The sequence below is a fragment of the Podarcis pityusensis genome, assembly GCF_964106645.2.
Source record: "Podarcis pityusensis genome assembly, chromosome: 10".
In the NCBI taxonomy this organism is placed as follows: domain Eukaryota; kingdom Metazoa; phylum Chordata; class Lepidosauria; order Squamata; family Lacertidae; genus Podarcis; species Podarcis pityusensis.
In genome coordinates this window covers 68,817,004-69,306,993 of record NC_138035.1, presented here as the reverse complement: position 1 = coordinate 69,306,993, position 489,990 = coordinate 68,817,004, and the positions used below count along the sequence as shown (strand labels likewise).

Genomic DNA, 489,990 nt, shown 5'->3' with positions numbered 1-489,990 from the left:
GCTCAGTCCCTGCTCCTGCCAACCTAGCAGTTCGAAAGCACGTCAAGTGCAAGTAGATAAATAGGTACTGCTCCAGCGGGAAGGTAAACGGTGTTTCCGTGCGCTGCTCTGGTTCGCCAGAAGCAGCTTAGTCATGCTGGCCACATGACCCGGAAGCTGTACACCAGCTCCCTCAGCCAAGAAAGCGAGATGAGCGCCGCAACCCCAGAGTCGGTCATGACTGGACCTAATGGTCAGGGGTCCCTTTACCTTTACCTTCATCCACAAAAACATACCAGATTGGATCTAGGCTTTGTGAGTTACACTTAGTCCCAATGAAATTGATTAAGACCTTGGACATCTTTCATCTGAAAGTGTAGGATGACCTGTGGTTGGGGCCCAGGAAAAAGTGTTTACAGTCGTGGCACTCACTGAAGTTTGCCCAGTGCCTGGCAAGAAATTTTTATTTGCTTTGGCTTTTTAAATGATAAATTTAACCACTGGCTCTAACTTGGCTCGTACTGTTTCTCTGTTGCTCTGTTTCTTACATATTCTTCTGGTGTTTTAACATAGGCTTAGCCATTCTAAGAAGCTCCAGCTAGATATATAGATTTTTTAAAAACCACAAATGCATACTTTGTACAAGCAGATGGAAATGTAGGTCTCTATGCACTGCCTCAGGCCACTTGTTGCAGACATCTTTTTGTGCATAATTAAAACTGGAGCAGGCTATCTGCAGACACCTCTTTCTGTCTCTTGTATAAATACACCTCATCCTCAAAGCTTAGCCAATGGAGCTAAAGGGATAGTGACTGGACTTATTTGGACAGCCCAAAGAGATCGTGTTTCCCCAAACATCCAGACATCTACATAGCTGTAAGGATGATGTAATATGCATTGGTGGATAATCTAATTTCCTACTTTCTAAGCTCTTGATAGAAAAGGGAGCATATTCGCAACTAAATATTTAATCTGTTTGCACAAATAGCAAATAACCTCTTACAAAAAGCTAGCATTTCTACATCTGTGGATTTAATTCAGTTCACTGAGTATTCAGCAGCAGAAGACGCTGCTTTCAGGGCTGGCATGGCTTCACTAAGAGAGCAGGAAGAGGAAGAGTGTGATCATTGTGGACATGACAGGTTGCAATATCTTCTTTCCTAAGACCAAGCTCTTGAGAGTGGTAGCTGTAAGGTAAAGGACCCCTGGACAGTTAAGTCCAGTCAAAGGCTCATCTCGCTTTCTGGCCAAGGGAGCCAGCGTTTGTCCACAGACAGCTTTCTGGGTCCTGTGGCCAGCATGACTAAACCGCTTCTGGTGCAACGGGACACCGTGACGGAAACCAGAGCGTGACGGAAACCAGAGCGCTGCTTATCTTCCCACCACAGCAGTACCTGTTTATCTACTTGCACTGGCGTGCTTTTAAACTGCTAGATTGGCAGGAACTAGGACAGAGCAATGGGAGCTCACCCCGTGACGAGGATTTGAACCGCCGACCTTCTGACTGGCAAACCCAAGAGGCTCAGTGGTTTAGACCACAGCACCACCCGTGTAGCTGTAGATTTAACTGGAACACGCAGGCTGAGTGGCAAAGCAGAAGAGGTTCTCTACTCCTCTCGCATATCTTTGTAAGCAGCAGTGGACCTCTGCATGTGCCTCAGTGGCATGAATATGATGACGACGCTCTGTTTCTGTGTTACATTGGAATCAGCTATGGCTGTGCAAGCCTTGGAGTGGTTTCTGGATGCAATGAGGGGCTTAATGAGGGCCAATAAGCTGAAACTGAATCCTGACAACATGAAGGCCCAGTGTGTAAGTCATTCACATATCTGGGAGCTGGGAAGTGGATCTGCTGTGGATGGGGTTGCACTCCCACTGAAGGAATAGGTACACAGTCTGAGGGTGCTCCCTGTTCCATCTTTGTCATTGGCACCCCAAATGACCATAGTGGCTTGGAGCAGCCTCTGCCAACTTTGGTTGCTTGGCCAGCTGCAATTGTTCCTGGGTTAGATAACCTAGCTAACCATGCATCAGTATCCTCAAAACTGAACTATTACAATGCAATCTAGCGTTTCCCTTAAGGTTGTTTTGGAAGCTGCGGTTGGTGCAAAATGCAGCAGCTAGGTTGCTAAGTGGAGCACCCTACTGTGCACATATAACTAAAGTTTTGTTATGGACTTTTAAAGCCCTAAAGAACTTAGAAACCGCCTTCTCCCATTCACTAAGAACTTTGGAGGAGGCTGTGTTAACCATGACATGTCCTGCAGAAGTTCATCAAGCAGTAAGTTGGAGGAGGGCCTTTTCTATGATGAACTCTTTTAAATAAATAAATAAGCAGTCTTTTTTCCTAGGAATAGGTCAGTATTAGTTGCAATAGTTTAAATGCGTGTGTGTGTGTGTAACTGACCTTCACCTATTTATATTCTTGTAGACCATCTTATGTCTGCGGATCAATGACATTTTACTGTATTGCCAGGTTGGCTGAACTGTTGATTTGCTTTGGTTACAGAGCCTGCAGTCCAGAGGTAGAAAGTGCATAATTGTGTATGGCAAATTAGAATCAGATTCTATGTTGCTTTAATATATTAAAACTATCTGCTCTTTCATTTGAGTAGGAAATAAATCCAATTTGGAATTGGATTTGACTTTCTCATACTCTACATATATAGATACTTATATATCTTTAAGTATATATATAGAGAGAGAGAGTGTATGTGTGTGTGTGTGTGTGTGTGTAGCTGTTATGTACTGAGTTGAATAGGATCCAAACTGTAGCAGTCTGATTGGTCCTAGAACAATAGGATTCAGAATGCAGCAGTCTGATTGGTCCTAGAACAATGCAGCAGTATGATTGGTTGGCAGGAACCACCCAATCCTGCTCCAGATAGAAGTGAATCCACAACCTGATTGGCTTACAGTAGAATTCCAGAATTAGCCAATCATGTGCAGCCCATTGTGTAAATAATGTATATAAAGCAGATACTGTGAGGGGACATTTATTCATTCCTCCCCACCACTATGAGCTGAATAAAGAGCATGAAATCACTTTGCGACTCTGAGTATATTTCACTGGCGACGAAGGTGGGATCCCGCTGAGCTGACTGCCACACACAGCACCGCAGCACTGCCAACTGCCGCACCGCTGCCTCGCACCGTGTATCCAGGCTTCAGCTCCGGGGCACAAGGAACTCAGAATGGCAGCCAACAGCAGCTTCTCGCCATTCAACCCAGCATCTGGAGACTGGGAAGCGTACGCCTCCCGTTTCACCTTCCTCCTAGAAGCCAAAGGGGTCACCGACGAAGAAGACGCCAAGAAGAGGGCGATATTCTTCAGCGTCTGCGGAGAGGAGACGTTTGAAATCGCCCGGGCTCTCCTTGCGCCTGAAGACGTCGCTACTGTTCCATACAAAACAATAATGGAACAGCTGAAGGGGCACTTTTCGCCGCAGCCCTCAGTGGTGGCTCGTCGAAATGCCTTCTACGCAAAGCGGCAAGCCCCTGGGGAAACCATAACTGGGTTTGTGACCTCTCTCCGCCAAGCCGCCCGGTTCTGCAACTTCTCAGAGCTGGAGAACATGCTTCGTGACCGCCTCGTCGGTGGCCTGAAGGATGAGAAGCTGCAACGACGCCTCTACGCTAAGAAGGACCTAACGTTCCAGGTCGCTCTGGAGGAGGCCCTGGCAACAGAAGCTGCCGAGAGGTCGACCCAAGAGGCACGGCCGAGCCTGCCATCCCAACCGAGGGTCCACCATGAAGACCTCACCGACGACTCAGGATCCGACAGGGAGGAGGTGCACCGAGTACAGCAGCGCACTCAAGCAGCGCACAGACCACAGCTGCCTCGACGAGAAGGAGGGAACTGCGCAAGCTGCGGGGAGAGTCACGAGAGGAGGACCTGCCGTTTCCGCAACGCAGAGTGCAGGCAGTGCAGAAAATCGGGACACATCGCCCGGGTGTGTCGGGCTCGGCCCACCCGACACCAGGCATCAGATGACCAATCCAAGAGCCCCAGGTCCCGGGGCCCAACGCACCAAGGCAACTCGACGGAGCTCACGGACTTCCAGGTATACCAGTTGCCCCACCCCAACGTAGAGAAAATTTATGTAGAGGTACAGATAGAGGGGGCCCCATGCCGCATGGAGCTTGACACGGGTTCAACTCTATCCATAATCTCGGCAAGGACCTTAAGGAAACTGTGTCCCACTGGGGGTCCCAAACTCAGGCCGGCCCCATTCACCCTCCGGGACTTCCAGAAACGTAAGGTCCCCACAATGGGGGTGGGGACCTTCAGGGTGCAATACCGAGGGCGGACGCGGCAACTGGACTTGCTTGTGGTCAAGGGCCCCTACATTAGCTTACTGGGATTGGCATGGTTTGGACCACTGGGGCTAGCTGTCACCGGGGTGAACCACACTAGCTTACAAGTGGACGTGGACGCCATATGCAAGGAATTTCCAGGGGTTTTCGATGGGAAATTGGGACAGTATACGGGCCCCCCCATTGCGCTACAGCTTGACCCCGCAGTACGACCGGTCAGGCTCAAGGCCCGCCGGGTCCCGTTCGCCTTGAAACCCCGTATAGACGAGGAATTGGACCGACTCGTAGAGCAAGGAGTGCTGGAGCCGGTGCCTAATGCTCCCTGGGAAACCCCAATCGTCACACCCGTCAAGCCTAATGGTTCGGTCCGCATCTGCGCAGACTACAAATGTACCATAAACAAGGCCCTCACGGCCCACGCATACCCAGTGCCAGTGGTCAGCCATGTCCTTGCCACCCTGGCTGGGTCGAAAATTTTTGGCAAGCTGGACTTGGCCCAAGCATATCAACAGCTGCCAGTAGATGAGGCCACAGCAGAGGCACAGACGATTGTGACGCACAGAGGAGCGTTCAGGGTAAAGCGGCTGCAATTCGGTGTCAGCGTGGCACCAGGCATATTCCAGAATATAATGGACTCTCTCCTTAAAGGGATTCCTGGCGTCACCCCCTTCTTCGATGATGTGTTGATTGCCGGCCCCACACCAGAGGAGTTTGAGGACCGCCTCCGCACCGTTCTGCACCGTTTCCAGACGGCGGGTCTCAAGGTGAAGCGGGAAAAATGTCTACTAGGAGTGCCTCAGGTGGACTTTCTGGGATTTATGGTGGACGCAGAAGGGGTCCACCCGACTGGGGACAAGGTACGGGCCATTTGTGATGCCCCAGCGCCCAAGAGCAAGACTGAACTTCAGGCCTTCTTGGGACTATTGAACTTTTACCATTCCTTCCTTCCCCACAAGGCGGCGGTAGCGGAGCCCCTACACAGACTCCTGGACAAGCGGGCCCCTTGGGTGTGGGGCCAGCGCCAGGAGGCCGCATTCCAGGCAGTCAAGGACTTGCTTGTCTCAAACTCGGTCTTGGCACACTTCGACGAGAGGCTGCCGGTGGTGCTAGCATGCGACGCCTCACCCTATGGCATTGGAGCTGTCCTGGGGCACCAACTCCCGGATGGAAGAGAGGTACCGGTGGCGTACTTTTCCCAGACACTCAACACAACCGAGCGGAACTACTCGCAAATCGACAAGGAGGGTCTGGCAATCGTAAAGGGAGTAAAAAAATTCCATGATTTCTTGTACGGGCGGCCCTTCACCGTGGTGACTGACCACAAGCCGTTGCTTGGCTTGTTTGCCCCCGAAAAGCAGACCCCCCAAGTGCTGTCTCCTCGCGTCCTCAGGTGGTCAATTTTCCTTGCCAGCTACCAGTATGCACTGATTCACCGACCTGGGAAGGCGATGGGCCATGCGGACGCCCTCAGCAGGCTACCACTACCGGAAACAGGCCCTGACCCAGCACCTGCACAAGAGGTTATGAGCCTGGAGCTGCTTCCCGACCGCCCCATTCAGGCACAAGAAGTTGCACACCATTCCAAGAAAGATAGGGTCATCTCCCGGGTCCTGGACTGGGTGTGGAGGGGATGGCCCAGCAGCAGCCCCGGGCCAGAATTCACCGGCTACACAACCCGCAAACATGAACTGTCGGCCCACAAGGGGTGCCTGTTATGGGGAAGCAGAGTCGTTGTTCCCCAGCCCCTCTGCAAAAGGGTCCTCACAGCCCTACACGAGACACATCCAGGGGTAGTAAGAATGAAGGCCCTTGCCAGGAGTTATGTGTGGTGGCCGGGGATCGATGGAGAGATAGAGGCCTGGGTCAAACACTGCCAGGCCTGCCAAGAATCCCGCCCAGATCCCCCAAGGGCCCCAGTCCAGTCCTGGGAGTCCGCCCGAGCACCATGGTCACGCCTGCATGTGGATTTCGCTGGCCCCTTTCAGGGGAAAACATTCTTCATAGTGGTGGACTCCTACACCAAATGGCTGGAAGTCGCACTGGTACCGTCCACTTCCACGTCCGCAGCCATCCGGGTACTACGCAGGCTGTTTGCAACCCACGGGCTCCCTGACACTCTCGTCTCAGACAACGGGACTGCATTTACGTCAGGAGAATTCCAAACCTTCACAGCGCAGAACGCCATCCGCCACATCCGTTCGGCGCCGTTCCACCCTGCCACCAATGGCCAAGCAGAACGCATGGTGCGGACCACCAAGGACACCCTTCGCCGCATGACGCAAGGGGACTGGGAGTACCGCCTTGCCACATTCCTTCTAGCACAGCACAGCACCCCCAGCTCAACGACTGGCCGGAGCCCCGCTGAACTACTAATGGGTCGGCGCCTTGCAATCAGATTGGACCGCCTTCACCCCGATAGAGCTCAGGATGAGGTAGTGGTGGGGGAAGGCAGGAACCCCCGGACCTTCGAGGCCCAGGACCCAGTGTACGCAAAGAATTTTGGGGCAGGCCCAGCATGGGTACCCGCCACAATCACCAGGGTCACTGGCCCCGTGTCGTACGAGGTGCTAACGGATGGGGGGCAATGCTGGCGCCGCCACTGCGACCAGATACGGCGACGATTCCCGGGAGAAAACCAGGAGGAGGACAGGTCAGAGGAGTCCCAAGGGAACAGCGGGGCAGTGAGGCCCATAGAGCAGGAGGGGCCAGCAGGAGAGGCAGAATCAGTAAATACAGAGAGGACCCGTGAGGCCGAAAGGACACCGGAACCAGAACCACGACTGAGCGAGCCGGTTGCACCAGACCAAACAGCCGCATCACAGCCAGCATCCTTGGAACACGAGCCAGAACCCGGAGCCCGGACCAGGGAACACCCCAGGCCACAACGCACACGTAGGCCGCCGGCATACCTTGAGGACTATGAATGCGACCTCCCGGGCAGGACTGGAACTTAGAGGGGAGGGGTGTTATGTACTGAGTTGAATAGGATCCAAACTGTAGCAGTCTGATTGGTCCTAGAACAATAGGATTCAGAATGCAGCAGTCTGATTGGTCCTAGAACAATGCAGCAGTATGATTGGTTGGCAGGAACCACCCAATCCTGCTCCAGATAGAAGTGAATCCACAACCTGATTGGCTTACAGTAGAATTCCAGAATTAGCCAATCATGTGCAGCCCATTGTGTAAATAATGTATATAAAGCAGATACTGTGAGGGGACATTTATTCATTCCTCCTCACCACTATGAGCTGAATAAAGAGCATGAAATCACTTTGCGACTCTGAGTATATTTCAGTAGCCCTTATGTGTGTGTGCAAAGATATGTCTGGAGACATGCTGGCAATGCTTCCTGAAATCTCAGAAGCCAGAGGGGATGAGTAAATAAGATTCTGAATAGTTCAGGATGTGGCCTCGGTGCCTTGCATAGATACTTGCTCACAACCAGCAAAACCCAAGCTAAGTTATAATAAAAGTAGATACTAAATTATGCAAAACATGAGAAATTTATCACTTGGTATAATTGATGCAGGCTGCAGAATTCAACTTTTCTTGACACAAAATTATAGAGTTGGGGGGGCAGAGGTTTAACCCTTTTTTTTTTAGTGCAGAGTAGACACAGTCCTAGTGATAGCTATAGGAGAACCCATAGGACTCCAAGCAAGTTGAGGGTACATTTCTCCTCAATCTCATGTATTTTTTCTGTACCATTATCTTTGACTTGTAAATCTTTATTAGTTCCTCTGGGTCCCTGGATTATAGATTTTAGATTTGAGGGGAAATTTAAAAACAAATTACAGAAAAAATGCCAGCAATCTATGGAAAAGTATGGCAAACCCTTCAGTTCCACAGCTTCTGAGCCAAGGTTGTCTGCAAGCAACGATGTCTTCTGAAATCAGCCAGAAGCCCCCAAGCTGACATTGTACTAATAAAAATTGAATCTCAGCAGGAGCTCAGTCTCAGCCAACACCCCGTGCTGCGTTCAAATGTTGCTGGTCTTATCAGCTCTCTTCTCCCACCCACCCCGCTTTAGATGCCTCAGACGTTTTTGCCTGAGGAGGAAACTCGAAATTCACCTTGACATATTGTTGTGGGGGGGGGGGGGATTCAGTGGCAAATCAATCCTCAAGACTTGGTTCTTTGCATTCTTACCGCTGAAACCAAACTGCGCATTAAGCAGCCAATCTGTGTCTTCAGATATGGGCCATTACACAACAGCAGAGGGCAGGGGGTGTGCGATTTCAAGTGGCCAAGTCTGGCTGTGGGCAGGGGAATGGACTGGGGAGAGGGTTGCAGGTGAGAGGGGGAGGAAGTGATGGGCAGAGGAAGGAAGTCTCCAGCTACAGCTCTCACCCTCCTGCCGATTCTCCGTTTGAAACCAACTGCCACTTACAGTTGTATTGGGATACTTCTCTTCCAAGATACAAGGCTGCCGCCATAATATATAGCCTAAGGCAAATATGGAATCTTGAAGGCAGATTGTAAAAATGCTGTCAGCACCATCAGACAGTTATGTTTGCACTGAATGCAATGGGGTGAATAAGCATTTGCACTAAATACCAGCAGATTGATAGAGTTTTCCAGGTTTGTTCTTTTTAGGAGTGTACACCGGCCACAATATTGAGTTTTGACCCTGATTCAGTGTTTCAGAGGCTGTCTGATTTGACTCAGAGTTCAAATCTGAATACTGATTTTTTGGGGAGGTGGGGGAGAAGGAATGAAGCTTAATGTCTTCCTCCTTCACTCTTATGGGGGGGGGGAAACAAAATGGCTATGCTTTCTTTTTTTTACAGAATTGGGTGAAATTTGCTGACATTGTTGTCCCACTTGACTATGTGTCACCTGCAGATAAGCAGGTTTGTGGGGAGGGTGCTGGGCACTTTTAAAACGCGTGTGAGGGTGTCCAGAAAGGAACCATCTATAAATGTTTTCCTTTTTGCAAAAGTGGATGAAATTTGCAGGAATGGCCATCCCTTCTGAGGGGATGGAGCTTGCCAAATTTCTGAAGAACAGCCTTTAGAGTTTGGAGATTAAAAATTAATCTTCCCAATTGCTTTATGGGCAATCCCATTTTCTTTGGATTGTTTTTATGTACACAGCCTAAAAAAAATCTGAATAATCAGCAGCATATAAATGTACACCTAGCTAAGAAATCTGCTAAATTATAAATAGGTAGAGGAATTTTGTGTGTGTGTCACTCTCTGTGTGCGCGCATGCATGCTAGGCACATTTAGTTCTCCCCCTCACCCCCCCAAAAAAAACCAGTGTTAAAAGAGATAGGTTTTTCTCCCTGTGGTTTGAACCTAGACCTGTTAGTTGCAAAGCTGCTCTACACCCCTGCCCCCAATGCTAATGTTTTCTGTATATGCTCCATACATTTAGGGAAAATATTCTGATTTTTGCAGACAAACTTTCTGCAGCATTTTTTAAAGATCCAAATCTCCAAAGCACCCCACAACACTCCTTTGATTTGGAGCACTTTCAAGAGCTTCTACTTGCGCACAAGCAGACTTTGAATCGGTCCAAAGCAAGCAGCCTGTGTCAGTTCAGGATTTGTCCAAATCCAATGTACACCCCTATTGTCTATGGCAATAAACATTTTGGCCTTGTATTGGTCTTTTTTATGAAACCTATCATTTATCACATTTGATGTTTTTCAAACTTCTTCTGTCCCTCACAGATCTATTTCCCCCCCTTCAAACTGTCATTAAAAGACAGATTCCTTTAACAAGTAGTTATTTAGACCTAGTGAACTATCTCTTGGGTACACCTAATCTTTTGCCAACCATGCCTCTTGCTAAACCTATGGTGGTTCCAGGAAACATTGTGCCTTGTTGATATTGATAGATTGATCCCTGGAAATGATTTGAGCTTACAAAGGCTCATTATTTCTCTAGTTGCAGTTAATGGGGTGGGTGTTATTAGTCCTATAAATCAGAAAGTGCCAGTATAGTTAGGATCCTTTAATGTAAATGCAACCTTACATTGCATTTGCATAGCTGATTTGAGTGGCTTTGATGTGATTTTATCCTACTAAAATATAATGTACTTGGATGACAATTTGCCTGGAACATATCTTCTGGCTTCACAGACACTTTTTCACATTTTCACAAGCCTTATTCAGAAGTTATACTTGCATGTAAGATCAATGCATTAAAAGGGTTGTGTTAATGCATAGTGCTCCAATGACTAGCCCCATCGCCTGGCATCCATCCATGGGAGAAGAAGAGAAGGAGTTTGGATTTGATATCCCACTTTATCACTACCCGAAGGAGTCTCAAAGCGGCTAACAACCTCCTTTCCCTTCCTGCCCCACAACAAACACTCTGTGAGGTGAGTGGGGCTGAGAGACTTCAAAGAGGTGTGACTAGCCCAAGGTCACCCAGCAGCTGCATGTGGAGGAGCGGAGACGCGAACCCAGTTCACCAGATTACAAGTCTCCCACTCTTAACCACTACACCACACTGGTGCACATCTGCAGAGAGGGTATCTTTGTTCATACAAGTGTATGTGCCAAGGCTCCCTCCTTGTAGATATTTGTAGGGCTAGTGAGTGTGAGTGATGTTGGGAGCATGGTTACTTAGCATGGCCCCACTCCCCACTCATGTGCAGATCATATGTGCAGGTATAACTTCAGGACAGGGCTTTTATCTACTTAGAAACTCTTTGCAAGTCTGCCATAGAAAACCTTTGTGCTGCAGAGGGAAATACACAGAGGATTCTGGAGAATATACTACAACCCACTCCAATTCCAGTGGAGCTAATGGTTTTCTAGACCACAGTCTGAAAACCACTGGTCTAGAAAACACAGGCACAAAATGTGAAACTGGGGCTCTTTTCTAAATGGATTGTTCTTTGCCAGCTTGCATACATTATTGCTTTCTTAGCATCACTTTCTTTACACTGTACTTAGATACCAATTCTGTGTGCAAGTTTGTTAAGGTGCCATTGTTCTCCCACATGAACATCTTCGATTTGCTTACATGGGCAGAAAACTCCACGAGAAACTGGTCAGGTCTAATTGGTCATGTTTCCTAACTTTGATTACTCTTGAATCACTGTGCTTGTTATGAATTGTGACCTTAAGCCAATTTTGGTTCTGTGAAGTATTTTTCACTGGGCCAAAAATGTATAATAACTAAAAACAGCCTGCGGTTATCCCAAAGCTTGTTGCCTTCTTCAATACTTGATTTACTCTTCTTAACTGAATCAACAAATCCAAGGCTGAAGTTAGTTAAGGGGATTGTTATCTTGGGATAAATGGGTATATAAACAAGTCTGTAAAAAACAGGATGGCCCAGTTTTTAAGGGTCTATGGGAACTAATAACTGAACTTAGATAAACAGTATTAACTTCACATTTCAAAGCAGATTCATAGAATCACAGATTGTTCATGAATTTATTTGAATGTATTTTTAATTGCGTTATGTTTACTGAAGTTTCCCAAGATACTTCAGCCATTGAATATATTCGGAGTGTAACTCTTTCCCTTTCATGCTTTGCTTTTATCCTATGCACTATCCCCAAGAGTTCAGGGTGGCACACATCGTTCTCCCTTCTGCTCATTATGTATCCACAACCACCTTGTGAGGTAGGTTCTAGCACAGTGTTTCCCAACCCTGGGTCTCCAGCTGTTTTCAGACTACAATTCCCACCATCCCTGACTACTGGTCTTGCTAGCTAGGGATGATGGGAGTTGTAGTCCAAAAACAGCTGGAGAACTAAGGTTGGGAAACACTGTTCTAGCTTTGGCTTTTGTCTGACATGATAGACATGGAGCTGATGGTGAAGCTTTCAGCCAAGTAAGCTCCTACTTGCATTCTGAACTGGCACAGTCCAGACTCCATATACTACGATATTCAGGCTATCCCTTAAAAGGGAAGTGTGGTAATCCAGAACACATGACATACTAGGAGAATAAAATGAGTGTCTTCCTGCAGGTTATGCCACTGGTAGCAAAAGTGGGTGAGTGTTCGGTGTGCCAAAACCTTAAGAAACACTTTGTACAAGGTTCCATGCCAGAAGGCACTGACATTTGACAGTTTGTCTAAGGCAGTTGCCATCTCTGACTGTCAGCTCTGGAAGGAAATCCATAATTTCCAGGAGAAAATAATCAATCCAATATGTAAGGGAAGGGCCGAGGAACGCTTAGGCTGAGCACGGCAGAGGCTTTGTCAGAGGATCAGCATTTTCAGTATTTGAGGCAATTCTGAGATGCCAAGCTGCGTTAAAGAAATATCCAATTCACTGCATTCAAGCAAAACAATCCCTGCATAAGAAAGAGAGGCATACAGCCAGCTGTGTGAATTGGATTTATATCAATTTCCAGCAAACCTCTATTGAGGAGTACACATTTATTGTCTGGAGACATACAACAGTATGCTAAAAACAATTTAATACCTAAACAATATGGGCCAATACCATGTTTGCAGAATGTTGATGATGATATATCCTCGTATTTTTGAGTGACAAGTCAGCTGCAAGGTTCTCTGTCTAATGCCCATCAAATCATTAAAAAGGGGGGAAATAGGAAAAGGAGCCTGCCACCGCTGAAAAAATATGGATTCACATATCAGTGTGGGAAAAATGGTTACCCCACAAAATTATATTGTAAATATAGCTAGCAAAGTGTTCATCATTTGAAGTCCACCTGAGTTTATGTTCTTCTGATGCAGCAACTTCAAAAACTGTTCTTCATTAAAGTGTTCCTGTAAATAATGCCCATTACTTGATATGGAAGGAATTTATACCAAAGGGCAAAAACAGATGACTTTGTCATTGCTTTAAAAAAGTCTGTTCTTAGACACTCTCTAGCAACTCAGCACATAATGAAACTACTGCTGGACTGTATCATCTCAGACTGTAAGTGGATGATAGCATATTGGAATGTTCTTCAATGTAAAAGAAAAAACTACTGAATATTGAAAGTGGTAATTTGCAGATGGGGGTTCTAAGTTGGCCTCCTTCCCGACTTTTTAGCTTTTCACCCATGAGGATTTTTGACCTGGACTTAGAAAGCAATGCCTTCTGATATATATATAGGTGCTGTGGACTTTGAAGAAGCATAAACTCAGGGCAAAAAGGAGAAATGAGCTAAGAGGAAAGGCACATTTGCCTTCACCATGATCAACTCCCACCCAGAATTCTATGTCCCCACTGTGGAAGGATGTGTGGATCCAGAATTGGCCTCAACAGTCACTTAACGGACTCACTCTTAAAACCGGTTTCATGGAAGACAATCTTACTGGGAGTTCACTCATAGCCGAGATACTGTTGATGGACTCTTTCGAGGAGTTGAAGATGGCGTTTATAAGTGGTCCATGTTTCACAAGCCTACAGTGAAGTTGGCAGTACAATGGCTTTGTAGATGAGCATTTTGGTTTCCCTGTGAATGTCTGGGTCCTTAAACACTTGGCGTTTCAATTGGGAGAAAACTGCACTAGGAAGTATACATTCTGAAATGGAATAGTGCTTGGAGGGCTGCACCATGTGTTTTTATTTTTGGAATTTTAAAGTTCATCTTACAATGATTTTAGGCTTTGATAGAATGACCAGGGGGTGTGAGGGAGCTGCTTTCAAAGAATGATGCAACATGATCCTGTTTTTCTAGTTACGTCTAAATGGACTTCTTCAAAGAAATCCTAGCATATCAGTGTCACAGTGGATAACTGGAGCCAGCACATCTGATCCCCAATTGGAGTGTGTAGCTACTGCCTTTACTGGTCGTATTGCATTCTTGTGCCATACTACCCTTTCTTCTGCTTCCAGTTATGACAAAGAAGCAATATGGCAAGATGAATTCACTCTTGGGCATACAAGGCCCTGGCCATTTAGGCCATCTGTGGGCAATAGTGAATGCCTTTTGGAACTTGATAACTGGGGTAATGTTCAACTCAAAGCTATTCTACAAAACAGCTTGAGTTTTCTTCTCATTCCTTGATTGGACATTGGGAAAGGCTCTGCGACTCACCCTCTTAAGTATGAAGGAAGAAATACTCTGTGTCAATCAAACAGTACTCTCAGGGCATTAATCAGGAAAGGGTGAGCTAAGGATGCTCTGCCTAATGTGCCCTTCACTTTCCTCCCACCATCTGGCACACAGTCAAGACATCGATTTACACTTTATCCAAAATCACAGCACCATCCGCAGCAGCCTAATGATATCACTAAAGGCATGCCAGAGCACTGATTTGCTCTGCATCATCAAAACCTGCTTGTGTCAGTCCTAGGTTTCCTTATGGACCTTGCCTCTCATTCCTCACTAAAGTGCTGTGGCATAGTTATTCCCAAGTCTAATGTTGGCATAACAAAATACAGCCATTTCTGAGCTACCTGTGCAAAGCGATCTTACACAGCCCAAGTACCAGAATTCAAACCTGTTTTGTGAATTCCTTTCTCCCATTTTCTCACCTCACTCTCACTCTCACTCTCCGTTCTAAAATTAGAAGCAAGCTGGAGCTTACTGGAGGCAGTATACAGCATCTTAATTGGACTGTCACTGGGGTTCCTCTTCAGTCAGCAACTAGTCACCTTGTTAGCATCAGTAAACTTTCTGGTCTTTAAAAGATGCAAATATCGGAAGCTGATTCTGTCACTGCAAGAGCCTACCTTCAGAGAAGAAAAACTTGAAATATTACATAATGCAGTCTTTCAAGATGGACTAAATATTTCCCCAGGATAGTTTTATCAGGAACAGCATCAAAAACAGCATTCAAACTTCAGGCACATCCAATGTCTAAGGATGTGTGGCTAATAGCCTGTCAATTATTCTCTTAGAAGACAGAGCTGGGGTGGGAGGGAAGATGTCATTCCAAATTAATACATGAAGTATCAAAAGTATGGCCTTAATTTTTTTTCTTTAAAGCACAGTCATAGCTGGAGAAGCATAGTGGTGAAGACAGGACACGAGTTAGGACACTGGAACTCAAATGTTAGCTCTACCCCAACATACAAAACCCAGTATCTCTCGGCCTGAGTCCCAAGACAGTAATAAAGGGACAATAATATGAACCTTCCTCAAGGACTTTCATAGGGATTATTTACATACGATGTGTTAAGAAGTTTCTGGAAAATTTGGCTGGGCAGAGCAATAATCAAGTGGAGATTCTGTGATGAAGAAACTGCTGTTCCTTAAGCCCCACTGGCTCATGCCTAATGGGGGGGAAAGTAAATCCATTTAGCCTTTAAAAGTTCCTCTCCTGTCAACCCCAGGCCTGGAGTATTTTTTTACCCTTATGGGAGCACCTCAGGGAGCAAAATGGGTTAGTGCATGGCTGGTTGGTGGTTTGAGCCTACCCAGGGACGGCTGTGGGCAGGATTCCTGGATTAGATGACTCTCAAGGTTACTTCCAACTCTTTGAGTCTATTAAAGTGAATGGGAGGCATGTGAACAAGAGGGCTGTTAGATCCAGCAGATATGGAGCCTCCCTGGAACATCCTGTTTCTGCCCTCAGACCATGGCACCAAATGGCCAATTGCTCCTTTTAGGATATAATAAGCTGCCTTTATATCAACTGTCAAATAAACTTTTCCTTGGTTGGTTCTTCCCCACATTATCCCAACACATCCATTCTCCCTTAAACCCTGTTTCAGAGAAGCCAACTTAATAGCAGGGGGTTGCCCTCTCAAAAGCAAACGCCCCACCTTTCAGCAATCTCTTCGTTGTCATTTCCACTGGGTTTATTGATGTCATTTCAGTCCTAACCATTTTTCAAGACAGGTTTTCATTTAAAATGGGCTCCTCCTTTTTCTAGACCTCCACTTCCTGCGTTTACCCAGCAACCGTCTGCATCTTTCATTCTATTTCTGGGAGTGTCCTTTGGTTTGTGCTCTCAGATTTAAGCCAGTGAGACTTAACTGTCAATTAAATTAACTTAAGATCAGGGTGCCAGTCAAGTCAACACTTCCCATTGCCGTTTTATAAATACATCTGGGCACTGAACTTCTGTCACCCCAACATAATAGGCACGATGGCACATTACGCCAAAATTGTAAATAAAAATTCCAGTCATGTTGTTAATGTGCACAACTGAACCAATATAGAAAAGCAGACACAGATACCATTTCTCATAACGGGGAAAAGAAATCTCATCAAACATGCTCCTTTCATTGAATAGGGAAGGCTAAAGGGCCAGAAAATAAAAGTATAATAAAGAGGCAGAATGGAAAACTTAAGGCTTTTTGATAAACAGCAATAGCTCATCAGTGAAGAGCCCCTCTGTTGCTATGGCAATAGTAATATTGCTCAATGGGCCTGTTGTATTTTTTTACACTCTTTTGCTCCTTAATACTTTGTTAATACACAAGCCTGAAGATTAATATTGTGTCGATTTTGTACAAGTGGCATTCACTACTGCTTATAGCTTGGTCTCCAGTAAGACAAGCACCAATTTTGGCTGAGAAAGAAAAAAGAATTATAGTTCTGTTTGCGTGCAGGAGAAAGTATGTGTGTATGTTAAAGGCTAAAATCACAGGCAGGTGGCTGAACCAACACCAGAATATTGCAAAAGTGATCAAAGGTTCATAAGAGTGGTCCTAATTGTGACCGACAGCATCCCAAAGCTCTGCCCTAGAATCTCTATCCATTATCAGGAATCAATCTTAGCAGTGGAAAAAGTATCATAAGGAACAGCAGGCATATATATATATATGCATTATTTATGTGTTGCATTATAAGAAAAGTCTGCTGTGTGGCTTAAAACATAAAAATGATCATATTTACAATAAAAAAGGCAGGAAAAGCAGGGGGGAATTGCAACTGTAAAATCAAAGCAGTCAATTCAAAACAGAGAACAAGAAATAAAAACATGGAGCCAGGTCAATTTAAAACAAGAGAGCAGAGGAACCATCCCATTTCACAGAGCTAAATAATGAAACCACTACATAGTTTTAAAGTCCTGAGAACTAAACAGGTATCTCTGCCTAGTACTAAAAACAAATGGGAGCAGCTGCAAGCTGGGCAACTCAGAGGAAAGGATTCTACTGAAAAAGCTCGTTTTCATGCTGCTACCTGCTATATTTTGCTTTGAAAAGGTCCTAAAATGGTGATCTCAATGTCTGGGTAGCTAGATGGAAAGAAACTATTCTCCAGACACTGAAGGGTGCAGCTCTGAAGGGCTTTAAAGGTCAAAATCAACACTTAATAGTCTAGAAAAGTGCCAACAGGAGGCAGTGATCACCACTGAAGTCCTCCTGGCATAATACGTTCATGTCCCCCATAGTCTCAATTAGTACTCTAGCAGCTGTAGTCTGTACCCACTGGGATTTCCAGACTATTTTCAAAGGCAGGCCCATATTCAATGCACTGCAGAGGTAACCAAGGTGTGGATCACCAAAAACTGGTCTTAGGGACATAAGAAACCAATAGATAACATGAGCTTATACAGCTTCTAGGAGATGCTGTTTTCCCCAAGATAGACTGAGGAACATCTCAGACCTAGTCTAGGTAGACAGAAAAGTCTATAGCACCCAGAGATGTCATGGCAACCGAAATAGCCAGAGCTGTTTGGCATAGTGATTCGATGTTATTAGGTTGTCGTATGCCATTTAGTCAGGTATGTTTTATTTGCTGATATATTACAAGTATTTTTATCCTGCCTTCCCACCAATAATGCCAAAGGCAGTTTACAAGAAAATAATAAAAGCAAGCCATTAGAAAGGCACTAAAACGTGGCAAGTGAAACAAAGCACTTACAGGTAACAGCAGACAGAGCTAAAACAACTTACAAATAAAGCCATAAGGAGCACAATCATATTAAGAACTGGATGGTTCCATAGTCCCACCATGAACATTTTTTGTGTTCAATTTTGTCTAAAGCAACCCAGCCATATGAGCGAGATATACATAATGTTTTTGCCAACAAATTCTGTGTGATACAATGCATTTTATGTTATTTTCAATAATGATTGCATTTCTACTATATGCATTTTTGTACACATTGCATGGCTGGAAGACTGCGCTGTAAAATTCAGAGAGATGCAGTTTTTAGAATGACTCTGTTTCGGTTTGCATATTGTTTTGGAAAGTACATATCAGGAAGCTTTACATTTAAATGCAAACTGAATCAAATTTCTCCCCCACCCCTTTCAACATACTTCCAGCAGCAGAGTTGAGAATAGCTGCATAAACAACCCCTAATATAGCAGCATCTACAGGCGCTCCCACAATTATCTCAGCCAACCCCACTGCCACCCACTGATCTCTATGTTGCAGACCATCAGTGCTACAGTAACACCACACAGCTGCCAACACCTCTTCCACACAATGCACAAACATGTTGACCGGAAGAGTCTACCTTACCAGATGATTCCCATGGCCCAGAAGGATCACGACACATGTGTGCAATTGCAAACTTTGGGTATTTCCCTAGCCAGGGATCTAAATCTCCCAGCTGCCCGAACGTAGTCATTACCAGTTGAAAATAACCACCCTGATGCCAATGAAAGGGCTGGTGTCATACAGGAAAGGGCAGGCTGCCATTCCAGTCACAATAGTTGACCAACTTCATAGTAGTTAGGAGGAATCCCACCTATAGAAATCACAGGAACTATAATAATAATAATAATAATAATAATAATAATAATAATAATAGATTGTTATTTATACCCCGTCCATCTGGCTGGGTTTCCCCAGCCACTCTGGGCGGCTCCCAATCAAATATTAAAAACACAATACAGCATTAAACATTTAAAACTTCCTTAAACAGGGCTGCCTTCAGATGTCTTTTAAAAGTAGAATAGTTGCTTATTTCCTAAACATCTGATGGGAGGGCATTCCACAGGGCGGGCGCCACTACCAAGAAGGCCCTCTGCCTGGTTCCCTGTAACCTCACTTCTCGCAGTGAGGGAACTGCCAGAAGGCCCTCGGCGCTGGATCTATGGAGAAAGGGTTCAGAATCTGATGTCTCCACCAGCCACGGCCTGAGCAGTCGGACACCTGCTGAAATCCACCACAGGGAAGAGCATTCACAATGGACTTCTGGTACTGGGCCTATTCTTGCATCTCTGACCATACAGGGCTAAAATAAATGAGATGCAGGAAATCCATGATGGTTCTGAAGACATAGCGCAGGCTTCCTAAACCAGGTGCCCTCCAGATGTTTTGAACTACAACTCCCTTCTTCTCTGATCAGGACCTGGAGGATATTAGGTGGGAAAAGATTGAGACATAGTGTTGTAGCCCCAAGTCATGTATATATGAGACTTGTGTTCGCATGATGAGACTCCTGCTGTTGTGCAAACTAAGCCTCCAAGAGCAAAATACACATCACTATGGACCCCCCCCCAAATATGACCATAAAACCTTCATCCCCCGTTAATCAATGATATGCAGCATCCTTAAGGCACAACTTAATACATCTGTACAAGAATGAGAAACAAACAAATTTCAAATACAATAATATTCAACTTAGGAGGTTTAGTTTGGTCAGAATCAAGTACACACTTCCTGAGTTAACTCTAAATATATTACTTCTGGATGACGGGCCACCACCATAGCTGGTAGAGGGCCGTGAAAATTTGTGTTCTAGGCTTTTTAGGCTGTGGGTTAAACCACAGAGTCTAGGACTTGCCGATCAGAAGGTCGGCAGTTCGAATCCCCGCAACGGGGTGAGCTCCCGTTGCTCAGTCCCTGCTCCTGCCAACCTAGCAGTTCAAAAGCACCTCAAAGTGCAAGTAGATAAATAGGTACCGCTCCAGCGGGAAGGTAAACGGTGTTTCCATGCACTGCTCTGGTTCGCCAGAAGCGGCTTAGTCATGCTGGCCACATGACCCGGAAGCTGTATGCCGGCTCCCTCGGCCAATAAAGCGAGATGAGCGCCGCAACCCCAGAGTCGGTCACGACTGGACCTAATGGTCAGGGGTCCCTTTACCCTTACCTTTACCCATGTAGACCAAAGGGGCACATGGGTTACCAGGTGTGTGTTTTTCCCCCAGCTCTCCTACCCCACTGGAAGCAACTTTCAAGGGTTTCAAACACTGGTCTTTCTCATCTCCTGCTACTCAATTCTTTTAACTGGAGACACTGGGATTGAACCGGGTACTTTCTGCACGCAGGGCACTGCAGTGACCTATCATTTCTCCCCATTTTGCCGACCACAGAAGAAGTTTTTAGAAGAGCAGAGCAATTATAATGTTCAGGTGTGAGTGCAGTCAGCCTGCCATATTGGCATTACCAGTCAACCAGAAAGGGAAGAGGAAAAGTTAAGAAAACTGTTGCTAGGGATATTATTACCCTGTAACTTCCTAACCTAAATGCTGTCATTGCCTCACTACTATTCATGTTTCTAGTGCTGCTGCCAGCCATATGTAATAATAAGTTTTCAGAGGGCCTGCCAAGCCAGACTTCTGTCAGGCAGGACCTAAGTCAAAGAGAAACATGCGGAGGGGAAACAAAGCAGAACAAAGAAACCACCTTGGGGAAGAATTGCTACTGCTTTATTCCTTTTAAAATGACTGAGGTGGTTGCAAATTCTTAATGCTAATGCTAAAGTTGACGCCAATTATTCAAGGCTGGGGGGGGGGGGAATTGAAGCAACTTGCTGCCAATGATACGAGACCCTAAGAGGGCAACTCTTTGATAAACATGTGCCTTTCGAGGGCATGGTTATAAAGAGACCAATCTGTAGTGATTGTTTTAGAAAGAGACTCTGATTCTGTGCTGTTCCATGCATTGTGTATTCCTAAAAATTCAGTATCAGCACACATAAATACATTGCTATAGACTGTGTCATTATGAAGGCTACTATTTTGCTTTGGAGAGGGTGTGGGGCTTACAAGTGGATCCAGAAATAAAAGTATTTACCTTTAAATGGATCTGTTTCCATACTGTAGAATTTGTCCAGTGATCATTAGCAAATATATAATCCATAAAACCAGATTATAAACCAATAAATAACTCATAAACCCGGTCCCAAATACTGAGCGGGATTATTTATTGACACTAGCAGAGCTAGGGAAATCTTAAATGCTATGTTTACTTCACTCCAATAGTAGCAATGAACAACACCTTGCTATTTGGGGTCTAGAAATCAGCTGGGTTTATGAGTTGTTTTTGGTGAATGGTCATTTAAATCTGGTAGCTCCACATTATTTCTAAACTGGGATCCTTTCATTAGACTCAGTTAGTGGCGCTAACTGAAAGAACAAGTCAATATACAGTCATATTGGTCCAATGGTCATAAGTACCAGGACTATAAAAAACAGAAACCCTCAGCAGCAGCACTACACACAACATTTCATACTCAAATGCTCCTTACTGTTCACTAACATCAAAGTCCAGTGTCAGGTCAAACAGACAAGACAGAGAATGGAAGAACTTAAGATACACCATAAAGTTAATTATCTTTCCAAAGACGCTAGGGACACACCTTCAGTTTATAACTGCTTCACTAGTAAATCTGGTGAAGCTTTTGATATGATCACCCATATCTTAAAGGGACCCCTGACCATTAGGTCCAGTCGTGACCAACTCTGGGGTTGCGGCGCTCCTATTGCTTTATTGGCCGAGGGAGCCAGTGTACAGCTTCCGGGTCATGTGGCCAGCATGACTAAGCCGCTTCTGGCAAACCAGAGCAGCGCACGGAAACACCGTTTACCTTCCCGCCTATTTATCTACTTGCACTTTGACGTGCTTTTGAACTGCTAGGTTGGCAGGAGCAGGGACCAAGCAATGGGAGCTCACCCTGTCATGGGGATTCGAACCGCCAACCTTCTGATCAGCAAGTCCTAGGCTCTGTGGTTTAACCCACAGCGCCACCCGTGTCCCTTACCCATATCTTAGACCAGGACAAAGCACTGTTTTACACTAGTACCAGAGGTAGTGCTGAAGAATACAGAATACTGTTCTATCTCCTGTCCTTTTTCACATCTACATGAAACTGCAGGTAAAGTGAAGTCCGGTGTCGTTCATATGCAAGTGGCATTGAACTTTGCCTCATTGATTGATTGATTGATTGGGATTATAGACTGTTTAATGCAGTGGTTCTCGAACCTTTTTTCTTTAGGCCATGCTTTCAGAATAAAAATTTGCTCACTCCACACCAATTTTTTTTTGAAAACAAAAAGAAACAGCTCCTAGCAGTGCTTGATTTATAACATAGAACACAACTACTTTATAATATGATCACGGGACATCCAGAAAGTATAAAACAATGCAGCTACATAAGACCACGAGTCATTCCCAAAATATAGTATAATCTCTCTCCCCCCCCGCCCCCGCCGCCATGCTTGCCATCATCTCCTGCTACACCCTTTGAGAACCACCAGTTTAATGGGTAAAACCTCCCAGCCACATTTTATCATTTTTGAAACAGTGTCTGAGGTTGGTAAGAGACCAATGGGGATGAACAAATTTGTGCTTTCTTGGATGGGGCAGCCCTACCGTAAAAGAATCCAGGTTTCCTGCCTGGTGGTGTTCCTGGATCTTGCCTTGAGCATCGATGCTCCAGTTGCAGCTGCAGCCCAGAGCACCATTGCTCAGCACAGGCTGGTGTGTCAGCTGTCTTCATTTCTGGAAAATGCTGATCTGTCCATGATGACACATGCCTTAGTCATCATCATACTTTGAATGATTGCAATGTTCTCTGTGGGGGGCTGCTTTTGAAGAGTGTCTGGAAACTTTAAACTATCCCGGAATACAGCAGCCAGATTGTTGATCACAGCTCATTATTTGGATCACATGACTTCCATAATGAATCAGTTTCACTGGCTTCTGATTTGTTTCCAGACTGGGTATCTGCCTTATGTCATAATATATTACGTGTGCATCAACATAAATACACAGAAAAGCCTCTGTCACCATCACTGGAAGTGCGTTTGGCTGAGACCTTCTCTGTCACTGTGCTTAGGTTCACTTTACTTACGTATTTATTTTGGTATTTTTATACTATCGTTCTGGGCCAAAGGCCTTCTCAAGGTGTTCTCAGTGAAAATCATAAAATCAGTTTAAAAGAGTTAAAGCAGTTAAACTAACCAAGACAGCACTGTGATTAAAAGCAGCAGCACTTAAGCACCGACCTAATTCCAAGCAGTTTGCAACAGTCAAGTCTTTAACTCATGATTGAAGGCAACCAGGGAGGGAGCCAGACATGCATCTGATGGGAGGATTTCCACAGTGATGGGGCCACGGCTGAAAAGGTTTGTCTCTTGTGCCCACCAGCTTGCTGGTTCTCAAGAGCATGGCATCTGTACTGATTTCAGAGCATGTGTAGGTTCTGTAGGTTGTCCTTCAGATAACCTGTCTTAAACTTGAGTCTCCACAAATTCTGAATTATGGAGGGCAGCTAGACAGAAGAGGGTCCTTCCCCTGGGCAATTACCACTCTGAGGGGTATTACCACTTGGCACCCACTTGAATGCTTTATTTTGTGCTACAATTATCGGTCGAAACCACACTCACAGGCTTCCCTGTGGGATTATCAGCTTGTGCTCACCAACCCAAAAGTTCTGCGCTACACCATTAGATCATTGGGTTCCCACAGCCATCAGGAAGGGCAAAAATTTCGTCCGGGTATCCAAAGATGCTTCCTTTTAAAAAAAAAATTCTGCTGTGGTAAATCAACCAAATGTTTTAATGCGTTTTGACAGCCGTTTTAGAACTTTCTGCTCCTAGGGCCATTCAGAAGGACCCGGTTTCTGCCCCCCCCCCCCCGTTTTAGCATGCCCCCCCTCTTCTCAGTGATTCAACAGGTGCAGCTGCCCCCCATGGTGGTGGTGACAGGGAGGCAGGAGAAAGCATTGCCTGTTGAGCATTTGGCGCAGGGTAAATTTTACAAGTGTAAAATTAAATGTTATCGGTGCGAAATGTATTAGGGAAAATTTTGAAGGAGGAGGGGGGAAAAACCACAGGCTGAAACCCACATAGCCTCTCGGTGTCTCTCCCCCCCCCCCCAATATATTAAATATATACATTTTCTTGCGGGGCCCTCGACACGTGCCGTCCTCCTGTTGCTCCTGCCATTTGTGGGCGGGAGACGCCGGAGGGAGGCAGACGGAGCCCCCCCCCCGCCCCGCCCGCTTCTCCCCCCCCGTCTCCCCCCCCCCCGGGCGCCGGGCGCGGCTGCGCAGCAGCGAGGAAGCCGGGCTCTCCGGCGCCGCGACGGAGCTGCGCTAGGGGGAGTGTTCAGTGCACTTGCCGCGCGCGGCGGCGGCAGCAGCAGCAGCAGGACCAGCAGCCCCGGCAGTAGCTCCCTCGAATCCCGGGTCGGCGCTTCCGCGGGCTCGGAGGGAGAAGGAGGAGCGCGCCCGCCCGTCCGCCCGCCTTGCTGGCGATGCCGCGGCGCCCGGGCGCGTGAAGCGGGGCTGGCGCTTGCGGCACGCGGGGCGCGGGGCGCGTCTGCCAGGGGCTCTTCTCGGCCACCATGCCCGGAGCGGCGGCGGCGGCGGGGGCGGGGGCGGCTCCGGGGGCCGCCTCGTCGGGCGGGGGCTCGGCGTCGCTGTCGGGGGTCTCGGCGGCCGGGGCTCTGCTGCCGCCCCAGGAGGCGGCCAAGCTGTACCACACCAACTACGTGCGGAACTCGCGCGCCATCGGGGTGCTGTGGGCCATCTTCACCATCTGCTTCGCCATCGTCAACGTGGTGTGCTTCTTCCAGCCCTACTGGATCGGCGACGGCGTGGAGACGCCTCAGGCGGGCTACTTCGGGCTCTTCCACTTCTGCACCGGCAGCGGCTTCTCCCGGGAACTCACGTGCCAGGGCAGCTTCACGGACTTCTCCAGCCTGCCCTCGGGAGCCTTCAAAGCCGCCTCCTTCTTCATCGGGCTCTCCATGGTGCTCATCATCTCCTGCATCGTCTGCTTCATCCTCTTCTTCTTCTGCAACACGGCCACCGTCTACAAGATCTGCGCCTGGATGCAGCTGAGCTCCGGTGAGTCAGGGGTTAAGGGCGCACCAGGCCGGGGGGGGGGGGAGGAAACTCGCGCGTCCCAGCCCCGTCCGTGGGGCAGTTAGGTAACCTGCACGCGATCGCCTCACGGCCCCCCCCCCATCTACCCCACCTCTGGTCCTCGAAATGTGCATTTCCTTAGGAAGGCAGGAACCCCCCCTGCTCATCCCGAGCCTTGGAATTATGAGATGCCCCACTGGCACCCCGCCGGACCGAAAGGAGGCGGGCGAGATATAAGGAAGCATCTCCCATGCACCCCAAGGGGCAAGGCAGCATCTAGAGATGCAAGGTGCCAACCTGTGTGCATGGGAAGCTCTTCATTTTGTGGGTGACAAAAGTGTTAGGTAGCCTTTTTGCTCTGGTGGTGGGGAGAAAGCTGTATTCCAAGGGGAGCGGTGGCTTTTGCAGGTTAAATCCCCCTGCAGGGCTGGATAGTTAGTAGAAATAAACTTGGGTGCACTTAAAAGATGCGGAGGGATAACCTGGGGCAAAACGTTGCCCGCAAAGGGGTGGGTGTGTTGCATTCAAAGCAATGTGTCGGAAAACGTTGTCACCCAGGAAAGAACTCTTGCCTAGATTAGGGATGCTTGCTTGGGGTTTGAAACCGTCCCTAAGAGAGAAAATGCCACAGCAGCATTAGCAATGACAATGTGGACTGGCAGGTTACATATATGCCTCTCTTTCTGGGGGAATTTCTACTGCACTAGGGTCTTGCATGTGGGGAAAAGACACAGGACCGCTGCTGAGCACCTTTCCAAAGGGCTGAGTGGATGAGACCTTGCAAGAGCCACGTTTTAGCTCACAGTGACAAATCTGTCCTCTGGCAGAGGCTGGTACTTAAGGAAAGGTCACAAGGAAATGGTAATGAGAACCTTGGGGAATGCTTGAAAGAAATCCCACCAGACAGGCAAAGTTGCTCTGTTCTTGAGGTGCTTCTGGTATAGCTTTCTGTGGCACTTGCTATGACAAATTAATTCTGCTTCTCAACATGAGTGAGGTCTTGTTATTCATGTTTGGTTGAGGGACAGCTGTGACTGTTGGGAGTCTCTCTTGCAAGGTTTGCTTTCTCTGTATGATAGTACAATGAAAGAAAGCCTCTGTAGTTTTTCCCCCAAGAGCCACGCAGCCCAATCCTATAGATGTTTTATTTGTTAAACAAGTCACAATGCTGCATAGCACCAGGTAAGTGTGCATAGGATTGCAGTCTACATCTGTAGCTTCCAAGTGAGCTGTTAAGTGACTCTTTGGAAAGTAAGGAGATGGCAGTTCAAAGCCCATGACATTAGTAGATTCCTTACGGTCTCCAGCCTTTCTTTATGTATGTATCGTATATATTTGCATCCTGCAAGGAAAGAAAAATACATTGTTCCTCCTTCCTTGTGTTATCCTTCCAACAACCCTTTGAGGTAGGTTACGGGATGACCGGTCCGAGGTCACCCAGTGAGGCTTCTGACCAGTTGAGAATCTGAGCCAGCAACTCAACTGCTACGTCACACTGACTCTTGTTCAACCTTTCTGACCAAGGCTTAGCTTTGGAGTGACAAAAACAACTGTGTAGCTAACGTGACAAAAGAGGGCAAGGGAAACGCAGATATGATACACCACTTCAGCCTCTAAAACATAAAGCAAAATGCTGAGAGTACCGAGACAAACCCTCCAACAGGGTATCCATTTATAGCTGATGAGGAAGGGTCTGGGTCTAGTTATTGAGGATATCGTCAGTATGAATCAGTTTGTGGCCAGGTCAGGCATGACCAGTGTTTTATATATTTCTTACACTTATACTCTGCCTTTCCATTTTAAAAATGCCCACAGTGGCTAACAACATTCAAACATGTTCCGGGGGAAGGACCTGATTGGTTAACATTGTGGTATAGACGTGTAACCTGGAGTATAAATCTGCCCTTGGAAAGCACCTAAGAGGTTTGGGATTTATTTAAAAAAGAAAGGTATGGTGCAATGCATATAACTTGGTTATATTCAAGTGCCAATTATTTGAACCTCAAGAGGGGAGACAAATAAGCAAATGACAGAGATTTTTACGGAGGTATTTTGCCAGAAAGTGAAAGGAGGAATGGAGGTCCCAGGGCAAAGCAGGCAATGATTTTTATTTTTATTTTAAATCAAATAAAAAAGGGTGATTAATTTTTGGGGGGTGGGATATAGTTATGTGAAAGCCAAGCAGGAATTCTTCTTGGGATTCTTCCAGAGAGAACTGAGGATTCATGGTCTTGATGTAGGTGGTTGGAATGAGAGGGCAATGGCTCCAGACAATATGCTCTTGAGTTACCTATTGGAAGTTTCACTCAGGTGCTATATTTAGCCACGTAGTAGAGATTTCTACAGAGATGTGTGCTCTGTCGTTCAGAAATTAATTTGAATGGTGGTTTCTGCCAGAGATTGTGATTTTGTATGGACTTCTGGTATTGCTCTCCTCACCTTTCTCATTCAAGTCAGATCCCATTCAAAACGTCAGATTTAGTTCATTACATATTGGATTGAGATTAAATTATAGGATTAAAAAAGCACGTGCCTATTATGTACCTAGGTGAATCTGTATATTTAGTTCTGTTTGTATTTCTTTTGTGAGCTTCCCAGAATTTTTTTGTTGTGGGCTGGCTATGTAAACTTAGGTATTACATTATAAGTATATTTTTATTTTGCGTTTGTAAAATGCTTCCAATTATGTTTCACTGTTCACTTTTTGGGAAGATCTGAAAGGTGTGTCTTTGCATTTCCTTAATTTGTAACCTGGACAAGGATTTCATGTTTTCGTTTTTGGTGTGTGTGTTTTTAAGTCCTTAGTGGAATTGAGTGAGCATGTATATTTGTTGTGTATGGCATGTAATAGCAATGTGGCATTTGTAGTGCCGAAACATATGAATGATTACTACACATTAATGTTTCTTGCATTTGCAAGTTTCCCAGGATACAGGTATCTTGATATTACCATTAGTGCTTACTGCAAATTGATACTTAAAGCAGGAGACACCCTCCTTTATTCCTCAATGTCCTGCAGTGGGTTTGATGAAAAAAATGAATGGATTTCAATAAAGTGGTCCGGCTTGCGGAAGAATTTTCTGGATTTGCAGACGTGTTAGATTTAACTTAAATTCTACTTCTGATCAATGCCCACCGGGTCGTTAGTGCCATTGTATCATTTTGAATGCTAAATATATAAGGTGATTTGTGCCTCACTTGTGTGATTCACATTTGATAAATGACTGCATGTTCATTAGGTCTGTTTTTCAGATTAAAGTAATACAAATGGTTCTGCAAGTCACTCCCTGCATATAAAACATGATGCAAATAAATAAATAAATAAATAAATAAATACGAATTGCTATATGAGAGACGTATGTCTGTGAAAGGCTTTACTGAAGCCATTTTCAGGTGGTCACAGTATCATTAGATGTTAATAATTTGTTTCCACATAATGCTTATAATCTGCCAGTGAATTCAAGAGCACTGTGGTGAATTAACATTGCAAGCTGACGGTTAAATTTTCCAAATTAATTTTACTAAAACAGCGTGTCTTCCTCTTTATTGCATATTGTCTAGTGCTGATTACTTTTCACATAGCAGAAATGGATTTAGTGTAAAAGGGCAGAGTTGTTCTGTACATATAATTAATATACATAGGAAGCCAACTTTACTTTACTCTTAACTTTATGACTGTACAAATGAGCAATTCTGTTTTTTAAATAAAGTTGGCAATATTTTAATATTTATAAACTTCCCGTTTGAATTTGCACCAAAGTCCTCTGTATACATACGGTAGTTTGTATGTACTTTCCGCCCAACAAGGTTAAAGTTTCCAGAGCTGCAGAATAGACATGTGTGTGGAGACAGACGGAAATTAAATGCTTTAAAAATAAAAACACCACTGCACTGCTTCACTTTTTATTAAAGGGTACATATTATTGTGGTCTTACTGGTTTACCTGTCAAGAATTCAGGGAGCAGCCTACTGTGGAGCAGCTTCACTTTAGTTGCAAGTTAATTTAACCCACCCCTTGAATGTTCCTAAGCACAGTACATCCCATAAACTACTGCTATCCTGTCAGTGTTTGGTAAGGAGAGGTGGGGTGGAGGAAAGAGGAATTAATGGCTTTGAAATTGTTAAGGAAACAATGATTTCAGTTCCTTATAATTAACGCTAATAATTTTTCCTGCAGGCTGTTCAGCGTTTTCAAAATATGGTTCTCTCAATGCACTCAATGCCCTTGCAGTTTATATCGGTCCTTTCTCTACATGCTGTACACCCAAGATAACTATAAAAGGGCCTACTGATGTTAACTAATGCCTTTTGAATAATATATGTCTTGAAAATTAATTTGCAAACTGGTTTTTTAAAGAGTAATGGGGAACTGTATGCTTTGCTTCTACAGAAGTCCAATAGTTTTTCTTAAGGGATTGCCCTTTCACTGGAAAGGAGTAATATTATTTGGTCATTGTAGCTTTGCTGAAACAGACTCATGGGCCAAATGGGAAGGCCTAGGGGGGGGGCCTGTTTAGGCTCTTGGGCTTGATGTTCCCCACCATGGACCCTAGACTATGTTTCTTAGATTTCTACTCAGATGAAGCAGCTAAATCTTTGGCTATTACGCTCCCAGAGAAAATTAAAGCAATGTATAATCTCAAAGAAGGTTTCTAATACAGCTTTCTAAAGTGTTAATTCAAGACTGCTAGATTAAATCCCAGAGAGGGAAATTATGGATTCTATCTCTTGGCAAAACACAGCTTTGTCATCTTTATTGCTGACTCCATTCCTTCTACCCAGGAAAACTAATTACAGCTTGGCTTTGTTTTAATGTATTGGATTGCTGGGGAAAATTCAGGTGTACAGTTGGCAAAGAGTGATGACTGAAATTTAAGTGAAATGTTGCCACAGTAAAGTTTCTGAACCAGGTGGTTATTTTCATGGGGAAAATCAGTGCTTAAACTGAAATGGAAATGACACAATGTCTCTTTTTGGAGAACCTGTTGGCCAGTTTTGGATGGTCTCCTCCTCTCTTGTTTTGGCATCCTTTTGATAAAGCAAGTTATGCTCAATGGTCCTGTTTTTTCTAGGCTTTTAAAATAGTGGCTTCATGCCTGGACTCCTCTGGTCAGCTAAATTGAGTCACAGAAGATTGCTTTTTTGGCAAACAACAGCCTCTCCCTTTTCAGAAATAAGATGATGGTGCTTTTCTAGGAACCGATGTGCTTTAGCAAACTAGTCCTGTTGTAAAGCCACGGCCTGCATAATTGCAGCCGACAATGACTACCTAACGGACCACTTGATAGCAAAACATGGCTAATGATGGGACAAGTATTTTGTCTTCCTCTTGACAGTACTGGTGTAGTCCAAGGGTAGACAACATAGTGCCCTCCAGTTGTTGATGGGCTACAGCTCCCACAAGCCCCAACCAGCATGGTCAGTGGTTAGAGAGAATGGAAGCTGTAGCCCGACAGCACCATGTTGGCTACCCCTGGTGTAGTTGTAGCTGACCAAGACTGGTTCTGGCAGCAAGAGGGAGACAGCAGGAAAAGTAGGAAGGTACAGCCATGAAAGTTTGTTCGCTTCCCCCTTCCTTCAGCATTTGGCTAAGCATAAGTGCTTAGCTAAAGCTGGAAAGCCCTTCATTTGTCAGGATAGATTAAGCCCACGGGACACTAATTACTGCCTTAACACACTTTAAAGTGGACAGGGTAAGCCAAACCGAGAACTTAAAGGTCTCAGGGGGTTTTTGGTTGCTTGTTCATAAACGACACCAAGTATTGCATAGTTACCACGTCTCTCTGCAAGGTTTGCCTTTCTCTTTCAAAGCAGCATAATTACTCCGGTGTTAGGCTGCTATGGAAACTGTTTTGCAAATAATGGAGTTAAAGAGGCAGTTGTAATAATCTTGACTTGTTGAGGTGCGATTTGCTAATGGCTCTTTTAAGTTTTCATCTGCAAATGCAGACAGTGGAGAAGGTCTAGGTTTGAGTGTACAGCTGTTGGTTAGGAGGAAGGAAAGCAGTGGCAGGCAGCCAGGTAAGTGGCCGTTTACACTTACCTTTACTCTCTGCTACTTTCCCACACTGGCTACCCCTGCCCCCCGCAAAGGCTGTTGGAACCAATCATCCTGTTGAGGAGAAGCAGAAGAATTATCTGCTCTCAAGTCTCTCTCTCTCTCTCTCTCTCTCTCTCTCTGTGTTAACCAAGATTTATGTCTTGGCTATCATTAATCGCCACATAATTGTCTCTGTTGACAGAGTGTTGGCAATAGATGATTAGTCCGCCATCTTTCCTCCTGGAAGTCTGATGTGTTGCCAGGGCTTTTTTTAAATCTGAGCTTTCTTCTATGGCAAGGTCCTTCTGTTCTAGGTGTCCTCTGATGCCTCCACGATGAGACTTATTTGACACAAGCAGATTTCTGCTAGGCCCAAGAAGGATGAGGCCCCATCCTGTGAGCTCAGCATCCAGCTGCCTTGAAGCCACATTTGAGAAGGTGTTTTGACATTTGGGAGGTAGTCAAACATGGAAGTAAGAAATAGTGCAGAATGCAGCAACATGGCTTGTGGCTCTGTCTTTCAACAACACCCAGCACTGGTGCTGCTGAAAAAACTGCCCTAGGCTCACACTGGCCCATCCCTTCATGCCCCCAGTCTCCTTGAAAAGGAGAATACAGGGACAGTAGCCTAAAAACCCCCAAAGAATGTGAGAAGTAATTGCTGCATGTGTTGTGCTGCCGTGCCTCATGTTTGGAAATGGGGCTGGCACAGATCTACCCACTTAGCTGTACGGCAAGCCATGCACTACTGGCAGGGCCATGAAGAGATGAAGGGCATAAGTGCCAGCCTCGTAACTATGCCCAGCCTTTATGCAGCCACAAGGATGAAACCTGGAGAGGATTAGCCAGAAACCAGACTCATTGTACCCTGGCATACGTAAACATTGTAGTGCCCAAACTTTAATACTCCCAGGCCTTAACAGAAGACTAGTATTGCACTCCCTCTTTTAAGAGAGCCAGTTACTCCCGCAACGTAGTTTTGTTGTTTGTCAACAAAGATAAACAACTTAGGATCAGGGTATCAGAGGGATCCCCTTATTCTTTGCAGCAAAGGATGGAATGAGAGAATTTGTACACAGGAGGGGAAGAAGGTTGATGGGGAGTGTCTGAGCATAAGGAGGGAAGCTCAGACTGGGGAAAAGGCGGGATATAAATATCATCATCACCATCACCATCATAGTGTCCTCAAGCCATAATTATTTGATCAAGAATGCTATGTCAGCACTGAACCTGTGTGGCATGTATCTAGAGCCAGGTGTCTGTAGGCCCCTCTTCCAGCCTATGTCTTGGTTCATCTGCTGAACAAATTCTCTACTATGCCTGTTACCTCAGATATATGAGCTACTGAAAATGGTTTGAAATTGCTGATGGTAACTAACAACTCTTATTTTAACCAGTAATGTAAATGCCTCAATTGCTCAATTACCTCTTATGTTACACTGATGTCTTCCTGACAAGAATAAATCTAGAGGGGGAGCAAACAAAGCCTGCCAGGAAGCATCCCTTGAATCCCTTGATATTCCACAACAAGAATTTCATTAATACTTTTATTTGCTTTTAGATGCTAGCTTTTTTATAATTTGCTCTTGATAGATGAATTATTCACTTATTTATAAATAAGCGTAGTAGATTAATGGTTTTTGCATATAGAATGAGAACAGTCACTGTACATTAATGTGGATGTGTGGTTAATCTAGAACACATGTTTGCCACCTGGTGTGGAGGCCGCTGCTTGACCTTTCTCCCTTGGAATCCAACAGGGATATTCATGATTGTGATCATATTGCTATCATTACCTCACATGGGCTCTTATGGTTTTTCTGGTCTGGTGTAGCAGCCATAACATTCTCTTCCCATTTAGGAAGTGCATTCTGGGTTTCTCTGCTCCATCTCCAGCAGGAATTAGATACTCTCTTTCGTGGTTTGTTTTAACCACAGAATTACTTCTATATTGGTGCCTGCTACGATTGATTGATTGATTGATTGATTAACATAATATACTATCTGAAGCCCAGGCAGCTTTTCGTGAGAACCATTCAACAACAGACCACTGTCTAATGCTGTCCTTCCTAGCTGAGAAGTATATCAGACCTCTACAGGGTAAACTCTTCGTGGCCTTTATGGATTTGAAATCAGCATTTGACTCCGTCCCCAGATCCCAGCTATGGTCCAAATTGAGTCTGATTTTGCAGGACAAACGACTTCTCTTTCTTATAAAAGCCCTGTACAATGGAACCTAACTGCAGGTCCGATGCGGTCGACAGGGACAGCTATCGAACAGCATCGAGATGACTAGGGGGGTGAGACAGGGTTGTATTTTGGCCCCCACATTGTTTTGTCTATTCTTAAATGACCTAGAAGAGAACTTAATGGACCCAGATGGACACATTCCAAAAATAGGAATGAGAAGGACCCCTTTGTTGTTGTATGCTGATGACGCGGCCATCATCTCTCGTTCCAGACCGGGCTTGAATTATCTGTTGAGGAAATTTTCTGATTACTGTTCTGGAAATGGTTTATCCATTAATTATGAAAAATCTAAAATTTTAGTCTTCAAAAGAAGATTCTCCCAGTCTAAATGGGTGCTGGATGGTCATAACCTTGAACAGGTGAAATACTTCAGTTACCTAGGGCTCACATTCCATCATACAGGATCTTGGAAGCACCATTGGCAAACCTCCCTTCAAAAGGCGGAGATTACAAAGCTAGCCATACATAGATTCTTCTTCACAAAGGGCAGCAAATATGTTCCAGCAGCCTTAAGGGTTTTCAACGCAAAGCCCGTTTCCCAACTCCTGTATGCAGCAAATGTCTGGCATAATGGGGACCTGCCAAAGCTAGATGGCTTTCAGGCAAAATTTATACGATCTCTGCTGCAGGTACCTAACTGCGTCCCTAACTCCGTACTTCTGTTGGAAGCTGGTGAATGCCCAATTTCAGCTAGAGCGTGGTGGGCTGCCCTAAAACACTGGCTCAGGATTTCAGTGTTTAATCTAGGGAAGGGTCTGTACCAACATTTGACCAATGAGGAATTTGTCAGCAAATGGCAGAAAACCATGGCTAAAAGAGCCACCTCTATTGGTCTGTCTCCCCCCCCAACTGTATTACCTTGGCTATGAAGGCGCCCAAAAGGTTTTAAAGCAAAGATTATGGGACAATACACACAGTGACTTGCGATCTCGGTCACACGCAGTCTGTAGTCCGCTGGCAGGAGTTCAATATGGGTATGTCTTTGAGTTAACATCTTACATCAAAAACCTAACAGTACCTAACTATTGAAGGCTTTTCACCAAAGCCAGACTGAATGTCTTCCCCTCTGCAGTGCTGGATGGTAGGTTGAGAGGAGTTCCCTACCAGGACAGACTTTGCTCATGTGCTCAAGACATCGATTCCATAGATCATATTTTGTTACATTGTGCAAAGTATGAGCAGGCCAGGGCTGAACTGATACTACCCTTGCTGGTGCCTTTCCCGGGAAAGTCAGAGGCTCACTATGTCAGGTTCCTACTGGAAGACCGGACAAAAGCTAGAACGTTGGCAGTGGCAAAGTTTTTATCGGTGGTTGCAAGAACAAACGAGCCCTATATTCCAAACAAAGTGCTTTATTAACCTGGAGGTAGACTGTATGAACTCTGTATTAATTTGTAATGTTTTGTTGGGTCTCTGGACCGTAATAAAGATTGATGATGAAATTAATGATGCAAAAAATAATGATTGTTTAATTTCTACACTTTTTACTATACAGGCAACTCCCGATTTAGACGCATTTAAATGACACACAGTTGTGCTCCGAATCTGGAAGTAGTTCCAAAATGTCATGGAGGGGCAGAATGGGCTTATGCATACTCGGCTGTTATGGGCCAGGAGGTCCGGAACGGAACCCCCATGCAAAATGAGGACTGACTGTATTCAAAATATCTCTAAGTGTTGTTCAGCAAACAGAAGCAGCAACAGATAACTTAGAATCTGAGAATCTTAGAGTTGGAAGGGACCCAAGAGTCATCTAGTCTAACCCTCTGCAATGCAGGAACTTCAGCTAAAGCATCCATGACAGATGGCCATCCAACCTCTGCTTAAAAACCTCCAAGGAATGAGAGTCCACCACCTCTCATGAGAGTCTGTTCTACTGCCGAACAGCTCTTACTGTCAGAAGGTTTTTTCCAAACGTTTAGTCAGAATCTCCTTTCTTGTAAACTTGAAGCCGTGGATTCGAGTCCTACCCTCCAGAGCAGGAGAAAACAAGCATGCTCCGTCCTCCATGTGACAGCCCTTAATATATTTGGAGATGGCTATCACATTCTTCCAGTTCTATACTAGCTGCACTGGCTCCCGGTGGAGTACAGGGTCAGGTTTAAGGTGCTGGTTTTGACATTTAAAGCCCTATGCGGCCTAGGACCCACACACCTACGGGACCACCTCTCCTGGTATGCCCCACAGAGGACCTTAAGGTCCACAAATGACAACATTTTGGAGGTCCCAAGTCTTAAGGTGGTTAGATTGGTCTCAACTAGGGCCAGGGCCTTTTCAGTACTGGCCCCAACTTGGTAGAACACTCTGTCACAAGAGACTAGGGCCCTGTGGGACTTGACATCTTTCTGCAGGGCCTGCAAGACAGAGCTGTTCCTCCTGGTCTTTGGTTTGGACTCGGTCTGACCCTTATGTTTCCCTCCCCTTATGGTTTTGATCTATGGGCTACTTTTAAAATGAGGCTGCATTTTAAATTGCATTTTAACCTGTATTTTAAATTGTTTTTCCCCCCTATTATGTTTTTACTGTAATTTCACTGGTGTTAGCCGCCCTGAGCCTGGCTCTGGCTGGGGAGGGCGGGGTATAAATAAAATTTATTATTATCAGTCTCCTCTTTTCCAGGCTAATCATACCCAGCTCCTTCAAGCGTTCCTTGTAAGACTTGGTTTCCAGACCCTTGTTTATCTTGGTTAGTTTCCTCTGCACACCTTCCATCTTGTCAACATCCTTCTTAAATTGTGGTGCCCAGAACTGGACACAGTGTTCCAGGTGTGGTCTGGAGGAAACAGCAACAACAACAAAACAGTTGCATCTAAAAATGTTATATTAATACAAAGTTGCTAATATATGAATCAATATTAATTCATTTTCCTTCTGGTACACCCTCCCCCTCTGCCTCCGGGTTCCCACCTGGGGTCCCAACAAAAGCTCAGCTCACCCACAAAAGTCTCACAACAAGAAAAGTTCTAGAAACAGCAGACATCACCCTAGTCTCTCACACTAGACTTGCTTTTCATGGGAAGGCCCAGGGTGGGTGGTACTTCCTTAGGCTGCCCACAGCTGTGTCCCATTTAGCTGCTCTCTTCACACCCAGTTCCAGGTATGTCAATTTTCCCAGGGGGTCCAAAGGATTGGGAAATGGCCCCCTCCACCACTCTCAGTTCTTTCTTCCCCCTCTGTCCTGTCCTCCTCCACTGGTGCTGGGCTGCAGCTTCCCTCCCTCGCTTTGGCCTTGGTGGGCAACTCCTGCAGCAACCTTGCCCTATAACCAGGGCTTGGAAACCCATCTCAAATTTTGGATTCCCCATTTTTAAGGCCTTGCTGGTTGGCATTAACCAGGCCAATGCTAAATGGGATGAATCAAACTACCGAAAGAACAGGGGAGAAGTGGAACGGAGAAGGAACATACAAACCACTGAAACTCCCTATTTCCTAATTATAGTACCTCTTAGATGTGGTGTGGTGGTGTGTTGCTGTAGTGTGAAACATCTGTAAGCATTGTTACCGCCCTTTCCCCCCTCTCAACGGGTTCTCTGCCATTAATAGTGGTGTGATAAATTCAATAAGTACAGCTTTTCCCAGCGTTGAGTTAACCGTTATGGGGAAAACTGCTGTTGCCTTTTTCTTTTTAAAGCTTTTAACAGTGCAGATCCTTTATCAAGGAAACCCATAATTCTAACAACTGGTAGAGAAACACACCTAACTTTGAAAGTGATTTCGGTGGCACATATTACAGTGGCAACCTCATCATTTTTAAATAGGCTTAACATAAAATAGTAGTACTGATATGCATTATACATCTCTCTTTTGTTCCTTGTAAACTGAACTTCCTATTCTTTGCATAAATGGATGAATTATTGTTACTGTAATATACCAACATATCCGTCTTTTATGGTGGCATTGTAAAGCTGCTGTTATGCAACCCATTCTGCCCAGCCTGTTAACAATGGATGCGATGTTCATTTGGTATATAATATTTGGGACTATGTAGTCAAATTGGGATATAACTATGCACAGTATGGTGGGAAAGAATAGATGCTCCAGTCGTGTGTGCTGCAATAAAATGCAGAGTCAGTAAAATAACTTGACTAGTTTGTTGCCAGTACACCCACATTTTTACATGCTGTGGAGAGCCTAGCCAGGTACTAAAATAAATAAAAAAAAATAAATTATTAGCAGTAACTGTTCTCTGCAGAAAATTGTAGAGGGAGCGTGAATTCTAAAACTGACTATAATATTATTTCAGACATCGTCTTCCATTATAATTCAATCACTAGACTAATATAGCTTCAGTTCCAGGAACAATCACAGAGTGGGAACCAATTGTACAGTGTCTGATATAAAGCTATCAAGAATTAAGTATAGTTTTATATGTAAGTTTCAGTCATGTTATGTATCTGCACTGTCACCTGAAGGCTGCAATTCTGATCATTCTTCCTTGGAGGGAAGCGTTGCTGAAATAAAAAGTGCTGGCTTCTAAGTAAATGGAGCTATGTTTGAAGTGGAAGGCTGTTCTGTCAGTCACAGGCTTTGCGATGAATTCCCATTTTAAGCTTGGGTACTGAGTGGGGGGAAGGTAAAAGAGAAAAGAATTAACTAGGAGTGTTCATGCCAGTTCAGATTCCAGAGAAGAGTTAGTTGGTGGTGGAGATGATGGCCCTTGTGGAGGTTGATTGGGCAAAGGAGTGGATTAGCTAGCTCCATTGGTGTGAATAACGTAGGTCAGTAGTCTACAAACTTACCCATGGCACTTCTTTGAACCCCATCTGCTGGAACATGGAGCCCAATTCTGATTGCTTTTACCACATTTGACAAGTCTTTCTCCACAACTTGCATTCCTTCTTTCTCCCACCCGGCTCTCTCTGGGGGGAAACAGCAATGGCAGCGCTTTCTTTTGGCTTATGATCCATCACTTGCAAATTGATGCTACAGAGTGTGGTGTTGTTGTTGTTGAGGTTGTTGAGTGCTGATTATAGGTAGATATTTTGCTGGATTTTCCATATGATGTTTAGTTTACATTTTTATGCTGTTATTGGCTTTAGGTAGTGGAATCCAGTTCTAACTTTCATTGTAGGATAATAAAAAACAAACTTTGCATTACTATAGTAATGTTGACTTTCTTCTTCTTTGGCGATCACTCATAGCCAAGTAAGATTGTCTTCCATGAACACGGTCTAAACAGGGGGTCCGTAAGTGACTATGGAGGCCAATTCTGGTTCCACATGTCCCTGACTTTGTGGTCCTTGTTTGTCCCCCTCATTGCACTTTTTAATTTTCCTTCGTACCACAGAACTGTCATTTTCTGTACCCTATTATATTTATACAGGGCAACACTGATCATTAGAGCAGTTTGTGTTGGACAAATTCATGAAAGTCAAACCTATAGTAATGGCTAAGAATTGAATTGGCTAGAGATAGTAGCTTTGTTCTGCAGTGGTTCACAGCTTATGGTTGCCAGAAGTGTGGTATGAATAACAGGAGCTACTTGGGGCAGTTCAGAACAGAGAATCAGGTGGAGAGAGAGTTAAGTACCCTTCCTGGCAGCATTTGACGCTTTTGAGGCAGGCTTTATTCTTTACTCATCAAACTGTGTTGACTATCCTTATAGAAATAATAAGGCAAACCTGCTCCTTTCTGTAGCTGTAGGGGTAAGCAGGCAGCGAAGTGAGAAGTGCTGCTAAAAGGGCTGAGTAGAGGAGAAACAGACTGTAGTTTAGTGTTTGCCTATCTGATGCCCCCCAATTGTAGCCTTCAAGCTACAATTCCCAGCCTGCTGGCTGGGGCTGATGGAAGTTGTGGTCCAAAACATCTGGAGGGCACCAGGTTGCCAAAGACTACTACTACTAATAATAATAATAATAAATTTTATTTATACCCCGCCCTCCCCGGCCAATACCAGGCTCAGGGTGGCTAACACCAAATATAAATACAGTAAAAACATTAAACAAACAAACAAACAAACGATTGAAATATAAATTAGAATACGGTTTAAAATGCAGCCTCGTTTTAGTGGTAGTCCATAGATCAAAGCCATAAGGGGAGAAAATGTCAAATATTCACCAGGGCCAACTATCCATGCTGGTCCTACATGGGCCAGCAAAAAGAGCCGAGGGGAAATTTATATACAAAATCCCATATAAGGGGTTCCATAAATAAATGTTATAAATGGGGGGGGGGGGGTTAGACTTGAGTCCAGCTCCATCTTGCAGGCCCTGCGAAAAGATGTCAAATCCTGCAGGGCCCTGATCTCCTGTGGTAGGGCGTTCCACCAGGTCGGGGCCAGAGCTGAAAAGGCTCTACTTGGGTGGCCCTTAGAACTGGGTGCAGGGTCGATAGGAGACCTTAACTTTCCACAGCACACTTTGTTGGATTTCTCATTGATCCAAGAACAAAAACCATTTGCGTTTTCTCCAATACTAGAATTTGATTGAGGCTGGTTCCCTGGCACAGGGCGTGGGATTTGCCTCCCAGAGCAGAAGAAAGGTGGTGCTGCCAAGCGTCAAATTGGGTGCATAGTCTTCCAGTCTAATTTGCATTTTTAGCTTTATAGATATGGGATTGTATCCAGCAAGAGTCATCCTCCGAGTAGACCCATAAAACCTGATGGATACAACGAATTGAGGTCCATTAGTTTCAATGGGTCTATGCTGAGTAGAATTCAGCTGGCTGCAATCCATACATCAAGGGTAGCTAGCATGGTGCTCTTCAAATGCAGCTGGGCTGCCACTCCCAACATGGCATCACTGGCCATGCCAGCTTGGGCTGATGGGAGCTGTAGTCCAGCAATTTCTAGAGAGTGCCATGTTGGCCATCTCTGCCATAGAGCATGGAAGGGAAGAGGAATCATATACAGGCAACTTGATTTGTTTTCATCCTTTAGTTTTTACTCCCAATAGACTTTCTGAAGCTAAGTCTGCATATATTGCAACTCTTCTGAAGAGCAGCGGTCATGTTGCTTTATTTCGAAGTAATCAGTGGAATAGATAAACCTTCTGTAATTACAGCGAGCGGAATTCAGAAACGAAAACGAAACATATTTTATCCTTGTTCAACATTATGTACAGCCATCTGCAGTATGACAAGTAATGGCACAGATATATCACTACATTGGATTGTTATTTGAGACAACATATTCTGTATGGTTTTTGACTCTGCATTAATGAGGGAATCGGTTCTGTTTTGACATCTGTCATGTTTCAGTCATGGCATTGCCGCTAATCTAGGAGTGAAATTGTACTCACTCTTGAAGGCCCTTTCTTATCTGCGTGGAGGGCATGTTGTGTCATAATACAAGCCCAATCCCACCAGTCTTTAAAAGAAAATTTTAAGGCTTAATAAGAACAAAATGAAAAAAAGTGGTGTTTAGAAACTTGGGCATGGAGGACAGAATCCGCAGCATGGCAGGTGCAAGAGGCATTAAGTCCTAAATGGCAAAAGCCGAAGGCCACATCTCTCTCATTTAGCTGGCCACGAGGGAACTGTGATTAGGGTTTTAATTCCTGTTGTGCCAGTTTGAGTGCTGGAAGCTGCCAGGGCTGCAGCTTATCGTGCGATGTGCCACAAGCCTCATTTACATTCAGTGCTACTGAGCAACAGCACACGGTGCCCTTCTCTGCCCTGTGTTTGAATTGCTCTGATGTCGATTTCCACACCATTCGTGGTGGGGCCTTTGGGGCAGTGTATGTAACTGAAGCCTGAACAGTGTTCTTGGGGCCCATTCAAAGAGAGGGTTCGTTTCTTCCGTTGAAGACATCTGTAAGTTCACCTGTTTTTCCTCAATTATCCACGGTGCTCTACAGAGGACCAGGCTGGGGAAAGGTCAGTACAGTAGTTCAAGCTCTGTAGGAAAATGTGAAGAAGTGTTGTTGTTTTTAAATGTCCCTGTTCTCTATTCCCTCTGGATACAGGGATACAACATGATATTCTAGGGATGTGGAACCTCAGGGGCCAAATGCAGTCATCTCTATCACCATGTGAGCATCTCCAGGATTTTTTGGGTGGTGGGGTTTGCAAAATAAAACTGAAAGGGTGTGCAGGCTGTATAGGAACAACAGTGCCTATACATTTTGTGCCATATCTCAGTTTCTACAAATGCTAGAAATGCACTCTCTCTTTATTTTTTAAATGAAAGCTGGAGATTATGGTTCAACTGTCCCCTCCGCACCTCCATGGACACCCATGATCTGGCCCATGGAACTCTTACTAGGTGGCACTTCTCACCAGGCCTGCTCTATGTCCTTCTCAAGTGTGTTTGTCTGTCTGGAGTCAGTGTTAGAAACTCAGATATATAAGCTAGGTGCCAAGTGGCTTCTTAAAGCAAGGTTACAGTCACCAAAACGGAATGTCTAGTTGCCATTTTGGGGGCAAGATGGCTCTAAAGTCTTGTTTTTCAAACGATGGACTGATTGATTCTCAGTTAAACATCTGGTCTATTCCAACCCCTTTTCCTTCGTGGCAACTGCTCCTGCTCAGGCTGCACAGAAAAAGCAATTTGGTTCCTGAAATCCATCCTGATTGTGCTGATAAAAGAGAACGGATAGAATTCTACAGGATGGGGTACTAGTGTGGAAACAGTGCTGATCCAATGATCCCCAGGCACGTACGTCCGCATAGTTGAGATGTCAGGTGCCACCCTGGCTCTCAGGTATCTTCTCTTGGTCACAAGTGGTCGATAGCCAGGTGCAAAACGCGCCTGGCTTATTTCGAACGCTGGCTGGATTGTGTCCTGGATGCAGATGTAGGTATGTGCATAGAAACACATGAAGAGTGTGTGGCCTGCTGTCGAAGGGTAAGAGTCATATCCATTGATGCACCCATTTCTGCCTATGGCATGTGGCCCCTGGACGGTTCCACATGAGAGAATGCGGCCCCTGGACGGAAAGAAGCTCCGTACCTGTTGTATGATTTTAGGAAGTACAGTGGTACTTCGGGTTAAGAACTTAAATTGTTCCAGAGGTCAGTACTTAACCTGAAACTGTTCTTAACCTGAAGCACCACTTTAGCTAATGGGGCCTCCCGCTGCTGCCGCGCCGTGAGAGCATGATTTCTGTTCTCATCCTGAAGCAAAGTTCTTAACCTGAGGTACTATTTCTGGGTTAGCAGAGTCTGTAACCTGAAGCGTCTGTAACCTGAAGCGTTTGTAACCTGAAGCGTCTGTAACCTGAGGTACCACTGTAAAGGGACAAATTCTCACTTTAAAATTCCCACCACCCTTGGGTTCTGTTCTGCTCTCCTTTCCTAGCCATTAGGTTTGCCGTTCTCTTGCTGGCAGGACACCTGTGCCTTTAACAGCTGCACGGTGACTGGAAATTCAACAGGTGCCTCTTCCCCATTGTGGTGATGCAGGGATGTGCAAAATGTGAGGCTTGTTTATCTTTTGCCTGACATGCAAGCCGTTAAAGCCAAGAGCTCTGCCAGAAAGGAAACCTGGCATCCCTACTGACTCCTTGATAAGACCTGCGTCTCTCACAGATGTTGGATGGAAGTCTTGGCTCTGGAGGAAGGTGGGATCATGCTCTTTCAGCTGTTGTAATTAAAACCAGCTTAATAGGCAAGGTCACAGTCCTGAACACAGCAAGGTGGCAGAGAGAGGTGGAAGTGCGAGCTGGTTGCAGAAAAGCAAAAAACCTCTCCCCTCCCTGGCTGTTGCTTCCCTTGCATAGTAAATCGGTGGTTTGTAATAGCTGTCCATAGATGGATTGATTTATGATCACCCATAATTGATATATCTGCATATACTTCACAGTGCCTTCCATTCTTCCCCCTTATCAGGCACACACACAATAAATTTCCTAGGAGTAATGGGACATATACTAGTCAGGTTCCCACCCGAAAACCTATGTCCCCACTGTGGAAGGATGTGTGGATCCAGAACTGGCCTCCAGAGTCACTTACGGACACACCATTAAGACCATGTTCATGGAAGACAATCTTACTCAGCTACAAATGATTGCCAAAGAAGAAATCATGTCTCTGCTCATTCCCAAACCATTTGCATCAACGGGACGTAGGCAAATAGTGCTGCATCTATCCAGCAGAGGGAGCATAGACTTTAGCTCATTGTATTGGCCTCAGGGGATTAGGGAACACACCCTCTGGGAAGGAGCTGATAGAAAGGATGTTTGTTGGATAATTTAGGCAGGGGCGAAACTCTACTATATTTCACCTAGGTCAAAGGTGCAGTTTGGCACCTCACCCAAGCATTTGCATACACACCCAGAGAGACTGGGAGCCTCAATGGCAGCCCGCGGGAGGCTCCACCTGGGACAAAAAACCTGGCTAGTCCCCCCATAGCTAAAGCTCTGATCAAGGGTAACTGTATCTATGTGTTTTGGAGTATTACACCCCAGACTTTTAACATCGTGCCTTGCGATGCAAGAAACTGAGTCATAGAGTTGGTTGAATGGGGGCCTTGTAGGCCACTGAATCCAATCTTCTGCTCCTTGCAGGAAATCAAGATCTAGGGCAACCTCAGCAGGTGGTATCCAGTCTCTGCTTCAACTTCTTTTATCTTTCTTGGGGTCCACTACTGCAAGATGCCTAGCAGGGAAGATACGATTTGCAAACACCATACAATAAGACAGAGACAGACAGTGGAGTCTGGTGTTTGCTCCGTCAAACTGGCAGGCCATCTCAAATTCTGAAAGATGCTATTTACTACCATTTACCTCTAATTGTGTATCTTATGGGTATCCTTAATACTCTCGCAGACAATCTTATGGCACATTGAAATATCATAAGGGAACTGATAGCAAGCTGCAGCTTAAGTGACAAGCTTCGGCTGCTCCCATATGTCAGAAGAAAATTAATCTCCTTGTATGTTTCAGGTTTTCAGTTTCCATTAAACTGGGACTCTGGAGAGTAGGGAGGCAGAGTGATCCTCCCAATGTATTTCCTAGTAAAGCTGAATATTAAGAATCTGGTGCGTGCTGGGCACAGGACGGCTTGGAATAAAAATGTTTCTGCAAGCAAGTCTTGGGATAAGAACTGTGTTTGCTGTCATGTACGACTGATCCTTTGTGCACTCTTAATATGCAAGCCATTAGTTTGCCCAGATCTTAATTTAGTCAGGCAGGGCAAGGCTTCCAAGCCGCTGGAGCCAGTCGTTGGCTCCGGCACCCATCCTCCAATAACACACTGCTTAATTTAACACCGTTATGCACTCAGTCTCTGTGTTGATTTAGGCTTGCACCCAGCCTGCAGGTATTTGGTGGGGGGCGGATGAGGAGCCCAAAGAAGAAGCAAGTAACCATTGGTGTCATTGGCAAGCTGCTCCAGCTTCTGTGTGGACTAAGAATAGATATGGATAATTGGGGGGGGGGGGGCTGGCTATAGGTGATGTACACAGGTTTTGCAGATTTTTATAATACTTCAAAAACCCGAAGAAGCCTCTTTTGAGAAGAGCCGACATTGTAGAATCAATGCAGGAATCTCAACATACAGTCCCCCATTCAATTTGCAACCAAACTGGACCCTGCTCAGCTTTGCAAACGTGCTAGCAGTTTTATTGCTGCACCTTCATCTCTCACCCACTTTAAAACCGACCCCTGAGTTTGTGGGAAGCAATTTCTGGGTAAAATACAGTGCACACCAATGTGCAAAGCTTGCTCTTGCTTTTCTTTGCTGCAGTTTGCTTTGTTTTGTGACTTGCTTCCCAGTGTCTTACTTGCACTAATACAGGCACAGTGGAATGAGCAGAGCTGTCTGTCAAACTCTGTCCAATGTTGCTGCTACAAGATACAGTGAAGGGCAGAATAAGGGGGGTTGGCGTCAGGCAGTTGAGGTCATCCTGGGCGCTCTTAGAAGAGACCTGTGGAGGCTTAGACCCCATTTTCATCCCCTTCCTTGCCTGGAAAAAGCCGCAGCCTGGTGGTATTTTGCATTATATTGGGATGCCTCTTTTCAACAAAGAAACTTAGACTACGGATGCCCCAAGAACTGGGGCCCGAGTCACCTTCAAATGCCTGGCAAGGGCAATGAAGAGTTCCTGTGCTTGTGTGCTCAGAGCGGCTATACAGAATTTATATGCTTGCCCATCAAAATGCACTTTGAGGAGGGAGGCTGTGGTTTTGTATTTCCTTGCCAAGATGTTACAGTGCAAAGCTGTTCCGAATTGGGGTGCAAGCTCATAACGAGTCTTTCGATCTGAGAGTTTTTGAGCTTGGGTTTAGTCCGTGCACCACCAGTCAGCTCAGTCCAGAGGAGGAACAGCTGCAAAGGGCAGTTAGGGAAGCCACATTAGACCAGAGTGTGTGTTATGCCGCAGGCCTACAAAAACTTCCAGGGCAGGCTTACTCTCTGGTCTGAACAATTAAAAGACCTGTCTCTGGGTGTGGCAGTGAGGTGAAGACCTGACTTAGCCCTTTGAAAAATGGCATTTGTGTTCATATCGGGGGGGGGGATCCTTTATGTTGGTCTGTGCTCTCTAAGCTTAGCTGCAAAGCAGTCGAACTCTTAAAATCATATAATTTCAGCTAAGCTACAAGTCTTAATCCCTCCCTAATCATAAATATCCTCTCTGCTTTTCTCAAAAGTGAAAATGAGATTTTCTTTCTATAAAAAAATAATTTCTGAAGAGTGGTTCTTCCACCCTTATTCTGTTTTTGCCAGTTGGAAGAATGAGGATGGAAGAGTGTCAACATTGTAGTAAACATCAAACACAAATAATAGTTCCTTATCTAGATAGAGTATCGGGATAACAGGCTCCAAATACCTGTTGAAACCCTTTCACATGTAGCGTGAACAGCATTTGTCTCAAGTGGATCCTGGTTAGACAGTAGACTTTACCCTGTTTTAATCACACACAGAGAGATGATTGTAGGTTAGAAAATAGTAAAGTTGTTTATTGTAGGAAACCTATAACCTGGATAGAAAAAATCTAGTTCTAGTTTAATTAACTAGCATGGAGAAGAACAAGACTGCCACACTTGCTCCTTCATTCTGTCAGAGGATAGCTGAAGATAGTCCTCTCATCTTGAGGTCCAAGGGCGAAGTGTGACATGGAGGAAGAAGTTGTAAATAGGATGCAACCCAAGAGCAGTGCTTTTTCTGGGGGGGGTGCAGGGGTACACATACCCCTAAACATTTTGTGAATCTTTGTACTTTTGTCCATTTACTGTATTTATTTTTCCTGATTTGAACTGTAAAATGGTGATTTTCTTAAGTCAAAATGAGAGTAAAGGTAAAGGGACCCTCGACCATTAGGTCCAGTTATGACTGACTGGGGTTGCGGCGCTCATCTCACTTTATTGGCCGAGGGAGCCGGTGTACAGCTTCCGGGTCATGTGGCCAGCATGACTAAGCCGCTTCTGGCAAACCAGAGCATCGCACGGAAACACTGTTTACCTTCCTGCTGGAGCAGTACCTATTTATCTGCTTGCACTTTGACGTGCTTTCGAACTTCTATGTTGGCAGGAGCTGGGACTGTCGCGGGGATTCGAACCGTCGACCAGATTCTGATTGGCAAGTCCTAGGCTCTGTGGTTCAACCCACAGCGCCACCCACATCCCTAAAATGAGAGTGCCCCTAAACATTTTTTAAGGAAAAAAAATCACTGCCTAAGGGTATTAGTCTAAACAACCAGGAGATAGAGAAATAAGAGGATGGGTTAAAGGCACAGGAATAGTCTAGGAATGTGGATGTCCCTCACTCCATCATCCTCAGCCCAAGCAAACTTCCCTTCCGCAAGCTGAGGTGCCCCCAAACTATCATTATATATGTCTGGTCTACACATCACACTGAGGCACGACTTAGAGGGCATGCACAGGCTCCCAGAGCAGAGATTGCAGCTCCTTCTTCTCCCCCATCATGGCTCTGCCAAGCCATTGTTTGGCTTAGAGATGTGGTTAGTCTCAGATGCCGTTTAGCTCTTGTGGACAAACCACAATACCACAGGACAAACTTTGGCTGCAGGTTGTGGTTAGTCTGCAAGGAGCCAACCACCAGTCTGGGTTTGCATGAGATGCCAAGTCATGGCTCAATGCAGCAGCCGCAGGTCTAGGGCGAAGCAGAGTGGCTTTGCTCTTCTCTTCCTTCAGAGCCTGTGCATTTGCACCAAGCCATGGTTAGTGTGGTATATAAGCAAGATCACAGAAACCAAATGTAGACATCCACGTTATCATTCAGAAACACCTCATTTTTAAGCTTATGTGGGAAAACTGAGAAAATATCATTGAATACAATTGAGGAATAGCAGGAAACATTGATATTCAATTACACTTCATCACAACATTGAAACTTTTATCAATATATTATCATTGTGATCATATGCACTCTTCAGAGTTAGCCCCCATTGAACCCAGAAGACTTGCTTCATAAGAAACTTGCATAGGAACAGGCTGCAAGGGTCATAGTAACTCTAGGGGAAGCCCTTTATTTTGTTTAGACCATTCCCTCCCAGCACAGAATGCACCACTGAAAACAAAATTGCAACTCAAATTTCTTTAATGAGAATTGATATCTGAAAGATCCGTAGGTTCTGATTCTGAACTTTGACTCTGGCCTCCACTGACTCCAGGCAATTGAAAGTTTACATGAGCTGAAACAAGCTTCTCTGCTCTTTTCACTTGTTTGTATCTCAATTTGAGGGTGCCTGTTTTGAAACATTCATTATGCAAGTTTTCTCTTGCTGCAGGAGCTGGAGGAATCCGAGGCAAGTGAAACACATGAAAAGTCAAACTCTGTGTTGTACAAAAATCCCTCCATGTTGCAGGATGAACATATGGCATTTGGCAGACTGGGCCAAATGCTTGAAAATAGTCTCTAAAAGATCAAGCACCAAGTCTGGCAAATTATTTTGTTAGAACTCCAGACAAAATGCAATAGCAAAATGCAATCTGTCATCATCACTGTCACCTCCTCCTCTTTCTTCACCTCACTGTATGGATCTAGAGGGCTTTGTCCTTTGCAGTTTCGTCAGGTTGCTCTGCCTCCAATCTCTCTCTCTCTCTCTCTCTTTCTCTCTCTTTCTCTCTCTCTCTCTCCCTCTCTCTCTCTCTCTCTCTCTCTCTCATATATCTGTGCACGCACATGCAGACAACCGTTATGCAGTTCAAAGCAGCTTTTCTGCCTCTATCTTTGGCCAGGATTCCTTTGGGAGACAGGGAGGGATATAAATTTAATACTAAGCAAATAAATAAACAGTTCTACCCCTACTTCAATAACCTTTCTCAATTGTGTAAATTTTGCTAGCCTTCGGTGTCTTTTGGGGGGCGGGGCGGGGAGCTTCCTTGTCTCAGCATATCAGCTTCAAATTACTCAAAATTCACATTTTGAGGTGTCACCATGGAAGGCAAAACAAAGATGGCAGCATAGCATGTTGGAGTGGCATAACTATGATAGAGCATGTCAAAGAGACCTACGTCCAGCCCCCTGATCCTGTTGCTGATCAGTATAAAAGGAGTATTCAGTCTTTTTAAAGAACTACTTCTTCTTCTAATGGGGGTTGTATGGTTTTCTTGCCATCCACTGTCTGCATTTCTTCCTTCATGTGCTTCGCCCAACTGAAGACTACAAAGCAATAGCCTACTGCTTTAGATTGGTAGCTATGATTGTTATTGATCTAATATGCTAGGGAACTAAGGATTTTTTCATAACTAGAAAGAGTTAGGAGGGGATTATGTTATTTACCCTGATTGCTTTGTCAATGCTATTTCTTATTTCATAGCATTATTAATCTATGCACATTATATCCCGTCCAATCCAGTAGCTTTAACCTTCCCCATATGTAAGTTGCTTTAACTTGCTTTGTCATGTTTTATTTCCCATAATCTTTCATAATACCCTTTAATACCATTTAATCATACCATTAAACTTTGTAGGCTAATAATCCGAGTGACTCATTTAAGTTACAATCTTGAGTCTGTGGATTTGCTGGTTAAACTTCACTCTCTGTTCTACCGGGTTGGTGCTGAGCAAATGTGAACCTTGATTGCGGGATCCAGTGAGTGTTTAGTGCATTAGCCAGGATTTGACATGATGTGTACTGCCCCTGATTGGGTCTATAGATTAATAGAATAATTATTCCTCTTCATGTTCCCTGTTCATCCTCATTTGTGTTGGCCTCTTTAGATTGTAACTTTTCTCCTACAGAATCTGCCATCACTTTATAATTCTTTGCAAGTTTTAATCACTCAGATTATTTTAGTCATCTGTCACTGTCTGCCAAGTGATTTTCCTCATATTTCCTTGCAGTTTGGCGGGTTTTGACTGGAAGAGATGGGACAAGACTTTTGACCCTCTGGAGACAGAATAAAATTGCAGAGTTTTGAAAAATTGAAAAACAAAGTGCGAGATTGGCTCCATTATTACCAAATAATGGAGGCATACAATTTGGACAAAAAAGTTGGTTTCCAGATGGAAAAATCAAAATTGGAAACAGAATTGTTAGATCCTAAAATTAAGAATTTGTCAAGAATGTACAACTTGCTGTTGAAATGTAACACTCAGGATGAAGTGGTGAAATCAGCTATGATTAAATGGGCACAAGATGTTGGACATAATATTATGATGGCTGACTGGGAACAGTTATGGACCACAGGTATGAAATTCATGGCATGTAATGCCCTAAGAGAAAATTTAATGAAAATGATTTATAGGTGGTACATGACACCAGTCAAGCTTGCAAAAATTTACCATTTGCCTGATAATAAATACTGGAAATGTAATGAGACTGAAGGTACATTCTTTCACCTTTGGTGGACATGCCCAAGGATTAAGACATTCTGGGAGATGATTTATAATGAAATGAAAAAGGTACTTAAATATACCTTCCTGAAGAAACCAGAGGCCTTTCTCCTGGGCATGGTCGGCCAATTGGTGCCAAAGAAGGATAGAACTTTTTTTATGTATGCAACAACAGCAGCAAGAATACTTATCGCGAAGTATTGGAAAACACAAGATTTACCCACCTGGGAAGAATGGCAGATGAAGCTGATGGACTATATGGAAATGGCGGAAATGACTGGCAGAATCCGAGACCAGGGAGAAGAATCGGTGGAAGAAGACTGGAAAAAGTTTAAAGACTATTTACAGAAATACTGTAAAATTAATGAATGTTAGAAAAATGTTGGAATGAAGTTATATGGCTTTAGTAGAAATGTTATAAGGAATTAAGTATAAATAGATTAATGCAGTATTAAAGGGAAAAATAAGGTTAGAACGTGTTAAGATAATTATAGGATAGAAAACAGAGGAAGATGGAAAGGAATTGCTGAAACAATTAACAGAAGTGGAATACAAAAAGGGAGGTGTGAGGAGGTCGTGGAAACAAGTGAATGAAAGATAAGATAATGAAATTGTTTGATGTGTTTTAAATGGGTTTTGTTTTTGTTTTGTTAGTTCTATGTGTTAGAGTTTTGTAGTGTTTTTGTATTGTATTGTATTGTATTGTATTGTATTGTCTTCTTTTTTATGTTTTTTCTTTTGTAGTGTTGTGTTTAAACTGTCGGAAAATTAATAAATATTATTTAAAAAAAAGACTTTTGACCCTCTGACCACATCACCAATCCTCCTTCTGTATCTGTCAAAGTGTGGAGAACTGGGATCTTTGCTCCCCGGCACCCCTAGAAAGTGCTATATCAATGGGATTTCAGTGATCAGTTAAATGCATTTTAGAGCACAGCATTAATAAGGAAGCATTGCTTTCTTTATGTTTAATTAGCACTTAATTGGCTGTTTATCTCTGATTTTGCGGTCATACCAGACTGCACAAATTGTGCTCTCATGGGGAATTCAGAGTGAGCCAGGAGTCCTGTTAACACTGAAACAGTGTGTCTATAATTGATCAGGATTTTGAGTGACTGGTTACACCAGAGTCTAAGCCTAGAGGTTGGAAGCTGGCACTCAAAGTGTAACTGCTCTTTTTGTGGAAAAGAGTCTGCTCTTATTAAGGTTGCTGGTTTTTATTTTGCGTTGTTCCTCTGTTTAGGAGACTGTAGAGAGAGTCTGTCCTGCTTCAGCTACTATACATGTCCTTTATGCTCTCTTGTTTGTCTTGGGGCTGAGGGTGACTTTGGTGGGATGGAGGAGGAGCACGAAAATTCATCTCTCACCTGAGCAAACCCTCTTTTACAGCTGCAAGGTTTGCCTGCTGTATTTAAAACTCTCGTTCCCGTTCTGAAGCAACATAACTAACATTATGTCGATGTTTGTGGGAGTAATTAAAAGCTATTTCTGCAACCGTTTTCAGTGTTCAAAGTGCTACAGCTACGTTGCTTCAACTCTGATTTAAACCTGATGCCAGATGTACGATAAACCTTGTTATTGTCTGCTGTGTTCCTTCCCCCTTCCCTCTATGAATGCAGCATTGGTGCGCAATCATAGCATTCACCAGACCATGGGCCCATTCAGAAAGTCCGAGGATTAAACCCTGGCAATTCCAGACAGTGGGGCTGGGAAAGACCCTTGTCCGAAACCCTGGAGATCCACTTCTGGCCAATATAGACAATACTGAGCTAGATGGAGCCATGTTCTGACTTACAGGAAGGCCACTTTCTGTCCTTCTAATTTGAGGTGAGTGTGGGAATCCAGTTTAAATTATTTGTTTGCCACTCAGAACTCCACATAGTTCTGATTTTTATTATCTTTTATTTCGCTTTGGTGATTGTTTTGTTTAGTGGCTTGTCTGATGCAAAGAAACGATTGGATAGTTTTGGTTACAATTCTGGAGGAAAAGTCAGTAGAAAATTAGGTAATAAATGAGATGGATTGAATGTAGGTGAGATTGTATAGTGAATAATGAGAGATGTAAAGAGAGCTGTTTTCCTACACACGTGTAATCCGTCTTGTTTGTTTTTATCATCCATAGAAATTTCAGTTCTCTGAAATTATTCTCTGCATATGGACCAGTGCACATTTTTCTGTCCTCAGATAGGATTTTTCCTCCCTTTTTAAGGAAAGAATATATAAACTGAGACATTCTGATTAGTTTTTATCTATTCTACAAATCTTAGATTTCCAGGAATGCAAATAATGGCCACAATCCTCTGCAAGTTTCTGTGACTTAAGAAGAGCAAGTCATTTGCATCATAATTAAAGTCTCTTTCGCAATGGCTCTCAAGAAGCGGCTAACATGACCTGTTGGATCTCCCATTCGTAAGGATTCTCCTACAGATGGCAGTCCAGAGACTATTAAGTATTTCAGAAATCACAAGCGGGTCTGATATGTTAGTGGACACAACTGTAGAGCCTAAACAAATTGTCTTTAATATTTGGAGAAGCAAGTGTGGCATGATTTTTCAAGATTCAGTGGTACCTCAGGTTACATACGCTTCAGGTTACAGACTCCGCTCACCCAGAAATAGTGCTTCAGGTTAAGAACTTCGCTTCAGGATGAGATCAGAAATCATGCTCCGGAGGCACGGCAGCACCAGGAGGCCCCATTAGCTAAAGTGGTGCTTCAGGTTAAGAACAGTTTCAGGTTAAGTACGGACCTCCGGAACGAATTGAGTACTTAACCCGAGGTACCACTGTACCAAAGTTCTTTGCATAGAATATGTGGAGTTCCATAATTAATAGCAGGCATAGGCGAACTCAGCCCTCCAGATGTTTTGGGACTACAACTCCCATCATCCCTGACCACTGGTCCTGTTAGCTAGGGATGATGGGAGTTGTAGTCCCAAAACATCTGGAGGGCTGTGTTTGCCTATGCCTGATTAATAGTTAACACTGGGAATACATTTGAAATGTATAAAGGAGAGTCTGATGACTCTTTGATTGTTGCACATCTTAGGTCACAGGGAAGGAACACTTTGCTATGTATAGTGACACTTCTTAAACCTCTTCAGCAAACCAGGTATTTATTTAACGTGTTTCTCTGCCACCTTTTAAGGCATAGCATTATTGATAAGGCATCATTGATAAAGCATTATTTTATTTGTGTGTGATCACCACCTAGCTGACTCTGATGTTGTGGTCATAATAGGTTGCCCAAATTGGGTCCTGATGGGAAAATCAGAGTCCCTTTCCAATGAAATGGTGCATCTTCACATGTTTCTGAATCCCAGAGCTACATTTTGCCCAGCTACAGATGGCTGTTTCTTAGTGCAGACCCAGATCATTGAGTCTGAGCTTCCACAGCCACGACCTGCTATGACCCATCATTGGCAGCAGATATGTTCTACGCTTATGAAAACATTTAATTCCCTTGTTAATTATGCTGTTTAAAATGTGCATTTTCTGTTTGACTTTCTTTAGTAATGCTTTCTTTTGAAACATTCAAGATAATTTTTTGGGGGGTTGCCTTTGCTCTGTTAAATGTAGTTGACCTCCTTTGTAATGTTTTATTTTGAAATCTTTATGATAATATTTTAGTTTCCTGTTAATTATGCTGCTTGGAATGTATGCTTAATATTTTACTTTCTTCGATCATGTTTTATTCAGGATTGTTTTATTTGATGTTTGAATGCCAGTTGTAAACTGCTTTGATATTTTTATTTCTTAAAAAAAAAAAAGCGGTATAGAAATGAAAAATAAAAACGAATAGCACCAAAATCTAGACTTTGCAGGGGTGAACCTGGAGAGGCTGGAAGCTGCTGCTCAAGGTGCTCCTATTTTGGCTCTTAGTATTTATTCAAAGCCTTGCCAATCCAGAGGCTTCAGATTGGCCCCTAATCTGAGTGTTAAGCTGTGTTTTGTACTTCCATCTCCTTCTGCATATACAGTGGACTCTGAGGCTTGAGCATATGCCAGCCAAGGTAGTAGCTCTTGTGATCAAGCCAGCAAGGTCCTGCTCTCAGAAGCTGAGACTCTTGGTTCAGGCTCAGGAGTTCCTGGCTCGCATCCCTATGCTCCTCATCATTTGACCCGTGAAATATATCTTGCCAAGGTCTGTCTGTTTTTCATTGACACAGAGCTGATGAGGAGTAATCATCGCTCACTGGGCTGGTTTTATTTCTTGGAGCTGATTTGTTTTGTTATCAGCCCTGCTTCTGTTTTCAGTAAGTATATTTCACCTTTCATGATATGGCCAGATAAGACACTCGAGAGAAACACGAGAACAGGCCTTGGCTGCTATGAGCATGGATAATGGGATCATTGCATAGTGTCTGCAAGTGAATAGGTTAATTAAAGGCATAAGTTAGTAGAGATCCCTTCAAAAACAGGGGTTAATGAGCAGTTCCTCCATGGGCCTGTTAATCATCTGCCATTTGCATCAAGTGGGGATTCATCCAGTGTGGCTGAAGGTGGAAATAAATCTCACCATGTCTGCTGAGTGGTGTAGTTAATATTGCATAGGATTATGGATTCATCCTTTGTGAAAAATGTACTTAAGTGTCTTTTGTGGAAGAGGTCTAACGGGCAGTGCATCCATGGAAAGGGCAGAAAGAAAATGACCCGCCTTTGAATGTCACTTATTTACATAGTCAGTTAGTTTCTGAACCACCCTTCATTAAGTATTTCAGGGTACTTCAAATATATATAGAGAGAGAGAGGGGTGTGTGTGTGTTATTGGCGTGTGTGTTTTTAATCATCACGATCCTGAGCACAGATGTGCTTCTTTTCCATACAGTGGTGTGTGGTGGGGAAGGGGGAAGAGAATCATCCATGGGGAGTAGCTTAGTGCTTGAGCATCTGCTTGCATGGCATCGTGGTGCTCTCCTCCTGCTTTCCCCTCCCCATTGCAGTGTGGGGCTAGGAGGAGAGGAGTGTCTCCTCCCAGGCACTGCTGCAGTGGAGAGAAGGGCCTTCCACTTAACTTACCGTATTTTTCGCCCCATAGGACGCACCGCCCTATAGGACGCACCTAGTTTTTTTTGGGGGGAAATAAAGAAAAAAAAGCCCGAGCTGCCCCAGAACATCGGCATCGCTCTGGCAGCTTGCGCGGCTGGGGGAGGGGGAAGCCCGAGCTCCCCCCTCCCCCAGCCCCCAGAACGGACCCCGGGAGGGCAGGCAGCTCTGCGCGACCCTCCGGAGGCGTTGCGGCTTCGCACCGGGCTCCGGAGGGTCGCGCAGAGCTTCCTGAAGCCTGGAGAGCGAGAGCCTCTCGCTCTCCAGGCTTCAGCGAAAGCCTGTATTCGCCCCATAGGATGCACCCACATTTCCCCTTCATTTTTGGAGGGGGAAAAGTGCGTCCTATAGGGCGAAAAATACGGTATCTCTTGCTCTTTCCCTCTTGCCATGGACACTCCTCCAGAATAATAATAATAATAATAATAATAATAATAATAATAATAAATTAGTTTATTTATACCCCGCCCTCCCCAGCCAAGACCGGGCTCAGGGCGGCTAACACCAAATATAAAAACAATTGATTAAAATACAACTTAAAAACAAGATTAAAATACAACATTAAAATGCAGTCTCATTTCAGTAGAAACTCAAATCAAAAACGTTAAATCTTCACCAAGGCCAACTATCCAGACTGGTCCTACAAGGGCCAGAAAAAAGCCAGGGAAGCCCCCAAATAGGACTTACCAGAGGAACCTGATATCTGGAGGACTGGCTGGGTCAGCACAGCAGGAACACTACTGGGCTATAGTGGGGGATCCTTCAGTATACTAGTTACCATTTTTATTTTTAAAGCCAGATTTGGGGGGTCTTGAGGGGCCACTTCTTGGTGGCCTCATCCCACCAGGGGGCTTTAGGGTCATCCAGGGCAAGAAAGTTCTAATTTGTATAGCCATCCTGGTTTATATTGTTTCATGAAACACACTCATTAGGTATGCTTACCAGCGTGAGAACTCTGGATATGCAGACCCCTTCACCAGCTAATTTAAAGCCAAATCAGACCTTCCCAAAATCCAGCCTAAAATCTGATCCTCTTAAGAACCTGGTTGCAGTGAAGTAGCACCATTAAGGCACTGCACTGCACATCAAACAGCTATTGGCATAGGAAATCTCCGCTGGAGATGTGGGCAGAAACTCGGTTTTCCAAGCCACTCTGCAATTCCCCCCCCCTTTTCTTTGTTGAAAGACACCCCTCAAGGTGTTCCTTGTTCCTATAGGAAGGTTCACTTGCTAGATCTCTGTGTTTGGTCTTGAGTGCTTTCTTGAAGGGTCCGTTTCATAGGTCTGGAAATAAGGTTGCTTCCTGAGGCTCTCCTTCCTTTAGTTGCCTAGGTTCCCTTCTCTCGCTTCTCTCGCCGTTGTGTAGTTTTGAACTCTTCAATCAATGCTCTTGGGAAATACATCACTACTTGATTCCTAAGCTCTGTTCAAGGAAGCCTATCATCCGTCATTCAGACTAATACAATATTCATATAAGCTTACTGAAACCATCGCACTCTAAAAGAAGGATGCAGGGTTATGAGAGATACTGTGTTGTGGAAAGGAATCCAATCAGAAATGCAGAGGCAATAGCTTGGCATAGTTGCAAATGAACACACATTTCTCGCTTAAGATCTAGAAAGATTTGAAAATTGTTTTCACAGTAACAGGAGGCAGAGCTCGAAGAGAGCAAGGAGAATTAGCATCCTATTAAACAAGAGTAGTAAATAGAAATGGTATAAAAAATAACCTTCCACCAACTCTTTTCCCCAGAGGTCCCCAAAGGTGATGGCAATGTGTTATTAAAAGGAGTAATTCACAAGAAAGCAGTTTGGCAAGTGAAAGCTGGAAGAGGATTGATAAGAAACCTAGTTTCTATTTATATCAGGTTTTTAGGTTTTCACTGACAGTATGGAATTTCCTTTTGCAGTACAGATGCATCAGTGATTTTGGCTGCCCCTCCAGCCCTGGCTAAAGAAATATTCCAGTTAGACGAGAGTCAGTATCTTAAATGGATGTGAAAGTACTTTGAATAATTTTAATCATATTTTTAAAAACCAACTATCAAAAATCATGATTCCCAGGCAAACGCTGACAAAATATTTAGGTAAGCGCCTGTCAGTGATTTATGTATAGTTTTGTTTCAGCAATTCTTGGGGAAATCTGGCTACCTCAGAAACATGCAGCTCCTACCTAGAAGAAGGATAAACCTCTGTGTGTGGTGTCTCCACTTTAAAATTTCAATATATCAAGAAGGCAACCAAGCAAAATAGTGACTGCAGAGAGCTGGCCCTTGACAGGATGGCTTTGCTAGAGAAGCTATTCCTGTAATAGACCTGTGAGGAAGATTGAATTGTGTCAGTTTGGTCTGCTTGAAGAAACCGCTGGCTTAAACTTGTCAGTGCAGAGAAGGCCTCTAAAGTGGCAGTTCGTTTTTTAAGAGGGCTATCAACATTACAAGCTCTCCACCTCTTTCTAACCTCTTTCTTAGTGCTTCCCCCATTGAGAAGATGTGTGACTGCATCCTCCCATTTGGAGAAGGGAGGGAGGGAGGTCAGAGACCTAAGAACTAGTTTATATTTTGGATTGCTTTGTTTACCAGACTAGGAAAGTGAACGGCTATTTCTGATGCAGCAGCAGACAAAATTTTGGGGAGGTTGTATGTGTGTAAACCCAATAAAGCAGGAGCGGGGGGCCTGTGACTATATGTTTTCGTTTACTGCGACGTCCCTCAGTCCTGATATTTTCCACGCTGCCTATGGGACTCATCCCTGCAATAGATGAACAGAAGTGCTACTTGACAAATTTAAAATAGCATGACAGAGTGGCAGTGATGGTTCTTCTCTCCCCCCCCCCCATTTTATAGAGTTTTAAAGTCAAATAACTCTTTCATGTACATATTTTCATATGCAGTGGTCAGGTGTGTGTGTGTGTGTGTGTTTGAAGTGATGAGAGCAGCTGTTAGTGAGATGCTAGATAGTGAAAAATTATTTAAGGCTGTATTTAGGCCCAAAGAGATGCAAATAACAAGAGTCGGCATGGCAAAATAAAATGTAAAAATCTCCCCATTGCTGCATGAAGCAGGTTCAGGGCTTAGAGCAATTCAACACTATCCCTTTAGCTGTGCTAGCTTTGTGTTGGCACTGCTTAGGACAGCAAACAAGGCATAATGGTTATCCTCAGGGTAGAAATGCTTAAAAAGGTCTTCTGGCGAGCCAAGATGGCGAGCACCACAGCCACGTGGAGCTCCTGAGGCACCAACTGCGCTGCCTGGCTGGTCCCCACACCACCAACATGGCCACTGCCACCGCTGCGGTCGGGGGGGGGGAACCGGGGTGCCCAACGTGACAACCAGGGAGGCCACACAGAGCCCCCAGCCCCCCAACGGCCTTGAACCCGCTGAGACCAGGAGCACCCCAACGATGGTTCAGTGGAGCCTCCAGAGCCGAACAGAAAAGCAAAAAGGACCCCCCACAGCAGAGCACCAGCTTATCGCTGCCGCCACCAAGGGAGAGAGGTAGACTATAAGGTGGGGAGAGAGGTGTGGGGTTTGTAAGAAAGACTGTACAACCTGGAAAAAAGAGACAAGGCATGTACTTTTGTAAACCAAGAAATTCTTTAATAAAAATTATTCTTTTTTTAAAAAAAAGAAATGCTTAAAAAAGAAAAAAATAGCCAAGTCAGTGTAAAGTCATTGTGAATTACAGGGTGATAATTAGTGATATTCTGAGTGATGAAAACTGGCAAAGGATGAAAATCAACAAGAGCACTGACACATTTTAAAGCAAGCATAAATTTCAAGAGAACATTAATAAGTGGAAGATGAGTTAATAATGGTTTTTTTTAATCAAGGTAAAGCTTAAAAGGAAAAATCCCGTTGGGTTATTATGAGTGGCAATGCTGCATACATTTTCTGCAGCTAAAAGCAAAACATCTACACGGTCCAGCATGTAGATTTATATTGGCAAACTGCATTTGACATGCTGTTGCTTTGCCCAGAGAATTCTCCCCCACATTACCTAGCATAGGAGTTGCAGACCTGACTGTAAAAACAAAGAACCCTAATATTAAGGGGCAGCAGAAGTGCAAAGGGGGCTATACTTTTAGCTCCCATTGTGGAGTGGGTTGTGCCTGCTGCCCACAGCATTTGCAGCAATGAGATTCTTCTACTTGCTAGAGTCTCCCTGTGCAATTCAGACCTAGGGGAAGATCAGGGTTCTAAGATGCATGGGGACCGGGCAGGGGCAGAAGAGTCTCCCTACGGCAAAACATTCACCTGAACACATTGGAAGCCACCCTGAGGTGGGCTGGGTTAAAGGTGTGGTCCTGTAACCTGTTTATATTCATGCTGCCCATTCGTGCAGTAATGCCTGAATGGTGCTAGAGATAATGAGTGCATGTGGCTGTGTTGTTGTTGTTTAGTCGTTTAGTCATGTCTGATTCTTCGTGACCCCCTGGACCAGAGCACGCAAGGTACTTCTGTCTTCCACTGCCTTTAGTCAAACTCATGCTGGTAGCTTCGAGAACACCATCCAACCATCTCGTCCTCTGTCATTCCCTTCTCCTTGTGCCCTCCATCTCTCCCAACATCAGGGTCTTTTCCAGGGAGTCTTCTCTTCTCATGAGGTGGCCAAAGTATTGGAGCCTCAGCTTCAGGATCTGTCCTTCCAGTGAGCACTCAGGGCTGATTTCCTTCAGAATGGAGAGGTTTGATCTTCTTGCAGTCCATGGGACTCTCAAGAGTCTCCTCCAGCACCATAATTCAAAAGCATCCATTCTTCGGCAATCAGCCTTCTTTATGGTCCAGCTCTTACTTCCATACACCACTACTGGGAAGACCATAGCTTTAACTATACGGGCCTTTGTCAGCAAGGTGATGTCTCTGCTTTTTAAGATGCTGTCTAGGTTTGTCATTGCTTTTCTCCTAAGAAGCAGGCGTCTTCATGGATCACTGCCTTGCCGTGGCAAAGGGGCTTGAATAACCCAGAGAAGCTATGAGATATGCCGTGCAGGGCCACCCAAGATGAGCAGGTCATAGTGGAGAGTTTTGGCCAAATGTGATCCACCTGGAGGAGGAACCGGCAAGCCACTCCAGTATCCCTGCCAAGAAAACTCCATGGACAAAGACAACAGGCATGTGGCTGTAGGAAACTGCTTATACTGAGTTGGACTGTTGCTCCATTTGGCCCAGTATTGTCTCCACTGGCTGGCAGTGGCCCTTTGGGATTCCAGGCAGGGTCTCTCCTGGCGATGGGAGCGGGAATGTTCTGCTTGCAACACAAGTGCTGTGCCCCTGAGCTGTGACCCTTTTAAGTTAGCTGCATAGAAGTTCCCGGTTCCCGCAGATAGCAGATATAAGACAAAATATTTACATAATGACTTTTTAATGTTACAAATAAACTCAATAACTTTTTTTTTCTTGCTTTCATTGAGGAGCATTTTTATATTGTAAGAATTACATACGGTAAGAGAACTCTTTGCTAATTTTGTTTGTGTAGCCTTGTAACATTGTGTGTGTAGACCCTTGGATTTCTGTGGCACTTTCAGCAGGGCTTGGCCTTGGGGGAAATGTGAAGTACAGTGGTACCTCGGGTTAAGAACTTAATTCGTTGTGGAGGTCCGTTCTTAACCTGAAACTGTTCTTAACCTGAGGTACCACTTTAGCTCATGGGGCCTCCCGCTGCTGCACAATTTCTGTTCTCATCCTGGAGCAAAGTTCTTAACCTGAGGTACTATTTCTGGGTTAGTGGAGTCTGTAAACCTGAAGCGTCTGTAACCTGAGGTACCACTGCAATATTAAGCAAATGCCTTGGAGCATGTACAGGACGTCTTCTCCTCATTAACTGGACACCGCAGAGCACTCTCTTATCTGGTATTAAGAAAAAGGATAGTCCATGCAGAAGATGCTATTGACAGGCAGTCATGAATTGTGGCACACCTGCATTGCAGGAGATTGGACTCGAAGCTCCCTGGTGTTCCTTTCACTTCTACAATTCTATGATCTCATGATTCTCTGATTTTAGACGTTAGACCCTGCATTCCCATAAATGAAGGGAATGCCTCAGTACCCAAACTGCCAAAGGAATAGCAGTGCAATCTGAAGCATGTCTACTCAGAAGTAAGTCCTATTAAATTCACTGGGGCTTTCTCCAGGTAAATAGTGTTAGAGCTGCAGCCTAAATCGCGTTTGAGCGGTGAATTGGGCTAATTTAGTATTTTACTGGGCATACCAAAGTTGATGAGAGTTTTTGCAAAGCCTTGTGAGTGCTTTGAGGGCAAAAACCTATTTCAGCTATTGCGGAAGGAGAGCGCAAAAGAAGCTTTACAGAGAAAAAGTATCAAGCAGTAAAGAGGCAGCGAGTTCTAAGTTCCAAAGAGAATGCATTCAAGCAAGGGATCATCAAAGCATCCAAGCAGGACTTTGGATGAGTTATTAAACAGTAAATGGTCTGGGGGAAAGAAGTAGAAAAACAGACATGAAAAAGGGAAGAAGTGATGAGACTGACTGAGCAGCTCTCACCCTCTGCTGTTGCTTGAATTAATTCTGAAATTCCCCATACTATTTATGCCTACTATTTATATCCTCTCTGAACTCTTTGCTTTGGTTCCAGGCAGCTATTGACGTGAAACGGGGGGCCTTTTTTAATTAGCCTGTCTCAGTAATAAGGTCTAAGGAGTTTCCGTAGCCTCCATGATAGTGAACTGGAGCTTCAGATATTTTTGTCTCCTGTTCTAATGTACATATTCACAGTGCATAGGTTTTTTTATAAGGTATATTATTGCCATCCTCCGAAGAAAGGGCAGATCTTATTAGACTATCTCCCATCAGCCTCAGCCAGAATGGCCAGTGGGGAGGAATGCTGGGAGTTGAAATTCAGCAACACCTGGAGGGCAACAGGTTGCCTATAGAATCATAGAATTGTAGAGTTGGAAGGGACCCCGGGGTCATCTAGTCCAACCCCCTGCAATGAAGGAATCTTTTGCCCAACATGGGGCTCAAACCCACAACCCCCTTTAGCCCCTCCCCATTATTTCGCTGATGGATTTTACTGTTCTCTCATTCAGCTCTAGTATGGTTTTATACTTATCTCTGATCCTGGATTGTGAAGCAGAGGTGATCATATCATTGCAGGGTTTCTGGGGATAACTTTTTTCAGAAAATACAACCATATTCTAGCTTTCATGGCCGTGTATATCCGCACACAGAGCCTGTTCTCTGAAGAGGAGCCTTGGCACCATGTAAATTGCCCCTCTCAATGGTTCTGCCACCGCCCTTCTCTGCAAGGAAGAAGGTCGCAAGTACATGAGCCAAACATGCAGTTTAGTTCTTCCATCTTTGCATGCCATGAATTCCGATTTGCAGTTTGTCGCTGAAGCTGCAGCCGTCACCATCTCCCATTGTTCTTAGTGTTAATTAGAATCTTCCTCTCTCAGTAGACATACTGAACAGCATACCCATGTAAAGCCTTCTGAGATCTATCAGTTATTTTCAGTGTTAGTTTATTCAATAATCCCCGTTACTTGATGAGACCCTTTTGATTTTTTTTGTCTTGAGATTTACCTAGCAGTTGCTTAATTGCTTTCTCCTATATATATTTTTTCCCACCAGCCTTTGATCTGCTCCCCCCCTTTTTGCTCATTTCAGCCTCAAAAATGTTCATTATCTGATGTTCTCACTCCCAGAATAAAATCATCATTACTGTCTTTCTTGAGTGATTAATTTCTAAGAAGAGGATTTCTGAAATATGGAAGCCCTGCTCCTGGGCTGGCGCAGGTGGTGGTTGCTGAGAGGTGGAGATGCCTGAAGCTGTGCAAACAGGGCAGGGACCAGGACCCTGGATGGACAGCCAGCCCCCGATAGGCTTGCACCAGTTGCTGAGGCAGCTCTAGGAAGCCTTCCTGCCCGAAGGGGCGACTCGGAAGAGGGCAGTCTTTGGGGGCAGCATTTCAGGGGTGGAACGAGGGTGTGGGCCAGCTCCCTTGTGCTAAAATAATGGTTTATTGGTGATGGGGTTTTAACTTCAATGGGTGTTGTTTATTGGGGGGGGGCTTATTTTAAAGAGTTCTTAATGTTGGGACATGGGTGATCCTGTGGGTTAAACCACAGAGCCTAGGGCTTGCTGATCAGAAGGTTGGCGGTTCGAATCCCTGCAACGGGGTGAGCTCCCGTTGCTCGGTCCCTGCTCCTGCCAACCTAGCAGTTCGAAAGCACGTCAAAGTGCAAGTAGATAAATAGGTACCACTCTGGCGGGAAGGTAAATGGCATTTCTGTGCACTGCTCTGGTTCGCCAGAAGCGGCTTCCACATGACCTGGAAGCTGTACGCCGGCTCCCTCGGCCAATAAAGCAAGATGTGTGCCACAACCCCAGAGTCGTCTGTGACTGGACCTAACGGTCAGGGGTCCCTTTACCTTTAATGTTATATGTTAGTTGTAGTTTGTATTTTTTGGTTTTATAAGGCTGATTAACATCCTACAGCCCTTTAAATGTGTGGGAGGGGGGTTATTGTTGTTGTTTTTAGCCCTTTGCTTGTGTTTTTACTTGTATTTTTATCCTGTGAACTGCCCTGAGATCTTGTGATTTAAGAGTGGCATATAAATCCAAAAAATTATAATAATTTAAATATGGAAGAAGTGCAACTTTGTACATATTGGCATCCATCCACTTGTTTTGAGAGACAATGGAGTGTACCTCCAGGGGTGAAGTCAAACTGCTGCGTTCGCAACACCAAAGTGACCTCCTCAGGGTGTAAGCCTGAGCAGTGGGTATGGAGGTCCTGGGCTGCCCAGATGACAAGACCCACCTCTTGGCTTCGCTGATGTGGTCCAAAGAACCAGTGGTCAGGCACAATGGGAATTGTAGCTGAAGACCCAAGTTTTGGAAATAAAGCTTTCATCCTACTTGCTCAGCCTTAATGGCTCAAAGCAGTAGACTTGAAGGCAGGAGAAAAAGACTTGATGGAAAAGTCATCTCAGCTTCAAAACATTTTAGGTGGGAATTGCATGAGCTCCAGTCTGCATTTGTCAATGTGTGGTCTTCAGACAGAGCTAAAGTTGTTTATTGAAGTGAATTATTTTTCTAATAACCCTGTGTGTTTGATGTGTGTGCATTGTGGGATATTCTGCACTGGCAGTGGAAGTAATGGAGTACATCTGTGCAAAATGAATGCAACTCCATAGGAAATGTGAGTGAAGCATTTTGCACAGCCATAGCAAGCATATAATGGTAATGGAAATTCTTGCTGGATGGTTTGCATCAAGATGTTAATTTCGTATTAACTTCTGATTTTTACTTTGGGGGGGGGGAGTGTTGCTTGGAATTATTCAAACTTCCTTAATTTCAGGTATACCTTAGAACACACCTGTACTTTCTTGTGCATTGCAGGGGACAAATTCTCTCTCCAAGAAGTTTACCTGTCGTTACTGATTAGCTTTTTCATGGATGAACCCTACGGGAAGAACACTGACCTGTGTTCCTAAATAAATGCTGTAACCATTCATGAAAGATCATTGTATGTAGGAGACTATAGAGCTCCTTAATAGTGCAGTAAGGTAAAGGTAAAGGGACCCCGGACCATTAGGTCCAGTCGTGGCTGACTCTGGGGTTGCGGCGCTCATCTCGCTTTACTGGCCAAGGGAGCTGGTATACAGCTTCCGGGTAATATGGCCAGCATGACTAAGCCGCTTCTGGCGAACCAGAGCAGCGCACGGAAACGCTGTTTACCTTCCCGCCGGAGCGGTACCTATTTATCTACTTGCACTTTGACGTGCTTTCGAACTGCTAGGTTGGCAGGAGCTGGGACTGAGCAATGGGAGCTCACCCCGTCGCAGGGATTCGAACCGCCGACCTTCTGATCGGCAAGTCCTAGGCTCTGTGGTTTAACCCACAGCGCCACCCGTGTCCCTAAATAGTGCACACACACGTAAATTTACTCTCTCTCTATGCCATAGTGCAGAACTCTGATTGCCACTACATCTAATTTCAATGGAAACCTCTGTTCACGACTGCACATTCAAACTTTACCTACTGCTGCAAAGAAATTATTTTTTATGAATGCTGGACAGCTCATGGTGAGTGAAGAGTTCTGTTTTTAATGTTTATCACATTAAAAGAGTTCAAATTGTCTATCATCGGTCCAGCCACTTGTTTTGCTCCCCACCCCCTTTCCCGCAGGTTTATATTCCTGCAAAAACAGACACATGCCATTGTAGCGCTAGATGCCCTCGGAATGCCACTTGCCTTTCTATCTCTGACGCATTTATCTTGCCACATGTCTATCTTGCTTCCTTCCAGGCTGCCAAAATAATTGGACTGATGACTTTATAATTACAGCATTTTGTAAACAGCCACTGTTTAGCTTCTAGCACCAAACGCTTCTTCAGAGCTGTTACAGTTCATCAACTAAATACTTATTTGGGCAGCTTGTCTTAAAAAAAAGAAGAAGCATGTTTAACTAATGGAGCATGGTTGCTTGTCACCCTACTGTATGATGGAGCCAATTTGCTGCTGTTTGGAAGGCTAGACTGTGACTTCAGGCTTCTGTTTTGAATTTGGAAATCAGATTTACAATAGTTTATTAGATTTCTGGGTCTAGGGGGGAACATAGGCAGCCAAACCATCTGGTGTGCCTGTTAATAGGCAATGGTGTGTTCTCCTTCTTTCTTAGCCAGTAAGTTCCACTTGCCAATAAAATGGGCTGTGATCCTCCATGCAGCTGCTTCTTAAAGCTGTCCATCAAGAAGAAGGAGACAAACAAGGCCTTCTTTAAAAAGCTAATTAGATATTCAAAAGCTATGAACAGCTCTTTAACTGTCCCGATCTATTTCTTTGCATGGCAGGAGGAACAACTTTTATACCCCAAGCCTGAAGAAGTGAGATATGTTTAGATTTGGTTCTGATCAATTAGAAAACATGGTTGGGAAGAGAACATGGCCAGTCTCGTTTTATAAATGAAAGGACCGAGGGATTTTTAATCCCATGGAAAGGACAAATGCAAGAAGCATCACAGCCCATGCATTACCTTTTTAAATTTTATTTTTACTATTTTTAAACTTTAATATGCTATGGAAGGTTAATAAAATCTAACTAGCTATTTCATAAGGATTATCTGAATGAAAATTGAGTTTTGATGCTAGCAGGCTCAATCGAAGATATTCATGCAAAAAAGAAACCAAAACAATTCTTGAAGGTCAATTTCTCTTGACATTGGGCGAAAAAATCATTGTTAGGACGAAGCACCTCGTTTTTAGGAGTAGGTTCTGTAGAGTATGGGAAATGAATTTTGATTCCCCTGCCAAATGATCTTGAGATTTTTGCAGCATTGGGCTAACTAAAAGGGTATCATACAAGGCTAAGACTTCAGTTTACTGTAGGTCAGAGCCAAACATTTTGCAAGCAGAGACAGTCTTTGCAAACTACTTGAGAGCACACAATAAATAATGCAAATTAATATTTGTGTTTATCTAGATAATGGTCTGGGAGCTCTCACTACTGCTGCAGTTTGTTTTCTGAAATGTGTGCCCCACTTTCCAGTGAACCATTTGGCATTCGCAGGGCAGATTGGAAAGAGTAATAAATAGAAATGTTGTAAAACAATGAAAGCAACCAAACAGCAGCACAGTGCAGGATAAAAATGCACATATCAATAAGAACTCACAGCAACTTAAGAGTTTTAAAAGTTTATAGGTTAGCGTGTGTGTGTTCACCATGTACCCAAATGATAAAATAGTTGTCACTAGGTGAGTCTTCTCCTGGAGAGCATTCCACATCTGAGGTGCCACCACCAAAAAGGCTTTCTCCCAGAACAGGTGAGACAGGATCCCACTACCTGTTGCCCATTAGCAGCCTTTCATCTTAGATAACTGAAGCTTCCAGAGTTTATTGAAAAGCATATTTACATGGATTGTATTTTAGTAATCCAGTCTTTAAAGGTAGCAAGGTATGGATAACTGAGGCTATTCTATCTCAGTTCAGGAGAGGCTGTAATCAGTATGTCCATTGTAGTTGACAAAAGGCACTCTACTCCACTAAGGCCAGGGTTCTGGAGTTTTTATGGACTCTGTCAGCATCTGAATGCCAGGGACCCACAAGTAGAAGCTTGACTTAATAGATGAACCTCTATCTGCTTTCATTACCAATCTTTACTTTGTGCTGAGATATGGAGAAGATTAAGAAAAGGTATTATGGATAAGGCATGCCTAGTTACTCCTGGGGTGTGTGTGGAATAAACTGTTCCATGTTTATTTGGGGTTTTAGCCACACTTCATGTTTTATGTCTGGCATTTCTGAACACACAGGGAAGAGTTCTCTGCATGTACATCCCTTTTGGGGTGTGTGTGGCTTTAACGATAGCCCAGTGAACATATATACAGTATCGTGTACATTAGGGGTAGTCTGCTGCTTTGAGCTGCTCACCTCTGCTGTGTTCATTGTATGCACCTTAAAATCTGAAAAGGACTTTATTTCTGCCTTTATCCCCTGCCCAGTGGAAGAGAAGTCATTAGGGCTTTGTTGTTGTTGACATTGTCTTGCAATTCCTGTTCCTCACATTTCTCCTATCAGGAAGTGGGTGTGTCCATGCACACTCATGTACAGTCATACCTCGTGTTGCGTTTGCTTCAGGTTGAGCGTTTTCAGGTTGCGTCCCGCGGCAACCCGGAAGTACCATAAAGGGTTACTTCCGGGTTTTGCCACTCGCGCATGTGCAGACGCTCAAAATGACGTCACGTGCATACGCAGAAGCGGCGACGCACAGACGCGGGTTGCGTTCTGCTCAGGTTGCAAACAGGGCCTTGGAACGGATCCTGTTCGCAACCAGAGGTATCACTGTATCTGGAAGTCTTCCTTTCTGCGTGTTTGGGTATTATGAGGAACATGAAGTTGTTACTTGCCCTTCCTTGTCCTTACACCACTTTTCCTTACACCAGAAACAAATGCAACACCACACGCAAAATGTTTCTTGGACATTTTTAGGTGTTTCTTAGGAAATAAAATTAGTGGAGTGGGTAATGACCTGGGAAGGGAATCAGGTTTGTTTATTTATAAATTTACGCTGAAGTTGCCTATCCCCATCATTTTTTTCAAACAGCCATATAATATTTGAAAGAAATGTTTAATATTTAAATGTTTAATATTCCCAGCATTTCTAAAATGACCTCTTCTCTTTTATTGCGTAACTTTTAGTTGTGAATTGCCTTGAATGTCTTGGCAGCAAAGTGGTATACAAAGTGGACTCTTAAAAAGCCTAAGTGATACAGACGCATATTTGTTTTTACTTCTAAAATGCTTTTTTTAAAAAAATCACTCTAATACTCAGCAGACCTCTATTTCTGCAAATACTAGTGTTGAAGAATAGCCTGAAAAAGTGCTAGCCCAGCTGTTAAATGAATATTGAATTGTAGACATGTTGCTGAAAAATGTACAAATTATATTAGAAATGGGCGAAAAAAAGATTGGACCTTTTACTAAGAGGTTTGCATTGCAATTTTCAACCTGGAACAGACTTTTATGATTGAACTGTAAAAGACTTGAAAAGTGCTCTGTATAATGACTGTAAAATGCCTCTTACGTGCTAGTCCACATGGCACCAAATATAGCAAGATACAAAACCAAGAATGCTTTCTAGATAATAATAATTCAGTGAAATGAGGGTTGGTTTTCTCCCCCCCCCCCCACCATTTTGGTTATTGTGTAGTTAATTAATTCCAGGGAGTTGAACATAGCATGAATAAACTTTTGTTAACACATGAAAACAAGCCAGCAAACGACCAGCTCCTTCAAACATACACACCATCTGTTTATTATCAAGAATTTAGGAGAGACGTCCTTGTGCTTCATTTATGGAACAAATCTATGTTATCTTATCACTATTGGAGGCTGCTTCAGTGTAGCGATTCTCTGTCCTCTTATTGTGCGGTGTGCCAATTCAGTTGGCAAAGGAATTGAAACTAAAACAGCTGATACCATAATGCCATTATGCAATTCTGCATTTGGAAAACAGTTCTGGTCACTTCTTCTCAAAAAGGATATTGTAGAGTTGGGGAAAGTTCAGAAAAGGACAACCAAAACAATCAAGGGAATGGAGCGATGGCCCTGTGAGGAAAGATTGCAGCACCTGGGACTTTTTAGAGAAAGGTTGAGGAAGAGACAACATGACAGAAGTTCAGAACATAATACATGGCATTCAGAAAGTGGATAGAGAAAGTGTTTCTCCTCTCATAGTGCAAGAACTCATGACTAGCCAGTGAGGCTGAACGTTGGAAGGTTTGTGACAGATAGGGTGGGTGCCCCTTCATGCAGTTAAACTGTGGAATCATAACCATAGAATGATAGAGTTGGAAGGGACCATCTAGGTTAACTCCCTGTAAAGCATCCATAACAGATGACCATCCAAACCTCCAAGGAAGGAGAGTCCACCACCTCCCGAGGTAGCCCGTTCCACCGTCAAACAGCTCTTATTGCCAGAAAATTCTTCCTGATATTTAGTCAGAATCTCCTTCCGTATAACTTGAATCCAGCGGTTTGCATTCTACCCTCTAGAGCAAAGGAGGAACATGGAACCTCCCATGGGGAGGAAGTGATGGCCACCAACTTGGATGGCTTTGAAAGAGGATTGGACAAACTCATGGATGCTGACACTCCTGGTGGACACTATGCACAATGGCTATGTTCTGCCTCCACTGTCAGAGACCATATGCCTCTGAATGCTGGTTGCTGGGAGTTACAGGTGGGTAGAGTCCTGTTGCCCTCATGCCATGTTTGCAGGCTTCCTACAGGCACCCAGTTGGCCACTGTGAGAACAAGATGCTGGACTTCATGGACCATTGGTCTGCAGGCTCTTTCTCCACAAATGTACAGTGTTGGCATGAAAGGAGTGCAAGTTCCTTTACATATTCTGGGCCTCCTGGCCCACCTAAACCCTGACAAAACAGCTCCAGCAGGTTTCCCTCATTTTATACAGGGTTGGTTGTTAGTTTATGTCTTCTATACAGCGCCTTGGGAACAAAAGTGAAAAACTTATTAAAAAACCAAAACCAAGTTGTGATCCTTTGGTTGTTTCAAAAGCAACAACAGCAATTGATAGCTAATTGATTGAGCAAAAAGGATTCATTCCCCAAATCAAAATGAAGCATGTTTTTCTTCTTGTTCTTGGATGCTAAAACTTCAAGTTCGAAGCATGAGAACACACTAAGACAAGCTATTCTCCATTCAGTGGGTTCACTAAATCCTTCACCACCGTGACCGTCTAGTTCCTGGAATTCAGTCTGCATCTTGCTAACACATTTGCTCTTTTGTGGTGTCGCTTAATTCCCTGCAAACATCTAGCTTGATTTCAAGCTGACATATTTTGCCATAAATAGTGTGCATTTTGTGACAAGCACATAATTAACTTTTGCTAATTAGTTAATGGCTGCCAACACAGCCACAGTATACATTATTTAGGATGATACCAAGAAAATTGGTGGCCTGACAGCTTGCTGACAATGTTGGGATGTTCAGGCTTTGGCCCTATAATGGCTGCTGATTAACCGACTCAAGCGCTTTGCTTCAAGTCAAGTGTTGGGGGGAAACTTATTCCCCAAAGACAGAACAGACTTGACAGTTGTACAAGGATGATATTCTGGCAGGTGACTGGTGGTTTAGGGTCAGTAAGCAGCAGCGTCAAAGATAAGATTTCATTGGTTTCATTTCAAAGTCTGAGGCCCATTAAACTTGGAAATTTCAACAAATCCTCTCTAGCCTCCTCTGTTGATGTGAAGCTTCTGGAAGGATGAACTTATTTCAAGACATTTCGAAGCCAGCATAGCAAGGCCCATTTCCATGCAATAATGAACACTTATTGCCAGCCTTTTAATGGTTGGCTTCGAATATGCAAAACTATAAATTTGACTCTACTTGGAGTAAGCACCATTAAAAGATCATCCAGAAAATGGTTTGGTTCAGTTACTGCATAGCTTTATGCAAGTGTGGTTCCCCTTGGGTTTCTGCAGCCTATATGGGCGCTCAGATGGAGAACTTGGCCCAGTGAATAATTGACTTCAAGCTTCTTTGAAGGAATGAATTCATAAAAACTTGCTTGTAACACAAGTGGCATTTCACAAAGCTAAGCCAGCACAAATAACTGTGAGCTGAGCTTACATATTTGACATAATATTTGGCTCCTTCCCTGAGGCGTATTATCTAGCCAGTAAACTACCTCACTGTGTGAGTCTTCCTTAAATGAATGACATTAAAGACTCTGTTACTGCCCTCTAGATTGATAGGATGCATAAAAACAGATTAAGAGTTAGTTGTTCAAGAGGAAGTGTTCGCTTGCATGTTGAATCTTTAAGAGACAAATCTTTAAAGAAAGACTTTTAGAACAATATATTGGGAGCATTTCCACACTTGAAAAACTGAAGAACTAAATTTCAGGACTGGTAGGGTATATAATAATTAGGGAAATCAAGCCTGCTTTATTTTGTTTTGTTTTTTTTGTTTTCAATACAGATGGTCTGTTGTGTTTTCTTTCTCTTTATCTCCATCAGCCAGGACAGCTAATTACACCTCCGTACTGTACCTAGATTAGTGCAGGATTATTTATTTAATAGATTTCTGTTCCACCTTTTTTTGATCGTTTCTCACAAGGTGCCAAACAATAACATAAAGTTAAAGCTGAACATATAATTATGATATATAAAATAGTCCATTGAAACACAGAATATTAGTACAAAATACTCATAGGTAAAACAATAGAATAACGCAACTGAAAAAACAGGTAGCTAAACAAAACAGTAGAAAACAAATTCACAAACTGAGAGCCCCCCCTCCTTCATGAAAAAGCTTGTGAGAAAAATGTTTCCAGGAAGCCTGCAGTGTTGTGGTTTAAAAGACTGTGGTTGGTAATGAATTTCTTAGTTGTGTAACTGCCACGGGAGAATATCCTTTGCCTTGTACTCACCAGTTTCAGTACTCTACATGGCAAGCAAATGAGGACTTCTGTTATTAACCTTGGAATGAAGGCATTATTGCCACCAAGGAATAAGATCACGGGTGGATTCTTAGCTGTGCTTGATCATATTCATTATGAGTCTTCTGCCATTTCTACCCTCGCTGTCAATCCAGCTGATTCATGCTCCTCAGTTCCAATGAATACCAGGGAGCTGACACAGCTCTACAGTAAGGCCAAGGGTGTTGATTGTAGTTTAGAAATTATTTATTGTAATTGTTAAGTGTGGATTTCTGTTTATTTTTTATATGCTGATATTATTATTCTATACTATTCTAATGATTGTTGAATGTTACTCTATGTAGGTTGCTTATTTTGAAGTTATGTTTTAGTATCACATTTTTGTATTTATTAGATTGTTATAAGGTGTACGTTCTTTGTTTCTTCAGCTTGTAAACCGTCTTGGGTATTGTAAGATAGAAAGACTGTATACAAATTAAAAGTGATGATGATGATGATGATGATGATGATGATGTTTCGGCGTGATCATACTGATGCCCTTAGCCATCACGGTTTGAAGATGTGTGGCAACCACTTGTTTCAGATGGTATTTCCCAAAATACAAATTTGACATGGAATAATAGATAGCTAGAGAATCAAGGTTAGGAGTTGGTTTATTGACAGAAGCAGATGCACAGGGAGACACTGATAATCCAAGCTACTCCTGGGTGACTTTCATCAGCTGCGAGAGGCAAGAATCCACTTCACAATTTATACGTGGTTACAAGCTTTTACATTTCCCCCGTAAAAGACTGCTTGAGTTCAGACAATTCAGCACCACGGCCAGTTCCTCTGATATGGCACTACATCGGCACCGTGCTGTGGTTGGAAATGACCACTTTCTTTACCAGCAGGAATTGTTGTCAGTCTGTCTTGGGAGACAATGGAGGAGTGTGCCTTTGGGGATGAAGTCAAACTGTAGGAAGGTTGCAGAGCCTGCTGTGGTTGTAGAGAACAATGTGGGAGAGACATATTTTGTAGCAACTGGGACAGATGGAGGCATCCAGTTGTGTTGCTTCAGATGCACCATGGCGTTTCTTCTCTCTGTGCTCCTCCCAGCGATGATTTCTCCTCTGGTCACTGCTGTGGATACGTGACCTGTCTGTCTGTCTGTCTGTCTCCAGGCACTGCAGTCATGTGCAAGAGATAGAGACTGCCACACAGCAGGGTTGATGTTGTCAGCCTTTATGTCAAATTTGCGGACACAGAGTTGGTCTGCCAACAGGCCTGGTGCCTGAAGCCAGCTCCCGATAGAGTAGGAAGCTGCTATATAGTATTTTTTTAAAAAAATGTATTTGAATCTCCCATATTCGTAAATCAAATGAAAAACTCCAACTGAGCAGAGTGTGCCAACTATTTTATGGTACTAGCATTAAGAAAAACCCGATGAATTGGATACTAAGCACCATCATTTTGGGGGAGTAACTAAACTGGGCATGGGGTGGGGATGTGCTTTTTCTCTCAGAACCAAAACACATTGTTAAAGCACCTACTTTCCATCAAGGCCAGCTCTATTTTATCTAAGTATATCTCTCTTCATCTGAAGCACCAGCAAGGCATCCTTTCTATGGCAATTCAGTTTGAGTTAGGTATGGGACTGGTGTTCTGCAAGGAAGTAAGGACTCTAGGAAAAAATGTTCAGTGATTTTTCCATAGAGGTGCTGAGAGGGAGAATTGGTGGGCAGATATTTTGCATGGGCATCCGGCACTCTGCCTGGACATAAGAGTGAGGGCCAGTTGTCATGTTGAAGGAATCAAGTTTGCTCCAAGTTAGGGAACTGGAGCTGAATTTAAGATACTACAAAGTAGTCTAAATGTGCAAATTTGAAGGAGAAAGCTCTCGGATATTTTCTCTACTGAATACCCAAGCAGAATTCCACTGCTAGTGAAATCTAGTATTTGTCCCTTAGCTAGTTTAAGTAACGCCAACTCTGAAGAGCCTTTTCCAACAAGCCAACGTTATTCATAATGCAAGTGGTTCAGCACAATCATTTGTCCCACTCTATTTTCCAGCAATGAGCTTAGAAGAAAGGTCATACTCTTAAGCTTTCGGTTCAAGAGCTTTCTGTGTCTTGCTGTCTGCTTTGCCCCTGCTTTTATAATGGGCTTGTTTTATGTCTGTTAAACTCACCAGGGTTTCTTGAGATGAGATTCTATATCAGCAGGCTATTTAAGCTGCAGTATAATCTGGCTGTAAGACAACAGTTCCCTTTTGAATGTGCTGGGGGATTTTTATTATTATTATTTTGGGAGGGGAGGAGGGAGGGGTGCCTAAAGAAGCCAGAAGCTCTATTGATTGGGTCCGAGAGAATTCAAGTAGAGTACAGAAGAGTAAGAATTAAGACTTGTGCGATTGTATTTGCAGGGACTTGCCAATATCTCTTTAAAGAGAAATTGGGAGCCTAAAATTTCCATCTGTTCTTCCATGTACAGGTTCGTAAGTCATGGTCTTATAGTCTTAGCCATAGCTTGTATTTTGTGTTGAATTGCACAAATGTTGCTTTTGTTTTCCTAGAAATAGTTCTGTGGTTTGGCAGATGTGCGAATGGAGCATTTCCCCTGTACTTCATTCTTAAAACCCGTTTTGTGTGTTACTCCTTCCTCCTCTTCCCAGTCTTGAATGCGTTCCTTCTGACTTTTGTGACATTGGGAAAGATGGAACACAGCTCCATAATTGCCTACGACTTCAGCCATTGTGCATTGCTTGTTTCATGCAAGGTGCCTGTAAGCATACATATAACTGCTCCAGATGCAGAGGGCAGTTTGGAAATGTGTTGTTTGTGTCTTTAGACGGCAGTCTTCTAGAGGGCACCTCCATTTTCCCGCACTTCTCACTCCCTCATTTGCAGTTTTCTGAACTTTGAAAGCTCTAACACATTTAAGAATCCCCTGGGAAGAAAGGTTGACTATTAAACCTATCTGAGAATTGTTCTGTGATGGGAAGAAGTTTCTTCAAGCAGCTCTCAGCACTCTTAACAAACGACAGTTCCTGGAGTCGTTTGGAGTAAGCCATGGCAGCTTGAAGTGACAGGAAGCTGCTTTAAATGTACAGTGGTACCTCGGGATGCGAACGGGATCCATTCCAGAGCCCCGTTCGCATCCTGAAGCGAACGCAACCTGCCTTCACGCGACTGCGTGTGCGCGGGTCATGTTTCACCGCTTCCACACATGCGCGCGACGTCATTTTGACCATCTGCACGTGCGGCAAAACCTGGAAGGAACGCACTCCGCTACTTCTGGGTCACCATGGAGCGCAACCCGAAAATACTTAACTTGAAGCACATTTATCCCGAGGTATGACTGTATAGTGCAGATGGACCCAGAAACGAGTGCAGATGACCAAGCACTGGCATGATATATTCATATCTAACAGTCCCTACTTGTAATCTCATGGTCTGAGATTTGACTGGCTGAGATTTCCAGGCCATATTCAAGGGTAGCCCCCATAGAACACACTGCAGCATTCCAGTTGGGGAGCTGCTACCAGACAATGGATAACTGTAGCAAGGCTGTCTCTGTTCATAATTTACTGGGTCCAGTTCCAGGATTGCATCCTTCCCACATTGTCCTAGTCACATGGAAGTGCATAATGGAAAAGTGGCTCTTGTATGGCTGGAGTTGTTAGTGAAGGGCACCTTCGTTATAGAGCTACGTTGGCTTCAAAACTTACTCCTTCCATCTCTATTAAGGAACATGGAGAAGGCCCAGGGCCCTTCATTCACAACTGCACTCTGAAGCCACGTGCTGCTTGAGCAGATGTGCTTCAGAATGAGGGGTGAGAAGGAAAAACTCATCCTGGCAGCTGCCTCTCTGGGTCACGTGATCTGTCTCTTCACAGATGTTTCAGCCTGTGGAAAGATTTCAAGTAGGGTACAGAGAAAGGAGCAAATGGTCTTATTGCCATCCCAGGTATGCAAGCCTGCCAGCTTCCTCTCCAGGAGTGACACAAAGCAACCTCACACATCTCACAGTTTTGCCTTCCTGGGCCTGTGGAATTCAGTGCCACATGAAGTTGTGGTGACCAGTAGCATTTAAGATGATTAAACTATGCCAGGAGACGAGTCTAAGCCAAATGTATATCCGACTTGCACTGGGGATTAAAAGCAGTAATGTATTCTGTGTATATATAAACATGTTTCTCTATATGAGTGTAAACTGAAATAAATCATTTTAATGAGAGGAAAATGGATTCCACTGCTGCGTGTCGAAGATAAAGAGCTTAGTAATCTAGCACGTTTCACTTTTTTTTGGCAAGGCAGGCTATTGCCAGCTAGAATGCTTTGGAATAGCAGGTGTGCTTTGTATTTTGGTTTATTAAAAAAAGAAGAAATGTGATTCCGGTTGATCAGCTTCATTACAGGTATAATAGTATAGACTCATATTAACTGTTAATGAAATATAGAGCACATGCTAGGTGAATTTCATCTCTTTCTCTTGTTTCTGAACAAATCCCTTTGCCTTTCTTGATAGCAGATTTGCAGCTTTTTGTGACCTTATTGGAAGGTATGGCCAACACACATGAACCAGTTCTGTGTCTGGTCTGCTGGAAGGGAACACACCATCAGCTCTGGTACCAGGACCCACCATCAGCAAAACCACCTGTGCAGGAATAGATACTGCCATTCCTTTGCTTGCGGCTGCTCCAGACTCCTGGTGAAAGTCTTCTTGCAGAAAGGCAGATGCTGAGCAAGGTCTGAAAGACCTCACTAGCCTCCATAGTACAACATGTGAACCTGTGAACTGCCCTGAGGGTTTAGGGTAGTATATAAATTTAATGGGATGCGGATGGCGCTGTGGGTTAAACCACAGATGGGACGCGGGTGATGCTGTGGGTTAAACCACAGAGCCTAGGACTTGCCGATCAGAAGGTCAGCGGTTCGAATCCCCGCGATAGGGTGAGCTCCCATTGCTCGGTCCCTGCTCCTGCCAACCTAGCAGTTTGAAAACACGTCAAAGTGCAAGTAGATAAATAGGTACCGCTCCGGCGGGAAGGTAAACGGCGTTTCCGTGCGCTGCGCTGGTTCGCCAGAAGCAGCTTAGTCATGCTGGCCACATGACCCGGAAGCTGTACGCCAGCTCCCTCTGCCAATAAAGCGAGATGAGCGCCGCAACCCCAGAGTTGGTCACGACTGGACCTAATGGTCAGGGTATTCCTTTACCTTTACCTTTTTGTAAATTTAATAAACAACAACAACAACAGACCCTAAGGGGCTGCAAAAAGTCGTTGTTGTTGTTGTTGTTGTTGGGAGTGGGTGATTTTCTTCCACTTCTCAGATGTTGGGGTGTGCTTTAGCAGAAGTAGTCTCTGCTTGTGAAGATGCAGTCGAAGCCAGTTAGGCTGCAAGGTACAGGGCTGAGATTTTGGGATATTGTGATTCATTTCTTCTCAGAGGATGCTTGAATACCTTGCTCAAGTCACAGGACTCTGTTGCACTGAATATGCAATTTTTCTTTAATAGTGGGTTAGGAGAGGTGAAAATAATGCCAATATATTTCACATCTGGCAACCAAGGCGCCCCTTGGGTTTCAGACAAAGCAAAATATGCATCAGGAGACTTAGTTTGTACAGAATCGAGCATACACTTTCAGAATTGACTCTAAATACATTGCTTCTGGTAAATGAGCCACTATAGCCGCTAGAGGGCCGCAAACATTTTGTGTCTCAAGCTTTGTAGACTTATCTACCCATGTACTATCTGAAACCCAAGGGGTGCAGCGGTTTCCAGATGTGAATTACCCCCCCCAGCTCTCCTTCCTTCCTATAAGTATCAACTATGGGGCTGGTGATCAGAATTAGGATTATTGGTGTTCAGGGAGGGCTTTTAACTCATTGCTCATGCATCATTGTCCCACTGAAAATACAGCTCCCAAACTGGTTTTAGTTCCAAGTGGGAAGCTTCCATCGATGCTAATGGAAACTTCCTTGTTTCTGGGGCTATTATCAACTTGGGAGAGGATTTTCAGTGGGGCTGCAGTGTGTGAGGAAAGGGGTCCCTGCACCCCCTTTCCATGTAATGTGGACTACAGCTGATATTTAAGCAAATATCAGCTTTCCATGTAATGTGCCATGACTACAGCTGATATTTAAGCAAAAAAAAAGGCACATGTTCAATGCTTACATGTACTTAATGTTATGTGTAGATTGACTCTCTGTCAGCTATTGTGATAGCAGCTGGACACCACAGTACTACTCTGTGGAGATAAACTTTGGAATTATTCCATTTTGGCTAATTATATCTACTTGGATTGCCTTACCGCACATATAATGAACTTATTTAGGGGTGAGGATTAGTTTATTTTTTACTAATCTTTTTATTAAGTGCGATAGTGATATAAAAAGAGGAGGAAACTACCACCACAACAAAAACAGAAACACTGGCTGCTTTTGATATTTAACGAATCATTTCAGCCTTATGTATTGCCATAGCCCTTCTTAAGTACATATTAAAAATTGAAGCGTTTAGAAGCAAGCAAGACAATCTGTCAACAGAATGCAGTAGCTGGATGCTGGCTGCATGTGAAGAGGCGCAAGGAAGAAAGAAGGATGTTCTGTTTTGGGAACCCAGCCTGACTTTCAATCAAATAACTGATCTGAGATGCCAAGCACAACCTGCATTTCATTTTCAAATGCTGCTAGTGTGCTCCTGATTGAACACTTTGAACCTGATCTGAATATGATTTCCTTTTGTAGTATGAGAATCACTTATGTTAACGCCTCCAGGAGATCAATAGGAGATTTTAATGCATACTAATAAAAAAGATCTCGGCAACCCTTCTTAATTTCCTCATGAACTGCTTGGTTCCATTCTTAACCAGATAATTGTCATTGAACACAGAGCTATGAGTTGGACGGGTTTTGTTGTTGTCTTCCTAGGCTAGCTAGTCTAGAGCGATGCTCACAAAATGTCTGCAAAAACAATAAAATACTTGCTAATGTATTTTTCACAGTTGTGGGTATAATTAACAGGAGCAGGTTAGGCAAAATGCTGGCTGGTGGTAGCATCTCCCCATCTTGTGGAGTTATTTTTATTGCTCTTCTGGGTTTTATAGCCATGAGGCTTTCCTCCCAAATGATGATAAAAATGGCTTTTATGAATCAGATAACGGATAGGTTTGTCTGCAGAAGGAATTTATTTTGTGATTGTACAGTGCATGGGATTTCCTTTCTTCCATGGTGATCTAAATTGCATTCCTCCTGAAAACTTTTTTTTAAACACTCTATATAAGGTCCAAGGTCAGTCTCACGATCAGAATTTGTTTTGAAGTGGAAAATTCCCCTGGCCCAGCTGCTGTTGTAACAATTTCAAACTTCCTCTAGGGGGACACAGTAACAGTCAAAAATGTCTTAAAGTAATTAACTTTTTTTTCCTTTAGCCCCCCAATTCACAGAAAGGACGACAGTTTCAATCTCAATTATTTTCTGTTACTTTAAAACCAAGAGAAGCCAGTCAGAAATATTGTATCTTACTTGTATCTCAAATGCAGAGTTAACTGTCAAAGAGTACTTTCAGCAGCAGCGCATTTTACAATACGGCATTCTTACTGTTCACTGGCAACCCGTTCCCAGGTTTTTGAGCGGTGGATTTTAGCTTCTTTTTCTCTCTTTTTGTGGGGAAATACAGTTCAGACCTTTCCCCCCTCCTCTCCTGCAATCAAGGGGGGAAAGTCGCTTATTTGATGCTCGAATTATAATCCTTTTCCAACGTCTTTCAAGGTTTCCGCTTACAAGTTCATTGCTTTACTCCATTTACAAAGAACGGAAGGCAGACTTCCTGTTTATGCCTCTCCGCTTCGGTGCCAAATTATTTCTTAGTTCCTTTGTTTCCGAAATTAGCCTACTCACGGATAGTTGTTTTGTAGCCAAATTGTCCCAGGAAAAAGGCAGCGCTCTCCGGTAACGGCTGTGCGGCTTCGCTCCACGGAAGAAGCAGTTAACTCACAGCACCGCGCCACTTCCCCGCTCCGCTCCGGAACCCGTAATCGGGCTCCTTTGCAAGTTGGGGGGGCACAAAAGGTGCCCGCCGAGTCCCACGGTCACAGGCTTCACCCGCCTGTGATTTTTGAAGGGTCCCCGCTTCGCCGTAGCGGTGCAGACCCGATTTCCGCAGAGTCGGTTCCCTCCGAGTCAGAGGGAATCCGCCATTACTGATGGCGCCACCCCGGATTTAGCTTGAACCGGCTCCCACGTAACCATCCAGCCACAGCTTCCAAACATCTGGTCAGTGTGTCTGGGGCCGAGTCAGGATGGCCACCCATCAACAGATAGAGTTGGGTGTCATCAGCATACTGATGGCAACCCAGCCCAAAACTCCGGACAAGCTGGGCGAGGGGGCGCATAAAGATTTTGAAAAGCATCGGGGAGAAGAAGAAGAAGAAGAAGAGAGAAAAGCTAAATCTTGTTCCTATAGCAAGGTTTTTTACCTGCACAGGAGCCCCAGCCAGTGGTACCTTCAGGTCAGAAATTTGGATCAGGAATCAGCAAGAGAGCCTCCAAATGCAGCAGAGCTCGCTCACCACATTTTGAAGTAATTGATCCACAAGAGTTTGGATTTGATGTCCCGCTTTATCACTACCCTAGGAGTCTCAAAGCGGCTAACATTCTCCTTTCCCTTCCTCCCCACAACAAACACTCTGTGAGGTGAGAGGGGCTGAGAGACTTCAGAGAAGTGTGACTGGCCCAAGGTCACCCAGCAGCTGCATGTGGAGGGGCAGAGACACGAACCCGGTTCACCAGATTACGAGTCTACTGCTCTTAACCACTACACCACACTAATCACACCATACATTTAAAGCAAATTCAACGCACATTTAAAGCATGCAGCTTCCACAAATAATCCTGGAAACTGTAGTCCCCCCCCCACAGAGCTACGATTCCCAGCACCCTCCACAAATTAAAGTCCCCATGATTCTTTGGGGGAAGCCAGCAGCTTCAATGGACATAACCATACATTACCATTTGAAGAGGAGTGAATCATAGAATCATAGAATCATAGAGTTGGAAGAGACCACAAGGGCCATCGAGTCCAACCCCCTGCCAAGCAGGAAACACCATCAGAGCACTCCTGACATATGGTTGTCAAGCCTCTGCTTAAAGACCTCCAAAGAAGGAGACTCCACCACACTCCTTGGCAGCAAATTCCACTGTCGAACAGCTCTTACTGTCAGGAAGTTCTTCCTAATGTTTAGGTGGAATCTTCTTTCTTGTAGTTTGGATCCATTGCTCCGTGTCCGCTTCTCTGGAGCAGCAGAAAACAACCTTTCTCCCTCCTCTATGTGACATCCTTTTCTATATTTGAACATGGCTATCATATCACCCCTTAACCTCCTCTTCTCCAGGCTAAACCTGCCCAGCTCCCTTAGCCGTTCCTCATAAGGCATCGTTTCCAGGCCTTGGACCATTTTGGTTGCCCTCCTCTGGACACGTTCCAGTTTGTCAGTGTCCTTCTTGAACTGTGGTGCCCAGAACTGGACACAGTACTCCAGGTGAGGTCTGACCAGAGCAGAATACAGTGGCACTATTACTTCCCTTGATCTAGATGCTATACTCCTATTGATGCAGCCCAGAATTGCATTGGCTTTTTTAGCTGCCGCGTCACACTGTTGGCTCATGTCAAGTTTGTGGTCAACCAAGACTCCTAGATCCTTTTCACATGTACTGCTCTCAAGCCAGGTGTCACCCATCTTGTATTTGTGCCTCTCATGTTTTTTGCCCAAGTGCAATACTTTACATTGCTCCCTGTTAAAATTCATCTTGTTTGTTTTGGCCCAGTTCTCTAATCTGTCAAGGTCGTTTTGAAGTGTGATCCTGTCCTCTGGGGTGTTAGTCACCCCTCCCAGTTTGGTGTCATCTGCAAATTTGATCAGGATGCCCTTGAGTCCATCATCCAAGTCGTTGATAACGATGTTGAATAAGACCGGGCCCAAGACAGAACCCTGTGGCACCCCACTAGTCACTCTTCTCCAGGATGAAGAGGGACCATTGATGAGCACCCTTTGGGTTCGGTCAGTCAGCCAGTTACAAATCCACTGAGTGGTAGCATAGTCAAGACCGCATTTTACCAGCTTCTTTACAAGAATATCATGGGGCACCTTGTCAAATGCCTTGCTGAAATCAAGGTAGGCTACATCCACTGCGTTCCCTTCATCTACCAGGCTTGTAATTCTGTCAAAAAACGAGATCAGGTTAGTCTGACATGACTTATTTTTCAGAAATCCATGCTGACTATTAAGGAGGCAAAAGGTAATTATGTCCAGAGTCTACAATTAATTTGACCTCCCCCCTGGTGCCAGTTTCTGGAAGATGGCAATTCCCAGTGAGAATGATTATTGGTTGCAGCCATAGGTTTACCATCAGCTGTGGACTTGTCCGGCTGGTAAATTTATTTATATGTATTTACATAGGAAGCTACCTTACATTGAAACAGCCCATCTTCCTCAGGCCTGTTGCTTGAAATCCTTTCAGGCATCAGTGCTTGGAGTTGGAGTCCTTGTACCCCACCCTACCTGTTACGGAGCTCAGCTTGTGGGGTGGTTACACTTTACCCTAATCAATGCTTTGTTGGGATAAGGCGAGCCCATCCACGGACCCTCGTGACTGAGCCAGGGGTTTTAATGAACATCTCCTGGGAAAGTTTGAATTAACCAGAGGATGAAAGGATCAGTAACGGGGGGGGGGGGGGGAGGCATATAAGTTTGAACATGGAATGCGCAGGAAGGAAAGATGAGATGTAGAAGGGGTTGGAAACAAGGAGGATAGTATTGTGATTGGGGGGAAACAGGAGGAGAAGTCAAAAATGGAAGTTTCTGCCAATGGATTGAAACAGAATGTTGAAAAAAGAGGAACAGACAACAGAGGGTATGTTCCAGTAAAATTTGAGTGACACTGTACTGTATTACTGCATATAAATCTGTTCTTTTCCCCTGCTGAGTATAAACTTTGATTTGCAGCCTCAATAACTAGATGCACGACCCTGAAAGGGACTCGGGCAAGATTGTATGTATTGTTACTTTATCATACTAGGAAGATGTACATATTTTACTAAAATGTGCATAACAGTCTGTAACTCATTACTGAAGGTGAAGCTATGCCACTCTAATGTTAATTAACATGGCTTTGAAAGCTGAGTTTTCATATAATTAAACACTAAATAAGTTTTCATTTTATTTCTCCCCACCTTGTTCCTTTCTAATGCCCATGAACTAGAAGCACAGTTTGAGCAAACAAATCCTGTGATGCATACATCAGGGTGAAATCTTATCTTCTTTATTTTTCTGTAACTATGGTTACTATCCCAAAGAATCCCTGTTCGTGTGCGCCATTAGAAAGAGGGGGGGAAGGAACGTGAACATTAAACCAAAGTTAAATAAAAAAAAAAGAGCAAGCTATCAGGAAGCTACATGAACAAGGCAGGAAGGAAGGAATGACTTTAAGGAAGGCATTCTTTCACAGGCTACAATGACAAATGAGTTGAAACAGTTCTGAGCGGCTTCTTAGTTGTGTACCTCCTGGCTGTTTTTATGTGCTATGGCAAAAGTGCATGCAGGCTACAACTGGAAGAAGGATGGGAGGCAATCAGCTCAAAACGCTTTTCAAAATGAATCAGTGGCTTTGCTTTGGTAATGCTAGTTGTTCTCCTTTCTGGAAAGGTAAAGATAAAGGGACCCCTGACCATTAGGTCCAGTCGTGACCGACTCTGGGGTTGTGGCATTCACCTCACTTTATTGGCCGAGGGAGCCGGCGTACAGCTTCTGGGTCATGTGGCCAGCATGACTAAGCCGCTTCTGGTGAACCAGAGCAGTGCACAGAAATGTTGTTTACCTTCCCGCCAGAGTGGTACCTATTTATCTACTTGCACTTTGACATGCTTTTGAACTGCTAGGTTGGCAGGAGCTGGGACCGAGCAACGGGAGCTCACCCCGTCGCAGGGATTCGAACCGCTGACCTTCTGATCGGCAAGTCCTAGGCTCTGTGGTTTAAACAGAATAATTCGCAATAGGGGAGAGCCTTGAACTTGTTTGGTTTTAAAGCCATTGTGAGTCCTCCTAAATGTAATTAATGAGAAAATAAACCAGAAGAGCTCCCTTTTGTAGAAATGATAATTAATAATAATAATAATAATAATAGCAGCAATAATAATAATACTGTGGGGGTATTGTTTTTGTTGTGTCATTTGTGTATTTTTAGGTATTTGTACTGTAAACTGCCATGTGCTGAAGGGAGTATAGGAATGTTGTTGTTGTTGTTGTTGTTGTTGTTGTTGTTGAATCATGAGCATCCTGTGATCCGGAACCTAGCGTGCAACAAATCAGTGATCATCAGTGATCCAGAACCTAGTGTGCAACAAATCCAGAGGCAGGCAGAGGACATACTCCACAAGCAATAGCAACCAGAGGCAGAATTTCAGGACCTTGGACAGGTCACTGGGAGTGGATTGTTTGTTAAGAAGATATCTTGGCTGTAGCTGAACCCAATATTTATATCTACTGACCTTGACTACCCCCCCCAGCCCCCACCCACCAAGCTGGGAGCATTAAAGTGAAACTCTTGGACCTGAAGACAAGCCTTTCGTTCGTCACCTGCCTTGGATGCACTTACTGCAGTGGCGAGCAGGAAAGAGGAAGCTTGATGTCCCTGGTTGGCTGGCCCTGGTTTCATTGGGAGCTCTGGTTCAGGGGTTGTAGGATTCAGGTAGTTGAGGCTGTCAGGTCCAGGCTTGCGGCTTGATCTCAGTACCCCCATCACTGGTCCTGGCACACTCAACCTTGCTTGTTCCAACCTGTCTATGTCTTAAGTCCCGACTGTTGCTGGGGGTCCAGATCATGGCAAGAGGTAATTGCCCCCCCCCCCCAGAACCATCAAGGAGACTGCCTATAAAGTATTTCATGCTACTTTTTTAAAAAAAAAATCAACCTCTTTACCTGTCATAATTTCTACTCAACAGTATGTCACTCCCAGAGTATGTCACAATCGTGATGACCCTTGCACATATTTAATGTCTGAAATGTATCTTTCATGAGCATGAAATAGCATTTCAATCAATAGCAGCCCCCTTTCTCCTGTCATAAATAGTTACAACTTTGCTCCCCCCGCCAGTGTGTGACATGCTTTACAAATGACCTTCTGCTCAAAGGGCCTTCAGTATGTGAATTAACATATAATGAATGCTTTTGAAAAGCTAGGCAATAGACAAATTAATTTTTTAATCAGCAAGTCTTAATTGTTATGCTAATGCAATGTAGAGTCTTTGCCCTCACCCCAATCACTCGCCAGCATACCTATTATTAGAAAATAAAGCAATTCAGAATCTTGCAGTTGAATACACTGAAAATTGCCCAGTGTTCTGAATGTGTCTTGATTCAGGATTTGGTCTTCTGATCATGTGGTACAGAACAATGAGGAGGGTTCAGCTTAGATGAGGCTATAAATAAATGTCCATGAATTCTTCTTGGAATTAAAAGCCGTTCAACCAATTGAAACAACATTTTTTTATTGTTTTACTACATTTTGAACTATGCAAACTCTAATCAACCCTTTTTTTGTAGGGGGAAGCTAAACAGTGTATGAAGTTCAGTGTCTTTATGCTCATGATTGCTTTACATTACATAACAATATTAATCATGGAGCTAACTCTCCGGCTCCGGTACAGAGCAGTCTAGGAAGGTTTCTGGTTGCTGGATTAAACAATTCCAGAGGACCCTTTGCCTATATACGCATAACTATAAAACAATTTTCAAACACACAGTTACGGAAACTGAACTGGCTGCAACCCTAAAGTCACACATTCAAAAATAAGCAAACCGTTCTTTGTTTGTTTAAGACAATTGGCTTGGAGCTACAGTATATTAATTGTGACGTCTGATACAGAATCCAACAGACTAAGGGTCAAATGAAGCATTATGCTGCTGCCACATTAAATGATAACCCAACAGCTTCTTCTGAATTGCAAAGTACCTTAGGAAGGAGATGATTTGCAGTGAAGAAGGGAAGGCAGAGGGAAATGAGGCATAATGCTTCTGCAGACATATTCTCACCCAAGGTATTGCAGATTTGTCTTCATGAGATGGCACAGATAAGGAATACTGTTGTGGTAAAAGCAGTTGTGTGGGGAGGTCCACAGGGACAGGGACTGGAAGGCTAGGGGATAATCCCCTCCTTCTCATTGTTCCTGCAGAGTGTCCCAGTGCAATGGAGAAGAGGTTGTTGGGGCTAACTTTCCATATATCTACAGTGCAATGTATATTTTGGTCCTGACCAAGCTCCTGACAATTGAGGCTTCGACTTGAACAGATACCAATTTCCTAGATCTGAAGCTTGCACAGAGAACCTGAAAGCCTGCCCTACTAAATAAATAAGTACAAGAGTTTGTATGTTAGACATTGAAATTTAGGTTTGTGGCAAAACGCCTTAATAAAACAAAACAAAATTATTGATTAAATGAAAGATCCTCATTAGACGTCATCTGTCTGTGTGTGTCAGTGGTGATCTGGTTGAAACATTTGCTGAAGTCCACATACCAGGAGAGATTGATGGGATTTCCAGCAACATAGCAGCATCAGCAGAACTAAGCAGCACCAGATCTATAGCTAATGAATGTTAGTGTCCTTGCTTCAGCAGAAGGCTCCCAGCTGCTTTGCTACTTTTAGGAGGATGGTACAAAAGGTGCAGGGTCACATTATGAGCAATTTAAGTGCTGCAGCAACATGTTGACCCAAACACCTGGCTTGCGACAAGCTCACCTTTCAGTATACTGTAAAACAAAGCCATGAAAGTAGTGATTACATTTCATGAAGATATACGTGAAACCTTTAGGTCAGGAGTCAGCAAACTTTTTCAGCAGGGGTCCACTGTCCCTCAGACCTAGTGGGGGGCCGGACTATATTTTTTTTGGGGGGGGGGAATGAACAAATTCCTGTGCCCCACAAATAACCCAGAGATGCATTTTAAATAAAAGGACACATTCTACTCATGTAAAAACACGCTGATTCCCAGACCACCCATGGGCCAGATTTAGAAGGCGATTGGGTCGGATCCGGCCCTTGGGCCTTAGTTTGCCTACCCCTGCTTTAGGTGGTTGGGGCAACAATGTTTTTATAAAGCTGCTACATCAGGCAAGAAGAGTTGCTGAAGAACACAATTATCTATATTTCATAATATATTTATAGTTACCAACTGTGGTTTCCTATTTGCTAAGATGTTGTTTAGTGCTATTGTACAGTAATCACACAGCTGCCAATGCAAGTCTGCAGAGACAATAAGAAAGTGTCAAAACTCAGAGAAACCATGTCAGTGCTGGATTGCCAGTTTGTGTTGGTGCTAAACGAAAACAGAAGAAAATACATTGCATTGTTACACGAACAAAAAGGGTAAGCCCTAAAATACCACCAGAGTGTGGGATGTCTTTGTTAGTATTTCTGTACTGGTGTTAGTTGTAACACTATTTGAGGAAGGAGCTCTATGCTACACACCTTGGCAATCCTAAATTGCCAGTATGATATAACACTGTGAAAACAGGTCTCTTAAACATTGTCAGGGTTTTTTTGAATTGTCTGGCAGCGCTCCCTCTTCTCCCAGGCACAAAACTAGGCAGGTCAGTAGGAAATGACAAGGAGTCCATGGCTTGCTTGAAGCTCCTGCCTCGCCACTGGAAGCGTTGAAAGCTCCCAGGAAACTGTTCTGTTGACCCCTGCCATTCAACAGTAGCACGAAAGGCACACAGCCATTTGTGTTAGACTAGTTCAAATTTGTTTTAAAGCAGGAATGTATTCTCCTTAAGCCAATCAAAGCATACACATACAAGTGAGTGAGAGTACCTCTGGTTATAGTTTGCACTAGTTTGAGGATCCTTAATGTTGTATTTTCCTAGGAACTGTTAACCAAGATTCTTAGTTGGAGATAGCAGACCTCATCCTCGTCTGCCTACTTCTTGCACAGTGTACAGTGGTACCTCGCAAGACGAATGCCTCGCAAGACAAAAAACTCGCTAGACGAAAGGGTTTTTTGTTTTTTGAGCTGCTTCGCAAGGCGATTTTCCCTATGGGCTTGCTTCGCAAGACGGAAACGTCTTGCAAGTTTGTTTCCTTTTTCTTAACACCGTTAATACAGTTGCGACTTGACTTCGAGGAGCAACTCATAGAACGCGGTGTGGTAGCCTTTTTTTGAGGTTTTTAAAGACTTTGGTGATTTTTGAAGCTTTTCCATAACTTTCCCGACACCGTGCTTCGCAAGACGAAAAAAATCGCAAGACGACAAAACTCGCGGAACGAATTAATTTCGTCTTGCGAGGCACCACTGTATCCTCTTCACTCTTTGCTTGGGGGGCACTGTCATCTGGTTGATGTGGACTGAAACAATTGGATATGGAGGATTCTGATTTGAGGCACCAAGGTGGGCTAATGAACACCAAGCAGAACTTTAGTTCAGTGGCATTGATTACAGGGCTGGAAAAGGTGCCTGAACGTTTGGAGAGCCACTGTCAGTCAATGTAGACAATGGTCCAACTCTGTATAAGGCATGGGGATGTCTATTTTTGGTCATGTTTTCTAGGCAGAGAGCTGAAAGAGATGAGCAGATGTACTGTTTGAGGTGTCTGTCCCTGAGCAATGCCATTCTGAAATGCAGGCAGGAGAACCCATTGTTTCAGCTTCTCATCTTGCACATTTTGCTGTGTACCTGCTCATTCCTGAAATGCTCTGCAGCAAACATGGATCTTTGTTCTCCTTTAACTATCCCCCCTCCACACACAAAAAGTAAGTGTGACTTGAGAGAGTGCAAGCTATGCAGAAAACTTGACAGAGACATCGATTTCAGGCAAATGAGACAACTGATAGAGACAAATGGTATGGATTAAATATCAATTGACTAGCACTCACCGAATCATGGTAGCTCGACGGTGTTGTGTACAGGGATGAATGACGGGAAGGAGGTTCAATATAAGGAAAAAATCCATGCTGAAAAAAGAAACGGAATGCAAAATTGGGAAAGAGAAAGGGCTGCTCCACATATCACAGAGGACAAGTCTGTATTGAACACTGAGCCCTCCAGTATTGGCTGCCCCAGGATGTACATCTGTTTGAAACTGTGTTTGACGTATTTGTATGTACTCTTAAAATGTCTTGTATGTACACCTAAAAATACCTGAGTGGGTGAGGAGCCAGACATGCAGTAAGCCTGCAGTAAAACAGGCAATTAGAAGAAAAAATGCAAATCAGACCAGAAAAAAAGAACTGGTGAAAAGACGAGGGAATATTTCATTGCTAGTAAGAAAAAATATATATTGAGGAATGTAGGGTATGATCTATGCTCTTCCAGCTGTTAATACAACTCCAACCATTCCCAATGATTAAAATGATTTCACACTCATGAAATCAAGTGATAATGACTGAAAAGTGAATCATGAATTCAAAAGGAACTTGAACTTTTCTGATACACTCAGAATCAAACAGGTTTTAATACTGTGTGTTTAATTAATTTAGGTTTAATTATCTCTCCCTAACTTGCCCTCTCTTAATCAACTGATTTTTAGTTAAACAATATGTCCCTTGTGTGCATTTTACTTTCACTTTGAAAGCAGCTTACATTTAACTTAAACCTATTCCCAATCAAATAGAAACAAACAGCTGCAAATTAACTCAAATTAGCAAAAGAAGTTTGCCCTTGCATGGATGATCATTGCTTTAGCTAAAGCAGCTGGAATTTGTTAACTACATAGATAATCAATGAAGACTAAGTTTTCCTGAAAACTGATGTAAAGCATTTTAAGTTTGTGGACATTTTTTCCAATTATTGAAATGGAAAGCCTAATATATTATGGTAACTTCCGGTACCCAGTGGATGACTACCTTTGCCCCAGCTACAAACATATACAGTAAGCTCACAAGTTACACACATTTAACTTGTGAGCATTCAGGTTTACGTGCTTGGCTAAAAAGGGGGGGGGGTATAGAAAAAGGGGTGGACATTTGGGAAAAAAGAATTTGGAATTCCCACCTGCCATTGAACCCAATGTGTTTTGACTATATGTTTGCTTCAAGCATGTTCACTAAATGTGAACATGCTGGGAATGTGGGTTTGGGAGAGCAGATCCCTGTTTGAGACTCTGTCCTGCCATGTGATGCCCCAAACCTTCCTGACACATTGCATGTGGAAGGCATTGAGGTGTCACTTCTGGTGGATGTAAATGGCCCATGCCTCACTACCACAAAATAACATGCTCAACACACAAGCCTGGTAGTCCTTCCTTGGTCATTGGTATTGGTTGTTAGCATCCCATTCCCCCATATGCCTTTGGAGAGGTGAGCCATTGTTGTAGCTGCCTTGCCAATATTCTTGTCCAGCTCAACAGTACAGTAATGGAAAAGTTTCTGGTTATGGTGGAGCTCAGGTACATAGCCCTGTGTTCTCTCTGGGACTCGTGTGTTTGTGTGCCTGCACACAGACACACACACACACACATCACACACACCACCAGTAATGGAGGTTTATACCTATCCAGGATGATTTAATCCTAAAAGCTTTCTGCCAATGCTGGTTAGAATATGGATTTATGCAAGGATATGTGTTTTGGTTTAAAAAAAAACCACAGTGCACCATTCTTTATCCTGGAAAGGATTTGTGTATTGAGCTTCTATTCTAGTGTTTTGGCTGGGCAGGCTTTTTCCCTTGACCATAAAGAGGCAAATCAACATTTTTATGAATGATGGTCTTTAGGGCCCTTGATCTGTGCCTATAAAGAGAGCCAAGGAAAGGATTTTTAAAAAATGAATACAGCCTTTGAGAGTGGCTGAGCAAAGGATTAGTATAGAATACTGCTAATCAAGTTAAGTGTTTCCCTAAATTTTATAATACACGTCTTACACAAAGGAATTGCTGATAGCCACTGGTTATTACAGTGAGAATTGTATGTTTTATTGTTCTGTGTAATTCCAAATAGAATTGTAATCCTCTCCATGCAATGTGCCGTTTTAATTCTTTTAGCACCAAACTTGACAATCAGCCCCTTTCTTATTGGTTCCTTGGCTCCCAGGGGTGAAAATGTGCATTGATTCAGAGATCTGCATTGCTAGATAGGCATATTATTGTGAATAGCTTTTGCATAACATCAGCATAAACACGATGGTTGCAAAGTTGAAGAAAACCAGAGACCAGCAGTGCTGTAACCTGGAACCTCCAGAATCCAAGCATTCCCAATGTGATGGCACCCTCCCAGGCTCCTGGATAAGTCCACCCAGGTAGCCCAATGATTTTTTTCTCCTGCTCTGGTTAGGACTATAAACATTTTGTGTCAGCCCTGGACTTCATTTTGGATACAGCCAAGCCTGGATCTTGTCTGGCAGGCTATTGAACTGGGCTGTTGCTTATACCAGTCCTTTTCCTGCCTGCTTCTGAAGCAGAACCTTACTGTGTCCTGGCTCAGATAACCTGATCTCGTTTTTTGACAGAATTACAAGCCTGGTAGATGAAGGGAACGCAGTGGATGTAGCCTACCTCGATTTCAGCAAGGCATTTGACAAGGTGCCCCATGATATTCTTGTAAAGAAGCTGGTAAAATGCGGTCTTGACTATGCTACCACTCAGTGGATTTGTAACTGGCTGACTGACCGAACCCAAAGGGTGCTCATCAATGGTCCCTCTTCATCCTGGAGAAGAGTGACTAGTGGGGTGCCACAGGGTTCTGTCTTGGGCCCGGTCTTATTCAACATCGTTATCAACGACTTGGATGATGGACTCAAGGGCATCCTGATCAAATTTGCAGATGACACCAAACTGGGAGGGGTGACTAACACCCCAGAGGACAGGATCACACTTCAAAACGACCTTGACAGATTAGAGAACTGGGCCAAAACAAACAAGATGAATTTTAACAGGGAGCAATGTAAAGTATTGCACTTGGGCAAAAAACATGAGAGGCACAAATACAAGATGGGTGACACCTGGCTTGAGAGCAGTACATGTGAAAAGGATCTAGGAGTCTTGGTTGACCACAAACTTGACATGAGCCAACAGTGTGACGCGGCAGCTAAAAAAGCCAATGCAATTCTGGGCCTCATCAATAGGAGTATAGCATCTAGATCAAGGGAAGTAATAGTGCCACTGTATTCTGCTCTGGTCAGACCTCACCCGGAGTACTGTGTCCAGTTCTCGGCACCACAGTTCAAGAAGGACACTGACAAACTGGAACGTGTCCAGAGGAGGGCAACCAAAATGGTCAAAGGCCTGGAAACGATGCCTTATGAGGAACGGCTAAGGGAGCTGGGCAGGTTTAGCCTGGAGAAGAGGAGGTTAAGGGGTGATATGATAGCCATGTTCAAATATATAAAAGGATGTCACATAGAGGAGGGAGAAAGGTTGTTTTCTGCTGCTCCAGAGAAGCGGACACGGAGCAATGGATCCAAACTACAAGAAAGAAGATTCCACCTAAACATTAGGAAGAACTTCCTGACAGTAAGAGCTGTTCGACAGTGGAATTTGCTGCCAAGGAGTGTGGTGGAGTCTCCTTCTTTGGAGGTCTTTAAGCAGAGGCTTGACAACCATATGTCAGGAGTGCTCTGATGGTGTTTCCTGCTTGGCAGGGGGTTGGACTCGATGGCCCTTGTGGTCTCTTCCAACTCTATGATTCTATGATTCTATGAAAGACTTCAGGAAGATTTGCACCCACAGCTGTTTCCCCAGGGCAGGATCCTGTAGTGCCAAAGTGCAGTTGTAGTATCCAAAGTTTGTTCTTGGCTTATGTTATGTATTCGGTGGTCTGTGTTTGCCTGAGCTTGATCCTGGACTAAGGATTCTGAGCTCCTGTGTTCTGATTCGGTACATGATGTCCAATCAGAGAACATTTCAGAATTTGGGCCTCTGCCATTGGCCCAAGCTTGGAAGTTTAGACAGCCAATCATGTTGGGAGTGGGAGTGGCCCAGGCTTTCAGGAATGTATATAAGCAGTTGCTTTGCCCCTGTTTCCCAGTTATGTTGTTCAGTAAAGGTTCTTGCTGTTATCACCATGTCTTGCCTCGTGGGGACCCACCTACACTTTACTGGCGACAAAGGTGGGAGGCTAGGCTAGGTATGCAGCCCTGGCTAGCTTCCGCAAGCTGAAATCACTGCTGGGGAACTGTCGCCTCAGCTGAGCTGAAATCACTGACTGCAGCCACAAGGCAGATCACACAGAGCGGACGTCATGGCCACCCGGGGCCAGCTTATAACTTGTAAGCCCGGGTTTGGGCAACATGACAAGATAGACTGTTCAGAGGTGGATTTAGGGCAGTGCAAGTGGTTCTTCCGCACTGGGCGCAAAGCCAAGGGAGGTGCGGCAGGGCGTCACAACTATGACATCGTGCGCATGTAGAATGGAAGGTGAGAGGCCTGGATTTTGGCCTTGCACAGGCTGCTGAAATCTGAAAGTCTGGTCCTGCTTGGTTCACCCATAACACAGGAGGAACACCAGGCAAACCTTTGAGTAGTGTGAATCAGTATGTTGCTTGTTCACATTAGACCATGCTCAAACTTTGGTTTAATGTGGCATGTGAAGTGGATCGTTGTTTGCAATCATAGTCCGAGAGCCAGTGTAGTGGTTAAGAGTCTTGTAATCTGGGGAACCGGGTTCGATTCCCTGCTCCTCCACCTGCAGCTGCTGGGTGACCTTGGGCCAGTCACACTTCTCTGAAGTCTCTCAGCCCCACTCACCTCACAGAGTGTTTGTTGTGGGGGAGGAAGGGAAAGGAGAATGTTAGCCGCTTTGAGACTCCTGAAAGGGAGTGAAAGGCGGGATATCAAATCCAAACTCTTCTTCTTCTTCTTAGTTCCAGGGGGAGAAGTTTCCAGATATTTGTAGCTCAGTTTCTCCAAGTTCTTCTTTTCATGTGTAGTTTGAAAGCTCACAGGGACAAGAGTTTGATGCAACCCACTTTGCTACCATAGTTTTCCTCTTTCTTAACTGTTTGCTACCTTAGTTGATCCACAAAAGTATACCAATTATACCTATTTAATTGAGCAGATACTTTTTTAAAAGCCTCTTTTTTCTGTGAGAAGTAGATCAAATTATATGTCTTACTGGATCTTATCTACTAACTACTTATTTGATTGTCACAATATCTTCTTGAAATATAAAATGGGTCTAACAGCACATTTGAAAATTTGCATTTCTGAAATTGTTAGTGTTTAGGTAGCAAAACAGCAATATGCAAATGTAGGAAATCTATGAAAGTGAGGGGTTAAAGATATGGAAAGCGATTAGCTGGGGCATGCTGACAAGACTTCATGGAAGTGGTTGGCTTTGTAACTAATATGTTATGACATATTTTGTGTAGTTGATAAATGAAAAAAAGCTTCTTCTCTTTTCATCATCAGATGTTTCAGGGCATGCATCGCTATTTATCCTTACAGTTTTGCTGATATGGTAAAATGCATTCCTTCAGGTCTGTGGTGAGGCTTCATGAATGCCATGCAGTGAACTCTTCATGAACTTATTTTAACCATTGAATTATGACTTTTGTTCAGGCACTTATCTACCTCTAGAAACTTAGGAAGCTGCCTTAATGTCAGGGACTGGCAGGACTCCAAAGGGTGTGGAGCAGAGGAGAGGGGACCAGTGATTTATGGGGTTAGATGTTACCCACAAGGCAGGAGCCAGGGGACGGAGAAAAATCAGGGCAGTTCAAAACAGAGGAAGGTGCACCAGATGGAGCAGAAGAAGACCCATCAGTGGACCTTTGCCTGCCCTGCTGTCTCCTAGAACCAGGTGGGGCTTGAAGCGTGAAGTCTCGGGGTACAGGCTTGCAACCCTTCAGGGGACAGTATATAAGCTGGCTATGAGGTGGGGTCTCCCTGTTACTGCAGGGCTCTGCAGGGCCTAGACCTGTGGACAGCTGCCTAGAGACTAGAGGTTTGTGTGCATGTGTGTATCCAGAGCACTGTGGAAGCTGCTGCAAGTGCTTTGCTTGTCAATCATGAGCCTTCCTTGGCTGGGAATGGCCAGGACACTTAAACAGAGTCAGAACATTGGCCCATCTAGATTAGCATTGTCAACACTGACCATCAGCAGCTCTCCAGGGTTTCAGGGAGGAGCCTTTCCCAGCCCTCTCTGGGAAATGTCAGGTATTGAACTTAGGACCTTTTGCATTTGAATTCAAAATGGCAGCCTGCATCCAAGCGAAGACTGTCTCCTTCACCTTGGGAGCCCTTGGGCAGAGTTTGGCAACTTTCTCAAGAGGCGCGTGAACCTATAAGCAACAAATGGACATATGAGCCACTTTCCAAAATATATCATAGATTAGTAGCAATGAATGGGGTCCAATTGCAAATAAATATTAGGCAAGCTTGCACTTTCAACGTTCAATAAACCTACCAATTTAGATCACTCTTTAGGGCAGGGATGGTGAACCTGTGCTCCTCCCAGGTGTTAATTGGGCTCCAACTCGCATCAGCTCCAGCCAACATGAACAGTGGTCAAGGATTATGGGAACTGGAATCCAACAATATCTGGAGATTTGCCATCTCAGCTATTGCATCTAATTTTCAGATGCAGATTTTTTCATTCCTAAAACGCCTTTTTCTTTCTTTCTTTCTTTTTTCTTTCTTTTTTTGCTGCATCATGTTCTCTATGCATCCTTAAATTAATGCTGTTCTTGAGCAGAAGAATGTGCATCAAGGACAAAATGATGTCCTGGACAGCCTCTTAGGTTTACTAAAGCCCAGAATAATTGTAACCAAATTTAGGTTTATGAAATGGCTTTACTGCATTGTGCTAATTTTCTTGGTTTTATTAAGAAATAATTTGTTTTCCAATTGTGATACCTATGGATAATTATTCTTTGTGATTAATGGGGCTAATAATCAGGGATGGTATGTGGATTAATTAGTGCTGGTAAAAGAGACTTGAGCATAAAAGCACTCTTTAAATAATGAGGACCATTATTAATTGTGTTTCACTTTCTGGATACTTCTGGGAGGCAGTCGATCACAGATTTATTTGTGCAAATGCATGGTATGCCATGACATGAAAAAAATAGATAATTTAGGGGAAACACCCACAAATTGTCCGTAGAATCTAATAGAAAATTTCTTCCTGCAATTAATAAATTGGGCTTCTATTTCATAGACCCTGTCACTTCTTACTAACCTAAATTCTCTAAAATGCATTCCTTATACAGTGGTACCTCAGGTTACATACGCTTCAGGTTACATACACTTCGGGTTACAGACTCCGCTAACCCAGAAATAGTACCTCGGGTTAAGAACTTTGATTCAGAATGAGAACAGAAATTGTGCAGTGGTGGCGCAGCAGGAGCAGGAGGCCCCATTAGCTAAAGTGGTGCTTCAGGTTAAGAACAGTTTCAGGTTAAGAATGGACCTCTGGAACGAATTAAGTACTTAACCCAAGGTCCCACTGTACCTGCTTACTTGGACTCGGGGGGGGGGGAATCTTTCAATACTTCCATATCGCTTTGCATGTTCTGTTCAATTTATACCACAGGTTCAGTTCATACTGAGCATATCTGGGGCTGATGGAACTTACAGTCCAAAACATCCCAGGGGCCTGCCCTGTGGAACGCCCTCCCACCAGATGTCAAAGAGAAAAATAACTACCAAACTTTTAGAAGACATCTGAAGGCAGCCTTGTTTAGGGAAGCTTTTAATGTTTAATAGGTTATTGTATTTTAGTGTTCTGTTGGAAGCTGCCCAGAGTGGCTGGGGAAACCCAGCCAGATGGGTGGGATATAAATAAAGAAGAAGAAGAAGAAGAAGAAGAAGAAGAAGAAGAAGAAGAAGAAGAAGAAGAATTATTATTATAGTGAAGGTTATTATATGCAGGCATGTGTAGCTGCGCCCTGAAGTCTCAATTGGGACAGTGAGCAGTAGTGGAGTAAGGAATGTTTGCACCCCACCCAGCTTTTTACCCGGTGGGATTCCAGAACATGCTTTTCGAACCTTCTGCAGCAAAATGACACTTAGTGGCATGATCAGGAGTAGAGAAACAGGAAAGAGTGTCAAGTCAAGTATTCCCCCACCCACAAAAAAACCGCGCCATATGCATTGCTTTCAGTTTCCTCCCTCTGGGAAAGGCTGGCCTTTAAAACAAAGAAAAACCTGTGTCGGGGTTCAGTCACACACATTTGGTGTAATGTGTAGTTAGCCCCCACACAGCTTGTTTGGGCTGATAAATTACAGGCTGTGCTAAATAAATGGAACGATTTAAGTAGGCTTAGTGGGGCTGCAGCTGAAGCACTACAATGTGCCTATTTTTAAAGGGTTATTTTAAGGCCTTAGATTGCTACCATAAACATCCCTTTAATCTTTAACCATACAAATAGGTCCATTTTCAAAGACAGTCATTTATTTGTCTCGCTATAAACAGTAATTTATGATACCCACTATTGCTTCACTTCTTACTCTCTTCCAACGCTTTTTGGCAGTGATATGAAGCTGTTTAGTCGCTTTCACTGAAAAGGCTATGTAATTATCAGCTGTGTTAGGGAGACCAAAATACTACCGGTGTGTAAGAAAACAATGGTTGGAAGCTGCAGTAGAGTCTGAAATTTGACTTTGGAAATGTCTGTTTCCTTGGCCCAGTTTTACAAGCGGTAAAACGAGGTGGTAATGCTTTTCTTTGACTGTACCATTTCAGGCTGCACATGTTTCAGGTTTTGTGTTATATTAAATTCCTTTGACATTTTTTTTTTTTAATTAATGCTTCATATGAGTTCAAGCTACGCTTTCCCCTAGTGTTCTTTTTTTCTGTGCATGGTCATAGTTTGTATGGCCATTCAAATTGCATCTCCTCCCCACATGAAGTAGTACATTCTAGGAAGAAACCTCTATAGGTTGTGTGAATTGTAAGAATTATTAGGGAGGGTTGCCATATTTCAAAGAGCAAAAAAGAGGACACATTTGCCGACTTCTACTTTTAGCTATGGATCTACCCGTGAAAAAGAGGACATGTCCTGGAAAAAGAGGACATATGGCAACCCTAGGAGGAACAAACTGATGAAGGCAAAACTTTTCAAAGGGGTACTACATATAAAATTCTTGGTTTGGTAAACTTCCATACCCTTTTCAGAATAATTTCCTAAATAACATCAACACAATGAAATGAAATATAAACTGACTAATTGCTAGAGCAGCTTTTATCGTGCTTCCTGGGGCTTCTGGGAGTTGTAGTCCAAAACATCTGGATGGCAACAAGTTGACAACGGCTTTCAAAGAGTGTGAAATACAGTAAGCTCAGGTCAAATAGTGAGGTGCCTTTGGATGGTGTCATAAGCTTGCCTTATGCAAGCCATATTTATAGCTGCTGTTTATTACTTATGAAGCACCTAGTTTTCTAGATATGGTAAAAGGTAAAGGGACCCCTGACCATTAGGTCCTGTCATGGCCGACTCTGGGGTTGCGGCGCTCATCTCGCTTTATTGGCCGAGGGAGCTGGCGTACAGCTTCCGGGTCATGTGGCCAGCATGACTAAGCCGCTTCTGGCGAACCAGAGCAGTGCACCGAAACGCCGGTTACTTTCCCGCCGGAGTGGTACCTATTTATCTACTTGCACTTTGAGGTGCTTTCGAACTGCTAGGCTGGCAGGAGCTGGGACCCAGCAACGGGAGCTCACCCTGTTGCGGGGATTCGAACTGCCGACCTTCTGATTGGCAAGTCCTAGCCTCTGTGGTTTAACCCACAGCCCCACCCGCGTCCCCTTCTAGGTGTGGTACCATACTTCAAAAACAACACGGGCTTAGAAATGAAGAATAATGGAATGACACTTTAATAAGGAAGGAAAACTGAAAGGGGCAACTGAGGGGAATAAATATGGGTGATGCAAATAACTGAATGGTGGTGCTGACACAAGTAGCTGTGGGTCACGCAGGCCCTCCTTGGAGCCTCCTGGGAGAATCCTATGAGCAGCGTGTGAAACCAGCCCTGAAACTGGCACAGTGAACTAACGGGAAGGAAATTGAGGTGGGAGGTGGGAATGAAACCATGAGCACCAATATTATCTGAGCAAAATCTGTCCCCTGCTCTGTCTAATTAGTGGCTATGCCACAACACATATGTTGTGCTGACTTCTATTAGTTAATTACATAATGCCTGATCAGGTACTTTCCTTTCTCATTCCTGAACTTACCGCCAGTCATTTGGTGATCCCAACTTCCAGTATAACGTGAGATGGTTGAAAATGTCTGTCTTTTCATACCATTTGTAATTTTTAAAAAACTCCCTATAAGTTGTTTTGTTTGTTGTTTCACAAGAGCAGAATAAGTAATTGCTTCTATGCCTTTTTTATATAAAAAAGTAAGAACAATCCTTTTATAAGTTGAATTTCTAGCAAAAGTTGCATTTATATTGTCATCGTAAGTCTTGTTGTATTTTTGTCAACCCATCACATTATAGGTTGTTCAAATATTGGCCTCATGACTGTTTTGCCTCAGGCAGAAAAATGTCTTGGGTTGGCTCTGTTTTGAGAGTCTTTTACATCAGGAAGGCTTTGTATATTAGAGGTGCCCTAATATTAAATTCTGTGCTTTTCACAGGTGACATTTTGAAGCCACTTTCATGTAAGTGAAATACATTCCTGAAGGCAGATGACTGCAAGTCTGGGGAAGTTGCATCAACAATTGTTTCTTTGTGTAATGCTTCGATTGCTGAACATTAGATATTGCTTTTCAGATTTTCTTATGGATTAATGGATTCATATGCGCTGCTGCTGCTGCTGCTGCTGCTGTTGCTGTTGCTAATGCCTTACATTTCCAGGAGAAATATCAGAGTTGTTTCACAAACAAAAGCCAACAGCAAAATAAAAAGAGTTAAAACCAATTATAAAAACACAGCCACACATAATTAAAATACATAGTACAGTGGTACCTCGGGTTACATACACTTCAGGTTACATACGCTTCAGGTTACAGACTCTGCTAACCCAGAAATACTGCTTCAGGTTAAGAACTTTGCTTCAGGATGAGAACAGAAATTGTGCTCTGGCGTTGCGGCAGCAGCAGGAGGCCCCATTAGCTAAAGTGGTGCTTCAGGTTAAGAACAGTTTCAGGTTAAGAACGGACCTCTGGAACGAATTAAGTACTTAACCCGAGGTACCACTGTAAAACAACTACACTAAAACATCCGTAATTAAAATATATAATAAACAAGCTGATTAAAACAGCAAAAGAGTTATAACAACAATCAAATCAAGAAGATCAAGGAAATATTTGTCTGAACTGGTGTGTCCTCAGGAGCCAAGGAATGCAACAGCAGGGACAGCATCTTACAGCCCTGGTGCCACCAGGAGAAAGGCCTGCATGTTACTTCAAACTGGTAACCATCGAGCTATGGCACAACTAACTGGGTTCCATTTGTTCATCTTAATTCCCTTACCAGACAGTGTGGAGAAGACCAGTGGCGGAGGAAGGGAGGTGCGGTGGGTGCAGGCTGCCCCGGGTGTCATCACTGAGGGGGTGACAAAAATAGGAGGTGTTTTTTTTTTTTTAAAAAAAGGGGCTCACGAAACTTTTTAGTTCAGTCAAGAAACGTAACGAAACATGTCTGGCACTGGGCGGCACACTGCAGGGTCTGGCACTTGGGCCTGCAACGTGCCCGAGCCATGCGTCTCTCCTGGGAGTGACATGGTGGCTTGGGCACCTGCAGGCTCCACGCTGCCTGAAACAGCAGCGTGGGGCTTGCGCCTGCCCACTGCCTCTCCCTCAGCCGCCCTTGGACAGCTCGCCCCGGCTGCAGAAGGCGTGCGCTGCACCGGGCACCTGAGCAGCCAGCTACGCCGCTGGGGAAGACAGGCTTTCAGGTAACCTGAATAGGTCTCTTCCACCCTTGAGGAAGGTTTTCTGAAGGCTGTTTCCATGTAAAGCTTCCGTCTCGCAAAGCAACACTCCAAGCATTTTAGCAGTGGTGATACTGGATTTAGTTGGAGCATGTGAGGAGCAATGGGGGAACTTTTGTTCTGAGCAACGGTGCATTAGAAACTGAGATATAAAAGCTAGGAGCTAAATGGCAACTTAAACCTAGGTTGTGGGCGCAGCAACGGAATGCCCAGGCGCTTTTTCTTTACAACAATAATACAAAGCTGAAAATGAATGAACTGCAACTGAAATTTTGCATTCATTTTTCACATGGTCTGGTCCTTCCCCTGCCCACCCCCCATATATTCTTAAGAGGGTCTCTTCCCCAGTCTTCAGAGAATAACTGGAAGTGGGGAGGCAGGAAATGGTTCTCCTTTCCTTCTACTCTGCAGTTTTAATCTGAAATCTTAGGTGCTGTACTGCGCCCAGAGCCCAGAAACTACAGTACTTGCACTAATTAAATTCCCTGTTGTAATATGTGCCTAGAACAGTGGGAGTTTCAAACACTGAACTGGTTCCTTTGGCGGCTGCAGCAGAAGTGTGGCAGAAAGGAACCCTTGTGATACCTGACTTCTTTATGATAGACATGTTCCTGTTCACTTTAAAGAACAATACATCCACTTATGTATCTGACAGTGCAATCCTGTATATGTCGCCCCGAAAGTGTGCCCAGCTGTAATCAGTGAGACTTTCTCCCATACAAATGGGTTTAGGATTTCCACTTTAATTGTTGTTCTGTAAGGCATATAATCTTCATATCAGTATTAATGCAAATGTTCCAGCAAGGAAATAAGCATATACTTTGCTTTCTAAATATCTCTTTTATGTTTGGGGGATTTAACTGGATAATTTTTGAGGTGGCTGAAGTAAGTGCTCCTGCAGTTTCTAAGAGAAAATTGAATCTTGTACCATTTTGCATATGAGGATAACTCAACCTTGAAATTTTACTATGAGCCAAAACGCCTCTTTGTTTTGTGTATTAATTACAACTTGGGAGACTTGGCACATGGCAGTAGGAGATAAACATTGCAATGCCATGGAAAGTGGGGGGTTTTTTGTTTGTTTTTTGTTTGTTTTTGCAAAGCATACATTGCAGTGTTGAAGAGGACTTTTTAGTTAAGAAAGGCAGGGTGGCATAATTGGTTTCTCAATCTCTTATCTGATTAAACAATCAGTTATGGCTGGCCAATCCGATTTAGTGCAGAACGCAGTCAATGGGCCATCTGTAATTCTGGTGAATGACACTATTTTTTCTGTTTGTAGTTGACATATCACATTGTCACGAGTATCAGCAATTTCATATTGATTTTCCCCCTCTTGCCATGAATATATCACCAGGGCCATTGTGTAGTACAGGGGCAGCCGACTGATGCCCTCCAGATGTTGTTGGACTACAATTCCCATCACTCCTGACCATTTGCCATGATGGCTGGGGCTGATGGGAGTTATAGTACAACAACAATATGCTTTTGGCTATCTATGGATCCATTGAATTAAAGTCATTTACCCAAGTAGTAACTTCACCAGTGAAGTACTTACGTACTTTTTCCACTCAGCTGGCAGGGCAGACGTTACAGAAGTGAAATATTTTGCTGTTGGAGTAAAACTGCTGCTGTTTTGAGTGTGTACATTTGAGCTCACTCTGTGATTGCAAGCAGCTGTCAGACAGAGAAGGGTGTTATTTTTTTGCTCTCACCTAGAATGTTCCTATTCTTATTGCTTGATAGATAAATTCCTTACAGCAAAAGCCGTACCCAAACCCCACTTGAAGTGCTAGTTACAACAGCCTCCCTTTCTTGCAGGCATTGGCACAGGGCTCTAACAGTTGAACAAACAAGGTTAAATTGCTACAGAGGGTTTGGGAATTCTCCTCATTGCTGGGGCTCCCCAGTGTTTGCAAAGAATATATACAATGTGAGTTAGCTTCTGCTGCTTCTGATCTTCCCTTCAGAAAATGCTAGCTTCTGTCAAGGGTTTCACCCCTTACTCAGGTTGGGTTTCACACCATCATTACTAACTATATAGATGTTATTTGCCTTAGGATATAACATTTTCCACTTCAGCTTGTAGAGGGTCAGATCTGAATGGACAAAGTTAGATGCTACTGGGGAGAAGGTAATAAGATGTTAGTTACAGGGTCAAACAACCCGGATTTGCCTCAGTGGGGAGCTGCAGTGTGTGCAATTCCTGTGTTTCAAGTGTGTGCCTGGATGCAGTGATGGGCTGCATGAATCCTGGCAAGGCAGAGGCTGTAGGTGTCCTGTTCCCATGTCCATTGCCTTCCAATGGTGTAGGAATAATGAGGACGACAGGCGGTTGGAGGCAGGTGAGCTGTGCATCCAACCATCCAACACTGGCAAGCATGCTCCAAACAAGCTGCCGACTAGCTCTGCCAAGGCTCCTTTTATTAGCAGGTCAACAATTGGAAACAGTAGTGAAACCACCCTGAACATGACGTATTTCCATCTAAGCACATTTCCAGCGTTAGCAAATACACATGTCAGTCTAAGATGTTCCCCCCGGTACTTGATTACATCTGCGTCCCTGGTCATGCTCCAGCCAAGCTTTATGTCTAGTAACCTGTGAGAGGGCAAACGGTCAGGGGGGAAACCCTGTTTTCTAGCCAAGAAGGCGAAAGGTCAGGGAGTGTGGGCGCAATGCTCCTTGGCACACTGTTGTGTGTCTGGTGTGAGGTTTGCCTTTGCAGAGCGGAGCGTTGCCTCCACACAATGGCTTGCAGAGGTAGCTGTGTTTGTCCCACGGCCAGCTTCTGAGAGTGGTGAACTTGAGCATTGCTTAGGGCTTCAAGGCTGCTTTGGGGACCCAAGCCCAGCAGCACTGTTACTGCTTTCCATGGAGCACTTGCCAAGGTTGAGGCAACGTGAGAGCATTTATATGGATGTTAGGATCCCATCCTTCTATCCTGACCTAGTTAACAGAGCTGTGCTCTGACTGTAGCCTTCAGTTACAGAAATAGAGGCAAGGGCCTCCATTCCAGGTCTGAAATTCAACATGGCCTTTCATGCTGCTAGCTAAGGAAGTGATTTGTTATATCTTGTACCACATTCACTTACTGTTCGCTTGAAGCTCAGCCTGTCCTGGCTTGTGGCTGTTCCTGGTTTGTAGTTTTGCAGCTGTTTCATTCTGGCTTGCTTTGGCTACATAAGATTTGCCATAACTGCCTCCAAGGTTACAAGGGGGAGAGGGAAAGGTCCCTTGCTTTGCCCCTCAAAGGAGGTTCCTGCTGGGAGGGAGACAGAGGGGTAGGAGAGGCATTCATAGGATCATAGAATTCATAGAATAGTAGAGTTGGGACCCCAATGGTCATCTCGTTCAACCTCCTACAGTGCAGGAATCTCAACTAAAGCATCCATGACAGATGGCCATCCAACCTCTGTTTTAGAGTCCACAACCTCCCAAGGTTGGGAGGAAGCAATTTTGAGTGAGAAAGGTGGTGGGTGGAAAAGGGTTAATCACCTCTCCCCATTTTTGGAGGGGCACAGTTGGCCACCCTAACTTTAGGATTGCAAATGGTGCTCTTCTGCCCAGGAGTCTGATTTGGCAGGCCCTTGGTCACTCGCTATTCACAAACCCCACCTAACACGCAACATACAGAAGTAAGGTAGTGCACGGTGCTCTTGATGTTTGTAAAGCCAAAAGCTTCACCAAAGAAGCACCTCTGCAGTGTTTTGCAAAATCATAGTTAAAATGTTATCACTGTTGTGTGGATGCTCATCAGAACATGATTCGACGATGAGAAGGAAATGCAAGTTTTAAAGCGAAAGTTGGGAGGAGCAGTGAACTTTGGGAAGATGTACAGATAGCCGTTGCCTTTTCAAACTCATGTCATTTTGGAACAAAGTTACAAGAACAAGCTGTTCCAAGACGTGTGCATACTACATATAATTAACATTATTCTACTATGTGTGTAGGGACACGGGTGGCGCTGTGGGTTAAACCACAGAGCCTAGGGCTTGCCGATCAGAAGGTCAGCAGTACGAATCCCCGCGAAGGGGTGAGCTCCCATTGCTCGGTCCCTGCTACTGCCTACCTAGCAGTTCGAAAGCACGTCAAAGTGCAAGTAGATAAATAGGTACCACTCCGGCGGGAAGGTAAACGGTGTTTCCGTGTGCTGCTCTCGTTCACCAGAAGCGGCTTAGTCAGGCTGGCCACATGACCCGGAAGCTGTACGCCTGCTCCCTCAGCCAATGAAGCAAGATGAGCACCGCAACCCCAGAGTCGGTCACGACTGGACCTAATGGTCAGGGGTCCCTTTACCCTTTACCTTTACTATGTGTGTGCACAAATGCCTGATGTTTGGAACCGATCGTGAGAACTGCAGTGCTTGGAACATGCCGTGTGGAGTGGAGCCACATGGGTGGTTGTTGTGACAAATGATACAGCCTTTGAGTGAAGGATTGTCACACAGAAGCAATTTGTCTGCTGTGCTTGTCTGAATGTCTTAACATTTGAACTTGCCCAAAGATATCTATGAAATAGAATAATAAAATATCTGATGCCCAGTGATACACACTCTGGTGTTGCAGAGCATTCTTGAAAGCACACAGTTTTTCATTAATATAAAATAATGGGATATGACAGAAGAGTAATACAGACCGCTTAGCTTCCAGGTTATTTTTTTAAAAATACACAACATCTCCAAGGTTTGTTGTCTGAGCCAGAATGGTGACAAGTATATTAAAAATGTGTTAAATCACATAAAGCGCTTAGGGCTGCCATACATGTTTGAGAAGAAATTAAAGCTCCAAAGAAAATAATATAAATATCATTCCTTTCTCTCGGGGCATTGTTTTCTGCTTGATCTGTGTTTCATTGCAATATGTACACTGGAAAGGCTGAAAGGAAAACAATTTTGTTGAGAAACGTTTCCCGCACACCCCAAGCAATGATGTGATTCTGGGAGGCACTGATAATTTTCTGCTCTCTGTCGAACTCTGTCTGCTTTTAGACATAATGCAAAGCCATGGTTTGCCTTGACCCTTGGGCTTACATACTTCCTCTACTCTGTATGCAAAGGAAGACGATCAGAAGTTTTTGTTTATGGTGTGTGGCAAACCATAGCTTGCAATTACATCCAAACATGGCAACATAGGATCCCAAACCATGTGGGCCAACCCCTGCCATAGTTTCAACTCTAGTGCCAAACCATGGGATTGTCTGAGCGAGGGAAGGTTTTCAGTCTCAAATATTGTAGCCGTTCTTAGTTAGACACATAGTTCACAGGACTGGTGTTTCTAAGGTATGCAGGAATTTTCTCCCACACAGGTATATTTAGGATTTGTAACATTTCTCTTAAATAACTTTGCATAGGACACCTTTGAATTTTTTTTAAATAATATTTTTATTCATTTTCCACACAAAAAAAACATTTTTTATACAATCAATTCACATTTTATCACACATTCATCTCTTTTTTTTTACTTCCCTCAGCTCCTCTGTCGATCTTTCGTTTGCATCAATGTTATTAACGCATTTAATAATAATAATAATAATAATAATAATAATAATAATATCTTTATTGTCATTGCCCCCTTCGGGGACAACGAAATTTCTTAACTTAGTATTGCCTTTAGATATCTCCTTCCCTCCTCTTATTTTCTTTTTAACAATATTCCTCTGTTTTTCACAGAGTCTCTTGAAAACCAACAAACGTTATCTGTTCATCACATATGCCTTTCAGATAATCTGTAAATCTTCCCCAGTCCTCGATGAACTTTTGGTCTCGTTGATACCGAATCTTCCCTGTTAGTTTGTCCAATTCTGCATAATCAGTCAATTTCAGTCTCCATTCTTCCACCGTCGGTAATTCTTCCTGTTTCTATTTTTGGGCCAGAAGTATTCTCGCTGCTGTAACTGCGTATTGAAAAAGTTTACAGTCTTTCTTACTTATCTCATTTCCTACCAATCCCAATAAGAAGGCCTCCGGTTTCTTAATAAACGTATATTTCAACATCTTTTTCAATTCATTATATATCATTTCCCAGAAGCCTCTCACCTTTTTACACTCCCACCACATATGATAGAATGTCCCTTCTTTTTCTTTACATTTCCAACACTTATTACATGTTTTGTACATTTTAGCTAGTTTTACTGGCGTTATATACCATCTATATACCATTTTCATCACATTTTCCTTTAACACAGTACATGCCGTAAATTTTAGTCTTTCATTCCATAATTTTGACCATTCATCATATTGTATATTATAACCAAAATCTCTGGCCCAATGTATCATTACCGATTTAACCTCTTCATCTTTTGTATACCACTCCAGCAACATTTTATACATTTTAGACAATGTTTTATACTCATTATTCAATATCTCTAGTTGAAATTTTGATTCTTTTTCTCCATATACATACATTTTACAGTCTTTTTTAAACATTTCACAGACCTGATAGTAATGCAACCAATCATAGACAAATTCTTTTACTTCTTCATAGGATTTCATTTTCCATTTCCCCCCTTCTTTAACTGTCAATTCTCCATGTTATCCACCTCCCCCTCATATTGATCTTTTGTACGCTCATCACTTCTAAGGGTGAAATCCAGTGGGGGAGTTTAAATTCCAACAAATTTTTATACCTGTCCCATACATTTATTAACGACCTTCGGAAGATGTGGTTTTCAAACCCTTTATGAATTTTCTTCTTTTCATACCATATATAGGCGTGCCAACCAAATCTATTATCAAACCCTTCCAGATCCAACAATTCTCCATTTTCTAATTTAATCCACTCCTTTAACCAGCATAAGCAAGATGCTTCATAATATAGTTTCAAATCTGGCAAGGCGAAGCCACCTCTTTCCTTCGCATCTGTTAGTAACTTAAACTGAATCCTTGGCTTCTTACCCTGCCAGATATACCTTGATATTATCTTTTGCCGTTCTTTAAATATTGATGTCCCCTTAATTATTGGGAGTGATTGAAATAAAAATAACATCTTTGGTAGCACGCTCATCTTTATCGTTGATATTCTCCCCCAAAAGGATAACTTCAACCTTCCCCACACCTCCAAATCCCTTTTTATACCATTCCACACAGGTATATAATTATTTTGAAACAAATCTATATTTCTGGGGGTTAACCAAATTCCTAAATATCTCACTTTGTTCACCACCTCTATTCCAGTTTGTTGTTGCATTACCTCTATTGATTCTTGTTTCATATTTTTCGCAATAATTTTTGTCTTCTTTTTGTTTAAATAAAACCCTGCAACTTGACCGAATTGATCTATTTCTTCTAGTACTCTTTTAACACTTCCCAGTGGTTCCTCCACTGTTATTACCAGATCATCTGCGAACGCTTTAACTTTATATTCATTTTTACCCACAGTCACCCCTTTTATTTCTTCATTTTTCCTTATTGACTTTAACAAAACTTCCAGAACCAAGATGAATAATAGTGGCGATAACGGGCATCCCTGTCTTGTACCTTTGTTTATTTGTATATCTTCTGTCGTAATATTGTTTACTATCAACTCTGCTTTCTGCTCTGTATATATTGTTTTTATTCCGTTAAAAAATTCCTTACCCACTTCTATATGTTCTAAATTCTTTAACATAAAATCCCATGATATATTATCAAAGGCCTTTTCAGCATCCACAAAAATCATCATAGCTTGTTTCTCATTCCTGGCATTCAGATATTCTAAAATATTAATTATATTACTTATATTATCTTTCATCTGTCTGCCAGGAAGGAAACCTGTCTGATCCTTGTGTATAATTTCTCGTAGAACCTTTTTCATTCTATTTGCTAAAATACTTGCGAAAATTTTGTAGTCAGTGTTTAACAATGAAATAGGCCTGTAATTTTTAACTTGCATTAAATCTGAGTCTTGTTTTGGAATGAATGTAATATATGCCTCTTTCCATGTTTCTGGGATTTCTCTATTTCTCATAATGTTTTTCATGACTTCTTTCATAGGTACGATTAGGATGTCTTTCATTTCTTTATAGTAACTGGCTATAAATCAATCTGGACCTGGAGCTTTCCCTTTTTTCATCTCTTTTATTGCCTCTTTTATTTCTTCCGTTTCAATCGGGGCATTCAAATTATCTTTTTTTTCCATCGGGATCTTCTGCACCTCTTTATCCTTTAAAAATCTTTCTATTTTTCTCATGTTGTTCTTGCCTTTACTTCTATATAGGTGTATGTAAAAGTCCAGGAATCCTTTTCTAATCTCTTTTGGATTATCTATCTCAGTACCTTCAATGATGATCTTATTCACTGTGTTTTGTTCCTTTCTTTTCTTTATCTGCCATGCCAGCCATTTTCCTGATTTATTCGCGAACTCGAAATTTCTCTGTCTCAACCTTTTTATATTTCCTTCTACTTCTTTGTTTATTATCATTGCAAATTGTGTTTGTAGAGTCTTTATGTTTTGTTTTATCTTCTCATTATTAGGTTTCTTTATCAATTTTTGTTCATTCTCTGTTATTTGTCTCAAAATTTCCTTCTTTACTTTCTCTCTATTTTTGTTTTTCAAGGCATTTTGCTGGATAAAGAAACCTCTCATCACGGCCTTGCTGGCATCCCATACTGTGTTCATTTTTGTCTCCTTATTGCAGTTATTTACAAAATAGTCCATCAAACACCTTCGTGCACTATCCAAAACTTTTTGATCATCTAAAAGGTAGTCACTAATTCTCCATCTAAAGGTTTTTTCTTCATAACCTTTTAATTCAAATTTTATTGCACTATGATCCGAAATCACTCTTAGTTGAATTTCAATGTCTGTGATTCTTGGAGTTAATTCGTTCGAGACCCATACTTGATCTATTCTCGACATGGATTGATTTGACTCAGAGTAAAATGTAAATTGTTTCTCCAGGGGATGTCTAAGTCTCCAGATGTCAATCAAGTTACAGTTCTTTATCATTGAAAAAAAGGTCTTAGGTAGTTTTCCATCTTTGCTCATCCCTGTTGTTCTTAATCTATCCATTTCCGTTGATGCCACACCATTTAGGTCTCCCATCATTATGATCTTCTGGTCCATGTATTCGAATAATTTTTCTTCTAGACTTTTATAGAAGTCTGTTTTGTTACCATTAGGTGCGTAGATCCCGACAATTACTATTTTTTCTCCTTGCCATTTGATCTGGACTGCAATAATTCTGCCTTCTTCATCCTTAAAAATTTGCTGAGTTTCAATTTTTTTACTGATATACAATACTACCCCTCTCTTTTTAGTCCTATCCGATGATATAAATTCATTTCCTAGTCTTTTGTTAATCAAAACTTTTTTATGTCTTCTTGCCACATGAGTTTCTTGCAAACAAATAATGTCCAAATTCTTCTTTTTTAAATGTTGTTCAATCTTATTCCATTTTTTTTAATCATTAATCCCATTAATATTCCATGTCCATAATTTCAACGCCATCTTTGCCATATTGGAAATTTTATGACAAATTTTATAATCTGTCTTCTTTTTCTTCTTCTTCTTCCTCTTCTTCTTCCTCCTCTTCTTCTAACTTTTTCCTTTCTTCTTCTTCTATCTGTTTCAAGTCTACTCCTCCTGCAGCCTCCATTCCTGGTTCTGCACCTCTTGTCTCGTCATCTTCACTTCGTAGCTCTTTATATTTTCTCAAAAATTTGCTTATTTCCTCCGGACTTGTAAGTCTGTGTCTTTTGCTTTTGTAGAAGAAAGAAATTCCTTCTGGAAATTCCCATCTGAATTCTATGTTGTTTTTCTTGAGGATTTGCACCGTTGCTTTGTATGGCTCTCTTCGTTTTAACAACCTAATTGGGATATCTTTAAAAATAATTATGTAATTTCCATCTATGTTCAATCTCTTTTCTCTATTTTTTTGAAGTATCAAGTTTCTCATCTATTTGTCTTTAAATGTAATCAGACAATCTCCTGGGAACTTCTTTGCCTTCACTGATTTTGTCTTGATTCGAAATGCATTTTGTATTGTCCTTGCAACCTCCTTTGTTTGCAGCTCCATCCATTGTGCAATCTCCTTTATTAATTTCTCTTTAATATTCTCTCCTTGCACCTCTGGAACAAGCCTAAATCTCAGATTCACTTCCTGCTGTCTCAGTTCATTCATGGCAATCGCGTCCCAGACCTCCTCCTGTGCCTTATTAATTTCCGACATTCCTGTTCTTATTTTCTCCTCTTCTTTTTTCACCTCCCTCGTCTCCAATTTATTCCTTTTCATTCCCTCCTCCAAAGTTTGAGTCCTCCTACTCATGTCCTTTAATTGTCCTTTCAGTTCACTAACTGTTTCGTCAATTTTTTTGTCCATCTGGCCCATTTTTTTATCCATCTGGCCCATTCTTTTGTCCATTTGTTCTAATTTGGATTCTAAATTCTTCTCACTCTGCTTAATATCATTTTAAATTTCTGCAAACATTTTCAAAATTTCTCCTCTGAAGTCTGTTTCCTGTTTAGAACCTCTCCTGTCTGCCGGAGTTCCACTTTCGCTCACTTTCTTCTGTGAATATTTTCACGATGGCGTTTCAGAACATTCCAGTTTGTATTTCTCATTTTGGAATGACAGCAGGAATGAAACTCTTCCTTTTGCTCATTGATCCATCAGTTTTTCTAGCTAGTTGATTTACAGTTTGGCAAAAGAGGTAGCTCATTCTTTAGTCATTCTTCAGCAGAACTACTCCCTATCACAAGAAGCCTTCTGATACAAGACCTCTTACTTACACAGGCAAAACAGTAGAATATTAGTAGAGTGGAATATTACAGAAATTTGCATTTTTTCCTGAATGTATATGGCGATGTTCTGTATTTTGTCTGTTATTTTGGAACCAAAGCTAGGTTGGTTGTACCCTAAATCCTTTTAAGCTGACCATTGCTTAGAGAGAAAGCAAGAGTACAGCTGTCCAAAGGATCGCCTTCAGTGCTCCCCGCCAGACCTTTCCAACCCTCCTAGCCATAAATCTTTCCCCAGAAAACAGTTCCTCACAACAACAGCACTTACGATTTGGTCCCGGTTATAACATGGGAAGGTGCAGCTCAAGCCTGCCTTCAGTATAACAGAATGGATGGAAGATTTTCCTTTTTAAACACTAACGTTTTCACAAATAAACAATCAGTCCAACCATGCAATAATGCATATTAACACAATTATCCAATCACCCATTGATAATTCATCTCAGTACAGCTGAATACTTCTTTACAAGTGTGTGTGTGTGTGTGTGTGAGAGAGAGAGAGAGAGAGAGAGAGAGAGAGATGGATGGATTTGTAATTGTGGTGAATTCAGTCTAATGACCATGACTGGCAAGCATGATATTCTGGCTTGGATTTCTAAAAGCGCCCAACTCCATTTTGGTGAGATAACAAAGGTGATGGCTTCTGTATCGTTCACTCACAGGGACAATCTTTCTGCACTCTGCCCCCTCTCTGCAGTTCTGTGTTTTATTTTATTTTTTGCCTTCCGGCCTGTGTTCTTAGAATGCCTGTCTACCTTGTTAGTAGACAGAGATGCAATTGTCTAGATCAGGCTGCATTTCATCCTTCAGGTCTAGCTCAGCACTCCCTGGCTTTTCGCAAGTCTGCCCACAAAACATTGATTGGCCTGTGTCACTAGGGGACAGACATCCTTTCACTGAGTGCTGGTAGCTTTTCATTATTACAGGGCAGGAGTCTAGTCCTTGGGAGATTCGGATGAAATAGAGCTCCTGCTGGAGTCTGTGCCTATCAGATAACTTTCTTATTCCTCCATTCTTTGTTTCCTTAGAACATAATGGGAGCTGGTGGCCTCCCGGGTTCCCAATCTAGCTTTTGAAAACAGGTTTTTACTTCTTAGAAATCTGTGCTTGCTGACACCTGAACTGTGCATTTGGGTTGAGGGAAAGGTGTTCAGTTTGTAATTATTTAAACTTTCCAATAAAAAATAAGCATGTGTCTGTACAGTGGTGAGGTAGTGGATCCATGCACCTTACCTGGTTATGGCTGGGACTGGGCATGATGGCTGGGACTGAGGTTGCGGGTCTGTGGATGCTGTGGTGCAGCAGATCCGGGGCATCAGCTGGTGTGTCTGTGTAGCCCAAACCCCATTGCCACCCTGCCCTGCCCCAGTGCCATCCAGGTAAGCGGAGCAATGCTGAGGTTGGTGGGGGTCGCTCAGTGGCTCCATTTCTCTGGCTGTTGCTGCATAGAAATGACCTTGTCTTTTCCATATCACTTTAGTAAAAATAAAAATTTGCTTTTCAGTCATTCCTTGAAATACCTTATCTTTTCATTGTCTGAATGGTGTGTTAATTCCAATTTCCTTCGCAATAGATCTATTTTTACCTATTGCATAAAGGTCCTGCGGATTTAGATTTTACTCAGTCCATGCTTAAATGCTTGTTACTAGTTAAAAAAATATTTTTTCAGAGAAAGGCGTCCTCGGGTGCCTTGAAGACGGGAGAAAAATCTATTAGAGCTGTTAACAAGTGATAACTACAGCTTTTGAACTTGTTTGTGATTGTGTGTTAAATTTTAAATGAGAGCCATCCGAGTTTCAATGTCATTGGAAGTTCGGCATACCTCTGATTAATGCCAGGGTGTCTTACAACAACAACAATTTGTGTTAGATTCCCAGTGGGTTTGTGCATTCTTCTTGTATTTTGGTTGAGAGTTTCTATTGTCTGGCCATGCAATTACTTCTCCAGAAGTGTTTCTGGCATTTGTATTGGAATATTATCTGCATCTGTATTGGAATTGTTTGTAAGATTTTATTTTTATTATTATTATTATTATTATTATTATTATTATTATTATTTTACTGGTTGTTTGCTGCCCTGGATTCCTTTGAGAGGGAGGACGAGGTATAAATTTAATAAATAAATAATATTGGAAAACATCTAGATTGCAGCATCTTTTTTATTTCATAAGACAGGCAATGTAAAATTAAGAAAAGAGCAGCCCAGGAAGGACTGAAAACCCTAGATCTTTCTTTGCTCACATTTCAGAGGGCAGTTTCAAGATAATGTGACTAATGTATTTTGTCGTAGATATTTTGATAGGTTTGTGCAACAGCTACTGCGCTATTTTAGCAATTTGTATATTACTCATATTTATGTGGAGCTTATCTCTAAGCACTCTACCAACAGAACCAGACTGGCTTTGGCTTTGCCAGATGGCAAAGGAACGGAGGAATAGATGAGAGGGGAACAGCTGAGACAAATAGCTCTGGGAGGAAAGACGAGGAGAATGAGAACAGTTTGAATGAGAGATGGGAGAGTTCCATAAGAAGGTACCTCTCTCTCTCTCTCTGTGTGTGTGTGTGTGTGAGAGAGAGAGAGAGAGAGAGAGAGAGAGGTTGTTGTGACATAATTTTGTGTGAATAGAAAGACATTATAGGTTTCCTATGAAAGATATGCATGTTTTCTTCCTGCAAATGTAAAGAAAGATTTTGGTTCAGTAGCCCAGCTTGCTGTTGATCTGTGCATATGCTGCCTTACTGAATGATTATATGTTTTGAAAAGAGACAAAACATATCACCCCATTCTATCCCGTATTGCGACTACGCCATGTTAGCAAGCAACGGCGTTTTCACATATTCCTGAATGACTGTCTCATCCCGCATTGTCCCTTCATGGATGGCAGCTGAAGAGAGGACCTTTTCAGTTATGATGTCCGATTTGTGGCACGCTAAGGAAGTTCATCTGTCACCTACTTGGATGCTTTTTAAGCATCAGGCAAATTTTATTGTTCGCTTTTTATTCTTTCTCTCTCTCTCTTAAATGTGGACTGCCCGGGGTAATATACAAATTGCCTGGCTGATTCAGTAAATGTTCTTCCTCTTTATATCTGTTGAATTGCAGACTGTAAGCTCTCCAGAACAGGAAACCTCTGTTTATGTTTTCTTGCAAAGCCTTATGTTACATTGATGGCACCATCCAGTCTCTCCACTAGGGCAGGCATAGGCAAATTCGGCCCTCCAGTTGTTTTGGGACTACAGCTCCCATCATCCCTGACCACTGGTCCTGTTAGCTAGGGATGATGGGAGTTGTAGTCCCAAAACATCTGGAGGGCTGAGTTTGCCTGTGCCTGCACTAGGGGGAGATATCTTGGACTGAACTAATGGCACCTGAAACTTGCCTTTGCATCTGCCATTTTTCAAAGGTTTCTGTTTCATCTCATGACTCTTAGTCCAGTTGTTACTTTCACCCCAGGGATTCCTGTCCCCATGGCATGTTTCCTCCTTGGAATGGAAGTAGGCCCTATGAATCTATGTGATTTTCTGTGATGTCCCTCATTCCAATTCTGTGTCAATGGTAGCAAAACAAAAATTCCGAGGTGTATGACAGCCACACATTGCACACTTTCCATTGAGAGACTGGGATGAAAAGCTTATCATGGATAATGCTGGTTTCTAGTGTGAAAGTAATGTCTAGAATGGCATTCTTGCCACTTAAAGTTTTTGTGTGGGATCCGGTTGATTCTCCTTGTGCTTCTGCTCCAGAAGAAGTTTCTAAGAATGGAAGAGGACGGGAGGAGATTTGCCCTCCCCTGCCTGTTGCAGCCCTCTAGTCTGACTCCCACCCTGTTCTGGAGAACTTCTTGACCCTCCAGAGCAGATTTTCAGGGGTCCTGGGGTCTGCAAGGGGGTGGGAGATAATGTCTCTCTTCCACTTCCATTAGCAGATGCCTCCACTGGCTCATTCCAGGGCATCAGTTGGGTGCAACCCTTTGCTGAAGAGGGTAGCCTTCTGTGCCCTGTTGCAGTGTGCGTTTTCATTCCTGAGCTGTTCTTATGAATGGCAAGGCAAACCATGAATATGATGAAGCCTAAAATCTATAAATTAGTCAGGAGTGTTTTTAAATTATTAATGCATTCTGTGCTTCTAATTAACTTCTGGAAAAGCTTTTTTAGAAAAGTACCTTATGTATGAATTTGATTCTTAATTCAACCAGAATTTTAATTATTTATTCTCCTGTATAAACCCTTCCATATTGCTGTTTGAAAGCAGCAGCACAATCTATTCTTTCAGAGGTGGTGAATGACTTTTCCTTGCTGTAAATATTTCAGCATGTTAGTAATAATACTAAGCATTTACATGCAGGTCTCTCAGATGTGCCCTCAAATGATGTAATAAAGATACAGCCATTGTCTGCTATTGTCAGGAGAGACGGTAACACTTTCAACATTTATCCATCAGAGATCTTGCATGGCAGCTAATTCTGAATACTGATTTATTTCCAGACAAATACAATTACAGAAAAGAAGGGGATACAGCAATGCTGATGCTGTTCAGCATTCTTCTCTTTGCCCATATGTTGCAGGTAATGTCCTCCCTTCACGGCATTTGTCTTGCAATGGCTCCTCCAGAGCCTTTGCTCACATTTGCTTTGCTTCTGTATCACTCAGAGCTGCTGTGTCTCTGCAAATCACTATTAATAGATTGGGAGAAGGAGGACACAGGATTGTGTGTTCTCTTCCTGGAGTGAATCCCCTGCTCCTGTCTTACCTGCTGTTAAAGGATACAGCTGCATCAACTTTTGCTATGATGAAATCCAGGTGGTTTTGCTTCGCAACCAGAATTTGTGATCAAGAGTTGAAACTGATTGCAAATCCCGGTTAAAAGAGGCCCTGACTGGTCTGCACTGCTTTTAATGTTGGTGCTGGTGTTATGTCTCCCATAGCTATGGTTAGGTAATGCCCACTATGACCAGTTGGCAAGGCAGTTAGAGGATAATGTTGCTTGGAGCTGCTCTGACTTAGACAATGCACTAATAATGGGTTCTGGCTACTTCTTGGGTTCTTTGTTGTCAATTCCATATGGCACTTACCCACTTGGGGAAACAAGATCCTGGAAAAAAGTGACTCACCACATGGTTTCTGAATCTTGCCTGTTCTGGCTCATTAGAATAGCCAGGTAAGAGCTGGTGAATAAAGACTGCCTCAGGATAGCTCAGTCCCATCCTAAGGAATGGCTATTGTTGGTCCATCACTTAACCCAACTGAATGACTATCACCCTGGGCAAAAATTATCATATATTGACATGGTTTTTGGAAACATGTTAGAGACTGAAGTCAAAGTATTATTAGATTACGCTAGTTATTTGGATCCATTTCAGTCTGGTTTCTGGTCCAGTTCTGCAACTGAAACTTGTGGTTCGAGGACCCGACCCCCGCTTGGTGGAATAAAGACACGTGGACACAGAATATAAGGTTAATGGGCAAGAAAAGGCCACAACTTTATTGATTACAGCAAGTGAGAAGGTATTGACTTAGGCATTGGACCACAGAAGATCTGACTCCACCCACTCAAAGAGGGGTGAGTCTGAAGAGGGGGTTAACCACCAGGAGGGGGAGCCTGTTGATGCTACTACAACTATAAGCTCTCCCCTGATGTCACCGAGGATCGTGCCATGGCCCCCCGGCCACACAGACATCGGACAGGATTCATGACCGCCGGATTCCTTTAATGGAATACCCAAATTTGAAGGGGTAGGCGATGGCCACACCTTGCCCTTCCACACACCAACAACACATTCCAATGCCTAACCGCCAAATACCAAGAAAGTTGCGACGATTGCTGCGAGGTAGGCGAAAAAACCAAAAGGCCTAATGCCAGTTGGAAAATTCCTACCAGGCCCCCTGGGCAACCTGGGCGACCAACCATAGGTCCATAGCAAGGTCAAGAGAAAAGCTAAGCCCTAAGCCCTAAGGGAGTGGTGGGTGGGTGACTCGCGATGAGAAGGTGAGCAAATGGGCTGAATGGCTGGCATGGCTGCGTCTTGAGCAGCAAACCACGCACCCACCAAGCTGCCCGATTGGGTGCTCAACCGGGGGCGTGGCGCGCCAGCCATGCGGATGGGGCAGGGGGCGTAATGCCCCCTGCGTGATGCGGGAATCGCCTCCCGCCCACAACACCTCCCCTCCGGAAGGAGGAGAGGCCTTCCTTATTCATGCTTGTGGATTATGGCTGTCAGGGGATGAACAAGGGAAGTGAGATTCTACAGTGGTGCCTCGCAAGACGAAATTAATCCGTTCCGCGAGTCTCTTCGTCTTGCGGTTTTTTTGTCTTGCGAAGCACGGCTATTAGCGGCTTAGCGGCTATTAACGGCTTAGCGGCTATTAGCGGCTTAGCGGCTTAGCGGCTATTAACGGCTTAGCGGCTTTAAGAAAAAGGAAACAAACTAGCAAGAACTCGCAAGACGTTTCGTCTTGCGAAGCAAGCCCATAGGGAAATTCGTCTTGCGGAACGACTCAAAAAACGGAAAACTCTTTCGTCTAGCGAGTTTTTCGTCTTGCGAGGCATTCGTCTTGCGGGGCACCACTGTATTCATTATCTTGGATCTCTATGTGCCACTCAGTACTATTGACTATGTGTGAAACAATAGAACTTTAAGCCGTTTTGTGTTTGGTTTCTTGTTGAAAATCTGTTGCTTCTTGCTTTCAAAGCTCTCTTCCAAAGGAGGGTCAAAGGTTCAAGGAAAGTTAGATATTTAAGTGTGTATATTTTGCTAATGAAGTTTTTTTATACGGGGTCATTGCTCACAGGAAGGTCAAAGATTCATCACAGAAAACTGTTAATTAAGAAGAAATAGAAACTTAACCAGGACATTACTGTTGTCCTGATTGGCTAAAAGGTTGTTAGGAAGACTGAAAAAAAAAAAGTACATAATCCAAGAGGGAAAACAGGGCATTAACATAAGGTTGTGGAGTCAGCAATGTGAAGAGCTGGCACTTAAGAGTTGTAGGAGGAAGGAATTAGGAGAGGACCCTGAATCTGAACTAGAGGCTGCAAATGGATTATGTAGAATATGTGTAGTTGGATATGTTTATTTTTTATTTGCTCTTACTAAAACTGTAAAACTAGCTTTTATCTAAAATCACTTTCTCAAAAATTGTTTTAAACTTGTTGTCTACTAAATTCTTTGGGACAAAAAAGAATAGTCTGAGGCCTTTTAATTCACCTCACGACAAAGTGACACATCACTGTAACCAGTACTGAGAGTAGGTTGGGCCAGCTAAAATCCAAAATGTTAAAGGATTGGTTAATGGAGGCAGCCTAACCAGTTAAGAAGAAATAGGAATTGACTGGGCTGGTTTACTTGCTTTGCTTCCCTCTCATGGGGGAACCCCTGGCTGGGAATGGAAAGCCTTCCTTCCTCATGGGTCAATTTCAGAAGATGCTTTGGGAGGCGTATGTTCCACCCCATAGCCTTGGGCAAGATTACATCTTGTCTCCCATGCTCTGTACCATCTGCCTGAAATGAGCAAGGTCCTTAGAAGATTTCAGCTGGGATGTCTTCAGTATGCAGATCATACCCAGCTCTACGTCTTGTTTTCATATTCTGATCCCAGTGAGGCAGTAGAAGTTCTACACCCATGTCAAGTGCCATTTTTTAACTGGATGCAGGGGGAGAAACTGACACTTAATCTAGACAAGACTAGAGTTGCTGTTGGTTGGGGGTTTAGGTCAGGTGTGGGGAACTGGATCCAGCCTGTGAGACAGTACCCCCCCCCCTTTTGGCCAAGAACTGTCACCCTTTCCCCAAATGAGCAACTTCTGCATTGAAAATTGAACCTTGCAAAAATTTGACACACCGCTATAAAAATGATACTGCTTGCACTTTATGGGAAATTATATAGGTTGTCCCAGAAGCCTTGTTTGTTTTTCCTGTTATCATCTGGCTATGCATTCATGACCTTTGTTGCAATTTATTGGTCCCTTGAGTAAGTGCCACATTGATTCTCTTGCCTTCTGCAATGTAATTAGAAGAAACAAGAAATGTCCGTTGTGCAATTTTTAATGTGCAGATAATTGACATGCATTATCCTCAATTCATGCTTACGTATGTTCTGCTGCAGAAGGGTCTCTTTTTGTTGTGCATCTTTCAAAGTGCTGTTTTTAAAAAGCTAAGTGCTAAGTTGTATTACCGATGGTTCACGGGGCAATAATGTAATGGCAAGTTCCCAAAGGGTATGTTTTAAGGGATTAATAAGCAGTGGTTAATAGATATTGGTTCAGAGGCTGCAGCTAGTGCAGAATGCATCTGCTAGGTTGGTAAGTTGGCATCTGCTAGGTTGGCATCTGCTAGGGCAGCCCAATGGAACCGTGTTCCACCATTCCTGAAAGCCCTTTACTACCTGTCGGTGAGCTGCTGAGTCCAATTCATACAATACAACACAATACAATACAATACAAAGCCCTAAACAAGTTGGGACCCAAGTATCTGAAAGAGTGACTCCCCTGATATCAACCATCTTGGGCCCTACATTCGGCAGGGGAAAGCCTGCCAACTGGTCATCACCCATCACGTCACTTTTCAGTTGTCTGAGACACAGCTCTGGTTGGCAGCAGGATTGGACTCCTGACAGCCTGATGGAACTGGCTCAAGCACTGTGGTGGGATTTTCTGAAAAGACAGAGCTCTGCTCTCCCCTTTATATACTGTTTATTATGCTGACCAAATTAATGCATTATTCTCCTGTTCCTTGAGTTGCATTCCCATGGTCTTGAAGTTCTCGTAAGGCTAGGGGAGTACCCCAAATGGGCAGCAAACAGCCGAAGAGGATACTCATGTGTTTATCTTCAAGATATTCCTGCACTAGCACCAGGTTGACTTCAGTGGTTGGCATGCAACTACTATCCAGTACAAAGTGGGTCCCCATGAGATTCTGCTTAGGCTTATCACTTAGAGAGAAATAGCTCAACGTTTTCAGGCTGTGCTCTCTTGACATATAGCTTCTACAAGATAATGCTGAATGCAAGAGGTGGATTTAACTCTTTAGAGGACTCAGGCATTCATCTGGCATGAGAGGGGCAATTGCTGAGTACTACCTAAAACCTCATTAAAACCACAGTTGTCTTCCATGATATTCCAGTACAGCTGAGCATCTGGATCAATGCCAATTTCCTCGTGTAACTCCACTATAATGCGATTGTGGTGCATGATCTCTGGCTTACTGTGGCTGACGTGATGGCTTTGTCTCATAGAGCGTCCAGCCAACTGCTGGCAAATCAGAAATAATATTCTTAGTTAGTACGGCACCTGAAAGACTGTGTTTTGAAGTCTATGTATCCACCTTATTGGGTCTTCCAGTTATCACTATTCTTGTGCAAAGTAAAGCCACTCCCGACATCAGGAGGAGGGGGGGTTGCGGGCTCACGTCCCCATCTACATCCTCACGGGGCTGGCTGCAGCCCCGCGGGACACAGGGATTCCCGGGTCTCATTAATATTCATCCTTCGCTCCGCCAGCCAATCGCAGGCTTACTAGGGGGCATTTATGGTTGGGGCAGCCCGTGCTCGCCCCTTTCTTTTCTTACAGCCAGCTGCGGTTTCCCACCCACCCACCCTCTAGGTTGTCATTTGGACTTTGCTATGGGCTTTGGCTGGTCGCCGCAAGGGGCCTGGTAGGAGTTTTTCCATTTGGCTAATTGGCTGTATTTTGGAAGCCACTTGGTTTTTTCGCCTACCTCGTAGCAAAACGTCACAACACCTTTGGTTTGGGCGGTTAGGCATTGGCAGGGGTATTATTATGCAAATGAGTTGGGGGGGAGGAACGCCATCACCTCCCCCAAATGATGAAGGGTAATTCGTTAAAGGACTCCGGGGGCGTCGCCTCGTCCGAAACCTATGGAGGCTAGGGCCTAAGGCACGCTCCTGAGCGGTAACGCCTCGGGGAGCGCCTAGGGATGGGCATCTCGGGGGCTCCCCCTGTTGGTGCTTAACCCTTCCCGGTTTTATACCGGTTAGTCGGATAGGGCCAATGCCTAAAGCCAATACCGCTCTTACCTGTAATCAATAAAGTTGTGGCCATTTTTCGCCCATTAACCTAAATTCTGGTGTCCAGTGACTTTATTCATTCCATCTGTGGGAGGGGGCGGGAATCGCCACGCAACTTGCATCCTGTGCTGGAGTGAAAAACCGGTGGTTGCTTTCACTCTTATTTAGTGCACATCATCATTTTCTTCCTTTAAAATTTTGCTGCCATTCTGCAGTGAAAGTGTCTAAATAATGTCTGGCCCTTCTATTCAAAAGGCAGAAGCAACCTAATATTTAAGAGGCTGTAGCAAAATCCCATTCAGTGTGAGAGATGCAGAGGAAGGGCTTGTGGTTTTCTCAAAGACCTTTGAGGGAGTTGGGAGTTCATTGTAAATCTGCATCCTCTGTGCACAAAGACACATTACATCCCTCTTTCGGGACATCTTTTGATTTGGCCCTGACTACTCAGGACTTGCCACCTTTCTCTCCCATCTTAATTTTTGTGCTGTTAGAGGTAAAGGTAAAGGGACCCCTGACCGTTAGGTCCAGTCACGGACGACTCTGAGGTTGCGGTGCTCATCTCGCTTTACTAGCCGAGAGAGCCAGCGTTTGTCTGCAGACAGTTTTTCCAGGTCATGTGGCCAGCATGACTAAGCCGCTTCTGGCAAACCAGAGCAGTGCACAGAAACGCCGTTTACCTTCCCACCGGAGCAGTACCTATTTATCTACTTGCACTTTGTGCTTTCAAACTGCTAGGTTGGCAGGAGCAAGGACCAAACAACGGGAGCTCACCCCGTCGCGGGGATTCGAACCGCCGACCTTCTGATCAGCAAGCCCAGGGCTCAGTGGTTTACCCCACAGCGCCACCCACTGTTAGCCGCAGCAAAATACAAAGGGATTAAACAAACTAAACTCCTTCTACCATTTTATCTCCAAGCCAGAAAAGCTTTTCCTTCCTAAAGTTTTTTTGGGTCGGGTACAGAAGAGGGGGCCAGAAAAGAAGAAAAAGATGAAAGGGGAAGATTTTGTCATCATTATGGAAATAGTCTGTCTCTTTTAAGACAGAAGATTTTTATTATGTTCACATTAGCAGCTTAAAACACAGCAAGATCATTTTCCCCTGGTGTTTTTCAAGCCACGTTGGCACAGTGCTGCTCACATCAGAGAGGGGTTTTTTTTTTTGTTTTCCTGCCCCTGCAACCCCCCACCCCCCAAATTCCTATTCATTAAGTTGACATCTTCACATGCGCCACACCTCTGCATGCATGATGCATGTCTCAAGTGTCTACATCATCCTTAAGCATGAATGCAGCTTAAGCTTTCTAGTCAGCCCGAAGTTGTTTTGAGAAAAAATGTATCAAGCAGCAGAATTTGCCACAGGATCAATTACGGTTAACATCATGTGAAATGCAGCTTCAGAAACTAGAAGCGGAAGCACACTGGACATGGAGTAAGCACTAATGTGAACATACACCTTATCTGGGAACAATTTCCAGCATTCCTGCAATGTAAATTTTTGGCATGTGGAGAAAGGAAGAAAGTGGATCCAAATAAGACACGTGGGGGAAGGGAGTTCTGAACACATTTGGGTACAATCCATATATATATATATATATATATATATATATATATATATATATATTCCATTTGTATAGTGTGCATATCACCAAGTTCAAACACTTTTAAGTCCCACTGATTTCAGCAGAAGAGATTTAACTACTATGTATGCTACAACAGCAGTTTCTAGTGGTAATGGTATAAAAGAATATGGAAAAATTGGTTTTTAATATCTAAAAATTTAATGTTATAATATATCAAGATTAAAGATCAGAATTAAAAAGGAGGGAAAGGAATCGCTGGACTAACAAATTGAATTAGAATACAAAAGAGGGAGGTATGAGGAGGTCCGGGAAACAAATAAATGTAAAAGAAGTGATGAAAAGATGGAATTGTTTTTAACTGTTTTTTTCTTTTTTGTACTTTGTATTTTTCTTTTTTTATTGTCAAATTTCTTATTAATGTGATCTTTTTCTTTTGAAACTTTAATAAATATCTTTTTTTTTAAAAAAAGAGATTTAACTACTTACTTGAAGGTCTGAAATCAATGGAGTTTAAGTGGATCATACCCTCTGTCACTTCTGAAGAGAGTTTCTCCTGTGATGCTTGCCTGCAAGATCCCTGCAATCTTATATCTCCAATTTAGCTGAGATCCTTTTATTAGCTCTGCTTTGGTCTGACACTCCAGGTTGAGCCAAGCCAGCTTTGGTCCGAGAGATAGGTTTGCTTGCATCAAAACAAAGTGCCATGCAGTTGATTTGCAAGCTAATCAAGAGGAACCTTTCAGTTTTCAAAATGACTTGTCTCTGGAAAACTTCCCAGCGTGCATGGAGGGCTTCTTTGTCATTAAAAAATGGCACGTAAGTACTCTTGGGCAGTGCAACTAGGTAGAACCAGAACTGTGGATTGATGTAATGTTGGTGTTTTTCAGACAGCTCTTGTGTTTAACAGGATGGTTGCACACCCAGTTAAACATCACATACCCTATTAAACACTGTGGTTGTGATCCCAGATATATCAACTATATCATCTCCTTGTCACAGATAGTGCATTCGGTCGTTGAAACTTTGGAAATGGCCCCTGGTGGTACAGGAAGATATATCAGGGTGGAAGGTGGTGAAGAAGTGAACATTGTACAACAGGGCTGTAGAAGAGAGCGCGCTCCCTGTGGCCTCCCAGGTGTTATATCTACCCATACTTAGTATGTTTATCTTTCAATGGTGCTGATCTGAAGGACTGCTTACCTAATAGTTTCAAATCATGAAAAATGGATGATAAAACAATTAATTAGGCAAATGAACCGACAAATGGGATGTAGCATCATCCCTGCAAAGGAGCCCATAAAATTTAGTAGCCCATGAACATTTTTACTAGCTTGCCTTTCCCCACATATCTATGTTAGGACATAATCCATCTTGAGTTAAATGCTTTTAAGTCCCATTTCAGAATGCAGTCAGTGATACTTGGGGGGAAGTTGCATGCCTGGTTACTCAGAAGTAAATCCCATTGAGGTCAATGGTATTTACTCCTAGATTAAGTATATAGGAGTACAGTCCTAAACCATAGGACCTTCATTGTTTGTGACATATGAACAGCCTGAAAGAAAGGGAGAATTAACTTTCACCATTTAGGAAGTTTCTCTGCCAGGTAGTTGGGAGCTATTATTTCTCACTACAGGCAACCATGGAGTAGCTGCTTGCAAATCTTTTACATTAATGCAAATGCTCACTCAGTCTACCATGGATTATTAGAGAACAAGGATGCCGGGATGTTGTTAAAAATATGTTGTGACAGTCCCATAGCATGCGATGCAATTCTCTCCCTTAACTTCAGAGACACCCAGGGTGTGAATCTATTGCTACAAATTGGTTTCTCTGGGGGATAAGCTAAAACTAGGCCTGTTTTTTAGTAACCCTCTAATTAATTGATTTTAAGAATACAAGAGAGAACCAGGAGAATTGCATCTTTACAGAAGTACAGAGAAGAAAAACTTAACAGCAGAAATAGGATCAGTTCCTAGAAACAGGCAGAAAAATACTTTGCAAAGTTATCTGTGAAGGAATTGGGCTTTACAGCCTTGAAATGCAGATTTTTACTTATCTATAGCATGGGAATGGGTGTCAAGTTGGCCGGGCTTGTTGCAATTTGCAGGGGGATTATAGTGATAACTTGGAGACAAAGGGCTTATCTACACTTAACTGTTCCCCCCCCCCCTCTTTCCAGGCACTTAAAAGCTCTGTATCCAAGTGCTTCCTCACTCTCGAGAAAAAAAAAACCCTCTTTAGCTCTCAATTGGAGCAAATGTCAGTTCAGGTTTTCTCCAGATTGCTGTTTGTTCTGATTGAGCGTTAAAGAGCAGATTTTTACAAAGAAAGATCCACAGCAGAAAAAATGGGTGCTCAGACACAGAGCTTTAAAGTGCAGGCGGTGCCTGGAAAAAGCAGAGAAAAAGTAATTTGTGGATAAGACCCTAGTGATTGCCCCAATGGTCTACACATAAAGATAGGTGTGTCCATCGTTATGTATGCCCAGAACTGAACAGCCATCACGGAAGAGTGGCAGATTTAAAAGCACCAGACTTCCTTTAAAAGCAGTTTTAGGGACTGTGTGGACCAGAGATAGTGGATGCATTTTCATTTATCTTGTTTTGTCAATTTTATTCCAAAGGGGAATGTACTAGTTTTCAGTAACTCATGCTCACCTTTCTCTTAAATTCCATTCTATTCTTCTGTTTCAATAAACTTCAGAATTTGTTTCAAAAGCCTGGTGTGGCCTCTCTTAACACCCTTATGCCTGAAAGTCCACAGTACCTAAAGAGACTCAGGGAGACTCCAGAAATGTTATTTAGGCTGATTGATAAAGGGGGAGCATTATATAATAATTGCATTCCTTTATCTGTTAAACCACAGAGCCTAGGACTTGCCGATCAGAAGGTCGGCGGTTCGAATCCCCGCAACGGGGTGAGCTCTCGTTGCTCTGTCCCTGTTCCTGCCAACCCAGCAGTTTGAAAGCACGTCAAAGTGCAAGTGGATAAATAGGTACCGCTCCGGCGGGAAGTATACGGCATTTCCCTGTGCTGCTCTGGTTCACCAGAAGCGGCTTAGTCATGCTGGCCACATGACCCGGAAGCTGTACGCCGGCTCCCTAGGCCAGTAAAGTGAAATGAGCGCTGCAACCCCAGAATCGGTCACGACTGGACCTAATGGTCAGGGGTCCCCTTACCTTTTTACTATCTGGCAGCAACAAGTTGTTTAAAGGGAAACAGTGGGCTAAGCAGACTCGATAACAGCACTACAAATGCTTGCGCTTAGTGACATTCCCTGCAGCGGGTAATTTCTGGATGCATAATTTTTAGCCACAAAATTATTCTTTTTACATCAAAAGGGGGAAAGGGCACGATGCTGCCCTTTGAAAATAATACCTTCATCACAGTGAACTTGAACACAGTGAATCTGGGGACAGGGGCATAGCCTACATAGACACCATAAAATTCAATAGAAGGAATGAGAAGAGACCACCTAGAGCTGGGGTAGCCAACCTGGTACTGCCCAGATACCCAGTAGCCAAGGATTATGGGAGTTACACTCCAAGAACATCTGGAGGATACCACATTGACTAACTTTGACTTAGAACAGAAATGGAGGACCTTTGGCTTTTCCCATGTTTCTGAACTACTATCATCCCTGGTCATTGGCCACATTGGTCTCCATCCCCATTGTTCATCCTGGACACTGAAGTCCAGCTTTGAGGGCCTTCTGGCGGTTCCCTCACTGTGAGAAGTGAGGTTAAAGGAAACTAGGCAGAGGGCCTTCTCGGTACTGGCGCCTGCCCTGTGGAACGCCCTCCCACTAGTTGTCAAGGAAATAAACAACTATCTGAATTTTAGAAGACTTCTGAAGGCATCTGTTTAGAGAAGTTTTCAATGTTTGATGTTTGATGTTTTTAATATTCTGTTGGGAGCCACCCAGAGTAGCTGGGGAAACCCAGCCAGATGGGCGGGGTATAAATAATAAAATTATTATTATTATTATTATTATTATTATTATTATTATTATTTGCTGCTGGGGTGGTGGGAGTTGCGGTTCAGCAGTACCTGGAAGATGAAAGGTTCTGCACTCCTGACCTAGAGCATAATAAGAGCCCTGAGGCCTGTATAGTTTGGCATTCTGTATCCTATGGGAGCCACTCTAGATGCCTATGAGATGCCTACAATCAGGATGCACCCATTTGTTCTTCAGTAAAATACAGAAGTGTCTTATTGGCTATTTGCATTCTTGATGAGCACCAAAGGCTATTTTAAACAGGCATGTTACTTGCACATGTAAATGAGCCATCGGAGATTAATCACCACAGATGGAAGTTTTATATCACCCTGTGTCAGATCTGGAGGGGGAAAAGTTAAGAAGTGCTGTGAGAATGATGTCGAAAAATAAGAGCCACTTTTGGCAAGAAATCCTCTCCTGAATTGAAAAATTGGAGGACAAGTTTCAGTATAACACTAGAATCACTGCAGAGACAGCCATGGGAAATGGTGGCAATTTCTCCCCATAAAATAATTCCCGTTAGGGGCTTTGCATATAATCTTGCTGTAGCATTGTTTACACCAGAGTCATTTTTAAAAATATTTTTCCATGTTCTCCTAGAGATAGGCAGCTGTTCATTTCTCTCTCTCTCTCCTCTCTCTCTCTATCTCACTGTGTACACATCCCCATTTATTCTGTGTCCAGTGCACTCCCACTACCAGCTTGGGAAGTGGTGTACACCTGACCTCAGTCACAATCCAAATCTATCCTGTATCTATCCTGTTGTAAACTCATCAAAAATGCCAAGGTTTGATGTATTTTTCTCCAAACGAACTTCTTTCCGAACTGAGAAAAAGATTAACCTAGCTGGTAATGTGTACACAGCTCCCCCACCTCAAAAAAAAAAAGTCTCTAGTGAATCTCACTAATTTGTAAAGCATGAATCAAACCTACCAAGGGAGCTACAAAGTATGTCCATGGAGGCTTGAAGACTTAATAAGCATTTGTATTGCATTCAAATTGTTCCACGTATATTGTCTTGGTAATCCTTACAACAAACCCAGAAGGGAAGTCGATATTGTTATCCTCTTACTGCAGATGGGGAGCCAAGACGGGGGGGGGGGGGGTGCCTATCAAAATGGCGGCTGCTTTTTGGTGATGTGATATTCTTGGAAGTGGAGACTTCCCAGCTTGCAGTCTTCAGCATTACGCTGTGACTGCCCTCTAACATCGAGAACATCCTTCCATAATTTGGCCAAGGACAGTCATGTCACCACAAGTGACATTTTAGAGGTGGGGACAAATAGGACCACTCTGTTTTCCCGAAGTAACTGCATGCCTGTCTTTGAAAGGGCATAGGCTTTTTCTGGCAAAAAGGCTAATATTGTCACTCGAGGGACATGAGTGCTGCCACTTGTCTTGGTCTGCAAGTGTATTGAAAGAGTAGAGCCCTGCTCAAAATACACCACATTCTGTATCCAAGTAACCACCAAGAAACAGTCCAGTGAAGTAGACCAGTGATGTGATCCACGTACCACATCAATATTGCCTAAATAACGCATCTGTTAAGGGCATGGATTTGGAAACACTTGGAAGCAGTCAGATTGACCTTACTTTTGCATGTTTCCGAAAGCCCAGTGTAAGGGTGAGAGACTGACCCCCTCCTTCACCCCCAAGGTATGCCAGAGAACTTGGTAGGAAGGCAGAGTCTTGAGTCAAGACTCTTGACTCTCCCAACTAACACAAAGTGGCTCAGAGATCTCTGCAGCGGGTGAAAGACTTGAGGAGGAGGAGGAGGAGGAGGAGGAGGAGGAGGAAGAAGAAGAAGAAGAGTTTGGATTTGATATCCCGCCTTTCACTCCCTTTATGGAGTCTCAAAGCGGCTAACATTCTCCTTTCCCTTCCTCCCCCACAACAAACACTCTGTGAGGTGAGTGAGGCTGAGAGACTTCAGAGAAGTGTGACTGGCCCAAGGCCACCCAGCAGCTGCATGTGGAGGAGCGGAGACGCAAACCCGGTTCCCCAGATTACGAGACTACCGCTCTTAACCACTACACCACACTGGCTCTCCAGTGTGGAACAGGAGGAACAGGAGACGTGCAGGTGGTTGTAAGAAGAAAATTCACTGTTTCTCCTGGACACTGTGATTTCATTTATGGGCAAACCCAGCATCAGATTAGGACAACCTTGGGCAAGATGCCCTTAGGGGGATGGTGGAGCTCCCATGTGACTGCTAGTGCCTCACTGGTGGGTGATCCAGGCCCACCTAGCATCTCCTAGGTAGGTGATCCAACCCCCACAGCTCAGGGGAACTCACCTGATGATGGGGCAAGCAGCAGCAGCAGCAAACAGGAACAAATTATAGGGCAGTTTCTGTGTAGTTGTCCAGCCCAGGGGAAAAATTGTGCCCTATGCAATTTTTTTTTTAAAAAAAATGTATTGCAGTTTCCTGCAATGGAATAAGATAGAATAAGATTCCCTGGTCCAAATCTCTTGCTTTGAAAAGGACATTGGGAAGCAACTATGAAGGTGAAAATAAAGTTATAAAAAGGTCTTATTTTGAATGCATGGTGTTTAAACATAGTTGTCAACTTTTCCTTTTCCTTGCAAGGAATCCTATTCGGAATAAGGGAATTCCCCTTAAAAAAAGGGAAACGTTGACAGCTATGTGTTTACAATGTGTCAAATGTGTTTTGCTTTGCTTTTTAAGTAGGAAAATAGCATAACGTTGGAAATGTCCTAGCAAAACAACCTATGAAGGTTTCATTGAAAGGTCACAGAGGATAAGGAAGGTCATTCAGAACACATTACTAAGCTGAAGTCTCCACACACAGATAGGAAGGTGCAGACCTGAAGATAGTGTAATCAGTTGCCTTTGGGGCAGCTTTTTCCATTAAGGGCAGTTTTCAAAAGGGGGAGAGGATTCTAAAGGGCCTGATTCTTTCAAAAGGTGGAAACACTGAAACCAGGAGTGTTTTATTTCCAGCCCTTACCTAAGTTCAGAGATCACATTTGGGTAATAGTCTCTTAAATGATTCAGTACTTCAGCATGTTTTTTCCCCAGACATTTGCCTGGAAACAAGCAACCACGCACAGTTTGCAACTGGTATAAACCACAGCTCATTGGTAGAACACGTGCCTTGCATGCAGAAGGTTCCAGGTTCAATCCCTGGCATTTCCAGTTAAAAGGTTCGGGTAACAAGTGACAAGAAAGGACCTCTCTCTGCCCCCGCAGATCCACTTCCAGAGTAGATCATGCTGGTCTAGATGGACAAAGAGCCCATTCTGGCCATTTCCTACACTCTTAGCTTTTCCTTGTTGGCTTTAAAATGTCAACCGTTTTCTGTTTCAACATTTTTGAACTTAACTATTTTGGGGAGAGGCTGCCAGGCAAAATAAAATGTCGCTGTGTTCTATGTGATGCTCTAGTGATCAAGAAATAGATCCCAATCTGGTCTATGGAGACAGGGGCTGACTTGACTCTTGGAAGCTGAGGTCACCAGGGAAAAGAGGCTAGGTTAGCTCCCATTGTAGTGATGTCTCTGAGTGAACTCCCTCCTTACTTCCTTGTGAGTGAATTAATACTTTCCATTCACTCCTGTGGGCAAAAGGTTAGCACTGCTTTTGGAGACGCAGTTGTGCTGGGGACAATAATAATAATAATTTATTATTTATTCCCCGCCCATCTGGCTGAGTTTCCCCAGCCACTCTGGGCGGCTCCCAATCGAGTGTTACAAACAATACAGCATTAAATATTAAAAACTTCCCTGAACAGGGCTGCCTTCAGATGTCTTAAAGATAGGATAGCTGCTTATTTCCTTCACATCTGAAGGTTGTTCCACAGGGTGGGCGCCACTACCGAGAAGGCCCTCTGTCTGGTTCCCTGTAATCTCACTTCTCTCAATGAGGGAACCGCCAGAAGGCCCTCGGCGCTGGATCTCAGTGTCCGGGCTGAACGATGGGGGTGGAGACGCTCCTTCAGGTATACATGATCATGGCTGTTTAGGGCTTTCAAGGTCAGCACCAACACTTTGAATTGTGCTCAGAATTTGAATTGTGTGCACCTGGTCCTTCAGGGGCACCGTTACCCCATTCAGGACCAGGGAGTCCTCCACACCAGCCCGCCCCCTGTCCCCCAAAACAGTACTTCTGTCTTGTCAGGATTCAACCTCAATCTGTTAGCCGCCATCCATCCTCCAACCTCCTCCAGGCACTCACACAGGACCTTCACCACCTTCACTGGTTCTGATTTAAAAGAGAGGTAGAGCTGGGTGTCATCTGCATACTGATGAACACCCAGCCCAAACCCCCTGATGATCTCTCCCAGGGGCTTCATATAGATCTTGCCTTCTATCATTGTCCATAGCATCACTGGGGGGAGATCAGGCAGCAAGAGTGGGGCTTAATGTTGGGGGGCGGTGGGATTGAGTGAGCAAGCACAGGGGTGCGGTCTCACTCCCAACTGGTATTCTTCCCGTTTGCAAACTATCTCTTTGTACATTTTGATCCTATGAGCTGCCAGAATGCCGCAACATCTTCCACCCGCAACCTTGTTGCACCGAGACAGCAATCTATGCTGACGGTGTTATCCTGACCATAGGCAACTTCATTAACTATGTGTCAGTGTGCTTGAAAGACTCAGGATTCCTTACTGAAACAGCCACATCATGCAGGGGCAGACTTTGATAATCTTTGGTAATATGGCACCCTGAACGAGACCAAAATTTGGTGCCCCCAAAGAGATCTTCTCAATTTCGGTCCTTCTCAGTTTTGCACCCCCTCAGCTTGGCAGGGAAACCAACTGCATCGCTCTAAACTTGGCACCGCCTAATGTCTTTTAAGTGGCCAGTTCAGCTCTGTAACAGGTCGCATGACCTACTGGCCGCAGTAGCTTTCTAGCTGACAGGAAGCAAAAGTGCAGAGCAGTCCCTTCCAGATTTCCTGTCTGCGTGTCAGCCATTCTGACCCCGCCGGCAGACCCCTATTTCATTTGAGTTCCTGGCTGGCGCAGACAGCAATTATGATAACCATCGACAGTCAGTTGCAGAGCGAGAAGGAGAAAGGGGATTTGGGAGGGGGGGTAACCAAGACAGGGATATGTAGATAAGATAAGAAATAAAGAGACAAGCGAAGAATAGGGGTTAAAGGTGTGATTACTTCGAGAATTATTCATTGCAAATGTATCTGCACATTTTTACTCTCTATTTTCCCCCCAAAGGTGTGGGGGGGGGGCTTGGTTTGTAACCATTGTAAAGATTGTACTTTAAATGCTGTTCCGTGACACACTGTCTTTAAGATGCACCTAGAGTTGAGCTGGCTAATTAGCAGACACCCACAAGATCTCTTTGGGAGATCGTATCTAATTAACTTTCCAAGTCATCTGTCACTTTTTGATGATGCTTTCAAAGTATGTTTTCCTTGAATGAAGACGTGTGCTTAGGAATACCTCTGTCTAGACATATTTCCTTGCATATTCCTGCCTGAATTAAATTTTTAAGTACTGGCCTGTGGCAATCAAAGAATGTATGCTCTGTACTTTCAAAGTAATCACCTTTCCCTGTTTTCCTTTCTCTCTTTTTTATATCTAGTTGCTATTACTGCAATACTTAAAAATCCACGACCCCCTTCTAAATAATCTCTGCAGTTTTAAATGTAAATGCAGCACACAATCATGTGAATGCTTATGGTGAGTTAAGCCCTACTGACTTAGTAAAGGTAAAGGGACCCCTGACCTTTAGGTCCAGTCGTGGCCGACTCTGGGGTTGCGGCGCTCATCTCGCTTTATTGGCCAAGGGAGCGGGCATACAGCTTCCGGGTCATGTGGCCAGCATGACTAAGCCGCTTCTGGCGAACCAGAACAGCACACAGAAACGCCGTTTACCTTCCCGCCGGAGTGGTACCTATTTATCTACTTGCACTTTGACGTGCTTTCGAACTGCTAGGTTGGCAGGAGCAGGGACCGAGCAACGGGAGCTCACCCCGTCGCGGGGATTCAAACCGCCAACCTTCTGATCGACAAGCCCTAGGCTCTGTGGTTTAACCCACAGCGCCACCCGCTTACTCTGCAGTAAATGTGCACAGGTTTGCACGCAGAATTGGGAAATGAGGTACATGGGATTTACCACTAACTAAATCTGATTAGGATTGCCTGTTTTGGCTGACAGTAGTCTCTTCAGCAGTTTATCAGCTGATGATTTTAACCTGCTGAAAATCACTGCGCTTTCTCATGTGGAAAACCTTAGGCTATGCTGTGGAAATATGTGTTCAGCTGAAATGAAAAGTTATTAAATCAGAAGTGAAGAGAGTGGGGGTGGATTCAAAGGAATGATCTGTTTGTTATTCTGGAGAAAACAATTTAAAGCACTCTTTAAAGCTTAGCAAAATTACTTGAAATCTTTCTGAGGAACAAGCAACCCTTTTCATCTGGCCCCCAAGGATTGAGTTTATCTTTTGGATCTAGTTGCTGCAAAACACTGATAATGCGCAAATTCCATGAGGCGTTAAATATCTGTCTACCAGTGGCTTGCAGAATTAATCAAATTACCTTTTAAAGTTAATGCAGTCGGTGAGAAGAGCTTAATGATATTCAAACCCTTCATGGTAATAATTACAGATGGAGAGGGTCAGTCAGTTGAGAATTAATGCAAAAAGTGCTCAGAATGATAATCTGAATTAATGTATTAGAGTGTTTATAACGTGTTAGGAAAGTTAGCAATGAAAATAAGAAATAATTTGCTTTCTTTTGACAATGGCAACAAACCTAAGTTTGGATTTGAACGATTTAAGGGTTGCTGCTTATAAGCAGCAGAAAATGAAGCACAAGGAGGGAGAAAGCGGGCTAAGGAGGTTAGGCTCATATTTTGAGGGAAGAGGCTGGCTTACACAAGCAGCAGATCACATGGTGAAATGTTTTCTGTACATATTCAGACTCTTGGGACTCACATCTTTGAATGAACGGCCACACACTGCTAAGTAAGTTTAAAAGCTTTACTTACTAAACCCAAAGGTCTGATTCATGCATCGTTCTATGCAGCAGCAAGGAGAACATAGGTGGATTCCTCTTGGGAGCAAAATATGCAATATAGTTTCAGACAAGTGGTCTGAACTTTGAGCAAGTTCAGATATGTCTGTCCTGGTGGATTACTTGGCAAGAATAGAATATGAAAAGGACATGAAGCAGATTCACTTCCTCCCTCACTGGAGTAAGGGGTGTGTGACCTAGCTGAGTCTAGGAAGAGAGTTCTGTGGTCTTAACCCTTTAATGCACTAACTAGCACTCATTCTTAGTTATGTATGACTGCAATTTCTGACACATTCACATATTTGAATTCTCCTCTGCCTCCTGGCAATCGGATGTACAATCCACAGAAAAAAATTGCCCAGACCTGAACTGAACCTACTTGCTTTGTTTCATGTTTGTTGTAACACTTCTGTTTTCTATGGCTTTTCTGCTCTCGTTGCAACCACAGTCACGTTCTTCAAGTGTTGCAATTCTCAGCACCATTTCTCTCCCCCTTTACTGCCCTCAGCCTCATTCAGCTGCATTGCTATTGGTCACAGTTAACCCATGTGATACTGTCAAGGTCGCATTGCCACATCTGATGTGATGACCTGAAAGCAAAATCAGCTGAGGTGCCACAACCAATAGGACCAAAAAGCAGTGAAGGCAAATGAGTCTGCTTTCTAAAACCATTTCTCTCTTCCGTTCTGCAATCCTGCTTTGCACTCCTGTTTTCACTTCCACTTCCATGCCTCCTCCTCCTCCTTAGCAGCTGCTCCAGCTCCTTGTCCTCAAGGATACAGACTTAGGCAAGTGTCCTTCAGGAAACACAGCTGGCTCCTTGAAGCAGTGCAAGGTATTGTCTGCCTTTATAAGGCGTTGAATGGGTTCCGCTCCCCAATGGTGATAGCACCTTCCATGGCTCAGCCATCAGGTCCTACCGGTAATGAGCCAAGGCTCTGATTCCTTCCTCTGCTTGGAAGAGACTGGACCTGCCAATGTGCCCTACAAGGGGAAAGCTCCATTGCCTCAGTAATGGACTGGATGAGAGCCAACACACTGAAGCTCAGTCCAGATAGGATTGAGGCACTGTTAGGGGGTGGTTCTCTAGACCAGATGGGTGGGAGATCGCCTGCTCTTGTTGGGGTTACTCTTCCTCTGAAGGAGCAGGTTCGTAGCTTGGGGGTACTCCTAGATCCTTTGCTGTCGCTCAAGGCTCAGGTGGCCTCAGTGGCCCAGAGTGCCTTCCATCAGCTTCGGTTGGTGGTCCCTATCTGGGCAGGTCCGGTTGGTGGTCCCTATCTGGGCAGGGATAGTATAACTACTGTTGTCTATGCTCTGGTAACCTCAAGGTTAGATTACTGCAATGTGTTATACGTAAGACTGTTGGTTTCTGTGTGTTGCCACTGTGCAGTGCTTGGAGTCACAAGACTCTGTTTACATTCCAGAGACATTCCAGGCTGTTGGAAGTCTCACGGACGACAGGAGACGGATGTGACGTTACTGGTTTCCTGTTCCTTTGTTGTTCAGTTGCTCTCTGCCTTTCACAGAGAGAGGATGTGTTTTCTATCTGCATAGTTAGGAATAAAACTCTTAGCAATGTAGCCAGTGTTTCTCATCCTTCTCTGTGTGCTGGACACTCTGCTGAATGGGGAAGCGTGCTTGGAGCCTGATCAAAGGCTCAGGTCATTAATTATGATCGGAGGATGAGCTTTATCAGCTTGGTTGTAGCGGAGATTCTGACAAAGACTGCCTATGAAGACGGTTTGGAAACTTCAGCTAGTGCAGAATTCAGCAGCCAGGTTGCTCACCGGAGCAAGACGGTTCGAGCATATTGCACCAATCCTGGTCCTACTGCACTGGCTACCAATTAGTTTCCAGGTCCAATTCAAAGTGCTGGTTTTGACCTATAAAGCCTTAAAATGGCTCAGGACCACAATACCTCAAGGACTGCCTCTTTCCATATGAACCTACCTGGACTCTGAGATCATCTTCTGAGGCCCTCCTTTGTGTGCCTCCTCGTCGACAGCTCCGGAGGGTGGCAACACAAGAACGGGCCTTCTCTGCAGTGGCTCCACATCTGTGGAATGCTCTCCCCAGGGAAGTTTGCCTGAGACCTTCATTATACACTTTTAGTCACCAGGAGAAAACGTTCCTTTTTAACCAGGCCTTTGGTTGATTAGTTTGACATCCTATGCCCTTTTAGAATGTGGCTCTTTTTTGGGGGGGGGAGGTTTGTCGTTGGGCTGTTGTTTTTATTTTGATTATATATATTGTGGTTTTATATGTCAATCTTGTTCAGTGAACCGTCCTGAGACCTCTAGGTATAGGGCGGTATATAAATGCAATACAGTGGTACCTCGGGTTACATACGCTTCAGGTTACACACTCCGCTAACCCAGAAATAGTGCTTCAGGTTAAGAACTTTGCTTCAGGATAAGAACAGAAATCGGGCTCCGGTGGTGCTGCAGCAGCAGGAGGCCCCATTAGCTAAAGTGCTTCAGGTTAAGAACAGTTTCAGGTTAAGAACAGACCTCCGGAACGAATTAAGTACTTAACCTGAAGTACCACTGTAAATAAATAAATTAAAAGGTAGCCAGGACCACCAGAATGCCTGCTTAAGTGCAAAAAAGAAAATGTTTAGAAACAGTTGTTTTTGTGGGATACTTGCTTATACTGCATAACCATCAGAGAAAAATGAAAAATCAGATGTGGCCTAAAACAAAGGGTGTATTAGCTGTTCACCCTGCCCTTCCGAAATCGCATATTTGCCGCCGCCCCCCCCAAAACAATGTGATCAAACAAAGACACACACATAAACATGCTTGCCTGATTTTTTTTCTTGATTCAGATAAATACATGTGTGGTGTTTGGCTTTTGCTTGTTAAAAGTGATTCACTTCCTAATTTGTGTGTGTGTGTGCAGTTGTGTTATATATTTAGCCATTTCCAGTGTATGCTTTCTTTCTTCCTGAGACTTCTACCTAGTGCTGAGCTACTTTGTATTACTAGACGCTCTTCGAAATATTGGCCCCTGATCATTTTCCAGAATCATCTGTTGCCGGTGTTTTATGTTCCAGCTTCAATTTTTGTTTTATGCAGACAGCTAGAATATTCGCCCAGGAGGTACCCTTTGGAACATGCTGTGTTAAGTCAGTTGAAGCATCACATGTAAAATGTTTCCAAAAACCAAGACTGTGTTGTTTTTATGGATAATTGCTGATTGAACTTTCCATTTGCTGTTTTTCAGCTATTAAGCTTCATTGCAGATCAACAGATTTTTATTTTGCGCGTGTGAAGGGATTATCAGATATGCCAGCTAAACTCCCTGTAGAAAGCCTGTTTACTTAGCAGCGTGATTATGCAACTGGACCGTGAGGGTGTGATATTATCTTTGTGCATAAATATTAACTGTTGCTCAGATCAGTATTACCAGCCTGGAACAGCTGGGATGGAGCAAATGGCCCTCAGGGGGTATATGCAGATCTTCCCAATTGAAGGTATCACTGCAGCCTTTATCCACAGTCCTCTTCTTGGAGCAGGGACTAAGTGTTTTTAGGTAGTACGGGAAGACTGTAAGCCTATTCCTGGCTCAGTTCGGTATGAATTCATTTAAAAATGCCTTTAAAGGGAAATTAATGTATCCCCACCAATTTAGTTTGCATTTATTTTAATGTAAAATTATTGTGAAAAATGAATGGGGGTGCATTTATTCATGTTTTCATCCACACTGTCTGAAATTTGACAGGTCTATTGCATTTGGTGAGGAATAGCAGAACATCTGTAATTTTCATGCCATCAGAATGCAAAACACCAAAGTTACAGGCAGCAGAAGAGATCAAGGTTCTCCATTCAAAAATGACGGGGAGAAAACACAGGCGAAGGTAAAAAGAATGAAGTTTAAACAGAAGTAAAGCAAAATTTTAAAAAGCCTTTTAATATGAAGCAGCTTTTCCAGTGTGCATCCGTTCTGGGCACATTTCTAGGCCAGTTTTTATAGGTCTAAATTGTTTTGGGGTTTTTTTAAATAAGCTTTCAGCAATAGCGATGGGCAGTGATGGGTAGTCACAAACCTTGTTGTTAGGTTTACAGAATTAGAATTCTCCCGTCTGCTTCATGCACTCTGTTTGGCATTCATGAATACAACATGCCAAAGCACTAGTACTTTGACTCCATACTCTACCTTTATGTTTAACTTTATGCTTGTTTTGACATTGTTATAATCTTTTACACCACACAATAAATTATATTGTGTAAAAACCAGTACTGTAACTTTACGAGCAAATATTTTACCGACTTCCTTGCTATATTTAATATGACATGCTTCGGAGGACCTGAAAAAAGCCCATAGAGTACTATAAAGAACAAATAATAATAATTGTCATGGTACACTAAAACTTTTATCTTCCTTTAGAATTGCTGGTTCCATCAAGGGATATTTCACTTCCACAGAAACACAAATACTGTAGGTTAGAAATCTCGCAGTCCGAAAATGTAAAGTTGTGATTGTTAACTGCTTCTAAATTATGAATCCTTTGGATAAAGTTTGTGGGGTATTTTTTTAAAAAATACAGCTACTTGCTGTAAAAGTATTCAATATAAAGATGTTTGTTTTAAAACCCTGAAAGATTCACTCAAAAAGTCTTAAGCAAAATGGTTTGAGCAACGTGTAAATAGGATTACTAAAATAATGGTGGTATCAGCTGGATAACTTAGTAGGTTAGAGTGTGGTACAGTGGTACCTCAGGTTAAGAACTGAATTCGTTCTGGAGGTCCGTCTTAACCTGAAACTGTTCTTAACCTGAAGCACCACTTTAGCTAATGGGGCCTCCTGCTGCCACCGAGCAGCTGCTGCACGATTTCTGTTCTTATCCTGAAGCAAAGTTCTTAACCCAAGGTACTATTTCTGGGTTAGCGGAGTCTGTAACCTGAAGCGTCTGTAACCTGAAGCATCTGTAACCCGAGGTACCACTGTACTGATAAAGCCGAGCTTACAGGTTCAATCCCCGTAAGGGACAGCTGCATATTCCTGCATTGCAGGACTAGATGATCCTATGATTCTTTGATTCTTTTGTCACTGAGTAGAAGCAACAGTAAATGCATGGCTCCGTGCAGCCGTGAACTATTCATCATTAAAATGTTGATTTACAACATGGAGATGTAGCTTGTTACGAGACAAACCCTGTCACACTATATAATGCACACACTGAATGTTTCGCCAAATACGTGCATGCCACTTGGGGCAGAAGTCTTCATTAATTTCAGTAAATAGTAATTCCTTCCATACTTCACTTGCAACTTTTTATATCCCCTGGAGGAAAGGTAAAGGTAAAGGGACCCCTGACCATTAGGTCCAGTCGTGACCGACTCTGGGGTTGCGGCGCTCATCTCGCTTTATTGGCCAAGGGAGCCGGCATGCAGCTTCCGGGTCATGTGGCCAGCATGACTAAGCCACTTCTGGCGAACCAGAGCAACACACGGAAACGCTGTTTACCTTCCCGCTGGAGCGGTACCTATTTATCTACTTGCACTTTGACATGCTTTTGAACTGCTAGGTGAGCAGGAGCTGGGACTGAACAACGGGAGCTCACCCCATCGCAGGGATTCAAACCACCGACCTTCTGATCGGCAAGCCCTAGGCTCTGTGGTTTAGACCACAGTGCCACCCGCGTTCCCGGAGGAAAGGTAGGGGAGCTTTAATGAAATCCAAAAGCTCTTCTCTCTGAAAACTTTAGCCAAATCTAAACCCACTCATCAACTTATTAAAATGAAAACAAAAAAGACCCAGTACCTATATAGACCTCATATACAGGGCCATGTGGAACAAGGTCCCTGTTAAATCCATATTGGTCTCAACAAAGAAAATGGCGTTGACAATATTATAAAAATGGCGCCTAACTCCACTCTGCCTGGCCCACATCAGTGCTGCCTTCTCTCCAACCAGTCCAGTCTGAGCAGAGTTCAGGGTGTTGGTGCTTGCCTTTAAACGCTCAAACAGATTAAACCAAGGGAACCCAAGGGCTGTCTTCTCCTACTTTTTTTTGCCCATGCAATCCAGAGGTGGGTTTAGGGCATTGCGACTGGTTCCCCCCCACAGGGGTCAAGGGGCCGCCTTCCTGCCTCCTTTTCCAAAGCTTAGAAGAAAGCACGAGGTCTCTGACAGGTTCTAGAGTCCTCCTTCCCAAAGTCCAGCACTTGCCTAGCTTTGGGAAGAGGTGGAAGGGCTCTAGGGCTCTGGTAGAGTCTTGTGTCTCCTTCCCAAAGCCCAGCACTTGGCTTTGGGAAAGCCAGGCTTGAGGGGGCATCAGATTTTGGCTTCGCACAGGGCACTTTATTACCAAGGTCCACCCCTTGTCATATTTTGGGGCCTGGTATGGGGGGTTTGTCTTTTATGGTGCCCCACATGTGGAATACTCTCTATCCCCTTCAAGTATTGCCTCCTTCTCTCGAATACAGAGCTGGAAAGTTTAACCTCCGGTTTACTAGTAAAACTGGATTGCTGTGTCACAAAATGATGCATGACTAAAAAGCCTGTCACCGATATAAAAAGTTTGGAAAGCTCTGCTCTAATGTATTTCCAGGCAAATAGTTTCAACCAGGCTTTTTTAATTCTCAGTTTTATCCGTGCCTGTTTATTTTGTTTTCATCTGCCATATATTTACTAATTTTGCTGTATTTCATTTCGTTTTTGAGCTGCCCTAAGAAATGCTTTACTTAAGTGCAGTATATAATCTTAATAAGTAAATAGCCCCCAGAGCATACGGTTGCTGCTGCTCAGGGTCAAAGCGCACATCAGACATGCTATGAGACGGGTGCTTTAAACCTCTCACACGGCAGCTGTCTCCATGAACATTCCTTGTGCGCGCAGACAAAAGCCATGTTAAAGTGCTTGCTTTCAAAAACTCCGCATTCTGACCCAAAGCAGTTCTAATTGCCTGTTTGTGAAATTCTATTTCTAATACTTCAAATGTACTGGCTAAATCAATGCTTGCTTCAGGGGTGGTTAGTTCTACTGCCAAGGCAAGGTTTGTGTGTGTGTGTGTGTTTTAGGCTCAAGAGAAATGTGGGCTGTGTGTATCTCTTCAGCTGAAGACAGCTGTCACTCAGACGCATATAATACACACATATATATTCAGTATAGTGTATATGCACCGCTGGAGTTCAGTTGCTGAATCAGACCATCTTCAGCTGGCTGGGGAATGATATGTTCATTCATCAACAATTCCTCATATGAACCAAGGCTCAATTGAGGAAACAGTTATTATTATTATTAATTGAATTTTCAGTTTTACACACCCTTAAATATCCAACGACCCCTCCCTCTCCTTCCTTGATTCATTTTATATATCTAGTCTTCCTGCATATTTTACTGAAACCATTTTTGTCAGTCTTCCGTTTTTACATCCCTCAAACAATAATTACGCTGTTAATTTTAACTTAATGCTGCCAGCCTTTTCAGCTGTGTACAGTTATTTTTCCATATAGTCACTAAATATTTCCCACCCTTTTCTAAATATATGTTCTTCTTGCTCTCTTATTCTGTATAAACCTGCAAGTTCTACATATTTTAACATCAATTGTGGAAAAAGCTTTGGCCAGGCCTTCACAGGCCATTCACTCTTTAGAAAGATGTCCTCTGTTAACCTGCAATAATGCTTCAAAGTTCCGTGTTTGCTTGTTATGCATTGCGAAACATTTTGTTGAGATGTTTTCAAGTTTCTTATATAACGAAAATAAATGAATGTTCGGCCCTTCTTCTTGGGTCTGGTATAATGCTGTTTGCATGTGAATTAAATGCTATAACTTAGGAATGCGAACATTTATTATTTTGGATCAATGTCCTAAAGAAACTTTTTCTAAATAGATAGTGTAGAACATGGGTAGGCAAACCAAGGCCTGGAGGCCAGATCCAATCTCCTCCTCAAGGGGAGTCAGCATGTTTTTACATGAGTAGAATGTGTCCTTTTATTTAAAATGCATCTCTGGGTTATTTGTGGGGCATAGGATTCGTTCTTTTTATTTTTCCCCCAAAATATAGTCTGGCCCCCCACAAGGTCTGAGGGACAGTGGACCGGCCCCCTGCTGAAAAAGTTTGCTGACCTCTGGTGTAGAACCTCCTTTTCATGCTCAGCACGGCTTGTTGTTGGAGAAGTTGCACCTTTCAGAAGTGATAACTCCAGAGAGACCTTCCCCATGGCTGCCACTGCTTGGTGAAGAACGGAGATAAAGAGGGGCAGAATAGTACTCTCTCCTCAGCTGTTCAGCCAAATGGCGGCAGCACGTCCCTTGGATTGGAACCAGTCCCTGGAGCCATTCTCCTACGGTAGTGACCTACTGTTAATGCTCCCTACTTTATGCTTTGGGACAAGCATGTCTGGGGGTGAAAGTGGACTAGACAGATAATGCGATACAAGCACAACAAAAAGAAATGGAATATTCTCCTTCCTTGTGTGTCCCAGTCAATTTCTTCCCCACTTTAGTTCTCAGCTAAGCTTAAAAACCTGGATGTATGAACCAGGAGAAAAACACTCTTCCACACATGTACCCACTGAGTCATTCCACTGGGCAATATATGTGTTGTCTAGCTTGGTGTCAGAGACTCCTGGGCTTGGCTTCAGGATGTTGGGGCCTAGTTTAAATTAGCTTCCTGGACAGTCAGTGTTCAGTCAAGAGAGCCTCCTTCATCTATAGACGGGAATTAAGGATATGCAGCGGTGGTCTTTCTGATCCACAGATGTTGTGTAACTTCAGTATTAGAGTCCATCACTGATTCTTGCCCTCTCAGCTTGGCATCCTGAGCCACACTGGGCATCTGGGTTGAGCAACCAGTTAATTTTGCTCCCAACATAAAAAGGTAAAGGGACCCCTGACCATTAGGTCCAGTCGTGGCCGACTCTGGGGCTGCGGCGCTCATCTCGAGAGCCAGTGTGGTGTAGTGGTTAAGAGCAGTAGTCTCGTAATCTGGGGAACCGGGTTCGCGTCTCCGCTCCTCCACATGTAGCTGCTGGGTGACCTTGGGCCAGTCACACTTCTCTGAAGTCTCTCAGCCTCACTCATCCCACAGAGTGTTTGTTGTGGGGGAGGAAGGGAAAGGAGAAGGTTAGCCACTTTGAGACTCCTTAAAGGGAGTGAAAGGCGGGATATCAAATCCAAACTCTTCTTCTTCTTCTTCTTATTGGCCAAGGGAGCCAGCGTACAGCTTCCGGGTCATGTGGCCAGCATGACTAAGCCGCTTCTGGCAAACCAGAGCAGTGCACGGAAACGCCGTTTACCTTCCCGCTGGAGCGGTACCTATTTATCTACTTGCACTTTGACGTGCTTTCGAACTGCTAGGTTGGCAGAGGCAGGGACCGAGCAACGGGAGCTCACCCTGTTGCGGGGATTCGAACCGCCGACCTTCTGATTGGCAAATCCTAGCCTCTGTGGTTTAACCCACAGCGCCACCCGTGTCCATTTTAATTTCCCATCATGCCAATGATGCTTCACCAGCACTGTAAAAAAATTAAAGTGGCGACTAAACCTAGTTGCCCATCACTGCAGCTTCTGTGCCCGCTGCTGACAGCCCAAGGGAAGACTGACAGAGGTAGGGGCCCTTTGCTGAGGAATGTCTCCAACCTGGAGCTGGCTTGTAGGCATGATATAAAACAGAGTGGCTTCTTGCCACTGGTACAGCAGAGGAGTTTCTTCTGCCTGGTGCCTCTCAATCTTCAGGCTTCCAGCTGTCAGTCTGGCCAGCTCCCAGATTGTGTCCAGCTGCCTTTCTAGGAGCTGCCCTCAGGGTTCTTGGACTGCAGAACACTGTTCCACTTTCGATTTGAGTATGGCAGCCCAAGACCCTGGCGTGGTTGTCAGGCTTGCTTATTACATGTGCCTGAAAGTTCACTCATGGGATAAATCTCTGCAAAGTAAGGTTGGTGGTGGGAACAGCAGTAGTTTGAGGATGCAAGATCCTTCCTGGTGGTTTCTCTTCTCTAGTGTATATTTGGATGGGCATTTAAAAAAAAAAAAAAAAAAGCCCAGGAAATAGCCTTCACCTGAAAACACCACTGGAATTTCAAACTTAATGTTCTCGCTTGGAGATGTTTATCTACATCCAGCTCTGTTTAAATAATGTTCCATCTCTAGTGTAATACGTTTTTTGTAGCAAGCTCAGCCATCCGCCTTAAGACTTGAATACTTCAATTCAGGGTGTTCAAGTCTTGCTAATGTAACTCTGAGATTGTAATGCACATGACAATGCAGCCCTGTGGAAGCACTGAATTCAGAGATAAAACTTCTAAAAAGGAAAAAAAAAGACCTGTACTCTGTTTCAGGACTGGTGTGCGATTTAAATGTCACAACAGTGCAGCTGATTCCTGGTTAGGTCAGTATAACAAAGAGCAGGAATGGGTTGCAGTGGAGAATGGAAGTGTTTCTATTTTTTTTTAATTAAAAAAACACATTTTAAATAAAAAAATAGGTTTAATAAAATCCAGAGAATGGTTTACTTACAATGCAATACATAGCTTCCAAAGTTATAATTACAACAACTTTTCCCTGCTGTTCTTTACCTTTCATGTTCCTTTTCTTCCTCCACCACCCACAAACTGCAATGAGATAAGAGGGTTCAGCTAACTTCTTATCTGTTTTGATAAATAAAATGGCATTTGTCATTTAAATATGTTGAGCCTGGTTCTTGTGCTGGAATAAACAAAAGTGAAATATACATAGCAACTGCTACCCTAAATTTGCAGATCATAATCATTTGGTACGTAGAACGAAATGTGCATAGTGTTGTTCTGCATGTAGACGTTTCCTGGCTTAGGGTCTGACGTCTCCCATTAAATGGACCCTCTAAGTATCACGGCTAGCAATGAGCTCTGCCTGAGACTTTGTAGAGTTGCCCACAGTCAGTAGTCATGAACTTGATGGATCGATTGGTACTTTGATTCTTGCTGTGAGGCAGCTGTATGCAGCCTTGTGTTTAAGCACTAGCCTGGTGACCACAGGCAGCACTCAGGAAGTCCATGGCAAAGGGTTCTCTAAGAAAATTGTTTGTGTCCCTCTCGAATCAGGCAGTGTATTTAAGACGATTTCCCCTCCCAAACTCTGATATGCCTATTTTGGTTGGCTAAGGGGGATGTATTATCTTAATTACCCCCCAAGTGCCACTTGTATTAAGATAAAGAGAGTTTGCTTTAATATGGTTAAAAATGTCTTTGGAAAAAATTAAGCCATTGGTAGCAGCAGGAGCGTTCACAATTCCTTTAAAAATTGCTATACAGAAGCCAAATTTCCAGTGGTTTCCTGGGCTCATCCTGAGCTGTCTTTAATAAATAACATTCACTTTTTCAATTAGCAGTGGCACTGCAGAGACGTTTACGCTGCGTGTTGTTATGGCTCCCTGCCATGGATGGATGAACTGTTTGAATTAAAGTGCCAGGGATATTCTATGCTCAGATTTCCCTTGTTGGTTCATTTTGGAAATATATTCTTCCATTTACCTCTTAAGACTGAATTGCCTGCTTTTAAAATTCATATTAAACATTCCAGGCTCATGTACCTGGAAAATAGGAGCAGGTGCATACACATCCCCAAAATGGTTGCATAAATATTAAACAGAGGTACACAAACAGTAAGAAAAATTTGGGAGATGCATATTTATATTTCAAATAAACATTTTCCAGCTCTGTTCAAATGATGGCTAATGAACATTTAAAAACAAACTATTTTGGATTGAAAGATGTACTGTGGCATCTGGTTATAAAGGAATTCTGTTTGCATTGTAACCAGTCAGCTGTGGCTTATAGAAGTGAGTATTCACACTAAACATTTCAGTGGCAGAATGAATAGATGCCCCATAACTGTGGCAAGTAGCTCTGGGGGCGAGATGGGGGGGGGAATGCCATAATTTTAGACATTGTGGTTATCACTCTTACCGTTGCTGGTTGCTTCCACTGCAAAGAAGGATTTTAGTTTGGGCACTTTCTTAAATTCTATACGGGCATCTCCCCCACTTACGGGCATTCGACTCTTGCGTGACGGTGTAGATGCGTGACACTGGGAGAGAATTAAATATATTGATTTAAACAGCAAAAAGGCACAAAAACTGCCTGAAAATAGGGGGAAACTGCAAAAATGGTTTGTAAAGAGCAGGAAAATGGCTAACAATCCCAGGAGCCTTTGCACAGACCTTTGAGGCCTGTGGACAGTTGGAATTTGAGAAAGGAGCTTTGGAGGGAGCGATTGTGGTGGAGTTTGGAGGAGTTTTTGGAGACTAAGAGCCACCATTGCCTCAATTCAGGTAAGTGCTGCGGTTTGGGAAAGGGCTTCTTAAGGGTTTCCAGAGGTTTCCAGGTTTTTTAGATGGTGTCCCCCACTTTACGCAATTTCACGTATATGCGTGGTACCTGAGAACATAACCCCCTTGTAAGTGGGAAGACACCTGTACCATGGATGTCTCTAATGCCATAGATTAGTACAGGCTTCCCCAACCTGGTGCCCTCTGGGCATTTTGATCTATAATTACCTTCATCCCTGACCACAGGTTGGGGCTGATCTGAGTTGTAGTCCAAAACATTGGGAGGGCAACATGTTGGGGAGGCGACACAGGTGTGTGTAATTCCCTCCCCCTACCAATGTTCTATGTGCATGTGAATGTAGATTCTTTTTCTTTTCTTTTGATTTGATTAGTATATTACAATAGCAGTATAAATACAGACATTGAAGGTGAAAAATTTACCCCTCTATCTCCTCAAGAGATGAAGTCTATTCAAGTCCATATCAATATCCAGATTCCAGAAGTCCACGGAGGATAATACAAAAAATAATCAAACCAACCAAAAATGCTTACATGAAATACAATGTCCTATATGGTCATTCTTCACATTGCTGGCATCCATCTGTCTCGTGAGACAATGGAAGAAGGTACCTTTGGGGCTGAAGTCAAACCACTGGCGAGTTACAAGCTCCTGCTTTGGCTGTAGAGGCCGATAGGGAAGAGACATGTTTTGTTGCAGCTGGGGCAGAGGAAAGTGTCTGGTTTCACTGTTACGGATGCACAATAAAGCTGCATCACTTTACTTGGTGCCACGTGAATGCAGCTTCTCAAAGCTAAATACCACAGATGAAGCACTGATTTAAATATATGTATCTGTTAGGGGAAAGGCCACAAGGATGTTAACGGGACCTAGAAACAAGTGAGCATATTACAAAGTAATTCAATGTTGAATACTGCATTGTTCATATGAGGAAACAGCATGAGCTACTTAAATGATCACATTCACATCAGGTGGTATTTCTACTTCACAGATAGTATGTTCCGCTCTTGCTAGCTTTTGAGCAGGAGCCCGGCTCCCCAACATTTTTCCTGATCTGGAATGGATTCAAGCTGGCCTCATGTAAACATAGAAAAGGGAGGTTGGATGCTATTCAGAGGAGGAACGCCTGGCTGTTTGCACTTTGCATGTTAGAGAACATAGGCCTATGAACCACTTTGAGATAGTCATTTTTAGCCTATCACCTTTCTGGGGCCCTTGACTTTGATCAGGGTATACCTGAACAATTAGACAGCATCTTAAAAAACAGAGACATCACCTTGCCAACAAAGGTCCGTATAGTTAAAGCTATAGTTTTCCCAGTAGTGATGTATGGAAGTGAGAGCTGGACCATAAAGAAGGCTGATCGCCGAAGAATTGATGCTTTTGAATTATGGTGCTGGAGGAGACTCTTGAGAGTCCCATGGACTGCAAGAAGATCAAACCTCTCCATCCTTAAGGAAATCAGCCCTGAGTGCTCACTGGAAGGACAGATCCTGAAGCTGAGGCTCCAAGACTTTGGCCACCTCATGAGAAGAGAAGACTCCCTGGAAAAGCCCCTGATGTTGGGAAAGATGGAGGGCACAAGGAGAAGGGGACGACAGAGGACGAGATGGTTGGACAGTGTTCTCGAAGCTACCAGCATGAGTTTGACCAAACTGCGGGAGGCAGTGGAGGACAGGAGTGCCTGGGGTGCTCTGGTCCATGGAGTCACGAAGAGTCGGACACGACTAAACGACTAAACAACAACAACAACATACCTGAACAATTATGTGCCTGTGACCCCAAAGAGTCATAAATCAGTTACTGAGCCCTATGGAGTTTAAACTGCTCTCAAAGCAATTGCACTCACTACCTATTTGTCACTGAGCCCAGTTCAAGGTGACAGCTTTGATGTTTCAGCCGAATGACACCTGGGATGCTATCTCCCCCTTGACATCAAGCAAGCTCCAGTGTTGAATGCATTCTGGCAACAGCTTAGAACATGTTCCACCAGGCCTTTGAACAAGGCCAGGGAACTGTCAACTATATTTTTTAGTTACAAAAAAATGGCCTGACTTACTAGTTTTAAAAGGTGTCTATTGGTTTGTGTATTTGTGTGTGATTATTTATTGTGTCTATTTATCTGATGCTGTAACCTCGCCTGTGACGTTAATGTGAAGAATGGGGTATGCATTTTAAAAATAAATATTGAAGCATTGAGAAGAGAATTATACAAATACTCAGTGCCAGAAGATTAACATTTGAACAATCTCTAGTACCATCATCAATCATGGCACACTCTTTCTGAGCAAGATAAAGTTGGCTGTTGTGAATACTGGGCAAACATGTGGGATCGAAGCTTTAGAAACAATATCCTCCCCCCAAGTCTGATGTGTTTCCTGATCTTAGGATGGGGGAGAAATTTCTCAGTCCACATTTTAATATATATATTTTTCACTTTCCAAAGCAATAAGCGAACCTAAACAAAGCTTTCCTTCAAAATTCACTCGTCTCTAAACTTTGTGATGTAGCTTTCTAACCCCCCAAAATGCATATGAAGATGCATTTATTAGTGAAACGTTCCCACAGAAGTGATGTATAGTTAGTGAAAATGATGTACAAAAACGAATTCTGTCAGGGGAAAACTACTTGCAAAAACGAATATACTAAACTAAATTGCATACAAAAATGTGTATGTTAGGGAAAATATGCAGGTAAATATGTAGAAATGTTCATACATGGGTGGTAGTTAACTAAGTTTTACTCAGAGTCGACTATTGAAATTAATGGATCTGCTCTGAGTCAAACTTAACCTCAAATGTAGGTAGAAATGAGAGTGAACTAAACTTTGCCACAAGTACCAAAATTACCAGGCAACCTATGAATGATCAGGGCTATCTTCAAGCTCTTAAGAACTGTAGATTTGAATGAATATTGAATGCCTGTTTATATTTTGTGTCCAGTGTTCTTTATTAAAGAATACTAGTAAACAAATCTCATGGTATAATTTTCCCTGTTGGGAGTTGGTGTAATATCCTGCCTTGTTCTAAAACAGGTAATCATACTGTAGTTTTCTAGTTGAACAAAACAGGAAACAGATTAATTAGGGGCTTTCTAGTTTGATTGCTCAGGCAAAAACTTGTCTTGTTGAGCCAGCATAGGATAATCTGAATGTGGCTTTTAAGTCTGCAAGTTTGGAGGAGCCATGAAAAAAATGCTCAGTTTTCATATATATCTATTTCAAGTAATTAGGTTGCCTTGGGCTATAAGTGTACCAAATCCAAGGCCGCTCGCTCCCCAGGAGGTACCTTAATGATTTCAGTGAAATATGAGTTAAATGCTTTGTGGTAAAGTTGCCTTCTGCTAATTCAAATGGATTGATTAGTAGGACAGTCTGGTGCTGAATAATGCTCTTAATGAGCCACTTTAATGAATGTATGTCTTCCCTTTTCAGACTGACTATACATCCTCAGGGGCGGGTTTTCTTGAGAAAGCAGATCATTCTTCCATTGATTGATTTGTGTGACTGCATCACAAGATGTTAGAAGCCCAAGGTTACTTTTTCACAGATGTTAGGCTTTAAAAATGATGTTTTAGTCAGGGGTGGGGAACTTGGACTGCAGTTATCATCCTGGGCCATTGGCCAAGCTGACCAGGGTTGATGGGAACTGGAATCCAGCAACATCCATATGGCCACAGATTCCCCACCTCTGTTTTAGGGCGTATGGCCTTCTCTGTGATCTTCTCCTAAAAAGTGTCACAGGGAAAAGTTTGCAATGAGAGGGCACCTCCAGGCAAATCTTGGTTTTATTTAACCAATTATTTAGAGCAAGACTTCACATTTCTTTCTTCTAGCTCAGAGAGCTTTCATCATTTACATCTTTAACTGACCTGATGTCTCCCTAGCACATTGCTGTGGATCCATCATGCACCTTTCATCGTACACCTTTCTCCTACTGGCCTCAGTAGGAGCTTTATTTTTCATTGATGCAGGTCCATGGAGCCACCTCCAACGTACTCTAATGGAATTGTTTGGAACCTCCATATTAAACTTGCATCCTTCCTGAACAGCTGGCACTTAAGTTTCCTTTCAGTGAGTTGCAGGAAACACTTTTGAGGGGAAGGGGAGGTTAGCAGGAAAGGAAAGAGGGTAGAAACCCTCGTGGTGTTTCTACCAGCGTGGTGTAGTGGTTAAGTGCGGTGGACTCGTAATCTGGTGAACCGGGTTCGCGTCCCTGCTCCTCCACATGCAGCTGCTGGGTGACCTTGGGCTAGACACACTTCTCTGAAGTCTCTCAGCCTCACTCACCTCACAGAGTGTTTGTTGTGGGGGAGTTACAGGTTGGTAGCCGTGTTGGTCTGCCGTAGTCGAAACAAAAAAAACAAAAACAAAAAATTCCTTCCAGTAGCACCTTAGAGACCAACTAAGTTAGTTATTGGTATGAGCTTTCGTGTGCATGCACACTTCTTCAGATGTTGTGGGGGAGGAAGGGAAAGGAGATTGTTAGCCGCTTTGAGACTCTTTAAGGGGAGTGAAAGGCGGAATATCAAGTCCAAACTACTCCTCCTCTTCTTCTTCTCCTCCTTCTTCTTCAACAACTCTGCTTTGGAGGAATTAACTTAGAACAGGCATGTTGGGTTCCAGTTCCCAACAGCCCTAACCTGCACGCCCATTGCTCAGGGATGATGGGAGTAGTAGCTCAGCAACATCTGAATGGACACAGGTTTCCCATCCCTGCTTTAGAACTTCATGGTTCCAGGGAAAACAATATAACATTCACTGAATTAATTCTGGTTTTCCTAAGTTAATAGAGTTAACTTTATTTTTCATTTTCTCTAGTTAAGCACTAGTCATTGATCTTTATTATCAATGGGGTGGAATTCAACATGTCACTCAGCAGATGTGTTCTGTTAGCACAAGCATTTTTGCTTGCCCAGCTGAACGATCTCCCTTCTCCCAGTCCTCGCACACTGTTCTGAGGGTTCTCCTGCCCTGCAGAGCAAATTTGGGGGAGTAGCTGGGGGTTCATGGAGGGAGGAGAGGGTGGGGAAGGCTCCATTGCATTAGCAGGAGTCCTTGTAGTGGCTCCCACCAATGGGACCAGGCAATTGAATCCTGTCATAGCTCTTCAGAGATGTTCCAATAGAGTGACTCTCTGTAGACATATGGATTACATTAGGATACATTTGTTTGGCCTCTTTGATTGGCCTGAAAGTGAGATGAGCGCCGTAACCCCATAGTCGCCTTTGACTGCACTTAACCGTCCAGGGGTCCTTTACCTTTGCCTTTTACCTTTACCTCTTTAATCATTGTCTTCATATGGATTTGGGTTAGCTATATTACGTCAGCTGATTTTATTACAAAATATAATACGATATACGATATCTTTATTGTCATTGTCCCACACAGAACAATGAAATTGAAAAACTACATAAAACATTCAAAAACCCCTAAAAGCTCTGAAACCCCATTTTAAAATACAATATACTAAACTATATTGTAGTATATATTGTAATATACTATAATAAAATATTAATGTGTGAATGACTCCAAAGAGATGACCTGACTCCCAAGGAAATTCTTCAGCTCTGAATCAAGCTCTAATTCCTTTGAGATGGAACGCGTAGAGTGCAGCCACCTTCAATGAACTCAGGCGATTCAAGCCTCCTCTCTCACTCCTCACCCTCAAAAATATTAACTGCACACCACTGAGAAGTGATTATGGAGTGGACTGAGTAGTTAGGATCCATCTTCTCTTGTACATTATATTAGAAATAAGAAATGATTTATTTCTGGAAATGTTAAAGGTTTTTGTTCGTGATGTCTGCATCAATCCCAGACTGTAGGTTTGTGTCTCTGGCTACATACAATTGCAGTGGTGACTTAAGGTGTTAGCAGTTGCACCAGAAGGAGTTTAAGAAATCTGAAGCAGACGAAAGCAACCATTTGGCTGTTGCCTTTCTAAAGTTCTCCAGGCTCATCAGCCTTGCCAGCCTTGGGCAAGATTAATTAAAATCAATGGAGCAAAGCAAATTAAGTACTTAGAAGGCTTCTTGTTGGAGGGGTGGGGATATCTATGTGAATAAACCAAAATAAGTATTCAGAGTGTGCAGCTTGTTAACAAACTGTTCATCATTCTGCCCATTTGTGAGCTTTTCCGTATATATCATTTTCTTTTGCAAGCTTTATCTCGATTCACCTTAGTATTTTCCATGACAGACCTGTCAAGTCTGAGACCTGTCTGAATTTTCATATGACTTGGACAAATGCCTAGGAATATAAGAAGCTGCTGTTGAAATGGAATACTCAGGATGAAACGGTGAAATCTGCTATGATTAAATGGGCACAAGATGTTGGACATAATATTATGTTTGCTGACTGGGAACAGTTATGGACCACAGGTATGAAGTTTACGGCATGTAATGCCTTAAGAGAGAATATTATGAAAATGATATACAGGTGGTACATGGCACCAGTCAAGCTTGCAAAAATCTATCACCTGCCCGATAATAAATGTTGGAAATGTAAAGAAACTGAAGGTACATTCTTTCACCTTTGGTGGACGTGCCCAAGGATTAAGGCTTTCTGGGAGATGATTTATAATGAAATAAAAAAGGTATTTAAATATACCTTTCTGAAGAAACCAGAGGCCTTTCTTCTGGGCATTGTCGGCCAATTGGTGCCAAAGAAGGACAGAACCTTTTTTACGTACGCTACAACAGCAGCAAGAATACTCATCGCAAAGTATTGGAAGACACAAGATCTACCCACCCTGGAAGAATGGCAGATGAAGGTGATTGACTACATGGAATTGGCGGAAATGACTGGCAGAATCCGAGATCAGGGAGAAGAGTCGGTGAAAGAAGACTGGAAGAAATTCAAAGACTATTTACAGAAATATTGTAAAATTAAGGAATCTTAGAAGGATGTTGGATAGAAACTAAGAGGTTTTTAGCTGTAATGCTTTAAGAGATATGAAAAAGGGTTTACAATTGGGTAAAAGCTTAATAGTAAGGATTTGCTGAACTAACAAACTGAACTGGAATACAAAAACGGGAGGTACGAGGAGGTCCGGGGAAATAAGTGTAGGGAAGATAGGTTATGGAAAATTAATGTCTTTTTAACTGTTTTATTTTGTATGTTTCTTTTTATCCTTTATTTTTTTGTTATATTTTAAAAACTTTATTCTTTTTTTTTCTGTATTCTGTATTTCTTGTATTTTTTGAAACTTTAATAAATATCATTAAAAAAAAAGAAGAAGAAGCTGCATTTTACCAAATCAGACCAATGGTCCCTCTAGCTTAGATATTTCTTAAAAAAAAAAAAAAAAATAGCAGGGGAAATTATAATAAGATCTATTATTTGATTAACGTTTTAACACTCCTCAGTTTTTTTAAATCTAAATAAAGCCTATTGGTTCACATGTTTTATCTGCAGCTGAAGGACTTTGTATTAATTCTGCCATTTGTGTTGATGTAAACCTCTAGAACATGCTTTGTATAGGTAAGCATTTAACTCTACCCTAAATACATTGTATTTTATTTTATTGTTATGGCTTGTGACTGATGCAAACACAGATTCTATCTTTATTTCAGTCACCGGCCAGCAGTAATTCAAGCAGTCTTTCATAGCCCTACCTGGATGCCAGGGATTGAATCTTGCATCCTTTGCGTGCAAAGCAAGTGCTCTACCGTGGGGCTATGGCTACTCCCCAAACCCTTCCTTGTGGTGTCCAGCAGGCAGCAGCATCTATGTATTTTTTAAAAAAATATTTTTTATTAACAGGCCAATCAAATCACATTAATTCCAAATCACATTAATTCCAAATTATACAGCCAATTTTTAAAAATTTTGTTGGGGGTACCCATACTTCGAGCTCCGAAAGGGATCCAAACATCACTCTTGCTGCTGCTTTAACTACACAGTTCTGTCCAGTTCTGTCCAGATAGTCTCTTTGTTATTTTCCTCATCTTCTTGTTGTTATCATATATTCCTTTCTTTGTGATCTCTGATAATCTTCACAGGCGGGTTGAAAACAAACATATCCTGTGTGGATATTACACTCTCCAAGAGCCATATCACATAAAGGACAGGCGCCATTTCCACACCTCCGTAAAGAACATTCCCACAGTCTGTCCGTTGATTTCCACAGGCCTGCCAATCTGTATCTCAGGGGGCCCTGCCAGGCCAAATTCACATTCCGATAACCATACATTCCCATTCCGATGACCATGGTCCTCCTCCCCCTCGTCCTCCTGTAGGCAGGCCTGTCTTAACGAATCTCCATTTGTAACTGCGTCACAAAGCTTTCTTTCCATTCCCGATTTTCCCACCAGTCCTCTCTTTGATCAGTAATTCATTTCCACACAGTTCTTAATCTCCTGCTTGTGATTAGTAATTTGCAACGATTCTTTCTCTCTGGGGGGCGGTTATTGGGTACTCACATAAGACAAAAAAAGAAAAGTTTTTTCCTCCCCCCCTTTCCGTTTCACTCCGACATACCGATCTTTTAATGATGAGTCTTCACTTGATTTATTGTCCAGCCCGTCGCTCCACATCACAGAGATCCCATTAATCAGCAGTCTTTACTCCCGATCTTCACTTGAAGTATGTGCATTTGCTTTTTTTCCAATTATATATTTCGAGCTGATGCAAACCAGTGCGCGATCAGAGATAGCGTCCGGGAGAGCCGACCCCACCCGAGGGCTCCGTGCCTAGTGCCCTCACCCCCTTTCCGGGGGTGAATTGTGGACACAGCAGGCAAGGCAGTGCCCCCCATTCCCTTGGGGGGCAACGGAGGGGCAGTAGCATCTATGTAAGCTTCTTCAGAAAGTCTAAGATCATTTCTGAAGAAGGAAATTCAGTTCCCAAAGCATTAAATTTTCTGCAATAAAATTTGTTTATTGGATTTCATTTCTCTCAGGATCTCTGAACCCTTTCCTAAGATCCTTGACCATAAAAGAGTTCATTAATTCCCCAACAGCAGTGGAGTCACCCTTTTGTCTGAAGCAGGTCCTGTTGGAAGAATACCAAACTCTGCTTCAGCTTGGGAGGATTGTCTATAGAACTGTGTGGGCAAAATACATACCCACCACAAATACAGTCATACCTAATGTTACATTTGATTCATGTTACGTTTTTTCAGGTTGCGTCCCACAGCGACCCGGAAGTACCGGAAAGGGTTATTTCCAGGTTTCGCCGTTTGCGCATGTGCAGAAGCACTAAATCACGCTTCGCGCATCAGCACAAGCACCAAATCGCGCCGTACACCTGAGCAGAAACGGCACTTCAGGTTGCAGGCTTTTCATGTTGCGAACGGGCCTCTGGAACGGATCCTGTTCGCAACCAGAGGTACCACTGTACTATTGTTGTACAGAGTTATCTTTCACTTAAGTTTTAAAGTTGTCCTAATGCAAGGAGTAGGGAATCTCCAGCTTGGAGGCTGAATATTTCAGGACCTTGGAGCTGAACAAAAGTTAAGGGCCACAGTTATTGCCCCACTCACTCTAGTTGCCTCTGACCCTACCAACCACTGACAGTGGCGGAGGAAGCCACTTGGGCACCTGGGGCAGTGCGAGCTGCCCATAGGGGCAGGGTGAGTGGCCCATAGGGGCGGAGCGCAACGTGGGGCCTCTGGAGTTTGCCTGCCTCCTCCCACTCAGCTGCCCTACAGCTGGGGGAGAGGCAGCAGGTGGGCCATTTGGGCAGCGCGGCGCCTGTGTGCACCCAAGCCACTGCGTCTCTCCCAGGAGAGATGCATGGCTTTGGCACGCTGCAGGCCCTGTGGTGAGTGCCACCTGGCATTTTGTCACCCCCCTCAGTGGTGAAAACCCGGGGCGACCCACACCCCATACCTCCGCCCCTGACCACTGACACACGTCCCCTGCAAGCTTGTCCTCTACCCTCGTGCTAACCAGATGCCGCTTCTTTGATGGAAGTGACCTCTTTCCAGAGACTGCCTGTTGTTTGTGGAATAGAGTACTGAACGGATTGCAGGTGCCCATGCCATTATCATCCATGTTGATGGAAGCTCTTCACACGTGGATAACTTAGGCTGTGATGGACGATTTCACAGTTGGGTGGCGATGTAGTTGCTAAGGTCTCCAGAGAAATGTTGGCTGTTCTTATGTTCACCCTTAAACATGCTATTGGGTTTTAGCCTTTGGGCTGCAGGGGCCTGGGCCACAAGATCCCATCATATTGGGCTACTCTTAGCCCTGGTGCAGTAGCTATTGCAGGTGGGCCCCTTAATCTGCCGACCTTAAGGATGTGAAGCTGCATTCATGCAATTTTGTTCTCCATTATCCTTGTATCTGTACATCTCTTCAGTTCCTTTGTCTCCCCTTCCACTGAAACGCAGAAACGTATGCTGCTCTGTAAAGGCTAAGGAGTAAACCTTGCAGAAATCCAGAGTGGAATCCCTAAGGCGGTTGGATGGCACCATGTTCCAGCAACTCCTGCAGCCCAGCTGATGTCAAATGTATTGCTCTGCTTTCTTTGAAGACATCAGTAAGGCCAGGAGGGGGGCATTATTGTTGTCTGGGCAGCCCAGGACCTACAGACACCCTGCCCAGCCTTGCACCCCAGGGAGGTCACATCAGTGGTGCTAACACATCAGTTTGACTTCACCCCCAGAGGCTCACTGTCTTGAGACAGACGGATGCCAACAACAGCATGTGAAGCCCCTGCGCTCAGGGGTGCTTTTGAAAACCGCCATCACAAGTTTTATGGAGGGAGCAGGGAAGCTGTACTTCAGCACTTGCCTTTCATCTACTTTACCACTGACTTAAGCATCCTTAAGGGGAAACAAAAGAGAGAGAGAGAGTGTGTCAAAGGCACCTGTGCCTAAAATGTGTGTGGTCATATAAGCTCATGCGCCTTTTCCCAACCCTTTGTGTTTTTGCAATTTTAAATTTGATCTCTGCAATTCAGATTCAAGCAAAGAATGCCCCCCCCCTCCACAATTAAAACCCTGTTTGGAAACCACAGACCCACCTGTACCCTGTGTACTGTCATAAATAGAAGCCCCATAAAAAGAATAGTTTTGTTACTAAAAATAGCAGGCGTTGACAGAGTCTGGAGGATGGCTTGCCCCCACCCCCACCCCCGCCTTGCCATGTTATATTGATGTTCTTGACACAATATATTGCAATAACACATTATTTCTCTCTCCTGATCGTGGTTTCAATGAAGCACCAGCTATACTGCTGTTCGGTTTCCTTGGTAACCAAATGACTTTCTGCTATTCATTTGCAGACCTCTGGCGTTAAACAAAGTGTCTCCCTTTTTCCTGTGCTGCAGTGCTGGGAGCCGGAGCTGTTGTCTGTGCTCTAGCCTCAATAGAAGAGATCTGTGTTTGCTTCTCTCCACAACAGATTAGCCATTAGAATGGAATTGGGTTTGCAGGCACACATACAAGCTTGCTGTTAAGGAAGGGAAGAAATCCCTCCATCTTCCTGGTCCTGAAACAAAACCTCTCCTCCTACCAGAGGGGAGGTGTTGTGAGCAGCAGCCGTTCCCACGTCGGCAGGGGGGCATATTCGGCCCCCTGCGTCACTTTCCCAGCTGTCACACCGCACCTGTCAGGCCAGCCAATACGGCTGACTTGGGGGCGGGGTTTAGTCACATTCAAGCGGCCGCGGTCTGGAGTCAACGGATCACCCGCCTGTCCTCCCTTTAGGTCATATTTATGCTTTTGGCCTTGCTATGGACTTTGGTTGGTTGCCCAGGGGGCCTGGTAGAAATTTTTATCCATTTGGCAAATTGCCTCTTGGTTTTTCGCCTACCTCATAGCAAATCATCACAACATTTTGGGTATTGGCGGTTAGGCATTGAAATATGTGCCGTGCGTTGGAGGGCAGGTTGTGGCCAGCACCTACCCCTCCCCTTGTTGGGTATTCCGTTAAAGGAATCCGGCGGTCGTGGATCCTGTCCAATGACCTGCTGGTGGCTAAGGCCATGGCACGACCCCCGGTGGCATCAGGGGAAGCTTCCAGTTGTATTTGCATCAACAAGCTCCTCCCACTGGTTGTTAACCTTCAAATTTCTTCCCTTCGCGGGGTGGAGTCATATATAGATTGTTTGATCCAATGCCTAAGCCAATACCACTCACATGCTGTAACCAATATGTTGTGGCCTTCTTTAGCCCATTAACCTAAAATACATGTGTCCTTGTCTTATTTAGCCCTAAGCAGGTGGCGGGTCCTTGACTCACAATGCTGGTTTGCAGCCTCAGTGGAAGCCTCCTCCCTGTGGCCTTGACCTTCTCATGTTGCCCTGGTGGCATGGGAAGAAGTTGTCCTGGAGCAGCTCCCATGCTGCCAACTTAACAGCAGAGCTTTCTCATTTTCAGCCAAAAACCAAATTTGCAACCCACGTCTGACTTACGCATTGTAAACTGCCTTTGCGGGTAATTAAAATGAAGGCGGCTTAAAAGACTACAGTTCCAGACCTATCAGATGTTTGCGCTGAAGGCAGCAGTGCAAATGTGAAGAAGGTTAAGAGTTATTTCTGATGCTGGCTTAATCTAAAAGTTATATACCATCTCTAGGAAAAATGTGATAGACCCTCGGAAAACATGCTGCAATTTATTGTTCCCATTCATCGCAACACAGCCTTCAACATCTGCAGCATTTTTTATATTTAAAAAAAACCACCAGCTTATTGTAATTGGTTCAGATAATGTATTCCTCCCACATTTCCTTCTCTCCCGCAGCTTTTTAGGTTTTTCTCATGTAGCTGCACACTGATTTGAGTTTCAGGTGAGAAACCCAGAAATGCTGCTGGTACAGTGCTTCCTACTGCTGTCTCAGCATGCTTCTAGCTCCCACTGTCTTCCTCCAAAAGTCACTATATTTGTAATATACACCCATTGAGGGAGTGTGCCAGCTCTTATGGAGGATTAGCTGACTTTGTATATACAATGGAATATCTCTGTTCAAACTTGGGGACTCTAAATGATTAGCATTGTACCTGCTCACTGGCAGAATCAATGGCTTTATTGAATATCCCTGTCCCCGCCCCCCAAAAAACCTGGTGACTGTGACTCGGTCACCTACCTCAAGCTCTACAATTATTTATTTATTTTTTTGACTGAGATACTTGTATTGTCAAGTAATGCAACTCTACAAGCCTATGAGTCTACGTAGCTAAATTTGTTGGCAGATGCAGAGGATGGAAAGTGTCAAAATGATTATAAATTCAAAGGTGTAGGAAAGATGGGAGGTTTTTCCATTAAAGACAAGATAATTAGAGAGCTATTAAGGTAAAGGTAAAGAGACCCCTGACCATTAGTTCCAGTCGTGGCCGACTCTGGGGTTGTGGCGCTCATCTCGCTTTATTGGCCGAGGGAGCCGGCATACAGCTTCCGGGTCATGTGGCCAGCATGACTAAGCTGCTTCTGGCGAACCAGAGCAGCGCACGGAAACACCGTTTACCTTCCCGCCGGAGCGGTACCTATTTATCTACTTGCACTTTGACGTGCTTTCAAACTGCTAGGTTCGCAGGAGCAGGGACCGAACAACGGGAGCTCACCCCATCGCGGGGATTCAAACCGCCGACCTTCTAATCAGCAAGTCCTAGGCTCTGTGGTTTAACCCACAGTGCCACCCGCGTCCCTATAGAGAGCTATTATAGATCATCAAATATTTGAATGGCTGGTGCAAAAGATGGGAGATACAGCTGAAAAGAAGCAACTGATTTATGCTTCATAAATATAGTTCAGGTTGTGTTGTAACACATAATGAAATAAGGAAGCCCCCTTGACAACCCATGTATGGGAACATGGCTGAATTCCTAAATCCTTTTTTACAACAAGATAGTAGTAATATACAGAGTGCTAAGCCCTATGGAAATATTACTGTATCATTATATCATTTGCCTGTTATGGATGGTACAAAACTAAGCTAAGAAAAACGTTGATTCTGCGGAGCACCTGGATAACGCAACACATTTCCGTAGGATTATTGTGAAAAGTCATTCATGGAGGCGGCTTTTAAAGGCAGATTCAGGTAGATTTCAGAAAGAGCTCATTAAATGTATATGGGTTCACACATTTGAATGCTCCAGCCTTCACATATATAAGATCAATATAATAAAAGTATTTAAATAAACACCAGATTGCACACTCTTTGCTAGCATATTGAAGAGAAGCTGAGCTAGAAAGCATCATAGTTAGATCTCTTTTTGTTGTTTACAATAAACATAATACCGCAGTCATAACTAACTTTTTATGAACTGAAAATAGATACTTGATAAAGTGTCTAATATAACCTTAACATTTTTTTGAAACAATCTTGGCAACAGTTGTTGTTTTTTTAATGGCATATTAGGGGTGTGGTGTGTTGGTAATGACTGTGACTAAAATATTTACTCCACTGTGACCCATTGTTTGAGACATAGCGTACAGCATCATTCACATTGCTTTTAGTTATATATTTTCCTGTCGAAGATTATTCATTGTTCGAAGGCAAACAGTTCTAATTATGTAGTGGCATCGTTAGCTAAGACCAGATATTTATACATATTTGAAATCAGAAACAAATATCTCCCTGTAACCTGTACCCCTTCCCACAGAAAACCAGTGAGTTTTTTCCTAGCAGAATAGAAGTGAAACTACAGTGGTGCCTCGCAAGACGAAATTAATCCGTTCCGCGAGTCTCTTCGTCTTGCGGTTTTTTCGTCTTGCGAAGCACGGCTGTTAGCGGCTTAGCGGCTATTAACAGCTTAGCGGCTTAGCGGCTATTAACGGCTTAGCGGCTTTAAGAAAAAGGAAACAAACTCGCAAGAACTCGCAAGATGTTTCGTCTTGTGAAGCAAGCCCATAGGGAAATTCGTCTTGCGGAACGACTCAAAAAACGGAAAACTCTTTCGTCTTGCGCGTTTTTCGTCTTGCGAGGCATTCGTCTTGCGAGGCACCACTGTACACTCCATTGTCTGCAGCTTAATTTTTACTTTGCACGTTTCCTCATTTTCTAAGTATCTGTGTGGAACAGGGAGTCTACCCAAAAGATAGCAAAACCACAATCATTACCCTGTTTTCATAATACCCACTGATCACACATGAATGCCCTCGTTGTTTTCTTGGCCTCTCCCATACACTGCTCCTTTGGCTCTTCTCAATTTCTGTGAACTCTGCATAGCCTTTCTCAATTCAGTTAATTTCCAGTGCAGACATACCGTTGCCTATTGCATCCATCTTTTTCTTTTTTAAAAAACTGCAAGCATAAATGCAGAGCTCTCAGATTCAGAGCAAAAGCAGGTTTCGTTCAATAATAACAACAACATAGTTCTAGCATGTTTAGATGATAGATCCATTTATAACCTACACTGGCCTCTATGCTGCAAAATCAGTCTGGAAAAACACACAGATTATCCTTGTTGGCCACCTGTCTGTCTTGGGGGACAATGGAGGAGTGTGCCTTTGGGGGTGTAGTCAAAATTTGAAAGTCACATTACCTGATGGAGCTGTAGAGACCAGATTATAGAGCAGTGTTTTTGAAACTGTGTGCTTTCAGGGAGACATTTCCACACTGATTCATTTGCCATGGAATCCCAGTGTTTTCTGTAGGATTCTGGGGCCTAGGTGCAGACCCTATTCATGTTGGGTGCTGCTCAGGTCTTTTTGGGCCTCCTTATTGCTTTTTTTAAAGTGACAGCTCAACCAAGAGCACACCCATGCTCTCCTATGGCTACGCATTTCAAAGATGGATCGTTATTGGAGGCACAAACTGTCATTCATTGGAGCTTATCTGTCATTACAGCTACTACACTGAGGAACCACTGAAAAGTTCCCAGTAAACCCCGGGGCTCCCCATAATGTAATCTGAAAGCTTCCTTTATTACCCTCGATTTAAAACCACTCCATTGTCTAATTAAAAGCATAATCTGCTGAATTACAGGAGAAACCCCTTAAAATATATTCTGTTCAGCTAGGTTTCTAAAACTGAAAGAAAAAAAGGAACCAGGGAGGAAGATGCAATCTGTGACATTTGGTTAGCTGAGAGAAAGAATATGTGATAAGGACTGGGGGGTTCGGTTGTGAACTATTTATAGGTTCTGTCAGCTCAAGACAAGGCATTGTGCTCCCTCTGTGAATGAGGAACTTTGATGAGAAATGGACATGTTTCAATTAAAGTGGCATGAAGCATCCTTTGGCTGATGGAAGTTGCTGCATTCTAGTCAAATATATTTGTGGATTTATATTCTTTTTCTCTTCTTCCTTCCATTGTAAATCAAGCATGCCTTCTCCAAAGTCCATGAAAAGAGAAAAATTGTGTGGGACTGAAATTCAATATATCATACCAGGAAAATGAAGATTTATAAAATCTAAGAGACAAATGTATGTTCTGCAGGTAGAAGCAATCAAATTTACAAAAACTTCAAATGGCCCAATTTATTTTCTCTTGTTCTCCCCCTCCCCCCGCAGCATGAAAGCAATGCAATAATTCATTACATGCTAAAAAACAGTGGATTTTTTTTAAAAAGATGATTCCAGAAAGCAAGAGGTAGCAAAGCAGAATACAGCCCCAAATCATTTTTCAAATGATTGTAATTACACCTTACTCGAGAACTGCTGTAAACACAGCAACCTCCAAATATCTGCTACCTCTGTATTCACTGCATTTGATAGAGCGGTAGGATTATTCTATTTAGCACAGCTGGAATTTAAGAATGCCTACTTTTTAAAGGGAAAAAAGTACTGTTAAGTGCCATCGTTGACTGCTGACACATTTTGCTGCAGTGGACAAATGTTTTGAAGAGGAAGGACAGAGAAAAGACGGGACCTGCTTTGTCCCGTAGGAGGGAACATTACAAAATGAACAAGACCTGAAGGACCAGCAGCAACCAAGACACAGACACCTTTAATAAGGTGGCTTGGGCAGAATTTTACCCCTATGCACGCCTGTTGTGTTTTTCTTTTCCATCCAATCTGTACAAACACCCAAGTGAAAATGTACCCCAGCATTTTTTCAGTGGAGGATATAAAAGTTTCAAAAAGTCCTCCCCCTCTTTCATGTCCATTTTTCATGTGGTGCCATTTTTCTTTGAATGGCCGTTCCCAGCTCCAGTAGAGCAGCCTTATAGATAAGTATATATATTTAGAGACCAAACCTGCTATCCAATGTTCCAGCTAAGCTTACAGGAGGCGCAAGGGTGTCATGCAGTGAAGTACGGTCTGTGGTAGCCAAGCGTACGCAACCATTTACTGCAACGGGATTACTTAATGGTCCTTGCGGCTGTGCGTGAAGCTGGGGTGGTGGTTTCAAAGGACCATTAATTTGCAGATCTGTACAACTTTATCTACGTAGGCCATAAAATTGCACTGATAAATCTAACGCATTGTCAGCGACTTGAAGCTGTTAAGAGATGTTTGCAAATTCAGACCCACAATACAGATGAGAAAAAGTTGTTCCCGCCAAGCCTAAGTTGAAACCTAGTGTGACATCAAAGATGCCTCTTAAGCAATTAACTCAATTTGGCAACATCTTCTAATAGGAGACTGCAACTGTATTTTGTGCTTATCAAAGAGAAGATACTTCCACAATGGTTCTCTTTATTGTACTGCTAAATCAGGAATAGTTCCTGTTACATTAGCCTCCATTAAGGAACAATGAGGTTAATATTTTCTCCTGTGCAGTCAGATTCTTCTTTGGGGGAGCAGATAATAATAGAATTAAATCATCTCAGGTATTTTTCTTACTGATGGACAGAGCATGGCATTCAAGGGCAGAGAACCTGATTTTTTATTTTTTATTTTTATTTTATTTATGTCACACATACAGTGGTACCTCGGGTTAATAATGTAATTCGTTCCGAAGGTCCGTTATTAACCTGAAACTGTTCTTAACCTGAAGCACCACTTTAGCTAATGGGGCCTCCCACTGCCGCTGCCCCGCCGGAGCCCGATTTCTGTTCTCATCCTGAAGCAAAGTTCTTAACCCGAGGTACTATTTCTGGGTTAGCGGAGTCTGTAACCTGAAGCGTCTGTAACCCGAGGTACCACTGTATTCAGTCCTCTAGTACATGCAGGGCTTAGCCCAGGACCCACTTTCAGTGTTACAAATGCACGGTAAGACTTAATCAGGAATGTGGTGTAGCAAGCTGCAGTGACTGAGACATTGGAAGAGACAAAGAGCTGGTTTGCATATTACACTAAACCAAAGCATGGCTTAGGGTGGACATAAGCATTCCTGGAGAGGAGATCATGGCTGCTGTACTCCTCCCCTAGTCCTCTTGCTTCTGCGCTGCTGGAAACTGAACCATGATTTGACTTGGCGTATCAGCCGAACCTGACCCTAGACAAATCACGAACTGTAAACCCAAGATCTGTAATTCTTCGTTAACTTCTAGTTGTTTGTGTGGAACAAGACAAACCGTGATCCCAGGTTCAGAAGACAAACCATGGCTTAGCTCACAGCGATGCATCAGTTGGTCTGGTGGAGGAGCAAAGTGGACATCATCTCCATTGCATGAGCCTATGTGTTTGCACCAAGCCATAGTTTGGCTTGGTGTTATGTGTGAAGCAGCACAAAGAGTTAATGGTGTAGAAATGTGACAAACTGGATAGCAGAAAGTCCTGTAGACTATTGACTGCTTCCCATGTGCATCACAGCTCGCTTGGATGTGTGAGTGAGCAATCACAGATCAAAGTCTACAAATGAAGTTTTCACATCATCCTAGACATGATTCGAATGTTCGCTGCTTCCAACCACCACCGGCTGCGTAGTCAAGTGATGAGAAATCAAATGACGTTTGTATTGCATGTGTGAACTAGCCCTAGGTAACACAGTGGAACAAGGTCAAACCAGTGTTGGCAGCTCTCATACACTGAAGCTTCTCTGGGGGGCGAAACTATATATGACATTCTTGTTGTTTTTGTTAAATAGCAACCATAGGTGGGAGGCAAACCCAGACATAATAAATCCGATCACACTTTTAATGTAGTGGGCACATTCTGCCCTTACTCTGTCTGATGTGAGAGCCCCAGTCTCCCCAGGCATGCCATACCTTGTGGCTAAGCCTGCATTCTGTTTCAGAGTAACTTATCTTCCCTAACAGGGAGCGCTATACTGACTGGGACTAGGTTTTATTATCTTATTATACCTGTGCTGTGCTTAATGCACCGGCACCCAGTCCCCCAAAATGGCTGCTTCGTGGCTTTGGACCAGGGTACAGTGGTACCTTGGGTTACATACGCTTCAGGTTACATACACTTCAGGTTACAGACTCCGCTAACCCAGAAATATTACCTTGGGTTAAGAACTTTGCTTCAGGATGAGAACAAAAATCGTGCTCCGGCGGCGTGGCAGCAGCAGGAGGCCCCATTAGCTAAAGTGGTGCTCCAGGTTAAGAACAGTTTCAGCTTAAGAACGGACCCCCGGAACGAATTAAGTACTTAACCTGAGGTACCACTGTACTTCAAAATATTGCCCATCTCCATGTGTCCCACCCACTTAGATCTCCAATGGAGGACCTCCTACAGGTTCTCCCACCATATGAGGTGAAGCTGAGGGCCTTCTCGGTGGTGGTGCCCGCATACAGATGCCTTGAGTGTGTTGGCACATCTCACACCAGCATTTGAAGCCCTATTTGTGTGGGAAATCAGGTTTTCTCAAGAGGAATCTGCCTAGTAGTGGCTTCCCTCTCCAAAACCGGTTGTGTGAAACGGCCTTCCCTCTCTCTTTCAGTAAGGATCTGGAAATTCTGAAGATTTTCTCCCTTGCCTCAGCCTCTGCCATTGCTACTGCCATTATTCATAACCCGCGTCCTCAGTGAGGGGGACGCGACTGTCGCTGATACTCTCCCCGCTGCTGGGTTTGGCGAGGCATCTGTTTTCTGAAAGGCAGGGAAATGTCACTGCTGAATGTCAGAGTGGATGAAGTGACGGCCTAGCGGAGGATCCTCGAGGGCCTATTGTCCCTTCCTCTCCTTTTCTACTTAATGGAACTGTTAAAAAGATCAGGAGGAGCTGTAGATGAGATAAGTGAAGAACAGCACATGACAGGCAGCACAGACCAGTGAGACTAATGTGTGCCCCTCTGATGCATGAGGGAGTGTGCTGTGGAAAAATATTGCTTTGTTACACAAAACGTACCTGCTCTTTGTCATACATAAGGCTACTTTGCAAAAAAATGTCATGGTTTCCTCCCTCCACCACAAACATTGTTTTTATTTATTATATCTCTGTCTCCTTCGGGGCATACTAAGAAGGCTTTATTTCAACAGTTCTTTCTATCTTAAAATATATGTTTTAATAAAGGGGTTATTAAACCCCTAGTACTCCCCTTTGCATCCAGCAGTTGGTCCCTTTAGCTGCTTCTTTCTCTTTTTCTGAATTATCCTTTGCACTTTTCTGCAGTCCGCCCACCAAGGCAGTTGTTTGTTGTTGGGATGCAAAGAGTTTAACACAGTCAAATTATTTCTTGTCAAAGGATTCAAAAAAACCAGTCCAACATAAGCAGGAACTCCCCAGGCTGATTTCCTAATGCAGATGCAGTAAACTTTTGGCATATAAGTTTATCAGGTAGTTATCAAGTAGACAGCTGCTAAAATGAAAAATGTTAAGCTGATAATGTAATAAATAACAACCTGTGCTTCCTGGCTGAGCTTCAGAGAAACCCACATTTTAATATATTTTTCAGATGTGGGAGACGGGTTTCTCTTGGAACTGTTACTCCTTGTGCTTCTACTGTGGGGTGGCTTCGGATGGGGCTACATGAGGGCTACCTTGACTCCATGTGGTCCTTTGGATCTTGACCCCTGGCCAACAGGTGGAAATAATATATTTTGTGCTCCAAGGTATTTTGGATGCCTCTCTCAGTAATGAGTCCAATCCTGCCTACTCTGAGTGCAAAGAATGGAGCGTGGAGTGACTTTGCTGAAAACCATTATGTTGGTGACTTGTGGAAGTCAAGTGATTGTTTGCCACACCTCAACCCGTGTGATGTATCAGCAGAGAATGTAGTGTCCCAGGAAAGTCTTCAGAGATTTCCTGCTCCCAGCAAGCACCTTTATCCAGAGTCCCGGGTTAAGGGGAAAACTCCTTTCCCACACAGTTCAAAGTGGCAAAGTGTTTATTGTCTCCAGACACAAGACAAAGCAAAACACTGCTATCTGCTATATGCAGTTTTTTATGCTCTCTGAAGTAAAGAGACACATGCACAGAGAGATCCACTAACACTATCAGCATGCTAGCTAATGCTACTGTGTAAAACCCACAGCGTCTTCCCCTAACTCTTACGTGTTCAGAGTCTGACCCTGACACAGACACAGACACAGACAGGACAGCTTCAGGAAATGAATGAAAATGAAAAGGATGAAAGCAAAAGGAATGAAAGCAATGCCCCAGAGACTATTATACCTGTCTCTATGTGTAGGTATGGGGGTGGGGCTGTGGGTTAAACCACAGAGCATAGGACTTGCCGATCAGAAGGTCAGCGGTTCGAATCCCCACAATGGGGTGAGCTCCCATTGCTCGGTCCCTGCTCCTGCCAACCTAGCAGTTTGAAAGCACCTCAAAGTGCAAGTAGATAAATAGGTACTGCTCTGGCGGGAAGGTAAACAGTGTTTCCGTGCCCTGCTCTGGTTCACCAGAAGCGGCTTAGTCATGCTGGCCACATGACCCGGAAGCTGTACGCCGGCTCCCTCGGCCAATAAAGCGAGATGAGCACCGCAACCCCAGAGTCGGCCACGACCGGACCAAATGGTCAGGGTTCCCTTTACCTTTACTATGTGTAGGTATATTTCCTGAACCAATGGAAGGGTGAATAACTCATCAAGCCATACACTCGACTTTGCTGGTACAGTATTGCTGCGGTAACCCAGTTCACTTGGCACTCTTATCTCAGAACATTCAGATGTGGGGCATATGCTCCTCAAGACATCAGACCAAGCTCTGTGCAATTTCACCGGTTGTTCACATGACACCAACGCAATATAGCCTTCTTCTCCCACACCATGCCACCTTGGTCAACACATTCATTTCACAAGACCACCACACTACTAAAGCTTTCAACAACCAGCTCCTCCAGCACACAAGTCATGCTCAGCAGGAGTACAGTGAGAGGGGTACACCAATGACCATGGGTACTGGGGGCAGAGGGCTACAAATAAAGATGCTCTGTGTTCTTCTCCTCCGTGAACAGGCCAGCCAAGATGGTGCCCAAAGCCAGGAAACTGGACAGGTCTAAAGATGTCTTGAGATGAGGGCAGTGTCTTGACTTTTATTTCTTTGGGGGGGGTCCCTTTCTCCCTGGCTCCGCCCCCCCATTGCCCTGTGGCTCTCCTACAAAAATATAAACAATGGCGGTGAGGTTTAGAGAAAGAAGCATTGAAGAAATGAAACATTCTTGTTCTTTGAATGTGAATAGTCAAGTTGTTCTCTCTGTTCTTTACAGTGACCTTTTAATTATCAGGAAACGTGTATTTCTTTCTGCAAATGACTTCCTTTTTGCAAAATATTTTGTCTCTACTTGCCTACTTTACATACCGACCCAGAGCATTAAGTTAACCCCCCCCCCAAAAAAAGTTGGCCAGAGGTGAGTGTCTGGAATAAGCCAGCTCCAAGAGAAGCTTTGCAGCCAACTGCAGAAAACAGCCAGGAACAGAGAGGCTTTGATGATAGTCAGGTGGCGGGGGGAGGGGGAGCCAGCAGCTGCAGAATTCGGCTCTTCCTGACCTTGACAGGGAAGCTGATAAGGCAGTAGCTGAGAGCAGGCTAGAATGCAGTCAAAGCTCGCATGAAGCACATCAGGCGCGAAAAACTCAGAGATAGCCTGTCAGAAAAGGAAGAGTTGGGGGCTAATCCACCAAGTCCAAAGAGATGGCGAATGGGAGGGTTGCAAGACAGGAAGCAAAACAAGAGACATAAGGTTCGTAAGTTCAATTGCTTTTGGCCACTCCGGAAGGGATCTTCAGAAGGGTCATCTTGAGTGATGATGCCAGAGGCTTTGTTAGAGCCGTCTAGAGCTCTCTGTTTTTGCAATAAATGCTCCTTTTTAATTAGCTACACTTACTGTGTTATCAAGCTGGGAACCTGGACTCCTGACAGAGAGTGGCATCATTCTGCATAACAGCTAGTTGAAAAGCAATTTCCAAATGCTCACTTTTAGTACAATAGATTTGTAGCAGATCTAGTTGTTCTTTCCTTCCAGACATCACCTCTGCTGGAGGGTCATGTCATTTCCCCAACACTCAAGTCACAGTATCTGTCTAGTAAGAAAATTCCAATTTTCTTCCCATCAAGCTTATGCCTAACAATGGCAATTGTTCTGGGTAACCTGGTTATATGGAAATCATGGGTACCTGTTGGATATTGCCAGTAATATCACTAGTGACAAGCAGAGCCATTCTTCATCCCTCCCCAAGTCAGTATTTGAATTGATTTTCATTTTTTCTATTTCATTTAATAATGTATTCCCTCTTTTTGAGGAGCTTCCTCTTCAAAGCAGCTTACCGTCTCCCATAAAAACCAGCTGCACTTAACAATAATTATTCATATGCTGAATTGTTTCCCCACTGAACTACTAAAGCAGAGGAGTTCTCATATAGTTGGGGATACCCACAAGCTTCCCCGTTCTTCTGTGCCATAGTAGTGTCCTGCCATTTCACGAGACTTCTGCTCCATCTATCCTATCAGTACAGTGGTGCCTCGTAAGACGAAATTAATCCGTTCCGCAAGTCTCTTCGTCTTGCGGTTTTTTCGTCTTGCGAAGCACGGCTATTAGCGGCTTAGCGGCTATTAACGGCTTAGCGGCTTTAAGAAAAAGGAAACAAACTCGCAAGAACTCGCAAGACGTTTCGTCTTGCGAAGCAAGCCCATAGGGAAATTCGTCTTGTGGAACGAATCAAAAAACGGAAAACTCTTTCGTCTTGCGCGTTTTTCGTCTTGCGCGTTTTTCGTCTTGCGAGCTACCACTGTAATAGTATATTTTACATATTTATTTATAAAAGTATTTATGTACTGCCCTCTCATAAAATATAAGGGCAGTAAATAGTTCTACTTCACTGGACCATTCCTTTGTTTCATAAAATCCATATATTGTGTGATGGGGCGGGGCAGGAACAGACCTCAGAGCTGTTTACAAAAAGCTAGTTTGTGGTGTGGACCTAAGGAGGGAGGGAAACATGTTTTTATACCATGCGAAGTTTTATGAGAAAGCTGTACGAAGTGGGGGTGGGGAATAAATCCATTCAGTTCACATTTTAACGGAAGCTTACTGACATTACTTAATTTGCATGCCCCAAACCAAAACAGTAACCACCACGCAGCTGTGGTTGGTCCTTAAAAATTCGCATCTCTCTGCATTTTGTGATACAGTTCTCCCGTCAAAAAATATGAACAGAAAAGCATACATTGCTTATAAGAGTGAAAACTGTGTGCACAAAATCATTGTGTTAGGATAAATTGCCTGCAAAAATATGTTTGTTTTTAAAAAAATGTGTATGTAAATGTGTACAACAGTAGAAAAGCACATTCAAAAATCCATGTGAATTTTCATCTGGAGTTATTTTGTGTTTTTTTTTAAACAACGAATAATTTTGAAATGCAGAGGACAGAGCTTAAGGCTGGAAAAAAAACAAGAAACTGAGAGAAAGTTAAATTGACAAATTTGCCCATCCCTAGAACTTTCTATTTATGTCGTCTCTAAACCACTGATAAAAAAATTAATGTTTTCCACTTGAGAGCTGCATCATTAACATTGAAGAGAGGGAAGCCAAGCTAAAGCAATACCAGAAACACATGATGCCAAACTGGCAGCTGAACAGATGAGCAGATGCATTACGGAGCAATAATACATCTGCTCACTGAAATTTCCTTGCTGCAGAAAAACTCTTGAGGCTGATTCTCAACGCAGAAGGTGCCGCTAGGGACTGTGGTCCTATTTCTGATCTTTTGGTGAGAAAAGGTAGACAGCCAGTGTGTTCCGCTCTTCTGTTCAGTTTTTCTGCCTGCTAAACACCTTCTTCCTTCCAGTTACCTTCATTTCCACTCAGACAGGTTTGAGCTGTTGGCCAGCCACCAGATACAAAATCTAACACCTGTCTGCCAGATGTCTGCTGTTGTATATGTCACTGCTATGCCATCTGCCCTGCAACCTGGCAGGCCTTCTCCCAAGAACTTGGAATCAAAGCGTATTAATGAGGGGAATAATTTCATGTATCACCTGCTTTACAAAAACTCTTCTTCAACCTGCATAAGATTGCTTCCTCGCCATCCCCTTTCTTTGGAGCATCTGGGTGATGCCTGTGTATTCAATTTTTTACTGTGTGGTCCTTGAGTGTGTTTTCCCCCAGACTGGATTTGTGGCGATTTTATATTACGCCTCTCATATGACACCTGCCACTCGTCTGTCGTGATTTTCAACCCAACAATGAACAACTTCCTTCTTGTAGGCCCAGAATTGGTTCTGATTTGCTTATGAGCTGGTTCTGTGACAATGAGCATTCATCCTGCATTCAGGATGTTCCCATTAATCATTAGTCAATCCTACACTTTTCAATGCATTCCTCCATTACAGTGGTACCTCGGGTTAAGAACTTAATTTGTTCTGGAGGTCTGATCTTAACCTGAAACTGTTCTTAACCCGAAGCACCACTTTAGCTAATGGGGCCTTCTGCTGCCACTGTGCCACCACTGCGCAATTTCTGTTCTCATCCTGAAGCAAAGTTCTTAACCCGAGGTACTATTTCTGGGTTAGCGGAGTCTGTAACCTGAAGCGTCTGTAACCCGAGGTACCACTGTACTTTCCAAACCACAAAAAGTCTCTCTGTGTGTGTTTTTAATGGATTTGTTTCACTTGAGCAATAGAGCTCTTTAAACTGCTTGAATTGTGCAAATAGTACATCCTTGAATCTTTCCCACAAAATACGGACAGCCTGGAGGCCCTCAGACTCTTGTGTCGGGGACTGTTTCTGCATGGGCCATTCTGTGTGTCACCGTCTGTGGAGCTGAAGTCTCAGACTTCCACCCTTAATTCAGTGGATTGATGTGTTTTGTCAGCTAACAGCCTCAACTAAGTCCTCTTATCTGAGAAACCGCTGGCAAGCCAAGACAAAACCGTATCTCAGGCTAATTTGTCTTTATTAGAGTGCACCTTAACAAGCACCAGTGTGTCCTAGTCTGAAGAAGTTGGTGGCCCATATTCTGCACTTGTGGCAAGAACTGATCAAGGCCCGGTGGCGGCAACGTCAGTGCATCAGCTGCTGTTCATAGCTTGACAAAGCATCCGCAAAATAATGTTGACATTTTGGCTCTTGCCAGCTTGGCAAGTAGTGAGGGGACAGGGGTGAACAGCAGAAGAGATCTTGTCCACATGAGCCTGCAAACAAAGCCAGTGGGTTCAGCCAGAAACTATGTTGGCCAGCAGGTAATGGCTTTTCCCACCTGCCTTGCCCCAGCCTCCAGCCCTAGGAGCCTTCGTAAGGGCACTGCTTCCAGAAGAACTGAGAGGGGAGAGAGACTCTGTTTGCCATCAGGGGGTGGTTGGTTTCACCTCTGCTGTACCCGCTCGAGTCTGAGGAACCTTCAGAAGGAGGTTGCTGCCATGGGCATTATGTATATGTGTATTTTGCCCATGTATGGAGAGAGAGTGTGTACGAACTTAACAGTGTTTAGTTGATCTTTCGTGTGCTATTTTGTTAATGTTGTTAATATTGTTTTATAGATTATAAATGCACCATATAATATGACTTTTGCTTTAACTGCGGTGTTTAGATTATGTTTTAGTTGTTGCTCTGTTAACAGTGCTTTATAGTTTGTAATTGTTTTGCTGAAAAATTGTTATTTATTATGTATGACATATGCTGTATTTTTGATCTTCTGTTATTTTCTATCATGGTTTTGTTACTAGATTCAGGTACATAGTCGTGTTGGTCTGACTCACTCAAAATATATATAAAAAATTTTTAAACTGTTCAGTAGCACCTTAGAGACCAACTAAGTTTGTTCTTGGTATGAGCTTTTGTGTACATGCACACTTCTTCAGATACACAGATGGTTTTGTTATTTATTGTTCGTAAGCCACTTTGGGATTCATTTGACTGAAAAGCAGCATAGAAATATAATAAATCAAATCCACCAAATCAAATCCCTAGGCTGATTTGCATGTACACAGGAAAGTAGCATTATTTATTTTGGGAAGTTGGGGGGAAATGGTGTCAATGAACACAGAAATTGAGCAGTTTTCCTTGACAGGGAGGATATTGCAAATGATTGCTCAGTTTGTGGATTCAGATATCAGCAGGAAAGATGTGATATCCCCACTTCAAAGGAGAGCAGCGGGGGCTAGAGATGTGTATCTTAAAGGCACATACACCTGCCATAGTGGATGTGTGACACGCCTTCCACTGACAGCTGCCACTCCTACTCTTCTTCCTGCCAGCCCATCACATCCGCCACGTTTCTGTACTAAACCATGGCAGCAATGAACAAACTGTGAAAATGGCAGTCAGGCAAAAAAGGATGAGATTGCTTGCACAGAAAATTTCCTGGTCCTCTGGGAAGGATTAAAAAGTCAAAATCTACCCTTTCAAATAAAAATGATAGGTAGATTTTATAAGTATCCCTTCTGCTTTAAAGATCTTATGATATTATAACTGATAAATGAAACCTTGCTGGGACTTCATCGCAAATACTCGCCTGTGCTTCCTAGCATGCCAAATGAAAACTGTGCCTAGGTAATTTTATTTAAGAGTGTACATGTGTACTTCGCTTTTAATTTATTTTTTGCATGTGAAGACTGCTAATTCTCATAACATTTATTAAATAGTGCATTAAACTAATGGGGGCTCCTTTTCCTGGTACTGCATTCTGAAGATAGAATCCTATGAGTTAATTTCAACGTAACTGATATTTTGTTTTCAAAAAACTGTGTAAGTTCATTTTAATTGTAAGTAAGGTGGACAACCGCCTGCTTTTCTCTTCCACATGATTTCAGCTTAATTCTTGCTTCTGAATTATTATTTCTACAGTGTTCAAGGCATACAATGTAAGCAGCTGCCCAAAAATAACACTGAATTTTCTTAACTATATTTTCATACCTAACATCTATTCACTCATCCAAGCAAACCAAATTAACATACAAAGCAAAGGTGTGTCTTTTGTTCTGTGTGACTTACTCTGTTCACTTTCAGTGGTTGTGACAATTATGCAAGAAAAACACCCCACACTAATTTAGGATTTTTAATAATTTAAACATCAATGAGCAACAAAATAAATATAGGAATTGAAGTACCTTGTACTTCAGCTCTTTATGCTGGATGTGAGGTCTGTGAAAGTGGCCCAATAGAAGCTTCCCTTTTATGCAGGAATTGTGAGGAATTCCTAGTACAGTGGTACCTCGGTTTAAGAACAGCCCTGTTTATGAACTATTTGGTATACGAACTCCGCAAAACTGGAAGTAGTGTCCTAGTTTGCAAACTTTACCTTGGTCTACAAACGGAAGCTGAACAGTGGAAGGGCACCAGCGGCGGGAGGTCTCATTAGGGAAAGCACGCCTCAGTTTAAGAACAGTTTCAGTTTAAGAACGGACTTCTGGAACGGATTAAGTTCGTAAACCGAGGTACCACTGAAGGTCTTTATTGGGCATAAAAAGGATATGGCTAGGGAAAGACACGGCCAGATGGGCAGGGTATAAATAATAAAGTTATCATCATTATTATTATAGCAAGAGACAAAAATGTGGGTGACAAGATTATAACAGGCTAGAACTGCTGTGGAAAGGCCTTTCAGAAATGTCAGGCATCACCTCTGTGAGTTTGTTCAAGTGAAGTTGGGTTGGCTCTCAGCTGTTTGGTCTGCTTATGTTTGCCAAAGAAACAGAAAGCAGGGAAGAGGTACAAAGTGACTTGAGGAAATCTATGACATGCTTTTAGGATGCGTGTTCATCATTTCTTGACCACCAGTCTGCTGATGGTTCATGAATCAAGAGGCAAGTGGTAGGGAAAGGAAAGTCTTTCCTTGGGCCAATGACATTTCGGACGGCTTGTTTTCTATACTGAAGGGGAGTTGGAAACCAGAAGTAATTTTCTTATAGAAGAAGATTAATGAAGTTGGAAGAACTGCAAGACAAAACTATCCTGGAAATCTTAGGGCATTTCATCATTCAAGTTGGACTCTGATTAGAAACTTCCCCAGCACTGCAAGGAGTTAGAAGCTTTCATTCATCAGTAAGAACTTGAAAAAGACTACTTGTTAAACGGAAGTTTTACCAGAGATTCATAATATCTGTTGTTGTTTTTATATATGGTTGAAAACTTACATTAGCACAATACAGATACTATTGTGGATCTCTTTATTTGCTTCTCAGACTTTAAATTTACAGTATGTCAATTTGCTTTGCATTACAAATGGATGTATCAACTTCCCTGCTTGTCTTGCAGCCCCAACTCTTTCCCAAAAGTCTGAGAATAAGCAAAATAAGTTGTTAAAGGTGCAGATTTCCCACCCACCAGCCCCCCAAAAAGTTCATAAAACTTCAAGTTTCTGAGCAGCATCATAATTTTCTGCACAGTGGATATGTTGTGGTTGTCTTGGAAATAAGCAGGTTACGAAGTTTTGCATCGCAAAGTAGAGACATTTTAATAACTGAATATGGGAATAGTTGTGAGATATAAACTTCAGCCACGTGATTGTTCTGTCATTCTCTTTATTCCTCTTTCTTTCTTTCTTTTCCCAGCTGCCTGTCTTGTCCTGGGCTGTATGATTTATCCTGATGGCTGGGATGCAAAGGAGGTGAAACGGATGTGTGGTGAAAAGACAGACAAGTACACATTGGGGGCTTGTTCAATCCGCTGGGCATACATTCTGGCCATCATTGGAATCCTGGATGCCCTGATCCTTTCTTTCTTGGCATTTGTACTTGGCAATAGACAGGACAGCTTACTAGCAGAGGAACTCAAGCTGGAAAACAAAGGTAGGAGGAACGGCTTTGGGAGGCTGTGTTACTCTGAACGGCAAGGGAAAGCACTTAAAAATAACCATCTCCATTGTCTGCGTAAAGACTCGCGCTTGCTCATAAGTTATCCCCCATCCATGTTAAAGAACTGGTCCTTAGTATTATTGACCTTGTCAAATGGCACCTTTTGGCTTCTCCCCTTCCTTCCCCTTTCATGCTCTTCAGGCTCTGGCTGAGTGGGAAAAGTTCCCGTGTAATTCCTGTTCCTGTGTGCTGCTGCCCAAAGGGGTGTTACTCTGCCTCGGAGGGCAAAGAAAAGCACACAAGGGAGCAGTGATGGTGACGTAGACTGTGGAGGAGGGCACTACATGCTGGTGAACTCAGCAGATCTCAGAGCTGGTTATAATAATAATATTATTATTTGTACCCCGCCCATCTGGCTGGGTTTCCCCAGCCACTCTGGGCGGCTTCCACAAAGACCAAAAGTACACTAAGATGTCACACATTAAAAACTTCCCTGAACAAGGCTGCCTTAAGATGCCTTCCGAATGTCAGGTAGTTGTTTATCTCTTTGACATCTGATGAGAGGGCGTTCCACAGGGCGGGTGCCACTATTGAGAAGGCCCTCTGCTTGGTTCCCTGTAGCTTTGCTTCTTGCAATGAGGGAACCGCCAGAAGGCCCTCGGCTCTGGACCTCAGCGTCCAGGCAGAACGATGGGAGTGGAGACGCTCCTTCAGGTATACTGGGCTGAGGCCCGTTTAGGGCTTAAAAGGTCAACACCAACACTTTGAATTGTGCTCGGAAACAAGGTTGTAGTCCTTGTTCTGCCTAATTGCATTGCGTTTCCCCGGACAAGTCTTTTATCGCACAATCCACAAAAGCAGTTCCTGCCGAATTCAATGTGCAGGGCCTGGCCCACCCATGAGACAAGGTGAAGGGACCACCTCAAGCAGCAGGATCCACAGGGCAGCAGATCCCACTGCAGACCTTAATTTCTTCCCCTTGTTTGAGATGTAGATCTTGACTCCCACATTCTTCCCTGGTGGGGAGAGAGGTGTCATTTTTGTGGTTCACTTCAAGTGCCAAAATGTCTTGGGCCAGCTAAATACAGTTAAATATATATATAGAGAGAGTTTTAGTCTTAGTTGCTTTAGGTGGACGATGGATATATCAAATATAGCTATTAAAAAACAATTATTAGAAAATGCAATTTTTGTGTATTTTTAACAACACTGTAAGAAAACCTTTCATCTCCTAGGATAGCAAGCAAGGATAGACAAACCTGCCTTGGTCTGTTAGTTTATTTCACCCCCATATTGTCTACTCCAAGGTTAGCCATCATGCTGCCCTCCAGATGTCATGGGCTACAGTTACCATCTCCCCATGCTCCTATTAAGATTTTTCCTAAGTTTAAGAGCAGCACAGGAGGTGGCAGGGGAGGGGGAGTGAAGGTTTAACACTTTCTTCTTGCTGTGACCTACCCCCTTGTGCTGCTGACTGGAGAACAGCTGAAGGTGGTGAAAAGCTTGCCAGGATACACACATTTTCCAAGGCCTGTTAGGGAATATGGTTAATGCCCAGAGAATGAACAAAATTCATTTGGATAAGGAATAAAGACCTTTTAGAAAGGAAAACGCCACGATGGTTATCACCTATAGAAGTGCTATCAGTAAAGAAGACCAACATTAAAGGAGATTGGGGTACCTTTAAAGATATTATAGAATTCAAATACGGGAAACCAAACTTAAAAAAGAGAGAAGACATACAAAACTGGATCAAAGACTGGGTCCAGTATTTCCAATTAAATGAGATATTTAGGGAAGACAAAGAAAGAGGATTTTCTGAGGAAAACTCAGAACTCAAAAAAGTCTTATTGGGCAACAAATAAAAACTAGTTTCAAAAATTTATAAAATCTTATTAGAGTGGGGAGACTAAGGAAGAAATAACAAAGACCTCTATGATCCAATGGACAATTGACCTAGGACACAACTGTGGAAAACCACAATAAACTTCCCGGCATGCTATACCCTAAAAGAGAACCTACAAAAGGTGATATATAGATGGTACCTCACCCCTAGTAAATTTGTAAAAATGTATAAAAAGGAAACCAATTTATGTTGGAAATGTGAAGAGATTGAAGGGACATTTATACACATGTGGTGGGGCTGTAAGAAAGCCAAAGAGTATCGGGAGAAGATATACTCAAAACTGAAAAAGATGTTCAGGGTCTCATTTCCCAAGAAACCAGAGATGTTCTTATTGAGTATAGTAGAGGGGGAAATATCTAAGAAAGTACTTAGTCTTTTCCTCTACACAATAACAGCAGCCAGAATAATTTATGCCCAAAAGTGGAAGGACAAAAATAGTCTCACAAAAATAGACTGGCAAAATAAGCTAATAGAATACGTGGAGCTAGCAATGTTGACTGCAAAGATAAGAAATCAGGATGAGTCAGATACAGTGGTGCCTCGCAAGACGAAATTAATCCGTTCAGCGAGTATCTTCATCTAGCGGTTTTTTCGTCTTGCGAAGCAACCCTATTAGCGGCTTAGCGGATTAGCGCTATTAGCGGTTTAGCGGCTATTAAAGGCTTAGCGGCTTAGCTGCTAAAAGGCTATTAAAGGCTTAGCGGCTTAGAAAAAGGGGGGGAAGCGAAAAAAAATCTCAAGACTCGCAAGACGAAGCAAGCCCATATGGAAATTCGTCCTGCGAAGCGCATTGAAAAACGGGAAACCCTTTCGTCTAGCGGGTTTTCCGTCTTGCGAGGCATTCGTCTTGCGGGGCACCACTGTATAAAAGAAGAATGGGAATACTTTGGCGAATATTTAAAGAAATATTACGATCAGATAAATTTCCAAGTGGGGTTAGATATATGAGCAGCAGTTAAAATAAGCAGAAGAAGGGTGGTCATTAAGGAGATGCAGCTTAACAAGGACTAATTAAGACCCCGCAGAGGGGTGTGCATGGAAGTCAAAGACTGTAAGATAAACAATGACAATAATTGATGTACTAAGACATGTAAAATGCATAAATGAAAAAAGAAAAGAAAGTATTTATTGGTTTTAAAAAGAATGAACAAAATTCGGTCTATATATACGTATTTTTCAAGGTGTGCTGAAGATTATCTTTATTGCCTGGGAAATGTGCACAATTCCCTCTTCATGGAAGGATTATGTACACATTCTCCATGAGGCCTGGTGAATGTGCACAGTACTGCTCAGCTCATATCCCCCTTAACATGAAACACAAAGTCAGTTTCCTGTTCTGGTTTGAGCATTATGGCTGAAAGGCCACCAAAAAGGAATGAAGAAACACAACATCTGGCCTTTACTGATATCCATGTAGCAGAAAGCAGAGAATGGTGAAAGACTGTGATTTTTAATCCATCTAGGATATTCTGGATGCCACTTTGTGGTCATGATATTGTGGGGATCTCAGGTACAGGAAACTGCAACAAAAAATCCAAGTTCTGCTTCCAAAGAAAATACAATCTGTGCACTGAAAGTAAATGTAGACTTGGAAATGTGCTTAACCCTCTCAGTTCGAATTGCGTGATTGGGTTTGGATCAGACACTGCGGCATCCTAAAAAGCAACTTACAACTCAGGGTTCTTTCATCATTGACTTTTCCCAACCTTCTTGCACAATTTTTTGTGTGCAGTTTTGGCTTACTTGGCCAAAAACTTCAGGCTGATTCATGAGCAACTCTTTGCTGGAAAGTAGTTCTTTGGGAGCTGCCAAAAAAAGATCCACAATGTGGTATTCGAATTGCTTTCTAAAAACAATTGCTTTCAAAAGGCACCAGATTTCTAGTTCTCATGGTTAGAAAGATATACTAAATAAGCACATGGGCATTTTCTGCTATATTCTTAGAAGCATTTAGAATAAGGACCCTCCAACACTTCACAGAATGACTGGGGAAAGCTTGGGAGAATGCAATGATGATGAAATTTGCAAGCAAAAGGAATGCTGTTAAATATAATTGCCAAAATAAGTTTATTTGGAGATGGGCCTTGTTCATACAGTGCCGGAATGATAAAAGTAGCAGATGAAATACCTCATTACAACTTATTTACTTTAATGTAGCAAACCAACACTGTGTAGACTTTTTTGATCTCTCGATTTTCTCGCTTCTTTGTCTAGTCCTTGTTTAAAGCCGTCCAAGTTGGCAAATAAATTATGCAAAAGAGTAAAGCAGGAGAACTAAATACATAAGACTTATACATGTCTCCTGAAATATGCATAATGTATACAGAAATGGGTTTATATTTATGCATGGGCAGCCATTTCTCCCACCCCATCTAAGGGTCTCAGAGCTTTGGATTAAGCCACTATCTGTACATTATTGTTGTTTAGTCGTTTAGTCATGTCCGACTCTTCGTGACCTCATGGACCAGAGCACGCCAGGCACTCCTGTCTTCCACTGCCTCCCGCAGTTTGGTCAAACTCATGCTGGTAGCTTTGAGAACACCATCCAACCATCTTGTCCTCTGTCGTCCCCTTCTCCTTGTCCCCTCCATCTTTACCAGCATCAGGGTCTTTTCCAGGGAGTCTTCTCTTCTCATGAGGTGGCCAAAGTATTGGAGCCTCAGCTTCACGATCTGCCCTTCCAGTGAGCACTCAGGGCTGATTTCCTTAAGGATGGAGAGGTTTGATCTTCTTGCAGTCCATGGGACTCTCAAGAGTCTCCTCCAGCACCAGAATTCAAAAGCATCAATTCTTCGGCGATCAGCCTTCTTTATGGTCCAGCTCTCACTTCCATACATCACTACTGGGAAAACCATAGCTTTAACTATACGGACCTTTGTTGGCATTTCAATACTGTTCTATTTATCAACCTAGCCATTAAGTATCATAGATTTGTAGAACTGTTGAGTTGGAAGGGACCCCGAAGATCATCTAGTCCAACCCTCTGCAATGCCGGAATATGCAGCTGTCCCATATGGGGATCGAACCTGCAACCTTGGCGTTATCAGCACTGTGCTCTAACCAACTGAGCTATCCCAGTGTGCATCTTGAATGATTTGTTCAAGGTAACACTAGCTCCTATGACTAAACACTTGGTTAACTGAAGACTGAATAACAGCACACTTTCTCATTGTGCTGTTCTGTCTGTCGATGGTATGTGGTTGTGGTTGTTTAAAGTCATAATGAATCGGAACAGTTTGCCTTTTGTTTATTTCTTTAGGATGCAGCCAAGTCCACAGGCTTTTGCGTACTAATGCTGCTGTTCTCCCACTTTCCCCTGAACTCCTCATTCAAACAGCTAAAATTAATAACAATTAATCTCTAAGGCAGGGGCTTAACCAAATAATCTGAGTAGCTGCCCCCATTGCAATGCTTGGGAAGCACGAGTTATTTACTGTTGCACTTCCTCACGGGTAGCATTACTGTGTGAGTCATTAAGCTCTTGAAGAATGTTATCTCTTCACAAAGGCTCTAAATTTGACTACAAAGCCTTCGGAAGTGGCAAGACAGTTGAGAATGAGCCCTGGATTATAAATATCGGGATTTTTAAAATATTGAGCCTGAGCCTGAGGCACTGTGAATGTGTCAGAGTCAGGTTTCCTGTTCTAAGCAGACATCAAAAGATTCCTGCGAACTGTGCAAGGGTGTCTGAAATATTAGGATGCCCCACACATTCAGGCACACACAGACACACCTTGATGACTGTCCTGAATTTGGTCCCAAGGACTGCTGGGGAGTGAACTGGGTATGGGGGAGGGTTGGGAGGGTTCAGCTTCAAGGTAAAGATTTGGACTTGATGACTACAGGGTCTGATAGACATATATCCCTTTACATCCCTGTGTTAGATGGGATTCATAGCAGTCTCCCATTTAAGACATTGGTGAGGTCTGGAGAGCATCTTGGCTTCAGCAACTCTGCAGTTTCTGCCAGGTACTCAACGGACCATTCACTGGGCCCCATCACAAAGACCTACTGAACCTACTGAATCAAGGTTGAAGAAAAGGAGTCCGTCGTGCTACACTTACACGCACATTGCCCAAACATTCCTCATGTTATCTGCCCCCTCTGTTTCCATTTGATGTCAGACATGTGACTGAGGAGAGCTTTCTTGGTTGATGCTCACCTGGAACCAGTTCCAAAATCATTTTAGCTGTGGTGCCATTTTATTTGCCTGGAGTTTTTATAGCTGGATCTGACTTGTTGTTTCTTAATCCGTTCCACTGAATTGTATCAGGGTTGTGTGCCTTTTTTAGCTGCTGCTCCAAAAACAAAGGTTGACTAAATTTACCCAACTGATGCTTCAGACAAATGGCACCCCACATGGTTAGGTCCGATGTGGTTCCTGGTTTCTATGGCAGCCACTCTGCTCCCATAAGGAACAAAGAGGGACATTTCATCTGGGCAGGTGGGAAAACAACATACACACGGACATTTCCACTCACGCTGCTCTTCTCGCCCACTGGGAAGGTCAGAACACTATTCAAGTTGTGAGGCGAGGCGCAACCTTAAAGCCTTTGGAATGCATCAAACTGTGAAGAACAACCTCATGATTCTTAGCAATATATTTAAGCTTCCCTAATTTTGGAGATCAGTTGGGTTTTACTTATGTTTCTGATCTCCATAGTCCAGATATGTGGGGAACACAGTCACGTTCCACAGCTGGATCTCCACAGTGAGCCTCGGAACTACAAAAGTGTTTTAGGAGATGTAGGCGGTTTGAATCAAATAACAAAAGGGTGAAAACAACCTCTGAAGGTGACTGAACCTCCCCTTCCCCCCGTGATATATAGGTGGGCAGATCAGGAGAAGATTTGGGCATATAAGAAGATAGAGGACAGTCACAATAGCTGTTTCTGCAGAACTTTAGATTGTTCAAAGCACCTTCACATGCATTATCTTTTGATCCTTGGAAAGTCCCATAATGTAGACACATATTTCTCCCCACGTGATAGAGGTGGACTAAGGCTAAAAGAGAATGACTTAACTGAGGCCAGCTCAGAGCATAGAAAGTTGTCTTATCTCATGTAAAACCAATGGTCCGTCTTGCTAAGTATTGTCTCTGCTGAGTGGCTGCCACTTTCCAGGACCACAGGTAGGAGTCTTTTCCAGTCTTACCTGGAGATGCCAGTGGCTGAACGTGGACATTTTACATGCCAAGCATGTGCTCTTTATTGCCAGAAATAATCAACTTGTCCCCAGAAGCAGACTTCACTGTGAATTGAAAGATGCTGCTAACATTTCTATTTTAAACACCAAAAGTTCAAAATAGATGGTTGCCTTCCTGGAACTATGCTGGTTCACTGCTATCCAAGTACAACTAGCTTTAATATGAGGGGGGAAATCTCTGTGTTAACACCAGTTTCCTGAGCCTCTAATTTACTGGTACTCAGCTTCATTTATTGAGGTTTAACACAAATGTTAGGGATAGGGATGCAAAATGCATGCTGGTTATAATCCTATTACATGCTTACCTAGGAGTAAGACCCAGTGGGACTTCTGAATAGGCATGCATTAGGTTACATTGCCAGGGATAGTAACCTCCTCCCCCTTTTTCTGGGATACCTTTCAATCCTAGTTCAGTGTGGTAAGCAAAAAGGAAGTATTATTTCTTTGATTCATACTGTCAACCCAATGCAAACAATCCTCAGTTTTGTTATCATGAAAACAAGGTGTGATGGTTCCAAAAATACCTAATCATGGTTTGGTGCTAGGTGAATAAGTCTTAAAGGATCCAAAGGCTTGCATACACTTTCCTCTTCTTATGTGTTGTGATACGTTCCCTTGTGTGTTGCAGTTCTGTTCATGGTCTGTGGCAGAAGCCTACTGCCATATTATTCCAACAGCAGAGCATGCTTTGTAGTTGTCCTGAAAGCCTGGATGGGGAACTAGGATTTCCTGTTCATTTCCCGTCCTAGGTTGCAGGAGAAACATGCACTGTAGCTTACTGGAAGCTAGGCAGTGACAATGGGATTGCAGTAATTGAGGGGAGGGAGAGTAAGGAAAGGGGACTCTATAAACCTGAGGGTCCTCCAAGGCTCCTTCGCCTTGGTAAACCGTGGGCTGTTACTTCATCCAAACCAGCTCACTGCTTGTGAGCTCCTGGTACACAGGTAGGCTTTGCAAAAGTGGTTCCAACAGGTACTGCTGCAAAGAGTTCCCCACATATTGATGATTCACACAATATTTTCTCCTGTAGGGGTGGAGGACAGCCATCTTAAATGACCTGGAGTTCTGTAGGGCACTTCAGAAGCTTTTCAGGAGTGGTGCAAAATTCCACTTCTCAACCACCTGCATACTATGGAGAGAAAACTACATATAGATCACCCATGTGGTGTAATTAATAAAAGAATTGGCTGGCTCCCTAGATCCAAAGTGCAGGGCTAAATGCACTCTCCAGTAAGAGAGCCCCAGCAGAGTTTAAAAGTCACAAAATATGCAGTGACAGTGAAGCATTAGGAATATAGGCTGTTAGACCTTTTAATATCCCATTTAGTCCACTGACAGCGCTCCCCCATTTCTACACCTCTCGCAAACAGACCACACTGTTTAGTAAGTTTAAATGCTTTACTTACAGAGTTCAAGGTTAGATTCATGTGCTATTCCATGCAGCAAGAAGTAAACACAGGCAGAAATCTTGGGATACAAAATATTCTGAAATAGCTCTAAGCATGCAGTCTGAGCTTGTAACTTGGTGAGTTCACATGGTGAAAAAGAGTGGACAAAGAAGGAAACTTAACTTCCCTCCAGGTGAGGGGCATGACCTAGCTGAGTCTAAGAATACAATTCTATGATCTTAACCCCTTCATGCATTAACTAGCCCTAAGCTTGCTAGTTAAATCTGACTGCGATTTCCCACATATACTTCCGTTAGAGAGCTGCCATAAATTCACTGTAGGTACAAAACCTCTTTTTAAATGTCTGGAAATGAAATACTCTCAAAGTAAATTCTTTAGTCTTTGATTGTTATTCCAGTGGGGTCTTATGTCTTTTAGAGGTGAAGGGTACACCAAAGTGCACTTGAAATGACAGGACATGTTTTTAAACAAGATATTTCAGAGCACTAATTGGGAGTTTGGGGCATGAGAGGCACTCGGTGACATATTTAGAAGAACAGGCACGAAAGGCCATGGCTCTGATACTATAATACAACCCTAGGAACTGTCAGCATGGAAGGAAGGGATGTGGAATGGTAAAGTGATGCTCTTCTGAGGGTGAGGATCAAGAATTGTTTCATGGTATACTGCTGTGCTCCTCTGCCATTTCAAAGTTAGCCTTTAGCTTCTAATTCCTGGATTTAGAGCAATCGTTGAGATCCTGCTGAGAATTAATTGGCACGTGCCCTTTAGCTTATCCAGAAAACGGGACTAACGGGTAAAGAGCAAGCCTTGCCGCCTTCCCTCGGTCAGTTTTGTCTTTTTCATGCTACCCTCCTGCTGTTTGGTTGCTGGCTGTTAGCTTTATTCAATGCAGGGCAAAGATGACACATTATTGAGAGAAATAAATACCCTCCACTTCCCGCCATAGCTGCCTTGTTATTTTCTTGAAGGAGGCTGACAATCTCCTCCCGAACATGTCTTTCTAAGGTCTCTGTGACATGATTAGCTGCTGTAACTTTCCAGTCGGCTATCACGCTAGCATTTGTGTTGGTTTTAAGGGACTATGCAACTCCCATGGCCACCAATTAGGCTGCAAGTTGGTGACGTTTCAGGTAAAGCGAATCTCAGGCAAAGGAAATTGCTTGTGTGTGAAGTGCGCCTTGATTGACCTCCTGGAGTCAAGGTCTTACAGGAGGAAGGGAATCAATTCGTTATATACACTCGTCTCTCCAGAGGAGCTGCAGTCCCTGGTGAAATCTGAAAGCTGAGGTTCAGAAGACTTTAGAAATTAAATCCATACTGATGGAGCACGCAGAAGATGTAGAACATATGTAACATAACAGCTCTCTTCAAATATATGAGGAGTTGTCATATAGAAAGTGGGGCAGGCTTGTTTTCTGCTTCACTGGAGTGTAGGGCTAGAACTAATGAGAAGGAAAAGCAAGGAGGCAGATTTTGGTTAATCATTAGGAGGAACATTCTAAGAGGAAGAAGTGTTTGCATGGCGAGTTCCCGCCTCCCCCCATAGAAGAAAAGACACAGGACACAAGAATTCGAGTTAATGGGTCAAATTAGGCCACAACTTTATTGATTACAGGAATTGAGCGGTATTGGCTTAGGCATTGGTCCTACAACTGACCGGCCTGGCCGGTGAGGGTTAACCACCAGTGGGAGGAGTCCTGCTGAGGCACATCAACTAGGACCTCCCCCGGGGTCACCGCGTGGGGGCGTGCCGTGGGCCCACACCTCCATAGGCTTAGGGCGAGGCCACGCCCCCCGGAATCCTTTACCGGACTACCCTTTATTTGGGAGAAGGTGATGGCGCTCCTTCTCCCCCTTCATCTGCACAACAATAGACTGTACCCCCACCAATGCCTACCGCCAATACCGTGGAGTTGTGATTGAAAACCAAATGGCTGGAGCCAATCTGCCAGATGGAAAAATTCCTACCAGGCCCCTCGACGGCGACCCACCGAGGTTCATAGCAGCGTCAGAGAACCTAGCCTAACGGGTGGGAGCAGAGGGAAAACCAGGTCAGCTGCGGCATGGGAAAGAGAGAGGTCCTCGGCCGCGCCAGACCTAAGTAAGCGAGGCCACACACACCCCGCGCCAGCCGATTGGCTGGCACGGGGTATGACGCGGCTGAGGATTCCCTGCTATTGCGTGGGGGGAGGGGCGTGAAGCCCGCAACCCCACCTCCTCCCTAGCTCGGAAGCGGATTTTGCGTGCAACATACGATCACAATAGGCGGTGGGAAGTTCTGCTTTTCTGCAGCTATTTAAGCATGGCCCTCTGCCAGGGATGCTGTTGTTTCAAGATTCCTGCACTGTGTAGGACAGCTTGACTGCATGATCTCCAAGGTCCCTTTAAGTCCTAAAATTCTATGAATCAGTAAATACGTTGCCGAGCATTATGTGCAGTAAAAGCAAGAAAGACCATGGTAGCAAAGAACTTAAAAACCTCTGGAAATTATATGCAGCGCTTAAAATGGACAGACGCAAGCCATAAAACGACGTACCGTATTTTTCGCTCTATAAGACACACATTTTCCCCTCCAAAAATTAAGGGGAAATGTGTGTGCATCCTATGGAGCGAATGCAGGCTCCTTGGCTTCAGCGATAGCAACCCGAAGCCTCAGAAGCGCAGTGGGAGCGCTCCCGCCGCGCTCTGGAGGCTTCAGGTTGCCTTCACTGAAGGCAAAGGCAATGTGGAAGAGAAGAGCTGCACAGCACCCCTTCAGCGAAGCGGGAGGAGAAATGGAAAGGGCTCCGTTTCTCCTGCCGCTTCGCTGAAGGGGCGCAGCACAGAGAGGGGGAGATTTTTTTTTCTTGTTCTCCCCCTCTAAAACAAGGTGCGTCCTATGGTCGGGTGCGTCCTATAGAGCGGAAAATACGGTAACTCTGCATTGCCGCTACCACTAATTCTATCTACTGTTTTTATAGATGATAACATCATTTCTCACAACTTAACCAGGTTGTACTGAATTAACACTGCAGCTAAATCCGTCCACCTGTGGTGGCCCCCCAAAAGCACCATTGAGTGATATCACAAGGCCTGCTGTCTAAAATCAGGCCTGTGTCCGGGCTTCAGACAATCTAGCAGAAGTGTGCAGGCAATTCTCATTTCTGTGTAGGGTCTGAATTAACGCTTTATGTGATGGCTTGTGCGTTTTTTCTCCTGCTCAGAATTATGTTCTTGCATATGACAGGGAAGAGAATTAATCAGAAGTGGGGGAAGATTTATAATTTACAAAGCTGGAGTGTCCCCCCCAAAAAATGTTTAGAGGCATGATGCTTAGCATTGAAACAGTGGGGCAGTGAGTCCTCCAGGAGTGAATTTTGTTGTTGGGGATGAAGATACTGACGTAGAACATTTTTTTTTAAAAGCCACTCTGAAAACCTTTTCAAATTTCCAAAGCAAATAAAAGGAAGCCTAAACCATAGGGGTTAAGAATGGAGACCATGGGCTGGGGAGTCTGTGGCTTAAATCTCATCTCGGCACCAAATTTTCTAGGTGAGTTACGGCCTTGAGAAACTCCACATGCAATAAGGGGATAAAAATACTTCCCTGCCTCAAATTGTTCCTGTACAAATTTCTAAAATGGTTGTTGTTCTCATTAATTTCATTCCTATACCACTTTACATTTTCAAGATAAGACTGAACGCTGTTTACATCCTGCATTAAAACATCAAATAAAACAATCTAGAATAAAACATTACTGTAGAAAGTCAAATATAAAGCATACATTCAAAGCAACATAATTAACAGGAAATTAAAATATTATCTTAAAGATTTCAAAACAGAACATTGCAAAAGAGGCCAACTACAGAATGCACATTTAAACGTAGCAAAGTTAACCAAACCCTTTTTATCTTAAACATTTCAGAAGAAAACATTACTAAAGGAAATCAAATATAACATGCACATCTAAAAACAGCACAATTAACAAGAGAATAACATATTATCATAAGCAGAGGACATATCTGCTGCTATTGCTGCCAGTCCAGTCAATGGAGGTTCATGGCAGGCGGTGGCTGTGGAAACTCAGTGCAGACTCAGGTCATCGTCCAAGAGACAGCCAAGATGGTCCTTGGCCTCTTCAGCAGCTTCAGCTTTTGTAGCTGGAGTCAGTCCAGGCGCCCCCCTCCCAGGTCAGGTGGGAAAAGGCCTGGAAGCCAGGGAGCAAGTTTTCCAGAACCAACAGCTAAGATGGCTCAAAAACGATGTATGGACTTTGAATACTTCAAATGCACCATATACCAGTAAATCCTGGGTATTATTATAGTTACGTGCAATCTGAATTACGTAGGCTTTTACAAATCCATTCTATTTGGATAATCAGGAGAAACCTTTTTCACAAAGGCTGCAGTTTACCATTGCCAATGATTCCAAAACATTTACTCCCTTTTGCCTTGCAATACTTTCATCACCGGAAGGAATCCTTGATGATCCACAGTTGTCAAAAGGAGGACACATTGCGTGGCGAGTTCCCGCCTCCCACCAGTAGGAATAACGACACATGACACAAGTCTTTTAGGTTAATGGGCTAAAATTGGCCACAACTTTATTGGTTACTGGTAACGAGCGGTATTGGCTTAGGCATTGGTCCTATCCGTCTATCCGGCTTCAGCCTGTTTGCTTGAAGACCGGGAAGGGTTAACACCAGCAGGGGGAGCCCTGCTGATGCACAGCAACTAGGGACTCCCCCAGGGGTCACCGCTCGGGGGCGCGCCTTAGGCCCTGACCTCCATAGGCTTCAGACAAGGCCATGCCCCCTGGAATCCTTTACCAGACTACCCTTCAATATTCGGGGGAGGGGATGGCACTCCTCCCCCCCAACACATCTACATAACAATACCCCTACCAATGCCTAACCGCCAAAACCAAAGAAGTTGTGACGATTTGCTACGAGGTAGGCGAAAAACCAAATGGCCAGTGCCAATTTGCCAAATGGAAAAAATTCCTACCAGGCCCCTTAACGGCAACCAACCGAGGTCCATAGCAAGGTCAGAAGGGAAACCTTGGAGGGCGGGCAGGTGGGAAACCTAAGAAGCTGAGCGGCCATAGAGGGAGATCCCAGGCCGCGCTTGCCTTAAATGAGGCAAGCCACACCCCCTGAGCCAGCCGATTGGCTGGCCAGGTGATGACGCGGCCCGATGATTCCCCTGATCGCGCGGGGCTGGAAGCCAGCCTCCGCATGTGTGTTGGAGGCGTGAAGCCCGCAACACCAGCTCCTCCTGAGGTCGGAAGTGGCTTTTTCATAGACCACTTGCTGCTGCACTAATCATGATCCAACCTGGAAAAGAGGGTCAGTGAAAATTTTCCGGGACGTCCAGCATAGGTGGGGTTTTAATAATAGGCTCTGTGGCAGGTGAGAAAATGATCCTGACTCTTGTTAAATGTATTAGCTGAGATGGGCTGAAAGCGGCTGCTTTCTTTCTTTTTTTCTTGCTCCACAGCTGAAACAGAAACAGATTGTCTGAAGGGCAGATTGTTCTTCCCAAGATCTTGTCAGCCAGTCTTCTAAATACAAGTAAATATGGGTCCCTTGGCGTCCTAGATGAGCTGTCAAGTCTGCAAGGCACACAATGAACATTCCGGAGACATGACGTATTTTAAAGGGGGTTTATTTTGTTTGGGGCTTGGTAAATACTAGGGCTGCGAATCAGTGTAAAACTGAAACATTAGAGATGAATCATTTAAATTGGCTATAAATAATGGCTTTCCTAGGGCCACAAAATAATTTCATACCTCTAGAGGGAGTGAGCCTAGTGGCAGAACTCAGCAAACGCAGGCAGCTGTCTGGGCCAGAGCACCCAAATAGGCTCATCAGCACTAACAACTGGGCCTTCTATTACACTGGGTGCTGCAAAGCACTGTGGGGAATTTCAAAATGGCAATCCATAGCTGCCTACAAACAGGGCATCTTATCAATGAAGAGGACACAGTGCCAAGGGCCTTCTCAAATCTGGATGTGGCCCTGAGAGATAGGCGTTGGAAATTGAGCTTGGGGAAGGTAATATGTATGGGGAAATGTTTACAGTACCAAGATCTATACGGTACGTCTTCCGATTTCAGGCAGAATCAGTTGAAGTCTGACAATCCAGTCCTAGACACAGGAAGAATAAAATAAAACAGCCTGCTATTTCCTCGCGTGGAAGCTGCATTCTCCACGCTGTCATCATTTCAGCAAGATGTTATATAAAAATCAGCAATTGTAGGAGACTCAGCTTTTTGGTGCTTGTCTTGGAGAGAGAGTGGGGGGGGGAGGAGAGGGAGAGGGTTTAGTTGCAGGTGCTTTGCTAGGTAACCTTGTACAAGCTCCTTGGCGCTGGTTTGCAAAAACACCTGAACATCCACTGTCTGTCGTCCGTTTGGCATTCTGAGCCATTCCCAGGCTCCTCACTCTAACAGTGTGTGCGAATCACTTGGGGATTATGTGAAGTCACTGATCAGCTGCCTCAATCTAAATACCGCTCAGCAAGAATTCTGCCTTGTATTTGATTCAGCTTGTGCCCTTTTATTTTTGAAGCCCGTGTCTCTCTACCAGTACAGTGGTACCTTGGTTTATGAACTTCATCCGTTCCGGAAGTCCGTTCTTAAACCAAAACCGTTCTTAAACCAAGGCTCTCTTTCCCTAATGAGGCCTCCCACCGCCGGTGCCCTTCCACTGTTCGGATTCCATCCTTAGACCAAGGTAAAGTTTGCAAACCGGGACACTACTTCCAGTTTTGCAGAGTTCGTAAACTGAATAGTTCGAAACAGGGCTGTTCTTAAACCAAGGTACAACTGTATATTAAATCCCTGTTTTTCACATGTGCAGTCTCTTTCTAGATCATGAGACAGCCAGCAGGGCTTGTCGTTTTCCATCCTAGGTGCACAGTAAAAAAAGGGTAAAGGACCCCTGACAGTTACCTTAGTTTTCTGTTTATTTGACAGACACAGAGTCAGAACGGTTTCAGAAAGAGACAGAACTAAATGTGGTTAAAAAAGTAAAGTACCTAGGGGTAAACATAACAGCAAAAAATCTGAGTCTATTTAAGGATAACTATGAAAAATGTTGGGCAGAAATTAAGAGAGATTTAGACAGTTGGACAAAATTGAAACTTTCTTTGTTAGGCCGAATTGCTGCTATCAAGATGAAAGTATTGCCAAAGATGTTGTTTTTGTTTCAAACACTCCAGGTTCTGGATAAGACGGAGTGTTTTCAGAAGTGGCAGAGAGATATTTCTAAGTTTGTCTGGCAGGGCAAAAAGCCCAGAATTAAGTTTAAGATATTAACTGATGCGAAAGAAAGAGGGGGCTTTGCCCTGCCAGATTTAAAGTTGTACTATGAGGCCGCAGCTTTTTGCTGGCTAAAAGACTGGCTACTTCTTGAAGACACTGATGTGTTGGATTTGGAAGGGTTTAACAATACTTTTGGATGGCATGCATATTTATGGTACGACAAGGTTAAAATCAATAAGGCCTTTAAGAACCATATTGTCAGAAAATCACTGTTTAATGTCTGGACAAAATATAAAGACTTGTTGGAAAATAAAACTCCAAGGTGGCTTTCACCTTTGGAAGCTAAGGCCCGAAAAAGACCCAATATGGAGGCCAAATGGCCAAAATATTGGGAAATACTAGAAAAAGATGGAGACAACTGGAAATTGCAGAGTTTGGAGAAAATGAAGGATAAAGTGCGAGACTGGTTACATTACGCTCAGATTAAAGAAGTTTTTAAAAATGATAAGAAACTAGGGTTCCAGGTGGAAAAATTGAAACTAGAAACAGAACTGTTAGAACCAAAGACTAAGGTACTTTCAAGGATGTATAACTTGCTGTTAAAATGGAATACACAAGATGAAATGGTTAAATCGGCTATGATAAGGTGGGCGCAGGACATTGGGTATAATATCATGTTTGAGGACTGGGAAAGGTTGTGGAGTACTGGGTTGAACTTTACTGCATGCAATGCTTTGAAAGAAAATGTAATGAAAATGATATATAGATGGTATATGACCCCAGTCAAACTTGCAAAAATATACCACCTGTCTGATAATAAGTGTTGGAAATGTAAAGAGAATGAAGGAACATTCTTCCACCTCTGGTGGACCTGCCCTAAAGTGAAGGCGTTCTGGGAAATGATCTATAATGAACTGAAAAAGGTATTTAAGTATACCTTCATAAAGAAACCAGAGGCCTTCCTTTTGGGTATTGTCGGCCAAGGGGTGGTAAAGAAGGATCGGACATTTTTTATGTACGCAACAACAGCAGCAAGGATACTTCTTGCAAAGCACTGGAAAGCTCAAGATCTACCCACACTGGAAGAATGGCAGATGCAACTGATAGACTATATGGAACTGGCTGAGATGACCGGCAGAATCCGTGACCTGGGAGAGGAGAGGATGGAGGAGGACTGGAAGAAATTCAAGATTTATTTACAGAAATACTGTAATTTGAGTGAATGTTAAGCAGGATGCTAGATCATAAACAATTGAGCACCACTAAATTAGATGATTTAAGATAATGAGTGAGATTGAGAAAATATAAACTTCTTTGAGAATTACAAGATTATAAATAAACAGATGGGACATAAGAATGCAAACAAGATGATAAATTGCTGGCAAAAAGTTATAACGATGAAAGTGGGAGCGGGAGATGTGAGGAAGTCCAAAGAAGATGTGAAATTATGTTAAGACATATGCTATATTGTTTATTATATCTATTTCTATTTTAAACCCTAATAAATATTTTTTTTAAAAAAAAAGGACCCCTGACAGTTAAGTCCAGTCACAAACGACTCTGGGGTTGCAGCGTTCATCTTGCTTTATAGGCCAAGGGGGCAGGCATTTGTCTGCAGACAGTTTTTCTGGGGTCATGTGACCAGCATGACTAAGCCACTTCTGGTGCAACGGAACACCAAAACCAGAGCAGCGCACGGAAACGCCATTTACCTTCCCACCGGAGCGGTACCTATTTATCTACTTGCACTTTGACGGGCTTTCGAACTGCTAGGTTGGCAGGAGCAGGGACTGAGCAACGGGAGCTCACCCTGTCGTGGGGATTTGAACCGCCGACCTTCTGATCGGCAAGCCCTAGGCTCTGTGGTTTAGACCACAGCGCCACCCGCATTGGTAGTAGTGGTGAAATCATGGTGGTGCAACCCCACAGAGTAGTCCCTAATGTGTTTTGTTGTGTTCTTCACATGTTCAAGTTGTTGTAGCAGTCATTTCATTGCTGCAACCTTCTCAGTGTACTGGGAGACAATGGGGCTTTAAGCTGGACCGTTCACCATGTCTGTCTCATATGATCTGTTGTGTCATGTGATATTTTTGAACAGGCTAGGCACTGCATCAGTAGTTGAGGAGGTGGGACATCAGCCTGAAACCAACCAACCCAGTGGTAGAAAAGGGGGCAGACCCACACAGGCAGTTGATTTCATCCCACTGAAGTTCCAAAGCTTTCCTTGCCTCTCCCACTTCTACATCCCAGAGTTTACACTAAAACTGGCAAGCTGTACTTTGGCTAAAACTGAGCATTAAACGTGTAAACCTATTGTAGTTTTCTGCAGTTCACATTACAGTGCATTAATTTCAGCTCTTTCCTAGACAAAATAAAACTCTGGATATTTGGTCAACTGCTACAGAAAGAGATTTTCTAAGTAAGTCATCTTGCTCCTGGATATTAATTCCAAAGGACCGAGTCAGCCTGACATTTTCTATCAGCTCCCTTGCTTGTAAGAGAGAACTTTAATACACTGTGATATCATTAATAATGATGATGAATAGAGGTTCCTCAGCAGGAGCCAGAAGTAGTGCAAGATTAAAGCTCTCCCTACATGCTGCTGCTTAAGAATGGAGACACTGACAGTATGCAGTATTAGTTGGCTTCAGCGCTCCATCAGCCAGAGAAAATCCATCTACTAAGATGAATGACAGTTCCCAGTTCTCTGTCTCATTCTAGCGCAGGGATGAGCAACCTTGTTCAGCCCTGAGGGCCTCGTTCCCTTATGAGCATCCTTCCAAGGGCTGCATCCCAGTGGTGGATGGAGGAACCAGAGGCAAAAGTGGGGTGGAACCACATGTGTCACCTTTGTACATTGAAAGTCAGAGCTTCCTTCACTCCTCACACACATATTTCTATCCAGGCAAACAAAGAGGCGCAAACGCAGTTCAAGGACACATTCCAACCAGAAGATGCGCTCAGGAAGGGTGCAGAGTAGGAGCACTGAGGGATGTACCCTGAGGATAGGGGATGTGGACTGGGAAGTATCACAAGGGCCTGACAGAGGGACCTGGAGACCTTGAAGTTTCCTCAGCCCTGCTCTAGTGTAGTGAAGAAGCAGAACCTAGGATGCTTTGTAGATGAAGAGGTGGAGCTGCAGAGATGGGCATGAGCTTGATTTGCATTTTCTTGGGCAGCTAAGGGGGCAGAGAACATACTCAGCCTCCACTCCAACAGTGTCTTCTAAAAGTGCACTTCTTTAGCTTTTCCTACCTCAGCCTGTGGTTGCCTATTATTCTCACAGAGAAAAGGGTACCAAGGGCAAAACATTTCCTCTCGATGTGATGCTAGATGGCCTAGCACCCCAAAAAATAAATAAATGGTGGGATGTCTTTGTCCCATATATTAGATTTCAGAAGGGTAATTAAAGGTATGTTTCATATTAAGGTTTAGTCTTGCAGTCTTAGTTTAGTTTTCCATACACACCCACACACCCCATTCCTCATAAAGAGATGCATTTTTCTTCAGAAAACAGTTCATATTTATGTAGCACTTTAGAATGTTCAAAGATCCGCAGAGGTACCTTATCTTGTGAAAAAAGAATGCATTAATCTTGCAGATAGTGCCACAGCTTTCCACAACTTCCTGTCATAACTAAGGAAATTCTGCTTTTCGAGGAGGGGTTGGATGTCATTGAGGAAGCGAAAAACTGGGTTCAGGGACAATCCCTAGAGAGAGCGTCACTGCTTTGCCAGAGGCCCCTGTTGGGAGTCACAGGACTCAACAGTGAGGTCACCTGCATGGCCTGATAGTGCATGTATGCCCCTCATCTTGGTCTCTGAGGACTCCTCTGAACCCTCAACAGTTTTTGAGGGCACTCCTCTTCTGCCACACCACATCCAAGGGCAGCAGGAGCCTCTCCAGTTCTTCCTGATCCAGTGCCTGAGAAATAGGACGGCCCCTTTAAACCCCAACAGTTTCATCAGGGGAGCCAAGCTTGGAGAAAGCAGCCAAACAGAATGACCACTTAAGCTGTGTTGGCTCTGGACCATCATTGGAGCAGCATCCTATTCTCATGTCTCCTCTGAGTCTTTTATCCAGACCAGACTTCATAGAATCATAGAGTTGGAAGAGACCACAAGGGCCATCAAGTCCAACCCCCTGCCAAGCAGGAAAACACCATCAGAGCACTCCTGACATATGGTTGTCAAGCCTCTGCTTAAAGACCTCCAAAGAAGGAGACTCCACCACACTCCTTGGCAGCAAATTCCACTGTCGAACAGCTCTTACTGTCAGGAAGTTCTTCCTAATGTTTAGGTGGAATCTTCTTTCTTGTAGTTTGGATCCATTGCTCCGTGTCCGCTTCTCTGGAGCAGCAGAAAACAACCTTTCTCCCTCCTCTATGTGACATCCTTTTATATATTTGAACATGGCTATCATATCACCCCTTAACCTCCTCTTCTCCAGGCTAAACATGCCCAGCTCCCTTAGCCGTTCCTCATAAGGCATCGTTTCCAGGCCTTTGACCATTTTGGTTGCCCTTCCTCAGACTCGGCCCTCCAGATGTTTTGAGACTACAATTCCCATCATCCCTGACCACTGGTCCTGCTAGCTAGGGATCATGGGAGTTGTAGGCCAAAAACATCTGGAGGGCTGAGTTTGAGGAAGCCTGATCCAGATTGACCCTGAACCTAAGTCCATAGTGAGCTGACCGTGGTCCTGATCTCCTGTGAACTACCCTAGCCTTGGTTCCAGCTGGGATTCAGTCACCCCTTGTGGACCCCAGCTTATAAGGAAGAGGTAACCAGCAACATTTGGAGAACCACACTGACCACTCCTGCTGCTGTAACAGGATAACTAGATCTGCACTTTCTCTTGTACACTAGAACCAAGTGCAGCTTTCCCCGTCTTCCTTTTGTTCTCTATTCATTTTATACTCAACTACTAGTTTTGATATCATTTGTTTTAAAAAGTTGCATCACTGTATTACTTATAATACAGTATAGTAAAAAGGCACACTTGTATATTTGCTGTATTTTTTATGGTTTCAGTAATTCAACAGCAAAAGCATTGAAGCCCCACCCTAAATACTGGTAATTTTTTCTCAGTTATTTCTTTGGCTTCTCAGTTTCCAGCAGTCATTATCCTTCCACTTTAAAGCATATATTCAAGGCATAGGAAGTAGAGACTTTTTTATATAAAAAAATGAGGTTTTCAGAAAGCAGTTCTGTGCCTAATAGCACTTTCTGCACTTCTGTAGAACTGCAGCAAAGTTGGAAGGCAAAAGAATGATAGTTGTAAGGTACAATGAACATACATTACACCAAAGCATTAGAAATGCTATAAATTATTGACTTTTTAAATTTGGATATGTGTAGTGCCACCCTGCTCATGCTTTCTCACTATGTTCAATGGAGCTTAATCTTGGAAGTGTGTGTAGGATTATTAAATTGATCTGCTTTCTGTTTTTACGTGTGTGTGGAATGATTCATGGCTCCAGTATCTTATATGGCTGTGACATAAGGTACAGTAACCATGAATAATGCAACAGATACTTAAAATTAAAAAGCAGAGCAATGTAAGTTACTAAAATTTGGTTTTTAGAGCATTTATAACTCTGCTGTAATTTAGATTCATTGTAGTTAAACTGACAATGGATTTATGGAAGGTTTCATACAAGAATGGAAATGGAATCATGTCTGTGCAAACTCTCAATTAGCCATAATTAACATGTCAGTGAGCTATCAAAGACATGCTAATAGTTGGTAAATAATTCCTTAATTAGGAACACTAATAGTAGCAGGTACAATTGAGGCATCACACAGCGTTAGGCATGGAGTGATTAGCATAAAAACCTGAAATGTTATCCATGCACAAATAAGGTTAGCCATTCATTGGAATGAACAAGCCAATGTGTATATTGGCTTCATCAGAATAATACCAGTAATGAATGTATTCCAAAACCCATTCTTGTTTACTTTTGCAAATCATAAAGCACTTTTTTCAATAATATTGTGAAGAACATTGATTAGTCAGTTATTACTTCTGATACAAATAAGTACAGTGGTGCCCCGCAAGACGAATGCCTCGCAAGACGAAAAACCCGCTAGACGAAAGGGTTTTCCGTTTTTCGATGCGCTTCGCAAGACGAATTTCCCTATGGGCTTGCTTCACTAGACGAAAAAGTCTTGCGACTCTTGCGATTTTTTTCGCTCCCCCCCCCCTTTTTCTAAGCCGCTAATAGCCTTTTAGCCGCTAAGCCACTAAGCCTTTAATAGCCACTAAACCGCTAATAGCACTAATCCACTAAGCCGCTAATAGGGTTGCTTCGCAAGACAAAAAAACCGCTAGACGAAGAGACTCGCGGAACGGATTATTTTCGTCTTGCGAGGCACCACTGTAGCCGTTGCAAATGCAATAGATAAAATTGTTAGTTCATGCGTGAGAAACTGAGTACTGTGCTTTTGTGGGGGTTGTTACACATTTAAATAAAAATAAAACATCTTTCTGGAGAGAGAGAGAGAGAGAGAGAGAGAGAGAGAGAGCGCGCAAAATCTGTGCATTTTCCCCTTTGGAGAGGCAGTAGAGGAAGCTGTTTGAATCCAAACGGCTTCTGGGTGGTGGTGTTGTTGTTCTTTGGTAGGAGGTGTTTAACTGCAAATGGCGTGAACAATTTGATTTTGAATCCATGGCATACTATAGCACCAAGTAGTCAGTTAAATAGTACATTTACATGTTTACAGAATGCAGTTCTGCTGCCCGTAACTCTAAGCCTCTCCCATCACATTTTACAGTGGGGAGGAGGGAACCAAATCTATTTCACTTTCCTCTTTCATTCCAGATATGGGATGCTATTTGTGAGAGTGCACTTTACAATCTTTTCAAAAAAACATCTGTGGGCTCCCTTTTCTCTGTTTTCAGCATCTTCATCAGCTTCTGTTCCCTTCTTTCGTTCTTCCTCTTCATCATCCTCTTCCGGTTCTTTCGGTTCTCCTTCCACCCTTTCATCTGGCCCAGGGTTCATGTTCGGATGAAGGGCTTCTTTCCATCCTCTCTCCATATCCCTTTGTATCTGGTGGCCGATGCCCTGATCTTCGGGTAGCAGCCTCAAAGGAAGCCGCAGCAACGGCTTGCACATTTGCTTGCACATGTCTGAGCATGTCTTTTATAAGAGGATGCCTAGGGTTGATTTGCAATGCCTTCTCTTGGCGTGCATAGTAATATGTAGGAATTGTGGAGTCCGGTAAGTCTGAGCTTTCACAATTCTTTCCATGTTGATGGGCCACACACACTGACTAATGGCATCTTTCCCCCTCTGCAGAGACTTCAAAGGGACTTCACTTTAAAAGCTGATTGGGTGTTACAGCATGTCTCTTTGAAGGCCCGCCCCCAGCAACCTGTCAACTGATTGGTGCTGAAAGTGCACCTTCAAAAGAGGTTTCCTCTCTTTAACTTTGGCAGACGTTGTGCCCCTCTGGGTCGTTAGACCCAAAATAATATTCAGTCCTTAACAAGCCTCCTGGTAATCAGACCAAAATTACCTTTCTGTCAATATCAAGCCCCATTTTCACTTGCAGCAATTCTGTAATAATTATGGTGCCCTAATGAAGCACTATTACAGTGCTATTAGCATTTCATATACAAATCCTTTTTCCTGGGAGCTTTTAACATTGAAAAATTTTATGTTGCCATGCATTTCAGAACACTGACGCTTTTAATACCACATGCATCTCTCTCTTTCTCTCCTTCTTCTACAGTTAAAAAACAGGATTGTACAACAGTCTAATATTATTACATATTGTAATTACACACCCTAATTACATGATTGCATGCCTTTACACTAATTGCACAATTAAACGTCATTACAGCAATTACACGAATACATTTGAATCAATTAAGAATTGCCTTAAAATGCACGGGCAATTCACACAACAAACACATATACCATGGGTGTATTGGCAACCCCACAAGAATCCCCATTCCATTATCCCATCGGATCTGATATTCCATCCTCTAGCTTCAGTTTCTTGCTTTCTTCAAAGTTTTCTTGTAGGTAGTTTTGCAAATGTTTAGTATATACTGGAGTCAGAACAAGTTGCTGTGCTCAAAATGAAAATGATCCTTTTATTGCTATTTCTTCGTTTTCTTACATTTTTCTCAGAATATTCGTTTCAAATAGTTTTTACACTTGCTTCTGATTTCTCTAGGCATCCCTAATCTAGAATGCTGTGCAGAACTCTGCAAAAATATTGTTCCCGTGTTGTATGAGGAAAAATGCATGGTCATAATGCTGGCTGGTGCCACTAGATAACCCAATGGGCAAGGGGGTGGGGCAGCTATCAGCTGCCGCCCCCCAGCTGTGAGTGGCCTTCCATAACAGATCATGTTCCCCGACCCCCAAGCAAGCCAGTGGGTCCAAGTGGCAGCAGATGCAGGGAAGGCAGGCAAGTTATAGGCCCCGGTGGCATGTGGGCCCTGACAAATGTCCCATTCTGCCGGGTGCTGATTCCAGGCCTGTTTCGTTCACGTGAGCAAAGCTGACCCTGTTCTTTCATGGGCAAGTAAGCTGTGGGGCTTCCCACTCCTGAAATGATGGCTTCTTTGTGTGTCTTCAAGAAAGTGGTTTAGGCCTTGAACATTCTTTTTCTTAGCACTGAGCATAACTGTTTAAAGCTCAACAAGCGTGTCTCGAGAGATAAGCACATTTCTTTTCATGGAGCAATCCTTCTTTCTCTTGAAGGTACCAATAAAAGCCTCACTCGAGATAAAGATGCCGTCCTCAGCTGGCTTGGCGGTTGTTATGTTTTATGCAGTTTGTTCTCTTTAAGAGATGTTTCTGAAATTGCGTAATCTACCCAGCATTAGACATTTAGAGCCTTCTTTCCAGATCGTCCCAAACCATATAACTTTCAGCAAGGCTCATACCATCCCTGTCACGTCCACACATACACTGGATAGGGAAGTAGCTACAAATGGGAGCAGTCCATGTCACCATTCTCCGCTGCTGCCTTTAAGGGATCAGGAGCAGCAGAGTCAGTCGGGAGCATACAGTAAATCACATGAAGTAAGTGGACTTACCTCTTTATTAGAAGAAGGCTCTGTACAGGAGCATCAGGCCTAGTTGTAAAGACTGAATGTCCCTGCCTTTCTGACAGCTATCTAAATCCCACCGCTCTACAGGGCTCTACCCACACAATCTGAGACTGTGCCTGCGTGCCTTCCTTTGCTGTACCCCCAGTGATGATTTGGTCTGGATTGGTGATTTATAACCACAGCAGTGTGGCCTTTGGGTGGCTGGTGGGTCAGAGCTTGCAGAGCACTCAAGCCGTGCCCCCAGCCGTAAATGTTTGTGTGAGTTTCTCTCACAGCGTTGCTGTTTCCAAGATGATTTCCCTTCGGGGTGGGAGGAATAAATATGATGTTAATCATTTGGACAAGGGCACTAGGTAGGCCAGATCTAGTCACAATCATTGAGTATTTAATTAAGCGTATTTAGGACCGTTACCATCAGAGGTTAGGGGAAATGGGGAGAGAAGGAAAGCTTCATTATAAGTGCACATCAAGAATAAGGCTGACGGTTGGCTGCTGCAACTAGGGGCTGCGTTGGCTAAGCTAATCGTACAGATCTTAAATTTTTAATCAAACCTACTTGAAAAACTTGGGAGCCATGATAACTGGCCACCATTCTCTGGGAATCCCACTATGCAATGTTGGCAAAGCTGCATCATGTGGAAATTGACTTACCTGAATTCATCTTTTGTAATGGCAGGCCTATGTTTTACCCTGACACACATTTCCCAGTGCTTTCTGTGCACCTGTTACTCATTTGTAAAAGGTAAAGGTAAAGGGACCCCTGACCATTAGGTCCAGTCGGGACCGACTCTGGGGTTGCGGTGCTCATCTCACTTTATTGGCCGAGGGAGCCGGCATTTGTCCGCAGACAGCTTCCGGGTCATGTGGCCAGCATGACTAAGCCGCTTCTGGCGAACCAGAGCAGTGCACGGAAACGCCGTTTACCTTCCCGCTGGAGCAGTACCTATTTATCTACTTGTACTTTGTGCTTTCGAACTGCTAGGTTGGCAGGATACTCATTTGTAGAGTAAGATAAAAAGGTGTGCATGTATGTCGTTGGTAGAATGGGGATAAATAACCTGCATCCCTCCAGATGTTGATGGAGTCCTGCTCCTATCAGCCTCTCCCAGCATGCCCTCTGGTTAGGGATAATGGGAGCTGGAGTCCAGCAACATTGGTAAGAGTGCAAGTGACAGAGGTCAGTCACTAAATGGGATGATTTAGAAGCTCCTTGTGCATCCCCAATGGATCAGTCATTACATGGTGTCCAAAATGGGTGCAAAACAGTGCTTTTAAGTCTCGCTTCATAACATATGTGCAGCGTTAGTAAGTAAAACTTTATCAGCTTATGGGAATTGCTTGGGCTTTATAGTTCCTTAGTCTATTTATATTTTAAGGTGACAAGAACTCACCCCCAAATGAAATTTCATGAGATGGTATGAAAATAGAAACAGGCAATTTCACATCATATATTCCCAGCTGAGATATGATTATATTTTTCCTATTTTGGTACTTATGTGGCTAACTTATATGGTGCCTGTTTGTTCCACACACACAGGGAAAGCAAATAGGAGCTTCAGGCTAGAGTGGGGGGGAGGGATGATAGCTTCAAACTGGGTAGAGATATAAAATGTTGATATAAAGTAGTGCACGGAAGAAGGATGTTTAAAAACTCTTCCCATCGCAATGTCTCCAATATGACTACCCCCAAAAGGGAGATTTGATCACGGATCCCCCGCAGTCTCACTTGGTTGCACTCTTAACATTTCTGCAGAATCAAAAGCGCAGCTAAGCATTCAACAAAGCTATGCCCCTTAACCTTGCAGCTTTCTGGTTTTCAGCATTTAATTTTCTCAAGGATTAAGTACCGTTTGAGTCTGGCTTCTTTGTCTTCAGGAGGTTAATTCTTGATTATTTCTATTGCTTCCCTTAATGAAAAGAAAACAAGGGAACCAAGTTAACAAGCATCCATCATAGGTGGGTTTTAAAAAAAAAAGAAAGAAGACAAATGTCTATTAATATTTATGATTTGTCTTCATCTAGTGCCAAAACTGCTGCTGAGATGTTGATTTCAATAGGAACTAAGTACACCTAAATTTGTATAGGTCCAACCCACTGTATGCAAAGCACTTTGAATAACATAAGGCACTATAGAAATGTGTCTCATTATTTCTAGACTTGTTTGCAAGGCTGCATGGGGTGCCCTATATAAGCAGATTCTCCCCACCTGCCTGCCCCCCCCCGAAAGTTTGGCATTCAGGTGGCATTGCTGGATTTCACAATGCCTTTCTAGACAACAACACAATTATTTACTTCAGCCATTTGATAAGTACAGCTGGGTTTCTTTTACCTAAACATGTTAAAATCCATACAACCAAAAATGTCATGGGCAGCTAAACATAAGAAATGGGAGACTCTAAAAACTAAACAACCGTCCCCTGGGGAATCAGTGGCAGCCATCCATCTCCCTTAAACTCCCTTAAAACAACCATGATTTGCAAGCGCAGAGAGCAATGCGGCCAGTCAGCCTCTAGAGAACTTTAATACACTTCCATTACTCAAACAGAAATTACACTGAGATTTAAAAAACACACCCCAAATAAACCAGAGATGTGTTCTGATGCAAGCTCTGACTTCAGCAGAGGCCAAGGGAGCAAATCCTGGACACTTCCTTGCAGAGCTCAGGCTGAATGAGGGCAGCGCTCAGAGGTTGCCTCAGCTACAGCCACGCTCAGGCTGAGCCTGACATAAAAGCTGCAGCGTTCAAAGTGCTTTGCCTTCACTGAGAGGTTCCTCTTTGTTCAAAAGGACATGGCCTTCACTAGACATTTACTTCTGTAGAGCAGGAGAAGTAGCCAGTGTGGTGTAGTGGTTAAGAGCGGTAGTCATGTAATCTGGGGAACCGGGTTCGCATCTCCGCTCCTCCACATGCAGCTGCTGGGTGACCTTGGGCTAGTCACACTTCTCTGAAGTCCCTCAGCCCCACTCACCTCACAGAGTGTTTGTTGTGGGGGAGGAAGGGAAAGGTGAATGTTAGCCGCTTTGAGACTCCTTAAAGGAAGTGAAAGGCGGGGTATCAAATCCAAACTCTTCTTCTTCTCTTCTTCCATTTGCACTGGGGCACATGGCGTCCTTAGGCCAGAGAAATACTGGTTGTACAGGTTCCTTTTGAAGAAGTGTTTCCGCTAGTTTAGTTGCTTCTAGTCCTGGCCCTGAGGGCATGGGATGATCTATCATAGCTTTCGTCTGAGACTCTTTTCACACAAGCACCCTTCAACACTGCTGAGATGGCTTCGGTTCTTTGTTGCATTTAACCAAGCGCTATTTTTGCCACAGGCCAGTTTGGAAGTATGCTTTAACAAACATACTTTAAGAAACCCCATTTCCCCCACCCCCCGTGGTTCACTGACCACCTCTGAGCAACAGAAAGCCACCTCATTGACAGATGGGATGTTCTGGGGCAATTCCATTTATTTCCTCGTGAAAACCCTGTTTTATTTCCCTCCTCCAGACTTCTGTCTTCCTTTATTGCTAAGGATGCCATTTGGAAAGCCTTTGTGGCCTGAAGCATCTCATTTCCTGTTCACTTTCCCCTTGATTAATGTCCTTCATAAGCCGCTTGTCTGTGTCAGTGCATTGCATAGTAGTTACCCTACAAGACGCCTCCCTGTGGATTCCTCATTTAAAGAAGCTTCTTCTACTGCCCCCCATCCCCTTCTGTATCACACCTGTGACTTTGGAAAATTTCGTAACGGCACAGGCATTCTAAATTGATCATCCAATTAACTTTCTGCATAGCCTCCGTTGGAACATGTTTCCACAGGTTGCTGTAATTGAAATTAAATCAAAATTTTAAAGTGTAAATCGTGTCACCAAGAGTATAATGGATTAATCACAGAAAGGAGATTTGCAGGTAGCATGTTTAAAATGAGCAAGACGTGCAGCTGTGCAGTACATATTTAAAGGATGGATATTAACCAAATAGCAGAAAATACTCTGTGCTGTATCCTTCCAAGTAAGATGGCTTTTTCTTAAATTTTCTTTTCTCTGAGAGGGGTCTTATCTCCACTTCCAGTGTGGTGTAGTGGTTAAGAGCAGTGGACTCGTAATCTGGGGAACCGGGTTCCCTTCCCCGCTCCTCCACCTGCAGCTGCTGGGTGACCTTGGTCTAGTCACACTTCTCTGAAGTCTCTCAGCCTCACTCACCTCACAGAGTGTTTGTTGTGAAGGAGGAAGGGAAAGGAGATTGTTAGTTGCTTTGAGACTCCTTAGGGTAAAAGTACCCCTGACCATTAGGTCCAGTCGTGGCTGACTCTGGGGTTGCGGCGCTCATCTCGCTTTATTGGCCGAGGGAGCTGGCGTACAGCTTCCGGGTCATGTGGCCAGCATGACTAAGCCGCTTCTGGCAAACCAGAGCAGTGCACGGAAACGCCGTTTACCTTCCCGCCGGAGCGGTACCTATTTATCTACTTGCACTTGAAGTGCTTTCGAACTGCTAGGTTGGCAGGAGCAGGGACTGAGCAACGGGAGCTCACCCCGTCGCGGGGATTCGAACCGCCGACCTTCTGATCGGCAAGTCCTAGGCTCCGTGGTTTAACCCACAGCGCCACCCGCGTCCCTCCTGAGACTCCGTAGGGTAGTGATAAAGCGGGATATCAAATCCAAACTCTTCTTCTTCTTCTAGTGTTACCACTTCATCTGCAGTTTTAGGGAAATGACATTAAACATGTGGTTCCACTGGTTAGAGTGTCAGGCTAGGACTAGGGAAACCCTGCTCAGCCATGAAGCTCACCAGTGACCTACTCTCAGGCTAACCTGCCCCACAGGGTTCTTGTGAAGAAGAAAAATTGTGGGGAGGAACATGCACCCTGTTTTGAGCTCCTTGAATGAAAGGCAGGATATATATGAAATACAGAATTCTCTACAAAAAGTCCATCAATGGTGTAATGGTTCTAGGGGTTGCTCGTGCGTAAGTTGCCGCCACTCCTGGCTAGGTTACCTGGTTGAACCCTTTCTGTCTGGACAGCCTCTAGCTTTGTGGCTGTCTCAGTCGCTGGCAGAATCCGTCAGTGGGTGTTTCTTGAACTTCTTCCAGCAAAGAAGTTCTTTGACGCCAAGTCTCCTCCTACTCTCCCTGCGCGGAAGTCTTCTCCGCAGGGAGGGTGTGGGCAGCGGAGTACCCGTACTCTCTCCGCTGGTCCCCGGCGAGGAGTCTTGGAGCCTCCTCTCCGATTCCCCCATCTGCCCCCCTTCTCCACTGGTGTTACGCTGATTTCCTTCCCCAGCAGATGGGCTGCCTCTCTCCCTTCTGGAACCCTCTCCGGCATCCCTCTGGAGCCTTCCCTCCGCCTCTAGCTCCGATGGCAGTTCCCTGACAAATAGTTATCTCCATGCGACGATAATAAGTATATTTACCCATAAATAAATCTCATTCAGTTCAGAGTGATTAGGTGTGCAGCAAAGGTCTCTCCATTTAACGGAAGTCTCTCCATTTAATGAAGTAGCACTTTCTCTTTGCCATCATTATACCAAAACTGGCCTTTTGTCATTTCCTGTTCCCTTCCAGTCATGGGCATTAATGAAGCGGTCCTTTGATGAGATATTTCCTGTTCTCTGCTAGCTGTGGGCCCTGAAATTCCTTAATTTTCCTTTTCAGCAGTTGCTTGTTCATGCATTTTAATTTCATTTTTATTGGAGCAGTTGTGCTTCAGTGAAAATAAAATATAACTGAGCATATGCTGTGGCTACAAAGAGGAAGTGAAGAATTGATGGGCCTGTGAGAGAGGAATCAGGTAACCTGTCCAAAAAGGCAGGGCATCACTGAGTATGTCATCAGCACCCTCCCTGACCGCATCTCTGTCGGGTCGGCCGGGGCTAGGACAATCCCCAAGCATACGACAGGAACATTTCCAGCCTGTCTATCCCATCAGAGTGCAGCATGCAGCTCTAGGGAGTTCTGAACCACCTTCCCTGACGATTTGCAGTGACTCATGCCTTGAAGACACTGAGCACACATCCAGAGTCCAGCAGAGATAAAACGCAGTCGGAGCTAGGCTGGGGTTGTAAGCGCTAAGCTACTTCATTAAGCATAAGTCAGAACAAAGGAAGACATGTCTTCTCTCTCTTGTCTTCCTCGGAGAGGAGTCAGGAGTGAAAGCAAAAACAAACGGAAACAGAGTACAGTAAACATCCGCTCCCGTGATTCCAACAGTCGGTGCTGGAATACATAACATAGACATGTGATGAACCAATCCTACACAATATCTGCACAGTGAGAGGAACAGAAACCCAACCATCTCCCCAACCGATACTTTGGTGGCAACAACGGAACTCTGTCATAACTGAGAAAACACCGTTAAGAATTTTGCCTTTCCAAAATATACAATTTATAGACAGTGCCACAGGTATGTATGTTTACCTGTCATCACTATACTAATGTCCGCAGAGATTTATAGCTGTGGCAGACTTAGGGTTGCTGAGCATCGAAAACAGATCCTAGGGGGGAAGATGCAGTGCTTATTACTGCTGTGCCTGCAAAAACACTTTTGGACAATTAAATGGGCTGCTCATTCTATGAGAAAGACACAAATTAGCAGGAATATCATTAGCTTTGCCTGGCTCCCTCTTGATGCGGGATTTTTAAGTACTTCAAATAACTGGACAAAAATGGTAGTGGGATGGCTGTGCGCCTCACAGACAATGATGTCTGTATTCATTTATCACCAAGGGAGGGGGAGGACCTCAGGCCTGGGAGCTAAATGCCTCTCTGTCTGGCTCTCATAACCCTTCCCAGACCACCCCGCTCCCTGGCTTTGAATTCTGATAATGTATCTTGCTTACCTGGATAAGAGGCAACACGATGACCATGTACATACGCAATAGACAATATTTTATAGAATTCCTTCAAACCATGAAAATATCAAATGCTATGGAACAGTGCTCATGTAATAATATTTTAATTTACATACATTCATTCGAAATAAGATGGGTTTATGAAGCAATTCTATATCCTCCCACTATGCTGACGAAGAATTCTACGAAACAGTGGTCAATAGCAGGAATCACTTTTCAGTGTTAGACATCATATTTGCTGAATACACAAAGTTTCACAGCTTGTCTTTCATCGTACAAAGTCTGGTACCTCGCTTCATTTAAAGATTTTCAGAGACTTTGATACTAAAGATTTTATTTTGGACTTGTTATGGTTTGAAGGAATTCTATAAAAGATTGTCTATTGTGTATGTACATGGTCATCGTGTTGCCTAGACATTGCTGACGTTCTCTTTGCAACACGGGGGTTTGTTTGGTTACCTGGATAAGAGAACAGAGATGGGTGCAGGAGGATAGAAACTAGCTTTCTGGGCAAAGTTAAACTCTCAGTTGGTTCCTCCACCTCAGGCTGAAATAAGCTTCCCAGTTACCCGCTCTGTCACATCACCTTCAGTTTTGGCAGATGTGTTTGCAGTCTCATTGTCTCTACCCATACCTGCACTTGTGATTTAAGAGAATTAATCCAGCAAATACCTGCCTTTTTGAGTGATGGAAATGGGAACTGCTTTCTTCAAATGGTAAGTAGTGATTGGCATTGCACATGCACATCTTCTTTTTTGAGAACTATCTTCTGATCTGCTTCTTGCTTCCCACTTGGAATAAGCAGAGAGCACCCCGTGGTTATTCACAGCAGGTGTAAAATGGAGGCTGATCCATAAGTGCAGAGGGCCCTGCATGAAACATGCCTCAAATTCATTTGGATTGCTTTTTGTTTTCTTATATGTTCTGCCGTGCTCTTTGGATGGAGGTGAAAACAGGGTGCTTTTTTGTTCTACTTTGGACAAATCAATTTAGTTTGCAAAGTGACCTGGGGTATCAGCTAGGATTCATTATTCCTGCCCTCCTTACCTCTTCCCAGGGCTAGGAAATAATGATGATTTCTGTTTTGGTGCTATGTTTCTTTTCAGAGGTAGCTGTGGGGTCTGGGTAGACAGGGCAAGGACTACCTCTCTAAGGGACAGCCCCTGACGGCCATGAAAAATCAGAAGAGACATGCCAGTCTGTGCTAACCAGGAATGCACAGAAACAGAAAGACTCCAAGCCACTCTTTCCTTGCAAGATCTCACCATAGAAGACTGATTTCCTGCTTGTCAGATTCAGTTGAACGTTTTCTGCCAGGTCACACCAGACTGTCAGGCACAGCATTTTCTTTGAAACTTTTTATTAAGACATTATCACAGCAGCAGAAGCAGCAGCAGCAGCAACAGCAAAGCCTATCTGTTGGAGGTGCCCAAGCCCTGGATTTCCTGCATCAAGCAGGTGATTAGATTAGATCAATAGCTCACAAGGCCCTTCTCCAACTCAGTGATTCTGTGGATATAAACAGAGAAGTGTATCATAAATTGCTTATTCAGTACCAGGGACAAAACTTTGTCAGTGTTTGTTTAAAAAAAAAGGGGTTCTGACCTCCCTTTGTCGCCTCAGCCTGGTCCTTGGACCCTTGTCGGCATAAAAGAGTCCACGAGAAGAATATCCTTGCAGAGTACTTTCTGCTTTTATTCTTAAAAGTCTTTCTGCAAAAGCGACTGACCAACTGTACACATCAACACTACCAGCTTTCACTAACCAACCAACCAACCAACCCAAACTAACATTTCTCACTCTATATATACAACCCGGTGCAGGCCGCTGACTCATGCTGACCCAGCTTTTTAAGCATTAAAGAAACAGTGGCCAATTTTTAGCCGTGACAAACTTTTCATATTTCTTGGTTAAGAGTGTATGGACTATGGCAACATGAGTTTTGCACATATCTACCATCCTATGAATTTTTGCCCAAAGAGTCTGGTTTATTCCCTGGAAAGTTTGGCAGTGAAGACCTCTGGATAGGCACCATGAATGAGCCACTGTCCAGCCCACTGGTCAATACCTTAACACCCATTGTGGTTGAAACCATCGCCCAAAGATGCACACTGAACTCCTCTTGCTTCCCACATGCCTTTGCACTCATCAGCCATGTTTGGGAAAGGCAAATCCCACTGACATTCTAGATACCGTCTTTGCTTTAGGAAAACATAGAAAGCTGCCTGTCAGACCATTGGTCCATATAGTTCAGCATGGTCTCCAATGACTGGCAGTGGCTCTCCTGGGTTTCCCAGCCCTACCTGGTAATGTCAGGGATTGAACCAAGGCTCTTCTGAATGCAGAGCAGATTCTCTACCAGTGACCTTTGGCCCTTCCCCCTTCAAACCCTCCTCTCCATCACCAAGTATTTGACAGAGATCCCAAACAATAATTCTGGATTCTGTCCACTCTCAGCCTTCCCTTGTGGCTCCTGCTTCCCCTTTGATCCTTCCCATGGAATACACATAAGGCACATTGCAGAAATTCATTGTTGACAAACTATACCAGATCTGCCTCCTTCCAGTAAGTAGCTAGTTTAAGGAGTACTCTTGTTTGTTCCTACACATCTCTGCCTCCAGGCAGCCATTTTGAAACGACCCCCTTCTAGTCTCCCTAATGTAAGATTTTTATTCAGTATTCCTATTCACAGCCAGCTAATTAATCTAAGATTTTACATTACCGGAATCTACCTACGCTTGGGTCTTATAGTGACTTCCTACTGTGCAGAATCTTGATTATCTTGGGCAGTTCTCTAGATATATTACTTATTGCTATCTTTTGTAGATGATAGATGCTGACAATATGCTGCAAATTTTTCTAGGGCACCCATTATAATTGGGGAGCTTGAAAGTAAATCTTGAAAGAGAATATATTTTCTCTCAAAGTCAAGAACTCATGTAGCACTGAAGTGTACTGTACAGTTTCTGTGAACTCTAAAATCCCAGTTGCACTAGTGCCCTTTCAATTAAACTGTAAATGTATCAACATTCTTTCATCTTTATTTCCAACCATTAATAGAATCTGTGTTGAATCTTATGTACACATTTGTGGAAGTCAGAATAGCCAAATAGGTCCCTGGAATTATTAGTTTGATTTTATTTCCTTTCATTATTGGGAGATATGAAATGTGCAAGCATTCAAAGGCATGCAGCCAGAAAGGAGGATTTCCTTGCACTGTGCACAGCAGTAGAAGTTTTACAGAGACACTGTCTCTAAGTGAAGACCTGCCAATGCTCATCACAGGCTATCTGGTCACTAGCCATCTTGAAATTACAGTGGTTGAAGCTTTTCAATGATTTCTCTACCACCTTTGTTGCACATACTGTTCAGTGTTCAATCTTAGGCTCTTACTGAAGCTTTCATCTTTTGCCAATGCACAGCCAATGGCGACTAACCTCTCACATTTGACCAACCCGAATCAACGCAAGGGTGTACACGCGAGCAAGACTCTGCTGATGACACCACTTTTGAGCTACTTTTGGCAATACTGCAAGGGAGATTCCAGAAAACGCCACTCGTAGAGAGACTGCACCCCTGTGGACAGAGACAAATAGAATCAGTAGCACCTGTTCTTTTGCACTGCCCCTGGTATCAGACAATTCAATCCAAGTTTATTAATCAGTTGGTTGTTAGTAGGGAGTGGCATTCAGGCAAATGTAAGGTAGTACAAATGCAATAGTAGCCCGGTTTCTGCAACAAGCAGTGAGGATTTGTGGATGTTATGCAACCTTAACTTAAGTATTAACTAGGCAGTTTTTTTAATATTTACAGAGCTGCAGATTAATTTTAGGAGGTGTGCTAAGATTAAAAAAAAGAAAGTCAATAGGAGCTAAATTAGGTAGCTTTCCCTAGCAGTTGAAGGACATGTTCCCCCAGATTAAAAAACAAACAAACCTTTGATTCCATTGCTGAATGGACAGTTAAGGAGTGAGTTATTTCTGGGGAGAAGAAAGGAGAGAAGAGGCAGCTGCTCGGGTTGTGTTGCTTCTGTCTCTGTGTTATTGTGGTGTCATCAGCAGAGGCACGGCAAGGAGGTAAGCAACTGTCCGCATTTAAAATGTTGATATGCATATTTTATTGGCAGGACTCCATACAAAACTTGACTTGCTTTCCTAGCTGCTGTTATTTGCTGGTCACAACCAATTCTGCCCCTCCCCTTTCGCAAAGTTCTGCAGAACAGCAAGCGCTTTTGTCATCGACATTTGTGTTGCAGTATAGAGAAGGGAAGGAACCCCAGGAATCTCTCTCTGTCACCCAGGAACGATTCCTGCCATTTCCTGCCTTCTTCAAACTGAACTATAGCTAACGAGATTCTGATAGATTAGAAAGCATCCAATCTTCTCTTCTGCGCAAGCCTTTTTTCCTAAAGTGCTGTAAATTGTGCCGTAGATTTGTAAAGCATTAGATTTTTGTATCCTGTAAGTGCCCTTAAAATTAATTTTGTCTTGAATGTGTCCACGTGCCAATGAGTTTGACATAAGCCTTTCAATTTTATGCTCCACTAAAAAGAGTGCGTGGAATGGAAACAGTAAATCAACCCTGGAATTTGCAGAGGTGGCTGCTCAGCTATGAAGAGCCTGCTCTGTATAAATTGATTTCTATAACAACTGATTTGGATAACAAAACAAAAAAAAGCCTACCTAAATATTCCATGGTGTTAAACTTGCAACCTTAGGAAATCTTAACCTTGAAACCCTGGAGTTGATCAAGGGATACCAGGAGACAGCCATCTCAGAAATTATCTGAGAATTTACATAGAATCTGATATGTTTGTACATTTCTTTTGCAGGTGAAACCCTGAGAAGAGGGAATAGATCGTAATTTCAAAACTTGTATTTCTATGTGCACATACTACCAAAACCCACTGAATTACTTTGAAGTAAATACACAAAGGAGCAGACCATGCAGTGCACACTTACCTCATAGTAAGTCCAGTAGAATTAGACATAATATCAGAGTAAACATGGTCTGCAGTTGTTGTAGAAGACTTTGACTGGGATGCCATTATGGGATGACAAGGGAACAATTCTCCTCCTTACCAATGTGTTTCAGACCAGACATTGTTTTTCTTGAATAATAGCTATATCTCCAGTTATTGCAAGTCATATGGAAGTTACACACATTCTTAAAATAGACTTAGCTAAGAAGAACCTTGCTGTTCACCTTTTCCTCTCCCCGAGCCTCAAATAATATCCCCACCTTGGAGATGGCAACATTTTAGGGACATTGTGAGGCTGATTAAAGGTAAAGGGACCCCTGACAATTAAGTCCAGTCGCAAATGACTCTGGGGTTGTGGCGCTCATCTCGCTTCACAGGCTGAGGGAGCTGGCGTACAGCTTCTGGGTCATGTGGCCAGCATGACTAAGCCGCTTCTGGCAAAACCAGAGCAGTGCACGGAAACGCCGTTATGAGGCTGATTAGAGCTGTACAAAAGTATAGGGTGGTTGTTGTTGTTGTTCTTGTTGATCTCCTGGACCCTCCCACTTGATTGTTGAACTGCTTTGCAGAAAAGCACAGCACCAAGACACAACCAATGTCACACCAATTGTCTCACCAAATCTGCTTTAGTTGTTCTTTCCCACAGGTGTGAGCTGAAGTTCACCTGGTAACAGAATGCATCTTTCAATTAACACCACCGAGATTTTATTACTAAAGGTAAAGGTAAAGGGAGCCCTGACCATTAGGTCCAGTCGTGGCCGACTCTGGGGTTGTGGCGCTCATCTCGCTTTATTGGCCAAGGGAGCCACCGTACAGCTTCCGGGTCATGTGGCCAGCATGACTAAGCCGCTTCTGGCGAACCAGAGCAGCGCACGGAAACGCTGTTTACCTTCCCGCTGGAGCGGTACCTATTTATCTACTTGCACTTTGACGTGCTTTCAAACTGCTAGGTTGGCAGGAGCTAGGACCGAGCAACGGGAGCTCACCCCGTTGCAGGGATTCGAACCGCCGACCTTCTGATTGGCAAGCCCTAGGCTCAGTGGTTTAACCCACAGCTCATGCATGGACTTCCGGGGTGGCGCCATCGGCAATGGCGGACTTCCTCTGAACTGGAGGGACTAGCTCCGCGGGAAACGGGTCTTCTCCGCTACGGCGAAGCGGGGACCCTTTTAAAAATCACAGGCGGATGAAGCCTGTGACCATGGGACTCGGCGGGCACCTTTAGCGCCCCCCCAACTCGCTAAGGAACCCACTAACGGGCTCCGAAGTGAAGAGGGGGAAGTGGTGCGGTGCTGTGAGTCAACTGCTATTTCTGTGGAGCGAAGCCGCGTAGCCGTTGCCGGAGAGCGCTGCCTTTTTCCTGGGACAATTTGGACTCTAAAATAAGCACCCATGAGTACTTAGACTTTGAACAACTGGACATTAAATGGGGACTTGTGAGCAGAAAGGAATTGGATCTTAAAAATCTATTTCAATTTGGTACGGAACGGGAAAGTCTAAACAGGAAGTCAGCCTTCCGTTCTTTTGTAGACAGAATAAAGCAAAGACAACGTAAACTAGAGCTCAGAAAATCGTCTTTAAAGGATTGGATTTCATCATTTAAAATTGTGGAACCCCCCTTCGACAGCAGGAGAAGAAGGGGGATCTTTTTCGGACTGTTTAAAGTGAGTTTAGAGTAAGGCAACTTTCCTCCGTCCTGATCCTGGAGCGGGGTGTCAGGACTGACGTTTGAAGTTCATTGACCAGAGACAAACGTTTCTGACAGATAGCTAAAAGAATGAGAAACATAGTGATTCCACTGTTCCCCTTCGCATTTTAAAGGAATAAATATTGACAAAGTATCTCAAAAAGGGAAACTTTGTTGCAAGAACAAATAGAAGCTTTCCCCCTAGAGGGAGACTGTGAAACTGTAACCAACTCCAGGGAGCCGGCAGCTGTTACAGATTACAATCGTGGGAATAGGCATTTGACCTTGCAGGACAATGTATTCAGAAGCTTTGTTGTGTGCTTTCTATAAAACAAACGCCCTTCTGGAACAGTTACATGAGAAGGTGAATTTGATGGCGACTTCGACTAGAAATTTTGAACAGGCAGTGGGAAATTTTGAACAGACAGTGGGAAAATATGTGGAGCCCACCCAGGAATTAAATCAGGAGTGTGTCCTGACAGAACAGGCCCAACAGGAATATGAGTTTTCGGACTTGACAAATGAACTTGGAAAAAGCCAGATTTGGAAAGAAAAAGTTTGGTTTGGCTTGGAAATGGGGGGCTGGATTGACCCCCCTATGCTGGGATGTTTGGAGTTTTCAAATCATGCAATGGGCCGTGAGATGTTTGGGATTGTGGGGGCTCTTAATTTTGGAGGGTCTTTGAAACATGCTTTTAAATACCACATGGAATTCAGTGCTGAATATGGAAAAGGGGCTGATCTGTTGAGAAGGGTTAAAAATATTGCCAAGCTGGAGTTACCATGAGCAGGAGACAAGGGAAAATACAGTTACAAATATGAAGAAGAGCTGCGGAAGGGACATGGAAGAGACTTGAGGGCCTCAGATATAAGGTTGCCAGGTTAATGGGCTAGATCGATGGGATAATAAGGACTGACAAAACCCGGAACCAGGAGGAAGGGACGTTGGATGAAGATTGGATCTGTTTGTATTTCTTTTTTCTACCATTAGAACTGTTTTATAAAATTGATGAATGTTAGAAAAAGGTTGGAATGAAATTAATCGGCTTTAGTAAAGATGTTCAAAGAATTATGAAAGAATATTATGGTTATGAGAAGTTGGTAAGGATAAGATTTAAGTTTTAAGCTTTAAGGTTTATTTTCTTATAGAAAGATAAGACTAAAACAGTTTAGAGTAATGTAATGACAGAATATTATGAAATATGGAAAGGATTTGCTGGGATAATTAATAACTAGGATACAAAGAAAGGGAGGAGGAGGAGGTCAAAGAAAGAAGGTAATGACAGTTGAGGATTCGAGAATAATGAATTTTTTTTTAAATGTTCTTAATTGTCTGTGGTGTATTTTTGCATTTATTTTTTTTCTGTCTCTTTTTCTTATTTTTGAATTTGTATTCGTATGGTTGGAAGGGGTTTGTTTTTTTCTTTTCCTACTTTGTTAACTATTTTTATTTTGTATTTTCTTCTGCTTTTATTTTACTTTGTAACACTTTGAAAATTTTAATAAATATCTTATAAAAAAAATAATAACCCACAGCGCATGCAGTAAATAAATTTTTTGCTCAATAAAATAAATAAATTCACTCTTTTCCATTTCATCAGACCCATTTGCAGGGTTCTGGTTTCTACTTAAAGGTATTGAATAGAGGAGTCTATGCAAAGATTTGCAAAACAACGACCCCAAAACCAAAGGTTTTTTGTGTCAGGGTATGAAATGGACAGAGGCAACCAGCCTTCTTAAAAATCAAAAGAAAGATTAAGAGCATGTCTTAAATACATCCAAATCAATTAGGAACAGTAAGTGGAGAAAATTAAGAAACAATTTGTGCTTTTTAATCAAACAAATAGTTTTTTAATTAAGAAACAAATTGGTTTTTAATAGTTTTATTACGTATCAGTCACAGCACAACTGAACCAGGCTGTATCTTAAGAGATAGTGATGGATGCTCTGCTTCTTGTAATTAGATGAATTAGATAAGCATTATAAATTGAAGTTAGCACATCAAAAATGAAAATGAATTATCATTCACTGCTTACACTTGTGCAGACTCAAATAAACGGAACGAGTAGAAGGTTGAGTAGCTTCCTATTTGCTGTTTTGTGTATGTAGTAAAATATTGTATATTTGAATAAAGTACCATTTAAGTACTTTAAAATATATTTATTTGAAAGGGCATCTACTATTCAGAAGCATCATTTAATATTATCATTAAATGTTAGTGGTTGTTTGCCATACTTTCTTTTGGTATAATAGCCCAATCTCAAAGTATACAGGATAATTATTCATATCTGAACATTTTGCATATCTGCAAGAAGTACAGCTGGTAGACTCTTAGTAATTATTATTATTATTATTATTATTATTAATACCCCACCCCTCTGGCTGGGTTTCCCCAGCCACTCTGGGCAGCTTACAGCATATATAAAAACATAGTAAAACATTAAAAACTTCCCAATACAGGGCTGCCTTTAGATGTCTTCTAAAACTTGTGTAGTTCCTTATTTCCTTGACATCTGAAGGGAGGGTGTTCCACAGGGAGGGCGCCACCACCGAGAAGGCCCTTTGCCTGGTTCCCTGTAACTTGGTTTCTTGCAGTGAGGGAACCAGCAGAAGACCCTCCGAGGAGGACCTCAGTTTCCGGGCGGAGCGGTGGGGATGGAGACACTCCATCAGGTATAGTGGGCCAAGGCCTTATTTGCGCCCAGTCCCTGCTCCTGCCCACCTAGCAGTTCGAAAGCACGTCAAAGTGCAAGTAGATAAATAGGTACTGCTCCAGCGGGAAGGTAAACAGCGTTTCCATGCGCTGCTCTGGTTTGCCAGAAGCGGCTTAGTCATGCTGGCCACATGACCCGGAAGATGTACGCCAGCTCCCTCGGCCTATAGAGCGAGATGAGCACCGCAACCCCAGAGTCGGCCACGACTGGACCAAATGGTCAGGGGTCCCTTTACCTTTACACCTAAAATGTAAGATATACAACAAAGGTTGAATGCATATTTGATTTTCTCATTGTCCCCCCTGAAAAGTCGGGTGGGCAAATGCTACATCAGCCTTCCCTAGCTTTCCAGCTGTTTTGATCTACAACTCCCATCAGCCCAAAGTGTCGAAAACAGCTGAAGGGCACCACAAATGTCCATGCATGTACAGTACATACATATAGCCCTTGTCACATATTCTGTTTTAGGCATGGTGGGGCTTAAAACTATAAATACCCATTCAGGTTATGCCTAAACCTAAGAGAACAATATCTATGATTGAGAAGTGATGAGTATAATCCCTGCCATGGTAAGTCTATTGTGGCCCCCCACATAATAAGGTTTGTAAATTATACAGACCTGTTGTCAGAACCAGGCCTAGTCAGTCCAGAGGCTTCTTAACTGCCCGTCTGAAACCTCAGAACACAGCAGTCCATGGTACCTCACTGGGCCGGCCCAAGACGTCTTGGCACCTGAGGCAGAACACAAAATGGCATCCCTTCCCTGCTAGAGAAGAAGGGGCAAGCATAGATCTACACTGGGAACAAGGGGAAAATAAAGACCTAGATCTAGATCTGCTGCCCCTGCAAAACCATACCCTCCAACATGCGTCAGAGGAAAATTGGGACATGCGCCTTTCGGGCGGGGGACACTCCTGCGCAAGAGCACAACCCCCCAAAATGGTGCCTTTTGGAGCTGTGATCTCATGGGAGCTAAAATGGGACCTCCTGGGTGGCTTCTGGAATCCCTAGATGTTGCAGGACAGTTGAGGGGTATGCAGAAACTGCCACCTGAGGCACTCGCCTCACTTTGCCTCAAGGGTGGGCTGGCCCTGAGGGCAGTTTAGACATTAACAAACCATGGCATATCCTCTCAAGCTAGTGCCCAAGCTCAGGTTTATTGAAATTCCAGCCAACCACAGTGTCCTGGGAGGGGCAGCTTTATGTCTGAGCCAAGCCTCTATCTGTAGAAAACATGGCGCCAAGTAGATGGAGGTAAATGAGAGACTTGAAGGAAGGTGAGTCATGGCAGACCCATAACGGGGGACCCGGAGAAGGAACATGAATAATGTTAATGTGAAGGAATCCTGAAAGCCAAAACCCTGCCCCCCATGCCTTAAGTTTTTCTCCACCAACTCATCGAGGAATCTGATGCCTTTTCATTTGGTTGGTCCTCAAGCCGAAGAAAGCAAATATAATTTTCTTTTTTAATGGAGTCAAGAGAAAAAAGTTCATTTTAGGATAGAGAAGCGTTTGTGAAAAGGTTGATATAAACAAATGCCAGCTTCCTCGCTTTATGATTTGCATGTGATAAAGGTGGCATTGTGAAAGAAATAAGTGCTAGCAGTTGTGTTCGGAAATAGATAAATTTATACGGCGTGGAGCCTTTTTATTGGCAAAGCAACGTCTTTTAAAAACGGAACAAAAATATGCAAAGAGAGAAAGCATAAAGCAAGAGCGAGGGCCAGGTTCTTTCATGAACAGCTTAGTGGGGGCCACATGCCAGTGGGGGATGGCATACGGCACACATGCAGCACACACCACAAACCCATATAGGCAGCATGCGCATGTTCACCAGATTAGCTCCACTGGTGCGTTTGCACCATGCTGCCCCTTCACCCCTCTACCTCCCAGTAAGCAGCAGCAAGGGCAGCGATGCCATGCACCACCATCCCGTTCTGCACTGCACATGCCCAGACAGCATGGATAGCTCAGTCCGTAGAGCATGAGACTCTTAATCCCAGGGTTGTGGGTTCAAGTCCCATGTTGCGCAAAAGATTCCTGGGTTGCAGGGGTTCGGATTAGATGACCCTTGTGGTGCCATCCATTTCTACAATTCTGTAATATTATTATTTACATGTATTAGCACACACACACACACACACACACACATGCAGGCTCTCACACTCACCCCTCCCCAGCAATTGGGGGGGGGGATTTTCATTTCATTGAAAAATGATAGGGTATTTGACAGTGAAAATAAAGGTTTCTGCAAGAAGTATGTATTATTTAGTTGTTTTCATTGCATCTTTGCCTTTGTGTATTAGCAAATATAGTGATTTCCCTTTTTTTATTACCCCTTCTATTATAGTGTAATATGGGGGGGGGTGTTTCTCTCTCTCTTTTTTAAATGGGCCTTTCAATAACAATTCACGCTTCCCAAGCCAGTACATGAATGAAGTGCAGCTACTTTTAGAAAGTCACACTTCTCTGAATTTGGCAGCAGAGTTCTCCAAACAAAAAACGTATGGAACAAAGCATTTTGTAGGGGAAAGTATGCACAATTATGTGTATATTAGGGTAAATTACTTGCAAAAAAAGTGTGTATATTGGGCAAAATTGCAAACAAAAATGCATATACTGGGTGAAATACTTTCAAAAATGCTTATAATTTTCATGTGGTTATGGGCAAACTGAAATTAAGATTGGAAAAATGAAAACGATAACTGAGTAACTGAATCTGATAGATTCATCCTTCCTTAGTTTACAAGTTTTAATTGTCTATAAAGGCTTCCCCATTTACAATATGTAGTTTGTTTGTTTTTTGCCCTCTCAAACTCAGCCTAACCCCTAACATCTACAATTTTATCAGCACTGAAATAATAAAGTAAAGCATTACAGAAGACAAATATTGAGTATAAAATGGCAAATGTTTCAAGACTGAAGGGAGATTAAAACTAGTTGCAGATTGCTCATGAAGGACCTTGTGACAACTGGGCAAAATGCTAATCGAGAAATTTTCATTGTTGGCATAGTTCAAAAATAAAATGTTTAACTTCTGCTGTACTAATGTTAAAAGATCAAAATGCCCCCCAACTCCACCCCAAACTATCAACTCTCTTTGACTTCAAAGTTATCAACCGTGTTTCTCAGTGACCCAAGTCTGTCAGCACAATCTATTTCTGGACTTCATTCATTGATATAAAACTAGGAGACACAAGCATATATTAACAGATAGGAATGATAATCTAGCAATAAACTTTAAGCAATCTCATTTTAGTTATTGACTTGCCTTGATTTTTCATCTCTTATTGCAGGGTCTTTATGGAAGTGTCAGTTGCCTTTTCTTCAATGACTCTCCAAGGTCTCTTTAAAAATGATAACTCCCTGTTTTATAGCTTGATTAATGTATGCACTGGGACCAGGCCAATAAGTATTTTAAGGAAGCCTTTGGGGAGCACTAGATACTCAATCAGAGATTCCAGGAATTATGGAAATTGAGTTATGCACTAAAAATAAAGTTTATGCTATTTTATCACCTGCTATGAATGTTTAAGAGAATTAATGTATCAATTGGTTTAATCTACAAGTGTGCTAATAACTTGCTTAGGGGGCTCACTTGTTGTAAACTGGCTGCACTTTAAAAGTCCTGGAAATCTTTGAACGTTCCCCAGCAACAAAGAATAAAACATGGATATTCTTTTAGTAGCATGTGATTGAGACACATTTATTTATTTCAAATCCTTGTGGAAGCTTATCGTTGTGGCACAGGGAATACAGGAACTCCAAGGGGCACCTTCATCACACTAACAACAACAGCTTTCTTATTCCAGGATAGGAGAAAGTATCACAGTGTATTTTCTTAGTTTGAAAGAAATTCCGGTCTAAAAAAGCATGCCTCTGATTTCTAAGGGGAGTTTTATGTCTCATAAAGTTTACATGTATGCCCACTCATTTTCTATGGCTGAAAATTCTATAGACATCTGTTACTGAATATCATCTTATATGTTGCTGTATTAGGTACCATACAAAAGACAGGCATGCCTTAAAAGTAGGAGAGCAAAGAGCTCAAAGACAGAGGGCACTTAGCAGCACCCATAGAGGAGGTGATGAGGATGACGAATGAGGAAGTGGGAGAGATGGGGGGGTGGAGATTCACTCGGGATAATCTATGTCAGGATGCTGTCACTTTCCAAAGCCCAGGAGGGAAGTGTGATGCTCTGATGGGTCCAAGAGCCCTCCTGCCACCTTCCCAAAGCCTGCCCAGCTTTGGGAAGGAGGCCAGAGGCTTCCAGCATCCTGTCAGAGCCCTGGCACCTCATTCCCAAACCCCAGGAAGCTTCTGCCTGTCTTAGGGGAGGAGGTGCGATGCTCACACACACAGTGTCCCCTCCCCAAATCACCCTCGCAACCTGGCCCCTCTGACCCTAACTGTTCCTGTACGAAGAGTTTCACCACACGCCATTGGTGGGTAGTCAAAGCAATAAGGCCAAGGGCCGAATCATGCAAGTGCTCCTAGCAGACCTCGGCTACAAGATCGTGTGAGCAGACAATGTGTCACCAGTCACAGACACAATTCACATCATTTTTTTCCAGTTGTTGCAATCACATGTGGTTACTGACTGGACCTTATGTTCATCGCTGTTCACACGTTACTGTATGATTTGTCCATAGTAGAGTGTGCCTGGAGACAGTTAATCTGAGGTTGCAGCTGATGATGTGGATTCCAATCTGGGAAGGGAAGGCGTGTATTCCTTAATAAATTTGAGAGGCCTGTGTTTTATTTGTGTCTCTCCGCTGACAGAAGGGGCTTTAGTCCAGCAGACACTTAATGTGAGATTAAAAGGAGGGAAGTGGTTTCCCACCCCCCACATTTCTCCTACAAATCAGCTGCACCCTCTACTATGGGTATTAAATTGCTGGTCTTTGAATGAAGGGAGGAATACAAATATATATTTAAAAGCACATATGTGATGTATTGGATGAATTGGTCCTTAGTCATGCTGTTTTCTGGAGAGCCAAAATGATTGCTTTTTGCCTATAAGCTATAAATAGTGTGAACTGTAAAAGTGGGAAATGGCCATAAGGTTCAGTTCATTGAGACAGCGGCCATAATTAAGTGTGCTGGCTTGTGAATGCTGCTGATGAACTCGACTTGAGTAGTCATTACATGGATATGTGAATAACAATTTTGTAGTGTGAGGTGCTTAAAGCAGTCACAGTAATTTTGCAACGATAGCCCATGGCATAAATAAGCCTTTGAGACCAAAAACCATCCTGTTAGTTATTCCAGTTCCTTGTGGAGAATTGTATATAAATTAGTGTATGTTTGAGAACATCGGCTTATCTCATATGTGGTTTCATCTTTGATCAAAATAATTAGCTCTGACTTGTGGAGAAGCTCTTTTTCCCCCCTTTTTAATATCTCTTCAAATATTTCTTTAAAACTAGTCTTGCTGACTTAGCATTTAAATTACTGGAGGGAAAGTCTACTTGGAAACCAAGATTTTGCTATATGTGGAATGTTATGCAACCATTTTCTGTCTTTTTATTGCAGCATTCGGCTTGTTTGTCCTCACCTGCCCACATCTACCCTGCCCATCATTTCATCCACATGTTTTAATTTCCAAAAGTTAAAGTCCTGTGGGGGGATATCCCTAGGGAATAGTTTGCACCCCTTTTGTGTGATCAGCACTACATCATCACATGATGAAAAGGCTGATCATGACGAACTGGTGCCCCCCTCCTTTCAGTTTTTCTTTCTTTCCACTACAATATTGTCCCCAAGGACAGTGCTTTACTAGCTCCCACTGTCAGGAGGTCCTACACATGAGTAGGAGTCCTGCAGAGACACATGCCCGACTGGCATGTTCTCTCCCTCCTGGTCGGTTGTTCAGGAGATTCAAAATCTTTCTCCAGCCCGAACATCACACCCACTGATACCTCAAAGGCATCAGCACACTTCAGGATCAGCAGAGTATAGGCAGTCAGCGTACAGACTCAGTAGCACAGCTTTTTGGCTAAACTACGTTTATTTACATATAGACACTCAGAGCATTGTAACTCACTCCTTCCTCTTCAGCATCAGACAGCAAAAAACAAAGGACAAATGTCCTACATCACAGAAACACAGTAATTGAAACATCCTGTCTCCGTCACTTCCCACAATGTGGAATGAAGACATACACCATATACACAATCCCATGACTGCAGCATGGGGAATGAATCCTAACACCCACCCCGCTAAGAGAAAATTGCAATTTGTATGTAAAAAAAAAAGTACAGGGATGCATTAGATACCACCAAGGTGGGGTTACAAGCTGTCCATATTGACTCAGCATTCTGGGTCCATTTCAGCACCGTCACAATTTAAATCCCAGATTGCCATCTGATTACTTTGCCCACTCACATTTAATGACAGTTCATGGTAAAGGAGTCGAGAAGTAACTCCATAGCATAGCCTCCATCTATGTATCTCCATTCTGGTCTTTGCTTCTCGTAGCCAAAACATCCATGTTGCAAGCCACAGGTAAAGGGCTCCTAACATACGATTTCCGTGGATGACCTATCAAATTTAAAGGTACTCACCACATATGCTGGCTGATTTGCAGGTGAGTGTGGTGAGTACATTTAAATGTGACAGGTCACATGGCAGGCTTAGTCATGGCCGGCATCACATCTCAAGACCGCAATACCTCAAGGACCACCTTAGGAACCTACTGGGACCCTGAGATCAACCTCTGAGGCCCTTCTCCATGGGCCTCCTCCACAAGAGGTCTGGAGGGTGGTAACATGAGAAAAGGCTTTTTCCGCAGTGGATCCCCATTTATGGAATGCTCTCCCCGGGAAGGTTTGCCTGGCACATTCATTATACATCTTTAGGCCCCAGGCGAAAATGTTCCTTTGGCTCATTGACATCCAATGCCCTTTTCAATGTGCTGTTATTGGTTTAGTCATGTTCTTATTTTTATTACGTATTTTGCATTTTTTTAAATATTGCAATTTTACGTTGTGATCCGCCCTGAGACCTACGGATGAAGGACAGTATGCAGATTTTAACAACAATGACAATCTGTTTCAGCCCTTGGTGTGAAGCTAAAGTGTGATCGAATGCTGGGAACTGACTTGATGTGCATCTATATTTAGATTAGATTAGAGTGACAATAACAAGAATTGCTTAGCTTCTGTGTGTATGCAGCCTTTTTAAACTCTGCCTTCTGTTTTTCCCTCCTGTGCAGATGATGGAAATGCTTAAAACAAGCAAAGCTAGTGTGAAACTGACAAATGTAAGTGTAAGCATGGCGCTCACTGGGACATGCTGTGTAGTGTTTCGTGTGCTTCTAGCCCAAAGTCTGCTGCATGGCTTTCTGCTATCATCCTGTGAATTGGGCGGCATGTTCAGTATCTTGTTCAGCAACACAAATGTTTATATCCCTACCCTTTTATATTAAAAGCAACAAGCCCCTCCCTTTTTTTTAATAAAAAAAAGGCATTTTGCAAAAGTGTTGGCATAGTATTTGTGGCTATAGTCTTGTTTGTGTCTATTTGCACATATATATTGTTTTTATTTTATTTAGCAAACTGGTTTCTATGTTGTGATTACTGTTACGGAATTTGCAGCATCTTGAGATAGATGTCCAATCCAGGGAAAGGAAATGGCTTCCGTCAATATGCAGGGATGTTGCTATAGGCGCTGCTGAGAGCACAGAATGCCGATGGAAGCTGTTGTTGCTCGCCACTGGCAGAGGGCCGAATACTTCACTCGTAAGGACCCAGTATTTTGCCCAGGGCTCTCTCTCAAACCCAGAGCAGGCCCTGTTTCTCTCCCCTTGCTACCTGATCCTGTTCAATGCAAATGCCAGCAACTGAGTTTCTCTGTGCATAGCACAGGCTCTTCCATTGAGTTATGTTTCCTCAAATCACAATTTGAATGCCACTGATTTATGGAAATAATAGTACCTGGGCCTTTGCCATCCATAATAAGCTATGGCAATCAGCAAAGGCCTATTGCTTCTACCTTTAGGTATTGTACACACCGGTGTAAGTGAACAAAATGTTAATTGAAATGCCCCGAAGTGCCGAGGCTTGGTACAGAGGAACGAGGTAACACTTTTGTTATACTCGTCTCCAGGACTCCATTGTCAATTTCCTACCCTATTCTTCCATTTCCAAGCCTGGTTTGCTCTTGAGAGGAGAGCCTCGTTCCCATTAAACCTTATCGTGATCCTGTGAAATCTGCAAATAGGGAATGGAATGAAACTGCCAACCTCATTTTCATTGTGTCCTAAGCTATAATTTGAGACCAGATTGTTCAAGGTGACAGGTCAGTGCACAGTTCCATTTTGCTCCATCCACCTTTTGTCTCCGGACGATTAACAGAAAAAGAGAAGCAATATGCAGTTTCAACTTTTCACAGCGCCTTTCTCTGAAGTGCAGTTATATTATATTAAATGTACAAGTCCACACACAATATATATGTTTTCAGGGCTTGTAGAATTACACGAAGCCTTGTGGGTCAGCATAATGGCTAAGTGTGACTGGATCTGCCTTCTGAATTAGTGTGGCCGGAACAATTGGAGATTGGACAGCCGTTGACGGGATTTATTTGAATCTATTTGGGGGCCTATCGATGCATTTTTCAGAATCAGGTGCTATAACTTTCCCTGGACTGTACCACTTCTGGTTGCCATTAGGGGAGCTGCAGGTTTGAATAGATGCCCCACTGTGTACAATGATAGTTTCTTTCCCACCCTTCACCATATGGTTGCAGGATGGGTTACTTCAATTTAAAAATAAAATAGTTAGAACAATTGAAAAGAAATTACAGTCACAAGAACAGGGTGGGTATTAAAACTAAATATATCAAGTGTTGAAGTCCAGGGAAAAGATGGCTGCCTTTAGCATGGAACAGAAACTATATAAAGAAGATGCCAGACACACACACACACCTGTGTGGGGCAGCTGCCTTAAGAGAATGCCTTCTCCCAGGTAACCTCCCCCCCCCAAAAAAAACCACCTGAAGGTGGTGGAACTACTAAGAGTGCCCCACCACCAATCTTAACACCCAAGAGGGTCAGTAGGGAAAGGAAGCGGTCTTTCAGATATTGGAGACTCAAAGCACCATGAATTGGGCTCAGAGTGAGCTGGCAACCAGTACAGCTGTTTTAAAACAAGTAATAGGAGTTCTAAAGGGAACCCCAACCGGTAATCTGCAGTAATTTGGACCAGGTAGAGTGCGTTGCAATAATCCACTCTGGAAGTTGCCATAGCATGAAGTATAGTGGCCAAGTTGTCTCTGTCCAAAAGGGGTCATAGCTGGTTGCAGCGTTCCCAAAACAAGGAAGGATTGGACTCTGATTAATAGAATACACACGAGACTTGACCAGCAAGACTCTGGGAGGAGGTGCCAATAATAATAATCTCTCCACCCCTTGGCCCAGGTCGTTTTATTCACAAAAGAACTTTTTACACAGTATTTGTAAGAACCAATCAGATTTCCTCTGAGCATTTCAAAAACCCCACGTTGGACAAAGGCAGATCAGAAGAAATTATTTTAACTACAAAGAAACTATTTCCTACTTGAGCATGCATATATAGTTCAGAGTAAATAAAATAAGAAGCAAGGAGGAATGCTTTTAGGAAACTCCGGAGGTCATAAACAGGCAGGAAAGGAAGGAAGGATGGCAAGGAAAGAGTATTTACCATCTCCTTGTGAACTCTCTTCCTGGCCTTACAAAACTAACAATAGCTACATCAAAGAAGCTACCTACTATCTTTATGACCCAGGATGCCTGATGAACAACTGGCCTGTGTGTTTAGAATGCTTATATGTGCCTGTCAGGTGTAGAGAAAGCAAATGGCAGAGGTGCAGAGGCTTGTGGGATTGGATCAGAAATTATTGTCGATGAATCAAACCCAGTCAACGCAATGCTTTCATTGCTGACACCAATGGCTTGCTCCATATTTCATAATTCCTCATAGCAACCCCACCTGACCCCCACACCCTGGATATTTGCACCCCCACACTGGTGAACCAGTCGTAGTTGAAAATAGGCACTGTTAGCCCCTGAGACTATCTGAGACTCCCGTGACAATGCTGGGTTCAGAAGTACCTGCTCCTTCCAAGGGAGTGCAACCTCCATCCGAAACAGGCCTCCTCTCCACTCCCTAGACACAAGAGCAAATAAGCCCTCTGTCTTTTCAGAATTCAGCTTCCGTTTATTGGCACGTCAAGAAAAAGATAGGCGGAACCTGGAGAATAGGGTTACAGATAAAGAAGCCAGTGTGGTGTAGTGGTTAAGAGCGGTAGTCTCGTAATCTGGGGAACTGGGTTCGAGTCTCCGCTCCTCCACATGCAGCTGCTGGGTGACCTTGGGCCAGTCACACTTCTTTGAAGTCTCTCAGCCTCACTCACCTCACAGAGTGTTTGTTGTGGGGGCGGAAGAGAAAGGAGAATGTTAGCCGCTTTGAGACTCCTTAAAGGGAGTGAAAGGCGGGATATCAAATCCAAACTCTTCTTCTTCTTCCCCCCTTTCAGACTCAGAGGTAGGCCTGTAGCAAGTCTCTCTTGCAGTTGCCAAAATCAAAGGCACAGATAAATACCACAAGTAAAACATACATGCATACGCACACCATGAGCGACACCTGCAAAAATATCCACATCCCCAGCTGCTTTCCATAGTCATGAGGTCATGCTCCCTAATGACAAGCTGATTAAGACAATCTAGCAGCAGATAATGTGCTATCTGCCTTCCATCATCAGAACATAATCATCCTTATAGAGGTGTAATTTTCATTCCTCTTTTTCTGGCAAGAAAGGAAGGACAAAATAAAAGTGTTTCTTAACATGGACCGCACACCACCACCTCTGCTCTATTTTAATCACACACACCCCACCTCAATCAGCGTAACCTAATGAGAAGAGGAAGGGGGAAAGAATTCTAGAAAAGTCAGCATTTTATTAACCTGAAAATAAATGAAGCCAGCAATTAATTGCATGTGACTGAATGCGATGCTGCAGTAATGCACACAACTATGTAAAACTATCTTGTATCTGAGTGTTCCACTTTCCATTTGCTTATCATCTAAGTAGTCTAATTTTGGAGACATTTCTTCCTGCTCTGTATCTTTTAGGAGATAAGACATGACATTCCAGAGAACAATGGCATTTGATCTAGAAGAGCATAAGTGCTCTATCTGCCTGTCCAGCCAGCCCTTGTGTTTCAGTGAAGTTGGGTTGCTGGGAGAGGGGGAGCAGCCTGCAATTTAACGTAGACAAGGGGGCTGCTGCACCAAAACAGATTCAAGAAGACCATGTGCATGCGCATAAAATGGCTTGTGAGATTGCAGCCATTATTGTCTTACTGGGAGTTCTGGTAATCAACAATTTAGCAAATAGCTAAAATAGTTGAATATAACAGAGGCTAAAGCACTTACCGTCCCAATTGCTTAAAAAACAACAACCCCACAATTATAGAACAAGGTAAGTTACATACACAAAAAGCAACTGAAATTATCAATTGGTATTTGGACTGTTACAAAAAAAGAAAGCAGGTGACAAGGAGGACCAAATAACCTTTTATATACTTGATCAGTGGTGTCAAATGAGGGCAAAATTCTCAGAGGCTGATTGGCAGTAAGCCCAGAACTAAAATGGGACTTCCCATTTGCAGTTCTTTCTCCTCTCCACAAAAGTGAATGCAATTCATTCAGAACATGAAATAAATTCACTTCATGTCTTGGCCTTTGCCCAATAGTTGCCTGCCATATCTGTGATGGAGGTGACATCGAAAGGAAGGGCTCTGAAGGTGATCTCAAGACACAGATTGAGGTGAATATGGAAATGGTCCATATTTTGTCCCAAGTCATGACTGTTGCTCTAGAGGGAAACATCTCTCTTTCGAGAAGCTGGTTGTTTAAGAAGTCATCTGATTTTGCATCCTCCCTTTGATTATCCGGTTTGCTTTTCTATACTTCCACATGGCATGATGATAAAGGCAGAGGGCCTTCTCGGTAGTGGCGCCCTCCCTGTGGAACACCCTCCCATCAGATGTCAAGGAGAGGAGTAACTATATAAACTTTTGAATACATTTGAAGGCAGCTCTGTATACGGAAAGGTTTTTAAATGTTGAGTGTTGTGCTGTGTTTTATATGTGTTGGAAGCCACCCAGAGTGGCTGGGGCAACCCTATCAGCAGATGGGCAGGATAAAAATAATAAATTATTGGGGCTCCGCTGGGGCGCCACGGAAGATGGCTGACAATACCATCTCTCCAGCTCCCACGAGGTAATTTAGAGGCTGAGATGGGAGTAATCAGCCTCCCAAATTCTTCCTGGTGGAAGGGAAGATGCAGTCTCATCCGTGGTGCCCAACAAACCACCCCCGAGTTCATAAAGAAGGAGGGGGTGGGGCACTGGATGGAAGGCCCCCAAGGGGGTTTGGATCTCCTGGACGCTGTCTCCACGAGCACACCTAGTTCCATTTCTTAAGATAAAAAATTGGATTTAAGTTCTTGGACATACTTCAAGTGACGAAGGGGTAATTAATCTGCCAATTAAGCCAGCCACTGAGGTGCCAAGAGTGACGGAGAGGAAGAAAGATAACATCTAAGAATATCATCTAAGCCGGTTGGAACAGAATGGAAAGGAGGGGGGATAAAACTAAACACTTAAAATACTTGGGGGGGGTCGTTGTCCTGACTCCAAAAAAACACGCATAAGAAAGACAGATACACACACACACACACACACACACACACACACGATTCCCGCTTGCAGTGCAATCCTATTCATAGAAGTAAGTTTCACTGGCCAGGTTCCCATGTAATGCTGAGCCATGGTTAAGCCACTGGTCTGGTTTGGGACCATCAGATTAAACCATGGTTTAGCAGAGGGATGATGACCTTCAGACCCAGGAGTCAAATGCAACTCTCCAAGCCTCTCCATGTGGGCTTTCGGACTCTCCCCACCTCACACTCCTCACAGGCCCCACTTCATACCATCCTTTTCTGTTTTTGAAATGTGCCCTAGAATTTTGATGATGCCTCTTTCTTGCCTGGCTAGAAAAGAGAGACAGCTGTGTAGAAACCAGTGTATTCTACAAAGATAACATTTACATTCATTCTTCCACCCAGAGTTGCCAACCTGAAGAAAATAATTGGTCACATGTTGTGGTGCACGCACACCATTCGAATGGCAATGCCCATCAACTGGGGGGGGTATCCTCAAATATTTTATTGGGGGGGTGATGAAGACCCCTTGACCCCTAAGCGTTGGCTCCTATGTTTTCACCCTTTTGACCTCTGGTCAGGCCCACTGCTGGCATGTGGCCCTCAGAAGCGCGTGTGGCCCTCAGGCTGAAAACATTCCCCACCCCTGGTTTAGCATTATGTGTGAACCAGGTCACAGTCCCCAGAGGAGCTTCGCCTCTAAAGAGTGCATTTAGGATTTCGGCCTAAATGAAAATGGTGTGCAATGATTCAGTTTGTCCTTAAATTTCTGAGATCACATTCCTCCCTAATTACTAAGATAAAAGGATATCTGGATCATAGGCCTGGATTGCATAAGGAAATATAAGTCAGATTCAGCTCTTTGACCCAGCCAGCAGGGAAAATAAATTGATGTGTCTATCAAGGCTGCCGAAGCTAAGATCTGCTGTTTAATTCAGCACGTTTGGGACTCTCCAATAGACTTCCTGGATGCCTACAGCCATCTCTAGAATAAGAACTCATATTCTCTAAGGGATCCTTGTTCTCGGTTCATCTTGGCAGGGGAAGCTAATATTGCTGCCACCTTATTTGTGCCCAAGGACATCTTCAGAGGTAAATCAGAAAGCGCCAGGGACAAATAATTGAAAAAGCGAGAGAGAAAGTTTGTTCAATCCGCTATAGCTGCTGTTGTATAACAAAACTCAGTAGAAATGATATGATCTCAAAAGTGATGTCGGTTATTCCAGTGGGAAATTATTGAGAGAGCTACTGGGACAGCTCAGTTGGTAGAACATGAGGCTCTTAATCTCAGGGTCATGCGTTTGAGCCCTGTGTTGCAGGGGGGTGGACTAGATGCCCCCTGTGGTCCCTTCCTATTCTATGATTCATTGCTTTTGCCCGGGTAGTTTAGTTTAAGGTATCCCACATGCCACAGGCAGCATTTTCAATGGCCTGGCACAAGACACCATGCCTGCCTTTTGCCTTTTCTGCTGTTGGCTGCCATTGGGTTGCACAGAGGTACAGATTAGGGCTGGGAAATAGTGACCTGTCTGAGCGCTGTATTTTCTCATGGATAACCTTCACCAGCAGTCGGCAGAACAGCCAGAAACAAAAGAGGGCAGGCCAATAGATCACAGAATCTTTGTAGAGTTGGAAGGGACCCAAGGGTTATGTAGTCCAGGGACGTCCAACCAGTAGATCATGATCTACCGGTAGATCCCTGACTGATCCCGGTAGATTGCGGGATCCTTATCCTTTCTGAGGGATCCTTCCTCAAAAAAGCTCAACAACTCTGGTCAATCCACCCATCCTATGCACACTTCTCCTCCCTCCAACGACAATGGGTAGATCACTGTCAGTTTTTTAGTACTGGGAGTAGATCACAGACTCTTGGGAGTTGGATATGCCTGCCCAACCCCCTACAATGCAGGAATTCTCCCCACAGCCATCCCTGGGTGGGCTCAAACCACCAACCTTGTGGTTAACAGCCAGACCCTCTGCGCCACAGGAGGGCTCCAGACTCTTGCCCTTATACAGTAGGCTACATTGCAGCCATGCAAATGTCAGATGCTATCTTCACCCAGGCAACAAGAGGCATGACAAGGTTATATTCCAAACCAGGCAAAATCACTCAGGTAAGGCAAGCAGACTCACCTGTGGACAATCCAGGGGGCAGCCCATGGCTCATAGGTTCCCCAGCCCTGGTGTGGGCAGTAAAAGCAGGTCTCTTGTGCCAATGAAACAGTCCTTTTTTTTCTTTTTTCTTAGTATCCTGTCAATTGCTGCCCATTGTAAGAATGCGTGGTATAAAACAGAACAGCCTTGTCAGTATTATTTTGTTACATATCACAACAACCCTATAAGGTAGGTTAGGCTGAAAGATAATGACTGGCCCAAGGTCACTAAGGACTCAGATATACAGCTGCAAATAAAACATTTTAAGTGTGTTTTAAAGTGCATTATGCAACTATGACACTAGATGGTGAGCTACGGCAAACTCAATATATTTTTCAAAACTTTTTTTTTTTAAAAGCATTTTCACAACTTTTTTATATGTGTGCAGATTTCACCCTCAGGTGCCCCATTGTTGAGATGGTCTGAACCTGGGTCCCCAGTCCTAGTCCTATAGTCTCAATACATCACCCTAGCCCTCTTGGGGATCCTTTAATTGAAATGTTGGTTTGGAATCTTACGACACTGCTGTAACAAAAGAAAGAAACAGAAAAAAGATGCTCACATACATACACCTGTACAAACATGCAGGCATCCTCCTTGCATTGCATGGAGGGACTGGGCCTCTTCAAACAAATTATGAGGGGGCTGAAGACACCTCTGCCCAGAAGCATTTCAAGGTCAGGTGGTACCTGGTGCACATTTGGGGGGGTCACCCCCCCATCATCTGCTCGGGGTAGGCTTGGGAGTCCTGGGCAGGTGGCATGCCAAATGTCACCCCCCCCCCAGTGATGACACCTGGGGCGGACCGACCGCCCCCGCCCCCCCTTCCTATGCCTCTGCCTCCGCCTGAGCCCCATGAGACCTCCAGGTATAGGGCCGTATAATAATAATAATAATAATAATAATAATAATACAGTCATACCTCATATTATGTTTGCTTCACAATACGTTTTTTCAGGTTGCGTCCTGCGGTGACCCGGAAGTACCGAAAAGGGTTCCTTCCAGGTTTCGCCGCTCCTCACCGCTCGCGCATGCGCAGACTCGCAAAATGACGTCGCACGCATGCGCAGAAGCGGCGAATCACAACCTGTGCGTGCACAGACGCGCCGCTGCAGGTTGTGTTCTGCTCATGTTGCGAATGGGCCTCCGGAACGGATTCCGTTCGCAACCAGAGGTACCACTGTAATAATAATAATAATAATAATAATAATAATATCATCTACTCCTGGGTTGTTACCTCCATGTGGAAGACGTCTGGTCTACATAGTTCATGTGCAAGCACTCATGAGAATCTGCAGCATAACATTCCAGCTTAATCCCAAATTTTGTCTTTGTATACACAAAATCTTGGCATCCAGCCAGTTTTGTTTTTGTTTTGTTTTGTTTTTAATTTCTGGTTTCTTGGCAACTCTGCCCCACATTACCATTTGCCCTTCCATAAACGAGCAAAGCTTCATGGAACTATATTAATATAGCCCATCTCCTGAGGTGAGGTTTCAGCCCCCCCCCCCCCAAATCCTTCACATAATATATGCGCACATTGAAAGTCTAAATTGAATGTTAAAAATACTTGTGTGTTATCTTCCGTACTAACATACAGCATGGAGTTTTGTCACAAAAGTGTTCTCTCGCAACCACACGGGGAGGGGGTCAAGCAGGGCCACTGAGAAATGGCAGGGGAGGCCTCTCATCCTGCTCAGGTGTGCTGAAGTACAAAGCATGGGGTTTTTTTTTTAAGGCAGGGCATCCCACCCCACCTAAACACAGCTCAGTAATGGCTGGCCATGCTCCGTGGCCTGTAGGATCCATAATATGTTCAGTCAGAGGCAGTGAGGGGAGGGAGGCATTGTCCCACTTGAGCCCCCAGCCTTTTGTAATACCCTGAAAGGGAATGTCCCTGCTGGCTGGAGCTTGGAACAGGAGTATTCCGTGGGAGCGATGGCACACTTCAACCATATAATCCAGACGATATAAATAAGAGAAGGAACAGCTTTTGCCAGATTCACTCCAAACAGTGTTGAATTCGGTGTTGATTGTACTAAGAGTAGACCCATTGACATTGGTGGGCATAAGTTAATTAGATCCATTAATTTCAGCAGCCTACTCTGACTAGAAATTCAATACAGTGGTACCTCAGGTTACAGACGCTTCAGGTTACAGACTCCGCTAACCCAGAAATAGTACCTCAGGTTAAGAACTTTGCTTCAGGATGAGAACAGAAATTGTGTGCGGGGACCCTTAAAAACCACGGCCACGAGGGTCGTGGACATGGAGACTCGGCTGGCACCGCTAGCGCCCTCCCGACTCGTGAAGGAGCCTTTTTAAAGGCTACGGATCGGGTGCCGGGGAGAAGCGTGGTGCTTTGAGTCCTCTGCTATCCCTGCCGAGCGCAGCCGCATGCCATCCGGCGGAGAGCGCTGACTTCTTCTATTGAAAATTCGGACTTTTAGACAACAACCCGTGAGTAATTTGGAAACTGGGTTTAAAAGGAGGAAAAAAAAAGAATTTCTTTTTGAAATTGGATACGAGCGGGGGGGATCCAAAAAGGAAGTCAGTCCCCCCCCCTATTGTAAACCTTTCAAGACAAGGACGGGGAAACCAAGGTCCAAAAAGATTTGTATTGCTGATAATCACTAAGAATTCCACGATGGGGAATCATAAGAACTGTGCTGGAGGATGAATTGAGGGAGAAGAAACGTAACCCCCCCCCCTGGGAACCGGGGTGATTGAAGAGAGAGCCTGGTGAAAAGAGTCGGAGATTTTGACAGCTGTCAAAGTAGCTGTCAAAGTCGGAAAGTAGAGAGGATTTTATTATGAGAACTTTGCTGGCTAAATTTGTTACAATTTGCTACAACTCGTTAAAACTTGGATACAAAATGGCGAAAATATGGATAACAATCGGACTTTTGGACTAGAGAAGACAAAGTTATAACAATCCCCCTAGAGGAGTTTCGGGACATTACAAAGATGGTCGTAAGTGAAAAAAAAAAAACACCATTGGAATTTTACAGGACTGGTTATCTTCTGGGAAAGCTGCAAAACGGAAATAATATTTTGTCTACAGGGTGTTCAGCTAAAGGAGATAATAGAATTTTCTATTGAAGAAAGGAAGGGACTGAACGCAAGTTTTTGTTCCTGAATAATAATAATCCCTGCAGACTTACTAAGCTTCTGAATTAGAACGTTTCAGCAGCGGAACAAGAGGAAACTGGACTATAATTTGGAAAGAACAATGGGGGGAGTTTTATTTAAGATCTGAAGTTAAGTGTTCTAAAAATAATTATGAAAGGGAAAAAAAGAAAAAAAAACCAGCAAGGAGTTGGGGGAAATAGGTGATTCTTGGATTGTAAGAATTCCAGGCGGATAATATGGTTTGGTGGTCAGGGGGAAATTAAACCGGGGACAGGGGGGGAGAACTAAAATCCAAAGGCTTGTCAACTTCTTTTTTTGAACTGGCTTTGTCTCATCTTTTATACTCTTTATTTCTTATTTCTGATATCTTTATTATGTGGGGTGTTTCTATTATTAAAAAAAAGGGAAATTGTGGAATGAAAATGGGGTGGGCCCTGGGAAAGAAGTTTTCTGTGTTTTATTAAGGGTATTGATGTGGAGCGTAGAAATTTTAAATTCGAATAATGGTTTAAACAAATTAAGTTTTTATTTAGAACTGAGAGCTTGTGGAGCCAACAATATGAAAAAGGAATATGGTAGGGGTGGGGGAAGGGGGGAGTCCCAGAAAGCGGATTTATGAAAATAAGGCTATGAACGTATTTTAATTATTGCTTTCTGTATTTTCTTTTTTTTTTTTTTTTTTGAAAATCTTAATAAATATTATTTAAAAAAAAAAAAAAAGAGAACAGAAATTGTGCTTCGGCGGCAGCGGGAGGCCCCATTAGCTAAAGTGGTGCTTCAGGTTAAGAACAGTTTCAGGTTAAGAACGGACCTCCGGAACGAATTAAGTACGTAACCAGAGGTTCCACTGTAGTGTTCTATATTAACCATCTCTGTCCATTCCTTACATGGTTTCCAGCCTTATCAGTACATCGGTGTCATAACTTGCTGCTCTGGGCTCCTTCAGGAGGAAGGATGGGGTACACATTTAAAAATAATAATATATAAGTTTTAACAGATCTTTTCTTTCTGCCTTTATCCAACGGCAAAGGCATATGAAATAGCTGCCCATGTTAGGCTGAAATTATGTGTACATTTACGTTTTAGTAGATCCCATTCAACCCAGTAGGATTTATCTCGGACCACTTTGCAGGTGACTGGGCTGTTAATTCCTCTGTCTTGAGATTACTTACATATAGGCAGCATCAAGCACTATTCCTTCAGTGAATAATTTAAAATAATGGCTGGCAGAAGTGGAAGCGATGATCTCTTAAGTCTTCTGTGGTACTTTGGCACAGCCTTATTACAAATCCATGAATGGTTATTGCCTTTGTAAAGTCCCAGGTGTTTGTTCAAACGGAGGCATGATTTCTCTCTCTCTCTCTCTCTCTCTCTCTTATCCTGCAATGAAGAGGGTCTTACAGAACCGGCATAAGAACTGATGAAAGTGAACAGAGTTTATTCTGCTTTGTGATGAGCAGGCTCTATTTCACTAGAGTTGCAAAGCTCTGACTCAACAGATCTATTCCAGAGCATCTCCCAGAGTTCAAAAGAATCAACCAAGTCACTTGGCTCCTCACACATCTTTTTCAGCAATATAGTCATCAGTTCTGTTCTCATACACAACACCTAGATTTATTTCTGCATCCTGCCATTTTGCTAATGCACCTTTTAAGCCGACATGTCACACATGTCGAATTTTATTTGGAGTGTGCAAATTTTATTTGGAGAAAGGGGAGTTCAGTAAGTTATACTGGAGTAAATGAAAGAGAATTGCCCCGAGAATTGCAATCTGACTAAAATGAATTATTCTGATGCAAATTTCTGTGGCCTTGCCGTCATCTTTCTCTGGAGATCACTGTGCTTCCTCAACCCCTCACTGGTTTTCTACCATCTTGTGAAGATGTTTTTATTTCAATAGGCATTGTTTCATTCTCTGGAAGTTTAGTATGTTTGAATATGCCGTTCCCATCTAGTTTTCTTTTAGCTTGGGGTTTTGTTTGGTGATTATTTTAATCTCTATGCTGTAAGCCACTTTAAGCTTTTTAAAAAAAACAGAAAGGGAGGGTATAAATGTTTGTAATGAATAAAATAATATTTATTTAAATGGATATTATTGGCATCTTAGAAGCTTAGGATCAGTATGTATCCTCGTGGGAGCTGAATCCTGACCTCTAGGCATTAAAAACCAAAATGCTGCCTGATTATCCTTTTTCAAAAAAACCTGAAATCCCACCTCACATAATTCTCCTGTAGATACAGTTGCTTGCTCAATATTGCCCCTAAAACAGGAGTTGACTTATTTGTGCATTTCTGGAGTTGTGAAGTCTTCATTGAGTTATTTTCTCACTTCATCTCCCGAGGAGTGACTTACCTGAAAACAGTCCCACAAGTCAATTGTGGAACCTGCCATCTGAAGTTGAGAGCTAGTTCTCAAACCTTCTCTAAGACAGGTTTTTTTTAACTGTGTAAGAGCATTGCTGGATCAGACCAATGGCCTATCGAGTCCAGCATTCTTTTCTTACAGTGGCCAACCTGATACCTAAGGGAAGCAGTCTACTGTCTCTGTGTGAAAGACTTTATTGCCCCTATACTGAAATAATATTTTTCTAATAGGCAGCAGTTGGGGGTTTGAGGACCTTGAAGACCTGGGGAATCATGCAGAAGGTCAGAAAACTGGCAATGGTGGTTCAGGAGAAGTTGGGAAGAACTTTAGAGGTATAAAAACAACACCCGTTAAATAACTTTTTGTTAGGGTCTATTGAAAAGTCAGAAAGTGGTAAGAAAACTTTTGTGTGTTTTTTTTATAAGATATTTATTAAGGTTTTCAAAATATTACAAAGTAAAAATAGAAAAAAGAAAAATACAAAATAAAAATAGTTAAAAACAACTCAATCTTTCCATTACTTATTTTTCATTAGCTTGTTTCCCGGACCTCCTCACGCCTCCCTTTTTTGTATTCCAATTCAGTTTGTTGGTTCAGCAAATCCTTCCCCTCTTTGTTTATCCTAATCTTTAATCTTAAAGTATTGTAACATTAAATTTTTACCTGTTAATAATCCATTTTTCATATTCCCTTATAGTATCTCAGCTAAAAACCACTTAATTTCTAATTAACTTTTGAATTCCCCAAAACGTCTCTTCATATTAGATGTTCAGGGAACAAAATGTTTCTAGCTCTCAAATTATTATATAGCTCGCTTATTAGCTTATTGATAATGTGATAGAATAGCAATTTATAGGCTCAGGATCTTGATTGAAAAAAGGAACTTTGTCTTAGTACACAGAATATTCTCAGATACTGCACTTGGGCTGAGCAAGGCACAGGTCAGCCTGGCAGACATTGGAGTGAATTGCTTCTCAGAGGACTGATAAAATAATTCTCTGGTGTGTAATGCCCAAAAGTATGTTGCAAGAATTTTAATATAATCAATCAGAATCATTCCTTGAGGACCAGGTGCAATTCTGCTTCTGGGCACACTGCCCACTCTAAATGAATTGGGATCTTGACCCAAATTAAGTCTCTGAAATGGTGACCCTAGGGATTGGCACATTTGTTTTGCGAACATGGGATGCATACTGTGATGGCGAATAAGGTAATGTCTATGAGGCCACAACCTACTGGCTAATGCTTGAAATATTAACTTCAAAATATACTCTTCCTCTGCAATGCAGTTTTTTACTGGGGTTATAAACATGTACGTTTTGATAGGAGCAGTGGAGGCAGGAAGCCCAGTGGTAGGTGGAGCCATAGCTAACTAATTCTGGTTTTGTCCTCACCCTCCTCCTTCTTGAATTCTACAAGGGCAACTCTGTGACTAAGGAGGAGGACGATGAAACTGACAGGCTGTGCTACCCCTTGGACTAATTATAAATAAGATAGCAGGCATGTAGGGTCTGGCTAAGGGCAGACTGAAGTGGACAGGGCAGTGCCCCATTTAACCTAATGGCTGTTTCAAAGTCTTTGTTAGCTTTCTAGAAAAAGAGGTGCCTCCCTTGTTCTCTTATAATGGCGCCCATCTGAGAGGTGCCAGAACTATGTTTTCAAATGGACATACTGTGGAGTAATGCAGAATCAATCAGCAGTAAGCTTTTCTGAATGAGGCCAGTTTCACAAGAAGCACTTTTCAGCTACAAAAGGAAAACAAACAAAGAAAAAGCCATAGATCTAGACTCTGTGTGCAGTACATCATAAGGGGGAAAGCTACTCAATCTCCATTGATTCAAAATGGCGCCCAATTTTTGACATATTTCCCCATCCCCACCTCAGGAACCCCTGTGCTGAGTTTGGCAACGATATCTGGAGAAGTGGCTGAAATTATGTCAAAAATGGGCAAAGTTGCACCAAAGTGATGCTTTGATCTTGATTCACAATGGCACCTGGTGTCCAAATGGCAACAAAGTCTGTTTCTCCACGTCAGGAACCCTTATGCCAAGTTTGGTGGTGATATCATGAGACACAGCCATACCTAGGCCAAAAAACGAGTGAAGTCACAGCAAAGTGATGTTTAGAGCCACCATCTTGATTTAAAATGTCTGGCATCCAGACACTGAAAAAGATCACCACCCCCATCTCAGGAATCCCCATGGCATGTTTGGCAACAAGTATCTCGAGGCAGCTTGACCTACAGAGAACAAGCAGACACACCACTTTCCAGAATCTATTGTAAATGAAATTGAAAATAGGTACTCATACCTGTTGCAACAGGATTCATTATAATAACCACACAGTACTTCTTAATGGGATACATGGATATGGCATTACCTTATTACATTTAATGCTCTAGTCTAGCTAAAAGGTTTGATAATGAAGCTGCTTGCTTCCAAATTATGTCCGTATCTGTATCTAGCTTTGCCTCTCAGGAGAGAAAAATGCTGCAGAGGACTCAGCTGTCTACTTCTTCAGCGGTCATGCTCCTCAGTGCCTTATCAGGAAGCAGAGAGTAAAAAAGAAAAAGAAAATCCTTAAGAGGCTTAGAAGTGCTCTTGGTGTCCAGGGAAACATTTAGGAAAGGGAGGGGGGGAAATAACCAAAGGTATTTCTAGGAAGAAATTAGAGCAACGCAGGTCCTTCTGGCTCAGGCTGAAACTGGACACAATTTGCAGGCGTAATGGTGCTATTGGCAAATCAGCCTGAAAATGGGAACAGTCTAGATGCACGCCATGTTGACCTATAAATGACCCCGTCCTGCATGGACGGCAGGTTCTTACAGAATGTATATACACCCTTGCTTAAAGGATGCATTCACCCATATGTGTCCATTCCTTGATGACTACAGCATCAAGTGATGCAGTGAAACAGCCATCATAGATAAGGAACATGGATGAAGCTTTCAGCAGGCCCAGCTTTTTCAATAAATAAGTTCACAGATTCAGTGCCATTAGGGTTGCCATATTTCAAAAAGTGAATATCTGGACACAAAAGTCATTGATGTTTTTTTGGCAAAGTTGCTGAGCTTTAAAATCATCCCCCCCAAAATAAGAAGTAGTTTCTGGGCTATCTTTAAGGGAAATTGCCAAAAACGACACTGCCAACATGGGTTTCCATATTGGAGAATTTTTGCAGTTTTCGCCCGGACGCTGCTTCCGACTGCAGTATTCCAGCTATGTCCAGGAAATTCTGGATGTACGGCAAGCCTAAATGCCGTGTCATCAAACCACTTGTAAATCTACTCCAAGATCTGGTGTGTTATTTGGGTCAACTCAAATCTACACTTGTACAACACTTTTTTTTGCTAGTCTATCAGTTGTGGCTTAGTTCACAAAGCTGTTTGAGATCTAGTTGGTGAAGCTGCCTTCTATCATGACGTACAGGGACACAGGTGGCGCTGTGGGTTAAACCACAGAGCCTAGGACTTGCTGATCAGAAGGTTGGCGGTTCGAATCCCCGCGACGGGGTGAGCTCCCACTGCTCGGTCCCTGCTCCTGCCAACCTAGCAGTTCGAAAGCACGTCAAAGTGCAAGTAGATAAATAGGTACTGCTCCGGCGGGAAGGTAAACGGCGTTTCCGTGCGCTGCTCTGGTTTGCCAGAAGTGGCTTAGTCATGCTGGCCACATGACCCGGAAGCTGGATGCCGGCTCCCTCGGCCAGTAAAGCGAGATAAGCGCAGCAACCCCAGAGTCAGCCTAATGGTCAGGGGTCCCTTTACCTTTACCTTTCCCGAGACAGGCCTTTTGTTGATTTAGCCCAGTATTGTGCTCTTTGCCTGGCTACAGCTATCCAAGCTCTCAAGCAGTGATCTCTTCCACCCCTATTACCAGCTGCCACTAGACACTTTCACGGTCTCATGACACCTAGACTTTGCCTCCACAGTCGGAGGCTGCATGCTTCTGAATACCAGCGCTGGAGAATTCAGGAGGGGAGATGTTCTTCTCCTGGGCTTTTGGTTGGCCACTGTGAGAACAGGATGTTCTTATGCAAAAGCTCAAATCTACTTGAAGGCCTTTAGTTTACCAAAGTGAAGCCATGACTGAAGGAACCATAGGGTCTGTGGCCCAGTAATTGATGATCCTAAAACTTACTTCAAATATCAGTCAAGGGTTTGTTGGTTTCAGACAGTGGAAGAACACACCAGCCTTCTCAGGAACAAAATATATGTGGGACTGAAATAACTAATCTCAGCCTTGGCTTCCATCTTTTTTCTGTGTTGTCCAGGTCCCAAAGGCTTGGATTGGACAACAGTGCTGTTTTAAAGAACATATAAATATTCCACCATCATTGTATTAAAATTCCATTTAACAGATTCTAAAATCCTCAGTCCCATACAAGCTTAACCACCTTCCCTTTTGGGGAAGAGATTTCTTTAGGATCAAGCAAGCACCATGAAGTTTCACCAGCTGTGCAAACAGATCTGCTGCCTCAGTTCTTTCATGTCAGAAAGCTTTTGAGTATGTAGCTTTTTTCGGCTCTTTGTTGGATTTTCATGACTTTCTTCTACTTTTATCTGCAAGATGCATCTCTGGAAATGCAAGGCCCAGATAACCCCCAGGAAGTTCTATTTCTGACTACTAGGGATGGACAAGTCTGTCAATTTTGGTTTTCTTTTGTTTTCTCATTTTTCCACTTTTAAGTTTAGTCCTCCGCATTTCTGTACCTGTTTGAGATTTATTCTTTAAGTCCTAATGAAAATTCATCAGCATTTTAGTGTGGATTTCTCCTAATCTGCACATTTTGGTATGTAATTTTACTGAAGAGATATCTCTTTTGCCAGCAGTATCCCTTAATATATGCATTTTTGTACTAATTACTTGGTTGGAGAATTGCACCATAAAATTTAGAGGAGTGTGAATTTTGAAGCATAGCTCGGTTTTAGTTCATTTATTGTGTCAGGAAGTGTGAATTAAACAGATGTGCATTAAAATGTGAACTGAATTTCCCCTCCCTCCCTAGCGATTACTTGAAAATATTATTTTGAGTCTTTGGCCTTACTCCGATTTGAAAATTAAAGTGAGCAAATCCAGAAACTCCACGATGTAATGGAGGCAATTGTAATTGTGGTTCTGATTACAATTTATTTGCTTTTTAAATTACTGTCTGGCTGGTTTAGCTATGAGCATGATTTCTCTTGAGTATATTTCCGGTGGGTTTCCCCCCTCCCTCCTTTTTTAATATAGGGGAGAAAATGCAACGTATTCATCAAGGCGGAAATTGCTTTTCCTTATTATTTAAAACGTATTCACTCCTGTCGAAATGAACTTGTTGACATGCACCATGTTTTCTTTTTGAATTTGACTTCCGTCTTCCCTGCAGTTGGGACTCTAGGCTGAGTTGGTTTACAGAGCATGTTTCATTAAGCCCTCGTTTCAAGGAGATTAACGAGCCACATGCAGCTCTGAACAGGGCAGCTAATTATTGGTAATGTAGTTTCGCAGCAGCGTTGAAGGACCAACTCCCAGCTGGCTCTAACTGAGGCTGTGGCAAAGCCCTGGTGGGAACTCCATTGCCTGGTCCTGCAGAACCTCCCATTTTGCTAGTTCAGAAGAACACTCTGGATAAAAATAGTCATATACGAGTTATTGAACTGCAGTGGTTAGCAAGGGTGGTATTGTGAGAGCAGAAAAAGAAGAAAGTGATGAAGTGCCAGGAAGCTCAAAAGATTTTGAAAAACCCTGGAAGGGAAATGTTGAATGATGAGCCAGAAAATTCCCTTCACACAGAGAAATGTCAAACATAATAGGGAGGCATTCGCTTCGTAGTTTTGAATGGCAGCTTATGCTGTACACCTCACGTTATCCTACGCTCCTCCAATGCTCTTCTCTTGTGCAAAATAAGTTGTGCTTTTCTGTACAATGGGTATCACGCTCTAACGCCTTTCCAGCAAAGCAAAACCCACTTTGTTCATGTTTCAAACTGAACGGTCAAGTGCAAAAGAAGAAGAAGCCATGAGCAGGCAAGCGAAAGAATGAGAAAAATAGTTGCTCCCGAAAAACATTGCTGCTTTAGTTCATTTTTATGGGCTTTCCCCTTTGTGCATTGTTCCTGTAGCACAGGAGTTTCTCAGCTGGGAGGGGTCACAATGGGGCAATACATGGAACATTGATCTTTGTACAGTAAGCTACAATCCACCCACCCGAAAGACAGAGGTTCCTACACCCATCTCTTTCCATCCAGGCAAGCAAACAGCATTGTTGATGGTCCAGAACACATTCCAGCCAGGCAAAAGAACTGAGGAGGGTGTGGAGCAGGGCCATTGAGGAGCATGGCCTAGGGAGGGGTGTGGCCTGTAGAGACTCCCAAGGACCAGGTAAGGGGGGTTTAAATTTGGTCCCTGGGCCTGAGCTTCCCCACCACTGCTGTAGCATGTGTGGTCTCATCATACTGTCAGGGACTGGGCAGAGGAGCAATGGTGGAGACCGCCTCCCCATCTTGACCCTTCCAGTGAGGAGGAAGACAGTATAGATTTACCACAGGGGTTTGAGGGAGATAGCAGATGAGGGGGATAGCTGGGAAACCATGGGACAGCCAGAACAACACCCAGCTGACACGTTGTCATTAGAAAGCATCCCAGACCCTCCATCTCCCAGAACCCGGCGAGCCTTAAAAGTAGGAGAGCAAAGAGCTCAAAGACAGAGGGCATGTAGCAGCACCCGTAGAAGTGATGGATGAGGAAGTGGGAGAGACGGTCGGGTGGAGATTCACTGGGGACGCCATTATCTGGGTTCTATAGCATCCCTGTGTGAAGATTGAAATAAAAAAGGACGGTAAGAAACTTTTCCTTGCCTTTTTACTTTCCTGGGCAACCAGCCGGGAGCCGCTGACAGCATCCTGACACATACCCTCCAACATTCCTCAGATGAAAATGTCCCTATTTTCATCTGAGGAATGTTGAAAGGTATGCATCTGTGTATAATTCTGTGTCCGGCCTCAGTTGGTTCACTTGGTTTTAAGCAGAGAGAAGAACAAATCTCTGTAGGAATGTGACGGTTGCTTCATAGCAAACTAACATCACTGTACAAAGGAAGAAATAATAAAATCTGGTTTCCATGCGCACCTATAAAGCTGCATTGTGCTCAGGGGTGCCAACGGGAATAAAATATTGGGAGGGCCCAGGTAAGCCCCTCCCCACATAACTGGTTAATTCCTGATTAATTCAATTAATTCCTCACATGACACGGCACATGCACACCATTTCAGTGGCAGTACCCATCAACTGGGGGGGAGGGCGGGGACCTTGAAAAGCACCACATTGGGGACCGAAGGACTAGATGGATGATGTTGGGTCATATTGGGCTGCTGGGAAATGAGTGCTATATGCAGACTCTCCACCACTTCCGTCCCCTTTCCCACAATTCACCTGGACCTCTCTGGTATTCTTCCCTGTGACAGAAGAGGATGAGGCAGCCGAAGGTTTGTCTTCCAGATTCCCTCCAAAACTCCTTGGAAAGGAAAAAGTTTCACTTCTGCTACCCGGTAACAGTGTTGGAGCGTGTCTTAATGGTGCCCAGAGAGGGTTGGAAGGGCGCCACGAGGAGGACGCAACAAACAAGGCAGACACACACCCTTCAAAGGATAAATAGCTGGTGTGCTGTCAGTAGAGTTGGGCCCCTGGAAGGTTGTATGCTGGGCCCTTGGAAAAGCATTCCTACCCTATATCTACTTTTAATGTAAGGAGTAATTGCTGTGTAGTTTACACTGAGAGGAAAAGGGAGATGTGGGAATATGATTGAAGTTGTTTGCCTTCTCTTCTCATCCAAAGTTGTCCTTCCTCAGGTACAACCATAGAATCCTTTGTGAACTAGAAAACCTGAAATAGTTACCAGCGTAGAAGGCAGTTGATTCTGAGGAAGGTTGTGACATTTTAGGTGTGAGGGAGCTACACAATACTTATCCAGCTTTCATGATAGCAATATGTTTGTTGCATTAATTCCTCTCAAAGAGAACTCTTTTGGGGATTCGTTTGAAGGATTAACAGAAATATCGGTGGCTTTAGAACAAGACTTGCAATATATACTAGAAGACCTTTAATTTTTCACTTTGTCGGACAAAGCGGCCCAAACTACAGCACGGCTGTTTTTCTATTTCGGTCTCCAGGTCTGTTATCAGCAAACTACTTATTTCTGCAGGGTTCCTATTGACCCAAGATATCAATGGCAGAGTAAATAGTTTGCTGAGTGTAGCCTAAAGCAGGAGAGTCATCTTGACCCCCCTGTGTGCCTTTACAAGCTACCTGACAAGCAGAAAATTTGCAAGTGAAGCTTGCCTTGTTAAAGGGAAGCGATAGGACAAGAATCCACAGTTTTGTGTTGCCTTGTAGCTGTTAATGGCGTTGGAGGTCTGCTGATATTCTTGGACATCTTCTTGTGCATATGTCACCCCTGATTTATTTCTGGGTGCTGCTTCCTCCCCCCACCCGCAAAAGAGGACACAAATTTGCACATGGCCATGAATGTAAAATTTATGCAAATTTTCTGTCTTCTATTGTGAGTAGGGGCCCCAATCCACAGACAGTATACTCAGCCCCCCAAAAAGGTTGTCATCTCTGGGTTGGCCAGTGATCTTGGTATAAAGCAACTTCCTATGTTTATAGTTATGATTATGACACCTCAGAAGCGTTTTCCGTGCAATAGGTAATGTTAAATAAATTAACACTGATTTTAAATGTCCTGTCTACACCAGAGTTGAATTAAAGATAAAAGTGACAGTCATGAGATCAGTGAATGCGAATATGAGGAGAATTTTGAATAGGCTTTGTAATTACATGCTTTGTACAGGTGCCGGAGTCTTTATCCAATATTGAAGGCTTCACCTGAGAAACACAAGTAGAAATGTTAGAATATAAAATATAGCTGCATTACAGAAAGTTGGTTTCTTAGAACAATTCTTTAGATCTTATCCAGTGAATTAGAGAACCATGACTATAGCTGCCCTCTGGTGGAGGAAAATGTAACCATGCTGGGGTTTTGCCATCCGTTTATTGGAGGCTCATTGAGCGCTTTCTGGAGCAAGAAGCACAAGTTATGTCTCATAGCCCTAACATTTGGCATGGCTCAGTGGTATGTGGCTGTTATGAAGCCCAGGGGGAACTTCTCTTTGCACACTTTCAGGCAGCCCGAAAGAGGCACTAGTCATCTGTCTCAGCCCTAAATACAATCATTTTTAGGTTTGCCGGACGTCCGGGGAAACCCGGGCTGACTTACCTATCCGGGTTTCATGAAGAAGACCGAAAGTAGAATACCGCTACAGAACATAGAATTACAGTACATAGAATTTCTCCTCAGTTTCTGGAACATTGTTTGTCTTCACGACACTGAGAAGACAGACCACAGCTCAAGCTGAAAGATTGTGAGCTCAACACACAGAGTGACTATTTGCACGAAACAATTTGCCTTTTAAAACAATTTCTTCTTGACTGGGAGCTGTGAATTAAGTCTTTACTCTAATGCACTATATAATGAACTGCATTCGAAATATGTTTATTTTTAGCAAATAAATGCTAATGTAAGCTTGCTGTTACAAAAATAGAAGGCAGTGCTGGTCGAGGAGCAAAATCACGAAGATCTTTTCATTGCTAATAATTAAGAGGTGAGGCAGAGATTCTGCCCTTCCTATCATCTCTTGACACTTCCTCCCCCTCCTTGTTCTTCTCCTTCCCACCCAAATTAACAAAAATAACAAGTCTTTAACTTGAAGATTTTTTTTTAAGTGACATCAGCTTATGTCGGTGTAATAGAAACAGTTTTACACAGCCAAAGAAGTAGAAGAGGTCATATTTGTTGTGTCCTGTTCCTTTCCCAAGTATAGATTAAGTCATTGAGATGATGCCTAGCCATTTCTATAGTGCTATCCAGAGTTCAACGTGATGCACAAGATAATCTCAGTAACCCTTGCCCAAAATGTTTGTAGGATTGGCATTCCAAATTACAGTTTGAGGGGAGAGGCCAAATAATGATGGATTGTCTAAAGGTGAGGTAGCACACTCCCAGTTATTCCCAGCAGGCTGGTGAAATAAAGAAAAGCTTGGTGGGAAACCAAGAATAGATTTTTGTGTATAAGGGTTGTGAGCTTAATTCTGGGGATATAAACAAATCCTTGGGGTGATCATATGCTCAGAGGTTGCCTGTGCCCCATAGCCACTATTTTGCACCTAGTTCTGGTGGTGGACCTTGAAGAAGTTCTACTAAATCCAAAACAAAGTCAGATGCTGCAGGTCTGAAGTCTGCCCACCTCTGGTCTAAAGCACACCTGAAGGAGCATCTCCACCCCCATCATTCAGCCCGGACACTGAGGTCCATCTCCGAGGGCCTTCTGGTAGTTCCCTCACTGCAAGAAGTGAAGTTACAGGGAACCAGGCAGAGGGCCTTCTCGGCAGTGGCGCCTGCCCATGGAATGCCAAGGAGATAAAGACCTACACAACTTTTAGAAGACATCTGAAGGCAGCCCTCTAGTGGGAAGTTTTTAATGTTTGACATTTGATTATGTTTTTATAAGTGTTGGAAGCCTCCCAGAGTGGCTGGGGAACTATCCCAAAGTCAAGAACTATCCCAAAGTTATTAGCAATGGCACAGACTCCTTTTTTTAAGAAGCAAAGGGCTTTGTGCATTCAGCATGCATACGGAGTGCGTAAAACAATGTCACTCCCTGAGATGAGTTGGCTGGAAGAATAATCTGATGAGGTCTGAAATGCAGGTGAAATGTTTGTTTCATTTATGGCTTATATCCCACTTTTCCTTCCTGGGGGAAGCCCCAAGCTGAAAACAGAAAACAGCACAACCCAAAATACCAGAATAATAAATATAACATAACATAGCATATATCAAAATCTGAAACAAGTCAACACCACATCGTGTTAAAATACTGGTGTAACAAGCCTATCCAATCCTTAAAATGTTATTAAATAACAAGAATCCTACCTCTGGACTTGAGGTCCTCACCCCATATCATACCCCTGTATATCCCCCCTGGCAAGAAGGTGTATAGTAGTTTTTCATAGCTTGTCTCCTGATACTGATGGGGTTTTTTTATCTCAAAGCATTAATAGAATTGCACATTCTGACACTTCTTGTATAAGGTGGTTATACTATTTCTACTACTCCCCGAGGCTGGCAAAAATGTATGAATTTCTGATTTTTAAACCCTTAAAACACACACGAAAAGACCTTTAAAACCAAGTTCCCAACAGGCTACAAACCAATAGTTTATAGTCTTTCTCTATCTCAGTTAAACCTATCTTCTAGATTTCAGCTCAGATAGAATGCTCATCAGAACACTGAGCGGAAAGAGAGGGAAGCAGTCTTGGCACAAGGAGAAAGGAATACGAACCACATTCATACAAATAGCTTTCGGTGCGCAGCAGGTGATTCATAACGAAAGCCCCATTGGCAGCACTAGGGAGCACCTGGTGGGATCTCTGTACTGCAGGGACTCCCTGAGTCAACACTAACCAGCACTGAGAGACAGTCTCTCTTCGCAAGGAGCAATGTGGAGCACACCTCAAGCTCCCATTTTTTCCTCCACATCCTCATTTGTGGGGTAGGCAGATGTGGTTTGGAGGAAATGGCCCCATGGCCAAATCAGGACCTCTGGGCCAGAGGTTCCCCACTGCTATTTTAAAATTTGGCAATTTCTAGGATTGCAACAATACAGGCAATTCTCAATTTACTCTGGGGTTCATATAGTCCAACCCCCTGCAATGCAGAAATCTTTTGCCCAATGCAGGACTCGAACCCACAACCCTGAGATTAAGAGACTCATGATCTATCAGGTTATATTCTGGGGATCTTGTGTAAAGCCAAAATCGTGTATAGTCAAAAAGGTAGTAGATAGGACTGCCAAAGACTTTTTCCCCAGATGCCCACCCCCTTTTTAATTTAGTGTAATTTTTTTATTGCCAAGCGCATAAAGCTGAATGCACACAAGTTAAATGTGCATAACTTGCAAGTTCCCTATACACAATCACTACCATTCAAAAATGTGGGCATCTTCAGGGTAATGGCTTGCATTACACTGTCTGTGAAGGTTGCAGTAAATACTGCTAATGTGAATTATTTTCCCCCATTGCCCCATTAAGTAAGTTACGTTTTTTATCAGAAAAACAGCATGGATTATCTTAGCAGATTGTTAGGAGCTTAACATTCATTAATGTTAAATCCTGCAGAATACTTCGGTTACCAAACATTTCAGGATTTATGTGTCTCAACCCAGATGAAATATTTGGTTATCTCACTTTAAAGTTTTAAAATGTGTTTGAGGCTATTGCATGTTTCCTTTGTCTCTCAGGTTGCTTATCATCACACGCTTGCATTCCATTCAGTGTCAGGAACTGAAGGACCTTGTTTCCCCAAAGATGGTAAACCTGAGTCCTGGGTGGGAGCTCACATGACCAAATACTTCACCATGCAAAAGTAATCCCTCTACATACAAAAGGCATGTTGGGAGAGAATGGTTCTAGCCAAACACTCTCCCTTATATGCCAGGGGTGTTGTTTTTTATGTACTAGGGTTTCTTCAACTTGTCTATCCACCTCTCACAGCTTTCATCACCTCTCTTTGGAAACAAGTCTCATGTAGAGATGTGCATTTGCTTTTAATTAATAAAGTGACAACGTCCAAATTAGTTGATTTCCTTTCAGTTGGTTAAAAGTAAAAAAGAAAGAAAACAAAATGCAGTGCTATTATTTTCTCATAATGTCCTGTTGTGAGCCTGGGGTGCAAAACCATCTAGCAAGTTAAGCCAAAGGCCAACTAGCATTGTAAATGCATCACTGTGACCCTCGTGTTGGTGTCACAATTTGGCAGTACCCAGTGAGGGGCACTGTGGAGAGGGCACCGTGAAAGCTGTTCTGGGATCTCGTGAGAGGAAGGGGGTAGAATAAATATAATAAATCATAATAGCTGCTTTGAGTTTCTTGCTGCTAATTCCGTCGGCAGAGTAGTTGTTGTTGGCGTCCATCTGTCTTGAGAGACAATGGAGTGCACCTCTGGGGGTGAAGCCAAACCGCAGCATTAGCGGCACCCGGTGACCTCCCTGGGGCACAAGCCTGGGCAGTATTTATAGAGATCCTGGGCTGCCCAGAGAACAAGACACACACACACTGGCCTCTCTGAAGTGGTCCAAAGGAAAGCTGAGCAATACTTGACTGCAGGAGCTGCCAGAAGCAGGTGTACAAGGTCTTAGGGACGCCACTCCAGATTTGTGTAGGGTTTATGCCTTAGCCATTTCTTCTGCTGCAGATATCCCACAATGCAGCAGATGTTTAGGACCAGAGTTTTCCTACTTCCAGTTGGGCTACCTTCCCAGGTTGACGAGCCCCATCTGCCCCTCACTTCCCTCTATGCCACACGCAGAAACCTCCTTCTTGACCATGGGACCCACTATTGGTCTTCTCCCCTCAATCCACCAGAGCCTGTCTTTCCATGCAGAGGATCCCTAACTCCCCAAGGGTTTGAGACCTGTTTTTGCTGTCCCGTCGAAATCATTCCTGGGGTGTGGCCACTGTCACATTCTGACAGCTTCTAGGAGGCACAGGTGAGAGCTGAGTGCAGGGGGGCAGAACCAAACTACCCCAGAAGGAGCACAATGTGTACCTGAGGTGCTTGTTGTTGTTTAGTCGTTTAGTCGTGTCCGACTCTTCGTGACCCCATGGACCAGAGCACACCAGGCACTTCTATCTTCACCTGAGGTGTTACCCCTCCCCTATCCCTCCATACAGTTCCTCCCAGTTCTAACCCTGGGATAGATTGTCCACCTTTGGTCCCCACCCTGCGCTCATTTTTGTAGTTTTGTCCCTCTGTTTCATTTCTTTCTCTTTAAATTTGCCCAAGTGTTTTGCTGTTTTTCTTGCGAATTCTTATCTTTATTTGCATATTCTCCATCGCATCATCCCACCCCATCTCCCGTGGATATTACCCTGTTCACTGCCCTTCACAACTCTTTCAGTTCCTTAGCATCTGGTGTTGGTGAAGGCTGACCTTCCATAAATGGTGGGCTTCCCTGTGGCTTGAGGTGACCATCACACTGCCAAGTCCAAGACGCTGTCCCTGCCCATGCAACCAATCTCTGGGCTGCCACTTTTCCTGCCCAAATGCAATCTTCCTCCTGTATTTACCTCACACACGTTTTGCTGCTTAGGCCCCCATCTGCCACCATCTGTTCTGTCTCTCTACTATTCAGCATTCCCTGCCTGCCATAGGGTGCCAGACAAGGCCTGCCTCTGCCCACTGCTTTTTAGTCCACCCACTGCCTGCTGACAGCTTGTCTCTCTCCCTCCCTCTCCTGATCTTTCTGTCTGGCAGATGCTTTATCAAAGGTGTCATGCCCGTTCCTGCTCCTCTTCTGCCCATCTGAAGCTTGCCAATTTGTGACTGCATGCACAATATACATTTAAAGCACAAGACTCCCTCTGCGAAGAAACCTGGGAGCTGAAGTTTGTTAAGGATGTGGGGAACTGTAGCTCTGTGAGGGTAAACAACAGCTCTGAGGACTCTTTGGGGGAAGTTGTGTGCTTTCAATGTTTGTTGAGCACACAGCCTGCGCCTTCAACTGTGTCCGAGCCTAGCAGACACTGCAAATTGTCATCCTGATGTATCTGGGATTCCTGTCCCCTCTCCATTATCTTTACTTTTTGTTGTTGTTGTTGTTGTTCCATGCCATCCTCAGGCACCAGTGGCATAGCACAGGGGCAGTTACTCTGGGCACAAGATGATCAGGGGTGCAAAATTTCAACACCTGGCACTGTCTCAATACAGCTGTGCACGTCCACCACTGGGCTACCTTGAAAATGGCTTCTCCATGCGAACCAGGAAGTGCCCTCTCCAGACAATGGAATGACTCTTCTCTTCTTCTTTTTTTTTTAAAAAAAATATTTATTACTTTTCCAACAATTTAAACACTACAAAAAAAATAAACAATACAATACAATACAAAAACAGTACATAACACTAACACATTAAACTAACAAAACAAAACAAAAACAGTTTAAAACGCATCAAACAGTTTCAATACTTATCTTTCATTCACTTATTTCAACGACCTCCTCACACCTCCCTTTTTGTATTCCACTTCTATTAATTGTTTCAGCAATTCCTTTCCATCTTCCTCTGTTTTCTATCTTATAATTATCTTAACACATTCTAACCTTATTTTTTCCTTTAATACTCTATTAATCTATTTATACTTAATTCCTTATAACATTTCTACTAAAGCCATATAACTTCATTCCAACATTTTTCTAGCATTCATTAATTTTACAGTATTTCTGTAAATAGTCTTTAAACTTTTTCCAGTCTTCTTCCACCGACTCTTCTCCCTGGTCTCGGATTCTGCCAGTCATTTCCGCCAATTCCATGTAGTCCATCAACTTCATCTGCCATTCATCCCGGGTGGGTAAATCTTGTGTCTTCCAAGGAATGACTCCTCTCTTCTTATCTCTGTGGCCAGGTGACACAGACATGTTTAGGCAGTTGAATGTGCATGCGTACTCCATCCGTTTCCCTCCCTCCCAGCCCTCTCTGCACAGCCCGGGTACCAGCAACCCATGCTATGCATGTCAGGCGCTCACTGAAAGTAGCATCTCGTAGTTAGAATATCTGCCTGCCAGCTCTCCTCTGTTAGCCTCCCGTGATAATGCACACTTCAGAGTCACAGGCTGACTGGTGGTTGCTGGGCCCACACTTTTCTGCAGCCTATGTCGGTTAGAGAAAGAGAAACACTGCCCACAGACTTAGGGTTGCCACATTTCAAACAGTGAAAATCTGGACAGAAAAGTTGTTTGGCTGAATTCGGGGGTGGGGTGGGGGGAGAGCGCAAGAGCTATTTTTAAGGGAAATTGCTGAAAATTGCACCACCGGCATGAGTTGCCAGATGGGACTTCCATGGACATTTTAGCGATTTCTGCTCGGATACTGCTTCCGACTTCAGTATTCTGGATATATCCGGGAAATTCCGAATGTATGGCAATGCTAACAGACTCCTGTTTCTGCATGTGTCAATGACTGAGGGAGACATTGTGGTCACATGTTGATGATTTCTGCTGAAAATGAGAGAGATTGGCCATTGTAGCTTCATGTGGATGTGGCCCCCCTGAAGAATAGAGTGCCCCATTGTTTCCCCGTGATGAAGAGGGACTGGCCCAGGTGCCCTCATGATGGTGCTGCCCCCCTGAAGAAATGAGAAACTGCTCACCACTTTCAAGAGAGCCATTATGTTTGCATCCTGCACCAGAGAGCTTCTTTCTTGGAGCCAAATGGTAGCAGCTTTCATCAACTGCTTTTGTTGAATGGCAGGTGCAGGGTCCGCAATTTGGGAACATGGTGTGTGGGGAGCGGTAGTTTTATGCTTCCCACTTTCATAGCCCTGAAGCAAATCCCTCACCCTCCACTATATTGCTGTAGCCCAAGGTTTTGCATCAATTTCTGATCTGAATGTGTCTCTATTTTGAAGGAACAGGTACCAGTCTCTCCTTTGGAGGCAGTTTTTTTCTTTCTTTCTTCATTAAAGCCTTTAGTTACATACTCAATTTATTGCACACAGTTTAGGAATTAATCCCTTAAATCAGGTGCAGGAAATCTTTGGCTGCCCAGATGTTACTGCGCTACAACTTCCATCAGCCCCTGCAGGAATGGCCCATTGGTTTCCCACAATTCCCTTAAGTAAAGCGTTGTGGTTAGAATGTTGGACGAGGGCTGGAGAGGCCTGGGTTCAAATCTCACTTAGCCCTGAAAGGTCACGGGCAGACCTTGGACCAGTCACTTGATCAGGCATAGAACACGGGATTTTGCAAGAATATCACTGAAATCTCTGCGAATATTCAAGCAGCCCAACAGACATTTGCCTCCCCAAATATTTGGTGTCTTGGGCCTCTATATCTCTTGGAGAGTCTAATTGCCTGTCTTCCTTTTTCAATTTTTGTGCCCTGAGCGCATCTCCATAATTTAGTAAATAATCTCTATTTTTGCTCCATGTATCATTGGAATGCTTTTATGTGCTGTAGTGAGGCGAGGAGGAAATTTGCCATTGGAACATTATTAAAGGGCCTCTTGACAGATAATTGGATGCTGGAATGGCACTGGGCTTGACCTCATCAAGAAAACCATTTCCTCTCCATCAGCATCTTGGTGAACCTTTATAATAATCACAGCAGGCTAGAAAGAGAGAGAAGCAAAGAATTAACCCCTTGAAAGTTGGCCTTAACAAAAAAAAATTCAATCAATTGAACAGTTGAGAGTCTGTTCCAGTTAAGAATCTACCAAAGAATGAATGGACACCAATTTACTGCAAAGACTACATGTTCCTTTCCAGGAATCTTAAGGCCTATTTTCTTGTGTGTAATAGCCTTCCTCCTCTGGACACACATTTTATCTCACTTATGTACTCAGTAGGTCACTGCATTTTGCAGGAAGCTTGGTGTCTCTAAAATATCAGGCGCCTGCTCCACATCAGCTCCAAGGAGGAGTTTCAAGGGAGGCTGCCACTGTTTGGAACAGCATCCCTGTTGAGACATGACAGGTGCCTATGATTTGTAATTTCCAGAAACAATAGAAGACATTTTTATTTCACCAAAACCTTTCCAGCTGGAGTGGGGAGGGATTAGGTCTCTGCCTTGGGCGTTTATTTGTATTGTTCTTTAACCTATATTCATTTGTTTCGTTTTGTTTTTGGCTTTTTGGATTGTTCTTAAACCTGTGCTCATTCTCCTTTTTTTTGTATGATTGTAATCTCCTTTTAAATTGTATGAAAGGTGACTCATAAATGAATAAAATAATAATGTGTACAACTTTAGAAGACACAGTACGCTTGCAGCTTAACACGCATGTAACTGGTTGAAATTGCGCAAGTTAAATCCAAGCAAGGCGGAAAGCTTAAAAGCTCTTTATGCGCCAAGTCTGCTTGGGTTATGCAGCACATAAAGAGATTTTAATCTCTCTGCCTGGCTTGGGGAGCAACGCCTGCTCTGTGTGCTTTCTCTGGGAAGCTCATGTGAAATCTCTCTTTAAAAAAAAAAAAAAGATATTTATTAAAGTTTCAACATATTACAAAAATAAGGGAAAAAAAGAAAGAGAAAAGAAAAAAAGAAAAAAGAGAAAATGAAAATACAAGGTAAAAACAGTTAAAAACAGATCAGTCTTTCCATATCTTATCTTTCATTTGCTTGTTTCCCTGACCTCCTCACACCTCCCTTTTTTGTATTCCAGTTCAATTAGTTAATTCAGCAAATCCTTTCCCTCTTTGATTTTATCTTAATCTTTTATCTTAATATATTATAACTTTAGATTATCACCTGTTAACAATCCATTTTTACATATTCCTTTATAACATTGCTGCTAAAAACCACTTAACTTCAATCCAACATCATTCTAACATTCATTAATTTTGCAGTATTTCTGTAGATAGTTTTTAAATTTCTTCCAATCTTCTTCCACCGACTCTTCTCCCTGGTCTCGGATTCTGCCAGTCATTTCCGCCAGTTCCATATAGTCCATCACCTTCATCTGCCATTCTTCCAGAGTGGGTAAATCTTGTGTCTTCCAATACTTTGCAATAAGTATTCTTGCTGCTGTTGTAGCATACATAAAGAAAGTTCTATCCTTCTTTAACACCAATTGGCCAACCATGCCCAGGAGAAAGGCCTCTGGTTTCTTCAGAAAGGTATATTTAAATACCTTTTTCATTTCATTATAAATCATCTCCCAGAAAGCCTTAATACTTGGGCACGTCCACCAAAGGTGAAAGAATGTACCTTCAGTTTCTTTACATTTCCAACATTTATTATCGGGCAAATGATAGATTTTTGCAAGCTTGACTGGTGTCATGTACCACCTGTAAATCATTTTCATAATATTCTCTCTTAAGGCATTACATGCCGTAAACTTCATACCTGTGGTCCATAACTGTTCCCAGTCAGCCATCATTATGTTATGTCCAACATCTTGTGCCCATTTAATCATAGCAGATTTCACCGTTTCATCCTGAGTATTCCATTTCAACAGCAAGTTATACATCTTTGACAAAATCTTGGTTTTGGAATCTAACAGTTCTGTTTCCAATTTTGATTTTTCCACCTGGAAGCCAATTTTCTTGTCCAAATTATATCCCTCCATTATCTGATAATAATGAAGCCAATCTCGCACTTTATTTTTTAGTTTTTCAAAACTCTGCAGTTTCAATTTGTCTCCCTCTTGTTCCAAAATTTCCCAATATTTCGGCCATTTGGCCTCCATATTGAGCTTTTTCTGAGCCTTCGCATCCATCGGTGACAACCACCTTGGGGTTTAATTTTCAAGTAGGTCCTTATATCTTATCCAGACATTAAACAATGCTTTCCTGACAATATGATTTTTAAATGCTTTATGTGCTTTGACCTTATCATACCACAAATATGCATGCCATCCAAATACATTATTAAAACCTTCTAAATCCAAAATGTCTGTGTTTTCAAGAAGCAGCCATTCTTTCAGCCAGCAAAAAGCTGCTGATTCATAATAAAGTTTAAGATCTGGCAGGGCAAATCCACCTCTTTCCTTTGCGTCCGTTAGTATTTTAAATTTTATTCTAGGTTTCTTGCCCGCTCATGTGAAATCTCTCAGGGCTCTGGGGAAAATGAGCCCATCAAAATCTCACATGGCCAACTATGTACAAATGCTATGCGTTTATTTGTGTGCCTGTTTGTATATTAAGAAACTGGCAGGACACCGTTCTGAAGCCTGTCTGTCTGGGACGCAACAATTGTCAGAGCATTCGCGCAGGGATGGAATTCTAAAGACCCTGAAACGGTTTTGGTCAGTCCCTTAAGGCAATGCGTTCTCACCAGCAGCAGACAAGGCTTCAGACTGAATAGGTCAGCTACACAGATTCAACATCTCGCAAGGAGGTGAGGATGACAGGAAGTCCTTCAGAACCCTTGAAACAGAACACGTGGCTAATTTGGACAATGCAGACTCCTTAAATGCTGCATTCATTAACTGTGAGGTGCATGTGACAGCTTTAAAAAGAAAAGGAAAATGATTTGTAGGTAGCCTGCATGGATATACGACTTCAAGGATTCCAGAGCGCATGACAGGTTACAAGGCCAGAGGAGTGTGTGCAACATTGATTGAGGGAAATTGACTTGCTTATGGAGCAGCTGCTATTATACAACATTAACTAGTAGCCTATGACATTTATTAAATTCCCTCTTTCATCTACATAACCCCATTATGTAAGAACTTTGCAAGAGAACTAAAAAAGCTTTCAATGTGTTGTGGCCCTGAAATTGAATATCAAAGGTTTCTGCGCTTAATAAAACATGGTGAAGACTTTGAATAGAAAATTGGCAATAAACTGTGAGTTTTCCTTTAAAAAAAAAAATCCTTAATGTTGGATATGATCTGGTTAGGTATAAGCTTAGATCAAATTATGAGAAGACTGGTGATATAAAGCACTAACAATGGCTTGGTCTACTTACCAATGATGTAGTGGAGAGGGAACCATTGAAACACAACTGGTCCTGCGAAAGACGGGTGTGGGGAGAGAGATTTGGTGCCACACAAGGAAATACCTTTTTGTTCCTGAGCCTCTGAGGAAGCAGTTCCAGTCACTGTAGAGAGGGCAACACTCCACACGCCAGTGGTGGATCATGGGACCAGAGTCAAACGTGGGTGGAACCACAACTGTTAATTTACTGACACACTCTTCTCTATCCTCCATCCAGGCAAGCAGGAACCATAGTCAGAGTCCATAGCATGTTCCAGCCAGGCAAAAGCCCTCAAGGAAGATGCAAAGCCGGGACAGTGAGGGGTGTGGCCAGGAAGAGCCAGTGTGGCCAATGAAGAGTCCTAAAGCCCAGATAGAGAGGCTTGAAGGGCCACATTCAGAGCCTGAGATTTTCCACCCCTGTGTCAGGGAGCCGACAGGGAGAATAGGTCGTACACAGTTCAGAGAAAGACAGTGACACGCCGGCTAACTTACAGTTAGTTTCTTTATTAAGGAAACAGAGCAGAGAACACATAGAGACTTCTAAGGGTTGCTTCTTTCTAGATGAAGCCATTGCCCGAACTGGCTTATAACTCCCCCAACTCCACTCTATAACCCTCTGTGTCAGGCCCCTCTCTCTGTCTACAACAACTCTGTTTCTGCCTGGCTCTCTGCTCTGTAACGTGCAATAGACGCCTTGTTTTTATTGGGGGGGGCGGCAGGAGGTCAGCAGAGAAGCTATCGGGGTGGCTGTGTGGTGGAGCTGCCAAATTTGATTCCTGTCTCTGCTGTGTACTGGCGCACCTGCCTGTTTCCTCCTCTCCATCCTCCTCCAAGCTCCCAGTCTCCCGCTCTTCTCCTCTGGGGTGTGGCCAGTTTCCCACCATCAGGAGCTCAGATCCAAAGTCCTCTGGGCTTTCCCTGGGGGGCTCCTAGTCAGACAGCTTCTACCTCTCATCCAGCCAGTCCCCAACACCCTACTATCTATAACCCTATGCCATATTTAAAAAGAAATCTGATCTGGTGCGAGGCAAATTCCTGTGGTCAGACTGGGACACAGTACTTCTTTCCACATGAGTTTGTGGGCATCTTCAACCACAGACTATCAAAGAGGAACGAACTAAGCAATGTGTATGTTGCTTGTTGTTGTTGTTCTGCTCTTCCGTTTTTCATTTTCTACCGTCTATATGTTTTTATTCAGTTTTAATTTTTTATGACTGTCACAACCCTTCCTTGGGCGTTTCATTATAGTGAAGTATGGCCTGGAGAGGTTTTTAGTAAATATAGGTGAGCCAGTCTCTCGCCTTTCATCTTTTATCTCATGTGGCTCCTCAGCCAAAGGAACTGTGTTGTGCTGTTTCTGTGGCTTTGTTCTTACCTGAGAACCTCAAATGATGAACAAAAGACATGCAGAGAGAACCTTGCTTTTCGTGAGGCGTCTCAGCCTGGGCTCGGCCTAAGCCTGACAGCTTTTATAACAAACGGAAACGGGAGGTTTGCCATATCAAGGGACAGGAAAGCCTAGGAATTCCTCTGCTAATATGTCCTCCAGCGCTAACTTGGCTTTTCTCTTTCTCTCTCTGTTTTGCAGTTCTGCTAAGCCAATCCTCACTAGAATGAGCACAAAACAAAACCAAGTAACAGCTTTTGTACATCAGCATTAAATGGGAAGACGCTTGGGAAGGAAGCCTGTGATGAAGGAGAATGTTGACGAGTGTAAGAAAAACTAAAAAGTCTGACTGCCAAGAGCTGCCTTCTAAGCACAGTTCAGCCAGACATGCAAGTGGTTCTCTGGAGAGAGATTCGATCCTGGATTTACCCACCAGCTCATTAGGAACTGTCACTGGATGCAACATTCAGAAGGCATGCATGAAAAGTCACATAAGGGGAATAAATTTTAAACGGGGGTATAGTTGTCACTAGGTAAACATATTAATATACATGCATCAAGGAGGTTTGTAAAAAAAAATAATTATTATTTCAACTGAAAAGCAAAATCCTTTAAAATAAAGCATTTCATAAGGCGGGGACAGTTAACTCAGAGAATTCCTGTTCCGGCCACCAGGAACCAGAGAGGGCATCATCTAGCATCGCTGCAGAAAAGACTCTCTTACGTTTCAGGTTACAGAGGAAATGGCGTAAACTTTTTGAATCCACCGTTGCTGCACCTCATTTGGCCTTCACTTTGAAACACAATGCTTCTTGATTCCTTGCCTACATGTTCTGTTTACTCTCTGTGCGTAGCGACTCTGTGGCTGTTTCAGACTCGAATTCTTATTCTGCAAAGGCTCTGAGATGGTGGCTCCCAAACTGCGAAATCTCCGTGAGGAGGAAACATGAAAACCCATAAAGTGACGAGTGATCCATCTCCTTCCACAATTCTTTCGCAGGCTATTCCAGAGATTCATTGGGGACCCAATAGGTTCCTTGTAGCATGTCTCCATTCCCGTCCTTGCCTCCCAGTCAAATTATAAACTGTGGAGGGGAGAGAGCTCAGATAAGGTAAGGTTGAGAACGGAGATGTAAAAGATAGGCCCAAGACATTTTTGTGCCTGAAGCAGACAGTCCAAATGTGTCTGTTGTGTGTGTGTGTGTGTGTGTGTGTGTGTGTGTTTTTTTAAGATAATATTTCAAGAAATTGCTACCCCAAATCTGCCTCCTGAAGCAAACTCAGCCAGCTCCCTCATGATGAGTTGGCAGTTGGGGTAAGTGCTGCTGACGTCCAGTGGGAAGCCATTTTGCAAAACATGACATAGTAAGGTTGGTAAACAATATAGAGTTAGTCTTGGCATCCGAAATGTAACCATGTAAGAGCTGCCGTGACGCACTTTTACCGTTTTTCTGATCTGAGAGAAGGAAATGGACGTTCTTTACAAATAGCAATGAAAGGACTGCTTGGAATAATTATTCCAACTAGCTCAAAGTAGAGAACAAACAGAGCTAACTCTGGGCAGCTACGTTTTTATTGTATCGTTGCCACACGAGGCTTTGAGGCAAACCAGTCCATTTGTGGGGATCCATTTGAATGGGGGAAATACATAAGAGGTACATTTCTGCTCTCAGTGATGTTTTCTTCAGCCAGTTTTAAAGCGTCATCTTTCTGCTCCTCTGCTGCCTTTAGAAAACTTGACTTTAAGTAATGTATTATCAGTACGGATCCCTCCATGCACAACATCGCACAATGCTTACTAATTACTTATACCAGACAGAAACTGGTTACTGTTTGCCACACTACAGGTGGGCACTACATAAGGATGCGCGACTTCTCCTTTACAACTCTGGTTCACCATTCACCGCTGCATCTAGCGTAAGAAAAATGCGCTGTAATAGAAGGGTTTTCGGGGGAAACAAGCTAGATTTTGCATTTTTGAATAAATCTGTAGAAAGCCATTTGTGTTTAAAGCTGCTTGTCTCTCTGATTGAAATGCCTATGGACACACTATCAATATATTTAAAAGGGTTCTTTCTAAGTAAACAACTTTTCCCCCCACTCTCTAGGTGCTTATGCTGCCCCCAGCACTGTAGTATTCCAATGCTGTGTGCGGAGTGTTTGCCAGAGGAAGTTACCGATAACATTGTTATACAGCATAAATAGATATTCATAGCGTCTTTTTCACAGTGGTGCTGTATAATGTGATTCCCTCCCGAGGTTCCAAGGACAAAATGGCTCGCCGTGGGCTGTGAATGAAAGTCAGTGGAAGTGCAGGGAAACTTCATTAATCTTGAACAGCCTGGAGGAAATGTCTAGACAACCCAAGGTTTGGTTAAACAGGAGTAGCATATTTACATATAGCCCAGCACACCTGTGGCTGCAATGAATCTCGATCTCTAGGTGTTCTGCCTAACTAAGGAGATAGTAATTAAGGGCCAAACTGAACAAAAATGGATGTCTCGGGTTGAGTTATCTCCCGCTATCAAAAGTAGCACACCTTAATGTATATCCTGATGTCAGGATACTGTTCCCCTACCGGTGGCAGCCAACTATTTGCAAAATGGGGTGGGAATACTCCAGGTCTGATGATATCAGGAGGACATCATTGAACTAGATGTTTAAAAAGAGAATAAGGATGTTTTCCTTGGCAACCCATTTTTCTCACAATGTATGGTTCCACCATCAGATTAACAGAGTCATTATTTGTCTGGGTCATGTCCCAATTCTTTTTTCTTTTCTTTTTAATTTGTTACTTGTTAAATTTGTTAAATGTTATAATATGAATTGCCATCTGATTGCTTTCTGTGGCCTGGTGGTTTCTGCCTCAGGCATTAGGCTCCCAGCAGAAATGATAGTAATTAGTGGCATCAATGATAAAGTTATCTTGGGTTAACCCGGAATACAGAATTCAGTGGGACTTGCTCCCTAGTAAGTCTATTTAGGATTGCAGCCTTACAGCCCAATCCGATGCGTGTGTTCTCAAATGTAACTTCAGTCAGCCTTATTCTTAAGTAAGTATGCCTAGGACTGCAGCCTTATATTGCAATCCTATATGTGTCTACTCAAAAATAAGGTCTAATGCATTCAGCAGGGCTTAGGGTTATATCCTTAGTTATAAAATGGAATGTTTAGGGTTGGAAAGGACCAGAGATTCATCTATTCTAACCCTTTGCACTGTGACAGAAAACTACATAGCCAGGAAACCCCACCCCCACCCCCTGCTGTGAGAGAAAAGCAGTAAAGGCAAAGGACCATCATGGCAGAAGTGCTTGAAGGGCAGTGGTAGCTAGAATGCCCCCCCCATGTACAACTCCTATCATCCCTGACCATTAGCCATGCTGGCTGGAGCTGATGGATGCTGTGGTCCAAAAGAACTCAGTGGCATGACTTTGGCTACCTCTTGCCGTAGGGCAAAAAACCAGATTCCGGTGCTTAAAAGGTAAGAGTTGTCTTGAGTATTACAGGGAAATGCCAGAAAGGACATCAGCCCAAACTCTGATCAGCTGGTTCTGACATCACACAGCAACTCTGCTGAGGTAGTAATGTGAATGCTTGGCTTTTTGGTGTGTGGTGGCCATTATTGTAAACAGCAGTGTGTTTCTAGTTTGCCACTTCCTGGGAAACCCTCAATATTTTAATCACGTGTTGAACCATGAGTCATTGTCCAGAACAGACAACACACCCCAAAAAGTCATTGTCCTTCACATCGCAGCCTCTCAAGAGCTTGAACCAGAAACCTTCCTGACCTCCTTAGCAGCATCTTCTGCAAAGGATAGCTGGCGTTGGGGGATGAGGATTGGTCCTTTTCTGTCATCATGACTATGTTTGGTGCTGTTCCTGGCTTCTCATTAGCCTCTGGTGACCCCAAATTAAGTATGACACCTTTCTGGTCAACTTCTGGCCCTTACCAGAGCAACTTATCTCTTTGGATTTGTGCTTTCCTACCTTCCATTGCCATACAAACTTTTATTCTCCATACCTGCGTCATCCTCAACCTCCCTCTGGTCTGTGCTTTGATCTTAGCCTTCCAAAGATGAATTATCCAGCAGTGACCATGGCCCTCCCACCATGGCCCTCTGTTTCTGACCATTGTTGACTCCAGTGTTGACTCCACAACACCTGACATTTCCAGAAAATTGCCACTTTTGATGTGATCCAAAGCTCCTTGACCTATCAGGGCTCTTCAGATCCCATGACCTAGTCCTGACAAAACTGGCCATCGCTGACTTTGTTGGTACCAATATGGCGGGGTGGTCCTTAGACCCAAATCATGAAAGCAAAACTCGTTATTCTCTTCAGCAGGCGTTCCCACCTCTCAACATCCTGTTTCTCACTGTGGCCCAGTAATGTTACTGCAAAAATCTTGCAAACTGATGTGGGTTTCCCCATGACCATTTGTGTGTAGATACCTGCGTGTGTGTATATAGATGTACATAGATATATATAGATAGATATATATATAAAGGAAGCAAAACAGTTTTAAGTACATACATCATTCAATGTAAGTAGGAGTCTGTTTTTAACTTCTTAAAGTGTTGACACTTTCCACCAGGTCGCCCCATTGTAACATGTCAAAAAGAGTTGTGGTCTTTGGTTTCTTTGCTTTATTTCTCTTTGTGTTGTTGTTTTTTTGAAAAGAAAAAGGTCAACAAATTGTAAAGAAATCTGTTGGAATACCTGCCTTTCTGAAGAAACAAAGAACAATAATTTTTGTTACTTTAAGGTATGCTTGTTATTAAAGTACCTAATAAAGATAAATAATGAATTTTTGTAGCATACTAGAATAAAGTGTTCTAGTGCCTTTCTCTCTAGTTCATTCAGATGTGGATGTTCTCTCTTTCTTTCTTTCTTTCTTTCTTCCTTTCTCTCTCTCTCTCTCTCTCCCTTCTTTTTTTAGAAAAAAGCTTATCCCAGTCGTTTTTCTCACAGCTTTTGTAGTATAAAAGATGTACAGTGGTGCATCTTTTATTTAAGGTATCAATGAATTTAACCAGAGGTGCAGCACTGACAATGGAATTTGTTCACAATCATCTCACTGGCTGATAAGGATTTCTGAACAATAGCTCTGAGTTCCAGAGTCACCCCGAAGGTGCAATGGCCCGTTCTACAAGCATTCATGTGGAAGGAAGGAATAGGATGCAATAGGAGATACACATTGGCAAGTCTGCCTAAGGCTGAAAGCTTGGACTCTTTCCACTGAACTCAACACCCCAACTTACAGCTTACTCTATGATGAAAATAAAGCAGACAACTATGCAGGTTTTAGTATTCAGACCTTCAAATAATAATTTAATATTTACATCTTACTTTTCAAAGTGGCTAAAAAGGCCAACGTTACAATCTTTTTGCCCTTAGTGCTATACAGTACTTAGTTGATGAATAGCATTATAAGTATTATTCTATGTGGTTTGTACCTTATCTCATCCAGGTATCTTCTTCTAAGGTTGTTGTGCTGTGCTTTGAAGCAGCTAATTAGCTAATTAGCAGTAAATTAAAGCTTCAGTCCTAGGCACACTTACTTGCATGTAAGTCCCACTGAATATAGCAGGACTTACTGCTGTGGAAACATGTCTAGAATTGTTCAATAAGAAAGTCTAAGTTGCTTACTCAAATGTAAATGTGGTTTTATTTATTATGGGATTTCTTTTCTTAACCCTTCAGCTAAATTCCTGGGATGGCTTGGGAAAAATAATAAATCCAATAAAAACATCCAAAAGCTATGGATGAAAATGTATGCAAGGAGGCCTTGTAGTATTGTCTGATCAGATTTAGCAAATCTATTTGAATTGCAGATTAGCTGCAAATTAACTAATGTCTTGCAGAAGTCTGCAGAGCAGCTAAACTGTCTTGCAGAGTCCATTGATCTAGTAAGCTCACTGATTGGACATTTTAACTGATCACATCAATGCTCAATAAACTCTTAAATAATTTGGAAGTGACCAGGAAAACCAAAATCAGGTTCACATATCAGAGCGAGAAGGAGAGGAACATTGGGCCTTAACACCCGATGCCCCTTTTTAATGGCACACTCTGAAATCCATACAGCACCTCTAAATTTTCCACATGTCAGGAACTGGTCCGCAACACCCTTACCATTTTTATTAGCTCCACAGGTGTACACACCGGACACAATGTGGAAAGAATGAGTGACAGCTAAAGTCTTCATCTCACCAACAAACGTTTTGCTGGATTAGCCACACTGAGGGCTTGTGGGGAAGCAGTGTGTGCTGGGATGTGTCAACTCCTCACATTTTGCTGTAGGTCTGGCATGGGCAGCCTGTGGCATCTAGAAGTGGTTGGACTCCCATCAGCACCAGCCTTCATGGTCAATGATCAGAGACAATGGACATTGTAGCCCAACAACCTCTGCCAGACACAACACGTTGTGCAGCCCTGCTGTAGTTATAAGTCTAGTTTCTCATCTTCATTGACCTCAGCTCGGTAGTTTTATCTCCCTGCTTCTGATGATGTGTTAGGGGAGGGAAGACACATCATGCTCCATCTTTGGTCACCACCCTGCACTCAACGCTGACCTGTGACTCATTGTAGCTGTCAGCATGCAACAGCCACCATACCTGGGAACAGCTTTGACTGACTGGCTAAACCAGATGAGGGTAGCCGATAAGTCTCAAACCCTCGGTGAATTAGGAACTTCCTCTGCAGGTGAAGACAGGCTCTAGTAGATTGAGCAGACGAGACTAACAGTGGGTCCAACGGTCAAGAAGGCATAAGGCTCATCAACCAGGGAGGGTAGAAGAAAAAGAGTTTGGATTTGATATTCTGCTTTATCACTACCCGAAGGAGTCTCAAAGCGGCTAACATTCTCCTTTCCCTTCCTCCCCCACAACAAACACACTGTGAGGTGAGTGGGGCTGAGGGACTTCAGAGAAGTGTGACTAGCCCAAGGTCACCCAGCAGCTGCATGTGGAGGAGCGGAGATGCGAACCCAGTTCACCAGATTACGAGTCCACTGCTCTTAACCACTACACCACACTGGCTCTCCCATCTAGGAGAAGGAAAACTTTGATCCTAAATCTTCACTGCCTTGTATGTTATTTCTGGGAGAAGAAAAAGCTAAGGGGAAAACCCTCCACAAATCCAGAGCAGAGTCCCTAAGACAGTTGGGTGGCAACTTGTATGCCTCTGTCTGGCAACTCCTGCAGCCAAGCTAGTCTTACTCTGCTTTCCTTTAGACCACATCAGTGAGGCTGAGAGGGGGGTGTTGTTGCCTGGGCAGCCCAGAACCTCCATACACACTGCCCAGGCTTGCGCCCAGTTGAGGTCACTTTGGTGCTCCTAACACAGTGGTTTGGCTTCACCCCCAGAGGCGCACTCCATTGCCTCTCATGACAGACAGATGCCAACAAGCGCTTCTAATGGTACAAAGCATTTACAAAGTCCCTCGGTGCCGCACGAAATTTCCTGCATAGGAATTCATCCCAATGAGGGCAATGCCTGGGTAGCTGTCACAAAAACAAGCATATTCCTCCATCACCCCTCTAAGGAAGAGGGACTGCTGCCTGCCTAGGCTGGCCCACGTTGGGCAGATGTCCGGTGTGCAGGATGTACTGACTTAGCCTTTTAAAAGACCCACAAACCAGAACCTGCTGCAAAAGGCATAAACATATAATTAAAAAATTCTGAGCCCAGGAATTTATTCTGAGTACCAGAATTGGGCAGGTCTCAGGGTCTTTTTGTACAACAGTCCATTCCCAGCTACCCGAAGATTTATTCATTTCAGCGATGAAATTTTGTGGTGGGTAGGAGGTCATTTTGTCACTGCTGTTATGTAAGCAGTTTGCACCTTACCAGGTGACTGCAGATCAGTCAGAACCCTGGCAGGAGATGCAGATTATTCTGCCCACTCCTGGTCTTCACTAACCAATATAATCCAGGTTGTAGGGGGAGGGAGGGCACTTGTTCCACAACTTGCGTTAGACAATGGAATGAAGCACCTTTCATCATTTCAACCATTTTGAATTAAGTGCATTTACACTGGAATCCTCTGGGCTTCAGAACATTTCTGTCCTAAGGTAGGGTAGTAGGCAGGAATGCCAAGAGCACTGAAAAAAACATTTTCATGAAATGGGATGTTGTTATTTAGGAAATGCAGTGGCCCAGTGTGCCTGGCTGCTGCCATCTGGTGGTACGCTCAAAGGTTTTGCCGTTCACCTTTTGCATTTTACGCTGTGGAAGTTGAGGTTCCCAAAGCCCAGCTTTTTAAAAATACGTTTAAACGTCAGTGATGTACACAGATCCAGTTATCTGTGCCATTATTAATATTCTCTGGCCTGCATATCTGCTTCCTGCTCTTTCCACTTGCCTGCGTTGTGGGTCCTGCTGCTAATCACACAAAATGCTTTCTTTTCCTGGACAGTTGATCTCGATACCTTCTCAGCCTCCCACCCCAATCCCTCCACTCAAGCTCTCTTCTTGCTACCAGATCCTGGCTAGAACTCCAGCTGCTGCCTCTTTCCTTCCGGAATCTCGGGGGGGGGGGGAGTTTGTTGTGTTCCTGCTAAAAAAATAACATATGGAAAAATCTGGCAGGCATCCCAGCAGTCATGAGGGGGTGGACCTGCTTCCACTTAGCATAATAATCCACTTTCCCCAAACAATCTGTATATTTTTAATTTTTTGTCTCCTGCATATTTCCATGAGTCTCCTCCTCCTAAGTTGCGAGAGAAAGAGAAGAAAGTTAAACCTTTTTCAAAACCTGATTTGTACTTGTATTCCTTGGCTATTCAGCTTGTGGTCCAGCCTCAGCCTTTGTCAAGGCTGAAGCTGCCTTGCATTCAGACGTAAGAGCATCTGCCTTGCGTGCGGAAAATGCCAGGTTCAATCCCTCACACTTTCAGGTGGTGCCCCTGCCTGAAAACAACAAAGAGATGCTGCCAATCCGTGCAGGCAATACTAGATGGACCCAATGGCCTTGTTATAAGGTAGCTTCTTATATTCCTAACTGAAAGTCTATATTCGCTGCCTGTTTACTCCTGCCTCTTCCTCTCTTTCCCTTGAATCAAATTTTGTATTGTAAGCACCTCGGGGCAGGGACCTGCTCTGTAGTCTGCAAAGCAGGAGTGGGAAATCTCAAGCCCCAGGGGCCAAATGCAGCTCTCAAGACTGCTCCCTGTGCCCATTTTGCAGGCCACACTCTTCACTGGTCCTGAGAGCTTTTGCCCGGCTGGAATGTGTCCTTGACATATGATGGTGCCAGGATGGAGAGCAATGTGTTTGAAAACCTATTGCTTTTAAATTTATTATTATTATTATTATTATTATTATTATTATTATTAAATGGTAGGGATGCAGCCTGCTGTACAAAGGTAAGAGTCTGTTGCTCCCATGGCGCACTGTGGCTCCTGGCCTGAAAGGTATTTATCACCTCTGCTTTGCAATGGCAGGCAGACTGGTACCATAAAATAAAAAGCAGCCATTAAACAGAAGCGTACAAATCTGAATCATAGCTGTTAATGTTCCCCTTTTCTTGCGAGGAATCCTGTTTGGAATAAGGGAATTTCCCTTTAAAAAGGGGAAATGTTGACAGCTATGATCCGAATGTATTTGGCTATATAGGCAGGGCACCCTCTCCTTACATAACAAGTATAAATTTACAAGATGCAGCCTTTCTGCACCATAAAAGTGTAGTAAAATCAATAGATATTAAGTTTATGTATACCATGCAGCTCTTAAAAGACAAGGCACAGAAGATCAGGAAAGAAGATGAAGTATGCATTATCATCCTATGAAAAGGCACTGTGCTACTTTAAGAGTAAAACCTGGCCTAGAAAAAGCATTTACACTTCCCAGGTTCGTTTCTTGTGTTGCTTGCGAGCCAATATGGCAATAATGATGTTTCCCAATCCTAAAGCTGTTGTGAAAGGGGAATGTTTCTACCTAACAGTTGCTGTCGTGAAGCTCCGTCATTTATTCCTGAGATGCAGTTTGTTATATTGTCCAGTAGATGGCTGTAAAACATTTTCTAAGAGACAGCCGGAAACTACACAGTATTGGGAAACTGGCTGGCTAGCATCCCAAGAAAAGCAAAGTGTTGATGCTTAAAAGACGTACAGTTTGGAGAAAGGAAATTATATAGGCAACCCCACAGAGATTGTTTTGTTTCTCTTTATGCACTGGAAAGGTAAGATGTTATTTTAATAAAATAAAAATAAAATGGTATTGGGAAAACGGAGGCCTCCGTATACGTGTGTGTGTGAGAGAGAGAGAGAAAGAGAGAGAGAGAGAGAGAGAGAGAGATTTAACCATGCCCTCTCCGGGATACGCAATTGCGCACAAACCCTCCCAGTTTTCCATTCAGCCAGAGGTGGCAGACACTTCACATTCTGCTGTACTTAGTGTTGGGCTGCGTTAGGATGGCAGGATTGCACCATTAGGGCTTTCCCTCTAAAGTTTTGTACTTCTACAGAGCTTAGAGTTCCCCCGAGCATACTGATACCTTCATCTTGTTTCTCAGGGGTTCCATTTTAGCTACAATCCTGTTGCGAGCTGAGTTCACTATTAGGAGTGGCCAGAAAGGTCTACATTTGGACCCCAGGCCTGCTGCGCCCCCTTCCTGGTTTACAGGCTCCCTAATAAATTTACCATTCGTCTCTTGCAAATAACTTCATCGCTACTTGAGATTAGCACAAAATAAAGCTTGTGTGTGAGCATCAGGAATACCAGGGTTGTAACAAAGACAGTCTTCCTGGAGGGTGAAAAGATACAGTGGTACCTTGGTTCTCAAACGCTTTGGTACTCAAACAACTTGGAACCCAAGCACTGAAAACCCGGAAGGAAGTGTTCCGGTTTGAGAACTTTTTTCAGAAGTTGAACGTGCTCCCTTTTGAGTGTTACGCTTCCGTTTTGAGTGTTATGCTGAGGTCTGTCTGTTTTTGCTATTTATTTCGTGTTTTTGTGGCTCTTTTTTGTGTGTGTGTGACCGTGTGGAACCCAGTTCAGCTACTGATTGATTGATTGATTGATTGATTGTGTGACTGCAGTACATTGTTTATTGCTTTCATTTTATGGATCAATGGTCTCGTTAGATAGTAAAATTCATGTAAAACTGCTGTTTAAGGGTTGTTTTTAAAAGTCTGGACCGGATTAATCCATTTTGCATTACTTTTTATGGGAAAGCGTGCCTTGGTTTTGGAACGCTTCAGTTTTGGAACAGACTTCCGGAACGGATTATGTTTAAGAACCAAGGTACTACTGTACAAATAACCTAGAAATGGTGGAGTACCTGGAATGAAGCTAAGTCCCATGTGAAAGGTTAATATTGAAACAAGAGCCAGAGATCCTTTGCAAATATTGGTCCTGGCCAGGGACAGATACTCTTGTTGTGACACAAGGGATGGATTTATTAGGAAACTTGAGGTGAAGAAGCTGAGCGGTTCTTGGTCGAAGCTCCTTGGCTGCAGCAATGTGAGTTTGCTGGTGCTGCTGCTTCCATCACCAACAGCTGTGTTATCTGGCCCCTCCTTTAAATGTTGTTGTTGTTGTTGTTGTTGTTGTTTAGTCATTTAGTCATGTCTGACTCTTCGTGACCCCATGGACCAGAGCACGCCAGAGCACACTGTCTTCCACTGCCTCCCGCAGTTTGGTCAAACTCATGCTGGTAGCTTCGAGAACACCGTCCGGCCATCTTGTCCTCTGTCGTCCCCTTCTCCTTGTGCCCTCCAACTTTCCCAACATCAGGGTCTTTTCCAGGGAGTCTTCTCTTCTCATGAGGTGGCCAAAGTCTTGGAGCCTCAGCTTCAAGATCTGTCCTTCCAGTGAGCACTCAGGGCTGATTTCCTTCAGAATGGATAGGTTTGATCTTCTTGCAGTCCATGGGACTCTCAAGAGTCTCCTCCAGCACCAGAATTCAAAAGCATCAATTCTTCGGCGATCAGCCTTCTTTATGGTCCAGCTCTCATTTCCATACATCACTATTGGGAAAACCATAGCTTTAACTATACGGGCCTTTGTTGGCAAGCCATAAAAAGCCAAAGGTGAGATTGACTGACAAAACTAACATTCAGCTCCATATCAGCAGCTAGTGGCCACAAATTCTCCAGTCCTACTCTACAGGGTTGTCTGTTCTTTGTATTTATTACTCTCTGAGAAGTTGAGAGCAGCAGCAGCAATAGGGAGGGTACCACCCTGTTTTCTTCTCACAACGATCCTGTGAGGTAGACTAGGCTGAGAAGGGGCAGCCCACCAAGGATCACCCGGTTACTCCGGTAAGGAAGGCCTATAAAGTCTCCTGTTTCCTCTTTGTGGGAATACAAAGGCAAGGAGTCTATTTTATGGGCTCGCCCTGCTGTCGTCATATCCTCCTGGGTTCATGCTTACAAAGAAGCCTTACATTCATCCCCTGAGCTCAACACAGCGTTTCCTTCCAGCAGAGGAAGCTGGTTCTTGTTTCTTTCCCCTCGCAGAGCCCCACCTTTGCTCTCCTTGGAAACTCCAGCCGGTCCCAAGTGCCTCTGGGACAGATGCCAGGGTAAACACGAGCAGCAATTGAGGCTGCTGCTTCTCAGCCCCGCTGCATGAGTCAGCTACAGCTGGGATGGTTTAAGCGAGCTCATTAGGAGTCAAGTTGTCCAACTCTGCTGCTCTAACCTCACAAAGCTTTTTATGCTGGGCTCTAATCTCGACCATAAAGACGATGGTCTCCATAGCTACTCCCAGCCCCGTCGTTTGAGCTGTGGCCTCACTTCCCCTTCTCAGTTCATTACGGGACTAAAGATTTGTGCTAGATTATGACCCTGCAACACTGGAGCCATGCCATGCTTGACAACAGTGCCATCCAATAAGCCCCCTTTCGCCAACCTGGTGCCCTCCAGATGCGTTGGACTACAATGTCCATCATCTCTGGCCATTGGCTATGAGCTGATATGAGCTGTAGTCCCATCATCGGGGGGGCACATGGTTGGGGAAGGCTGCAAAAAGTGCGCAAGATGGGGTACACTGTCCTAAGTAGGCCCCTAGACAGCATCTTAAAAAACAGAGCCATCACCTTGCTGACAAAGGTCCGTATAGTTAAAGCTATGGTTTTCCCAGTACAGTGGTACCTCGGGTTAAGTACTTAATTCGTTCCGGAGGTCTGTACTTAACCTGAAACTGTTCTTAACCGGAAGCACCACTTTAGCTAATGGGGCCTCCTGCTGCTGCCGTGCCGCCCGAGCACGATTTCTGTTCTCATCCTGAAGCAAAGTTCTTAACCTGAAGCACTATTTCTGGGTTAGCGGAGTCTGTAACCTGAAGCATATGTAACCCGAGGTACCACTGTAGTGATGTATGGAAGTGAGAGCTTGGACCATAAAGAAGGCTGATTGCCAAAGAATTGATGCTTTTGAATTATGGTGCTGGAGGAGACTCTTGAGAGTCCCATGGACTGCAAGATCAAACCTATCCATTCTTAAGTGAGTGCTCACTGGAAGGGCAGATCCTGAAGCTGAGGCTCCAAGACTTTGGCCACCTCATGAGAAGAGAAGACTCCCTGGAAAAGACCCTGATGCTGGGAAAGATGGAAGGCACAAGGAGAAGGGGACGACAGAGGACGAGATGGTTGGATAGTGTTCTCGAAGCTACCAGCATGAGTTTGACCAAACTGCGGGAGGCAGTGGAAGACAGGAGTGCCTGGCGTGTTCTGGTCCATGGGGTCACGAAGAGTCGGACACGACTAAACAACAACAACAAAGCGGACGCAGGATTGTAGCCTGGAGCAATGTAAGCATGTTAGCTTCAATGCACATTCTTTTCCTCAAAGAATTCTGGGCTCTCTGGTTTGTTAAGGGTTGTTGCTGGGAATTTCAACTCTGTGGGACATAAACTACAGTGCCCAGAATTCTCCAAGGAAGAGAATGTGCCTCAAATGTGCTTTGGAGGTATTGTGTGTACACAGCCTTGGACTGCACAGAGGAAGCCGATCTCGATGAGCCAAGTGCGGCCTTTAAGTCAACAGGCTCTGCATGCCTCCTGCTATCTGAGAACAGTGATAAATCACTTGACAGCTTTCATTCATTCATTCAATCCTAATAGTAGGCCAGTATTTATTTTTCTCTCCTTTCCATTAGCATGTTCATTTCATTTATTAATTTTCTATCTTGCCTGACCTTCCAAGGGAGCCCATAAAAACAGATGTGTACTTTGTCAAGAAGGAAAGGTCCAAGAGTAGAATTGGTTGTTGTGGCTCTTAAAAACAAACAAACAAACAAACAACAAACCATTTACACAATAGCTTGTTCTTTTCCTTACTCCAATTCTAAGTTTTTAAAGAAAGAGATACACCCAATTTTAGATAGATGGATGATAGATGATAGGTATAGCTAGATTAGATAGATAGATAGATAGATAGATAGATAGATGATAGATAGATAGATAGATAGATAGATAGATAGATAGATAGATAAGAGAGAAAGATTCTCTCTCTCCCGCCTTCTCTCTCTCTCTCTCTCTCTCTCTCTCTCTCTCTCTCTCACACACACACACACACACACACACACACTGTTGGAATGGCAATGCCCATCAACTGTGGGGGGGGGGCAGCCCTCTCAAATATTTTATTGGGGAGTCTGAAGGGACCTCAGCCCCTAGGAGTTGGCTCCTATGATATACACACGTAAACATGATGGAACCAGATGTGTGTATGTGTGTCTTGAATATGTGGATGCAAACAGAGAAAGTAAAGCAAGAATCAATAACTGGAAAGTTTTCATTACTCAAAGTTTATTTGCAATCAAGGTGATTTAATCACCTGGATTAAATCAGATGAATGCATGTGTGTGTGTTTGCATTTGAAAGTGGACGCTTCTGAACATCTTGCTGATCTGCAGAGAATGTTTGGCGAAAGATGAAACTAATGTGCCATCTCAGACCATTCACAGACCACTTACATGATGAACTGGTATATATTCACTTGATAATGAAACAGTATAGAATTGTTGCATTAGACTCACATGAGCCACCAATCCCTGAAGTGGGATGGGAGCTAAAGTGAGTTGGATTAAAAGCTGTTTTCCCTTTCAGGTTTGTTTATACCACCAGGTCCAATGGTATAAAGGTCTTACTAAGACTGATAAGTTTGAGGGTATCTGGTGGCCTCTCCTGGTGTTTGTTACTCGGTCGGGAGAGCACAGTCAACCTCTACTCTCACAACTCAATTTTTGGAGACTGTTTAGGTCAGTGGTCGTCCATTATTCTTGGTACATCTCATATAATAGTATGACATTTTACCATTTTAGCTTTGAAGTGCTCCCTCCCTGCAGTATTGTTTGCTTTTCTCTCTTTTACTGTATTACCCTTTTTTTAAATTCCCTTTCTTGTTCTGTTTGTCCTCCTTTGAGGTTTGTAACTGCTTTCCTTACTTACGTAACAAAACGAAATAAAGAAATACTTTATGGAAAACAACGGCGGCGACATCTGACAGAGCAATCAGCAGATTTCTAATGAGGACCATGGGAATTGCGCCTGAAAAGAAAGGCTCACTCATGCAGACAGGACGCTCTTCCTCAAAGTTGCACAAGGCACCCAAGCCACAAGACCTGTTCGTCTTTTTTATTTTCAGGGCGTGATCCTCTCTGCTCTGCTGTTCCTTTGTGTAAGGAGACAGCTCCTGCTCCATCTTCTGGGCTGCACTGCTTTTGATCAATGCCTTCTCATCTGCAAGCCTCTACTCATGGGAGATTATTCCGGTGATGCAGACGATAACGTCCATAGATTTGCCATGGCCCCTCTACTGATTGCAGAGCCCAATGTGAAACCCCAAGCACCCTACAGAGGTATTCTTCCAGGAGTCCCTTTTCAAACAGGGGTGGCTAACCTGTGGTCCTGTCGCTGTTGCTGGACTCTCCATTCCCATCAGACCCAGCCAACATGGTCAATGACACCTGCAGGTCACAAATTAGCCACCTCTTGGTCCAGTACCACCCAAAGGAAGTGGCTTTGTAAGTTATTTTGGCTGTTTCCCCATAACTTAATTTGATCGTATCTTTAAGATATATCTTAACTCTACATGAACAGCCTGCATTTGTCTCCCCTGCAATTTAAACCCGTTGCATTTTATTGTATCCTGATGTGATGCTTTCAAAATAAATCATCTTACAACATTACTCAATACAGTGGTACCTCGGGTTACAGACGCTTCAGGTTACAGACTCCGCTAACCCAGAAATAGTACCTTGGGTTAAGAACTTTGCTTCAGGATGAGAACAGAAATCGTGTGGCGGTGGCACAGCGGCAGCAGGAGGCCCCATTAGCTAAAGTGGTACCTCAGGTTAAGAACAGTTTCAGGTTAAGAACGGACCTCCAGAACGAATTAAGTTCTTAACCTGAGGTACCACTGTATTTGAAAGTTGTACACATAGCTTTATTTTGAAAGTGTATATGCTGGCCTCTGGCATAACTTCCCAGAGCAGTGTGCTGTTAAGAAAATAAAACTATATAATAAATTTAACAGCAAAAAAAGTGTTTTCTCCCTCTTAGGCTGCAAATATATGCCAGGGTGGCGAACCTCAGTCTCAGGGGCCAGTCCTCAGGACTCTCCCCTGGCCATCCCTACTCTGCTCACACCCTTCATGTGCTCTGGTTTGTACCCCAAATATTTTTACCTGACTGGAATGTGCCTTTGACCTCTGAAGAGTAGAGAAGCCTATGTGAGTGTGTGGAGAAACTAGGCTGCTGAAACAAAGGTAAAATGTGTGTTAATTGCTCTGCCTACTTTTACCTCTGGCCCACTAGTGAGATGTGGTCCCTGGAAGGATGAGAAGAAGATGCCCTCCAGGCTAGCAGATCAGGATAGATGCTCACTGTCATCGGGCAAATCAGAACAAATGCTCAATCAAGAATGGGTGCCGTAAGCTTTGTACAAGCAGACCAGGATGATTGCTCCATCAGCAAGTTGCCTGGAGGAGACGCAGGTGCCCATATAAAACAAGAAAAATATCCTCTTTGCACGATGATGCCTCTTTCATGCCCTACCTAAAATGGCCGCTCACCCAGTCCCGGCGGTGGGCCATGTTTGCGGCCCAGCGTGTGGCTTCCCCGTCTCCCTGAAGCCTTCTGCTTTCATTGGCCGTTGCTCTGCTCCCATGGCCATTGTGGAGCCTGCTGGGTTCCCGCCAAAGCCAGATTCAAATCTGGTCTGTCCATGGCAGCCTGGGGGGCAGGGCAACTAGAGCAGACCCAGTTGGACCTGTCTCCACTCCAGTCCGCTCATGGCAAATAACGAGGGATGCACTGGGATGCCCTCATGCTGAAATTGCAATGGACAGGCACTTCACACGATCCCCAGGATGCTCATTCATCTGGGCGAGAATGATCTGGATGCACAAAAGAGCAGCAATTTAATCACGGCAGCAATTGTGGACATTGAAATAATCTGGGCAATATGCCCAGATAACACCATCTTTTGGTCTGAGCTCCTTCTGCGCCTGAGATGGAAAGGGGCCTTCAAGCCTTCTCGCCTCAATTACGCCCTAGTAAAAATCAACAAGGGACGCGGGTGGCGCTGTGGGTTAAAGCACAGAGCCTAGGACTTGCTGATCAGAAGGTCGCGGTTCGAATCCCCACGACGGGGTGAGCTCCCGTTGCTCAGTCCCAGCTCCTGCCAACCTAGCAGTTCGAAAGCACGTCAAAGTGCAAGTAGATAAATAGGGACCACTCCGGCGGGAAGGTAAACGGCATTTCCGTGCGCTGCTCTGGTTCGCCAGAAGCGGCTTAGTCATGCTGGCCACATGACCCAGAAGCTGTCTGCGGACAAACGCCGGCTCCCTCGGCCTATGGAGTGAGATGAGCGCGCAACCCCAGAGTCGGTCACGACTGGACCTAATGGTCAGGGGTCCCTTTACCTTTACCTAAAAATCAACAGGGCTTTACACAACGCGACCCTGCCTCTTGGTGGCCGAGTGATCAGATATCCGGACCTTAAAACTGACAAATTGGACCTTTTCACCTCACCCCTATAGGGAATGAACATTGGTTGAGAGCTGTGAAGCAGGGCCTTGAGGAATGGTTTCAGCTGTAGGTAGTCTTGGCGGTGAGACAGTGATTTTGCAATCTTGAGTGGCAGTTTTTAGGCCTTGGGCAGAATCCCTTAGTCTGATAACTGATGAAGGGGTGAAAGGATAACTCACCCCTTCCATGACGGCAATAACAGTGTACCCTGTTAGAGGGGTCTTGAGGGGAGTCTCTGTCCACAAGCGCACAACAGGTGGGCCATAGAACACACACACACCCCCCGGCGTCGCACGTTTTGCAGTGGTTCCATATTCCCATTTGACCCTGTCATGCCTCAGACCCCCAGCAGGGGGCTGAGAGGGATACATGCCCAGTGCCTATGCCAAGGTTTCCTACGTCTGAAATTTATTGAAAGTTGTGGCCAATTTAATCCCATATGTTGTCATGTCTTCTCCTTTGATATCGGGTCTGGCTTCAGGGGAAAGAAGGGGGACTGTGCCTGGACCTGCAAAGAAACGCTTGTCCGTGCTTAATACCTCCACTCACATGCTGTCGTTATGTGCAATTTCCCATCACTTTTGTAACTGTGAATAGATATTGTTGTTGTTTTTGTTTTAATGTGGATTTCTTGCACCACAGCAACGGAGAATTTTAATCCACTTTATTTCCTTAAACCTAAATTTCTGATATGCAATTGAATCCCGCCCCCAAATGCCACCAATCTGCAGGTGACCCAGCACACATTTCCCCTGGAAAACAGTTCCTCACTCAGCAACTGGGTGCTTGCTTGTTTACTATATTCTGTCCCCTATCAGCACCACTCTTCGTATCAAGCACTCCATTAATCTTCTTCTTTGCCTTATTCATCTTACCTGAAGTGTAAGCCCCCTCTAGACTCACCTGGAGCCCCTTCTGTTTCCTGTGCAGCTGCAGCAGTTAGTACAATGTGGAGGCTAAATAAATGTGAAGCTCTAGCCAACTCCCTATCCCCTGCTGGGAAGACTCTGCTGGCTTAGAATCGCATACTTGTTCCCACAGGCATGGGTCCAGACTCCACAAGCACAGAGCTGTTGGTTTGAGCATGTTGCCACATCAAATAGAGGAAGTCTCAGAACACAGAGCACATTCATGCTGTTTTACCAGCCCATGGGGTCCACTGATCAGCTGGCACTGGGAGGTGGAGCGTGCAGGCTCCTAGCAGCCGAGGCGACATTCCCCCGAGGCTTGGCTGGAAATAAAAACACAGAGCTCTCACCTAGATTTCTCCAGCTGGGGTACAAACAAGAGTTGCTGTTTGGCCATGCAGTGTGTGCATAAATGTGTTGCCTCTTTCCCTGTCTTTGCCTGATAAGACAAGACTCCTCTCTCTGGGAATTCAAGGGGTAATGGCTAGCACAGAGACCTTCACAGCGGTCATTGCAAGAGGCTGCGTACAAAGGAAGCACTAAAACCACTTACGTCCGGCCATTATATGTGGCCATATAGCTTCAGCAATAAAGCAAGAACACCTGTAGTACTTTGGAGGTTGCTTTTTATTGCTGTTGCCTCTCTGAAGTTAAACACCAACAGAGGAATAAAATCAATGGTCCTTAAACCATGCTTGTTTTAATACTTGCTGCTACGGTTATTCCCCAGCCAGCTCAAGCAAGCAGTTGTTAATGTTGAGCTAGACTTGAGGATGGCTAAACTTTGTTGTAGACCAGAAAGGTGCAATGTCCAGGATACCTGAGGTGTGGGTAGTGACATTATATAGCTTTGTCATAAGGTGGCACTATTGAACTGGGTGGAGTCGGAAGTTTTCTGTTGCTGTTCTGTCTTACTTAAGAGAGAGAGACAATCATCATCATCATAAAATCTTTATTACGGTCATAGACCAGCACAAGTAGGGTGGGGGTACAATCATTTAGACTATGTAGAACATTTTGGAAAGCTAAAAAGTATTAAAACAGAAGGTATATCTAAAGGACTATAAGAATCTAAAAGAAGGGTTAGGAGCATTAAACGGATGTGGAAGAACATAAAAGATTAGTATATAAAAGACTATAAAGGTAAAGGGACCCCTGACCATTAGGTCCAGTCGTGGCTGACTCTGGGGTTGCGGCGCTCATCTCACTTTATTGGCCGAGGGAGCCGGCGTACAGCTTCCGGGTCATGTGGCCAGCATGACTAAGCCGCTTCTGGTGAACCAGAGCAGTGCACGGAAACGCCGTTTACCTTCCCGCCGGAGCGGTACCTATTTATCTGCTTGCAATTTTGATATGCTTTTAAACTGCTAAGTTGGCAGGAGCATGGACCGAGCATGGGAGCTCACCCCATCATGGGGATTCGAACCACCGACCTTCTGGTTGTCAATTTCTAGGCTCTGTGGTTTAACCCACAGCGCCACCCGTGTCCCTTATAAAAGACTATAACTCCCTACTAAACATCTTACAAGACAATAATGCCCACTCACAACACAAAGAGCTCATAACCCACCTACTCTCAGCAGCCTGAAGCATCATAACCAGACACTGGAGAGACCTGTCAGGAGTAAGCATGGGCCAATGGTATCAAATAGTATGGGAAACAGCCTTGTTAGAAAAACTAACCAACAAATTGAAACTGACAAGGGGACAAATAGAAGAAGATGCCTTCACCCGGTATGGTTCCCCTTTATCACGTACACAGCCCAACCAGACAATGACAAAAATCCATACAAATCAATCTGGCTAACCTGATCCAAACACACACACACACCCCACTCACACATGAAAACAAATTTCACCACAGCCAATCAAAGACAACCAACCACAGCCTTGGCCACCCGCAACCTCTCTCACCACCAAAGGAAAACAAGCCAACCAGAGTGGCTCGGGCAACTCAGTCAGTTGGGCAGAGTACAAATATAAATTATTATTATTGTTATTATTATTGATTGTTATTATTATTCATAGTTATTATTGCCTTCCTGCAGTCTTACATTTGCTTGTGCAGTGCTGATCCTAAGCACTTTTGCCCCAGACACAAAAGGTCCGAATGCCAGAACCGCCTCTCCTGCCCATTTTTAACATTTTATTCAAGCCGGAGCTAGAAGTTGCAAAGGAGATGGAGTAGTTTCTTTGTGGGTCTTTCTCTCTCCTTTCCCTGATACCGCACCAGAACACCATGGATGATGTCTTAGAATCCTATTTATTGTACTAAATTTACGAAATTTGCAAAGACTTGCTAAAGAGGAGGAGGGAGATCCTTTTGACAAAATAAGCTGTAAACGGGCATTTATATCCAGCTGGGGCCAGGCTGATCTTCCCTTCTGGTGGTCATGTGCCTCTGTTTCGTGGTGGCAGAGCCCAGAGTGGCTCCCAGGTCTCCTGGCAGCTGGAACTCTTGGTTTGTTTGTTTTTTTCTGGCTGGGAGGTCTTGGTCCTTCGGTTCTGCAGCCCTGGGGCAACTGGAGTTGCTTCTAGGTTGAGACATACCGTATTTTTTGCACCATAACACTCACTTTTTTCCTCCTAGAAAGTAAGGGGAAATGTCTGTGCGTGTTATGGAGCGAATGCCTGCGGGTGGCGGGGGGGATCTGCTGCAGTCGTGAGCAGAGGATCCATGGTTCCCCTTCCTTCCCTCCTCCGTGGTTACAAAGCATGGATCCACATGGATCCTCAGGATTTTTGCATTGGGCTACTCCAAACTCACTGTCAGATCACATGTCTGTGGCCACAGCATGAACCACAAAAATCATATATCCACTATTTCGTTTAGAATAATTTTTTTTCTTGTTTTCCTCCTCTAAAAACTACGTGCGTGTTATGGTCTGGTGCGTGTTATAGAGCGAAAAATACAGTAGTTTGCAAACGTGCCACTGAGATCTCGGGAGCAGGTCACTGGCAACAGGGTTGTTGGTTTTGTAACGGGATGTTCCCTGGGGTACAAACTGGATTTTGCATGCCAACAACGCCATGCAGATACTGCAGGAAAAAACTTGTGTGCATGAGGAGCACTGGTCGCACATCTGGAAGCGCCCTAGTGGGACAGCAGCTTCTGGCAATGTGATATCAAAAGAGTAAAGGGCAGTCATTTGCTTCAGATCAGGTCTACACAACTTGTAGCCCTCTTTAGGCTAAACCCGCCCTCGCCTCTCCTTCCCTGTATTTGTAGTTCTAGCAGACAGTAAATGCAGCACGATCACCAGCCTTCTCATGGGCTGCGACAGATGCTCGTGGGATGCATTTTGAGCACTGGGGCACTTTGGTCCATCCATCCCTGTATCTTCCTCAACCCAACTTGTATCAAGCCAGCCAGCAGACAGATGACGCTTCTGGTGACTCATGGGAAGTTAAGTATATTTTGGCACAGCAGATGTGCACATTGGCTTGCGTTCTGGCACTTGTAGATTGATTGAGGCATGCTCGGTCCAGTCACTAAGTCTAAGCCTCTTTCTTCCTGCCAGATACAGCCTTGGGTCCTTTTTATCGGCCTAGAACACATTTATCCTTAATGCACCTTGTTTCAATAGAATGGCTCCAGGCAGCGTTTTGCTGCGGAGGAGGCAAAGCGGGACAGCTGATCTTGTTTAGCCTTAAGTCTTCGGGGAAATCTCTTTCTCTGCCTGGCGAATAAGAGATGAGGTGGTCAAAATTACTGTCCTATCCAGGACGGAAGATTAATACCTCAATCTAGGAGCGAAAAAGGAAAAGGAAATTAAGCCGAACTTGTTTCTGTGTTGCCAAGGAAAGACTTCCGCAAGCTACTGAGGAAGGGGTGGTTGAGATCCTGTGAACAATGCAGTGAACAAAGTCTCTTTTATGAGCTGGACTGTAGTGCAGTGGCAGACCTACATTTTGGGGGGCACTGAAGCTTGAACTGATATGGGGGCCCCTTCGCCACCAACAACAAGGGACTCAGCTATACAGCTGCAAATAAAACGTTTTAAGTATGTTGTAAAGTGCATTATACAAATGTGACACTAGAGGGTGATGGTGAGCTATGACAAATTTTATATATATATATATATATATATATATATATATATATATATATATATAAATTAAAAAGCATTTTCACAACGTTTTTTATATGTGTCTAGATTCCACCAAGGTCTGGGGAACCACTGCTATCTTCTTGATGGGGTTGTTCCACAACATACCACCACAAACGCACACACACAAAAAGCTACATCATTTCAGATTTTGATTAAAATTGCTGCACTGGATTATCTCACGTGTCAAAGCCACTGATGTGAATAAAAATTTCCTATGCCTTATAGTTTTCAAGTTATGGAGGGGGAGTGAAAATTAGAAAAAAATAGGGAAATATTATATGCAGGCATGATGCATTTTTTTGTCAATTTTTAAAAGCAATGTGAACTAAAGTAGCTTTTGGGCCCCCTCCAGGAATAGGAGCTCTGAACTTTAAGCTTCTTTAGTTCCATTGTAGAGCCATCTCTTCTGTAGTGCTCTGGGTTCACAGTCATTGTCTAAAGCAGGAGTTGGGAATCTTTTTCAGCCTGAGGCGACATTCGTTTCTGAGAAACCTTCCAGGAGCTGGCAGGGCCAAAGGCAAAAATGGGCGGAATGTAAATTTTATCCATGTACAGAAAGCTAGTTTGTCCTCTGTCCAGGCAAGCAAGAGTCGTCGTCAAGAGTTCTATGAAATTCCAGCCAGGAAGAAACACTCAAACAAGGTGTGATGCAAAGCTTGGGTTGCCATATTTCAAAAAGTGAGCTTTGTTAGTTTTGCCCCAAAGTTGTTGAGCTTTTTCTGCAAAATCTAAAAAAAGAAGAAGTTTTTGAGCTATTTTTAAGGAAATTTGCCAAAAACTAAACTTCTGACATGGGTTGCAGTACATCCAGAATTTCCCAGACATTTCAGTGATTTCCACCTGGACACTGTTGCCAACAGCTGAATTCTGCCTATGTCTTGGAAATTCCAGACATATGGCAACCGTAAGCAAAGCAGGTGAAAGGTCTTACCTGGAGAAGAGTCTGTAGGGCCATGTAAGAGAGGCTTGTAGGGCTGCATTTTGCCTCCAGGTCTAAGCATGAGAACATCTAGAAGTTATCCACAGAAGCCAAATATTACCAGCATCCCCTCTGCTGCTACCAAACTGTACATTGGCTCCAAATGGCAAATGTAGAACCAGGGAGGAGTGATGGGTGCCCCGGTTGCAGAACTTCTGGGGTGCTGCAAGGGGTGCTGCAACTATGGCATCTGTTATGTATTGAGTTGAATAGTATCCAAAATGCAGCAGTCTGATTGGTCCTAGAACAATAGGATTCAGAATGCAGCAGTCTGATTGGTCCACAGGAGCCACCCAATCCAGCTCCAGGTGGAAGTGAATCCGCAACCTGATTGGCCTACAGGAGAATCCCGGAATTAGCCAATCACGTGGGGCCCATTGTGTAAATAATGTATATAAAGCAGACATTCTGGGGGAACTTCCATTGCTCCTCACCACTATGAGCTGAATAAAGAGCATGAAATCCTCTCTCGACTCTGAGTATATTTCAGCATCTAACAGAAGGTGAGAGGCGAGGGGCAGCAGATTTAGGTGTCACACAGGCCACCACTGAAATTTTAGATGCCAAGGTCTGCCACTGCAAATGGGGAGCGTGCAACACAGCTAGTCTGCGACTGCTTTGGACTGTGATTCACAGCTGCCTTGCAAGAGCTGCCTGTCATGGATCAAAACTGCTGATGCATTGGAAGCTGAAGCCCCATCTGAATGGCAGAATCTTCTTTGTAGGAGAAGGCAGCTGTATTGCAGTGTGCAGCACCTTTCATGGGGCTGTGAAGATGGCATCAGCAGTCCCACATGTGTACATTCTTTGTACCTGCGAACACAAATAGCCCAGATGCACACTCGTGCAATTATTCACAGGTAACTAACTTTCGGGGACGCGGGTGGTGCTGTGGGTAAAACCTCAGTGCCTAGGACTTGCCGATCGTATGGTCGGCAGTTCGAATCCCCGCGGCGGGGTGAGCTCCCGTCTTTCGGTCCCAGCTCCTGCCCACCTAGCAGTTCGAAAGCAGCCCTAAGTGCAAGTAGATAAATAGGTACCGCTCTGGCGGGAAGGTAAACGGCGTTTCCGTGTGCTGCGCTGGTGCTGGCTCGCCAGAGCAGCTTCATCACGCTGCCCACGTGACCCGGAAGTGTCTCCGGACAGCGCTGGCCCCCGGCCTCTTAAGTGAGATGGGCGCACAACCCTAGAGTCGGATACGACTGGCCCGTACGGGCAGGGGTACCTTTACCTTCTTAACTAACTTTCAGTGAGCATGCTGTCTGCGAACCTGCACGGACAATAGCTGAGCTGACCAAATCGGCAAGCGTACAGTCTTCCACGCAAACACTTGCATACGCTTAGAGGCAGCTTGTTTGTGTGTTCCGTGTAACAAATGAGCAAGCCTTGCTCTTCGAGATAAGCCTGATGCTAGATAACACACCGCTGTGAAAGAAGAGTAGAGGTATTACCGTTCTTTCGATTGCAAAATTGAATTATTGCCTCGGGCATTATGCTGAAGGTTCTCCTGCTTCCATATAATCTCCGGATATGGAGAGATCCATTATTGATACTCTAGGCGTGGGTTGCATTAAATTTTTCATGACAGCTAATTTCAATAGCACCTTTCATTGCACAGTATACACTCAACCCACCAGGGTCCTCTCTGTGCTTCCCTCTCTCATGTCTCGAGGCTGACAGATGGATAGCAGCATGCAGCTTGCCTCGCAAGAGCCGGGTGTCGAGCCAGTGAAGAATGGCCACCTCCATCTTGCCTCAATTTCTCAGCGTTGGGGAACCAAGCTATTTTTTACCTTCTGTCATGCCAAGTGCCCTCCTTCTGTATAATGTGCTGACAAAGGATGGCAATCCCGTTCTTTTTCCCAAGGTGACAGAATTGTAGAGGACATAATGATACAACTGCGTTTGGCTAAAGCGGTGTACGTTTCCTTCGGAGTGAGTCCCACTGAACTGGGCTGTAAGAAGAAGAAGAAGAGTTTGGATTTGATATCCCGCCTTTCACTCCCTTTAAGGAGTCTCAAAGCGGCTAACATTCTCCTTTCCCTTCCTCCCCCACAACAAACACTCTGTGAGGTGAGTGGGGCTGAGAGACTTCAAAGAGGTGTGACTGGCCCAAGGTCACCCAGCAGCTGCATGTGGAGGAGCGGAGACGCGAACCCGGTTCCCCAGATTACGAGACTACCGCTCTTAACCACTACACCACACTGGCTCTAGGAAATCTGGGGCTAGGAAATCTGCAGAATGAATCCCTGATAGCAGGACAGAGGTGAGGAGAGGGAAACCTGCAGTCTTTACATTTTAGGCTGACTTGTAAATCCCTCCCCGTTCCCATGAATTGGGCCCAGAAAATAAACTGACAATCAGTGCAGCTGTTTTAAAATGGGAGTTACCTGAAACTTGTTTTGATGAATTGGAAGAGCCGCAAAAAGATTCAATTGAGCACATGGATTGATAATATGGACAGATTAGCTACATGCGAACATATTGCATGTCAACGCAAAATAAGAATGGATAAATATGAAGAAATCTGGAACAAATATTTAAGCAATAAGTCGGATAGTGGTGGGAAGTAGGGGGAGGAGAGAGAGGTGGGAAAATATTGTTTAAAAAGGTGTAGTCGTAGGTATATCAGTGTATTCAAATCTGAACTGTCAAATTGTGTTATTATTGTTATTATGGGTTTTGTTGTATGTGTCTTTTGCGGCTGATGTTTGTATCGAAAAAATGATTAAACAAATTAACCCTTGAACACTTTAAAAAGGGGGGGAGTTACCTGAGTTCTAAATGGAACCCCCAGCCAGTAAATCTGCATTTTGGACCCACCTGAAGTCTCCAAATCATCTTCAAGAGCAGCCGCACAAAAAGCATGTTGGGACCATCCGGTCTGGAGGTTACCAGAGTATCATAGTGCTGAGCTCTTCAGCTGTAGCACAGACCCACTCAACGAAGATGAGGGCACCCCCTGATTTCCCTGTATGACTTCCCCTTTAGCATATCTGGAGTCAGAGATACCAGTCTTCCAAAATTGTAGGGGTCTGGCATGATTAGCGCATGTGTGATGCCACACACAAAAGGCTCGTCTCCCAACACCGTGCAGCCCACTGCAGTCTTCCACGACATCGTTTCTTCTGGATGAGGCTGAGCGCTCTGGCGGAGCCGGGTACTGTAGCTCTGCTGTGCGTCACAGAGAAAATAATGATTTTTGCTTGCTCTTTTGCTTCTGCTTTCTGATGCCTTAATGTTTCCATTAGTGCGCTTAATAAGGATGTGGCACACTGCACTAAGTGCACCATTGGTTTACTTTAAATGTGCCCATAAATCGTTGCATTCCTGAAACTGTTCACCCCTTTCTTTGGGGGGTCACTCATTGAGAGAAAAAGGGGAGGCCACTGGCTTGCAACTGGCTGCTTCTCTCTTGCTTTGGCAGCCTCCTGTTCACAATTCCCTGCGCACTGGCGATCTTTCGCCCGCAGCAAGGATGGAATTTGGCATTTGCTAGGGGTTTCTGGAGTGAGGCTGAGGTTTCCAACCAAAAGAAGCCTTCTATGGGAGTAAACAAATTGAAAGAACAAACAGCCAGAGACCACACATATGGTTAATGACAACATCTTGCAATTGGAAATGGCAGATGCTGTTGAAAGAATGGCCTACAGGAAGAGTCGCAAGCTGTTTTTGTGGAAGGCTTGTGGCTCTGTACCGGAGCACACACTCTGCATGCAAAAGGTCCCAGATTCAGTCCCTGGCATCTCTGAGTTGGGTTGGGAAAGGCTGAAGCTTCAGAGAGCCACTGCTAGTCAGATGAGCTAATGGCCGCAGTGGCGTAGCGTGGGGGGTGCAGGGGGGGCCGGCCGCACCGGGCGCAACATCTGGGGGGGCGCGCTCGCACTCGCAGCTCTCTGCCCCCTGCTAAAATCCACGGGTTAGGGGGCGCAAATTACTTGCCTTGCCCCGGGTGCTGACAACCCACGCTACGCCACTGAATGGCCGCGATAGACGGGCGCTTCCTGTGCTGCTTCGGTTTTGACTTTTGTGCCACAGTAGGTACAAACATGTGCTGTAATGAAGACAGAGAAATCTATTCTCACTATATTGCATCAGAGAGACTGTGACCACCCTCTTTTCACGTTTTCCACCTGCAATTTGTTCTCTCTTCCCCCACCAGTCCAGCTCGTGGGTCCCCAGTGATTCTTCCCCTGCTGAACCATCCTAATCACTTTCCATAATTAATCCATTTTTTTTAATGATATTTATTAAAATTTCAAAAGAAAAAGATTACATTGATAAGAAAAATAACAATAGAAAAAAGAAAAATACAAAGTACAAAAAAAGACAATTAAAAACAATTCCATCTTTTCATCACTTCTCTTACATTTACTTGTTTCCCGGACCTCCTCATACCTCCCTTTTTTGTATTCCAATTCAATTTGTTAGTCCAGCAATTCCTTTCCCTCCTTTTAATCCTGATCTTTAATCTTAATATATTATAGCATTAAGTTTTTACATATTGAAAACCAATTTTTCCATATTCTTTTATACCATTACAGCTAGAAACCACTTAACTTCAATCCAACATCATTCTAACATTCATTAATTTTACAATATTTCTGTAAGTAGTCTTTAAATTTCTTCCAATCTTCTTCCACCGACTCTTCTCCCTGGTCTCGGATTCTGCCAGTCATTTCCGCCAATTCCATGTAGTCCATCATTTTCATCTGCCATTCCTCCAGTGTGGGTAGATCTTGTGTCTTCCAATGCTTTGCAATAAGTATTCTTGCTGCTGTTGTAGCATACATAAAGAAAGTTCTGTCCTTCTTTAACACCGATTGGCCGACTATGCCCAGGAGAAAGGCCTCTGGTTTCTTCAAGAAGGTATATTTAAATACCTTTTTTAATTCATTATAAATCATCTCCCAGAAAACCTTAATCCTTGGGCACGTCCACCAAAGGTGAAAGAATGTACCTTCAGTTTCTTTGCATTTCCAACATTTATTATCGGGCAAATGGTAGATTTTTGCAAGCTTGACTGGGGTTATGTACCACCTGTATATCATTTTCATAATATTCTCTCTTAAGGCATTACATGCCGTAAACTTCATACCTGTGGTCCACAACTGTTCCCAGTCAGCCATCATTATGTTATGTCCAACGTCTTGTGCCCATTTAATCATAGCAGATTTCACCGTTTCATCCTGAGTATTCCATTTCAGCAGCAAGTTATACATTTTTGACAAAATCTTAGTTTTGGGTTCTAACAATTCTGTTTCTAATTTTGATTTTTCCACCTGGAAGCCGATTTTCTTATCCAAATTGTATGCCTCCATTATCTGATAATAATGAAGCCAGTCTCGCACTTTATTTTTTAGTTTTTCAAAACTCTGCAGTTTCAATCTGTCTCCATCTTGTTCCAAAATTTCCCAATATTTCGGCCATTTGACCTCCATATTGAGCTTTTTCAGAGCTTTCGCTTCCATCGGTGACAGCCAACTTTCCATAATTAATCCAGAGTGCCAGTGCCAATGGGATTTCTCAGTGGTGGAACTTGGGCTCTCAGATTTCAGTGGTGCCTCTTAGGGTTGCCATATTTCAAAAAGTAAAAACCAGGACGTCCTGAATTAGGTTTTTTTTAAAAAAAAAACAAACCACCAAAATTGTTGATTTTTTGATTGACTTGCCTAAGATCCAGGACAAAGCGCTGCCTTTCGGAAATTCCCTCCAGACCTCAATTCCACCTTTGAAATCCCAATAATGTCCAGAAAAATCCAGGTGTATGGCAGCCCTAGTTCCATTCTAAATAATAGTTGTGGCATCCCTTGTGCTCCCCTAAATCCACCTCTGGACAAACCTTGGCCCCTGGCCCTTTGTCAGTATCCCCTGCAAAGGTTAAGGGGAGAGATCCCTACCCAGGCATAATGTTAGTGAATAATGCTAAAGGCTGGCTATATGCCTTCAACCCAACACAGTTACCCCAAGCTAGCTGTCTGGCAGTCAGAGCTATATGAAAAAAGGGCTTTGTTTGCCTTCTGCCCTGTTGTTAACTGTGCAAACAAGCAGTTATCTTATTTACAATGGAAATGCTGCACCTTTACTTACTAGGGGAAAAGGCTGTGTTAATAACCTATTCTGGGATTTCAGTACTATGTTTGGAAGTAGTCCAGCCTTTTCCGATGCAGGTCTCCTCTTTCATCACAACCTGCAACAGAGGAGACCTGCTTCTGATTGTTTCCTTTATGTGTCTTCCTCCTTTCTCTTTTATTTTCTTTTTTTAAAAGAATAAGCCCAAAGGTTTTAATGATAGTAAAGACAAAATCCAAATGCTGGTGGTTTTCCTTAAGCTAGACCAAGATACGCAACCAGACCTATCCGTTGAAGATCAGGCCAGAGCCATGGTCCCCCGTGGATCACTTGAACATTGTTGAGGGTCTTAGCAGACCGTTTTATGGCTCTTCTGCTGGTACTCTTTGAATTCCATAGATAAAACATAACAGAAATAGAAGAGTTAACAAAAACACAATTCAAAATCAATATGCATTGCAGTAGTCCAAGAGGGAGATAACCAGCGCATGTACCACTCTGGCAAGACAGTGCACAGGCGGGTGGGGTCTCAGCCGGCATATCAGATGGCCCTGGACACAGAACCTGTGTCTCCCTGGACAGCTGTGAATCCAGTATGACCCCCAGGTTGCACAGCTGGTCCTTCAAAGTATAGTTACTCCATTCAGGACCAGGAAAAGTACACTACAGGGGAGGGGTAAAAAGCAGCTCTTTAGGACCACCAGAATTCCTATTGCCTAGTGTCCAAACTCACTTATCCATCAGACTCCTGAGGTCACTTGTTGGATGAAAGCACTGCAAGCTGGAAGCAGCCAGGCTGACTCATCTCAAAGAAATTGATAAGGTACCTAAACATTTTGCTTCGTAACTTTCTTTTTAGGAGTACAAGACACACAAACTGTCTCTCTCTTTCTAACAAAAACTCAAAGTCTGGGGACCTTTCTGGCTGTGGGTCCAGGACATCAAGACCCGCTGCTCCAGCTTCTCATCGGCCCTAGTCCTAACCACAGGCTTAGCCTAAAGGGCAGAAGGACGGAGGGGGGGGGCACAAAAGTTAGACTAACTATTAGGGTAGCAGAAAGAACTGGTCACATGAAGCTGATTAGAACTTTTAATTGATAGGCACTTGTATTATCAGCTGGGAGAGGATTCTGTTGAATGGAACATTCTTATACATATGTTATCAAATATTATCAAAGATTGCTGCATTCCCTGCTGGCTCGTCTGCTACCGCCAGGAGTGTGTCACCTGTGTTGAAATAAAACTCAGTTGCCCATCTTGCCAGCTTCTTTGCACAGAATATGGGGTATGGCCAACCTGTCTCCTCTCAGGCAGCAAAAAGTCCCTGCAGAGTTATCCTTATGGGGCTATCCTCTTGCAGTGGAAATTTAAGTTTCTTCCTAGTGTGGAGGCTTGATTGGTTAATTAGTACTGCTACGGGGGGGGGGGGAGCAGAGTTTAAAAATAAGGAAACCTGGACGCATTTCAGGACAGCTGGTGAATGATTTATAAATCTACAAATAAGGAAGTGGCTGAGAAGAGGAGGGAGGAGAAGAGGCAAGCTCTTTGATCCGCAGAAAATCACAAGCCTGGCTCTCCCCATTTATGTGAATATGAAGTTAGTGTGTTGATAAAAAAAGGAGGAATGGAGGCATAAATACATTTATGGAAGAATGGAAAGGTTAACTGAGGGAGTTGCATGTTATATTTGTGGCAAAATAATAAAACAGTTTGCATAAGGCTGCAGCTGCCCTTTTATTTATCATTTTTGTTTTGACTTTCAGTTTTCTCCATTTTCTGGTGGTGGGGGAGGGAATAACTATCCAGCCAGGGTGTTGGACCTAATTAAAATATACAAGTATTTAGCATGCATGGTTTTTATTCTTTAAATCTCAGTCATGGCAAGGGGGATAAAATGAGAACTTGGACCATGGCACAGGAAGGGCTTTTTAACCATTTCCCCACACACTGCTCTCTGAAAAATAATCCTGCCCCACGCTGTTATCCTATACTTGTTCATCTTGCTTTTTAAAGATATGGCAAGAAAGGTTCTAAAAAGAAGGAAACAGTATGCAAGATTCCATAAATTCCATATGAATTTAGCTTCCACATTTGACATTAGTGTTGTTCACTTATTTTGTTTTGTATGCCTATGACTCCTGCCAGTCTTAATAATATTAATAATATCTACCGAATAACCATTAGTTACATCACACTTATTCCAATATCTCCAGATAGGACCTATACCAAGACTGTGATAATGTGCACATTTAACTGAATAGGTTAAAAAGCAGATCGTCCATTCATTAAAAACTTAATTGATGGGCGGTCATAGTGGCAGTGCACCCAAGCTAAATAAAACTATGCACAATAACGAGATGAAATGTAATATACATATCTTTTGCACAATGAATGTGACAAAACACTTGTTTTTCTAAAAGGGGAAAGATTGTGTGTGTTCTAACAAAAAGGAACACTAGAGGGCACCAGACATCTCCCTAGAATCTCAACATCCCTATTTCAGGTACGTTTATTTCCTCAATACTGTATTTTGTTTACATAGATCTCTCCACTCACCACTGTGTTTTAAGAAGAGCATTGGTATGGTCTGGGGTGTTTTACCTGGACCCAGAAGCAGTGGCGTAGCGTTGGTTGTCAGCACCCGGGGCAAGGCAAGTAATTTGCGCCCCCTAACCTGTGGATTTTAGTAAGGGCAGAGAGCTGCGAGTGCGAGCGCGCGCCCCCCAGATGTTGCGCCCGGTGCAGCCGGCCCCCCCTGCACCCCCCACGCTACGCCACTGCCCAGAAGAGAAGAGTTCAAATTCCTGCTCATCCATTATTACCATTAGCAAGATACATCTTGGGCTCTTTATGGAACAGAGAAAATGTTGTAAATCTCCCTTAAATGGTTTTGAGGCTAATGTTGGTAAACTACTTTCCCCACTATGCAGATAGGGACAGGATAGGTTCTTACTGGCTGGTGTCAGCAATGACACGGACCAGGTTTATCCCCCACCTAATTAGTGGTGTCCCAAAATGTATCCCTTTTAGAAGAACATAGAACTGAGGATCAACCTGAGTTTTGTAGATTCTCCTCCCTAGGCAAACATGTCCCATTCATTCTTATGGGATAGTTATAAATCACTACACTTGAAGATGGGAGAACTTGCAATTGGGAAAACAGAGTCCGACAGATCACCTGTTTGCAGATGTTTAATGGGTAGGGGCGCAGGTGGTGCTGTGGTCTAAACCACTGAGCCTAGGGCTTGCCGATCGGAAGGTCCCAGACGGAGTTTCCGTGCACTGCTCTGGTTTCGCCAGAAGCGGCTTAGTCATGCTGGCCACATGACCCGGAAAAACTGTCTGCAGACAAACATCGGCTCCCTTGGCCAGTAAAGCGAGATGAGCGCTGCAACCCGAGTCGTTCACAACTGGACTTAACTGTCAGGGATCCTTTACCTTTTAATGGGTGGTTAGGAGAGCTGTAGGGACACGGGTGGCACTGTGGGTTAAACTACAGAGCCTAGGGCTTGCCGATCAGAAGGTTGGCGGTTCGAATCCCCACAACGGGGTGAGCTTCCGTTGCTCGGTCCCTGCTCCTGCCAACCTAGCAGTTTGAAAGCACGTCAAAGTGCAAGTAGATAAATAGGTACCGCTCCAGCGGGAAGGTAAACGGTGTTTCTGTGTGCTTAGAAGCAGCTTAGTCATGCTGGCCACATGACCCGGAAGCTGTACGCCGGCTCCCTCGGCCAATAAAGCGAGATGAGCGCCGCAACCCCAGAGTCGGTCACGACTGGACCTAATGGTCAGGGGTCCCTTTACCTAGGAGAGCTGTGCTATTCCACAAGGCAGCGGAATTTTTGGACCAGTTTTCCTTCTTCTAGATGGGCTGCCTTCCCAGTGGATGAGCCCCATCTGCCCCTTTACAGCACATGCAGAAAGCACTTTCTTAACCACTGGACTCATTATTGGTCTTGTCCAACCTGCCAGAGCTTGTCTTCACATGCAAAGAAAGTCCCTAAGCAACCAAAGGTTTTAGATAACATTGGCTACCCTCACCTGGTTTAGCCAGCTGGTCAGTCATTCCTGCGGTGGGGCTGCTTCTAGGAGCCACAGGTGAGAGCCAAGTGCAGAGTGGTGACCAAAGGTGGACATACTACTCCAGCAGAACAGTGTCCCCCCGCCAGTTACTACCCCTGCCCTAGCACCCCAACTCTCAAGTGCATGAAAAAACTTGTGTATTCATTAGGCACTGCCCCAATTACTTAGGAAGCCAAAACATCCTTGCCTGACACCGAAATGAAAAAGTTGGCACCAGATAGATCTCCCTGGGGAAAGTGTTTGATAGATGAAGCTACTGCAGAAAAAGCCACCCCCCTTGGAAGTGATATGCAGAGCCTCAGGTAATGATCTCAGGCTCTGGGGCAGGTTCATATGCAGAAAAGGGACAAGCTGTGGGGGTGATAATGAATTGGCACTCTGCACGTGTCAAGCTTCAGAAGACCTAGCATGAAAGTGTAAGAATCAGAGAAACGTTGAAGTAGAAAGGGTTTGGTGGCTGCATTCTTTTTGCAATTGCTGGGCTTGATCCTAAGAAGTTACAACTTGCTGCACTCCATAAAACATTTTTTTATGCACGGGCCAACACCTATTTCTAATTAAGCAAAACCGGTTATGAGACAATGGTTATAAAATGATTTTTTTAAAAAATTAATTGTATTTTCAGTTTCTACTTTTTTCCCTTGGTCATTTTGTGCATGTGATAAGAAATACAAGAATAGATTGGGCACTTTTTTCCCAGAGGGGAAATGGTTCAACCCAGAGTGATTTCTTCAAACAATCTTTGTAGTGGCTTAAACTGCAAGTTCGTAGTTTGTTATGTAAGAATCCACTTCCTGAGCAGCAAGAGGCCTATTAATATTGTTTTGCATTTCCTGGGGCCGGGCTTCTCAGTTTATTAGAGGCAAAAAAAGACACAAAACTCTCTATACAAAGTTCTCCCATTCCCCCCTCTTGTTTTTAAAAGAAACCGGAGACTCTGAAATGCAGTGTTGGGGAACAAGGACTAAAGTTCCACTCATCTGTGAACATTAGCCATGCAGTCTGGGGGTGGTGGGAGTGCAACAATATTTGGGTCACAGGTACGTTATCACATATTTCTTCCTCTTTATACCTTCCAGCAGGGGAGAAGAGCAAATGAAGACAGGTACTGTAGGGAAGGAATGGCACAACCCTTTCTCAAAGCTCAGGAGCTTAAGAAACAGTGGGTAACCTTTTGCAAATGTCAACTCGGCCACTTCGTGTGATCCACTTGGTTTATTTTATGCCAGTGCTGCTACACTGAGCAATGCCACAATGTGTTGAATAGCTGTGGGGCTGTATTAAAAGATGAGCAAACGGCTGTTCCTGTCGAGTTCAGTTTGTGCTTTGTGTTTACTTTTTTAACAAGACGGTGCCCTTAACCAGTAGAGGGCCCCATCTGTTTGCATAGGGATGTGCCAAGGAAGTTCTGAAATGCCTTTCCAGCTGCAGTTTCCACATAGCCCTTGAAAAATCAGATTAGAGGCACAAAAGCAAAGCCGAACAATAGGCATTCCTGTCAGCTGCTTCTGTGAACAGGATGTCTTGGGAGCTTGTGTGAGCTGTTTCAAAGTCCTTAGTAAATAGCCAGACACATAGACAGCATTTATTCAGTTTTATTGCAGGAAGGAGAGTGTATTTCTAACATCTTTCATTCCAGTTCTAAGTCTGTTATTATATACTGGCAGGCAATACTTGAAGGCGTAGCAGCTCTAGAGGACAGGGTGCCTGGATTTTCATTACTGTCTAGGAGGAATATCATCAGCTCTCAGCTCTTTGGTAGCCTATCGCCAAAACCATTTATTTGTGAAAATACATGAAAACAAAGCTGAAAAACAAAACTTCAGTTTGACTTACCATTTATCACCCCGTAAGGCGGCAAGTTTTGTGGTTTTTCTAACTTCCTGTTTACAAAACTCTTCACATTAACTTGTCTGCTAGGAAACCGCTGCCATGTTCTAGAGGGCAAATGCAGGATATCTGGGGTGTTAGCCAGACCTTACTGAATAAAATGGGAGTGCTTGCTGTTTCTCATTTATTGATGAACAGTTCAAAAGTCCGTGAATAAAAATTCTTATTTGCACTATTAAGGGGTTATTCACCCATGCATATGTATCACTTGATGACTTGCTGCAGGCTAAGTATGTTGATCTTTAGGTGAGTAAGTCTCTGCCTGGAACTTTCACAGATGCAGGTCATTGCTTGATGATGGGGTTAAGTTCAGGTATGAACCAAGGCTTGGCAAGACTAACACATGTAAATTCCACTCTCTTTCCTATTTGCCACCATGCCAGAGCAAGCAGGACTGCTTTGTCCCACAGCCTCCAGGAGTGGAACACGGAGAGGCATAAGTTGGGAGAAGCCAGTTTCACTTCACCGAGACACAGTCTCGGTGTTCTTCGGCTATGCAAGCCAGCAATAAAGAAAGATGGGGGGTGGGGTCTGTAAGAGATGGAATTTAAAATGGAAAGTTTCTCTGACAAGTTCAGAGAACTCCCTTTGCTGCCTTCAAGAGCTCTGAGAAGTATGGGAGGGTAAGAAAGAGTTTAAAGTCTGCCTTGAGCTCACCCAGCGAGTTGAAAGCTGGACAGGGACTGCAATCCTTCCTCCCTGGTCCAAGGCCAAAACTCTTATCAGCTCCCCAACACCAGTGTTTTGAAGTCTAGACATAGTTGAGAAAAACTCCCACCTCATTGTGGTAATTAAATTTAAGCAAAAGATAAGGAAATTGAGATTACGACAGCCTTGTCCAGCAGCAAGCACAGCGGTAGCACAAGCTGTGGTTTGCTCTTGCTAGAAGTCTCAGCTTTTGTTTACAGTATTTGCCTGCTTAGTTGCACAGGAAAAAATATCTTAGCAACAGAAAAATCAACTTCTACCTCCCCGTGGTCTTTTTTTTCTTTCTTCGTTTCTCTATCTTATTGTGTTATTGCTTCTCTCACTTGCTTTTAAACTTGTACTTTCTGTAGAATGGCTGGGTGCATTTTAGAGCCGTCAACCACGTAAAGACCTTTGGGCCTGCATTCATTAACTTGCCTTGTTCTTTTAGCAGCACAACAGCTTCTTCAAGCCTTCTAATGTCTGAAGAACTTGAAGCCTGCCTTTCGGAACAAATCACGTGTTCTTCTCCTTCTGTTGCATATACAAGGAGAATACAGCTTACTCCAGCAGGAGAAAGGGGACGGTGGATTAATGGACAGGACCTTGCACAACTCTTCCTAGTAGAGCTTGCCCAAGTTTCATCTTTGTAAGCACCACATATGTACCAATGCAGGCAGCCGTTTTACCTGCATGTATAGCCATTTTTTTAAAATTTTTTGAGATATGGGTTTTCTGGTATATCAGACTTATACAATATAGTTTAATAATAATAATAATAAGTGTCACACCTGCCCCCCCCACCCACTCATGAAGGGGCACCCTCACCAAAGTAGCAGGCAATATAGTGTTAGATGGCACCCAGCAAAACACAAGAACCCACCCCACACAATTCACTTCAGTATGCCCACAGTTGAGCCATATACAACTGTATGCCCCCCCATACTGTTCAGAGCAGGAAAATCCACATTAAATTGGGGGAGGGGTGAAGGCTGCCAGTTGGATGAGGACATCATGTTGACGATGCAAAAAAACATGCATACATGGGATGCAATGAAACCAATTTAAACTGCTGTGTGTACAGTTTTGACAGCCATTTGCCCAAGGTCACCAGTTGCGCTTGAAGAAGAGAGATTTGAACCTGGTATTCAAATCTAAAAGCTGCCACTGAAAAGAGCAACAAAACCTGAGGCTACTTTGGTTAATACACGGGCATCTAGAATGTAGCTTAGGGCTGAAGAAATCCTCCTTTTACCAGAAATGAAATCCACATTGTTCTACTTTCAACTCTGCTAAGACAGCTGTAATAGAGAAGATGAAAGAGGGAGATGTCCTTCTGCGCTTTCAATGGGACAGGGCGAAATTAAACAAGTGTAGCTTTGCAACCACACTGATCGAGGTGAAAAGAATATGTGCACCTCTTATGTTTCTTCTACCTCCAGCCATTAGGGTGAGGGGAAAATTGCAGCCCTTTAGAAAAAAAGGGGGGGGGGAGATGCTTTTGTACAGCTGCAAACACTACACTGGCAAATTTTCTTCATCCCGGTTTCCCCTCCAGTGAAGTTGTGTGAGTGGCACAGCTAGAGAAGGGTAAGAAGCTGTGACAGGAGGCTGCCCGTCACTCAGCCTATGTACTGAAAAGGCTCCAAAGATGTAACAGGAAGCACAGCAATCTTGAAACTAGGCTGCCACCTAATTGTTTCCTGATGGCGGGAGGGGGAGAACATCTCTCAAAAGGAAATTCCCTCCTCAACCCCTGCTGCTAACATTCCTCTATGCCAAACAAGATTTCCATCTCTATGAACCCAGTATCGGTTTCAGCAAAGCCAACAAAGGAGTCTCAAACACACCACCACTGCCCCCAATATCTGTAATGAAACTCCAGTTCTAAAGCAGATACAGGGGCTTCCTGTTTGTTCCCAGACCCAATTCAAGGTGCTCATCTTTTTGTGCAAAGCCCTAAACAACTCAAGTCTTCTTAGTCCTCCTGGTAGTACCACCACCTTCACAGAAGGGAGAAGTAAAAAAACACACACATTTAAAATAGGATACATGTCCCAATTGTCAATTATGGATGGAAATAAAGCAAAGACATAAATATAGCTAGTTACAAAAATATTACCAAATATATTCCAGGACAACCATACACATGCTTCCTAGAGCAGCCGCCATGGTGGTGGGAGCAGCATGAAGAGAGGATGGGCAAGGGGAGAAAGTCATTCCCCCCTCTCCTGCCCTTGGAGGGGGGCAAGAATGCAACCTCCACACAAATTGGGGGTTGCCTGTACACCAATATTTCGTTCCATCAGTATTCATGGTGCTTTAACACATAAAAGGGGAAATGTTCCTGCCCAAGGCCCTTGCAATCTCAAATTTAATCTTTTTTGGGGAGGAAGCAGAGGAGAGGAAGGACGTAGAGGCAGGACAAGAGCAGAACGAATACGCAATTGTTAGTTCCATGTGCTTAGGCTTGACTGTAATAGGGCAGGGGAACTGGGCTGTTGAATCAAAGGCTTTGTGGGAAAGATGGGCTTTGAAAGTAGCAAGTGAGATGGAATCGTACAGGTATTCCAGAAGGCAGTGCCAAGCTCACATGGAAGAGAACTCTTCCAACCAGGTGTAAATGTTTGTCACAAGAATGTGCAGAAGGAAAACACAAGTAGGGACAAAACTAGCAAGTCATTTAGTGTTCTGCACTTGGGGGCATTTCTACAAGTTGGAACTAGTGGATGATATGGGAGAGGCTCATGTTTTCTTCACACTTTGTAATGGCAGGGCCTATTCACCATACACACCCTGCAACTGCAGGCAATTCAAACTTAGGTTGATGTAGCAAAATGAATGTTGAAATCTTGCATTTTTGCACACTGATTAAGGTGGTGCAGAACAGAAGATGTTTATTTACAGTGGTTCACATAAGCCAGCCAGCTACTGATTCTCTCCCCCCCCCCCCATGCAATCTCTAACATATAGTGGTGCAGTTAGATAATTTTAGATTCTGAAATTAAATATTGTTAAGGAAAAAGCAAGTGAGTTCAACTTTTCTCCATTATCTATCCTTGAAAGCCCATTGTTCTTGTGAGTAGAACTCCAAATTTGTTTCATTCCACCTTATCTCCACCATAAATATAAAGGTAAAGGTACCCCCGACTGTTAGATCCAGTCACGGACGACTCTGGGGTTGCAGCGCTCATCTCGCTCTATAGGCCGAGGGAGCCAGCATGACTTAAGCTGCTTCTGGCGAGCCAGAGCAGCGCACGGAAACACCGTTCACAGAAAACAGTGCAGGCCTCATGATCCCAGCAACTCTTCCCACTAGGTCTTGCTCCAATGAGGCAGTTGCAAGGACTGAAGGTCCCCGCCTTCCCAACATGCTCTAAGGCTCCTTTTCTCCAGGGTTTTCCCCACCAGTCTCAAACTGCATCTGCACACAACCAATCTCTGCTCTGCTCTTTTCATTTCTCCCTGTGTTCTAGGAGACTGGGGGGGGGGGGAGAGAGAGAGAGAGCTGGTTGCAGAAGGGGGACACTCCCTGGATTCTTCAGCAGCGTGTCTCAGCTGTCTCTTGGTCAACCTCCTCTCCAGTCTCTGCATCTGAACTGCTCTCTGCTGCAGCCTCTTCCTTCTCACTAAACCCTGTTGCCTATTTTGTTTCCAACACCTCCTCCTCCTCCCAGTCTGCTCCCTCTGACCACTCATTATCATTGTCCCACCACCACACCCCTAGCTCTTGGGCCTTCTTCTTTTGCTGGTTCCCCAGCTGGTGCCTCACACGATTCCTGAATAGCTGACTCTAAAAATTCCCCATGCTGTACCTCTCACTGGCAGATTCACGCCTTCTTCCAGTCTAGCTGGAATGGGTCCTTGAACTCTGATAATGCCTTTTGTTTACCTGGAGAGAAGGGTGTGGAGAGAGGGGTGTGGAAACTAGCCTGCCTACCGTACAAAGGTAAAATTTGTATTTGCTGCTCTGTGCACCTTTGCCTCTAAGCTCCACCCACCACAGTGGAATGTGACTCTTGGAAAGTTGCCCAGAAGGGAATGTAGCCTTTAGGCTTAAAACGTTTCCCCATCTCTGTTCTAGATCTCTAGAGTAGGGCCATCTATCAATAGCTAAAGCACCTTTATGGCTGCAAGGAGCAGCACTCTAGGGGCTGAGAAATTCCTGTGGGCTTTCACGGAACGGATTAGGCAACTCGTATAAGGAAGGCATAAGCAAACACTTCCTTACCTAACAAACACTGCATAAAAATGTTGCACAATTACACTGGACTATATTTCTAATGCTTACAGATTATGGGTTCCTACCACTTGTGGATTCCCCCCCACACACATTACACCACATGAACTATTAAGTTGTATTTCCCCCCCCCCTTAACTTTTGTTTTAAAATGTTTTTTGTTTCAACGAAACAGAAAGCCTAGGACACACAAAGGAGGGTTCAAGGTAACATATGGGGCTCCCCCCCCCTTTATCTTAACCACCACGAGAGACAGGTAAGAACAATAACTGGGCCAAGGTTACCCAGTGAGCTTCATGAGCATCCATCTATGCTATTGCCTGACAGGTTCCTAGTCTGACACACTAAGCATTATTCCAAACTGGCTTTCACTATAACTAAGATAGTCCCCAAGGCCTATCCTGTCCTCACAAGGGTATTCAGATTGCTACTCCAAAAGGGGTTTCCAGAAACAAGAAGTTCAACTTCCCTGATGCCTTCCCAGTTTAGTCATGGGAGCTCTTTCAGGAAAGAGTTGTAGCCTTCAATATGTTGCTGGATGGCAAGTTTTCCAAGCCTGCTTTAAGTCTTTAGACACCACACACTTTCACTTTTGCTGCGAGCCCTTAGAGATTAAGTGTGTGAATGCAAATGATATGGTGCCATAGATATCCCTACTTTTTCCCAAGTTCAATTTGAAGGTTTCAGTCTTGCATTATGTAGTGGCTGCACTAGTCTATGATAAACAGCATTTCCTTACCATTATAAATATTTAAAAGCGGCTGCATTGGATCACAACCATCGCCAGGTATCCTCAAGTCCAAATAATTTGGTATTTGGTACTTTTAACAAGAGGACAGATCCATTCTTTAAACAGATAGCAGTACAGTAGTTGTGTTCATGTTTAAGACTGGAATTCTGGCAGTAAGCACTCATGCTAGGTTCCTAACATTACTGCTTACATTTCCCCCCCTCTCAAAATAAGTTGAACTGGAGCCACAGAATGTTTTGAAGGCCATAATTCAAATACATACATCCAGCATGACCCAACTTTATCAATTGCTCCCAGCTGCATTCTACTAAACAGTTAGGAATAAACCACAATTTATTGTTTGTGGTTTGAAATGTTAGTTTGTTGGTAGATTGCCATTCAATTTACTTTACAATCGGAGCAGCTGTCTTACAGTGCAACCTTATACGTATCAACCCAGCCCAATCAAGCTGAATGGCACTTGCTCCCAAGTTAAGAGTACAGAATTGCAGTCTTACTTGATTTCATTCTCTTGAAGTAATTCAGGATTGCACTAGCTGGGATACAAGTGATTGAAGTTCAGAGGCTTTGCAAGATGCTGAGAACACCATCATGCACTTGTATGATTTCCTTTTCAAACAAGCAGCTTGGGAGCTGTTCAATGCTCTTGTCCCACCATCACCAAGGATGCCTCGCAATCCAGGTTTGTCACAGTTCTGGATGTTAACCTCACTATGGAAATGTGATGCACCGTTATTTGTTCCCCAAAAGTTGCAGACTTATGTGCACATCTAATGATGTAAAAAACAGTATCTCAGATTATAAAGTTAACAGGCTATAGTTACTGGCATTGTTTTAGCAGCTCCTAAAACCCTGACGTGCGAGCAGCGAGACCTATAAATGCTTCCAAAGTAGTCTGCTCATCCCTTGTGTTGTCAAGTGGGCCTTACATTTTCCCATAGCCTTAATAACAATGACAGAAGTAGCAACATGAAAATTGCTTTTAAACACCAGGCAAGCTTAAGTTAAATAATCCTCCAGTACCAAAAACCTACATCTAACCAAACCTCAGACTACAATGAGAAGGCCTGGTCATACCGCTTTTAGAATCCCATTGCCCAAATTTCAATTTTTTTCTTGTCTTTTTTGTTTGTTTGTTTTGGCCTTGTTTACATTCTATGGTCTTCCCTGTCAGGGTGGCTCAAACTTGCTCACCGCAGCAAATCTCAGCCAGCCTCTATTAAAGGTGATTTATCCAAGGCTTCCTCACAGTCTTGGAGCTGCAGGAGGCAAAGAGAGTTCTCTGCACCTGCCTCAAAGGGGAGAGCAGGGAGGCAGGCAGGCAGGCATTCAGGGCACCTGGCAAATACAAAGGAAAGTTAATATTCTTCTCACCATCACCTCTGAGCTTGAGGGTGAAGGTGAAGCAAAAGCTTCTCTGCATTTGCTGGATGGTCCAAGTAGCCACCAAACAGAGCCAAAGCTACCCTTCACTCTTAATCTGCTCCAAGCTGGGATTGAAGAAGGGGACAAGGGCTTCTTCTTGCACTGCATGGAATGCCCCACTTTTGAAGCTGTGGAAAAGATTCTACACAGTAAAAAAAGTTGGGAGTAAAAAAAACGGTAAGACATCACAACAGGAACACAACCAGCAGGGAAGAGTTAGAAGACCACTAATCCTCAAAAGTATTTTCAACTGGTATGTAAACATCTTACAAGTATGGCAAATTACCCTGGGAAGGGCATTCCAAAACTAGGACGGGGCTACCGAGAAATCAATTTCATAGTCACCCACCTAACCTCTGTAGGTAAATGCACATGAAGAGCCTCTCCGAAGCCTTCCTAAAGAAACTTGTCCATCTTATAAGGATCACAGTGCGCACAGGATATTCACATCTGCGGAATAGATTTTCCTGAAAATTCTCCAACACAACATCCAATCTGCTGCCACAATATCTGCATTTTTTCAGTAGGAAGATGTGGTCTATTTCTATTCCAAAACCATATTCTATGTTCTAAGGTCAGTACTTCACTACATTTGCTTGCCTGGCCATATTTGTTTTCAGTATATTCCTTCCAAACACAGTTCAGTACAAATACAAAAATGTCTTGTCCAAATCAAATGCACTTTTTTGGAAGCTGTGGTAAACATACAGGCAGCCCAAGTGAACTGTGCTGAGAGGAAGCCACCAGGTGTTTCTCAATTCAGCTAAATATACCCACATCTTTTAAGGAAGGCGTAGCTGAAGAGAGAAAACCAGCTTGAACCTTCTTTCACTCAAAATAGTCAGAAGACAGAATTTGAATACCTAGGGGTTTTTTTTATACTTTCTATATAAACTGTGACATTCTAGAGTTTAACTCTAACTCAAGGGTAGCTAACCTGTAGCCCTCCAGAAAGTAACAACTCCCATCATTGGCTGGAGATTATGGTTTTGGGAGTCCAACAACATATGGAGAGCCACACGTTCCCCACCCACCGTTCTAAGTGTTTGGCTCAAATGCCAATTTCACTTGACTGCCTTTACTTGGAAACAAAGAAATTTATACTGGCTTTATTTCAAGGGTTCACAGTGAACAGCAAGGTGAAGTATGAACAATTTTTGTGGTCCAAGTAACAATTTTACTATTCTATTACAGTCTTTTTACTGCAAACTATGTTACTCACCACCACCAAATTTCCTGTTACATTCACCCACACACAGAAAAGTTGAGCAAACTTATAGCAGTTTTGACAAAATAGGCAGTACATCTTGTTTTTGGAAATTCACAATGTCCTTCACTAGAGAAAATTCAATAAGTTGTCCTGGGTTCTGGAACTGGGTTCACTGCATGGAAAGAACTCATTTGCATTAATTACACGCTATGTGCCATTCATGGCATGGAAGGAATTGTGCCCACTCAGGGGCACACTGCTGGCCCTTATTGTTGGAACACCAACTTCAGAAAGGTGTTTCCCAAACTATAGCTTCCGCTTTTCTGATTATCCAAATCAGATTGCAAGGAGGACAGACACAACTATTTGGAAGAGCATCTTGCAATACCTTTGAAGTACTGCCTGTGGAGGTGAATGCTTATGAGTAACTTGCAAATGTGACATGAATTATTTTGGATGCACTGCAGCATGCTGGATTGTGAAGCACTTCTCTTGCACTTAATTTAGTAACTCTTTCCCCAAAGCATTAGAAAACCAATCAGATGTCTAAAAATTTCATGAACTAGAGATTTGTCCCAAGGCCACCTTGCATTGCTCTTGGACACAGATCACACTCAGAGTATAAACAAATCGCCGTTGTCACTGTGCCGTTTCTCTCCAAAAACCTTGTAGGGAAGCCCAGAGAAGCAACTCAACTTCTCCCTGCTATTTCACCTATAATTACCAGCTCTCAAAATATACTGGTATATTACTTTTTCTGAATATGGGCATTTTTGCATAATGGCTAAAGGTTCACCAAGATACTCGCCTATCTTGTGGAAATTGAACATCTTGCCTTGATGATCTGGGTGTCCTTGGTTATGGGCTAAGATAAATGGCAATGAAACAGGATGACTGAAGCACATAAACCAATGGTGGTAGTAACACCCTGTGGCTGAAGTCAAGTCCATTATGCAGTTTATCCAAATCTGGATGTTTCCCCCACCCATCAGACACTTCTCAGTCAGGATGTAACTTCAAGAGTTCCACTTCACCAAATGGGTTTTTTCAGTCTGAAAGTTCACATGAGCTGTGTCTGTCAGTCTCCACAAAAGCAGTTGTGTATCTTAGAATCAGAATCTTGAGTGAACTGGTTTAGTTCTTGGCTGATGTTTTTGGGTTGTACCTGATGATTCTGTCACACAAACTAAGAGTATTCCTTTGATATCTGGCAGAGTTCAAGACTTCTCTGTCTGAAATACTAATCATTTTTGGACTTACTGAAATTCCTCAAGGGTTTCTACTCTTCGTGTAACACTTAAAATAATCAATTCTTATTCAGCTGTACTTCTCCGCTGTACTTGAATTGCTGCCTCTACAAATAAATAATACCATCATTAGCACCTGGTACATAACACAGTATTTATGGGAATATGGTGCTTTTAGTTAAACACCTGCCACTTTTCAATACAGTGGCTCCTCCTCCCCAAGCTGGGTATATTGGGATTTTCCATGTGGTTTATTACACCTATCAAAGGAGCAGATCCTATCATTTTGGCTTTTAATTCTAAGTGAAGAACTAACTTCACTCAACTAGTGGGCAAATTTCAAGATCATGATTGTGCTGATGATGACTATCAAATTTCATGCCAGGTATTACTGTATTTCTGTTGTGTTCACCAAGTCCACAAACAAGCTGAAGTAGTTTTGGTCACCAAGCTAGCAATGAAGGAGAATAGGTTTATCTAATTACTTAGGCTTCAGGATTCATAAACAGTTGAAACTGCCAATAATACCACCTACAACAGACCAATCCAAGTCAAACATTTTTGGGGGCACAGTGGGCCTGTAACAAACAAAGCTAAAAGCAAAAGGTTATAAAATGGTTAGTAATCAAATGGGGGAAGGGTGAAATAAAAGAAGAAACTGGTAAATTTGGTCCTGAACTATTCTGACAATAGGTATGAATGGTCTCAGAAGAGTTCGTTACCAGTTTCTTCTTTTATTTCCCTCTCCCCTCAATCATCCCAGTGTGAAGCAAATTTTGTAAGGAGGAAATGTCATGCAAGCCACTGTTTGTCTAACACTTGAAGAGAAGCTGGGTTTGACACTGTCAAGGTTGCATCTTCCTGAAACATTAGTCTTCAAATAGATCTACTACAATTTTAAAATCTACAAAAAAAACCCATGTTAAACGTTACTTCCTACAGTGTTTTAAACTTGTATTCTGTTCGATAGCATGGAAAAGCAAACAGCACACTTTTTAAGAATTCCCCATTGTTATATGCTATTAAAAAAAATTCCCTTCAGAGCTGTAACTAAAGCAGATAACTTTAGCAACAAAATAAAGTTATGTAAGCAACTGGGCTTCACCCTCAGCTATAGCTTATATATTTTAGATTAATATCCCCAAATAGTCCTAACACTGGGGGCGGGGGAGGCCAAATGTTCAGGTGTCTGTTTTTAAATGTTACCACTGTAAAACCAAAAGAATCCAAGATCCATCTATTGATAATTAGGATTAACAATGCAGTTCAGCAACAAGTACATGCAGCACAACCTAATAATATTTTGGACTAGAAGAATGTAGGTTCTTCTTTTTTTAAGAGCACGCAAGTTCCAAGGGTATTTCCAGCCCTTGCTAATGATTAGTTAACAGCATTAAAAAAAAGTCAGGCCACATCCAGATATGGTCAAATATGTCCAGTCTGACGGGTTAGGAATGTGCCCTGTCACTTTAGGTTGCACCAAGTCATGTGTTTTCTTCAAAAAGAGTAAAGCTAAGAAGGTCTATCCTGTTACATTTAGCCTCTCCTTCACCACCGTCATCCTTGGAACCTAAAATGGAGATTAGAAATCTCCCTGCAAGGGGAGGGAGATCAGGATCTTCATCCATCAGTTTCACAGAAAGGCAGCTGCACTACACTAAAACCACCATGCTATCATCGATGACCAACTTCCTCCTTGCATCCCCAACACGGACTACGTGAAGTGTGTCATATTTTCCCTTGCAAGGCGCGGATGGGGCAGGGTGGGTGGGTGTCTGGAAATCCGGAAAACACTGAAGGATGGAGTCACTCTGCGCCACCACCAGCTGGCAAGAAGAAAGAGACCTTAATGCGGGTCGCACAAGCCGGCTAGCAAAGTGGATCCCCACCCGTGGGCAGGATTCCTAACTGCAGGGGGTCAGACTAGAGGACCCAAGGGACCCCTTCCAACTCTACCTCTGCCTTGCTTTACAGAACTACAGAACTGCAAACTGAGCCGAGCTACACGAGCCCACCCTCCAGTTTCTCTGCATTCTCAGTCCCGCGAACGCAACGGGCTCGCAGTTCGCGTCCCTCCCCCCCCTTGCCTTTAAGCCGCCGCGGGCGTCACGCGCTCCCCCTCCCCCCCCCCGCGCGTGGAAAAAAAAAAGGGAGCGAGAACTTTCCCTGGCAGAAGCGGCGGCTGTGGGGGGAGGGGAGGTCTCTGTCAAAACAGTCGACGCCCTTCGAGGGAGGAAGAAAAGACGCTTCGCTGAACAGCTGCTCTACGCTCGACGCGGGCGGGCGGGGGAGGGGCGTGTATGTGAAAAGAGGAAGGCAACCGCCGCGGCAACTGCCCCGACCGCACGGAAAGGGACTCCCCCTCCCCCCCTCACATCCCTGTCAAGCCGAAGAGCCACGGACGCCGCCGCCGCCGCCGCCTCCTCCTCCTCAGCCAGCTTGGTCCTCCGCCAAGCCCCACACAAGAATGCAACGCGGTCACATGACCTCCGGCGGACGTGCGGCTCCCTTCCCTCTCCAGGGACACCTCGCGCCATCTTGGACTGACGCAGTTACAGCTGCCGCCGAGACGCCGCCGAGCAGCGGACCTTCCTCCGAGCCCCGCCGCCGCTGCCGCCGCCACCGCCACCCCGGCTCGGTCGAGGGGAGGGCGGGCGGGCGCGGTTGCCCGAAGCCCGCTGTCCTTTCGGCCCCGCCGTCCCTAACGCTTCTCCGGAGAAGCCTCTGCCCCCTCTCCTCACCCACCGCGGCTGGTATCATGGCGCCCGTTTTCTCCCTTTGCACCAGCCACCCCCGACAGCTCCCCGAGCCCTGCCCAGCAGCTGCGTCTGCCCCTGCTGCAGGATGATGTCAGCGCCTGCCAATCGGAGCGCGCCTCCGCGGCCCGTCCGCAGAGCTGATTGGCTGCGCGGCAGGCCGCCGCCGCCGCTCCCCACCCTCCCCCCGCCTCCTCCTGACTCAGTGCGCTCTCCGCGGTTCGCTGCGGAGAAACGGCCAAAGACAGGAAGGGGGAGGGGAGGGAAGAAGGGCAGAGGGAGGAGGAGGAGGGAGGAGAACAACAACCTCGCGGCGCGACAATCACCAACCGCCCCGAGACGGCAGTCGCCATTTCGTATTACAACAGGCGGAACCCCCAAGCGAGCAGCCCCACCACGCGTCCTAGAAAGGGAGAGAGAGAGAGAAATAGATACACATCGGGATTAGACAAGGGGGGGTGAAGAAAATAATAAAAAACAATAAGCACATCCACACACTCCACCATGGTCACAAGACATTTAATCGCCCTCCCTTTCTCACCCCTCTGCATACTCTGTGCCCCACGGCAGCCGCCTTCTGTGGGGTCCAGTCGGGCAGCCAGACAAGTGCCATTCCCACCTCAGCTGCTTCTTCCTCCTACCGGGAGCGAGCTCCTCTTATCTAAGCCTGTTCCTAACTCCCTCCTCCTGCCACTCGATGGTCTCGGCTCCATCAAGGCAGGGCAAGAGCTGCCAGCCCAGCTTTTATCTGGTGCCCCGAGCTTGCGCACTGAAGGAGGCTCACTCAGCCCCTGGTGGGCGTCGAGCGAAAACCCCAGCCTGCCTGCCTGCCTGCCTGCCTTCCCCTCCCTCGCTCGCTCGCTCGGCTCCCGCCGGAGGGGCTGCGAGCAGGCGGGCCGGGAAGCGGGCTCCGTGCGCAGGCAGAAGTGGAAGCCGGCGGGTGGCGGGGAAGGAAGGCGCTCGGCATTGACGGGGAGGCCGCCATAGCTGGTTGCCGCGAGCAAAATGGGGGACGGGGACGCGCGGCTACGAGTTGCCCTCTGAGCCGGGACAGGTGTCCCGAGATTTCCAGAGAAGGGCCATTTCCTCCGCAGCAGGAATCGTTTTGAGGAAGCGGATCCGACCCTTCGCTCGCACCTGTCCGAGGGTGAAAACGAGAAAAAGAATCCCTCCGATGAAAGGCTCGTGCGGTCGGACGCCACGAGTCGCAGCTGCCCGAGACGAGCCTCTCCGCGGCCGCCGAGCTGCAACCCTGAACCCTTGGCCTGGAAAACAAACGCAGTCGAGCGCGGCTTCCTCCCTGGGCGAACGTACCTGGCCGCCCAAACGCTAAAGGGACACGTTTCTGCCAGCTGCTGAAAAGGACTAGTTTTCACGTCTGAAGTCCAATGTACGGCTTATACCCGTGCACAAACCCAGAGCCATGCCAGTGGTCCCGAGATGACACTTTGCACGTTGCTCACCGAGGCCCCGCGAACTAAACCAGTTTGTTTGGTAGATCCTGAACGTGAACTCTTAAAACATACATAGACGGTCGGGGCTGCGACCCGTCAGCCTTCCTTAGGCAATCCTTAAGGCCGTCACTTGCTTCGGGCAACTTCCTCCTTTCCCTCACCGCCTGTCACAGCTGAAGGCCTTGCCTGGCCGCCCTGAATACGAACCCAAACGTCTCCCCCTGCCCTCGTCCCACCCGGCGCTTCCCCGACCCTCCTTTCCTCCCTGCGCGCTGCCCCTATTCGCGCTCCCGTCGCCTGGCTTTATTAAGGAGACACACACACATTGCAAAAATGGACCCGGGCGAGGGTGGGTGTCGGGCGGGGGGCGTCTTGCGCTGCCGGGCACCAACGGAACTCCAGCCCACAAGCAAAATGGCGGCTGTTTGGCTTCGCCCTGGTAACCCTGCCCCTGCCAGGCGGGACGGGTGAACCCCGTGCAGCGGGAGGAAGGGGGGGGGAGTGAGGCGACGCCATTTTCCCAGAGAGAGAGAGGCAGTGACATAGGAGGGAGCGTAGGCGGCTGCGAGGAGGGAGACGGGAGCAGGAGCAGCAGCAGCGGCGGCCGCGGCAGCAGTGGCAGTTAGGGGGTTTGTGCAGAGGTCCTGAGGCGAAGGCGCTTCTCCCTCGGCCGCCGCGGGACTCTGGTGCAGCCCAGCCGCCTTCCTCGGGGTTCCCTGCTGCCAGTGAGCCTCTCCCCACCCCCAGCTCCCCACAGGCGGCTGAGGGGCTCCGTCCTGCCCAGGCGAGGGACATCCGCAGTGGGACTGTTGCATTGTTTTGGTTGGGGTAAGAGAGAGGGGCTCGGTTAAGGGGGTGCTGCTTGCCTGGCCTGTGACCATTACAGGTGAGTCTGCCATTATTATCCTTATTTATTGTGGTTGTCATGCCCCGTGATGGGAGCCTGAGGGGGAAAGGCGGCGGCGGCGCCGGGGGGGGGGGACACCTTTCAAAAAGAAAGGCTAAAAAGTGGCGGCGCATCTCGTTTCTTCTGGGGGTGGGTGTGTGTATATCTATATATACGCGTGTGTTATATTCATTCTGGATTGTGGCTCTTCTTTTTACTCCGTATGCTCACCTCGCTCCGGTGGGGGTGGACTGGCTTAAAAGGGAGAGGGAGTCGCTCTATCTTGCGAATATGGCGCGTTATTGTAACTGGCGGAGCTGATGGGTGGTGTGTGTGTGTGTGTGTGTGTGTTTGGGGTGGGGGCCCCCGCTATGCCAGCCTCCTGCTAGAAATAAATCTCCCAGAGGTCGCTTAATGCGATGAAAGCGTGGTTCTTTTGCTTGTGTTGTCTCTCGCTTTAAAGAACAGGCGCGGGGTTTTTTGGGGGGCAAATATTTATGTTATTGGGAACCGAGGTTCCCGTAAGACGAATTCGGGCGCTATGTCCTTGTTCAACCCACCCGCCGCCCACCCCGGCCACTGTTATTTGTTGTGTTTTGTGGTACTAATAGGGCTCATTACGGGCCTAATCTTCCTTTCCACACACACACACACATATATACTCCTCTCTCATTTTATCTTCCATCTTCTCGTTTCCCCGATCCGTGTGGTATATATAGTAGCAGGCGAACGGCGAACAGTTCCGAAGACTTTGAGGAGCGATTTAAAAGGGGGTGGGGTGGCAGGTGGGGATTTACCCCAGGGTCCCCCTTTTCAAAAACTGGTTGCATAAGGTTATATTTGCCCTCATCTTTGTGTTACCCTCCGTGCCTCCTGGCCAGGGCTGGCGTACCGGGAACGACACATAGGGAACCTCTTTCTTGAAAGGAGTTGGTGGCATAGACCCTACTGCTGCAGACATGGGGGAGGAGAAACAAACGGTCCACTGTGTAGTACTAAATAGGGTAGAAGAAACATAATATAGTCCAATTAGAAAGGTCCCGTCCTTCTCAGCACTCAATCATCGAGGAATGCGCGGTGATTAAAAGCCTAGTTAGTGGTTTTCAAATGATGTAGACAACTCTCCGAAATGCTACTCTTATAGTAAACCATATGAATTTAGGGCTGTTTTCCTCCTCCGTATATTTAGATTACCTTTAAAGAGATTAATAGTGGAACACTTTTCCCCCGTTTAAAAGCATATCTAAAAGAAATCAAAGCAACGCCGGGAAACCTAGGTGACCTACAGAGGAGGTTTGATGACACACGCTATACTTTTAAAGTTACTTTCCATAAAAGTGGAGTAAAAACTGTAATTTCCCTCTTTTGTCCTTTAGAGATTCTAAAAATGGCGGCCTCAGGCTGATGTTGTGGTAATCTAATCAGCTCGGGTCCTCCACACCCCATGCAGTGCATTTGTCTGCAGCACATTTATAGGCTTAATATGCTTAAATGAAAAAAAGACTGCCGTCTTTAAGTCATGAACGAAACGTATCTCGTCTTTGCTACGATTAAAATGCTGTGTTCCAGCTGATTAATTTTATTGGTTATTTGTGTGAAAGGCACAAATCAACCAGACCAGTCTTCCTAGGGGAGGGGATTGATGACGGACTGGTGTAGCTGCTGTGGTCAATGTGTGTATGTTTGAAGTGAGTTCATATGCATGCCATATTAATCTTTTTACTTTTGTTTTTAAAATGGTGGACAAGTTCCTCTTGGCCTCTTAATCTAGATTTGTGCTGTAATGTCTAATGCTGGCATGTAACCAGCATTACAATGAGAACATGAAAATAATTTTTATCATGGCACTTCATTTGAGATTGTGATAGCACTATCAAGCCAAATAATTTCTAATCTATTAATAATCTGTTGCTGCTGGACAGATTTTCCCAGTGTTTCTGCCTCCCCCAAGGAATTATACAGATAGATTTAAAACTCCCCCTTCTTCGAGGGGTGGGTGTGTTAAAGGTTACATGTCTTAAATGTGACTTTTCTACATGATTTGTTTGTTATACATTACATGTGAAATGCATATTTCACTGTGAAAAGGGATTGTTTGTAAGGTGCTAATTGCCACTGACGAATGAATAGTGATGATGCATTTAAAATACAGTAACTATTGTGCTGTTAAGCCTTCTCCTTTATCTTCCCTCCTCCCCTGCCCCCCTTCCGGGTCTGTTGGATACAGTTGAGAGCAACATGCTTATCTAAAAGTATATGAAAGTTTCACTTAATTATATTTTTAATATTTTTGCAGTTAGAATGACTTGAGGATCAAGTTGCAACTTTAATGTGTTTGTGTAACCTTCTGCAAAGTATTATTTAGCAGTGGATTTTCCCTTCAACCCAGGCAACATTAATTTACATATATTAACTTGACTGCCTTGCATAGTTAATAACCTGCTTCTTAGACGTGTAAATGGGGACAAGGTATGCATTACAGGGCTATTCATGTATGCCTTCAGTATGTTGTGAGGCCAAGAACATGTTAGTTTACACATGGTTTAATGTATGGGACTACAATCCTTTATCCATTTAGCTGGGCGTAAACACCATTGAACTTAATGGGGCTTGCAGCTGAGTAAATGTGCATAGGCATATCTAGTCAAAACAATGGTCACTTTTAATGATTTTAATATTTTTCATACTGTATATACAGTCTTGTGAACCTGGAAAAAGTTGATCCTTGATTATAAACAATTTTGCTTAGGTGTTCATCTTCTCATTTGAATTATAAATTGAATTTTGTGTGCTGAAAAATCAAGGGTGGCATCTAAGTTAGAGTAGAACTTAAATCCATTGATTTAAATGGGTATACTCGTGACTATAGAATAGTTAGTTAGATGCCATCCAGGTGGTTTGGTTTTATTTACTACTTATGATGACAATATTTGGTTTCTCCAAAATAGGATTCCAAGAAAACAGAATATTATGATAATTCAAAACCCACCATTAAAAGAGAATTGAAGCCATTTTAAGGCCTTTGTTCTATGTTGTCTGTAATGTGGAACTGCTAGTAATGTTGCATTCCACTAGTGGGTTCTGAACTGTACGTATCCTTATTCTAAGTTTTATTTTGTTCATTGAGATTTTTAAAGAAGGCTCACCTGGTTTAGTGGAGCCACAGTTCCTGGCTGTCATTTACTGGGGAGGGGCAAGGCAGTGAGCAGATTGCCATGGTGCACTGGCAGAGCCAACTCAATGCTTCCACTAGTGTTTGATGCAGGATCTCTTTGCCCCTCTCCCTCCCAGCAAGCAGCAGTGACATATCTTTTGGGAAGCAGCCTTGCAGTTCTACCTCATCAAGAAAGGCAGTTCTGCACCCAGCAGAATTTAGGATTGTAGCCTAAATGATTTCGTACTGCAGATTCATTTGTTAGAATCCAAAAGTGAGCTTCAATGGGTCACAAATCTGGAGCACAACTCGTATATTTCATCCAGTGAACCATAGTGTACCTTTTGGTACGCTGAGAGTCACAGTAATAGGACTTAATAAAGTGTTACATGGCTTAAATTATTTTTTCCATATGTGGAAATCTTATGCATATTTATTCAGATATAAGTCCAATGGTGGACAGCATAGTAGTGTGGCAGTGCTCACTTGACCTCCTGGCAGCAGAGTCACTTCTGTTTACCTGGAGGAAGAGTGGGAGGGATAATGTGGCTGGGAGGTCAGCACTGTGCAGATGCCCAGGTAGAAGAACCATGTTGGCTCCGCTGCCTTGTTTGCATCGTGCTGACTTCCCCACCACCTCACCTCTACCACTCTTGCTTTTGGTAAGTAGCAAATCAGTGATCCAGAGGTCTGGTTATTACATTTTTCAGGAATTACATTCTTCCTTTAAAAGTGCAGCAAGGTCTTTGATCTGAGCTTCTGTTAAATAAACTTTGGTACCATAAGTGAGATGAGCCTTGGTTGAATTCTGAAACTTCTTTTCAGAAAACTTATTTTTGTAAATTGCTGAGTTATAGAGCACTATAAAATAGAATAAATAGAGCTAACCTAAAATTTGTTGGCATATTTTCTCTACAAGGAGGACAAATTCTTGTACAACAGCTAAGTAAACATATGGGGCTCCATTCTTCTCATAGAAGGAGCTTCTAGTTTACAGAAGAAATCTTCTGTATGAGCATATCAGAAGCACTGAATCCAACATATGACCATAAGAAGTCCACTGCATGCTGTTCGTCTCAAGCCTTTGACCAAGACAATGTCTCAAATAAAAATTCAATGTAATCTGTAGTACAGTTGATCCAAAATAAGTTGGTTTATTATTTCTGTTAAGAATTAAAATATTCTCTGAACTACACTGAGTGACATCCATTTGTGTCAGCCTGCTTGTGCCAACAGGGCTCCCTCTGTCTCCACTGTTGCTTCCTGAGAGCCCCCCAAATCTGCTCTAGGGGATTGGAGGATTCTCTGAAACAAACTGGGGTGTGGTTGGGTTGCAGGGGTGAGGAAAAGAAGGGGAAGTTCTGTTGCTTTTGCTGGCACAGCTGGACATCGTCTCCTGAGTCTTTAGCTCAAATTTTCATTAGTCTGTGATGTAATGGAAGCCTTCCCACACCCCGTGCTTTGTAACCTGTAAAAAAATACAATTGTATTTTATCTCTTTAAAATAGTGAATATTCAGATTTTTGTTTTACTTAATTTTAAAAATGCCTGGCACCATCTTTATCAGTTTTTAGATGGCAGACAAACCCCCTCCCGTAAGCTTTTGGACCTTAAGTTGAAGAGTTTGAAGTGCTTCTCATCTCTTAGTGGGGCTGGTTCTGTGAAGCCATTGTATTGTAGGTTTTTACTGGTTTGTCGTCACTCTTTTTAGTGTTTATACTTTATTGTAAGTCACTTTGGGTCTCTTTTGTGAGTAAAGCAACTAATTAATATAAAAAATAGAATTAATCTTGTGTACATGTTTTGTATCAGGGCTTAACATCTAATGAGGTTCAAAGCTTGTGTCTCAAATATTTTTTTGTGAAGTTTCCAAATCATATCCTGAAATATTATCTTAAAAGGAGCAACACCCTCTGCATCTTGGACTGAAGGTGCGGAAAGTAGTGGTGCTTTCTTGTCACTTATTTAAATGGTGCAGTGCATTTCCTTTTCATTTGAATTGCAATGTAATAATGGAAAGCTTTAGCAGGAATGCAGTGAACCTGACACTAAGCCAAAGATTAGCCTCAAATGCACATTTGGAACTCCAATTTAATTTAGACCGTGATATACAGAAGAGTATATTTTGATTCACCAGTTACAATTCCAACATTTTCAGATTTCTTTGTTGTTGTTTTTTACTTATTTATTACATTTACAGTATATACCACCTTTCCCTCCAAGAAGCTCAAAGTGGCAGACGTGGTTCTTCTCTCCTCATTTTATCTTAACAACCCCTTGAGGTAGGTTAGACTGAGAGGCAGTGAGTGGCCTAATGGTCCAGTAAGCTTCATGGCTGAGTGAAACCAGACATTCTATAATCTTTGAAATATGCCTTTTTTGACACTGAAAAGAAACCACCCATTCTTCTACTGTTTATTGAATTTAAATATAAGGAGAAGCTGGTTATTGGGGGTGTGTTGCATGCATGCTTTATAGTTGAAAGTAATAAACTGCATTATTTTTGTGGGATGATTTCAGCTTTCTCATGAGTAGAACTCTATTATTGGAATACTCGCACTGGAGGAAGAGAGGCAATATTTACTAATTCCTCCTTCCTGCAGTTCTCCTTGACCCCTGAAAAGCTGCTCTAAAAGTTTGGTGACTCTCCCCCTTCCCTCTTTCCAGCAGGAATTCCCTTTGATTTCAGTCCTGTCTGTGAATGGAAGGAACACTGAATCCAATCTGATGTCTTTTAAATGTTTTAAACTACATAATAGAATACCATTTTTCAGCATCACCTCCTTCGCAATGCATTGATGCAAGACTATAGGAGTGCAGCCTTCTGGGCAGTGTTAGAAACTCAGATATATAAGCTAATCGCTAAATGGCACCTTAAACCCAGGTTATGATCACCACAATGGAATGTCTAGGCACCCCCCCCCCCCGGAGGGAGATTTATTATTATTATTATTATTATTGATTTCATTTTTATACCACTTTATATTTTAAATTAAAAAAATCCCAAAGTGGTTTACAGCACGTTAAAACATCAAATCAAACAATCCAGAATACAAATTCAAGCTTCAGGGGAAATATTTCAGACCCTTCTCCAAGTGACATTTTGTTTTCCACATATTTATTTACCGACTTAATGTATATAGCTGCCCCATAGTACTGTAGGAAGCCAGTGTGGTTAGAGTGTCAGACTTGGACCCGGAAGATCAGGGTTCAAATCCCCACTCCGTCATGAAGCTCACTGGGTGACCTTGGGCCTGTCACAGCCATGTAACCTACCTCATAGGGTCATTGTAGGGATTAACTTGGGGGGGGGGTGAACCATGTACTCATTGGAGAAAAATGTGGGATATAAATGTGATAAATAAGCTCTTCTGCTTACCAGTTTAAGAAAGCTGGAGAGCCAGCCAGATGGAGATGTCAGTCACCAACTTGGCATCCAGAGATCTCCAAGTGGTCGCAATTGGACCTGCGCCAGTAGCAAAATGCGCCTGGCTAATTTCTAACACTGCTTCTGGAGTAGTGCATATTTTTTAAATAAAGAGAAAAATATCTTCTCATCATCTTATTTCCAATGAAATAACCATTAGTAGCCACCACCACAGTCAAGTTGCAGCACATATATTCCTTTCAATGTAGCATTCTGTTTCAGTGGTTAAAGAAAAGACAGCAACCTTCCTTAGAGACCACAGACTAGAAAGCTTATGACAACTGATCATAGAACCATTTTCTCATATGTTTTGGGAGAAGATTTAATTATTGTTTATTATTCCACCCAGTTCAGTAGTCAAAACTAGGAAAATATCTAAGATTGCAATCTTAACTACACTTACTAGGGAGTAAGCTCAATTAAACACAGTGGAGCTTACTTCTGGATAAACACAGAGAGGCTTGTGCTAAAGTTTCTGCTGTCTTTTGAGAAGGTACTAATTTTGTCAGGGCCTGCACAAGACATTTTGCTGCTTGAGGCAGAGCAGCAACCCCCCCCCTCAAAAAAAAAAAAATTATGGTGCATAATATCCAAGGTCAAACAAGTTATTCTGGCAGTAAAAATGCAGCAATAATAAAATAATTTTAAAAATTGCTGCCCTTTCAAAACAGCCCAGATCAGCAGCCTAAGCATTGCTAACTCTTAGAAACATTAAGTTCATTTCATTGTTATCCCATCCTTCCATGGGGCAAAGTGTGGCATTAACTTCCCCCATTATCCTCCTTCATAATAACCGTAGGAGGTAGGTTAGAGAGAATGAACAGAGATCCCAGATGTCCCTGATTTAGTCCACCAATCTGACCACTACACCACACTGCCTTTTTAATATCAGGACTTTATAACACAAAATTATTTCACTTGATATGAAATGACACAATCTAATCCACATATTAAAAGTACAGTAGTACCTCCGGTTACATAACCCTCTGGTTACGTAAACTCCAAGATGCAAAAGTGGCAAACCCGGAAGTATTTGACTGGGTTTCGCCATGCATGCGCAGAAGCGGTCCTCAGGTTGCGGAAACCTTGGGATCCGACCGGACCTCTGGAACAGATCCTGTCCGCAACCGGAGGTACCACTGTATTGGCTTTATTATTTTCCAATTAATCTGTTCCACTACCACCACACACCCTATCCTACATTTTCCTTACCTAATCAGCACTTGATTCATGTTTGTCTTCCCTACCATAGCTAGAGAAGGGGGGGAATCTAGGACCACATTATTATATACTAGATTTACAGTATATCCCACCCTTCTTCCAGTGAACTAAAGTTGATGTATATTATTTTCCCTCCCCTTCACCGATATATCTCCACAACAACCCTCTAAAGTAGTTCTAGTTACACATAGGTAGCCGTGTTGGTCTGCCGTAGTCAAAACAAAAACAAAAAATTCCTTCCAGTAGCACCTTAGAGACCAACTAAGTTTTTTATTGGTATGAGCTTTCGTGTGCATGCACGCTTCTTCAGATACCTCTAAAGTAGGTTAGGCTGAGTGATAACTTAAAAAAGTAGTAAGTGTCAAGTTCCAGACTGTATGGGAGAGACCCACAACTTAAAACGGGGACTTCAGTCTCACCTCCTCGTGCCCAGCAATGCACATGGTGTTAGGGAGAGCAGAAGTACTTCTGCTTCCTTGTGATGTATTGTTTTCTTCCTCCTCGTGCTGTTCCCGCTCTTCTACAAAACTGGCAGCAGGAGGAAAAGCAAAGCACAGGAAAGTGATGTTGATGGCAGAGTTCACGGGTCCCAACCAGTCTGCCACTTGTAAAGCTGCCCCCTATTGTACCACCTGAGTGGTTTGCTTCAATGTGCCTCATTATAGAGTTGGCTCTAATTTTTGTACCATCACAGTACATGGGATACTAACAGAGTAAGAAACAAAAAGTTAAGTCTCTGTACTGAGGAACTTACAATTTGAAATTTTAAATTTGGGCTGCCAGGGGATGAAGTTTGGAAAAGAGATTAATCAAAAGAATATGTGCCTAGTTAAGTTAGACTTCACTTTAGTGAGGAGTATACCCAGCAATAATTTCATGGAAAAATTGGTTTTCCCAATTAAAACAGCTCCATACATTAATTATTCAGAATTTTAAAAGGTGGCATTATGAATGTATTTGTATCAGTACTTTCCATTGTGCAAGCAATACTTGGAAGTTGTAGATTTCCTGGCCTGGGCCTTGGTCACCTTAAATGCGGAGAGATCAACTGTTACAGTTCTTAGGAGTTTGTTTGCTTCCAAATCTCAAACTAGATTAGTCTTTGTTCCTGGATCTAAATTTCCAGGGCACAGGGGAGGCTTTAAAGAGGGTTCAAACTTCATTTTAAAAAATGGAAGCAGAATGATGCAGTTTAAATTTATTTTGTGTTGCTCCTCCCCCCCCTTTAAGAATTACTGTTTCCAAAAAAAGGCACCTAAAAAAAGAAAAATTAGCAGGACTGGAACGGAGACTGCTACAAAGAATGGACTGGGAGGAGGGGAAAGCCATAGATAAGTGAGTTAGGTAAAAGGGACAGGGAAGCCTTTCCCACTGGCCTCCAGTAGTTCTACATAGCTTGATATTCAAACTTAAAGATACAAACATGCATTCAGTGCATCTAATACCTACTAATCATCATCATCATCATCTTCTTCTTTTACTTCCAAATGAAAGTTAGAATTCTAAGGATGTCAAATTCTACCTTGCAAGGTAAGCAGATATGAAGTAGGCTATATACACCCTAAACTGGACTGCTCTGGCAGGTCCTCCGCCTTTCTGCTTTGAAAACAAATGCTTGTTATTTCTAAACTTAGACAGCTGTTACTGCTTTAAATACCCTGTGTTCTAGAAGTAGAATAGAGCTTAATTGTAGGAAGGTACTATAGGTGCTTTTACTATTTGGAAAAAGTGATTTCTCTTTGTATTTTGATTGCTCAGTGGAACCCACAGACTTGTGAAGGCCAGATAGAACTACATTTTTCAGAACGTCGACAGACATATTCTAACTCTTTATAGGTTGACATAAAAAGCTGAGTAGGATATGCTGTAGAGTCCCATTACTTTAGTCAGAGTCATTAGCTCTTCTTGCTGTACATGCTAACAATTACAATATGCTTTAAAAAAAATTAAATAAAGGAATATGCCTGTTTCTTCTCCATCTCTCCACTTCCCTTCCTTGTTTCCTTTATTCTCTTCTGGAAAGGGGCTAGAGACTATGTAGGAGCCAGCATTTTCTTTAGATAGAACTGTTGGCAAAGCACAGTTCTATTCAGGTACAGGAGGGCATGCTGAGTATTGTCCATTACAGTCACTTTGAGCTAAGTACAGTGGTGCCTCACAAGACGAAATTAATTTGTTCCGCAAGTTTTTTCGTCTTGCGAAGCACAAAATCCCATAGGAATGCATTGAAATTCAATTAATGCGTTCCTATGGTCATAAAAAGTCCAAACAAAGCCAAATTTGGTACAACAAGAGTTTATTAAGTGCTCTTTAAAGTCACACATACTGTAAAGAGCATTTCAAAAATTGAAGGAACAATAAAAATTCAGAAAAAAGCCACACAAGCTCCCAGATTCTTGCAAACCCCTCCTCACCTGTTCCCCCAGCCACCCACCACACAGAAATTCAAATCCAGAATTTTTTTAAAAAAACAGCAGAGTGGCCCAATGGTCACAGAAAATCATAAAAATGCAGAAAAAAACCACACAAGCTCCCAGATTCTTGCAAACCCCTCCTCAACCGTTCCCCCAGCCACCCACCACACAGAAATTCAAACCCAGAATTTTTTTTAAAAAAAACATGGCCCAATGGTCACAGAAAATCATAAAAATTCAAAAAAAAACCCACACAAGCTCCCAGATTCTTGCAAACCCCTCCCCAACACCAAGTCCTTGAATTCCAAACACCCCAACCCAAAATCCAAAAACCCCCAAAAAAGTTTTAAAAGTTTAACTTACCAAATGGCTGCAAAAGAAGTTTTGGAAAAGCTTCAAAAATCGCCAAAGTCTTCAAAAACCTCAAAAAAGGCTACCACACCGCGTGCTATGAGTTGCTCCTCGAAGTCAAGTCGCAACTGCACCTCTTCAAGCAATGCACCTTGGGTTTTAACGGTTTTACGAAAAAGGAAACAAACTTGCAAGACGTTTTCGTCTTGCGAAGCAAGCCCACAGGGAAATTCGTCTTGCGAAGCCGCTCAAAAACCGCAAAACCCTTTCGTCTAGCGAGTTTTTCGTCTTGCGAGGCATTCGTCTTGCGGGGCACCACTATAAAGATAGATATGGGTATAGGTGTGGGAAATCCACTGAAGGAGCCAACCATCTGGCTTAAAATACTGGTCCAGGCTCTTACTGTATACTACCATAACACCTTGCAACATAAGATGGGGGTCTCCAGGTGTTGTTGAACTACACTTCCCATTATTTCTGGTCAGTGGGTGTGCTGATGAGGGCTGATGGGAGTTCGGAGACCAACAGCATCTGGAGTGCCATAGGTTCTTAACCCTTGACCTAAGGAAACTGCTGGCCTGAATTGCTGTACTAAAGCAAGATGGCTAGATAACATTATTGCAGCTTCCAGCCCTCCTGAGTCTTGCTGATATGAGGAGCCAGTAGATTCTTATCTGACCTCATAAAGCTGCTGACCTTGGTCTGATTCTTCAATTAGAGATTGTAGGCTGATTCTCTGCTGAAACACCTGCCTGCCTCTAGACTCCTAGCCCTAACATATGGCTATAGTGTGAACTTGAGATTTTAGAATCTTATACCAAAACCACAACAGAAGTATCAAAAAAGCAAAGCAGAACAGAATTGTAGAACTGTTACCCTGAAATGTCATCAAAGCAGCCTTAAGTCTGGCACTATATGAGGTAATAAAACAAATTTGCAAAATAAACAGGATTCCTGTTTAACAGATGTGAGAAATTGAGAATAAGACTATAAATAAATTACCCATGATCCATCATTTTAATATTTTTGAATTAATTAATATTTTGTGAAGGAAAAAGTTGAAAATAAAGTGTATACTTTTATGCAAATATTTTTATGTCATCATTTGAAGTTCTCAAAGGAAGATCAAGAACATCCAGTGGATGGATCCAGATCAGGATAAACGGTGCAGGTTCTGTAAATAAGTTGCACTCTGTTTCTAAAGCTTTTGTTCTTTACTGAGTGCAATCAAGTTCATTTATGTTGCGTAGGAGTCAATAGGTGAGATCCAACTAAACTATACATGGAGTAGATCTGTTTAAATCAATGGATTTTGCTCAAGTTCATTTGTTTCAATGAGTCTGCATTGAGAATGGTGTAGTTGGATACCACCCAACAAGGGTTTCAGATTCTCTCTTCATCAGCACAACTGTTCAATGAAGAGGATAAGATTGCATTTAAAGATAATATAATGGGATTTATACAGTTGCTCATAGTTCTCATTTTTGAATTCAGGGATTTCAGAATAGTGTGTTTTGTTTTAGGAAACTGTGTTGCTTTGGAAATTTATCCCTGGGTTTAGCGATGGTGGACAAGCATCCCCAGATGAATGCTGCAGTTCATATTCACAGGGGAGTGCTCATGTGCCCTCTCCTGAAGCTTTCCTTGTTTGAAAACATGGTTTCACATGATATCCAAACTAGGAAGAGACTTGTTTAAGTGCTACTGCCAACAAGGATATTCCTTCCTGAAGACTTCACAGCCTAAACAGACAAGATACAAAGGGGTGGATTAGGTAGAATATAAGAATAGTGGTAATTAAGAGAAGGGGAAAGGGCTAACCTGGAAGGTGAAAGCAGCTTGATAAAGAAGTCCTAATCTGTTCCGCTCTCTATCCTCCATTTCCCTTTTCAAATTGCTGTGGAGAGTCTATGCATTCGGACATATAATCTTGACCATGGTTTATGTTATCAGGAATGACTTGAGGCATTCCTCTGGCTCATGTTCCTTCTCTCCACATAAGGAGAGTTAAAGCATCTGCATCATGCAACTTGGGGAACTATGATTTAACCAAAGTTAGTTTAAACAAAATAAAGGGTAAAACTGGTTTCAGATTCTTTTTGTGTTAACTAATTTAGGTTAAATCAAACCACAGTTGTCAAGAGATTGTACTGTTTTGCATTCAAGGGAGGAAGTTGGGGCAAGAGAGTGTGCAAGTTAAGATTCCTGCAGTTCATTCCAAATCACCTACACCAGGCCATTTCCATTCCTCCAAACCATAGAGTTTGTATTCTTGCCACATCCCACTTCACCATATAATTTCAGTTTAGTTGATATTTTCCTTTATTCCAACAGCACTTTGCTGTTACATCTGAACCAGCAACCCTTTGAGCGAGCCTTCTAAAGCATGATTGCAAACCATAGTTTGATTACTTTGGTTCTATTTTAGTTGAATAAGCATCCAGTTACTTACTTTATGGGGACTCATTTAATAATCCCGTTTAAGGACTGTTAGTGCAGGGAAATAGTTATGTTGATATTGTATGCAACTTTCCTGTAAATAATGAAGACAACTGGGTTTGTCGGCCAAGGGTGGTTCTTCTGTTTGTTCATTCAACATATTGTAGCATTTTGCTGGGTAAAGCTTAATTCAGCAAAGGTCACGCTGACTCACAACCAAGTATGTCCTTTTGGGTTGGGATCTAGTGCTAAAAGTGAGCTTTTATAAAATACTTTCTGAGTATTCAGAACAATTAACATACACTATCTCAAGAATCACAAATGTTCTATAATGTAGGCAGCCATCACAGTTGAGGGTTTGGAAGATAGTAGTTTGCTGTAGGCCATCTTGTGAGTTTGTGAGTGAGGTAAGATTTAATCTAGGAACATCCCAGTTTGTAACTCAAACTCTTAGCCATTGTACTATCTATACTAGCTAGTTCATAGATATATAGGTGCTATTTCTGGAGTGGGATCAATGTTAGACAGTTTTGGAAATACATTGAGGCTAGGTCAGAAGAGGCTTGCCTACCTGTACACTAGGGCTGGGCGATACACTGGTTTGAAGTCCATAAGTTTTGACCTGGCAATATGTCGCAAATCATGGTGGGTGTGCTACACAAAAATCACAATGCGGGGAAAACCGTGAAGCCAGCCAGTGCCTCCTCAGACATCACAATATTTCTGTGATATATCACAATGTTGAAAAACAGATATCGTCCAGCCCTACTGAATACTTGAAATACCATGTTTCAAGTGTGTTCTCCATTATGAAGTTTGAACCTACATGCAGTGAATATAGCTTGAAATTTTGGTACATGAGACTTACCTTACTATCGCTATAGTCTGTTTTGATAATTGGATTTCTGTGTCCAGTGTTAACCATAGCTTTTGAAATATCACAGCGATATGAACTCCTAATGGTGTTAGGAGTAGAATTTCATGTTTATTTTTATGGCATACGAAGCTGTTGGTTGCTACATCTAGGACAGTGCCTACAGAAGATGTAATGAATATTGCATCTTCAGTATCTTCTTAGTGTAGAGGGCCATACCAGGTGGCACTGACCTGTGGAAAGCTGTCACTGGAGATTCATTTGTATACTACTACAACATCTTTCTTCTCTTGCAAATCTTCCTTTTGCACTTTTCCTTCTCTGTACTAGGAAGATGGATAGGGTGTAAGACCTCATGCCAAATTTATGTTTCTGGCATGGGATGAGGGAAAGATAGGAAGCGGAGATTATTGGACTTTTGACTAACAGTGGCTCTGCAGCCACTTATTGCCTCCAGATGGCATAATTTTTTCATATTTGATGCCTCTCTCCTTCCTTCCATATCCTGCACTGCCTGATACAAAGAGGCCTGTGTCTGCTGCCTTGGCTCATTGCCTCATACTACCTCTATAGTACTGGTCCATCAGCAAATTTAGTTCCACACCCATATTTTAGTATGGTGCTATGCTGTAAATATCGATATAATTCACTATTTCCTTGTTAAAAGTTTTTGAGGTGACTGTGACTGAATTAAGAGATTAAAACAATTATTGTTACTAATGTAGTTAAAGCGGGCTAGTTTTAACTTTTAGAGCTGTTTGACATTAACATCATGGTTATGAGATGCCTATTGCTTTCAGGTAATAAAGATGATTTACTACAGTTGGTTGAACAGCTTCATCCAGACAATAGTAATGAATGGATCAGCATCAAACTGGAAAGAGGTATCAAGTGGGATTCCACAGGGATCAGTTCTGAAAGCAGTGCAGGTCGTCTTCATTAATGGCTTAGATGACTGAGCGGACCACAACTCTTAGCAAATAGGTTGGAAATATTTTAGAATATTCTACAATGGCCTTGATAAATTGGATAGCTTGCTAACAATAACATTTAGACTACACTTACATAAAAATTGTATGTGGGATTTAATAATAGGGACTAACATGTTTCTCATGTTCCCGGGTTCATTTGATGTGGCTCAAAATTTGGTGTTCTAAAAGTCTTGGCAAGAAAAATTCAAACCCACCAGCTTTTTATTTTCCTCTGGCTAGAGGTTCTGATGAACGCAGCTAGCCTATTGGCAGGGCTTTGTTGTTCTTTAAATTTAGTTCTGAAAAAATATTTGATGAATACTAAGAAAATTGTGTATACTCTCACTAGTACTGTCTTACAGTTTACCAATGGAGAAAAGTTCCCTGTCAAACTCCACTGTAAACACATTGGTACATGAAGGCAGGATTTTTGAGGCCTGCAAGTCTGTGTTAACATAACTTGTTACATTTGATGTGTTAAACTTTAAGATCGGTATTAGTTTTAGCAACACTGGGATGACAGGATCTCTGTGAATGTAATGACATTTCTTAGGAAGCTGTATATATAAAGATTCTGTTTTAAGTGACATCACTCAGCTTACTTTAAATATATATATCTTGCCCATCCTGTGTCTCTCTTGTAGATCTGTCTTGCAGTTAGCAACAGCCTTTTTTTAAGGATCTGTGAGGCTTTTGTATCCCCCACCACAAAAAAGTCAGTATCTTCCAGTTAGCTTTATTGGTTGTTAAAAGTCATTACAGCCAAACAAGATCCTAGCCATAATTACAGTACCCTTACATTTCATATTGTGCACCGTAAAAGAAAGAAACAAAAAAGCACAGGTTGACATCTTTAGTGGAGTACTACAATTTTTTTTTTAAGCAGGGAGCCATTTAAAACATGAGCTTTAAAGCCAGAACAGTGTTGTAATAGATGCACGCTTCTGAAATAACTAGTGTCTCCTCCTCTTCAGATCAAGATTTTCTCTGCTTAGAAAACCAACCTTTTCTGCATTTTTTCTGGCAGATGTGTCAGTTTCATTCCTGCTGAGGCAGTCAGAACAGATGGTAAGCAATGAAGTAGTTCAGACACACAAGAGGTTTGCTTATCGAACCAATTCCATATATATTTTACAACTAGGGAAAGTTTCTTAGCTGGGAGATTGGGTACAGTGACTTAAAATTTGTAATTCCACACTTGTTTACAGCACCATTGGTTGAGCAATACCTTTCTCTGAGATTTGGTGAAATACTACTTGTGAATGGGTACCTTGCTTTACAAAAGGTTAAATTACAGAGGAGGAAAAGGTTACAGAAATAAAAACACTAGACCCAAATGATATTCAGCGTGCACAGCTTAATGTGCTACAGCTCTAGCTACCTTACTAAAGAGAACTGTAACAGATACTGTCTCTTGTGGCTAAACTTTAAAAAAGGGAGAACAACTATTTCAACAGCTCAAGTAGTAAAGGTTTAGAAAAGGAGTGCTATATACTTTGTGATTCAGGCAGTATTTGGCGGCAGTAGATGTACACAAGTTGTTTTCAGGCTCCTCCTAAAAACAGCTGGTTTGTTTTACACAGGAAACTGCCTGTGGCATGAATGTATATTAAATATTATGAAGTGAGCATGCGTGCATTCACACACACACACACACACACACACACACACACAACTTAACTTTTTAATGTAAATAGTGAATCATGCACATACATATCCATCCTGTTGAGCTACAAATGATACTGCATGTGGGGCTAGAAATGCAGATTAGGGTTTTTAAGATCTTCAATAACATTTTCCACCCTTCATCAAATCATCAGCATTATATAATACATTTAACTGGAATATAACTATCTCTGTTGATTCAAAACAGCATAAGAAACAGGAATTTGAATATGGTTTGAAGAGTTCTCTGTAGGGATTCTCTAAATGGCTTTTATATTGAAAAAAGTCTTCAGTGTGCCTGTATTGGGGTGGATAGCTTGACTTCAGTTAACCATTTAGACCAGGCGTCGGCAAGGTTTACCTTGCCTGGGCCGGTTCACTCCAGTGGAGATCCCTCTGTGGGCCAGATTGCACGCCCACGATTTCCGGCGCCTGTGCAGATGTGATTTCCAGCGCCGTGGAAGCGAATCCCTGCTCCGGTTTAGCACAGGAACTCGCCGAGCGTGTGGCTCAGTTCTGGGGTGGCTCGTGGGCTGCTTGTGGCCCATGGGCCTTTAGGTTGTCTACCCCTGATTTAGACTGCAGTTCTGTACATGCTTATCTGGGAGTGGAGTAGAGTAGATAGCTCCATTTTGAGTTCTTATTTTTTTCAGTAAGTTTGCCACATTCCATATCATTTGTCAATTTTTTTCAAAAAAGAAAAGTCCTGCCAAAAAAATCATCAGCATATTTGTTCACTTTTCTCCTAATATACACTTCTTGCCTACAATTTCCCCTATATAAACATACAAAAACGCATTTTTTTAATCTAATATGTACATTTTTGCACACATTCTTTGGTTAGAAAACTGCATCACAAAATTAAGAGACGTACAAATTTGGAAGGATAGCTGCATTTTGGTTTGCACATTGTTTTCAGAAATGTGAATTGGCAGGTTCACATTAAAATCTGAACTGACATTCTCCATTCCTACTTGGGATTTAGCTCCACTGAATTCAGTGAGACTGTACATCTGTGTAGATATGTATAGAATTGCACTATTTCTTGACAGTATTAAATCAATGATAACCTTTAATGCAGAGACTAGAAATCTAGGCACTGATATCATCACCCAGTTTCAGCATGTGGGCTGGGAAAATATATTTGGTCTGTAGACTGAAGAAACAGGCAATGACAGAATCACAAGTAGCATAAGAAACTGGTCTCCACTTCCTCTGCTGCTGTTGGGACAGACGGAGGAGAGAAAGTAACTGCAGAAGACTTGATGTGGATCAGGGTTTCCCAAAATTGGGTTTCCAATTGTTGTTGGACTACATCTCCCATCATTCTGTGTCTAGGGCAGTTGTCTACTAGTTCCATCTGGTATGCTGGCTAAGATCCTGCCTGCCTGTTGTACCACTGAAGGATCAGCTGTGCAACCTGGGGGCCATATTGGACTCACAGCTGTCACCAGAGTGGTACATGCGCTGGTTATCTCCCTCTTGGACTACTGCAATGCGCTCTACGTGGGGCTACCTTTGAAGGGACTCGGAAACTACAACTAATCCAGAATGCAGCTGCCAGATTGGGAGCATCTGTTGAGACCATTTTGCACTGGTCCTAAAGGCTCCCAGTAAGTTTCCGAGCACAGTTCAGAGTGTTGGTGCTGACCTTTAAAGCCCTAAATAGCTTTTGCACTCCTGAAGGAGTGTCTTCATTCCCATCATTCAGCCTGGACACTTAAGATCCTTTTCCAAGGGCCTTCTGGTGGTTCCCTCACTAGGAAGTTACAGGGAGCCAGGCAGAGTACCTTCTCGGTAGTCTCACCCACCCTGTGGAACGCCCTCCCATCAGATGTCAAAGAAATAAGCAACGATCTGACTGTTAGAAGACATCTGAAGGCAGTCCTCTATAGGGAAGTTTTTAATATTTGATGTCTTACTGTGTTTTAATTTGTTGGAAGCCACCCAAATTATCTGGGCAACCCAGTCTGATGGGCAGCGTATAAATAATAAATTATTGTTAATTACCATCAGGGATGATGGGAATTGTAGTCCAAAACCAGCTGGAGACCCAAGTTTGGGAAACTCTGGTATAGGCTCTCAGTTGGTCACCCTTAGTTTCAGAATTGGCACGTTGAGTCTTCATTTTAAATTATCTTAATGTTCTTTATTTTTGCTACATTTATTTGCTAAAGGAATCTCTAGTCCTGTTTACTGTGAGTAACCATTAAAGCACAATTAAAGCTTTAATACAGATGTTTGCACATAAACATGCACATTTATAAATGAAGGCTGCATGTATTTGTTGAGGGCATATAGTAATGATGCAGTTACTAACTTAATCAGTTTACTTTTAGCAGAAAGGAATGGAATTAATAAGTAACGTGTAAGAAAGTAGTTGAAATAGATTTTACCTTTTTCTAGGATTGACATCTGAGTAAATGTGCTTAGAGACTGTGCTTATTAGAGACTGTTCAGTCTCCAATAATTTAATATTCATACTGAAATTTTAAAAAAGGTAAGCTCTTTTAACTCATACATTTGAAATAAAAATTTTAAGTTTCTCTTTTTCTCTTTTGGTTAACAGAGTTTGTGGATGCACTTAGATGTTTGCAATGAGCACTGTGGCTGGCATGCCCCAGTGTTTTGGATACCAATGCATAGAACTCCATAGTAATCGAATTTATCAGAAACGAACGTCATGAGCATAGTGGTCCCGTTGGGGGTTGACACAGCAGAAACTTCATATTTGGAAATGGCTGCAGGCTCAGAGTAAGTATTGTGGCACAACAGCAAATTTGCAAAATTGGTTCTATCTTACGTTTCATTTTCTGCATCTCTGCAGTGTTGCTGAGTTTCAGTTGATTCACTTCTGTGCATAATAAACAGAATCAAAGTTTGTTGAACTCTACCTGAAATAAATGTAAATTTTACAGTTCTTAGCTTATAGTTTTCCTTCTTAAAAGTCTTGACTTCACTTACATTTCAGTATGTATTGGAGCCCATTTGGTTATGTTCTGACAAAATTGCTATTTTTAAAGTTTTGGCAATTTTTTTTTCATATATAGTGTTCATTTCTACTTTAGCATCTAGGGTGATTCTTAAATTAACATTTATTAACTATTCTCACAGTGAACATTCCCCCCCACCCTTTGCTCTGAGCTATTCAGTTTGGGGTGAAATCAGAATACTGATACATAACGTGCTTATAATAGAAAATAAATAATCAGGAGCACCTTCCTTCAGGGTCTATCTTTATAGTTCCTTAGTACAACCTGTAAAATACCGGTACATCCTTTCAGGATACAGTACTGGCAACACAGGAAACCTGTGGTGCTGTGCTTATTCTGCCACTAGATGTCATAATTTATTGGGGTTTCAGATACTGCTAACAGCATATGGGCAGACTCCTACGCTTCATATGTGTTCTCAGAACCAATAAGAATTATTGATACTTGTGTACTCCTGCCTTGTAATCTTTTTTGTGCTTCTTTGTTTTACAACATTGTTGTCAGTGTTGTTCAAATGGATAGTATTCACTTGATAGTGCACACCCATGCCACTACAGAAACTTTAGTGTTGTTACTGACAGCTTGCCAGACATTTATTTATTTTTGACAGGAGCATAGCAACAAACATTTCCTTCTTTACCTTTATCATAATACCGAAATATTCAGCAATTCGGAACAAAAGGGAAATCTTAATGTTTGTCTTGCTTTTCAGACCTGAATCTGTAGAAGCTAGCCCTGTGGTAGTTGAGAAGTCAAACAGTTATCCACACCAGCTATATAACAGCAGTTCTCATCATTCACACAGTTATATTGGTTTGCCTTATGCGGTAAGTTTTGTTTTTAAAAAGTATTTCTTCAAGGTTCTTTCCAATAAAGAGAACTTTTAAATGTGCCTTGTTTGGTTGATTTTCCGGCTTATTGTGGGAAGTCCTCCACTAAAACAGCCAAAATCATGACACTTATATGGTAGAGTGGTTCTGATACTAGAAGTCTTGTATTCACTCTTTATTACTGTCTTTTTTTTAACAAATGGGTTGCATCCGGACCTAAACTTTCACGAATGGAATGCCTTAAGATCCTCCCAGAGCTGGTTTTAGGGAGGTATGGGGAAGTGCAGTAGAATGGAAAAGATGGCAAAAGTTGCATCTGCGGAAGAGCAGTGACAAGATGGTTTGAGCATATAACACCAATCTTGGCCTGATCGTACTGGCTACCAATTAGCTTCAGGGCACAATTCAAAATGCTGGTTTTGACCTACAAAATCTTAAATGGCTGATAACCGCAATACCTCAAGGATCACATCTACCCATGCAAACAGAACCAGACCCTGCAATTATCATTTGAGGCCCTTCTCTGTGTGCCTGTCTGTGACAGTTCTGAAGGGTGGCAGCACGAGAATGGGCCTTTTCTGCGGTGGCTCCCTGCTTGTGAAATGCTCTCCCCATGGGAGATGACCTTGCTCCTTCATTACATATCTTTAGGTACCAGGCAAAAACATTTCGCTTCTCCCAGGCCTTTTTTAAATTAAACAATCTATGGTCTTTTAAACTGGGGTGGCGTAATTGTTTTTATTTGTTGCTATGGTATGTATTTTTGTGTTTTTAAATTGTAAACCACTCTGTGATCCTTGGATGAAGGGTAATAATAATAACAGTCCTCAATTGTGTCAATGTGCACCAGTGTTTGATGTAATATGGCCCTGGGTGCTGCACCGTAGAACATTAACTGACACTGATACACCTGATCCTGTCAGCTCTTCCTTCAGTGTAGGATAATGGGATCAATCTATAAATATTTTCAGAGTGATGAATAGGCTTGCTTTTCTTCCTGTAGATAAATGGCACCTAATTGGGGACAGTTGCTATACATGTATAAAATAGAAATATGTCATTAGTTAAAGAGGATAAGTCATGCACTTCACGAAAATGCACTCCATTTTGAAGAATTCTGGCATTTCTTCTAGCTAGGTGAAATCTGTATGGGTGCCGAGAAACAAGGTGTGCTTTGTGTCAGTGCCCTTTTTAAAATTCAGCTCAGATAAATTTCTCTGCTTTATTATGTCATGATTGGGGAATGTGAGTGTGCATGTAGAGCCTTGACTGGTACCATGCTTAGTGATGCCTGACAGTTTTCCTAGATAAAGTTATTAGTGATAAAAAGATGTTTGCTGTTCAGATGAAATGTGAATATCAATAACCTAGCGTGCAGTGGAAATTTGAGGAAAGCAACGCTTTCTTCACTGTTTAAAGAATAGTAGAAGATTAATTAAATGAAAATACTTTTAGTGTATACATTAAACCATCCTCTTCTGATCTCTTCTAAGTTAGCCACACCCAGCTGAAGGTGTATGCCAAAATCATGTGAATGGAAATTAACTACTTCTGGTAACAAAACCAGTTGTAGCAGATCTCTCCGGTACACAAGTAATCACATTAGTTTTCAGATACTGATTTTATGCTTAGTGCCTTTCAAAACCAGGATAGTTTGTCATTTGTTTTTTAACATCCCCGTTAAGGTAGCTTAAGCTTCAAAAGTTTGGAAAAAAGTTTATATGAAAGTTATAAAAGAATGGAAGAGAGTGATATGTACATTGATTCTTTTAAAGTAAGCATTCACATGAAAAGAAGTAATATATATAAAACCATCTACCTTCTAAATATCATTTTCCAGGACCATAACTATGGTGCTCGCCCTCCTCCAACACCTCCAGCGTCTCCTCCTCCATCAGTTCTTATAAGCAAGAATGAAGTAGGCATATATACTGCTCCAAATTTTGATGAGACCTCCAGTGCTACTACTATCAGCACTTCTGAGGATGGAAGCTATGGAACTGATATAACCAGGTGCATTTGTGGATTTACACATGATGATGGATATATGATCTGTTGTGACAAATGCAGGTAAAGTAGTGCCATATATGCAAACATTCTTAAATATTTTTCTTCTGTACTACTGAAATCAGCCCTTCTTGTCCCTAATTGCTTAGAGCCATTTCCTTCCTCAGGCCCTTCATAGGCTTTGTAGGGCATTATGCAAATATGGGAGAAAGAGAAACCATCACCATTTTGTTATTGTGATAGCTGCCATTTTGCCTTCAGGATGGAGAGGGGAGGTGACAGACCAGCCAAGCCAGCAAAGACTTTCTGCAAGCGGGGGTCATACTAAGAAGGGTCACGGCTCACAAGTCATTGTTAACCCTGCAGAAGGGTAAGAGGGAGGACTTGGGTAGGAGGAGCTTGACCAACTGTTGGACGGGTTTTCTGGGCCGAGATTAATGCCGTTGGTATTTCTGAGGAGGCAACACATGACTAAAAGGGGTGCATGGAAATATACCAAGATGTGACATCAGTTTAATTGGAAACCCTGGGGAAAACGCAGTGTGTATTTTGGCTGCGTTGTCCCTTGGAACTGAATTTGTTTAAGATTGCTAGACTGCTTTATGAACTGCTCTTATGAAGGAGAATTCAAAAAAACATTTTGGAGTTTGGTTAGGGAAATTCTGTCATCCAAAAAGGTGTGTATGCACAACTGAACTTGTTCACAACAGTGAAGTGACTTGCCTTTTTGAATGTTCATAATTTATATTTTTTAATATTGTTTGAGGTGGAGTAATAGGGTATGTTGATAAAGCAGTGTATTAAATGAGTGATCAGATAGTAGAATGGAGCTTTGGGGGAAAAGAACTTGTAGCAGTATATCCAATGTAAGAGAAATGATGGAAGCTGTGTGAACTTCAAATATCTTGCAAAAGTAACACTATTCTATTTTCTAAATCATTTAAGTGTTTGGCAGCACATCGATTGCATGGGGATCGACAGGCAGCATATTCCTGACATATACTTGTGTGAACGTTGTCAACCTAGGTAAGTCGCCTGTGGTCAATTAAAAAAAAACCCCTGTTGTTTGCATGAGGTTTGAAATTCATAGCTCGAATGTTGAAGTGACTGTTGCAGGTCATCTTCATGTTGTTTAAGTAGATGTTTAAAATTCCTAAACTGTATTGCTAAATTAATCATTAATAGAAATGGAATAATAGAAATAATAGACTTGGGCTACAACCTGGAAATAATATTTCATTGAATTAGCCGATAATGGTGGCTTCCCTGCCATAGGTTATAAAAGTGCCTTTGCCTAGCGGAAAAAATAGTGACTGCTTTTTCAATGAATGACGGCTATTTTGCTATCTTTAAAAAATACTTATATCACTACATGGAACTCTTATTGAAGATCACAGTAGATTTAATAAAATGAGAAAATCAGTTGTCCAAGTGCAGGTGTGAAATAAGGTTTTTGCATGTAGGTCAACTGCTGAATGGGCAAAAATATGGGCCTGATGCTGGGAAAAAGCTGCAATCTTGTACCCTCTTACTTGGAAGTAAGACCCATTGACATGAATAAGTAAGACCTGAGCAGTCATGAATAGGATTACACTGTTATAGTTCCACACAGGAGGTGATCGTATTTCAGCCATGCATACCCAAATGCACAACATACAAGTAGCTTTCTGCTACTACTGTTCTCTGAATTGGAACCATTGGCAATCAACTGCCATTGCTCCGTATCTCATCTGAGGCATAGTTTTGATACCTGACTCCTTCCTCTGTCTTGGGACAGCAAAAAGACATGCAATCCATGTGAGAAAGGGATTTGCTTGTTGCTGGCACTTGGAAGGGTGTGTTGAAAACAGCTCCAATAACAATAATTGGGGGGCTGAATGAAGCAGCCAATCTGCAGCACAGTTTTTGTTGAATGGCTGAAAGACCCTCTTGTTCACTCTCACCACTTATTTAATTCTCCCCTTTTCACAATAAAGTATTATTTATTTTACTTACATCATTTCTTCCCTGAATTTATGAGCTAGGAGAATCCCTTAGCTAAATGGTTCAGCAGTTTCTCCTCTTAACTATGAAACTGGAATACAGGAAGGGACTGCGATGTTTTGGTTCTGCTTTGTTTTGGTACAACTGTTTCATTCTGGGCTTTATACTAAATTGTAAAATTCCTAGAGCAGGGAACTCCCTGCTAGGGAGTTTAAATAGTTATTGTGAATATTGAAAATGAATTTTCATACAACAGTGAGTGGAAACAATCATTTTATATCTCTAATTATTCCATTTAATGTGTAGGAGCTATCTGTCAGAAAGTTTAGATGCTTCAGCAACAGAGTAACATGTATTCAGTTTTATTTCTTTTTTTCTTTTTGTCAACAGGAACTTGGATAAAGAGAGGGCAATGTTGCTGCAGCGTAGAAAAAGGGAAAATATGTCAGGTAAGTAACAAAGTTCTTAAACTGAGATACAATTAGTGAGTGATTCTCCCAAAAGCTACTGACACAATGCTTTTGGTTTACAGCCTTATACTGTTCATGTTACTGCCAGTGGTTATATTTCTTTTTAATTCTGTAGGAGAGCCAGGGTGGTGTGGTTGTTAGAGTGTCATACTTGGATCTGGGAGATCAAGGTTCAAATCCCCACTTGGCCATGAACCTACTGGGTGATCTCGGGCCAGTCTATGCCTCTCAGCCTAAACTACCTCATAGGGTTCCAGTCCAAATCTTTATTATGGCCATAGACCAGCATAAGGTGATAGCACCTCCATACATAAATAAAGCAATAGGGCAAATGCAGAAGTAGAGGATACACGTACTAATACTCTGTTACAGTAGACGAGCATAAGATGAAAACACATAGAAACATGTAAACCAGACCTTCCGTTTTAGACCTGCTGTGTGACACATACCATCCTCTGACGTATGTCAATCATAGCAGCACAGTATCTGGCAATTGAATATGTTATATCAGGATATATATCTTGGAGCAGATATAAGGTTGTTGTGGGGATTAAATGAGGAGGAGGAGAACCAAGTGTGTCACCTTGAGCTCAATGGAGGAAATATAAATAAATAATCAGAAAGGATAATGGGTGCACATGGCATGCCAGGCAAAATTAGTTTCTCTTGACATTAAGAATCCTTTAACTAATAAGATGCGTATGCAATTTTTTGGAATTAGCCATACTAACATTAGTGTTACTGCTGCACTTCAAAAATGTTTTTTCTCCTGAACCAAAAGCTCATGTTTTTTCAGGGTCCCAGTTTGCACACATTTTTTATGGTTTAACATGCCCCAATACTAAGTGCCTCCTCTACTCATGCTGCTGCCACACCAGGGTGAAAACAAGCCAGAGTCTGGTTCGTAATGACATGTGAACTTGAGCTTATTATTTGTTTCTCCCTAAGGAGTCCACAAATGGTAAGCCAAGAACAGAATTTGCCTCCTACTCATCGTTTGTTTGGAGAGAAACAGTGAGCTTAGGTTCATATGTCACAACAAGGAAGACATGTTTTTTTAAAAAATATTCTAAAATAAAGATTTATCCATACCTCTCATCCCTATTTCTATAAAAGAATGAAGGAAAGGGTATAGTTCAGGGGTCAGCAACCCGCGGCTCCGGAGCCGCATGTGGCTCTTTTACACCTTTGCCGCGGCTCCAGGGCGGATACTAGCGAGGGGAGTAGGCGCATTGTGCGCCCCGACACTCCCCACTGTGGCGGGTGCTGTACTGGCTGTGACGTCGCATGGGGGCGGTGTGTGCGTTAGTCACGCACCGTCCCGACGTCACCTTCCCGCCCACCCACCCGCTGCATTGAAAGGGGGCATGTACGCTGGTCACTGTTTTGAAGGGGAGTGAAGAACACACACACACACAAAAAGGTAACTTGTTAATTTAACGTTTATTTCTATGAGGAGGAGTAATTCTGAGGGGTCAAACAAAGAAATAATAAAAAAAGTGACAAAAAAGTTATTTTTATAATGACGAGTTTTGCGGCTCCCAGTTTTTTTTTCTTCGGAAACGGGTCCAAGTGGCTCTTTTTGTCTTAAAGGTTGCAGATCCCTGGTATAGTTGATCTGATTATGAGACAAATTACTCTCTATTTTGCAGTTAACAAAACACTGATATCTTACCAAAAAGTGAGCCAAAACCTTTTGGGTGTCTATTTTTTTTTTAATCTTTTGTATTCTTGAATTCTTGCCACCCTGTGTCCTGATTTTTTCTATCAATTGTTGATAAAATGTGGGCTCGTAGTTTTGCGCTTCCACAGACTATTAACCATATTTTGATTACTTTGATTCCCAGAGGTTCAAAGTGGACATAAAGAAGTTGAGACCACATGGTTACAGTTGTTTGGATGGTGGAGGAAAAGAATTAATCAGTGTTAGATTTTTGAGAGTTCACTTGGTGAGATAAGCCACATGTTAGGTGATCTAGCCTGAAATCTGAGAACAAATAAAACCTATATTTATGTTTGAGATGCAAGCAGCCATTTACGCACATGAAAGGGGACAGTGCTTGCATGCCTTTCTGTCTGGCTTTTACTGCCACCATCCCCACAGTCTGTGAAGCAACCAGTGTTTAGAAGAGGTTAGTGACTTGCTTGGTTGCAAAGGCTTTAGCACCAAACACTGCAGCTGTGGATGTCATTTCATTGCCTATTCTAGATGGCTCTTTTGGACTGTGAGTAAAACAGTGCTTCAGGTGGTTACCAAGCCAGAAAAAATACCACCCACTTCAGAAAAGGCTTACAGTGGTGCCCCGCAAGACGAAAAACTTGCTAGACGAAAGGGTTTTGCGTTTTTTGAGTCGTTCCGCAAGACGAATTTCCCTATGGGCTTGCTTCGCAAGACTTGCGAGTTCTTGCGAGTTTGTTTCCTTTTTCTTAAAGCCGTTAATAGCCGCTAAGCCGCTAATAGCCGTGCTTCGCAAGACGAAAAAACCGCAAGACGAAGAGACTCGCGGAACGGATTAATTTCGTCTTGCGAGGCACCACTGTATTAGCTAACTTAACAGTTTTCACATCATATTAGCATATTTCCAGGAATGGTTTTAGTCTTATTAATCCTTATTTATTATTACTGAAATGCTTCTCAAGGTCAATTTGTATCATCATTTTTGTATTCAGTTTTTTTCTTACATAAATTTATACTGACAAATTGATGCACACTGAGTATAAAACCCTTCTTGCAACCTAATATGTATTTTATTATGTTGTACATTGTGGATTAAGCAAATATAAATAAATGAATTTCTTATCCAAGCTTTGATTTGATTTAATGCCTTTGGAAATCTTGTAATACTTTTGAAAAAACATAAGCTCCCCTAAGTTAATTAGATTACTTGAGTAATCTAATGCAAAACTGGTGCGGTGTTCCCGTCCCCAAAACCTGAACATGTAAATATAAATTTTACTGTCATTTAGTTACCAGTTTTATTACCATTTCCATAATATTATTTCCATAAATTGGTAATCGTATGTAAATACTTTTGGCAATTCAGGGACATGCATTCATTATTGGAAACAGTTTATAAGATATATTTCCTGGCTTCCTTTTTCTTTTTAAAGATGGGGATACCAGCGCAACAGAAAGTGGCGATGAAGTTCCTGTAGAACTATATACTGCTTTTCAACATACACCAACTACAATTACTCTGACTGCTACACGAGTTACCAAGGTCACAGATAAGAAACGGAAAAAAAGTGGGGAGAAAGAACAAAACATTGCAAAATGTAAAAAGGTAAGTTAATTCAATTTTCAATTTCTCTTTATGTTTTGGGAGGTTCATTGTGTTTGAAATTTTTTCTTTCTATTTGAAATAAATCTGGATCACTGCTCTTGAAGGAGCACAATCATTCTCCAATGGGGTTTGGAGAATTCAGAGGCATCTCAGTAACTGAGAATGGGCTATTGCAGAGTAGGACTGAAGCATGATGACGATAAATTCATTATTTATACCCCGCCCGTCTGGCTGGGTTTTCCCAGCCACTCTGGGCAGCTTCCAACAAAATATTAAAAATACAATAAAACATCAAACATTAAAAACTTCCCCAAACAGGGCTTCCTTCAGGAGGAAGCAGGAACAGAAGACTATTGAGATAAGAAAGTATAGAGAGGCAACACCCATGGCAAAACGAACAGCAAAAAGAAGGTGGTATTCAAGACCCAGGAAAGAAAGGTGGAAGAGAAACTGGGGCTGGCTCCTAAATTACACCACACCCATTTCCATAATTTGGTGGGCATCTCCTTCCCTCCCCCCAGTCTATAATAAAGATAAAGTAGCAATATAGAACACAGCATTAAAGTTTTGTGCTACTGGTTAAAAAGCACATAGGTGAAGGAAAACTTCTGGATTTGTTTTCACAAACAACATTTTCTATTCTGCAAGATAAAATATTTTTGTGAAATGAATCTCTTTCTCCAGAGGAATATATATACTCATACAAACTGACATTTTAAATTATATTACAGGCTTTTCGCGAAGGTTCTAGGAAGTCTTCAAGAGTAAAGGTAAAACTTTTGTGCTAAATTCTTGCTGCTGTTTGGTTTCGGACAATGAACCATAAATTTGTCATCCATTTTGTCCATTATTATAGGGGATTCAGAAGAGTCAGGGGGCTGGTTCACAATTCCTGCCTTTCAAAAAGTAATGCTCAAAGTGGTGATTCATGAAAGCACTAAAACCATAATAAAAACTGTATAAAAGCAAGCGGCAAATAAAATAACAACAAATATCCCAAAGATCTACAACACAGTTACAGCAGCAGAATATCCAGAAGGTAGCTAAAAAGCACACTAATGAGCTTCAGGCAGCTTTGTACAGTAGAGACAAAATCCTTTCTTTAAAAAGGAAGGTTTTCATCTTGCAGCAAAGCCCAGTAGAAAGTGGGCCTTCCAAAGAATGAAATTTGAGTACTGAAGTGCTCAAAAGGGGGCCCTGTCTGATTCTTGGGGTCGTTGACCTGTGGGATACCTGGTTTGTCCTCCAGAAGACTCCATGTCTTGTCTAGGCACGACAGTATCCTCATCCTAAACAGTAAAGGACTTTAAAGGTTATTCCCACACATTCATTTGGGCCCAGAAACAAATTTGAGGCTATTAACAAAGTAGTTGCATGCCTCTGATACCTAGCACCAGTCAACAATTTGGCCACCACATTCTAGATCAGCTGCAGTTTCTGGACACTCTTGGACATCATTATTACAGCAGAGCAAATGTGATGCAAGGAAGGCATGTTTCACCATTGCCATACTTGGTTTTCTAGAATGGACACTGCTGATGCACCAGCATAAACTGAGCAGAAGCATTCCTGGTTGCCACTGTCACTTGGACGTCCATGCTCAAAGTGGGACCCAGGAGCACTCCCAGATTGTGAATTTGACTTTTCGAGGAGTGATTCCCCCATGCAGTAAGCATTAAACTCCTATTCCTAGATTGACATTCTTAACTGATCTGGAGCACCTCTATCTTGCCTGGATTAAATGTCAGTCTGTTTGCCCTCATCCAGTCCGTTACTGACTTGGATTGCAAGTCATGTCCACAACCTAGGACTAGGTGAAAAGGAGAATTAAAGTTAAGCGCTAGCCAAATACTAATGGCATTGCACTCTTATCTCCCAACAACCTCTCCCAGCAGTTTTCTGTTGATGTTAAACTGCCTTGAGTGACAATAGAACACCGAGAGAAGTCAGTATCCAAGGAATCTATCCCCTGGGACCCACCATAAAATAGTTCAACACAATCCCATGCTGGCCAGTACATCCAGAAGGCAACAGAATGCTCACCATGGTGCCGGTGGCAAGTAAACCAAGGCAGTCAGCTTTGTTTTCAGTTTAGTAATGGGTGTCTAATGTCAAATTAGCCACTAAGTATTATAAGCTGACTTGCTGTTCCTTAACTGAGTAGCATGGGGATTTAACTAGCTAATTTCTTCATACAGATGCATACTGAACTCAGCATTCAGGAGTTATATTGTACCCTACACTTCTTATCCAAGGCCCCACTCCCTGAGAGGTTCGGATGGTGGCAGCAAGAGAAAGGGCCTTTTCTGTGGTGGCTCTCCAACTGTGGAATGCTCTCCCCAGAGAGGCTTACTTGCTGCCATCATTACATGTCTTTAAGTGCCAGACAAAAACAATCCTCTTCATCCACGCCTTTAGCAATTAAACAAACAATGGCCTGTTAAAGCTGTTGGTGGGGGACTGTTACTATGATTTTTTTACACACTTGATCAATTTACAAATTGATTAGCTAATTATTTGGCTGCAGAGTTTTAGTTTCATACCAGACATCTTGTCTAATTTTATATATCTTAACTGCGGTTTAGGGCTCAGCTCCAGAGATTGATCCTTCTGAGAGTTCCAACTTTGGATGGGAAACTAAAATCAAGGCATGGATGGATCGTTATGAAGAAGCAAACAACAACCAGTACAGCGAAGGTGTTCAAAGAGAGGCACAAAGAATAGCTTTGAGATTAGGAAACGGAGATGACAAAAAAGAAGTGATCACCAGCAACTCAGTCTTCAAACCTCCAGTAGAGGTAAGTGAAAATACATTCAACGCAACACCAGTCTTTTATAATAACAACATAGCACTCAGGTTTTGCATTTCTCTAAGCAGAAACATAGTTCAATATGTTGATACCACATCTCCTGTATTTTTAGTACAGGAAAACCTCCTTGTTTATTGATTTTACATTCTGAAGTACTCAACAGTTAATGAGGACCAGGTTACCAGTTATGACCATTAATTTTCAACATTTTGAATTTAACTGTCAGATCACTACTGCAGATGTCTGTTTTTCAGCTTTCCTGTTAAAACTTATTTTTTAAACAATGTTAGCAATTCGTCATAATCTAAATTACTCAAGTCTACCCGCAGAACAGCTGCAATGCCAGCTAAAACCCATCCCTTCCTTTGTCAGCTTCCCCACAAAAGCTTCTCCAGAGGGTAAGGGGACCTTGCTGAATAGGGTGGACTGTGGTTAGTAGAAAGGGGGATCCCCAAAAATCACTAAGATACACATTTACAGTTCAGGATAATGTTCAATATGTAGCTATACAATACTAAGATGGTTCTGGAATGAGCTTCTTTGTGCCGGGAGGAAGCACAGACAGTATTTGATTCAGTGCCAGCTTTTAGGGCTGCTGTTAGATACATGGAAATGGCTTCCCTTAACATTATTAACAATTTAAATGTAAATAGGAGAAAATAGACTCTTTTGGTTGCTGTTACCTAGTGGGTACAGGGACGCGGGTGGCGCTGTGGGTTAAACCACAGAGCCTAGGACTTGCTGATCAGAAGGTTGGCGGTTCGAATCCCCGCGACGGGGTGAGCTCTCGTTGCTCGATCCCATCTCCTGCCAACCTAGCAGTTCGACAGCACGTCAAAGTGCAAGTAGATAAATAGGTACTGCTCTGGCGGGAAGGTAAACGGCGTTTCCGTGCGCTGTTCTGGTTCGCCAGAAGTGGCTTAGTCATGCTGGCCACATGACCCGGAAGCTGTACGCTGGCTCCCTCGGCCAATAAAGCAAGATGAGCGCCGCAACCCCAGAGTCAGCCACAACTGGACCTAATGGTCAGGGGTCCCTTTACCTTTTTACCTAGTGGGTAGCTTTGCTATGCATTTTTGTATTTTTATGTCTTGGGAAGCAGTTTAATGATTGCAGTTGCCTCAACTTCAACTTTTTACTCGCCTCTCCGCCACTGTTAATTCCAGTGGAACTTTACAACTGTATTCTGATGCAGTACAGTTACTGTCACTTCAACCAAGATTTTAAGTAAGTAATGAAGGCAAAAGCATATTTCTTCCAAAATGTGTTTTTATGTATCCAATTTGCCAGTTACAGAATGGAACAAATTATGTTTATGAAAAGAGAAAAACTGCCACGAGTTAATTTTTGATGAAAAAATCCTGTTACTATTATGGAAAGGTAGTTAAGGTTATTTGGTCAAATATGCCAACTAATAAGTAGGGTTAAGTGCCTTGGTGTCCTGGGCAGTCCACTTCTTTATTCAGAAAAACGGGTTTAATGGTGTGTACAGGAAAATAATAAAACAGTGTCCATAGATCTGACACAATTTGAACAGCTTCCATTTCCTCTTTGATACAATGTTTACTCTTGGTAACGCAATTAGCCAAATCATCTTGTGTGGTCTTGGAAGATCCAGTTTGACTCTTAGTAAAAAGTAGAAACTGTTTTCCCTATTCTTAATTTTTTGTACACATCTTTTAAAAACAAAAAGGAACACAGTCTCTGTCTTTTAAACATCTAGGTTCAGAGAAATGTTCAAGTATAAATACAAATTTCTTAAAGTAAAATACCCCTTTGAAATAGCATTACAACTTCCATTCAGAGGGAATATTAATACTTTAAAATGATACAAATTGGCGCTTTACTGCCTTTACTGAACTTTTAGCCCAAGGAAGCAATTTCTAAATCCTCTGTTGTTTTAATTATCAGTACACATCTGGCCATTAAATCCTTATAAAGAAAAGTGCACCATCTAATTTAACTACAATATTAACAAGGACAATTATTTCCAATATAAACAAAAAGTAAAATGTAAACTACTGTAATCTGTTAGGTACTGTAAATATCCCAACATTTCCATTTTTCCAGCACCCCATTCTTTACACATACTGGCAAATAAGGAGGCACTTTGTATACTTTGTACTCCGTATGCTACACCAGTACGCTTAAAAAGTGCATTGTTTGATCAATGGTAAACATGGAGATAGTCACATCACCTAATAATGTATAGTAGTTCCATTCATTGTGTGCTTGTGGTTTACCAATGGCAGCCGCTTAAGAACTGACTGGAAAGTTCCTGTCCCTAGCAGAGCCTGTTGCCTTTTGTACCACCTAGATGTTAGGTTAATCCACCTTGAAAATGTCATGTGGTATTTCCCCCAAACCCTGAGCAAATAATTTGTCAGTAAGTTGCAAGAGAGAGAGTAGACTACAAAATGGCACCATCAGCCGCCTGCCATGCAGTCTATGGAAGGAATCTGCAAGCTGTTTGATAGATTAATGTTGTTAGAGAGAGACTAAGCATAAAGGAAAAGTTACATTCTCAGATCTTGTAATAAGAAGCATCTTTGCTTCTTTCCCTCTAGCATCAGCATGGCGCACGTGACGCACTCCTTGGAGGAATGTCCCTGCTTGCAGAGACCTTCGCCTAGATATAGGCCAATTCTCTTTTGCTCAGAAGTGACACAATTACAAGAGGTGTGAGTTCCTTAGTTGTTGTGTCAAGAGTACAGTAAGATTTTGCTTAGAAAGGTGTATTCCCACCTGAGGCTATTGAAATGCACCAGAAGTTTCCTTTTCCTAGAGATCAGCATGTTGACATTTTCGTCAAAATGCCTCTTACTTGGCATCTGTCCTTCTGCTCTTGCCAGCAGATTAGAGAAAAGACTGCATATTTCGTGTGTTGTCATTACTTGCGCACACCAGTTTCTAGCCTTTTTAACCAGAGGGTTTGAAACATCTTTTGAGGAAGGGGTTCCCTAGTATACTTTGAAAGACTTGTATTGGTTTTCATTTTTTAGATACTGTGGTGTCGTTGTTTTCCCCAAAATGTAAAATGTCTACATAAATATAATACTGAATTTTATGGTAGGAATAAAGTCAATTAGCTTTTAAAAAGAAAGAATATCATTGAAATTACCAAGTTGCTCCTTAAAGTTGTATGTTATAATCTGGTTTCTTAATAGCACTAATGCAATCAGCTTAATTAGATTTCTTACATTTTTCTTTTCTTCTTCTAGAGCTATATTCAAAAAAATAAGAAAATCCTAAAAGCTGCCAAAGACTTGCCTCCAGATGCACTTATTATTGAATATCGAGGAAAGTTCATGCTGAGAGAACAATTTGAAGCTAATGGATATTTCTTTAAGAGGTACTTTTCTTTAAAATCTAGCTTTAATTACCTATGATCCTACAGTTATTCTTTTGTTTTTCTCTCTGCTTCTGGCAAATCTTGCATTTTTATTGCCCTGAGAATGCAACTGCTCCTTCCGGTCTTTCATTACTTCACATCTCAACCCACTTACCTTTGAATATTCAGCAGCTAAGATTGTTCACTTGGGCTGCTATCCTGTACATACTGCCTTGGCAGTAGGCTCCATTGAACTCAGTGGGGTTTCCTTCTGAGTTGGCTGACATAGGATTGCAGAGTTAGTCCATCCCTTTGACAGTGTTACCCCAGTGTTGTGACAGGCTCTTCACAGCACAGTTTTGCCTCACCCAGTCTTTTCCGTGTTTCTCACTTCAGCTCTTTGTCATTAGACTTCAGCTGGCTGCCATCTTCGGAGCCCTCCTCTTTCAGTTTACTTCATTCTTCTTCTTTTTGCCTGGTACCCTTACATAATCCCCTTGTCTTTTGCCACATATCTCTCCCCTTTCAAGATGATAATGACTGTTCGGAAGAAACTGAGTAATTGCCTAGTTAATGCTGCACTTTAACACTGAACAAGATAGGAAGGAAGGGTTGGCATCAGGGACCCTCACTGCCCCCTAGTGTGCCATATTGCATGAGCTGGCAGTGATCCTCACAGGGATTAACACAGTTCCCTTGTGGGTCTCATACACTTAGAAAAGCCCTTGAAGGGGAAGCACATATGTCTTTGTATTCACCTACAGTCTTGACATGTTACATTGCTTTTTGTCTATTTAAACAGGTACATCTTCCTGTATCTAGCATTCAAGCACGTAGGAATACACAAAGCTTTCTTCCCTTGTCCAATGGGACGTGGCTTCATGCTTCCTCCTTTACAATGCCACACACATTTAGAATGCTCTATAATAGTGTTTTATTTCCTTACCTAAGATTTACCTGGGGTTTAAGCAGTCTGTATAAAACAATGTCCTAGTGGAAATGTAATGTTTGAAAGCTTAACGGCTAAAAGTGGGGATGTAAAAGCTAAAAAGAGCTCCAAAACTGCCTCCTTTAAAATCTCTGACTCTTACCTACTTTGGCTCTTCTTCTAAAGCATTTCTGTCTTTACCATATTGGCCTTCCTCATCAAGCTGATAGTCTGCTACAAATAAAGATGCGGGACATGGATGGTGCTGTGGTCTAAACCACTGAGCCTCTTGGTCTTGCCAGTCAGAAGGTTGGCGGTTTGAATCCCTGCAATGGAGTGAGCTCTGTCCCAGCTCCTGCCAACCTAGCAGTTTGAAAGCATGCCAGTGCAAGTAGATAAATAGGTACTGCTGTGGCAGGAAAGTAAACAACATTTCCGTGTGCTCTGGCTTCCATCACTGCGTTCTGATGCACCAGAAGCAGTTTAGTCATGCTGGCCACATGACCCGGAAAGCTGTCTGTGGACAAACACCAGCTCCCTTGGCCTGAAAGCAAGATGAGCACTGCACCCCATAGTCAACTTTGACTGGACTTAACCGTTCGGGGTCCTTTATCTTACCTTTACCTTTTACAAATAAAGAGCACAAGCCAGCAAGCTACCTAGCATCATAAGTACCTGCAGGAAAAGGAAACCATTCAGTAAAAACAATTCCAGATGAGGTATTCAAATATTCACAGGAAATCTGAAAAGAAAAATAAAGATCCCACCAAGGGTTAACAGCCAGTCTGACCTAAGAGCAAAAAGAAGAATCCTAAATATGGCAATTTGAGTTATTGTGAAAGCAAGCTTGTGCCATTAATATTCTCTAATAGACCTTGCCAAGGAAATGAATTGTCCCCATCAAATACCCTCTCTCTACTTCTGGGTGTCTGATTATATCTTGGATGATGACCAGGAAATTTCTGAAAGTTTGGGATTCTTATTGCACTCAGTACAGCATGGCTAAATAGGGTCACTATTTTAAGAACATTTAATTAAAAGATCAAGCCAGCTTTAAGATCAAGGCAACATCATGCCAATTTTAATTATGGGAAATCCTTGTAGTTGCATAGTGAATCTAAAAAGCAATTTGTGTACCTAATGGAATAATATTTGTTTCTACCAGCTGGAAATGAAGTTTGTTTACTCAGAAGGAAGTCCTTCTTTGTTCAGTAGGACTTACTTCAAATCTGCATAGGATTGCAGTCAAAGAGGGAGAAAGGATCAGCTAACATCTTGAAACACAGGAGAAATTCAACATTGTGCTATTGCAAACATTCCATCAGCGGAAGCATTTCTGCTTTCCCAGTGGAAAAGTCTCTCTTTCCCTCCTCATATACGCTGTTCTGGGGCTTCCCACAAACCCCAGCCCAATTTTAGGGGTGCAGCAGGGTGAGAAGAGTGGGAGAAGTCCTTTTATGGGAATTCGCTATTGTTGACAGTTAGCTCAATCCAGCTCACAGAAACATATTTCCCTATTTTTTCAGAATTTTCCAAATGTTTGAAAAACTAATTTTATATGTGTTTAACGCAACAGTGGTGATATGTCTTTGCTGGTTTTTTTAACTCCTTTAGGCCATACCCGTTTGTTCTATTCTATTCTAAATTCCACGGGCTAGAAATGTGTGTGGATGCAAGAACCTTTGGGAATGAAGCTCGATTTATCAGACGTTCTTGTACACCTAATGCTGAGGTAGGCTTGCAAGTTTTAAAATATTTCGTAGTAAATCTTTTGCTGAGGGTGGCAGAATACAATTTGACTGTGTATACATATTTTCTGGTAATGAAATAGCGGCTCAATAAATTAAAAACATTCATTGAATATATTCAACATAAAGTTCCAGAACATTAGTGTTGCTAGTTTAAAATGAAGGCAAGGACAGTTGCTGTCATTTCACAGTATGCCTTTGTAATCGTAAAGTGTTATAAATATTTCCAAAGGTGCTATTTTCAGGATTCTCCAATTAAGTCTAAAAGAGGAATACATATTACTTAGTTGAAATCCTCATATATTATGCCTCCACTTAATTGTATTGGTAAGGGGGTGGGAACAGAAGGTCTGTTTTTAATTTTTTAACTTAAAGGACCTGACCTGGACAGATTTTGCATATGTGGGACAAAATATGCTCTTTTGATCTATGCACTAGGATATAGAAGACAACCACTTTAAAGTGATACACGATTTTTGCAACATCCCACTATATCCAGAAAACTGTTTTCCTATATTCATGTGCAAAGTCTAAAGAAATTTATTGGAATACTGTAAATTTGTCTGTAAGCAGTGGAATGGGCTATATATATCTTTATAACTTACATAAGTTGATAGTAATGATTACTATTTCAGTTGAGTGTTTCTGAACAGAGGCCTTTACCAAAGAAACAGTACTTCGGTGGAACAAGTCTACAATTTTTGTTTCCAAATATATTTAAAACTGTTTAAATATGTTATTTTTCTGTGTTTAGGTTAGACATGCCATTGAAGATGGAACCATTCATCTTTATATCTACTCCATCCAAAACATTCCAAAGGGAACAGAAATAACTATTGCATTCGATTTTGATTATGGAAATTGGTAAGTCAGTTTGGGCACCAAATATTAGGGCTGAGTTGTCAGATATGAAATTGCTTTGTTATTGTTAATCAAGTGGTCTCCATTCATTTACATTTTTAAAGATTACAATAAGGGGATGCCATTAAAATGCAGTGGTCTTAAACCCCACAGTTTAACAGAGAATCTGACATGGCTGTGATTCATATCACATTAGAATTGCAAGATCAGACATGTACATGTAACTAGCACATGTACTAGTTATGAATGCTGCTGGTAAGATTATCATTCCACCGAACACTGCGGAGTTTAATTCAGAGTAAGCCTACAGAGGATTGGGCTGCATAGAAAGCAGTACTGTGCAAATGCTTTTTACAAAGTTTTTCCATATTTCATTTTTTTATTATTATTTTTAGCAAATACAAAGTGGACTGTGCTTGTTTGAAAGAAAATCCTGAATGCCCAGTACTTAAGCGAGGCTCTGAACCTACAGAAAACATAAATACTGGATATGATACTAGAAGAAAAAAGGGCAGAAAAGAGAGAGATGCTTCAAAAGAGAAGGAGACTCAAAACCAGAACATCACCTTGGATTGTGAAGGAGCAGCCACCAAAACAAAGTTTCCAGACAACAGACAGAGAAAGCTTTCTCCCCTTAGGCTGTCAATCTCAAATAATCAGGTATTCCAGCATATTTAAAATTAAACACATGACTCTGAAGCTTCCCATTTCCTTCAGGGTGGTGGTTGGGGCAACTCCCAAGAGCACAGATTTTGTGGGCCAAGACGCCGTATGCAAATATAAAACTCCCAAACCTTCAAGGAACTGCTGGCTTGGGGCATGGGGGTGGGGTTATATTAATTGGATGGCTTTGTAGAAGGTACCTCATCTTGAATTTTTAAAAATTAACTTGTTGAACAGCATCAGAATACTTTTCAGATCACAAATGTAAGAACATCATGCTGTGCCTTGGGATCCAGGATCTTACCAGGGTTTGTAGGCTGGTAGCATTTATATTTCATAGTTCAGATATAACACAAGGGTAGGGAACTGTGGCCCCTCCAAATGATGGACTCCAACTCCCATGAGCCCCAACCTACACAGCCAATGGTTAGGGATGGTGGGAATCATAATGCAGTAACATCTAGAAGGCCACAGGTTCCCCACTCATGATACAAGCAGCTGTTGAAAAGAAGTAACATTATTTGTGTCACATAGGTCATAGGATGTTAACTTAAAAAAAAAAATCCTTACAAAGCATTTATTTGTTGGATTGGCAAATGCAGGAGGCGTTGTTTACACAGTAATGTTTCTTTCCTCGGACATGGCTGAAAATTCAGTTCCCCCTAAGGAATGGAACAGGAGCATGATGTGTAGGTTGAGGATTAGATGAATTTGATCATTAGTTGTACTTGTTGCTTTTCCATTTTCCTCGCAAGGCACAGCAAATGATTCCTTACAGATACTGATCTGCAGAGTCAAGTTACCATTGTTTTGCTTAGGGCATATCTGCACATATCTATGGAATAGGAGCCGTTCTCTTGCTACATGGGTATACTAGCTATTCTGTGGCAGCTGTCGGAGATATTCAGTGTCCCACATTTTTTTAAAAAAAAGTTTAGATTGGTTTTTATATTCCATCAAACCCATTGAAAACAACAAAATCCTTGGGAGACTGTGCATGCCAGGAAAACCTACTGTATGGCACAACACTGCCATAGTCCTCTAGAAATCCTCTAGGGTAAGATCCACTGACTCTGCATCACTGTTAATTTTCTTTTTAAGTCATATGTCTAGTGGAACATGAGAGATTTATTTTCTGTTTTAACATATTTTTTCTCCCTCCATTCCACCCCCAATCTGAGATAGACTAAAGGGGAACAAAAAGGGAGCTATTGGGAGCCATGCAGATCAGTGCACAATCTCCCAAGACACCTGAAATCCTCTTGCCTTTCTTTTAAATGCTACTGATTAAAACACTGTAGACAGTGTTTAAAACTGGGAGGTAAGAGAGGAAGGTGTTTCAACCCACAATGTGCACTGCTACTGAAATGGTCAGAATTCCACAGCAGAACACAGAGCAAAATGAAATTGTGTTTTGGCAGTTGTACTGGTTTTTTCCGGGGGGGGTGTGTGGAGTTGCACTCATATATTTTCAACTTTTGGGAAGCCTGGTACCTCAATCACAGAATTGTAATGAAGAGTGGTCATCTGTGCCCCAAGTAATATTACCGTCAGGAGTATCTTGTATTTGTAATCATTTTCTGCACCCTTAAAACATCTAGTAGTTGTGAAAATTGGCTTTACGTGTCTGAAAACCTGCTTTTGAGGGTAGGATTCATCACATCAAGTACTTAAAAACTTTTTTAAAGAATTAAGCAGCTAGTATTATTGACTGCTCTGTGATAAAATAGAAATTTTCCAGTAGGCTATTTTATGCACATACTAGGCATGCAGTCTTAGACACACTTGGGAGTAAGCCCTACTGGTTTCAGTGGGACTTTACTTCTGAGTAGACATGTATGGGATTGTACTGTAAAGGGATAAATATTTTAAAAAACCTAGATTAATAGTGGATTAGCAAAGTTGCATATATATTATTAACTTTGAGGTGATGTTCTAGAAGTAACCCAAACAAAGATTGTCGTGCCAATTTTGGAGGCTAAACTGCCTACATTAAATCCTAGTTTCTTTTTTATTGTTAAAGCAGCTGACAGATTCAGGACACTTGTCTGACTGTACTAGCTTGCATGTGTTCATACAAATTAGTACTAAAACATATTTGGTTATTTCTTTAGTTGGCAAAAAAAGATGCTTTAGTCACTGGATATTTATTTCTAGATGTATGAAAGTTTGAATCGTTGCTTTTGCATGTTATTATGGCTAATTGGTTGGCTGCTTTTGCAGTGGTGATGCGAGGCTTTTTATGGTACAATTCTATATACATGTCTACTCAGAAGTAAGCCCCACTGAATTCAGTAGGACTTCTTCCCAGGTAAGTGAGTATAGAATTGCAGCATAAGTATCATATAGTATTTGGAGTTCCCTCGGTTATAGCAGCAGTAGTAGTAGAGCTTCTGTAAAGCAGTCATTTCCATCTTTCAGGAGCCAGATTTTATTGATGATATAGAAGAAAAAACTCCTATTAGCAATGAAGTAGAAATGGAATCAGAGGAGCAGATTGCAGAAAGGAAAAGGAAGATGGTAAGTTGGGAAGCTAGTAGCTGCTTAAAGCTGTCACTACAGATTGGTGACAGCTGCTCTTCCCATGCTAATCGTTGCTGCCTCTCTTAGGTGTTTAGTGTTTGAGAATATTTGAAATCTGCTCCTGATACATGCTAACAATATCTAAAACTTGAGTCTGTGTGTTTCTATTTTTGGCTTGAGTGTTACTTTCTGAAAAAGGGCTGTGTGTGTTTGCGTGCGCGTGCGCTTTCTTGGGAGTTTACATATTCTTGATTTTGCGCTGCTGAAGTCTTGTTGCAGATCAAAGAATGAACTTTCTCTACCTTGAGATAAGATAAAATCCCAGTATTTTCCATAAGTGATCAACCAAGTTGAGTAGATGTCTGAAGATTGGGGGGGGGGGGGGTCCTCCTCTGTGTAGATTTAACAAAGAGAAGTCAGATACCTTGCCCTTAATAAAAAAGTACACAAACTACTTACATTGCTGTATGAATGTTGCCTTATTTAATTTTCAAATATGGAACTTCAAGCCGGGGCACAGGCACATCAGAAGGGGTCAGGAAACTGGGAGAATCCTGACGTAATGAAACGTGAGGGTTGACTGAGCAGTTGAGAAAGTTTGGAGGAAGACATAACTGTTCACAGAACTAGCACAAAGCGAGCCGCTGATACACCTCTTATTCCCCCCCCCTTCCCTTAATTTCATTGTTTTGCTGCTACTAATGTGGAGACAACACACCTCTCTCTCCTCTGTTCCCCACTCTGAGGTCAGGTGTTCCTCCTTGGCAGGTGGCACTCTGGGAAAGGTGGCCTAGGAGAATGACTACATGCTGCCACTTTTCTACATGATCACATGCTGTAATTGGTTACATGTCTAGCAATCCCATTATCTCAGGCCACTGCTCCCAGAATGCCTTGCTCTGAGGAACAACGCCTCCCCTTTCCTTCCTCAGAGCGATGCAGGGAGGGGCAGGAGCTGTGCATCCATAAAACATTTTCATTTGGTAAATCTTCCTTTGGTAATCTTGCTTCTGCTCAGGGAAATAATTAACTGCATCAGCTTTAATTTTAATTTTTATTGTTTTTCCTTTTTTCTGATCCACATTATGTTTTCCTATCATACAGTGTTTCTGTACAGACTTCCCAACCTAACACTCCAATGCATTCTAGATATACCTTGTTTTTTCTGCCTATCAGTTACTTTACCCCTTCCTCTTTCATTCTTTGGTTGTAGTTAGCTGTTGCTCATAAGGTTGCCGCTACTTGGAATTTGATTTTGGTATCATATCTTTTTAAATACTCCCCAAAGCCTTCTCACTTGCCCCTAGTCTGTTTGTTGTTCTGGTTCCTTATTTTGGGTGTCATGTTTTCTAATTCTGCAAATTCTGTCAATTTATGCAGCCGTTGTTCTTTCATAGGAATTCCTCTTTCTTTCCAATTTCTAGCATATACTATTCTGGCTGCTGTTGCATAACACAATAGATTACGTGCCTTCATTGGTATGTCTTCGCCAATTATAGCCAATAAGAAGGCTTCAGGTTTTGGGTGGAATGTAAATTTGAAGATCTTTTTTATCTCATAGATATTCTTGGGTGTGTTTACACAACCACCACATGTGTGTAAAAGATCCCTCTACTGCATCAGCTTTAAAGATCTGTCAGTTAAGTTTGTGTAGGAATATATATGGGTGAGGGTGGTTATTACCAATCACCAAAGTCACTTGCACAACAGTTTTGAGCTAGCACACAAACTAGTAGTTTGATAATTTAAAGATGTTTCTGTTCTGTTGGCAGTTTCCTTGAGTGAGGAGGCCTCATTTTTTAGGTCTCTGGAAAGAGAGGCTTATAATGTAATATACGAAGGGACGTTAATAGGAATTGCAAAAGTGTGAACACTGCTGGGTGTTATGTGGGTCTTTCATTATTCCACTACTCTTATGACCAGAGTGCATGGCATCTGATTGCAGGGTAGTGCCATGTTTCTGATGAAAGTTCATATTGCCTATACTAGGATGTTATATTGACCTGTGGCATCAGCATTTATTTTATGCTGTATCTTGATCATGTTAAATTGATTCATGTACTACCTTTTCTAGAAGTTCTAGCTTCTGAGTTATCTTTTAATATACCGTTAATATTTAAATGATTCCTTGTCATAAGGAAAAATACTGGTGCTAAGAAAAACCTGTGATGAAAGTAGCCTGTTTTCTCTGTGTTTCAGTAGCACAAGGATTAAAAACAGTAGGCAAATCTTGGGTCTTCAGCTGCTTTGTGCAACAGAAGATAATACATGCTATAACCTTTTTTTTAATGTTCGGCCAAGTTCCAGTTGATCATTTTCACCTGTATAAGGGTGAAGAGGGATCAAGTTCCATGATGAAATTTTTGTTCTTATATGGGGGAGTGGTATTATGAATAGGCCACATGCAATTTAAGGGGAGTAAGTTAGGAGGTCCTCCACCTTTATTGGTGAAAAGCTATGAAAATCATGTTACCACCAAGCATGACACAGAATTTCCAGTCATACTACCTTTATATAATGCATTTATTATCTGGAAATGAATTGGGAGCCCTACAGGGCACAGCATGACCTTGTAACAAAGTGATGAAACAGAACCAGCGTTATCCTCCACCACTGGAGATATGGGAGCCCTGTCTGCAGAATGCAAAAATGCAAACACTGTGAGGTAGTAGGTAAACTCTGTTATCTTAAGTTGTGACCTGTCTCTCTAGTCTAGAGAAATAGAGCAGACTTGGCTAGTTCTTCTCCCTATAGCTAGGTGTGCCAGCTGCATGGCTTAGCTGCCTTGACTATTAACAAGAGCATTTGGAAGGTACTTGCTGATAAACATCAAAGTGAGATGGGGGCACACAACACTTCCTAGCTTGCCAGGACAAAGAAACAAAAATGTTAAGGCAACTTTGTACCTGAGGCTGATACTTCCTCGGCTTCATGCAATGACGTGTAGGAACTGCTTCCTGGAACTTTTAAGACCTTTCTTAGCAGGTACAGATCCCACCAATCCTGGTGGAGATCTTTGCAATTCTATCGGTATAAAACCACATAGAAATATTGCTGAAGTAAAGTGTTTTGACACACACTCCTGAGGCTCTGTTGAAGGCGCACGGGGCCTGTTCCTGTGTGTGGTCCCTAGTTACAGTGGAAATTTTGTTTGATTCCTTGTAGTGTGATGCCATCTCTCCCAGGAACATATGCCACTGCTTCTCATCACTTGAAAGATCCCTGGTAGTTCAGCGATGATTTACTTTCATTTTTCCCTTCCCTTCACTTTGTTGTCTTATGAAAGAGTGATGAAAGAGTGATAAGTTAAGAGCAAAGACTCATTAAAATTGGATCCATGAATGCAGGGATCTGGTGAGTTATTGGTGATGCATAAAGTGCCTGTTGGAGGTCCCCTGGCTTACATAATCAAATAATAGTTTGAATAATATTGTTCATTCTTAAGACTACTAAAAAAAAAATGGTAAAGTCAATATAATGGATAAAAAATTGGAATGCTTTGTCATATTAGATGACACTTAAATAGAAAATGGGATGATAAGGTCTTCTGGAACAAAATTTATTTTTACACATCAGTAGAGAACAGCCAGTGCACTAAAATGCTCCTTATCATCATGCATTACTTTTCACCATTTTGAGGAACAGAAGTTGGCATTTTGACTGGGCACCTTATGCCTTACTAACATGTGAAAACGTTGCATAGCAGGTTTAAATGAATGCATTTCTCATGTTCTAAGAAGTCTAAACCCCAGTATCCCACCATCACAGATTAATGTTGTCTGTCTGTACAGGCTCTGGTACACTCAGCGGAATTTGACGAGGAGCAAAATTACACTTTGTTAACTGTAAATTATAAACAGGTGTTTATAAAATAGTGTATTTAAAAAAAAAATCATGGAAAGATGCTTTTTCATTCAACACAGGTTCAAACGGGAAGATAGCAATATTGATTTAAAATTGGGTGTAATATAGTTTTGAAACAGCATTTTTCATATAGACGTGCACAGAAAATGTACATCATATACTTTCATTGCATCTTATTCTGTTAAAAATATTAATAAGCTTATTGTATTTTAATTCTAGTTAATATTCTTCTTTCTGTACCGTATAAGGAATTGACTGAAATTTATGAGTAAATATGGTGCTTGCACTAATACATAGCTGTTTATTGGCAGGTGTGTACCTAATTTGTTTTCTTTTGCTCCAAGTTAAAAAAAAACCACAGTGCCGTGCCTGAGTGTCAAACATCAGTATATAAGCTAGTATATAATGATAGTGCTGATCCTGTAACTTGTTTTGGCCATTGTGCAGAAACAGTTGGAACATGGCTAAGTTTTATGTACTTTTATTTTATCTTCAGCATACATTGCTTAAAAATTAATGTTGCTTAATTCTTCAGACCAGAGAAGAACGGAAAATGGAAGCCATTCTTCAAGCTTTTGCCAGGCTAGAAAAAAGAGAAAAAAGAAGAGAGCAGGCTTTGGAAAGAATTAGTACAGCTAAAACCGAAATTAAACCTGAATGCAAGGAAACGCAGATCATCAACGAAACAGAATTTGTACAGGTAGTGACATATAACTTTATTAAGTTTAAGCTGACTTGAAAGATTAAGCTTTTCTGTTTATGTGATTTGGGCAACACTTTGCTGCTATAAGCAGCTTTCTTTCACATCATCAAGGCTTTGTGTTGACCCAAAAGAGTGCCTTCAAAATCCCTTCTAAAACTCAAGACTTCTGAAATGGTACTTGGAACAATTTGCATATTGTTAAAAGAAGACTGTCATTATGCGATACCAAAGTTGCCTCATCCATTGCTGAAAATGAATATTTTGGGATAGGGGGAAATCACATTAAAAATCACTTTCAAATATGTACTTACTATTGGAAAAATTTCAGAGCGGTTATTCTTTCTAGCTATACAAGGTATGCAGTTTATCTGACGTTGGTGTTTCATGCATTTTACAAGGAACCAGCAAAAGAGGAAACTGCCACTAAGCCAACCCCTGCCAAAGTCAATAGGACAAAACAGAGAAAAAGTTTCTCTCGGAGCAGAACTCATATTGGACAGCAGCGGAGAAGGCACAGAACTGTTAGCATGTGTTCAGATATTCAGCCATCCTCTCCTGATGTGGAAGTTAGTTCACAGCACAATGAGCCTGAAAACACTGCACTTTCAGCTGAGCCTGAAACTGAGACAACTGTTCCTGAAATAGTTCCTGAACCAGAACCCCCAGCACTTAACAAATGCCCTACTAAATATCCTAAAACAAAAAAGGTAAGTGTATTTCTAAGCTTAAACGGATACTTTCATTTGTGTATTAAATGTCTGCTGTGATGTTCTTTGCAAAGCAGCTCAGGGCAGCATTTAAGCAGGAATATACTGGTTATCAGCTCTGTTTTGGGATGAGGAGGAGGAGGGAGTGGCAGTGGTTTCTTGTTTGAGCAAGTGCAGTAATGCAGGGGTACCACAAGAAGACCTTGCAGGGTTCTGAGATGCGTTATTTAAAGAAGGCAAGCGTGCTTTCTTCCTCTTGTACACTCACTTCCCCTAGGAAAAATAGGGAGGAACCTGGATGCTAGAAGGCAGAAGATGAGACAGAGTCTCTGGTAGGAAACCTTGGGTAAGGATCAGGGGTCCGTGTTAACAGGAGGGGGGCCCCACCCCCCATCCAAGACACCAGAATGCCATCATGAGATGGGTAAATAGGGAGAGGTGCAAGACATTGGAGAGACCTCAAAAAAGCAACAAAATATGTTAAGGTAGGTCTGCACAAAGGCCCAAGAAACCTAAGTGAAGACCTCTGGGTGGTGGGACTACTCCTCCGTCTCCAATGATTTTGGGCAGGGAATGCTGACTTAATTTTTGAAGTCAGAAAATGAAGGGAAGGCTAAAAGGTCTCCATACTTCCTGATACCGCCCAGGAGTTACCCTCCTATCTAGGAGAAGTGAATGCAATGACTTTCAGGGTAGGGAAGATCACAACACTGAATTATTGCACCTTAAGGGGCATACGTCATGATTTGAGTGTCTGTCTGGAAGCAGGAACAGTTGACATCTCTTATTTTGTCCTATAGGATGCATCTCCTGTGAGGACTCCTAGGTCTGGAGTTTGCCTTCCACTGAGAGGGAGAAAACACAGCATAGCCTCCCTATGAAGATATTGAAAGAGCTCATGTTAGGCTTTTTCTGTGAAACCGTAGGCCATGGCATTGCTAACAGTCAGTAGTTTTCTTGGGTTGGGTTTGCTTTCAGTTGCTGCTAGCTTGGAAGGAAATAGTGATCTAGGTGTCACAGAAATAGAGCCAGTTCAGTAGTCCTTGTTTTTCAGCGCTTCTTTTCCACTAAGTAGAAACAAAATCCTAAAAAGGGAAATGAAAGTTTGTGGCCATCTTTTAACTGCGGGGTTGCTCCAGTTCAGTGCATGCAGAGCATCTATGGAGGGGTTTCTGTAGTAGTCTGGTTTCCCTCTTCCTCTATGGTACATATGCATGGATGTTCAGCATACCTGAGCATTCCGGGAAGCCTATATCCCAGTCCAGCCTCTCCCTTCTCAATTCATTCAGGGAACACATTCCTTGCAGCTCACATTCCTTGACCAGAAGGATGGGAAGGGCTGGACACAAATTTGTGAGGTATGTCTCCCATTCCCTATAATGATCAGGCATATTCTTTTGTGTGCATGCCACCAGCTGTAGATTTATTGTTTGTAATATTTTTGTTTTTATCCTGCCTTTCTGTGTAAAATACCCAAGGCAACTAACAAAAACAAAACTGTTAAATGAAGTGAATGCAGCACAACAGCACAGCAATATGAAATAATGCAATAAATACCAGTAAATAATAGGTAAGGATTCTGCCATAGCACCAGAGGCCTCTGAATTAAGAGGGGGCTTTCATCAGAAGACCAGAGAGAAACAGGCAGGCTTCTTGAGGAGAGAGTTCTAGAGGCTGCAGTAACAACCGGGAAATATGTTTCCGATGTTTACAACAGCAGCTACATACAGATAGCATGTCGCAGTAACCCAGTGTGGATATTAACAACGCTTGAGTAACTGGATAAATTGAAAGGGTGGTCTATTCCTGGTCACTGCTGCCACCTGAACAGCTCCAGGAAAGTCCCATTTTTAAATTCAAACTTTTCTTAAGATAAAGAGATTGATTGGAACTTCAGAGAGGACAAGCCGCTTGATCTGGCTTAAACAGTCCAATCCTGTTCACGTTTACACAGAAATAAGTCTCACTGAATTAAGAGTGTGTTTTAGGTTGTTGCCTCAGTGAGCAAAGAATGGCAGCGCTTGTGTGTGGTAAAAATGTTGACACCCATTAGAAAAAAACACAAGGGAAGGCCTCTTGTACAAGAACACCACGCCACCCTGCATGCATTTAGACAGAAAAACTTAGGAACAAGTAAATTAAAAACGATTGCTGATGCTTGTAGTACACACATCACTTAGTTTAAGAATGCAGGTTGTTTCTCAGTAGCATTAGTAAAAAAAGCTGACATCAGCATCGCTGGCTAAAACTTTTAAACAGTGGCGTTTTACCACAAATTTGCCACTTTCTAGGATTTGACAGCAAATCAGCTCTTACCGTCTAGTATATTTTACCTTGACACAGCAGCCATGTCTACACAATTAAATGCTGGTTTAATAAGACAGAATACGCATGAGCTCTGGGTACCCACTCACAATTCCTTCCTGTGAGCAGGGAAATGAGCAAGGAAGCCCCAGTTTCCCCATTCGATCAGGAATTAAGGTTAATGGCTTTCAAACAAGCTATATGATGCAAAGCCAAGGGTTTAAAGTGGCTTACAAACTTGCTTGTTTAGAAGCCATTAACCTGATTGTGCAAACCTGGTCAGTTACTTGGATTACCAGTGAACCTATAAACGGTGTATCTGTCTGCAGTTACAGCTTTCATTAGTTACTTTAGTATTTGCACTCTCCCATAGTACTGAACATGGTCTTAATGTACAGTTGATAACTACCTTCAGCAGAAGGGCTATGTTGACTTTTCCCTTTTCTGTTTAGCACTTGGTGAGTGAGTGGTTAAGTGAGAAGAACGAGAAGACAGGAAAACCGACGGACAGCCTTTCAGAAAGGCCCCTGCGTATAACGACAGATCCTGAGGTTTTGGCTACACAGCTGAATTCTTTGCCCGGTCTCACTTACAGCCCACATGTATATACTACTCCTAAGCACTATATTCGTTTTACATCGCCATTCCTTTCGGAAAAGAGGCGCAGAAAAGAACCTGTGGAAAACATTGGCTCTTGCAAGAAGGTAGTGTTTCCTTTTTGTTTTTCCTACTTTTGATATTAAGACAAATAGCTATTTCTTAAATCTTGTAAAATATCTACAGACTAGATAAGGCGGGTGGCTACTGGTGAAAGCCTTTTGCATAGTGCTACCTATTCATTAGAAGGGACGCGGGTGGCGCTGTGAGTTAAACCACAGAGCCTAGGGCTTGCCGATCAGAAGGCTGGTGGTTCGAATCCCCGTGACGGGGTGAACTCCCGTTGCTCGGTCCCTGCTTCTGCCAACCTAGCAGTTCGAAAGCACCAAGTGTAAGTAGATTAATAGGTAACGCTCCGGTGCAAAGGTAAACGGCGTTTCCGTGTGCTGCTCTGGTTCACCAGAAGCGAACATGCTGGCTACATGACCCGGAAGCTGTACGCCAGCTTCCTCGGCCAATAAAGCGAGATGAGCGCCGCAACCTCAGAGTCGTCCGTGACTGGACCTAACGGTCAGGGGTCCCTTTACCTTTACCTATTCATTTCATCATCAAATAAAGACCTTATTTTCCATGAACTGTTAAATAACAACTTAGTCCACTTTTTGTTCCCCTTGTAAAAGTTTACGCTGTGTCATGTCTTATATTATTTTGTAAAACAAGCTAGTGAGTTTTTTTAAAAATTGCACATGGCCTGGAAATGATTTAATTATAATGGATCTCACTTGGCACCCACGGACTAGACTTTAATTATATTCTTTTTTCCCCCCCAGCGTTGGTTGAAGCAAGCTCTGGAAGAAGAAAACACAACAGCTGTAGATAGGTTTAATTCACCATCTCATGAAAGATCTAGAAGTCCCACAGTCAATGGTGAAAGTAGAAGTCCCTTGTTATTAAATGACAGTTGTTCTTTATCAGGTAAGGATTTTTGTTATATGGTGCAAGCCATCCTCTGAAATGGTTTAACCCTTTTCATCAAACTTGCAGGGGATCTGATGCTTAAGCCCCGGTTGGGCAATCACTTCTCTCTACTTACTTTTGTACTAAATGTTTATGGTTCGTGGCATCTTTCCTGCTGGAGAATATATTCACACTCTGCTTGAAAGTTCAGTTGCTTCCACCAACAGAACACCCCGTACCCCGTGTGTGACCAAGATTAAATAGAAGAGCGCTGCCCTGAGATATTTTGCTATCACAATCAGTTCGTGAAATCTGACATATATACCTTTCTCTCAAGCTAGGATCTATACCTCACCACCACCACCTTGTGGAGAACTGGGCTTGTTGGAAAGTAAATTGCAGGCCTCTAGTTATAATAATAAAAAAATAATTTATTATTTATACCCCGCCCATCTGGCTGGGTTTCCGCTTTCCTTCTTTAAGGAAAAGTACCTCTGAGCTCCATGTGTTTTGAAAGGCATTCTTTGTGGAAATGGAAAGAACAGAGTGAAGCATCTGGAAACCGATGTATTGATTTCTAGCCAACCATTCAAGTTTTAGGGACCCACTTGATGGACTGGGAATGTTTTGCCTGTTCTGCATTTGGTGGGATGGCGGGAGGAGGTAGAGTTGGGTGTGTGTGTTTCTCCAAGCATAGCTAGTTTTCCTTCTGTGGAATGAGTATTTTGTGGTGCTTTGTGGGGGCAGATACCTGGTTTGGCAATTGAGACTCATGTCGAATCTCTGTATTGTACTCAAGGTTCCTTGGGCAAGTTGCTATATTTTGTGACTAGTCAGACAGTTTCCCAGGTTTCCAAATGTGCACATGGACTCTGGATGCTTTAGTCGAGATTACTGCATTGCAGGGGATTGGACAAAAACAGTTTATTGATGGAACCTAATAATTGTGTTCAAATCTTGATGGCTTAATGAGAAAGCATCAATTGTTGTTTTTTGTTTGCCTTCGTAACATGCAGACCTGACAACACCGCTAAAAAAACGAAGAGTCTATCAGCTGTCGGATTCTGCCTATTCAGAAACATCTACACCTATTCCTTCTCCATACGCCACACCAACCCATGCTGATCTCTCTGCCTCAGATCCATTGCTGTTTGCAACTCCTCCAAGAATAAAAGCAGATGATGAAACCTGTAGGAATGGTTATAAGCCCATTTACTCACCTGTTACGCCAGTGATTCCATGTGTACATGGAAATGCAATGCACTTTGAGGTGAGCTTTTGTATATTCTATACTCTTACCTGATTAATCAACTTGCATTGACAGGTTTTTTATATAAAAAAAACCCCAGCTATCTTAGCAAATGGTGGGATGTGTGGTAATGGCTACCAATCCAGTCTTTAGAAGGGGGTTAGACAAAATTCAGAGAAATTTTAACTCCTAGCATATATTCCAGGGAGGCAGAATGAAATAAAGTAGTTTAGATGTTGTTTAAAAAATGAGATGCTTTCATTTGTATTTGCATTAAAATAAAACTTCCATGCTTAACTTTTTTAATGCAGAATATATCTTCACCTGAAAGTTCCCCAGAAGTTAAGAGGCGAACGTATAATCAAGAGGTAAGGAGAACTGTTAAGAAGTTACTGGGAAAGGCTTATATGCATTTTGCAAATCTTCCTCCCAGCTATGAACAGCTGCTAATAATTGGGGAAGAATTGGAAGCAGAGCACAAAAGGTCCTGCGTTTAATCTCTGGCATCTCTATGCAAAACAGGAAGAGTTCTATCTGAAACCTTGGAGAGTCACTGCAATTGAGTGTAGACAATGCAGAGCAATAATCTAGCTTGGCAAAAGGCAGCTTCTTAAGTTTCCCAGTATTACAAAATTATTTTTTCTTGCATTTTGCTGACAAACCTATTACAGAAAGCATGTAGTATTGCATAGAACATGAAAAAATGCATCTTGGTAAACCCACCATTGTAGCCAAACTAAATAATCCAGATCCTTTAAATCCTTTCTCAATATTGAGGATAATAATAACAATAATAATCTCCATCCCACCATGTTCATTGGCATAAGCAGTTCAATCTCCTGCCTTAAACCCATATTTTCCAAATATCTCAGAATTACTGCAAGGTCTCATTTCTTTAATTCCTGTAATTTACACCAGTGTTGAGTTCCAATATTTTTTATGAATTGACATACCTTCCATATATGGGCCACATCTGTGTTAAAGGCACAACAACCAAAAATTGGATGGCACATTAGGATTTTATAGATAAATAGATAGATTAAAAAATACTTCAGTGGAGCCATCAATGAAATAACATTCAGCTAGGATCATACGGGGGTATCATTTTCATTTACTTTTCTCAGACATTGTGTGTTACATCTAATTGCTTCTCTCTCGGTGTGCAGGGATTTGACCGGTCATCATCAGCAATGCTAGCACTCAACCCTTTCAGAAATTCCAATCTAACAGAAATATGCCTGCAAGAAATAAAGACTATTGGATATTCCAGTCCAAGAAACAGGACTGATGGCGCCAGGCAATGCTCCGGAGAAAACGAAACGGCCTCAGACCTCCAGTTGGGACTTGAAGCAATTGAGCAAAGTGCACTGCATAAAACTTTGGACAACCCCTGCCATGATAGGACTGATGCTAGCAGCCAGCTGGAAACTGCTCACTGTGGACGGGGAACAGTTTATCCAACTTGGGTAAAGAGTCCCGACAGGACAGGTGTAAATTTCTCAATGAATTCTAATCTGAGGGACTTAACTCCTTCACACCAGCTGGAGGTAGGAGGTGGATTCCGAATAAACGAATCAAAGTGCCTGATTCCAGATGATGCCAGAGGCGGCATGTTCATGGAAACACCTGTTTTTTGTACTTCTGAAGATGGACTTGCAGCTGGCTTTGGAAGAACTGTCAGTAGCGACAGCTTGATGGACGGAAATTGCACACCCCAGAATCCTCCACAAAAGAAAAAGGTTACAACCTTTAAGTATAAATTCACACTTTCATTTTTTTATATCTGTACCTTTTCTGCCAAGACAAAATTAGATAAGGTGCTTCTATTTACTATAGGAGACATTCTCAAATGGGTTTATGATTGTAGCCTTAGTATTTTAAGTTGAGCATTTAAAGTTCTAAGTTATCAAATTAACGTTAAGGATGCCTACGTTTGTCATTTAGTGTTTGCTCAGCTTCAAGAACAAAAATAAAATTTATAGTCTGTATTTACTAGTTTTGAGGAGACTTGATTTTCTTTAGCTTAGAGGAAATTCTTTGTACAATACATAACTGTTGCAGATACGGAACCTGGGATGCTTTTAAAATAGTTGAATAATTAAAAATAATACCTTTTGATCAAAACATCTCCCAGTGACATGAAATTTAGTAGTGAATGGTCTAGAATCATCTCATAAATGCCGCATTGTTGAAGCTTAGCAGGTGCCTTGGATAGGTGACCTTCTGTAAGCCATTCTGAGATTTGCCAAAGAGGCGTATGATTATGATATGAATATAAAGGCAGTGGCTTTGATCCTCAATTCTATGAGCAGAGTGTTCCACTTTTGGAACAGGGTTTTCCAACCTCCCCCTTCATGCTACAGCCCCGCGAAAAGCTAATGCGGGCCAGAAAACCCTCTGGAATGGTGGCAAAGGAAGCTGCAGGAGGAAGGGAGCAATGGGAGCACTGCCTCCCTGTAGCTAAACGGGTGTCCTGATAAAAATGAAACACGTGGAAAGGGTTCGTTTTTAGCAGAAAGTTTAGCCATTAATGCTGGGGCAAATATTTTAAGACAGACAAACCAAATAGTTATGATGCATATACTTAAAGATTCTGAAAACTGTTACTGCCCCAGTTAATCTGAAAGGAGGGGAATTGCTCAGACTGTAAAAGGACATTTTCAGTAGTTATGCTTCACCGTTTGTTCTAATGTAGGAAGTCCAGTAGGCAGTATCCCAAAATTACTTTATTACGATTGCTGCAGGTCATTAGGTTGGATCAAAAGGGTGCACTTTCACTTGTGGAAGTCCTCTTCAGCCCACTGAAGGAGTGTTTGGTACCTTGTACTGGAGCATTGTGTTATAAAAGTAAAATGCAGCCAAATATGTTTTTCTGGTTGCACCAGTGGAAGTGGAAGAACTGTTACAGAATTAACCGCTTACCCTCACCATGCAAACTCTCACACAAGTATTTGCAGAACAGTGCTAGGAACTAGCCCGTCAGTTGCCTGCCCTTTCTGGTTTGCCAGGGATGAGGTGCATACTGGTGCACACTGCCTCGTTGCTCCTTTTTCATTCCTTGCTAGGCAAAAGCAAAATAAACAACCAGGAAGCCTTGGGTTCATGCTATGTCTGAACTAAGGACCGTGGATTGTTGCTTCCTAAATTGCAATAGCCACAATAAATCAGAAAGTCTGGGTCATCGTTCTGTGCAAACATGCTCATTCTCTTACTCATTCTAATTTTAGATTCATTTTTGCAAAAGAGTTATCCTCAAAACTAATGCCAGCCACTTTGCAACCAGATTCTGTGTTGAATTTTCTCTGAAAGATTATGCAAACTCCACTTTTATAATAGCCTAGAAAGAAATCTGGGGGAACTGTCAAAACAGTTTGAGTTGAGACATCCCACAACTGTTCTTTCCACTTTTTCCATAGGTGTCGCTTCTAGAATACCGCAAGAGGCAACGAGAAGCCAGAAAAAGCGGCTCCAAGGCAGAAAGCTTTCCCCTTCTAACCATATCGCCACACTCTGCTGGTGGAGGAAACAACGGTGGTTCTGCCGACGGGTATAACAGCAGCGAGAACGGGGAGCCAGTTGAGCGGGAGCACACGGCTAGCCTCCCTTTACCATTGCCAGCCACTGATTATAGCACCACTTCAGAAGAAACAGAAAACTCCTCTTCATCGAAAGAAGCTTCAAGCGAGAAGAACGATCCAGAGGTTCAGTGGTAAGCGCCTTCTAAATAAGTTGCTGTTAAAGGGACGCGGGTGGCGCTGTGGGTAAAACCTCAGCGCCTAGGGCTTGCCGATCGCATGGTCGGCGGTTCGAATCCCCGCGGCGGGGTGCGCTCCCGCCTTTCGGTCCCAGCTCCTGCCCACCTAGCAGTTCGAAAGCAGCCCAAGTGCAAGTAGATAAATAGGTACCGCTCTGGCGGGAAGGCAAACGGCGTTTCTGTGTGCTGCGCTGGTGCTGGCTCGCCAGAGCAGCTTCGTCACGCTGGCCACGTGACCCGGAAGTGTCTCCGGACAGCGCTGGCCCCCGGCCTCTTAAGTGAGATGGGCGCACAACCCCAGAGTCGGACACGACTGGCCCGTACGGGCAGAGGTACCTTTACCTTTACCTTTACAAGGAAAAAGAGGACTTTTGAGTAAAACAAGTGTTCAGATCCTCAAAACAGGGTGGTGAAATTTCAGACTGATTAAAATTTAACAAGGTGCCCTTCTGCTACCATAAGAAATGTATGTGTCAGCCTTTAAGGGTTTGAGCTCTGTGGGGGCCAACTTCCATACAATTTGTGTAGTAGAATCAGGCAGAACACAAGCCGTGCTTGCAGGGGAAGTGCTTGCTGTGACCTTTCCCCCTTAAAGCACTAATCATAACTACTTTTGAAGGAAGGCTTGGCTGGAAAAGGCTGTATTAGTACTGCACGTTCCTTAGTTCCCATGGATTTGCTAACAGATTAAGAGTACTACAATCTATAAAAATAAAATAACGGATGTGGGTGGCGCTGTGGTCTAAACCAGTGAGCCTCTTGGGCTTGCCAATCGGAAGGTCGGCAGTTCGAATCCGCTCGACGTGTACCATGCAACTAAGTTTTCTCCTGAGCAGTAGGGAGATACATTTTTTTCAATAAAAAATTATCCAGCAAACTAAGACTTCATTCATTTTTGTTTTGAAGGACTGCTTCAACTTCAGTGGAGCAAGTGAGGGAACGAAGTTATCAGCGAGCTTTGCTTCTTAGTGATCATAGGAAAGACAAGGACTCTGGTAAGAAAACATTTGGTTGATCCTGAAAGTGCTCCTTTGAACTTTGAGGAATTTCATGGTTGTGTTTGGTCTGCTTCTGATTGAGCAGGAAGAAATGTAATTACTGGTCACCATCTGATCTTGTATTCATACCATTTTATTAAGAATGCTTCAAGCTTGATTTTTAAAATTCAAACTTGAAAGTTTAATCCATCCAGTCAGACATCTTCATGACCGTTGTATACTTCTGTCTATAGACTTACAGTAATTCTTATTGCAGATCCTGAAAATCCTGAGCCCACAAGTGAATGTCCGTCCCCAGATACTTCTCTGAAGGCTTGCAAGAGTCCTTTAAAAGTGAGCAAGGTACTACTATACAAAATATTTTCACATTAGTGAATGCACACATACATGGCTTGAATGTCCCTGCTTCTTTCCTGGTCACTATAGCTTAAAACTGATGTTCTGAATTTTGCCTGAATGCAGATATACTCACTGCCAGATGCTGGCAAGAATCCATGTTTGTGAAATTAATTAATATAAGCATTTAAAAGCTTAAAAGTGACTCTTTATCCATCTGTCTCATTGATGCACATCTAAAGGAGGAACAGTAGCTAATCCAGTGAGTAACTGCACAATATTGTTTACAAGCCGGATAGTCACTTGCTTCTGCTGCTATTTATATTAAGCACCACAAGGTCCCATTTTTCTTTAAATTTGATTTCAAAGTTTGTGTTTGTCTGCTGTCCTCAGGAGTAAGAAGTGTTGCATTGAACCCTGTAAACCTCACTAGTTGAGCAAGCCTGCATTGCGTCCATAGCTCTGAAGATAAGGATATGGATATGCTTTAAACTGAAGTTACATGCTTGTTTTTCTTTTTCCTTCTTGTAGACTTCTTCACCAAGTCCTGTAGCTCCTGTCCAATCACTTGGGAAAACACCCACAAAACAGGATGCCCAGTGGGAGACTCCAGCAGATGCTCCAGAGGCAGAGAACACAACTCACCCCAAACCTGACCAGCCACAGAAACCGCTGGCAAACAACGCCGAAGCACTTTCAAAGAACCACCAGTCCCAGCCCCATTCGCGCAGCGCAGCAGATCAGCTCTCGCAAAAGCTGCCTTCTGCATCCTTGAAGCTACACTGTCCCCCTTCGCCCCAGGTAGAGAACCCTCCCAAACCCTCTACTCCCCACACCCCTGTTCAACACGGCTACCTTTCACCAAAGCCCCCTTCACAACAATTAGGATCGCCATGCAGACCTCATCATCCTCAGTCACCTCAAGTGGGAACGCCTCAAAGAGACACTCACCGAAGTTTCTATGCGGCGACGCAAAGCCTTCAGCCTAGCACCCAGCAGCAACCCAGCGCAACGCTGTTTCCCCAAACCTCTTCCGTCTCTTACAGCCAGTTTCACCAACAAAATTTGAACGCGAGCGCCCCGCCTCCTCCCCCACCTCCGCCCCCTTCCTCTACTTACTATCAAAACCAGCAAGCCCCCTCAGGAAACTTTCAAAATTACAGTCAGTTAAAAAGTAGCATACCCCCCCAACAAACTGTCTTTCCCTCTGGACCAAACCAAGCACTTGCCGGCACAACATGCCAGCAGTCAGTTTCAGGGCACCATGTAACCAGTGGGCATTTTTTGCCATCTCCAAACCCCAGTATTCACCACCAGACTCCAGCTGTCGGGGCTCCGCCGCCGCCCCCACCGCCGCCCCCTGCTCCGGGACCCCATCTTGTGCAGCAGCAAAGTTCTCATCAGCAGCATCCCGTGGCCCACGTGGTGGGTCCCGTGCACGCGGTCGCCGTGGCTCCGGGGTCACACATCCATTCTCAAGCTGCCGGTCACCATCTGCCGCCGCCTCCTCCGCCGCCTGGTCCCCTTCCTCACCACCATCCGACTCACCCCACCACAGGTCACCAAGGTTTGCAAGCACAACACCAGCACGTAGTCAATTCGGCTCCGCCGCCTCCTCCGCCGCCGCCACCTGCCACCGTTTTAGGCTCTGGGCATCACACGGCCTCGGCGCAAGGATTGCACCATGCATCTCACCAGGGGCCCCCGCTCTTCCCCTCCAGCGCTCACTCAACAGTCACTTCCTACCCCTCGCAGCCTCATCACACACCTTTGGGACCTGGACCTCAGCATCAGCCTGCTGGGACGGGACCTCATTGCCCACTCCCAGGTCAGGGTCCTCACATCCAGCCTCAAGGACCAAGCAGTATTCCAACACCGACCGCTTCCGGGTTCTGCCCTCATCCTGGCTCTGTATCCCTTCCTCACGGTGTGCAAGGACCTCAGCAGGCATCTCCGGTGCCTGGGCAAATACCTATTCACAGAGCACAGGTGCCACCAACTTTTCAAAACAATTATCATGGGTCAGGGTGGCATTAAAATGGACCCCTTGCTTCTAAACATTTTAAAAATGTTCTGTAAAAAACTGTATATTTCATATGTACCTGTTGAAGGTACTTTTTAAAGCTTGTACATGATACTTTGTATAAAAGCAAACACCAGTGCGCGCACTCTCATTGTATTCTTTCCATTTTTGCTTTTAAAAATTCCTGAAACTGTGCCCTTGAGCCAGTATTAGGTATTTTTTATTTTGTATGTGAACATTCCAGCTGTTCGTTCTGGCAGTAGATTTGATGCTGCGTAACTTTAAATTTTATTGTTGCAGTTAAATTCATTTAGTGAATGTTTTCTATATTTACTTTTTATACATATGTAATTAAAGTACACAGCTAAGTGATGGCACTAACAGGTTTTCCATCTGTCAAACAGTTTTTGTGTGCATATAGATAGAAGATGCAATACAGATTTTTATAGTTTGGTGTGGACATGGCTCTTATTTCAACAGTTCTTTGCAGACATTGTAATTTAATGTATAGATTGTTTCTAATGTCTCTGACAAGTGCTGTAAATACTGTTTCTTTTGCGTGTAAAACTGCTTAATGCTTCTCATTTGATATAGTATTGTACATACGAGTCTTTTGCAAAAGCGTGTGATCTTTGTGGAAGTAGTACAGTATATGAACTTTAATTTTTTTTAATATACTGTCACATTGCAGCACTGGTTGGGCATTTTAATTCATGTTAATAAATCACAATTATGTCAGTTTTAATAATAGTTCCTGATAACTTGCTGTTTAAGAAAAATGATATCGAAACCATTGTGATAAGTAACATTCTGAGGAACACTAATCCAAGGAGAACCACAATTCCTATAGGAGAGTAGCTTCTCTCTCTACAACAGTCCAAAATCCTGGCCAAACACAATGTTCAGGAATTGGTTAAGTTGCAAGAAGCAAAGAGTAGGAAAAAATGGACAGTTCACCAATTGGAGAGTAGAAAGTGGAGCCCCACAAGGATTGGTACTGGAACCTGTGCTTTTCCAACAATCTAGAGTTGGGAGTGAGCACTGAGGTAGCCAAGTTTGCTGGTGTCATGGAATTGTTCAGGGTTATTTAAAAGAGATTGTGAAGAGCTCCAACAGACCTCTTCAACTCGAGTGGATAGGTGGTAAAATGGCAAATGATAATTCAGTGTAAACAAGTGCAAAGTTATGCATGTTGGGGCAAAAAAATATTAATTTCACATATACACTGATGGGGTGTAAACAGGCAGTGATGGACCAGAAACGAGACCTTGGGGCCATAATAGAGAGCTCGATGCACAGTGGCGAATTTCATGCTAGGGATCATTGGGAAAGGAATCAAAAATTAAATGCTGATACCAAAGTGCCATACTAATCTACAGTAAACCACGTTTGGCATACTGAGTACAGTTGCCATCTCATCTCAAATAGGATATTGTAGAGTTGAACAGGGTTCAGAAAAGGGCAACTCAAACGATCAAGGCGGTTGAGCAACTCCCGTCCGAAGAAAGGTTGCAGCATTTGGGACTTTTTAGTGGAGAGGAAAGACGAGGCAATGTCATAGAAGTTAATAAAATTAGGCATGGCATGGAGAGACAAGTCCCACCCCCACAAAGAAGCTGAACATGGAAAGATTCACAACAGAAAAATAGTACTTCGTGCAGCACATAGTTGACCCATCGGAGGCAGCAAATGGCCATGAACTTAGATGGTTTTGAAAGAGGGTTAGACAAAATCGTGGGGAAGGCTATTGATGGCTTGCTCTGCTTCCACATTTGGAGGCAGCAGTGCTTCTGAATACCAGTTGCTGGAAACACTACTCTAGAAAGGGAAACCGCAGGTAGGGAATCCTGCTTGCAGATTTTGAACAGGTATCTGGCAAGCCACCATAAGAACATACTGGACTAGATGGGCCATTGATCTGCCCCAGCAAGCTCTTGATGTTCTTAGTACAGGAGGAAGTCTCATCCTGCCAGAGAAGCCATTTCTCTAAGCCTCTTGCCCATTCCTACATCTCTAAGAGCCCCATTACCACGCTACGCAAAGGGTCCATCAGCAGCTTGCAACACTACCATATTAACAGTCGGGGCCAATGGCCCAGGGTCATTGCATCTACTGCCATCTCATAGGGCAGCGTGCTGGAAGTGGGTTACTTACAGGAGCAATTGTGACAATGTTAGTATGGGTAGTCAGTTCCATACCTGTTTAACCAGCAGCCCTTTACAAAATAGACTGCCGGCCATTGTTCTCTGTTCCATGTCTCATTGCTGTCAGTACTCTTACGGCAGGCATAGGCAAACTCAGCCCTCCAGATGTTTTGGGACTACAACTCCCATCATCCCTAGCTAACAGGACTAGTGGTCAGGGATGATGGGAGTTGTAGTCCCAAAACATCTGGAGGGCCGAGTTTGCCTATGCCTGTCTTACAGTCTACTGCAGGTGCGAACCTTTAAGCCTCAAAGATACTGCTGAACTACTCCACACATAATCCCAGGCAATGCATTGGCTGTGTTTGCCGGGGCTGAGGGAAGTTGTAGTTCGATATCCGGAGGAACAAAGTTTAACCACATTTGCTCTACCAGAACAAGCACTAACAGGGATACACCATAGAGAGTAATGGGCAAGTTAACAAATAATACACAGGTTTCATATACCAGCCACAGTCCAGAGATCCTGATGCTGATAAAATGTAGAACAGAAATTGCTCTCACCCATGATCAGTTCTCAAATGCAGGATGAAGATTTCGTCCCCTCATGTGCTTCAACAGATGAACATGAAAAAGCGCTTCTGAATAAATGCAGGTTATGCAGGCAGATGACTAAAGGCAAGATTTCTTCCTTTTACACAGCAGCCTATAGCGCCCCCAGAAGAGCAGACAGATGTTCATATGGAAAAAATACTGCTTGGCCCAAGATTTAGCAAGTGATAAGCCTTGCAGTTATAAGAATGATTGCAAATTAATAAGAAAAAATACTTTAATGAAGAAGCTGTATGCATTCCAGTTTTACGCTGTAAAATCTGAAGTTACAGTTAACAAGGTGGAACATCCTAATTTCAGAGGCTATGTTCAGTTTCACTTGTTTTATAATTCGGTGAAACGAGCTTGTGATAGCAATAAGCCGATTGTAATTTTTGCCCTTTGCAAGTATTTTAAAATAGCTTTGGAAAAAGTCTGAATAATTAATTCTAAGACCCTGCTTCCAGTATATTAAAATCTCTAAAAGATTTGAACAGATAAGAGGAACTAGGCAACATACAATGTGAGGCATGTGACACTAGCAGCCTTTAAGAAATGAAAATAAAATCTCAATTTAACCCAAGTTCTTTTCCAAAGACATTGGTAAAACACTGATCTATACATTCCTATATTGGATACCTCCTATAATCCGCAGGAGAAGAGTTGTATCTAGTTGACTAAAGGCATTTGCTATACACAAGGTAATGTCACATGCCCCAGAAATTTAAATATTTTGCACATAAATATCAATGGCAGTACAGCTGTAACTTAAGATGAAACAATATAAAACATCGGCTTTGAAAGGTAAGCAACTGTAAATTACTTCTAGGTGGGGTTTTTTGTCCACATATGGATTCAATCCAGTATTAGCCCTGCTAACTCCATGCCCATCAGTCAGTTTTTGTACCACAGAACTGAGTTTTAGAGGCTGCATGGTATTTTTTTCACACTTTACAAAGTTGTCCTTTAGTGAGACAGTGTCATGCACACACATGCTGTAGGGCTAACATGTTAATGCTGGAAGACACTCTTGCAGCCTCCACCTCCTGGTTTGCGGAGCCCTTTGAAAGAAGAAAAACCGGGAGCAGGAAGTTTGTATAGAAAGGAGTGACGAAGCAGCTGCAAACAGCTGGAAGTGGAAGACTACGCAAAACATTTATAATGCTGCAGTATACATCAGTGGTAGCCAAACTCGGCCTTCCAGCTGTTTTGGGACTACAATTCCCATCATCCCTGACCACTGGTCCTGTTAGCTAGGGATGATGGGAGTTGTGGTCCCAAAACAGCTGGCGAGCGAAGTTTGGCCACCACTGGTATACATTATTCACACCTATCACAGCATTAGCATCACACTGGCTTTTAGAATGATAGTACTCTTTGGTATGATCATTTAAGGGATTTGAGATTACAGATTTAGAAATGTATTGAACTGTTAACTTCCAATTCAAAAACTCAGTAGGGCAGACTTTGAAATTGATTGTGCGGTCTGGAGCTGATCCCAGTAATGGGCTTGAGGTGGGGCTTACGCTAAAATTCCTTCCAGCTGACCGCAACAATATGAGAGAGGGCAGCTATAGGTTCAAAGTGTGTTTTGGAGTGTAGGGCTCTCACATATGAGATTATAAGCGAGAGGGGCTGTGCTTGGGGATGTTTTATGCTAAAAAATAAGAGTCAAGATTCCGTGTCAAAGATTAATTATGCATCAATGCACATACTGGGAGAAGCAGAATATATTAGGCAAACTAATAATGAGGATATGGAAGAGACTGCAAGCTAAAAAAGTTCCTCTTCCACCCCAGTGTCTACAGGAGCTATGTTATCACCATCCTGTACAGGATGCAAATAGATATGGGGCTGCATACAGTATGTAATGTTAGAGGTTTTGTAAAGCAGCTCTACAATAAATCATTCCTGCTTGCGTCCCATATATGAGCCTAACACTGAAGGAAGTTCAGTTGGTAGAGCATGAGACTCTTAATCTCAGGATTGTGGTTTCAAGCCACACATTGGGCAAAAAGATTCCCGCATTGTAGGGGTTGGATTAGATGACGCTTGTGGTCCCTTACAACAATTCTATGATTAGTCAGTGCTGTTATTTCTGTCAACAGGTCTATAGAGTTGACTTCTCTGATTAGGATTTCTTCCACCTATTGAGAAGAATGTAGGGCTATCAATCTACTTTTAAATTCTGCAGATTTATGTTATATGAAACGGTTAAATTAGACCATTTATTTGAACATCTGCGCACAGCCCTGCCTCTCCTTGTCCTGTAACCTGAAATAATTTAAGAGACTTGCCACAAATGCTTCTTGCAAATGACCTCTGCAATTGAAAGTTGGTTACTAGTGACGCATATACAACTGCTGCATTAAACAAGGCCAGCCTTGTGGACCGCTGCTCTTTGGTTTTGGCACATGTGATTTGGGCAGCGATTTTGCAGTACATGCCTGTTATCTTTTTAGCCTGCTCTTTTCTTCAAAATGAAGCATTTGAAAAGGCAAAGGGGAAAATCTTATGGAGCAGTTGGCACTGGAGGACATTTCCAGGGAACAGATGACTCTAGGGAACCATTTGAATTCACGGCTATCAAAACATTCCAGGGAGCAGCACAGTTCTGGAAAAACAACCACTTTAATAAGACAACTGCAAGCACCTCAAACAATTGGTTATTGTTACAACACGGGGGTATTGTCTCACAATCTAGTTATTGCAAAGGCATGTGAATAAATTTAAAATGGACAAAGTCAAGAAAAAGTGGCACCATAATCAAAGTGTAAAACCAGAAATAAATTTACATTCATTCCACTGACTTCTAAAAGAGGCTAAAATACCCCTCCATATTTTACATTCTAAAATCTGTATTGCCTATGAGTTCTCTTTTGGAATCTACTTAGCTTTTTCGTATGAAAACACTTAAAATTTTGTGTGCAACTTACAAAGGAATATTAGTTCCTCGGTATGTCAATTCATGGGGGGAAATAAGCTAGTGCAATTTGTTTTAGAAACATGTAAAGCTATGTATGGAAGGTGCATGGTCTTTCACCGTAATGTAGGTTTTGCATTTATTCTGTCCCTTTTCCTCAAGCGGAGCACCTTTTTTCATCCAATGTTAATAATTCTGCGTGGAAAATGCTGTACATGTGCTCTTCAAATTCTTAAGCCTAGCACAAAAACTATCCTTATTAAAACACAGTGCCAAGTTTCCATGCCCTTACCTCACAACTGTAAAGCAAATGACACTTCTTCTAAAAAGCACTTAGATATATTTTGTCCATTTGTCCTTTGAATTGAAAGTTTTAGCCTTCCTTCAAGATGTCTCCTGGAGAATGGAATCTTGCAAATTAGAGCCACTTCCTTTCCAGGTAAAATGTGGTCACCTCTATAGAAAGGAAAGTTTTTGAAACTCCTGAAGCAGTTTGAAATCCACTACATGCAATTTGTACACTACAAGTCACTCTCGATTTAATAGCTTTACTCTGAAAATTGTGTCCCCGTCCCATTTTTAATGGAAATAAACATTTACAAGGTGCATTTACATACACTATTTTACAAGAACAATGTCCCTTTGCCCAAAGAACTGTATGTTTTTTCTCAATTCTGACTTGATAATGTCTCACACTTGTAAATTATATAATACTCAGCTAAAATATTTTCCATAAATAGTTACAAAACCTGCCAAAACACATGAAGGGAGAATAAAGGATGTTCTGTTGAAAAAGTTGATGTCTGAATGCCACACAACACAAGAAACAATGCTTAAAGACACATTAGTAAGTGTTTTTTTTTTCTTTCTGCAGAAAGTCTGTAAAACTACTAGCTGAAGACAAAAAGACTACCCTCCTCCCAGGAGCACAGTGCACAAAAAGCAAAATGTCAAACAGTACCTCAAAGCAAAATAAAGATCTGGGTTGAAGCCAGCTCATTTATGATCCTGTTAAGTGAATTTATAACAGTCACCATTTAAGTCTGATGTTAGGGGGGAGCGGGTGCTGGCCCAGCGTGGTATCTGGAGATTTTACTACGAATTCAACCAAGGGTGCCTAAGGCATTCGCCAGCCGAGGCTCTCTTCTCTGGAACCATTTCTAGCATAGGAACCAGAAAATCTGTAAACTCCGCGGCATCTTCCTGAGGCCAGCCGTACTTCTCCACGAGAACATCGAAGAGGCTCCAAGGTTTCAGTTTGGTAATGTGTCGAAGTTCTCCTGTATTTTTATTTTTTTTAAAAAAAAGAGGTAGGGAGGGAAAGGAAGAAAAATAATTAGATCTGCTGATAACTAGTCTCGATTCTCAGGAAGCACATCCAGGAAGATTTAGCCTGGCCATGGAAATTTTATTCAGTAGGCAACAACAATAAAGAGGCTTTTGTACATATGTTCATTCATTTGGGACCATCCTATATACAATTAATCAAGTTAGGTAACGTTTGATCAAAAACATATTTGATACATACACACCTTTGAACGGATTTTTTTTACCCAAACCTGTGAACATGCAAGGACATTCTTTTTCTTCTGTTGAGGACTGCATTTCCTCAAGGCCATTTTGTGAAATCTGCATTGGGGCAGGACCAAAGCCAGTAATGGGCGGGCTAGGATCCATGAGTGTGTGGGACCGGCCCTCTTCTGTCTCTCCCACTCTTCCTGCCTGCCAAGTGGGCTGCTGGGGAAAGGACAGATCGCTCTTGCCAGAAGACTCATCTTATTGAGTGTATGGCTTACGGGGGTTGGACTAAATGACCCTACAATTCTATTATTCCAGGCTTCCTCGACCTCGGCCCTCCAGATGTTTTGAGACTACAATACCCATCATCCCTGATCACTGGTCCTGCTAGCTAGGGCTCATGGGAGTTGTAGGCCAGAAACATCTGGAGGGCCGAGGCTGAGGAAGCCTGGATTATTCTATTGTTTGAAGAGAACTTTTGAAATTAGGCCTAGAGTCAGAAATTGCCTGACCCAGGTGTAACCTACAGACTTCAAAAAGATCAGGCACTGGAGAACATCAGCTGATTGACAGGCTCCTATGGTTTGGGGAAATGGCCTCGTGGGCCGAAATGGACACCCTGGCAGGCCAAAGGGGGTCCTGCAGTAGGTAACATAGAAAGTCATTAGCAAGTTGGAGGAACAGCTGCACTGCAGAGAGAGTGTGTTATACCTTTCCACGGTGCTTTCAAAAACAAAGAAACCAGCCAGAGAATGTGTGCCCTGTAGCAGTGGAGAGGAGGAGCATAAAGCATAAAAATATAAAAGCAAAAAGCTGCACAAAATCGAAGGGCCTTTAGACCAGAGCTGGGGGAGCGTAGCTGAGTTTGCAACTTTTCAGAAATGGCAGGTGGAGGTGTTCTTGTGTGGCAAAGTGCTAAGGCGCCGAGCTTCTAAAGAATTAATTACAATGAAAACTTCCGAGAAGTTACTTGTCTCTAGTGATGTCACAGGCACTGACAAAATTCCCCTGGAACTCACATTCCACCAAGTAGAATACGCAACAGCTGGATGGAAAGGGAATCTGATCTACCAGACACAAAATATTGCTATTTGAACGATAAGGAAGCAATGTCTTGAAAGACAAGGAAACAAGTAACAACAGCACATTGTCAGTCAATAATTTGGTAAGGTCCTGTGTATTCTGTGTATTTCTTCCAGTTTATGTATGCAGGATTCTGTTTAATCAACAATCAAAGATATCAACAATATCAAACTAATTTGAAATGTTTTGTTTCGAATTGAAATGATTTCTGCAGGCACTGAGCATGTCTTAGAGTTGACCTCTCCCCTCTACACATACACCCCACTCCAGGTATATATAAGCTGGTAGACTAATCACATCTGTCTGTACTGTATAACAAACTTGTCTTATGCCGTCAGAATTCTTTAGCAAAACTTTTTACTCAGTTAGTAGTCAACCTATCAAGGTGTGAAGTAGGAAACTTGATCAAGGAAGGGAAAGAGGCTGAATCTGAAGAAAGGGACTGGAAGTGGCTGCTGCAAACTGGTTCAAGTCAGCCCTGGGTACCAATGCTCACTACTGTGTGCTATTTAACTAAAGCAGCTGAAGAAGTGAAAAACTAGATTGTTTCGGATTGGTGGTGGGGTAGAGGCTGAATCACTAATATAAACACAGCAGAGGACTGCAGTGGAAGAGCCAAGGAGGCAACAGGATGCGGTCTGGGTTAGAGCATTTGAATGAGTCAGTGCATGGTCTTCAAAATAGATTTTTCTTTATAATAATATTATTATTATTATTATTATTATTATTATTATTATTGTAACATTAAGTAAGATTTGGTAGGAAATACCAGTGTCATAAAGCATTATTATTATTATTATTATTATTATTATTTATACCCCGCCCACCTGGCTGCATCTCAGGACTCCATTACAGGGAAGGATTCACCACTGGTGTGAAACCTTAACAAAGGACGGGACATGGTTAAAGGGAGCCAAGCACCATTCCTTAGGTGGCAGGGGCAAATCAAGGCCCTTGAAAAGACAGTATTGTATTGTTGCTCATCTCTTCTTTGACAACAGGTTAAGGAAGTGTAACGAACAGGATAACCTTTGGGTATACATCCCTCCGGGTACAATTATACAAGGGAACTCAGCATTCTTGGCAATGCGTCATTGTATATAGCATGTTTCAATTACGCAATAAGCTACATCGAAAAGCATTCAAGAAATTTAGTTTGCTGAAAAGGTAAAAGCCACAAGGGGGCAACATGCAACCAGGTTTCTGCCTTCAACTTATTTCAAGAAAACTACATCTCTTTCATTCTTTTACTTTTCTCTGGAGAAAATGAAGGTCCCATTTACCTAAGTAACAAAGAATACTCTTGGTTGTGGTTCACCTGTTTTTCCACCCTCTTTCTTGGTTCAAATTTCTCTGAGCTACCCATGAAACTCATGAAATGCTTGGTTCAAAGCTGAAACAGCTCTGTTCATAAAACGGATTCATTTGTTTCAGCAGAGCTTATTCTCGAGGTACGGTATGCCCAGAAGGACATTTGAATTTTGATCTCTATGTATGGCGCATGACCTTGCACAGGCTTCACAACCTCTCCTCTCAACCACCCCTCTCATCCGCCATGTCACTGCAGAATGCAGTGTAACTGAGAGAGAGGAAACACACTGTTGAAGACAGGAAAGGGGAGGGTGTTCATCAGAAGCGTTAGCCCAGTACAGTGGCTAAGTGATAAAACTACAAATGAGGAAGCCCCAGACTAAAAGCCTTGCCTTGCCATGAACTCGATAGATCTCATTTCCCCCCACATCAACAATATTGAGATAATCATACTGATTTGCTTTGCAAGAAGAATGTTTTAAGGATTACAACAATATAATCTGCTTCAACACACTTAACAGAGTGTGGCGCTGTGGTCTAAACCACTGAGCCTCTTGGGCTTGCTGATCAGCAGGTCGGAGGTTCAAATCTGCAGGACGGGCTGAGCTCCCGTTGCTCTGTCCCAGCTTCTGCCAACCTAGCAGTTTGAAAGCACACCAGTGCAAGTAGATAAATAGGTACCACTGCGGCAGGAAGGTTCCGTGCGCTCTGGCACTCAAAATGGTGTCCCATTGCACCAGAAGCGGTTTAGTCCTGCTGGCCACATGACCCAGAAAGCTGTCTGTGGACAAATGCCAGCTCCCTCGGCCTGAAGCAAGGCGAGTGCCCTACCCCATAGTCACCTTTGACTGGACTTAACCATCCAGGGGTCCCTTAATTTTTTTTTTACCTTATCTGATAGTGCTGATGCCGGTTTGAAGCGAGAACTACATCCAGGCCTCCCCTTGCCCCTTATGTTCTCAGAATCAAATCAGGCACTGCCTGCTGGCCTAACTGAGCACCCGTTTGAATGTTTACCACATGAATTCTTACACCTCTAGTTTTCACTATGCAACAACCACCTTCCACACAGCTGAATTCTAGAGCAAAGCAATATATGCAAAGCACATCTATGCTCTTTATCAATTATATAATGTACAAGTTCCCAGTGGATTGTGCCAAAGATTGCCTTTTATTGTTCAAAGAACTGCCAGAAAGAAATATAAGAAGCACTACAGTTTGATAATAAAAACATTAATTCCCTGAAATAATTCATTCTTCACATGTCCTATGTAATCTGATTTTATGTAGGACACCTACACAACACAGATGTGGAGGACCTGAGAACAGCTAATTCAGCTCAGGGTTACGCATGGGTATCCTTCAAAGGCCTATGCGTTTCTGTAACGGTATTTTGTCACAGCAAACAACTATGATTTTACTTAAAATCTGAGTTGAACAATTTTTGAGAAAAGGCTTTTGAAGTATTTTTACTTCCCTCTCCCACCCTATCAAACAGAGATAGGGTCCTGGCTAGTTGTATTTAATTGCCAAATTCCTAGGCTGAACTTTTGACTCTCCTCTGCTAAACTTCCTCTACTGACTTTTGTACCTCCTGGGCATCAGAACCTCTAAAACCAAAAGCATCCAAATGACAACATAAAACGCAAAAGATGTCAAAATACTTGTTCTTGTGGAAAAGCAACAGCACTTTGGGCACGGACTTCTCAAATGGTTATATCATTTCTAGATACAGTATTTTCAGGATATCAGCAGAATATATATCTTTTGTGGTTAGAGCTTGAACAATTTATTTATTATTATTTTGACTTGTTACAGCTATTCAAGTATTCAAGGTAAGAAGGCAACAGGGTATCTTAAATGTGTTTTCTTTTTGTTTCAGTGATGCTAGGAAACTAAATTCTTTCCTTTATTGATTTCAGATAGAATAAATGGAATACTAAGCAGATATATAAGCCCAATATTTTGGATATTAAACACACCTGATAAAATAAATAAATCTGAATTCCCTGCTCTTCTTAAAAAATGGAGAACATTTACAAATCTTCTTTAACATGATGTTTAAAAGCAGCCAGACTCTTCATTACCCATTAAAAAGTGTTCAGTGTCTTCTTTGAAAAGAGCAACAGTTTAAATTAGGGTTGCAGAAATACTGTTACCTTTTTTGGTGAAAAACTCCTTGGAATATTTCCCCAACATAGCGTATTTTCGAGGGATTTTTCCCAGCAGTTCAATGATCAATGCTATGTGATCTGCATTGGAGAACATTTCCAGCAAAACAGAAACATACAACAGTTTAATCAATACATTGCATGCACACAACAACACTGGCCCGGTACAGACAGAAACAGATAAGTCCTTGCTGAAAGAAAGCAGAAATGCTATTCGGTGTGAGGGTGAAAGCTATTCCCTTGTAAGACAATTTAGGGGGAAAGTTCGTTTTGCCAAAAGAAATAAATTACAAGGTGACTGCACTGTTTGTTTTTCGCAAAGTGAAACAAACAATTTGTCAATGCTGCTGCTTTTTTCCAGCATTTGTTTTGCAAATAGAAATTGCTTGCAGTGTCATCTTGCAAAGTGTATGTCAGCTGTACAGGCTACACTGAGCAACTGCCCGTCCACTTCTGTCTGCATCACGGCACCTTTCAAAAAGAAGAGGTACTACCTCTGCGATTGAAGAATTCCCGAGAATATTTTCCAGAAAGAGCAAAGTGCCTTGGGATATTGCCTAGCAGCTCTATGATGTGTGCTATGTGGTCTATGAAGGAGAGAAGAAAGGGCACAGGAATGGGAAGGGCAAGGGGGAGGATGGGGTAAAAAGAGGAGGAAAGAAACTGGAATTAGTTAAAAATTCCAAAAAAAGTTCCGAACACAACAATGTTTGCAGAAAACCCATGCGGAGGTTTCACGGCCAGCAAAAGACTGGCATCACTCATAGCACTTTGAAAGGAAAACCAAGTAACTGATGCCAGTGTTGTTACTGCTGCAAAGGACGTTACAAGCAAACAAGCGTGGAAAATGGACAGGTACACAGATGGAAGCCGGAGTTAATTGTAGCTGCTGCCTTGCTTTTCATTTAGTAATCAGCTTTCACAAACAGATACGCGTCAGTTTTGTTTCCAAAATGCTGCAATCGTGTTTCAAAAGTCCCACACTCAGATGCAGATCTTACAAGAGATTAATCCTTTCTTCCAAGGCTTAGGGAAAGGGGCTGTGTCTGCTGCGGGGAGACTGCCCACCTACTGCTACTGGCGGGACTTTAAACTAAAGAGAAAAAATGTGGTGTTTATATTCCAAAACGAGATCATTTCTGTCAGTAGACTACTTGAGCAAATAAACGAAGGCCTCTTTATGTTCTTCTCCGTCTTATAAAGAGGTGCAGGGAAATACATAGACGTTAAAAAGATACATACCCTCGTCTCTGGAATAGTCTTCACCAGAATGCGGTTCAAACAGATAATCGCCAGTCGCGAGCTCAAATGCCTACGATAAAACAAGATATTGATGGGAGATCCAGGTGAGACAGCCTCAGACTTATTTCTACAGGTGATAGTGATTTTAAATGCACAGAACAGGGAGAGGGGGAATTCCCTTTGAAAAGCAAGTATCTTGCTATATTGTAATCTCCTTCTGGGAGGATCCCTTGCATTAGAATGGAAATATGGACATAACAGCCACTCTGTACTTTTAAGTGATGCAAAGCTCTCCCTAAGACACACACACACACACACACACACACTCACACACTCACTCACTCACTCATGCCCATTGTCTCTGTATAGCAAAAGAACAAAACCAATACTAAAACAACAGAGTCTGGAAAACACTTTGCAGGCTAAGACTATATTTACACAACACTCTTAACTGCGTAATGCTCACTGGGGCAAGGCAGTTTGAGCATATAACACCAATCCTGCCTGACTGCACTGGCTGCCAATCAGTTTCCGGCCACAATTCAAAGTCCTGGTTTTGACCTGAAAAGTCTTAAATGGCTCAGGACCACAATACCTCAAGGACACCTCTCTCTATGCGAACCGTCCTGGACCCTGCGATCATCATCTGAGGCCCTTATTCATGTGCCCCCTCAAAATGTCTGGAGGGTGGCAACACAAAAACGGCTTTTTCTGCGGTGGCTCCCTGTTTGTGGAATGCTCTCTCCAAGAAAGCTTGCCTGGCTCCTTCGTTACATATCTTTAGATACCAGACAAAAACCATTCTCTTCTCCCAGACCTTTTGCTAATTAAACAATCTGCGTCCTTTTAAACTGTGTTTGAGGGGGTATTATTTTGTTTGTTGCTACGCTAGGTTATGTATTTTTGTGTTTTTATATTGTAAACCTCCCTGTGATCCTTGGATGAAGGGTGGTACATAAATTAACAAATAATAGTAATAATATTAGTATCAAGGAACCAAACAAAAATTGCTATTTTGTGGAAGTTATGAGATTCCTCTGCCACAAACCTTTAGCCCCCTTAAAGTTCCTACAGTTTCTTGGGAGGAACTTACAATTCTATGAGTCTATGAGAGAAAGAAGCACACTTAAACCACCTTAAAAGAAAATAACAACAGCAACTAGAGCAACCATTTTCATTAGGTTACAATTAAGCATTCCTTCTCTTCATTTATTAAAATACCAGAAACCTCCAGAAGTCTCGGGGTCAACATCATCCTGAGCACAGCCATTGAGACACATGGGCTCTGTGCAGTTACTGTGAAGCAAGGGCTATGCAAAGTATTGGGGACATAAAAACAAGATAGAGACACGAATTCACTATTCAACAGCGTTCTCCCTTTGTGTGGTCATCCCGTTGGCAGACTGGAATTGAACCACACAATTTAGTATCTTCTTTACTGGTGCATGCCTAAACTGTGTTTTGTTTGTAACTTAAAAATAAACAAACAGACCCTACGCGGGTGGCAGTGTTAGCTTCTTTAAGTTATCATTCAATTATCTGAAAAATTATTTATGAGCCAAGGCAGATGCACAAATGTAACAGCAAAAATAGCTATGTACGTTATCTTCTCTCTCAATGGCCAATGAATACATTAATGCACCAACGAGAGTCTGAGGGTGGAGCTGCGATCGTCACAATCGTTTGCCCTGGCTTCACCCCAAGGAGTCTGAATAAAAACAAGTAATGGAATCACAGTTCTCATTCCCGTTCCCAGCAGTGGCACAGGCAAACTACTGGCAGATGTGGCGAATTCCTATACATCATGGATTTCCAGCTGGTGTAATGACATACCTCACAGGACTGTGCAGTCCTTTCCCCAGGGAATCACCTCTTTCCCCTTCTTTCATATGAGCAAAACACAGTTTCATAAAATAACGGGGACTTAGTCAATGACAGTGTAGTTTCTGACACATTCAGCCCAGTTCTGCTTTTTTGTCGCAGCGGTTGCCATTATATTCCTCCCCCACAGGGTGGGGAGAGATCGATGGCCTCTGCTTTGACCACTAAGCAGACAGGGGCTCTCAGTAACATCCACAAGGCGCATACCACATGTACGGAGTAGAAACAGCAGAAGAGATCCAAGTCTGCACATATATCATGACAAACCAATATTACGCGCATTCCCAGTTACCGAACAGGTTTTTGTAACCAGGGCCCGTTCAGGTAAACCATGTTCCTTCTTAAGAGGATGAGAAATGAACTAGGAGAGACTAAGCAATGCTTGCCACAAATCTCCATCTAGGCATTTTCAATGGCAACACAACCATTCACAAAAATCTAGTGTGCTATATGGATAACATGGCTCCGACTTTGCACAAAAATTGGCATCCATATCACAGCACAAGGCAGCACTGGTAAACAGAAGAGCTTGAGAGTCTGCGGACTGATGTGCTGACTCTTCAGCTATTGTGAAGAACCCTGTCAAAAGAGAAGCTTTCAGAGCATCAGGTCTCTTCACAGTGACGCAGCACACTTCAGAAGAGAGGGAGACTGTAGCCTGATTCCACTCCGTGAGCAAAGGTTAGCCATTGTGTCTATACCTGCCCTATGTCCAACTCACAACACATCTTTTTGTTCTGCAGCAGATGGTGGGCACAAGAGTTTGTCCCTTTGCATTTCTCACTGCATATTTACATAGATTGTTGGATCCCATGCAAGAAGACGAAATAAATTCAACAGCCACTTGTGAATAAGAAACAAAATTTATGCAGGTAAGGCCTAACATAAATGGAAGGCCTTAAGTCTACTCCTAGATCTGTCCAGCCTAACTTAGCACAACTGTAGTTATTTGCCTACCAGACATTACATTTGGGAAACACAGATATGGTAACAAATCCACTTACATAATTTTAGCTGCAACTCTACATTTGTTATAGGTGACACTGAAATCACTGGGAACAGAACAATACATGAAATACAATTTATGCATCATTCTGAACCAAACAAATTGCAGTTTAATTTATACATTTAGCTTTGAAAATATAAGCTTACACTCCAATATAAAGCTATTGCACTGCAAGCCAAGCCAATGTAATTATTTATACCTGCGGACTTGACACTTTTCAGCATAAACCAAGCAAAAACGGAAGAGGGGTTTCAAATGTCATTTGTAATGTGGGCAGGGGAATCCGCTGCACAGCAGACATTTGAAATATTCAGCTGGGCACACCTTAAGTAGCTCTTTAGATCCAGGCCAATGCTTCAGAGCATAACCAGTCACTAATTCACAATTATGATCACTTGAGCTATTACCATCGTGTCTTTTTCCATTTAACAACTTGCTCAGAAATCCTAATACTCTCGCTGTATTTTCAAATGAGCAGCATAGCAACGAGGCACTGCAATCTCTTTCTTACCATGCATGCCGTACTCCAGATATCAGCCGGTGTGCTGTAACCTGCTCCTATTAAAACCTCTATTGATCTGTACTGCCGTGTCTGGATATCTTCTGTGAAGTGTTTATGCTAAGAACAGAAAAGACAGCAGTGGTAAGAAAACATTAGCATGTAGGTGGTAGACCAAAGAGCAAAGTCTTAAGACACACAAAATAAGTTATACTTACCACCCAGCAAGCATTGCCCAGGTCAGCAATTTTAACTCTAATTTTATCTGCATTTCTTGGATCCAGCGGATTCACCAGTAAGTCGGCAGCACGGGTTTTTGCTATTACAAGCAAAGAAGTAGCAAGAGTTAGTATCAATGGCATGTAATTCAGTTTCCACCTTAATGTGATTCTACTGGGCCTCTTCAGGTACAGCCAAAGTGGCAATTTATGCTATTAAGTGGAAAATAGCCTTGAAGCTCTATCCCACTTGCCATCAATATCTTCAGCTAATTTCTAAAATTTCACTTACGCCTGTACAAAGGAGAATTTCACTGTTTACATCCCATACTTACACAGGGTGGTAACTTGGCATACATTATAATATTAAAGACACTTTCAAAATGGCTAATAACTTATATAATTTGGCAGAATGAAAACTTGCCTAGAATATCCTCTTCTGTCAACACTTATATTGCTTATCATTTCACACTGTCCCACCCCCCTTACAAAGTAAACCAACACACAGCATTCAAGGGAAAATTTATTAAGCAAAAATCAGGTAAGTGTTAGTCACAGATATAGCACACTAGTATCCTGAAAGTCTGCTGCAGCAGAGCACAGCGTATGAATTGATTTAGGGGAAAGCAATATCCTGTACAAGATATGACATGTTCCTCTTGCCATGCAACTTGTCAGCTATAAATGATTACTGCAAGGACAAATATTAAGCCCCCCATGTTTCACATTTCTGAAGTATCCATGGAATGAAAAGACACCCTGAAGCAGGAAAAAAAAAAACTTTTTGCAACTCCTGATATTTTAGAAATTCTGAAGAGAGAAGGTAATACTGAATCCATAGGTGGCTCAATGGTAGAGCACGTCATTTGCATGCAAAAGGTCCCAGGTACAATCTCTGGCATCTCCAGGTAAGACTGGCAAAGACTTGTTATATCTGAAATGCTGGAAAGCTGCTGTCATTTAGTATAGTAGATATTAGCCTGGGTCACATGTAATGCTAAGTCACAGTTTGTTCAACAAACCAGCAGTTAATCACAAGTTGTCCCTTAGACAATCAAGCAAACTATGGCTTGCTTCTTCAAAGTTTGATTCATTTTCAAGCTGCTCTTGCCTCATGCATCTCTAGCTTGGTTAGCTTCTGGAAGAGGATGGCCAAACAAACCATGGGTAAGTAAAGTTCACACATATCACCAAGCCATAGTTCAAACAAACCAATGTTTGTAAGCCAACAGCAAACAATGGCTTCAGATCATAGTTTGTTGGCAGTTAGCAAACCATAGTTAAGATACTGAGCAGTTCACATATAGAACCAAGCAACTGTTTAATAACTACATTGTATGCAAACTAAGACAATATATAAAGAAGAAGAGAGTGAGAAGGATTTCTTTGTTTTTCCTCTCCCTTTGCCATCTAAGTTTAGGATAACCAACTGGTAACCCAAGAGATGTATGGGACCTCTGTCAGGCCCTTACCATGCAGGTGCTCCTCTCAGTAAAATTATTGTGCAACTGGGGCAAAACTCTTAAGGAGAAAGGACAGTAATGTAATAGCTTGGGATGGAGCTTACAGAAAGGGAACTTTAGTTTCTGATCATCTTAGCCATGGAGAATCTGGTGATCCCTGGTGTGGTGATCCCTGGTCCCTGAACAAAACTTGAGTTTTAAATTTCTAAACTTACAATGTTGATCTGTCTTACCCTTGCTGAGCAACTACTTCTGAGTGGGATTCTTCTATCACCTAACACTAGATCAACTGTTCCCTGATTATTCTAATTCTCATAATTCATCAATCTGATGATATCTATTTTCAGAATCTGTTTGCTCACTGACAATTATTATCAGTGGCTGCAAAACCCGACTACATTCCACACCCACACATGTGTGTAATCATTATTCACAAACTTTCAGCTACTGTCAACGCCCACATACACCTTTCAAGCAAAGCTTGTTAAGACAAAATCCGAACAAGCTCTAAAACCTCCCCAGTTATCAGCTATTCATACAAAACTATTCATAACGCAGAACTGATCCTACCAGGCTGCCAGTCCTAAATCTGAATGCATTTACTACTAAGTGGATGGGTTTCTGGACAATTGAGGGGGGGGGTATGCTTTCTCGTTTATGTCCTTTTTCAATCCTGGCAAAGGAAGGGAGTTTTAAACTCCATGGTACATCTCCCAGTCCCAATCTCCTGTTCAAGAATCTTGACCATAAGTGGCTAGAGCTGCCTTTATCAACCTCAGGTCCCCAGATTTCTGGAACTACAACTCCCATCATCCCTGACCACTGGCTATGCTGCCTAGGAATGATGGGAGTTGTAATCCAACAACATCTAGGGACCCAAGGTTGAGAAAGGCTGGGTTAGATGCTTGATAGGGCAAATTCCTTCTCTCCCCTCTCTTTTTTTCTTTTCCCCACCTCATGAGATATCCTTTAAATTTGGTGAAATTACAAACATTCTGAAAATTGCCTAACAAATGCAAACACAATCCTTTACCTCATTATCAAGAACAGATAGTGTGCTTATCATAGGCTTAACTATCACCAGAGCTGTACCAGAATTTTGTGTACTGGTAGGGCCCTACTGTGGCCCAAGTGTTTACAGTAATTAAGAACACAAGTTTAATATCAAAAGGTATGAACTTGAATATTATTTGCCCGATTTTAAAAACAACAACAGTAAAAATAATCCTAAAAATTACCAGCAGATCAGTTTTACAGATGTGTCACAAAAATTGTATGAAAACTTCCTTCTCCCAAAATCCCTAATCTCCATATTACAAGTTGGGACAAGTGCTGTGGGTGAAAGAGTAGCTTTCAACAATCTATTCCATTGTTAATACTGAAAGTTAGAGATGGATTTGAAGCTAATTTGACCTTGCCACCCAGAATCTCCTGTACAAAACATCTCTGAAGTAACAACAAATAATAATCTACACTTCCAGTCCAACTCCAGTATCTAACCTGCCTGCAGAAACTTTGTGCTCCATTGAATTGCATGTAGCTGTACTGCAATTTAAAATATTTGAGCACTTTTAAAACCACATTTTTATATGTTATAGGACTCCAGTTAGAAAATGCATGAACTGGTCTCTATGCTGCTATCTCCTATGTCTGGGTTTTCCTACATTTTTCCATTGTTGTCTACAGGCGGCTCTCACTTCCATACCACAGTTGATAGAATGGGTTCTAAAGAACCCATCTCCATCTCTGTCTCCTGGATGAGAATGCATGAGGATGACGGCAGCACTCTAAGCCTGAGTCATTACATATTGCATTACTGGCTATCTCATCTTTCTTTAAAGTGTCTGTCACTTGAATAAAAAAAAGTTTCATGCTCAAGACAAGATTCTGAGTAGCTTCCCTTTTACCATCAGGTTATACAAAGTCCAAACAAAGACCACATATTATGCACTTTTTGCAAATTTCAACCATTGTTTTAAAAAAACACCTTATTAATTCAGGATATCTGCTAAGCTCACATTAACAAACACATAAATATGAAGTTGCAGTACAAATGTACTTGATGATATGCCCTCCATTAGCACCGTGCTGATTTGAGGCAACAGTGGCTTACAAGGCTGGAGTTTATAATTCTTCAAGTGTTTTGAATGAATGAAATGCTTGACTGTTGAAGACCGTGCCACCCTTTTCTTCCGGCTTCTTGTATTTCACCAAGTATCCTTAATCTCTTTTTCGGGGAGGCCGACTATGAAAGCAGTGGTGCAACACTATGATCTGGGCTACCAGAGCAGTTTCAATCCCACGAAGAGGCTCAGCTGTACAAGAATATGAAGACATGGAGTGACTAGTGTTCTCATTAGGGCTATCCATTCCTCACATCTCCAAAATTAAAGCTGCAAAGCGCAGGGAGGTACTTTGCCAAAGACGTGTATCATCTGATCCAAGAAAGATTGGTGGAATGTAAACCAAGTCCCCAGGTCCTTAAACATTGAGATAAACTATGCTGCTGCTTCATTCATTTTGGCTATCCATGTTCCAGGTCTCCTTCTACTTTTATTCTCTTCCTTTGTTTGACCAACGGTTCTCAACACTCCTCCTTGGGTTGCTAGTGAAACTTGTTTATTCCATGGTAGAGGACTTCTGTCAATTCCTAGCTAGCTCACTGCAGTTCTCATGCCAGCCCAGGCTCCTCTTTTTTACATACAGCTAATATCCTTTGAACAACCTGTTGAGCCGTGTAGGAGGGAAAAGAAAAAGGAAAACGGCATGTGTTAGATGTAATGAAGATAGTTATTGGGACATCTTTAAAGCATTCTTCTTCCCCCCACCATCCTTTTCCAGCCCAATTATTTTTAAACAAAGCACAGCACACATTCAAGAGCGCTCCTACATGACTAACAAAGCTCAAAGGTAAATTCATCCCAGCTCTGGCCACAGAAAACAGTTCTATTGTCTCTTATTCAGAGTGATACTCATTACGTACCACTCTGAATAAGGATCTAGGAGTCTTGGTTGACCACAAACTTGACATGAGCCAACAGTGTGACGCGGCAGCTAAAAAAGCCAATGCAATTCTGGGCTGCATCAATAGGAGTATAGCATCTAGATCAGGGGAAGTAATAGTGCCACTGTATTCTGCTCTGGTCAGACCTCACCTGGAGTACTGTGTCCAGTTCTGGGCACCACAGTTCAAGAAGGACAATGACAGACTGGAACGTGTCCAGAGGAGGGCAACCAAAATGGTCAAAGGCCTGGAAATGATGCCTTATGAGGAACAGCTAAGGGAGCTGGGCATGTTTAGCCTGGAGAAGAGGAGGTTAAGGGGTGATATGATAGCCATGTTCAAATATATAAAAGGATGTCACATAGAGGAGGGAGAAAGGTTGTTTTCTGCTGCTCCAGAGAAGCGGACACGGAGCAATGGATCCAAACTACAAGAAAGAAGATTCCACCTAAACATTAGGAAGAACTTCCTGACAGTAAGAGCTGTTCGACAGTGGAATTTGCTGCCAAGGAGTGTGGTGGAGTCTCCTTCTTTGGAGGTCTTTAAGCAGAGGCTTGACAACCATATGTCAGGGGTGCTCTGATGGTGTTTCCTGCTTGGCAGGGGGTTGGACTCGATGGCCCTTGTGGTCTCTTCCAACTCTATGATTCTATGATTCTACGTTTATTCGAACTCTGAGGGGGGAATATTTAATAGCTCCCCAAGCAATCGTTTTTAGCAACATCTCCACTTCCCCAATGAAATCCCCTTCCCAGTCAAAGACCCTAGCCTTCAAAAAGTATAATACTACCAAACAGGAACTGAAATTGTTGAAAAACAAGATCTTACCTAGAATTCCTGCTGGAGTGCAGATTTGAGTCAGTACTTGGGATTAGGCTGGCTTGATTATCCAAGACTATGTTGCTCATTTATCTGTGTCAGGGTCAATTATAGGGACATTAGCAGACAAATGTACATCCTTGTCCCGAGTACTAGATAAATGTAGGGATCAACGGAAGACGTAGGCACACTGGTTGCCTTTTTAAATCACTGGAACAACTGTTTACGTTTCTTACAATGTTTTCACTACTTCGAATCCTTTTATTTTGTAATTGTAGACTGGAAGTGAGTATGTGAAAAGTGGGGACATTATCCATCCAGCATGAGGCATCAAGGTGCAGCTAAGATACTCTTTGCTAGGAAGACTATAACTGTCAAGCACGGAGGTTGCAAATTAAGCATATGGACTTCCCTGTGTCCAGAACTCTTTTTCAAGCTTTGGGACTGGAATCGTGGCTCTGAATTCTCTGTAGGAGTGGAGGGACACAAAAAATTATTTCCTCCTATCCCCAAAAAAGCAACCACATAAGCACTTACATCCAGAAGAGCGTGCAAATCACAAGGCAAGCCTTTTGGAAATTCCTGGAGTGTCTTGTTGTGTTGCACAGCTTGATATTTCACTCAAAGATTCTTAGCCTTCTGCTGGGATTGTCTGGTAATCTGGCAAACATCCTGCTTCTCAGCATTTCAGATATTTTTTGAATGGGATTTCTTTTTGGAAATCAAGGTGCATAGATAACTGTATGTCTCCAATTAGCACTAAGGGTTCCGACGTCCACATCTGACCACTTCTGTTGCCCAGCAATGCTCGCTTTACTGCCTCCAATTTTTTATTTTTATTTTTTTAAAAATACTGTTTCTTTAGCATGGTTCCAATATCTAACACTGGCGAAACTTGTCAGGATTAGGACAGAAATAAACAACAAGGAGAAAATAAACAGCCTAAAATGCAGATCCTTTTCTTAAAATAGCTGTGAACCAGAATTACAGATGGCATATTTTTCCAGTGGTAAAAGAGGGGACTCTCAAAACAACAAAACCTTGCCTTAGAAGAGCCTGAAAAGCAGCAAAATCAATTAACATCATGGGAGACCAGCACAAGCAAAGCTTATTGTCTGACATATTCTCAAATGCTAAGATGGGATCCAAACAAAGAGCTACTTTAGGCATGCCCAAGAGCTTGGAAAAGCCCAGTGAGATTCGTTTACTTTTTTATTATTTCCACAGCAGGCCCTCACATCATGTCTTTTGCTTCTCGATGCCCCCTCCATTATTTGCCACATGACTTGGTAGGTTGTTTAAGAAATACAAGCCCAAAAGGCAGCCCAGGTACACAGGAAACAAATGGTTTTGTGGCTCCCAGGCTTAACAAGCAGTGCTGTGCTAATAAGAGAGCAACTCACTTCTAAAAATGGCAAAAGAACAGTTATGTAATGCAAAGTTCAACAATATGCACACAGAAATATTTTTAAGACCACGTGTTTTCTATTCTCTCCCTCTCGTTTTACAGTGAATAAATATCTGCCAAGTACAGCAATGCAAAAATTAAAAATGGGTAACGCGTTAGATAAACAGTCACAAATTTCTGAAACCAAAACACTTACTTTTTGGCAAGTCTCCAGTACTGGATGCTGAAACTGTCCTGCTCCTATCATGAGATGGAGTACTTCCGTCTCTTTCAGTTACAGCTGATTCTTCAGAAACAGCTGAACCACAAGCTACAGAATCTAAAGCTCCAGAGAATACAGAAGCCGAGAATTCAGAAAACTGCGACTCAGAAATTTTATGACGTCCATTTGGCAATTCACCATTAAATTGTTCGTAGGAGCTACTATAGCTGTAATCATTTTTTGCATGTGGCTCATCAAGATTATATTGCTCAGTATTTGGGCATTCCTCCTCTTCATCATCTTCATCTTCAATCTGTTCTTCCAGCAAGAAAGGACCATTTATAACGTGGCCATTTGTTTTGGGGGATTCTATCCAAGTGGGATCTGTAGATTCTGAGTTGACAAGTTCTTGTTCAACATCATCGTCTTTCTCTGTGTTTTCTTTTTCTGTATCTTCCTTTTCATCCTGATCTTCCGTTTCACCTTAGGGATTAAAATATATAAAGACTAGATTACACTTTCTCTCAGAAAATTATGACCTCTTAAAACCAAGTGGGGTAAGTATTATGAAGTATCATTTGAATTTTCAGTTTCAGTACATGTTATGTAACAATACTATTTCATCTGAGTTAGCAAAGGCAAAGTAAAGGACTGCATAAATTTATGCTTATATAAGTAAAGCAGATAGTCTTCTATAGCTTTTGCCTGGAGGGGTGCTATTACCTTGGGAAAAGCTTTTTTATATCAATGGCTGGTTACTTCTACAGTTGCCCTTGCCAACAAAGATGTCTCTTCAGCATTTTATTTTGGCACCACTCTGAACAAAACTTAGTGTGCTAAGCCGGTGGTGCACCATAATAGTAATGGCACTTATTGATTTCCATGTTCCTTACGCCCTCCGTATCAAAAAGCACCCTCCACTTGCAGAATGGAATTGGGGGTCTGCTCTTTGCAGAAAAGACATGCAAAGCCTTTTGCAGCTCATGGAATGAGTTTCGTGGTTCTTTGGCTCTGACCGATGCCTTTATAACAGCAGCCTATAAAACAGATGGTGCTCAGAGCATCGTTGCAACAGCATCTCTGGACACACTGCATCTTTTATATCAAAATTTAAGAAGACCCAACACTTACCATCCTCATTCCCAAGTTCTTCATCTGCTACCTCCTCTAACTCAACAGTTTTTAGCTTGACTTCTGGATGGTATTCATCCTCTTGTTCATTGGACGATACAGTAGATGTTACATTTTCTTCTATTTTTTTTCTTTCGGCTTCTCGCTCCAGTTCCTCTATTTCCTGCAAGCGCTTTTCCAGTAGCTCAGCCTGTCTCTTTTGCTTTTTTTTCAATTTCTTCTTTTTGTTTTTAGATATTTTTCCAATCTAAGAAATTTAACATAACATTACCATTTATTGATCCTTATAGCCATCCAATGTGAAGGTTAGGTTACCCTATAAAGTCTGGCATCTGTGAACTGAGAACACTAATGCATAGTACTGCACAACTGACTTTCTATAAAATTGAAACTCAAGAGCCAGTTCAGAGGATAAAGTAGCCTCAAGCTATAATTACTTTGCTGACATAAGATATACAAGCTGAATAGAGGGCCCCCATTATTTCTCACTATATAAACCATTGCAAGCACAGCATACCTATCTTTTAGGCTACAAATGGAACATACTGCCATCTGCACTAGACAAGTTAGTTATTGGGTGCAATTAAATGTGCTAGGATTATCCTTTAAACCCCCAATGAAAAGTTTATAGCATGTAAAACACTTATAAACATTTTAAAGTAGTATATAGGTAAAGGTAAAGGTAAAGGGACCCCTGACCATTAGGTCCAGTTGTGACTGACTCTGGGGTTGCGGCGCTCATCTCGCTTTGTTGGCCGAGGGAGCCGGCGTACAGCTTCCGGGTCATGTGGCCAGCATGACTAAGCCGCTTCTGGTGAACCAGAGCAGTGCACGGAAACGCCGTTTACCTTCCCACCGGAGCGGTACCTATTTATCTACTTGCACTTTGACGTGCTTTCGAACTGCTAGGTTGGCAGGAGCAGGGACCGAGCAATGGGAGCTCACCCCATTGTGGGGATTCGAACCGCCGACCTTCTGATCGGCAAGTCCTAGGCGCTGTGGTTTAACCCACAGCGCCACCCGCGTCCCTTAAAGTAGTATATACATCTTGCTAAATAACTGGTTTGGGGCCTGACCATCTGAAGGATTGCTTCCTCCCTGCCCAGTCCCTAAAGTTCACTTTCAGGGGCTCTTCGCTAGGCGCCCCCACTAAATGAAGTGAGGCAGGTGACGACTGTACTTTATTTTATCATTAAAAAACCCCCTATGGTTATAGCTTAAACAAGTGAGGTTTAGAAACCATGGTTTGAACTTGGCTTCTTTTAAACTAAACATAATTAAAGTCTTCCTTAGTTTGTCAGTTTGGATGGAATGGCAACCCACATGGTTAAGCAGAAGCAAACAAGAACACTTCAGAACTCCTCCTCCCACCTATGCAGGAGGAAAAGGTAATGCAAGATTAATTTAGACAAAAGATCCTATTTATAAACCAAAACTGTAGTTAAATAAGGATCATGGATGAAATTGAAAATGCTAACAATTTTAACTTTCAACTCTTTAAACAGGAGCCCTGAATACTCAAGAAGAATAACACAAGACTACTTACGGGTTTTTGCTGAGGGGCAGTACTCACTAAAAAAGAAAAGAAAACAAAAGAGGAAAGAAAGAAAACACTTAAGAGTCAAATTTATGAAGTGATATGTGTAAATTCTGTGCAATAATCAGAAACATCTTCTAATGAGAGGCTGATGTTCGGGTACTACCTTAAATCATCTTTATCCAACCTAAAATGTCTAGAGGAGGAGGAGGAGGAGGAGGAGGAGGAGGAGGAGGAGGAGGAGAAGAAGAAGAAGAAGAAGAAGAAGAAGAAGAAAAATCTGCACAATTTCTGTGAGACTCTACAACCTTGTTAGGACCAGTGAATGGGTTTTAGGTTTTAAGCCCAAAGAAAGTTCTTCATCATGAACTAACAAAAGATGAAAAATATTGAAATATTACTATTTTCCAACCTTACAATGTTAAATTATTTGCTTGTAAGTAATCCAGTTCCTAGTTCATCCATTTTACTGATACAGACTATAAAAACCTTTCAAGATTCTAATACTACCAAAGACCACATAAAAGAAACATGGAAACAATGCACAGTGGTACCTCTGGTTATGGATGGGATCCGTTCCGGAGGCCCTCCGTATCCCGAAAAGTCTGTAAACAGAGGCGCCCTTCTGCGCACACACACGGTGTGCAGATCGCTTCTGCACATGCGCGCAGCATGCAGGTGTTTCTGCGCATGCGGCGAAACCCGGAAGTATACACTTCCGGGTTTGCTGTGTTCGCAACCCAAAGATTGCATATCCAGAGGGATACATAACCTGAGGTACCACTGTAGTATTAAAATATTCCACTTACAAACCAGTCAAAGCTAAATTTTGGGGGCTTCAGTTTAGTAAATAAGTAGTAAAGGTAAAGGGTCCCCTGCCGGTTAGGTCCAGTCGTGGATGACTCTGGGGTTGCGGCGCTCATCTCGCTTTACTGGCCGAGGGAGCCGGCATAAAGCTTCTGGGTCATGTGACCAGCATGACTAAGCCACTTCTGGCAAACCAGAGCAGCACACGGAAATGCCCTTTACCTTCCCGCAGGAGCGGTACCTATTTATCTACTTGCACTTTGACATGCTTTCAAACTGGTAGGTTGGCAGAAGCAGGGACCGAGCAACGGGAGCTCACCCCGTTGCGGGGCTTCAAACCGCCAACCTTCCAATCGGCAAGCCCTAGGGTCTGTGGTTTAGACCACAGCGCCACCAGTAGACATTAAAGGGCTGCACACACCCTGACATTACACTTAGATGTTACAGAATGCATGCCTTTTCTGAGAGACTACCACCTCCACGTGATACATTATAATGTATTAAGTGTGAGGAGTTAATATGGTCCACAGTATGAGATGGCCATTACAAGGTGGCACTGACAAACTGACAAATTGCTTATTCTTTTTTAAGTATAACTGATTGATGTCCTGAATAATACACAAAATAGTAAGAAAACCAGTACTGCTTGTTCAGCTTATTTAATTAAGACTTCATGCATTTCAGACAGGACTGAACCCAGTTTCACAGCTCAGAGGCAATGAAATCTAAGGGACTTATTTGGTGTCTCGTTTGCATGTACCTATATATCTATATCTATATCTATATCTATATATATATATATATATATGCGCGTGCATATCGCTCTCTGCACATATAAGAAATCCCCTTCATGTATGAGGAAGTGGGATACAGAGGGCAATGTCTTTAAAAATGTTTCACTATATAAAAGTGCACCCCTAAAACACAGTTTAAAACTTAAAACTGGGGAAATGTTCCAGATCACGTTAGCTCATATGAATGTTGCATTAACAGCAGGAAACCAGTATAAATAAAGCTTGTAATTAAGGTTTTTCTGCCTACCAAAAATGCAGAAGTATATGAAGAATTGCAGCACTCGGATTGTTTTGCTACATTAAAATGAACACTTCTTATACATTATTCATATGTGTGATGGGACGATGAGCTGCTTGTGTGTAAAATCCTAGTCCCTCAGAGTTTGGTCAAGTTTGCAAACCTCTGTCTGTAACGGAGCCCCTTAAACATGGCTCCGTCAGTCGCTGGCAGATTCCGACAGTGGTTGCTTTCGGAATCGCTTCCAACATAAAAGCTCCTTAACGGAAACACGTCTTCTGGACTCTCTGCGTGACAGTTTCCGGCGAGGAGTGGGTGTCCCTACAGGAGGTCCTGAAACCTCCCCACTGTTTTCGCTGGAAGTGTCTCTGAGCCATCCCTCCAGCTCCCTTTCCCTCAGCTCAGCTCCTCTCCCCCTACTGGTTCCCTCTTCAGCTGCTGAGTCTCTCCCAACCTGTGTGAGCCCTTTCACTTCCCTTCCTTCCGATGGCAGTTCCCTGACATCCACCTCCCCTCCAGGGCCCCCTTCATCCCCTCTCGCCCCCTCCTCTACGGGCGGTGAGGAGGCAAAACCCCGGAATGAACTTCCTTCATCTTCCGATGTCCCGAACACTTCTCTCCACCTGTTGCGGTTCCTGGTCTCGAAGTACTCCTCCTCCTCAGAGTCCATCTCCCCTTCCCCTTCCGATTCCGAGAATCCTTCCAACTCCTCCTCCTCATCGGTGGTCCCAAAGTATTCCCTCCGGAACCTCTCCACAGGCTGAGGTTTCCTTGGGAACCTTTGATGGAACGTTTCTATCAATACCTCGTCATTGATATCTTCTGCCATTACCCAAGTGTTTTCTGACTCCGGTTCTCCTTCCCACGCTACCAAATACTCCACCTGATCCCCCTTCCATCTGGCGTCGAGGATTTCTGCCACATGGCTGCTGCATTCCCTTTCTTCTATGACCGGTCCCCGAGTGGCCATCCCTTCTCGTCCCCCCTCATACGGTGACAGTAACGACCTGTGAAATACTGGGTGCAGTTTCATGTGGTTGGGTAACCGGAGCCTGAAAGCCACTGGGTTGACCTGTTGAATGACCTCAAAGGGACCCAATCTCCTGGGTCTTAATTTCTTACAACCTCCTTTGAACGGCAACCCTTGGGTTGACAGCCACACCCTATCTCCCACCCTTATGGTTTCACCTTCCCTTCGGTTCTTGTCTGCCTGCCTCTTGTATTCTTCCTTCGCCCTTTCTAAGTTGAGTTGGAGCTGACGATGGATTGCTTCCATTTCTTCTACAAAATGCTCGGCTGCCGGGACACCCCATCTCTCCCCTTCTCCCCCTGGGAAAGCCCTGGGATGACACCCATAATTAGCCAAGAAGGGGCTCATCCCCGTGGACACATTCTCGGCATTGTTGTAGGCAAATTCCGCCAGCGCCAACTTTTCTACCCAGTCATTCTCTCTGTCATTGACATAACACCTCAGGTATTGCTGGAGGACCCCGTTTGCTCTTTCCGCCTGCCCGTTGGTTTCAGGGTGCCGGGCAGTCGAAAAGTTGACCTCCACCTGCAGTAAGCTCATGAGCTTCCTCCAGAACCTGGAAGTAAATTGTTTTCCTCGGTCTGAGACCACCCTCAATGGCACCCCGTGCAACCTAAAAATGTGTTCTACAAATAACTTCGCTGTCTCTTCCGCCGTGACTGCATGCGAGCAGGCTACAAAGTGGCACATCTTTGTTAGTAGGTCTACCACCACCATGATGGCTGTTTTCCCCTTAGACTTCGGCAGATCAGTCATAAAATCTATCGACACTGCCTCCCAAGGTCGTTCTGGGGTTGGTAAGGGTTCTAATAGCCCCGCCGGTGCCCGCCTCTCCCCTTTGGCTCGCTGGCATTGCTCACACCCTCTTACATACTCCCGTACATCTTCCCTCACCTTAGGCCACCAAAATTCCCTGGTGACCAACCACATGGTTTTGTGTTGTCCAAAATGCCCCGCCGTGGGGCTGTCGTGCAACTGCTTGAGTACCCTCCCCCTTAAGTCTCCTTCAGGGATATACAGTGCCCCTTTGTAATACAAAGCTCCATTTCTTTCCTCGAAACCCCCTGGTTCCTCTCCCTCACCCCTAAGACCTCTGAGCTTATTCTGGGCGTATTCATCATTCTCTGTTTCCTCTACCAGTTCTCTTTGTCCCACCAATGCCGCCCCACACACCCAGCGGTCCTCTGGAATGACATGTCTCTCTTCGGGTGCTCCCTCCCCCTCCAAATATTCAGGTTTGCGTGAGAGAGCGTCCGCCCTAATGTTCTCTGGGCCTGGCACGTAACAAATCTCAAAGTTAAATTTGGAGAACTCCTGGGCCCATCTCACTTGCCGTTGGTTGAGCACTCGTGCCGTCCTCCAATACTCTAGGTTCTTGTGGTCAGTGCACACTTGCACCTTATGTTGTGCGCCAATTAGCAGGTGCCTCCATCTCCGGAACGCCTCATGAATGGCTAGTAGTTCTCGGTCATACACCGTGTAGTTCCTCTCGGATTTGTTCAGCTTTCGCGAAAAAAAGGCACACGGTCTCCACTCTGACTCCTCCTTCCCTGGCTGCAGAAGCACCGCCCCAATAGCTCTGTCTGATGCGTCAGTTTCCACTCTCATCGGTTTTTGTAAATCCACATGCAGGAGTTGTTGTTCCGAGGCGAAGGCCCTTTTTAGTTCCTCAAATGCTCGCTCCGCCTCCTCAGTCCAAACGAACTTCTTCTTACTGCTGAGACAGTCCGTAATGGGCGCCGTCAGGTGGGCAAAGTTTCGGATGAACTTACGATAGAAGTTCCCAAATCCTAGGAACCTCTGCACATCCTTCCTTGTTTTGGGTGTTTTCCATTCCAGCACCGCCTGGACCTTGCCGGGATCCATGGCCAATCCCTTGTCTGACAGGCGATACCCCAGGAATTCCACCTCCTTGGTATGAAACTGACACTTCTCCAGTTTCACCCACAGCTGGTTGGCTTGCAGCCTGCTCAACACTTCTCTGACGTCTCTCACATGCTGCTCCTCATTCTCAGAATACACCAACACGTCGTCTAAGAAGGCCACACAATTCTTGTAAAGCAAAGGCCCCAGGACGTGGTTCATAAACGATTGAAAGCACGCGGAGCCTCCTTGTAGGCCGAAGGGCATAACTAAATATTCAAATGCCCCCAAAGGGGTGAACATGGTGGTTTTCCATTCATCCCCCTTCCTTATTCGTATCAGGTTGTACGCCCCCCTTAGGTCCAGTTTAGTAAAAATCTTTCCCTTCCTGACCCTTGTCAAAATGTCGTCAATCCTGGGCATAGGGAAAGCCACTGGTTCTGACACTGCATTTAAGGCCCTGAAGTCACACACAAGCCTCGGCTTGTTCGTGTTTTTTTTATCCACAAAAAACACTGGGCTGCCCCCCACCGCCCTGGACTCTCTGATGAACCCTCTCTTCAGGTTCTTGTCAATGAACTCTCTTAGCTCCTGCATCTCTCTGTCTGACATGGCGTACAGCTTGCCTACAGGGAGCTGTGCCCCAGGGAGTAAATTGATTTGACAGTCAAAGGGTCTATGCGGGGGTAGTTGGTCAGCTTCCCTTTCGCTGAAGACGTCGCGGAGATCTGCGTATTGTCGTGGTACCTTCACGTTCTCCGTTACTTCAGTCCCTGCTAGGGTGGCTTGGGCCCCTGCCAAACCCTTTCCCTCTTTGCAGTGTTCTAAGCAATGTGCTGAACCAAAAGAAACCACTCTCTGATGCCAGCCCACCAGCGGATCATGTAACGCTAGCCAGCTCATCCCCAATATAATGGGAGCTCCTCCCAAGGTGGCCACATTAAACGCTATCAGTTCGGTGTGCCTTGCCACCTTCATTATCATTGGGACGGTCTGCAAGCTGACTTCTCCTCCCAACAGCTCCCTGCCATCGATCGTGGTCACCTGCAGGGGGTTGCTTAAAGGGATCGTCTGTATCTGGTGTTCAGCTGCAAACTCTTTGCTCATGAAATTGCAGGAGCTGCCTGAGTCCAACAGCGCCTTTATCTTTAGAGGGTGTCCGTTTGGCAGCTCTAGCGCCACTTCTATCACTAGGGCGGGTTTAGGAGGTTCTGGCGTGGGCACTTTCACTGCTCTTTGGCCTGGCTGCTGTGCCCCGACGGTGGCAGCCAGGCGTTGGCTTTTACTTGCTTCGGTATTTCTTCCTCTCTTCCCTCCACAGCTCCTACCATCCCTTGCCATTCCTTCCTCTGGGGGCAGACTCTGGCAAAGTGACCTGGCTGTTGGCAGAGATAGCATTTCCGGGCGCCTTTTCCCTCCTTCTTTCCCCCCTCACTGGGCTTTGAAACTGCGCGCGCGCGCGCTGTTCCGATTTCCATCGGCTCTGCCGGCGGGAAAGTTGGCTCTGGAATGTCTGGAATGCGGAACTCCTTCCAACGTTCCCCCTTCCCTTCCCGCCTCTCCAATGCTCTCGCCTCCTGGCGCGCTCCTATGGTCAGCGCTGATTTGGTCAGCTGGTCCATAGACTCCGCCCTGGGCGCCCGGGAAAGTTCGTCTTTCACAGCCGAAGAAAGCCCTTCTTCAAAGAGCATTTGAATGGGTTCCGCCGATAGATCCCACCCCAATTTATGGATCAACATGGTGAACTCAGTCCAGTACTCACGGACAGATCGGCTCCCCTGTTTGCAAGCCATTAACTGTCTGCGGACCACTCCCTGTTCAATATCGCTGGAAAACATCAGATCCATGGCGCGAAAGAACTTCATCGTGTCCTTTAGGACGTCACTATTCGCTGCCATCAGGGGTCTAACCCAGTCTCTCGCCCCCTTTTCAAGATGCCCAATCACGAAAGCCACTCGTGATTCCTCGTCAGGGAATTCATCAAACTGCAGATTGAGGGCATATTGCATCTCTGTCCGAAAGCCATGATAGTCTTTGGGCTCCCCCCCCAAACTTCTGCACCAATCCTGGTACCTTTCTGACGAGCTGGGTGTCTTTCCCCTTTTTGTCTGCATCCTGAGCCCTCCTCTCCTCAAGCCTCGCCGTCTGCAGCGCTAGCTGGACCTCCAACACCCGGTACCTTTCTTCCAGGCTTGGACCCGCTCCAGCTCCTGCTTCTCCGGTTCCGGCTGGGTTGCTCATGATGCCTTCTCCTGCACAAGCTGCTCACGAAGACTGTCGGAATGCTGTGATGGGACGATGAGCTGCTTGTGTGTAAAATCCTAGTCCCTCAGAGTTTGGTCAAGTTTGCAAACCTCTGTCTGTAACGGAGCCCCTTAAACATGGCTCCGTCAGTCGCTGGCAGATTCCGACAGTGGTTGCTTTCGGAATCGCTTCCAACATAAAAGCTCCTTAACGGAAACACGTCTTCTGGACTCTCTGCGTGACAGTTTCCGGCGAGGAGTGGGTGTCCCTACAGGAGGTCCTGAAACCTCCCCACTGTTTTCGCTGGAAGTGTCTCTGAGCCATCCCTCCAGCTCCCTTTCCCTCAGCTCAGCTCCTCTCCCCCTACTGGTTCCCTCTTCAGCTGCTGAGTCTCTCCCAACCTGTGTGAGCCCTTTCACTTCCCTTCCTTCCGATGGCAGTTCCCTGACAATATGCTAATAACATTCTTAAACATTCAAATTAACCACGTTTAAATTTACTATTCCCATTAACTAAAACTAATTAAATGTTGCTGTGGCAAGTATGCGATCTGTTTTTACTTACTGAGCGTTTAAAAGTACGGCCGTACCTGCAGAGCCAGAAGGAGGAGGAGCCCCTGCTTTCTGCCACTCCGTTGCTTCCGCAGCCATTCGACGCACATAGGTGTCATCCACACACATCAAGATGTTCTCTGGCTTGATGTCTGTATGGATGATCTTGCACTTGCTGTGGAGGTAATCTAGACCCTGCAGTACCTGGTTTGCAAACCAATAAAAGGAAGAATAATTTCATTACAGTGGTGCCCCGCAAGACGAATGCCTCGCAAGACGGAAAACCCGCTAGACGAAAGGGTTTTCCGTTTTCAATGAGCTTCGCAGGACGAATTTCCCTATGGGCTTGCTTCGCAAGACGAAAATGTCTTGCAAGTCTTGAGATTTTTTTTTCACTCCCCCCCCCTTTTCTAAGCCGCTAAGCCTTTAATAGCCTTTTAGCAGCTAATCCGCTAAGCCGCTAAGCCTTTAATAGCCGCTAAACCGCTAATAGCGCTAATCCACTAAGCCGCTAATAGGGTTGCTTCGCAAGACGAAAAAACCGCTAGACGAAGATACTCGCGGAACGGATTAATTTCGTCTTGCGAGGCACCACTGTACAATGAAAGTTTCCTCCACTCATTGCGTCACAAGAACTCAAAAGGCTACATTTGGACATCACTTTAAAATACATACATACTTGGGAAGAGAAATGACTAATCTAGTTCACAGAACTTCAGTTCCCATCATCCCTGACCACTGGCCTTGCTAGCTATACCCCTTTGTTGGATTATGCACATAAACTATGACTAAAATATTCTTAATAAAAATATTAGGGCACCTTTTTCTTCTTTCAATCAGATGACGTATGTTTTAGTAAAATAACTGGCACTTTTTCAGCAACTAACTTCTTGTGGAAAAAGCATTTTTCACTTCAGCTACGTGCTGTTAAGTGATGAGATGAAATGCACATAGGATATATTTTAAAGCAATTGCTACTTAAATTGTTCAGACTTAAACAATTTAATCAAGCAAGTAATTGAAGACATCACATGCAATAGCAGTTTTAGAGAGATTTCTAAAAAAATGTAGTCCTATCAGCCTGGGTAGTTATCAATTTTGCAAGCAGAACTGAAGTATTAGCACATTTGTAGCTTTGTTGCATTAAACATCTTACCTGTCGAATTATACTTTTCACACAACGGATAGGAAGGCCCTGGTAGTTGGACTTAATTATCCATTTTAAAAGATGATGTCCAAGTACTTCAAAAACCATACAGACATCTGAGATTCAATTAAGGATAAATCGTAAGTAATTTAATGACTTTCTAACCATCCTTACAAGCCCACCACACAAGAAAATATTTCACATTTCAACTGAGAACATTATCCTTTGTTCTTGTGTAACGTAAGTTTTCCAAGAATATATTTCAAGCATTTTGGTTTCCATCTTCTACTAGCAACTGGGGCATATCCTATGGTCTCACCAATCCATAGATGGATGGGCTATGCATACATAAAGCAGTTGAATCAGATAATCAGCATATCCAGTTTTGACAGAGCCTATTTTGGGATCTTCCCTACCCTCTGTTTCAGAGTATGGTAGGCAATGGTCTAGTGTAACACTGAACTGTCCTGGAGAAATGAAAGGGGTATGTGTGGGAATGTTCAGTTCCAACCACTTTTCCTTAATCCCGGTTTACATTATGTCTTTACTGACCTTGTACATATTTTAGCAGTAGTCAGTCATTCCACTTTGAACCCAACAGAAAAACCAAATCAATGTAAGCCTGCTAACTCATTCTCAAAAGAGACCCACTAAAATTAAGCAGGTCATAGATACAGTGGTGCCCCGCAAGACGAATGCCTCGCAAGACGAAAAACTCGCTAGACGAAAGGGTTTTCCGTTTTTTGAGTCGTTCTGCAAGACGAATTTCCCTATGGGCTTGCTTCGCAAGACGAAATGTCTTGCGAGTTTGTTTCCTTTTTCTTAAAGCCGCTAAGCCGTTAATAGCCGCTAAGCCGTTAATAGCCGCTAAGCCGCTAATAGCCGTGCTTCGCAAGACGAAAAAACCGCAAGACGAAGAGACTCGCGGAACGGATTAATTTCGTCTTGCGAGGCACCACTGTACCTGACCATTAACTTCAATGGGTCTACTCTTTTATAGCTAATTTTAACATGGAACTGCAACAGCAAAACAGAGAAGCCCAGAAGATTTTTGGGTTGTAGTCAACTTTTTTATTTATTAAAATAATGTGTTGGCCATTTTTACAGAGCGGAAGGAAAATTTATTTAATACGAATTTGACAGAGTCAACATTGTCAGAAGAAGCTAAATATCCTAGACTAGAGTTTGAACTTATGTTCAGATCATAACCTGAAATATGTTTTTTTTTAAATCCAAACCAACAAAAATATACAGATAACTTACTATAAAAGCAACAGAAAGAACAGGTAAGCCTTCATTTTAAAAAAAACCCCATAAAGATAACAGCTTACAGGTTTATAAACAAACATGAAGCACCTCTCAAATACACATTGTTTTCAAGTCTACCACAGCAGCTCATTCTAAATATCCATATAATATTTTCAGTATTTCCTTCACTGTTATGCACTAATAATAACAACAATATTTCTGGGTTGGATCCAGACTTGCACTCAGCTAAGTTCCATTAGTGCTGGAGGAATGAGGCAGGGTGAGATTTTTGCCAATTCCCACTTCTCATTGGAATAAAAAATAATTGAAGATACCCATTTCCTACAGTTCAAAGGCTGTGTTGAATAAGAATCCCCTATGTGAATGGAAGAAGCCCTTCCATTTGCAGAATATTATGTCTGGAGCCAACCCAATGTCTTAAAAAATTACCTGCTAGCCTAGTGTTTTACTTGAAAAAGCATAAAGGTTTTCCTGTCTTTTAAAATCAAGACACTGGGCAATCAGCAAGAAAAAAAAAAGATACGTATGCCATTCATGCCAGAAATTTTGAAGTCATCAATTAATTGTACAACCATGTCTTTATTTGGATCACTAGGGTCACTTTCACGAACCTAAAAAAAGAAATGAAACAAGTCACTTAAATTAAAACTACCATTTGAAAAAAAACTGTAAAGTTATTTTTAAAGATACTGCAGCTAAAAAATATTACATAGTAACTGCAATTTTACTTACTATGTTTGTTTTACAGAATCACAAAATTAAACACACACACAAAGAAGCAATTTCATTTACACTCAGTCACTAAGCTTGGGAGTGTTATCATAATACTTACACATTTAAGTAACTTTATTTCATCCAAGGCTGTCTCTGTATAATGTTGAGCACTTTTCACAACTTTCATTGCAACAAACCTTTTCCCCCTTTAAAACAGAAAGTAAACAAGCTATCAGAGCCAATACTTTTTTTCCTATTTAAGACAGACATCCAATGCCCTACTGGAGAATAAGTACAACTTTAAAACAATTTGTGGCAAATTTCAATAATATTCAATAATGATAAATTTAACCTTTTTCTCAATTATTATTTTTCAAACAGTTAGAGAGCAATGTCTCTTAAGGGTTATTAAAGACACATTTGACTCAAGGCAAAGACAGCATTAATATCCCTATACAATGGTACTTATGTAGGAGATAGACTAGAAACATTTATATAACCTCAGCTAGACTCCAACCCATTAGTTATTCAAAATAAATCAAAGCCACCATTTACATGTATCAGAACAGGGGTAGCCAACCTGGTGCTCTCTAGATGGGATAACTCAGTTGGTAAAACATGAGACTCTTAATCTCAGGGTCGTGGGTTTGAGCCACACACTGGGCAAATGTCCCTGGATTGCAAGGGGTTGGACTAGATGTCCTTTGTGGTCCCTTCCAACTCTACAATTCTATGGTTCTATGATTCCTATCATCCTTGACCAATAGCCACACTTGTTATTGCTGGTGGGAACTGTAGTCTAAAACATCTGGGGAGCACCAGGTTGGCTACCCCTGCTTTAGAGAGCTAACATGCAAAGGAGGAAAGTTGTTGTTTCTTACTGCATATCCCAGCATAGCCAGACTGTAGAGAAGTGTCCCCATCCTAATTTCCTGATAACATGATACCGACCATTGAAAAGATCTCCAATTTTCACTGGATGATAGCCACCTTTCAAAAAAAGAGTGGGGGGTGGGAGGCAAAATTAGCATTAATTTGATTAACTATACAACAGTGTCTTAGCATTTCCAAGTAGCTTTAAGCTGTACAGTGGTACCTTGGGTTACATACGCTTCAGGTTACATACGCTTCAGGTTACAGACTCCGCTAACCCAGAAATAGTACCTCGGGTTAAGAACTTTACTTCAGGATGAGAACAGAAATCGTGCCGCCGCCGCGCGGCAGCAGCAGGAAGCCCCATTAGCTAAAGTGGTGCTTCAGGTTAAGGACAGTTTCAGGTTAAGAATGGACCTCCGGAACGAATTAAGTATGTAACCAGAGGTACCACTGTAATCCTAAACGTACTTACAAGATGTAGTGTCCAATATGGCAATTAACAGGCCCGTTAGTAGGCCCATTACAATTAATAAACATGACTAAGTTAGGTCCATTCATTTCAATAGGTTTAATTTCAGTAAAACTTTGCTGAATACCATCCTAATGAGCAAGTCCCACTGAACTTGATTTCAAGTAAACATGTATATGATTGCACTGTCAAACTTGTTCTTCAACTTTAGAAAAAATATCAGATATGTCAGGAAGTTGCTTGTATAGTTCAATCTATATTTGCTTCTATAGAAAGACGTCAAAAACAAGAAAATCCTGTTGGAACCAGGAAATTAATAGGAGTGTGAACTCAGTTTCAACTAAGAGTATTGTGTTCAGACCAATGTTCCAGTTTAAAGCTGCATTTAAACCTGATATTCTTCCCCTACAACTGGGATGAACAATTTTATCAGGGTCCAAACATTGGTCCAGAAATTAATTATGTGCAGGCATCATAATAAATCTGGCACCATCTAAGAGCACTGGGCTTCCCAAGTTTGAATCACATGCTCGCAAGCATTGCATTACATACAGGAATTCTGATTGACATATTGCACTCACAAGGTTTATAATATTAATGTATGGAATCTCTCATTATATATTTTATAAAACCTTTTCCTTGCTAATCAAGCTGCAGCCAGTTCCACCACCACCATCCTCCCCACACCCCTCTGTAGTAAAATTTGGCAGAGCACCAAGAACTGGAGTGGGCCTGCAGACTGCCAATTGGCCATCCCTGCTGTACAACCTAATTATCAAGATGATTTTCTGCTGCACCACCTCAATTTTGAGCACAGAACATGTTGTATCCAAAGTTCAGTACTAAGTTTCACAAGAGATCACACTTTTATTGAATTACATCAACAATGAATCAAGTATAATTCAAGCCAATGTTTTTTGAAAGGAATTTCTGCTTCTGACTTTGGGCTCGTCCACAACTCTGCTTGTCCCACCACTCTCCCCTGAGAAAACCTGCTCTTTACCATGGAATCAGAGCAATTGACAAAGATTGACATCTGCTCCAAGTGAGCGGTAAAGGTAAAGGGACCCCTGACCATTAGGTCCAGTTGTGACCAACTCTGGGGTTGCGGCGCTCATCTCGCTTTATTGGCCGAGGGAGCCGGCATACAGCTTCCGGGTCATGTGGCCAGCATGGCGAACCAGAGCAGCGCACGGAAATGCCATTTACCTTCCCGCCGGAGCGGTACCTATTTATCTACTTGCACTTTGACGTGCTTTCGAACTGCTAGGTTGGCAGGCGCAGGGACCAAGCAACAGGAGCTCACCCCGTTGTGGGGATTCAAACCGCTGACCTTCTGATCAGCAAGTCCTAGGCTCTGTGGTTTAACCCACAGTGCCACCTGTGTTCCTTGAAGTAATGAGCAGTAAAGAGCAGGTAATCCAGGGGAACAGAAAGCCTCTCAGTCCCGTGCTTTCTAGGAGCAGGACAAGCAAAGTGTGGTCGAGCCCTTAAACTAACTACTTCAGATGTCCAAAGCTTCAGCAGCTCAATTCACCAAACAATAGTTTGGCGAAGCTTATCTATAACTAGGAGCTTTGTCTGAGTAATGTAAAACATACAATGGTTTACTATTAGCTGACAAGCCAGAATTAAAAACCACAATTCTACATCATGCCTGCAAGCTATGGTTTGACATGACATCCAAATTCAAAAGCCACAGTTAGGGCCATCACTCGCCTCCACAGGCAGTTGCAATGTAAACACATCAATGATAAGTACATGGAGAACAAAAGCATAAAGCACCACCACCCCCGACACACAACTCATCTTCAGTAGTCTAATCTTGCTATAGCCGTGGCTTTTACTTATTGTTTTCTGCATGGCAGACACTGCAAAAAGGTTTCCAGTACACAAGAAAGAAATTAAAATAAAAAGAGACCCCAAACTATACGGCCACAATGCCAACATGTTTGCTACCAACACATGCAGACTGAGAAAAGGAACATGCATAATAATTATGGAATCCTAAATCCATTCTGCTCAAGCCTTTTCATGATGAACTCAGCTGTGAACCACTGTGTTCTTGAGTTTAATTCCACTTTTCTATCCAGCCCTCAACTGAGTACAAGTTCAAAGGTTGCCTACAGGCACTTTAGGATTCTGAGTTAGCAACTGTGGTGAGACAGTGGTGAGAGAGGGCAGAGGATTTCCAAAACCTGCTACCTAAACTCCTTTTAAATGCCGCGGTTTGGGATTTTCTGCATGCAGGCCCTTTACCAGAAAGCCATATTCATACTTCAATGCCAGTTGCTGCCATCCATAAACAGTAAGACTTGATTTAAATCATTTTTTAACAGAAAGACTCATTCTTGCTGGTATAATCTTAATATTTACAACCAGATGTAGGTTTCATTTTTGGAATAATAAATTTTCAGTGTAGTTTTTACAGTTATACCAAAAATTACTGATTTGGATATACTATTAGAAATACATAGACAATTATTAAATTATTGTTTATATTTGGACAACTTTTCTGCTGTACTTTATTGGAAGGAGAAAAAAAATCATTTCCTTAATAACGTTTAAACAACTTGTAACAACTTAAACATTATAGCATATGTATCCATGATTGTTAACTGTAAATGGTTTAAAAAACAACAACAACCAGACTGAGTTTTAGCACAGGTGAAAAACTTAAATCAAATCCTTATTTCCTGATGAATAGCCTTTGGACTATAACGTAACTTAAATAGAAAACTATCTTTAGAAAGATTTTTCCTCCAAAAGCATTTTATTTTAAAAATCCGATTTTAAAAAAATAAATCCAAAATCTTTGATTTTTATCCACCCTGCTCTGCAATTTTCCATGGCAATGTCAATCTGCTTTTACAAACACTGCTCTTTCCCACAGTTAAGAGGGAGGGAAATCTAATGAGAAAGGTTTTCTTTATAAGTTATGGGGTTACGATGATAAAATAATTTAGCTTGATGCTATTTGTCTTTAAATGGTTCAATGGGTATCATCTATCTGTTACTAGCCTGAATAGATACACAAGTTAGGTTTCTGCCAGCATTCAGCAATGAATGGGTACAGCTACACTATCTGGATGAGGAGAGGCAGTACTGGAAAGAAAGTGACGTTTTTGGACAAAATGCTCAGGTGATGATTGTAGGGGACTTTGAAAGAAATTAAGGTAGAGGGGCAGAAACTTTCCAGAGACCAGTGCCTAAAAAAACAGGAACATGCTGACAGCTGCCCTAAGTGTTTCAGGAGACAATTAGTCTGCTCTCATGAGTAGACTAGCCAATGATAACACGGTAGTACACATGTCACCACTTTGCCAGCAGTCAAGCAACGTAAGGAAGAGTGCTTTCTGATCACATCCAGGGACTCTGGTAGGACGGAACTGAGACAAAGAACAATGTATGCTTGGAGCCTCAAACCAACATTCGGCACAATGCCTAAATTGAACACTGTTACATACTAAGGGTTTAGAGTGCCTGGTACTGTGAAAAAGAACAGAATCTGAAAAAGTACAAGGATTTCAATATACAGATCAAGGACCTAGATCAGTGGTGGGGAACCTCTGGCCTGAAGGCCTGATTAGACGCAGCAAGGGGTCCAGCTGCCCCACACCAGACATCATTTATGATATTGGGTGTGGAGCAGATTAAAGATGTGGCTATAAAGGAACAATCAAGAACCTTAAAGTATGCTCCCCATTGTTCCTTGGCAAACAGAAACTGTATTTGGCCTTTAAATTTAGCAGAAGAAGAAAACTCTACTGGGATGAGTTCCACTCAGGGGCTCCCAACTGAAGCCGATCTCTGCCAAAAGCGGGGTGTGAAGCCACAGCCAATTGGCAGTGGCTGCGAATCCTGCTTCTTTTGCCAACATAGTTTTAAACCAAGCCATGTGGGTAGAGGAACAGTTAGCAAGCCAGTTTGCAAAGGAAAACACTTCACCTAATGCCACTATGATTAACAGGTGGGTGGATCTAGTTTCCCACTCTTGAACTAGATGCAGCTACCTCCAAGAAAAAACACTTCAGAAGCCCAGTTGTAACACACTGGCCACATATCACAGCAGCCTGGATCACATTTAAAGTAAACTAATCCGAACTATGGCTTACCACGGCCACACAAACAAGATGGCTCCTGGAGAACAGCTTGCAGCCACTTTGCTATCCCCCAGTCCTTTTATCTCAGCATGGCACAGCAAAGTTTGGCTTTGTCCTGTGCTTTCTAAGCAGAGGTCAGAGCAGTTTGGCCTGTACCCCGCTGCTTCCCCCCGGAAAACCTGCTCTTTAGTGCTAAACTGGAACAAACAGAAATCCATGGAAAACCTGGTTGTTGTTTGTTCCGATTCAGTGCTAAACCACAGGTTTTCCTGGGGGAAAGCAGCGGGCCAAAGTGTCATCTGAAGCCCATTTCAAAATTAAGCTTTCTCTCCTTAACCATGAATCAGGTTTGTTCTTGGTTTGGCCTAGCATTACACATGACACAACTGACGTCTTACACTGATTGCTTCACTCTATATGCTTTGCTGCAGCACGTAACACCAAACCTTGCAGATGTACAGACAAGCAACAGCACTCCATATCCCCATGCCTTATTTACAAATTCCCGAGACTCCCTAGATTGCCAATATGTGCTGCCATTGCCAATCCAAGTGAAAATGATTCCATAAATACTCCTAAATTCTTAATAAAAGTTTTAGGGTTCCCTGGCTTCATTTTAATCCAGGCTGGTGAAGGGCTTATTAAACAATACTAAACCCAGGTAATGGGGAAGCCAAAGAATTCACATACAAGGGAGGAGACACAGAGTGTAGGGAATGCATAATCCTGTGGCACAGTTTCCAATCTCAATTTAATTTTTACATCTACACTGGGCCATTCTTTATACCACTGTGTTTTCTTCAAGTGCTGGCATTCTATTTACACTACCCACCATGTTAATTTCTGGCTATCTGTTCTAAAGAGTCATTTTTCACATTCGTATCTTACTTCATGTGTAGAATTTATGCTCCTACAAAGCATACAAAGAACCAGATTGTGCACCATGGAGTGCGGGGAACGAGTTGTTTGGAAACAACAACATTGGTAACCTGAAAGTGTCTCTTTAAATCTGGCACTCCAAAGGTTATAAAGAGCTGTTGTGCAATTTAGCTCTGTATTGAAAATAATGTGATGCTTCATATGACGACTGAATGCTCTTGAAGCAAAGAAATCGAAAAAGCAGAGATTACTCTTCCAGAGCATCTCATGAATGTACCAGTATTCTTAGCTGGCAAGTGCTGGAAATTCCTGCCTTTGTGAATTGGATGAATGGGAGACATCCCCAGAGCTGGACCTACATTAGCAAAGACAAGAGTTGACAGAAAAAATAATAAACTCTCTTCAGGCTGTGCAGTTTGCTCACACACACTAACCTTTGCAATAATCTGCAGGGTCTTCTTGCTCTTCATCATCGGATCCCAGAATCTCCTCCTCTGGCTCTGGAGGGGCTGGCTCTGGCAAAGGTGGTGGAGGAGGTGGCGGGGGTGGTGGCGGGGGTGCAGAGGGAACTTTCTGTTGAGGCTCTGGCCTGCAAATGCAAAATGGTACATTCAGTAAAGAATACTCTTGCCAAAATTACCCTTTGAGCACTTTATATTTCCTTTCTTGCCATTTAACAGTGCAATCCTAACCATGGCTACTCAGAAGTAAGTCCTATTAAATTCAATAGAGTCAGCATTTGGAAACTTCTTAAAATCCAAATCCATCTAACCGCCAGGATGAGAAAAAGCAAGAACTAGTATATATTTAACATAACCTGGCTGTGAGCACCACTATTTTACTGCATATTGGCTACAAACAATGGCACTGACAATGCTAAGGAATATTGCAAAATGTAGTGTAAGTACAAGAAAAGTCTGCTACAAACACCAGAGTAGGATACAAAAGGGCCTTTGAAGATGAGTTCCATCTTCATTTTTACAAAGTTTTGAGGAGTATGTTAAAGGAACAAGGCATTAACAATATTTAGAAATCAGCATAGCAGATTTTTAAATCTAAAAGAGGATCTAATTCATAGATTTCCTTCACAGATTTTTATAATACCAAGCTAGCAAATTAAGAGATTCATCCAGCAAAATGAAAACCAAATAAGCCAAATATTTAAGACAGCAGCAAAAAAGAAACAAAACCCTCAAGATTTTTTTTGTAAACTCAAGATTTCTGTGCAATGTTTCAAATACAGAATTCTTTATTAAATCAGCCAAATATTTATATGAGAAGAAATCTACAGCAAGTCATGTTTTCAAATGGACCTACTGCACCCCATATGCAAAACATGTTAGATTTCCTATATTGTTTATACAGTAAGTTTCAGTAAGTTTTGTGATGAAAAAGATAAAGCCAAGTCAAACTTGCTTTCTTAGATAATGTTCAAAACAAGGATCTCCTTAAAAAGCAATTAAGCAACACTAACAAAACTTGTTGAGTGGTACTGAAGGCTATTTTGTACAATTAACTATACATTTTAGAAAGTAAAGCATATTCTATGGTGTTGCCTGACAAACCTGATGAGCATGTTAGAATATAAACACATTGCAATTGAGTTAGAGTATCAAAATCTTATTCTTCAATTATGACAATGGATTAAAGACAATCTATGTTAGTATACAGTTGCAATGAAAATTATTCAACCCCCAATACAAATCAGGTTTATTATCAAAATTTACAGACTTTCAGCTGTTTGCAATGAGCAAATCAAGCAAAAGCAATTGAAATAGGTCAACCCAAAGGATGCTTCAAGTGGTTTCCTCAAATTCAGCTGAAAATGCAACTTATACTGCAACTTAAACCTGATTTGCAATGGGGCTTGAATGATTTCAATTGCAGCTGTAGCCTTCTAATAAATTCACAACTTGGTTCCTTCTTAAATTTGGACAGAGGGTAGAAAGCACAGAAGGAATCTTGATGCTCAGGCCAGTTATGTTTCAGACGTCACACAAACCAAGATGACAAGGAGCCTTTGACTGACGCCACCTATGTTACCAATGATGCCTTCACTCTATTCCTAGTTTGGGGCAAACTATAGTTGAAGATTCTTTTGGGGGGAAGTTCTTCCTCAGGCAGAGGCAAACTCGGCCCTCCATATGCTTTGAGACTACAATTCCCATCATCCCTGACCACTGGTCCTGTTAGCTAGGGATGATAGGAGATGTCCCAAAACATCTAGAGAGCCGAGTTTGCCTATGCCTGTTCTTCCTTTTATAGGCTTGGAGCAGACTAGTGTGAAACACCTTTCTTTCTCATTGATCCCACAACTGTGGGCAAATCACAGCTGAGTACAGAGCAAATCTCTCTTCATTCAACTACCTAATCCACTTCCACCTCAGCATCTCATGCCTGAGGTAGGATCTGAAGTTATCAGTTTGTTAGAAGGAAGATATAGGCAAAACAGAACAATGGCAGCAACTTCCCAGATTATGGAAGCAATCAACTCATTAATAATGTACACACCCATTCATAAAATCCCACCAACCAACAAAATGAGTACATGAAAAAAATGCTCAACAATTCTTCCCAGCCCACCAATAAATAAAAACTCAGTTTCACATTTAATCAATCTTGCATAACACAGGAGACAACCTCGCAAACTTAAATTTTCACAATTTAAAATGCTTTTTACATAATAATGCTAATATATTTCAGTAGGTTGCTGTTCCATGTATTTTAAGAAGGTGTGAATTTTTTCTGTGCACAAAAACAGGAGTAATAGTATATCCAAATAGCAATACCGTTTTAATATTGCCTGCTATACTTCAGTGTTCCTATGGCAACTGGCTCAGATTTCTATTCCCATCACCAACCGCCAAAGACAACTCTATGTAAGGAGATAAATGGCTTTAAGTGTGTCTGTTCAGAAAAACTTTACCAGGCAAAGTTAAAAATGAAAGCTCTGGAATTTTGGATCTTGAAAGATAAATGACTCTTCTGTAGTTCCCATGTATTTTGTTATCATCAAACTCTAAATCAAAAAATTGACTTATGTTACAGGATTTTTGAGCATTATCATCAGGGTGGGTTACAACATTAAAACACAATATTAAAAACATTTTATAATGTTATGATTTTTTCCACCAGTCCAGACAGACGCACACAAACACATCAGGTAGTGTAAATACGTGCTAGTAGAATCTGAATTGCATTAAAATAGACTAGGAAAAGCCTTATTCTCTAGGGAAATTGAATCTAAACTACATTTCAAAACCAAAGCACACGTTGCAAGCATAAGTACATGTCTGCAGGAGAAATGTCAGTCACTGCAGCCAACCATCTCATAAATGGATGTTTTAAGGAGCAAACAGGACAATGTAATTCAGTTTCACTGGGTGACATCCAGCACAGCATGTGCAGGCACTTGCTAGTGGATTGGCACTTCCCCTTCCTTTTCTCTCCTCTCCCTACAGCCCAGTGGATTCCAAAAACTGCTCTGGGGGATAAGGGCATGAACAATGGACCAAAGGAGGAAGAAGAGAAATGGTAAGTTCTGCTGTACAAGCTGATTTTCACTGTTCATATAGGTGGACATCTTTAGAGCTTGCCACTTTATATTAGTAACCATAAAATTTCTGGGTGAAAATAACCTTTTTCCTTGGTTTTTCAGTTTTACTTTTCAATTTTACTTTACAGTGACTACTTTCTTCAGAATTAATTCTTCACTACATTGCATTAGTGTTAAGCTGCACTTAATAGTTCAGCCTTTTAGTGGGCTTTAATTATCATACTCCCACACTATTATCACTGTTTACAAACATTAAAAACTCCCCCCTCCAGCTATTCTTGTGATTAACAGAAAAACACCAACAACAAAAAATGCTCTAATTAGTTTTGGTTAAATGCTTGCTCACTTTGTCTATAATCTTGGATCTTCTTGCATCCTCAAATACCTACTTCAGCTTAATTAAAACCCTTGTATATTAGTCTGATACCCCAATGCAGGGCATACTTATCTTTACATTAAATTTGCCAATGTGTTCTACTTGTTGCTGATAAACAGTTCTTTCTGATCTTACTAACGAACTTTTTAGTTGCAGGGGCATTTGGGAGAATTTATCGAACAAGAATATGTGAGTATAATAATAACATGTTGCATACTTCAAAGGATTGAAATATTTCCTTTTGCTCCCAAGCAGAAACAAGGAATTGTGTACTTCCAAACATGAACTGGCTTTCCCCTTGACCCTGCTGAGATGGTCACTAAAAGGAAAAAGAAAAAAAACTAGCTAAATCTCTCAGGATCTGTAAATCTACTCAATCTCTCCCCCTTCTCTAGCGACAAGATGAGCATCTTTTCTTCATTCAAAGTGCTACAGCTAACTGTTATTTTGCCAAAGCTTACTTTCAAAGAGACAAAATTATTATTGGCTGCTGTTTACATGTTCCTATACTGGCTAGCATTCTGTTACATTGTTCCTATAATGTTTGTGTAGGTATTTTGGCTAGGATGCTCTCCTGGTTCAGAATGGAGTGCCACCTTCCCACCATGCCTGTTCCATTTTGGACAGCATAAACAGGCAAGTAGTTGCTTAAGGATCCTTTAGTTAAACCCCCAAAGATGCTAGGTGAAAAGAAGAAAATAAAAGGGCCCTTCCTTTTGTGCCCCTAATAGGCCAGATAGCTACTGCTCCTCCAGTTGCTTTACTTATTAGTATCACAAGAACCACAGAGGTGCAATGCTGTTTCAATGCTCTTTCAACAAGAAGTACAACTGACTTGTGCACAGCCCCGCTTCCTTCGACAAGCCTAGTGGGAGGCAGGCTACATAGATTTCCCTTGGAATGGGAAATACTCCTCAAAGACATATGGATTCTGAACACTCCAAGCCTCACCAGATAATGGTCCAATCATGACAACAGAATGCATTACACTACTCCTATACGCAAACCAAACCTCACCAAACCAAACTCATCCCAGGTGAGAGTCAGAGACCTGTCTCCCCTGCCTACAGTTCTACATCCTGACTCGGGGAGGGGGGGTGAGCCCCTGCCCTGTGACTCCATGAAGTGTTGACCTAAAGCAATGAACCCTTTAGGATGATCCCACCACCTAGGGCAAGGTCTGGACCACACCCACACCCCAGCTGTACTGGCTCAGCTAGTAATCAAACAGCACCTACACTACAATTAATAGTATGCAAAAGAGGCACTGAGAAAAATTGGCTGGGTGAAAAAAGCTGCATTTAATCACAATTATAGTGTGGCATGTATGTAGGAGGAGAGAGAACCTAGTGGGTGTCATGCAGGTTTCAAGTTGCACCTGGGACTGATGGGACAAAGAAGAAAAACAGCTGATCCCACACGGGCTCCTTTGGGAGGAACAGTAGGATATAAATTCAGTAAAGAAATAAATTGCTGAAATTATAAAATCCAGCAGTTTGACAGATCTGTCTCTAGCCTTAACCAAAGAACTCAGGTTCCCTGTAAGAAAGAGAACAAAAACAAAGAGAAACACAGAGGTATTTTATAGTAGCAAAGCTAGGAATTAAATTTTATGTGGAGAACAAGGTAAAAAGTAAGGTTGACAGAAGCCAAGTAGCAATACCCTGTAGCTGGAGATAACATAATCATCAAAAAAATAAAAATAACATCTTGAAGTAACAGATCATCAGTCCATTTTAGGAACTCAATCCTGAATGCCTAAACTTTGTATTCTTAAGGACACAAAAAGCAAGAAAGCTGTGTTGGACAATAAGAAAATCAGACCATAGGGGTTTTTTGCATGGATCTAAATGGCTTCCTTTGTTTTGTGGATGTCAAGGGTAACATTATTCATGGGCAGAGAGCCAGTGTGGGCCTGAGATACCAGGGTTCAGATCGCCACTCAGCCATGAAGCTCACTGGGTGACCTTGGACCAGTAAAGCAATCTCAGCATAACCTACCTCACAGGGTTCTTGTGAGCATAAAAAGGAGAGAGGAAACACAATATATGGGACTGTGATGCCCTTGTTTCAGTTCACATACTGTTTTGTAAAGTCTGATTCACCTTTAAATGCAAACTGGATTGAATTTCTCAACCTCCCATATAATTAACATGGACAAGGGTAGTGTTCCTACCCTCTAGTCAGCAGGCCTGAGACCTCTGGAGTGTGTACACACCCTACTCTCTAACTGATTCCAATCAATTCAACCTGATGACATACCTGTTGATTTACAGCCCTTAAGAGGGCAGGAGAGGGGGAACCGTACAGGAAACACTGAGCAACCCAACCGTAGAATACCGCTAATACAATAAATGCATGAGCATCCATTAAGGTTAGGACTCACACCTAAAAGGATGTGCACGAAAACCCTTTGGCGTCCCAATCGCACTTGAGCATTCACTGCTTGCTGTAGGTGTGGTAGGAAAAGGCTATCAATACCTTTCTCCTCTTTTGACTTAGGAAAAAGCCCCCTCCCAGTTAATTGAAGCTTTAAGAGGACTCCTCATGCTAGAGCAAAGGTTCTATTTTATTCTAGTCTTTTGCACGTGGCCTTCATTTTCCTTGGTTTTCCCACTCCTCCATCTTCATTATTTTTGTATTCTGTTGTCCAAGGTCTCTGAGGGACCTTGTATCCTACCAGTGCTTTTGTTCAACCTCCATGACTTTCTCCCAAGGAAAGTTCCAAACGTTATGGAGCTCAAGGGAAAGATTTGCCTAGCCCCGTTTCTCCATCACAGTATTTTCCTTGATATTTCTTGACAGCATGCTACACTTTGTAATCTAAGGGTGCCTAGACCTTTGAGAAGTCATATGGAACAACCCAAGCAACTATAGTGCCCCAGCGCGAAGGAAGATCTCAAGATCTAAGCAGAACCCAGAAATAGATCATGTTGCCACTCGGGCCTCCTGTCACTTTCTAACTCTCCAGGCAAGCATGTCACAAACACTGCCCCAGGCAGTGTCATTTATATTTGGCTTCTTTCTCTAACCTGAGTCAGCTCTCCATATGTGTATCTGGTGCCCACTGCCTTCAGATTTTCTTGCTTAACATTAATTTCCCATCTCCTTTCTTCACCTGCTGCTCTGTCTCAGTCCTTTCCATCTCCTCCTTCTATAGATTTAGTGAAGCAATTATCAGTCCAATATGATTGCTGTGCATGTATCTAATATGTGTATTTTGAAATAAAATGAATATTTAATTACTTTAAACTCTGATTCATCATCTCCTTGGGCTTTTTTGGGGGGGGGCGGGATATAAACTTAATAAATAAATAAAATAGTGTCTTGGAAAATATAGGTTTTGACATGGCACATCATAATTCTTGGTTTTAATACTTAACACACATTCCTTGGGTATACATTTGAAGCAGAGTATTTGTGTAGACAAGGACACATGGGAGCAAATTGATGCTCATCCTATGGCCTGCCCAAGCCATTTCAGGTCCTCAGCTCCAGGACAGATTTTAAGAAATATGTCGGATTAGAAGCGACACAGGTGCATTCTGCAGGTAGAGAATGTTATAGTATGCTTCATTAAAAGTCAGCTAGGAAACTGTAGGAATGAATCGATCTCTCATTATTGAACCTGCAGACCACCCTGGAAGTTTCTGCTGAAAGGTGGCTTGTGAATTCTCTAAAACAAACAAACAAACAAACAAACAAACAGTTTTTCTTCTTTTCTACACACCAGCCTCCTATCCAGGCTTGGGATGATAACCCATACATTCCAGAATGTCACAGGAGATACAATAAGTTAAAAACTATTGGGAGCCAGCTCATCAGCGCATTAACATTATTTCTCAACAGTACTTTCTGGCATGAAGGCCTATCTAGCAATTGCTATTTATGGATTCTAAACCTTGATTCTTGACTATCCTGGTTCACAGTACATAGGACTGTCTTCCAAAGCTTTGTAAAATGTGACTGGTGCAGAATGTTAACAGCTACCTGCTACTGGGGTGAGTATCCCACCCCCCCGCCTGCACCTCTGAACATTTTATTTAAGGCTTTTACACAAACATGTCAACCATTAACATTAAGGGATAGCTATCTTGGCACATATATATGTATGTTACATGACTGCACTGGCTTTCAATTGCTTTCTTGGTAACAATGACCTGAGCAAGACTATCTGGAACACCATTGGTTCTTATATTCCTCATCACAGTGTCGTTTTCTTGGGCCACAATCCAGCTCAGAGGAAGAGGAGGCAGTGCCTGGGGAGCCATATGCCCAGACTATCCAGGCCAAAAGGTGTGCCCTTCCTTGACTCCTCTAGTTCAGAAGGCACTGCATCTAGGCAGCATTCATCCTCAAGCCAAAGTTGGGCAACAGCCTGTTAAAACAAGACATAGCTCCTTAGAGAGGGTAGGGAGTCAGGTCAGCTAGCTCTCATAAGACTGAACCATGCTGCCAAGGCAACAATTCACTCCTGGTGAGTTTGGGCCTACAGGGAGCTCTCCATGATTCTGCTCAACTGTCTTCTGCCCCGCGCACTCTTACTTGGTTGATTCTCTTCAAGACCTAACAACTCTCCTAAAAATGTGGGTGCCCCAGACTCTATCCGACACCACTATCCTAGACCCCAACCCAAGGATAGACCAAATACACAGTAACGACAGTGAGAAATGACATCTGAACTTCAATGTGCCTTAAGCCAATATAGGCAAAAGCACAAAGAAGGCATTCCCAGTAGCCACTCCACAACTACTGAACTCCCTTCTCCTAGAGGAGCTTGCCCAATCTTAAACACCCTGCAGAAGTACTGGGAAAACCCCTTTGCAGCTGATTAATTTATTTTTAATCAATTAAGTTTCATATTTTTGTCCCATTTGTTTAATGGCGTCAGCTACCCCAACTCACGTTAACTCCTCAAAAACAAAAGCATCACAACATAGCTTACAATAGACAATATTCCAATCAAACACAGCTCCTGGGATGTCAGGTACGGAGAGCAGGTCTGTGTTGCACCATAGAAAGCCCTCAAGAGAATTCAAACACAGCACTGATAAGCTCCAGAGGGAACAACCCTGCACTACGTTGGACAGTGATTCACTGCCTTTACGGTGAGCGGAATATAATGAGCAAATAAAATAAAAAAATCAATCACACTCTGGTACAGAACTATTAAATGCAGTATATTTGCTACATTTACAGCTGGTTAGAGTTGGTTTAGAAAGTTCCAAATTAAAATGCCAACCCTAAATTTATGTGAGTTCATCTGCCCTAGGATGTCAGGATGTTGTTATGTTTCATAATAATTTATAATTCACTTTTCTGTAAACCCTCTCCTAAGAACTTACAATGTGCACAGAAAATTTCAAGGGTGAATGTTTGAGCACTAAGCAAAAAATGCACACTTGTTTTTATAGTCAACATTTCTGACCTTTGGAAAACTTGTGCCCTGAGTGGCACACTGAAAGCCCATTAATTGTTTTCACTGCACTGTTGTCTAAGCGTAGCAATGCTAACATTGTAAGATCACAAGGACTGCAACATGAAAGTACAGCTGAATCCAACTTTAAAGTGGTACCTCTGGATGCGAACGGGATCTGTTCCGGAGCCCCATTCACATCCAGAACCGAACGCAACCTGCGTCTGTGCGTGCGCGGGTCGCAATTCGCTGCTTCTGCGCATGCGCATGACGTCATTTTGACCGTCTGCGCATGTGCGAGCGGCGAAACCCGGAAGTAACACGCTCCGTTACTCCCGGGTCACCGCAGCGCGGAACCCGAAAATACTTATCCCGAAGCTACTTCAACCCAAGGTATGACTGTACTGACTTTCTAGCATCAGCTAAAGACACATCTTCTTTATCCAGGCATTGCAAGCAGGGTTTAAATTGTGTTGTATGTGTCTTGAGATACAGAGGATTGTTTTTATATATTTTCTACACTGCCCTGGGATTCCAAGGAAAGAAAGGCAGTCTAAAGATGCAATAAATAAATTCAATAAACAAATAAAACATTTCAGTAAAACATCTTGGAAATCAGCCAACCAAGACAACTCATACGAACTGACCTCTGAACATCTTGATTTTACAATCACTACTTCCTAGTCCCTCAAAATTAAGCAGTTTCCTTGATGAGAGGTTTAAATGTAGCTTGCACAAAGAAAAGTTATATCATAACTGTAAATAGCTATTTGACCTTGATCAATATCGAGCATGGCCAACCTACATTCATTTCTCAACTGTTTTCATGTGCCCATCAAACCCTCCCTCTAATGAACAATTACTTTGCTCTTTTAATTGAAACAAAGCTGGTGACTTGCTTTCACACAGATTTAACAGCCACAATTCTAAGCAGCTGTATTTATTTTAGTGCTCTATATCTCATACCTGAATTTGCTTGTTTCCTACTTCCATTCTCCATTTGTGCTATTTCTTTTGAGTTTGGAAACTGAGCTGATTGTAATTTGTGCTAATTCAGAAATCTGTACTTACTGTATTTTTTGCTCTATAAGGCTCACTTTTTCTCTCCTAAAAAGGTAAGGGGAAATGTGTGTGCGTCTTATAGAGCAAATGCAGGCTGCGCAGCTATCTGAGAAGCCAGAACACCAAGAGGGGTTGCTGCTTTCAGTGTGCAGCGATCCCTCTTGCTGTTCTGGCTTCTGAGATTCAGAATATTTTTTTTCTTGTTTTCCTCCTCCAAAAACTAGGTGCGTCTTGTGGTCTGGTGCGTCTTATAGAGCAAAAAATACGGTATTTCATAGACTCATAGAGTTGGAAGGGACCTTGTGCATCATCTAGTCCAACCCCTGCCACGCAGGAATATGCACCCAGACAGGAATCAAACCTGTGACCTTGGCATTAGCAGTACCAATGTCTAACCAACCAAGCTAATCAGATTTATTTATTTTTTCTTCCACAAAGAAGGGCTCCCAGAATGGCATGCAGATCATTACAAACCAGACAGTCCTTACTCTTGGGTTTACAATATGGAAGGTCTTCAAACTCTAACACTTTAATGCAGGTGTTCTTAAGCTGTCTCACATCAGGCCTCCCCAAATCAGGAAGTAACTGTTTGAAGCTTCTATCAAATTAAAGTAAGTTCACTTCACTTTTTATTCTGTATAGTGGTACCTTGGGTTAAGAACTTAATTCGTTCTGGAGGTCCGTTCTTAACTTGAAACTGTTCTTAACCTGAAGCACCACTTTAGTTAATGGGGCCTCCTGCTGCCGCCACACAGCCGCAACACGATTTCTGTTCTCATCCTGAAGCAAAGTTCTTAACCCGAGGTACTATTTCTGAGTTAGCAGAGTCTATAACCTGAAGCGTATGTAACCTGAAGCATCTGTAACCCGAGGTACCACTGTATTTGGATCCTGGGGTACATGATATAGGAGCCAGCTATCAAGTATGAAGGTAGTGTGTACACACCCCTTTGAAATACTTTATTAGAGTACTGAGGAATTGACCCTTAGTTTCTAAGTATTTTTAAGTGAGTCATCTCAAAATATTTGCTCCCTATATACTACACAGGAAGCCTTTTATTAAGCGTTCAGCTGCAAAATTTAAAGTGAACACTGACTTTAAAGCAGAAGAAGACAACTGAGCTGTCATTGTTCATTTTCATCCCCCAGCTACATGGCAAGCAATTAAATAGAAAAACGAAAAAGAAGAAGTCAGGACACATGAATGCATAGGATGAAGTGCTGGAGGAAAGAATCCTACAAAAGCAAAGCTATTGGAAAAATAAGTAGTTGCTTCATTGACCCCAGTACTCAATCAAGAAGATGAGACAGGCTGCCTTCTACAGTGTACCTCTTTAGAAGTAATGACAGAGTATTCTGCCTAACCCAATCAGGGGCGTAGCTAGCTGCTCTGGCACCCGGAGCGCGCCTGGAGGCGCGCGCACATTGAGCTGCCCATGGACTCCGCCTGGTGGATGCAAGCCCCACACTGCCATTTCAGGCAGCGCGGGCCCCAAGCCACCGCATCACTCCCAGGAGAGATGCGTGGCTCGGGTGCGTTGCAGGCCAGGCCCCACGGTAAGGGCCGCCCCCCACGGTGTGCCATTTTGTCACCCCCCTCAAGGATGACACCCGGGGCAGACCGCACCCCCTGCACCCCCCTTCCTATGCCCCTGAACCCAATCAAGGCAAATGTTAAGGAACCAAAGATACTGTTCGGTTGTCCCCTGGCCACTGCCAGATACGCAAGAGTTTATACATGTATGAGAAACTGAGGCTCTCTTTCCAATGAACTTTTGTGCATTCAATACAAATCAGGATTTCTCATTGCGGCACTTTGGGTAGCACCCCGCAGCGTTTCTACCGTGTCTTAAGTGAAAGTGAAAGTGGCCCCCCTTGGATTATCTCTTTTCCTCAATAAGCAAGTAAACAGCAACTGAGGAGAGATTTAAATTTGGAACATGGGACAGGAAGAGGTCCAGGGGCTCAAACTATAGGAGGCTCTGGGTGCCTGAGCAACCATAAAAATTTGTTGTGGGTGCTCAGCCCCCACACCGCAGGGCGCCCAATGCAATTTCCAAGGTCTCTCAAGGCCTCTGACAACATCTCCGAGGCCTCGGAGATTCTGTCCAAGGTGTCACAAGGCATTGGAGAAGCTGTCCAAGACCTTCCGAGACCTTGGAACCTGACTTCCGGTGGTACCAGAAGTTGGGTTCTGAGGCTGGGGGGGGCGGGTGCATTTAACATCACGACACAATGTGACATCATGACGTCATGCACACCGGGCACCCAAGTCGGCTCCCCTGAAGAGGTCAAAAAACTTCCTTCAGCCCCAGTCAAGATCTCTCCCAACCCCAGTTCATGTAGCTGCTATTATGGGAGAGACTGCGGATCAATATCCTGCGTCATTTATTTATTTCTAGTCTGGCCCTGAGGTAAGAATTCTAAGCTGATCAACTGAGAACCATGATAGACAGGCCATGCTGCCTTAAGAAGATCCACATGACACTTTGAAAATGACTAAAGTGAATATAATGCCAACCAACACCACAACTTCTAATTCTCGTATTGTTTCACTTTAGGCCAACAAGGCATTTGATATTTGTCAACATAAAATGAGCACCTTAAACACTACAAGTAACTGATAGCAGCAACATAAAAGTTATCAAAGCCAGTCAGTGTATAAAAGGTACCCCTGCCCGTACGGGCCAGTCTTGACAGACTCTAGGGTTGTGCGCCCATCTCACTCAAGAGGCCGGGAGCCAGCACTGTCCGCAGACACTTCCAGGTCACGTGGCCAGCGTGACAAAGCCGCATCTGGCGAGCCAGTGCAGCATACGGAAACGCCGTTTACCTTCCCGCCAGTGAGCGGTCCCTATTTATCTACTTGCACCCGGGGGTGCTTTCAAACTGCTAGGTTGGCAGGCGCTGGGACCGAGCAACGTGAGCGCACCCCGCCGCGGGGATTCGAACCGCTGACCTTTCGATCAGCAAGCCCTAGGCGCTGAGGCTTTTACCCACAGCGCCACCCGCGTCCCGTGTATACAGTCAGTGTATACACACATACAAATTACTACAAGCAGAACTCAACTGTGGGACTACCACACAGAGGCCAGGAAGAAGACCATCAATGCAAATCCCAACATATGACAATATGCGGCAAGTATTAGTACCAGTCCTGGTTCAGTAATTGCTGCATCCATAAGTAACTGTGAAAACATCACTTACTCAGCAGCTGCTCAAGAATAAATGTACCAGGGAAATGACTGTGATAATAATGGGAGAATCATCTGTGTAATTTCTCCTTCACAGAAGGAAAGAGCAATGAGCAAAATGCTCAGAATCCACATCACATTGTGGATTCTCATGAATACTATAAATAGAAGCTGAGGGTATAGACACAGTTGCTGAAGACACTGCTTAAATGTTCACTTCTTTTAAAATATCATTTTGGAAATAATTGTTAACTTATATGCCAACTGATTACATGAACTATTTCCATTTTAGGGAGTGTTAAATGTTTACAGAAAATCTAAGTTTATTACATCATGCAACCCTTTACATCCGGCTGTTCAAATACCAAGGAGAACAGGAGTTTTTGAACAGGAACCTGCCTTTTATGTATAGACAAGTGGGAACCCACAACAAAATGTTGCAGTGTTATTCCTAGTCCTTAGCAGGTGTGCTCTGGCTCAGGGTTTTGGAGTTTTGGAGTGCTAAGTACTCATGGAACAGGTAAGTCTCAGGAGGGAGAAAGGAGTGAAAGACATTGCTTCAATTTCTCACACTTGGGAAACTTTCTACACCTAAATTGGAGGGAAAGATGGCATGAAATTATGCTCCTGAGGGTAGAATTACATAGGAAGTTCAATCTTATGCAGATTTACTCAGACGTCCGACTAAGTTCAATACAACTTATTCACAAACAAATGTGCATAGGATTACACCATTAATCACCAAAACTTTAGTATTTTCCATGTAAATTTTTATTTTGAATATACACACCATACTGCTTATATTTGCATATTTTATTGATTGGAAACACTTCAAATATGGATATGTTCATATCACTTGTTTCAAGGAGGTGAATCCCTATATTTTTAAGGCTTTATGTGTGAATGTGTAGCACCCCACTCCTTTTCATGGAAGTACAAAGAAGAGATTCTACAGATTCTGAATTTGGGTTCAGAGATACTAATTACCCCTTTTCATTCATCAAAATCTTCACAGTAGCTTCAATGTTAGCATTAAACAGAGCAGAAAGTCAGAAAGGAATGAAAATTTCTGTTAATATGGCCATTTTAAAAAGGACAAATAAAAAAACAAGAAGATAGCTGTGTGTCTAAAGTAGGTATTTTCTTCAGCGCTGATAATAATACAAAACACAAAAATAAGCAGTACTGTACTAAAAAGCCACTGAAAACAAAGTGGTAATAAACACGCATGAAGATAGAAAGCTGTTTTGAAAAGGTGAATTTATCTTCTACTATAAATGCTGAGGGGGGAAATTGGGGGCTGGGGGGGGGGGAATCAAGGAAAGTAGAGCTGGAAGGGACCCCAGGTGTCATCCAGTCAAAGTAATGAAAGTAAAGGTAAAGGGACCCCTGACCATTAGGTCCAGTCGCGGACGGCTCTGGGGTTGCGGCACTCATCTCGCTTTACTGGCCAAGGGAGTAATGAAAGTAAGCTAGGCTAAATCATGTAAAATGTAAAGAAAAAAGTAACAGGCCATTATTTTCTTAAAATGTATTTTGCTCTTTCAAGCCACAATCGAATCGAGCAAGAGAGATGCAGCTGGGACTACTGGCAGTTGAACCAGTTGGGGTGCCCACAGCAGCCTGCAAAGCGAGGTGCTGCTCAGTTTTGAAAGCTGCTTATTTGGCAATTGGATCTGTACTTTTGAAAACCACCCAAATCTGTGGGTGCATTTGCATCCCTTCCGCCACAGTTATATTCATACACCTATACCATACTTCCCAAATATATAGTGTAACTAAATTATGCCTGCTGCTACAGGATTAAAGATTATGTATATTTACCCAAAAGACCATTTAATGAAGAAGTAGGGTATGAAAGGGACGCGGGTGGCGCTGTGGGTAAAACCTCAGCGCCTAAGACTTGCCGATCGTCAGGTCGGCGGTTCGAATCCCCGCAGCGGGGTGCGCTCCCGTTGTTCGGTCCCAGCACCTGCCAACCTAGCAGTTCGAAAGCACCCCCGGGTGCAAGTAGATAAATAGGGACCGCTTACTAGCGGGAAGGTAAACGGCGTTTCCGTGTGCTGCGCTGGCTCGCCAGATGCAGCTTGTCACGCTGGCCACGTGACCCGGAAGTGTCTTCGGACAGCCCTGGCCCCCGGCCTCTTAAGTGAGATGGGCACACAACCCCAGAGTCGGACACGACTGGCCCATACAGGCAGGGGTACCTTTACCTTTTTAGGGTATGAAATGCCTTCTTGGTTTCAAAAGCATATCCTAAACCAGTAATTCTGGTGCATGCACTTGCACACCACACAGGAGCTCCTAAATGCAGAGGAAACTTTGCATAAGAAAAGCTGCTCCATTTGCTTCCATGTTGGAGAATGGTCAGCAGCTACAACTCTACAACTCCTGCAACACAAGGTTCAACAGTGGAGCTCTAGATACTAATAAGAACACATGGCCACTGGACCACGGACAGTGCATCTTGAAGTAACTGCCTCAGAGTTCTTTTAGCATCGTTTTTATTAGCTCTTTCTTAACTTGAGCCCCAAGATGGGGCAATCACTTGAGTTGTAGAAGCAGCAAGGAAAGCAAGCATCTCATTTGCTCTGAAAGATCACTTACTTCCAATGGGGGAAAATATGGACCATATAGGGAACACTGACAGTAAGTAAATGTATATAGCAGAGAAAAAGTACTCTCTCTCAAACTCCTTTTTATTATTATTCATTTATATGTAGTTATAGCCCATCCTGCACCATGAAATCCCTACCTTTTTGCGCATTTTGAGTACTGGTCTGAGTATTTTTTCAGGTCTGAACCACCAATTAGTTTTGTAGCACAACATTAAAGCACTCTGTGACCCAGGATAGTGTAGTGGTCCCTATTTGGTTTTTTATCTGGGAGATCCAGGTGCAAATCCCTACTCAGCCTATTTTTATGTTTGATTCAGCAATAATTTGGAATTCTGAATAACTTGGGATGGGAAAACAAAATGAATGCTCCCTTGGTGCAGGCAATTCACATTCCCTGTTCTTCATACTCTCCTTTCTCTACAACTCCACAGCCTCCTGCTGCAGCCATCATCCATCCCTTGCCATTTTATCATACTTTTCTGATAAGAAACAGTGGGGGAAGTAACAGCAATGCAGAGGCAGGCAATGGTCCCAGCAACAGTAAGAGGGTGGGTGGTAGCAATATCAGGAAGAGGAAGTTGCATGCTACTTAGATGTATTCTCCCAGGGCAGTCAGTCAGTCAATTACATTTACCGTATTTTTTGCTCTATAAGACTCACTTTTTCCCTCCTAAAAAGTAAGGGGAAATGTGTGTGCGTCTTATGGAGCGAATGCATGCTGTGCAGCTATCCCAGAAGCCAGAACAGCAAGAGGGATCGCTGCTTTTGCCGTGCAGCGATCCCTCTTGCTGTTCTGGCTTCTGAGATTCAGAATATTTGTTTTCTTGTTTTCCTCCTCCAAAAACTAGGTGCGTCTTATGGTCTGGTGCGTCTTATAGAGCGAAAAATACGGTATATTCTACCTTTCCTCCAAGGAGCTCACGGTATTGTACATAACTCTTTCCCACTCAAAGCACTACACCACGCTGGTTCACTCTTACCCGCCCTGGGATAGCAACAAGCCACATTAACAGCCAGAAATCCTCTTCACTATGTTTGGAGGAGGCAGATCTATGATGGGTGCATACGATGGGAGCCAACATCATAATCTATTTGCATAGAGAGGACGACATTAAGGCTGCTTCTAGCTGTGCTACTCCCTGGGGGCGAGTGAGTAACTGCAAGCGTTTTCCAGATCACTGCTCAAGGTGTCTTGCCATATTTAGGTACATGCATGAATGCCAACTGGTAAAGTTTTGGGGGAGCTGGGAAGTCTGTATTTATCTGAAGGGATAATTTACTACTAACTTCCAACAGAAATGCCAAAAGAAAACTCCACCACAATAATCCCAAATACAGAAACATATTGGACACCCACCCACCCCATTATCTGAAGCATTCATCCTCTATTTCATATAATCCTAGAAGGGACCCCGAGGGTCATCTAGTCCAACCCGATGCAATGCAGGAATCTCAACTAAATCAATTCTCACTAAGGTATTAATCATCTTTTGTTGACACCTTTTATAGAATGGCTGGCAGGCAAGAGTCCAAAGGTCTGTATTTTCAATTTTTAAAAAAAATATATAATTCATTTTACTAAGTCTATCAACCAAACAAAAAGCTGATGCAAAACAAGGAAGCAAAACCCATTATTGACAAACAGATCAAGCCCAGTTTTAAAACCAGAATATAGCATGATCAAAGGAAGCAAAGAGTATCATGCAAGTTAAACACTAGAGTGTAAGTGTAAACATGGCTTTCAAAAAAAAATAATAGATGGAGAAGGGACTCTTAGAGAGCCAATCCTGATGAGTCATTTTCTCTAGGAACATAGGTGCTGTCAGAGTGTTTATCAACATTTTGGATGACATGAATTAGTTGCTTTCCAGCACTACAATCTTCAACTCTAACAAATTTGAAGCCTTCCAAATCCAGTGCTCTTCTTATCATTACTCTACTAGGTCCCTTTCCTATTACGGCATAACTAATAGCATAATCCTATGCATGTTCACTCAGAAAAAAATCCAAGTGTGTTTCATGGAGTTTAACTCAAGGAAAGTACGCATAGAAACGCAGCCTAAATCTGAAAGCTTGCAAAGCGGCAACCATGTGTGCAGTGATATTAGGCAGAACATTTTTCAAGATGGAAATTTTCCCAACACTATATTCCACAGAAAAAAATCCATTTCTAAAAAATGTGTTGTTTTATGAAGGTAACATAATGGACACAATCCCAGTAAAACCAGGCAATTTCAGGTGACTATCCCTATGAAGCATGCATTTACATTACCGCTTTGGGTACACTCTAAAATTCATGTTCTCTCTTTTTGTTGTTAAAATTTAGAATGTGTTTGAGATGTGTATGCTATTTATCTATATTTCTTGAACTATTACCAAATATTCCAATTAAGATAGTATCAATTTGTTCAAAATAAATCACATCAGGGCCTGATTTGCACAGCACAGGTAAGTCAAACTCTGGCTTACTGTGAACAAGCAAGCATATCTTTTCCCAGAGTGCAGAGAAAACCAGAGTGTTGGTTTCACACATGTGAACTATCAAATGCAGCTTCTTCTCATAGTTAATTCGGAGATAAATGAACCACAAGCACTGGTTTGTAGGTTTCCACCCACTTGGGAATAGCAGTATGGACACAATTTTAACAAGATATGTGAATTGGGCCTATATGTGCTTTATTTTTTTAAAAAAATCCAAATGAAAAATATCAGTTCAATGTCAGCTATTAGAAAAACCTTTGAGATATTTATACAGCATGTAAAATTAACGTGGTGTATTTTAACATTTTGTTTACTAAATATAAGCAAAACGTGCTAAATCAGAGCCTAAAACACAATTGATTTAGGAAATCAAAGGCACTTCTGGAAAACCCCATCACTGTATGATCAGACATCGGTATACTGTTCCAATTCATGAGAGTTTAAATAAATGTGTGAACAACACCAATGACTGCAAGCATTCACATGAAAGAATGGAGAGTATGCACAAACTAGCAGTGTGAACAGCATGTACGGGTTTTCACACATTGTCCAATAGTCGTGAATGTGCATAAGTCAAAGATTTTTAGCTCTAGGTCTAGAACAAGGGTGAGGGACCTGCGGCCCTCAGACACCATGATCCATGGTTATGGATGAAGGCGGATGTTAAGTCCAACAATATCTAGAGCAGGGCATCCAATTTTTCATACTAAGTGGGTCGCAAGAGTACTTCAACATGGAACCTGTGCATCATACACTGCCTTGTCATGCAAGCACGGGGAAGGCCAAAATTTGACGCACACCCACCCAGCTTTTGTGCTGCCTTCCAAAATCCAAATAACTGGCCTTTGGAAGGAGAACTGAGGCTCTGGCAGCATTCTGGAGCCCTCCCACATCCTTCCCAAAGCTGGGAAAGCGGTAACTAGGCTTTGGAAAGGAGTTGGAGGGACTCTAGGACCCTGTCATGACCCTCACACTGCCTTCCTAAAGCCCAGTGACTCACATATCTATCTTTGGGTAGCCAAAATGAGGGCTTGGCAGGGGGCATAAAATGCTGTCGAGGACCAGCTAAAAAGGTCTCCATGGCTGCTCACTGGACCACCCTGGTCTAGAGGGCCACAGGTTCCTCAACCACGCTCTGGAATGCTCTGAAGATGTTCAGTGCAGGAGCAGGGTTTTCCATGTGAGTTCTGACACACAGACCACAAATATTATCCTTATTGATGCTGTCAGTTTGTACAGAGTCTCCACACACCTTCATTTGAGTTTGCAGCTTTCAGGGCTTATGTTTGCTTTACACTAATCCCAAACTTTAGATTTCCTACCTGCTAGCAAAATAAAGAAATAATAGTAATAATAGCGCTAATCTACATTTCCTAAGTAATTGATTTAAAAAATGACACAGAGATTCTGAAATACTATTATCTCCTGTAGTCAGTAACATAAAAAATACATTTTTAACTTACACAGGACCAATCTAGAAAAAGTTGGTCTCGTTTAGGTGTAACTAACTCTCCCTACATTGGGAGCAATGCAAGAAAGACATACTTCTGCAGTTCCGTGGTTTTTATAAAGTACATGTCTATGAAATTATATCAAAAGGCTAAAATATCTAGGACTTCCTGTCTGACCATGTGCTAATCCACAATGTGGTCTTTAAAATTTACAGTTTGTAAAAATATATCTATACTGTACATTCATTTATATTCATATTATGATATATGCTGTTGCTTTCCTTGCCAATCAAGGACATTTCTCATGGTCCATTAGCACAATGTCTGCCCTTAAATTTACTTCCTCCCTATCTTATTATGTGCATTTATGCATTAAGGAAGAAGATTAATTCCAATTAGATGCCAGTTTCATCTCACAGTTAAAATGTATTCCTGAACAGCATGAGCTATCAGCTCCTTCATTATGTATATGTATGTGTATATATATTATATATATACACATATATATCAAACACAACAATGCTCTCATTGGTTTCACCCCAGTATTAGTGCCATTCTTTTTAAGAGAAAACCTAAAATCATAGTTGGCATTCTTTGCCTGTGCTATTTTCATCTCCATCCTCTTCCCTAACGTCATCACCTCCATTTTATTGGCATAACATTTATAGCTCATATAGAACCAGGTTAGGGATGGAAAAACTGAACACAACCCAATTAGCATTTTAATTCCGAGTTTCTATTTCTACAGCAAAACGACTAAACCCTTTCATTACATTTCTCCATTCTGAAAATACACCTTTAAAAAAAATCACCAAAATGAAAATGTGCCTTCCTTGATCCCCTACTCCACCCCACACACCATTTTATGCATTTTTCTTTGCTGAGAATATCTTGCATCTCTATGATAAAATTAAAGCAATCCTGGTTGATTACAGTAGCTTGCTCTCCCTTTTAAAATTTACAAATCCAATTAAATGCCTATTATTGTAAAGCTATACAAAGCATACAGTAGAGGCTCTGTTTTAATTATATGCCCTATATCCTCCTGATTAGCTGAGATACATCTACTGCATTGGAACTGTGCTCTCTTATGCCCATTTTGATGAATATTCAACATAAAATCAGAATTTAGGTTTACTGAATCAGTAATTATGCCATCGTCTCCTATAAAAGAAATGGATATCACAATATAGATCTGAGATGGAAAGATTAATGTAGGTTTAGTAAGAGAACTAGTGTTGCTACATATGAAACATAATTTATTTAGTATACATTCTAGTGTCAAAAATTAATCTTACAGCAAAGATGGTTGAACAGGTTTGATACCCATGCTACATACCAAGAAAACCAAAAGGTTACATAAATAATGCAAAATTAAATTACTAATGGATATTAGAAGCAGATTGACAGACAAAATGATTGTTCTAAAAACACTTCTGAGTCATTTTGTCCTTACCTGCAGGCATGAACCATTACTGCATGCAGTGACTGCTCCATTTCCTAGCACAGACTTGAAGCAGCATCACATCTCTCACACGGAATGTGACTAATTCATAGGTTTGCAATTCCTAAGCTATTAGCAAAGGACACTCCCTTTCAACCTAACATACTGCTTTTAACAGAATTTATTTTCTCTTAACCTAAATTCAAGTACAATCCTATTTTTAAGTGACATTATCTGATATATGCATGTGTATGTATGTACATGTGTGTGTGTGTTTGTGTGTGCGTGCAACATCTCTCAATCTAGATTTAAAAATCAAGATGCTTTCATGGGTGGAAACACACACGGAAACACACACACACACACACACACACACACACACTGCAGCAACAGTATAAACACGTATGTACCAGACGATGTATTATGGATTTGCATGCTGCACAGATTAGCCCTCATTTTAAAAAAAACATGAAATAATAAGCATTTGCCACTGTCGCAAAGCTTAACCAGCAACAGATTCAATTAATAGATTACAATGTCAAGCATGCAATACATCAACACAATTGGCACACTGGACGGGAAAAATACCCTATACTGCGTCTTAGCATTACTACACCATTAATTGTTCATGCAGGAGATGTAGCTGTACCTTTCTGAAGAGGACGACTTCTCAGAGTTAACTGACATCAGCAGCTCAATCTTCTGCTTGATTTCTGGAAAAATCAGAAAATATTCACAACCAAAGACTGCCTGCCCTTGTTTTCCAATGCCTTATTCGAGAGAGATCTTTCCCCCTAATAATCCCCTTTGTTCCAAATGAAGCCACAAGATTCACTGTATTTCTGCAGAGGCAGATTCTATGGTGCTATAAAAGAAAAAGCTCCAGAGGCATCAGGCCTTGCTAAACTATGCACATGACTGTTTATGAAAGCAGGAAGTACCATTTCTTTTACACAGAGGGGTGTTTCCTCTTTTGAGGTTGAACAGACATTTACCAGATGATTCTGAGAACAGACTGCATGCAGAGGCACATTCCAGCTACTACGAAAAATCCAACAAATGGTTTATTGAGATACACAGCGAGACAGCAAGAAATCTTTTTGTTGAAATATGCCATCGCTTCAAGAGATTCCAGGTTGGGGGAGGGGGACTGAATCGCTGTCACAAGGAAGGTGTTTACATGTTAATATATGGATTGGAAATATGAGCAGTATTAAATAACCTGCATTTCCAGATTCATAGGGCACCAAATCATGAAAGTAAAAAGAAATATTTTCTCCCTTCTGAAGCTTCCCCCTTCTAATGCTCTCAACCAACAAACAGCAACACCCTCAGACCTTATATTTCCCAAGTTGAAATTGTCTGAGAACACCAACTAGATGTTAAAAGGATAATCAATTTTACTCTCTTTTCTGGGAAGGGTGGGTAGGGAACTGCCATACCATCTGTGATTTCCATGTCAAAATCAAAGCTTATACATTTTTTTAATGTTTTCAAATGTTCTATTTTCTAAGCGGTTTCTCATTAGTTTTATGCCAACTGTATGAAAATTGCAGCATTGAACTACACACTTAATATGTATGAAATATGCTTCAAATGTTAACAGGTTTCCTGCAAAACATACTGAAACATTCAGCAACATCTCAATATGCTAGATACCTAGAAAAATAACAACTAAAATTGAATTTCAGCGAGGAAGAGAACCAGTCTTAGTGCCAAATATGGCCACATTGAGACCATACATTTATTGGAAGTGATACCCCTTTGAACAGTCATGGCCTCTCCCAAATAATTCTGGGAGTTGTATTTTGTAACTGGGGTGATAGCTGTTAAGGGACCATTATTTGCCTTACAGAGCTGTGATTCCCAAAGTTCCTTGCAAAGAGAGATTGTTTATTAAACCCCTCTAGGACTTGAACTCTGTGAGGGGAATAGGGGTCTCCTAACAGCTCTAAGAGGATGGGGGTGGTACTGTGGGTTAAACCAAAGAGCCTACAGCTTGCCGATCAGAAAGTCGGCGGTTCGAATCCCCGCGAAGGCGTGAGCTTCCGTTGCTCGGTCCCTGCTCCTGCCCACCTAGCAGTTCGAAAGCACGTCAAAGTGCAAGTAGATAAATAGGTACCGCTCTGACGGAAAGGTAAATGGCGTTTCTGTGCGCTGCTCTGGTTCGCCAGAAGCTGCTTAGTCATGCTGGCCACATGACCCAGAAGCTGTACGCCAGCTCCCTCAGCCAGTAAAGCGAGATGAGCACCGCAACCCCAGACTCGTCCGTAACTAGACCTAGTGGTCAGGGGTCCCTTTACTTTTACCTTTAACAGCTCTATGCACACTTAAACTACAGCTCCCAGAATTCTTTGGGGAAACCCATGACTGTTTAAAGAGCTTTAAATGCATGGTATGATTGTGACCTATGTTAAGCACATAAGTTTGACATGGCACAATTCTTTTTTACTTTTAAAATGGAAGCCCGAGGGAGGACAATTGGGATTAGGACTCTAGGGCTTGGGGTCCATTATTTTCTCCTGTGTGGTAGTCCCAACAAATAATCACACACACCCACCCCTCTGCAACCCTGAAGTTACTTAGCCTAGGAGGGAACGCTACTGGTGCCACTGGCATCATCCCTCCCACGGGGCGGGGGAATCTATTAGGATCGGAGTTTTCAAGCCACTCCTGATTCCCCCCACAGCCCCTTTTCTAAAAGTTAAAAACATTCATACAGTAACCTATCTGTTTAAGGTAAGATTCAGTTTGGACCAAAGATGGGGAATAAATGACTAGGTAGCAACAGTTCTAAAGAAAATTTAAGAAATCTAGTAGGCACCAACTAATTGTTGACGTGCAAAAGTTCAAAGACATTTTAGATTACATTCAAAGAAGTACTGTTCCAAAGATTCAGCAAAAAGCACTGTTCAACTCAACAGTTATCAAGCCTCATTGTGAGAACAGTGGTACCTTGGTTTACGAACTTAATCCGTTCTGGACGTCCGTTCTTAAACCAAAGTGTTCTTAAACCAAGGTGTGCTTTCCCATAGCAGCGGGGGACTCAATTTACAAATGGAACACACTCAACAGGAAGCGAAACATGTTCTTATTCCAAGGCAAAGTTCACAAACCAAAACACTTTCCGGGTTTGCAGCATTCTTAATCCAAGTAGTTCATAAACTAAGCTGCTCTTAAACCAAGGTACCACTCTACTGTGTTCACTTTCAAGTGCTACATTTAAAATGATAGACAGCTGGAAAACACTAATAGAAAAGCTACACATATGGGTTTAGCTTCAATCCACTCAAGCAAAAGTTGAATGAACGAAGTCTGCTGATCCAACGTGAGGGGGGGAGGAATTCTGTCAGCTCAAAAATATTTAAGAAGGTGAAATGAGGGAGAAATAAAGAGGTAATAATAATTTATTCCATTCAGTATAAAACGGGAAACTACCCTTTATATTTCGAATTTTATTCCTCAAGGGCAACTAAAAACAGAATCATAGAATTTGAAGGGACCATGAGAATCATCTAGTCCAAACCCCTGCAATGCATAAACATAAACCACGACCCTGAGATTAAGAGTCTCATGCTCTACGGATTGAGCTATCCCAGCAGTCAAGAAACCATGGATTCTCTTTCAGAAATTATCGAAAGTCTTGTTAGGAATGCTTTTGTATCGTTTCGCTCCAGCTCTTTGGGCAATACTCGGAGTCATACTCAGAGTAGATCTACTGATTTCAGCGCTGGATATCACCCTCTAATCCTACGATTAAGAAAGCAAAATGGAGAGAATGTGTGAACAAAGCAGAACTTGGAAAAGAGTGGTTACAAATATATAGATCACATAGATCAGGGATGCACAAAAGGTAGATCTGGATCTACTGGTGATTAGCAGTAGATCAGAAAGGCTTTCTGAGCTCCAGTTGTTTAACCATGGCAGCAACAAAATGGCCTTTCCCTTTAAATTAAGAATGCTGAAATAAAGAAGGCAACGAGGAATGGACTTTTCTGAGGTAGGACTGTGAGCTCAATTCTGGGACCCAAAACAAATTCCTGATCTCAGCAGCTGCTCATTGGCATCCTGTTCTTTAATTTATTTTGTGCCTCGGCCCAGCTGATGGCTCCTGAGGGTTTAACACCACACAAAGCAGGTCCTGGAAGTCTGCCCTCCCCCAATCTATGAACTGCTGTTCAAAGGTGGATTTCTAACCTAATAAAGGAACGAGCATAAGGAGACCCCATTGGATCAGATCAAGGGCCCAGTTAGTCGAGCATTCTGTTCTCACAGCGGCCAATCATAAGTTTGTGGGAAGACTATAAGCAGGTCCTGTTTAAAAGCATTTTCCCCCCTAGTGATTCCCAGAAACTGGCATTTAGCACCATAATGCCTCCAACAGCGGAGACAGAATATAGCCATCGTAGCTAGAAGCGTCTGATAGGCTCATCCTCTTTTAAAGCCATCCAAGTTAGTGGACCTAAGTTCATGTTATGGGAATGAATTCCATACTTTTGCTATGTACTGTGTGAAGAAATACTTCACTCTGCCTCTTCTGAATCTTCCAGAAATAAGCTTTATTGGATGGCCTCAGGTTCTAGTTTTACGAAAAAGGGAGGAAATAAATCTCCCTATCCACTTTCTTCACAGCATGCATAATCTTACACCTCTACCATGTTATTTGCATTTTTTCTATTAGAAAACAACCCAAATGTTTTAAATTTTACTCACAAGAAAGTTGTTCCACTACAATTTAAGTTGCCCTTTTCTGAACTCTGCCCAACTTTACAATGTCCTTTATGAGATGAGACATTCCCAAGAGTAGTCTTAACATAGATTTTTTTATCACAGCACTATTATATTGGCAGGTCTACTACCAATCGCTTTCCTAATGATCCCTAACATGGAATTCACCTTTTTCACAGCTGTTCCAACTACATTGAGCTATCCACTATGACCCCAAGGTCCTGTTTCTGGTCAGTCGCCCCCAGGTCAGACCCCACAAGTGTATATGTGAAGTGGGGATCTTCACCACACACACACATAGTGTGCAACCCTTTACACTTGTTTACACTGAATCTCATTTGTCATTTTACTGCCCATTTACCTCCTCACAATCTCTTTTTCTTTCAACAACCTTGAACATTTTGGGGGGATCATAAAATCTGGCAACCTCATTGCTCATCCCTAACTCTAGGTCATTGCTGATCATATCATCTAAACACCCCCAGACCAACACTTAACTACTGTAGAACAAGTAATACCTATACAGTAACTTGCTCCTTAGTCCCATTATACATGTATACTGGAAACCTACAAAGGCATTTTATTTACCTAGTAGTAACATGCATGTAAAAACCAGTTTTCAGTCTCAAGATCAAGGCAGAACAATCTAACAGTAGGAGAACAAAGAAAGAAAGACTGGTAACATATCTGACTTTCTCTTAGTTTTCAGAGATAGGTTGAAAAGGTTTTAGGATGCATTTAAAAAATAAAAAGAAGAAGAAAGCATTGTGGTAGGTATCTTAAAGAGTAGGGGAGAAATTCACACTTCCTGAAACAACTCAAACTGCAGCTATCATTCAAGGGAACACCAAAATAAGTCAATGTCTTATGTACCCTATCAGTGGTTGAACTCAAGTTGTTACTTTACAAGCTACTACCTTCTGCAATGATTATTTGAATCCATTAAATACTGAACTCAAACATGTTATATGGTTTGATATACAGTGTGACTGCTTTTTAAGAGTCCAAATAGAGAATGAGATAAATGAATACATAATGTAGATTATGAATTATCTACAAATTGTACTATTTAAGATAACAGGAATATCAGTGAATAGCAGAAAATAGTTTGAAAGTGGTTGATAGTTATACAAAATGCTGATGGAAGCTATTTTTTCAGCATAATCTGAGACTACAAAGCCATATACCGTATTTTTTGCTCTATAAGACTCACTTTTTCCCTCCTAAAAAGTAAGGGGAAATGTGTGTGCGTCTTATGGAGCGAATGCAGGCTGCGCAGCTATCCCAGAAGCCAGAACAGCAAGAGGGATTCCTGCTTTCACTGCACAGAGATCCCTCTTGCTGTTCTGGCTTCTGAGATTCAGAATATTTTTTTTCTTGTTTTCCTCCTCCAAAAACTAGGTGCGTCTTGTGGTCTGGTGCGTCTTATAGAGCGAAAAATACGGTATGTTATAAGTTATATATTATAACTGAGGGTTTTGCAGCATGCTCAGAGTTGAGATGGGTCCTCTGAGGAGACAGGTTGTGCCATTTATCCCAGCACTGGCTGGCAGGAGGCAGAACCCTGAGAATGAAGTGTCACAGAACACATATGGTTGCTAACACATAATGCTCTTTAGAAGAGCAGCCCACTACAAGAAGCTGCCTGCATGTCTGGCACAGGGAACAGCCAAAAAGTTATAATGAGGGCTATAGCATGCCACTTAGCTGGTGTCCTGAATAATTCCTGAATAACAAATCTAGTGTAGATTTTTAATTCACATACAGTTCAATTGTACAACTGGATACCCAGATGAGTTTAATGGTACTTGCTCCCAAATAAGCAACCACAAGGAAAAAGTCTAAATCTCTGAACAGTAGCATTGACTATGGTAGATTATTTGCAGGTTATCTGCAAATATTAGGTCTACTTTATACAAATGTCCTGCTCATGGGCTTCCCATAGACATCTGGTTGGCTACTGTGAAGGTTGGACTAAGGCTCTTGATTTGTTGCTCTCATCATTCTCAAGAATGAATCAACCATGCTGGCTAGAGTTGATAGCAACTGGAGTCTATTATCATCTGGAGGGTCTCTGGTCTAATCAGCAACATGAGTCTTACGTTCCTAATCAGCAAGCTCCCTTAAATTAGAAACAGGTTGATCGGGATCCTGTGCATATGGACTCTGAAGAAAGTCCCACTGATTTAACAGGGTTTATTCCAATGTAACTCTGCATAGGTATCAGAAGACACAAGGAAACCTGGTTTGTAGAAGTACAACCCCTGCCCAAAACACCACAACGAGCACTGAAAACACTCAGTGGACATGAAATACTGACAGACATAAACTTGAGTAGCAGAATTCTACACAGCAACGTTTTGCTGCAGATTCACTTTTTTAATGTAAAGTCATCATTCTGGCCTTTTGTACGGTAATTATATAGCTTTTAATAAAATCACACCAAAAAAAATATGTACATTTTCTGGTACAAACCAAACTCTGCATATGAAGTTGTGGGTTTGGCTTTTGCTTCTGACAATAAGGTCTATCCAATTTTATTGCTGCATGCCATACTGTAGTGGAATTAGGATTTCCAGCAGGCTATTAGAAAATAATGACTGATAACCATGCCTGGACCTGTTTTGCAGCTTCTGTTTATACATGAGACCACAAATCAAACAGGAAATGGCCACAGAAAGCTCCTGACAGTATTAGTAAGTAAGTAGTAAGTACTTTACCTAAAGATATATATATTAAACATTAAACAGGAAAAAAACGTTCCTATTCTCCACTCTGGAGGGGGAAAAAACAAGTTACAAGAAGAACACATAAACAACCTCCAGAAAGAAAACATTCCTATTCTTGCAGGCTTTGGCTAATTAAAACTGTACAGACATTGTTTATTCCTATGGTATGTATTTATTGTTTTTATATTGTAAACCACCCTGTGTTCCTTGGATGAAGGGCAGTATAGAAATTTAATAAATTAATTAATAAATAAATACTATTTAGATAAACAAATAGGAAATATCTGACAATGTCAATGTTTTATTGGAAGCAGATGTTTGTTTGGATTACAAGCCTGGCTCCTACAAAATTATTCATTTGAATTAACTACAAAAAGCGGCAACACATGCTGGCTTAATACGACACTGAAATGTCATAAAAGTTTGAGACATTTTTCCATGCAGAAAAACTAATTTGCCCTTCACCTCCCAAGAGCTTTGGGTTGCATCGTGCCTCTGCCTCTCTGGTTTAGCTTCTATAGTAAGCAGACCAAAAACTGTAACTGGAGCAAACCCACAGGGCATTTTGTATAGTCCTTGTTATTCCTCTTAAGCAATCGATTATGCATAGTTAACCCAAACAGAATGTCTAAGAAGTAAACAAAAACAAAAAACTGTGTATATTGAGTTCATAATTATATCATCTCATTATAGACTTCCTGATCTTAGCTACCCTTTTTAATTAAAACTATTTTTTTTAATAGCAAGAAAATGCCAGAGGAAAATTTGCAGCTAGTGTTTTGGTGGTTCAGCTAGATATGAGGTAGCAGTTGCTTGGAGTCGCAAACAATTTGCATAGTTCACCTAAAACTCTTTAAAATCTCATCTATTTAATTCTCACCTCACCTCTCCAATTGGAACCAGCACAATCACAACCATAATAACCCTAGTGCTGCAGCAATAAAACTGCTAGCATGTTTGCAAAGCTAAGCAGTGTTTGGCATGGTTTCAAATTGGATGGGGGACTGTGTGTTGAAATTCCTGCATTGCAGGGGGTTGGTCTACATGACCCTTGGGGTCCCTTCCAACTCTACAATTCTATGATCCATGATCTATGTTTACTTGGAAAGACCACAATTTAATGGGCTTCAAACCCAGGTGAGTGTGCTTAGAATTTAAGGGTATTCAATTTTGGCTAGATAATGGTCCACAACTCCAACAGAATTGGGGGGAAATTAGAAAGTTAAAACTTCAAAATAAGCATTTAGCAAATTATCAAGATCATGATTTTTTTATTAAAAAAAATTATACCCCATACATATCACACCCAGAAGTTTCTTACATGCTTAACAGTTTCAACAATTCTGCAATAAGATCTGAAAATAAGGTCTTATCCGTAAGGATGGTGACTCATTTTTGGTAAGGTGTTCTTTATGGTTCTGTAACACATTCAAACATTCAGCTAAAACAATCTGAAGAGAAGGGGGACTGATATTTAAGGAACAGATACAGAAAAATAAAGAAGAAAATAACATGTTGGAAAGAAGTGTTCCAACTTCCAAAAAGGTATATCCTGAAGCAATATGGAATAGATGAAGAAGCGACTGCTTTTACTAAAAGCATTTATCATTAGATAAGATCCACATGTTTTTAGAGTTGGCAAAGGTAGAAATAAGCAGAGGTTAGCCTGTCACAATCATGCTCATTTTCTTACTGAAGCACCATAAAAATGGATGAGGAAAATAATGCTAGTTATGGAGCTCTTGAGTAAAATTGAGATCTATTGGTAAGTCAAACACTTGGGTGCAGAAAACAACTCAAAAAAGTTTGTGATAAGAACAATGTTGTGAAAATTAAATCTAAGGAGGAGACTATGCTGAGAATGAATAGGTAGAGAGCACAATGCCATATGGATAAGGCTGCTCATGTGAACGAATTGTGGCTTCTTTCAGAATAAAAATCAGGCGATGCATTGCAGGGAAGAGACAAAACACAATGCTTGCATTAACATTGGTTGGCCTAGCCCCTATGTGTTCTCATTTCTCCTTCAAGCAGAATGAAGACCCAAGAGAAATTATTATTGGTTTCCAAGACTATGGCTGCATTCCTAAACAAACTTACTTGGGAGTAACACAATGAAAAAAGTAGGGTTTACTTATGGGGACATAGGCTGTCACGTTCATGTCATATAATAAAACAGGATGGTCCAACCTCACATGGCCTTTTTTTGGTAGCCCCAGACATGGCAGGGAACAGGAAATAGTGGTTCCTAGGATGGTGGTGGCATTGGGAAGGAGGCATCAAGGCTCTGACAGGTCCCAGAGTCCTCTCACCTCTTTCCCAAAGGCTACTTAGCACTTTTCCAGCTTTAGAAAGGAGGTAGGAGAGCTCTAGGATCCTTTCAGAACTCTCACATCTCTTTCCCAGTGTCACCACCATCCCAGGAACCACTATTTCCTGTTCCCTGCCCTTCAAACTGGAACAGTACCTAATAGACATAACCAAGATAGAAGACAAAGCATTGATCTCAAGGACTGGATCCACATTACAGCCTCTTGCATTTGCAAGCTGGTGCAAAAGCTAATGATGCTCATGAAGTCCAATGTATGGAACACCACACTGTAAGTCCCTTGTTTATAATGCAGCTCCATGCAACATGGCACTGAGGTGCATTAAAAAAATATATTTTGTTTGATTTACTGTTTGTTTTTATTTGTATAGTTGCACTGTTTCACTGCTTGCTCCCCTGAGCTACTTTAAGAGGAAGGGTTGGGAAAGCAATTGAATGCACAAATAAATAAAAATAATAGTGGGAGGATCTACCCTTAACATGCAAGTTCCAGAATATACACAATGTAAACCAAAGTAGCCAACGAGGTGCCCTTCTAAGATCCATCAGTCCCAGCCAGCACAGCTAATGCTCAGGAGTTACAGGAAACATACTCCAAAACACATGGAAACCATCCAATTGGCTACCCCTGATCTAAACCACAATTAAACAGTAAAGCTAAAACAGCATAAAACAAAATTCAGACATAAAGTAGCAGCAGTGACAGAAATTCAAATGCACAATACACCTCACCCTGCTCAAAAAGTCTGGGCAAAGAAGTGTGTCCTTCACCTAACAGTGAAACTACGTCAGTAGTCATAAGTACCTTCCACTGTTGGAAACTGAATGCTACACTAAGTGGAATCTTGGTCTGATCCAATTTCTTGTGGGTTTTTGGAAAAGGCTGCGAACATGGGGCTATACTGTACAAATTTATAATCATGTCTGAACTTTGATAGCTCATTTACACATATAATTCACCACCCAAATGATTAATGTGTGCATGCATGAACCATTCTTTCAACAGTGAAGAGTAACAAGCACAGAATAAAGCATTCAAATGTCTGTAAGAGCTAAAACAAAGTAACTAGATCAGCATCCAAGGTTATCTCCAGATGGAGAAACATACGTACAGTGGTGCCTCGCAAGACGAAATTAATCCGTTCCGCGAGTATCTTCGTCCACCGGTTTTTTCGTCTTGCGAAGCAACCCTATTAGCGGCTTAGCGGATTAGCGCTATTAGCGGTTTAGCGGCTATTAAAGGCTTAGCGGCTTAGCTGCTAAAAGGCTATTAAAGGCTTAGCGGCTTAGAAAAAGGGGGGGAGCGGAAAAAAAATCTCAAGACTCGCAAGACATTTTCGTCTTGCGAAGCAAGCCCATAGGGAAATTCGTCCTGCGAAGCGCATTGAAAACGGAAAACCCTTTCGTCTAGCGGGTTTTCCGTCTTGCGAGGCATTCGTCTTGCGGGGCACCACTGTAATATGTAGTGAGGTTCTAGGAGAACTTGTGAGAGTTTGATTCCTTGTTGCTGATGAAATACATTTTGATAATGATAATTAGCTTTACCTAAGAACATATCAAGGAATACAGAGCTGTTTTGTGAATTTTCCATGATTCCTGGGCTCTGAGGATTCAACGTGCCTCTGTATTGTTGTGGGTGTCCTTCTCCCCAGCCATTTCTTCCTTCGATCTTCCTCCCTCTTTCCATGTATTTTCTCTCTCACTGTTCTGTAACCATGTGAATTCTTCCTGAACTTACTACCTTGCCTGAATACTTAACTGACAAACCACCCTTTTGTTCACTGGACATATTGTGACATCAGAAGGTGCTGGGGCCAGTTATTGAATATGTAGGCCCCCACATGCAGGCTTTTTGCATATGTATTAAAGCTACCCTAAGGTTATTGATTTCTGTATGAATTGGAGCATTGTATTAATATTGGTGAGTCTAGCTCTATATCATTTCTCTGTCATTGTTCGGCTACGTCCTTATGGAAGGTCTCTTTAAAAGTTATTTTATGGATTCAGCAAGCTCCACTGGTGTCAAAGGAAATGATACTTTTAACATAGGGTATCTTGCCTGTTTCCTACTATTGATCAGAAGAGAGTAAAAGGAATTCTGGACCTCAGCATGCAAGAGAAAGTTCATATAATAGAAATAAAATTCCTAAAACATATTTATTTGGGGGGTAGGGGATCTCTGGATTTGTTCCAGTAATGAAGCTTGTGTATTTCCATTAAATCTAGACTGGCCTACCCTTCACTTCTCCCTCTATGTTTTTCACAGTGACTTCTCTCTCTCTCTCTCTCTCTCTCTCTCTCTCTCTCTCTCTCTCTCTCTCTTGGAGATGTCTGTATTTTAGGGTGTGTGATATATGGCATCTTGCTATGTGTAACATGTAGTAAGAAATACTGACCTTTTCTACCTCATAAATAGTGTGAACTGAAACAAAAAGTTGCAGTATATTCCTTCTAAAATACCGTATTTTTCTGTGTATAAGACACACCCATGTATAATACGCCCCCTATTTGGGGGGACTCCAAATTAGGAAAACACCCCTCAGCACTACCCATGTATAAGACGAGCCTCAATTTTAAACCTATTTTTTTGGTTTAAAAAAACTAGTCTTATACACGGAAAAATACGGTAAGTTTGCTTGTTTGGGTTCCATAAGAAGAGCCCTGCTCGATCAGAACAAAGGCCCATCTAGCCCATCCTGTTCTCACAGTGGCCAGCTAGTTGCCTATGTGATTCCCACAAGGTCTGGGTGCAACAGCGCTTTCCCCACTTGCAGTTCCCAGCAACTGGTATTCAGAGGCACACTACCTCCAAGGGAAGAAGTAGAACTCAGCTACTGTGGCTTGTAGTGTCAAGAATGCAAACCAGAACCAGAGGAGGAGGGCAAAGAGACAAAGGCAATGGCACCAGTTTTCAAAAGTGCCTTTTTAATTTCATCTATTCACAAATTCTCAATCATACAACATGTCCACACACACTCTGCAGGGATACAGCTACCAAAGATAGTTGCTCTGTCTTAACTAGATGGCCAGTCTAGTAGCAGAGGGATGAAGCGGGGTGATAGTGAAGCTTCACATTGGTCCTTGCGGTGCTGCAGAGGTCTTCACCCCAAAGTTCTTATATTCTCTCTGTCCTTTTGACTGATGTGTTGGCTGTAGGGTTCCTTTTCGATTGTGAAGGCTTTTATGTCTTACCTTATTAGGGTACCTTTACGCAAATGGACACAACCATCCAGAAACATGATATTTCTTCTTCTTCCAAAGAAGGAAGTTAATAAAGTCCTGTTTATAGCCACAAGTGACTTTTTTTCTTTTAGCAACCCTACAGAACCCCAAGTATTTAGACATCCATCTCATATATACAATAATTTTTTCTCAAGTTTTACTGCCTGTGTAACTTTTTCCAAATGCTGTTTAAAAAAAGCACATGAACCTGACCTTTAAAGAGTTTGTAAGTAAACCAATTTTAACTTACCAGGCCACCCACGACAATTGGGATGAAGCACCCGCTCAGGTGGCAGAAGTGTAAGAGGCAGTACTCTGCCCATTCCACTGCTTCTGCCACTGAGAGGGAGGCATTCCCAGGTGTGTCATTGCTGCTCATCTTCCTCACCCTCTGGAGGAAAAGCCAAGTGAGTGGCAACACTCTGAGGAGCACCTGGCTCCTGCTGGATTCAGCAAGAGCCAGAGTGGGGCAGCAGTGGGGCACAGGAGGAAGCAATTTCCATTTCACCTCAGATGGCAAAATGGGAGGAGACATCCTAGCCCAGCTAGTTCACACCAAAAATTGTGACACAGTCACTCAAGATGATTGACAGTTTAGAAAAAGCCTTTGGATTTACAGAGATAGCAATGTCCTACTAGTTCTTTCCATTCCACTAGGTTTCCATTATGTGGACGATAGATATACTCTCCTCTAAGACCAAGCTCTCCAGCTCACCTGTCTTGGCTCTGTGGCTTATATAAACAGCCTCTTTCTCCAAACATTTTCAGCACATATGTTTTACCCTAAGGTATAATTGCTACAATGTGCTCCTGCACCCTCCATGCCCAGTTTTACCCCTCTCCACTTTTCATTTCCCCTCTAATTCTTGGGGGATCATTTGTTCTAAACTGGTTGCTCCCTAGTTCCCATTGCCTACCCCCTGCAATCAGTTTAATAGTTGCTCTAACTATATAAAAAAAATCAGCATCAACAGTCCAGTTCCAACCCTGTTTGAGCAGAACCTGTCCTTTTTCTACAGACCTAGCTTGTCCCAAAATGTTCCCCTGCTTCTAAGAAATCCAAACCACTCCTCCTGGCACCATTTCATCCATATACTGAGATGACACAGCTGTGCCTGTCTAGCTGGCCCTGCACATGGTATTGCTAGCATTTCAGAGAAAGCCACATAGAAGGTCCGGGCTTTCAACATCCTTCCTAATAGTCAACATTTCACTTCCAGGACTTTATAATTCCCCACATCACTGGTGCTAAAAGGCACCATGACCACTGACTCCTTCCTAGCACTATCCACCAGGCTATCTAGATGCCATGCAACATCTGTAAAATCCTGCCAGCATGGCCAACAACATGGGGGGAAATGACAGCTTCCCCACCTCTGCTTTAAAACCCACATCTGGCATATCTGGGAGACATTTTCTCCCATACGTCACTTCACTGTCTGTTGCTACACTTGCACTGTACTTCCCAAGGGAGCTCAGCCTAGTTACTTCCCTGGCATTACTTTATCAGTCAAGTTTAAAAATAAAAAGCTTTGCCAAGGCTTGAGTGGAAATGTGCCAGATAGTAATTTCAGGAGCTGACTATCGGGGACTATTGATGTTAACATTTTTCACCACTGATTTATTGGATTTTTATTGGGTGTTTTTTATTCTCTTCATATCTGCATTGCATTTTTAAAAGTAGTAAAACATCTCAGCTGCCTTCAGGAAAAGAACGTGTGGTTCATACAATATTTCAACTAAATAAACCTGCCATCTGTATTGCATAAAATTTTCGAAGAGAAAGCCTGAACCAACAACTTAATCTCAAATAACAACAGATTAGCTAAGATAAGTAAAGGTTGTAGTTGCCATGGGACACTGCATGATGTCACTGCACTGCCATGGTAATCTCTAGGGAGACATTTATGCTCTTCTGGCCTACTTATTTTAAAACTCCCACCAATGATATAGCACCATGCTGATAGCACCCCCACATTAGCATAGAGAGAGACAATTCACATATGGCGATAGGGAAAAAACCTCTGAATTGCTCTGGGCAGCCACACAAAGAACAAACTGCCCGGCTGTGATACACCATAGTGCCCTCTAACCAACCTTCCACAGTCTCTGATGGCAGAGAATGCCTTTCATCCAAGCAAGTAAAAATGTCTGGCGATCAGATGGCTTATATTTTGCGAGACTTGCAGCCAGATCCCATACAAAGTTAGATATGCCTAAACTCTCTCTTGGCACACCTAATTATTCATACTATCAGCTGCTACCACAGCAGCAAAAACAGCCTGAACAGTGCACTGAGAAGGAAGCTGTGCTTCGCAAGGCAGTAACAGGGAGAAGATGAACAGAGATAGAGAGACCTCAAATGGAACAATTTGCTGTGCATATAGAAAGCGGGGAGTGTGTGTGTGTTATTCTGCTTCTTAATGCTCCAGCAAAGGAAGAAAGGGGTGGAAGTGGGCAGGGTAATCTTTTTTAAAGGGGGGAGGGGGGAGGTGTTTTCTCAGAATGCAAATAGGATGGGGTCAGGTTAGGAGGGAAATTCTGCTCTTTAGCCCAGCAACTAAAGAAGCAATAGGAGGAAGCAGAAGGGCAGGTTCCCTTACTGGAAGGATGGGGAAGCTGTGACCATCCAGATGTTACTGAACTACCACTCCCATCATGCTGTCAGAGGCTGCTGGGAACTAAAGTCCAACAGCATCTGGTGGGGGCACAGGCTTCCCATCACTATAGTAGGAATGGCCTTGCTACCCCCTCCTGCTTCTTCTTTAGTGCATTTTGGTGTACAAAGGCTTGCCTGCCTGTCATTCCCTTCGGGAACACGTCCCACTGCATAAAGGTGTATATTTGCTTGCATTCCCATCCCGTGGGACAGCAGGGCTTGTTTGAGGAAGACTCTCCAGGGTGCTCCCCATTTTTTGCAATTTCACGTATGCACACAGGGGCTCAGAACGGAACCCCCGCGTAAACAGGGAGTCACCCGTAGATTGAAATTGATATATAGTTCATATCATTCCAGAAAAACCTGCAGTTCAAAGACCACGACATGTTCAAAGACCTTGCTCAAAAATAGAATGTTAAGAGACAGGCCAGAAATTCTCCAATACAGTGGAATTCAGGGAGTTTCTACAATAAATTTATCATCATAACCTCTTTCAAACTTGCTGAGACCTCACCTTCTCATAAAGAGGCATTTACCACTCCCACAATCCACTCAACTAGTCTTGCATGTTTAATACAGGTAATTTACCTGAAAACATGTAATTACAACTTTGAAACAGCCCAATCTGAGTGGTATTTTATCTATTGTTACTAATTAATTTACTGAAACAATGCATTTTTATAAATAGAAAATGTTCTGTCCCACTTCACTACCTGACAAGCAACATCAATGTCTGAGTCAGAAGAGGATGGGCAAGCAGGACTAGAACCCACACTTCACATAGATTTCTAACCCTTCAGCCACGATAGCAGACAGATGAACACTGTGTCACTTAGATCGTAAGTGATTTCCACAAGAGACCCTAGATCTGTAGAATACCACAAGTCTGAGATGCAAGAAGTCTCGGGTAAAAACCTTGGATATGATCTCCCACTAGAAAAGGCTAGGATGAGCCCCAATATGACATATTGTGATAACCTATCAGGAAAGTAATGCATAGGCCAGCTCTGAGGCTTCTCTCGTAGAAAACCCCATTCCAAAAACAGCCAAGTCATGTTTCACAGGGAAACATGGCAAACTGACAAACAGGTAAACATTTTACCAAACATAATACTGGAATGAGTTCTGAATCAAACAATTACAAATAATTAAATCAAAACATGGGCTTTTGTAAATCACAAAGCAAAAGTATGGAGGGGAGAGGTTTCTTGCCCTGGCTTTTCTGCAGCTATTTTTAAGTTCATATTTCAGTTAATCTCACATCTGAGTCATCAAACTGGTCCTTCAAGATAATGAAATCAGCAGAACCTCACCCCCCTTTGTATTTCAAAGAGGGGAGAAACAAACAGAACACACCCAAAGAAAACCCCATACTGTGCATTTACTTTAAAGCAAGAGCACAAAATCTAGCATTTCCTCCTTTACTGTGAAGCTTAATAAAGTAGGAATGAGACAGGTTACAGTCTGAAGAAAGAAATGTTATACAGTGGTACCTCGGGTTAAGTACTTAATTCATTCTGGAGGTCCGTTCTTAACCTGAAACTGTTCTTAACCTGAAGCACCACTTTAGCTAATGGGGCCTCCTGCTGCTGCTGCGCCGCTGGAGCACGATTTCTGTTCTCATCCTGAAGCAAAGTTCTTAACCCGAGGTAATATTTTTGGGTTAGCGGAGTCTGTAACCTGAAGCGTCTGTAAACTGAAGCGTATGTAACCTGAGGTACCACTGTATTTTGAACAATGATGAGAGATCACACATTTTGTACCACTTGATACCTAGACTACTACTCCTGGTGATTTCCCAAAAGACGGCAGAGGTTTAGGATCAGATGGGCTGCCTTCCCAGGTTGACAAGAAATCCTGACCCTCACTTTCCTCTGCAGCACAAGCAGAAACCAGAAAGGCTTAAAGAGATGTTTCAATGGAAATACCAGTTATAAGCAGCACAAATGAAGCTCCAGTTAGTTAAGGAAAAGCAAGCTTATTATTGCAATCCTATATACAGCAATCCAAGAGCATGTCCCATTAAACTTGGGGGCTTACTTCTGAGCAGACATGTGGAGGATCACACTGTAGAACACTGTAAGGACTTCTGTAATCAGAGGTACACACACTCTCTATGGGGCAGCATTTTGAGATCATTCTCTAGTCTTTTCATATTCAGAAATCTATAATAAATATCACCCAATCAGCTTTCAGGCACTAATAAGAATTAAAATCACTTTACATTTTATAGACTATTTATCTGTTCAAGAGATTAAACCTATCCAGTCACTTCCAGATGATCAGCTAAAGAAAATTTACAGAAAGCAGGACTTTTGTTGTTGTTTAAAGTCTGCAAATGACTAATACTGGCATGTTTTGACAAGAATGCTAGTAAAAAACTAGGTAAGGTTATAACATCTATGGATTTGAGGTTAGCTATTGCACTCAATATATTTTGAAATGGATCTTTTTTCTGTCTTGAACTGGACTGAAAACAGATACCCTATTGTAATTTAAAAAAAAAAATTAAATCATTTATTCAAAAGTTACAATACAGCTTTGTTCACTGCCATAATATCATGGAATGTAATTCTCTCTCTCTCTCTCTCTCTCTCTCTCTCTGTGTGTGTGTGTGTGTGTGTGTTTTACTATAATCTGTTTCCTGCCCTATGTCTTTTTATCAGAAGGCACATTAATGTTATACTAAGAAATAACTTTATATAAACTGAGAGTTATATTAAATGTAGGGTTAAGCAGATCATTCTTTCAATGCAAGAATTTCTCCTTCTGCAACAGAGCATACTTCCCCTCTCCTCTCCCATGCACCCCCTAAATCTGTTCTAGGATTCTCCCAACCCTTTGTAACTGATTTAGAGACAGCACATGATGTATGCAAAAGGGGGGGGGGGCATTATGCTAGCACTAATCCTTGTGCTGGTGCAACTATTTAGTTGAATACCACCCTGAACATATATTTGATGGCATTCTCAAGCTCATTCAACTGTGTTTAGACTCGCTACTACACATTAAGAAAGCATATTTATTTGTCATCTTAACTACCTGGTAATGAATATAACGTGATTAAAGTCTTCCCCTAAAAATCCTTCACTGTTCACTTTTCTGAACTTCAGGAGGTAATGCCTCCCATTAAGTAGCCAAAATGGCAGCACCAGCCCAGAACAGGGAGGGACCGTTAAACTGGAGGGAACCCCAAAGTTTGCAAGGTACAAAGCGTCTTACAAATAAGCATGAATACCCCAATTAAGATCTCTGCGCCATGAGGTGTGAGGCTAAGTGGGGAGAAAACTGACAACTTGAATGGGAATGGGGGGGGGGAGAGAGAGAGAGAGAGAAGAGAAGAGAGAGAAGAGAGAGAATGAATGAGCACAAGTGGTTGGATTGGAACAAGAGGGCAGCACTCAGAGCTGAAAGAACCATTGTCTCTACAGGTCAGTTCCTAATACATCCCCAGAGACAACAGTGAGAGCTGCCTAGAGACACCAATAAAGAAATCCAATATTTTAATGTTGCTAGAATTGAGTACCCCAGGGTGGAGGACCCTAAAAGGTAGCAAGCAAAGAGAAGAGTTCCTGCTCTTTCTAACTCAATTATCTTTTTTGTGTGAAACATCTGAAAATGAAATACTGCTAATTTTAAAGCAAGTGCAATTAATTGTCCCTGAACAGCAGGCTGAAGACACTGTGGCTTCAGAAAGAGTGTCTTCAGGCAACCGTGTAGTATAAGTTACAGAGAATACTGCAAGTCTGGCTCTGGGTAGTTTACAGCACTTTGTTTTTGTTCAATGGCAACAAACTCCTATTACAATGAAGACTGGCCTGAAGATTAGGGAGTACAACAACCCTTCAATATTATCCATTGCTTTTAGCCCAGCCTGCAATCCTGGGATGAGAGTAGTCCACAACACTCGTGTAGTGTTACTCAGTATTATACCCCTATTGAAATTTGGAAGGTTGTGCTGAGAGAAAGTAACCTTGCAGCACATGCCACTGTTAATTTTGCAGGTTAGAGGTGAGGCTGAGGCTAGTTTGGATTATAAAATATCCCTCATGCTTTTCAGGTTGCAGCAAAGGTCAATTCATTCAAAATGACCCATCAGACCTCCTCCTGGACCAAAGCAAGCCCTCAATTGCACTCAGAAGACTGATTGCTCATTAACATACATGCAGAGGGATGCGCTATTTAAAAAAACAAACAAAAAAACTTTGCACATGAATAACCAAATTAGAACACTGATGATAATTTAGGGTTACCAGACGTCCCCGTTTACCGGGGACAGTCTCCAGATTTGCGAATAAGTCCCCGGACAAATTCCATCCCCAAAATGTCCCTGGATTTCATCTAATGTCCCCAGGAAACGCAGCAGCGGCAGTCTCAGCATCCCAGAGCAGTTGGCCCTGGCTGACTTCAGAAGCTGCTCGGAAGTCCCCATATGATGGCGGTGCAGGGACTCTAAGATACAGCTTCCAAACTGCCTCTGCCTTCCCTGACCCCAGCAACTAAGCTGTGAAGGGAGGCTTCATGCTGCCTATCGGAGCAGCCTCCCAACTCCTACTTGCGTGCAAGCAGGAGCGGGGTGGGGATGTCTCAGTTAGGCAAGGGGAAGTCTCCTTTCCCAGATGTGGGATCCCTGCCCCCTCCTGCTTGCACGCAAATAAGAATGGGATTGGGGCTGCTCTGATGGGAAGGGAGGCATTGCGCTGCCCAAGCCTCACCGCTACCGCCGCTCTTGGCCCTCCTTCTCCGCCTTCCATACCTGACCCACCAAACCCCTTCCCCACCACCACCACCGAAGAACCAACAACTCAGGGGCTGCCCAGGCTCATGGAGAAAGGAGACAGAAGCCTTGAAGGAAGTGGAAACGTGGTGGTTGAGGTCAAGGCGGCAGCTGCCCCTCTACCACCGAATAAACGTGTACTATATATGTATTAATTTATTTAAAGTGTTCCCCGGATTCATTGGAAAAAAATCTGGTAACCTAATGCCAATCCCCCCCCCCCAATCTCTCTCTCTCTCAGAGATTTGGTAATACAGGAACATGCTGCAAAAGTCTTATTGTAACCAGGGATTTGATATACATTCCAAGAGGGTTTTGTTTAGTTTTATTTAATAGTTTTTCAATCTCATTCAGCGACTTTCAAATTAATATGTTGCCACCTAGTGGCTTGTTTTGACATCTGCTATCCAAACAAGCATGACAGTGCCTATTTACAGACAGAATGCCTATTCGAAGTCTTCAAATCTTTACACTGCTACCCCTCCAATCAATTTATTTTTGGTTCTGCTGCATCAGACCAATGTGGGGATTAAATAAGTGTCTTTGAACCTAGCGTTTTAAAAATTCCCAATATGTGATAGCATATAGATTTAAAATACATTAAGCGCTTGGGGATTACTTTCTTTCTAAGGTCTTGAATGAAAAACAGTAGGTCATAAGGAAGGCTAATATGTAAGTTAGCAAATCAAAAGCATCACTAAGACAGTATGACCAATATAATCAATACTTGACACTTGAGCTTGTTTCCCAGATTTAAAAAATCACCACGGAAAAAAAGCTTGCCAGTTTTACTACCAGATCCAGCACAAGTGTTTGTCTTTCAGACAGCAAGCCTTCCCTGAATCCCAGTTAAAAACAGATTAAAGCAAGAAAAATAAGTACTTAAATCCAATTACACACTACAACATATCAGAGGGGGTGGGGACAACAACAACAACATACTGGTTGCTAAACCTTTCTTCCAAACAGGGGCACCATCTCCTAGGGGCTGACCCTTTTGGGGGCCCCAATAGTTTCTGGGAGGAGCCGTCCCCACAAAAAAGTTAAATGGTGGTGAAAGCAGCCCCAGGCCAGTGGCGGAAGGAGGAGAAGGCACAGGGCTGCTACTGTGCAGAGAGGAGGCCAAGTTGAGCCGTGGCTCCTTTTCCTCCTCCTACTGCCGCAGAGGGGAAGCAGCCCTAGGCCGGTGGCAGCAGCAAAAGGAGGCAGAGCCATGGCCTTTAAAGCCGTGCTGCTGCTGTGCTGTTGCCACGTTCGGCTCCGCTGCTCAGCTCCTCAGATGCCCTGATGTCATACACACGTCAGGACATCATGCACACAACATCGCATGCCACGCGCTTCCAGCCCCCCATTCTTCTTCGGAAGGTGGCTCCTATGCTCCCATACATGCTAATACAGTGGTGCCCCGCAAGACGAACGCCTCGCAAGACGAAAAACTCGCAAGACGAAAGGTTTTTTCGTTTTCGAGTTGCTTCGCAAGACGAATTTCCCTATGGGCTTGCTTCGCAAGACGAAAACGTCTTGCAAGTTTGTTTCCTTTTTCGTAAAACCGTTAAAACCCAGGGTGCATTGCTGGAAGAGGTGCAGTTGCGACTTGACTTCGAGGAGCAACACATTGCACGCTGTGTGGTGGCCTTTTTGAGCTTTTTAAAGAGTTTGCTGAATTTTTGAAGCTTTTCCAAAACTTCTTTTGCAGCTGTTTGGTAAGTTAAACTTTTAAAACTTTTTTTGGGTTTTTTGGATTTTGGGTTGGGGTGCTTAGAATTCAAGGACTTGGTGCTGGGGAGAGGTTTGCAAGAATCTGGGAGCTTGTGTGGGTTTTTTTTGAATTTTTATGGTTTTCTGTGACCATTGGGCCATGTTTATTTTTTTTTAAAAAAAAAATCTGGGTTTGAATTTCTGTGTGCTGGGTGGATGGGGGAACAGCTGGGGAGGGGTTTGCAAGAATCTGGGAGCTTGTGTGGTTTTTTCTGCATTTTTATGATTTTCTGTGACCATTGGGCCATGTTGGTCTTTTTTGAAAAAAATTTCTGGGTTTTGAATTTCTGTGTGCTGGGTGGCTGGGAGAACAACTGGGGAGGGGTTTGCAAGAATCTGGGAGCTTGTGTGGTTTTTTTTGAATTTTTATGGTTTTCTGTGACCATTGGGCCATGTTGTTTTTTTTGAAAAAAAATCTGGGTTTTGAATTTCTGTGTGCTGGGTGGCTGGGGGAACAGTTGAGGAGGGGTTTGCAACAGTTGGGGAGGGGTTTGCAACAGTTGGGGAGGGGCTGGGGGAACAGTTGAGGTTTTTGAAGACTTTGGTGATTTTTAAAGCTTTCCCAAAACTTCTTTTGCAGCCATTTGAGGATTTTGAAGACTTTGGTGATTTGCAGCCATTTCGTAAGTTAAACTTTTAAAACTTTTTTGGGGTTTTTGGATTTTGGGTTGGGTGTTTGGAATTCAAGGACTTGGTTCTGGGTTTGAATTGCTGATTTTTTTTTTCTTTTTCTGAGTTTACGAAGGTAACAGCTGTGCTGCCATGGGACCCAAGAAGACTGCTGCTGCTGCGGAGGCCAGCGAGAGGAAGAAGGAGAAGGTGACGCTGGAAATGAAGAAGGAGATCATCCGGAAGCACGACGGTGGAATGCGTGTGACGGACCTCGCCAGGGAGTACGGCAGGAACCCATCGACTATCGGGACCATCCTGAAGATGAGGGAGAAGATCCTTGTGACTGATGCAGCCAAGGGAGTCACCAGGATCGTGAAGAACCGCCCAGCTGTTCTGGAGGAGGTCGAGAAGTTGCTGCTCATCTGGTTAGAAGAGAAGCAGCATGCAGGGGACACAGTGACTGAGGCCGTCATTTGTGAGAAGGCCAAGGCCTTGCACGCAGACCTCATCCGGGAACAGCCAGGAACCTCGGCCAAGCCAGAAGTCTTCAAGGCAAGCAGAGGCTGGTTTGACCGGTTCAAGGCAAGATCTGGAATCCACAGCGTGGTCAGGCATGGAGAGGCTGCCAGTTCTGATGTTCCTGCGGCTGAAGACTTTGCCTTGGAGTTCCTGGAGGTTGTGAAGACGGAGGGCTACGTTCCACAGCAGGTCTTCAACTGCGACGAGACCGGGCTGTTTTGGAAGAGGATGCCCAAAAGGACTTTCCTCACACAGGATGAGGCCAAGTTGCCTGGCCACAAACCCATGAAGGACCGTCTGACCCTGCTCTTCTGTGCCAACGCAAGCGGCGACCTGAAGATCAAGCCCCTGCTGGTGTACCACTCGGAGAACCCACGGGCCTTCAAGAAACACAAGGTCGACAAGGAGCGGCTGAGTGTCATGTGGCGATCCAACAGCAAGGCTTGGGTCACACGTGTGCTGTTTGTGGGCTGGGTCAATCTTGCTTTTGGCCCTTACCCCTGCAGTACCTGCTGGACAACGACCTGCCGCTGAAGGCTTTGCTTCTGATGGACAATGCTCCTGCTCATCCTAAAGGCCTTGAGGTGGACTTGTTGGAGGAGTTCAGCTTCATCAACATCATGTTCCTGCCGCCTAACACCACGCCACTGCTCCAGCCGATGGATCAGCAGGTCATCGCCAATTTCAAGAAACTCTACACCAAGGAGCTTTTCAGGCGATGCTTCGAGGTGACTGATTGCACCACCATCACCCTGCGGGAATTCTGGAAGGACCACTTCGACATCGTCACCTGCTTGAAGATGATCACCACGGCCTGGAATGGGATCAGCCAGAGAAATTTGAATTGCGCTTGGCACAGCCTGTGGCCGGACTGTGTGGCACCAAGTGACTCTGATGCACCAGAGTCGACAGTGGTGCAGGACATTGTTGCCTTGGGGAGGACCATGGGCCTGGAGGTCACAGAGGAGGACGTCTGCGAGCTGGTGGAGGAGCACGACCACGAGCTGACCACCCAGGAGCTGGTTGAACTGCAGTCAGAGGTTGCGCAGGAGCAGGCCTCGCTGGAAGAGGAGGAAGCAACTGAGGAACGGCCGTCCTCCAAAGAACTGAGGGACATTTGCCAGAAGTGGAAGGAGGTGCAGGCTTTTGCAGAGCGGTACCACCCTATCAAGCACGTGGCACATGACCAAGCGAACACTTTTGATACGACGGTCATGTTGCCTCTCAGGGAGCTGCTGAAAAGGCGGATGAAGCTGGTCGGCCAATTGGTGCGAAGGGAGGATAGAACTTTCTTTATGTATGCTACAGCAGCAGCAAGAATACTCATTGGGAAGTACTGGAAGACACAAGAATTGCCTACCCGAGAAGAATGGCAGATGAAAGTGATGGGCTACATGGAACTGGCTGAGATGACCGGCAGAATTTGAGACCAGGGAGAAGGGTCGATGGAAGAAGATTGGAAAAAATTCAAAATATACCTTCAAAAATACTGCAGTATAAAAGAATGTTAGAAAGAGGTTGGAGAAAGAATATTAGGTCGTTCTGGTAGATATGATATAATGGACTAAGCAAAAATGAGTTGTTGAAATTGATGAAATAGAGGAGGTTTAATTACATTATTTTAATTTTAAAATACGTAAATGAAAATAAGGTTAGAAGGATTTGCTGGAAATACGATCTGAACTAGAATACAAAATTGGGAGGTGAGAGGAGGTCATGGAAATAAGTAAAGGGAAAAAGGTTAAGTAAAGGTTTAATCTGTTTTTGTTTTATTTTAACTTAATGTATTTTTATTTTATTTTTTGTTAAGTCTTCTTTTTTATTCTATTTTATTGTTCTTTTTTATTTGTTCATTCTACGCTTTGTTACGGTTAAAGCTTTCTTTGTATTTTGTATGGTTTTTCTCTTTCTTTTTTGTAACTTTAAATTTGGAATAAATATCATTTATAAAAAAAAATAAAAAATGAAAAGGCGGATGAAGCAGCAGACCATGGACAGGTTCCTCAGCAAGAAGCAAAGAGTGGAAGAGGAACCTTCTTTGAGTGGTCCCCCAGAGTCTTAGAAAATGTAATGTACCCTTTTTTGATTTTTAAATGTTTTTCCTGTCATGTTTAGAAACTTAATTTATTGTTCCTTCAATTTTTGATATGCTCTTTAAAGTATGTGTGACTTTAAAGAGCAGTTAATAAACTATTGTTGTACCAAATTTGGCTTTGATTGGACTTTTTTTGACCATAGGAACGCATTAATTGAATTTCAATGAATTCCTATGGGAAACCGTGCTTCGCAAGACGAAAAATTCGCTAGACGAAAAAACTCGCGGAACGAATTAATTTCGTCTTGCGAGGCACCACTGTATGCCGGAAGTTGCCAACCTGTTGGAGCCAATGGGCTCATTTGAAACCTGGGGAAATGGGTGAGAGTATCCTGCGCTCTCTGCAACTATGCACACACTTACCACAACCATACATATGCACACATTTTCACCCCACCAGCAAATGTTGGGTTTTTTTTTTCCTCTCTCTCTCTCTTTCTCTCTAATTGCTTTTTCAGGCCTAATTTTGGGACACAGGGAAATATTCCTAGAGAATGCAGCTGGAGAGGCAAGAGTTAACCTTCCCTCCCAGTTGCAATCTCTATGAAGATCAGCCCACATCACATTAAGCTTTGAAAAAAGACTTCTAGTGGAAACAGCACAAGGCTTATGTCCAAGCCTGATTTCAGAGTGGGGAGGGGTGGGGGAAATGGGACCCTGCGGATGCCAGAAAAAACCTCTGTGGGTGTCTGTGTATCCAAAAGCACCATGGTGGTGATCTATTATATTTGCACCAAAGAGTTTTTCACGTACTGCCACCAGAGATTCCTAATACAAGTGAAATATTGGCTTTCTTTACTTACCTGAATGGGATATGAATCTGTACGGTAGTTGCAGTGAAAGAATAGTTTTCAGAACCACTTTTATATAGTGTATTATTTTAAATGAGAAATAATCAGATTAAGCTGCTCATTATTCTTTAAAACAAAAGCATATCAGGAAATAACTTCTTATAAGCAGACTCTCTTGCCACAAGCATTTCATTTGCAAGTATCAATATATTTACTTCATTTGATTACACATAATCAACTTCACAAACTTTCTCGGTAGTGGCAACCACCCTGTGGAATGCCCTCCCATCAGACGTCAAGGAGATAAATAACTATACAACCTTTAGAAGACTTTTGAAGGTGGCCCTGTATAGGGAAGTTTTTAATGTTTGATATTTTATTATGTTTCTGTATATGCTAGAAGCCATCCAGAGTGGCTGGGGTAAGCCAGTCAACTAGGTAGGGTACAAATAAAATTGTTGTTGTTGTTGTTGTTGTTGTTATACAAAACAACAAAAGTTGTTCATCTGTATGCCAAACAGGGAGGATGAAGAGAAATATTGGGCAGTATCCAATGAAGTGTTTTAACTAGTGCAAGGACTTTTGGCTGAGTGATGGAATTTCCCTTCCCTCTCCTCATGCATCCCCTAAATCTGTTCAGAGGTTTTTTCCCAATCCTAAGAAGCAAATTTGAGGAGGTGCCAGGGGGTGGAACACATGAAGAGAGGAGAGGGAGGGGAAGTTCCACTGTGCAAGTGGAAATCCTTGCAGAAGAAAAAGCACTTTGCTGAACACCTCCCATACTAATTGGATAAAATATATATATTAGCCCAACAGGCCTCAGTTGCCTTCATTGTTGACAGAACCATAAAACAAATTGTGAAAACAGGAAACTGCAGCATTTTATGAAGTACCAAAGAGGGATTCATCTTTCCAGCATGACTTCAACAATATATGGGTATATTGACTGATTGATAGCTATTGATAAATTGATAGGTTTTTTAATAACCATAATTTGATCATTCTGGTCCAACACCATGGAATTCTAAGACCAATGCTTTAGTTACTTAAGGCAATCCAGTTCCAGCATGTATGTCCTAAATTTCTCACTTTACTGCCTTTCAAAAGAAAAACCACATTTACATTCCTGGAAGATGTTCCAAAAGTATATGCAATGACAATAAATGCTTTATTTACTCCATACATAAACAGGTCTAAACAGAATGTGAACTTGCTTAAACAATCATAATATAAATTAAAATCTAACCTTAATGTTAGAACTATTTAGAGAGAGAGATAATTCAGTGGACTTCTTGATACTACTTGTCTCAATAAAATGGCTGGAAGGGGACCGTAACTGCTTTTAAAGCAAATACATCTCAAGATAGCCAGCTGAAGTTTGAATTACCTTGCAGGTTTCTAAAAAATTATTACTTTAATGTAACACTCAACTAGTCACTTACCCCGCAAATGACAAGGCAGCCCTATTGACCCCGTAACAGTCGGCAGTAGGAAGTGTTAAATGTACACACTCACACCTATGGTTGACCTGTATTAAATAAAAGTGGCACACAGTACCCTTTCATTCTCTTTTCTAGCTTTAAAGAGGTACTAGAAAGCTGGATTACTATATTCCACAGATGCACAAAGTGCATCAGACCCTTTTTTTAACTCCTTCCCTCTTTGTTTTTTAAAGGTCAGTAAACAGAGAAGAAGTTGAATCTCCAGTAGTGTTGTATAAGAGAATGGAGGTAAACAGGAGAGAGGATGTATAACTGCCTAATTATTTAAAATGCTGACCTGCATTAGAGGAGAAATGCCACAGAATTAGATCATTTATACAGATAGTAGCATAGACGGTGGAAACTTGATCTGCTCAAACTTCTAGAATGCCTGTGGGTATTTGCCCAAATGCAGTATTTATTAAGAATAAATCTTCAATCCTACACAGAAGCCATAGCATTATTAGTAATGAGTTAATGTGAAACAAGAAAAGTGCAGTGTAATAGCATTAATCCAAATGCACTCTAAGAAATGTGTCAGTACTCAGCAGGAGTAAGCCAATGTTATAAATAACAGGTTTCACTGTAAAACCCAAACTGTAATGTGAAAGGAATAGGATATTTAAAAATAAATTCATATTAAAAGAAAGTCTCAAACAGCTACAGAAAGCTGTTTCTTCTTGTTACTGAATATATCAAAGTATTCCATTTGGCTTCTAAATAGCTAACAAATACATAAAAACATTGTTTTATGCTGAATTAAACTATTTTGGCATAGTTCAAGAAAAATATACTTAACAGCAGTTCACCAACCTTTTAGTGTAAACTGGGCCAACAGAGCTCACTCTCATTCCATTAAGAAAGGACCCATTCAATCTTTCCCCATGTAACTAAAACACTTATTTCCTTAATGTTTACTGCTCAACCCATTTAATCAGAATTTTAATTTAAACTTGTTAGCTAATACAAAGCAATCAAAGTGATTCAACAAGATTTCAAGATGCAAGCAACAATTATATATATATGCATGTTAAAAATCACGTCTCTTCAGATTTTTATTACATTGAATTTCTAGTGTTTAAACCAGAAATTTATTTAAGCATTGTCCAAGACCCAGAATCTTCTCAGTCACTACAGAGCAATACCACAAAATTGAGACACCCAGCATTATTTAAACAGTGGTGTAAACAAACATAGAAAGTGACTTTTCTGTTTACACACAGCATTAGAATTCAGATGGAGAAACCAAGTGTCAAACCCATGAATAACAGTTTTCCAGCAGACAGGCAGCACCTTCTGTGCAGATGAGGCAAGAAGAAAAAATACTAATATATGTTGAATCAACTCATTTGCAGTTTAATCCTTCCACTAATACACCCAGCAGGAATCCTCAACACTAATCCTTGCCTCATTTTCTATGCACTCTCACAACATTTGGAGCAAGGCACCATTGTGGGAGAAAAGGATTTGATTACATGTATCTCAATTTATGTTCACTATTGCTTGATATATATCACATAGGAGCTCAATATACACGTAATCTATGATTGCCTCTGATGAATGTGTAAGGATTGTAGGCTGAGCCCTGAACCACTGAACCACAAACACACACAGTAATACCTGCCAACACTGCAGAAAAACTGCAAAGTTTTCTATTGGTAATACACATAGATCCTGCTTACCAAATACAATGTGTCCCCTGGAAATGATTTTTGTTAGGCGTTCACATAACAAGTCCGTGATTTCCATCATTTCCTATGAAAATATTTCTAATTGGGGATTTGTCTGCTCTCTTTCCCCCTCTCTCCATGGTTCCTTCCTGAAATGGCTGCAGCAAATCAGCAAAAGAGAGGCAACAGAGAGGGAAACTGATTTGTCCTCTCTCTACTGCTCCCTGATTTGTTTGATTTTTCCTGCTCTCTGATTTGTCCAATCTTGCTCCCCCACTCTGTGGTTTCTGTCCAAAAATGGCTGCTGCCAACTAGCAAAGCACAAAAAAGGGAGTAAGGAAATCAGCTGTTCAGATAAGTGAATTTGTGGAGTTTATAGGGAAGTTTGGGCAGAATTCTATAAGTATGAATAAGTGAATTTTCTGATAGAGAGTGTGCAGATAGCAGGACCTGCGTGTACATGCTTTCCCCTTCTGCAAAACAGAACACATGAACAAGCCCTAGGAACTTAACTGGTTGAACAAAGCAGTGACAAAGTGCAATTCAGTTCTTGAAATACAGGTAAATAATTTAAAGTGATTTTCAGTCAATAAAATAGAACTGATTATTGAGAATAATAATTTATCTCAAAACATGGCAAACATTATTAAGATAGTTCATATTAAAAGGGGTATATGAATTTTCATAAAGGGAGTTATTACATTAAAATAAAAGAATTTTTAAAAATAAACATTGTAAGTATTTCAATGAAACCTCATAACATTCCATAGAAGGGCATCCAAGAAAACAAATTACACAACTAAATGTATTAAGTGAGTAGGCAAATGTATAAAATTATTGACAATGCACAGATATTTAATAGCCATGTTCACATGTACTGCCATAATTTAGCATTATATGAGTGAGCCTTAGAATTATACATTCTCTGGCAAGGTCACAGAAGCTGAGAGGCATTATTAATGGAACATGTTGCGGGAGACACATGGTAACAAAACTGCACAAGGAAACTTGTTTTGGACATTAGTGTTGCTATTACAGTGGTGCCTCGCAAGACGAAATTAATTCGTTCCGCGAGTTTTTTCGTCTAGCGAATTTTTCGTCTTGCGAAGCACGGTGTCGGAAAAGTTTTGGAAAAGCTTCAAAAATCACCAAAAACCTCAAAAAAGGCTACCACACCTCGTTCTATGAGTTGCTCCTCGAAGTCAAGTCGCAACTGTATTAACGGTGTTAAGAAAAAGGAAACAAACTTGCAAAAAACGCAAGACGTTTTCGTCTTGCGAAGCAAGCCCATAGGGAAATTCGTCTTGCGAAGCAGCTCAAAAACCGCAAAACCCTTTCGTCTAGCGAGTTTTTCGTCTTGCGAGGCATTCGTCTTGCGGGGCACCACTGTATTTTGCTTTGTGGTCAAAACATTTATACTGGTATAATACTGGGTCAGATTCAATCTGCTAATGTTATTTTTCAAATTAAGGATCATGTGGAGGGAATCTCTTAAATGAAAATGTAATACAAGCAAAAAAACCTACTATGGATCTTGTGACAGGGACCTCTAGACAACAACGATATTTTGTTTGCAAGAAATAAGCTAGTCCTGTGTATTCAATAGCAAGAGTCTTTCTCTAAACATCAATACATTTGTTTCTCAGGAAAAAATGTGTTTTGCAAAGCCTCTTTAGTTCAAGCAATACTCACTAGAAGATGGGAGTCAGCCTTCTTGTTAACTTATGCTGAGCGAAACATTTAGGGTCAATTCTATGCCACAGTTGCACTGGCAAGGGTAGTATAGCCAGATATGGTACTCTAAGACAATAAAAACAAATGCTATGTACTGGGACAATGAGAAAAAGGAAAGAAATCCAAGAGAATAGGTGTACTGTTTATAGCGTAACGGATAATAACTACAACTTCAAAAAGCAAAATGCAACTGTCTAGAATGCAAATTTTGTAGTAACATGCTGCACTAATCGATAAGGTGACCACCCAATGGACTCCAAATCTTGTGGAACATCTAAGAAAGAAAAAATAATCAGTGGTCAATCCAGCAGGAAAGGTGACAACACAAACTCAGCAGAATTTGTCCTGGGAAAACACAGTTACATTGAGGACAAGCAAATTTCCCCAAAGAACAAGTTGTAAACATTCTGATGTAGAGTAGTGGAGGATTATAAATTAACAAAACATTAATCATGTAAAAATGACGCACTCAAGAGGAATGACTCTTTCCTAAAAGCAGAAGTCCTCTATTAAGAGGGAGACAATATATTTCATACAAATATAGAAATATCTCAAAAGAACCCAAGAGACAAGGGATAGAACAGTGGAGATGGTAAAGGATAACCAGAAGGAGAAACGGTACATCAGGCATCTATGTAAAATAAAGTTTCCTTATAAAATAAGACAGAGATTTATTTATTCTGATTTCTGGAAATAGCACTCAACAGTATAGAAAAGCTGTGTACACATTACTAGCTTAAAATGCACATAAATTGTTCTATTTCTCAATTCAGATTGAAGCTGAGGGGGAAGCATAAGAATGCCATATTTCATAAGAAACAAATAGAAATGATACAGGATAGATATGGATTGTGCCTAATGTGTATACACCACTTCCCCAACCAGGGATGAAAGTACACTATGTACATATTAACTGGGTGTACAAAGCTTAAAAGAATAAAATTAAACATAAGCGCATCCAAAAAGTCAAAACATTAAAAATCAAGACATAAAACAGCAGCTAAAATTTGAACAGTACAGCTGGCAGATTAACCTGGTTAGACTAGATGACCCTTGGAGTCCCTTCTAACTCTACCATTCTAACCTTAGGCCATAGGCTTGTCTGTATAAAAATGACCTTGCTCGGTTGGGAATCAACAAAAGAGAGAGAGCTTAAAGAACCTATTGAAAGAAGAAAGTTTAAAATATCAGGTGCAGCCACTGAAAAGGCCCTTTCATGTTTTTGGCAGGTCAGAGAAAGGCCTATATGGAAGATTTCGAAGTAGTCTGGATAAACTTCAATTTGTTTGCTCTCATCCAGTCCATTACCAGCTCCAGGCACACAATTACAACAATCTCCCTGGATTGAGATGCACAGGAGAGACAGAAGTTTCATGCAAATGTTGACTTGCCTGAAACAACAAGACGGGATACCAAGAGGCAACACCCAGTATCAAAAAAGAAATTCTACCAACACCATCAGGAAATAAACAAAAACTGCAGGAAAGGGGTGATGTTACTGAATGCTTCTCTAGACAAAAGAAAGATTGATCTCGAAAGCTATAATGTCAACGAGAAGACTAGGCTACACCACCTCTCCCTCTGTGGAGGAAAAGCAATCAGTAATTGAATCCCTTCAATAGTGTCTGAAGTTGTGCTGCCGGGATACAACTTGACAACTTCAGCAAGAACTAGGCCACAGCAATATGAAAAGTTATCCTATTAGTAATATGAGTATCTTATTTGAATTATTTGACTGAAAGGTACATAGATAATGTAGCAATTAGTGTATAAATACATACTACTGAAAAGAACTATGAAACACCTCTATTCAAATACAAAAGATACAAAAATTAAAGCAGACTAAAAAAAAATTGTCCGGTACAGCCAGCTGTGCGGTAAACATGCACTTGAAAAGGAGTTCAAATGCTCCACAAGTTTAATTCTGCTTGAAAACAGCACATCTATTGATATATATATATATATATATATATATATATTGTATTTTATTGCTTCTTCTGTGTCTTCTATTTTATTTATTAAAATATTTATTCTATAGAATTCAAGTTGTAATGCAATAAATGCAATGCAATAAAATACATATACACAAAAAGCAGTAAAAATATAATTAAAAATTATACTGCATCTAACACAACTCACACAATGGTCCATGGGAAAGAAGTTTTGGAACTACTAGATTGATGGCCAATGGATATAGAGCTAGACTTCAAAACTGAGAAATCTCAAGCACAACAACAGATTGTTTTGGAAGGCTAGCCATTCTTGCTCCATCTTTGTTCACCACAAAAACAGTGACCTAATTCATAGAATTGTTTTCAGACTGAAATAAGGAAGTGCTGTAACCGGTCATCAGCCTTAGGGCTGGGTATAAGTATAGCATAATGTCCGAGGGGGGTGTGTGTTATTGCTTTGTTTTTGTTTTATTATGCATTTTGTTTTTTGTTTGTATTTTGTTTTCCCATTTTGTACTTTGTGCTATGAACCACCCTAGGATTTCAGATGCAGGGTGGCATATGCATTAATCCTTAATACATATATGCAATAACATCAAGAAGGGTAGCATCCGATTGTAAGGAGCAGCATGAGAAAAGTAATTGTCCAGGGCAGGAAAGGAACATGTATGCACAATTTGCAAGAGCCAATATGTATAGAAGAGGGAGAAGGGTTTGTTCTGGAAATCCCAGCATCAAGTCGTCTATAGCGAGCCTGACCCACAAACACAGAAAATCCTCCATGCCCGTCGAGATCCGGCCGCCCGGACGAGAAACGGCTGCTGCGGCGAGAGGCGCAAACACGCAAAGATCCCCAACCGTGCCAGGAAAAGGAAAACGCGTGTCAAACAGGCGGCAGAAAATTAAAAAAAAAAAAAAGTACGGGCTCCCACCGCGAGGCGGGAGAAGAGTTTGCCCAGCAAGGAGACGGAGCTTCCCGGAGGAGGCGACGGGGCCGCGAAGCCGCGCAAAAGGCGCGCTCCCCCCCCCCCCAGGGATAAGAAACTCACTTTTTGTGTGGTGGCGGCGGCGGCGGCGGAGGCGGCGGGTGCTTTTCTTTCCTGCCGGGCGGCGCAGGGTGCTTGGCGCGGCGCCTCCGGGCCTGCAGGGCCAGCACTGCTGGGCGAGAGAGAGAGAGAGAGAGGCCGGTGAGCGGAGAGGCGGCGGCGGCGGCGCCTCACGCTCCCCGTGAGGAGAAGGACGGGGAGACCCCGGCCACCCACCCACCTGCCCCGCCAACCCCGCGTCCTCGGGGGACCAAGACGACCACCCGCCCACGGTACCTCTCCGGGAGCTCATAGCCGAGGACACCGCCGTCGTCGTCGTCGTCGTGGGGCCGCCGCGCCGAGCGCCTCACGGCACACCGGCCCCGCTGCTGCTGCCGCTGCTGCTGCTCCTCGCCGGCTGAGGAGCAGGAGCTCCCGGACTCGGCGCACATGCGCAGTTGACCCGCGCCGGGCGGCCGGGCGGGCGAGCGAGCGGGAGGCGGCGCTGGAGCCGGAGGGGGATGGTCGCTAGGCAACCGGAGGGAGGCCTAGAGAGGGCGGCAGGTGCCTGCCAGGGAACCCCGAGGTTTCCTTCCCACCCCGCCTTGCAAAGGCGTTGGCGGCCGCTGCTGGCTTATTATTAAACCCGCGCTGCTTCTGTCGCTGGTGTGCCTGAACACGTGGGCTGAGTGACAGAAATGAGCAAAAGTTGGCAGCCCTCGTTTCTTGAAAGCAGTCGCTTAAGAACATGCGCGCATGGTTTCGTTTCGTTTGCCGCCTTTCCACTGTTCAGAGCATGCTCGAGGCGGCTCACAATGGAAGGGAAAATTAAAAAACAAAGTGCGAGACTGGCTTCATTATTATCAAATAATGGAGGCATACAATCTGGACAAAAAAATTGGATTCCAGGTGGAAAAATCAAAATTGGAAACAGAACTGTTGGATCCCAAAACTAAGATTTTGTCAAGGATGTATATATAACTTGCTGATGAAATAGAATACTCAGGATGAAACGGTGAAATCTGCTATGATTAAATGGGCACAAGATGTTGGACATAACATTATGATGGCTGACTGGGAACAGTTATGGACCACAGGTATGAAGTTTCCGGCATGTAATGCTTTAAGAGAGAATATTATGAAAATGATATACAGGTGGTACATGGCACCAGTCAAGCTTGCAAAAATCTATCACCTGCCTGATAATAAATGTTGGAAATGTAAAGAAACTGAAGGTACATTCTTTCACCTTTGGTGGACGTGCCCAAGGATTAAGGCTTTCTGGGAGATGATTTATAATGAATTGATAAAGGTATTTAAATATACCTTCCTGAAGAAACCAGAGGCCTTTCTCCTGGGCATAGTCGGCCAATTGGTGTCAAAGAAGGATAGAACTTTCTTTATGTATGCCACAACAGCAGCAAGAATACTTATTGCAAAGTATTGGAAGACACAAGATCTACCCACCCTGGAAGAATGGCAGATGAAGGTGATGGGCTATATGGAATTGGCGGAAATGACTGGCAGAATCCGAGACCAGGGAGAAGAGTCGGTGGAAGAAGATTGGAAAAAGTTTAAAGACTATTTACAGAAATATTGTAAAATTAATGAATGTTAGAATGATGTTGGATAGAAATTAAGTGGTTTTTAGCTGTAATACTATAAGGGAATATGAAAAATGGATTACTAACAGGTAAAAATTTAATGTTACAATATTTTAAGATTAAAGACTAGGATAAACAAAGAGGGGAAGGATTTGCTGAACTAACAAACTGAACTGGAATACAAAAAAGGGAGGCGTGAGGAGGTCCGGGAAACAAGCTAATGAAAGATAAGTAACGGAAAGATTGAGTTGTTTTTAACTACTTTTATTTTGTATTTTTCTTTTTTCATTTTGTAATATCTTGAAAATTTTAATAAATATCTTAAAAAAAAAAAAGGAAAGTAACGTGACAACATCACAGAATCGTGAAGTTAGGAAAGGACCACGAGAGTCATCTAGTCGACCCCGTGCAATGCAGGAATCTTTTTGCCCAAGGCGGGGCTCGAACCCACCACCCTGAGATTAGGAGTCTTCTGATCTACTGACTGAACAGTAAAAAAACATTTTAAAGAACACAACCAAACAGAAGAAGTTCCACATACAGTGGTACCTCGGGTTACAGACGCTTCAGGTTACAGACTCCGCTAACCCAGAAATAGTGCTTCAGGTTAAGAACTTTGCTTCAGGATGAGAACAGAAATCGTGCTCCAGTGGCGCAGCGGCAGCGGGAGGCCCCATTAGCTAAAGTGGTGCTTCAGGTTAAGAGCAGTTTCAGGTTAAGAACGGACCTCCAGAATGAATTAAGTTCTTAACCTGAGGTACCACTGTATATCGCAACATGATTGAAAATGCAAAAAGCCAACAGCAACGAACAACAGCCTAAAAGCTCAAATAACACCCCAGCCCATTGCTGAAGTCAGTCAGGGTCCTGCCTTCCCATGTCAGGTATAAAAAAGCCCTGAAAAACAGGGAGTAGGTCTTCCATTTAATTATAACACTGCTTTCGCATATGCAGAGTTATCACTAGTTTGCAGGTGGATTATGTTTGGCTTTACAGAAGGTTCATAGTTCAGTGGGCAGAGCATATGCCTTGCATGCAGAAGGTCTCAGCTTCAATTCCTGTGATCCTTGGTTTCATTACCTTCAGTTGTAGAGAGATCTCAGGTAGCAGGATTGAGATGATCTCTGCTTAGACTCCCTTACCAATAGACAAAATAGTCAGCACTGAGGCAGACAAGAGCATGGTCTGACATAAGGCAGCTTCCTATGGTAGTATATGAACTCTGGGGCACCATGCCATAACCATTCATGTGGCAATTTCTCCTAGTTGTGAAAAGCATGGAACAGCTGCATACGTTTTGCACACCATTGCAATACCTAATGTCACCAAGTTTCTGTGGCTTGTAAGCAGTAAAATCCAACATGTATAGACACCCTAGATACAGATCTCTTGCCTTGGTGAAGGAGTCACTGCCACAACATATTTTGTGCCAGGACAAAATCCAAATGGTGCCCATCATAGTGGTAGAAAATAATAATAGACTAAAATACGTAAGAACATAAGAGTCTGCTGGATCAGGTCAGTGGCCCATTTAGTCCGGCAACCTTTTCTCACAGTGGTTAACCAGATGCCCACAAGCAAAATCTGAGCACAACAGCAATCTGCCCAACTGGTATTCAGAGGTCTGCTGCCACTAATAGTGGATGTGGATGGAACATTACCAGAATTTGCTGCAATTTAATTGTACCCCAAAACATACTACCTGAGGAATGCCACCCTGCCTGATGGCAGTAGGGCCCGAGTCTCAGCTGTCGCCTGCATGAGGGTCAAAATAGTTAAGATGCCAGAAGATCCATGAGTGGGAATACGGGTACTTCAAGATTGTTGCTATTTTCAGGTGGTATTCCATTATATGCTGGCAGAGTAAGTTTGCTCATATACAGTTGATTGGCAGGTCTTGTGCAATGACGGGGAAATGCACTGTAAAGTGAGAAATGACATTTGCTTTGATGTCACATCATTCAACCTCCCTACAAACAAACCAGGTTGATTATTCAGTAAAGAGATCACCTGGAAGTGCCCTGGGTCTCTTTGTGAGTTTTGTCAAAGGTACAACAGCAGGTGCAGATGTCTTGATTTGGTTTTGGACCACAGTACTAAGGTTAAGAATCACCAATGCCATTTCCCCAAAATAAATTGCCTCCTAAAGCTGCTGTTTGCCCCATGAGGGGAAGTTACATGTGAGGAAAGGGTTGGCTTCTCTCCCTAATTATGTGTGGTCTGATCTGAATTGTCCCCACCCCCATGTTCCCTGTTAGCTTTGGGGAAACCCACAGGAGATCAAGTCACCCATTTCCCGTCATCTAGTCTAGTTTGGACATCAATATACAATACCAACATTTGCCCAAGGCTTAATTGGAATGACCAAAGAGCTCCATAAGTTGTTTTTACATCCTACATCCTTCTAAGACAGCTGAAAATTGAATTTTGAAAACACAAGAAGCAATTTTAATGTTCTAAGGAGTGGACCTTGCATGGTGGAAGAGGAGGGGTCCTGGTAGCCCCACGTTTCTCTCTCAGTCTTCGCCTCTCTCAGGGCTCGTGATGGCCCACCTACAAAGGAAGGCTGGCACCACTGCAAGGATAAAAGGAAGACAAGTAGCGCTGTAGAGTTTAGGGAGGGTCTGTCAACTCATCACAACCATGAAAAGGGCAAGAGCTGTCCAACCCACCTTCTGCCTTTGCAGTTTTGAGGAGGAGGACCTAAAAAATGTGGGAAAGGCATTCTGTTTGAAGTCCAGATGGAAAAGGGGACACTTTTGTCCAAAAAAGGAACAATCCCATTTTTCTAGGGATGAGTGGCAACTCTATTGGTATCCCAAAGTAGCTACTAATACAGTGTGATCATACCTTGCATTTATGCAGCACATGTAAAGTGTTCAACATGCTTAGCATGCATTATTTTGGTTCTTACAACAAACATATAATAAATTGTCCCCATATGGGGGGGGTGAGGACTCAGGAGCTGAAACACTTGTGATTTGCCTGGGGTCATCCAGTGAGCTAATAGCGGAGGTGAGGTTTGAATCTGAACTTCACATTTTTAGTTACTTCGGTGTTCATATAATACAAGCCACATTAGCACATATTTAACTGAACTGTAATACATAGCTATGGTCTGCCATCGTGATTAAAACAGGACACACCAAAAGGCCACACTGAATATATAAGCAGCCTGGCCACAGCTGCCAGAACAACCAAGTTATCCTAATTCCACTATCACAGGAGCAGTCCAATTAGGAACACTTTTTTCTTTATTCTTAAAGGATCTAAATTGTCTTAAGACTGTCCTAGATTCTCTCCAACTTTAAAGTTGTACTATTTCAAACTAGTGCTACCAAAAAACCCCCGCAGGATCATTAACCTAGTTTTTAGGTTATGGGTCAGCACTTTTTTCTAGATCCATGAAGGCTAGAAACTAAAGCATAATCCTCAAACTAAGTAACTCAGGCTTGCCCCATTAAATTCAAAATTCAGTAGATCCTTCCTGGATTTGTGAATTGATAACTGCGGTCCAACATTTAAAATTTAAAGAATCATGATGAATAAGATTGCTCCTCCCACACACTGCTTTTCTTCATTTACAATAATGACCCTGTTTACTCTGTAAGAACCTGAAGACACTGCATATTTAAAGCAGTTTAATCACTATTATATGTGAGGCCCTGGGATGTCTAACAGATGTTTAACATCTACAAAACTATAGTGTCCTAAGTTCCTTAGGGACAACCACTGTTTTCCACTGTTTTTTACTGTCACGGTTTACTGCATTGTGTGGCTGAAACTGTATAAATATCAACATCCACTCCTTGTCTTCAGTAAAGTGCACAGGATTTGTGAGGAGTTACAACATAATGGGCCAACATCCAACATGTTTAAAGCCTATCAAAAGTAATACAGCGGTACCTCGGGTTTAGAACTTAATTCGTTCTGGAGGTCCGTTCTTAACCTGAAACTGTTCTTAACCTGAAGCACCACTTTAGCTAATGGGGCCTCCTGCTGCCGCTGCGCGATTTCTGTTCTCATCCTGAAGCAAAGTTCTTAACCCGAGGTACTATTTCTGGGTTAGCGGAGTCTGTAACCTGAAGCGTCTGTAACCTGAAGCATCTGTAACCCGAGGTACCACTGTTGCCTAACTTGACTTTGGTGACTAGCGAATACTTTGCCCATGGAAAATGCTGCCCAAATGCATTTTCAACTGTTGCCTGGCCTGACCAAAACTTTGTTGATGCCAGTCCCGATCCAAAGAGTCACATGACTCCATGTATCCTGCCTTTAGGAAACTGTTTTTGAGCCCCAGGAGACTTTCCGAAGGGGCTGCGGCTAAAAGCAAAGAGAGAAACTCTGCGCAAATTGCTGGGCAAACATCAAGGGACTGCTTGGATCTTGACCACAGTATTTATTTACTAGGTGATCAGATGTGAAGTACAAATGTGAGTTTCCTAAATGAAGGAATGAAAATCCTCATTAGCATGCCAGTCCAACACCCTTCTCTTCCACAGCCTCCCTCTTTGCTCATTTCCATGCCTATTGTATGCATCTGTGGTGACAAAGAGCTTCTATATGTACAAAGAGTTGGCAATTTTTCATTCCCAGTGACTAGCTGCATGCCTGCAGTTACTCTATGTCAACCTGGCTTGAAGAACTCTTGCAACAAGTTTGGTGAAAGGCTGCAATTAATATAACAATTTAAAAATCCGTTTGTACTTGGCACTGAGACAGACTTTGTTACTCCATTGCACATATGTAACATATTATATCTGTGCAGGCATGAAAAGAGTCAGAATTGGGATTCTAATGAGATATCACCATAGTAAAACAATACATTGTTTTGTTTGTTTTGTTTTGAAAAAAGCTTACAGTGGCTTGCTGGTGGTATTGTGGCTCTTCTGAAAGGCTACTTGGATGATTTTGGAAAAATGTATTATGATGAGAGACATGTGCTCCTAATTATTTAGTGCTGCTTACAGGTTATAGTAATGTTTTTAAAGAACAAATAAAATGGAAGTAGATAAATAGATGGGGCCTACTTGTAAGTAAGGGGGCATAACAACGCTTGCTACTGTGGCTCAAGTGCTATGCTGTACAATTAAAATTGCTGCTTTATACAGTGATCCTGCGGTAGATCCTTTAAAAAAAGAGTAATCTCTGCAGAACGTGACCTGTAATGTAGCATGCAGTATGAAGAAAACATGTCCTAATTCTCAACATTTGGCATTTTTCCGGAAATAAAAGTGGTATATCAGTTATGGTTGAGGGCACTTAAATATAGTCTTGTTAGCAACCTTACATGTTGCAATGCAAGTGTTAAGATTAAAGACTGCTTATATGTTTTCCAGTGTTTAAACCACATCAAAATTAAACCATAAAAGTTAAGCCAATATATAAGAAGATATATAGAAGAAATGTGTGCAGCAGCTACACGATCTAGATGCATGCGAAATCTCAACTATACAACCTTCTCCCTAAAATAATAGCATCAATGTTACATCACAAGTAACTTTTATGAGTCGCGTTTTGTTCAAAAACTAGCACGAGTTTTTAATGGGATCTGCGTAACTGGTTTCAACTGCTGCCTGTGCTAAGTAACACACCCCATACTCTCAAATAAGTGAGCATACAATTGCAGACTAAGGTTTTATCTTATTTTAAGGAGGAGTGGGTGGATGCAAAAGGGTGGAGCACCCACACAGAGAGCCATTAACAGAGAGCCCATATTTCCTCATTTCAAAAAGGGGGCATTAGCCATGGTAACTACAATGCATAGAATTGAACTGTAGGTTCAGCTTTCAGAGACAAATGATGAAGTATTCTTAATTCCTGGGTTTCAGCCTACTTTATCTGGCTATAGTGTTGCTGCTGGTATAAGAGTAGTAAAAGAAATAAACCTTGCATTTGCTCAGAGAAATACAAGATTACTTCTCATTAAAACTTCACCTATCAAATAGGTTCCCATTTCATGTAGCATCAAGATCTCAAGCTAATTTATTGAACAGTCTGGATACTGATGCTTTCCCCCCCGACACGTATCCAACAGTTTGGCTCTCAAAGTCTACTTTTGGCTTATCAAAGCAGGGCAACCTTCTTTAACTCAAATATAAACCAGTTACTGTGATACATGTATAAACAAACAGGAGCAGTCAATTAACATGCCATTCATGACAGTGACTGCAGCTACATCTAGTATATAAATGAGGAGGCCTTGCAACTAAACTTTAGAATGGAAAACGTCTAACTATTGTGCGTTCATAAGCAGTAAAAATCCTCTTTTAAGTATTTATAAAGATCACTTATGAATGAACTTAGTCAGTTTCACATAACTGGGGAAAACAGCAGCTCTCTGCCTCCAGGCATTGAAAATTCTCTGTACTCCTACAGCAACTTCTGTGCTTTCAAAACAAAGTAATCTCTTATTAGTGTTTCTAAATATGAAATGTGACACTAAGAATTAATTTCCATCAGATTCTAACTTTATCTGGTGCAGTTTTAGATCTACATTTTAGTTCCATCAATGCCTGCCTTTAGCAACAAAAACTAGGCAGACATCAGCCAAAATTATATTTAATGTCATTTTTAGTTTAATTGGTCTGGTGGTGGAAGAGCTGCTATATTGTACTAGTGGCAACTGTAAGATCACAGCCACAAAGGCACTCTGTACTGTGAGAGTTCAGAGGGTCATGTCTAAGCTTAATAAACCAAGTTATTAATAAGTCTCTTGGACTTCTCCCGAGTGGGAGCTAGCAGTCTAGGTTTTACAAAGACAATACTTTCCTAGTTCATCCGTTCCAAGAAACTATGGTTAGCAGTTTTGGAACAAGGCAGGATATTAAGACCAATGCAATCTATGGTTTAATATTCCGGCTTGTTCCAAAGTTGTTAACCAAATTATGTATGCAATGTTTGTATGTATGAATGTATGTATGTATAAATGACAAGCAGTATGCTATTTTATACAAATAAATAAAGCTGAATAGTTTCCAGTTGTGTGGACCAAAAACTTTTGTTAATGAAAGACTTCCTGTTTTTTATGCTGATTTGTGCAAAGAGAGGTGTAAAGGGGCTCTGTGCAGGGCTAAGACGCTCTTTTGTATCTTATTAAGCTGATTTATGGTTATCCAAGTGTGGGCACTGTGTGAAAGCCTGGGCATGGCTTGCAGTTATGCATTCTCTTAGAGCTTAATTCTCCCTCCATGTGTAACTCTGCCTCTCCTTTTCTCTCACCAGTGTGTCGCTTATGTATGTCCATTCCTTTCCTTATTTTTCCCGTGGGCAAACTGGTCCTCCACACACACGGCCTAGAAAAAGATGTATTTTAAACATTATTATTATCCCCTTACATATTTCTTGAAATGCCTCTCTCCATATCCACCAGTCCAAGTCCTAGTATTGGGAGGTAGGGTGGAAGGCTGCTTGTAGTATCACCAAGTGGTGTGACCGGGAACCTGGAGCAAGGGCTTCTCTGTGGTGGCCCCCCAGCTATGGAACTCGCTCCCCACAGAACACAGATGGCCATGCCACAGATGGACTTTCACCGCCTGGCGAAGACGTATTTATTCTCCCAAGATTTTGGAGGCCATGTGAACTTTACTTTACTTTTTAATGCCGCCAATCCTTTCTGATTGCAGTAGCAGCCATTTTTATTTGTTCAAATGCATAAAATAAATAAATCACAACTAAATCTGTAAAAAGAACTTCTTGATATAATGCGGTATCAGTTACTCTGACAAGGCGTTTTGTGGCTTTGTATTCAGTCCTTGAAATATATGACTACGTAATAAACCTTGGGACTTTGACTAATCCTATTGATTGACACTGTGATATTTTATACAAATAAAAAAGAAATAAAAATTGCTGGATTGGAAGGAGACCTAAATGGCATCTAGTCTGACTATTTACACGACTGCAGATCCTTACATTAGCAAAGGTAATTGGCAGTGTAATTAAGACTACAGTGCATAAGAACCTTACATTAGCAAAGGTAATTGGCAATGTAATTAAGATTACAGTGCACAAGATGCTGACTGAAGGAAGGACCATGGATTAAAACAGTTTATGGTTAAATTGTCATATGGATAAACAAGTTATCACTATGTTACAATTTTCTCAAAGCAGTAAATTCATATCAATGCAAATGTAAACAGGATTTTTTCCCCATATTTGCACTATCAGCAGGGGAAGATAGGAAATTGCTCGACCTCTCAATGCTGGTCACTTACCTGTGGTATCGCATTGTCATATACTGTATACAAGCCCAAAGAAGGGCAGATGGGGTTGCTGTCACTTTCCTTTTTGGCATTTTTTCATGAAAGCTTTGTTAGCAAACATGGTTTGTACTATGTATAGACTCGAAAGGGTGCATTAGCCTTCCCCAAAAAGATCTTGACCATTCAGACCACAATCTACCTGTTGACTCAACACCATTGTGACCTCATCTGGCAAGACGGTGAATTTTCCAACCACAAGGGCCTATGTTGAAGAAGCCAATGAAATCTAGATGTAACTCTGGCCATTAATTTTAACCAGGCAAATATAATTACTTTGTGCTGTTATGCAGGTTATCTACTATAATTTGGTTCCCTGTAATTGAATTCCCTTTGCTTACCTTAGTCCTCCCCTGTTTTAATGTTGCATGTTATCTCTATGTTATGTGATTTATTTCTATACTTTAATCCCAGAGCCATTTAGGTATTGAGTAAAATTTTAAAACCTCTAAATAATATTAATCAGCATAATGAATATTCAGTCAGATTATTAGCTTTCAACTGTATATATTTTATCTGGGGAGCTTTTCAAATCCTTTACAAATGAATTATTGTACCTACTTATCAATAGAGGAGAATTCAATTTAGGTTAATGATTTTTAAAATAAAGATATAATAGTATGAAGCAGCCCTTCTCAATCTTGGGTCCCCAGATGTTGTTGGACTACAACTCCCATCATCCCTAGCTAGCAAGACTAGCAGTCAGGAATGACGGGAGTTGTAGTTCAACAACATCTGGGCTCCCACAGTTAAGAAATGCTGGTAAAAAGATATAATAGTATATAGAAACATGTCTGAAGAGGGACATCCATTCATGCATTAATTGAAAGAAACTGAAATAATTATGTATGTGCTCTCCCAAGTTTTTGAGCTTAACTGTATTTTTAAAATTTAGGTAGACCGTGTAGTAGTAAATAACTAGATAGCTAATTTGTTATGGATAGGCACTAATTGTGGTTTTGATTAACTTTTTGTATCTTCTTATGTATAGGAAATAATGGTGGTTCTAATTATCACTAGAATTATTACTGTCTTACAAGTTGGCAAACAGGTACCGTATTTTTCGCTCTAAAAGACGCAACCGACCATAAGACGCACCTAGTTTTAGAGGAGAACATGAAAAAAAATATTCTCTCCCTCTCTGCGCAGCGCCTCTCCAGCAAAGCGGGAGGAGAAACGGAAGGGGCTCAGTTTCTTCTGCCGCTTTGCTGAAGGGGCGCTGCGCAGCTTTCCCTCTCTGCGCAACGCCTCTTCAGCACTGAAAAGGCACTGTACAGAGAGGGAAAGCTGTGCAGCGCCTCTCCAGCGAAGCAAAGTCAGAACAGCAAGAGGGATCGCTGTTCAGCGATCCCTCTTCCTGTTCTGGCTTCTGAGATAGCAGTGCCAAGCCTCTTCAGGGCAGGGGGAGCGTTCCCCTGAAGATGCTTCGGGCGGCTATCCCTGAAGCCAGGAGAGCGAGAGGAATCAGTGCGCACCGATCCCTCTTGCTCTCCTGGCTTCAGCGATAGCTGCGCAGCCTGCATTCGCTCCATAAGACGCACACACATTTCCCCTTACTTTTTAGGAGGGGGAAAGTGCGTCTTATAGAGTGAAAAATGCGTATCTCTTGGCAAAATCAGTTGTGTAATTGGCACTTGGCATGATCTAGCCCAGAGGTTATCACAACCCTTTTGTGTCTGGAATTTTGGAAAGTTTGAGAAAGTGTTAAGGGCACCGATCACAAAATGGCTGCCGCCAGGGTTGTGGCCAAACACAAAATGGCTCCTGCCTCCAAAAGGGCAAAGAAAGAAAGAAAATAAATGGAAACATAAAAGGGTTGTAATATGGAAAAACGTTTTTATTTTTCCCCAAAAAATAAGTTTGAACAACTTTCTTCTTTGCCAGATACTGCTGAGTTGTTATGTTGTCTGTTACTGGTGTGCTGCTGCAAATTAGAGTTAGAAAATAAAACATAATTGAATCCAGAAATTATTTTGAATTACTACAGCATACTACAGCATACACATGCATAGTTACAAATAAAAAGTCGTACATAATGCTGGCTAGGAAGTTTGTTTGTTTGCTGCTACTATCGCTCTGAAATGTAAAAGAAGTACAAGGAAATTACACAGAAAATATATATAGAGAGAGAGTGGTAGATGAATACTAGTAATATTGCTGCTGCTTTTGCACTGTGTTCTGCTCTCCCCAAACATAGTGGGAGCCAGACAAGAGGAAATAGTGGTGATAATAATGCCTCTGAAATACCTCCACCTGCAAAAACACCACCACATGGTAACAACCAGGGAAAAGATTATAATTGTTATCTATATCATCATTATGATGCCTCTGCACTACACTCTCCCCCCCCCCCCCACGCCAGCAAAAACATCTTTGGAACAATTTCTACTGTAAGAAACAAGAAAGGGTTGCTATGTCTTCACCTATCTTTAAGAGCTGTGTGCTCCACATACTGGCAGGCAGCAAAATAGACAATGCAGCAATGGGAGCATTCTTGCGTTTCTTCTTCTACCACCATTTTTTCAGTTTCTCAAGCAAGCTGCCTCCGACTGTTCACATGGTCAGTGGACAACGAAGTCCCATCCTTCTTTCCCTACTCCAAACACACCTATTGAAAAAGCCTCTCAAGTAGGGCTTGCCAATTGCTCGATGCAGCTGGTAGGCAGCAAAACAAAACAAATACTGCAGCAAACACATAGAATCAAGAAATAGAACATAAGACAGAAGCAAGAAAGCTCACTAAAGGGGAGGGAGAAACAGCAGCTTTTTAGTACTGCAGGGATTCCTGTCACCTGGGGTCCAAAGTGTTGTGTATTGAGTCAAAGGATTTTATATCTGTATTATGATTGTCTGTATCTGCATTAGGGTAAAGTAACTGCCTTTTGGTTCCAGAGGGTACAGCTACTATTGGTTCATTTAAGCTGCTGTATTTGGATCCTCTGTCTTATTGGTTCCCTCCAAAAGGCAGGACTGTGATTGCGTGATATTGTTCCCTCCAAAATGTATCCTTTCTTGCTAGTTCCCTGTCCCTATAAATGTAGCTTTCCTCTCCCCAGTCTTGAGTCTGGTTGCTTTAATAAAGAAGTGTTACTAGAGACTGTCTCCAGCATGTTATATCAGGAGAGCTGAAATCACAAACCCCACGTCACAACAACTGGCGACGAGGATGGGATCCGGAATGCTGAGGAGCGGTTAAACGCAGCCCTGCCTCAGAGTCCGGATTGCAGCTAAGAACAAGACTCACTGGCCAGCTGAGAAGACAACCCTGCCACAGGACAATGGAGAGTCCAAGGGTATTGGAGCCCTTCCAGCCATCAGAGCCCGACACGTGGGAAGACTACGTCGAGCGCTTCGAGTTCTTCGCAGAGGCTCAAGGGATCACCGATGCCAGCAAAAGAAGGGCCACATTCCTGAGCTACTGTGGGCCTGAGACCTTCAAGCTGGCCAAGGCATTGCTTGCTCCAGCGAAGCTAAGTGAGACATCTCTCAAAGATATTCTTGCCTGCCTAACAAGCCACTTGGCGCCTACTGAGACCAAGATGGCTCGGCGGATGGAGTTTCATAAGAGGCAGCAGCATGCTGGGGAGTCTGTATCTGCATTTCTGGCTGAACTGCGGAAGCTCGCTCAGCACTGCGACTTCCAAAATCTGGAAGAGACTCTCCTGGATCGGTTTATTGGTGGTCTGAGCAGCAAGAAGGCCAGAAGACGCATCGTGGCTAAAGAAGAGGTTACCCTTGCTTCAGCCTTGAAGGAGGCCACCGCCACGGAGAATTATGAAAGAGAGGAGCTTGATGCCAGTCGCAAGGCCCCTAAGCCACAGATAGAAGTTGCACATGCCATGGACGAGCTAGAGGCTACTCCGAGCCAGAGCCCAGTCCGTGGGGTCGAGTCAGTGAGTCAGGCCTGCACAGTGCACAAAGATCACCGAGGCAGGTGCCCAGGTTGTGGCGGAAACCATGAGCGGAAGAGTTGTCGTTTCCGGGATGCTATGTGCCGGACGTGCGGGAAGACAGGTCACATCGCCAGGGTCTGTAGATCGGCGGCGTTGGGAGCGACAGGAGCACCTAGACCGGAGCATCGCAGACCGCCCGCAGCAACCCATTTTCTAAAGGACTGCCACTACGTTACGGAGATCAACGGGAGGGTCGTGCAGTTCCCAGCACAAGGCAAGGCACACGTCAAGGTGAAGATTGAGGGTCAGCAGTGCGACATGGAGGTGGACTCCGGATCTGGATTCACTATCGTGTCGGACCAGACCGCGAGGACATTCTTCCCCAGGGGTAAGTTGCCCCCTCTGGAACCCTTCCCGGCAACCTTGCAGTCATACTCAGCGGGCCGCATCCATGTTATGGGAATGTGTGCCGTGAGAGTACAGTTCCGGGACAAACAGGCTGTACTCAAACTGGTGATTGCGAAGGGCAGTCGCCCCAGTCTCCTGGGCACTGACTGGTTCCCCGCCCTGGGACTGAGTATATCAGGGCTTAATTCAATCCAAACCTGCCCTGAGATGAGCGAGGCATTATGCAAAGAATTTGCTGGTCTCTTTAATGGAAAACTGGGTTGTTATAAAGGGCCCCCAGTTGACTTCGAGTTGGACCCTGGGGTGGCCCCAATCCGACTCAAACCAAGGCGAGTGCCATTTGCACTGCAACCCAAGATCGAAGCAGAGCTGGAGAAATTGGTCAAGCAGGGAGTTCTCTCACCCGTGGACTCTGCTAAGTGGGAGACTCCAATCGTCACGCCCCTTAAAGCAAATGGGGAAGTCAGGATCTGTGCAGATTACAAATGTACTATCAATAAGGCACTCAGGGGAAACTCATACCCCATTCCAGTCGTATCACATCTGTTGGCTAAACTGGCTGGGGGCAAGGTGTTCACCAAAATTGACCTGGCACAAGCTTACCAACAGCTGTCAGTAACCCCACAATCAGCGGAAGCACAGACTATTGTCACACATAAAGGGGCGTTCAGAGTTAACAGATTACAATTTGGAGTTTGTGTGGCCCCAGGGATTTTTCAAGGGCTCATGGAACACCTGTTAAGAGGTCTGCCGGGGGTCTTGCCATTTTTTGATGACGTTTTGATTGCTGGAAAAGACCCACAGGAACTGGTTGCGCGTGTTCGTGCAGTGTTGCTCAAGTTCAAGGAGGTGGGGTTGCAACTGAAAAAGGAAAAATGCAGTTTTGGGGTGCCAACTGTGGATTTCTTGGGGTTTAAAATTGATGCATCAGGCATCCACCCCACAGATGCTAAGATTAAGGCCATCATCGAGGCGCCACGACCACAGAACAAGACGGAGTTGCAGTCATTCCTGGGACTTATTAACTTTTATCATTCGTTCTTACCCCAGGAAGCTTCGGTAGCTGAACCATTACATAGACTGTTGCAGAAAAAGACTGTGTGGCGATGGGGGCAGGGGCAGCAGAAGGCTTTTGACTCCTTGCGAGGAATGCTGAGTAGCAGGAGTGTCCTTGCTCATTATGACGAGTCAAAGCCTCTGGTCCTGGCATGTGATGCCTCTCAATACGGCCTGGGGGTGGTGCTAAGTCATAGGGAACCGGATGGGTCGGAAAAGCCCATCTCTTTCTATTCCCGTACGTTGTCGCCCACGGAGCGCAACTATGCTCAAATTGACAAAGAGGCGCTTGCAATTGTGGCAGGAATCAAAAAGTTCCATGATTATGTGTACGGTCGCCATTTCTACATTGAAACGGACCACAAGCCACTGTTAGGGTTGTTCAACCCGAACAAACAAACGCCACAAATTCTCTCCCCCAGAATGTTACGTTGGTCTATATTCCTGAACGGGTTCCAGTACACCTTGACCCATGTGCCGGGGAAACGGTTGTGCCACGCGGATGCGCTGAGTCGATTGCCCCTTCCTGGCGGGAGCACTGAGGATCCTGCTCCAGCGGAGCACATAATGATGCTGGAAACACTCCCGGGGGCTCCTGTAACGGCTACTGATATAGCTGAGAAAACGAGGAAAGATGCTGTTCTCTCCCGTGTGCTCACTTGGGTGGGGAGGGGGTGGCCAGGTGGTCCGCATGAAGACAAATTCAGGCCTTATGCGACTAGGCAGCACGAGTTGTCCATGCATAAGGGTTGTCTCCTGTGGGGAGATAGGGTGATCATCCCAGCACCACTGAGAAACAGGGTTCTTGAGACGCTTCACATGGGACACCCGGGAATGGTCAGGATGAAGTCGCTAGCCCGATGTTATGTGTGGTGGCCTGGAATGGACCAGAACATAGAACAATGGGTACGAACATGCAAGGCATGCCAAGAGGTGCGGCCAGAAGTGGCCAGAGCACCAGTCCACTGGTGGGAGCAGTCCAGATCTCCCTGGAGCCGGCTGCACTTAGATTTTGCTGGGCCATTCCAAGGAAAGGTCTTTTTGGTTATCGTTGATGCATATTCCAAATGGTTAGAAGTGGCGATGGTCCCTAGCATGGCATCAGCTGCCGTCATCAAGGTGTTGAGGCAGCTGTTTGCAACCCACGGGTTACCTGAGACCATTGTATCAGATAATGGGGCAGCTTTTGTATCCCAAGAATTCAGGGCATTCTTGGCTGATAACTTCATAAGAGGGGTCACATCCGCGCCCTTTCACCCATCCTCCAATGGGCAGGCTGAGCGCATGGTAAGAACAGCCAAAGAATCCATTGCGCGCTTAATGGAGGGTAACTGGTCAGCTCGCATCGCGCGAATGTTATTTTTGCAGCATGCGACGCCGTGTACCGCAACGGGCAAGTCGCCAGCTGAGCTGCTCTTGGGTAGGAGACTGGTAACGGTGCTGGATTATGTCCACCCGGATAAAATGCCAAACCATAATTCAAGAGCAACCCCCCCAGGCTGAGACTGACACAACAAGGTATCTCGCCCCTGAAGATCTGGTCTGGGTGAGGAACTATTCACGAGGTTCGCGGTGGGTGGCTGGTGTGGTCACCCGGGCTAGTGGACCTGTGTCCTATTATGTGACCTTGGAAAATGGGCAAGTGTGGAAGAGACATATAGATCAGCTGAGGCGCCGGGCGCTCAGCAGGGAGGAGCCAGATAATTCATCCCTGGCTAACGACGCAGAGCTGCAAGACCAGAGTGAAAATGGCCCAGAGGTGCAATCACCAGGGGCTTTAACAAATGAACCAGGGTCTGCTAGTCCTCACGATGACGAGGTACAGATAGGGGACCCTGAGATGTCGGGGACTCCATCTGTTCCTGACGAAACCCCTAGAGCAGCCCCTCTACCACAGGTAACACCCAATCCAGAACCTGCAACACCTGTTGTCAGGAGATCAAGTAGAAGTTGTAGGCCCCCACAGTACCTGAGAGATTACGTCTGCTGTGCTCACTAGGGGGGAAGGGGTGTTGTGTATTGAGTCAAAGGATTTTATATCTGTATTATGATTGTCTGTATCTGCATTAGGGTAAAGTAACTGCCTTTTGGTTCCAGAGGGTACAGCTACTATTGGTTCATTTAAGCTGCTGTATTTGGATCCTCTGTCTTATTGGTTCCCTCCAAAAGGCAGGACTGTGATTGCGTGATATTGTTCCCTCCAAAATGTATCCTTTCTTGCTAGTTCCCTGTCCCTATAAATGTAGCTTTCCTCTCCCCAGTCTTGAGTCTGGTTGCTTTAATAAAGAAGTGTTGCTAGAGACTGTCTCCAGCATGTTATATCAGGAGAGCTGAAATCACAAACCCCACGTCACAACACAAAGAACTTGGTCCTCAGTCACAGCTCTCTCTACATTCATTAGCTAAAAACATGAAATGTGGGAGCAGCCATGCTGGCTCATTTCACAGAAATTGCTTAGAAGGGTACCTGGACATTTTGCTTCGTAACTTTCCTTTTAGGAGGGCTACAGATTTTATTTTATTTTTTAAATGAAAACTCAGAGTCTGGGGTCCTTGCAAGAGGCACCAATGAAGGCTTTTGTGGGTACCATGGCATCCACAGGTACTGGGGTTGGTGACCCCTCTACCTAGCCAAAGCTGTGCACTTTAAAATCCTATCATTTCAATGGCAGAGATTTATGTACTTAACTATTCAATTAAAATGAATGGAACAACAACTTTTACTGGATCATGCACTCTCTTATGAAGTAGTCGCTGCCACCACAGTCTGATTTAGGAGTAAGCAGGGCTGCTGTTTGTTTTGACAGTTCTAGCCTCAGGCCTTATTTTTAAATAGACGTAATAAAAACATTACATTACATTCATGTAAAATACTTGTTTTCAGTATACCACTTTTCTAAGGCTAGCAGTGTGAATGAGATCTACATTAAGGCATTTTTACGCATGATCCACATACACTTTTCATACTTAATTACTTAAGCCTCAGATACTTTAAAAAAAAAAAGCATTATGCAAGAGAGACAGGAAATGTAGATTGAATTTGCATTAAATATGTGGGAAATGTAGAACACTATTTCCAGATGCTGCCAGAGGCCTATGCTTGTAGGAGGCTGCAGACTCCTGGGAGCCTAAAAGGAAATCCCTTGAGAAAAAGGGTGGAAGACTTGCACAAGCTTCTGTACTACATAGGTTAGGTCCAGATTACATTGGAAAATCATGTTGACAATGAGCTGGATAATGATTGGGGACAATGCCTGCCCTGCCTTAAATGAATCAGCCAACATCTTATTGAAATACCAGAGTATATGAGGAACAAGAAGAAATCCAAAACATACACTTAAGATTTATCGGATATAATGGGCATTGTCAAGATGCTACTGTGCTGTCAGAAAAGAGCTGGCTTCCAATTCAGTCATGCTCAGAGTAGGTCCACTGAAATCCATTGATTTAAAAGGATCTACACCAAGCATGTTTTATCTGGATACCATCCAAGATTTATAGATGCTGAACTGTCTTTGAAGCTTGACAAAAATTGGTCTGCTTCTCAAAATAAACAGCTGACGTTGATAGGGTTGCCATATTCTGAAGAGCAAAAAAAGAGGACACAGTTGCCGACTTCCACTTTTGGATCGACATGACGGCTTTACCCATTAAAAAGAGGATGTGCCCTGGAAAAGAGGACAAATGGCAACCGTGAAAGTAGTACTTGCTGTTTTAGTTCTCCACTGCTTGTTCTTTGGCACTATGGAATGGAAGGACAAGTTGCTTTTCAAACAAAGGCAGATCTAAAGGTTAATAGGTAAAAATCCAAACATAGTAGGTAAAGGTAAAGGACCCCTGGCCATTAGGTCCAGTCATGACCGACTCTGGGGTTGTGGCGCTCATCTCGCTCTATAGGCAGAGGGAGCCGACGTACAGCTTCCGGGTCATGTGGCCAGCATGACTAAGCCGCTTCTGGCAAACCAGAGCAGCACACAAAACCCCGTTTACCTTCCCACCGGAGTGGTACCTATTTATCTACTTGCACTTTGACATGCTTTCGAACTGCTAGGTTGGCCGGAGCTGGGACCAAGCAACGGGAGCTCACCCCGTAACGGGGATTCGAATCGCTGACCTTCTGATCAGCAAGTCCTAGGCTCTGTGCAAGTAGATAAATAGGTACCCACAGCGCCACCTGCATCCTGATAACATAGTAGGTACCATCTAGCTAAACATATGCATGCTGGAAAGATCTGCAGCATATTACCTCTGAAGTGGCACGTAAATATACCTTTGGTATATGTTTTCGCAGGACATGTATTTGGCCGGATTGTGACCATTAGGATTTGCATGGAAATAGCATGTTTTGAACCAAGATAATCATATTCTTCCAAGACATTCCCCTACAATAAGATTTTAGTAATCTTTAGTTACCTCAATGACACATGGTGTAGAAAAGTTGGATATAAATGACTGCAATAAGCAGGTCTTCTGTGTTTTAATATGGTGCACTGCCTTGCTGTTTTATTATATGGCAGTATAGAAACACTTCCACAAAGAAACAAGTGGCTATTTTTCCTGCCTGTGTTTTGTCAGTTAATTTGTCTTACTCTACTCAGAGAAAAAGCTGGCATAGGCACAGCCAATATTCCACAAATTATGTTCCCACTCACTGCATTCTGGAAGACCTGGCCTCCCTTCTTTTGCTTCCTCCCACTAAAATGCATTAACAGTTCTTTATTCTTCACTTTGCTACAAACCTAATTTAAAATGGTAATAAGACTATAGAGAACTGTAAAGGTCTTTCTTCTTTTAATTTGTATATAGACCAGTTGTCCGTGCTTACATGCTTCGGACAAGGTCTGTTACGAATGCAATGCCAGCAATACTTCAGGGTGGCAAAAGGGCAGTCACTCTTAAAAAACAACAACTGGTAAGAACACTTCATTATGTGAAGAGAACAATGATGACCAAAGATAGCCACTGTACCCGATAAGAGACCAAGGCCTGGTTATCTTCGTGCATGGGAAGCCAATGGGAAGCCCTCCAGAGTTGACCAACTTAACTAGAGTTCTGTCTACCACCTTGTACCTCCCTTATTAAACAGAACTTTAAAAATGCACATTTTGAACTGGGTCACTCGTTTCATGATCATGGAGGACCAGAGGACCCCAGCAGGTGTAGCATTTGTTTGAGCTGTCTTAACAACGGGCATTATGAGTATTTTATGTGTATTTTAGTGAACTGAATAGAAAGATTATGAATCACAGGGGGCATGGAGAGAGTGCATATGAACTTAACAATGCTCAGCTTATTTTTTTAGTTGCCTTTTTGTTAATGCTGTTTTATAGATTATAAATGCCATATCAATTGCTAATCGTGTAATACGCCTTTTGCTGCAATTGTGATGTTTGGCTTATTTTTTTAGTTGCTGCTGTGTTAATAGCGTTTTATAGATTGCAATTGTTTCATGCGTGATGTAAATCATGGGCGTTTTTTCCATTATGTTTTATTACATTATTGTTATTTAATGTTTGTAAGCTGCTGTAAAATTCATTTCAATGAAAAGCGGCAAGGAAACACAATAAATCAAATCAAATGAGAAGGCCCCTGGTATCTTCCGCTGGGGATAAAGAGACCTCTCAAGACTGCTGCCAACCACTGTAAACTCAGCTGGATGGAGGTTAGAGGTATAGTAGCTCTGAATGAAGCAGGTGTCATTGGAATCCTGTTTTTATATGTGTTGGAAACCGACCAGAGTCACTGGGGCAACCCAGCCAGATGGGCGGGGTATAGATAATAAATAAAAAAATTATGATCCTGCAAATTGGTGTGAGAGTTGTCTCAAGCAGCCTACATACTCAGGCAACCTGCTGCAGTTCTAAGAGGGAAGATCTTTTCTGGGAAAAGATTTATAATGAATTTTTAAAAATGTTGAAATAAACATTTATAAAGAAACCAGAGGCCTTTCTTGTTGGAATAACAGGTTTGGAATTGCCCAAGAAAGATGTTAAATTATTTTTGTATGCCACAACTGCTGCTCATATTTTGTTAGCTAAAAAGTGGAAAACCCAAGAATTAACAACAATAGAAGAATGGCAGATGAAGATGATGGGATTTTTCAGAGCTAGCCAACCTAACCGGAAGAGTCCATGACCATAAGAAGGAGGAGTATCAGGAACAGCGGTTTAATTATTACTTAGTTAAATACAGTGGTACCTCGGGTTAAGTACTTAATTCGTTCCGGAGGTCTGTTCTTAACCTGAAACTGTTCGTAACCTGAAGCACCACTTTAGCTAATGGGGCCTCCCGCTGCTGCCGCACCGCCAGAGCACAATTTCTGTTCTCATCCTGAAGCAAAGTTCTTAACCCGAGGTAATATTTTTGGGTTAGCGGAGTCTGTAACCTGAAGCGCCTGTAACCTGAAGCGTATGTAACCCAAGGTACCACTGTATGCTAAGTTAAATTAACTGAAAACAGCTTGCAGATACTTAATTGGCTTAGGATTTTATTTATGTTAAGCGATGAATTAATATGTTTAATTTCATAAGGTGACGATCTAAGGATGTTAATGTTGAAGTTAAATTTTATAAGAACTGTGATTTGTAAAACCGTTAAAAGGCTATGCAATGAAATTCAACCAAGGGGAAGCGAGGAAGTCACTTAACAATGTTAATAAGTGTAATTTTCAATAAGGCTATGATTTATGTTTGTTTGTTTATAATGTTCAGAAAACCAATAAAAAATTGTTTGGGGGAAAAAAAGAAAATCTAAGAGGGAAGATCCCGCAGGGAGAAAAGGCGCGTGAAACAGAAGCGCCACCCCTTGATTCTCCATCCTGGAACCAGATTACGCCTCTCTCCCCGAAGCCTTCGAGAAACACTCGCCGAAGGAGCTCGCATACAAATTCCCATTACGGCGGCCGAAGAGGTTTCTTCCTCTCCTTTCCCCAGCGAATTCTTCCCCGGTCAAGGCGGGGAGCCTACCCGGCGAGCGGCAAGGCATTCCGCTTGGGATTTACGCGCCGCAGGGCGGCTCCAAGGTGCGCCCCAGTCCCCCGGCGAGGCGCACGAGGCCAGAGCTCGCCAAACCGATCGCCAGCTGC

At 42.9% G+C, this 489,990-nt stretch overlaps 3 protein-coding genes and 4 long non-coding RNA genes across 29 annotated transcripts; 3 read left to right on the top strand and 4 right to left on the bottom strand.

Moving 5' to 3' along the window:
* Positions 1–24,649: 24,649 nt before the first annotated feature.
* On the top strand, positions 24,650–264,605 carry LHFPL3 (LHFPL tetraspan subfamily member 3; the record flags this gene model as incomplete). Its single annotated transcript, XM_080972056.1, has 3 exons — positions 24,650–25,154; positions 176,208–176,444; positions 259,954–264,605. The coding sequence occupies 3 exons, from the start codon at positions 24,650–24,652 to the stop codon at positions 259,980–259,982; spliced, it is 771 nt and encodes a 256-aa protein (XP_080828182.1). The 3' UTR covers positions 259,983–264,605.
* A 5,240-nt stretch (positions 264,606–269,845) lies between these two features.
* On the top strand, positions 269,846–297,498 carry LOC308486753. Of its 2 annotated transcripts, XR_013991269.1 has the most exons (4): positions 269,846–269,935; positions 274,810–274,961; positions 292,226–292,308; positions 294,965–297,498. It is a non-coding gene; the product is annotated as an uncharacterized lncRNA (long non-coding RNA). The 2 variants fall into 2 exon arrangements; XR_013991270.1 differs by lacking the exons at positions 274,810–274,961; positions 292,226–292,308; positions 294,965–297,498 and adding an exon at positions 275,127–275,896.
* Positions 290,878–307,816, bottom strand: LOC308486725. 10 transcript variants are annotated; one of them, XR_013991220.1, is made up of 5 exons: positions 304,897–307,816; positions 303,228–303,328; positions 302,828–303,006; positions 301,951–302,223; positions 295,465–297,763 (listed from the first exon to the last, which is right to left on the bottom strand). It is a non-coding gene; the product is annotated as an uncharacterized lncRNA (long non-coding RNA). The 10 variants fall into 10 exon arrangements; XR_013991223.1 differs by lacking the exon at positions 302,828–303,006 and adding an exon at positions 302,648–302,791; XR_013991224.1 differs by lacking the exon at positions 302,828–303,006 and adding an exon at positions 302,648–302,791 and having other exon boundaries at positions 301,951–302,164.
* A 2,205-nt stretch (positions 307,817–310,021) lies between these two features.
* Positions 310,022–369,618, top strand: KMT2E (lysine methyltransferase 2E (inactive)). 11 transcript variants are annotated; one of them, XM_081023412.1, is made up of 28 exons: positions 310,026–310,431; positions 325,112–325,195; positions 326,310–326,350; positions 329,517–329,701; positions 330,653–330,767; positions 332,611–332,840; positions 333,723–333,803; positions 335,151–335,209; positions 338,342–338,514; positions 339,246–339,284; positions 341,100–341,312; positions 344,546–344,676; positions 347,198–347,315; positions 348,086–348,195; positions 348,588–348,852; positions 351,277–351,375; positions 355,778–355,942; positions 356,344–356,652; positions 357,942–358,010; positions 359,409–359,660; positions 360,384–360,528; positions 361,527–361,780; positions 362,071–362,127; positions 362,926–363,498; positions 365,176–365,468; positions 366,420–366,508; positions 366,768–366,853; positions 367,379–369,618. In XM_081023412.1, exons 4-28 carry the CDS (start codon positions 329,631–329,633, stop codon positions 368,882–368,884), a joined length of 5,502 nt encoding a protein of 1,833 aa, XP_080879538.1. In that variant the 5' UTR covers positions 310,026–310,431; positions 325,112–325,195; positions 326,310–326,350; positions 329,517–329,630; the 3' UTR covers positions 368,885–369,618. The 11 variants fall into 11 exon arrangements, with proteins under 11 accessions (XP_080879542.1, XP_080879538.1, XP_080879536.1 ...); XM_081023410.1 differs by having other exon boundaries at positions 326,257–326,350; XM_081023411.1 differs by having other exon boundaries at positions 325,112–325,295; positions 326,257–326,350.
* On the bottom strand, positions 336,655–338,321 carry LOC308486783. Its single transcript, XR_013991305.1, has 2 exons — positions 337,769–338,321; positions 336,655–337,519 (listed from the first exon to the last, which is right to left on the bottom strand). It is a non-coding gene; the product is annotated as an uncharacterized lncRNA (long non-coding RNA).
* Positions 369,619–374,217: 4,599 nt separating the features above from the next.
* Positions 374,218–445,128, bottom strand: SRPK2 (SRSF protein kinase 2). Of its 3 annotated transcripts, XM_081023586.1 has the most exons (17): positions 444,935–445,128; positions 434,253–434,316; positions 412,440–412,594; positions 406,560–406,668; positions 405,797–405,884; positions 405,488–405,575; positions 403,705–403,811; positions 402,587–402,752; positions 395,031–395,056; positions 393,485–393,731; positions 392,348–392,836; positions 385,458–385,558; positions 385,252–385,359; positions 381,854–381,923; positions 381,106–381,198; positions 380,600–380,692; positions 374,218–375,808 (listed from the first exon to the last, which is right to left on the bottom strand). In XM_081023586.1, the coding sequence occupies exons 1-17, from the start codon at positions 445,074–445,076 to the stop codon at positions 375,624–375,626; spliced, it is 2,331 nt and encodes a 776-aa protein (XP_080879712.1). In that variant the 5' UTR covers positions 445,077–445,128; the 3' UTR covers positions 374,218–375,623. The 3 variants fall into 3 exon arrangements, with proteins under 3 accessions (XP_080879712.1, XP_080879714.1, XP_080879713.1); XM_081023588.1 differs by lacking the exon at positions 380,600–380,692 and having other exon boundaries at positions 444,935–445,127; XM_081023587.1 differs by lacking the exon at positions 381,106–381,198 and having other exon boundaries at positions 444,935–445,127.
* Positions 385,968–392,340, bottom strand: LOC308486759. Its single transcript, XR_013991276.1, has 2 exons — positions 390,753–392,340; positions 385,968–389,645 (listed from the first exon to the last, which is right to left on the bottom strand). It is a non-coding gene; the product is annotated as an uncharacterized lncRNA (long non-coding RNA).
* Positions 445,129–489,990: the final 44,862 nt, after the last annotated feature.

Bases quoted from the DNA above. Each gene is read 5' to 3' on its own strand.
- SRPK2 (XM_081023586.1), bottom strand. From the start codon at position 445,076: ATGGAAAGAGGGAGGAAGATCGAAGGAAGAAATGGCTGGGGAGAAGGA. The intron at 434,317-444,934 runs GTAAAGCTAATT...TGATTTTTCCAG, and splicing joins ATTCCTTGATATGTTCTTAG to AAATCAAGCAGAAGATTGAG. The intron at 381,199-381,853 runs GTATGTATCTTT...TCTCCTTCATAG, and splicing joins AGACTATTCCAGAGACGAGG to ACCACATAGCACACATCATA.
- KMT2E (XM_081023407.1), top strand. From the start codon at position 329,631: ATGAGCATAGTGGTCCCGTTGGGGGTTGACACAGCAGAAACTTCATAT. The intron at 330,768-332,610 runs GTAAGTTTTGTT...ATCATTTTCCAG, and splicing joins ATATTGGTTTGCCTTATGCG to GACCATAACTATGGTGCTCG. The intron at 333,804-335,150 runs GTAAGTCGCCTG...TTTTGTCAACAG, and splicing joins TGTGAACGTTGTCAACCTAG to GAACTTGGATAAAGAGAGGG.